General features: G+C 40.5%; 2 protein-coding genes across 9 annotated transcripts; one reads left to right on the top strand and one right to left on the bottom strand.

Moving 5' to 3' along the window:
* Window positions 1-18,209: 18,209 nt before the first annotated feature.
* On the top strand, window positions 18,210-19,934 carry CDKN1C (cyclin dependent kinase inhibitor 1C). The gene is made up of 3 exons (XM_075047056.1): window positions 18,210-18,832; window positions 18,943-19,069; window positions 19,214-19,934. Exons 1-2 carry the CDS (start codon window positions 18,364-18,366, stop codon window positions 19,062-19,064), a joined length of 591 nt encoding a protein of 196 aa, XP_074903157.1. The 5' UTR covers window positions 18,210-18,363; the 3' UTR covers window positions 19,065-19,069; window positions 19,214-19,934.
* A 34,836-nt stretch (window positions 19,935-54,770) lies between these two features.
* On the bottom strand, window positions 54,771-427,180 carry KCNQ1 (potassium voltage-gated channel subfamily Q member 1). 8 transcript variants are annotated; one of them, XM_075047926.1, is made up of 22 exons: window positions 426,996-427,136; window positions 426,689-426,790; window positions 426,099-426,218; window positions 425,963-426,008; window positions 425,756-425,876; window positions 374,734-374,824; window positions 332,536-332,662; window positions 330,662-330,740; window positions 329,614-329,710; window positions 328,842-328,982; window positions 318,475-318,585; window positions 315,859-315,954; window positions 312,433-312,555; window positions 311,280-311,421; window positions 309,928-309,954; window positions 307,493-307,558; window positions 304,041-304,161; window positions 173,562-173,637; window positions 166,525-166,619; window positions 165,780-165,826; window positions 164,916-164,977; window positions 54,771-56,882 (listed from the first exon to the last, which is right to left on the bottom strand). In XM_075047926.1, the coding sequence occupies exons 6-22, from the start codon at window positions 374,734-374,736 to the stop codon at window positions 56,682-56,684; spliced, it is 1,614 nt and encodes a 537-aa protein (XP_074904027.1). In that variant the 5' UTR covers window positions 374,737-374,824; window positions 425,756-425,876; window positions 425,963-426,008; window positions 426,099-426,218; window positions 426,689-426,790; window positions 426,996-427,136; the 3' UTR covers window positions 54,771-56,681. The 8 variants fall into 8 exon arrangements, with proteins under 8 accessions (XP_074904027.1, XP_074904024.1, XP_074904026.1 ...); XM_075047923.1 differs by having other exon boundaries at window positions 426,103-426,218; XM_075047925.1 differs by having other exon boundaries at window positions 425,756-425,872; window positions 426,103-426,218.
* Window positions 427,181-442,022: the final 14,842 nt, after the last annotated feature.

The raw sequence follows: 442,022 nt of genomic DNA, 5'->3' as shown, positions 1-442,022 counted from the left end.
CAAGTAGTTGCAGGCTGCTGTTAGATTGCTCCAGCCTCATCTTTGATAGGCTGAACAAGCCCAATTCCCTCCACCTCTTTCAAAGATGATGTACTCTAGACCCCTGACCTTCTTGGTAGCCCTCCCCTGGGTCCAATCCAGTTTCTCCACAACCCTCTCGAACTGGGAGGCCCAACACTGGGTCAGCCTCACCAGCACCAAGCAAAGGGGAGTAACAACTTCCCTGGATGTCCTGGCCATGCTCTTCCTCAAATGACCCATTATATGGTTTGCCTTATTCCTGATGAGCGTGTACCATTGGCTCACAGAGCATCGCCATCACTCATGGTCCTCACACTAGGGTTGCTACATGTTCGGTCAGTGCCCAGCCGGCATTGATGCAGGTGGATATTCTGCCCCAGGCTTGGGGCAAATTGTCACCGCTTTCAACTTGTTGAAAACCTTGAGGTTTTGGTTGATCCAGCTCTCGTGTTTCATACAGACTCTCCAGCCTGAGGCTCCGTCATTGACCATGTCAGCCAGTCCCTCTAGTTTAGTAACACCTCCGTTCAGAAATGGAGGCTTGACTCGCTGTGAAGGCTGACGCAGACACATCAATACAGGGACACACACAGACATTTGCTGGCTCGGATCTGGAGTGGCTGTCAGGGCTCCCAGGTTTCCAATCAAGCCCAGGGAGAGGGAACTGTAAGATCTCTGGGCACGCCTTTTTATTCAACACATGTCACCGCAGAGCCCCGGGATTTGGTGAGGGCTGCCAGGCTCTACCTCCTGGCGAAGAATAGGAAAGACCAAAGTTTTAATGTTTCACCCGGGGCAGGTACCATATTTCTAGACAGAAACAACCTTTTGCAAACTCAGCCAAAGCAGGAGTAAAAAAGCAACTTTAAAGAATGACTTTCCTACAGTGATACCAGCACAAAACCAGACCCAACTCACAATGCCCTAGAAGTCATATTTGTTACCGAAGAAGGAAGATTACCCAGCATGTATCCCAATTTAGCAAAGGATCAGTGCTCAACATTCGGTTCATCTCATCGTGAAACAATGGATTTGCCTGCACTTTGAATGTCCTGCAGCACAGCACCAACATCATCACTCCCTGGTTTGCGCTGGACAGGCACAATGTACAAATTACCAGCATTGAATAGACGAGTAAAATTAATGACAGAACTCTGTTTACGGAGGTTTCGAGACAACCAAAAAAGCAACTCATGCAAATGCAATGTAAAACACTGCTTACAGGAAACGTTGCTGACTTGGACTTAAAAAGCGTCAATATTTGGACTGGTGAGTTTGTCTCAGCAGCAACTGAAAACAGATCCCAGCAAGGCGACCGAGGAGGGAAGCAATGACTTGCAGATGCAGCCACTCTCCACTAGATACAAGCCTCGTCCTGCCCAGGGCATGCAGCGCAGACGACTAACCGGCCACATGCTATCACTCAGATTTAGCTTCTTTTTGCTGGCATTGACAAGGGAAATGGAGTAAAAAACCCCACAGAGTTTAATTTTCAGCCCCGGGGCAAAAGACACAGTTCTGAGAAGCAGAGATCTAAACTCGGTGCCTGGTGTGGAGGTGACCGTGGAGAAGGAGCTATGATCACCAGACTTGGTTCCTGTACATCACTGGATGCCTCTTGCTGGCTCAGTGCCCAAGCCTGCTCCTCAGCATCCCAGATCAGGCTGCCCTGGGCCCAGCTCAGCGATCCTCTTCTAGCAATAGTCTCTCTGGGCAGGATCATTTAACTCCCCATCCCCGCACTTTGGCACAGACAGAACAAAGGGAAGAGGGTGGCAGTTTTAAGCCCCGTTTACAAACCACGAGCCAAGCCATGTCCATGCTGCCCTGGCCGCAAGGACACAGAGATGAGCTGTGTTCTCCAAATTTGGCCAAGATGTTGGCAGCCCCAAATCAGTGGGGAAATAAAGCCCCGGCAGTGTCCTCCCACAAGGTCTTCCGTGCAGGAGCGTGGACTTTTCTGACTTGCAGCACCTGATTTTGAAAATCTTGCCCCATGTCAGTCTAGGGGCTAAATATGGCAGCACGAACACTGATGGAAAAACAGCCAGTGTGACTGATATAAGGCAGATCCTCCTCCTCCCCTGAGCATGAAGCCTGTCTGAAAATGTCTGCAGGAGCCAAAGTATGATGGAGATTAACTCCGTTCCCAGCTATGCCCCGCTGAACATCATGTTTGCAGCTATCCAGCTAGAGGCCAGTTCATCTATACCTGTAGCAATAATGCACCATTAATGACAGATGGCATAGGCTGGTATTGCATTTTTATCTAAAGGCTCCTTCTGGCTCAATTACAGGCTACACCCTGGGTAGCACTCAGTCACTGACAAGCCATCTTTAATAAATAAAGATTAATTTAAAAACTGGGGAGGAATAAGTTATGAATAGGAAATGAATTTTCTTGTGTAGGATAAATAAACTTTAAATGGACAGACATTCCAGGGAGACAACAGTGAAAGCAAGCAAGGAGATAAATGTCTTGTGATGACACTGCAGATTAGGCCATTAGCTATGCATTACAGCCTTGACACTTATTCTCAACATTTTTGGAGTATTTATAGTTGCCTTCCCTGGTATGTCTTTCCTGAGGCCTATTTATCTGGTGATCTCTGGAAAAACAGAGTGGGAAACCTGAGAACATCTTTAAAAAAAAAATTTATAAAGACTTACTGTTCATGTTACTTGGGCAGAAATCTTTTCTTAAATCACTGGAAATGGGAAGCAAGGCCAGCATATGCATGGGGAGGGGAAATCCACCCACAGCAATACCAGCAGTTGAAAATGTTGATTGCAAAAGGATAAATTGTGGGGAAATAAATCCCAAATCCTTCTCTCAACTTGTATTTTTTCACAGAGGAAACTTAAAATAATCTGTAGCAACATGAGGTACCCTGGGTGGGATTCACCTGTCTGCAGAGCATCAAAATAAGCTTTACAGCCTCAAAAGAGCCTTGAAGAGGGATGGAAGCACAGGCATGCTGCCCAGTGATGAAGGGCATCTCTCAGGCCTCAAATCCACTATGAATGCGAGCTGGCAGGTCTCTCCAGCTACACAAAAAAACAGTGGGATGAACCAAATCCTGCTCCAGTGCAGAGCAGTCGCGAATCCTTGTCCTTGTGGATATGCACCCATACCTATGGCAAGTGTGAGAGCTGACTGGGAATGCCGGGAAGGGAATCGCTGCCTCTGGGGTCCAGCAAAGCTTTCATTTCTCCTTGCAAAGAGAAACTGCATTTCAAGGGGCTGTGCACTGGGGGTGCCAGGAGGGATGCGAGATGAATACTTATGAGCATACCTCAACTCCGTGCCCAAGAAGCGGCAAAGATAACTCTTCCCCTCCTTGCAAGAGCATTGCGAGGCCACTGCACCAAAACCAGTGAGGTGTGCAGATATTCGGACAAGGAGAGACATAAAAGCACTTTATGGAGACGCAGCCCTCGGGGAGCTATCATCCTGGTGATGTTTCTTAAGGTCTGTAAAACAAGAGAGGAAATGGAAGAAATATCTCCAAGCGATTCCCCAGTAGTGCGAATGCTGAATTGCTGTAATGAGGGAAACCGCTCAACACCAGCCACGGTCGGTGGGAGCCATCAAATCCGCAGGATCTGGCCCGATCCCTCTCTTCCCCTGACCCCGACACTGAGGGAACCAGTCTCATTTGTAGTCTGGTGAAAGATTTATACAGTTAAGCAAATAAGAGCGTAAACGGCCCGGTATTGCCAAAATTATGTCCCATGTTTGTTGACTGATTTATTCCTTTGTCTAATTGTGTTCGCAAAAAAGCAGCTCACTAATGAATGGAAAAAGACTCTACACGGCCAGCAAAAAAAAAAGCCATGTTTAGTTTACAAAATAGCACAGTCTTCAGGGATTTTCATAAAAACTACGGAGACAGTCCAAATCGGCAATGAAATCAGATTCCCGGTGGCTGCTTTTGGCTCTTTCTATGTGTGTATTAAATTGCAAAAAGCAATTATTTATAATTTGTTTTTATAAAAATGCTGGTGCTCTTATTCTGCCTGGCAAATTATTTTGTGAAATGGAAAATGCTATTGTTCATTCTTTTGGTAAAGTCTTTGTTACTTAGCATATTACACTGCAAATCACATTTTATCTGAAATATGGCTGGTTATTATTAACTTTTTAATGGTAAAGCCCCAAAGCTCCAGCTAATATTGAGGCCCCGTTTGGTGCCCTGCAAACACAAAAAGAGGTTGAGACTCGGATGAGGGAAAAGAATTAGATCCTCCTTGTCTTGCAGATGGGACCCTAACAGACAGAGGGGTTTAATGACGTCCCTGAAATCACAGAGGAAGTCTGTGGAAGAGGCTGGAGTCAGACTCGATCATCCTTTGGACGCCAGTCCCGCTGTTTAACCACAGGGCAGTTTCTCCTCTCTAATAGTCTGGGAAAATTAAACCAAAAGAGAACATTTCTGAATGCTGGAATTTGACAACAAAATATGCAGATGGGGCAGAGACTGTGTCAATTGTAAAAGACTTTTGGAAAAACCCCGTGGCCTGAAGTCAGGAGAGTTACACCAAGAATAACATGACCAAATAGGAAGAAAGAGCTCTGCTCTTTGTGCCCACCCAGTCTCATCAGCTCCAGCAGGACCTCGCTGGGGCAGGAGCCTCTCATGCCTGCTCACACCGAGTGGCACCTTGCTTAGGATGATTTCAGCTCAGCCAGAGGACTCACCTCCAGAGTCACCTCCCAGGTGCTGCCATGGCCGTGGCCCACATCTACCCCAAAATCTCTCCTGGGCGAACAGAAACCCCTCAAGTTTCAATAAGCTGCTGCCACGCGGTGGAGAAGGGCTGCTGGGCTGTCCGGAGAGCAGCCACCGACCTTCTCCTTCAAGCGAAGGCATCAAAAGACAGCAAATGCCACCAGCCTCTAGTGGTCCGCTGTGCTAGGACATTGAAGAATCGGCAAGAAAAAAATTACTCTTCCCTTAGGGAAAGCCCAGGTCTGCCGGGTGAGCTCTCTCCGGGGCAAGGGATGATCTCCCCCAGACTTGCCATTCTTCTTCCTAATGCTCAAGCCACACCTGTTTTAAGCAAGTGTGACACGGTTTGACATCTATGTAGCAAACTGTGATTAAAGGAGTGGTTATACCATCAGCTCCTGAGCAGGCTCCAGGCAAAACTGTACAGGCTAATAAGCAATGGTGACGGCCCAGAAGTGATGGATACTTCTGCCACCTCTGTGGTCACGTCTTCAGCTTACTGGCATGTTGGCGTGACCGACCTTCAGAAAACTCGCTGCTGGGTAATGGATGAAGCCCTGGGCTCCAAGATACACACAGTGCGTTGGAAGTCCAAGGTTTATAGCCAAAGAATATGCTAGATGTGACAAAAACGGATACACACACACACAAATAAAGCCTCATACTTAGCCTGCAATATGCAATATTTCATTCAGCTGGTATTATACAGCCACCTTCTGGAATGGCAGCAATGTCTGGAATGCAAAAGCTGTTTATCATTTAAATAACATTTAGGCCATTATAATTTATATGAGAATTGTAACTGATTGGGGCTGTATGGAGCTTCTTGTTGTGGTTTGCCATAGGAATGCTGCAGATTTCCTCTCCACACATTACATTCTGCACACAATGGGAGCCCCAGACATTTTCAGCTAGTCTCAAGCCTCCTGCATTTACCAAAACATTTTCCTGTGTCAGAATCAAACAATTGCCTGATTTATAACTCTCGAGCATTCAGGAGACCACCAGCAGCACAATGTAACAAGAATCTCTCTGTCCGTTAGCCTTCTGACGAAGCTATACACAGCACAAACAAAATACGAATGTGTATTCAGTGTTTCTGCTAACGTATGTTTCTGCATAAAGCAACTGGAGAAGGGCAAAGCATGTGTCTGTAAAACCTTGCACATCCCGGATACAGCTTCCCCGCACAGAGGAGGGGCTGTGTTACACCCTCAGACAAATCCTTACCTGCTCAGGGCCAGGGGAGACACGTCCCCTCCCAGCCTTGCTCCATTTGCCTGCCTGGTTTTTCCATGTGGACTTGGGACCTGCATGGAGCCAACGCGGGATGTGGAGGAAAGGGGACGGCTGCCCCCGTGCCCAGCTGCCTCCATCCACTATGGGGGTGGGGGACAACCCTACATTGCAGATATTCGCTGCCCATGGATGGAAGAGGTGGGATGAAGGTATCCATAGTCACGCAGGGCTGGATTTATCACTGGCTCAGAAGTGGTGAAATGCGCAAACCCGGCTAGACACACCTTGATGTAGCTGGGCTCTAAATGCCTTCAAAGCCTCACCCAAGGTGCTTATTCTTCTCCCTCTAAGCAAACACCTAATTTCAGCTGAAGGCCTGAATGGGATTTGTAAGGTTAGAGCAAACCCCCGAGTCTGCACTGTTGCAAGTTGGAGAAGAGCATGCACTCCTGCCTGTCATCCAACCCACCTGGGAAAAACAAAGTTTTTAATCTCTAGAAGACACCAGTCCTTGGAGGTATCCTCTCTCCCAGGTAGGTCTGCATCCCCTGTATTGATGATAAAGGCTGTAGCCAGGTCTACTTAGGGAGAATGATTACAATCTTGATTTTAGTTAGGAATACAAGAGGGGTGACAGTCCCAAGACTGCTAGGTTTTTGTTCAAACCACCAGAAGGCTTTGGAACCACTTTCACTGCTTCCTCCTGGCCTTCCCATCCACCCTGCACTTGAATTCACCTGAGACAGAAAGAAATCAAACCTCCTTTGCTGGAGGTGGAATCTCCTCGTGGGGTCCCTAGCACTGAGGTTGTAGGGAGGACCCACTAATGGCTCTCGAGCGGGTTATCAGGAATCTTCACAGCAGTGTGGGGAAAATTTCCAAGGTAATTCAGTTAAACCAATGTTGAACACTGAATACAACTCTAGCATAGATAGATAAGATAAAGGTGGAAAAGTTTGGAAGACGCATCCCTACAGTCAATCTACTCTATCATAAGAATAAGTCCCACTTCAAATACATCTGAAACTTCACTGTTAAGAGGCCATGCAGTACCAGCTGCATGGTACCATTCGCTTCTTTCCATTTCAGTCTCTATAGGCACAGCATTTCTTCAGAGCAAAGGGTGAGGATGCGTTCCTAACATGTTGCAGGTACATCTGACACACAAAATACCCCCAAACCTGCTCAAATGTGCCTTTAAAGCGCTCTCTCAAAAGCTCATTGCTTACAATAATTCTTCAGAATTATTTTGGAACAACACTAGGCGCCATGAAGGAAATTTGTCTCTCTTTAAAGGATCAGAGCAAATTCTGCACACTGCTAGGATCCAACCCTGGTGTCAGGAGCAATTTAAAGTGGGACATGAGCGGCACATAGATGTTTTCCTAAGAGAAAATCCCTAAGAGCTATTTATTTTAAAAAATATTTAAAAATAATTTTTAAAGCTTGTCCCCAAGACAATTGCAGGCTCACAACCCCCCTGACTCTTTGTCGTTGAGCAAAGGTATTAGCACTTGCCATGAACTTGCCACCAGCGAAGGAGAGAGACCCAGATCCTACTGCAAGCAGTGGCAAAAACATTTATGCCCTGGAAAGAGCAGAGAGAGGCATTTAGTGCTTCCAAATATGCCAAAGGACAAGAGTTTGCCAGCCCCAACCAGACCTGGCTGCTACTGATGGGAGGGCTGGATGATGGCTGTGACCAGGATGCGCTAAACATTTTGTGTTGCAATATTTGGTTTTGAGGCTTTTTGCTTTGATATTGCTGCCTAACTGTAAGCCATTCCTAAGCCCAAATGTAAGGCTGGCGTAAAACAGCAATGCCTGCATAGTCTTGGGCTGGTCTTGCCACTGTCAGTACCATTTGGCATTTGTTAATCTTTCCACACTCTGGAGAGAGTGGAAATAACCCAAGAAAAGCTCACTTGGAGCGCTGCTCCCTGATTCACGTGTTCCATTTCTGGAACACACAACTCCCTACATCAAAGTCTTTGTGCACTAAAACCAGGATCCGTCATCTGGCTTTTCCAGAAATCAAGCAAGTCCTGCAAATTTTCAGTCCAAACTGGTTGAGAACCAGTCCTGCCAAAGCAGCGATTGGACTTGGGCATTTTGCAAGTAGTTAGGATATTTGAAACAAAGAAAGAGAAGAAGTGCTGCTAGAAAAAGGGGTCTACCCCAGCTCATTTTCCTAATGCCCTACCAGACAGCAATGGGATTACCTCTGTAAAACTGCCCCAGGGAGGCTGCTAGGAAGAAATTCCCCTGGCTTTCTACATTGGCTGGGTCCTAGACACTCCTATTAAAACTGACACCAATCTACTCAGCAGCTCTGCCCAGGCTCTCACCTCATTACCATCAAGACAAAACAATAAGGATTTATTCCTTTTATTTATTGCCCAGCACAGCCAGAGGAGTGGTAGGTTATATTCCTCCTGAGCCTCGGCAATTAAATCATTTGCCAAATTCAGCCAGCTCCGCACAGGTGAAGCGACAACCACCTTGAATCCTGCCGGAGACACCCTCAGAAGCCACAGGACTGCAGAGGGGCTGAGGACCTCATCGGGACTGCAGGGGCAGGTCAGCAGAAAATCTTGCTTACCCATCGTGGTGCATGAAAAATAAAGGCTCTAGATTAAATTTGCAGGCTGGCAGCTAAAAAAAAAAGCCATTCTCCTATCTGTAAAGCAAGCGCATTTGATCTAGAAAGCAATGAGACTCCATAAACATAGCACCTCCAGATAATTTTTTTTTCCTTCCAGAGCAAACTCACTACCATTTGGCCACTGTCAGCTTAAATAATTTCACCTGGTTTATATTTTCCTTTTGAATACCAATGATGACCAGCTGACTCATTTTTGCCTTGAGAAGAGCTGCAAGATCTGGATTACTTGGCTCTAGGCTGAAACCCTGACCCCAATTCACCAAGAATTTTGCCTCTGATTTCTGTGCTGCCAGGAATTAATCTTCAGGTCTTCCATCCAGCTCCTTTTCTGCTTTTACTGTTAGGAAAACATTTGTTTCAGACTCATTCGGTCATGACTGTGTTTGAGAATGTGGCTCATGGTTCACAGTAGAAGAATTTGTACCATGTCATTTTGAAATGCCTTCATATGTCACTGCATGCTCACTGGGGGACACTGAGATACCAGCTATCCTGCACAGCATCAGGGTGTGTCTTTAATTGCACCTTTATGAAATTAAAGTTTAATCAAGAGTCAGGTACAAGTGCAGCTCTTTGTGCCTGATCCTCCTGTCCTCACTCAGTCCAAAACTCACCCTACTTGAAACTGAGGATCGGGCACCTGGAGCTCACTGCCCTACAAACTTGTTTTAGCGATAGCTCCTGCAAGAAGTGGCAGAGCAGCTGGTAAGGGTATCTTTCAAGGCTACAGAAGGAACTGATGATTTTTCAACTTGGTCACAGCACAGGAAAAAATGTCGCTTTCTCCTGGCCTCCACCGTCTACCAAAGGGCATTACAAACACGTGTAATCAGAGTATTTAGCAACATTTCTGACCATGGCCTGAAGTAGCAGGGCCTTTCAGCTTCTGTCCAAAACTTAAGAACTGGCTCATTAAGAAATAGCCGTGTTGGTGGATGTAATGCAAACCATGAAAAAACCTTTAAGCCAGTGTTACCTGTGATCTTCCACCTCCTCTGCCCTGTTAGGGGATATGGCACTTGGTTTCTCTTTGGATCTGCAGGATGCTGAACCCGAGCAGGATTTGTGCTGACCGCTGTTGCGGATGGCACATACAAATGCTTAAATGCTGCCCCAGATATAACATAGGCTGAGCTCTCAGCAATGAGTCACAGCACTAATTGTTCTGTATGACATAAACATGTTTATAGTGTGCTGCTGGATCCACGTACAATTAACTCCCTGCTCTGTAGGAATACATACCGTATTGCGGGCAGGGCAGCCTTACTATAGCTAAACTGCTGTAAAACAAACATGATGGACTCCCCCAAGGGAGCTCATCGAACCACTCCCTTTGCAGGTTCACCACTGGCTGGGTTATGTTTGGTCCACATTCAAAGCTTGCAGCAAAATTAATGCAATGAATCTAGCCGGGAGATTATAAGACGATTGCTTTTCAAGATTAAGAGCAAATAAAATTTTAGTGCTGTGTCTTCAGAAAGTTACTATGCCAAAAGCAAATTTAAAGCTGTAGGCAAGAAGATAAATTAATTAAAGAATACAAACAAGAAGCCAGGGGGTGGGGAGGGGGGAGAAATTATCTCATCGTGCTGCGTCATCGCATGCTATCTCAGCACCCCATCGCGGGGAAAGGAGGGAGCAAGCCCTGAGGGAGAGGCAAATGAGAAGAGGGAATCCAACTTGGGGAGTGAGAGAAGGAACAGCCAGATCCCACAGCACCGTATTACTTTGCCACCCGCTCCAAGGGAGGGAATCAGCCACAGAAGGATGTAGAGGAGACAAAGCTCGCGGGGGTCCCCAAGGCACGCCAGCCCTGCTTGAAACCAGGTCTGTGTCTCAAGGGCCACATCCTCTACAGCTGCATCTCCTCTTGGACTTCCACGGTTTGAGCTACCATTGAACTAAGCCACTATCCATCGTATTTGAAAAGCCGTGGCAGACTGGTGAAGTTGTCACTGACTGGAAACGGGGAAAAAACTTGCCCATTTTTAAAAAGGGCAAAAAGGAAGACCCAGGGAACTACAGGCCAGTCTCACCTCTGTGCCCAGCAAGATCAGGGAGCGGAGCCTCCTGGAAACTATGCTAGGACACATGGAAAACAGCCAGGTGATTGGTGACAGCCAGCATGGCTTCACTAAGGGCAAATCATGCCTGACAAATTCGGTGGCCTTCCACAACGGGGTTACAGCATTGATGGATAAGGGAAGAGCAATGGACGTCATCTACCTGGACTTGTGCAAAGCATTTGAATCTGTCTCACACAACATCCTTGTCTCTAAAATGGAGAGACAGGGATTTGATGGGTGGACTACTCAGTGGATAAGGAATTGGCTGGACGGTCACACTGAAAGAGCTGTGGTCAACAGCTCAGTGTCCAGGTAGAGACCAGTGATGAGTGGTGTTCCTCGGCGGTCCTTATTGGGACCACTATTATTTAACATTTTTTGTCGGCGACATGGACAGTGGGACTGAGTGCACCCTCAGCAAGTTTGCAGATGACACCAAGCTGTGTGCTGTGGCTGATACTCTAGAGGAAAGGGATGCCATCCAGAGGGACCTTGACAGGCTTGAGAGGTGGGCCTGTGCGAACCTCATGAAGTTCAACAAGGCCAAGTGTGAGGTCCTGCATCTGCGTTGGGGCAATCCCAAACATGGATAAAGGCTGGTTGATGCGTGGATTGAGAGCAGCCCTGTGGAGAAGAACTTGGGGGTGTTGGTTGACAAGAAGCTCAACATGACCTGGCAATGTGCATTTGCAGCCCAGAAAGCCAACTGTATCCTCGGCTGCATCAAGAGAAGCGTGACCAGCAGGTCAAGGGAGGTGATTCTCCCCCCCTGCTCTGCTCTCATGAGACCCCACCTGCAGTACTGCCTTCAGCTCTGGGGCCTCCAGCATAAGAAGGACATGGACCTGTTGGGGTGGGTCCAGAGGAGGGCCACAAAGATAATCGGGGGCTGGAGCACCTGTCTTATGAAGACAGGCTGAGAGAGTTGGGGTTGTTCAGCCTGGAGAAGAGAAGGCCCTGGGAAAAACCGTATAGCAGCCTTCCGGTACCTAAAGGGGGCCTACAGGAAAGATGGGGAGGGACTTTTTACAAGGGCATGTAGTGATAGGACAAGGGGTAATGGTTATAAACTGAAAGAGGGTAGATTTAGATTAGATGTAAGGAGAAGTTCTTTACTGTGAGGGTGGCGAGGCACTGGAACAGGTTGCCCAGAGAGGCTGTGGCTGCCCCATCCCTGGCAGTGTTCAAGGCCAGGCTGGATGGGGCTTTGAGCAACCTGGTCTAGTGGAAGGTGTCCCTGCCCATGGCAGGGGGGTTAGAACTAGATGATCTTTAAGGTCCCTTCCAACCCAAACCATTCTATGATTCTATGATTGCCAAGCTACACCTTAACCCTAATTTTCACAGAATAAAGTGACTGTATTATTCTATTCATAAATCTTGTCAAAGACTCATAGGGACTCCGAGCAACTTGAAAAATCTAGAGGACGGCGAAGATAGCTACGACGTGTTTCGTTACTCCAGAAGTACTGTGCGCAGCGCGTAGATTTAAAAGCCGCACGTTTCAGTAACCTGCCCTCCCCTGAGCTGAAGGCGCTGTCTGCAGGCGGGGGCCGCGGAGAGCCGGCTGCCCTGGCAAACCCTCCGCAGAGCTCCCCCGGCGCCCCGCGGGGGGCGTCAGGAGGTACCGCCCGGCCGGGGGCTCCCGCGGTGCGTCCAAGGGCAGCCGAAGCCGACATCCCCGGAGCGGATCGCGGGAGAACACGCCGACAAGGCGGGGGGGGGGGGGGCCTCCGGGGCAGACGACCGGCTGCAAAGGCGTAGGGGGAGCGTGGGGGGGGCTCCTGTGGAAACCCACCCCTGCCGCGGGGCTCCGGCGCTCGCCTCTCCCGGCCCCAGCCGACATTAGAGGGCACCATTGCCCCACGGACGGGGACGGCCCGCCGGCACCGCCGGCTTCAAACCGGCCCCGGGGAGCGGGGGGGGGAGCGGGGGGCATGCCCTGCTTCGCCGGTACTTCGCGGCCGGGCCGGGCGGGCGGGGGCTTGGCGGGGGAGGCCGGCCGAGCGGCTCCGGCTGGCCCGCAGCTCCCCTGCCCGCTGGGACGATTAAGACTTGGGTTCGTTTACCCTCCCTTGAAACCGGTTTTAAGGTCTTTATCGTAAGGACTCGTTGGATACCCTCCGCTGCTTGCAAGCTTCTCGCAAGCCTGGCGCTTTCGTAGTCAGATTTCAAGAACCTTCTAGCGTTTTGGGTGGGTTTTTTTTTCCATTCTCTCAGATTTTGTTTCCTCTAGGGTTGCACAGGGATCCATCGGAAGATACTCCCGGTGCACTTACCGCTGCTCTTGGGCTTGGTTTTGGAGCAGGCACCTCGCCCCTGCAGCAGCCCAGGCTGTGAACGATCTGCTTCAGGACTCGTGCCAAACTATCAGCATTAAAAAAAGTTTACTTAAGAAATGTGAAATCAAAAATAAAACCTGTGTAATGGCCCCCTTACCCCCCCCCAAAGTAAAAATAACCTGTGAGAAGCTGCTCCAAAAATAGTATTATCACGGATCAAGACAAAAGAAGAGGGGAATGTCAAAACAAGCAAAATGCAAACCTCTTGTTTAATACAAAGAGTGGCAACAAACAGTACCTGTGAGGATAGAGCATGACTTTAACAGAAATGATACCAACAGAAAAGCAAGGCGTATAAATATATTGAGTATTTAACTGCCGCTCAAATATGACTACAGAGACAGTCTGCAAAAAAGAGCCAAGAGGACTACGAGCTCAAAATGCTGTTTGGTACCTGCCATTCCCAGCCTGCTTTCCGAGTTAAAAGCACGGTGTCAGTCAGGCTCGCCACGCTGCGGTTCACAGAGAGCATCCCGCAAACGAGTCAGGCTTCCAATCAGTCACGAAGGGCCAGATGGCGAGTGGACTTCATCTAGGAAAACAACATGATGGAAAGAGCAAAAGAGGAGTGTGAAGAGAGAATGAGATGGCCCCCGGTGCACTGGCAGGTCCATCAATAGATTAGGCTAAATTCACCACTACCTTTGTGCTACCCTAATGATGCGCAGCAGCTGGACAGCAAGGCTAGCTCTTCTTTTAACAACCAAGACCAGAAAGAACAATAAAAAAAAATTAAAGGAAATTAAATGAAATAAAGCCGTTTTCTGAGATGTTAGCTTTTGCCTACTTTGGGGAACGCAACAAAAAGCAATTCAAATTGAATTAAAACTACCAGAATTTTTTCAGGGTTCTGTTCAGATTATCTTTTCCCATTTTAGCCCCTGCACTAGTGTGGTTTTGCCTAGCTATGAAATCTAATAAATTTGCCTTTTTTTGACCATGTCAAGAAATGGACAATTCTGAAGATACACCAGCTTGAATAATTCAAAGTGTCACTTTGCTGGTGAAAAAGCCTCAATGACAATTTTGGGCAGTCTGCGCTAACTTGAACTTTAATTGCAATCGGTTTATTTAAGCAGGATTCCAAAGTACCAAGCAAAATTGCCACTGGTATAAATGCAAAACTGCAAATTGCTTGTGATCACCCGCATAGTAAAAGAGAAGTGCATGGGAGATAAAGTACCCATGTTTATTGGTCTTTGTCTCTGCTAAAGCTATTAAGGAATATAACATGTTCTGAAGCGAAGCAATCGCATGTGGATTGCACAGCATTTGAAGAATCCCGAGTTAAACATTGTTGAGCCTATACGGTAAAGGTGTATTGAAGGAAATGAGAAGGGAGCAAATCACAAACCTTCAAGCCTTCAAGCCCAGGGGCCCAACAATGGGTTTTCTCATCTGGCAGCACGCTGAGGACAATTCCTGCAGGAGACGTTCCCCCCGCGATGGTCCAGCAGACGGAGGAGTGCTCCTCCGTGGCACCGTGTCATGGGGACCCATCTGCCTCCATACACCAACGTCTCACCGGGCCCTCTCTTCTGAAGAAGTTAACCTGGAGCTCTGCAACAGCCAGCCCCATCAGAATGACAGCACCGAGGCTCGCTCTTTTGTTACCTTCATAACTTCTTGTCAAATTTCCTCAGTTACTCCTTGCTCAGTTTACAGTGCAAGGACCTCTCTTCCCCTATCTGCCAAGCCATCAGATTCAGCCCTGGCTCTGACAGTCAACCTGGACTCTTTCCAAACAGGAATAGTCAAATGCAATAAACCTCCTGCAAGCGCAATCCCTTTGCAATGATGCACAAGCCATAAAGGAGTTTGCTTTCCCTCCCCTCACCCTTTTGAAGCAGAGCAGCCAGCAGGAACAGACACTAGTTAAAGTCATTGTTTTTTTCTGACATAAGCAGATATGACTTGGATATTTTGAGCAAAAATGTTTCATTCTTATGGGGCATTGTTCTAACCATAGCGGTAATTACTCTGCTCAGTGTTCTGGAGCAGGAATTTCTAAAGAAGCTAATGGGCTTGGTGGTGGGAGCTCTTGGGTAAGATTTTGTGGCTCATGTTAGGCAAACTGCTGGTTTAGAGGATCATAACATACCCCTCTGGCCTTAGAGTTCATGGATTCACTAAATGAAAAACATAGCTCCACGCAGACAGTATTTCCTTCTCAAATGGGCTGGATGCTCTCTATCTCCACACAGAAGAGAAGCACAGACACTGCTAGAACTGGCGACTGTGAGCAGAAGGTCCCCTGGACTATCACCACCAGCTTAAAACGTAAGTGTATAATGGGACCAAAAAAAAAAAAAAAAAAAAAGTCAAAGAGATGGGGAGCATTGGCAGTGAGGAAGACGAACTAAAAAAATGAGCCGGTAACCTCAAACTCGAGCCGCTTTACCTCCCAGGTGAGCTGGAAAGTGAAGCGGCCTCAAACATGAGGCAACCCCTGAAAATACTTTGCCGTTCAAACCGTAGTTCCTAGCATCCCTCCAGCACTGCGTAAATATTGGCTAACCTCTGAAAACTGTTTGGAAGGACCACGATGTGGATTTTGCAGAGGGCACGCCCACATCTTGCAAATAGCAGGGAAGTTTGCTCGCTCGGCTTGCGTCGCAGGAATGTATAAAACCGAGGAGGCAGAAAACAGGAAAGGCGGCCGCTGGCCTCTCCCGGCGCTGGGGGAGGACGGCAGCAGGTTCGCGAGGACTCCTCACAAAGAGCCCCTGTCTGCGGGGAACCGGCCATTGCCATTTGGCTCGCGTCTTGAATAGAGGGCACTTTTTCAGCAGGTTTCTTGGGGAACTTGAGGCATTTTCTCCGCATAGCACATTTATTTCTAAAACCACCCCATCCTACTTCCCGAGAGGTGCGTCTGATGGCTGCTGGGAGAAGTCCCAGCTGAACACTGTGCCATGTTCAACATGTTCCCCAACCATCCCAGCCTGACTCGGGACCCAGCCCTTCTCTCCCTGGCCGAACCCTTGCTAACTGATGCTCACCTACTGCTTTTTAAGACGATGTGTTTTTAGTGATGAGGAACCAGGAGAGCCTGCTCGTGACCTGCTCCTTGAGTGATATCCTTTGGGCCAGGAGACCTCCACATGGCCACCCTCAAGGGCCATTTTGGGAAGGAAGGGACGGTGTGGTAACATTTACTAAAATCGCCACATGGGTAGGTTGTGGTCCAGCTCACGCGGGAAACCAAGAATATCTGTTGAGAACACCACATCTAAACAGGTATCTTTAAAAAAATGCCTTTACATGTCCTAAAATACCTGTGCTACCACTATTTGCGAAATGAGAGTGGTCTGTGTACCATTGGTTGGCAAAGTCTTTTGCCAGGCATGACTCTGTGCCTGCCCAGGAAGCAAGTGGGGCTCTGCACCCTGGAGACATTCGCTGCATCTTCTTCTCTCGACCGCAAAGCGACAGACCCTTCCCGCCGAGCAGCCCACCTGCCCCCACGGATGTCAGAAAATGATTTCGGGAGATCAAACCTGCCGCGGCATCTCATTGCTCATCAGCCTGAGCATGGAAACACCCTTCCCGTGAAGTGAGCCAGGCTGCAACCTCCCCTCTGCCCCTCTGCGCCCGCTGCAGCCAGCCCCAGGTCCATGGGTCCAAAACCCCGGGTACTGCTGGTCTCTCCTCTTGTGGCCCATCTTTGGGAGCAGCGTTGAAGGTGCAGCACCTGGGAGCCCACAGGAGCTGTCCCGGCTCCCCCAGGCTCCTAACCGGCATGGCAAGGGTGGGAGCGAGGGCCCTCAGCGGTGCTGGAGGGCTGCTCTGTCACGGACATGGGCTGACTGTGGGAACAGCATGGAGGAAGATGACATATTTTGGCTCGGCTGGGGGAAAAGAAGGGCTTTCAACGGGTGCTGACACCTGCCTGGGGTCACCATTGCCCTAAGGGGCCTAAAGCTGCGACCTCTGCAGCCCTGCAGTAAGCCGGCACCTGGGCAGTCTCTGCCCAGGCAGCACCACCCTGGGGATTAAAATTAATTTTATTCCCTCTAGGGGAATAAAATCATCCAAGTTGTCTTTGCTGAAGGGTTCCAGTTTCCCAAAGGCAAGAGCTGTAGGTACAGGGAGAGCCAGGGTGTCCCCAAATGGGCAAAGACTGATAAAGGTCCGTCTTTTCCCTTGCTGTTTGCAGACGAAAAGCTCGCTGTGGTAACAAGTCTCCGAGGCGCACATGAAGATTACGATGATGTTCTGGGCCCAATTTTAGCACCGTGTCAGTTATGCTCCCCCTCCCTTTCCTTTCATACTCCTCCATCCCAAAACAACAAAAGGCAATGATTGCAGTGACCTGCAGAAAATGTAAAGCACAAGCCAGCTGATCCCTGGCAACACAATAGCGAGATTAGTTCATCTGCAGTGAACAAACACGTATTATGTGGGTTTTAAAGTTAGGAGAGGAAAATGCTGTGGTTTTCATGTATTTCTATTCAGTAAGGCTGCAACTTATTACTTCCATGCAGCTGAGAAGCCCTATTTTTAAAAATAGCCTTCAGCTTGTTTAGAAATCTGCAAGCATCTCGCTTTGTTTCGCGGCAGCGTAATAAAAAACCCCGAGCCAGAAACGAGCCCGTTTTCCTCCACGGGCATCACCTCCCCCGCCCCAAATCCCCCGCGCCCCGCGGATGCTGAAAAACCTCCCGGCGACGCTCCTCGGGAAAAAATAACAATAAAAATTAATAAAAATAATAAAACACACACACACACGCACGCACGGCCCTACACGCTGAAAAGGCAGCACGGGGCGGGGGGGGAACCAAGCCCGAAAGCCGCCGGGGAGGAAGCGGCGGCGGAGCCGCGGCCGCCGGCAGACAAAGGGAGCTGGGCCGGCGGCGGGCGGGGAGCGCCGCGGCCGCCCCCCGGGGCCGGGCCAGCGCCGGGGCCGCCCCCCCCCACCACTCCGGGGCCGTCCCCCTCCTTCCCGGTCCTCGGCGGGGCCGGGCCGGGCCGCTGCCGCCCGCCGCAGCCAATGGAGGGCGCGGGCAGGAGGGCTGCCGCCGGGGGCCGGGGGGGCGGCGGGGGGGTCCCCGCCAATCGCGGCGGGCCGACGGCGGGGAAATACTATTATGCTAATGGTTGTTTTGCTCGGCCTCGCGGGGAGCGGGGTTTAAAAGCCGGGCGGCCGGGGGTAGGGGCTCAGAGGCGGGAGGCAGGGCCGGCCGGAGCGCGGAGGGGAACGCGAGGCGAGGAGCGGCGGCGGGCGGGGGGGGGGCACCCACCCCTTCCTGGCCCACCGCAGCCCACCCAGCCACCCCGCGTCCTCCCCGGCGGCGATGTCCACCGTGCGCCTCTCCGGCGCCGCCGCCGCCGCCGCCCTGGAGCGCCTGTCCGCCCGGCGAGCCCTGGGCGGGCCCGGCCGCAGCCCCGTCTGCAGGAGCCTCTTCGGGCCGGTGGACCACGAGGAGCTGGGCCGGGAGCTGCGGAGCCGCCTGCGGGAGATGGGGGAGGACGACCAGCGCCGCTGGGACTACAACTTCCACACCGACACGCCGCTGCCGGGGCCCGGCCGCCTGCGCTGGGAGGAGGTGGAGGGCGGCACCGTACCCGCTTTCTACCGGGAGACGCTGCAGGTGGGGCGGCACCGCGTCCCCCTCCGCCGGGCGCCCCCCTCCCCGCCGCCGCCGCCGCCCCCCGCCGCCGCCGCCAAGGGGCCCGGGGGGCGCCTGAGCCGGGAGAACCGCGCCGCGCCCCGCCGCCGCGGCATGCGGCTCCGCCGGAGGGGCCCGACGGCCCGCATCACAGGTGCGTGGGGGGGACCGCGGGGGGGACCGCAGGGGGGGCGGTGTGCGGCCCGCCGCCGCGGCTGACGGACCGACCCTCCCTCCCTCCCCCCCGCCCCGTTCCCCGTCCAGATTTCTTCGCGAGGAGGAAACGGCCGGCGGAGCCCAAGGCGGCGGCGGAGCGCCCCGCCAGCTGCCCGCCGCCCCCCGCCGCCGTGCCGGCTGAGCAGACCCCCCGCAAGCGGCTCCGGTGAGCCAGGTGAGGCGTGCCCCGGGGGCGGGCGGGGGTGGCCGGGCGCTTTCTGCGCCCCCCCCCCTTTTTCAACCCCCCGCACCCTTTTTTTTTTTTTTTCTCCCCGATAATTATTTTTTTGTTTTTCTCCTCGTTTCTGTTCTTCCCCAGACTTTTGCACTACGGCACCCACGGGAGAGGCGCGCCGCCCCCGGAGGCGCGGCGCCCCGGAGGCGCGGGGGGCCGGGACGGGCGGCGCGGCGAGCCGGGACCCCCCCGCGCCCGCCCGGACCGGGACCGGGAGCCGGAGCCGGAGCGCCTGCCCGCCGGCCGCGGCCGCGCACGGAGCAGTGTTAACGTACAACTGTGCAATGTATTACGTTTTGTATAGAAATGTATTATGCCTAATGTGAGTACACTGGCCAGAAGTGTAAAGCTTTAAAAGTCATTTATATGAAATGTTTAATCTCTGCTGAGCTCTCAGTGCAAAATAAGAAAGGAAAAAGGAAAAAAGGAAAAAAGCAAGTGTATATTTGTACAAAACTTTTTTTAAGAGTTATACTAACTTATATTTTCTATTTATGTCAGAAATGTGGATAACTTTGACATCCAATAGTCTTTTTTTTTCTTTTGGTTAAGCCAAAGGGCACTATATTTGCTTTTGTTATTTACAAAATGTAAATTTATTTTTATAGTGGGAACTTTTTTTTTTTTGCATTCACAAGATGTAGCTATGAATCAAAATATTTTTTAGACTTTACTTGAAGACAAATCTCTTTCAATGGTTCCTGAGCCGGTCTGTACCACTGCCATTGCAAATAATGCCACAACTTCAATAATAATAAATAAATAAAAAAAGCCAGGAAACCCCTGCAAGGCTGCTCGGTGTGTGCTGTGCAGACGCCCTCGGAGGGGCGAGTGAGAGCCCGGGGGGGCTCGGACAGGCCCGAGGCCGGGCCGGTGGAGCCGTGCCCAGCTCTGCGCCTTTCGGGAAGGGGGGGGGGCTCCTCCCGTGCCGCGGGGCACCAGGCGCTTCCACCTCCACGGCCCGGGGTGCAAAGCTTGAGTGCAAGTCAGAGGGGAAAAGGTTTGGGTTTTTTTCCCTTGATAACAAGTCGGTTTGAGTACTGGCGGAGTTAACCAAGTGTAATGGGCACAAACATCCTTCATCACACCCTGAAGTTGGCCTTTCAGCACATTTTATGACTATTTCTTTATTTGTAACCATTTCCCTCCTTTTTTTTTTTTGCCTTCTTACCAAAGCTGTATATACCCCCCCCTTGAGAACCTGGCTGTGCTGGGGCTGCTGTGTCCCTCACTTAGGAGCAGTGTGGGGAGGGGGGTGACTGGTGCATGCAGACCACAGCCCCCCAGTGTCCTAAACAGGCTCAGGGGAGATGCCCCTGCTTTGGGGGGGGGCATACACATTCCCCACCCCTTCCCAGCCGTGGGCCCTCAGCCCCTGACCTGGACCTCACAGCCGTGGCTACTGCAGGGAAAGACTTCTGGGACCTCTTGCCCAAGTCCAGCAATGATTTACAGGGCAAACACACAACAGTGCTGGGAAAGGCAGCAATTCCAGCTAGCCATGAAAGAGGGAAAAAGGAAAACAAACAGACAAACCCCTCCCGACAGACAAAATACCCAGCATTTTGGCATTAATGCTTCTGTGGCAGCGCTGTCAACCACGCAGCCCAGGCAGTTTGCGGGGGGCACCCCGTCCCCATGGCAGGTTAAAGCCGTGGGATCTGCGTGAAGCCTGACGGGGTCAGGGCACGTGCCCCGCTCAGGGTGCCAAACCCTGCGCTGCCTGGGGGGGGACAGACAGGTCTGGTCCCAGCTGCAGGTGGTGCAAGGATTGGGGTGCTGGACAGTACAGATGGGGAGGGGACCAGGGCTTTTAGAGGCATGGGGGCTGGCTGGCCAGATTTGTCCCTTTCAGACCCCACTCCCCACCCTGTCACCTCCATGGAGTGCTGGACCCAGCGGTGGGGCGGGGGGTGCGAGGGCATCGCTCCCCGGCCCTCTGAGCTCTGCAGCGATGCTCTTTCACGGGGGGTGGGGGGGAGGGACCCGAGAGAATAAGGCTCAAGGTTTATCCGCATCGTCTTCCCCGGGCCCCCGCGGCGCTCCTCTCTGCCCCCCCGTCACGGCCGCCAAACGCTCCTGGCTGTAAAAGTAACATTGATTACCTCCAGCTCCGTGATCGCTTAATCAGAACGGGATTATTTTACGCACCCGCATCAGTGGCCGCTGACTCAATACGATTTTCCCCCTCTTTGAAAAGAAAAATAGCTTTTCCCTTTCCTTGTGAAAGCCAACAATACCCGGAGAGAGGCAGCTGGATCCTCCAGGATTTATGGGCTTTTCTCTCGCTTTCATGAAAGCAGGTGCCTTTGGGACCTCCATTGTCCCAGCCCCCAACTAATAATAGGACTTTCTGCAATGAAAGATCCCTGCTCCGGGCTCCCGAATACCTTGGCCGGAGGAGCCGCCGCCTGCGCCGAGGTGTGCCCAGCCCAGCCCGGGAGGAAAGCTCCCACCCCCGGGAGAGTTTAGGCCCAGGGCTCTTCACTGAAGCGACTAATTCCAGCTCTCGGGCATCGCTAGAGGAGCCGGCGGGTTTCCAGACCCTGGCGGGGAGGGCCGCGTCCCGCAGGCCCCTGGGCTCTGCTCTCCTTGAGGTCCCGGGGGTGCGGGAAGGGGTGCGGGAAGGGGAAGGGGTGCGGCCACCCCCGCGCCCTGCCCCACCCAGCCCGGCCGGCCCTCCTCGCCCCGGCACAAAGCACACTGCCCCTATTCTTTCGGCCTTTGTAGCCATATGGCAAATCCATGTAGACACAGCCAACATCCATTTATTCAGGCACATAATGTCCCGCAACAGGGAACAATTGGAACTTTGTTTGCTTCTATTATTGATGCGAATGGGCGACAGAGAGAGAGAGAGAGAGAAAAAAAATCATTTAACTATAAGAGATATCCAGCTAATTATGAACCATATGTGCCTATAGTTTCAAAGCAATCCAATGAAGTTCATTTTAAATCTAGACTACTTTATTAGTACGGAAGACAGATGTCTCAACAGTACATGCATCAGAGGAAACCATGTAAAGAAGTTCTTGAAATATTTAACTAGGACTCATTCATTGTCAGAGGGGCTTTAAAGTGCCCTTTATCATGAGAATGCATAGGCAGAAGCGGAGGGAGGCTGACGGGTGTTACCGCCAACCCACTTACCCCTTAGCGGTAAATCCCAAATTCCACTTTGGATTTGAGGGCAGGAATATTTTTGGAAAGGATTCAAAATATCAGGGGTCTTGAAGGACCAAGGTTGCCGCTCATTACAACTACAAAAAGTCAGGTCGTTATTTGAGCCGCCTTAATCCCAGGCTGAAGCCAGCTACGCAATTAGAGGAATAATCTACCCCACATCACCACCGCTCCTTCTCCCAAGGAGCAGAGCCGCGCATTTGGGGGATGGCCACTGTGGTTCCTCCCCTGCCCCGAGAGAGACCGAGACGGGAGCGTTAACATTGCTGCACCTCCAGAGATTTGTTTCATACGAGCATATTTCAGTGTGAATCCTGTGGTGGGTATCTAAAGGGAAAGGGCACTGCAGGAAGACTGGAAGGGAAGCTTGGCGGGAGAAAGTCTTTCAGATTTTTATTGTTGTTGTTTTTCGTTTAGCAAATGCAATTATCAGCAAACAATCTTGGCAAAAAGGTTAGCGCTATCTTTATGAGCGCAGCAAGATCTACCAGTAATTAAGCCACTTCAGTTAGATGAATGCAACATATGGTTGACACTGGGAATCATTCTCCTTCCTAGAAGCAACTTTTCTTTCTGGGCCAAAACTTGTTCTATTATTGCTTAAAATAAACAGAAAGCTGCTTTCCACTTCTTGAGCAAATATTTGTTGCTAATGAGCAGGAGGTGTAGGTAACAGGATGGGGAAAAACCCGTCATTTTTAAAGAATAATTTCCTACATTTGAGTACAGAAATAAAATAAATTCACTAAATGCCCAACTGACTTACAACAAGTTGCGATGGCTTGGTAGGATGGTTACACCGGGAGATGCGTGCAAAGAATGCATGTGGGGTGATGGAAATTGAATTGACCGTGTTTAAGCAGAGAAACAGATAGGAAAAGAAAGAGTGTGTGTGCATATACTAACACACACATATATGTACATGAAATAACTAATCAGAGAGTATAAAATAATTAATCAGGGAGCTGGATTTTTTTTTAGCTACCTTGTCACCTATTGCTACAGAATAAACTCACAATGGTTTTCCAATGCCTTTCCCCCCCACGAGCCTGTACCCTCTCAGAAATGTTCTTCTTGACAAGCATTTTTGGAACAAAGCAGGCCAAACACAAACCAAAAGTCTTTTCGTAAGATGAAAGGATGGGATTATATCTGTTATTCTGACTCACAGAGAAAGGAGGAGAATCAAGCATCTCCTCTCCCATCGCACAGTTTCTAGTACTAAAGACTACACAATCTCTTTTCGTGTCAGTGGTGAAATTCCCAATGAAAAGAATTTAATGGTTTTATTTGTTTGTTTTTTAAACCAAGGGGTTTTTAGCTGTATATTTCCAAGAAACTTTTGTTGGGAAAGATTTTGGGGGAAAAAGAAAAATGCTAAACAGTTAGGTGAGCTGTACAAATGTAAAGGCCCTGAAGCAGGCCCTGCTATGAGGTAAAAAAATAGCTCAAACTCTCTTAAACACAGGACAAACTACATTTTGGAGCCACTTTCCCCAATCCTCACAGCCAAGTCTCCGCTCCAGGAAAACCAGTGGCCAGTGGTGGCTGTGCAGCCTCACATCAGCATCTGTGGTGTCATGGGGTCCCAATCTATAGGATGGGGACAGGGATGCAGGGAGAGGGAACAGGAGGCAGCACCCAAAAACATCTGGGGTGGGACTAGCAGGGTGCAGGTGTAGCAGAAGCACAGCTGAGGCTGGGGTATGCTGGAAGGGGCTGGGCAGTGGGCACCAGACTCTGCCGGTGTGCACGAGGGGAGGGAGAGAAGGGAACAGGCCACGACATTTATATTCTGCATTATATATTCATTTATATTTGTATTTTGTGCAGGCTTTCAGAGGCTGCCTGACCCCAGCAAATCTCTGCTGCCTGCAAATACCCATTAAACTCAACCGGTAACATCCCGTCCCTCCCCTCAACTCATCTGCAGATGGGTGCTAAGGATAATCCACTATTTTTTATCCCTGTGGCCCAAGTCAGCGTGGGATCTAAAATGCCCCAGCCCTGCTGAGGAGTCCCTAGGCTTCACATCACCCCAGGATTACTCACTCTCCCCTACCAGATTTCCTTTAGCATACTCAATGCGCTCTCTCGCACACGCACTACACTTGTATGTCATGCAGAATGAGGATTGGGAAGGAAACACTCAGGTTTTGGAGGTGCCTGAGCTGTCTGTACGATTTCAGCCCAGATCCTTTGCTAATGGTGCATTTTCACAGGCACGCACACCATTTCTTGCCCCAGGGCACACGCTACCCACTTCATGCAGCGCTTTCCCTTGCAGAATGAATCCAGGCTGTGCGGCAAAGGGGAAATTGCTGGGTAAGCTCTTGCCAGAGAAGCTGAGAAAGTAAAGCAAGGGCCTGCAGGATGCTTTCGCACTTAATCCAATGCCAACAATCTAAAATGCCCCAGCCCTGCTGAGGAGTTGTGGGCTTCGCATCGCCCCAGGATTACTCACTCTCTCCTACCAGATTTCCTGTAGCATACTCGATGCTCTCTCTCGCTCACATGAGAGTTGGATACAGGTTTTTTATTCTCTGGAGGACAGTTGGCTCCTCCTGACCTGTTTCTGCAACAGAGGCATTGTGCAGTTCTGGACAAGGTGCTTGACGTTTTCACAAGCAGCTAGTAATCGTGCCCACCTTTGCTGGGCATCCGATAAGAGATTCTTGGGTCCGACTTGCAAAAGCATTGAGCAGCCACAGCTGCAGCCAGGGTTGCTGAGCACCGGGCTCTGCCCGTGGTTTTGGCCAGGTGAAGCCCAGGACTTCGAAGGGGATGGCTATGGGGTACCTTGGACCAGCACTCCGAATTAATTATTGGCTCCCATCTCTCTTTCTGTTGGCTTCCCATCATTAAACAGGGATAATAACACTCATCATTTATATTTTAATCCATTAATGCTTGGAAAGCGCTCAGATACTACCATGAGCAGCACCGTATAAGTCCAGCGGGGAAATTAATGTCTTTGAGCAGGGTTTGAATAGTACGCGGTTAATAAGACATAGCACCGTCCATTGAATGGCAAGAAAAGCAAAATTGAGCAACTGCTCATTAAGCAAGCACCGTTCACTCTGTGCACTCCATGCGATCATTTAATTAAAAGATTTTATCATCGTGCACAGACACAAGGGGGCAGAGCCAAGGCCCCGTCTTCCCTCATCCTCTCCTGCTCCGCATCAAACACACCAGAGTATTTCTTGGATGTAACCTAGAACGGGAACCTAAATAACATTCCATATTTTTTTTTCCAAGCCCTACAGTAACAGAAACCACAACCTGAGCTTTGACAAGTCTTTTCGCCTCACCACATCTTTTTTTCCCTGCGTGCCATCCGTCGATCCCACCCTCACCCTGCGGACTCTCCAGGAGGAGAGGGACAGGACGACCTCCCAAACTCCTGCGGATGCAGCACCTTGACCCCAAACCACACTCTCCATCCTTGCCATCACGGCAAGCCTAGGAAATCACTGCTGTGCCTGGCTACGAGGTGTGGGGAAGGAGAAGAGTTTTTCACAGCTGGAAGATGCTTTGATCAGGGCTGTTTTCGAGTGACACTGGATTAGAGGGACCGAGCATGCAGCTCCTCTTGCACGCTGCTCCCTGCGAGGGCTGGTGGCAATACACATGCAAACCAGCCACCTTAAACAAACAAAAGCAAAACCACCCTCCCCCAAGAATACAGACCATCTCATCTGTTTTTACATGGAAAAGTCTCTGTTTGGGTCACATTAAGATGCTTGAGACTTACTGGGACCTGAGGTCTACAGCAATTTACTCTGGAAAACAATGGGCACAAATTAAGTTGTTTTCATACATCCAGTGGTAATTGGTTTAGCAAAGCCTGGTTTTCCTAGGACCTTAAGTTTTCAAACGTGGCTCTAGTTAACATAGCTTCAGTTTTTCTGGGGCTGTACAACATCTCATCCGCTGGTTGGTGGTCCCAAAAGCTTTGGATTTTTTTTTTTCTTTTTTTTTTTTTTTTAGATTTTGCGCTCTCTCAGATGAGTGAACAGGACTGAGAATACTGGCACCTGGTTCTCCATTTTCTTCTGCACATTGTCAGGCTAAACCTGTTTCTTTGTCCCTCTAACCAAGGGAGTCCGGCTGCGTATCCCTCCAAAGGGGGAAGCCCGCCTTTCGTGCCAAGACCGAAACTTTTGGAGCTGCTACGACCAGGCTTTTCTGCCCAGGCTGCTGTTGGAGAGCGTACGGTGGCACCTGAACCCCCCCTCCGCACTCCCAGACTCTCACCCCTCCTCTCCGCTGGCTGCCAGGCGGGATTGCTGTCCCGTGCCAGGCGGGCAAGGAGCCCTGGGAGCGCAGCGGGTTACTGGATGGTACAGGGCTTTGGCAGCGCTGGGGGAACACGCGTGTTTAATTTGCGCTGGGATGGCAAAAGGCACCTCCCCGACACAAAGACCACCCCCCTGCCAAATTTCACGTTCCCCCTCCAGCACCTGGGGGACATGAGCGGGGCAGCAGGGCACGGCTGGGGGGAGAGGGGGGACACCCCGCAGCCGCTAGTGGGAACCCCTTCTCCTGAGCTGGGGTGCTCCTCCACGGAATGGCCAGGCACAGCCTTTCTACAGTGAAAATAACAATAAAATAAAAATAAAAGCAGTAGTTTGCATTTGCTGTCGGGTGTGTAGCACAGGACAGCACAGTTCCAAGCAGCAGCAGCAGCAGCCACCTCTGCAGGGGGATACAGCAGGAGATTTGGGGATAATTTCCATAATAACCACTGTTACTGAACAGCCATAAAACACAGTGTGCAGAGACACCTTATCAGAGGGAATTAGCTGCAAATTAAAAGATGTGCTTGTTGATTTTGGTTTTATGCCTGCCTGCAGGATTTTGAGGATTTGGTGCAAAAATTCTCTTTAACCATATTAAATGAGAAAAAAAAAATCCTGATGTCATTTGAGAGCTATTAACAAGCAGAGAGAAAATATGGAATTTATATTTGAAGCTTGATCTGTGTTCACTGAACTATTCTGTCAGAGGAAGGACAGCAGGGGGGGAGAAAAAAAAAACGGAAGAGAATAAAACTTTCCCAATTATCATATTTCCCTGAAATTCAGCTATACAGAACCAGGATAATTACAGGCTGAGGAGAAATATTGCAAAACGTCAGCATGGAAGGGTTTTTTTCTTGACCCTGTGGACTATAATGGGAGATAAAGAGATTGACCATTTTGGGAGGAGGATGCCTTCATTTCTCGACGTGACTGTAGATTATTTCGGCTTCAGGAGACAAGAATGTCCCTTTAACATCTGACCTGGCCTTTATTTAAGAGCAGCACTTCACGGTTCAGGAAAGACAGACAATTTTCTAATTCCCAGCTCTGCTGGAGGCTGAGGCAGCAACTTCCAGACAGGACACCTGCTAACACTAGAGAAATGGCATTATTATGTCTACAAGTTTACAAATCTGAGGATCAAAAAGCCTTTGCTTCTGCTGCTACTCCACAGGCCAAGGACGACGACTTCTTCAAAACAGAGTTTCACAGAGGTTTTTCTTCCCCCCTCCAAGAAATGGTTTCTTTTCACTTTCAGCAGATCGGTTTCCACGTGAAAAAGTCAATAGTCAAAGAGTTTCCTAAGTTTCATTGGTGTGTAGCAGAAAGGGGATTAGACCTGGGGCCTTTTTCTGGCAAGCCTTTAAGCAAATAAATGTTCTTGAATTCTTAGAGAAACAAACCTAATTTAAACAAAAAATCCAGAATATATGGGATTTGCCCCTCCCCTCCCCAAATTTAAAAAGAGAGAGAGAGAAATAATTACTGAAGATTTAAGGGGTACTAGAGTTAAATCTTTGTCTACTGTAATTTTGCTTTTATTTTTGCTAGTTATCCCAAAGGGAATGGCTGTTTCCACATTAGACCATATTCACAATGAGTTATTAAGCCCTAATATCCAGTGTAATGCAATGGTTCGTTTTTAACAGATCAATTCAATCCAGAGCTGTGATTCCCCAGCAGTGAGAGAGGAAAAAGTGGACTGCATGCCCTCCCGGCCCCCCAGTTCAGAGTCCTACCTGGTAGGCAAAGGCATTGCTTAATTCCTACGTACCCACAAATCCCAAAGCAGAAGCCTGCAGTTTCTCTCATAGGGCACAATCAAATCACAGTGGATGATGACTTTTAATGGGTGTTTTTTGTAAGCTCCAAAAATCACAATAGACAGACCATTCAAAATACAAAAGTTGAAAATTATGTGCATATACATATATATATAAAGATGAACATTTTGTACTGCCTAACAGCCAACTATTGCTCCAGAGCTGCTCGCCCAACCTGCAGACATGGATCCAGGTGTCTGTGCCAGTAATTTGCCAGCGTGCATAACACCTGGGTCAGCATTTGCAGGCTGGCTTTAATCAAGCCAGAAAACTAAGGAGAACTCAGGCAAAGCAGTTAGCTAATATGCTCCAAAGTCAGCAAGAAAACATCAGCATCTTGTTCTAACAAAAAAGCCATACAGGAAAAAATATAGATTTTAGAAATATTCGTATTATAGATATGAACAGAAAATGATAAGCTGTCTGGTAAGTTTGTCTCTCTGCACTGTCAAATAAAGACTTTTCGCTCATTGCTATACTTTTCCCACTTCTCCTCTGTCCTGGGAACAGGCTCTTAGCGTCTTTTAAGAGGCCTGGGCACCTCAGTGAGCCCAGATTGGAACTCTCCCCTGCCAAGCTACTACTGCTCTGCGAAGGTGCCACCTCGGATTTCAGTAGGAGCCATCCCATAGCTCTGCCTGTGCTCGCCCCCAGAGCCCCAGCCTTGGACCGGCTGAAAAGCTTGGTGCTGCCTAATCCCTGTCCAGCCCCATTGGCAGCTGGGGCAGATCCTTGGGCCTTTCCTACTGGTGAGGGATTTGCTGTAGAGCACACTTCCAAACCCAGTGCCACCTAAAACGCAGCAGCGCCTTAAAAATAGGACTGAGGGGAAAGGAATCGCGGGTTTTGCTCGCTGCGTTAGCGGCACAGCAGTTGGGATGCTTACCCGGCTGACCTGCCTTGGATAACCCTCCTTGTAGCTGAAAATCCAGGAGCCAAACCCGCACCTCCACCCCCAGGGGCAAAACCATCCTGTTGTCCGGTGAAGAAGAGGAGCACGGCCTCCCCTCCTCCCCCTCAAGTTACAGAGCCTCAAGTGGGGTGCTTAGGTACCCGTGAGAGGGTAGCTCCAGCCCACGGCTCTGCCCTGGGTTACCCCTGTGCGGGTGATGGATTGCCAGCATGCGGTGGGACACGTTAACTCACGCCCCGATAAAAAGGAGGTGGGAAGGTGTCTGGGTTTCATCCCGTGCAACTGCTGCAAGCACTGTCTCCCTGTCTTTCAAGAGGGACACCCCCCCCCCCTTTTGTTCTTTTGGCACTTTTTTCCTCGTTGAGAGCAAGCATTTAAGTGTGACCACTTTTAAGGCATTTCAAAGGCCGCAGCCCCCATTTGGGGACAAGCTCATCCTACTAAAACTGAGCGGGACTCTGGAGAACCCCAGGAGGAGGGTACACCTCTCTCAGCATCTCTCCCTGACCCGTTTTGGTAGCTTTCCCCTTTGCACCACACGTTTGGAGGCGGCCTGGACCCCTGGGGGGTTTGCAGGCCGCGGCTGCCCTTCCGTGCACCCCCCGGTCCCTGTCCTCACCCTCAGCTCCCCAGACCTGTGGTGGCACCCGCTCCCCTCTTCCCATCGACATCCACACTTGCCTTTTTGAAAGGAAGTTTTAAAAAGCGAGAAAACGCTTAGTTTCACGCCAAATCCAGCTTTATGACCCTACTGATGGCAAGATGCTAGCTAAAGGAAGGTTGTTCCCATCGCCCCAAGAAGATGAATTTTCCCTGGATTCAGGGAAAATCCGCCCTGCCTCCCACCCCAAACCGCTTGCGCCAGCTCAGGAAAGAGAAGGATTTGCCTTTTTCCTGGGAGGAAAGCAGTGGGCAAGGCAGGGAAGGAGGAGAGCTTTAAAGGAGGGAGCGAGGAGGCCGAGCTCATGCACGGATTTTAATCTGATCACTTCCCTGTCAAACTAATCCCTGCCTGACTCAGATCGGACTTTTAGAAACGTGCCTGGAAACCAAAAAGCAAACCTCGTTTCAATGAAGCACACACTCCGCAGCCCCCATCTGCAAAGGGCCGCAATTAAATGCAAAAAAAAAAAAAAAAAAAAAAAAAAAAAGAAAAAAAGAGAAAAAAAAAAGAAAAAAGGGGGGGGGGAGAGAGAAAATTAGCATTTTCCGCGGCCATCTGGCATGAGGAGCAGGCGATGGGGAACAAAAGGAGATTTAGGCAAAGGGGAGAGGCGAGTGTGCCATGGCATTGACCTGCAAATGAGCCTTTGTGAGCGAATTAAAGCTTCCCGGACCCCCCGGGACACCCCAAAACAGGCACCATTACAAACCATCCGGACAAAAACCCACTCATCAAAATTGTCTGCGTTTGAAGGGGGCGAGGGGGGGGGGGAGACCATTTAAATCTGCACCTTCCCTGCCCCCACCCCCTGTAATAGGCGGTTAATAGGGGCTTGGCGGGGGGGGGTGGCCCCTCTGCACCCCCGGCCCTACACCCTGCTCTGACGGTATAACGGGGGGGGGGGACGACGACGGACGGGGACGACACATCTTAGAAACGTGTCTCGTCCATAAAACGCAAGCGAAACGTTATTTATAGCCCTAGCCCTAAACAATAGGGAAGGAAAAAATAAGAGGAGGGGGGCATTTGGTGATGTATTAGCTTCCAGATGCTGTTTATTTAATTCGGGGGGGGGGAATAGCGTTGTTTGAAAGTATATTTCCAAAGCAATTATTAAAAATTGTTTTTCCCCGGGGATGGTAGAGAGGAAAGGGATAATCGGGGGAGCCACGGCCCAAAAAGAAATGGAAACCCGTGAGGGTTAGAGCTTTTGTCTCCCATGACTCTTGCCTTTAAACTGGGAAAGCGTGAGGATTTTGAAGTGAAAGCGAGGATTTTGGCCTGTGCTAGATACATGAAAGGGGGTGGTGGTGGTGGGGAGCCATCTCCCCCCCATCCCCTCTCCAGAAAGGGACTAAGGACTAAAGTCGGGGCCCAGCTGGGGGAAACTTGTAAATGAAACGTGTTTCTTTTATGGTCCTCCCCGCCGGGGGACAGCCCCATTATAACCCACCAGCTATATAGACTCAGCTGCCGCCTCCCCGGGCCTGCCGCAGGTACAGCGGCCCGGGGGGGGCTGCAGCCAGGCGGACCCCTCCGCCCGGGCCGGGGCTGCACGGCCCCCCCACTACCCCCGCCTTGGCTGGGCTGGGCTGTGCAAAGCCGAGCAGAGAGCCTTGCTCGGGGGGGGGGGGTGGATGCGCACGCCCGGCTGCGTGCATGCATGTGCATGCATGCAAGTGCATGCATGCATGTTTGTGCATGCATGCGGGTGCGTGTTTGTGCACGCACGCACCTGCGTGTGCCCGCGCCCTGCAGCAGGTGAGCGCGCTCCCCCGCGGGCTGAGGGCTTGGGGGGGGGGGGCCCGGCGGTCGCAGCCCCCCAGGTGCCGCTCCCCCGGGGTTTGTTTGCAGTCAATATTCATGTGTTTCTGTCACCGGGGCGGCTCTTTTCACAGTGATCAGCCGGGCAGAAGGCTGAATGACAGGAGACTCGTGGCTCGGCTGCTTTCGGGGAGGGGGGGGAGGGACGGATTCAAGCCGCCCGACCCGCTGCCGTTGCTTTTTTTGCGGGGGAGGGGGGGGGAGGGCTCGGCCCCTGGGGGAGGGGTTGCCCTGCTGGGGGTCTCCCCCCGCCAGCGAACAGCTGGGGCTTCGGAAGACCCCCGCCCCAAATACACAGCCAGCCGCACGCAGGCACGGCCTGGGGGCTGCAAGGGCAGCGGGCCTGGTCGGTCACCCCCCCGGACCCACGGGTGCCCAGGGACGGGGTCCTCCACGGTGGCCGCTGTGGGGCGGCTGGAGGCTGGCTGGAGGCTGGCGGGAGCCCGCAGACCCACGGTGCGGAGGGGAGCCCCCGGTGGTGGGCTGCCCTGAGCAGGTAGGGTGGCTACCAGGGCCGGAGAGAGGGCTACCAAAACATTTGGGGGTTTTCTGCCCACCGAGCACCAGGAGACTAGCAGCAGCGTGCGCCTCGCACCCCTGTTGCTCAGGGCACTGCGGTGCCACGGAGAGCGGGGGGCACGGCTCTCCTCGCCCCCCCGAGTTATTGCCAGGCCGCACCAGTGGCGAGGGAAGAAACCCCCACTCCCAACTGGGCACGGTGGGGGCTGCCCGCCGCAGGGATGCGTGTGAGCCCGGTGATGGAGGAACCGCGGTTTGTTCCTTCCCACTTGCCCAGGCGCCTTCCCCTCGCCTCGCAGCGCTGCTCTGCATGCGCGTGTTTGGTTTGGTTTGGTTTTTTTTTTTTTTAAAAAGTCCACAAACTTGAGATTCTCTGTGCAACTCGCGGGGGGCGAATCAGTATGAGGGAGCGCCCTTCTCATTGAAATCGGAGGTGAATAAATTATGAACAGGCGAAAATTGGAACAATGTCTCCGAGCGAGTGTTTTCTAGAGAGTTACTATTCCAGGCTTTGAAATCAATTGATACATAATTAGATTCCTCAAGAGAGGACAAACAAGGGCTGCCATTCACCCCCTCCTTCTCCCACATGCATCCCAAAGAGAGACCGGAGGCTTTAGCAGAAACCAGACAGCCAGCATTCTCCAGCACTAAAAACATATTCTGGCTTTGGGTGTTCATTTAACAAACAGATCCTTGAACCTTGCTTCTGTTTTCAGTTTATTTCGACCATGTTTCTTTGTGTTCAGTTCATTAAAACATGTCTCTTTTGAGATCTATTTTTACATTTCAAGAATCCAGTATTGTACTTTTGCGGTGGCAGATGGCCCTAGACATCCAAGCATAAGCTCTTTCCTGCTTTTTTCCCCTCTTTCTTAGGTCCTTTCTGCGCCACACTTGAAGCTGTTAGCAGCAACCATCCCTCTTTGCAAACGTCTGGGGCTGGCGTGCGGTTCAGCACCGGGGTACAAACATGCTGCAGTCCCCGCTGTACCCTCAAGCTGTATTTTAAGCAGAGCAGATGCTACTTTCTGTAAAATAAGAGCGCTTCACAGCTGGATAGATCCTGGTCATGCAGGTAGCATGCCAACTAACTTTGCATCTTTGCCTCCTGTTTACCTCGTGTTAATGTTCTGTAGTCCCCCAAATGACTTTATTAGCTGTTAAGGTTGCGTTTCATTCTTGAGGGAGAGAAAAGCTAGGTACAACAGCAAGGGCACAGAATAGGATGCCTGAAAATAAAGATCTGGATTCATGAAAGAGCTCTGAAAGAACAGGAAAAAGCATACAGTGATTAGGAAAAAACATTGTAAGGGTTATTGAACAAAACAGCAGCACCCCTGGCCAAGTGGGCCATCTAATCAAAGGCCAATGGCTTAGCTCCTCTGGCTACCCTCCCAATTGATGTACTAGCAACAACCACTTCAAAACCTGGTATCAAACATGGATCGGAGCGCTGCACCATTAGCATAATTTATGTCAGATATGAACAGGATTAAAAAAACCCTGTACCAGCAACAAGAAAAGAAAAGCTGCCTGAGCTGCCGTAGACCCACCTCTTAGGTAAGATTCCAGAACTATGGCCTACAATAAGTTGGGTGTCTTGAAGACATTACAAACAGAACGACAAATTCCTGCATCTTATTAAATAGTATGATCTTTAGGAGAGGGTAAGGGAAATCTGATATATGTGTTGTATGGAAACTTAGGCAGAGGTAAATATGGCCTCTGTAGTAAAAAGAAAAAAAGGCTGAGAAGTTTTCCAACAAAGATAACAGATAATAACCAAAGCAGAAGTGTGCAAATATATACCAGAGGAGGCTATTTTGTTTATGTTTGGTGCATAGATGGTATATATTTCTATCTGCATGTGCATACGTGTGTATTTCTCTATCTGATTTTGTGTGGTTCACTGTTCTATCTGGGTTAAGCAACAGGCTACAGGCAGAGGCAGCTGGAAGATCTCGGTCAGCACAGGCAAGACTGGATTTTGCTGCTTCACGGATGGTGCACAAACGTGCCAACACAGTTTGCTCCCTGATGGGTGCACAAACGTGCCGACACGGTTTGCTCCCTGATGGGAAGCGGGACAAGCTCAGAAGCACGCAGTGCTACTTCTGCCAGGCAATGCTCTTCCTTGGTGCCCCCCCCCCCGTATCCCAGCCTTGACCAGAGCAACCATGGTACTCCGGCATAGGCAAAAGGGACTGCAGGCCAGTTTGCTGTCTTGAGCAGTCCATTGCTTTAAGTAATGGCCCGCGTTGTGTCCTGTGGCAGCCCTGCCTACTGGCAAACTCTAAAGGAGAAGAATATGGATTGGAGTTAGCCTCAAAGGTTTTGGGGTTTTTCTCCTCCAGCCTTAGCACAGTCTAGAAATCCCAGCATATATCTTTTTGCCTTTCTGGTGAGTTAGGACAGGAGTTTAATACGTATAGCTTGGTGGAATGTTTCCACTGCTGCTGCAATTCCTCATGCTGCTGGCCCCAGCAACAACACGGAGTGCAGCTGGGACCACCAGCGACTCCTGGTTGGGTGTACGAAATGCTTCAGCTGCACCGGGAGAATATGACCCAGGATGGCACAGCAGCAGGACCTGTACTAGCAATCGCAGACTCCTCCAGGATAAGCCTATTTCAGATTTGCCTCCAAAGAGTCCCAGGATTCTGGGAGTGCACAGGAGGGGAAGCAGCAACACAAGCTCCTTCCTTTCCCCCCCATGTGGCTTCCATCAACCTTCCTCTGATGGGACCAGACTCAGAAATGAGAAGTGGCAGAAGAAATCTCTGTGTTAGAAGCTATTTCCACCTCACAAACCACCTTGGACTTCCACAGTTCAGAAGCTGTTCTTTTTACCCCCATTCAATTGCCTCCTCCCTCCAAACTCAGAAGGTGCAGGTGGAGACTGTCTGGGAATGGAACAACCCACAGGCTTATAGCCTGGGTAGAGGAGGACCTTGGCAGCTGCAAGCAAAGTCTTAGAGAGGTTAGAGAAAGGGACAACAACAGAAGTAGTGAGCAGGAAGCATTCATGGGGCAGGGAGTATTTTGGGCTTGTCAGGAGAGGAAAGAAGGAAAAAAAAAAAAAGCTCTGCAGATCCAAGCTTTATTGCTCTTAATCCTCCTCAAGATTACCCAGGTCCTTCCAACATTTGCTTTTTTCTTTCCCCATCATCCTTGTTATTGCTTGTCTTGGTGATTTGCTTGAAAGTGTATTAGACAACTCTAGATCTTTCACTGGTAGATGCATCAGGATAGAGGACAGGTAGTATATATCCACTAACTCTCCCACAGCTAGCACAGTCCTCTAGAGAGACCTGCCAGATAACCGCTTTGGAGAGAAGCTCAGAGACATCTGGAGTAGCCATTTTGCCTCATTGTACATAGAAAAGAAAGACTAGCTAGGGTATGAGGATGGGCTAAGAATATAATCAAGGGCAGTGGACAAGCTGATGTCACATTGCTTATCTGTATTGCTGACTTCAGGTCTGCTGGAAAATCCTTTGTGCAGACTCCCCTAAAGTCAGTGGATTTCTCTGCAGGCGGAAGAGTTCCCCGCCAAGCATCGGTTTGCGAGTCTGGGGTCTCAGATCACAGGCTCTTTGGGGTGGATTTTGTCTTCTAGCAGTTGTTCCTTTCTGAGTGGTAGATGCAGAAATCCATTTTTTTGGATGCATAAGTTTTTTCATGATTTTTTTCTTTGTATGACCTGGTTTTCTTTTTAAATTTTGATCCTTTTCATGCAAAGGACTTCTTCAAACCAGGCCTGCATCGAGGGCCACTAGAGTTTGGGACTGAGGACCGTTGTTAGCACTCCCTGGGCCCTGGAGCGTGATGGCTCCAGCGCTTGTAACCAGAGACGTTAGCGGTGACTGCGGAGGGGATGGTCACCACATTTCAAGCAACAACGATGTACCGGAGATGACATTCTCAGAAACAGCGTCTGCTTAAAAAGGAAAGTGGCTATTTGTGGATTTTGTAGCACGGTTAAAGAAGAGATGCTCCGAAGGACAAAGCAAAGCCTCACAGAATTCATAGTGCGAGGGTTCAGCCTCGTGGCAGGAACTGCCCAAATCCCTCTGCAACGTAAAATGATGGGGGGGAGAAGAAAAAAGAAAATCACACTGGCGCGGGCTACAGCCCGGGGTGGGAAAAGGGCAAACCGAGGCGGTTTCGGAAATCCCTTCGTTTTCCCCAAAGCCGCCCCAGTCCCGGCGGGAGCGGGGCGGCAACAGCACCGCGGCGCGCGCGCTCCCCCTGCTGGCCCCGCGGCGGCAGCGCGCCCCTCCGCGCCCCTCCGCGCCCCTCCGCGGGGGGGGTGGTGAATGATCCCCCCCTTCCCCCCGGCAAGGGTGCCCAGCCGCCGCCGCGGCAAGAAAAAGCAGCAGACCGTAAATTTCTCCTGGGGAAGGGTTAGCATCCCCGGCGCTGGGGTGCTGCGGGGGGTGGGAGTGGGGCACCCACAGGTGGGAGAGGATGGGAGGCTCGCCGCGTGCCTCCCCGTATCCAGGCCTTCTAGGGGAAAAAGCAGCGTGAGCCATTTTCCAAAAAGCTGCATTGCAATCAACTCGCAGGAACGCGTTCCCCCCAAGACTGCGGAGCATCCACTTCCAAAAGGAGAGCGGAGGAAAAAACCCGTTAAGCTCACACCACGTCTTGCTGCAGTCTCACCTGCCCCTTTGGGTGGAGGAGCCCAAGAGGAGCGCGAGGGAAGACAAGCAGAGGCACCACGGCACATTTTCCCGGGTGCTGCCCATTTTCTGGGTGAAGAAGTGCATGCGGAGCCCCACTGCTGCTCCTGTTGTGGAGGCCTTAACGTTGAGCAAGAACTGAAGCTGCGACTCCAGAGCAGCTAAGCCGGACTGCGGAGACAACCCGTGCTGTCTCTGGTTGTGAGGGAAGCCAAAGAGGAGCAGGTGAAAAAGGGCTCAAATGAGCAAATCTGTTTTGGGACTGAGACACCCGTCCACCACCACCCACCAGGGCTGAAAGTCACTTGCCTAACCCCAGTGAGATACAACTCCATTGTCAGTGCTGAGCTTAACGCAGCAGATTTTAATAACAGCTACAAGAAGTTAAGGGGGAGAGCTAACCATACTGGAGTGGGAAAATTTAAACGTTCGTACTGCTCCTCTTCTCACAACAGTTGGACTTTTCAACCAAGATGGTTGGCACCGAACAGTTGCTATCTAATATTGCCTTTTTAACACAGCACTTCAGAATTAACCTGTCTTTGAGATAAAGGGAGCAAATTGCATTGACTTTAAGATTACCAGTTGAGGTCCTTGGGTACACTTTCAAAGCCTTGACAGTTTTGTCTGTCTTCTCAGATCAAGGAAAGCAATAATAAAAAACTTGACTCATTTGATATTTAAGATGTTTATCCATGTGGTCAGGCTAGAAGCTTCAGTTTCTTAAAGGTTTTTCTTTTCTGTTTCACTGAAATGTATTTCTATATTTCATGTGGGAATAAACAGAGAAATTTTTGCCCTTGTTGCCATCCCACTTCCCACCTGCTCCACCCATCCCAAATCCCTCCAAACCCAGACTCCAACCTGACTGCTGCGATTAGAATAGAAATCACAGCACAGTGTTTTAACTGACCACAGAGTATGTGGCACATCTAACTCTCTAGTGATAGCACAGAGAACATAACAAGTAACTGTGATGATTTTTTTAAGACAAGTATGTACAGTTTTAATTTTATTGCACAAAGAAAACACCTGAAGTGATTTTAAAATAAGGATAATGCTTTTTCACAATAGCCAGGTCAGTGATGGTAAAATTAAAGCATTTAAATGCTGATTTTTTTGATAGATTTTAAATACTGTGTCACGTTAGATAATATTTCATTAATAAGAACTGAGGTACATGTAATTTGGCCAAAGAAAGGTGGCAGAGTTGTTCCAGGAGCAAAACGTACCACTATACAAAATCAAATGCAGAATTTTTAAGAGGAGTATTTAGTAAAAGGAAGAGGTAACAAAACGTACAGAATCCCAAACTGGCAAACAGGAGAAAAAAGGGATGGGAGGAGTATCCAAAAAGGGGAGACAAAGCTCAAATTGTAACAAAAGCCATTTGAATAAACATATTAGAGATCTAAAAAAATATAAGACAACTAGTGAGGCCAACATCAGGAGTGTAAAGAAAAAAAAGGTTTAATCCAAGTAGTGAAGAACTAAAGGGCAGGATTGTGACCATGTTTGGAAAATTTGGGTGCCTCATGGAAGGGATCTCAACTGGTGTGGTTTTCAGCTGGCTGGTGCTTTGGTCTTGCCAAAATCCATCTTCAAGAGGGTTCAGGCTAGGTTGATTGAAACACAGGAACCTATCATTGCTGATTATGTATGGAAAACTTGCCTTGTTTTTTGTGCTGTTGAATATGGAGAGGGAGGAAAAATAAGCAAATGGAATTGCAGTGAATGGGGCTGTGGAAGAGGCAGCAGCCCTAGTGTAAGCGGGGAGCCCTGAGCTGGAGAAGGAGCACACAGGTTATAAATGGATAGATTAGGGATCAAGTCATTGCGCTGTGAAGACAAAAAAAAAAACAACCCCAAACCCAACTATCCCAATCTGATCTGCCTTGGCTCTTTCCTAGCAGACAGCCACCCTCAGCTGAGCAACCGAGACCTCGTCTAACAGCTGAAATGTTTCTCCATCAGTAGTAGCTTGTAGCATTTGTATACCTGCCAAATGGCATATTGCGTGATTGCCCTGCGCTGTATACCTGGTTAAACCCTAGCTGTGTGTCTGAGGATAACATCAGAGATGATGGAGCTTTTTAAACAGCTCAGTGTACCTCTTCTGCTCTTGATCTTTGCCCGATAAACAGCATGGAGTAGGTTTCTCAATTAGGGGCAAACTTACTTGGCTAACAACTCCAAAATACACCACAAGGAAAATACTATCCCAAACTTTCCTTACTTGCATTTAACAGAAAAAGGAGCTGATGAGGTGTTTTGTAGAATCCATATAGGTAAATACAGAAAGATTAAAGCAGTAAGTAGATAGATGTTCCTCCACCCTCCTTGAGAACAGCTCGGTGGTGCTTCTCACCTAGGACATGGTCTTTTCCAAGGCTCCCTGCAGAGGGAATTAGGTAAGCAGGGTCAGCGAAAGATCAACAGGGAGAAAGGGAGCTTTATTTATGGGGCTATTCCTCCTTCTCAAATTGCTGGCTCTCCCACATCTGTGAGCATCCTGGATCTAGCAAAGGGCACAGCAGTGCTCAGAGGCTGCAAGCTGAAGTCAATTATGTGCCAGGTGCATACAAATCAGGTTCTGCTGGCTTTCAGGATGCTTTGCAATCTGATCACACTTCCTAGCCTTTTTTTTTTTTCCTTCCCCCAAATAGAGAGCTAAGCAGCTCCTTGTTGTAACAAAAACCCTTAGACTTTCATGTACTCCTTTGGGTTCAGAAGCTGTGACTCTCAGAAAACAAATCACCAGATGATCATTGGTCAAAAGCAATGGTAATGCTGCCATTCTAAGTAGCTGTGTCTTCCCTGTTCATACCCTAAATACCATTCATTTCAAGCTGTAGCATGATATCTAGCAGTGAATTGGTGTGGCAGGCCAGTTTCCTGGGAGAATCGACCTTCACCCTATGATTTGTGTAACCAGAAGAGCACTAAGCCTGACTCAGCTCCCACTGCATCCCCTTATAGTATTTTCACCAACTCCAGCAGCAGGTACATCAGGCCTGGAGGAACAGTGCATTTACACAATCTCAATGAATCCTCATTGTGATGATAGTAGAAAACACCTTTGTATTTTACTTGTGAGCAGTGAATATGTCGGAGACGAGGCACAAGGCAGCTGGAGAAGAAACAGTCCTTTTTGTTTTGCAGGCAGCATGTTAGCTAACAGGAACTACCAACATGTTCATAGCTTTCTATCCTAACCTTTAAGGCAGGGTAAAGCTGGACCAGTCACCAATACTCTCAAAATAAGTCCAGAGGACACTACCGTCTGGATAGTCCTCGTATCTGGCATTTTCTCAGTATGCTTAGTGAAAGACAACATATTTTGCTATAGGGAAGGCCCAGCGTTGAAGATAAGCATGTGACAGAAAGTCCATCTTTTATATTTGGATTTATAACATATGTTAAGCAAAAACTTTTCAGGGAAAAAAAAAAGACAGAAGCTGCTGAGAGGAGCCATCAGCATCCCTCTCACCCTGTGTGGAGGACAGGAAGGACGCACTAGCCAGCCCTGCTGCGTAATGTTGTGAAGAAATACAAATCATTCTCCTGTTACACCTGCATTTTCTCATGCACCACTGGCTTTGAAGGAATCCTACCCCTATCAGTTACTCAGCAACTTCTCAAGAAACCACAACACTTTCTCATGCTCTTTTTCTGATAACAAGAGCTTAGAAGAGGAGGGACTGGACACTTCTATTTTAAGTTACACTTCGGTAGGCAGATAATTCTTCTAAACACATGAAAGGATATTAACCAACACAGAAATGAGAAATTCTTATGGATAGCTTATTCTCCAGTTAGGAACTGTAGGGTTTTGTATGCTTTTTTTTCCAAAATATAAGCCATTGTCTACTGCAGAGATGATAGACAACAGTCTCACCCCTCCTGGCAATTATTGTTTTTCTATAGAGAAGTTTTGCAGGCTGGAGCCTGATCCATTCACCATCAGCTACTGGATTTTACACCGTTCTCATTAAATGTTCTCTTTTGCAGAACTGTTGCTTATACAAGCTTCACTGTCACGGTGAAACTGTTGCCCTAAAATTCAGACAAAAAACAGTTTCCAGGGTATCATCTCATCAAGTAATCTTACTGCTAGAAAGGTCTCGTATAGCTCTCTTCCCTCATGCTCCCCTACAAAACACGGAGCCAAACTCATGTCGATGTAAGCCATACCCAACCATGCTGCGTTTCAGATCTGTCCCATGGGTTTATCTCATGGTACACGTGATGCACATCTGCTCCCTTCATAAAACTCCTTTCCATTCCTGGAATTATGAAACAAACTCCATCCTTTCCTGAATACCTGTATCGGTAGGCTTACCTTCATTTTGGTTACTAGGCAACTTGCTCCTCCACAACAGAGCAAATCCCATCCCCGTTTCAGTCGTTTTTCTTCTTTAGGTTTATGGGTTACCTTGTCATAACTTGTTGGTTATGACAACTAGCCACAACCAGAGCAAAACTCTCATTCTCATTTTTGGGGTATATTAATTAAAGCCAGGCTTTTGACCAGTGTTTTAGAAAAAACAAGCACTTAATAGCCTCTGCAGGCCAAGGGCAGGAGGATACAGGGAGCAGGCAGCTCAGGGTCTACTCAGTAGACTCTTTAAGGTCTACTTTGACCCTGAAGAGTTATTTTTAAGTGAACACCCTGCCTTGGCTCCATTTCCACACCAGCCAGTGGCTGCTTCTGGATGTGTTGTAATCATGGCCCTGCTTACGCTGCAACAAGTTGGTCTCAAACTCCATACGAGGCTCCCTGGATTTCTTTTGGTCTGGCAGCAACAAAATTCTGCAAGAGGATTTCTGTGAGCTCGAGATGAAAAGAAAGAATAAAATCATTTACAGTCTCTGCCAGTGACTTACTTTGCATACTCTCCTCCAGTTTCCCGGAGAGCTGCACGGTTTTGCTGTATCAGCACCTGGGCATGCAGCAGGAGGAGGTCCAGGTGATTGAGCAGGGACTGTTGGGTCATGCAGCATGCAGTGAAGCCCAGGACTTGTGTCACGAGCATGTTAGTTTGGTAATCCTAGTATTACGATCAGCCTCAGAATTGTTAATGTTGGTATTATCCTGGGCTGACAGTACCGCTGGGAGATGCCACGTATAAGCACTCAGACCGGTATGATGTGGAGACCACTCAATGCTTAATGTGGAAACAACCAAACCCAAAGGATGCACCAGAACGTTTACAAATGATGTCATCTGAGCTCCTGTTTTTTCCCTCTAGCTTATAGGGCTGTGTTATACAGTGTCAACACCAAGACCACCGTAGTCTGACAGCAGAAACGCACATAGTCATAAAGAATTAGTTGCTAGTTATCAAACGTTTCCTCCCCCTGCCTTCCCCTTTCCCCCCATTTGCTGCTCATTTTCTTACCCAGCCTGGCTTGTATCTTGCGAATGGCATTTCGCTGGGTGGGACACCCGCTCAGAGTGAATCCAGACACGTTTGCCCAGTCATGCACATGTCAGACTTTACAAGAGCATCCATAGTGATGCAATAATATAATAATTAAATATAATAATAATTACAAGCCCAATCCAAACCTCCCTTGATGTGAGGGGAGCTGTATCAAGTCCAACAGCACTTGCAGATGCCAATAATCTGCATCAGATGATGTGTAATTAAAGAGTAAGAGAATGCTGGTTGCAGCTGTGGAGGTGACAAAGCTGATGCAGTTCAAGCTGTTGGTTTTCTTTCCACAAACCTAGAAACAGGACTTTGGAGAAACTATCAAGTTTTGCATCATTCTCTGATGGTTCTGCAGAAACGTCCTTCATTAACTGCCACAAAAATGTCACCTAGAGCTCCCCTCTTACACATTAGTGTTGCACACAGGTTCTGACAGCATCTGTGTGGTCTTTGAAGGACCTAAGCATTTCGTCTCGCACACTGCTAGCATTGGCTAGAGAGTGATGAAAGGTGGTGGAAATTGGAGATCGGACCCCAGTCCAGAGTGCGGCTGGAAATGGTGCCAGTGGTATTTCTGTGCAATTTTACAGACTATAGGTGCTGTTTTGCTGCAGACATTGACTGCAGTAAAACACACACAAATTGTATATTACAAACGTTGCTGGATTTAGAAGTTTCCTGGAGAAGCAATGCAAGTTTTCAAATCCAGAAAGAATATTGTTGGGACTTGTTGAAGTGCTCAATATAAACTGTAACATGCAAGCCATTAAAATGAAGATATTTGGCATTCGCAGTCACACATATGGGCCTTTCAAAACCATTCTTCTGGTTTGGCAGCTCCTACGGTCTTTGACTGATGCACAACCTCCTTTTATACGTTCCTATAAGATGCTTCTGCAAAGTTGGCATTTTTTTAAACGCTTGTGGAGAAGAAATCTGATTAAGAAACACAGATCCAGTATAAGGGAAACTTTGGAAACCTACTTCATTTGCATGATTACTTTCGCAAATCTTAGCTGATATCTGTGCTTTGTGTTCAGCTTTTTGTTTGACTGCTTCTAGATGCGCAAATCTGGAAGCAGACTTGTTCGAAGCAGCCCTGAGCCGGGCTTTGCAAACGAAATGTCAGCGCTGTCCAAGGCTGGGGACACTTTCTGTGCTGATAAGCAAGTCCTCTGAGTGGCCAAACTGATCCATCTCCCGCTCTGACAGTGCCATTGTCTAACCTGACTGTGAAGAGAGGCTTTAAGGCTAAGCAGAGGATAAAACCCTACAATTGACCATGTCCAATGACTGCCTCCATCATGTGACATTTCCTCCACGTACATAAAGGCATAATTGACACTTTGGACCATGCAGATGTTTTGCAATTCATTTGGTTCCCACAAAGATACCAGAAAGTAAGTCTCATGAACTGGCAATACTGTGTTTTCCTCTGAACACGTTCTTATCTCTAAAATGTATTTAGATGCAAATCGCATCATGTCTCATGGCCCCACTTGTTTTGTTTTGCTTTTTCCTCTAAACAGGCCGTGCCATTATTTTTTAATAAAGTATAAAAATATTCAGATGTTCCCGAAAAAAATGAGTACATTTGACTTCTCAGCAAGTGATCTGCTTTACACGTGAACGGCAGTATATTCTTCTGCCCTCTGCTCATGGCATTCTGCTTTATGCTTCCTAATTTAATTTGCCTTTCTGACTCTTCAGCGATCCTTTCCAAAGAGAAATCTCTTTGCTAAGAAACCATTTGCTGTCCTCTCAACAGAAGCAGATATTCTGTTCTGAACAACTGGTTGGCTTCATCTGGGTCTCAGAGGTCTGGACAAAGGCATAACAGCATCGTCAAGTGTGGCCCTCATACAGTACAGAGATGTCTTAGAACAAACCTAGCAAAATGATGGCCTCTTCATGTAATTGAGCAGAGTTTTGTCCTCTGTGGCTTGTCCTTTCTCTTTGTAAAATGGGAAAGATTGTAATGCCCTCCTGATTCAGTTCAGATTTTTCCTATAAGCAGCCTTTGCTTTTACAGATGGAGATCCCCTGTGCTTAGCCTTACCATCACAACTCTTTTCACCCTTATTTGCTCCTAATTAGCTGCCCTGAAGTGACAGGGCAGTAAAAGCAGGGATATTGCTAGATGCAGTGTCTGCCTGGTTTACCTTCCTTACTCTGGATTTATCAGAGGCAAGAAAATGGCAGCTCCTTTTTTCCACAAGAGAAGTAAAAATAGCTCATTTGGACAAACCCTTCTAGGCTGAGTCTGCAGGTGATAATTTCTTCTAGAAATGAAGTGAATTCTGTGATGTCTTTCCATTACTGCATGTATGACTTGTGCCTCTGCCTGTGTGGCTTCATGTTTTTCTAAATAATGATCAACAATAACATATACATATAATCTTTCCTTCTCTGGTGATGGATACTACATGCGCACACATACATCCATATACGCATGCTCTCCTCACTTTCTCAGATGATGAAGCTTATGCCAGTCTGACTGACGCTCGTTAAAACAGCTTGGATCAGCACAGGATGGGGAACCCCCCATAACACTATACAGGAAAGAAAGCAGGGCCAGTCTTGCCCATTAGGCAGCACCACGCTCTGGCCAGTGAAAAAAAAAAAAAAAGGGAAGCACAGATCCCATTTTATTTTTCTTTAAAAAGATGTAGGGAGCCCTATCCTCATTCAGGAGTCCAACTTTGTTGCTTATTGTCCTGCATATTTTCCTTTCCTAAGTATTTCTAAAGTACTTTCAAATACACTTGGTGCTGTTGTAGGTATGGACTGACAGCCATCGTAACTGAGGTCCTCTGGGTACCGCCTGCAGATAACCTGGGCAGCTGGCATGTCTAGAGATACTGCAGTATCTCCTTTCCTACTCGCCTTTCCCTTTCCTCTGCCCCCACAATGCCCACGAAGAATATTTAAGGATCCCAAAGCCTTCCCACTGAATTGTGCAAAACCCCACAGTCACCAAGGCAAACCTGGGTGATTCTGCTGCAACAAGGCACCGAGGCAATTTTACCGCTTTCAGAAAAGCTTCTAAAATACTAAGGCATAGTGTCAGAAGGATGACTAAATGTGCAAGGTACAGCATAGAAGGAATGGCTAAAAACCTCAGCTTTTCTGGGTCAGTTAGTGTATTTACCCTAGTCTTTGCTCACAGACCATGCTTATTGTAATCTTTGCAAAGGCAGGATCATTTCCTACACTAGAAGGCTTTTTAATTTGTCTGTGGAAAGCCTAATAAGAATCAAAGATACTGGTGAACAAATTCAGACCAAAACAAGAAAAGCTGTCCATTTTAATAGCGGTGGGATTAAGGCTGTAACAAACCTCAGGGAAACAAGTGGATCTTGGTGTCTTCATGTCAAGACTGAATGACTTCTTGTAAGATAACACTTAAGTCAGACAAATTGCTGGGCTCAGCAAAGAGTAACTGGGTGAGATCTATGGCCTGGATTGTACAGAAGTTCAGACCAGATGGTCTAATTGGTTCTTTTGCCTTTAAAACCTACAAAATACCAGAGCAGCAGGGATGTCCTGAGTCATGTGGACCAGTTCCCTGCCCTTGCAGGCAATCATAGCCTATGATCTCTTTCACAAATTAATCAAGTGACATCTTAAAGCTGGGAGTTTTGCCCCCCGTATTTACACTGGGGTGCTGCTGCAGAAAGTCCTTTCTCTGATGTTTAGAAACTTTCAGGAGTGTATTTGTGGACAACTTAGGTATTTGTTCTTGTGGTAACAGTGTCCTTTGTGCGAAACAGCACTTCTCCTTCCTGTACCTATTTATGGAGAGCAACCTTAGCCTCTTGCTTTGCTAGGTTAGACAGAGAAACTCCTAATACAGGCTCTCAATTCTTCTGACCGCCCTCGTTGCCCTTCCTCTGCTCCATGCCACTTTCAGGAAAGACTCACCCAGCTCAAGTAACTAGACTACTACACAGCACTACAGCTGAAGGCTCAGTACCGCATGCAGCTTCCACAACTTCTAAAGAAATACCTCACCTGATACTATTCTGAGACCAAGAGTACCTTTTGCAGGAGGGGACTGCTTTCTCTGGTTCACTTTCAGGTGTTCTCATGCTCTGAAGCTCGAGAGATGCTGAGGGACCTCAGGACTGCAGCCCCCCCCCTCCCCTGCCCTGAGGTTGGAAGAGGGGAGGTAGGGAGGGCTGTGAGACAGGGAGAAGGGCTGCACGACCAAGACCCAGTTTCCAGTCTATGTGATATCAACGTACGGACCTTTCTGGTGCACTCACAAACACCCCAAGCCCAGGTGCTTTGCCCGTACCTTCCCAGCTGGCCAAGACGGAGGGCTTCACACCTACAAAGATAACGCAGAGGCTCTGGTGGAGCAAACTGCTGATAACTTTCAATAGTTAGACAGAAAATTAGGAACTCTGTCCAAATCTACAACAAAGCGAGGATATTTCCAGCCCCTCCTCCTCGCTATTGAAAGCTGCCAAGCAAAACACAGCTAAGCAAGCCTTGCCCACGATCAGCTCTATCTCCTCTTGCATATGTACTCTAGCATGGTCTCTACTTTTATGATCACATGCCATCTCAAGCATGTGATGAAGTAAATACTCTTACTGCCATGGCACACCTAATGAACAGGTCAGGGGCAAACCATGCTGCAACTCAAAACTGAATTTCACTAGGATATTTAAAAACAGTCTTCTGGCTCAGGGTTACATCTCATCATTATTTTCTGCCACCAACTCTGAGGTCAACAAAACAAAGGTTGTTTCATGCTGGGAAAACCCTAACATTTTTTTCCTCTTTTCCTCATAGTAGATCTGAAATGTTTTAGGCAAATCTTTTTAAAAATTGCCTTCAGATCATATATCTGCATTTTACAAGTGTTAGTTTGAAAGTAAAAACTCCAGAAAGTTATAAATGAGTGAAAATAATGAATCAGACATGACATTATAGCAAACTTACCACAGTATGAATAGATATATATATATGTTGTTGTTATTATTTGATACATGGGTACAGCAGCTCTCTTAACTGTTATTGCTTGTTCTCTAATACTTGACCTTTACCTGAGATACGATGCAATATTTTAAATTTACTCATACCTTGACTGAGGCCTGCAGTTCAGCACATTTGTGCTTAGACATCACCGGTATTTCCTTAGTTGTGTGTTTTTAATACTTATTTAAACCTCATGCTTGATGTTTTGATTTTTTAAATGAGTATTTTCAACTCCATTGAATGAACAGTCTACTGTTCACACACTGCTGCACATATAAGAATAATTTGGGGGATTTTGCCTGGCTGTGACAATTACAGGTATCTGAGCAGGGTAATACTGCTAATATAATTGTTCTGCAACAGAGTAAAGGATTTGGTGGGACACATGTCTTTTACTGGTGGAGAAAACATCTATCTACTACTTCTGTTTGCTGATTAAACCTTCTGACTTAGGTTGCTAAAACTGAATTTCAGAATACTAGGCATAGTCTCTGTGCTTGATCATGGTTATAGTCCAGTCCTTGGCTCTTTAAATAAGCAGAGAATATCAGCACTTAAAAACCAAAGTAACTTCAGAAGAAACCCCTTGGAAATCCAAAAGGAAGGCGAACCCCCCTTTTTTCTTCCGAATAGTTCCCAGCAAGGAAAAATCCAGAGACCTCCAGTCAATGAGCAGACCTACTTCTTCAAGAGTTGATTTATCTATGGAGGCTGTAAGCTTTTTTTTGGTCTGGATTAAAAGATGTGAGCACCTAAAAAAACTGAGGCAGACAAATAAATAAAGTCACCTCAGTGCTTCATGGATACCCTGGCTTTTGCAAAGGCTTGTCCAACCACAACCTAAATAATTCAAACCATCGTTGTCAGGCAGCAGCGCGGTCCTCCTCAATAGGCACTTGCCTTATCACTCTACAGCAGATGCTTCAGCCAACCATTGGATATTGAAAACATAAATAATGAAACAAAATTTGGAGACAATGGTTTCTGGGCCGGGGACAAAATACTGATGGATATTGTCAGTCTCAGAGTAACCAAGCAGCAAAAGCTCAAGTGACAACAATAGGGAGGAGAAGAATAGGGACAAGTGAGGAGCCCTGAATCTCAATAAGGCCTGGAGCTGCACATGCTGCTGTTACCCTAGAAACTAACCTCTCCCCTGAAGAGGTTTGCTGGGGCATTGTCCGGGGGACACAAGATGTGTCATACACCAGATGGTCGTGTGCTGTATAACTCAGTTATCTGAGCGGCGGAGTGGAGGAATGCACGCCGCAGAGCTCTCCGGAGGGCCGCCCAGGGCACCATCTGTTCTTTCAGACCCAAGGCACTGCTTTGGCTTTGGCTTTTTTTTTCCTCCTTCCAAGAAAGGAGGAGAAAACAAAATTAAAATGATTCACCATTCAGCAGGGGGAAAAAAAAAGCTTAATACAGTTGCCATATCTAGCTTTCATTTAGCTAATTTTATCCCTGGGTTTTATGTCAGGTGAATTGCTTTTTTACGCCTGGGAGAGCAGCAATTATTTCTCTCTCAGGAGTCTATCATTTATAAATAAAACCCCTTTGAGACCTCATCGGTCATTTACCATCTGAAAACCCCCAAACGCTTTTAGCCATATGTTCTCCAAAGTCTCCTCTCTCCTCCCTGAAGGTCCCTGCAAAGGTTTTGGCAACGCGGGGGAAAGAGCATTTTTCTTTTCCAGGAATTGTTCTCCCCTTCGGCTGGGAAGGGGGCAAGGAGGAAAACAAAAAAATCGGAGTTGAAGCGGCAGTCTGAAGGACTGGCGTAGGAAGGAAATGTTAATCACAGGCTGTGCAGCGCCAAGGAGCGATGACTAACGCGCCTGTGAGGTGCAGGCACCAGGAAACATCCCGGGTCTGTCCCAAGTGCCACCGGACCCAGCCAGAAGCCTTGCTGCCTTCCGCCGGCTCTGCATCAAGCCCCAGATCAGCTCGTGGGAGTGGGAGAGCTGGAGGGAAATTAAGGATCAGGACGCTTCAGGGTACTTTAAAGGTGTATTAAGGTTTAGCACTTCAGTGCAAGAAGATCAGACAGGATAGTAAAAGCGATGCTCAAGTTGCAAGAAACAGAGGCTGAAATGTGTGTGCCTGGGGCAGCACTTTTTTCTTAATGACAGGACCTGTCTTCTGGTGCACCTTTCTGCTCCCCTGCTTCTGGTTTCTGTCCCGTGGCTGCTGAGGATCCCCCCACCTCACAGCACAGGAGAGAAAACAAATGGAAAATAAAATACTTGCTTGATTGCCGACCGAAATAACAGAGAAACATTTGCAACCATTTAAGCAAATGAGTTATTTAAAATCCACTCTATAATGGCTGCAAGTGAGCACATGTCGCACTGGCTGCGAGTCCACAGCTCCTGCAGCTGAGGAAGAGGAGGGTTTCAGCTGGGCAAGCACATCTTCTGTCATTCAGATTTTAAAAGACAAACTATGATTAAGAAGATGTTGTGGCTTGCAGAAAACTCCCTCGTGCAGTTGCGATCAGTCCTCATGTGGGTAACTCTTACCTGATGGTTCCCAAAAGTGATCTGAAGGGCACATATCCCTCTGCCCATCAAACCCACATCCAGTGTTTCAATTAACACTTAGAAGGAAATCCCAAGGGAAATCAAGGAAAAGGGATAGAATCAAAGCAGAAGATTTACATGCAGAATAAGGGCCAAGGATGCAAAAGGAGTAAAATCTGAATCACATTTACATTTAGGTTCCATTTATAGACAGCTCAGTTAATAACCCCATTAGGCAATCGCTAGGACTAATAAATTATTAGGCAATGCTTAAACACCAGTTGCAGACGATAGCATCTCACAAGCAGCTTGTAATCCTAAGACTTCGTAGGTGTTTATCATTCTTACAGCACTGGTAGTGCTTGTAACAACACTATCTATCATATTAATCTTTACAAATTAATGATCAATATACTCCTAAGGATATAACGTACAGCAGGACTGAAAATTGAATTTATTTTCCTCCTCAGCTTCTTATTTTTTATTTCTGTATATGATTGCCAGAACAGAAAGCAGTGGCGATGCATTTCAGCACAGCTGGCTTTAAAGGCTGTGTGAAACATACAGGCACCGGGGGCTCGGAGCGCGACGCTCCCAGACTTAGGAAATTATGGCAAGAAAACCTCTAAAGATTCATCTGCTCACCCCCGCCGGGGATTTGCCCCTCTCTGATCCCAGAGAGCTCGCTGAAGGCTGCCTAGCCCACTTTCTGCACCTGGCCGAGTGATTGACCAGCAACTCGACAGGGTCGTGGAAGCTTTATTTCCTTTGTTCCACGGGTGTCTGCCATGGAGAGCCAAGCCTGGATTAACTGAGCCTAAATCCCTGGGCAGCTCGCCAGAGCAATGCTAGCTCTGAAGCAAACGCAGCTCCAAGATGGTTTCAAGACCGGCTTTATAGATAAGTTCTTAGGCACAAATCCACGGGCAGAGAGCATAATGCCTCATGTCAGGCCCCTGGGAAGCCTCTCCCCACAGGCAGCAGTTGCCAGCCCATGCGGGGGTGATGTGAACTTTGACAATGCTGTTTCTTTTGGGCCAGCCCTTCCCCGGCAGCGCTCCCTCGCCAGCTACGTAGACATCTTTTCACCGGACACCACGCTGTATTACAATAACACGCATGGACGCGTTTCATAATATGCCTATCTGGCACCTGCGTTTTCTTTGTTGTGGTGCCAAACATTTTGTTGTATTAGCTTTTAGGTCACTGTCATTGGGAGCAATATAAGAAAAACACTATTTTCCAACATCTTTTAGTAGCTGATCCAAAGGCAAGGTGCACCAAGCCTTGCAGGAGCCACCAACTCCCAAGAACATGTCTTCTGCAAGTCTCCTCCTCACCCCAGGACTTAGAGCTTGTCTTCTGCTCCAATGTGAGGGGTTATATCTCTTCCAGACCTCTGGCTTTGGAGGGCGAGAGAGGACTTTTGGCCTAGTTCCTGTGGAAACAAGGTTTATGCGCTCACGCTGTGTTTGTTTTGCCTCCCCCTAATAACTTTTGAACTCGTCGGCCTTGTTCAACTCAGCTTGTCAGAAGGGTAGAGGTCTACAAAATAATTAAGTTCTTATAAGTTTCGTGAAAATAGGCACAGAGGTAGAAGAGAGAGTGGCCTGGTATCAACATCCTTGCTGAGGAAAGGCTGAGCACCAGTGCAAATCTCATTGGGTACCAGGGGAACAACACAGAAAACAAACTTGCTCTACGTCACAACCGCAAAAAAAATATCTTCAGCTGAAATTTGCCCTTCTTGGACATGGCTGACATGTCAGCCCGTGGACAAGACAGAAAAAAGCCAGTGTTCATAGAATTACTTGCTAATTTTGATTTGAACTTAACAGCTTTTGGTTATTGCATGGGAGCGAATGCTTCTTGGGACGTAGCTAAGTGTCACCTCCACATTGCACTGGTGTAACAACTCGCGGCCTTTCCTGCACCTTCATCACAGCTGCTGCTGCTCAGGGAGCTCAGGATGCAAAACGTTACACAAGCTATTTTAAATGAAATTGGAAGGCATTTAAAAAGCCTTTGCTCTATGTGCAGAAACATTGCACTGCGTGTGTTCGAGTGTGGTAGGTAAGGAAATTCATATCACTGAAGTGGAAAGAAATACCTCTAATTGCTGTGGCTTGAAAATGCTAGTGGCATGCAAGAGTATTATAAACCAATGATTTGAAAACAGAAATGGGAAGCAGAAACTTGTGAATTCACATGGCTCTGTGACCATGAGGAAAGCAACGCTGCACACCCAGCAGAGCTCAGCTTCCAATGAAAGACGATGGAAAGGCGTCTTTACTACATATTTTGAACTTGCAAAGGCTCACATTGACCCACAGGGGCTGAGTAGTCCCACTGTAGGCAATAGCCCAACTCCTGTGCATAAATGAAGCACAGAAGTAAATTTTCACAGGAGTAGGACTAAATGAGAGTTGTATCAGACCTTTAATCTTTTTCCTTTTCTTCTCAATGCCCCTCCTCTTCCCAAACCACTACCTCATCAGTAAAATGAGAACAGTAATATGCATCTCAGCAGGGTACACGAGGATTAGCTTAAAACTGTTTTTACTTTTTCTCCTTTAAACTCCCAGAAAAGAAAATCTTCCTGTATTTTACTTTTTTATATTTCAAAAAGAAATTTGTTTCTTGCCCAGACCTTTTCAGCTCAGTGCCCTGGAATATTTCCACCTTCCTCAGAACTGATGGGTGATAAATCAGCCCAGAGGTGTCTGCTAGCAACAACAGCCCTTAACTTGCTGCAGTAAAATGGCTAATCCGTTGACATCCAAAGATTTCTGCCTCAGCTAGTATTCAAGCATAGCACTGGCCCATTGCATTATTTGAAGCAAACCTGTTTTAAATACAAGAGTGAAAATGAGTGATGGCCAGACTTCTGGTATTCTTTTGTTAGATACTATGTCAAAAGGGATCTAAACCCCAACATCCTCTAATTGTCAGTTTGGCAGCAGGCGCTTCCAACTTTGAAACTCCTTGGGCTCAGAATAATAAAGGCTTTGCATATAGCAGGGCTCCAGGGTGGCTTTTACCTCCTGAGTAATTATTTATACGAGAGTGGTACCTCAAGTCCCCGGAGTGCAGGTCCCTTTGTGCTAGGCGCTGAGCAAACATATAGAAAGGGGCCGTCCCTGTCCCGATGAATTTGTGGTCTAAATAGACAAGTGGGCTGAGCGGAGGAGAGGGGGCAACAGATGTGGCCAAACAGGTGAAGTCACTCACCCTGAGGTCACGCTGTAGATTAATGCGATGCCAGGCACAGTGCTTCTGTCTCCTGAATCCCTGCACAGCCCCCTAACCAGGAGCCCATGCTTTTGCTCACCTCCTAAACTTCCTCCCTTGCACACATCCCCTGCCTCCTCCCATTAATCCTTCCTCTTGCAAACTTGCACCGTCGTCTGCCTCTGCCGTGGACTGAGACAGGGTAAGCTTTCATCACCACCTTCAGCTGGGCAGGCCCCCATTTCTCCTCCTCTCCTAGTCACTGGCTTCCTATTTTCCATATCTGGCACAGCACCCAGACCCTGGTAGACTGGGGAAGCTGAGCCAGCGCACATTCTTTTAGAGGACTTTTTTTTAGCTGACCTTTATTTTTTTAGGCAGGGATGGGGATCCAGGCCTAGCTTACACCAGTCTTAAAATGCAAACTGGTATTGAGCCGCTCTAAGAGTCTCCTTTCTGCAGCCTCGGATGCCTTTATTTTAACACAGTTTACAAAACCGAGGTAGAAAATTATAAAGTCAAGGCTTTGCCTACCTTACAGTTTCCTTTGCTCCCCCTTCAAGCTATTTACAAACATTTTCTACCACTCTGGACAGTTTGGATGAACAGCAGACACCAGCAGATAAGGTTTCAGCAGAAACACATACTCACTGCAGGCTGGTTGCTTCAGGCTGGTCCAGCGTTCAGCTCACCTTCCCGCTTCTGCCATTCCACAATGCTCTGTGAAAGAAAGATGCTGAGGTACTTACTTCCAGGAGAAGTCGTTGAGGTATGAAGCCCCAGCAGCCAAGATAAATCCAGTCTGGTCCTCCGGGCAGAGAGGTCAGACCTGTCTCTGGTGACCACTTGGGGATGGCTAGCTCCAGGCAGTTGCATGGCAAATTTGGATGGCTCATTTTATGACATCCCTTTTCAGCTGGGAAAACAGATCATCTTCTTTTATTTAGGGTGAGGTGGATTATCATATTTGAAGTAGCAGGTCTCCGAGCTGGACCTCTTTCTGAAAAGATCAGCTGGGAGGAATCACCGACCTCATGACAACTTGCCACCAGCCTTGAGAATCTGTAAAACCTGGTTATTCCCAGGATTCTGGTAACAGTGCTTTTTGGGTGGATATAGAGCAACTAACACATCAAGAAAGGGAAATTATTGTTCGCATGAAATGTTTGCTATGCCAGACTGTTATCATCGAGATTAGCTGCCAAGCAGAATATGTAGGTATGGTCTAGGGAACAAACAGGTAGGAATGGATGCATTTTCTGGTTAACACAACGCCCATAGAAAAGCATACATGTGGCTGCTTTCAGCAAGGGCTACAAGACACACCTTTCTCCCCAAAGCCACCCCAGCTGATTAAGTCCTGTTTTTCCTTTATTTCTCTAGTAAAGAATCAGCAGAAGGTTTCCAGTCCTGCATTGCAAATAAGGCATCTGTACACTGTACAGTGGGTTAAAAGAAAAAAAGAAAAGCAAAGCCAACAGCTTTCCTTTGTGTATCAAGTGTCTGGATTGTAGAATAACCAAAAGACATGGCATTCTTGTCCTGTATTTTATTAGGAAATTAACAGGCTGATTGATAACCTGAAATTACATCGTGAATCTCATTTAAAAAATGTTCAAAATCATGACAATAATTCTGATTCCTATAAAACATAATGCCCAGATACAATTCCTGTTTATGCCTGTAAATTTCTGCAGCCTTAACATTTATCTGCTGTACAGCAGCAAGGCTGGATAATTGTAACATAATCTGTAAAGTTAAATACAGTATACTTTTCTCTGCAGTCCAAGTGAAAGAGATGAAATGTTGAAAAGAAAGCCCGGAATATGAGCAGCACTATAAGAAAGTTTCCTGCGATCTCAGTTCATCACACATCAGTATTTCAGACTGCTCAAAGAGATTAAAGACTGGTGACGTTAACTGCTGTGCAAAGTTACGAGGCTTTAGGGCATCAGTTTTCCAGGAGAGGGAGAGAGATCACCATGGGGGACAGGCTGTGCAGTGAGGGAAACAAGGTGCACTGGATGTGTATGATGCTCAAAGTGCAAGAGCTGATAAATCTGTCTAAATCTCCTTCTTTTGCCAGCGGTACAGGCTACCACCACCACCACCACATTGGACTAAATAGATTTTCCTGACACTCTGTCCACTTTAGAGATGTTCCACGTTCAAAGCAGGGCTGATATGGTACAGGTGATGACTACCTGCAAGGGCTAAATTTCAACCTTAGTAATCAAAGCCCAAATCCTGCTCATGTTGTGTATGCGAAAAATCACAGTGAGCCAAACACTGCTGGCTTTATTGCAGCTATCATGTGGGGTAATGTGGTTCAGCTCCATGGATTGTAGCTGAGGCCCTCAGTCCTCTAAATTAGAGCTGGCACTTTTCAATACCAAATGACTCTTGTAGGGAGTTGAATTTCTCCAGACATTATTCAGGAAACTATTCAAATTGTCATATATGCTGCCTGGATGAGAGGTGCTTTCCTGAACTGGGGCCTCAATTTCTGCAAGGATTATGGATGCTCAGGAAGTGGCCAGCTCAAGCACTTGACCAGCAAGTCCAGTGACTTCAGCCTCTTGTACTATTCTTGGCGACTGTAAGCTAAAAAGCAGAAGATTTATGAAGTAGTGGGCCTTCTTTTTAAAAAGCTATTTCAGGACAAGTACATTCAGACCACTGTGTTTTCTATTTAGATATAAATTCTTTGGCAACAATTTTCTAGAAAGCAGAATCATTTTTTCTATGTAATACTTTATTGTCTCCCCATGAAAAACTGATATCTTAAAAAATCTATAGCACTTTCCACTATAAATAGTATTGCTCCAGATTAAGGATTAGTTCCTCCCTGAAGAAAAACAGATTTAAAAAATCTGGTCATTATCTGATAACTGTTTATGTAGCAATGTTAAAATAAAACAGAAAAAAAGCAAATCATTCAGTATGTGATTTGTCATTCTCTAGAATGTTAGTGTACGTTTATGCAGTAAAAACAACATAAGTTATCCTAGTTTGTTTTAAAAACCTTAGTAGTAGAAATATATTGCTATCTGCAGATTCATAAACAGAATGCACTTTTTCCATCTAAGTTCAAGTATTATTAGAATATTATTATTACTATTATTATTATTAAAGGAGCTCTAAATCCTGCCATTTTGCCTGTCTTTACATCATTTTGGTCTTTCTGAGAAATAACGAGTTGTGATTATTTACTAATGAACAAAATCAATGTGGAGCTTCAGTAAGTTTTGCCTGGTAGAAGAAAGACAGCCTGGCAATCCTTTGGCTATTACGAGCGGCTTTAGAAGAGCGTGTTTGAGACTAGTGGTATAGATACAGTTTGAGCGTGTTTTCTTGGATGGCTGATGAACTGAATTCCTTCCAGGTTCTCAACATTCAGTCCCATTTAAAGGAGGAAGGTGGGAAGAACCCAACCCAGACTTATACCACATCAGGATACATCATCTTCGTTTCTTCTTGGTACTGTCAGTTGCTCATAGGTCGGCAGAGTGTTATTAGGGAGAAAAAGATCTGAATTGACATTGTTGCCTCTCTGAGATGATCTGTTGTTTCCTTGATCCCCCTGCTGACGGGAAACCAGATGATGCAGCATATCTGTAATGAGGTTCAGTTTCTGGTCCATTTGTGTAACCTGCAAGGGCAAAGAGAAGGTTTGTTTAGTAGCAGCATGTGAGAAAATTGTAACAAATCGTGTGATACAAATGCAATATTAAAATGAGAGCTTTCTTAATCAGGATCACAACAACCTCTATGAAGATGCCACAGATTATCAAACAGAGCATTAGAAATTTAATGCAATAGGTCAAAGTTGGATGAGGACAGGCCTGTTAATACTCACCTCTGGTATGCGATTTGACACTCATTTTATACCTGGATGAACACATGAAAAATGGGCTTTTAAAGAGATGTGCTCGGATAGGGAACTAAGTCCCAGAACTAAGTTTCTGTGTTTTTTTGTTACTATTGTGTCCACATTTTTTTTGAAAACTTGATAAACTTCTAACATGCTTATATGCCTTAATAATAGCAATATGCTCAAGTAAATATCTGCTCTACTTGCAGTGATCTAATCAACTCTAAGCTAGGACTGACTAATGCTCTTTGTCACATTTGGGGCCAATTACCAGCTCAGGCCACAAAATGCCCACAGATATTTTGCTGCTGTGAGTGTATAGCAGCTGGGGTCTGTGGCAAGGCTCAGGAGTGGGGCATGATTCAGTTTTACACTCTCACTCCCCCCCCAATGACACAGCGTTCACTAGGATTGCCGTTTGAATGACATGATTCACAGCAAGCCAGAAACTCTCCTAAGATGGGTGAAAGCTGATTTTTCATCTGGGGGGCTGCAGGGGAAGGTTCAGCCTCAATCCATAATGCTCATTTTCTTCTGCCTGTAGACAGAAGCTTCTTAAATTATTTATTTCCTCTTTTTTGCTTTTTCTGCTCTTTCTTCTAATCTTTAGGAGAAAATATAATGAAAAATCATGTTACCTAACACAGGCTAGGTTACAGATTTGCCCAAAATTTAGACTCTTTTCGTTACATTTGTGGTACTCGGAGGAAAATCAAGAATTAAATGTTTCTAGGAGCACCACAGATTCAGTCTCTAGTTTCTTGCCTTTTCCAGTCAAGAAGTAACCTGTATCACCCTTTTTATCTGGCATGGGAAGCCTCCTTTCTGCGCTGACTCCAGTGTACTGAGTGAGATGTCCCGAGGGGAAGACAGGCATTTCCAGCTTCAAAGTCCTGCCCGCTCTCTGCCCCTTGGCATGGCAAGCATTGAAATTGGGGAGTAAGAGTCTGCCCACTCCCTTCTACAAGCATAACGAGAAAGCCTCGATTTTGCTGTTGTAGTCTCTGACCCATCGATCCACAGGGATCCTAAAACACTAAGTAAATTCTAGGCAAAAAGATGTATGATACGTTTTAAAAAGGGAAAAGAAAGTAAGCAGAAAAAACCGTGATAGGAATAAATTGCTGCCTAAAATATCTGCTAGAAAGTAGTGAAAGGCACATAAAACCACCAGAGAGAGCATGAGTGGGAGCAATTTATATGTGCCTGGCTATCATCCAAGTATCACACAGGATAGTAAAAGACAGTAAGGCTGAACAGAACATCAACAAACCTGGAGGATTTCAGCAGAGACTAAAACGTTTTTCCACCGTAGAGAAAATGCTGTTTTTTTCAAACACTTTGTACAACTGGTAGGGAAGCAGATACAGCGATTTAAAAATATGAGGTGCCAGAGATTTATACTTTGCAGCTGGTTTTGAAAACATTAGGCAAAGCACCCTAGATGGTACATGAAACACTAGTAATTCTGGATGGAAATGGCTGTTGAAAGATGAGATTCTTCAAATGAGGAAGCTGAAGAACATGTAAGTTCAAGATTTCTAGAAGGAAATACAGATGGAAAATTGAGCAGATCATCAGGTTTTCATTTCATCACTATTTGTTCACTCCCTTAAAAAAAGGCACGCTTTGCCCAAATGGTGCTCATTGCAAGTGGCAAACTCATGATGCTCCAAGCATGACAGTACAAATCAGTGCTAGTGAAGCCTGCGGAAATACCTCATTCCTCCATCCCCCACTGCCCAGGTATCACTTGCTTTCTGAGACTGCTGTGCTGGAAGGTCTGTAGTGGAAGACTGCAGACAAACCGCTATCTTCAGAGCCCAAAGGACAACTTTTCCTCTAACAAGAAATGTCCTTTTGCTAGTTATTCTAAAATAACTAGGGGATTTTTATATATATATTTCTTAATTTGTGATTCCATGCAGGGATTACCAGAGGAAACACAGACTGAAGATATATCTGGAAAATGTGCATTTATGAAACTCTTGCAGTGATGAGCTATTGAACATGACAGTAGATTGGACTGAGATCTGGATAGTCCTTCAACAGCTGTGCATCTTGGTGATGAAGTACTGGAGAGAAGTGAGATGTGAATATTCTTGCTGGGAAATAAATTCCCAGAGATAATTGTCTAATTTTTTTCTAGGGAACAAGGTTTGGCCGCTGCAGCTGTGGATTGCAGGAGGCCCACAGAAGCAGAGGCAGAAGCTAATTGCTATTGAGCCGAGCCATCTGAGATAAAAAGTAAAGACTTTTGTCTTCCATGTTGCTGCTTATTGGGGTAGGGCTCTAAAGCCACAAAGCTTTTGTGAAGGGAGGTCCAGATGGCTGGTTGTGTTTAATTGTTGTTTAATCAGTTTTGCTTTCCAATAAAGCAAGCCATTTCCCAGGGAGTTCTGCGCCCGTGAAGGGCTTGCTCTAAGACACGCTGAAGTCAGTGGTAGTTTTTGGCAATCACAGACTTCCAGGGACTTCAGCGGGCTCTGGATCAATCTTGGACTGAGTTGTCAATCCCAAATAGTAACATATTCTTTGGATATTACAAGAGAAGGAGCAGTCTGGATTTCTGTACATTGCTCTGCTCATGCTTCTTGGGGTGACATCTGCAAATGAGACAGCAATGGGACGATGGGCCCCCATCCTCGGTTCTGCCAAAGGGGTGTCTGCTTAAAGTATGAGACATTTTAAAGAGGGAAGTAAAAGCCAGCAGAAGGCAACATCTACTGTCATCACAGGCCTCTGATGTACAAGAATAAGAGGCTTGCTGGTGAACGGCCTCGCTTATTAGCATGCCCAATCTGCCCGTTGTCATCCAAACACACCCTGAAATACATCGTTCACTTGTTTGCTGCAGAGATAACTATACCTACTAGAAAAATGGCATCATGTGCAATACCCTTTTTATTAAACCAGCTTTATGCACTTAGCATGGAGAAGTGTATCATCTCCTGTGAATCATACTTTCAAACACATTTACTTGATTAGAAATTAGCTATGATGCCAGAATGAATAAAAGTAAAGCAAACAGAAAAACTGCTGATGTTGCTATAATCTTAACTGCTTTGGACAACTCTGATCCCTCTACTTAAAACAGCAAACAGTGTTAATTACATAGAAAAATAACTCAGACTGATTTGTTTCTTTTAGGAAAAACTAAGTAAGCTCTTTCTAGCTGATTTATGTTTCATTAGAAGCATGGTGTTTGGATGATCAAATTCTTTATATGCAAATAATTTCCTTTGTATTTTATAGTTGTTGGGGAGAGGAAGCAGTGTTTGAAACTCTACAGAAATTACACACCACAGTTATTCCTAAGTCTTACTGAAATATTGTATGAAAACAAGATTTTTCCATCCTCTGAGATAATTTAAAAAAAAAAAAAGATCCAAGGATCATAGATTGAGCACAGATGGAGAGAAGCAGATTTAAACAAGTTTTGAACCTAGCCCTTAGGAGTGGATAAAACAATCCCATCCATGCAGTGCACTGAGGAGAAAAAAAAACCCCAAACCAAATAGTTCTTCACAAAGGCTGAAAGATTAGAGCACAAATCTTAAGTGGCACATCATGAGAAATGTAGCTACATTACAGAAGAGATTTTTGCTCTCCCTAAAAAGTCACAGAGGCACATGGCTACTCTGACACCCCACGCAATGTGGCAATGATGTCGTTCCTATGAACCACAAAGTCCTCTTAGGTCATGTTGTCAGGAGCAGCAGTCCTCTACAACTGGGTATAAAGTGACATGCCCACTTTTATAAAGATATCAAAGGCATTCCAGGAGGTGCTAGTGAACAAGACAGAGACTGTTACTGTGATGAGAGAACAAAATAATGAGCAATTTATCTATTAAAATTCTGCAGACCTTCACATTATATTTATTTTAAATGCCCTGTAATTTTAAGCATTCATAACAAATTCATGGTACGATTCAGAACATAAAATGTAACAATGAATTTCTTTCCTTGCTTTTTTTTTTTTAAAAAAAACCAACAAACCACAGGAGCCTGAGTGGCTCCAGGGGCATCTAGAGGAGAATGTCCTTTATGCACTCCTGTAATGGAGGAGTGAAGAGCAGCACTCTGGAGACCCACTCCCAAACTATCTATAGGGGTTTACTGGGAAGGGGCAAGGACAGATGAATTACAGAGCTGAGGGGAACGGTATTGGGAATGGTATTTTCAGCCACAGATATTCAGGATAGTGGGGAAGCAGAAGGACAAAATTTGGAGTTTGGCATAATTTAGGCCACAAAGACCACAAATTGCTAATAAGTTATGCCAAGCGCTGCTCCATGATCTGGAGGGATCAAGGTTGATTAATGCTGTCGATTAAAGCTGTCTCATCTGCCCTTTATTATCATTCTCACAGATTTCAAAAGTAAATATTATTAAAGGTAAAAATCACAGTCCCTTTGGACAGAATGGTGGTTTAGAACTACCTATGTTCTTAACATGGTTGACTGAATAAACAAATAATTTGTGCTTAATCAAGAGATTTTTTATCAGCACAGTGCTCACTCAGTGGGTTCAGGGGGACTGTGCTTGTTCTTAATACAGAGAGCCGAGCGTGAAGCTGCTAAAGGAGAAGAGGAAAGCCAGAACACAAGCAACATCTGGCTGAACGAAAATGTGATAAAGGAAAATTTCAGCTACTTTTCCAACATTAGTCTCCCAAGTCTGCTACCCTGACTTATCTTGAGTAGCATTCATTCCTGAAGGTGCAGCTTTTTAGCTCAAAGTGGACCAACCGTTTAAGGCACTTTTTCAAAACAACTGAAGATTGCGGAGATCTTCATCTATTTATCACTCTGCGTGGCCTGTTAATAAGGAGGACCCTATTGCTCTACAGTGTGGCAAACTTCTAGGGAAAGAAAATTATGCTTTCTTCACCTGTGCATCCTCATAAGCAGTGTGGTATAGAATCCCTAATGTGTTTGCTATTCAGTGTAATACTCAGTAATAAGCTAGCTTTATATTTCAGAAAAACACACAAAAATGTCCTTTCTGTTAACAAAATCATCATCAGGCATGCTAATGACTAAGTTGAAGAAAAGATAAGAGACAAAAAATATTCCAGAACTTATGATACCTGTCAATGACAATGATATGAAGGAAGGTATCAGTATCAAGTGGTATTTAAGAAAACAGAGTGACTTCTGCAGGTAAAGGTGTGGTTATAGATCACATTTTTCTTTGGTGGGATCCATCCTATTTAAGTTCTTGAGAATATTTGAGGAAGCTTCAGAGATCAGCTTCCCTGGCTCTTCTTCTTGCTAAGTCCCTACATATTTTGCTATCTCAATATTTCTAAACAGTGGCTTTCTAGAGAAGCTCAGGGATAGGTATGGGAATCTTCTTAAAGCATTTATTTTAAACATTTCTCTATAACTATAATAGTGGCAGGAGAAACCAACAATTTCAGTACTATTAAAGAAAGTTTCTTTCTTCAAGTACATGATTCTTCAAGAATCATGGAAAGAGTCTTCCTTCTATTTGCAGTACCCAAGATCCCAGATTTTTGCGAATCCCCTTATCAGAGCTTCTGGCTTTGATTTGTTTATTTTGTTGCCAGAGATTAGGCAGCAGTCTTGCTGGAGGTTATATACCCGTTGCTGAGGTGTTTATAGGAGAATGTAATCTGCGTGAAGGAAGATTTGTTCTCCAGACTGTCTGTACTTTCTCTTGAGAGTTGGCCAAAGAAGGGAGTATGTGTGCAGCGTCTGGGGAAGGATAGGGGAAGTGGAGCCAATGAGAAAACACTCTACTGTAAGATTACTCATTGCTAGAAAAATATAAAGGCTGAGCTTCTGAGGAACAAAATTAACAGGTTTTGAGGGTTGCATGTGACAAGTCACTTTCTAGTCAATGAAAATATTATATGAACACTGTAACCACTGTCTTAACTGACAAATAAAATGGATAACTTTGAGACAAAAAGCATCTTTGGAAAGAAAGGCACTTGCTACACACTGTGTCCTAAAATCAGCCCTCTTGCATAAAGCTATCAGTGCCAATCTCTTCTTTGCTTTGAGATACTAAAAATTGTTCTGTTTTTTTCAGTAAACTGAGACTGTTGCTGGTCTCATCTTACTCTGTATTTTTATAGTAAAATATTTCTCCTACACTTCTCAAAAGTGTAGAAAAACTGCTTAATTTTTGTAGTAGTAACTCTTAAATGGCTGTTGATAATTCACCATTAATCAGGATAAGCTGCTTGTGCTTTCAACAGAGGTTGATGACCTGGGACTGGGAAGAAACTTCTGAGTCACTAAGTCAGGGTCAGAGCTCAGAAACAACTGGGATTTATAAGCCAGTCGCTGGCTCCGATCCTCCAGAAGTTACCTTGATATCAGTGACCTGCTATTAAAAAGGGCTTGACTTGGCATAGTAAATTCTTAATGCACCATATAGAAACTCAGTTTTGTCACATAGTTTTCTTAATTATGTTGGGAAGTAAAATAAACTGGTAACACCAGCATGTGACCGTTTGATTACTGACTATAACACTTGAGGCATTTCAAAGTAATTTTTGTTTGTTTGAAGAATTTGTCCTGATTGTGCAGCACAAGCTCTAGGGTACCAGATGCTCAAGCTATAAGAAATGGGAGAAATGACAGACTTGATTTATGCATTCTTTCTTTCCATTAGAAGTGGGAGAGCAATTTTGATAAGCAAGTAACTATACTGCAGAGAATTATTTCTCCTTTTCAAATATCCTTTTCCCCAAAGAAAAACATTTTTTTCTAAAAGCTTCCTCAAAGTTTCTGGAAATATGACATCTCTGGTTAACTAATCACTCAGCTCCATTTCTTTCATGTGGATTTTCATGATTCTTAGAAGAGTGTAGATTACAACCATAATGCCATTTTTCAGATTAGAAGTCTCCCTTGAATTCTATTTGAAACCAACAATAGCAAGAGACATGCTCTGAAAGGTCAAAAACTGAAAAACTGATATGAAAAAGCCACTTCAGTAATATGTGATTAAATAAATATAGTATAAAATACAGCATATATGTTACCAAACACAGAATATTGGCAGCATGTTTTTATAAATGCCTCTTTTATGATACTGCCATTTTTCCCCAAATGAAAATGAAGATACAGCCTTCAGGAACAGCAGTATCTGAAGATGTTATGCAATAAAACAGAAACCTTCACAGCTATCTCTGACTATTTCCAGCCACTTACACAGAACTCACATACATAATCCTTATGCGAACAAATGCTGCAGATCAGCAGCAGGCAAAACTTCAGGTACAAGAGGAACTATTAAATGAGACCTACAAAGAAACAAGTGGCAACAACAGATGTTATGCTTACATAAGAGAGTAATTCCTTTAAGATCTTTAAACTTATGAAAATCATAGAAGCATAGAATGGTTTGGGTTGGAAGGGACCTTAAAGATCACCTAGTTCCAACCCCCCTGCCATGGACAGGGACACCTTCCACTAGACCAGGTTGCCCAAATCCCCATCCAGCCTGGCCTTGAACACTGCCAGGGATGGGGCATCCACAGCCTCTCTGGGCAACCTGTTCCAGTGCCTCGCCACCCTCACAGTGAAGAACTTCTTCCTTACATCTAACCTAAATCTACCCTCTTTCAGTTCAAAGCCATTACCCCTTGTCTTATCACTACATGCCCTTGTAAAAAGTCCCTCCCCATCTTTCCTGTAGGCCCCCTTTAGGTACTGGAAGGCTGCTATAAGGTCTCCCCGAAGCCTTCTCTTCTCCTGGCTGAACAACCCCAACTCTCTCAGCCTGTCTTCATAGGAGAGGTGCTCCAGCCCCCAATCATCTTCATGGCCCTCCTCTGGACTTGCTCCAACAGGTCCATGACCTTCTTATGTTGGGGGCCCCAGAGCTGAAGGCAGTACTGCAGGTGGGGTCTCATGAGAGCAGAGTAGAGGAGGAGAATCACCTCCCTTGACCTGCTGGTCACACTTCTCTTGATGCAGCCCAGGATATGGTTGGCTTTCTGGGCTGCAAACATACATTGCCAGGTCATGCTGAGCTTCTCACTAACTCATACCCCCAGGTCCTTCTCAGTAGGGCTGCTCTCAATCCACTGGTCACCCAACCTGTATTTGTGCTTGGGATTGCCCTGACTCAGATGCAGGACCTTGCACTTGGCCTTGCTGAGCTTCATGAGAAATAAACAGAAATCAAAAGTTACAAACACACAGGTTGATTTGCTTTTTACATGTCACCTTCATAAAATTATGTGGCTATAACTTGCTGCTTGATTAAAGGAAGCAAGGTAAGATGAATATATACCTCTCCTTCTAAGAAGGAGGTCAGTAGGACATTGGCAAATGGAAGAATTAAGTTATGGGAGAGTGAAATACACTTGGCCATGGACTGTTACAGTGTACAAGACCTCAAAATGTGGAAAGCTTTTGGGACAGTGTTTATTTTAGAAGTGGAAAGGATTCAGAAGGGCCTGAGGGTAAAAAAAGTTGGAAAGGCATGACCTAAAATGCTGCTAGTCAAGACAGAAATGTGGACCACGATGGTTGTAACTGGAAGGGATGGTAAGAAGCAGAGACTGGATATGGCAGCTGCTTGAGAAGAGAGAGCTGAGAATGGTGGCCTTGGTTCAGTATTTTTGTTGCTGCTATTAACAAGTTCTTGCAAAAATATTTGGCTTATTTAAAACACTCAAACTATTGGAAATCAGCTCTTCCTGAGAATATTTCTTAGCTCTAGGTGTAGATTTGGGCCATGAAGCCCCTCTGCTTGCTTGTCGCTCCTCAAGCTCCCAGACCAGTCCTGCTGGCCTTGCAGTACTGAATGCATGCCCAGATGTGTGCAGCGCTCGCAGATCTATCTGGCATCCAGAGGGCTATAGCCAAGCAATTAAAATTTGTGGTTGACTCTTGTAGATAAATGAGACAAGACTTAAAACACATGGAAATTTTCAAGTTAGGACAGTGTCCAAAACCTACAGTCTTTGGCCCAGCACTGCCTCAGGATACAGCATTTTTTTCTCTAAAATATTACAAAGGTCAGATATTTATTTTTTTTAACCCTTTCCTCTAAATTACCAGAATATCAGTAGATGAACAAGGGAGCTTGGAATGTTTTTCTCTCCTTGCATGAAGCCAGGAAAGTGAAGTTTAGGGTCTTGTCTCTAAATATAACTTTTATCAGAAGCTACTAAAGAAGATAAAATCCCCCTATCCTATTAATTGAATACTCTGGATTTTTCAACAATTTGCTTATCTTATTTACTATAACCCCACCTTCAGGAAATAATATCTCTTTGACCAGACACAACTGTCTTCCATTTGAAAATAAGACACAAGTTGGCAAGAAGAGAGGGATTCGTTCCTTACGAGTGAATTAATGATACCAAAAGTATGAGAAGTTTATGTATCCACAAAAATCACTGGACATCCAGCTAGCACCATCATCATAAGCAGTTTCCCAAATTATGCTTAAATTGAAATTCAGCCTTATGGAGGATGTCAAACAGACTTGAGATAACAAGAAATATAAGGGAAGTATTGATCAAAGAAAACAGGAATAAAAGCCCCTTATCTTTATGCAATAGTTTGGCTATAGTTATAGAATAAATGGCGGTCATTAGTGCAACTTACACCCAAAGCACTGTGTGAACCTTTGTGTACCTACACGGCAGAACACCGCAGTAGATATGTACTGTTATTGCTAGAACAAAGCGGGGAAAACTGAGGCAGTAAAGTTAATGGCCCCCCTTCAGATACGCTAAACATCGTTAACTTCAACTTGGAAGGAGAAGCTCTAACAAAACCTTAAAAATCTTTCCCCCTGTCCTTGGCAAATCTTCTTCAGATCTCAAAGAAAACTTCAAAGCACTTTCCTGTTTTTTAATGAGACAGAAGGTTGGAAAACTGATTGCTTCCTCATTCTCGATCATATTCTTGTTCAGCAAAACATTCCTGCGTTGTGTCCTTTTGGTTGAGCACCCCAGTACCTGTTTGCAGAGGAAAGAAAGACTCTCTGTTTAGCTAACAGGCACTTATATTTCAGATGCTTCAGTTCCACAGATGGGAAGAAAACTCCCTGTGGTACTTGCCTCTGGAGGACTCTTTCTGCTGGTTTAATCACAGCAGTACAGCCTCTGAATATCACTCCATATTTTTGTTGTCAGAAGTTTGGCTATCAGACAACAGCTTTCTCTTAGCTGTAGATTCCCGTTTCCAATGTGGAACAGTGGCATATTTACAACACTTTAGGGTTAAAAAAAAGAGTAAAAGACCCAACTAGCATAAAAATATGTCCCAAACTTTTCTCCACAACAAAATAAACTCCAAACCAAACCACCCCCCCTACCACCCTCACCAATTAAAGAAAACAAAAGTGACTAATCTTGACCTCTCTCCAAAGGGGAATGTTTTGCTTCTTGAATCCTTGGCTCTGCTCTCATATGATACTGGGACTATGACTAATAACCTCTTGCTGGAGTACTGCTGATAATTTCACCATTGAGTAGCTGTTCTCATCCTGGATCATCATAGTATGAACTTAAGTTGCCAAGATTTTATTTTTTAAAAAAACAAAGAAGAAGATATACACTCATAATCCCCAGTGTTAGAAATACATTTTTCAGCTTTAACTGTTAGGTTTTGCCTGACAATTTTTCCTCCTTCCTCCAAACTGTTATTTTTCAGATGCCTGCTACGAAACGGTTCCCTTTTTCCTTTCTTTCTCTCAAACACTTTTCCTAATTCAAACCAGATTTGAGACTGCTGCTCTTTTTAAAGCAAATATGCCATGTATCACATTGAGTTAGGTCAGCATTGCTTATGTTATGTTTCACGCTTCACCCAAATGAGGCATCCATACTGCTTTTCAAAGGGAATAAAGCCAGACTAGGTGCACTGTGTTATCTGGTTGGAATAGGAAGTGAGACACATCCACAGGTTATGGAACTGATCTTATGGCATGACATGAGTAGGGAAGGGCACCACTACCTGCTTTTTGTTTAAAATGTTAGAAACCAACATGACTTTAACTGTTTTTTCAAAAAAAGATTTTTGGCCAGTTCCTTTTTTAGCATCCATAATCTACTCATTATTCATGATTTGATAGTTACTATATGGGCAAAAAAGGACATAAACTCCTTTGTATCTAAAATGAGCTTGAAAAATTAATAACCATACGATGACTTCTGCAGCAATCAAGGAAAAGGAGTGGGGGAGAGAAAGGGAGAGAAGCAATTATAACAACAGTGAGTTTTGAGATTCCCTGAGGGCTGCTGGTAATTAAACCAACGGCAACATGAATCTGTGTTTGATGTGGTCATGAATTTGTTTTCAAAAGAAAAAATCTTTAAAAAGATTCTTTCAAGAGAAATTTTTAGAGAACAAGCTCAGCATGAATAATTAAACCAGAAATACTTTGATAAATATTATTATGGAGAAGTCATTTATGGGCCATGGCATTTGAAGGTTAGAAATCCTGGTGATAAATAAGGTGGCAAGTTTGCACCCATTCTGAACACATAAAACCAGGGCTGTATTCTTGTATGCTTGAGTCTGCTCCTCAGAAAGGAGGCGGCCTCTTGTTTTGCCATTGCATTAAGCTTTACAAAGACACAGATGCAAGACAGAAAATTTCAGTGGGAAAGCTCAGTGGAACGAAAGAAAACCACACACAATTCCAAAGGCACTTTTCATTCCCAGGGGTTGCACAGAGATCAGAGGTGAAATTTATTGGTGTTAAAAAGTCTGCGAGCCCACTCTACTCCCCTAGCCTTTCCAACCGCCATTGATTCTGCTGAAATCATATCCTTGGAAATACCTCCTTCAGAATACTCTAAAAATAAAAAGGCTTTCATTTTGTAGAAAAGTAAGCACCCAGCAAAACCACTGAAACCCAGAGAAGATGCAGGTTCTCTGCGCCCTCTAAAATCAAGTTGCCTTGGACACCCCAAAACTGCATTTCATTCGTTTACTGACTGCTTCAAAAAGTGGAGGCAGATACAATCAATCAGAAGCCAGCAAATAAGCACCGAGTGAACTAGAACGTAATATATTTACCAGTGGAAACCCATGTTTAAAAGGAAAAGAAACTGCTTGTTGGCTGTCATGGTATTATTTGTAAAGGCAAACCAGTAGATCTTATGGATACCAGGAGCAAAACTACAACAAAGGCAACCAACTGCTAATGAAGAAGGGTTTTCAGTCAAATTTCATGGGTCATACAAAGTCATTACCATGCCTGCAGGAGTTCAACAGCTCTGCCAGTTGAATTTGGGGGAAATGAAGTGATTATTTTGTTATGCATTTTGTAGTTTTAGACATTTTTCTTTAAATTCTGAGTTCTGAAGCCAACCAGCTATGCGAGAATACCAGCTTCAATTTCCAGAGTTAGCTTCTAACCAACATTATTGCACAGGAAACCTTGAAAACAGGTCTTCTGTGTACACCAAGGTCTCAGAAACTAGACTTTAAAGATGCTGATAGGTTTCCTTTTTTTTTTTTGCTTAAATACAACCTTATGGCTTTAAGCCAATTTCATAACACTTTGGGGGCTTGACTCATTTTGAAATGAGTGGCTGCTGCCAGTAACAAGTTCTGCATGGGTTAACTTTCCAAATTGGTTCCATTGCAAGTTTCCCTCTGGTTTTGAGTCAGTTAAGATATCAAGGCTCTTCTCCATAACATTTTAAGCTATAATGACTTCAAAAGTAAACAAACGTTTCTGATAAAATAATGTGTTAGAAAAATGTAATGCATGACAAAGATAACAAAAAATCCTTAGTGCTTTTCTTTGTCAATAACTTCTTCTAGGAATATAGCCAGGCTGGGCATTTATTTGGACTGGTAAACTGTGACTCAAAAAGTGGATCTATTGGCAGTGTAAGCAACTGCTCAGTGGTGGAAGCAAAAGGCTCACGGTCTTTCCTAGCTGATTAATCATCATGACAGGCTTGAAGACTAAATGATCTGCCCAGCTCCAGATGTTAGATGTGCTTCCACCTCTTGCTATTCTTCTGGTTCATAGGTAGGAGCCTGGATTGCTCATTCTTAAGATAATGATGATCATTACTGTTCAAAACAAAAAGTATTTGGGCTTTGTAATTTTATCCAATGATAGAGGAGGCTTCTACACAAGATAACACAGTACATACAGGCTACACATGATGAAATACTGGAAGATCCTTCAGGCAGAGGTGGTGACAGTCTTGCACATAAAGCTTTGTAACATTTCCCTTCTCCACTCCCACGTCCTACCAGAACTGTTATCAATTGCGCAAAGGAGGAGCACAAACACGTAGCTGGATCTCTCCCCTCAAGCCCCTGCCATTAAGGGCTGCACTAGCCCCTCTTAAATCAATAACAAAATGTAGCTTCTATGCGATGGGAGGCAGCATCTGTTTCACAGTACATGGTAACACTCCACAGCATTTACAGACAGGATCAAAGAGTAGTCATATGATGAAAGCATAGGAGAACACCACGATGGCAGAGGGAAGCTACCCAACCGTGTCTAAGACAGACAGAGTGCTACAGGATCTTCAATGGTTGCAGGTGATGAGAGAAATCACTTTAATTGTCATCTAAAGGATGGTCCTCCACAGGGGGACCAAATTTGTCTTGGGCATCAGTTGGGAAGGACTTCATTGACAGGGGCACTCTGGGAGGTGACCACCAGAGAATCAGCACCCTGCTTTCTGAAGCAAGCTGCAGCCTGCTCCTCCTGGAGACTGATCATTTGTGTTCACAGAAGCCAGACCGTGCTTTACTTAGAGGATCTGAGTATCACCACACAAACTAGTTTAGCTGCAGGCATTTCTTATTTTCCCTTTGCATATTTTCCTTGAAAGAATGAAAGAGGTTACTATGGAGTTATTTATTTTCTTTCTTCTGCTAGTCTCTTTTGCTAAGTAGCATCTTTCCCCCCGTCCAACAGAGAGAGTAATCAGCTACTCTGGAGCAATTCATTCACCCTTAATCATGCAACCTTTGAAAAAAGGTTGTCAGATAGCACCTACTAAGGAACTTACAGATTAAAATGCTAACATCATTCTGAATTAATTAAAACATTTTCATCCATTTTCAAGGATGGCTTTACGTGATTCGGCTAACAATTTCAGCTCTGATGCATCTGCTCTGAAATGTGAAAGGAGTTTAATTCAGTCTCAGGCATCCCAGTTCCTTTCAGGTCTAAGTTGCTCCTTTTTACTTTACAGTACCTGCATTGTTGATTTATATATTCAAGCAGCAGTCTTTTCAAATCAAGAAATAATCTTCTCAAATTATATGTAAGTTTTAAGACAGATGCCGAACAACTGTGGGAATAATAAAAATGATAAAAAAACCAAGTGCTCCTGTTTTCATTTTTGACCTCCAAGCCTCAAAATGCTTTATGATACCCAGTACTTATGGCTGAGGAAATGGAAACAACAGAATCATAGAATCATTTAGGTTGGAAAAGACCTTCAAGATCATCGAGTCCAACCATCAACCATGCCCACTAAACCATGTCCTGAAGTGCCTTGTCTATGCGCTTTTGAATACCTCCAAGGATGGTGACTCAACCACTTCCCTGGGCAGCCTGTTCCAATGCCTGACAACCCTCTCAGTAAAATTTTTTTCCTAACAGCCAACCTAAACCTCCCCTGCCGCAACTTGAGGCCATTTCCTCTCCAGCCACCTGACAGAAGAGACCAGCACCCACCTCACTACAACCTCCTTTCAGGTAGTTGTAGAGAGCGATAAGGTCTCCCCTCAGCCACCTTTTCTCCAGGCTAAACAACCTCAGTTCCCTCAGCCGCTCCTCACAGGACTTGTGCTCCAGGCCCCTCACCAACTCGGTTGCCCTTCTCTGGACACGCTCCAGCACCTCCATGTCTTTCCTGTAGTGAGGGGCCCAAAACTGAACACAGGACTCAAGCTGCGGCCTCACCAGTGCCGAACACAGGGGAACAATCACCTCCCTGCTCCTGCTGGCCACACTATTTCTGATACAGGCCAGGATGCTGTTGGCCTTCTTGGCCACCTGGGCACACTGCTGGCTCATATTCAGCCGGCTGCCAACCAGCACCCCCAGGTCTTTCTCTGCCGGGCAGCTTTCCAGCCACTCTTCCCCAAGCCTGTAGCGCTGCATGGGGTTGCCATGACCGAAGTGCAGGACCCGGCACTTGGCCTTGTTGAACCTCATACAATTGGCCTCGCCCATTGATCCAGCCTGTCCAAATCTCTCTGTAGAGCCTTCCTACCCTCAAGCAGATCGACCCTGCCTCCCAACTTGGTGTTATCTGCAAGCTTGCTGAGGATGCACTCAATCCCCTCGTCCAAATCATTGATAAAGATATTAAACAGAACTGGCCCCAATACTGAGCCCTGGGGAACACCACTTGTGACCTGCCGCCAACTGGATTTAACTCCATTCACCACCACCCTCTGGGTTCATCCATCCAGCCAGTTTTTTACCCAGCGAAGAGTACACTTGTCTAAGCCATGAGATGCCAGCTTCTGAAGGAGTATGCCATGAGAGACAGTGTCAAAGGCTTTATTGAAGTTTAGGTAGACAATATCCACAGCCTTTCCCTCATCCACTAGGTGGTCACCTGGTCATAGAAAGAGATCAGGTTGGTCAAGCAGGACCTGCCTTTCATGAACCCATGCTGACTGGGCCCAATCCCCTGGTTGTCCTGCACGTGCCATGTGAGCGCACTCAAGATGAACTGTTCCATGATCCTTCCCTGGTACTGAGGTCAAGCTGACAGGCCTGTAGTTCCCCAGATCCTCCCTCCGACCCTTCTTGTAAATGTGTGTCACACTGGCAAGCCTCCAGTTGTCTGGGACCTCCCCCGTTGACCAGGATCGCTGATAAATGATGGAGAGTGGCTTGGCAAGCACCTCCACCAGCTCCCTCAGTACTCTTGGATGGGTCCCATCTGGTCCCATAGATTTGTGAGTGTCCAGACGGTGTAGCAGGTCACTAACTATTTCCTCCTGGTTTATGGGGGGTATATTCTGCTCTTCATCCTTGCCTTCCAGTTCAGGGGCAGAGTACCCTGAGGATAACTGGTTTCACTATTAAAGACTGAGGCAAAGAAGGCATTAAGTACCTCAGCCTTTTCCTCATCTCTGGTGGCAATGTTCCCTTCTGTATCCATTAAAGGATAGATATTCTCCTTGGCTCTCTTTTTATTGTTAACATATTTGTAAAAACATTTTTTGTTGTCTCTTACAATTGTGGCCAGAAGGTGAAATGGCTCACCTCAAGTCCTGCAGAAAATGATGGCTGAGTCAGGAACAGCACCCACACCACCTGAAAACCCCACAATAACCACACCGATGCATCTTTCTAGATGGGACATGGACTGTCATGACGACACAAGTGTCTGACACTGCCTTTTAAAAGCTGATTTACAGAGAAGGCAGAGGAGGTCTGGTTGCACTTATTCCTCCCTGGCTCAGACAGTACGCGCAGCGTACATGTGCAAGTGAGAAGACCATGTGTGACCAGTTCTGATATGCATTATTTATATAACAGTTCTACTGACTGAAAAACTAATAAATCCACAGCCTGCAGATGATGTGCAGACACATCATCACAAATATCACTTTATGTTGATTCTTTGTCTTTTTTTTTCCCCTGCTGTAGCACAACAGAGCATCTGGTACAATAGCAAAATAAGCCTCTGGCTAAAGAAGTGCCATGTTTAAATCACAGTGTCTGTCCACATACAACTGACATATAGGAATAAGTGTCATTTTCCATGACAATATATGAATATTTCACATAAGTCAAGCTTTGTCAAGCCTGTTTGCGATGCAGTGCTGCAAGGTGCTCAACACTTCCCTTACTCTCTGAGTGCCCTCAACTTCCAGTAAGCTTTTCAGTGAGGAAGATCCATGTATTTGGGAAGAAGTATACGTGAAACACATAGTCTATAACTTTGCACAACAGTGATTGCACAATACTAGAGGTCAAAATCAGGTTTCTCTCCTTACGCATTGTAATTATGGTCTGTTTATAATTCTACAGTTAATTTTGGGCTTGTATATCTGCACTGGACAAAGAAGCTTGCCATGTGTAGAAAATGACATGAGCTCAATCTTTGCAGACAGTCCCAGAGCCTAAAAGTGCTTTTGTTAGTACAGTGAACACCTGTACTAATTACATACTTCACTCACTCGGGGGTCATTGCTCATGGCAAAGGTTTTAAATCAGCCACCCCAGGAGACAGACATCATTATATTTCTAGAGCAGTCATTCTGTGCTGCAAAACTAGGCAACCCTGGAAATACACTCATACTCTGAAGTCTCTAAAGGTGAAAGACTGTAATACCCCATTGCTGGGCACAAGAAGACACTCCAGAATGTTTGAATGCATAGAGAAAATTAAGAAAGTAATCAGATACTGTTGTTGAAATCTGAAGTTTAGCATTATTTTTGGATTTAAGCATACATTCTGACTTTCATGTAAATGACATGTTTTTCCATCTCTTATTGTATACCAATACCTGAGCCAGCAAAACTTGCAAGCATGTGAGAAATGTTAAATAATTTCATTTTATTCACTTTGTGATTCACAGATGCTATTTATGTACCTAAAATTACACTGGAACTCAAATGCCAAGGTCAGCATTCACTTTGCTCACTGATGTAGTTCCCCAGTTGAAGTCATCTGCAGTTCTCCCCAGCCAGACCCTGCTTACACTGATGTTAATCAGTGCTGGTACTTCCCGCAGCTTGGTATGCAAAACTTGAAGAATCAATGGTATATAATCCAAAACCCAGCATCTAACTGGTCAGAGGTGGCAGAGATACCTGCATTTCACATTCCTCTTCTCCTAATCTGTCAGACTGCACGTAAAACCCATCAGCAGATTTCTCACTGGGAAATCACAGAGCAGAAAGTTACTTTAGGTAGGTGCTTCCTCCAATTAAATACACTCCAAGGTGTGATGCTGTCCTCAGTATAAAAGTAACACCATTTCTACCAAAGGCAAGGAGCACTGATGGCGTGGGCAGGGTTCTCCACCCAGCTGTTTACAGCTGCTCTGCACCACAGTACCATACAGCTGGGTAAGTAAAAGGGGAGCGGGAGAAGAATTCGCTCAGAAAGAGCAAAGGACAGGAGCAAGGGCAGAAAAATAATGGAGCAAGGGCAGAGAAGGGATCTTTGAAGTGCTCAGCATTTTCACAACTGCCTCCTATGTAAATGCTAAAAAGGTTTTCAAGGATGCAAATGACCAAATACACAAATTCTTCATGAGGTGCCTGGAAACCCTAACATTCAAGCTAAATGCAATGAATCGATTAATTTTCTATAAAATTATCTCCAAACTCTAATCCATACTTCATCTTGTAGTTTACAAGCACACAGTATAAATTTTCACGGACATGTAGATGCAATTTTTTTCTACCATTTGTGCGACCCTTTTCAGTGAGATTCATTAGGCAACATTAGGAAAAAAATAATCCCTTGAGCTCTGTGTATCCCATGAACCTCTCTCTTTCTGTCCACTGTGACTCAGAAGAGGACATGTTTTGCAACAATATCTCCTAAATATACAATAGTCCCAATTTGCTTCTCTTTCGCCCCAGAGTAAATGAGGAGTAAACTTATTGATGTCAATGGGATTAAGATAATATTAAACAGCCTGAAAACATGTATCACTGTTAGCATTTGGAAGAGTACACTCCAAAGGCTTGTCCACTTGCACGCAACATATCCCCTACAGTAATAGTATATAGTAAATAACACATATCACTGCAAAGAACTCACATGACTAAATGGTGCATTGTTTTAAGCAGATCTTTCTTCAGTGCACAGAGACAGTGTTTTCTTTTACTTTTTTAAAAAAACAAGCCTGTCATTCAAATTCTAGCCATGTCTTCATTCTTCTGTTATTTAAATTTCCTAAAATTTCACAACTTCACAGAAAACATACTATAAAAGAAAAAAAACCCCACCACAAACAGAAAACACCAAACCTGGCAGGGTATATTCAGCAAAACTGTAGTTTTGGAAAAGAAATTGCAAGTTTTTTAGCACACACTGTAAAAGTAATGATAACCAAAAGGTTATCTGAAGTGTAATTTAAAGAAAAGTGTTTGCGTTGTTTTTGGATAAAACAATCCCGAGGCCATGTGTAAAAGTCCCAAACTGCAGGACAGTAATGAGGTTGTGAATCAGGACTGTAAATTCCCTGCGCTGCGAATGTGGGAGCCATCAGGAGCACACATGATTGAGTCAGCAGTTACCAAGACACATACATACAGTACAGGCCACTCAAGTCTCCAAACTGCCATTTATCATTTCCTGAGAGAACAGTTTCTTGGCAAGCCTCCTTTAAAAACATTTTTTTTCCAAAACAACCAACCATTCCAGCAGGCTATGAATACCACTATAATTTGGTCTATTTTTCATATCAAGTAGACTATGGGCTCTGGTTTTCAGTTAATTAAAGAAACCTTCTTTTCAGATTTCCAAACGTTGTTTGCAGCAGGGTAGATCCCACAACGAGCCAGCTCTAAAACAGTGCCAGTCGCAGACTGAACCGTATGGAGATGGAGAAAAAAACACAACCAAATAAAACCACGGTTTGAAGTTGCAAAGCCCAGCTTACATAACGCCAAATTCAGTCGCCCTGCCAAACTGCTAACCTTCGTCTCTGATGAAAATAGCTGTCTTGGGCTCGACTGTGTTTCGTACTCCCAGTTGTGTAATGGCTCAGAGCTGTCTGTCAGAATTTGAACTCCATCTGTTGTTATTATTATTGTTGTTGTTATTGTTATTACTACTACTATGCACTAAGAGCACTTAGGGGCCTTGTCTGCAATCAGAGCCCTGATGGGCTATGAGTTGTCCGCACAGAGAGAGAGAAACAGCCCTTGCTTTGAAAAATGCATGATCTAAATAGATGAGATTAAAAAAGGGGTGGGACAAAGATCGTATTTTCATTCCTGTTTTATGCATATGGAACTGAGATACAGAGGGATTAAATGTCTTGCCTGTGCTCGCACAAAAAATATCTGGGGCAAAAGCTAGGAATTGAACCAAAGTTTTCAAGTTCAAATCAACGTTGTCTTCCTTCATTAACCCTATGCTTACTAACTACAAGACTCTACTCAAATCTGTATTCATAAGCTGAGACATCAGAGCCTTTGGGCATGCAGGGCCTAAGCACAGCAGGGGACAACATGCCTCTAACCTCTTGTGAGAATATCTATGTTCATGTAGCAATTGTTACTTGTGGCTTTGCTTCTTGAAGCTTTAGAAAAATCAAACTTTGGAAATAAGGTCCCATATTTTGATTTCCTATTTGGTGAAGGAAGTCTGGATTCTGCTATTTCTCTGCAGAGCCCTCTGTGCAAGCAGCCACAGAAACAACAAACTGTGCCATGCTTCACGAAAAAAGTAAATAATCACTTAATGGGTTTCTCTAAACAGCTGACCTGCAGTTCACACATTCTTACTAAAAAAAGAAAAGGAAAAAAAGAGTAGTTATACATGTTTTAGTAAAGTAGTTTTACTTATTTATTATCAAGTAGTTTTATTTATTTTTTAAATTGTTATTTAGAATCATAGAGTCCTAGAATATCTCAAGTTGGAAGGGACCCGTAAGGATCATCAAGTCCAACTCCCTGCTCCTCACAGGAATACCTAGAACTAAATCATATGACTAAAAGCATCGTCCAGATGCTCCTTGAGCTCTGACAGGCTTGGTGCTGTGACCACTTCCCTGGGGAGCCTGTTCCAGTGACCGACCACCCTCTCAGTGAAGAACTTTTTCCTAATGTCCAACGTGAACTTCCCTTGATGTAGTTACATTCCATTTCCCTGTGTTCTATTGCTGGTCACCAGAGAGAGGAGATCAGCATCTCCCCCTCCGCTGCCCCCCTCTACCCTAAGAATGTGTGATTTTAAAGGCTCTTACTTTGGCCAAATAAAAAGTCAAGGTTTTGTTTTGTTGGTGCTTGGTTTGTTTGGGTTTTTTTTAAGAGAAAGAATAAATGTGCCTGAAATTAGGACAACTTCCAGACAAATTTCAGGTCTTCAGTCCGAAGTATGGATGTAGGAGAGAAATATGTATGTATGTATATGTCTCCTCCTAACTTTCTTCTTGGGATGGCTGAATCTTTTCAGCTGAAACATTCCCACAAATTTTAGTCTGAAATGCCCCAAATGGAAAAGTTCAGGTCAGATGGTTAAAGTTGCACACAACTAAAACAAAGTCTTCCAGTGGGAAATGTCTTACAACATTCTGTTAAGGCTCTGAAGCATTCCCAATGCCCAAGAACAAGCAGGTGAGTACACATAATATATCCCAAAATACGTTTACATGGGAGACAAACTGTGCTTGATTATTTGGCTTCAATACCACACTTTTGGTTACTTTAACAGAAAAGAGGATTGTCATTACTTGCCTTGGTCAGCAAAAAGATTTTCAGTTGTGTGGGGAATTATGGCATATCACAATTTTTTAACCTCTCAAAATATTGAGATATTTCAAGGAGTGGCAATTGAAAACTATTTTAATTTGGAAACACAGCTTCATAATGAATGTTGAAAGTACTGAAACATTTCATTAAAAAAGTAAAAACCCTATCACTATCCCAAAGTGCCTAAAAGGAATAAAAAGACAATAAACCAGACTAAGGGTAGTATTTCAATGTCCTTTGATTAAAATGCTGATCACAATGAAAAAGTCCAAATCGATGATTTCAAGAAGGTTTGACTGAAGATGTTATCGAAGTAGCCTTGTTCACATGTGACAACACAGAGGTTTCTAATGGGACTTCTATTTTTTTCCAAAAGGCTAATTTTCGCCAGCTCTATCTAAAATAAGGTGTTTAGAACTTCTTACTTTTTGAAAAACATCCCCTCTCCCCAACAAAATCTGACCATTTCTCAGTCCTTACTTGCCATTAGCTTGCCGTCCTGAGATGTTGACACAAGTGCCTGCTCATTGGGGAAACGCTTTGGAGCGGGCCCCTGAAGAACCACCTGTCACGAGGGCTATCAGTTTAAAAATAATTTACAAAACTGCAGAATTTCCTGTTTCTGTAAGTGGCTCTAACTAGCTCTTTCCAGCAGAAATCCCCGGAGACGCAAATTGTTCTTCCCTGTACAGAATTGCAACTGCTAATGCTGCAAAGTAAGAGGACTGCCAAAAACCTATGTATGGTCCTTGGACGGTTGAAGTGCACCTTTCCACCTTCAACTTTGCCCAAGGTGAGTGGGTGGCAAGTCCTGCCGGGGAGCCTTCCAAAGCAGACTGTGTTTTGGGATCACTGTGTCAAAATACGAGAGGATGGGTGTCCTCTAAAGCCAGTGAGACCTTTGCCATTGACTTTAAAAGGAGCAGAAGCACAGTCAAGAATAATTGTTTTTTATCAACAACATATTTACTTTAGGATTAGCCCCAGGAGCATTCAGGTCAGGGCTGGCCCTGGAGGCGCTTCAATCTGAACAGTCAATTAGTGTCAATGCTAGTCTACTTTTTCAAGTTTTGATAAAAACATCTCTCCAAGACTTTTAGTTGTGGAAATAGATGGAAAATATAAATCCACCCAATTATTAGAGGTGAAAATTTTCCATTAAACTCTGGTGTTGTTCACTTTCAGTAATACAAGAAACCATCTTGATCCTATAGCCCTAATTGTTAAGCCAGTCTTGTACAGATTGATCTGATTACCAGGGAAAATACAGAGGGGAAAGAAAACAGTAAGAGCTGGTCAAGAGCTTTATGAGACACAGGTCAAAAATCTTAGCCCCAATTGTCTCTTGAGGACTGTACCAAACTCGGGTTTACCACGAATATCCCTGCTCAAGAAGAAACACCGTGAGATCTGTAAGCTGCACGGGATAACACTGAGCTCCATGATGCAACCAGCAATACCAATGGACACCCACAACCACACCTGATGAGACTAATGTACCACCAGAAAGACTGCATAGAGGGAATTTAACATAGAGAAGGAAGACGCTGAGGACTGCTGTGTGGAAAATCCAGTTGCACAGAGCAATTCTGGAAAACACGGAGGGCATCGCCCTTTGAAGGAACCTTGCTCGGGGAATCCAGCATGTTCTGTCCACTTCCCAGGAATGCTTGCACCTTGATTTGTATTCAAGGAGTTAATAAGGGTAACACTTATTTCCTGGAAATCAGGGTGTGCCTGCTGACTGTCTGAAATGCTTTCTTAATGAAACCTTTACCCCTGCTTCCGATAGGACTCTTGTACCAGGCTGCCGACTCGGCTGCTGGAATCCCTCCTCTGCCATCCACAGGGATCTCCTGCTTTGGCTATAGAGGTTTCTATATAATTTTTAAACCCCTGTTTTCTAGAAAGGCTCTCTACTCTGTGTAATTATGACATTGTTTCTGATATGAATGGTTCTCCTGGCCACCAACCTCCTCCCTGCCTTTCCCCCAAAATAAAAAATCCTGGTTGAAAACCAAAACAAATAGTAGATTTTTATCACATAGAATTTGTTAATAATACTTTCCCTGAAATAGTTCCCAGGCCTTTTTTAATGCTCAAATAAAGGCCCAAACATTTACAGCCAGCACTCTAAGCCAACTAATAATTTATTTGAGCCATACTGAAAAGCTCAAGAGGGATTTTGAATGAAAAATCTAGTGAATAAACTGATAGCCAAATACTGCCTTGGAGTCCTGCCACTGTAATACACAGGATGCATGGAGCTCTGTCAGTGACCAAGGCATACACTGAAAAACAAACAGTCAATCAGATCATAGTTAAGTCTTGTCAATCTAAAGCAGAAAAGATAATGTCTTCGAGTAACCTGTCAGCCTTAATATTTCCTAACCTCAGTGGCACACAGATGACTAGGTGTTAAACTCCTACTGCTTTAATTTTTTTTTTTTAAAGGTATTTAATCATTTGACAATAAGATAAGAAAGGCAAAACTCTGCTTTCAGAACTTCATGGGAAATTTACTACATAGAGAATTTCCGAAGATTTTACTGAGTGTTACAGAATATGCATGTACAGACTAGGATTAAGACTCATAGTATTACATCAGAAAAGGCATCTTTTTAAAATCGCTTCAGAAATTTAAAATTGCTTTGAGGTAGCTGACACAAGATGATTTTCAGGGCTCAGGCTGCCATCTTGCCAAATGTAAAATAAAATGTATCTCAAGAAGTAAAGAATTTTAGGGCATGTAAAGAAACAATCTTCTCAACTTAGTAGTTTGTTTAAAATTTCTTTAAATTCAGTATTTTGCAGCATTGTGTACTTAAGACCATGAAAAAGGTCATTCAGTAACTGAAAAGATTTTTTCTTCCTCCTTTTGTTTTGTCTCAGATTTTTCACCCTATTTTGAATGAAAACGAGTTCATATAAGAGCAGCAACATGAAAAAATAGTCTTTACAGTTTACTGCACAGTAGTTTGTTTCCAATATTGCAATAGATTGGAGTTTCGAGCACCCTGTGGCTTTGGCTGGACCGAGAGGACTGGTTTAGCCTTGATTTGAACCTGCTGTTTACAACATGCTGTAAGCCCTTCCCATACAGCAGACTTTTAGTGAGGGTTGTGTGAAAAAAACCTCACTGCTAACAAAAACCAGGAAAAAGTAAAACATTTTGCATGTGTGTATTTCTGTTTACAATTATTTTTGAGTGCAAAAGAAAAGAATTTATATGCTGAGAAAATGTACGTTTTACTCTGACAAAATAACTGTGCTGCTCTTTTGCTTGCATTTCAGCTTGCATGTAACATACAAAAGATGTGAGAAATTTCAGCTGTAGCCTGTGAAGAGACTGAATCTCCAAACTGTTGCAGTCTTTGCAGCTTTACTGAACTGGGCTCCTGGTGCCTTTCAAACATTCTGCCCCATTACCCACCTCGGGGATATTCTGTGCATATGTGTATGCACATGAGTGTATTTAATTGATTGTTTCACCTTCTGAACTACTCGGAGATCTGGAAATTACTTTCAACGAGCAAACAAACTGTTGGAATCATCTCTGGAACTTATCTCAACCTCTGGAGACTCCAACGTTGAGCTAAATACACCAGGAAGCCTGGATTTGTATTTCAGCACTTCTGTTTCTAACTACAACCCAGAATCAGAGATGAAAATTAACAGGAAAAAAAATTTATAGCTAGAAACAATTAAAAGATAATTTAGCAAGGCTAAACTGTATAGTATTTCACGTGTCCCAACTGTCCCTTTGCTGTGTACACTTAAGACCTAAGCAAGACTTATGGATGTTAGCAACTATGTGCACTGAGAATATTCCTCATCCACTTCCACAGTATTTCTCAGGGTGCAGAGAGATAAGCGCAAAGGTATGTGTTGGTGATGCCTGGGCTCTAGAGCACACTCCATCTGAGAGCTGCAAAACAACCTGCAGAAGAAAGATGCTGTCATAATTAAAAGTATACAGCGTGGGCTCATGAGATTTGGTTAGTAGGATCTTGAGCGGATTGTTTTAGAGGGAGATCTCGGAAGTATGTAAAGAATTTAACTACTAGTCCCATGGTTTCACTTCAATTTTTCACCCTCAACTGTGCATGCTTTTCCCTGTTGCCACAGTTCCCAACGTGTGACATACTTCTTTGACTCGTAACGACAGTGTTGTGGACATAAATGCATCTTGTCTGCTGAGTGTTCACATTAGGCCAATAGATGCCTACCAGCTAGAGAGGTGGGAGGAGAACAGATTTACAACTGCAAAGGTGGAGTTGAGCCTCCCAAATAGAAATGAACTGGAAGCAAACTTCTGAACTTTGGGAAAGTTTAAATCTGTCTTTTCTCAACTCACAGCACTCTGACTCAATACTCATCTCAATGGCTCACCACAGTTTGGGGAGACAGGGAATAATATTTTTATTATTCCCATTCTACAGATGGTCGAACTGAAGCACTGCAAGGTTTATTGACTTACTCAGAGTTGCACAGCATGCTTGAATGGAAGCAGAACCCCAGCTGGCCTGATTCCCACTCCTGGGCTTTTAGCCGTTACACTGTATTTGCTCCTTTTAACATCTGATTATTTTACTGCTCTAATCAGCTCCCCATTTTTTACTCAAATCATTTCCTTAAGTTACATTAAACCCCTTTGTCATGATACCCAGACAAAACTATAGATATTTTTTTCCAGCAATGCATGGGCAGAAATTTAGTTTCTTTTGTTTAAATGCAAACATGCATGGGGTCAGTGAGAGGATCCAGCCACTGAGAAATTAATTCTCTCCTCATTTTCATGTTCACAACATGAATTAAATTAAGAGCAGAAATTAGTTGTTAGTATCTTCCCTGTATTTACTGCAAAACTAATAAAACATTACATTTTAAATGCTTGTTACTGCATACTTTTGTTAGCATATCACCTCTCCCAGTACCAATGACTAAACAACTAACATAGCACAGTAATGTTTTCCCTGTATGACTCTTTTGCTTAAGCAAATACGGAATAGCTGGATCTTGGCTGAGGCTGTTATATAACAGCAGGAACACTGGTGAAGCATCTTCCAAAAGTGAGTTATTTATCTGGCCAGGGAGTTTTCTTTCTTATCCCCACCCCCCCCCCCCCCCCCTTTCTCTCTTTCTTTCTGTGCGTGCTCATGAACCTGACCCAACTTGTTTCCAGAAGAGACTCTGCGGTTGTTGTTGCCAGACAATGCCTGCAATCATTTTTCTCCAGCCATATATCCGAACTGGGGGGAGGGCGAGGGGGAAGGAAGAGAGAAAAGCTCTTTTGTTTGGAAGTGTGAAGAGCTCTGTCGAAACACGTCTCTTCAGGGTAGTTTTAAGTTGCAGAATTGATAAGAAAAAAACCAACATAATGATTTCCTTCTGCTTGCTGTGCCTACCCTCCAAGCACTCTCCTCTGCTCCTGGTGCCCATTAGGAATGAGATAACTCTTGAAGAAAAGACCCTCCCGTACAGAGATGAATACATTCACTGCACACATTTTTTTTAGGTTTTCTAACATTTGACAAAAATCTTGTCCCTATAATTCTCCCCAGCACCACCACCAGGTACTTTCCCAAAGGGCTTCTGTCTCCATATTAAATTGATGGAGTGTCCCAATGTATCTGACAATCTCTGCTGACCAGGCTGGTGTGTTCAAAAGTGATAGACTGTGGGGCTTGCAGGGGGGAGGGCCAGTGCTTATTTGGACTCTCTCTTCCATCCAGAGGCTGAAACTTAAGAGCTGGGGAAACTGCTGCTGGCCAGAAACCAGCCCAAAGCAGTTTTAATTGAAAAAAAATAATCTCTTAATGTCTTAGCAGTAAAACCATGGGATCTGCTGAAGCATCTGAGAGTCAGAGAGAGTTAGCTTGTTGCTGATTCAAGTTGGTTCACAAAATTGATGGAAAAGCACCATGCATAAGTGAAAAGGGAGTAGGTTGTGAAAGTGGTATGCAAGAAGCAATGGAACATCCAACAGGCAAAAGCTCTTGATTGTAAGGAGAGCAGGAAAACAAGCCCAACGGTTCTTTCCACACTAATTAATTAAATAAATAATATTCCTGCCAAAAAGTTGCCAACCACCTTAAAACTGAAGAGTAACGTGTTCACACTGGATCAGCCTAGGAACATAGCAGTTCCTGTCCATTCCTGTTCACAAATTTCTTTTTTTTTTTTTTAATTGAATAAAAAAAGTGCCTTAGCTTTGGAAAGAATTTTCTAGTGTGTGACTACTGTAATACATAATAAATCAATCTGCTTAATCTTTTTATGAAAGATGAACAAAATAGATCGGTCTTTGTTCAAGTTTGTTCTAGAAAAGAGCTGGACCTAATCCTTTCATAACAAGCACTGAATCTGTTCATAACCACTTTAGCCATTTTTCAGAGAAAAAAAGACATACCTAAACTCCAAGGTACGCATGCCACTAATCTGGAACCTGCTATGCTAGGCTAATTTGTCAGACCAGGTTTCTTTTCTCTTTAAGAATGTACCAGAAGAAACAAACAGCAAGGAACAGAGGAAAAACTACAGTTAGCTTGGGGAAAGGGTTATTTTCTAGTTTAAATGGATGTGCAGCCAATAATAAGCGTATGCTGTTTATGCAATGAGCATCATCATTTTTACCAAGCCCCTGCCAGGCTGCGCTGTCTCACTGTTTAAAATGAAAATTCACTGCATGTGTGTTACTCTGTCTTTCTGCTCCAGGTGAATAACATCGTTCAGAAAGGCAGGATGGCTTGTTTCCTCAAGGCTGTGGAAACCTTTTCACCTTCGGAGTGCTTGTCTGAACCCAGTGCCAGGCAGTATTGACCCAAGTATCTTCCATGACAAGCCTTAACACATACAGGAGTTTGGAGTGTCAGTGCAGTTCTCCCTGGCTCAGGCGTCAGCAGCAGAACTTATGTTCAGCTCGACCTTGGACATGTAGTTCTGGATTGATGAACTCTTCTGAAATACACGGAGAGGCTTGAATTGACTGGAGTTGATCTCCAGTGCAAACCTGCCCGTACTAACTTTGAAAAGAAAAGGATAATGTTTAGACTTTCCCTCCTCTGTACCTCAAGGACAGAGTTTTGCCCTTCTACATGGTTAAAAACAGGTATGAGGCAGTCTTCAGCTTTCCTTGTGTGGTAGGGAGGAAAATATGCCTAGAGGATACTTCTCTCACCAATCCTAATAAAATTAATTAGTTACTTCTATGGATTAGTAACTTAAGCAAAAATAGGCAGGCTGGGATAGGGGCTCATGTAGATGAAAGTATCTACCACATCATGAAGAAACTTGACGTGTTCTTCCTTTACAAAGTATGTCTCAACAGTCTGGAGACATCTGGAAACTCACACATTCCTTCTGAAAAGGTTTTACTTTCATTTTCTTCAAAATTACTAACAATTTTAATGTGCTTTTTTTTTCAAGTCAGAATCCCCACACCCACCCCAAACCCATAAAGATGTTCATGGCTTTAAGGAATAGCCACAAACAACTTCAGGGGCTTTTTTTGGACATCTGATGTACACAGACCTTTCTCCACAAACACAGACAGTGACGATAACAAGAGCCTTTGGCACTGATGGAGCCAAAGAAATGCCTAAGTTTGTACTGCTGCTGCTACCAGCTTCCTCCTCGCAACTTCTGTAAAGGACATGGGAGAGGAATGATGTCCCCATCCCTTTGCGCTGATCTAATGAGCAGGTCAGATAGTATGCAGCTGATAAACATTTCTTGAGGGCAGGGAAGATTGCTTTTGTTTCCACATGCAGCCTGGGGTCCTGGCTTCAGACCAGACCTCCCTCCTTTGACATCTCTTGGGCCAGCAGACTTCTGTCTTACCTAAACACTATTCAGAGGCCAGCAGAACTCAACTAAAGATCAATATTTTTTTATTCTTAAGTTTTCTGGGGATAATTGTACAACAGCTTCATATATTGAGCTCCGCAGATGTGTAAGCACACTGCTGTTTTTACACAACATGCAATGATAAATCACTGATCCCAAACTAGCTTCTGTCCTTCACAGAAGTCTCCTGTTCTGAAAGCCCTCCTGTGCCTGATAGGTTCATCAGCTGCCGGAGAGATTGTGAATAAACTGTTCTTTATTTATGGTGTGTTGTTCACTTCTCTGCACATGTGTTCTGCTTAGTTTTACAGCTTAGAAATCCTTCAGTAAACAGATTCCTGTTTAATTATGGTGTAGGACAAGAGCGTCAGAAAACGCTGCTATTCCAGGAGCAGAGAAGTGATGACACAGGGGCTGAGTCCTGAGACTTATATACTGTATACTACCCCAAACAACGCTCATGTATTTCACACCGAATACTACCTTCGACATACTTGTATGTCATGAACGAGCCACTTTGTAAACCAGCGCTTGGAGAGTGTAAATTTTTGCATTAACTAAATACAACAGAGGGAAATAACACTGTAAGTTCCCTGCTCACATAGCTTAATGGCTAGACTTTATGAAGGGAGTTATTCAGATAAGTAATAGCCTCCAGCCAATCTTTTCCTGAAACCATACAGAAGGCAATAACCTCATACAAGCCTGAGCCAGCTGTCCCTTCCACTTACATCTTCAACTTGCCTGACAGTAAATTTATTTTTCCTTTTATCAAAGAACCTTTAACTGACAATTTTATAGGGTCTGATCCAGCTTCCAATGAGGTCAATACCAATTGAACTGAAACCACTATGTAGGTAGAAAACATTGCAGTGAGTACATACATTAAGCAAGGTAATAGGCACATACAACAGTGTATATAATTTCTAAAGGACACAGAGGCAAGTTCAAAAATTGTTCTGGTTCTACATGATAGCTCAGACCAAAGGTAGATTTACTTTCATCTGAGTTAAAAGACACAGAGGAAAATCCCTTCTCAATCATAAGTGAATAATTACAAGACGCTTGCAGTGACAAACATTTTCCATTTCAAATCCTTTCTTAAAAGTTAATTTCACAAGTATGAAGTCTATGTGTCAATGTCTAACCTAGCCCTTTTTTGAACTTAGTTTCCTAAGAATGCAATGACCCCCAGTCTTCCTCGGGAGTTAGCAGGTCTGTTCCCAACTACAGTAAACCTGGAGAAGCGTAAGAAGCCACAGAAAAAGTGCTGTGCGGAAATGCGGTGTGAATATGCATTGGAGGAGTCCTTTACCCACTTACACCACATGCATGAACAATAGCAACCACTATGATCATTTGTATTATGTATTTATTATCATAGTTCCAGGCAAGACTAATCTGATCAGGACTTCATATCAAAAAAAAGAAAGAGAACAAGGGGAAAGGCAGTTCCTGCTTCACATGTCTTCTAGTCCAAGTGTCATACAGTGACAACAAATAGATGGGGAACAACAAAGACATAATTGGCAGCATGTTAGGCAGTTTATACTGGCATGAGTTTTACAGAAGGATCTGAAAAAGCAGAATATCTTTAAGGTATTTATGAAGACCGATTCTGAGCAGATATATATATCTATATATAGATATATAGATATATATATGAGATGAAGTACAAATGGGCTTCTTGAATGATCTATGAAGTAGGTGTTGCAAGCTGGTGTGAGCAGTGAACCAAAGGCAAGGTGACAGACAGGAAGGAGATAGATCATGAAAGGTCTTGAAAATAAGTGCCATTTGCTCAGTATGATGGCGAAGGAGTTAGAAGGATGCAAAGAGAAGGGTGAAACATCAAAGCTGTGGACTTGGAAACAGCAACAGATACCTTCATGAATTAAGACAGGGTGAAATTGTTTCTTTGAACACCAGAAAAAATAATGTTGCAATAACTGAAATTTCGATGGCAACAGCCTAAACAAGTCTTAATATTAATTAACAACAATAATTAATGTGGTGCAACCCAACTGAAAACAAAATGCTAGACATTTTAGGCTGGATTTTCATCTGGGATAAATCACTATTTCCACTGAGTAAATGGTGTTACAGCAGCTTACACCAGGTGAATGTCCTCACAATTCAACAAAATCAAAACATTTTAAAAAATGTATCAAGTTTTTGAAGAAGTTACTCTGTCTTGCTTGGAAAGGGATAGGCTGAGTATGCTTTTAACATCATTGAAGAAACGTCACATGAGTTTCTATGCTGTTACTCAGTTTTGCAGTATTAAGTTCTGTACTATAAAAACATACTCTTTAAAGATCACAACTTTTGGCATCCCATGTCCATAACTCATATTGCAAATGTTTACAATTACAGCTGTATTTACTTTTCTTCTGGTTTGTTTTTTTTTTTTTTCCTTACAGTGAAGCTGATTTATGTTAGCACTGACAATAGGAAGTAGGAAGAAAAATAAAATTTTCATCATCTTTAACTTATCCAGTTTGTGATGGCTATTACAAAGACAGACGAAAGCATGAAAGAATCACCCATGGATTCTTCATAGTGAATTGGATTTTAATAGGAAATGGCATAGGTACTCTCTGGCAACTTGGAAGCTCAGTTGAAAAAGATTTGGAGCTCTGAAGGAGATTTCACCATCTTCATGGTTTGTGCTTTGTGTCAGGTTAAGTACAGACTTTGGAATCATCTGTACTTGTGTCTCGGTACAGCATATTCCATAAGAAAGACTGGATTTAATGCATGACAGTGAGTTAGTATAAGCCTTTGAAGGCGTGTTTTAATAAGTATTTGTGTCAGCATACAAGTATATGTTTTAAGAAATATCTAATTTACATTAAAAAATGACAAAATGTATAATTTTCATGCTTAGAGAACCCTGATAATCAAAATCAACTACTTGAGACAGCTGCACAGATGAAATAGCTATTAAAAAACCCAAACATGATGCTTTTGAAATGTAGAACAAACTTCATCCATCCAACTTTACAAACCAGCAAATAAGTTAGGGAGGCTCACACATCCCATAAGGCCTTCCTTTCCATTTCTAAGAAACACTTGTTGTTCAACATACACAAAAGCTCAGCAAAAATTTCCACAGAGATCTTGCATATCTTCATTTTATATATAGCAATAAGTATTACATATGTTAAACATGTATTAACAAATCTACACTTCCAAATGTTGCACAGTGCATGCTTTTGGGAAATTATTTTGTCTTGACACTGCCGAGGATGCTGGAAGACTCATCCATCAAATAAAAATGTGGTGGCTTCTACTTGTTACAGTATGAATTTGTTCTGGATATAACACAATTCAGCACCTCTGGAGCAATGCTATATGAGTGGTGTAGATTACTGGCAAAGGTTTATAAAGAAAAGTGAATGATTTGCCAAGACAAATTGGAGAATAAGCTATTTCTCAGTGATTCAACTTTCAAGAGTGTAAAGCTGTGTCATCAATAAACCCAAATTAAACTAAAAAAGGTGAATATTATCCCTTATCATAAAAGCTATGCAACTTCTTTCTGGGTGGAACTTGTTTTAAAATGGAGATTACCTTGAAGTAACCTCTGTTCTTTTTACAGGATCGCATTTCCAGCCATGTCAGCTACTATTGCTCACATGGAAAATTAGCACTAGAACAGTAGATGAAGCTTTGAAACTCTGCATGACTACCTACCTGGTAAGACCACCAGTGGGAAACACACCATAGTTTGCATAGGCTATACTAATTTTACGTGCCTTATGTAACAATAGTTGGCCATTCATACAGACAATTTGCATAATTATATAACATGTTAACTGAGAAACACAACCTACAGACAGTTTGTATTTCGATCCCTTTTTCACCTGAAAGAAATTGATTGTGACGCATCCTTCAAATTCCTACTGTAGAATTAGGACTTAGCACTGTAAAATCTCACAGATTTTTACACCAGAGACTAAAGCAAACTCTGGAGCTGAGCAGCACAGGAATTCCTTGAAGTTAAGGCTCTAGAGCCAAACTTTACACATAGGTCTTAACTACATCATATCCCAACTGTTTCCCAAATTCTGAGAGAGTTCAAGCCCAAGTATTGGCTTATCACCAATTCATACTTTTAAAACAGCATTTATTAAAATCATTGAAGATCTCTCCTTTTACTTCAATGAATTTTGAGTCAGACCCATAATCCATCAATCTCTGGTCTTCTCCCTAATCACAAAATTACCTGCAGGAATACATTTTTGCAATACAGACCTCTGTTTAGCAGAACACTGGCGTGGCTCCACAAAGCTCACTTCAGAGACAATACAAGTTCTTACCTCCCTCCATTCTCTTATGTTAAGGGAAACACTTGCTAAGTTCATGGCCCCTAGATTAAGAGCTATGACATGCACAAACCAACATACTTATTTTTGGTGTTGTAGACACCTTGGATGTTAGACTGTGAGAGAGACTTGGGGGTGGGAGAGGGGAAGGGACACCAAAAACTCCAATGGCCTGAAATACATGAAGAAATACAATATTAAGAGTGGGCTTTGAAAGTTAGTGTCTACTCATTGTGGAAAAGTCTTAACGTTATATATTTATGGGGATTTTTAAAAAATGGATTCCCTTTTCATGCTTCATTTTATTTTTGGAATCTGCAGAAAGCTGGATTTGGCAATCGATCAATCAATACAAGTGAATTGAGTTTCTGATGTAAAACAGCTCATGTCAGTACTGAATCATCTTTATGTAACAAAACCACTACCAAACCCATCACGTTAGATGTCACAAACCAAAAGCCAAAGCAAACTGTTGGGTAAAACTGATTTTCCTTCAGTCATGTTTTGTGCTAAACTTCTCCTCCTTGCTTGGAAGTTCAGTTAAATCTTCTAAACACACCAGGGCAGAAATAGTTGCAATTAATTACTGGAAAATGGGGATCTACATCATTAATTCTTTTATTGGCAAAAACACACCAAATGCTTTCCTACACCTCATCTGAATATATAACAACAGTCAATTACACCACAACAGACAGGTACTATAACTTATTTTGGAGAATTTCTTTCCTGTTTAGCTGTCTCTCAAGGTTCCTGCTTTGGGGCTGGAGAAACAGTGCTCTGTTAACTTTACACTACTTGACAAGTTACTTTTAATTTCACCTGTTTCTTCCTGGAGTCACAGCTACAGGCTCACAAGATTGCCTGAGCCTGGAGAGATAAAAATCAAAATAAAACCCTAAACATCCCCCCCTGCCCCAACTTTGCCTCTTCCTGAAATATCTCAGTTTGATAATAATGCAAATAAAGGGAGATACGTCTCTCTCATTAATAGATTTTTTTCTTTCCTCTCCCTGCAAATCTTCGCAGTAGTGGCAGCTTTTATTAAACTGCATCTTGCAAGATTCAGTGGCTGAAGTGACTTGGGCATCACTGGAACTCAAGGTTTTTAAGTCTTTTGTCAAACAGTTAATAAGTGTGCTTTCCTCTAGGCAAGAAAGAACAGATGCAAAATCCTCTTCCTTCTGCTTCTGAAGAAACGACAGATCTGAGCTAGGAAATGAGCTCACTTGTGCACCGGCATGCTCCGCTCCACTTTAGACACTAGCCTCCTTTGTGATTGCAACACCTGAAGTCGAAAAGTTTCATTTCAACCACAGCAGTCATTCCAGTTGTCATAAAATTCAGGGCACTGACTCATTCAAGCAACCGATGGCAGTTCCATGTGGCAACATATGGCTCTTAGTTTTGGAAAGGAAATTTTAATGTTATAATCCTCATGAGGGAAATCAGTCTGGCAGTCGAGAGTACCATTTCCTATCATTATGGGGTTAAGGACATACTAAGTGGGTCTCATGATCTATAGAAATCTCATTAAGTGGACGTAGACATAAACATAATAGTAATGAAATACTTTTGGTGGAAATGTGACAGCTCCAAGCTACCCTATGTTTCTGCACTGGTTATGATCTTGGAAAGAAACACCTGCTTGTCAAGGAAGCCTCTCCCAAGAAAAGTAGAATAAAAACATAGAAATAATTCAGTAATTCAGTGGCTTGATTAACACAACAAGCACCATCGCCAGTCATTGCCTCATCCAGTATGTCAGACAGAAGCTCAAACATGGTAGTTTTATGGTGAAATGTAGACTCCCCACGATCTATTTGTTTAAGTCTTTTGGATGACATAACTTCCAACAATTAACAGGGAATTACTAAAAAGAAGCCAAGGACAATTTGACTTAAAGCAGGGTATATTTTAAAATTTCCAGTGCAAAGAATTAATCAAATTCATAAGATTTAAGAATATTTCATCCTGGAGCAGCTGTGCACACTTGCTTGCTGCTTGCATTCCGTGCCCAGCCGGAGGATTCCCTTTCTTCAGGAGAGTCCTGGCTGGTGGAGAAAGTTGGCATAGCTGGTTATATCACTGTAGGGAAGTGCTGTGTGAAGGAAGCACAACCAAAAGCTGATGATTATTTGCGGAGCAAAACGCTCCTTAGCTGCTGCTGCAACTGAGGTTAGCTGACAACTGCCTGAAGGCTGCTCCTTGTAATGCCCACAGCTCTGGGGCACAGACCACCTATTTAAAGCTGCCTTTCCACGCTTCTAGCCAGATCAGATGAAGTACCAGCCCCAAAGGAGAAGTGATAATGCTGGTCAAACATCACAAAGTGCATTACAAAAGTTATTTTAAAGCACCAGTGTACCTACTTACTAGAGGACACATGGAGACCATAAGAAATTAAATTGCTTTCACAAGGAGCTGGGTAGAAAATGGCTTCCCTATCTGTTCAAAACATAAAATATTTTTTATTTTTCCCTTTCCCCTGGGCACGACCTCAAAACCCTGCAAGTCTGTGAGCGTAAAGCCCCAGAGACAATCTCAACTCCTTCCCCCCTGGGACAGCAGAGTCTAGTGGTGAGGAAGTTATCGGGAAGGGGGAAAGCCAGGCCCACAACTGCAAACTCAAACCAAGAACCAGCCTTTCGCACCCCAGGTGATGGCCCCAGCCACCATGACATTACCAAGTCCCACAACCTCCTCTTTATGCAAAACATTTGCCGGAGCAGAGATTTCAACCACAGCCTCCTCCAGTGCATGTGAACGCTACTGGCTGCTCTAGAAGAGGCGAGAGGAGGAGGTCGCTTGCTTTCTGGTTTTCCAGGAATTCCAACCTGGGCCCCTGAATCATCTTCCCATTAAAACTTTGTTGAAACTGGCACGCTTTTGATTCCGCCCCCCCCCCCCCCCCCTTATTTTCAGTTTTTACTAATTTGACACTCTCTAAGGAAGAAAAACCAACAGCATGTTGCTGGAAAATTTTTAAACAGCTCTTGTTACAAAGCGCGGCGGTGCCAAACCCAGGAGCAGAACCTAGGGAGTCTAGTGAACAGTCACAGCTCTAATCACTCAGCTGCGTGCTTTCATACTACTAATTTGTCATAGAAAAACAGATGGTGATGGTGGTGAGCTGGGCCAGATTCTTACACCTCTTTAACATTTATGACTTGTATTGCAACAGCATCTTTGGGACTTCAGGAAGCCTGGGGCCCTGTTATGTTAGGCACTGTACAAACAGAGAGTAAGATACAGTCTCTGCTCTTAAGAGCTTCCTGAGAGACTAAATAGACAAGACAGATAAAGGAGGGAGGAAAAGCAGAGAAGTGACTTGCCCAAGGTCACATAAGAGCTCGCAGAACTAGGAGTAGGTCTTAGATCGCAGGTCAGTGTATTTCCACTTGTCCAAAGCCCCTCCACAAACAAACGGCTGTGACCATTAAATCACCCGCTGAGCCTCCAAGAACTTTAACGCAACTCACCACTCCGTAACTACCCTTTGTAGTTTTTCCTACAAAGATACCAGGAGAAGTTCACCAGCACGGCCTCATCGTTGCTGTACTCCCCAAGGACACAATCAGTCCCAGAATGTGTAGTGTGCAGTAGCAAAGTGCTGAGCAAAGGGGGATTTTCACATCAGAGCAGCTTTATGCAGAAAGTCACATTAAAATACACTGACACCAAGGACTAGAGAAAGCATCTGCTTTCAGTAGACCCAAAATACCATCAACCTCAGCTGGCCAAAGGCTGAGGCATCCTTTGCCCTCCGGTGTTCTGCTCTTATACCAGGTTCACTAGAGAGACCGAGTGCACTTTAGTCCCTTTTGTACCATGTGTTCATAGAAATACTCAGCAGATGCAGGGGTGTGTGTGTAAAGTTTCCATCTTTTAAAGGTTAAAAGAACTGTCTTACAATGAAGGCATTATTTTTCATGTGGAATAACTGAAATGTAATCTGATGGGAGGCCACAACTACCGAACTGCAAGGATGTCCATTGGATTCCATGAGACATGTGTTCTCCTCAGGCTGAAAAAAATAATGATTTTTCACAACAATTTTAGTACAGGCCAATTAACAACTGCTTTCCCAGAACCTCATGAAAAATTACATATATTCTAATAAGTTCAAATGTAGTTCAAATATTTCACTGTAGGCTTGCTCTGTTCCATGCTGTTCACTGCTGTGGGCAGGACAGCCAGCTAGATGGATTTCCCTTCTGATCAATACATCCCCTCTCATGTCTCATGATAAATAGGGACCTGAGGCATGATGGCACCAAGGCCTGGACTCATCCTACCACGAAGTGCTTTGTGTCAGAAGTGGAATTGGTTTAGATTCCCACTGTGGCCAATGCGACACACTTTGGAGGTCCCTATTTCTAGAGCACTTTAGGTGACAGGGGGGTAAATTCGTATGGAATGAGTCCAGGCTGTATGACTATATAGCTTTGCCTAAAATAATGCAGGAAAATATATAAGATTAGAAACTGAAACTAGGCCAGCTCAGTCCAAGGGGTTCTAACCACAAAGCTATCTTTGTCAGGTAAAATAATAACTAAATAAAGCACAATCACAAAACAAGTCACAGATATGCGCATCCTCCCCTCTTACGCTTCAGGCTGGGCATTCCCATTTGGTGCAGAATAAAAGGTAAGGGTAGGGAGTTTTCTGAGTTTGGGAACCAGCGGCTGTCTCTGCATCAGCAAGCAAGGCAGTGCAGGTGAGTGAGATCCCTGCAGCGGAGCGGCTGGTGTGGCAGAGCCCTCATCACCACCACGTGCCTCTGGAGCTGGGTTCGCTCTGGACTAGCTCTAGTCTGGACCCAGGGAGGGAGTGAATGCCCCTTAGGCGTGGGAGCGCGCTAAGTGTACTCCTGGGGCGTATGTGCAGTTTGATTTCATTCGTAACTCTCTCATGTTCTGAGACTGCTCTCAACAAAACCAAAGCCGTAATAAATGGGCATTGTCAGATGATTGCTTCAAAAGTGCATTCCTGCTCTGAGCTAAAGCACCAAGGCAACCAGTGAGACCTACACTGCAGTATTACCATTAATTTTTTAAACCAAACAATATCAAGTAATTTAGCATTCAAATTGACATTAGGTTTTGTTAAAAACAAAAAGCAAACAAAATCCAAATTCTTAATATCCTTAGGAGTGTTCTCATCGCTCATTCAATTCACTTTTCCCCTAGAGCTTTTGCAATCCCACTGCACTAAATTGTGAAGCAGGAAAGAGGATCATCACTATAATAAAGTCTGACAAGTTAAATTCTCCCAAATTGAGCAAGCAGAACAAAGTTAAACAAGAAAAAAAAGAAAAAAGAAAGCACTTAAAAAAAATCTTGATAACTATCCTTAAAAATTATTGGAGTAAACAGCAATGGGTACTGGTAACAGCTCTCATTGGGAAGTTTATGTCTCCATGTCACCATATACTTGACTGCCCATCCTAATGTCCCACGGAGTGTGGCAAAACCAACAGCAAGAGTTTACAGAAGAATCTTTGGCTCTCTCAGTTAACAGTATTTTTTTTCTTCTACTCTTTGCTAGTGAGTGTTGCAGCCTTTGCAGCACATTAGGCTATTGCTAGACATTCCTGAAGCAGATGGATCAAAAAGGATGACTAGGATGACTGGTTTTGGCACTTGGCTAGAAGGCAGCAAGACTCTTCTCTTTGTGTGAGGACACTGGTGCACACGAAGTGCAACTGCTGCCCTTTCAGGCTGGGTATTCATCCTGTGCTCCTCTTGGGATGTGCTTTTCAAGCACCTGGATACCTCTAGTAATGCAGAAAATGACTGGTTGTGCATTAAGCAGTATTTCACAGACTGAAACGTTAAAGATACAGATTTTGATCTATAAATCGCTATGCAGCTAAGAGAAAAAGGGGAGGAACCACCATATTCCACAATTGCCTGCAGCCCTAAAGGCAGCTGGGATCTGAGTCCCAGCAAGAAATGTTGAGCAGTTTGTGGGTGCTGGCTCTGGGGAGTGGTTTCTTGCTGGCATGGGAGCTGGGTGTTGATTCAGTGCTGGCAAAAGCTTTCCTCTGCACCCACAGAATTTAAATCCTCTATCACCTCTCAACGAGTACATAACGATGGCAGAAGGCTTTTCTTCCTGGCTGATGACAAGGAAGCCTGCGAGGCTTTTTGAGGATCAGAGGAAAAAAACCACAATGTGATAATGCCTTCTGTTTCTCTAAGGTGATCCTCGGCTTCACGTAATCTTGTTTGGGGAGTGAAGGAGATACCATGGTGAGCTGGCAGGGAGTTGTGCAGAGCTCCTCTGAGTGGGAGCAGGGAGAGGATGGGTGGGCAGGATGTCAGATGGGAGGTACCACTCACGGCCCATGTCCGAGTGACTCTACTTCCATCCTGTGCCATTGAAACAAGGAAGCTGCCAGTATGGGATTTTATATTTTCAGAATTTATGACTTGCATTTTAAATTTAAGGAGGCAACAAAGAAATGAAGAACAACCATCCTTCATGATAAAGCATGGCAAGTCTCTCCAACAGGAGTCACCTTGTGCTGCCTTAGAGAATACCTGGGGGACTCGCTGACGTTTACATTATAGCATATAAAAAGTGACTGCAAGGCTGTATTCGTTACATGCAAACATACCACTCCAGGAGTTGTGCTTCTGTGTCCACTGCTGTTGGGACCCAGGGAAAGCACTTTCTGCAGTGTGTGGTTATACTAAAAAACTGGAAAGACAGACCTTGCAGGGGCAGAGCTGGACCCAAGGGAAAGATCAGGTGGCAAAATGCTGCCTAAAGGAACAAATTAGCCAACAGAAGATGAAATCAGTTTTAGTTTCTTTTACTATAGTATAACTTTTTCACCATATGGCTTTGGATGAGGTAGGAGAGATTAACTGTATCTCAGGTGCAAAATTTCAGTATAATTTTCTGACAAAAAGTTTAATAATCAGATTTCTATAATTAAAAATTGAAGCTTAAAGGGAAAACTATCAGTGATCAGTCAAATTTAGCACTGTGGGACACAGCCTTTGTGTAAATCTTTTTTCTTTGGTTGGGTTTGTGGGCTGAGGGTTAGGTGTCCCTCAGTTTCAGTTCGAGGTTTTGACCCACAAACCACGTGGGAACTGGATTTTCCTCATGTTGCCATGTGAAACCAGAAATCAGCTCCAGCCTGAGTGCAAGAGGGCCCAGTTTTGCTGAGCAGTCTGGAGAACAGTCGCAAAATTTTCCACACACCTGGACTGAGCTTTGAGTCTGTAACAAAGCTGAAAGCCGGCCAAGTTTCTCCTGGCTTTGTTACCGGGCTTTTTGCACAGATCTATTATTCACTGCATTAATTTTTTTTTTTTTCTTTTAAAACTGAACTATTGGGGGAAAAAAGGTTGGGGGGGGGAGGAGAGAACGTAAAAGAAACAAGAGCGCGTGTTTGCCTGCGGCAGGGAGATGCAACACTGCAGCAATCGGTACCACTGCACGCGCCAGCAACTACAAACAGACTGATAGCTTCAAATGTAGGACACTTCAGGGGAAGAAAAAAAAAAAAAAGAAGAAAGATAGAAGACAGCATGAGTGCTGTTTGTCTTGGCTGGTTAGCACACAATCCCCACCTGCATTTGATTCTGCTCAGTCTCCGGACTCCTCCCTCACTTTGGAGCCTTGGCAATACAGGAAGGCAGGAGGGGAAGGGAGACAGAACACTTTGTACTAGCAGCCAGACCACTGTTTAACTTCTTCAGCCAAAAACCAAATACGAATATGGAAAGATTTTATGGCGAGATACATCAACAGACTGAAGCGGTTCTGAAAAATCCTTCTACAGTTGCTCATTCAAGGTTTTCAACCTGTGGACTTTTCTTATGATTAATCCCAGTGTTTGTTTTGTAGTAATAGTAGTACTAAGTATTTACCAAGTGATGTGAACCATCAGTTCTGCCATACAGAGCTCTATGCTGGGAGTATTTTCTGGTCTTCATAATTTGCACTCATATCCAGCCCTCGTCACTTTTTCAGTTTCACTATGGTTTGAAAATGAAACCCAGAAAATAATCTCTGTGCTTACCAGCAGTGAAGCCTGGGTGCAGTGCACTAGAAATACAGCAGCCTTGAGCTTTTGAAAATGCACAGAGGAAGCAAAAATTCTGTTGCAAACTATACTATCGTATGCACGGTATAATTTAAATCACCCCTTTATTTACTTAAAAAAATTCTTTCCTGTCAATCTGCTTTTGCAGATATTTTCCTTCTAAATGCAGAGCAAATTTTAGCAGCACAACTGCTGTGCACAGGCCTCAAGTATGCTCAATCTGGCAATATCGCTCCAAATGATGGCATGCAGAGCAGACAGAACAACAGGCATCTTCCTCCCTCATGCCATAAGAGATCTCAGAACTAAAAGTTCATTTTTTTAATAAAGAGACATCAGGAAAATTAGAGGTGAAACTTGGAGGGCACCTGATGGTGCTGTGACAAGCACTTCTTGTGAACCAGAAAGTCTCAGAAGCAACAACAAAGTGTCTCTCTGCATCCACGGGCATCCCATCACTGAAATATCCTGGTCTCTCCTAAAGCCTTGGGGATGGTAAACTAGTATCAACTTTTCATCTGGCACACAGAAAAAATAAAGTTTCTAACAAGTTGAGCAAAACAGAATTAGAAATGTGAAAAAACCACTATTTTCATGAGTCATGACATTTTGTACAAAAGCCCATCACTGTAAAACCATGGCACCTAAAACCAATTGCTTAAAAACTGTTGAAAGTGAATGTCCAAATAGATATTCTAGTACAACTTTACAGCTATCCTGCACATTACATACAGATTATTGATTCTTTTCATTTGTTTATTTTGAATTGGTGGAGGGAATGGCACTCTTTGGTGGAAGCTGCAATGTTAAATTACAAACATTTGAAAATGGGGAAACACAAAATTAAGGTAAGTGTTAAATGAAAACAAATAGCTAGAAACAAAGGAAGAAGCATAAAGACCAATTCAACACGCCTTCCTCCTCATCTCCTCCCCCTCACAGACCCAGGGGAGTGTGCAAACGGAGGGGTTGGGAACCACAAACAAACAATCCTGATCCCTGAGTCACTCCTGAGTCTCACAAAGAGGAATGTTGTCGAATATTGCTGTATCTACTGTATTGTTGTCCATAATGTAACAACACGGATAGGGTGACTTTCCACCTAAATACCATGGTGGGACCCTTTTCCATGTCATTTCAGTCCTCTCCAGCAAATGATCTTTCCGTAGGTATCAACACAGATGTGTGTTTTGGAGCTAGGCATACTGATGCTTTTTATGGTCAGCAGACAGAAATGGGCAGCTAGGTCATAGTCCACGCAATTTATTTTAGATGTTTATTTTAGGATGAGATGCATCACGATCTAGATATGCCTTTTTCCCTCCCCTGACCATTAAGTCTAGACTTATAGATCAGAGGTCAACACTTAGAACAAAATACCCCAAGAGTCAAGATGAATCACCCTCCCTCTGGGTTGAAACCTTTGCCCCGCTGCAGTGAATAAGGTTCTGCCATCGACTCTGATGAAACCAGAATCTCACTTATCATTGCTCTGTCTCCATTTCAGTCGTGCTGCCATACCGTGCCATATCACAGTCAACAGGCCAAAAGCCAACAACCTTTTGAGGCTGTGGGCGTAGCCTTTTCCAGTTTAGAAGCTAAGTATGTTGGCCAAAACCTGATGGGAACAGGGATAAGCTGCTAGCAATAATAACTTGCCTCGGCTAAGGCAGTGGCAGGTCCTACAGACCTGGAGCTCAGAGAGGCAAGAATAGGGAGTCAGTGCCTAGGTTAAACATCACGGCTCCCAACAGCAATAATCCAAACCTTTACACCTCAGCTGGGACTGCACGCCCAGGAAGCTTGCAGTGCTCATCCATTTCCTTCTCCATTACAGGAATATTCACCGACACAACTTTCTAATATCTACAAGAATCTGGCTTTTGATGGTACTTTAACTGGAGCCTCTTAAACCCAGCAGTGAAAGAAACAAAGGTGGACTTTCAAAGCTGAGCCATTTTTGTGACAGCCTTCCAAAAAAACTATGAAGACATACTCATTTTTCTCAAATCAAAAATACCTGTTCTTATTCTCCCCAAATTTCATTATCAAAGCTTATGTGGATGAGGTTGAACATAAGAAATTTTTGAAGATTGGTGTCTAAGGAAAAAACCTAAAGAGAGTCAGAAGGAGAGAAAATGGTTTTCTAATGAAAAAGTTTGATGCACTATTCAGGAAGGAGAAGCTATGGGATCACAGTAAGAGACCATTTTCAAACAAAATTTCATTGCCTTTCACTCTGTTAATTATGCTTCAAATTGCCCTAGATGGTGCCAGAAGCAATCTTAGAAGTAGAATAAATGATGATAATAACACCGGTTTGGTTTTGTGGAGCCTCCATAACTGGGTGGCACCTAAATAAAAGCATCTAAAGTGCCAGAAGCTAATTTATGGTTTGGTTTTGGATTCATTTACAATTTGGTTTGGCTTTCAAACAGATCTAAGTATGACTGGGGTAGGGTACAAGAATACAGAGCCCTCTTATTTCTGGGGGCTGGGCAAGGTTTATATTTCACCATCACTGATTCGTGGTTAGCCTCTTCTTCTGGCTATTAATCAAGATTATAGAACTGCTGGTTGCTCAAAGCACTGCTAGAGTTAATGATGCTCTGCACATGTATATATCTAGGCTTGTGCAGATGTGACTGCAGAATCAGGCCCAGAATTTGGGTAGCCTTTAAGTACATACAGAACAGAATACGGTCATGCTTACTAAAATACAAGACTGGTAGCTGAAGTAAGTGCTGACTACCTTCACAAGGTGGCCCAGGAGAAGTCATCCAAAATACCATTTGAAGTCTTCTACAACACAGTAGTTTCAGTGCACAGCTTTCTATCAAGAATTTGCAGGTAATGAAATCAGGGGAAAGTACTGACAGCTATATGAGCATTTAAGCCGTATGCATTTATAGGAGGCTTAAATAAGGAAAATTAAAACTAGAATGGCATAACAGACAGAGTTTAATGTTTTTGACAATGTTTAAAATATTAATAAGATCCTTATGATATATGAAATCCCTTAAGAAGACTAGAGTATGAAAAGTGACATGATAACAACATGCCTGGTTCTAGGGTTTCTTTATGCTGGAAGCCATACGTGTAGGGGCACATACCAACTTTCTAATAATGTAACTAGGTCAGGTTACACAATTCTCAGAAGAGAAGAAGAGGTGGTTATTGTTTATTGTATTTAGATCTGCTTTGATTGTCTTTGTGCTGCACCTTCTGTCTCGCTACTTAATCTGAGAAAATGGGGACTCCAAAAGGTCTGTCCAGCCCAAGCACAGGGGTAAGAGCTTGGCAAGACCCTGAACCTTGATATTTCTTCTTTCGTTTTAAAATACATGTGTAGATATATGTGAGAGTGCATCATTTGTATGTTTTAACACATGCACACACACAACTTCCTGAACATTCATGGTCTCAAGTTTTCCAGGTACCCTTTTTCTAAATATCTTAAGGACAATCACGGCATTTGAGAAGAAACACTGTTTCAAAGGAGGATCACAGAGATTAAGGGAAAGAGAACGCATCCTGTGATAGGAAAATAGAATTTGGCTTGTTCAGCCTCGTAAAGCAAAGGCAGAGAAAAGATTTCATGGCCCTATATAACTATGTTCATAGAGCATAAGATAAAATTGCAATAAACTGGTCATGAATAAATGTAGTTTATCATGACTAAATGTAGTTTAGCTAGAGAAAGGTTTTTAGCTGTCTGAAGAGTGAAATTCTGTAACCTGTTTCCACATGAGGCTTGTGGTGACAGGATGCCTAAATGGCTTTCAGATGGATTTTGAGGGGATTAGGGAAGGGACTGATTAATTTATAGGGAAAAATTCCCAGAAAATATGTTTCTGATGCACATCTGTAGGTATCCAGTGTATTGGTACATACAAGGAAGTTTGAGAGGGGAACGTATCTCTGTTTGTAGTGCATTTATACCAAATTAACTTTAAGCTTTCATACCTTGTGGTGGCCAGGAAGAATTATTCACCCTCCTGCCCTTGTTACTGATAGTCCTCCACTGAACAACTGGAGACTGGCAGTAAGAGATGCAGACACACTCATGCTTCATACCATTACATTCCCTTTAGTGTCTAGTTGGCACGTCCCACTGGCACTCATGAAACAGCACAGATTTTTCCTTCAGGTCATACTGGCAGGTACCTTACTGGGTTTCCCTCTTTCCTCAGGAGCAAAGGTTATTAGTCAGCTTTTTTGTCACAAGGGAGTTGCATTTCACACACAACCCCGTTTTGCAATGCCCTTGTTCTCTACTGTTATGTTCCTATGGCACATTATAGCATGACTTTTGACCTTCCGCTATAAATCTGTATTTTTAGAGGCTAATAAGAAGCATTTTGTGTGCTATGATTACAGGAACGCAAGGTCTGTGCAGTCCTGAACTGGGCATCGCTCTCATGGCTGCAACTGTGGGAGATTAGCCTCAAAGGCAGAAGGTGGTTCTTTCCAGCCCCAGGTTCCTGAATACCATTATGAACTATTATAAAAGACCTGCATATCCATGAACACAGGGATTGGAAAAAAGTCAACAGACAAGTCTTTTTGGCTTGGGTGGCATTCAATAATTGCATCTGAGAAAACAGCTGAAAACAAGTTTAGCATGGATTCATCTGAATTAAGTAGAACATCCAGTTCCTTCCTCACGTTGGCCCCTCTGAGGGCAATTTTCATCCCAGACATTTCAGGGCCTCAGCTTTGAAATGCACATAAAGGGAGATAAAACAGAGAACTATCTGGCAGGCAAGAAATACAACAAGTGGAACAGTGATAGGAAGTAGAAAAGGAGAAAAGAAGTCTGGCTTGGGAAGAGAAGGCAATGAGTTTGGAACTGCAGTACCCCGAGGAATGGAAAGGCCAGGAGGACCCTGGCATTTTGGGATGTGCCTCAACTACAGAAATACACCTTCTGGATCTTCAAAGAACCAGAGAAGCTGCAGCTAGTTTATACTCAGAGATATGCTTTGAAACAGGCATGTTTCATTTTAGTGTTAGGTGAAAGCAACAGAGAGATTTTCCTACCAAGACATGAAAAATCACCCAACGCGAAGATCAGAACTCAGGACCTTTTTCTCTCTGTCCCATATTTACTCCTCTAGAGGACACTGTTGTATAAGACCAGATGCACAGCAAATGCTAAAAAACACCTTTTCTTTTTTTTCTTTTAAGAGACAAGACCCATGACTGTCTGGTATTCCAGGAAACTATCACCCCTGAATGATTTCTGCAGCACACATATATGTTTTCTTGGGCATAAGAACTTGCTGAAGCTCTGGGTAGGCAATACAAGAGTTTACCTCTCTGTAACAGCACGCTGCCATTGCCATCACTAAACCATCCCTGGAGCCGCCATATATACGATGGTGCCTTCTCCTTCAAGGCACCACCTCACCATCCTGGTCTTTAGTTGAGGGGGATTGGGTTGGGTGCAGTGGTCGGTCCTTCCTCTGTGCTCCCCTTTCTGACTTAAAAACCAGCACAATGACCACATAATTGCACCACGGAAAGAAATGTTTAGAATTTATTAATGGGGAAAGGAAAAGGAAAGAAAAAGCCTGTAGCTTCCTCAGGTATCAGGGTGGAAATGGGATATATGCTAACTTGGGTACAGCTCTTTAACGACTGAATAAATAGCAGTAATGAGGCAGTTCCAAAGTTTATCAGATGACTGTATTCATTTGCTCTAAATATCATATTTAGTGATTTGTGCTGATTCTTCAGTTTGTGGGATTAGTTACAGTTCATTGTAAGTTCTAACTGTATTTCCATGTATTGTGTTAAGACCTGATTCAAGAGTAGTTTTATTTGATAAAAACCAGATGTTCTTAAAAGAGACTCTCTCCTTCACAGTACAAAACATTATTCTTAGCAATTGTATGTACCTTACAAAATTAATAAGCACAGCATCTCCCTGCGTGACACATGACATTATTATATTTTTCCCTGTTGAGGGACTTTTAATCCGTTAGGGTCACGACCTCTGTGCCTTATGAGAAATGGAGAAGCACATGGTTCTAATTTTATCTTCAACCCTGCCCTCCTGCTGACATGTATGTTTACAATATGGTTCATCTGTTGACCCTTCACTCACATTTAAAATATTAGCTAACATTTTTTGGTCCCAATCACAATGGTGCATGGCGATTAGCTTTTAAGACCAGTTGTTTTCTTTATTGCCTTTTGACATGCACATCTTATCCGAAAGCCCTTGACTGTTTTTCTAATTTGAAAACACCACCAGCCACAAAACCAACTCCAGTTTGTCTGGATGCTTCTGCTCTGGTTATGATGCAGAGCACTTCAGATCTTTCAATACAGGGTATTGCCCCACTCACAGAGGAGTTGGGAAACGTCCTGCGGTGGTTAGAGATAGCCCCGAGGAGCCGCCTGGCTCAAACCCTGCTCTTGGCCACCCTTCAGTCCTGAGCCGAGGCGGTTTGGGGTGAGCTCAGCCCGACACGTGTCCCAGGGGACACGGTCTGTCCCCCTCGTCCCCCTGCACAAGGATCCCTGGAGACAGCAGCTGGATCCCGCTGTGGGCAAGTCAGGAAGAAAACCCTTCCAGGGAAACCAGACCTTTCCCTGGTCCGTGTCGGGTGCTGAAAGAACACACGCTCACTTTTCAGCATGAAGCGAAAGAAAGTGCAACCAGATAAGGCTGACTTCTTTAAGGGGTGGGGGTGAGGGGTAAAAAATGAGAGAGCTGTTTATTCTCCACTCTGTTTTCCCTTACATCAGAAGGAAGGTGAAGGAGAAAGGAGAGAAGGAGTGGGGGGAGAGAGAGAGAGAGAAACAATCTCATTTTATTTTCTTTTGAATAAGGGGAAAATTTTAACAGGAAAAATAACAAGTATTTTCCTTTTAAATTAAAATAACATAGAAAGTTTAGAAAAATACCTTCAGCACTTGAATCTCTTCAAGATTTTTTTCTTCTTACTTTAAATTATATTTTTAAAATTTTAATCATTTACATCAACAATGTATAATCTGCTCTGGTAACATGATTGTGAAAAGAACATAGAGCACTTTCACTTATATAAAGCAAAATTATTTACTTGGTTATTTTCACCATACTGTATTAAATGATACCATATTAAATGAGCTCATGTAAATGTATTCCTTAGCTTAAACTGCATAATAGGGCATCACATTCATAATTTGCTCCGTTCAAAATATTTTCATAATTCTGAAGCTCAGCACTCTCAGTTTCCCTATAATCTGCTGTCCCAGTAGGTATTTTCAATGTGTTTATTGATGTATTTGGCTTCCCATAAAAATTCTGTAAATAATTTCCAGGCCTGAAATGTACCAAGCTTATTACACTGCTAAAGAGACCTTCAGAAGTGTTAATGCCTTATTTTTAAGGAGTGAGAGCAGGGTGTCTATTCAGTGGTTGTTATGGGAAGACATTTCAATAAAAACTGGGCAGATTCAGGATTACCCTGTTTCTGGGAGGAAGGGATATGGATATCACAGCTGTAAGTCAGGCTCTGAAAACACCTGGTTCCTGCAGGTTTCAACCATCACATATATGTCCTCAGAAACCTTGAGAAGGGCTGATTAACAAGGAAGGGGAAGGACAGAGAGAAAAAAGCTTCAGACAGCTGTAGGCTAGAGCCACTGCTTTGTACTGTGGAGAGAACCAGCAGGGAAAACAGAAGAAAGATGCTATCTTCACCCTAATGAGCACAGAAGTACAGCCAGACACCACAGAGACATTGTTCTGTACAGCTATAATCTCATGATAACTGCAGAGATATTTCCTATTCTACATATTTGGGTAATCCCATGCACTCCCAGGTTGTAATTTGGCTATATATACATACAAATATCCACATGTATATTTGTTTAATAGCAACCAATGTACTCCCAAACTACCTTGTAAGAGTCCAAGCCATAAATAATCCTGCTGATGTGTTGAAGTCATTGCTGTTCACAATGAGTTGATATTAGCTGGAGAACCAGACCCTGAAATTGTCTGTCTTCATCACTCCTAAAATTCCTTTAATCTTCGCCCCCTTTTCTTGATGGCTCCAATTGCCAGAATGGCAGATATCAGCCAAGACACTTGGCAACCCTGCGTCTCAGGAGCTGATGCCAATGGCAGTTGGGGGAGCAGCACTGGTGTTCAGCATATTTGGCTTTTTTCCTTTGAGTAATGAAGACATCATACTGCTTCTGCCCTCCCATCCCCATAACCTCTGATCCTGGATGTGGAGTCTCTGGGCATGAAACATGGAGTCTCTCACTGCTGCATAAAATCAATCAAAGCCAATGCCACCAGGGAGGCTGTTACTTGCCATGTTGGCAATTCAATAATCGCTTCCATTATCACTCCGGCGAGGAGGACAGATGGACGTAGCACTCCTGAGTCAGCTGCAAACTGTGATCAGTTTCCACACACAACTATTTCCAAAAACTTTTAACATAACCCATCTTTTCTTGTTTGCATCTTTGGCTTACACAGAATTTAAAACTGCATCATTAACACGTTGGATCTGTGCCAGTTAGACAGGCATGACAAAGCCTCATTTTTCCCTTCAATAGTTGGGTGCAACTCAGCTTTTGAAGAGAAAAAAACAATCCATAAATTCGCCAGCTCAAAATTGTACTATAATTTATTAATCTGTCACCGTAGGAGGTCAGATTTCCTGCCTTCATTTCCACCAATACAGAGCAATGCAAGTAAAGTACTTGAAGCTTTCTTAATGCCTGCTTGCTCACAATTCCTATAATCTCATGACAACGAAGAACAGATAGATTTGGAATACATAGAAATTGTCCAAGCAGCCAGGGACAAGGTCAGGAAAGCCAAAGCCCTGATAGAATTAAATCTGGCCAGGGATGTCAAGGGCAACAAGAAAAGCTTCTGTAGATACATTGGTGAAAAAAGGAAGACTAGAGAAAATGCGGACCCTCTCTGGCAGGGAACAGGAGACCTGGTTACCTGGGACATGGAGAAGGCTGAGGTACTCACTGACTTTTTTTGCCTCAGTCTTCACCAGCAAGTGCTCCAGCCACACCACCCAAGTCACAGATGGCAAAGGCAGGGACTGGGAGGATAAAGAACCACCCACTGTAGGACAAGATCAGGTTTGAGACCATCTAAAGAACCTGAAGGTGCACAGGTCCATGGAACCTGATGAGATGCATCCATGGGTCCTGAGGGAACTGGCAGATGAAGTGACTAAACCACTATCCATCATATTTGAGAAGTTGTGGCAGTCCAGGGAAGTTCCCAGTGAATGGAAAAGGGGAAAAAAGGAAGACCCAGGGAACTACAGGCCAGTCAGTCTCACCTCTGTGCCCAGGAAGATCATGGAGTGGATCCTCCTGGAAACTATGCTAGGGCACATGGAAAATAAGGAGGTGATTGGTGACAGCCAACATGGCTTCACTAAGAGCTGCATCAAGAGAAGCGTGACCAGCAGGTCGAGGGAGGTCATTCTCCTCCTCTACTCCGCTCTCATGAGACCCCACCTGCAGTACTGCCTTCAGCTCTGGGGCCCCAACATAAGAAGGACATGGACCTGTTGGGGTGGGTCCAGAGGAGGGCCACAAAGATGATCAGAGGGTTGGAGCACCTCTCCTATGAAGACAGGCTGAGAGAGTTGGGGTTGCTCAGCCTGGAGAAGAGAAGGCTCCGGGGAGACCTTACAGCAGCCTTCCAGTACCTAAAGGGGGCCTACAGGAAAGCTGGAGAGGGACTTTTTACAAGGCCATATAGTGATAAGACAAGGGGTAATGGCTTTGAACTGAAAGAGGGTAGATTTAGGTTAGATGTAAGGAAGAAGTTCTTCACTGTGAGGGTGGTGAGGCACTGGAACAGGTTGCCCAGAGAGGTTGTGGCTGCCCCATCCCTGGCTGTGTTCAAGGGCAGGTTGGATGGGGCTTTGAGCAACCTGGTCTAGTGGAAGGTGTCCCTGCCCATGGCAGGGGGGTTGGAACTAGATGATCTTTAAGGTCCCTTCCAACCCAAACCATTCTATGATTCTGTGATTCTAAGAGTAAAATACCCATTAAGTTATGGCTATGGGAGTGGAGTGACAGAGTGGAAAGCAAAGAGCAGAGGACTGAGAGTTGAGACATACTAGATTTTCTTTCTTGTACTAAGTCATTCATTGTCATATAGGAAAAGTCGTCACATTGGAAAAATTTCTGTGTCTTTTTCCTTATTGATAAAATATGAGTAGTTCCATGGTGAGCTCAGAAACCATGGAAAAAGTACAATATGAAAAGCTTTGATGCGAAGTGCTGTGTGATCGCCATGTCTTACTGCTACTGATCCTTTTCTTTAAGCATGTAAAGAATACTTGTATGGACATGTTTTAATTATTTGACCATTATTGACAGTATTATGCAACAAATTCTCTGTCTTCATGCAACAGTTTACAATGCTGAAGCTACTTCCTAGAGTCGTTCATGGAAACATACAGCTTTAAGCTATGGAAAACGGGCAGAAAAACTACACCAACAGCTACTTCTTCTAAGGCCTTTCTGTATGCCAGAAGAGGTCTTTTAGTGCTCTGGTTCTGATACAAATCTGTATTTTTGGTACTTGGAAAAAGAACGGGTTGTTAACCTTCTCGAACATAAAAACGGGTTGTTAACAACATGAGCATAAAAATCGCCACATAGGACCCTGCAAGATGATCGAGCGCTTTCATGGATGGTTAAGATACAGAAGGAGAGGCTGATGTACATGAAAGCGAACACTTACTTCTATTCCATGAGCAAGGTTATCACTATCAGCACCGTTTGCAAAAATGTCAAAGAGAGTTATCTGCATAAACTGAGTAAAAACATTACACAATATAAATTCCAGTATAAAATAAACTACTTCTCATATGTAAAAATTTGCCACTCCTGAAATAAATACTGTTAAGAAAATCCCCATTCTTGCTTTAAAAGAATCTACTTGTTTATATCCACAAACTCTTTAGAAGATAGAGCCTTTCTAGCTTTGTAGTCACGTGAACAAACTCCTAGAAAAAAAGATCCTCATACAGAACATCTCTCCACTCAAACCTTCGCTTCCCTGATGCTGAAGAGCACCACTAAGCCTCATGTATCACTGCTGATCCATGAGTTCATTTCTGTTCCACTGTAACATGTATATTTATGTGATTAGGAAATGGGATTAGTAAGACACATGAGAAGCCACATTTTGCTCGCTTTTTATGTCAACCTCATGGTTTCAGGGCTTCTGTGGACCAGGTTTACTGGGAAGACACTGTAAATGGTGGTGCTGTAGCAAGCAAAGCGATCTGCAAGAATGTGCTTTGTAGTCACATTGGCTAAGGCCCAGTATGTCCAGAAATAAAAAGGTGGGGCTGTTTCATCTTATGTCTTTATGCTGGTTGCGCTTCCTTGTTGTCTGCCTCTGGTGTACAAACCAACACTAACTTACAGTCACTCACACAGATTTACTTGCACATAGTATATCCCCAATTCCATCTGATTTGAATTCAACACCGCATGCTTCAAGCCTGAGGCTTAATCCATTAAACCAGTCCTTTTTGATTTCAGGTTGGTAAACCCAAACCAGACTTGCAGGGGCTTCTTTGAATAAGCCCTGGAAACAGAGTCCTTCCAAGGGGAGTGGAGGGAAGGGAGGTGCAAGGGCAGGTTGCTGGGTGCTGCAGGGAGTCCTGCCAGCAGGGAGGGGACATGGGCTGCAAGGGGACCCCAGGGCTGCAGCGGGGACCCCAGGGCTGGAACAGGGAAGGAGCTCCAATGTCAGCAGCGACCGCACAACAGGCATGGGCTGGGAAGACCTCACTTGTCCTCCGTACTCGTAGGGGGATTACCGAACAATTCAGTATCAGTTACTGCAGGAAGGCATACAAAATCAGATCTTTAGCAGGGATCAGTGTAACTCCTCCTTAAGCCAACATACAAGGGGTTAAGACTCATCCTTCTGTTTTTCATGCACTCTTGACAGCCTCTCATTGCTACAAACCTCCTCTCTGCTGCCACTGCCAGTCAAGACTCCTAAAAGCTGCTGACCTACTTTAATTGCTTCTTGGCCGTGGCCGAAAAGCCTGAGGTACTGAGCTGAGGCCGATACAAGTACCAGAGGTTCAGCCACATTGCTACAGCATGTGCAAGAGCATTCAAATGTATCTGACTCTCCAAATCAAACTTGATGATTTCTGATTCCTCTGACACATGTGGCATCATCACCATCGGTTCAGCTCTTCTCCTGAGCTGCTGCAGCTCACTGTTCCTCCTCTCCACACCTGGTTTCCAACTGATCTTTTGTCTGGGACGGGACCCTCTCTTCACTCTTGTTTGTAAAAACTTCGTGAGAAGAAGGCTGGGCCTTGAGGTACTACCATAATTCAAATATTATGGTTAGTATTAATAATAACAAGAGCGACAAGAATAGGCATATACGTCACATTAATATTAGAAGTGCTATGTTGACAGCTTCACTTATGCAGAGGTAAACACTGATGTTTAAAACCATAAAAAGCAAGGGAACATTAAGTGTATGCTGACTTAAAAGGAGCTTGCTTGCACTGTTAACAGCACTGTGGAAGACATAACAAGAAATGCTTCAGATACTGCATACACAGAGATTTATGCACACATATACTTTATCCATTTTTGCGTGACGGATTTTTACACAAATCCTTCGCTGAAATTCAGAAAACCATCAAGTTTTGTATTTACTCAGATAAAACAGTTACAAAACACTAACTCTACCGAGGATGATTTGAGCAGAGAAAGGAACTCAACAAAGTGAAAAAGCATTTTCAAATTCTAACTCTAGCAGATGTTGTTTTGGTCATTTCTAGCTGGCTGTGAAGTTAGAGCCCCAGAACTGTGGTTTCGTATGTGGTTGAAGTGTTGGCTGCATTTATGCTGGGGAAAAAAAAAGGATGCTTGCATGCAGGACCTGGCATGCATTGTTTAAAAAAAAACCAAAACAAAAACCCAAACTGTGGCTGTCTTCAATTATTTTCCATTACAGCATTGTCTGCATATAATTGCTCCATGTTTTCCATTAAGGAGTGCCAAATGAATGAGTATGTTAGAGTATAAGATGTACAGTCACCATCGGTAATGCTGCCCTGTATCAGTAAATAACATGAAACACAATGTCCCTTGACCTGTATGACGTTTTCATACAATTAATCTGCATTTTTCAAGTGTCCAACATTATTTACCATGTCTTCCATCAACAGCTGAGACTGGGGACTCAGAGAAAATCCAGGCAATGGGAAGTTAGACCGTGATTTCAAAGAGATCTTAAATGGGGCTAAATGGTCAAATGCCTTGTAAATGAGCTGTTGCCAGAATGTGCAGACGGGGTTTGGGGGTTTATCTTTTTTGTCTTGTTTTTAGAATCTGAGAGAACTACATATCACATAGGTCTTTTCTGTGCATGAAAGTAAAGGATTGCCACAGCTTTCCACAGATTTGAAGATCAGGCCCCACACGTCATTTTGGTTGCTCCCCAAAATCAACATTTTGATCATTAGTCTTTCTGCAAATGGCTTTGTGTGCTTCTATATCCTGGCTACTTGGATCAGGCTCAATAGGCTGGGGACAACAGAAGCCCCCAGGAGCTGGTGCCCCAGGATCCCTAGCAGCCCCCCATGTGAGCAGGGCTTGGACATCTCTTCCCTGAAGCAGAAGGCATGCGGTAGCAATGCACAACAGGAAGCATATTGCGGCAAACATGACGCAGGGTAATTTCTGTGATGGAAGAAACCAGGAGACATATTGTCATTTGCCAGCTGTTAACGTTCTCCTGCACAGAGCTGAGCCTGGACTCAGCTCAACTACAGTGAAGTTTTGCTTTTTAATATCAATACTTATTACCACCTATAACCAGAAAATACAGTACACAGCCCAGAATAATTACATTGTACAGCAGAAGTTAATATACCTGACAATACATGCGTGACTACTTCTGCCAAAGGGGCCTCAGCAAGCAAATTGGTTAGGTTTGGCAGTTCATTAAATAAGTTGTAATTACATATTGGAAACAGCACAATTACACCTTAGCTGCAACATAGCAATAACCTTCTCTTATTACTCTGACCAAGCTATTGAGTTATATACATCTAAATAAAATAAATCCATGATCTTAATATTATAAAGATTGTACTGCTGCATCCCTTCCTTTTTCCTCATCTGTGCACTACCCCCCTCAGCACTGTTAGTTGTAAACTCGAGTCTGCATGCTCTTGGGTATAGCCAGCTGTGCTGTGAGATGGGAAAATTGAGCTTATGCACACTCTAAAATAGCACTCAAATAACAGTAGAGAAAATGAAACAAAGCTTCTCATGTAAAAGAAGACACAGTCACACTATTTTACATTAATGAGGGAATGATGCCCAAATGCAGACTGATACTCTGTCATAGAAACATCTGCAGAACAAGTTTTGAGAAGGTGAAGAAGTTATGATTTGCTATGGAAAAATACTCAACTGCTATGTGAGGTGTTCTTAATTGAACTTGACAGAAGACGTGTGCACTGACGCTACTAGGACATTCAGAAACTGAAGCTGGATCAGCTTCCTAATGGAGCAAGAGAGAAATATACCATCTGTTAAAGAGGCTGAATTTTCACTGGAATAGTTGTTTTTTAAAAAAACTTGATGGGATGGGGAACAACAGCAATTACAGCACACATTGAACAGAATACATTTTAAGTATAGCTGCTAATTTTTACTTATTTTGAGGGGAAAAAAATAAAAATACAAAATATCTACAGAGTTTTTAACCTAGTTGTATGATCGTAGCTGAATATTTGGTTAAAAAAAGTAACTGGTTATTTGTTCAGACTACTTCCAAGAAACAAGTGCTTACTCTGAAAGGAAAAAGCCATTGTGCTAACAGAGCAGACTCTTTCTCTTACATGTACAACAGCTTTCTGTGTGCTATGGGTTTTGAGCTTCTTCAGGCAGGATAGCTGCCTTCTGTGCCTTTAAGTAACTCCTAATACAATGGGCTTCTGATGCTGACTGGATCGTAGAGAAAAGAGACACCCCACCCCCGCCAAAAAAAAAAAAAAAAAGAACAAGACTAAATAGCTGAATCTATTTGATTACAAGGATCTGCTTCAAAACCACACTCACACTGCAAAATGGAAGAAAGTCCTATTCTCATGCCCATTTCACATACAGCTCACATCTAGTTAGCAGCTAAAACCACATTCCTTAAATATTTTCCTTTCCAGAAGGAAGACACCTCCGGTATCAACTTTCTCTAGCTCATACCATGGTGAAGTAACCTTTCCCAGAGCTTTTAATTCTACCTCAAGCACCCTATTCTGTGAGCAATCTCACTGACTGCAGAGGAAAACTGCTGGTACTGCTCAGCATGTTGGGATACACGCAAGGATACAGTTTTAGACAGCCAACTTTGAAACAGGCCAGCTGGCTGTGGTTTTTTGAGATGGGAATCATTAGATTCTCTCCTCAGATGCGCATGCATAAAACCAGAACTTCTCCCATGGAAGGCAAGTGAGAGCAGGTACATGGGTGCAGTTGGGTGGGGACCAGAAGACCCCCTGCAGCTCTTTGGGCATGTGTCACTGTCTGCCAAGTGCTCTGTAGCATTGGGCCTTCGGTGGTAGATGCTAACTCTTGCACAATCTTGCGATCATTTCTTTTGAGAAAGGGGTAAGAGTAAAATCCTGGTCTAACTGAAGTTAAAGGAATTTTTTCATCAACTTAATTGACTTACATTTCATCTCCCAATCTGTGCTTTGCAGTTTTTCACAAAATGGGAGTAACAGAAATCAAAGGTGTGGAAGTGTGACCAGCACATTTTGCAAAACAGCACGTGGAAATGAGTCTGAAATGCAGAAGCTGGTTCTACACACAGTGTCCCCTGCCATGTCTGAGCTCAAACCTGGGCTTCAGAATAGGGGGTCAGAAGACAAGAAATAGGCAACTCTGTAATCTATAGTAACCTAAAGAAGAACAAGAAAAAAAGCCCCAGGTTTCTCACAGTAGGTGAGAAATGAGGCAAGTAAAACACGTGCTTCCTTTTACCCCTAAGACTACCAGTGCCTCTCCATGTCTTTTCTATATGTAGGAATGGCATGTATAACTGGGAAGTAATAATTTTCTACAGCGTGCCTTTTCAGCAGCTGTTAGGACATCTGGATAGAAATCCATCTGGTGCTTAGTGTAGCAAACGCCACCATAAACTCTCAGAGTCGCCTTCCTTTTGCACAGTTACATGAATGTGAACCAGCAGCAGGGCTCTGAAGTAAGTTCTGCTTCCAGGATGGGACGTGGGGAGCTGTGAAAAGAAGGCAGCTTTCAACATGGAGCTTCGGATACTAACAGAAAAAGTCCCAATTCCCTACAGAGTCTCAGGGACAAGCTTGTGACTAGGTACTCCCTCCACCCCAAGTCCTCCCTGAAGGCAGCAGCATCTCCAAAGAACTCTAAAGAGTTTGATTCCATCTCATCCCATCCTTTCCTGGGTATTTTTCCATTAAGGTTTTGCACAGAGCCAGCAGGATTAGAGAAGAGCCAGATCTGACTCTGTCAAGTTGTGGTTCTGTTTTCAATGGTTATATATACTGTGCTCTGTGTTGAATTAAAACTACAATAAAAGTCCTCTCACTTGTTACTGTATTTGTGTAATGTTCCAATTAGACAGGAACAGTTATTTGAGAGAAACTAATCCAATGCATAGCCAAAACCACATCAGGTTTTAATATAGAAGCTATCTACTAACACACTGCATGGTCAAGCGGGGAAGTTCAACCAGATCTGTTTTACTCAATGTCACATACTGGCAAAACTGGCCCTTCTGACTATCATCTCCCCCACCATCCAGGAGAACAACATGAGTTTATATAAATGCACAGCATGAAAATCTTCTAGGCAGGATGATAGGATAACATGAGTTTGTGCTTCAAATGATCAGTCGGCTGCTTTCACGTTCACGATGGGAGTCCTGGCACCCGAGAGGTGAATTGTTAGGAGGTAGCTGGGCTACGCAAGAGTTACAGACGTGTGTTACTAGAAGCAGAAACATCTGAAATCTGGAAGGAGGATCCCAATTCAGGTTCCTGAGCAGTGTCATATTAATGGATATGGGACTGAGTTGCAAAAGAGCCATGGTTAGAAGATATGCGGAGGAGTTTGTAGGGTCCTTGAAATAATTTGGCCCTTCATTTTCTGTATATGTGCAGCCTGGCCTATATTATTTGGGTAGGGTCCAGAGTCCTAGGCAGCTGGTTGCTACAAGAGATGCTGATAACACAGGATCTGTTAATGTGGTTTTGAGTTTGGCTATGTGAAACAATTTACTATCTTAAGCCAAACAAAAGGTTTGCTACTTTTTTTCAAGAGCAACGTGGATTGCCTTGTGCACACACACCAGCTTTGCACTGCACACGCAGAAGTCAGGTATGCAGTTTTAAAAAATTATCCTTCATATTTACATAATATCTATTACAACAGCTGTTGATGCTTAAATTGGTACTAAATCATCTTTCATCAACGAGCTGTTCACTGATACTAATTGCAATTGAAAGTTAAAGATGACATGGGAGGAGTCCATAAAGTTTAAAACCGGAACTGAACTGCAAAAAGTAGGAACATATATGAACTGGAGCTTTGCTTCAACCATTCAGAAGATGAACAAAGATTGAGGGGTGTTTGCACTGGCAGTTATGAGTTGAGGACTTCTGGGGACTGGTGGACTTGTAACGTTGGATCAGAACTTCAGTACATTACCGACATACACATATATTCAGTTAAAACAGTAACATCTCCAACCTGAACAAGCCTTTTGGCAGATCAACACTGGCATGGTTTTGTTTTTAGAAAGAGACAATTAAAACAAGCGCTGCCCAGGACTACATTCTGCCCTGAAGCTCCAACTGAATTAATTTTTTGTGTTACGTAGTTTATCAGGATCTTATCCATGGACTACTTTGCTAAATTAACAGCTCAAACAGAACAGATGGCATTAAAATGTTGCGGGGCAGGGGAAAATTAATTCCAAAGCATTACACTCCCGCGCCCAAATCCTACACTTACATTACTGTGGATTTACGCCAGTGTAAATGAGAGAAGAATTTGGCCCCTGACCTTCTCCAAGCAGGTCATTATAGTTGAAATAGTAAGTGATCTTAGAAAAACATTTTTGCTGCGAGGTATTTATTTCTGTATAAAGGTTTATGGAACATCATATTCTTTGCCCTTTAAGACTGATACTCACATATATAAACACCACTGAGCTTGGTGTGCCATAGCTTAATCCAGCCTCTCTAAATCTGGCTAAAACAATGGAAATATCTTCTGAAACCATTGTGGGTTATATCCAATATAGTTAAAAACATCTGACTGCAACCGCAAATATGCTGGTATTTGGTTGTGCTATAAAAACATTTTTATGTCAAATACAACTGGGACTAATACAGTAAACTACAAGTACAGTTAACCCTTGGAATGAACTACATTTAGACTCTTGAAGGTTAAGGTAGTCTGCATTGGTTGCATTTTCTTATGAGGAGCATAACATGAATGTAGGGTATAAAAACTCATTACTAGTACTAATAGAGTAATTGATATTATATAGCACCTTCCACACTATACTATAAACACACCAGCAATGTTACAAACTCCTGTAGCTACTAGCTATGGACCTGATCATGTCCTCTATGCTTGAAGAAAATCTCCAGGAGTGTCCGAAGGCTGCGTCTGTTAAGTGAATAAACTTGTGCCCCCTTTCCCCTCTGCAACTACATGTACGCACGTGCACACACCCACAAGGGCCATTTCAACTCTCACCAAACTCGGTGTTGCCAGAGGGCTAATCAAGGCTTAGAAAAGCACAAATGAGGAGAGACAGTGAAAGCAGAGTTAGGTGGGGTGGCAGAGCTGGCAGAACGGCATTACACAGAAAGGCAGGTAGGACACCAGGGCCTCTTGGTTACACCTACACAAAAAATTAGATTTAAGTAGAAGTAATTGAGAAATTTTGTTGAGAAAAATGTTTTCCAAGTAAGAGGGTTCCAGCACGAGATAAGGGATAGTGCTGAGTACACTGCAGGATCTCGGTTTGCCGCTCTGCTGTTCAAGGCGCCGGGCAGCGCTGTGCTGGGCACGGGCTCAGTAAGAACATCTCTTGAGATAGTTCAGTACACTGTCATCTGTTCCAGATGCAAAGAATGGAAATGTATGTGATGCACATGTAAAATGTATTTGTAAAATACTTTAATCTATATTTTTAAATAAAACTGGTATCTGAAAGTGAAACTTACATAAATGCATCATCTAAAATAACAAGATAAGACATGCTCAGGAGCCCACGTACCGTTACCTAAATGGACTCAAGCACTGCAAATCCTACATCTTATCAAAACCCTTTCGGACGGAGGTTGCTGACAGGTCTTGCTGTGGTGATACAAGAAGATACTACCCCTAACTGACCCCTCTAGGTGAAGTCGTTGGTCTTACAGCAAAGTAGGCAGAAGGGAGCACTGTGCCACTCCAAGGACATTTCCCTGCCACTACAGGCACTGTGGCTCAAAGCCCTGATCTGTCTGCAGTGCAGATACCCAAACGCTTGACAAAGCAGGGCTTGTGCCCTTGCGCCACGTCACTGCTTTGGAAATATACATTTGTTCTGTACTATATTAATAAGATATTTATTATGTATAAAATGTTTGTTTCATTCTTTGTGCCATTTCTGATTATTCTCTATACAGCATTTGGGGACTGAATGCAAGTTTTAATCTACAGGGACTCCTCATCTCTTCCCTGAGCGATAACAGCTAATTCAGAACAAGCCTTGCATATAGCAAGAATGTTTCTCTCTGTATACATTGCTTTGTATTTATTTATACGGAATTTCATCTGCCAGTCACTCAGTATCAGGATCATTTATGAATACATTGAACAGCTCAAGCTCCAGGCCAGATCGCTGTGGGAACACACCACTACCTCCCTAGACATTTACTCACAGTCATTGCTTCCCACCTTCCAAATCTGTGGGTGATCCATGAGACTGTTCTGAGACGATTTAAGAGTCCTTTAGCATTCCGCACACAGCATTTCAAACACGTCAGTCTTGTCCATGTGAGTGGTGGCTCCTCTATGTGCTTTTACACTACTCCCTGGCTGGGAAGTCATTAAAATATTGTTTCCTACTATAATATAGATGGCAGTTTTACACTTCAAAAATAAACAAACAGGGCTGCTATGGACTTCAACGGTAGTCATTTTACAGTTATGTGTAGAAACAGTGCAAATAAGATAACCTTCTCCAGCTGCTGGATAATCCAAACCTGCCTAAGTTTCCTTGACCTTCACTACTAAGTCATCAGTAACTTATTTCAATTAACTTACAAATATTAGTGCCATCTGTTTTTGCACCAGGAAGCAGCCAGTGTTTTTTATTTGCACGTTCACTGCAAAATTCTTCATCCTCACAGTCTAACTACTTGCATAGTTTTAATAAGACGATATATATGGCTGAAGACAGTAAATACTCTGACATCAGTTCATCCAAACAGGTTCCTCACTTGACTGCTATCCCCATCCAGCCACACACCGAATCTCACTGACCTTACACATCTCTGCCTGTGAAGAACATGAACAACACCCTACCCTGGACCTTGTCCTACTCCACTCAAGTCACGGGCAGTTTTTCCAGCAATGCTATACAAGTCCAAATGTAGTACTACGAAAGCTGTCAACTGCTCAGCTCAAGCTCTCAGCACCTTCCAGAATCAAGCCAACATCTCCTTAACAGTTACACAATGAACGTGGTTGTTAATAACTCAGATTGCCACGTCTCAAAATATTACTAGGAAACACAGTTAATTGTTACTAGCTTAACTCAACATTCAGCCTTTTCCTTCCATAACAACTTTGTAATCGTACAGCGAGTACTGAGCTCCCGTCTTAGATCAATGGTCAATATCCACCACAGCAAGAAAACAAATAACATCCCCTAATGTACTTCATCATTAGGCATCCTTTTTAAAGGAGCTGTCAGCATTGTTAAACTCTTCACCTCTATGATACCAGTTTGGTCAGTCCTTATTTTCCAGGTGGATAAAGCTGATAACAGACCCACATGGCAAGAGTTCCGTTATCAGTTCACATCTTGGTTTATCAATAGCTTCAACTGCATTTTGTTAGTCAAGAATATGAGCCTCTGGTTTAATACCCAATAGAGAAGAACCAAAGTTATCCTCTACAAAATGAACAACAAGGTTTTAGTCGCTTATCACAGTGACGCATTTGCTTGCTTCCTGTTTTGATTTGCATATTTAAACTCCTATTTATATATTCCAGTGTAGAAAAGCTTTGTGAACTAGAGAAGAAAGCATAACATGTATTTTACTTTTTGATATCAATGAAATAGAGGAGCAGGCTGATTTGTGTAACTCCTCTGATCTTCATAATTGAGACCATCCCATTTGTACTGTATCACATATGTAACTGATGAAAGCAAATGAGAGGGAGATGAATTTATTTGATTTTCAGAGCCATAACAGCAGCTGGTCAGCAGGTTCGGTCTAGTCCTCTCCAGTAAAAGTAGCTCAGGACCAGTGAGGTTTAGATCTTTTATTAGAAGAGGTTTGGGAGGAAATGCAAATTATTATTCAAAAGCAGACAGCTGGAGGGCAGGAAAAGTGGGGAGCAATCATGGACCATTAATATCTACTTGCTAGTCTAATTAGTCTGCCAATGAGAAAAGAGTGGGATATGTTGTGTCTATTACCCTCTACCTATATATATTTTAGTAGACTATTTATATGTATCCTACCATACCTATATATATTTTAACTTGTTTCTTTTAAGCAAGGGTCAAATTATACCAAAATAAAAATCCTGCCAAGTTCTGCTGAGAAGTCCATCCCCTTCCCGCTTCCCTTCCTTCCCTTGAATGGATACTGCCAGCACGCTAGTGCTGAGCAACAGCTGAGTGATGGACAAAGAAAGCTGAAAACAATCTTAGTGTAACAGCAGTCAAGCACTCAGACACAGCAGTGACCCCCCCAAATAAATATCCGTCTGGTCCCCATAGAAGAAATTAGAAGGAGGAGTTAGCACAGTGGAGCTCATGTATATGGAGGAGAGCAGCACGTATCTCTGTAGGGAAGGAAAGAGCATAGTAAATAGCCCTTTTGGCATTCATCTGATTGCCAAATGTCTTAGCTCTACGGGGGCACCTTCAGTTCTGACCCAGGTGGAGGGTAGGAAGCCCACAGTCTTCTGCTGGGCCTGAAGAGAACGTAAAAGCGGACTGCAGTTTTCAAAACTGAAGATAACTTGTCCTGTATTATCTCTAGGCTGCCTTCTTGGAGAACATGTACAGAAAATAAACTGCACAGTGGAGGAATACTTTTCATGCCTTCCATGCTGGAGCACACAAAGACTCCAAAGATTTTATTAATTCAGTTCATCCGCACTCTCAAACCTTTAGGCAGTAGGGAGTAAGCTATTTATCTTTTGGTTTCTTGTAAGGAATTCACACTAGACTCACTGCTAAATCATTTTCCCTGTACTACTAGTACAGGAAATTAACTATAAATGAACTATGAAAACAAATCATTCTGCTACAATTTTCCACTGATATTACTTTACAGTTTTAGTACATTTAGGAAAAGCAATATAGATTCAAAAAAAGAGTTACAACTTATTTATATACTGATCCTTAAATTATGCTCTTTCCTCTTTTAACAGGCCCTACTTATAAGATATTTCTTGCTTATTCTGCAGTGCTATACTGAAGGTGGAAGCATCCTTATGACTACAGCATCATAGCATGGTTTCCCAGTTAACACTGAAGACGATTTCACTCTGAGACTACTATTTACTGAAATCTGTGGGGGAGGAAATAAAAGTCAGTTCCTCGTATTCTTTACTATAAAGCAAACAGCTTCTGACTGTTTATATACATGGCGATATTGAGATATTCTGCGTTTTTTCAGTAGTTACTGATTTTTTCATAATTTCCTGCCTGCACAAACACTACTGCATTTCTTTAGAAAGATTGAACACCAAGGATTTATGCCTTCCTTAAGGTCTATGTTTTTCACTTGCTTGAAGAAATAAGAGATGGTGTACTCTAAATATGGAATATGCAATTTGCTCTGAAAATGTTTTTTAAGAACACACAGGGGTAATTGTGGAGAAGTTCTACAGTTCTGGGGGGCATCAACTCCATACTGTTCGAAACTACCATGATAGTCTTACACCAACAGATTGTCAAACTACTTAACTTAGAATATCTGCTGAGAAATATTTATTAAAACTTAATGTTAATCTGTGAGTATGCTACGAGTTGGGTTTTTTTAATACACATTTACAGGACAAAGAAATCAGAAATGACAACGCTCTGATCTGAACACAAACATCAAAACATAAATTCTTCACCACCGTAATGCAGTCATTTTAAGAAATGTAAAGCATTTACCTAACACATTTATGCATTCGCATCAGGGCTGTATGCTCGGAAGCACTAAGTGCTAGCTGGAGTGAAAGCAGCGGGCAGCAAACTGAGTGCCTTTGAGTTGATGGCAAGGGTAAGTCTCCCATGCCGCAGAAAACAGGCAGTAAACATCTTGTTCTCCACACTTTACAGTAGATGAGCCATGTGGAAATAACGTTTTCCACCACTAGAGATTGCAGGCTGGGACTGGTGGCTACAGTCATGCCCATCCATTTTAATGTAGTTTACCATTTAAATAGCTAGGGTCTACAGTGAGGATTTGGAGTTAAAACCTTTACAGGGGTGAGCAGGAGCAAAATGTGCTCCAGTTTTTTTTGCAGCTGTTAGAAGTGGTGGGGAAATGAATTTTTTTTCATGAAAAAGATGTAAATCTGCAAATTGAAATCTGCAATTCAAAAGCAGTTTTCTGTACGAGATCCTGAAACAGGTATTTTTGTGTGAAATCCCGACTCCACTGAACTCAGTGGAAAACCCTAACTTCCTTCACTAGAGGCACCATTTCAGTTTTTGCTGGAATTTCTTTCAAATTAACATTTCCCTGCAGAAAATGTTTAAACCACCTTTTTTTTTTTTTTTTTTTCCTTTTTTCTCTCTTCTTTTTTTCTCCCCAGTAGGATTTGCTTTTTTGCCAGAAGCATTTTGGTCAGACCTACAAAGGAGCTGTAGACAGAAGCCATGAACAGATGTCCTCTTCAGGCCCCTGCTGTGAGTTGGAAGAGGTTACAACTCTCAGCTGCTCAGCACCATTCCCTGCTCTCCTCATTAAGGCTCGCCCCCACTGATGTGCTCATTGAACAGTTTGTATGAACACTTCCTACAAGGCCCAGCTTCAGGCTGAGCCCATTATCTTGGTGCAGACCAACGACTAGCAAAAGAAATGAGGTTGGTTTTGCTTAAAGCAAATGAGGGAGCTCCTACACAACTTGCGGTGCGAGTGGATGGAGAGGGCAGCAGCCTTTGACAGGGAAGAGCAGTGAGCAGCTAAAGGCAGGAGCTTCTTCTGGTGACACGGCTGGATTCAGAGAAGTCTGTCTGTGGCTTGGAAACTAGCAGTCCCTCCAGTAGGTAATGGATGCAGTTAGCTTGACTTCAGGAGGAACCTGGCTCCAAGACATTCGACTAAAAGAGCATTTGTCCCGAAAGTGATGGTACAGACATTTAAAGCTCCTCAGGAATCGCAGAAAACTGCTACCCAACCTGCAGTTCAGCAAGAATCAGAAGTAAACTACATGACAGTGTAAATTCCCTCCAAAAGACACATTCTTGTAGATGCCTGAACATCAGCATCCTCCGACTACTTTGCAACCCTTGGGTGTATTTTGGCCCGTGAAGTCTGCCCCACGTAAGCCCTGTGCCAGAACCCAACTGACCTCACCAGACAAGCAAACAAGCAAACCTCCACGGCCATGCATTTCTTTCAGGAATCCAGAAATATTCATAGGGGTTCTCACATCTTCCTAACCACAACAAACAGTTAGTCAAGTTACCTTTGTTAAGCAAACCAATTTTCATTGCTTTCATTCAAACGGCCTTAAAATAGAATTCTTGCCTGCTTTATTTTGTCAGATGTAAAGAAAACTGAGAAACTGTATCCTTTGTTCCTTAAAAGAGCTTATTAGTGAAACAAAGACCTTTTTTTTCCAGTGAGTGCTGTTTGTGCAGTTACTTCATGACATTTATTTGGATTCAGTCCCAGGGGAAAAAGGCCAAATTCAGTTTCAGCATTTGCCTACTACAGCATAAACACAGTCATTAGTTAACAGATCTTTTTTGGCGGTCTTTATGTAGCCTCCAACATCAAAGCACGTGATATTCATGAAATAATCAAAGCAACATATGTACACTGAAGCACTGTACGTACATTATTTTTCAGTAGCCTAGCAATCCTCAGAAATTTGAAGAGGTTCTCCTAGGCCTTGAGCCAAAGCCCTTGGAAGTCGACGGAATTTTTTTTTTTTTCCTTTGACTTCAATGGATGCCGAGTCTGGCCTTCGGATAATCACTGCCATGTTAATGGCAAACTACTTTCCATTTTTGTATTAATTTCCTGCTTAAGGAAGATACAGGGCTGAAAGCACTGGAGAATGAAATCATTTGCCCTGTTTCTCTGCTTGGGTAACGGCAATCAAATCCCCCCTTAGGGCTTCACTGATTCATCCTAACCACAGGATGGAAGGGTGAGTGGATACTTCCCTTGCCACAGCTTTTCCCCTTACCGAGGACAGCATTAGCAGTACAAATAACTGCAAACCATCATGGTGGGTTTTGTGCCATGTCCACTAGAACTGGGAACAAGGCCAATTTCTCTCCTCTAGCACCAAGCTGCTGGCAGTCATTTCTCCTCTAGGTGCAAGTTCTTAGGGCGACCCTGGCTATCTCCTACCTGACTTTGCCTCCCATTTTTCTACATCCTGTCATGGTACTGGCACTGCCTGTGCTTTCAGCTCCTGTGTAATATCACAGCTCCCTTCCAGGTTCTTCAAAGGAAAAAAAAAAAAAATCCAACCAAAAGCAGCAAAGTAATGCATTTGCCAATCCCTCCTGACATGAACGAGTGACGTTATTTGACACGAGTCGGGTAGGGGAATAACCTTTCCCTGCTGTTAGCATCAGCGGGTGCATCTGTCCCTCCACTCTTGCTCTGCATCTGCTCTTGGGCACTGCTGAGCTCTGGTTTTTCAACAATGCAGAATTATATCTGTATAACCTGGGTGCATTTCCCTTTACTGAGATTCTGAACTATCAAATTCCTTTTGAACTATTTAGCAAAAAACCAAACCAACAAGAAGGTTTGTTAAAACTGCTGAAAGGAGGACCTTGAAAGAACAGTTTTTACAGAAATTAACTGGGTTGATCAGGTCCTGTTTTAATAACCACTAACTAGTCTGCAGTCCAAGAAAATTGCTAAGACAGCAGAAAAATTGCAGGTGTGAAAATTAGAGGATAATGGTGGCAGAAGGATTTAGGAGGGACATTTGCAAAGGCACCAGCATGACTGACATCTCTTAATACCACTGTGGCACATGAAGAAAAGTGATTTTTATATTGTTAGGAGTCTAGTTTGGAAGTCTGAGTGCACATTCAACCAGAAAAAACTACATGCTAGCACTGAGAGGTGGTTAAGAGATAGCAGCCTTTAGGCTTAAGATTTGAAAGGTTAAATTCAGTTTTGCAATACTAGAAAAGAAAGCCAATGCCTTTGGTTTAAAAAAACCCCAACAAAACCTCAAACATGCACACGTGGAGCCACACGCACACACACTTTAACCTGGAAAAGGAAAGTGGACTGGTAAAGATTTTATTTTGAACTGCTGGCCAGTCAATTCAGCTGTTTGAGAAGGAGCTTCACTTTTGCTCTCTCACCGTGTCTGTCCTGTCTGGTTCAACACCGCAACAGGGGCTGCTCCTTCCCCGAGTGTGCGCATCACTCCAACACAACTGGGCACGGATCTTGGTCGCAGCCCTTCCTGCGCTGCAGTGTTACAACCAATAAATGAGGTGATGATTAAGCAAGGTATGGAAAACAAGACTAATATTTAATAAGGCTCTCAAGTTCACGGTCTGAAATGATTGTGAATACCTGGCCTGATTTAATTAAATGAAATCTATTTTAATGAAAGAAATTTGCAATGTTTACTGGCAAAGACGCATGGTAGACAAGTTCTGCTGAAGTTGAAAGAGGTGGCGGAGTTGGCTTGGAAGGAACATATATCCTTCTGGAGAGTGAAACCTAAAACTAAACCCCTGTAAGGACCGATGATAAGTAGTTTATTGTTAGCTGAGTGAAAACAGAGTTCTGAAAAAGAGAGTGAGAGAGTAGTAGAGTGAGCGCATGGGCAAAGGACTGCAACAAGGTTTGAATTTTACAAGAAGCAACTGATGGAATATAAAGACAGTATTAAAAAATATATAAAATCCATGAAGGTCAAACGGCAAATCATAATGAATTTTAAAATAAAATAATTTTGAAACATACTTGAAGGTTGAAAATAAAATTATTTTAGTGGAACTATTAAAGACAAGATCCAAATCCTAATGAAGTTGGTGGCAAGACAATCACTGACTCCTACAGTGTTGGACCAGGACCAAAGAGAACAACAAAGAAATCTCCAATGACTGAAAAAGAATCAAGAAAATCTCAGTGGTTTCTTCACATCTGTGTTTGATAACAAAGAACACTGGCGATGTTCATGAAGGATGTGTTTGTGGGTACTAATGAGGACAAAGTAAAGGAATCTGTGAAGTAACCAAGTACAGGAACAAAATAAAGACAGATAATAAATAGTAATGGATTACACCCAGAGATGAAGCACAGCATTTTGTGAGTTTATCTGTGCACTGTAATATTTGTCCTGCTATGCTGAGGGAAGTCTTAGAAATAGGTACGATATAGTGTTTCTGAGAACACTGGGCACCTAATAATTACATGTCAGTTGCTAGTAGAAGACTAATATTTTTAAAATACCTTGTGGTTTCAAAAGATTTCTATATGTTTGGACCAAATATTAGTAAATGAAATTGACATTTTTAGCTATTACTTTCAGAAACACTTCACAAAAAACAAGCCATGACATGATTTGTGATGAGATAGGAAGGATTTGGACTGAAGGTCTGGACTCCTGCTTGTTTCTGGTCACTTTTTAAAAAAAACCCAAACATATCAACAATAAGCAAGCTAAAACATTTCTGAATACGAAATACCATGTGTGATATGGGCATAGAGCACACTCACTAGATTTAAATATGTCATTATCAGAAGGAGCTTAGGCATGTCTGGACAAAATTCTCTGTATCTTTGTGTATAAACATGCCCATTGGCAAGCCACGGTTCTTTGTCTCAACACATCTTTAGGAATTGCATTGAATTGGAGAAGTATAATTTCCTAGGCTATCACCTTAATCATCCTTTCCTGCGTATTACACTATTCCTTTGTTCCTGCAGGACACTGTCACAGCTGAATGCAAAAGTCTGGACTGGTGAATACTGTGGGTTAACTGCAAATTGCTAAAGGTGTTTTGTACTGTACTTTGCTGTTAATTGTCCTTTACTTGCTATGCCTGTTCCAACTGAAGAAGTTGGGAAGACAGAACAGACCCCCGTAAAGCACACATATGCACTGTAGGAAGAAATAAAATGGCATTTGCAAAGTCAGATGCTAATACTGTTTAAGAGAAAACCATCAGGATGTTATTCCTTTGGGTAAAACAGAAAAGAGCAGACCATTCAGAGACATAAACATGCAGTGCTACTCCACGAGCCCAAACTGACTGCAATTCTTCTGTCAGTCCCTGTGAAACTGTGATAATCTCACGACCCAGCTGTGAACTGTTCCCTTCAAAAGCAATTCCTCTGGGCACTGGGCTTCTGATTATCCAAGAGAGCCAGATGCAAACAGAAGACCTGCAACACATATTTCAGGTGCTATTGAAATGCAAATACATATAAGGTATACTCCTTCTACTTCTCCTGGAGACACATATTTCAAGTCACTTCATTTGCAATGCAAATTTATTATGGGAAAATATTGTGCTCTAAAGTCACAAAGAGGCATCTTATTCTTAAAGGTCTACAGACATTATCCTGATTTCTGCCCTCCAAGAACCAGGAAGAGTTTAGACCTCTGTGGTTTCATAGATAGGATTGCAAAAATGCCCTGCAGCACAAGCTCCTACACTTCAGTCTGAGCTCTTTTAAATGTCCAAAAAAGATGTAGCCTCTGGCTCTCATCGTTTCCTCTGGGAGACGAGTTCTACTATGTCAGAGCTTTTCTCCCTGTTCTGTAATACATAGCCCCTACTGATATTTAATGATATAAACCGCAACAGATGGCTGGCAGAGCACTGTGCTAAACTAATAGCAATTCTTTTAGGCATTTAGAAGCTTGAAAAATCTTGGAAGAATGCTCGAGTATGGATTGTAACTAACATAAGGGAGCCACTGGGATAACATTATAGATATTTTTGTCCCACTTGAAATGTAGGACCTACCACTATTACCAAAAAACCAAGTAAGATTTTATTAATAAACTGAGAGTCAAGCAAAACCCTTCCCTACACATAAACTGAGTTTTCTTTGTGCACATAGTAACATTTTGGCCTGCTTTCACAAAAACCCCCTTTTTCTATACGCTGCTCTTTCAAGGAAAGGCAAAGTAGCAGGTGATGGTGGTTCATGGTGTTACATGTCCTGGTTGCAAATTCCTGAGGGAACATCCCAGTTTGGGATCCCAACAGGAAGCACCAGCCCAGTGTCCATTCCCGACTAGCTGACTGTGCAGATCTGGCAGGTGCCCGGTACAGGTGTGGAGCCGGATACCTGAACGAACAAAGAGGCACATCACTAAATCTGACCTCAAGACAAAAGCTTCCAACACATTTGCTCTGCCAAGGTAAGGTGAAGTTCACTGTCTCTGAAATCTTTCCCTTGAACTCTAACACTAACCTCTGAAATGTACTTAAGTGTTCCACTCCCACGGACTTCAACAGCATTTAGTTACCTAAATACCTCTCAGTACCTCTCCGACAAGAACAAGAGCTACTTGCTTGAATAATTTCAAATCTGAATCCAGAGCCATTTTTGCCTCTTTGTCCTTCCAGTCCTTCCAAAACCTGGACATTTTACTTTCTCTAGATCAGAGCTACCAGCAATCGAGTGCAGCATTTTAAAATCCTTTCCCTTTTGCTCCTCACGTTTCACTGGCTGTGAAAGAGGACAGTGATGTATTATGTGCTTTGGCTAACAATGCTCCAGCCTGCGCTGCTGCTGCGCTGCACAGCTCCGCCAATAACCCGTCACCGTGCCGCCCTGGCTCAATCCATTTTCTGAAATGCTACTGTATTTTCTTACAGGGAAAACAAACAATGCCCCCGAGCTGCGCCCCAATCCCCAGCAGCGATGCTGGGGAAACTAATAATGCCAAAGCTCGAGCTATGGGAGCTGAGTTTTTGTCATAACTTGCAGAGTATAACGGGGTCTGGAGAGCTGCTGATTTCTGAGAAAGAGTGTATTAAATAGACTTTTATGGCTTGAAGGGCAGGGGGACAACGACTTCTGTGAGGTTTTAATGAACAGACATTAAGGCTCAGACTATAAATAAGTCACTTGGAGGACTGGTATGTACACACACTCGTGTAACATTCCTGTTGATTTTATTTCCTGCGATTACGGCCCCTGGGTGGAATGACAGCTCAGTTATGGGGCAGGGGCTGGCTTGGCCAAGCACCCTCTCCAAGGTGGCAGCTCTCCTCCACGCAGGCTCGGCACACAGAAAGGGATGGGCTGAACTCAAGCAACCATAAGTTTAAAAAAATAAACACTTCGGTATTGCAGTACTTTCAAAACTACACAAGGTTTATAAAAGGGAATATGAAATGCTTGTCTATATTTAGGTCGCTTATGTAGGGCTGCGTTTACTTTGTAAATCTACCACCTCTCTTTCCCCCCTGCTCCTCTCCATTCAGGCCAGGTGCCTTTCATTTTTCCTTTATATACTTATAAGCACTGGTTTGGTGTCCGGCACAGTCTTCTGGCACTCCATCCTACCTTAAACTTTTGGTAGGAGAAGCTGGAAGGAGTTGCAGGTAAAGAGTGAGAAAGTTCCTTTCTATAAAAATCCCCTTTTAAATTCAAAATTTCAGAAAAGTAGCAAAACTTGTTGTACAAGAGTTTAATTCCCAGGTCCATACCAGAGGCTGGAGGACCACTGGGTCTGGGCCTTCTCCTTGGAGCCTTTCTTCTCCCAAGTTACCAGCTGGGCTGGAAGAACATTCCTGAGATGAGTGGGTAAAGCTGGTGTATCTTTATATTTTGATGGGTTTTCCCTCCTTTTTAGTGTTTGCTGAACCAGAAAAATCTAGGTCACAGAGAAATACCCAAATCAAATAGCAAACTGCATTGGCGAGGGAATCCAGAAATGACCACGCCAGAGGAAAAAGGTGCAGCTTTAACATATTTCAGTTGGTTTTATGATTTTTTTCTTGTTCCTGGGGATACCAAAGCATGGAAAAAACCAGGAAGGTAGCAATTTGAAAGAAAAACAGTGACAGATCAGTAAATACATAGTTAGTATGCTATATTACCTACTTTTTATAGTGCTTTTCCAAAGTATGCCTGAATTTTTACATGTTCAGCTCTGAGATCTGGTTTTGGTAGTTGAATTAAGCAGGAATTTTGCCAGGGATGTCCGATCGACTAGGACCTGACCATGGCTTTGTCATGCATTACTGAAGTCCAAGTTTCTAAAGCATGTTTCCTTGTGCATTAGGAAATCCACGTAGCCTCAAGTAGTTGCCTTATACTGCCACTGTAATGTTTTTTGCCACCGCCTTCTAACACTTACCTGTTTATCTAAAAATGTTTGGAGAACGCATACTGAGTATCTCTGAGTATTCCTAGAGCTCTGACTGCCAGATCTTCAGAGGAGTCTAAAACCAGCCTGGACTCAATGAGAGTTACACACCAGCTGGGAAGTTTCTTTTTGGCTTGCTATTGCCAAATGTAGGTGCAGTGCTACAAAAAATTTAGGGTTTTTCTTCATTTTTACATTCTCAGTAAACACTAACAGATGTCACCACCCGTCAACTCTTAATCTAAAAATAAAACTCATTCACACACTACAAAATCACTCTTCACTATTACCATAACGTAAACCGGCCTTGGCTTCAAAAGCTCTGAACTGCTGATGAATGTAGTGGCATAGTTTTAAAGCTAGCTTAAAGAGAATGAACAGCAGCAAGTATTTAGCTTTTTTTTTGGTAGCTTTTTCCACTTGCAGATCAAAAAGTGCTTTCAAAAGTAAGGAAAGTATCATTATCTTGGTTGCACAGACAGGTAAACTGAAAAAAGGGAGGCTATTCTCCTAGAGACTCCCCCCAAAGCCAGCGCTGGAATACAACCTCATGGACGTCGCCCAGTCTGATGCCCTGCCTGGTTCAAGCGAGCCTCAGGGGGCTAAGGTGGCACCTCAGCTGCCTGCTAACAAAACAAACATTTGCCTAGGACTTTGGTGCCTGTGCATCTTCTGTGAAAACCTGTGCTGACTATTCACGATCCCAAGTTAACGACAGGACTAACTCCCCTCATTCCTGCTGATTTCAGTAGAACCTGAAGACCCTTCAGGACATGCTTGGCACTCTGCACAGCAGGGCTTTTCTTTAAGAAGAGAAAACAAGCATGCTAAAAGTACAGAACAATCTACCTTTTTTTCCATTTTAAACAAGAAAGTGAAGTGAGTCAAGCTAGGATACCAGTGAATAAAAATAACTTTCTTCAGTAACATGCAGGAAACACACAAGTAAATTAAAAATCTTCCAGAACTAAAGATTATTCTGGTCAGAGAAGTTGTGAGCTCAGAGATCGTCAGTAGAGCAAACTCAGCATCATTACCTGAAGCTAGAGTTAACAGAAACACCACCTCTCCATGCGGTTGGTAGGACTAGCCCTGGTTTCTTGAGTGGTTGCTTTGATGTTACTAATTGCGCACTATATTTAAGAATTCAGAATAAAATCGTGGCTCTTTGATGAGATATTATTCATAAGCAAACAGGGAGGTCACTGTGAGGACATGCTGGGTGTAGCTGAGGTTAAACACACCAAAACAACCGTTTTCATTTCTAATTCGAGGAACACAGCAATTACTTCTCCCTGACCTACCTGGAAACCAAACAGAAGAGTTCATCCCCTCCTTTTACTGACCGGACAAGTTTAGTCACAAATTTTACTTATCCTATCATCACCACATAATCGCTTACAAATCTTCAAAATTAGCCTGATACTCTGAGAGACTTAATAAGGAAATGGTAACAAAAATACATTATAGAGTTGCTGTCTTTATCCAAACTAAACGAAACATAACCTCACTTTAGGGTCTTCATTCTTCCTTAACGTTCATGCAAAATTCCTTCTCAAATCATTATACTTTTACTGCATTGACTGCTATATCCTCTGAGTGCAGGGTGAGCAGGAACAACCCAGGAGCCAGGTGACCCTCCACTCAGAAGTGACTGTATGCTGCAGATAGGTAGGGTGCCAAAGAAACTACAGGCTGTATAATCCACTTATTCCAGAGCCCTGAAAAAATCACATCTGCTAAGGAAAGGTAAGAGTGTGAAAACTAGGGACTAGTATGGAGGACAAAGAGGACAGAAATGAAAGAACCAAAGCATGCCCTTGGGTGAGAAAGGCACAACCACCCCTGCCTGTTCACTGGGTCTTGCTCGTTCATTTAGCAGCACCTGGTTCAGTCAACCCTTACTACCTCTGGTCTTTCCCCCTGCTGTGATGATAAATACTGAGCCCATTATTGTGGATGGTTTTGCGAATGCATTGCCCACATACATATGTCAGCTCTGGGGCACAGGTATATATTTTAGCCCGCTTTGCAATGCCTGCTGCTAAATGCAGAAAAGGTGTCGGTTTAACTCAGTTTCTAGCATACACATTACTTGTCTACTCCTGAAGCAAACAATGCTGACTATCAAGGTACATAACTCTGATGTCCTAAGCCAGAAGCTTCAAAAGGACCCGGAGATATTGAAGGACCTCTTCTCGAGATAGTCTTCCCTCAGAAAGCAGGCTGACATGGTTTCTACCATTCCTACTTACTAGTCGCTTCAAGTTCAAGCCCTTGCTACAAGCAACACCATTCCAGCAAACAAGCAGCAGACTGACCTGACGTGCCACATGGACTCCATGATATTGCCATGGGGACAAATATGACCCCTTCCAACTGCGGTTATCAGTTTGCTAGGGCCCACCTGAACAAGCAGAGCTTTCTCTTCTGCAACCTGCCCAGGCTTGCCCAACACGGACGTGTGCCAGAGGCTTTCTGCCCGGCGCTGGGGAGGTGGAATTTTGTGGAGGGCAGTGCTGCGTTTGGAACTCAGAGGTGGCACTTCCTACGCAACGCAGAGATACCCGTCGCAGCCCGTGAGGTGCTGCTCAGACCCCCATCCCTCCTACATGCTCCCACTTTCAGTGGCCGTTAAGAAGCTGAGCCCTTTAGACTTGCTTGGAAATCCAAGCCCTAACGCACAGGAACGACATTTATTGCCTTTCTACTTCTGACCTGGCCTATTTTCTGCCATTGTATGACTTGCTTCCAGCCTAATAGTACTTGTGTTAAAATCCTGTCCGCCCCAGAGTTCACACACTCTATGTGAATGGATATTGTCCAAAGATCTCTGCGTAAAATGCACTCTCTGCAGCGCGTCTCACGGGTAAAAACAGTTTAACTGTTAACTGTTTTACCATCTGACCAAGTGCTGATGCGCATATTTGATTTTCCTGGCATTAAGTGAATCTAAGTGTTCTGGGCACAGAATCAACATTCTGCTAATTTTCTTATACTTTGGCTTTCCCAAGGACAAAGGCAGAAGAACACAGAAACGGGCAGAGTCACTCCGGATTCGATTCTACAGGTTCAGTTGGCATTAACACAACCAAAAAACCAGAAGACCTTTTCATATCGGTATTGCAATATATGATTTTCTTTTCTATAAAGTTATTTTCATCCCCTGTCGGACAAAAATTTACTGCAATTCTGAAATATCGAAAATATTTTCAGAGAATGTGATTAAACCAAAAAAAAAAACCAAACAGAAAATAAAATCCACCCAAAGATAAATAACACAGCGTTCCTCACACCATGAAGTGAAAGTCCCTTTTACCTAGGCATGCAGAACTGAAGCTTTACAAACTAAGGGAATGTCTGCATCTTTTAATGCCTCTCTTATAAACATCCATTTCTAATACTGTCAAAACACAAAACAGATCTTTAAACTAACTTGTCAGCGTTTGTGAGATGCTAAGCTAAAGAGAAAAATACAGAAGCTGTATGTGGCCACATATACAGGTTTTGTATATTCATGATGTTTTCTTTTGCTATGTTGACGACCTCAGTCCTTCATTCCCATTAACCACAAGAGAGATGCACCTGTAGCAACTCAGAGCCTGGAAATCAAGCCTTTAAAAATCAACTTCAATTAGCATGCCTCTGTGTCACCTGATGTACCTCTGAGGCGAAAAAAGTGGATATGAAAGTGTGTTTGTTTTCCTTTGCCATGCCTTGCAATAAGAAATTTCATTCAATATTTATCTAAGGATTTCAGTAGTAAGTAGAGAGTTTGTGGCAGTTCAGTGAATGTTTTCACAGTGCTGTTGTTACTGCAGTTGTAAAGTTTCACTTATGACTGAATGTTCAGGGCTGGTAAAACCCTGTGTCTCTTTACTGCTCACAGATGTGTCAGAAAAAAATTTACTAAATGCCTGTTTTTTATTACTGCTCCGCTGATCCTTTTTCTGTGGACATTCCAAAATGCAAGTTAAATCCGATGGTGAATGTATCTTCCAGATATTCACATTAAAGGACGTAATTCATGTAACATAAAACATACTACCATAACAAAGCTGTAAGATTTAAAAACAGATTTTTTGGAAGCAAGATCTAATTTCATCCCTCACAAATGTTCTCAATTCAATTCTTGAAATAAATATATACGTGTGTATATATGGTTTATATATCTCTACTTTATAAAAATATATGCAGATAAATGTAGCTATCTGCAAAAGGTACCCGCAAGTTCTGCCAGTTAGATGTAGACATAACCACCTGCCTCCGAGCAAGTGTTTTACAAATTTCACATAGACATTAAAGTCTGCTCTGGTGTTTTGTTCATTTACTTCATCTGTTTTTGAATCGTTCACGCAGTGGCTCCTGACATTTCATGGTATCACAGCTGAATCTCAGAACACGTCGTACATCCAGTGTAAATAGTCCTTTGGTTGAACAAAGCTGCCAGGAATTTTCTGCAAGTCAAAGGTCAAACGTGCACTGACTGTTCAAGGTCCTATTTTTGTAAACATTAATGACCAATGAATACCATGAATTTCTTTTCCTCTTTTAGGCCGATAATACACCTTTTTAAATAATAAGTTTTAGAAGGATGGCAGCAGCATGCCATCCCATTCCAAATGATGCCAGAGTCTATTCCACCAGTGACACAGGGCTACCTATGGGTTCACATGTGCTGGGTTTTTTAATCCCATTACAACTTCTGTGGCCAACTGCACAAAACAGACATAATTGGACAGTTTTTTTCTGGAAACAGATTAGGCAGGGAAAAAAAGTACTTTTCGGTAATCAGAGAGAAGAAATCATTGGCATCTTGCAAGACCAATTAATTTAATGTACTGTATTCGCCTATAACACAGATACTGGTAGAAAAATCTTTTAAATATACAGCAGCCCAATACAACTCTACCGGCTTTTAATCTTTTATATAATTGAGATGATGTAACATTGCACAAAAAATTATAATGTGTTTCATCTAGTAAAGTATGGATAAGACTGAAACTAAAAAATGTCAATACCTCCATTCAGCCTGGAAAGTATGGTAGAAGTACCACAGAGCAATGCTACAATCAGCATCTTGATTTTATAACTTTACTCTGCTTTTGTGAACATACAATCAGTTATTTAATTACCAAAATGGATTTTCCTGTAATATACGACTAATAAACACCAATGCTCAAGCACCTGCAAAAGAAACATTGCTGCTTTGTAGTCTCTGCCATGAACATTTCACCTTCTATCATCTGAAATGATCTCAAATTCTTCCCATCAAAGTATATGTTACTGAGGTGAGCAGCCTACTTTAGTACATTAAACACATGTTACAACATCCGCTCTATTTAATCTTCCTGCCTTTTCCCTCTGAAAAGGATGCTGTCACGTATGACTATACTGTTCCTTTATGCAAACTTTTGCCTTTGTTGTGGTTCACTGTCTTTTAAAATTATCTTTTCAGCTGCATTGGAATTAGTTGTCATCCATCGTGCTACGGACCCAAATAACTGAATTTAATGAAATAGATTTAAGGAAAACAAAGCTTAATTTCACAGATTTTGTTCAATGGAAATGAATCTCTCTTATGCCTGTGCTGTTGCTAACCAGTTGACAATACAGATACTAAACATCTGCTGAGGTGCCAGAGGGGGAGAGAAGTAGCATTTCCTCCCAGGTCTCAGGAAAACGATCCATGTCAGTATTACAGAAAGAAATTCATGTTAACCATACTGAGGTAAATGCCATTTGTATAGTGATAGCATAAGACAGAGCTGTCTTATCATATTGAGTCTCCGTGACTGAGTACCTGCTTCTTTCACTCAGAGCGCACTTACCATCCTTTAACCAAAACAGCTGTGAAATGCATCAACTGTTAGAAGATGAGATCCACCATATATAAAAAAAGATGCTGCAGCAGTTCACTATTAACTAGTTTTGACACAAATTACATGTGGCATGCACCATCTGGCTTCCTCAAAAAAAAAAAAAAAAAAAAAAGGCAGACAAGGCAAGGAATAGGCTGGGAGACTCCACTGCCTTTCGTGACTGAGTAGGATCAGAGAAAAGCAAGCTTGAGCAGCGGAGATTTGCTGCAGGTAATGGTATCAGGGTAAAAAATGGCAGCTGTCAGAGGGATCCTGAACTTGTTTCAAAAGGCACAGTAACAGAAGGACCTTTGCTAATTAAATATTCTATAAAGCAAAGGAAAAGTACAGGACAAACAATAAATCACACAGCTCCTTAGAAGTCATTGTGCTTTGAAAAAAAAAAAACCTGTGATTTTTATGTGAGGAAAAATATTTCAAAGTGAGTATTCCACGCAAAGCCATATGCAGAAAGTGTTTCTGTGTCGTGTAAACTTGATACAGTTCTTCTGTTCTCTGCTCTGCGCCTCTGGGACCCAGTCTGGCACCGTTTGACCTCCAAGGAGCTTTAATGAAAAGCACATCAAGCCCAGACGAGGGACTTTTTGATGTCAGCACTGCACATCCCTATAGAAACCAATATTTTTCAAGCAGTGTTGCACCTCCTCTGGTAAAAGCAGCTTGTACTCAAGACAGCAGCATAAGAGTTTGAAAATGGAGCCACTAACTCCTGCAGCTCTCAGGCTTGCAAAGAAATGCCCGAGTCCACTCACGACAATTCTCACAGGGAAAAAGACTATCAACGCGTTTACCTTACGGCCAAAGTATACCTCAGCACAAAACACAAAGTGCCACAGTGTTGTACACAGATATAAACTCCTTCTTGAATGAGTAAAATAGACATTGTCAAAATACCATTTCTGAGATCGGCAAGACGTTGCCTGATGTCCACCTGGAGCAGCAGAGCCGTCCCATGGAAAAAGCAGTTCAGACGGTCAGTCCCCCCCCTTCCAGATGGCCCGTGCTCTTTAGCTCAAACACATTCCCCGTAATGCACCTGACCAACCAGCCCTACCTCACAGAAGTCCCTAAGCACAGAACTTTATAGGGTCTTAAGCCAGCAAGGAACCTAACGGGATGGGAGAATGAAGATGTGTCTTCCAAAGTGCAATTAGATAATGCAGAACCTCACCTGCACACGCCAATACAAACTCAGCCGACCTCCGGAGACATTTCATATAGCGCTTAAGCAGCCGGCACTGTTGCCTGGTCATCAGAATTTTAGACTGATTCTTAAATAAAACTTAAGCACTTCAGCCAAAACGTACTTTTACAAAAACATTTTTTTCCTGATAAAGGAAAAGTACCATACTAAAACTTTCTTGCACGAAATTCTCAAATAGCTTTTGAAAAGAAACGTAAAAATAATTTAAAATTATGAAAAATGTAATGAGATTTCTCCCAAGCATAATTACATACATATTTATAATCAGTGTTCAGTTCCCCTCAGAGCAGAACACAGGTCACTGAAATTTACTGGCTCTATAGGTGCTACTGTCCTGAAGTGTAACATTGCCTAACTTGCTACTTGTGATCCTACTTCTGATCTTAGAAGCAAGGTCACGATCCTACAACCTTAAAGTTAATTGGCAGTTTTTCCACACACTTTGATGTGAACTGAAGTGGGGCTCAAGGCAATCATGGATATACTTAAGTTCCTTTAAATCAAAGTGACTGCAGGGAGGGGAAGACGGCAGAAGCGCTGCCCTTGGAGCCACCCTGTAAAAATGGAAATTCTCCCTTCCTGAAGCAACTCCCATTCCCTGCATATCTGGAGACTTTGTCAGCAGTCAGTAAATTAGTTATACTTTCTCTCCCATTTTTCTCTTTCGACTGTAAGGCATCTATAAAAGATCAGAGGTTGCGCTATGAAAAGGTACCTGTAATAATATGCAGTGGAAAATACTCAGTGTCACAGCTCCTCCTTAGTATTTATTTAACAAACTATTCTTGATGGACAAGTAATTACTCTGTTTAGAAAAAAACCCAACACGTTTTCCAGGGAACAGCTGGGAGAAATGCCAGATTATGTACAAGCACACAGATGAGTGCTTTCATTGGAAAACAATAGAAAGAGATGTCACGTTTGACTTAGGAAGAAGTGACAGCTATTGATATAATCCCATTAAATGCAGAATTTCCAACTTCATATCAGTAATTATTATTGTTCTTATTTTTTAGTCTTTCAAGGCTTTGTGGGTTGTATCTTTTTGAAGAAGCTCCTGAAGGAACCTGATATTTCCAGTAAAATAGTGATTTCATTGTAAAATAATGAATTTTGGTGCTCAAATATAAAGTTCACAATGATTTAGCTCATGGGGGTTTTTTTTGCCATAATTTCTGTAAAGTTACACTGATTGCACATAACCAAACAACTTAATTCTACAACAGTTCTGCGAATTTGATGCAGTTATTGTGACTCTGATGGGTGCATCACGACCTAGTATCTCTTTAAGCAACTGGCATTTAATTCAGAGACCAGCGGGCAGCAAAGAAGAGGTGAGACAGGAAAACAGGAACAAAAATACCGAATGCCCCAAATGGGCGTATTCTGGAGAATATGAAACATATGACACATATGGTTATGTGTCAATTAACACATTTGAAAAAAAAATAATACTATGACACAAAGTCTTTCCTGGACTGTGTGTGCTTCCCTGCAGTGTCAACACCTTCTCCTATTCCAGCTCCTTCCCCGCCATCTCAGTCAGCCTGGGTTCTTGGACTCTCCTTTGGGCACATCCCATTTCAACCTGCGTTTTGGGGATGCCTGCCAAGTCACACTCCATGCCTTGCACTGTTTCTCCAAACTCTGCACAAGTCCACCAGCAAATTCAGCTCGCTAAATGGGAGGAGTATGGAAACCACTTATTTAGATTTTTGGCCTCTCTCTTCCACTTTTATATGTATCATCAGCTACACGGAGAGTAGAACAAAGAGTGTTATCGGCCATGACCTGAATGCTGTTGAGCCAGCTGCAGAGAACTTTTTGGTTTAAAATAAGCAAAGAAAGCAATAAGCAGAAGGAAGGAAATATCCCATCACCTGTTGCATAGATAGGGATTTGATGGACCTATATAACAAAGACTAGGTCTGCAGGTAGACTTGGGCCTTGCCAAATCTACTGTCAGAACCCCCAGCCCCTACATAGGTAGCCTGCGATTTGAGTTTGGTATTTAGGCTCCCTACGCAATGTGTGGTGAGAGACAGGTGACTCGGACTGAGGAAGCTACAGGCCATTTTTGGGGCTGTTTTAACCAGCCAAATGTAGCAGCACTGAGAGGAGCGCATGCCACATCCCACTTCTCTGCAGCCATAGGCATTTAGCAGGCTGCTGGGAAACGTCCAGCTCATCTCAAGGTTAGCTGCCTATATTAGATGCCAACATTTGGTTCTGAATTGATTTACTGTGAAAAATACCATGGAGAAGGAGCTCCCATGCAAGTCTTCTGGGCTTTCCTGATGCCTAAAACTCATCATTCTTCCTCACACACCCAAGAAGCAGCAACTTTCTTATTTTTGCAACCGATTTCTTTCTAAGCAGACTTCACAATTATTTTCACTGTGAAGGACCTGTTCTTAGAAAAAGATCATAGAATCATAGAATTGTTTAGGTTGGAAAAGAGCTTCAAGATCATTGAGTCCAACCATTAACCTAGCACTGCCAAGTCCACCACTAAACCATATCCCTAAGTGCCACAGCTACACGTCTTTTAAATACCTCCAGGGATGGTGACTCAACCACTTCCCCTGGGCAGCCTGTTCCAATGCCTGACAATCCTTTCAGTGAAGAAATTTTTCATAATATCCAACCTAAACCTGCCCTGCTGCAACTTGAGGCTGTTCCCTCTTGTCCTGTCGCTTGTTACTTGGGAGAAAAGACCAGCACCCACCTCACTACAACCTCCTTTCAGGTAGTTGTAGAGAGCGATAAGGTCTCCCCTCAGCCTCCTTTTCTCCAGACTAAACAGCCCCAGTTCCCTCAGCCGCTCCTCACAGGACTTGTTCTCTAGACCCTTCACCAGCTTTGTTGCCCTTCTCTGGACACGCTCCAGCACCTCAATGTCTCTCCTGTAAGTGAAGGCCCCAAAACCACACACAGTACTCAAGGTGCAGCCTCACCAGTGCTGAGTACAGGGGGATGATCCCTTCCCTACGCCTGCTGGCCACACTGTTTCTGACACAAGCCAGGATGCCGTTGGCCTTCTTGGCCACCTGGGCACACTGCTGGCTCATATTCAGCTGCTGTCAACCAGCACCCCCAGGTCTTTCTCTGCCGGGCAGCTTTCCAGCCACTCCTCCCCAAGCCTGTAGCGCTGCATGGGGTCGCTGTGACCCAAGTGCAGGACCCAGCACTTGGCCTTGTTGAACCTCATATAATTGGCCTCAGCCCACCGATCCAGCCTGTCCAGATCCCTCTGTGGAGCCTCCCTACCCTCGAGCAGATCAACACTCATGCCCAACTTGGTGTCACCTGCAAACTTACTGAGGGTGCACTCGATCCCCTCGTCCAGATCATTGATATGTATTCCTATGACTAAGATGTGATAAGACTTTTTCATTGCATAAATAAGAGAGAAATTACACATGGACCTACCTTGCAGACATCTCAAAAGCATTTCCAGCTCTAATCATACCCTGTTTCCACTAATCTGTACTGCCATGTGAGATTTATCAGTGATTTCCTAAATACTATACAACAGTGCTGACTGGTGAAAAGGAGTAAAGGGCTGGAAGGAAATCTCTTGAGTCCCGCATAAATGAATGGGACACATGGGACTCTGCTGCTTTTCAGCAGTCAACACTATAATATGTAACTTATTGGCACATAAAGCGAGCTTCTGAAGTTGTTTAGCCCTGATTTCACTTCAGTGGTCTGATCTTTGGGAATCTGAAGTTTTTGTCCTGGCAAATTGTCTAGTCCTTATCCCCGGAGATAAGGAAGTTAAAAATTTCTAGCCATACGTGGATCTCGGGGCATGTGGTTAGAGTCCTCTGTTTTCACATGCTAAGCAGGATTTATACATACAGAGACAAAAGGCCATGGCTGTTGCAATTCAACCGTCCTTGTAAAAGCTGGAAGCTTCTTAAAAACAGTAAAATCACAGTTGTTTTTAAAGTTAGGAAAAAAAAAGAAACCTAACTACAAATGAGGACCTTTGTTGAACACGCTACTTCAGCAGAGTATAAATCTGAGGCAATAGTACTTTCAACTGAAGTGGACAGTAATCGTTTATACTTACACATGGCATGTACTTAAGTACCTTGATGAATTAAAGCCAAATGTGCAACACTAAATTTGGGAATGGTCTTTTTCAAAGAAAATGTTTTTACAATGAGCAAATAACCTTGAAATGTGCTATAGCTTAAGCTAGCATTTCCCGAGAACGCAACCTGCTACAGTGAAGGTCAGCGGAGTCCAGTGGGTCAAAGCAGCGTGATTAAACCAGCATGCAATTGTTCACTTGTGGTTCAGCCAGACTTGCAAGCAAATGCCAAGCAATTCTGTATTATCCTATGTCTGCTCTCTACCTCTGTTAAGTTTTGTTGTTCACGTGCACTTTATTTTTTCATGTTTCAGGGAAGCATGTAAAGAAGAGCATGTCTCCCTTAGATTAAGGGTTAAATACAGCTATTGCTGTTCAGTTCCTGGTGCTTTTCAGAGCCAGCTCTAGAAACTTACTGCCATCTTCTCTAGCGTGCTTGTAGCCCCATTGACATTAATGAGACTTACACACAGGAAGTCAGGGTGAAAACAATCTTTGAAACAGCTGACTGATTTTTAAGCGCCAGTGTATTGCAACATCATCGTCAATACTGAGGAAAGAGCCTGGCAATTTTACTCTGATGAATTGTTGCAAAGGTACCCACAACAGTAGTGCACAGCAAGTTTGCCTTTATCTCTTTTATCTCCTGGCTTCCCCTTTGCTTTTTAATTCCACTTCAGCTCACCCTCCTTTGAAGATTCTATCTGGCTGGTTATAAGGAGGCACAGGGACCCGGAGTCACCCTGTGTATAGTCGGTTCCGCTTACTACAGAGATGTGCTGCCTGAGGACAAGAGGACTGTGACAGGTTCAAGGCACTTGTAGCTTTCTTTCTTTCTTTCTTTCTTTCTTTCTTTCTTTCTTTCTTTCTTATTTCTCCTACAGGTGATGTTTCAAAATCTTCTACAAAAACTGAATTAACACTCAGGTAGACATGTATATGCATGCACGCACGCACACACACACACACAGAGTTTTAGTACAAAACTATTTTTTCATGTCACTAAATCTTCCTAATTTTTGAGCTTTCCTGGAACTATACCCCTATTCACCCAGTGCAGCAAACTGCTGGTTCACTGAGAAATAATACCGGCTCACCAACACTGTTGTTTTGGCAGAAGAAATTATTACAGGCTTTAGAAGACTGACAAGAAAACTCACTTTCTACAGTCATAAAATCAAATCCTTAAGAGGGCATTGCATTTCCTCGTTCAGTTAGCGTTTGACACGTGCTCAGTTGTAAAAGGTTTTATAATCATCATCAAAATGTATATTTAGAATTGTAAAATGGGTCAGATGTTCACTCAGGTAATAAGAACAGTTGTTACTAATATGTTAGCAGTTGTATAGTCTATCCCATGCTTCCTGTTAGATGATAACTCTTCAGTAATTTTGCCAAAGTCCAACTCTTGGGCCTGATTTTTTTAATGCTGAATATCCACTTCAAAGTCTTTGGGAAATTTCAGATTAATTAATTGCCTTTCCTAAGAGCTATGTCAAGGAAAAATGAATTTATGTTAAAAAAAAAACAAACAAAAACTTTTAAGGAAAGCTGTGGCCCTCCATCTTCTGAAGCAGAAACCTTAATTTTGATAAGACAACAGTTTGGACAAAGGATTTGCTTTCTTGCTAATCATGTGAAAACCACAGTATTACCATCTGGAAAATGACAGGTTTTACATTCCCAGTTTAGAGACTCCAGCAGCAAATATCCCCTAGCAGTCTGTTAGCCCATGTTCCCAAGCGGCAAAACCCCAGGACTTTCAGTTTGCCCAATATTCAGGTCTGGTGGGGGTTATGCCAAGACTGAGATCACCACAAGTGACTGCAGGAGACTTCCCCAGCACTGCCAGTTCATCCTGTCTGAGCCAAGACAACAGAGAAAAAAACCTCCCATTCAAATGCAAACAAGAGAAAAAACACATATAAGGATGGAGTGGGAAGCACGTGGAAAAAAGTTATGGCAGAGGCGAGCCTGGGAGCAGTGGGGAAATGAGATGATAAACATGAGTGAAGACCAGAGAGAGTAAAGGAAATCAAATTCCAAGCCTCAGGGCTTCAGAATTAAAAAAAGATCTGGGAAAAAAGTCATTGAGGTGTACACAGTAGAAGACATCATATCTGGCAGAAAATAGAAAGAAAAGTCTGTATCCATCAAAATGCCACTGCCTGTCGTAGCCTTGAATGGAAACCAGTTCCGATGGCTCACCAGTCCCTGATGGCAGCAAGGAACAGCAAACAAGTAGGTTGTGCATCTGGCCCTGCAGCTGGTCTTGGAGGGGATAATAATCTAATATGGTTTATTAAGCTGCTTTATTCACGTAGGCAATAGAAGTTTGTGTGGTCGGTAGAGGAGTCTCCAGCCCAGTTGACGAGACATCACGTAACCATACAGTTGCATTTAATGAACCTTCTCCTTCATTCTGTTAAATTTCTGAAAACCTAGTGAGTAACAATTTCACTGCATACTTGTGTTCTATTTTTTTCCACAAGATTTCTTTGTCTCACTGGCACCCAGGATGAACAGCATTCAGGGAATTAAACAGCAGGGACTAAAAAAGAACATGTTACTTGTCAGGTCCTGCTTTATCCACTGCAAAAATTGTAGGTGCAACTTTAATTTTGTTTTCTTTTTTGTTTGTTTTCTCTACCCTATTTAAGGATACACATAGCCATATTATCTTGCAAATATATTGATTCTGTAAATGAGATGGTCCAGTTCTTAACACAACCTTTACTGCAGAAATTTTCCTCATTCCATATAGTCCCCAAGTCTTATATCTGCTCCTGTTGTATTCCAAGTGAGCTACATCACAGACCTATGTAAGAACGTTACTGTATTCTCATCTCTAAAGCTATTAAGTTGCATTTAATGTATTTGTGACTAAGAGTACTTCCACAACATGAGAGAACTCAGTAGCTCTTGTTCCAAATGCTACTGTGTCAAGCAAGTTATTCAAAAGAACTCCCTGTCCAAACAGAAAGGCAGAATGATAATCAATCTATTCAAGGACTTTCCTTATCCAGCAAAAAAAAAATTATTATTCACTCATAGGCTATAAGAGTTTCTTTAGGAACCCCAAATCTAAGCACTTCTAGTATTAACCATAACCCCCTTTGCAAAATTAAGAAAGAAATGTTTCTTCAATAGGCAGTATTAAATTATTTCCTTGAAAAGTCTGTTGAGGTGCTGGACAACATCATAGCAGAACGTGACATAACAGAAGAAAAAGTCAGGTTTGTGGTACCTGCATGTGATATGCTGTGGGACTTGCACCCAAAGAAAGAATTTGGACCTAAACACGGTATATAGTCTGGGTATTCCCATACTTTTCTATCACTAGCAGGAATGCCTCACCAGTGCTTTCTGTCCCACTTGTGATCACGTGCATTTATCCCTTCTGTTGGTCACCATTTATCATTAACCTTGCGACTCTGCACCAGCTGCTTACAAGAAACGATAAAATACCAATGTAATAATAAAAAAGCTTTATGTGCTTTGACTTCTATTTATTTGTCAGTTCACAAGCTGGAAGAAAGGTGTAAAAGCCTGAACTATGTGACTGTCTGTCCTGGTTTTTGCTGGGATAGAGTTAATTTTCTTCCTAGTAGCTGGTACAGTGCTGTGTTTTGGATTTAGTAGAATAATGTAGATAACACATGGATGTTTTAGTTGTTGCTAAGTAGCACTTATCCTAAGTCAAGGGCTTTTCAGTTTCCCATGCTCTGCCAGTGAGGAGGTGGACAAGAAGCTGGGAGGGACCATGGCCAGGACAGCTGACCCGAACTAGCCAAAGGGATATTCCATACCATAGAACATCATGCTCAGTATATAAACTGGGGGGAGTTGGGCAGGAGGGGCCAATCGCTGCTCGGGGACTGGCTGGACATCAGTCAGCAGGTGGTGAGCAATTGCACTGTGCATCACTTGTCTTTCATCAGTTTTATTTCTCTCACTTTGTTATCTCCATTATTATGATGATGATTATTTTTTTCCCCAATTATTAAACTGTTCTTATCTCAACCCATAAGCTTCACTTTTTTCCCATTCTCCTCCCCACCCCACCAGGGGGGAGTGAGCGAGTGGCTGCATGGTGCTTAGCTGCCGGCTGGTCTTAAGCCACGACACTGTCCAGATGTCAACTAGACCTGAGCGGACAGCCCACAGGCTGCCTTCTAGAAATTGTTTTATTACAGCACGTAGCTCAATATTGGCACAATCTATAGCCCAGGGGCTAGGATTATGTGATGCTACTGCCTCAGAACAGACAAAACTGTAGCTTGACCTAGACAAAGCAAAGCATGGGGGACCTACCAGAATTAGTCAGAAAAAAACCCAATCCTCAAAACCTTCAGCTAGGAGTTGAAGATACAAATCTCATGAGTTCCACATTTGTGTCGTTTTTATCTGGATTTTTGCCCAACAAGAGAACGGGAATAAGAAATAGATGAAGAACAAACTATATAAAAGTCAAGGCAAGGCAGAGCTTTAATTCCTGGGGGACGGAGGGAGAGGTAGAAAGAAGGTATAAAGAATGATACTACAGGAAACAAACATTTTAATGCAAAATCTGCTATATGTAGATGAAAGGCTTTTTTTTTTTTTAAATTTGGAAAAGACATGTCTTTCAAACATAGCAGAAACTCTGTTCTGATGACAAATTGTATTTTTAATTGTATTATAATTATTGTGTATGTGAATTCAGAGCTGCTTCTCTGATAACATTTTATGTGCTTTATTGAGACAAGTTGTATCATCCCAGAAGCTGAATTACTTGCCTCTTCTCCTCCCAGGGAATTCCTCCTAGCAAGGCACTTGCAACACAAGATCAATATAATTCATTTCCCAGAGCTGTTCTGACTAGGATAGTTCTGTAATTGGTACAGACACTAAACTTGCAACCAGAGATGCAGGTAGATACATTACTGCTGAATAAATGCCACTTAAGTGCAAAGAAAAACAGGATGAATACTAGAACTGGGTCAGAATTCTCTGCTATAAATATGTATATTAAGAGCGTGTGTGTGTATATATATATATATATAAGAAACGGCTGACACAGCACTGTGGAAAGCACTGCTAGAGGGCTTTTGGTTGTTGCCAGCAACATCATCGTAAATCAGAAGGATTCTCAGGAGCAACTCTGCGGTTAACCTGCGTGAGGATACTGAACAACAGCTCATTGTTGCCAGAAAAGGACTATTGGACACTGCTTGGCATCACCTCGCACACTTACTGAACTAGACTTTACACCTATTTCTTGCTTAGCTTAAGCAGCAAACAGGCACCGGTCAGGAAAAACACAACACACTCTCCCCGATGGCTAGCACTTCTCCAGCCCGTTCGTTTAAAGACAAATATTCAAATGCCTTTGTATCAGCTGTACTTTTAGGAAGCCAGGAATTGAGAGAAAAAGAGCACAACAAATGCTTACTTCTGGAAAGGTTTCATTGCAAGACCTACAATCTATGGATATCCCTGCAAAATCCGGCTCAGAATGGACCAACTTGTAATATGAGAAAAAGCAAGAGATTGCCAGGACCTCACAAAGACACTTGGCAATTGCAGCTCAGCACTGCACATTGCAGTAGCCTTGGGTTCACCCCTCCTACTCTGCAGAAGCTGCCTTGAGGATAAAGTCTTTCTCAGCTGCCTGGAAAGGGATGTTAGTGCTACGGTTCCATGTGTCTAAAATTGCGTGAAATTAAATCAGGCCTTAGCCTTGTGGTTTTACCAAAACCAAGCTCCCACAAAAATACTGGGGCTTTCATGAGTTTGCTAAATAAGCCATCATTAAGTTGGTGAAGTTTTCTGAGTAGCAACTGATAGTGGAAGAGATGGATGGTGCTCAGAAACAATGAAACATCAAGTTTTCTAATATTTTAAAGATACATATCATAAATAGCAAAGTTTAGACAACTGTGCTGGCAGAGTTAACTTGCTGATATTCAAGCGTGAGCTTACACACAGAGACAATTTGCAAACTTCTCCAAACCATGTGGAAAGGTGGCCAAAATCAGATTCCTAGCATATTATTTTCTTTGCAATGGAATTTATTCTGTAAATTACTGCAAAGAAAGAATCAAATAGCACGCAACTGGAAACTTACTGAAAGGCTACAATGCAGCAACAGATAAATGAGCAAACAAAACAGGACATGCATTTCCTCACTAATTTCCTGATGAAATCAGGAAAATGAGATTACAAAAACACAGAGCTTCACTACTGCATCTCTCCCAACGCAACTAAGTTGTTACTTGAATGCAATGTTTCTAAGAGCATGTTTCTTTTCTTCCTGTCTTTTCTTCTGCCTGAGGCAAAGCTTCTGTACCCTGAAGTAACATATGAATGTGATTCAGTAACTGTAGAGTGACATCTTCAGTTTCAGGAGGATGGGAGCAAGATGAATCTTCTATTTGCAGGAGTAATTATTGAAGATCCTTAATCCTCAGATTCAAGGTGCATTTGCTCCCAGAACAACAGTGCATCAAGATACTTCACATGAGATACCACTCCCCACGTGTATGCAAGTGAACAACCAAAGCACACAGGACTCACTGGGAAGGAAATGAAGATGAGGGTAGCCCTCACCTCTTCTGATTCCCCAAGAGCCAAGGAACTTCATAAGGATCATCAGATTTGCAGGAAACTTCCTCCTGTTCAGTATTTTCTGAAGTTTTGTTTTGGTTTGTTCAAGGGTGGTTATTTTGCCCCCCCCATGAAGTTTTTAGGAATTTTTCCTGCTCAACACTGTCTTGAGACAAGGCACTGCTGGGACCTTAAAGACCCCAAGATTTCATTGTTGAAAGAGGCATTTGCCCTGCAGCCTTCATGTACCTTGCCTGGTTACCTTCTGACCGAATACAGATCTCTCTTTATACAGGAAACTTGAGACTCCATGGCACTCTTCCAGAGGCTAAACAAAAAAAGGTTGTAAACTTTAACCAATCCGCTTCCCTACAACTAGCTACAGAGACTAATTTTCTGAAATCAAATCCACTTCTCTGGAAACAGAACACATTTTGGAAGGGCTCTAGGTCTATAGACTACCATGAACCAAACCCAAGCTATCCTCTTCTTCTTGCCTCTGGTAAACAAAGATAACATCAGAAAGTCTTTGACAGAAGCACTCAGATATGAACACTTAGGGAAAGCATCACCATCCACAGTCATAGGGAATGGACAAATCTGAGGTGAAAAGGAAGATGAGAAAAAAAGGATGCAATGTACTGTTCCCCATTGTGGGGAAAAGCCCTCTTCTCAGAGTGGAGAAAAAAAAGTCACTAAGAAAATATGGAAACTTTTGGTCACAGCAATCTCTTTCAATACTGTGTTTTAGAGTAGTTGATTATCGATGTATAGGAAATAGCTAGAGATGACCAAATAACAAGTGCACAAGAAGTTCTCATTTGTAATACTCCAATACTACAGTGATGGATCTCTAGCAAAAATAGGCGAACAAAAACTCATTAGTCAACTCCCCCTCACCCATTTTTTTTCTTTATATTCAGGCTTGGGCAGTTTCCTGTACCTATATAGGAAAAGCGAAGCATATTAGCAGGAGATACTCTTCCTCAGCCTCATCCCTGATAGCACAGGTAGCATTTACCAATTTCATACAATGAATAGAAAAACAGGAACAGAAAGGCCCCTTTTAGTTACTTTCCAGTTGAAGTTGGGTCTCCTGTTTGTACTTAAATGGAGCCTGGTACAGCTGTCCACACTTCTCCATTTCACACTATTATCGTAAGGTTAATTACATCATTATCCCAAATTACAGATCGTTTGAGAACCTTGTTGAACTCTACTCTGTCTGTTCTCATAAAGATTAGCAAGGGTGGGCTTAGCTCTTCTGATGCTCAGTGTCCTCACTGTGAAAAGCAGCTGTCTCTCCAACTGTGTGCAGGCAATATGGCATTATATTCCTTTCCAGAGGAGAGGTAGGGCTGATTTTTAAAGTGATGCTGGGCATCCACAGTGTCTGCCCCCACCTCTGAAAATCAGGCTATTGGGAGATGAAATGGGGAGCATCAGAACTAGATCTTCCTATCATGACCCTACTTCTTTTAGCAGCATGAACAATGGAAATCAACACAGAATAAAATGTATCTGTTAGACAACTCTTCTAAAGCATGTCAGTTCAGCTGACCACTATTACTGTGCACGCATGGCTTTTCAGGTTTTTCATGAAAGGTTATCACTTATTTCTAGCTGTCCTGAATAACCCAGTCACTGTAAGCATACTAGCAGAGGACCAAAATCATGGTAGAAAAACTCACTAACAAAACACCTTGACAATCTGGCCAAAAACCCCTCAAAACATCCCCCCCCCCAATCATGTTTCTTTTTCTGTTTTTTTCCCAGTAACTTTCTTTGTTCTTAGACATCTATAGCTGTTAAAGGAATATTATCAATCTAAAGGCAAAGACTGTGTTTGTTTGTGTGTTTTTCTTTTAAAAAAAATTCTTATACATTCAGCAGAGCTTTTTGATTCTATGCCCGGATACCTACATTACAAAATATAAGACAAAATTATAGGTACAGAGTGAGCCAAGAAAATCAACTCAGCATGGCTTGCCGAGGCTTTTTGAAAGAAAGCATGCACACTGTGTCACTATTATGATTTAAAATAGCTGGGTCTCCAAAGTCATAACACTACTGTACTATAGTACAAGGTGCCTGCAGATTCCTGTAGCAGCAAGCCAACCGATTAGCTTCAGGACTGCGATGAAAGCACGACTTTGATTTCTGTTCAGCGTGTGTATCTCACAGCTTCATTTTGGTACAAAACAAACATGATGAAATGAAAGAAAGCTTAGGAGGAGGGCGGAAATAACCTGAGTCTTTTACAATAATCCTCATTATTATTTACTATGGAGTGCAAACTTCTCAGTTTCAATGGAGAGGGGGATTTTCTACAGTAAAGCAGAAGAAAATGGGGGTTTGCATTGTAAAAGGACTTCTGCTTCTTTTTGGTTTAAAACATGGGTCAGAAAGGCTTACAATTCTCTGAGCTTAAGGCTTGCTAGAGGTAAACAGAAGTCTGTATGTACGTGCACACACATTGTCCTGCCAGAGAGAGCCCTCTTGCGTGCTTCCAACATTACCTTCTACCTTCTGCATTGCTGAGAGTCAGGACAACACCCAAGGAGCTTTTGGATGTGCTCTGACACTTTACCAGACAATTTTTTTGAAACTGGAAAGGAATTTTTATTTGTTGGCAGTTTGGTGTTTTGGTTTTTTTTCTTTTCTTTACAATGCCCTCCAGCTGCTCTAGGATCCAGGTTAGAAGCAAGGTTCAAGCTGCTGCAAGTTCATAGATGTCAGAGGATTCAATGCAAGTACTCACTAGCACAGCGAGGAGACACACTCTTGGCCCCAGCTCCCTCAGCCTCATGCGAGGGACAGCTATTCAGCAGCGAGAGGAGGATACAGAAATGATAGAGGAAGGAAAGAAGATCCCTGTTCCATGAGTTATTGCCCGATAATTGCCAGCTGAGCTTAGCTAATACAATTTCACCCTTAATTAAACCTCTAATTAAACCAGTCTCTGCCCTTACCTTCATACAACCTTCCATTTGTGTTCGATTTCTTAGATAATTTCAAAAAGATATCTAGCTTTCTCTTAAACTGATGTGTACCATCTTCTTCCAAGGGCTTCCTGGATGCTTTGCTGACTAAAATATTGGTACTGTTCCTACACTTTTCCACTCGTGGCCTAAAAAGAAAGCATTTCTGAGTGTGACCAGTATGTACCCTACTCCACAGACATCAATTTATCTGAAGAAATGCTTCTATATCGTTAAGGAAGTCATCTAAATTATTCAAAATACTCACTTGTACTGTGAATTAATAATAGACTTGTAAGAGTTTTGTACCAGAAGGAATCTCAATTTAAAGTTATCCTGCCCGCCTTTTCCAAGGTTAGCGATAACATCCTCCAGAAGAAACAGTAGTCAAAACATCACACAAAAATTTTGAAATAGCACTATATATGTAGCAATTGCATTTTTCTGGACTTACATTTAACCCATTTACCTCTAATAATTAATCTTAGTAACTGGTTTCCTTTTTTTTTTTTTTTTTTGCCTCGCTACAATCATACTACAAAAATGGATGAATCCACATTTTTCTGTAACAATTTCTGAAGTTCTTTCCTTACTGTTTTTCAGAGTACTACTAGCTATCCACTCATTATTTATCTAGCATAGAAAATACCTATGTTTTGATTTGTTACTGCTGTATTTACACTCTTTATGTTTAAAAGCCTAGGCATCTATAATACACAAATTATAGATTTGGGCTAGAATACTGTTTTACTGTTTAGCATGGATAATATCCAAATTCCAGCACCACTGGAAAACAGAAAAGTCCCATCTAAACACATGAAAGGCTGGAGCTCAGAGAGCTTACAGCCTAGATGAGCAGCCCAGGCTTTACTCAGGAGCAGAAGCTGAGAGGGGTGAAGATGCCTATTCAAGGTTACGATACAGGTCAAAGCTGTGGAGAAATACGGGGCAGCTTTAAAGAAAAATGAACTGAAATTACTATCAAGTGGAGGCTGGACTAATTCCATTACATTATAATGTTTCTGCACTGCAAAGAGGCCATAGATCCCAAAGACTTCAGCTCCTGGAGTGCATCTCTGTGCCTCTGAAGGCAGAACAATTCATTTTTCTCTAAGTTTTGCTGCTGTACTTATCAGTTTAACACTTATTTGCTTCACAGTTATTAAGCAGCACAAGCCTCTCTCAGGAAGGGTGCGGGAAGTGTACGGATGGGGAACTTCAGTGTGGAAAAATTAAGGTCAGTTGGCTTTAGGGCTTTGTTTCACAGTATAACTCACACTCCTCTGACATGTAGCTCTGAATAACATAAATGTAGCAGTCACTGATGTATCTAATGAATTTGCTTGTGTCCTAATTTAATTACACATTCAGATATGCCATACAATAAAAACAAAGTTGTAAATGCTGCTGCTTTTCTCCTTTCGTCTTGCAGCCCTTCCACCAGCAGTGGAAAGAAAACACGCCAATCCTGTAGTCATCAAAATCAGTGAAGCATTCGTAAACAACTGCTATGCATGTGCACTGTGCTTGGTCAGGTTTTTATTACAGCAGCCATCTCAGGACTGAATGACAGCTGGCCTGTGTTGTTCACTGATAATAAATATCAAAGGGACAGGAGAAAAAATGGAAACTATTTGTTTGGACTTGGCACAAAAGAATATACATCAAATTGGGCTCTCTGAATTTACCACAACTACTCATAACCAAAAATCCACTCCAAACCAACAACAACAAAAAAGTTTTAATTACGTTTCAGGTCTGGTATGATGATTTGTAATTGATTTTTCACTGAAATTGTACAGCCAGTGCACAGAAAACAAAATGAAGGTGACCTTGTTTGTAGGAATCACTGCCCTTTTCATTCTCAAGTGTAGCACCATTAACTGGTCCTCCTCCTCCTCCCCTTTCTCTATGCATAGGAAATGACTTTCCACTGCCTTTTTTTCTAGCTGCCATGAGATTCAGAAATTCCTCTGCACAGAGATTCAGAGGGCTCGGATTCAAAACCAGCTTTGTCAACCGCTATCTCGGAGCGGCCTGTGAATGACCCATTCATTGTGAGCATTGTGTCAAGTCAGCCGCAATCAAAAGCGTGCTGCAAAGACAGCTGAACCCGTGCCAAAACCAGAAACAGCTGGACCTTTGCAAAGCATCATGCCCAACCTAACAAGCCATGTGCGGCTGCAGTGCCACCCAAATGCTGCTAGATGGATCTCTGGGCCCCGGGCCAGCGTGTCTACAGTGCACCGTCTTAGATGGAAGAGCATGAAGTCTGTGGTATAGCAGAAACCACTGCTCCTTTGCATCAGTGAAAAGGCATTGTGTTCCTCCCCAGTCACTTCTGCCACCAAAATTCTGCTGAGAGTTTATGGCAACGTCTCTGTGGGACTGTTTAGTTGACCTGAAAGCTCAGCCAAAACTCCCTCATGTAACATAAAGCAAACACAGAGGGAGATGATCCATGATTATGGCTCAGCCAGTCTCTTTTTGAGAAGTAGCAAAAATTATCCCTGCCTATTTCCTTTCTAAGGTGTTCTCCTGTAAAACTCCTCCAGTTGAAACTCTCTAGAAACTTGGGATTAGCAGAATAAAGGCTTCCTTCAGTACCCTGAGGACCACAGCATGCAATCACAGACACTGGTGGCACAACTGGAATGTTTCCAGAAAACTTCAGCTATGATGAAGCAAGGATCCCCATCTCCATTCAAGCTGACATTTTGAATATATTTTACTCTTGGGGTTTTTGTTTTGACTGCCGCATTTGGCAGGATTATCATACATGATAATCAAGCCAAGTCAGATGTCTTTGTTGCCAACATTAACTAGAGTGGCACAACTAATACTCACATATAGAACTACCCTGGGACAGATAAGCTATGACAAGCAGAGACAAAGAACCATCAAAGAATCTGCACAAAGCTCAAGTGAACAGGAGGAAAAATCACACACAAATGGTGGCTCCATCATGAAATGATATAACAGAAAAAGGACAGCCCAGGCAGGGCAAAGAGCCAACGCACAGTTGGATTGGTAGACACTTGTACAAACACAGACATATATGTAGATGTAACTTCTATTGTCAACATATATTTTTTATAGGGATAGTTTTAGAATATTTATAAGGCCCTATGCATTTTCAGTTTGGCAACACAATGTATTTATTCACTCTTTTTCTATGGCTGGACAAAGGGCAGTATTTATTAGGTGAAGTGTCTGACACAGCCTTTAGTGCTGTTAATCACACCAGCTTGCTTGATATATTAAGGCTATTAGGACTTAACTAGATAAAGATGCATATGTTACTAAGTGAATCACCTTCTATCTGTCTAATGGAAACCAAGTGTTGATTTAAGTGGAGTCATCTGTTTAAAAAAGAGAGACAGAAAGAAATTGAAATAAACCCAAGATTAACAGATGTCACAGAAGGGTCAATGGCGAGCAATGTTGGATCCAAGACTTTTATAATAGAAACTTACATGAATATTTGAACTCACTTGAATATTTCTCTCTGCTTGACTGCAAATATAGCATTTAATATCACTTGTTTAGCTTTAAATATTACATGCATAATTATCTATACATAGGACAGTTTGTGTCATGTAAGTATGTTCAATCCTCTGCACCCCTAGGCTCCTGGGCTACAAAATGATGTTAGTAGATTAACTTCTAGATGATTTAAAATCCAGTGTCTAAAATAGTCCCAGTACATTTATATTGGCTGGGTTGGTGTGGTTTATGTGTTTATATATGCTGTTCTCAAGTACTGGATGGTTTTAGTATTAATGGGCTATGACTATGTTGAACACTGCACTGGCCAATATAACTATTCAAAACTAGAGGGGCTTTTAAACACAATAATAAAAAGGAATGCTGATCTGTGGTTAAGTCCCAGACACAGCTTAAGTTAAATTCCTGGCTGTGCCACAGGTGCCACTGTGATATCTTGGACAAATCACCCACCGCACCTTAGCTGTAAAAGAGGGAAACAATATTTTCTTTTTCCCTTCCTTTCTCTATTTTTTGTGTTTAATCTGTCAGAGCAGCAGCTCTTGTGCTTTGATGAACATAACAAAGCTACCACAACAAAGGTCCATCCTAAAGGGAGGCAGCTCATCAGACTATTGTGCCTATGGCATACAAGGGCAATCACACTTTGCCACGTTGGGCTGCTGGCAGATCGCTGGAGCTACCAAGTGTAGCATCAGTTACTTGGGGATAGAAAAAGAACCTTGACACGGGTTCACAGCCCTGTGCTAACTGCTGAAACAGTGGGATACTTTAAAGATGTGTAAAAAGTCATCGTAGTCATATTTCTAGAATTTTATAGAAGTAATGCAAATCTCGATTGTCTTATTGAAAGATGAATTGTGTTTTTGTCACAACCCCAGCGGGTAGGATGTAGGAACAGAGAAGGATTTGAGGAAACTGTATTTGCCATCTTGGTTTCCTGAGCTCTAAGAAGGGTAGGTATACTTTGAATGCAGTGTTCATATTCTACTTTGACTGCCTATTTTTCTTCTTATCTTCCCTCTGACTCCTATAGCTCTAAGCAGGAGTTAGACAGCAAAGGCTCCTTCTCCTATTTCTCTCCTGCAATCTAAGCAGCACTGGATCATTTCTGGTTTGCAATTTTTATTTGGGGAGGGGTGGGGGGAGCAGATAGGGTGACAGAAGGTATGGACTTTGCGTAAGAAAGGGAGTATACCTTCCTTTACTCTGAATCATTTCCAAGAGCTGAATAGATTCCAACCTGAAAAGACTGCAGCCTGAATAGAGTCCTTTCAACTCCATGCACTTTTCCTCCCTGATACTCAACTGCAAATGAAAATAAAAATATTTTCATTCCAGCAAGATCACTCTAAAAACAGGTCTTTGACAAGGAACAACTTCAACTTTGATGCACCTAACGTCAGTAAAGGTTCATCCTGGCATATCAAAACCAAAATTTGCCATTTATGTTAGAATGTTTTTTTGTCATTCATCCGCAACACACACACAAAAAAATAAAATGCAGAGATGATCTTATGGTCATTTCTTTAACCTATAAGAAAGACAGATAAAAGTCTTCTGTGTAGCACACTGTGCACACGTGTTGTTCACTTAAATCCTGTTTCTCTGATCTGCTCTACAGGGTATTTAGTCCATACAACTGTTCCACATTCTCTCTCTGCATATTCACCATGCATTTCCATTCCACATCAAATGTAAACAGTCTATGTACAAGGATGATGGAGGCTACATTTCAAATGTTGCTTGGGTTTATCTTTGAATGCCAGACAAAACAGGCCTTACGTCGTTTAGTAAAAGATTGAGTCATCTCAATTTGCAGACCTTACATCCACCTGCATACCTACTCAAATATAAACACAAACAGCTGATTCCCAAACCAGCAGCTAATCTGAAGATTGTTTAAAAGATTATCAGCTGGTAATGCATTATTTCATTCCTCCATTTCCCCGTCCCAAATTCCTAGATTTTATGGGGTATATTACATGTTATCTAAAATTCCTCTGGGATTTCTGCTCTTAATAAGCAAGTAGGCAGCTATGCAGATCACAAGCACACAGCCATTACCAGTGTTAAGAATTCAAAAGTCGTTAATCAGATCCCAAACAGGGAAGAAATCAATGGGATTAAAAAAAATTTTATATATATATATATATGTGTAACACTTTGTATTTGTAAAGGTTTACACTCTGCTTTCAACATCATGCTTCCCAACTACTGTCTGCATCCAGAAGCGCTAGAAATTTGGGGTAAAATCTCTAGCAGCTCACTTAAACAGGAAGTCTTCTCTTTAGAAGTTTTTCACTTTTGCCTTTCTATTTTTCATAAAATATGTAGAGGAGTATCACAGATGACTGCATGCGACTGAATAACCAGAGCTTAATTAGTCATTGCTTTTGAATATTAGCACAGCAACTGTATGCTAGCTTGAACTACCTTCAGTCACTCTACTCTAGATTAAAGATAATATATTGTCTTGCTTAACTATTTTACAGCATTGAGGAAGTGTATACTGTCATTTCCTGCAAATAAGCTAATGAGCTGTGGTATCCTCACCATCTGAGGCTATTTATACTCAATGCTTGATTTGGTTTTTTTTTTATATAATCACATTACCTCTGATCCAAGAATTGACACTTCAGAAACAGACCACAAAACATCATGATAGCTTATAACACTGCTCTGTAGGCCAGGTCTGTAATATATCTAAGCTACTGCACCTGGATAACATCCTACAGGTTATAGATAGCGCTTAACACTGTATATATTAAACAATTTCAAAATTAATGCAAAAATCAATTGTTTTTCATTTGTGCTGCAGTAGGATCTAATGATCTTCAAACAGATAAAATCAGTGCTAACAAATGGATGCAAGTGAAGGCTATTCCAAAGACCTTAGAGTCTTCAAGGTATGGTGCTGCAAAAACGCATGTGAACATCCTCTAGACAGGCACAGGGGTCTGCTTACATGGCCTTCATGAGCAGATCAGGTCTAAGACACCCTACAGTGACATTCAGCTGTATGGGTGACCAAATCCAGTAGCAAGCAGCTGTGTATAACAACCTAGCATAAAAAGAGGTATACTGAACAAAACTAAAGCTTATCTGCCCCAGTTATCCTGTTTCTGGTGCAAAGCTTGTAGCAGAGTCTTAAAAAAAGAGTTTAAGAAAGCACATATACATAAAATCATGCTTTTCCTTTTTTTTACCAACTCATCACTGACTACTGTTTAAGGTACTTGCTAAACTAGAGTTTACATACAGACACCCTGTTTAATAATCCTCAAGCGAGCCCTTCCCCATGACTTTGCCTAATCTCTCTCTCAGTTTGTTTCTATTCTGGCTACCAAAGCTTCTGGCAGCAGTGAATCCTACAAGTAATTATTTTTTGTTTTCATTTTTACTATGTAGGCTCGATAATTTTATTTTACTGGAGCCGGGGAGATGGGAAGCATAGGATACTGGAAATGGAAATCTGCAGGTTTTTGTTGTTTACCGACTGAAATATTATCAGATTGGTGAGAGAAAAGCTAGTAAAATTGTAAGGCTACCTAATGACCTAGACTGATGAAGGATGTGCTTAGCTGTAGTCCAATTTAGAGAAAATGGGCATCCTCCATCACAAAGTTCAGCACTGAAATTGCTTCCGTATGCTTGTACTTCAGCATCTGGGAAAAGACTAAGGGTTGAATTAATAGGGATACTTAATCTTCCATATGCCTCTTAATATTCCTCCACATCCCGCAGGTTATTACTTCTGCATTATTGCAAGAACTACATACAAGATGAGGAACTGCTTGGCAGTGGTTCTTTTGATTTTTATTGATTTCACATATCTTTTAAAATTTCCATCCAAACGACAGTTTTTAATTCTCTTTCTAGGCATCAGGAAGGCAAATCCTCACACACCTATTGCAGAAGCTGCCAGTATTCAATACTTGAACTGCCTAGTGCATGTTCAGCCTGCAAAGTGCAGAGTATTCCCGTGCTGGACACGTTCTGAAGCCATCTCTTCCAATCGATGACTCGTGGCTCTAGCCATGCTTTCCAGCACTGACCAGAAAGTCAGATAGCTGTTTGTCAGCCTTTTACCATCAATTTTTCAGCATCATTATTCAATTAAAAATAAAGCCAAAATGTCCCTGTCCATTGCATACTGATGTGCAAGAAGGCCATCATCAGTCAAGGCCTTTTTTGAAGTTTGCTCTAATTGCTCTGTTACACCGGAAGCACAGTAACTGTTCCCACAGGCTACAGAATGCCATTAAAAACAGACAAAAGCCCCCACCAAGGTTTGATCCTACGTTAGATAATGCAGATATTTCACATAAAATTGGAAGACTGGCCACACATGTAGAATTCTTTCAGGTGAACAAGCTGTCAACAAGAAACCTGGTATTTGTGAACCCAGAAGAGGTAGATGAGATAATACTTTTCTAAGTAAAAAGTTAAACTACCTCATGTATGCTCTTCGGAGTGTAAATATGGAGCATCCAATAATGAGACGTATATGTACAGATCTATTTTTCAATTTATGACAGAAATGCTGTCATGTAAGTAACACATCCATGTTACTGAGCAAAACTGTATCACAACAACCAAAGGAAAAAATCCTCTCAAAGGCATACAACTTTGATAAAGCTTAATGCTACCCTGATGAAGGACGACTGAAATGTCGGCTCATCAAGGCTACCCTAGGTTTTGATTAGAAGGCCTGCTTCACAGCCTGCCAGGTCAAAGCAGAGACTCCTACCACCTTTAACAGGCTCTGGAGCACGTCCTAAACCTTTCTGCATTGGCTGGGCTGGGAGTTCATTATTAGAAATGGCAAGATTACTATTTACTTTGAGATACAAAAAAATAGCAAATCTAACATTACAGTGAAATTCCTCTGCAATATATAACTCAAGTTCATATACTTTTGAGAAATCAACAAGAGAAGTAAGTTAGATATGAAACCTTTTGCAATGGGAAACTATTAGTTGATTAGAAAGCAAGAGCAGGAAAGAGTAAGAGTAAAATCAGAAACTGGACCTAGAATTATCAATGGTCATTCTGTTCATCTGGACTGCGTTTAACAGGGTTCCAGCCAAACTGGTTTCTAACACATGTATGGGTAGAATCAATGGTCCGGTGAAAAAATTGCAGAAAATTATTTAGCCAGAAGAAAATGTCATACCATGTTGTAATGTGCAGGTCTCCACCACTTTTTGTAAGCCACCTCAAATAAAGAACTTACTTCCCTTTAAAAGTTCCATACTCGGCACTCACAGTGAAAAATGTATCAAATATATATCATGTCCTGACAGTTTTACTGAACATGGGATCTATACATTCAACAATCAAAGACATTGTAGGTGGAAGACAGAAAACCACCATAACCAGAACTCAAAAGAACTGTGCAAAAAAAGAGAACTTCCTTTCAGTTTTGATTTCCAAGATCAGTTCAGATTTACAGTAGGCAACTCAAGCAGCCCAGTAGCATCTATTTTAGCGCAGATGTTTTCACATGTTAGATTTCTTTTTAATTGATTTAAAAAGTGGTGCTATCTGCTGTTAAAGTAAATCTGAAAAAGGGAAATGATTCTCTGTTCAGTGCTGCACTGCATGTTTGAAGCTCTGCATGTTGTTCTTTGGGTTAGTACTTAGAATACAAGGATTCACATTTTCAGCTGTAAGCTTGCAAAATGTGCACATGCTTGGAATGAATATTGTCTTGTAGAACTGTTGGATTCACATTAAAAGGTGTCACATCGCACTACTACATACCTTTTGTATAAACAGAAATCTCCATTTAAATCTCTACAACTTAAAATTTAGCAGTACATAGCATTACCCCTAATGTTCCATATAACTGAAAAAGACTATTATAAGATTTTACTTGTGACCTTGGCAATACTGATATTAATGCTGTACTTAGTGTCAGATACAGGAATAGTTCTGAGTATATAGAAGGGACACCCAGAAAATTGCTTTGGATTGCTGTAACTATTCTTAAAAGGCAAATTTTGAAGTGTCCAAATCATTGCAGAAGGTTAAGTCCTATTTTTAAAACAACTTAACAGAGAATAGAGCGTAATATCTACTGCTCAGAATGGCTTTTAAAATGTTTTTTGTAAATCTGGGTTCTGTTATTCTACTTTGGGAGGTCCGCAGGCACGGCCTACTGACACCTGGGGCAGCCTGGTGCGTAGGCACAACAGCCTGTCGAGAGCCCAGGGACTGCCAGTTTTAGCCCTCACTGTATATTCTAGCTGATTTTGTGCAGTGCCCATATTTAAGAGTTAATTATCTTAGGGCAGCCAAGCAACAATCCCATCTGATTACCTGAAAAGTGCAAGCTGTGCCTGTTACATCTAAATTAATGGTCGGCAAAGGGTTGAAAAAAGAAGATGTTAATTTATTCTAAAAAGTTAGCATTACAGTAATTTCTAGCCAAGCTAAAATTAAAGCAGTGAAAAGAAAAAAGGAGATGTAGCACACAGAAGTTCTTGAGCACATTGTAGGCTCGTTCCTGGCTGGAGCTGCTGGGCACACCCAGAATTAAACCACTGGCACGCAGGGCTGTCTGCGTGAGGATTAACAGCGCTGCGTGCACACAGCTGGGCCTATCTGGAAAAACTGTTTTTGATTTTGATTTTGGTAGCAAGCCAGCCTCAGGTTTCTTGAGGGTAGGCTGAATAGTCACTCACAGATGTTTCAGGATAAAAAGAGAGAAGGCTGGTCACCGCAAATAAATTGATTTGCTGCTGTAATCCTGCTCAACAGCATTCTCTGGAGGGACCGGATCAGCGTATCTGCATGCACCCGCTTGGACCATTACTGCTTAGCGGGGTTTATGAGCTCGGTCTGGGCACTGCACTAGTGCAGTTATGTGTCTTCTGGACCAAAGCTGGCCGGTGTCCCGACAGATCGGGGTGTGGGCACGGCGGGTGCTGCAATTGCCTGCACTCAGCCATGGCAATACACCTTTAGGAGAACATAGCATTTGCTGCCCTCAGCTTTATTAGCAACAGAGAACAATGGCAAAGTCCAAATATGCTGCGGTTACATGTTGGATTGTGATTTCTTTACACGAAGGCCTATCAGGTTGTGCAGTTTCTCGTTACATTTACAAAACCACCTTTTCGGTTGCTAGCCAAAATGACAAAATTCTACAGGAAGGAATCTTCAGGAAGGTTCCTGCAAGCCTGAATCATCCGTCAGGTTTTGCATATTAGGAAACAATCTTTAGTTACATTATCACAAACTGCATGAATTACCAGGTCAAAGTTTCACTCAGTGCACAAGATGAACAGACTCTACAGAACTGTCTCCCTCAAAAGAACATGTTCCTAAATTTGAAAGAAGAAAGCATGATTATTTTGCCGATTTTGATACTTGGAAATTCAGATTTGTGCCATAAAGTATCATAATTCCTGCCGATACACTGCTGTTTGACTCTCAGCATTTTATTTTTAAAATACCCCTTTCATGTGCCATCCCCTCTGTCCTGCCAGCCATACATATGCCTCTTGAGCCTGTTTGCTTGTGCCACAAGTACAGAAGCTTTGCAAGAGTGACATGACGTCCCAGAAACACAACTAAATACTCTTGAAGACAGAATGATCTTTATTTGTAAATGCTCTTGAGCTAAAATCCACCTCCACAAAAGCCTATAGGAATATACCTAAAATTGGATTCCGCCTCTGTGATGCGCAAGTAGCAGACCCTGTGCTGACAGCAGACATCCAAAAGCAGAAGCACCCAAAAGTTCAGAAAATGAAAGTTCAGGGTTTCTTCTCTTTCTGCTTTAACACAGGCTTTCTGACAACTGTATGCCAGCCTTCTGCTGCAAGGACCATACTAATGATCATTGAGAAAGATCTAATAGAAGAACTCTGCTTATTCCTGTGGCATGGGAAGTACCACATAATTTCTTGCTGTAGCAGGAGTTTCCACATAACTTCAGAAGGATACAGCTCATTTTAAAATGATTTAAAGGAGATTTTTCAAATGCACAAAGGGTGGTTAGATGCTAACAGTAGCCTGCACCCTTGAAAATCTCTCCTTCAGAAGTCCAAGATTCAAAACTAATTCACAAACCAAATGGGATGCAACTGTTTAAAATATGTAGTCACCTTAAAAACCAGCTGATAGAGATACCCTTTATATAGTGCTCAGCTCAGGAAGGATTTAGTTGTATGTTGAAAGCATACTGTGTCCTTTATGGGAAAGGGAAGGCCTAGCTTGGAGAGCAAAAATACCCCCAAAATAGCTTTGGCCACCATCTGCAGCTGCAGCAAAAATGTGATTTCAGCATTGCCGGTGTGCTGTCATGTATACCACCGTTTGCCGAGTCCAACCGAAATTCTCTATTTTTAGCCTTTCAGCTACTTTCAGATAAAATTCCTGCAGATAGGACTAGCTGTATAGGGCAGATAACATACAACTCTGAAACCACAGATGATCTCATGCAACTGCAAAGAAAGAAGGGTCTGTTACTTAAACCAAAGCTAAAATTTAACCCGGCTATACTAAAATTAAACAGGGAGTGTTTTATAGTCCCATTACAAGACATAAAACAACAGTCACTATAAATTCACGGTGCACTTATTTGTAAGGATGTAAAAAAGAGTAATGAATAACCCCAAAACAGCTTATCTCTGAGCCAGTACAACACCAAAGCTTTCCCAGGCTCGTTGGAGATTTTACAAATAGCACTGAGAAACTATTTTTGCTGTCATTTGAGAATTATTTGTCCAAACTGAAAAGTCATTGCTCTTTGTCACAAGTCACAAGACATTTTTTAGCGTTCCACACTTTTAGTTGACATTACGGAGAGAAAATAAATAACTGTAATCCAAACTTTCTGGAAGGGGCTTCCATGTGTAAGACACTTACCAACCAGGGATCTGAGCGAGCACTGCACAGTGATGATTCTTTGTGCAAAATGCACTGTACCTTCCTGTCTTCTACTTCACCCTTTCTGTGTGTCGCCCAATATACCGAAAGGCACCTGTTCCCTTTAAAATGCCATTTATTTCCCATAGATTGAAGTACAGTTCTGAGTACTATCATTCAAGTTTATCTTAAGCGTTTAAGGAGAAATGTGTAAGGAATGGATACATCACAAGTGAATCAATACAGGTCGGGGACCTCAGTTTGCATCCTTTGGGATGTGTTGGTCACACCTCTTTTGGTTTGCAGAATATTTGCTGGATATTTCTTCAGAACAAATCCTTCATGAGGTTATCACATACTTCCAGTTGTGAAAGAAACACTCTGAAAGCTTTTTTCCTCATGAGAAATTTTCACTCCTTAATACCAAATGAACAATTTAGATAAATGAGTGAAATAATCTTAAAGTAAAGAAATTATTTCACCGCATCACCAAATCACTGTAAGAGATCAGTAAAGGATTCAAACCATTTCTTTTAACTCTCCCTTTCTTTCCTTAATACGAACATAGGCAAACCTATATGTTTTAACAATGACATAGCCTCTACCTGTCATCTAATTTTTCAAGCACAGCTAGCATTGAAATAAAGGGTTACAAAGCACCTAACTGTTAATTTGAGATTATAGAACAAGTCTGATTTTTTCTGGCTTCACGTCACTTGAAAGGAGAAACTCCATTTGTCATAAGGAATGAAAACCAGGACAGAACAAGGTTTGCTATCACTCTCTCTAAGGAATTGTAGGTGGAGTTATATAAACAACAGAGCAACGATCAAAGGGAAATCTTAGGGACCATAATATACTGAGGTATTAAAGGAACAGAGCCTTTTATCTATTGAGGAGGAAGGAAGTAAAGCACTGAGACATGTGTAATATCTATAATTAAAAATCAAAATCCCAAGTGAGTCCCAAAAGAGACCAAAATCAATGAAAGTTTGGTTTTTTTCTTATTCTATTCAAATGACAAGAAAGAACCAAAAATGCAATCTGCCACAAAAATTACGCTTCATCACCTGGAAAAGCCAGGCATTCAACTCTATTTTAAGCTGAATTTTTCCCCACATCCTATGAAACAAGCACTGTTCGATCACAGACCATGTCCTCATTCACTGCCAGCCTAAATGAGGCTTACCTTGTCCTCCACTCTGTTCAGCCTGGCACCAACCGTGTTATTCCCTCGATCTTTGCTTTTTTCTTGGAACAAGAAACATTTTCAAATTAATATATGGTGGTATAACAAAATAGCAGCAAGCCACAACAGGGTGTGTTTAACTAGCCCACCAACGCAGTGTAACTGAACACCTTTGCCAGGCTGGTAGTTCTATTGCTTAAAAGCAGCTTTTTGTTTCTTTTTATAGCATTAGCCCATGCCATGGCTTTTAATAGCCCTTACATTTAAGGCATTTTCAACGTTGGTTTTATGCTTTAACCTGGGAGAACAAAACTGTTCCCAATTTAGTTAATGTTTTAATTGCCATTTAAAAACAATCTGCCACTATGCAAAAGACTACAGCCAACACGAACAATGTATTTGGTAACATTTTTTCTTTTTTTCCCCTATAAACTACATAGAAACATGAGTTTGAATATGACATTAACCTAGAGTTTTCATTAGCCAGACTTGTCGCAAACAAACTCAGTACTTTGTGCTCCTTTTCCAAAGCTATCAAAGCTCTGTGTGAGTATTATTGATATCATGGGAACTCTGTAATCATAGCACACCATTTTATTGAAAATATGGTGAGTCTCAGAGAGATTAGAGGCAACATTTTGAAAACTTCAGTGAAAATAGGTGCTTTTAAATATCTAAATAAGAATAACCCTATTTTAAAGGCATCAATAACTAAATATTATTGTCGATGCCTAAACTTCAGATCACAACTGGCTGGCACTGTTTAAAAATTTGGCAACAAAATAAAAAGTATTTTAACAACTATTTTCCATTAATTATATCTTCATCAGATTAAGTTTAGATACATCCTTCATATTAAGTTACCTGAGACGGAGATAAAAAGAGACGGCTTCCCTATGGATTGGTCCAACCTATAAACCAAAATAATCATTTTTAGTTTTTATCAGCCTGAACCAGCATCTTCACTTTCTCTAGCTGGAGCAGGGAGAGCTCTTTGCAAACAACCAAAGTGAAGTTCAAATAGTTCTGGTTTGTACTGTAGGTGAAGCAGTTGCTTTGGGCTAAGAATAGCTTGAAATTAAAAAAATAACAACAAAATGGGATTAGACTTAGATTGGTCTTTAGCTTCTTTAACCACTGTAAAGTTTTACCATGCCCATCACTTTTCCACGTGAACAGCATTGTTTCCTCTTTTTGTTGTTCTTCCACAGCTTATTTGTTGCCTCTATCTGTTGTCTCCTAGTTTGCTCTTAAGTGCAGTTCTACCAGAGCAGGCGACAGTATTTCACTCTGTACATATGATACAGCCCCTAACATACAGGGATTAGAGTGTATAGCCAAAACTAGCAGGGACTGAGGCAATACATGTAAGTATAATGAAAATTCTAAGTCCCGATTATCAGAGTTTTAAGCTCTTTGCCTTTTCCTTCCTGCGTGAAAAGAAAACTTTACTTGAATGCCACTTTACATTCTGTAACTTTGCACAGTCCTACCAATATGGCACCTGTAACCCTGTCAGTTTTTGATCCCCAGCCCCAATCACCGACTTATTTACCAACTTCCCTCTGCTGGTGTTTACGGATACAGGCACCGAACTTTATTGACATACCTCCTCTGTAACTCCTTGATTCGCACCATCAGGTTGAGGTGGCCCTGCGAATACTGCTCAATAACATCTCGGACATCATAGGGCTTTCTAGCTTGCTGTAAAATAAAAAACCAAAAACCATGCCTTTAAGCCACAAGGATGTAGGAATGGTCTATGGTAATGTACATTTTGTTCAAGAGCAAACAGTAAGTTCTTTTAACACCTTTAAACACTGTGTAAACATTTGAAATATTTTGATTGTTGCCATGCTCATACATTTTTTGTGGAATAATTATGACAGGTCTGATTTCATGCCCCTTTTTGTTACTGCAGGCCTACATGCCTTTCAAGAGATTATCCACTGAACTTGGGGCCAAAAGAACTTGGGGCCAAAATAGTATATCTGGCACTTTGCTCAGAAGTTTGTGGTCACTCTAGTTTCTTCTGGAAATGAGGTTCATACTCCTTGGCTACTGAACAGTAAAGAGGTCTTTCACACGTGCAAGCCCTTATTCTCAGTGTTCAGCAAGACAGCTAGAGTTTTCAGTTCAGCTCTTACTATGTGGAAGGTTAAAGCAGAGTCCTGGCTGACAGTGCATGGCTGATTTCCTCTTCCAGAAAGACTGGCTGAGCTTTCAAATCTACTGGGAAATACTGGGGAAATATCGGTGCAAGGAATGATGAGGGAGAAAGCCTTGTGTCTGTAATTTGCACTTCATACATGGGAAAGCCTTAATTTGACCTATTAGTAATAAAACCACTTTTGTGTAGTATTAATGATAAAGATCATAATTTAACCGATAAACACCAAGACTAACTGGAAAGCAAGTGAATGAACTTGTTGAACTGCAGTGACAAATTAAACATATCTTAATCCTATATCTAGGAATTAGAGTCCAATCAGTGCCAGAGCTACCTATGAGAAGCAGCAGTGAAGCTCTAACACAACAGAGAAGAGAGAGGAGAGGAGAAAAGTTGGGTGCAAACTTTACACATTAGACTAAACAGTAACACCTGAACTTACAATTTGGTAGAAAACTTCTTCGCCAAGATGATAATCAAATCAGTCAAGCAATACAGTAACAATAAATGATATGCCAGCAGGTCGAGGGAGGTGATTCTGCCCCTCTACTCGGCCCTGGTGAGACTCCACCTGCAGTACTGCATCCAGCTCTGGGGTCCTCAGCACAACAAAGACATGGACCTGTTAGGTCCAGAGGAGGGCCACGAAGATGATGAGAGATCTGGAACACCTCTGCTATGAAGACAGGCTGAGAGAGTTGGGATTGTTCAGCCGGAAGAAGGGAAGGCTCCAGGGAGACCTTACAGCAGCCTGCCAGTACTTAAATGGAGTTTATAAGAAAGATGGGACAGACTTTTTAGTAGGGCCCATAGCAACAGGACAAGGAATAATGGTTTTAAACTAAAAGAGGGTTATTTAGACCAGATATAAGGGAGAAGTTCTTCACAATGAGGGTGGTGAGGCACTGGGACAGGTTGCCTAGAGAGGCTGTGGATGCCCCATCCCTGGGAGTGTTCAAGGCCAGGCTGGATGGGGCTTTGAGCGACCTCGTCTAGTGGAAGGTGTCCCTGCCCATGGCAGGGGGGTTGGAACGAGATGATCTTTTAAGGTCCTTTCCAACCCAAACCATTCTATGATTCTATATTTCTGACTCATTCACTATTCTCTCTATAGATACTCCGTAGATAATTTTCAAGGTTTGGTAAAATACCTTGGTAACACTGAGTTACAGTTTTCCTTTCTTGCATCTTTTGAGAACAAGGAAAAGAGTTTACAGTGGTAGCTTCTAACACGCTAGAATTTGTATCCCATTTGAGGTCTCAGAAATATTCTGTCACCTGTTACTTCAAAAGCAGGAGATGAACCTTATTTCACATGCTGCAGGTTTTCCTCAATTCCATGCCACAAATACCTTCTTTTCTAAGGCAAAGGAAAGCGGGACACAATATAAAAACCAGGCTGTGGCACTTTCATGCAGTCCCCTGCACCTGCCTGGGAGGTAGCTCCCACATTTTAGGAATCATTATTTTAGTAATCATTACTTTAATAAAATCAATTCACCAAACAAATTATATTTCAGTCTGCCAGGTTCCCCAAAGCCAACTGCAAATCTCGGGTGAATGTGAGATACTCCCTAGTGGAAAGCTAAACAGGAACGGGAATTGCTCCACTCTAAGCAAAGAGCACACAAGAATTCCCAAGAACCCTGACCATTCACACACATATAAATCATAACTAACATCCACAAAGAAATATGATTCAACAATGGCATAAGCCCATAAGTCTTTCAATGGACTAGTACTATGAACAGGATGATATAAAAAAAAAAAAGAATTCTTGGATTATTTTTGTACTACAAATAAGCAAGAGAGAAATCTGCAAGATTGGCTTGAAAACTCCAGGTTCAGAAAAGCCGTTCAGTAAGAATAAAGATGCAGAACTTTCTCCTGCCATCCTCGTACTCTGGTGCAGGTGTCTGGCAGTAAAAAGAGTAGGTATGTTCCTGCCTGTTTTTCAGTTACTGGGCTGCTTCTTTCTCTTTAAAACAAGAACTGAAAACCTGGAGTAAATAGAATTTATGAATGAAGCTTAATTTCTGAGTAGGATAGGGTATTTAATAGTCAGTACTGATTATTCTGTAATTACATGATATTGAAAGCTGATCTTTCAAGAGAAAATATTCTTGAAGTTGACAACATGTTAGTTTTGTAAAAGATAAAACACCTGCAGCAGGCACTGGATGAGTTTTGAAGAAACAAAAGTAGAAGCCAGACCCACAGCTTTCCTTAACTTCTCTTCTTTACTTTCGTCTCTCTGCTAATTAACCAATCCTCACAGCAAAAAATCTGAAGTGAGTTAAAATTGCCCCCATCATATACGAAAGTTTATAAAAGGCACAAAAGCCAATGCCAAATATTAAATGTGCCTCACTGGCCATTGCTGTTCCCTAGTAACTGCACACACAGGGAGGCAGACCCGGGAAAGGGAGAGGGGAATCCGTGCACTGGGAATTTCTGGGAAATGTAACCAACTGACAGTCCAATAAAATGGGTAGAACATCCTTTGAAGCACAGGACACACTGAACTACATTGTTTGGTACAGCCCAGTATGGAGATTAGAAAAAATTACACACACAATTCATGATTCATACCATGACAAATGAATTACATCAGATGATGAATTATAAGACTATAAATGCAAGATTTTCCAGTGAAATTGTAAGAAACCAGGCAACAGTTACTCACGTCATCAGTGGAACTGCAACCTGTATTTTTAGTTTATGCTATGTATAGAGTATTTGCCATGGTGAAAAACATAACACAAGTTAAAAACATATTTTAGAAGGAAACTGATTTACTCAATAGGAAGAATTGACATGGACAGAGCAAAAAAGATTTCAAAATGACAATGGGAAATCAGATCGAATCCCTGGTCACTGGATCTGTGTGACACACATGGATACAACTGTGATATAAGTCTTCAGATATTTAGAAACTTTCCTAACTGGAAGAGAAAGGTTATTTACTCATGAATCCAGCTAATGGAATAACTGAGTATGGTGATTTTCTTTCTGAAATTCAGTTGTAAGGTTAGACTGTGACAAAGACATCTGATTTATAACTAATGTATGAAATTCATTTTTGGTAGGTGAGGTTAACAAAGCCTAGAAAACCATTAATTTCCAGGTACTGCTTTCCCTATAATCTACAGAATCCTTCCTTAACCATGAGCCATTCACCTTAGCTGATGCACAGGACTTGTGTTGACTACTAGTAGAATATGATCTTGCCTACACAATTTGAAACAGTCCTACAGACTTTACAAGACCATAAACACATCCATAAAAAATGTATTAATTCTTTATAATATTATGCTGGGTTCTTACATGGACATCATCACATGGACTATATTCAAACCTGGACTTCAAAATAGAGCATAAATTTCTCCCCTTCTTTTAAAGAGGAAATGATGACGAAGTATGATGCTTCACAAATTGCTTTTCATATCCTTTGAAATTTCCTTGTATCCCTGTTCAGCTTCTCTTTATTTATTTTATTTATTTATTTATTTTAAACAGGAAGGCTCTAATTTCTAACTGACTTTTGTCCTTGTGATGCCATCACTCCCTGTTATTAACTGAGCTCTTAAAAAAATATATCTAGGCAAATTTAGGCATACAGGTGTATCCTGCAAACAGCTGGTATAGTTTAAGAACCATGCTGGGTTCATGCTGGGACCTATTTTGCAAAATTTTCCTCTTCCTCTCCTTCTTCCTACGCTTCCCCTCCCCAAAATCTTCAGAGGCATCTCTAAAAAACACTCCTTTTAAGTGCTGGCCTTGCAATTACTTATGTTGCAGCTAATTTTAAGCATGAGTAGTCCAATGAACTTCAGCTGAAATTTGCTTTTTTTTCAATAGTTATAGAAAAAAAATAATCTTAATTTTCTTCTAGGAAGACACATTTCGCAAACACAAAAAAGGGATATATCTACCAGAAAACAGCTATGCAGACCTCTTAAATGCTGAAAGATACATTTTAAAAATGCATCATATGCTTTACATTTATTTAACAGGTATTGCATTGGACTGGTTATTAGAAGCTGTATCGTCATTACTTGGCACATGTTTAAACATTTTAATTTCTTATGACTATTTTATGTGCATACAATAGAACAAAGCAGATTTACAACATACTTTTGAGGAAAGAATAATGGCAGTAGTTATCTCTTCATTACAGGAGAGATTTTCAAAAGCACCTTGTGGCTTGAATTTCAAGGTGACGTTGGGCATTAAGTTACTTAGGTGCTTTTGAAAACCGTACCTTTGGTGCTCTCCAAATTTTTAAACTCGGTCATAACCTTGTATTCAGAAATTATGGAGAAGTATCAGATATCCCCCATACGTTCCTATTGGGAGATTCTGCTTCTGACAGAAACAGCAGCATATCACTTGTACACAGGAGTGACTTGAGATACATTTCACTTCAGCCTGACATCTTTAGTTCTTTAGTAACAGCTAACATTGATAGCTTGGGAAGAAGAAAGACTGCTAAAGAAGGATGGGAGACAACCTTGTTGAGGGATTTTGTGGATGGCCAAGACCAAGTCTTTTGCAGATGCCAAAGTGAGAGTACAACTGAGAAGCCAGATTAGCAACCAGGATACCGAGTACAAACAAGTTTTAAGTATGAACTGAATAGTCCCATTCTATTCAGTCAAATGCTTTTTCAACTTCTATCAAATCATCTGCCGCAGGGGAGTTTCATTTATTTGCCAGGTGGATAATGTTGCACGCAGCATTCAGGCATTTTGAGAATCTGTTTTTGACAAATACCACTTGGGAGGTAGATATATTACGTGTAGATATCTTGTTTCTAAGCAGTTTAGTTAATACCATGGCAAATATTTTATGATCTAAATTTATGAGAGCAACGATTCAGTAATTACCATGGAGCAAAGGATCACAATCACGTTTTAGAATGAGAATCAATTAAAGTTTAATGGAACTGGCCACTTTTAGGCAGTTTTTCACAGAACAGTAGTGGACACATCACCTGAATGGGCCCTGTCCCTTGCCAAGTTACAAGTGCTGGCCAGCAAGCGCTAAGAAGCTTCTCAATAAAACGACTATAAAAATTATTTCCAAGTAGTCCAGACATTGTGCCTTTCTTAATTTTAGTCTAATAAAAATACCAGGGGAAATGTGCTAGCAGAAACTTTCTGAAAGTGCTCTCCCGATGAAAACCCTGGACATGGGAGATTTCAGCCTCAATGGTGACAGTCTGAATACATTATACATAACTGAAACAAATTTCTGAAAAGCTCAGGCAGCCTTAGCCATAAATTAGCGCATGAATTTTAGTAAAAATAAAAAGATTCAAAATAGAAAATTGCTAAAGAATTCAGGCAGTGCTTCTAAATTTCACTGAAGAAGTCAGAATCGTGGTTTTGACGTAGCAGCAAGCATCGCCTTACAGAAACAATGAATCTCTTAGACTGTTAGTCATCATCATCATCATTGTTTGATCCTAAACTTTGTGCCCTTCAAATTTGAAGGGAAAAAGGCACCCTCCCTTTTTGGGGGGGGCTAGATTAAGAGTGGGAAAGCTTTTTAGTCTATTCTAAGCAGTAGTGGTGAGGTCATGTATGAAAATGATGTGGGCAGTTAAGCTGCTCTCTTTCCTTGCATTTTCAATTGTGAAGCCTGTTCTCTGGAGATTGTCCCTTATTAATTAATTTTAAGTAAAGTAATATATTTCTTACATATATAAATATATATTCACCTGGTTTAAATCAGGCTGAAGGCCGTTGACATGTGTTTTTACTGGATTAATGAAATTGATTTAGAAACCACATTCTTAGAAAGTTTGCAGTCAGAATTTTTTATTCAGACCAGGCAACAAGGTTAATTAGCTACTGTTAAATGCTTGCGGTATCACAATATCACAGCAAGTGAAGTGGCACACAGGAAACATATGTCAGTGAGGGCTAGAGGAGTAAAGAGAACTGATATCTCACAAACTGGGAAGGAGGTCTCCTACCTGTGCAGAGGGGAGAAGGGAAAAGGAAGGCGAAACCTTCCAATAGGCTAACAAATTCCCATCCCAGTTTCTTATCAGGACTTCATTAGCATTGAGTAAGAGACAGAAACAAGGCTGAGGTAGTATTTTAATCTCTAATCCTACCGACTCGGCATGACAGTAACATACAGCTCAGAATTAATGGAGACATATGAGAATGTTTGCGCTGCGAGAAAGAGACAGCGATAACGGAGGGTGAAGGGTCAAGTCCATTAGCAGAAAATAACATTTTAATTCAGACTGCATTTCAGGAGTTTAGCCCATTTCCAGTGCATCCACAGTTGACTAACCTGCTGCTAAACAACCACCCTATTGAAGGAGGAAGAGAATAGTGGGTGTAGCTCACCATTACTGAAATGCATTGTGTTAGTCTCTCTTAAGTTTCTAAAAGAAACAGTGAATCAGGAGAATAAAAGGTTTTATTTAGAAAAGGAGCCTTCTATTCACAACTCACCTGAAACTTTTTCTTTGCCACAAAATACTGCATCCTACGAATCACCTTAATTGCAGCACGGTGGTGTTCTCGCAGCCTGTGGGAAAAATGAGGAAGGCGAGTGGGGTGAAAGAGCATCTCCATCCAGACAATAAATATAACAGTCTGCAGTAAATGCTTCACTAACACGTGAATGTGTAATGCAAGTAGTTGTGATTCAGCCTGGGAGCACAACACAGTATTATGTTGACCTTCCCTACCTTTCAAGAAGGCTATAAAAATCCAGGATTTTATCTGACCTATGCTAGATTTGCATACATTTCACGGTAAAAAGAGGTGTCCACATAACCTCCTCCTATGTCTAAGCAAACGTCCACCCATCTCTCCCAGTTTCATTCCCTGCCCCCCCCCCCCCAAAAGCTATCAAGTTTCTGCATATTCAGCCACACGCAACTTTTATACACGGTCACTCTAGAAATCCAGCTTTTGGTTTTTTTGTGGGTTCACCACCATCCCCACAAGTCCTGTACAATATGTTTCTTCACTCACATGAATTTGTTTTTCAAAAATTACTTTAAAATAACAAATTAAAGATTTTTGAGTTGTTGACTGCTAAACAACTCAAACGATCCTGTGGTAACTGGATGCAACACCTACATACATATGTATCCCAAACCCGATCTGTAAGTGTATATAAAGACAAAATAATCTGAAAGGTCTTCAAACAAATATATCCCCCTCTTCATGCACATGCATATGCACTGAAAACAGAATTAAGAAATAATAATTTGCTCTTTGTACTTTAAAATAACAGATTTTCATAGTATCTGACATTATTTTTTAAACAGTTCATTAAAAGAAACAGATATTCTAAATTTTTCAAAGCTTGCAAAAATGATGTATTTTTCTTCTTAACATTAAAATATCAAATCAAACATTTAAGCTGTGCCAATGATTTAGTCTACTTGCTCATTCTATTACTCTTAGCAAGATGCGCTTGAATGACATTATTGCACAATCTTTATTCCCTTTTTAAATGCATGAACATATAGCCTTTCTAACTCTCATCCCAAACAGACTTCTAGTGATGGCTTCGGGGAATCAGCGGTAAAAGCAGAGTTAGATATTCCAGATGTTTTATCTTTATAAAATTATTATTAGTAATACTGATAGACCAGCATATTGAGATATCGCTAGGCAGTACTTTCTGTCTGTACTGAACCTGACAGCATTCATACTCACCATGGGATGGAAAAGTCATACTAAAGTTCTGTACAGGTTTGGGTCTTTGGTATGATACAGCATGGTATCACCCAAGCCTCTTCAGTTAAACATAACCTGGAATTTTAGTGAGTATTCACGTATTTCCTCAGGACAACTTTCCCCCAGCAAACAGAAGTTCTGCATGTGCAAACGGTGGATGTCTGTCCTCTGAACAGCATGGCAAGTGTAGCTGGGGCGTTCCCCTTCTGAAAACTTACACTTTTTAGTGGGAAAATAGCTTTCTGCAAAGCCAAAAACAGAACCAAAAAAAGCTCTCTTTTTCTACTTGTAGATACTGCCTCTCAGGTGGTTTCTTTCTGTTACAGAAATTGTTCAGATTTAGCAATGATAGAAAAGATTACTTTCTCTGGATACAGTGTAAAATACAGTCACTTTTCAAACTAATAACATACAGCTTTTCACCACAGGTCTACAGATCACTAAGACTGTAAGTGCATTTATATAATGCAACTGTGCCTCAATAATTACACGCCGATCCGTGACTCTGCAGTTGGCTCTGTACTGGGAGGCCCTTCCCTATTAACAGGGAACTGTGGTGTCTCAGAGAGACTCTCTCCAGGTCCCTGCTCCCGCAGATCTGACTGCAAGATCATGGTTCCTGTTATAAAAATGGAAATTCGCTCCGCCTAACTGGGATGGCTGCCTGTTTGGTTCGAGTCCCAGTGAGCGGAGTTAGCCTAACGCTAGTTCATGGTATCCTGGTTCTGTGAGCCCTTGCTGCATCACTCTGCTGCTAGGGACATGGACGACTTCCCCCAAAACCGAAGAAAATAACAGGTTTGGGGTTTTTAAGTTCTGCTTCACAGAGATGGGAGACAAAAAGATAAATGCTGCTTAATTTGCTATTAAATATCAAAGGTGTGAAAGCGTAACTGTCATGCAGCTATACATCCTATACATAAACGCACACAAAAACATCTTATGACAAATAGAAATAAATTTCAATTGCAATAAAACTGCTTGGTTTAGGTCTCATTTCCTCTGGGCTGTTCTTCACAGCCCATTATTTCTGAGTAAAATATTTTTCTTTGGGACAGACGGTCACTAGTAAAGCACACCAAATCCCTCATTCTCTATCTAGATGACGAGCCTCATCTATAAGCAAGACAGATGGATAATAAAAACTATATTTGCCATTCAGCGAAATAACAAAAGTATACTACCAAAATTATTTTCCAATGCAGCTATTTTACATCAATCCTTGTTCAGTGCTAACATGAACTTCCATGCCAGGAGGGAAAGTTAATATTCTCATTTTATTCCTTGCCATTTCCAGCTCCAGTAGGAAACCTTACAGTAAGCTTGTTTCTGCTTAAGCTGTAAAATCTAATTCTGCACAACAGGCTGTCCTGATTCCCCAAGATTAAATGCTTCTGCGATGAGGGAAGGGAATAAAGGATTTAATTAGTAGCCAAGGTTATGATTCACGCTTGTTTGATCTCTTTTGCAAACTGGTAACAAACGCTTCAGTAAATTGAGAGCTTAACCATTAACTGGCGATATTTGTTTGTTCAGCCACTTGTGACGTCTCTGAATTCTGGTTAAAGAATGGCTGCCTGCAACCTCTGTGGACATGCAGCGTGCTTAGCTGCCAGCCAGCCACTCAATACATTACCATCCTCAGAGCAAGAGTTTCACAAATCCTTTTTTCTTTAGGAGCGTGGCGGGAGATGACATCATCTGAGAGTGCTTACAGAGAGCTGCGACACGCCTCCGCTGCGCACGCGTCCCCACAGCGAGCGGGAGATGCCCTCGGGAGAAGCACTGCCGTGCGGGCGAGTGTCCGCTGGCAGAGCCGCCCTCCCGCAGCCCCCAGGGAAGGGGGTTTTAGGGACTCCTGGGACACTCCGCAGAGCCCACCCACTTCAGCATAGCTGCGGGAGCTAAGCTCTCCTGCAATTCAAATCCCTCATTTTTTACACATTTAGTTTTGCCTAGCTTTAGGAGAAAGCTTATTTGATAAGTGCATTAGCAACAGGGTCAGCAGACAAGGTTGTTGCCCTTTAGTTAATGAAGCTATTTTCCTCTCCTGGGCGTTCATCAGGCTTTGAGCCTCACCCTCACCATACCCATTAATCTCACGATAACCAACATCCAAAGGGACTGGCCAATCACCATTTGAGTGACTCCAATAACCATCAGCATATTGCCTTCAAAAATAAACTGAAGTAGTTTGTACGCCTGTAAAATCAAGCTTCCAATACCAGACAACATCTCAGCCTGCACCTTTCTGAAGAAAAATTGCCAATAGCTTTCAGCTACCAGTAATTTTCTTTCTCAACATAAACAGGACATCGAGATCACCTTGAACATGGCACATACTACGTGACATTTCCCATGGCCTTTAACTTATAGAATTAGGTCCCAAAACTGCCAGTGAAGCCGTAACGTTGTCAGAACCCATAGGAATGATCCGGAAGAATGAAGGAGGATATAACAACTCATCGACAACAGAAAACCACCCCGGTGGTAACAGGGTCAACAGATTCATACAAACTTACATTGTTTGTAGGTATAAACCAGGTTTGCATTATTTGTGCACTGAAAAAGTAACCTGTTGCAGATGCAGGCACTCCTCAAAGCATAAGAAATGAGGATTAAAAAATCCCCGGCAACAAAATACAATGGATTGAACACCCACATTACAAAAGAAAGCCTGACAGAATAAAATGACTAGAAGTCATTGGTTCTTCCTGCCTCCTTTTGTTGTTAGGATACTTAACCTAGAACAACCTAGAACAAGTCATTTGGAGGAAGCCTGATCTCTTCGTTAGCCCATCAGAAATCTGGACTGGAATTTCATGTGATTTGGAAAACAAGCATGCTGAAGAACTTCAGGTAATTTTACAGCCATTCTTATTTGGTTAGAAAGTTGTTATACATTTATAAATGCCCCAAACTATTGTAATGCAGCTGTTTGTACATTTGACTTCAATATTACTCATTTTTCACAACAGAACCAGCCAAAACCTCAATAGGTTTCCCAAGGTGTGGCTCATTCCCCAGTCCCACACTCACTGACAGCCACAGTGAATGTCACCAGCTTCAGCCAGCACCCGCCTCCCTCCTTCCTGCAAGGAGACCTGCAGGGCCACCCCAGAAGAACGCTTTCTGGGATGAAGGCTAAGGTTTTTGGTTACAAAAACCAGGTGGCTTTACAAAAAAGGAAGTAAGCAGTTGCATGGTTTGGTTGTTTTATGTTTCAAGAAAAATAAAATCTTTTATTTTTCAATGAAGTTTTACAAAATTAAGCCCTCTTCTGAAATACATGGTTCTTTCACTAAAGGACAAGAAAGGAAAAACTTTTGCCAATTAGAAATTATTTATTGTCCTTACAAAGCTGCTGAATTTTGTATCAAGTCCTTAGTAATGCCATTAGAAGTTTGTTCCCCTTTTCATCTCAGGAAGGTGTTCTACATATTGGTTTAGTGTTAACAGAAATATTAAAGCAACAGGGCAGAGGAAAGGTGGTGCTAATTTCCTATTTATAACACTTGCCTTTTTGTTCATTTGTAGAACATTTTATTATCAGGACCATAATGTCTGGCACAGACCTCCCAACCTACACGGACGCTGATATTATCGGAGTTAAAAGGTCAACACTGTCTATTCAGAAAGAGTTTAACAAGAACGAAAACTCAGTAGGAGAGCACCACAGATTTATAATATCTTTTACAAAATACCCATTTCTCAGTAAACCTAACACCGATTTGAAGTCAAGCTCAGTTTTCAAACATATTTAAATTCTCTGCTGTCATCTTAAATTTCTGACTTAGGACAGAGCTAAAGTATTAAGAAAGAATGCTGAAGTCGGTTAGCCTGAAGTTTTTGGCACTAATAATTATTTAGACTTGAGCTTTATCTTTAACACATCAGATTTTAATAATACGTTGTGCATGTGAACCGAAATATTTTTCACATTCAGGCACTGAAAAGCATCCCTTGTCACAGAATCTGATGGACAAGATGCAGAGTAGCTGCATTAAGCCATTTCATTAGTGCATTTAACTTTAATGAAATCTTTCATCGTTAGTCCTCCAGGCGCTTTTGATATAGAAGTTGCTGTGGCTCAAGGTTATTCTTGTCTTTTCACACGTTCTGTCATTCCCTGCCCATTACAGTTGATAGGAGTTTCTCCATACTGGGCAACATTTTAGATGCGATAAGTTAAAAGGGATTAGGTTGCATTGCTGTGTATTCTGTAATAGGAAATGCTTGATCACTCTACCCAGGAACAAAATCAGAATTGCTGATTATTTCAAATAATGTGGGCTACTCAGCTTTTCCTTTCATTTGTTGCGAGAGCTTGGCAACTGTTGTTTGCCACCATTATGTTACGTTTATCAGGGGCTCTCAAAATATACCCTGGCCTATAAATGATTCACAAAAAACATCTGAAGGACCAAGCAGTAAAAGCTGCCCAGAAGTGTTAGAAAAGTATGACGACACTTGAAGAGCAAACCAGTTACAAAACTGAAGTTTTATTAAATGGGCTTCAGCCAAGCTTAGTGTTTACATAAACGCTCCCATAACATTTTCAATGTATGAATGTGTTTATTTTTAATGACAAACATTCTTTACTAGACCTTGCCTTCTGGACTTCCCATCCATTTGTGAAAGTAAAGTTGGAAACTAACGACAAGACAAATTAAATGAATTCAGCTACCCCCCCCAGTCCTCACCTCCAGGGTCTTCACAGGTTTGAATGCAATAGGAATAGAGAAATAACAATATATATAGAACAAGGAGAATCACAAATAGCAGGTAAGCTTGATTTTTAAAACTTCTTTGGTCTTAGCAAAGGCATTCTAGTAATTATTGGCAAACAAGTAATCTGGTTACAAAAGATCTAAGTCTACTGAACTCTTATTCATGCTTGCAAATGGGTCGTGAACACATAAGATTTCATCAAATGCAGTTGTTCATCTAAGCACTGAGTAATTCAATGTCAGCAGCAAATGATTTCTATGAAGAAGTTTGATCAATAATTTCTATAGAATAGTATGTTTTGAGTGTTTAGTTTTGCAAATATGAGCTGCTTTGACTTAAATGCACGTGTCATAATGTAATTTCTGTTACCTACCCAGGGCACTGCAGGGGCTGACTTTCCATAGGAGCATTAGTGATTATAAATTTAAAAATTACTCTGCAAGAATACTCTGTAAGAGTAATGTCAAATTCACTCTTTTGGTGAACCCTTCAGCCAGTAAACATCTTGGTTATTATTTACTGAGTGCGAACATAGCCCCAGGGGAATTAGGTTAAGGTGAATTAACATTTGTAAGCTCCTCCCCCCACTATGTATTCTCCCAACTATCTGTGGTTGGTCTTTTTTGTATTTAAAACATGTAATTTTAAATCCACAGCCATCTTTTAACAGATCTATATTTTATTTTACAGCAGCTTTCATGTCTCCCTTCTCAAAAGTCATGGGCTTAACTCAGAAATCCTTTCATGTAGTTATAGTAATCCTCTTTTCTCTACAGATAGTCAGGTTTAGCTTGGTTTGTGGGTTTTTAAGAGATATGCAAAAAAAGAACAAGTTTAAAAAATAACATTGCCTTTGAGGGATTTTGATGTTTTAATATCTTCAGTTAATCATAAAAATAGCATACTATTATAAGAAATGTTTCAAAAAGGAAAAAAATTGTGTAGGTTTTTCATAGTCATGCTATTGGAGCATGGTATATAAACAGGGGAAGCTGTCGGAAAGATGCAGGTTCCCCGAGGGGTGGGCAGCTCTGCAACCACAGCTCAGAGTGGGATGCGATCTCCCCAGCTCTCAGTCGCACCTTGGCAGAGAGGTAGCACCGGCATATACCGCTGGAGAAAGGCACACGCGCTGGCTTCAGCACGGAGCTCTTCTCCTGCTCTGGGAGCCTTTGCGCAGCGATAGCCGCTGGTGGGAAACCTGATCAGCTACATTTGGCAGGTCAGAAAGAATCCCGAGCTCTGCACCGGTGGCCTGGGAGAGGTCTCCGAGGGGTGGCGGGGAAGCCAGAGGTGGGGGTTCATATGGAAAGAGGAAAGCAAGCTCAAGTGACTTGACTTGTTTCAGGCACTAGTAGCAATTTGAGACTCAGAGCGACTCTGTGGAAAATACAGCTTATCAGTCTAGCCGTTTAAAATATGCTCATATCAAGGCAATCTGAAATGAATATTTAAATGCAGGCCTGAGAAGGGAAAGAACCACTGCTCTCCTGACCATTAGTTAGCACAGGTAAAAAATAATAACTGCCATGTGGACCAGCAAGAGATGGCACGAAGTACAGAAGCTTTTGGAAGCTGTTTTTCTGATAGGGAACACAAGGCTCACAAGGGGCTTGGCTTCATAACTCACCCAAAATACAAACTCTCTAATATCTATACTGCTGCACAACTATATTGCTGTAACTCCAGGTGGATCATTTTACAGCTGAATTTTCAAGAAGGGCTTTCTGCAAAGCATTTATGTGATACTGGGAGACTGGACACGGGATAAGGAAGATAAACACACCATTAAAACCAAAGTTTTCAGACATGCTGACCCTCTACTCCATTCCCAGTTGTCCCTCTATTCCTCAGCATACCCTGACACATAAAACAAAAACTGATTTCCAGCTAAACAGAAGAGGATCCAGAATACCTAAACAGCATAGGATTTTGGAGCGCAACGCTCAAATTTGTTCAACTTCTGTTGGGGGAAATGGTCCAACACATAGCATGTCTAGAACCAAGACAAATTGCTGTAGCTAGAATAAAGACCATGCATACGTTTTCAGAACTAATGGTATGCTGGGGCAAACAGATAGAGCATCAGAGATTTCCTTTGTGGTCTGCCCACAATGATGCTAGCTAAGAACATAACCCTTACTATAAAAGTTTGTGTTGAAATCAGGCAAGAGCATGAGATTTCTTGTACATCCCAAATCGCCTTTGCTGTATGTTTTCACAATTCTGTTTTTACTTATGTCTGTTACCAGGGTATGAAGAGTTGCACAAAGGACATGGGGGGGGGGCAGGAGAGGGGGAGGAAGTCAAAATTATTTTTGGAAGGGACTGAAATACCCTGTAGAGAAAGCAGGAAAAAGATAAAAACCTGTTCCTATTTTGTCAGAATTGGCTATTGTTCCCCAACTTTGGTGATATCATTATCAAATACCAATTGATATTGATACCCATATCAAATCACAGTGAACCTTTATTCAGCTCTTTACTCTCTGCAACTTGTTGAGTCAGAAGGCAGTTGCTTTTTTACACAGTTTCAAGGTCAAGCAATTTGAAAGTATCGAGACACAAATGAGATCACAGATAAGTAAATAATAACGTACAGCACTGTCTTACAGACATAGTCTGACACATTAAACTCCTTTTCTAAAGAGGTTGAAGACAGAACACAACAGAGTTGTAGTTCAGTGCACACGGAAAGCCATGGTTATTATTTGCACTATCTGTTTAAGAGCAATCTTTTCAGCTTAAAAAAAGTATTTTTTGCAGAGCTTGACATCCACAGCTCTGAATTATAAAAGGAAATGCAGGGCTACAATCAGCAATACTAGGAAGAAAAAAACCATATTGCCTATGGTTACTTGCCTCTCTATTGTTGGCCTATTAAAATTACAATAACCTTTGAATATTAAAGCAGCTGATGTTACACTACTTCATTATGCTCAAGAAGTTGTTAACACTACACGGTAGCTCTTTGTTGTATTCGTTGCAGGGAGTTATAAGACCACTGCAAACTCAAGGCTGAGTTTGGCTTTTCTATTTGACTTAAATTGCATTGCCCAGAATATACATCAGATACCACCTGTACACAAAAATATCTAATGCTAAGTATGAGATGTAAAAACATCAAAATTATGATCAACTCATTAAGAATTCTCAATTACTTATTTCCACTCTACATAATACTTTAACATGCTAATTTAATATATGCTCTATCCCACATTTTAATTAACACTCATCACGTAATACTACTAACATCATCCCATTTAACCTTTTGTTTTGAGACAAAAGAAATAAGCTTTTATTAGGTCACCTACTGATGCAGTTCACAGGGGATCCATGGAAGGTCAAACCAATATTGCATTGCTACTTATTCAAACCCACACAATGACTTTAGCCAGAACGTCCTTCAGGTTTTTTCCCAGCATCTCAGTAATAAGTGTATTTTTAAATAATAGTGAATAGAGACAAGAAAGTTGTTTTTTTTTTGTAAAACCAACCATAGGCAAGAGGTTAGATTCACTCATACACCCTCACAAGTTCAGGCTATTCTACCAAGGCACAGGAGGTAAATTGAGAGAGTATCTCAGCTGTTCCACACAAATGAAAGTCATTACACAGTTGTGACTAACAAAATAAAGCAGCTTTTCTGTTGCAGAGACAGGAATTACAGTGGGAAAAAATATCTGAAAGGAAGAGACCATTGACCTGAATAGCAATATTTACATTACCAAAATCCTTGATAATACTATTTCAGAAATCCTAACATCTTCCATCTTGTTTTCAGCTACAGAGATGATTTGCAAATTCTCCTGCCATTTAATAATGAAAAAGAGAAGATGGAAGTCACTGCTGTGAAGCCCTTTCTAAGCATTACATTCTGAAATCATACTGTATGCAAAAAAACCCCATCATTGCCACAGAAATCAACTGAAAAACACGAGGCCAAATTCTGCACTATTTACACTATGGGACACTGGAAGGGACTGGAAGCTGATGGACTGTTAGGTCACTGCAGCTTCTGGCCTGCCATCTCTGTAGGGGCTCTGGATGTAATTTATGCAGAATGATATAAGTGTCTGCTCACAGCTGCATGTTTCGGTGGGTGTATCCTCCAAAAATAAAGTGATAGAAGACTATAAACATAAGGGTGTTGCTATAGCTTGTGTAAACTGCAATGAAAAGCATGGCAAACCTTGAACAGACAGCATTAGGACAAGGGGACTTCACTTCCCACGTCAATGCCATCACTTCAGAAAAAAGCAGTTACAAATGTAGTTCAAAACTGCAACTTTTGCAACTGGAAGCATTCTCAAGGATTTGTTATTTTACAATGGTGGAGAAACACATGGGATTTCAACTTGTGGAGAACAGCCTTTTCCTATAAATCACAGAGCGTAATCTGAAACCTAGAAACAGCACAGGGGCTCACATTTATGGATTTAAAACAGATGAAGAGCAAGCATGCTCTTAACCCTTTCCCTATAATTTCTTCCCAGTACAAAATGAAAATGAATATGCAAGCACTGAACAGAAATTAACTTGGTAAAAATCAAGATGAAAACAATTCTGTAAACACTGAAAACTTCAGCTCTTTGACCAACTTCCCTAAGGACACAAGCACAGAATTGTCCCAAAGCAAAGCACTGTAAAACTGTTAGAGCATAATCCACTATTCGGACTGTTCTTTCATCAACTTTTATTTAAGCCGTTTATCTTGTTGAGATTAGGATCTCTCTTATAGAGCAAGACCTGGCAAACAGAGGCCTCTGGGTTTTGAATATCAGGCTATATTTCACTGGGAAAGAAGTAACTAGCAGCCTGTCGTCTCACCATAAGGTTATAAACTCCTTAATCAGGCAATAAGAGAACTAATACTAACACATTAGTGATAATTTCTCTTCTGAAATACGTAAGAGCATTAAGATGATATAAAGAGCATTTATTTATTGTCTTTTGAGATCCCCAACAATTTCTCTACCATTTTAGGCTCTCTTACTCACTGGACAAAAAAACCACCCAAACCCAGCATAGCCTGTTCAAACTTGAATCCTAAGACACAGCCTTTTTTTTTTTTTTTTTTTTTTTTTAAATAAAAAACCACAATGTAAAAGAATGGATGGGAATATCAGCATTGCCAAGAGGCATTAGTCTATACCTTGTCAGGGTCAGAGTTCCAGTACTTCCAGAAATTCACTCACATACGTGACACAATGGTATGATTAAAACCAGAAATGGGCTCGGTGTGAAATAAAAGTATGATGGTGGGTCACGTTAAATCTCTACACCGATGTAATATTTTAGAGCAAACCCTAAACCAACCAGCCTGGGACAGTTGAAAGGAGAAGGGGAAAGATAATTTTAAGCTTACTGCAAGATCACTGATCTGCACACACAGTATTTGCCCATGGTAATCCAACCTTTGTCCTTTTATTGGCTGCAGTTCAGTGCAGTGGTACTTTTGTCCATGTCTCCTGATGAAAAGCTAGGGTGTTTCTGTACCTCACTGAAAAGGTGGCAGTTCACAGGAAAAGTGTCTCTAACGTGGCAATGATGGGCACCCGATTCTTTTTCAAGTGAAGAAGTAGCTACCCGAGAACAGTAGAAAAACGCAGCATGAAAATGAACTCAGTCTTAGCTACTGGGCATGTTGTGGGAGCATCCAAAAAATGCAGTCATGGCTAAAATTTTGCACTACAATAATCAGAGACACAACCTAAAAAAATCTGAGCCCTTTTGAAATAGCTTGCTAAAACTGTTTTATGTAATTGTACTTGCAAAGAAAGATTTGGGGAGAACAGAGAGTGTAAGAGAGAATTTGTGTTATTACCACAATTCTCTCTTATGACTAACATTTGATATGTCACATAGTGTGTTAGCAAATCTCAATAAACATAATAGTCACCATGACTTTTTTTTTAAATCATTTCAAACCAAAGACTGATTTTTTCACAAACTCGCACATTATTGAAAATTTAAGATTAGACCCTCAACTGCTTCACCTTCATCCTATTATCACTATAGCTTTTTAAAGCTGCAGTCCAATTTCAAGTACAACCTCCCTTGCTTCACTTTAGTCCTGCAGATGCTCAGATCCAGATCTCACCTTTGTCTCTTGTGAACCAAAGATGATATTTGCATACAAACACCTATGAATGTCCCCACTGGGATTTCCAAAAATGTCTATCAGCCCATCCAATGAGGTTGGGATACACAGTTTGAAAAATCTCATGAGGTACCTAAATAACTGTGACAATCTGACCTATTCCATATGTAACCAGATGGCTACCAACCAAATGGTATGAAGGAAGAGGCATTTCACAGCTTGAAAGCCACTAAAAATATGGACTGTATCACATTTACTGAATTATGTGTTCAAAATGGCTAGCTAGATAAACCCTTCTTTAAAGCACATCCTGTGCAAAAGTTCCTGCCTAAACGTACCAAGTTGCTTTGAAGCCTCCCATCTCACCGAAGCGGGTATAGGACTGCGTGCATGAGTAGACTTATTGAAGTCAATGGGAGAACACATGCCTGAACCTACACGCTTGCTTAGCATAGCGAGGGATCCGCAGAAACTTGAAAAACTTGTACATACAAGAAAACATTCAGGACAGGAAAAGTAGATTATATATTAAGAAGGATTCTAGATACACACTTATTAACTAGGTTGCTATCTTTTATGTGGAAAACCTGAGCTGAAACATCCAAGTTCTCCTGTTCAATCTAATAGTTAAAGAATATGCCATGTTATTACTATTGCAAAAGCACAGGGGGAATTTTATGAGCTGATATGCTGGAGACAGAAACTGGCTGGGACTAACTACTCTGGTATGTGAACTCCATTTCTTTCTGTGGCTTCAAAGCACAAGCAGAGCTTACAACGTATTTTTCTGGCCTAGAATTATTCTTTTGTAAGTTAGATATGGAAAACAGCATGTGTTTTAATTACTTTCTCCCTCTCAACTGAGAAACTGATAACAAGCCTGTTGTACCTTTCAACTTAAGTTCTGTTACACAGAAAAAATATTTTGCTTAATATTCCTATCTCATTGTGTAAATACACGATGACGTTTGCAGATTGATTTACAGTTGAGCACTTTGTTAAAAGTATCAGCCTACTTTGTAACTTTACATTTTTGCAACACACATTTCTGCAAGGCAACATTTCCTCCATGCAGGCTGACCATGAGCTCAACTACACTCAGCATAGCGGATAGGAGTCTCTTGATCCTGGCCAGTTTTAGGTGGGCTCTATTTACTCCAGAAATATTTTTTCAAGGGTATCTATACAGTCAAGTAATCCAGTATTCAAAGAACTAATACGTTCTCTTGGTACATATCAGCACAGAGAAAGTTAAATGGAAATAAAAACTACACTACCAATATCAAGAAGAGTTACTACAGTCCAGAAGGGACAGCCATTTGATGGAACACACTGGTAGTGGAATTAAGGAGGGCTCAGCATTGCTATCATTTGTGTTACAGGATTAACATCATCCATCGTACCACAAACCACGTGGCAAACGTTAGTTAGGAAAGCAGAGAGATATCTTGCTTGGCATTAAAACTACTGCAATAATTTCCTTTTTTTGGGTGTGAGATCTCACACACAAAGCCACAACCCCCCCAAGTGTCTTACCTACAGAAGAGGTAGAATCAGCAGCAGTTAGCCAAACCCTCAGCTGGTTCAAATCAGAGCTCCACTGCTTTAATTAGATAAGCAATCCTGAAAGTCCTATTTAAAAGAGCACTGCATCAGGCACTTCACGCCACTGTAAACCAACTCTCTTCTCTAGCTGCCTTCCTTCACATTAGCTCCTCGTCCCTCTATTCTTCTCCTCTGACTTTCCTACACTTTCCAATTACCTTTTTCTCCCCTTTATGTTTTCTGCTTCTGTCCTGGGGTTCCTCCTCTCTGTTTTATCAGTCACAAGTAAACTTACCCTCATTTTCGCAGCCCTTCACAGCCTACTGCGACTCTAGCTATCCAATCTCATGGACGTCTTCACTCTGCATGCTATTGCTCAATAATCACGCAAACACGTTTCCTACCTTGCAACAATACTGCAATGTAACTTCTTTCTATTTCTCCTTACTCTTTGGCTGCATGGCATCTCTTCACAGTAGAACACAATTCAGAGAATATACCCCTCGTATTTTGAGGAGCACGAACGGTAAATAGGAACAGAGCAAAATTAGGCTTTCAAAGTAGTTACTAGTTTTGTAGCTGTGCTTTCTGCGTTAAACTAATGATAGGAATGCCCTAAAATCAAGAAAAAACTTTTTGGAGGAAAAAGGACTTACCAAACCACATTAGCACTTCCTAGTAAGCACTTTGCAGGTATACTGGTAATACAAGATCATAATTTTTTTCCAGCTTTGAATGATTATGTCATAAAAATATCCTTTTACATAAGCTAACATACATAGTAATATATGTATATGAAAGCATTCATTGAATACAAGGCAAGTAAGTTAATGCAAATTGCAGGTAAGAGCCAGAGAGAAAAGGAGTAAATTTTGATTTTGAAAATGCCAGAATCAAGAAGGTATTTTAAGGTCGTGAGAAATCAAAATCATGATTAACGAGGAGGCTTTCAACAGACATCAGCAGTGATTCCTCATTGAAAATCTTCTGAGAAAGTGGGGAAATGTGAAAAAGTGCACTGAAAATCAGTAGTACTTTTCTACCAGCTACTTTTATACCTTCTATATGTCTTTACATCCATGAGTTCTGCACGGGCCAAGAGTAGAGAGGAGAGTAGGCTAAGTGTACGCAGAAACACTGAAACAAAATCAGTCTCATTTGTATTCTAGCGCATCACAGAGTTTTTATGGGCACTGAAGGTTCTAATGTACAATGCCACCCTCAAATGAAGAGTGGAGAGATGACTCGACAGTTTACGCTATTCAGGTCGTTAACTTCAGACTTTATTATTACAACCCCGCTCGCTTTGGGGATTGAAAAACGATTAGGAACTTTGAAATGATTCTGAAAAGCGTGGGAGTAGGCATGGCCTGACTGAGTCCATTGAAGGGCTTTCTGTGCAGGTTTAACACTGCTTTCCTCCCTGGCTTGTGTCAAAAGAGAAGGCAAGCCAAGAGTATTCTGCCTGTGGATGGGGCAGTTTCAGCCAAGCCAGGCTCTGAGGCTATATTTGCTCTTTCCCCCTCATATGCCCTTTTTATTCCCATTATATTTCTCTCCTCCCAGTTTATGAAAGCATACTCTCGCTGGATTAATCTACTGAGACCTTAACAAGAGCCTGAATAACACCACAGGCATTTGCGCAAACAGGTAATTATGAGGTTCTAGGCTTTTCCACATTCAAAAGTGCAAGTGCATGGGATATTCCCCCCCCCCTTCTTTTCCCCTACATATTTTTATTACTCAAGTTTTGCAAGACTTTTAGAATACAGAAGAAAGAACGAGCATTAGAAGAAACTCAAAGCTGTCTTTTCTCCCATCACTTCTGAGTTTGTATTGATTTTCCTGGAGATTTGTTGACAAACAATTCATGTATCCTGAATTCCACTTAAAAATAAATATCCTATAGTAAGCAACTACCAGGTTATCATAACACTTAATGTCACATCATTAATTCCGTTGTAAATATGAGCCGACAGTCTGGTCAGAACGCAAGGCAAAACAAGCTGATAAATTGCTTAAAATTCAACCAAAACCAGACAAATGGCAAACAAGTTTGGGTAAGGGAGGAGGTGACTACAGGCGGAGAGACTCCACCCCGGAGCGCCGTAACGGGAAGCTGTGAAAAATCAATGATTGTTTGCTGGCTTACGCAAAGAGGCAAAGCCAGGCACAGCCAGCTCCTCGTGGGCAGAAAATGCCCGATGACAGCGTGCACGACACAGTGACTCCGTTGTGGATTTCAGAGGTCAGGGACTTGGCAATGACTTTTTTCAAGCCGGGCCTGCTGTCTTTTGGCAAGCAGCTCTGTGGAGCTGTGCCTGCTGCTTGTCCTGTGGGCAATTTATCCCTGTAGCAGTGCCAGTGGGAGACCTATGAAAAGTTACATCTCTTAAGAGCAGCAGGGCTTAACGTGCAAGGCGAACGTGCTTTTTGCAAGTAACTGAGAATTTCAGCCTCTAGCACTTGAGTAACATTGGATGTTTTTAAGCATACTAAATAAATTCCTACAGAAGCAGACAGACAACTAACTACAAAACACTCAGGCAAATCCTGCCGACTACCCATCTGTCTCAGAGTTGCCTTATACCTATAAAAGTCTGGTCTTTAATTGAATCAGAAATCATTTCACTTAATCGCAGACCAAACCAGAAACAAATAGTTTGGTCTTTGGAAAACTCTAGGACTTTTTGCATTTAAAAAGGCTTAAGTATCTTTTCTTCATACTATTTCTTCTGTTTGCAAGCCAAGACCTAAAGCACCCGTGATGAAATGCCACAATAAAGAACATTTTCACAGAATTTCCAGTCTGAATTGGAAGCAGGAAAAAACAAACAAACAAAAAATCAGCTTAAACTCTTTTCCCACAAGGCCTTCACGACCCAGTTTGAAAACTCATGAGATTTGGATGAGTCTGAGAGACTCCATATGAGGCAATCTTTACTTAAATCTCCAAATGCTTATCCACTGCTAATTTCATTGAGAAGACTAAGATGACATTGCTCTCTAGAATGGATTATCAAATTGGCATTGTTTGTCCTGTAACCAGGTGGCCTCTGCCTAGGTTTAAGTGCAAGTCTAAATATACCTAAGTATACTTTCCTCTCTATTGTCTAAGTTTAAATATTGTTCTCTTTTGAACAGTATTTACCTGTGTTTTCTGTGTGTACATATACATAAACCAGATAAAATAGAGCAACGACAAACAGATTACTTATATTTGTCTAATTAGGTGACTAAGTTGAATTTGTGCTGGTTTTTTTTCACGTAGTTCTTTTTTACCCCAGCGGTACAGAATGTCCTGAAATGTTTTATCCTACACAGCAGCCTGTACTGACACCTCTAGCTGTTGCTTCCCAAGGACACATTAATACCAAGCTATTAGGACAATTATTTGGTTGCAGTCAGGCCTAAAATAAGGGCCAAATAAAATCCTAAATGATTGTTCATATTAGAATGTTTTCCTGTAGCTGAGCTGAAGCAAATGCTGTAATGATGTATATTACTGAACAGCTGCTGCAGGGTCCTTAAAAAAAACTTGCAGCTTAAGGTTCACATTCAGATAAAATTAAAGTGCTAATGAGCTAAAGCCAGTTTTTTATAGTACAAAGACCTGTCCCAAAGCCTATTTTTATTCTACTACTTGAAATTATTAAAGCAAAGCACTGTAAAATTTCACCTTCAATTACAGTAATGGGCATTTCTTAAATAATTATAGCTGCATCACAAATTAAACTATGTCTAAACTGTATCTGGACAGTCCTTTACCATATTGACTTCTTACAAAAGAAGTGTATCTAATAAGGCTAAAAAACCCTATCTAGTTTTCAAAAGACAGTTTTTTATTATTTTGAATTTTATAAACATGAACTTCTAGATAAAAAAAAGGAATCTCACTTCCTTTCATGCTAACCAGTACACCACAAGATGATTTATCAGTAGCAGTAGCACAATCCTCACAGTTTTAACAGAAAAATAGCTTTATTTTCTTCCCCTATGTGTGTATATAAATATACATATATATTTGCTTGATTATTGTTGGACTGCTTCTACTGAACTACAGGTTTAGTTCACTTTTTTTTTTCAGGTAAGGAGAATATTAAAGCAGTTGGTTTGAAGGAAAAAAGAAGTGGAATTCAAAATGGAGGAAATGCTGTATCCTGTAAATGTGGTCAGGCCCTTTCAAGTTTGTTGATTCTTGCAAGAATTTTTTATACAGGACCAACGTGTAAGCTTCAAGGTGCTTTTCCACTTAAAACCAAAGCAGATATACATCTAACTTGAAGGCCCAAAAGACATAAGTCCAAGTATCCTCTTCAGTCAGTGGCAATACAGAGAATTTAGGTGAGATAGCTAAAATAACTGGTATGAATCCACTGGTATAAAACATCTGCCCTATTATTTGTTACTCATATATGTTACTCAGTTACTAGGAAAGCCTTAAATAAAAACATGCAGAGTATATAATAACATATATTTTTTTAGTTTTTGTAATGAACTCTCACCTAAGTAGATAATTGGCAATGAGGACTGAACATGAGAATTTTTGACCTGAAAGCACTTTTTTTTTTTCTGAATTCAACAAACACATACTCTCTCTTTTCTCAAGACTTCAAACAATTTACAACAGTAATGAATTTTTTGTTAAAAAAATGTGCTTAGAGAAGTTTGACTAGTTCTTGGAAGCTCAGGAAAGGTATCCAGCACGGTGGTATCTCTTTAAACAGGAAAAATGACAACATATATGCTGGCATTGCCAGTGCTCAAATCAGCGTTCAGGAAATATCAAATGTGTAATCACCTGTTAGTGAAAAAGAACCAAGGGAATGTCAAGAAGAGCATTTATGCTTTGTTTTTCTCACACATCCTAAAGTTAAGTGTTCATCTATGCATTCACACCAGTTCTTGAGGAGAACATAAAAGGCAGAGAGGCCATAATACAAGAGGATGTGCTCTAAAATTATATCACATCTTCATCCATTTGCGGAGAGCTGTTCTTTCACAAGGGTTAGCACAGATCTGTGACAGGGTAAAATCTTGGCCTGCCGAAGTCAATAAAAGTTTTGCTATTGACATCAGTGGGTTAGAATTCCTTCTATTATCTTTAGATACCTGGATAGCTGCCTAAACATCTGCTGAGGTTGTCTCTAAAAAGTCAAAGTGCATTTTCTTAGAAATACTCAGATCTGCTGGTGAGGATAATTCCATCCTATTAAAAAGACTTACACATTAAGGGTTCATTAGAAGTTGCTGTGCCTGACTTGTTTGGTAGATTTATTACGGAGATCTCTCATTTGAGAAAACATAATCAAATACTTTCTTGCTTCACATAACCACCTTTTTCCACACCCCTGTCAAAACGCAGTATATTAAGCAACTTGTCCAAGGTTACACAGGAAGCCTGTGGCAAAGCCAAAAATTCTGAGTCCCATGAAATTATTTGAACACCTTTTTTTTGAAATACCAATCAAGAACAAGAACATGAAGAAAAAAAAGAGGGAGGTATGTACTGGTGAAAAAACATTTTTCTAGCCCAGCATTTCCTACAAGCACAATGAATTAAAGTGCAAAGAAAACATTGTACATGCATGCATGCACAGACATAAAACAGGTAATTTCCCAATTTATGATCATATATATATTAATATTCAGCCATAACATATTCAGGCATCTCTGCTTATAAAGGCACAAAGAACAAGCGGTGGTCTGCACAGGAAGAAAGCCCTGGTTTATGGTTAGAGCCAAAGCACAAAAGCCAAATGCACCCCTGCATCTGCTCTCAAACCTGCCTGTACAACAGATTTTCTCAGTCCCCAGCCCTCCTAGCTTTTTCTGTGCCTATGAATGGCAACATTTGTGTGACCATTTATAGCACAGTGACAAAATAGGAATGCAAAATCTGTATTAAAACAAAAAAGAAGGTTTGGATAGATTTGGATAGAAATATAGCTGCTAATTTTCTCCCCTATTAACACCTCTATTCACATGTCACTTCCATCGCTCACTTTTTGTATTTAATGTAGTCTTCTTAATAAAGCTTTGCAATTATACAGATTTCCCTTTAAATTTGCTGTTCCATGCAAGAAATCAATGCATTTTCTAAAAATGACTGTTTTTATAAAAACAGGGTCATTGGCAGGAACACAGTCTCGCTACGCTCACTGATGCTAAAAATAAATGAATGGTATAGTCTAAGTTCATTAATCCAAAGCAGAATTGACTGATATATAGGTGACTTTAAACACCGTTTGGCCACATGCTCTTGCTATGTTGATGTTCGTGCAAACTTAACAGTACCTGCCTGTCTCAAGGGTACGTGTCCTGAAGAATGTTTTCTTTCTTTTAATATTTCACTTTATCTGCAATCACTTCAAGCAACTTGTATTCAACCGAGCTAATACAAGACAAGTAATTTGACAGAACGTTTTCACAAATATAACAAGAAACATCCAGCCTTGCTACAAGACTGTTCAATGCTTCAGCAGGACACAAAGCCCCTTCACCTCCCTCCACACCCCTAAAACCTCCTTTCCCCCAGACTGTGCAATGCACTTGCTTAAAGGAGCATAAGGCATCACAACTGCAACAAAACATACCATAGTGTTTAAACTCTGACGTTAAGCTCAAGCAAGTATGTTCAGGGACTCAAGAAAGATCTTGGCTGAGGGGACAAAAAAAATGCTGGGAAGACTGAGGAACATAAAATTTAAAACTTTTGTAAATGACCATACTATCAGCATGTTGATTGGTTTCAGGCATGTATGGGGCTCCAAACTATGTGATTTATTTCCTCTTAAAGAAAAAAAAAAAAAAAGAAAAAAGAAGTGTTTCCGGCATTTAAAGCATTAGGGCAAAATCAATGTTTTCTTTCAACTACTTCTTCATGGGAAATTACAAATCAATTGTCTTGAGGACCTGGGACTTGAACTCTTGAACTGAGAATATGACCCAAAATAGACATGATGAGACTGGTCATAAAAAGTCATGAGAATTGACCCACATTAAAGATAGAAAAACAGGTCTCAAACTATCTTCTAGCTATGCATTTAGCACTGGCTGAGGAAAAGCACGATTAAAGCTGGGGGGTTACATACAGGTGACTTCCCTGCTCTCTCCATTAAAACATGGCTCGAGCATGAAGAGCAAGATGTTAATACTCATTCCATACAATGGTGTACATGTACGTTGAATTTTTAATTTCAACTCGTTTGGACTGCTTTGTTACCTAAGTATCAACAGTCATTCAGATTTTCCATGGAGTTTGCACACAGAAAAACTTGATGTGTTTATACGAGAAAGAGTCTCTCCAGGAGTCAGAAACAAAAGACATTCTAAGTTAACTAAAAAGATCTTGCAGTTGCAATTCCATGTGCTATGAATATATGAACACTTCCATTGAGTGCACAGGGCAATACCTCACGTGAAGTAAAGCACCCTTGTAAGGTTTTGTAAGGATGAAGCCTAAGGTTTTTTTCCCTCTGGGAAAGCAGAAACAGCTCACTGAAAGATTGTTTTAGGAAAAAACCAGATTAAACAGAGGCCTAACACATTAATTTTGCAGAATTTGATGTTAACCAAAAGACTGTGGACTGTGCTGAGGTACAAATATTCAGCCTGATAATATTTATATGGTGAAGTTAATACTTACAAATATAGTGATAAAATACAAAATACACAAAGCCCATGCAAGGCAACCCTCCAGATAAAGAGGCAGTGTGAGATGTTATATTTCTACTTGAGGTGCTTTGTCACCTACTTTCCAATTTAAGATTCCTCCGATATACCTTCTACTCTGAGTACTGAGGTCTCATAATGTCCAAAGCACTTCAAGACAAAACTTACAGCTTCTTGGGAAATGCTGATGCGAGTAAAACCTTCACAGTGGAAGCGTTAATACAGTGAAAGGAAATACCCCTGGCAATTTTAAATTCAGATCAAACCTTTGTTTACAAGCTCATTTTCAAAGTGCAGTATGTCACTAGCAATTTTCTATTACGATGCCGTGCTGTTAAATTTAAAGTGGTTTACCAGAGTTATGGAAATCTGATGTACTAAAAAAATACAAATAAGAACCCACTATTCTTGCTATGAGTAATAATCCTGTTTTTTCAGCTTCGCCTTCAGTGTATCACTGTCACTGGTAGGGAGGTAGAATTCAAGCAAGAGAAAGCAAGATTTTACTTTTGTCCTGCTTAATTTGCCAAACAATTCCGTTTCTCTTGACTCTAGTAACATACTACAGCCTTTAGTGAACAGCAATCATTGGAAGTATTAAGAAACAGAAGCTAAGGATTAACCTTGCATTAAAACTACTGTTGACCTTATAAGAGTGATTATTTATTAGTCTGTGAAAATCATGACACAACCTCACAGCTCATATAACTATTCAGGTGTATTATAAAAATAAATAAATACCATCCTTCTCCCACCACCAACAGTACTACACTTGAAATCACTTGCACTTAAATCACTTGAAGTTTTAATACTGATATTTAACAGGTCAGCACAAATACAGCATTCAGATGATTGTTAAGATTAAAAAGTAAGTTAATCAGTTAATTTAATAATTGCTGCATGATAAAAAAACTGCCCACAAAACAAGAACGACTCAAGCCTGCTTTGTATTTAGGATGTGTAAGGAATTTTGCTTAGAATATATAGAGTTAAGAAGCAACTACTTGGTCATACTCAGTTGTTTGTGCAGCACCAAATTTAAATCCAAGAGAGATTATGAGAAAATTTGCTGCAGGCTGTCAGACCTCATTAAGTTAATGGAACTGGTAAATTGGCACATTTCCAGCACATTGTAGAAAGAAAAGCGCTTTCAGCTCAAGAGTGAAGGAGATCTAGTTTCGGTTTGGCAGCTAAGGGAGACTATTAGCTATAAATAATGGCTGCACAGAGATGACTTATATGGGATTGCTTGACCAAAATGAAGGCGAAGAGACAAAAAACATTAACATTTTGAAATGAACGATACAGTCTCTTTGTTGGATGGAATCTAGAACAGCTTTGTAGACATTTTCCTTTTAAAGCCTTACTATTTACAAAATCATCTAAAAGTCTTCGTAACAAGATTAGCTACCACTAAACTCATTAACAGAGAGAAAATTCTTCTCTTTGTTGGGTCTTTGAATCTGTTTAAAAGATGTTAGGTTCAGTCTGAAGTGGTGATGTGCTGTGATGTACTCACTAATATAAAAGTATTATATCATTTTGGTCTGAAATACTGTGGAGTGTTTTCAGAGCCGGGACAGCAGACAGGTATCAGTACCCAGGCAGGGCAGGGAACAGAAATCAGCAGACTCAGGAGACGCTAGTTTCCTGAGCGACCAGAGAAGACAAAATGCTGAAGAATGTGACAGAGAGAAATTTCCCTTTGGACAATGAGATGTGCATGGGAGGACATTTTTCTTACCTCAAATTTCTAAATGGTAAACAGGCTTTGAACTAAAGAAGACCAGATTATCCTCTGAATTTATACCAATAAACCTAAAATTGTATATGCAAAAATTAACATTAGAATATGTGTCTGAATTGCAAACACTTCAAAATTCTGGGGCTTACTTAGATACTGAGACCTGCAAAGTTCAAGTTGAGATTTCAAACGTCCCTGTGGCCAGGAACCAGTTCTATTTATTTATTTATAGTTAGGTGTAGCTCTGCTTTGAAGTCAACCATTCTTCAGTGGTGAAGTTTTTTGAAACAGGTGTTGATCCACAGCACTGAAAAAAAGCACAAGCCCTATTTCTTCTGCATAAAATAAGAACAGGAATTCTACTGTTTACTTAATTCATTCTTTCTTTGTCCTCTAATTGTTTCTCAGGAACACATTTTAAAGGAAAACTAGGCCAGTTTCTACGTGTATTTTGGCCTCAGCTTCTCTGTCAAGTGGTTGGTGCAGGGGTGCGTATGCGCCCGTGAGCCAGTTAGGTAAAAGCACCTGCCACCTTGCAAACTGGATTAACATCACACAGATCCCTTGTCAGCATTGCATGGCAGTGACTTTTACTTCTGAGCAACTCAGTCCAAATTGAAGCCAACCACCTTCACTCATGACACGACCAATTTCCCCAGGCACCCAGTTACAGTGGGTATAGGAGGCACTTCAATATCTGTACGCGTCTGCTTTTACTTTAGATTTACTGGTAAGCGATTGGTGAATTCTGCCAAGAAAAGTAAACATCAGGTTCCTTCCTTATGAATGAAAGCTTTATTATGCTCTAAAAATTTCTGCACAGAAAAGGCTGCCTCCAACAACCAGCTGAGCTAAACCTGAAAAAAAAAAACCAACCCCAAACATTAATGCGGTAACACGCACCGCTTTCCCCAGAGATCTGGGGGAGGAATGTATCAGACCGTAGGAACACCAGTCATGTTCTGATGCTGTGGTGCCAATTTGAAGAGTTAGGCATACTAAAAAAAACTTAATTCACTGCATCCCTTACACACAGGGTGGAAATTCTGCATCTAACAGTATTACTCACACTGCCCCACACCCCCCAACTTGAAAACACTTTTTATTTTTAATACTGTTCAAGAATAGCTTACCTCCTGTAGACAATAAAATGCAGCATGTGAATGTTTCTGGAGGAATACTCACTAGGAAAATTTAGTGCTTAGCTACTCTGGAACATGATACCAATTTACTTACATTAAAGAACAGCATTCCTGTATAAAGTCCTCTCTACCCTTTAAAAAAGGATTCCTGAACATCATCGCTAAACAGTTTACCAAGTGTTCAGTTTGAATAGAAAACAAAATTGCTTCTCTTCTAAGCATCCGGCATGGCAGAAGCCAGAGAGAAGGCACATGGAATTAACAGCTACCATTATGAAGACTAAAGATCACACATCCAGAAAAAGCTTCTCTAGCTTTGAAACAGTTTTAACCTCCTCCCCGCCACCCTCCAGCAAAGGAGTGAAGAAAGACTGACCACAGTTTCAATTTAATGTTAAATGTCAATTTAATATTTAGACAACTAAGTAATAAACCCCCAAGCTAATAAGCAGGCTGTTTCTCCCACTCATCTCATCAAACAATGCAAGAAAATAATTTTTTCCATTGTAACATTTCAAGTACATAAGTAGACTTAATTTTCTCCCATTACAAGATTATACACTTTATGTACTACAGATTTATAACAAAATATCTCATTAATATATCCAAGTAATGCAGACGGGGCCCGTGTCAGCAAATACACCCCAAGAGACCTGAAGCACTAAGTACCTTCTGATATTCTTCTCTGAACATTGAAAGTAATGAAGTAAAACATATATGACAAGGTTCTCCAAACCTAGCAGCATTTGAGGATTTGCAGTCTAGTCAACCTTATCTTTTAACTGAACTTTTTTTAACACTTACAGATTACACATTAAATTTAGGCCAATCTTCTAACCAGCTGAACATTATAAACCTCGACAGGAGTGGTGACCGTTCATAATTCTCATGATAAAGTTACATCACTGTTTTTATTGTACCTGCATGATTAAACCAGACAGGTGCACACACTAGGTGGAGTGATCCCCTGTGTGCCCAGCGCTGCAATAAAGAAGTGCCTGCTTCTTAACTTCTCATTGCTCTTAAGGAGTTTTATTCCGGATTTCGGCAACAATACTATAAGCCAGAAAAAGTAAACAGATGCCTGAAGGCAGGAGTCTTCTAATGAAGCTGAAAAGTAAGAATGGTTCTTGAGTAACCTGGAAGGAGAGAGGGAAGGAGACGATGCGGTCCCATCCGCAGGCGAGGCGGAAGCCCAGTGCCCAGCAGCGAGGAAACGAAAGGCAGGGAAACAGGGCGAGAAAGGAAGGAGTAGAGAAAGACAACTGAGAGCTGCTCAAGTCGAGGGGGAACAATTCAGGAAGATATTCGAGCACATGAATATACTTACTTGATAGAGACTCAGTTATATAGTTCATTTCTTTGAGGAAACAAGTTTAAAACAGCCTGAATGAAGGGATCTATTTTGAGTGCATGATATTGCAGAAAAAAACAGTATTCAAAGAACTGTAATATTGCTGCTTTGCTATGAGCTGTTTTTTCTGTAGCTGAAAGTGTCAGTATACTGAATTTTACTGACTTTGTAGATCAAACTATACTGCGTACAGCAGCGTTACACACTGCACTTTATCAACTGCCTTCCTACTTGGACATATTCACGGGGCATTCTTTGACCACTTGTCTACTGCAATTACAATGATTTCCACAGGGGTTTCACCCACTTTCAGCTGTTAATGATGAACTTTTCTGTCCTTAGTGTATTCCAAACAAAACAGAAGCCAAAATTACTTGTTTGCTATTCATCATCTGTCTTTTGGGTGCATATCAAGACTGATACCCCAAAATTACAGTCATTAAAGTCCACGTGCTTGTTCATTCTGACAATGACAAATAAACAAATAAGATTCTTATGGTAAACTTAGTAAAAAAAGTCTTCTTCAACCACAAATTGCCAATCAATATACAAATAAGCAACAGGAAAACAATAGGGTACTACCGCAATCACACAACCTGGTGACTCAGAAATACCCATTTGGCTATGTAAAATATGGGTGAGAGGTACCTGACCATCAGCTTCCATGAAGCATCTCAGTGGTTCAAGGCTGATACAATTTATCAATGTAAATAAGCTGAAATAGATTGTTCAGCTCTTCCTCAAACACAGAAACGTATTAAAAATCTTACACCTGCTAAAAATTTCCCAGAAGAAAAAAAACCATCAATTTTGTACACATCGAATTTTAATCCAGTTGCTTCCATACATCCATTTCTTGGTGACATGTCATTTAATTTTCTGCCTCCATATAGCCTAAGATAGTTACTCATGAATAGTACAGAGTGAAAAAAATATTTTATGAATAATATATACACACATATATATAGCCTAAGTGTGAAAGATTGAAACTATTTACAAAAAGGAATACATCTAGAAAAATAAATTAGAGGCAAACACATGTGTTTCAAAGTGCTGCCTTGCAGAAGTCTGAGGATGTGGAGGGGAGTTTTTATAAAAACTATAAATGAGGGACTTCCTTCCAGGAATGAATTATTAGGAATATGTACTTAGAGATACTTGAAATTAAACTGACAATAGAAGAGCATACCAAATACATCTTAGCATAGCCAATTCTTTTAAAAAAATAAATATATCTGGCACTGATCGAAAACTAATGCCTACATACCCAGATCTAGGAAACAGAGAATGTACAGAAATCCTACCCTCCACATACAGTCAGATATGTTTGCAGCAATATATCACTTATACTCAAGGTAAGACCGGACAGAACAAACAGGTCTACATTCCTTCACGGAACTTAATTTTCACCATTGAAATTAATTTTTTAGAACTATTCAGGATTAAAGAGAGGTCAATAAACCAATTACTTTGGGCAACAGCGCAAAGTAAGTACTAGTAAAGTAATTAATGCCCTTTTCATGGTTTCCACACCATGGAGTGTTAATAAATTGGGCTTTTGTCACTATCCAGTATTTTCTTTACAACAAATTTCTTCATTCCAATCCATCTTTTTTATGGCTCCCTGTTAATACTTTAAAATACCAGACTAATTAGATTTGCATTTCAACTGTTAAGTCACAAGCTCCATTTTCATCTCTGTTCAGACTCTCTATTTTCTGATATTCCTAATGAGGCAATACTTTTATTTAAAGGGTGTGAACCTTTAAAGAATTTCTAGTGGCTTATTAGTTATGTGAAGAGGATCTTTCAGGAGTTCCCACGTATATCGCTTAAGCACAGCGCAGCGGCACACAACTTAGCGATCAACGCCAGCACACCATTAAATCCAAGACCTCCTATAACCTGGAGTTCATCTTTTTACAGGATCAGCCTGTTTGTAACTGCAGCACTCTAATTACTCCCTTCCCTCATATGATATTTTGATTTATTTCATGCATTTGAAATGTGTTCGCTTGACCATGGCACTAGTTAAACATCTTATTTACCTCCAGGAAAGGTGAAGAGAAAAAGCAGGGCTGGGCAGCATTGTCACCTACAAAGACTGCTGGGCAGAAAAGAGTGCTCTCCCCATATTTCAACTGAGTTCCGTATCTTCCAAGGGAACCATCAATAAATACACAACTCAATAAGGAGGCCAGTGTCACACACAGCAATCCACCTAAGTATTTTATAGAGCCACCGACATAAAAAAGGTTCCTTTTCTGTAAAACACAACTTATCTCTTTCCTGTCAGGAGACGGAAAATGGGAAAAGACAACAATTTCTCTTCTACAACATGAACTGATGTGAATTTTTTACTCTGAAAGATACAGAAGTAAATACCTTGAGCAACTGCCTTTGAAAATGAAATTGCAACAGTAGGAGGAGCCCATTGGCTGAAAACACTGCATAAACCAAAAATCTTTTAAGGAATTTTTTTCCTGGAAAAAAAAAATAAAATTAACAAAAATGGTAGACTCTCCCACCTAGCTGCTAATACTGAGATTTACAGAGAGAAAACCAAGGCCATACCAATAGCAAGGCTTGGACCTCATCATATATATGGAAGAATGAGAAACCTCGCTCCAAGCTGGCAAGTCAGCCAAACTGCAGAACAACTGGGCTTCCTCCAGTCCCTGAAGAAAACTCAAAGATGTCTGCAATCTAGGCCTTTTGTACAGTAAAATACTCTGTGTGGCAGCATCATGAGTTAAATCAACGGTCAGTATCACTGGTGTCCCAAATGCTTCTCATGTCTAAGAAACATGTTTAGAATTAGCCCTCCATCATCGGATGCTGAGATCCTACATGTTGACATGAACGCTGTGATGAGTTAATATACTGGCAGCACTGAGATTTGAGCATGTATGTCAAGCGTTTCTAAAGCCAACAATAATTATGCCTGTATCTTAAGTGTAACTTTGGCCCATGTGCGTTTCTGGTCCTTCTCCTGTTTGTGAGTAGCTTGCGATGAAGAGAAGGAAGGGATAAGAGCCAAGCACGCCAAATGCAGCCTACATCACCACCTCTGCTTCACTCAGTGGTGAATGAAGTCATTAGCTTGAAAATCTGGATCTGGAAGAGGCTTTGAAACCGCTTGCAGCCTCCAGAATTCCACCTGGGAGATAATTTGCCAAGGTGCTAAGTGGAGACAGAGCCAAAGTTCCTGGTTCAGCTAACCCAGCTGCATGGCAAGAGCCTCCTGCCAAGAACGTGGAGGTACAGAACTGCAAAGTCAGATATAAGGCTGCGCAATTCCCACAATCATTCACCCAATTTAAATCCCTGCACTGATGTTTGTAAAAGGCCTTGAAGATGAAAAGTACTATGCACAATAAGCCCTAAATAAAATTATTAAAACCAACACTTCATGAAAAGAGATTAATTATGCTATTACTGTTCGCACATGTGAGTTTTCCATAAAAATAAAAATCTGGGCCCCAGTTCAACCAAGCATTTTAACATATGTCTAACTTATAAGTACAGGAGTAGTCCCATTTAAGTTAATGAGACCACTCCTGCTTAAAAGTTAGGCATGTGCTTCACTACTTGAAGCCTTGGGATTAGAGACACAGGCACAAAGAGACAGGTACCTAACACCTCTTTAAGCACCTTGATCTCAAATAGTGATGTGTCTTCTTCCCTCAGAGGAATGTAACCACCTAGATACCAAAGTTTCTGCCCATAAACGTCACCTACATGCCTAGAAGTCTGCCACATGGAATGTGCCAGTATGTCCTGATATTGTCCCACAGGTAGGCATCTACAGATTCTCAGGCAGACCTCTCCAAAGGTGTCTAGTGTTAAGGACGTGACCGCTGGATGAAACGTTGCCCAGACCTTGGCTTTGAAGACGTAGTATCGACTCCTACCATTTGCTGAGTGTTTAAAGTGCTCACTTGGGAAGAGTGAAACCAAATTTCCCTCTTCCTTTTCCCAACTTTGCCCAGTACAAACAAAATCGAATGGAGATGACTCTGGTTCTACAACTTCCCATAAAACTTTTAACCACCATATTGAGTTTAAAGGGTGCAGAGCTACCTTTGAGGGATAGGGTTAAATACCATTAAAATTCAGAAGAAAAATGAAAACAATGGTGAAAAATTATTGTTAAGTTCTTCAAATAAAAGATGTTAGCATATCCAATGCTGAGTGAACACTGCGCTTTAAGGAAACTGAAGGAAACACAAAATTCTCTGGAGAATATCCTTCTGTAGTTCCCATTGCAAATACTGTTCTTGCAGTTCCTTTTTTGTATATACTTTTTACTGACTTGAAAGCACAGTTAATACTGTTTGCACTTACCTCGCTTGTTTAGATTGAGGACGACATATAACAGCAACCGGAACTTTATGGCCTATCCTATAGTTTATGTTTCTGAAGACATTTATTACTTTTATGCTATTCATTCTTTAAAGGGTTGCTTGGGCTCCTCGTGAACTGTTTTCTGTAAAAGTTAAATTCAAGGTGGAAAACAAATCACAAAGCAAAAAGAGCTCAAGACTTTTTTTTTTTTTTTTTTTTTTTACTCTGAACAATGCACAATAACTGCCCTTTCCTGTAGCCACAATCTTTGCAGAGAGACCAGGAGGAGATTCTTTTCATTGTTTTATATGCAACTGCCATCCTGAGAAAGATACCCTACAACTGAATTTTCCTTCCTGGAATGGCTGATGGATTATGTACTGGCACATGGATTCATTAAAAGACGATCAAAAGAAATTTCTCAGAAGAAGAAACCCCTCTCTTCCTTGTTTTAGTGATGCATATATTGTTTCATGACACACAAAATCTGTCAGATACGCATTAGTCCTTCTAGTGAAGTACATACTCCACTCTCAGAGATCAAATACTTATTATATTTTCAGATCAATACAGCAGCAATTTTTTCAATGTCCAAATAACCTGCAAATTAAACCTACACAAATGTTGACATTTGGCAGCAAGAGCTCTCTTTGCTGCTTGAGGGCTATCTGTTTTGCTTTGCAAGCATCCTTCAAGTGACACAACTAAGAGCCCCCGCTAAAGCCTTCAAGAAATAATAATGGGAGAAGGAAGGCAATTCTGGCAGACAGGGAACATCATTTTAGGTAAAGAAACTTTGCACCTGGTACCCTTTTTGTAAAAAAAGTAACTTATCTGGAAATAAACCCCACTTTGAAATAAAAATCTGGCTAAAGAGAATACTAGAGAGAAAGTAAATCACTTATGCTTTTAGAAGAACAACAATAGGGGTTTTTAATTACAGATATCTCATATAGAAGTAATTCAAATGCTATGTAAAGAAAACAAGAGTGAAGTACAGAAACTAGCAGGAAACTTGTGAATGCTGCATTTAACAGCCATGTAAAATACCTTTATTACTTGACATCCTCTTGCGTAAAAGCCATTGCTAAGTTTTTCCTCCTACATTTAATAATATCCACTTGCTATTTTACTCTGACTCGACATTCTCTTACACACACACACACACGTGTAGATACACTCCTTATAGCCAGCTCTGTGAGAACTCTCCATCTGGTCTGCAAACTGTAGAATTTCCTTTCCCATCTATCTCAGAAATATAGTCCCATGACCCACGGGTCACCATCTGCTCAGTTACACTGGCACAATGCCTAGTATGCTTGAGGTAATGCCACCATCCTTTCCTCCAATTGTAAACTCCCAACAAGGCAGACATCTACCAGAGTGTTTGCACACAATGAGGCAGCTCCCAGTGAGATTATAGTTAAGACACCACAGAAATTCCCTTCATCTACAGTAGCCTAGGATGTGGGAATGACCAAAGACACATGCAGTCTCTCTTGATCAAAGGTCATTCTAAGGAACAAAGCAGTCAGTGCTGATGTGTCCAAGATAGCATAATATAACACACACACATAATTGTGTCCAGCATGTGTGGTTCCCCCCCAGTTCCTCTCTTAATGATCTTTGCTTCACTCAGTATTCATTTGCGTACAATCTCCTATTCTCAGGATGCCCTAGAGCAGAACAAATTATACTAAACATAAGTGAAATCAAACAAAGTTTTCATTGAGTACCATTCATAACATTTACAAACAAGTCTCTTGTGTTAAGTTTCGCAGAAATAATTGGCAGATTCAGTTTTACACAACTAGATTTTCTTTTTTTTTTTTTTCGGTGTACCTATGCAATCCAGTAACAAAAAATCTCATGTGACTTATTTATTAGGAATAAAGGTAGTGGAAAATTGAGACAATTTTTATATAATAAAAAACAGTAGATAAGAATAAATATAAAATTTCACCAAATTAGACAATGCATGTGTGAAGATATTTTTCACTATTTTTTGCAAGCGTTATTACATATAAAAAACTCTCTGTGAATGAATGTTCACCAGTTTCTGCAGTAGACATTATAGTTAAAAGTCTTCTTTTAAAGTGGTCCAGTATTTTAAGTCCAGAGTAACTCCAGTGGCCTAAGTGGAATTACTGCAGGTTGATATACTTACTCACTAAAAGCCCTCATAAAAATTAGAATTCAGTGATCTGAACTTGAGACAAAACACTATTTTTCTGCTTTTGCTTCAGCCTTTAGCTTCGGTAAACGCCTTTTTGCTTTTCCGTACATACTGGGCTTGTGCTACAGACGTGTGTCTGTTAACGAACAGAGAAGTGCATTTGCAATTTACCTCTCTACTGTACTTCCCTTTTCTGTCCCACTACTCAGAAGCACTCCATGCAATTTTTGTTATGCACTTAACTGTGGCTCACTAGCTAGCAAGTGTTTTGAAACAGCAACAAGTCAAAAGCCTACTGGCAGAACAAAACTGAAACAGGCCTTTTTCTATCACATTGTGCAATTTGTAGCATGTGCTTCTCCCCAAGCCATCATTTCAGCTTCATTACTCAACTGCGTAACACTTTGTTCAGGTAACATTACACTGGCAGAGTAATTTCAGCAACATTATGCTTATTAATCTTCAAGAATGCCAGCTAAAAATAAAATCCAAACAGTGTGAGAATCTAGGCAGGGTGACGACAGCATTTCTCAAGAGATCAAAATGTCATTACTTTTACTCCTTGGAGGGAATTCTCTTCTCAGCCCTTAAATCTTGCAAGAGGAGAGGTCAGACCTCTAGCCAGCTATGCATGCATGTGTACATACAACAACATATGTGTTTTCATATGTATAGCTAAGCACATTGATAGGGATGATGCAAAGCTTCAAGGACTGTAGCTTGAATTCAACCCATGCAACTAAAGTGGCTTTGGGTGAAAAGTAATACACACTGAGGAGCTTGCCAGCAACTCTCTCCCTTTTTAACTGTAGGAAAATGAGCTTGTCATCAAAATAACATGGAAACTCAAGTCCTTCTTGAAGCATTCCTTCACAGCACTAAGTAGTAGCATCGGTGATTTAACCCAACGCTCATCTCTGTTTTTTCACAGGAAAACGCCTTTTTCTTTCTACCTGGGATTTAGCCACAGCAAGCCACTTAAGCTGCGCCGTCAGATGAGGCTCCTGGGATTCACGGCATGTTGGGCTCCAGGAGGTAGATACCAGTTTGTGGGGATAGGCGACAAAGCTGCCTACAATGACCTGTTTCTAAGCAAGCTGAGTACCTAAATAGATTGACTATTTTTGGTAGTCCAAGTAAATATCAACTTACTTTGCTGTCTTAATACCTTTGAAATGGTCTAAATTCAGAAGAAGCAGAAGCATAGATTATAAAGAGAGGGGGAGAGCTGGAGTTGGTGGTGGTAAGGATGTGTGTGTCATTTCTGCATACACACGTATGAGAATCATCAAACACCAAGGAATAAGGAACAGTTTTCTTAGCTGGAAAACAGCTGCAAGTGAAATCACTTGACTCCTAGAACATTTTCCTCGTTATATATTTGGAATTAACTGTTGATTTTGCTAGTTAAGATCCATATTATTTTTCAGCCTCTACTAGTGTTTCCGCATGTGACTGGACTACATTTTCTTTTTGTTATGCTAATTTGCTAAATCGCCCTACTAAATTTTAAATTAAGAGACAGTTATGGCAAGTGACTGCCTACAATCTTCCTAATTACTTCCTGCATTGTTACTTAATATTCAACATGCAGGTGTCAGAGAACATAATAGGAGAACAGTCTGAATAGATATAACCAAGGACTTCACACGGGCTACAAAACATCGTAGGATAAACTTCTGTGTCTTTCAGACAAAAGCATACTGTAAGCATATTAACATTAAGCAGCTATTTGCAGTGACTGCTATAGAAAATTAACTCTGAAAAAATCAGATTGCATGGAAAGGTTATGACAAACCCTCTGAGCGGAATTTGGAAGGAAACAGACGTTTACTTCAGAGCGTGACACGGATCCACATTCTCACGTACGTGCTGGTTCCACACCACGCTCCCTACCCCAGGGGACATCGTGGCTTGTCCTCACTGTGCATTTCTCTGAAATAAGTTTGTTAGAGAATTAACTGGTTAAAAGAAAGGTGACCATACAGAGCAGAAAGATGGCAGAAAGATGAAATTTATTTTTTCCTGGCTCAGTGTGTTTATTTTTTTGCCTTGCTTAGAACATTCCAGTAACATCATTGGAATATAAATGTAATCCACAAGTACGAGACTAGACCAAATGCTGATTAATATGAGTGTCTTAGATCCACAGCTTCGTGTATGAGCTAAGCTTGGGTCAGAAATGCCAAGTTAAATAGTGGCACAACTCTTAAGAAATAACTTGTGACTTGGACAATCCGTAAGGAATCAATAACAAATTAAAACCAGTCAGTAGCAGTGAACTGAATAAATGAATCATTCTTCCCAAAACAAACCTAACAGTAAAGTTCATTTGTCTATCAGGAAATTAGTGCTGTATTTTTGAAAGGTGCTAAATTACTTTTTAAAGATATCAGCTGATATTGATTTATATTGATATATATATTTAAAGATAAAGCTGATATTGAAAACCAGAACAGTTAAAAAGCAGCATTCCAAATTGTTTCACTCTTACTTAATAGGTAAAAGTACCATGTTTATGCTTAGTGTTTCGTTCTTCAAAAATGGGCAGAAAATTTTTTTGTTTCACTTTTGAAATGTTTACACAGCACAGTTTTCTCAAGAAGACTTCTGGAAAAGTTTCCAAAGGATTTGGGAAAGATTATAAAATAATGTAATTGTGGATTAGCTCTGAAGCACTAACTGAACCCAGAACACCACTGGAAAATGGGCAAAAAGTAAGATATTCATTATGCAGTGTCAGCTGAAAATCTAGTTTGATAAGAATCAGAACTAACAATTTTGAATTTTTTCCAGGAATTCCAGGAATTGTGACAAAGTATGAAATTGTTCAGATTTAAAGGACTACAATATCAGGTTATTCCACATCAAAATAACATTTAACTAATTTGAAATGCATGTGTATTCAAAATGCTAGTAGAAAGAAAAAAAGGAAAGACTTGTATTAAAGGTTTTTAATGGCAAATTTGTGCTAATAAGCTGTGCCTGTATTGAGATTAATTGTATTCTCCCTTTGCAAAAAATTCTGAATGATACAACTAAAATCATATTTAGCAATTAAACAACCCTTTATTTTGCTGACAGCAAGTTCACCAGGAATCTTTCAATGAGCTTTAAATCAGTTCCTAACTCCTGATTATATTTCAAGTATGGTAATGGATTGAGCAAAACGTTTTCTTATTCTGTCAAAAGACCAGTTCACATAAGACTGACCCAGAACTTCTTTTCTTTTGGATGTTTAAGTATTTCCTCGTATCCTTTCACATTATTACACCTAGAGAGCAACCTCTTAGCTGAGGTAGCTCTACCACAACTTAGAAGAACTGTTAGAGCTGGGCAGATTTGTGCAACCAAAGATCCAGCCCCAGCACTCAACCCACAGCATAAAACCGCAATGCTATTCAGCAATAAGCGCCATGAAATATACTGCTAAGTGTATCATTACGCAACTGCTGGCTTTTTCCTCCAGTACGGCAGTCTATTTCTTCTTACTACTGTGGAGAAAATTCTAAATATGTTTACACAAAAGAATTTACTCAGTAGAAAACACTGCCTTTCCAATGCTGTTTTTTTCTCCCAATACTTCATTGAAAACTTTCTATAAGGAATTTTTTCCTCCAATTAACATGTGTTATAAGAGCAGCAGAAACTGCTGCATAAATTATTGTAGCTGTAGGCTTTTCAGTGTAATTTATTACCAAAAAGTCACGAGCACTGCTTTGGAAATGCCAGCCTGTGAATCTGTAAACCTCGGAAATTATGAACTAAGCTGGTCTCTTTTCCCTGAGGTCAATTAGAAATGACACCGGCAGACTTCTCGGTGACCTGGGGAGATTTATAGCTTACCATGTTAGGCCTGTGGTTCAGCCAGAAGATTAAGATCAGAACAGCACCTGGAAGACTGTCATCAGTTAAGACAGGCTGGACCAATGGCTCCAGGCTAAAATGTGCACAGGAAAAGAGGTCATGTCATGTAGCCTTTGTTTTTACCAGGGCTAAGGCACATGTGGAAGGTACCCATTCCAGAGAGAGCTGGGCTAACAAAGGTCTAATATACAGGCATTGGACTGTCCTGTAACAGGAACAAAGGTAGCAAGTCATCAAGGCCCTCTGACTTCTCTCAATACTAAAAGTCGCCTCCAAAGATATTCGCTACTTGATGAGGCCTCATGTGATTTGCAAATCTTGTTCTTTATTGCTTTTCCTTTGTTATTTTTACAAGTGCAACCATTAGCTACAGAATGCCTCATGTCATAAACCCTCACGATTTAGGATAAAAATTTGATCACTTCACTCTGCTGTGAGAATCTTATAAGAAAACAAAAAAGGCTGTGTCTTTTAGCCACTCATAAATATTTTATAATTTGGTAAGAACAATAGCCTACAAGGTTAAAGTTCAGGTCTCTAGTAGTCAACGAGATCCTTGCAAGACAATAAAAGGGAAAGCTACCCTTTGTTTTATAACAACTTCAGAAACAACTTCACCGAGGCGGTGGAAGCTTACAGACTTGCCATTGTATTCAAGTCATTTGTGCAAGTTGCCCTTATAACAGTTTGATAAATGATGTTTGCAGCGGAAAAGCTGTTTAGTGTTTCTGAGCTTCGTGAGTATTTAGATCCATGTCAGGTACTCAACAGGGACATACAGAACAGTGCACAGCTTAGAAAGGAAGTGTCGATTTTCTCAAGTGACCACTGTTCAGGCTCAAAGAAATATTTGCTTAAATTCTTCTACTGTACCCAGGCCCAGATAGGAGGACAATTGGAGAAGAGGGGAGCAGATCATAATGTTTGGGTTCTCAGTGTCTCACTGTCTTTAAAATGGGGATAAAAGGAGACATCTGACTCACAGTGCTTCTGGGTTTAATTAATGCTCAGAATGCTATTTCTAAGCTGGATAACTAAAAACCCTGGACAAATCATTACTAAATTTTGTCACTTTTGAGAAGTCGGTATGACAGGTAAATTCTTTGTCTCTAGTTTTTTCTATCTTTCATAGTATAAAATTAAGCCCTCTAAAAAAACCCTGAAAATGTCCTAACGGAGGACTTACTAACTTAAGCCACGGTGTTCCTTATTTTGCTATTCTCTCTTGGTCTATAAAGTCATAGGCAATAACTCTAGAAATGAATCCGAACACTAAGCTGTATTACTTATCTACCAGATTAAAACACATCTTGCAACATGCATGTGCCCAGAAAAGATGAAACCCAAACTTCCTTTTACGAGCTTTTTTAAAAAAATTGTTTTTTCTAGGTTTGTTTGCTGTCCTTAGAATCAAACAATAGTTTGCTCAACTAAAAGAACTGAAAAGCTTTCCTACCCTTCCCTCACCCTCCTCTAGAGGAAGGAGAGCCAGTGCATGTCACGATATACTTGACATCAATCTACTAAGCACTAGAGTTTCACAAAAGGTATCTAACAAGTCTCTCTAAAGTTCTATACATGCAAATAAATGTACTATCTATAGAAATAATACTAAATACCCACCTGCTTGATGGAACTGACCAAGAGAAAAGAAAAAAAAAATTACAATGAAGTTACAAGCATAGCCTTGGCCAAGTCAAGAAAGACGTAAGTGTAACCATGTCAGCTGGCTGCAGCGTTCATAGGCAGTGGCTTTCCCAGCTGTTTGATTAGACAAACGTCTGGTAATAATCCTGGAATACCAGATACAAGCACAGAGTGTAGTGCTTTTCTTGCTGTTTATTTGCATCAGTTGTGAACATCACAAGTCTCTATTTCCTATCTTTACAATGATCTGTTCAATATGGACTTAAACTACACTTAGACTATTACTTTTTCCTCAAAATCCGATGTTCCTCCCAGTGCATTAAATCTCTCCACAGTAACCACAGTCAGTATAAAATTTAAAAGTTTTTAAATGTTTCAAGCTGTCACATCTATGTCCTCCATGAGATCAGAGAAGGAATAAAGTCAAACAGCTCTTCTCCTGAGGCAACTTTTCCCAAGTGATGTAGTCCAGAGACTAGCTTGTTGGCATTTGTTATTATAATCAACTTTCCATAGCTTTTACCAAGGCATAATCCTTCGTATGTGTTTAACCAATGCAGATAGATTTTCAAGTCATACAACATAAAACAAGTGCACAGGGTGTTATGCATCATCAAGAACACAGTGGATAATGTTCAGTTATCCACTTCTTTTCTACTCCAATTCCATCCCCTCGGATGCTCTCAGCTCTTATTTGAATGACCCCAGTGTTTTAGTCTTAATAACCTTCACAGCAGTCCATTCCAAACATTTATTACTCCTGGGTTAAAAAGTATTGCTCAGCTACATCTGTTCTTAATTTGCTTTTGTAAAAGTATTTTTTTTTTTTTTTAAATGCACTATTTTCAATGGAAGAAATATACCTAAAAGCTCTACTTGGGGAAAAAAATTACACAGGCCAATGCATGTAAAAGGGTGTGGCAAGCTTGCCTTTTATCAGAAAGCCTAATTAATGGGCACTGGCTGATATTAAGAGCTTGTGGGCTTTCTTGCCAGAGAAACGTCTGTCATTTCTGTGGACATCCTTCACTCAGAAGTTGAAATATATACACACAAAGGAAAAGGTTCATGCTGGGAATCCTACTGTTACTCTTATTTAAGTATGTGGTGAACAAGATATCTTGGACACATTCAGCTTTTTTTCCTTGCATACATACCACAGACAGCATGTGGCAGACAGGTCTGGTACTGCAAAGATACCAGGGTAGTTAGGGATCCTGCAGCTCCAACTGCTGTGGGCTTTGGGCAGCTATGCAGACCATAAGCAATGCTGGGGAATCTGATGAAAATTAAATTCTCTGAAGCTGTATTAATAAAGCTGTTCTGCACTGTGATAGCGCAGAGCGTGATTTATCCACAGCCAGCTTTGCTCCTATTTGCTCACCCTGTTTTAATGCACAAGCTGCACTCATTGCCGTATTGAGGACTTGAAAAGTCTCTGATCAGCTCAAGAATGCTGCGAAGGTGGGATGATAATCCACCTCGGTGCTCCTTTGCTCATGGGCCATCTGCAGTTAGTTGGGGTTTTTTTCAGGATTGGCAGGGCTGTCTCAAAGATAACTTGCGGGCACTGTCACACATTGACAAACGCTGAAAGTTAACTGAATTGTTCCTGGCATGGACTGCCCTGGATAAGCTGTAATACGGGGTGGGGGGAAAAAATCCAAACAAAATCAAAGACAAAGGTCCTGCTAAGCTACCAAGCAAACCCAAGAAGAGTCACACACACATTTTCTATTCCATTTCACATATCATGATTAGTAATGGCTTCTGCTTTCCTCTGAGTCACTCTTTGAAAGAGCACTTTTTAATTCTTCATGGAGCAAAAAGGACTCTCTGCCCACCGAGAGGGAACTTTATGAAAGTTCACATCAATCGGCAGCAGCAGCAGCAAAGCAAACTGTGCCCCATCTTGCTTCAGTGCCCTTCTGGCACTGCTCTGATTGCAGCACAGACAGTAAACAGTAGTGTGTTTGTGTGCAAATAGCATTCTCCTGAATGATGTCTGCACCTGTGTAAACTGACATCAGTATCTTTTTTTAAAATTCAGTTTATTTAAGGAGTTCACAAGAGACACCTGTTCCAGGCACAGGCACAAATGACATTCAGTGAACTGAAAAAAGTACGTTGGGGGTGGAAGGGCGAAAGCAACTTGCAGGGCTTTATATGCAAGCATGTTTGTATCTTCTGGTCCTACAACAGACAGCTGCTGTTGCTTTAATTTCTGGTTTTCCTGGTCTAAGCTGGTATTTGCAAAATAAAATACAACTATGTTGAGTTTTAAATAGCGGCATATTAAAGGGAATACCTACATAAATACTGGGGAGGAATGGCAGATAAGGGCTGGAGTAGGCAGAAAACAGCCTGGCCCCAGCCATCACCTCTGAGAACGGCAGCGCCCCTGTCTCCCAAACACTATAAAATAAAGACGGTGAAAGCCTCAACCTGACGGCTTATACACGAGCTGCTATGGCAGATTTTCCGGCTTCACTCTCAGTGGCCATGCCCTGTTCTTTTCCATGTCCTTTCACAGCTGGCACATTACCTGGTTTGGGGGTGTTTGGGGGTTTTGGTTTGTCTGGAGGTTTTTTTGGCTGTTTTTTTGAGAAAGGGCACAGTAGCTCTGAAGGTTTTGTCTCCACAGCAGCCACACTGTTTGACGAGGACACCGCTCCCATTCGGGACACCTGCCTAGGATATAATAAAGCAGGAAAAGACTATTTCTACTCTGGAGGGAAAGGAGAGACAGAAGCTGCTCACATCCCACTTGACTGAAAGCATTTTAAAGAAAACGACATTGATATTCACAATTGCTAGCCACCTAGTTGGTTCTCTTTCACTGGAGTAATAGTTTTAAAAGTGTTAGAAATGCCTTTTTCAAGCTCATTGTTCAGATCTCAGTTTTTCAAATGCAATAGACTGAAAATGACTGAAATAAGGAGGGATAATTATCTCTGGCATATTGGGCGCAAAGAAGAGAAAATTTCCGCATTCATTAACAAGTGGCAGACCCCATTGGGTAGATATTCTCCATACGCTATTCCCCACCCTGCCCAGGGGGAGCAGCAGGCATCAGGCCTGCACCCCTGATATGCAATTCTTTTTAATAGAGGATCAATGAGACAAAATGATTGACAGAAATGGAATCCATTAGTAGTCAAAACTGGGGGAGAAAACTAGCTGGAAAGACAAGGATTTAATGTAAAGAAAGGTATTTTCAGGAAAGTCAGGTGGCAAGGACAAAAACTTCCAGATGACTGTGGTGGGAAGTGAGGAATTAATTCCCACCTCCTCTTATCTCTGTGGGGTAAGAGATGGGGACCACTGCTGTAGTACAGTGAACACACAGTGGAGAAACCGAAAGAGCCAGACAGATACGCAGAAGCACCATGGCAGGAAAATTAGGTAAACCTGAAACTTAGCAAGGTGCAACAAGACAACAGATTGTGTTTAAAAGGAGGAAATAAATGATTTTGAAACACATCACAGTTTTGAAAATTAATATAGCACCCACAAAGTAGCAGAGGTTGAGTTACTGTGTATGGCCTTTGTAATACACCCGTCAGAACTGTCAAATTTGGAGGAAAAAATGGATTTGTGCCTTCCTGCCAAAAGAACAGCCTTGTTCATTTCAGTGAAAGAAGGATGGAAATCAGGTTTGCACCATATCAGGACTATGCATCCTCAAGACACCAAAACCTTTTGACTCTTTCCTCTATCAACAAATAGCACAGCTCATGCCAACACTCTAGACTTTTCAAAAATTCATGTAGAACATGCCATCACCTGAAGTAGGGCAACAGAAGATAACCAGAAGCTTATTTTAAAGGCTATCAAGTGTACCCATTTTTATCAGAAAAGCACACAAGACCTCACACCTCATTTACTCTCTACTATGTCCCTTCTTTGCTGATAAAAAGCATTTTCCTGAGCAAAACATCACTACTGTTTAAACACTGAATTCTACTTCAATGGAATTTGAATGTTTTCTTTTTACAAGTAATTTTGGCCATAGTACTGGATTAACAACTCACATCCTCTTGATGTTTCAGTGCCATTCCAGTGTCACACCCTAGTCCTTTCCAGAGACCGTGCTCTTCCCTTAGACCTCAGTGCTGTTCCCAGTCCCACTAAGCCAGTCCTCTGTCTCCATGACAGTAATGATGGAAGACAGACACACAACTACTTCGTACACACTAGGAAGACCACATCACAAAACCAGCCATACAGAAACAACAGAGGTTTAATAGTGAAGATCCTCAACTAACTTTACAATATATAGAGGTGCTGAAAGAAAATGCTTGAGGAATTAAGTCTGAAGTATACTTTTTTACAGAACAGCTGAGGTTGGAAGGGAACTGTGGAGATTTTCTAGTCCAACCCTACGACTCAAAGCAGGGTCAGCTCGAGCAGGTTGCTCAGGGTTGTGTCTAGTCAGGTTTTGAATATCTCCAAGGAGGGAGACTCCACAACCAGCCTGGGCAACCTCTGCCAATGTTTGAGCATCCTCATAAGCGAAAATGCTTTTTCTTACGTTTTAGCAGAATTTCCTTTCTTTCTTGACAATTATTTATGGCCACAAAAATACAACAAAATACAGTAGACCAGGGCAATTGTTCCTTGTGAAAAATAACCCCTTGTAATTTGCCTATAGGTCTGTGCCCCAACATTATTTAACTGCAATACCATCATGCTACCTAAGTGAGAGCCCAGGACCAACAATCCATTCACAACTTGTACACTAGCAACAAGTTTATAGCACGAGAAAAGACTGAGCAGATTAACTGCTTTTTAATCAAGGCCTGCATTCACAATGACACAGTGCTCTCTGCATGGATTCAGCATGCTATACTCAACATGCTGTAGATGCTCATGGAAATCAAAGACAAAGTTCCTTTCCTTTGTCTTGTGCCAAAGTCAAGGCTTTGACATTTTTGCAGTGATTTGATTTTATTCAGATTTTCTTTTTTTTTTTTTTTTTTTAAACATGCAGAATTGCCAAAGTCAAGTCCAGGTCTACCGAAAGGGCCCATCTCCCTCTTGAGGATCTTTTACTTCTTTGAGATGACAGTCTGGAGAACACCATGATTCTTAGAGCTCTTGCCTGAGCATTTCACATACAAAGCTTTTTGTGCCCTGTCAATTTTAACACAGTTTATTGGGAACTTCAATCTAACCCAGATGTTTGCTGACAGAAATTTTACAGGTGACGACAAGATTCCATTAACTCAATGTGCATGATGTTAGTTAATGTGAATTTCTGAGAAATCTTACCCTATGTCCTGGCCCGTATCCTCATCTACTACTGTGTGAAGCCTTTTTACTGAAGCAAAAGACAAAAACAGCGTTTGCATGAGTTACAGAGATTTACTTACCCATTTATTTTTCTTAAAGTGTGAAACAGACATATTATGTGATGGTTTGTGAAATAAATTGCCAGTCTGACAGCCAGATTAAAAATAAGAGTAATTGCATGCTTATAGATGCAGAATTAGACAGCCGGATAGGATTTACAAAACCACTTAAGCAAGCCAGGTTCCTAAGTTTTCTTTGGTATTTCCTAGATGCAATCAGCTTTAGAGTAACTCTGCGTGATGGTTTGGTCTTCCATTTTATTTTCTGACTGTAAGACTCAGGCTAAAGAAGGTAGCGACTTCTCAGTATGGGAATCTATTACCTGGGGCTGCACCAGCCTCCCAATACCTGCTCTGCTCAAAGGTTTGGGGCTGTGAGGGGCACGCAGAACTTCTGAAAACAAAAGCCTCCTTTCTTATCTTAACTATCTCAACTCACCTTGATAAATTAAAAATGTATATCATTAAACTTTCTGAACTGTTATGGGCTATTTTTGTCCAATGTGAGGAACATATGCTGAATTCCAAACCCAATACAATTACTTCTCTTCCAGGGCACATCTTCTCTCTCACTGTATGTTCCTATTCCTCCTCCTCCCTCACCTTCTGAAATTTCCTTATCGCTGCAATGAGATAATGCAACTTACATATTACGATTGAGTAATGACACTTTGATTGCTCATGGCACAAGGCCAGACAGCTCCTAAGGCAAGTCATTATTAGTCTGCAGTACACACTAAGTCAAGTTTCACTGCTGAAATGGATGATGGAAAGGAACACAGTAAAATGAAAGCAGAGGCACTAATTTAAAACTGTTGTTTAAAGCAGCTAGGAAACCTGCAGTGCACCAGAGAACATAATTCTCACTGTCACTGTATTTTGGAACCCTTAAACACATGGATGGCAGAACCGAAGAGATATTGAGAAACTACCCTTACCTTCTTCAAAATGTAAGGTATACATGAACTACACGTGCATCTCAGTCATGTGGAAGTGGAGTACAAGAAATGCATCTTCTTGAAGAATACTGATTCACAGAGTATCGACCCCCCGCCCCCCAAAAAACCAACAAAAAAAGAGCAGGAAATTCAGATTCTGATGAATGTAAATCTGATATTTAAAACAATCACTACAGCACACCTGACTAATGGTTTAAGTTTAACTGTCACTGAGAATCTCCTTGATTTAACATTATTTCATTGTAATTTATTTTAAATGTCATTATATTATCTCAAGAGTGCAACAATGTAAGTCTCATTTCTTGACCGTTATTCTTTCACATAAAGACAGAAGTTCTTCAATATACATTATCTCAGAGAAACAGATTATCTCACAACTCTGTCTTCCACAATCCCATAAATTACATGGCAGTTATGAAAAAAAACCCCAACTTCAAATGCATGGAAAAGGTCAAACAAATAATTCGCTCTCACACCAAGCTGTTTTACCTCCAGGCACTGCAAATTCAGTAAGTCAAAGTTGAAGGAAAACTCTCAGAAGAAGAAATCCTAATTTTTATTCTTTACTTAAGTGTGACGACACTTGCAAGGGTTTTTTTGATAGTCATGTGACAGAGGAAACCTGGCAACTCGCACTCATTTTCTGACCCTCCTCCAAGCTATCTGTACTGCAATTTTTTTTTATGAAACAAACACTAAAATATTCCTAGTGATCCCTGGTTTGAGAATTAGGTCTTTAGGGGGAAGGAAAAAAAAAATCAAATGTAATGAAAATTTTCAATAAAATCATAAGAACTGGAAGGCCTGAGCAGAAGCCGAGATTTAATTTTTTGTCCCAGACAGACTATAGAAATTAAAGACTCTGAAATCTGTGTGTATGCTAACAGAGCTGATCAATGGTAACAGAAAGCTGCAGCATTGTTTGTTGTGAGACTACTGATTCCTAAATTTAAACTTTCTATGTGCAGCGTAAAGACACCTTAACAGTGCAAACACAGAATGGGAGAAAAAAGAAAAGCAAGCAACATACGACACATGACTGTGGAGCAAGACACAGGATGCATCTCCAGCCTTTTGTGATCTTTAACTTTTGGTAGGAATTCTTCCCCTTCTTCTAATTCCATTATTCCAAGGAAAGGCAAGGAGGTAAAGAAGAGAAATAAAAATTTGAGGAACATAAAGAAGTGATTTCACAGTCACATTTTACTTTAAGCCAAATAACACATTAGTTTTCAATGATGAGTGAATTTGAGCCATTTAAATGGAAAAACCTGCCTTACTTTCTTCTTAAAAGGCTGAGCAAAGTTTTCAGCAGACGACGTTTCTGTTTCTAAACACGTGCAGATCACTTTTTGGATCTAACTGTTGAGAATACAGACATACAACATGTGAGAATTTACTTGGTCAGGGAGACTTCGTGTATCAATTAACAATTTTGCACCTCTTAAGCGGTAAACATAGCGGTCATTTCACAATTCATAACTCACTATGGCTGCCCCATTTAAATTAAATATGTCCCCAAATCCTGCCTCAGGAAATAAGTTGCGAGTTCAGTTAGTTTCTGAATAGCTTAAGTATATCATTAGTATGAAAATGATCCCTTTTTATGAGGTGCCGTTATTTCATAGGATATACTTAATGTTTAGGAATGTGTACATCATATACTGAAATTATGTACAACACATAATGAAACACATATAAAATTGCAGTAGCACTAGGAGCACCACTGCAGTTAAGACTCTGACAGACTCTCCTTTATAAACTTATATTTTAATAATACAGAATTCCAAGATGAAGTCTGAAAAAAACCACCAAACCAAACCCAAAACATTTGGAGGATACGGGCTACAGTTTGTGTTTTCTTCATACAGAAGCAAAGAAATACAAACAAAATTTCTGTCCTTATTCTGTAGTACATTTTCTTGTTGGAGGGCCAAAAAAAGTGCTTTGCAGATTACAAGGTTTCCAAGTTGCTGGATTTGAAGAAATATATGTATTTTTATTTAGTATATTCCGCCGCCCCTTTTTTTTCTCCCCAGTGAAACTCAGCAGTTTTACCATCTGCCATAAATAAAAGCGTGCTTGTCACTGTGCTTCCTTGAAAGAAGACCTTGTAGGTAAGTCTGACTATAATTCCAAAAGCCAATGTTTCTGCTTTTCACTAGATCAGTAGAGATAATCAATTTAATCAACAAAAAGACTATCTATGAATGTACTTAAATCATAACATTGGTGGTATGTGTGCACAAGTGCAAAAAAAATCATAGCACACATACACTTCAAAAATTGAATAGTTTGAGTAACTATTTGATTAATTATACACATTTCTAAATGCATATTTTTATGACCAAAAGCAGGATACTAAGTACGTAATCTAAGGTGGTGAAGGACAAAGAATGTTTAGAAGTTGTCTGCATGCCTATAGGTATAGATATTTCTCATTTCATGGGATCATTGAACACACACCTCTCTTACTTTCAAAGACATGGCTCAAGCCACCTTAACCAAATCACAGAAAAGTTGCATCCTCTAGTGCCCAGACAAAAGTTAATTTAGAAAACAACCAACTACCTTGGAATAATGATAGACAATCTCCTGGGAAAAGGTTAGTGAAGTAAAACTGTAAAGCGGATTTTTGTGCAATGACTTTAATAAATGCATTTTCTCCAGAAACATGTAACCTGAAAAAACTCTTGCATGTCTGATGTCAAAACCAAGCCTATTTATGCCTTAGTACATTGGGGAAATTGTTCATGCCTACGTAAAGATTGCCCCCATGGTGTTTCCAAGGTCAGTAATTTGCATGGAATTTGCATCAGAACTCAACAATGCCTGTGGAACAAAGACTACCTTCTCCCTATTTTATGATGAAGTTCAATACTCAAAATATTTTTTTGCAAGTTATATTTTCAAGTATAGATCACCTCTAAGAGCCAAAGAGATTTTACACTGTCCTGTTCCAGGTAATTCTTCTATTAATTTTACAGAAAAGTGTTCATGTACCACTGAAGTGGGCATCTGTCTAAAAAGCTCCAAGGCTTCACGTCATCCTTCAGTAAGAAGTTAGGCAGCAGAATCATGTTCCACCTATTCATATCTTTTTCAAGAACCAGATTTTCTGTCCTTTATTCGAGCAGAAATCAGCCATCAAGGACAAAGGCCTCCAATTAAGAAACCTCTTAAAGTCCAACCATGTATACAAAAGCAAGTGCACGCTTAAACCTTTTGCTGAATCAGCTGAGTGAAGAGAAGCAGACTACACTGCATTTACTCAGGGAGAACTTTCTTAAAAACAAGCCCTATAGTCTTCATTTTCTCCAGAAGTTTACTAAAATAAATCTATCCATATGAGCTAAGAAGTGAAATACTTAACATACTTTCTAATTAAAAATAGGATATAGTGACCTACAAGACTCTTAAAATTCAGGGGCAGGGGAGTCTAGCCTCGTACATTGTAAACCATTAGATCATTTTCAGAAAAATAGTATTTTTCAAAATCAGACATATGTTATCACTCTTCCTCAGTAACAATCCTAATTTTAATAATTCATTCATTCTTACAAAATGTTCTGTAACAGAATCTTCAAATTTCCAAACATGAATTCCCACTTGTCTTGCCTATTTATAAGCTAAATTTCAGAGACTTGAAAAGGAAAGTGCTAGGTAAATAATTATAAGCATCTAGAATAGTATTTAAAGTGTTATATTAAACGATGTTATACTCAAATATAAAGCTGCTTACAAGACTCAGAAGATTTCCAGACTCTAACACTGGAAGTTAGTGTTTCGTTCCAACTGTTTCTCTTTTGATTTTAATACTTACACAGCACTCACCACTAGGCAAAAATAAACTGTGTGTTTAACGCTCTCCATGGCTTTTGAAGCAGGGAAAAGCATGTTTCTCATGTTATAAAAGGATAAAACCAGCCTACATCAAACCAGTTCTAGCTAACTGAAAGGAAGATCCTGGAAACAGGTAGTCCTGAGCAATCATCCTTTTCATGGCATAACTTCCAGTCATGTCAGCCGGGCTCCCTGCGTTACTTATAGGTGGGGAAGAAGCAGCCACACTCCCTGGCTAATGTAGTGAAGCAGTCCGAATGTCTGCTGGACAGAATGGGTGTGTTTTCCTATGGTCCACAAAGAGAAACGGTTGTGCTCCTGCTCAGTGTTAACAATAAAAGCAGAAAGTAATTGCCAGTCCATTGATTTAACAAGGGCAAGCCTTAGATTTTCTAATGTCCCAAAATATTATTGCATGACAAACTCTGCCAGGTTTCAAACAGGGTAAGAAACTGGAGAACCCAACAGGTAATTCTCTTTCTAAAGCTCTCAATGTTACTGATATTCTTGCAAGTTACATCACTGGTGACTTTCAGCCCTTAAATGCACACTCAGGCTGTATTTCACAAGAAGGAGACCAGACCCTGTGCCAGAATATGAAGCAAAGAATTCTAAAAAAGCAATTGTGGACAAGCTGAAAACTTAGCCAAAAAATGTCAGGGGAAAAAAAAAAAAAAAGAACAAACCAAAACATGTCTTACTAATAAGTCAACAATGCCTCAAAGGTATCATATCAAAAATATGATACCACCCTACAAATCTAAAACCAGGTCTAGTATTTCACAGTGCAAATTAATGCAACAGGTTGTATGCTATACAGTTTTAAGACAAATTTGTTTTCCATTTTCTGGCTACTGGACAAAGCTATTTCTACATCCAACTATCACAAAATTTTTCCTACTCCTTTTTGTTGTGGTCTACAAAGTGCCCTGGAAGAACCCCAAAAGCAATGTTTGCCCTTCTTGCTGTACTTCGCTATGTTGTGCACTCTGCAATTATTTAGATGGTTTTAAAAAGGAGAGGGAGAACAACTGTGAAACACATTGTGCAACCGCAGATGACTTCATGTTAACCCCTGTTACTGGGTTCCACCCTGGGGTCAAATGCCTATGAGTCAGTGTCTAGCACAGATGAATGATGTCATCCTCACACCACCTCTTCAGCAAGAAAATGTGGTGGAGCCTCTCATTGTCTGATCTTAAGAGACCCTGGGTTACTAAATGAAGTTCCCAAGATAAAAAAGAATGTGCCTGAACTTAAAAAGACAGGAAATGAGCACATCACTCCAACACCTTTGAAATATGTTCTAAGAAAAAGACGGTGATGGATCATATACAGCAAAAATGACCAACAGGAAGCCTGTGTTGAAAGTTAAAAAAAGATTCGCATACCCCGCCCCCCAAAAGCCAACATACAAGGGCCGTAAGTACCTCATCTATCCATTTTAATACAGGCAAACGACCTAACATAAAATAAAATAAAATGCGGCAATGGATGTGATCTCTCTTTCAGTTATCCAAGTGATGATGGATCAGATATGCAAGGAACAACTTGAGGTCAGTGAAACCTGAATATAGTACACCTGTGTGGATTTAAGGAGATACTTCCATATTGTTTTAATATACTCCAACGTGCAAATAATCAATTTGATTGCAGTGAAGTTCTTTGGTCAAAAAAATCTTTGAGAAGAGAGTCTTCAGATGCAGAATTACTGCATCTGAAACTATCAACTAAGTAATCACTTCTTTAAATACAGTTAAGTATAGAAGCAAGAAAGAAGTGGAAGGGGTAAGGATACAATAAAATGTACTCCTGGATGAAGAACGCATAAAATGACCCAGAAAACATTTAAGGTGGTATTAGGGGGAACTCGATGCGACTTTAAAAATGTTCCACAGTGCCTTCCTGGTTGTGAAAGCTCCTCCGTATGAGGGCTAGTATGACACGTCTTTGCAGGAATTGAGATCTGCAAGAAGGGCAACCTAATCTCCTCAATGGGAAGGAGGAAGATGCACCAAGTAAAGCCATGAAGGAGAGACTTCGTATCATGACTTTATAAAGCCTTTATCCCTTTAGGGTTACTGTTAGGACACTTGCTCTCTCTGCTAGAAGAAATATCTTGTTATTTTTTACTCTATGCTCTGCTTTCTGAAAACAAACATTAAACCAGATCAGCATTCAAACAAACCATCTTTCAGAGAGAATCCAGTAGGAGTGAAATACGTATAACTAGGAATATAAAGTATCAAATTCCATTTCTGTTTGACAACGTTGGCAGCTAATAAATTCAAATATATACATACATAAAGGTCTTATTTACATTTTCTTTTCTTTTTTTGTCCAGCTGCCATTTTTTGGCATATAGAAAACAATCCTCTTCTTTCGAGTTAGATTCCTTTGTAACAATGCCCTTTCTTGGTAGTCCTCCCTCTCACCCTACACCCACAAATCATGATACAAAGCTGCTCAAAAATCAGTCTACACTTGAGCAAACACAAGCCTGTTGTCTTTGTTTTTTCAACTCTTGTCTCCATTCATACTAGGTTTTTTCCCTCAAAACCCCGATCAATTGCTTCAAAGAAGAAAATCCATGCAATTTGCCTGGATTTGCAGCTTTCCCTTCCCATTGTCATGACAATTCCTATCCCTTGTTTCCCCATCCACCTTCAGAATGTCTGTGGTTATATGGTCTTTCTCTACCTCCACAGCTCCTGCAGTTGGCTAGAGCCTGTCATTCTCATCCTAGGTCTGAGTTTCAGTCTTCCATGCTATACTGAAAGCCTTCCCTCATTCTTCAAACAGGTTAGTATTTATGCTAGACCCTAGTTTTCACATTCCTTGAGCTCACTGTCCTCCATAAACCTTGGTAGCAACCAAAATCATAGGCCTTGACAGCTACCAGACTCTCTCATGCATCTTCTCCAAACTGAAGGCTTCTTCCAGTCCATAAGGATAATTTCCTTCCTTCTCTCTGCAGAGTCTGTTTTAAAAGATGAGCTGTACTACTAAACAGAGAAAGGCTATTTAGAATCAAGGTTTACTTTAAAAATGAGCTGGACTTAGCTCAACCTCCACAGTACAGAAAGCGGTCACCGATGAACCTTCTAGAGCTTGATAAGTGTGTTGTACGTAAAGAAAAAGATAACTATTGTGGTTAGGGCACTGCATTATTGTCATTTCAAAGTGACTAGTATCGGATGAAAAACACTGAGGCTACATAATGCAAATTATTACTCTAGTCTAAATCACTCAGACGATTTAATTTTTATGTGTATTTTTTACACAGCACAAAGAATCATCTCCCTCCAATGATGTACCTCTGTGCAAAGACGAGATCAACACAGGACTAAGTGCATGGGCTATTTAAAGACATAATTGTGTACTCATGTCTAATTTTAATACAATGCCAGGTGATCTGAGTGTGCAAAAATTCATCACTAATGAAATGACACTATCATCAATAATATTTCTTTTGTTTACGTATCAGCTTACACAAGTGTGTTAACAAAGCAAAATGTAGTAGTTCTGGATTTGGCTTTAAAAGATTACTAGTAATTTATTATGCATAAGCAAATGAACACCACTTTAGTTCAGGTAGAAAAGATCTCTATTTCCAGAACTAAAGGCCAAGATCGGAGGTAGCAGAGTTTCAGGTGTAGGTTCTGCATCACCCCCGTGGTAATTTTGCCTTTCTTCCCAACTCTATGGGTAGATTACACTTCCACTTCTTGAAAATCAGTTTTGGTAAATTATAATCATTGACATGCCAGCTGGGGAAGGAAGGGTTTCAGGCTTGCTTCTTTATTCTTAAACTGAAGAAGCACAAACGCAATAAGGTAAATCTATGCTCTGCTCAGTTCATACATGCAGAGCCTAAGCATTCCCATAACTTGCAAGTTCTTCAGTGCACAGCTCAACTTAAGCAACTTAAAATAGCATAACAAAAATAATACAAAGTTACTATACCAAACTTCTGACTGTTAGGCTTCCGGGACCAAATATTCACCTTTGAGAAGAGCAGATGCTCTAGTTATTTTGAGGTCTAGTAAATTTGATCTTCTTGGATGATTTTAGTATTGGTAAGAAATCTGGTGCACCTGGTGCTCTTACCCTTGGCAACAGTCCGAAACACTGAAAGAGGGCTTGTGCAATCTGGCTCAAAAAGAAGGAGGGTTTAGACTGTGATGTCTCAAATCTTAGTACACCTCTCAGATGAATTGCAAAATACAGCTAGCAGTTCTACTGCTCAGCTTTTTTTACTGTAAACTTCAGATGACAGTCAGGCTGAAAAATTCCACTTGCTTTTTTTTTGCACCTTGGTATAGAACTGAACTCTTCAAGCCCTGAAAATGTTAATGGGCACTTTCAGCCTCCTAGGAAGCCAGCAACTGTAATGCTGTTTTAGAGGCAGAGAGGGATGCATAAATAAGACTATTGTTTCTACGGAGTAAAGCTTAAATATTGTTATGTGGTAGTTAAAGTAGAGTATAATAGTCTATTGTTTCTATGAATAGGTTCTCCCAAGCACCAATCAACACCTTATCGTTAACATTAATCACTGGGATATCTTCTCCAGGATCAAACAAACACTTCTTGAGAGTTCAAACTTTGACTTCAGAAAAGTTTCGGTGTAATAACAGATTAGATTTAAATATCGGCAACTATATCTTTATTCAATGAATCTTATTTTAGTGATTAAATGTTACATAAAGCTATTTCAAAAGGTTTAGGAAGATTGTAAGTAAATGTGCCAAAAAAATTTCCAGCAACCAAAAGTCTATGTTAGCCAAAGTATCTTTGGTTCTGCTCTTAAAGTCTGGTATATAGAACCATAATCCCATTTCTATAAGGTAAGATTTTTAGAATTGCTCTGATTAACAGTATTAGCAGCTAACAATATTATTTTATCAGTATACCAAGTTATTTCATTTTACTCTATTTGGAAATATGTTTTAATCTCCTCTTCTTCTTAGCAATGAATAGGCTTTTACTTTTAGAAAGAGAAGTGTGATTCTGGATCAAACTAGTCTGCAGAGTGGCTAGGGCCAGATGTTTCAAAGAAAGAAATCCAATTTCCAGGCAATTTTGACAAATATTTCCCAAGAGCTCATATACTCCAAAGCTCAACAGTTGTCTGCAAATTGGTATTCCTTAAAGCATGAGCATTTATACTCCTGGGATTTTTAAAATATTGATTCTGTCATTCCATGTTCTTTTTATTGATATAAATTTCCAATTCAGCTCAATACTCTTCTCAGATGCTTCAGTCTTCTAAAGGTACAAGTCAACCTCTTCTACAAAATGCGAAATTTAATAATGATTCAAACATGTTGCACCTAATTTACAGTTTCTGTAACCTCCACTCAAAAATCCTCTACCTAATTTTTCTTACTTATTTATGTTGCACATGTTGTTGCACTTTGATTTTTCCCTTAAAGAGAACATTGGTGTAATACTGCTTCCATCTACAATTTTTTCTGGAGACCTGAATGGAAGCACATGAAGGTCAATGCCAAGTACTTCCAAAGAGCTATTTTTATAACAATAATTTTGTTCCTCTGTCTTTTCATTACTTTGCGTTGAGGAGCTTTGTTTACATTCAATACTATACAAAATTAGTAGGAAAGAATAACTCTGTATTAGTAAGAGTTGCATCAGTTTGCAGAGGTAGAATACCTACTCCCAAACTAGTCCAATCTTCCTGTTACTTTTATTGATCTCAGTCAGACAAAACGATGTGTTTTCCAACAGGTAAAGGGGATATTTCCCATTAATGCAGGCTTCAGTACTGTCCTTGAGGCTACGGGCAGCTGACATGTATTAGAGAGCAGCCCAGCTCTGCCCGCCACGGCGTTAAAAGCGTCTCACCTCATATAAAAGATACCAACCGCCCTAGCTAGTCAGCAGTGCACTTTGAAGAATACGGGTCACAGCAGGACAGGGCACAAGAGGCTGCCTTCGAACAGCCCTGCTTAGCTCCCGGCCATAAGCAAGGGGCTAACCCAAAGAGAGCACCAGCACAGCTTCCTCCTCTCCAGCCAACTTCTGCAAAAGGCAAGGAGTGCATGCTTTAGCACTCCAATCTTGCATGAAAAGGGGACAATATAATTAATTATTCCCTAACATCACTCCAAGGACATACTTCAAGCTGATGCAAGACAATGAAGATAGTTGCAAGTTCTGTTTTATCATAATAAAATCCAGATAGCTTGATTTCACTGTTTGCTTCCTGAAAAGTTTCTCTGCATCAGTAACTCTCAGGTAACTGCCCCCCCCAACTTCATGTTATTTTTTTGTGCCCAAGGGTACCTGGAGGCCAACTGCACAAAAAATTACTTAGCCTTCTTTCAGAAATATCTTTTCCTGAGATAACAGTAGCAAAATCCCTTCAATAAATATTTAGTCTATCCACCTATAGCAATGGAATGTAAAATTGTTTGCAGTGGCCCATACTTTCCCAAGGAAATGAAATAATTTGAGAAATTCTTGAAGACCACAACTATACCAAGGTTTAAGCCAGGGAAGAACAAACTTTCTATTAGAAAACAGTTTATACAGTACTCCATTTCTGCAATACGTCCTGTATGCTTAGGAATGAACATATTTATGCAACTGAAAGACAAGCTTATTTAATGGTTTTGTGCTATTACTCAAATTAGCAATCAAATCCTTGTCTTGCAGCAGGTCAGTGGACTCCACAGAGGAGTGGGCTGACTAGGACTGTACTCCTTTCCGTTAGTTTTCTTTCCAAAAGGTGGTTTGGGGATTCAGCTTTTTTCAGTTTATCAACTAGACCACTTACGCTGTGGGCATGAAAAATAAGCAGTATTTTCAGATTTGCTATATATACTATATTGATCACGATGTAAAGAAGAAAAAGAGAGGGTGAGTTGCAAAGTGAAAATGAGGCTGAGTTGCTTAGGAAAAAAATTACATAGACGAGCATCAAATAGACAGTGCAGGGAAACAATGAGAGACACAAAGCTGATAGCAACCAACAATAATTCTGTTTTGTTGACAGTGGTTTTCATTAATGAAAGCAATATAAGCCACAGCCTGTAACCAACAGGAGGTAAGCTCTGTTCGACAAATCCTAAAGACAAGTTGTTGCTATGATAAGGAAAAATAAGGTGTGGAAATGGAGTATTCTGTAAAAGAAAGGAACCTGTTAAGAACACACAGTCACACTTCTGGCTTAGGCAGTTTCTGCATTTGATTTTGGCTGATAGAAGGAACACCTCAACAGGACACAACTATTTCTTTAGAAGTGGCTTTAAACTTTTAAAGCGCTCTAAATTTAAAAAAGAAACCAAAAAGAAGTCTTCTCCTTCCCACATTCACAGTTCCACAGTTCACAAGAAAGCCTCCAGCCCCAACTCCATCAGTTTCTTCCTAATCTTTCTTTTGTGCCTTAGAAAACTGGGTGAGATGACACCAGCCTTCCAGCTAAAAGTTGGTCAGTATCCTTTTGAGAATCCACCAAACAAGACATGGCAAACTCCCTCCTTCATGGAAAGGACTATAATACTGACGTGAAAATCCAACGGTCTCCTATGATGAAATAAGGCTTAGTTTTCTCCTCCTTCTGACGGATGAAGAGAGAAATCAGTGCTGTGGGTCAGCAAAACACTGTACAAAATAAGTAACAAACTACGCAATCTAAAAGACCCTTGAGTAGGATAGGAGATGCATCCCATATAGAATATTTTAAGTTTTCTGACAGAAAAACCCTTAACCTTTTCACAATCTCACATAAAGTTTTGCTTTTGCTGAAAATGCATTTCCCACTGATGGAAATTTACCTGGAAGTTTCCAACAGGATCATTTTTAGGATGCATGCCAGCGCAATTTGATGTCCATGATGTCATTTGGGTTGATTAGTCCAAATGTGTCAAACAAAACTCAAAATTAATCCAGTTTTCAGGAAGAAATACCAGTTGTCTCCTGTAGCTAACCCAAACCAATGGTTATAACCAAACAAACCCACCATATGCCTCATGTAGTTGAGACAATGAATAAGCTCAGAAGCTTTCTCACTGGCTTCTTCATATCCTTGCACATACGCTATGCTGCCCTGCCAAGAACATAGTACACTGTTTTTCTTTTTTGAGCCCTAATTCTCAAACCTTAGAAACTTTTTTCTTATCTACTAGCTGTTATCCACATAAAACTGAGCTTAAAAAAAAGAACAGTCCCACTCCCTCAGAGTCTGGACTGAGTATCCTTGGGTTTTTACCAGTATGTTTGTAGAGAAATATTTGCCTCAGCCAGCCATTAAATCCAGCAAGATTTTAAGTAAAAAGCTTCATTCAAAAGACATGATATCATCCAGCTCCCATGATGGCAATAAGGTCTTTATGTTTGTTTTCATTCCTCCCCGACAGCTGAGAAGAAACATTTTGCTCTGAAAGTTCACAGAAACTAAGATACGTTGCTGCTAGAGAAGTTCAAAACTGCATGACGGTGAATCTATCAAGACACACCTTGCACGCAAACACACTTGACACTTTGTGCCACGAACAAACACGATCTGATGTAATCAGCTACTTTTCTCCCATTCTCATCAGTCTTCTCTAAATTGTGAGAAACAAATGTCTTCAGGTCACAGAATGAGTTTCTATTTTTGGAGCAGACTTACCTCAGAAGAAAGATAAAAGGAACAACACCAATAGTTTGGGGAGCAATTCAGGTCGAGTTGGCCACAGTCAGGTAAAGCGGCAACTATTTAGCTGTTGTCTCATTGTCTGAACTTAGAGCAGATAGTGGTTTCCGAGTTCCAGCCACACACTGGATGCTAAAGGCGACCCATAGTTGGGGTGATGCGTGAAGCAGGCATAAGACTGCAGCCTTTCACAGCAAGGATCACTTTTTGTTACTACCAAATCACCATTACAAGTATTTTATAAGCCCTAACTGCATTTATACATGCGTATGAAGATATTCCGAACATTTGGGAACACTTGCTGCTGAAGCAAGGAAGGCTAACAGGATTAAAACTTTACAGAAGGAACACGTTGACCAAAGGAATGGTTTAAGGCGATACTTTTGTTGAAATACCAGACACAGCATTTAGCTCTGCCTCTGTTAAAAACCACCTCTGACATTTGCAAAGCTTGTAAGCTGTCAAAATTTCACTTAATGCTTCACCCAATAATGAGACATGAAGTAGCATAGTGCCTTTTCCTACACATCCGAGCAGGAGCTTAAACAGCGTGAGATTATAGACGCAAGCACAGAAGCATGTAGTGTTATTTTAGGCACTTCTATTGTATCCAAGACACCTGCATGGGGTTGGCAGGTATGACAGCAGACCCATGTCCTTCTGGAGAGGTAGTTGTAGATCAGGCAAGATAAGTTAGGTCACCTAAAATGGCCGTAGGTGTTGATGCTTGAACTTCTCCCAGTAGAGTTAATTTCTACAAAGCCACTGAGACTGCTATTAAATCCTCTGAAGTGTAAATCCTAATATGAGTTTTGCTTTTAAAATCTGAAGAGACTTCCATGAGGATGGTTGGCTGCTGCTTGTAGAAAGCTTGCCGCATCTATTCGTTGGTTAAAATAAAGTATCTGTTTTGAAAGTATTTTGCCAGTGCCTGAAAGGTTAATCCCTGCATATGAAGGTCAGCTTGCTATAAGTCTATATTCCTTACTATTTTCTGCAGGGACATTGTTAAATGTAGTTCCTCTTAAAGTACTGAATCTTGAATTTATAAAAGTAGATGGGCTTGCCACTTGCCTAAATTGGGACGTATTAGCGTCGTGTGCAAATGGACTATCATACAGTCCTCTCTGTACGTAGCAGCGGGGGAAAAGAAGAGAGAAAGCAGAGAATGCTTTGAAAAGAGCCTGGCCCCAGAAAGAAGCTGAAAGATGCTGGCAGCTGTGGGAGTAAGGTGGCTTCCTTCATTTTGAAGGAATTAAAGTAGCAATGTATGAAAAATACAGAACAAAGTTTATTCTTAAGGGAAAACAGCACACACGCTTTATTCACAAAGCATGCATGCTTAATGCACGACGCCAAGTCACCCATTAACATCAGTATGTTCACATGAAAGGGTCAAAGCCCACGCATTTTAGTGTGACCAAATGCTTCTCAATTTCTCCTCTTTGGGAAATGATTACAGGACACTGGCTGCCAAGAAAGGGGGATCTCTTGAAACTGTAGGCAAATGGACACTAGGTAAGGAATGACTGTATCACAGGGTGGTGGGAGCTATCCGGAGGGAGAGTAGGAAGGTTTAAGTGAAAGGGTGTACAGCACCAAAAAATACAAAGGGAGACTGCTGACAGCATGTGTCATATATCAGCCTGCCCTTCCCTTACACAAGCTATTGGCAGGGTATCTGCTTAGCTTTCATCTCGCAAAGTCCTACCTGAGGTTTGCTTGAGGTGCCCTCCCTCTTGTCTAGTTAAGAAACCGAGCAGTTTTTCTGAAGGTGCTCTGTAAGTCTTCTGCATGATGACTAATTTCATGTAGCACATAAATTTCCCTCTGTTCCAAGGGCTTTGCTGAGGTGTGACTAGACTACCCAAGCTCTCCGATCGGAAAAGAAGGTTTGCGTTTAAAACTGTGAAGGTAAGAGGCTGTGTCAGCTTGCAGGCTTGCTGCAGGCTCCTACAACTTTAAAGCACATTGGAATGATTGTGCAAGCCTGTCAAAACATCATTTGTCAACCTTATCTAAACTTTCTGTGACTCTGGTCATGGATTTTTTTTACTTAAGTTAGTTTCGTCCTTTTTCTGTGAGCACTGTTTTGAAGGCATAAACAATTACACTGATTTTACACTTATGGTTATTCTTGGGTTGAAACAATTCCATAGCAAACAATTCTCATCAGAAATATTACTCTAGGAATAGAGCCACACGACAGATAGATGGATATCTAAGTAACATCACTTGCATCTACTGGAATGCCAATTTCTGGGAGAAAAAAATAAGTTCTCTTAATAGCAACAACTTCTAAGTGCTTTTAAATGTGTTGGTTATTCCCCATTTTGCATGAATAAACTGAAACTTGGAAAATTGCTTTTCTGATGTTCAACAGTGCCTTATTGAATGCAACTTCAATAGGAGACAGATACAGACAGAAAGGACTGTATGACAGTCCATTTGCACACAACACTAATCACACTTGACATGTTTGTTTAGAGATCTACTTGTATACTTCAGAGCTTGGATATATGCATTTTTAAAAGACTTAAGAATAATTCTTTATCCATGGTACCACAGCTATATGCATGAACTAGCAGTCTGACGTGGTAAAATACGGATATATTTTGTTCCTCTGCATTTGTTTCAAGCCAGGCTACTCTTTACTAGAATGCTTCAAATGAGGACGTACCCTTTCATATCCTTTTAGTTACACAAGCAGGAGTTTCTATTTCCTTGTTTATCCTCAATGAAAGGGTGAGCAGTCAAGTCAAGCATTGGGCAATGCAGCAGATGTGCACAAAGCACCCATCTGACAATGGCCAGGGTTCCCACTGAGACTTTTGAGTAGAGAATAATTGTACTTTCTTTTGGCATGAACCAAGGGTACAAAATCACATTTACGTGTGCAAGCCTTTGCCCTCTCAACATGTGTTCTCAGCTGCATTAGAGTAGCTGGTGAAGGTCAGTTTGATTTTCAGTCCTAAAAGCAAAGTGTGATGGTCGGAATGTGGCAGATAGTAACATTTTAAATATAGTATTTCCTCTCCCTCCAACTACACTTAGGTTTTATTAATTAGGGTTTGCAGGAAAAAGTCTTTTAGAAATATCACTCAATAATAAACAAGCTCAGGTTTTTCAAAACCCAGAAAGAAAAGGAAGAAAAAAATCTGATATTGCACAGAATTACATTTTTTATGCTATCATTTCCAACAGATCTCTCAAATTGACATAGATGTTCACTATTCAGTTTCAGGCTATGTGCTGTTTTCACATAATGACTCCTCCTGTGGATTTGTTAATGTTATTTCCCTTTCTGCATCTCAATTCTTTCTAAGCATAAAGGACTCTCAATCTAAACTTCCATCTGTTACAGTCTGCCCTCTTTTTCCTTTCCATTTCTCTCTCACTTGATCTACGTTTTGCATCTTATCTCCTTTTCCCAAACCCTGAATTCTCTACTACCCCTTCCCGCTTGGGCCTCCAGTTCTTGGAGTACTTAGCTGTTTTCTATCCATTAGCAGCACAACAAATTTTACCTGAATCTCACCTCTTGAAATGGAACTGAAGTATATTTTGATTTGCTACATTTTGGATAAGAATTAAGCTGCAAACCAAGAACCAAAAAAACCCCACCATTCTGCAGACAACCATACACACAAGACTCTGGAAATAACCATTCCTAACGTATTTATGACACAGCAAAGAGTTCACCCTTCGAGGTAAATGTGTGTGCTAGTTCCACATCTGAGTAGCTATCGATTCGAAAGCTGTACTCAGTCAGAAACAAAGTGAAATTTGTGTGACTAAGTTCCCCAATACCTAGTGTTAAGACTAGTTCACTTACCTTAAAATTCATAGCAAGAAAGAACCTGCTTTTCATACCTTTATAAATACACAGAACTTCTGACTTCCATCTGTATGCTTAATTTTCATGCTGTTTTGATTTCTTATAATTTTGAGAAGACAGTAGCAGATATCCATCAGACTCCTAACTTTTTTATTTGGCAAGACCTAATCACATAAGACCTTATCAAAACAGAAACACATAGAGTGCTTGTAGGTCCATACAACCCATCAAACCCAAGACAGAGAAAATAGATACCTTTCTTGAAAAGTAGATGACAATACCAATTAGAGTGAAACCCCTTGGCTATCCAGCTTCTCTGCCCTCCCTGCAAACTTCTTAAAAAGTCACAAACTAGATATTTGAGACCAATCTACCAATTTTCTGTCCTTTTGGTGAAGAATTTCCAACCCTTTAGTAACAGGATTTTGCCTCAGCTCACTACTAAATTGATGGTACTTCATCAGCCAAACTTTCTCCTGCACGAGCCCCTTCCCTTGTTCTCTCTCTAAGTAACATGCTACCCCACACTACCCTCAGCTACTTCTTTCCTGCGTTGTTAATGCTGGAAATGCACCTGCACAAATGCAATCAATGCGCAGTGAGATATGCAGCCTCACCACTTCCTTTCAAATGACTTCTAACAGAAACTGCAACTATTTTAAGCTCACTTGAAAAGGATGTGACTTGCAGGGACGTTTCAATGATTAAGCAAGCATTTAGAGTAAACCCCCAAACAAAGCAAGTTTTGTGGAACCTTTGCTTTGCCTTTTTTAATTTTAAGAGCTCCCTCTGGCTCTAGACACGATCATACCAATAATTGTCAGGACGGCTGTTCTGAAGTCAAGGTGCCTTGACTGTGCATGTCCGCTGCTCCCAGATCACTCAGTGCTAGCCACCCTATGAGAGTGGCAGTTGAAGGGTTAAGCAGCAGAGGGCACAGAACACCACCACCTCCATTACTGAGCCCTGAACAGAGCTGCCCGTGTGGACAGAAGCCTGCTCAGCCCTGGCCACCATCACAGGCGTGTGATTGTTTCCCACCAGAAGGCTGGAGATCCCCCTTCTTCCCCCCATCATTCTCTAAGCTCTTTCTAGGTACAAAGGCAGTAAACAGGACCTTGCTGGGCTGGCAGGGCTGGAACTGGCCCATTGCAGCTGCTCCCCCAGTGTCTGACCTCATGGATGGCAAAATTAACTGAACATCCCCCCAAACCATCTCTTGCCAAATCTGCAATTTGCCAAGTGCAGATTACTTGGCATTTACAAGTCCAGGCACTATATTTTGGTCTCATTTGGAAAAGCAAGGGCACAAACAACAGGCAAACATGTTATTAAATGATCGGTCACATAATTGGGACTGGGGGGGAAGGAGATGGATCAGATAAACCCCAACCGCACAGAATAATGTGTCCTGATGAACAGTCCAGAAGATCTGACACAGATTCATGTGAGTAAACATATCCTCGCATCTATAAGATGCTTTGAGGGGGAGAGAGACACGCACTCGGACAGACGGACAGAAAGACAGTAGCCATCAAAACTCTCAGCTACTGAAATGTTTCTGGCAATTTCTATGCTTTGACAAAAATTGCCAAGCAGGGTGTTATGAAGCTGGTACATTTATAAACTCAGGCAATGAATGAGAAAGCTCAAATGCGAGTTAGATACACCATGTATTTAAGAAAAAAACAACTCACAAAGACAGGGAAACCAAAGCTGATGGAAGCTGAACTGAAGCTGAATTAAGAGTGAACTCAAAGCTTCACAGCATGGGATGGTTTATTAGCAGCCTGAAGACAAAGGCCACAAAGCAGTTTCACTCCCTTAGAGAGAGGAGCCCTATTATGGAGCCTTTCAACTCCCCAAGAATTGCCTTTTAACTCTCCCTCCACAGTAGGACAAACAGGGGAAAGAAATTAGTCTTGGATGATGTTAGCTGTTTTGTAACTTGTAGTGCTAGTCCCACTGGAGCTCTTCTGACTCCTGTCAGATTTATCCTCTTGACATTCAAAATGGATTAACCTAAGGTATCTTTTTATAAATATAAGAACCCCCCCACCAAAACCAAACCAAACCAAACCCATAGCACTTTCTCCCTCTGCCTCCGAAAATATGGGGATTAGTTAGACGGCCAAATGATATTTCCTGGATTTAGTAGTAATCTCTCCTTGACTGTAGTGCTGCTATTGAAGGAAACGCTACATGCCAACACAGAATCTGCCCAATCAACTACGTCATGCTGTCACCTACCCACAGTGTAAAAACATAAAAATATCTAAAACCTCCTTGTGCTTTCAGAGACCTCTAAAGTCATTAAACCTGAAACACTATCTGTAGCAAAATGCATTAAACACATCAGTATATCCCACTCAGCTTAAATTAGTGCATTCTTACCAAGAAGAGAGAAAGCTATTATTTTTTCAAACAATGTAAGAAGAACTCAGACAAATTACTCAACCTTATTCTGGCTATCTGGTGCTGCTTACTGAAGGGAATTTTCTTTAGATGTGCCCAAATTCTGTCTTCCTGAAAACATGTCATCCTTGGGTCTTTTGCTCTAATGACTAACATACAGCTAAGTCATATGGCCTGTTGTCTCATATTATTTTGTTACTATAGGATTGTTTGGGGGAAAAAAAAAAGGCAATGTGCTAACTCAAGCATCAGTTCAGAGCAAAAGTAATAAGCATATATATCTTTGCTTCTCTAAGAAATGGATATGCCTTATAAAGTGGTGTAACTTGGGAGGGAATTTGCTTCACCCAGGCAGGTAGAGCTCAAATCAGAATTTGGCCCACACCATATGGAAAAAACCATTTACTGTTGTAGAAAGCAAAGCTGCATGTTAGAGGAAAAAGAAAATCCACATGACTTACGGTGGACTCAGCTGCAACATAGTGATCACGTAAAGAACTTGAAACTGCTCTCACAAGATGAATTTCATGATCTTGTGTCACTGGTCATAGGCTGTAATGCCCCACACGAGATGCCACATTGCTTTAGGAATATTTGCTATAAAAGCTTCTAATAGTATAACATGATTTTCACCTGTAGGGCACCAACTAAACATCTCAAAGCAACTAGGTTTTTTGCATTGTCACAATAGGTTCTCGTAGGGCTGACATGCTGAAAAAAATAATCTGACACCATGAAAAGCCTTCAGAGGCAGGGCTATCTAAGTTTCCAACTTTTATCATGCTCCTGTTTTTATAGCAAGCTTAGCACCATAGCATCTGCAGATGATAACTGTGAAAATGGTCAATGTGGATTTTTCCATGTGATTAGCAACTACTGGATTCATGTAACTAAACCACTCCACAATCCCCTAAATATCTAAGGTATCAAGATAAGTTCTAGCAAGACAGTAGTATCTTTCTTATTCAAAAGAGGACCATAAACGTTTATGTGCTGAGCAAATATACAGTGGATTTATATTTTAATAAGAAATGCCCAGTATTTCAAATGTCCAAATTTGAGGTGTCTGCTGCAAGGGACATCCTGAATTGCTATACTTTCAGCTATAATAAGGTGGTCTAGTCCAAGAGTCTTATCAGCAGTCTTAGAAGAAGGATTGATGAAGAACAGAAATTGAAACAGCATAGAAAAGGTCAATGAGGGGAGAATGGAGAAAAGAAAACTTGCACTGGCAAGCACTGTTTCACATTTAAACAGTATTGTGCCAAAGGAAGAGCTAATATGAACTTGTCAACACAACTATTCATACAAAAAATAGTATGAATAAGCAAAAAGTAAAAAAGAATAAATAATTATTACACATTCAGTGTAAATAAAAGCTTACTACGGTTTTTACACAAATGCATGTGCATGCATGGCTATATACATCCACAGACAGAGAAGACAGGCTGTCAAAAGGGTCTGGCACTTAAGCAACATTTCTTTAAAATTAGAGATGCTACATTCTGAACCTTCAAAGCACATGTTGCAACTGTATTGCACCTGTGAGGATTTAGGTCAAGAATACACACTAGCTAGGACTCCTCCAGGATTATGCATGGCATGGTAAGATGAACAAGTTAAACAAGTCCTATGGAGTAGTGCATGGGAGCATTTAGGGCCCCACAGCTGGCCCCACACCTTTTGGGTTTTGCTAGCAGGACATCAAATTTGTTTTCCAACAGCATCTCCTCTCAGTGTCTGATTTGTTGTCCCTGACAATGCATCTGTTCACACAGTTGTATTCCAGCAACCCTACAAAATAACAAGCATCAGTTTTGCTGATTTGAAGCCCTATTTATGCTAACCTCAAGATTCACATTAACAATTACTGTTCCAAGTCTGACACTCATAGTTCCCACCAGCATTTATGCATTCCTTTGCTGAAACTCTTTCACATGCATCCATACTGTTATTTCAAAGCACACAGAATAATCTTTTTAACAGTCTCTGCTGAACAGCTAAGCACGTACTTATGTTTTGATCAGGATTCATTATACAAAGTGCAGCAAAACACTGAAAAGTGTGCTATTCATTTAGTCATGTACAAAAACACCCTCCAAATCATCTGTATGAGAAGTGGAGAGTTTTTAAACTGGATTTCATTTCTTAAAATGTGGGGTCTTCCATTTTTATGACTTACTATAATTGCTTCTCTCTTCAAACTGGTGATTTTGTCTAGTAATGTAGCAGTGGAACCGATCAGTTAAATGAAGCATGAACTGCAGCCTGCAGAGAGCTGGATTAAAAACTGCTGAGTTTTCAACATGATCCTTAATCAGAAAGGGTTTCTTTTAGAGGAAAGAAAATGTAAAACATAGGGGGTAGGGAGCAAAGGGGTAGAGATGGCATAACAGTTTTCTTTTTAAAATAGCAATGCATTTTAATTTTTATATAATACGTAAACCCACAGTACCACAATTCATAAACATGTACTTCCGTTAATAATTATTAAAGACTACGGTCATGGCTTAATTTTTGCTTTTTTATATGTTCATACTGTGACTTCTTGCACAGGCTGCCCACAAGACTTATGCAAGAAAAATCACTTAACAGCAGAGCAGCCTTAACCTGTTTTTACCCGTTCTAGCAATAGGCATCATATACATTCACAGATGACCCCAAGATGCTAAACTCACAATGCGTATTTTAGTTTTGCATTGCCCTGGAATGAATAACCTTAAAGGATCAGGAGGCATGTGTAAACTCTGCCTTTTGTGCAGATGAATAAAGTCCATTTCTCGAATAGCTGGCAGAGTGAAAAGAATGGGACAAGGAATGAAATGAAGGAAAAAAACAAAAAAAGAGAGAGGAAATGTCACATTGCTTGCCCGCAAGTGCTGCCAAATGGACATACTTGGAGAGCAACCCATTTCCCCAGTTAACGTTGAAGCCATTTTCACTACTCCTGAGCTCCTTTTTCTCTTTGTCAATCCTGTGCCTTGCAAGGTTCATTAACCCTGTTTGCACAGAAAGGTTGGGTCAACCTGACATGCTAACAAAATGCACGTATATCTGCACATACACATATATATTTCAGTTTCTTTTTAACAAGCTTTCCAACTGAAAAAAACCAGCCCGGAACATATGTGGGGTTTTTTCCCACTTTACAGAAAAAAAAAATATCTAGCAAATGTATCGCTTTTAAAGAGAGAACTAAGCAGAAACTTTTCACTGATACTTGGTCCCTTCCTTTTGTAAGGTTTTAGAAAAGCAGCACGTTCCTCCAACAGAATGGCAGCTACAGATGGACCAGAACACTACCTCATCCACAGGGGCCTTGGAGGACAGTATTACATCCAAAAACCAGTGCAACCTCAAAGCAAACACTGCACTGAATTTGCTGCTTTACCTGGGGGAGAAAAAGGGATGCTGCAGCAATTTTCAAGTTGAATGCTTCTAAACCAGTACTGGTATCTGGGCTAATGCAAAATGATGTTTTGGACATCTCTGATTCAATATGAATATGTGAAAGTCTGAGATTACCTCTAATAAAATCCTGACATGGGGCTTAACAGAGATTTTTCCCTCATGGGCTATACTAAATCACCTGTAATCCTGTTTATTATAAGGGCACTTGGTAGGTGCCTTCTACTGGCTCTGGAAGAGCTGCGTGGACATTTTATGAGACAACTGTGCAGAAACAGAAAGGGATGCAGCCCAAATCTAAACAGACTTTAAACTGCAGATCTGAACACTTCCGGCTTGAGAGATAGTGAAAGCTCAGAGGTCCGACTCTCAGGAAGCACCATGACAAAAAAAAAGGGATACAAAGCAGTTCCCCAAGCACAGAAGCATCTTTCCCTAGAAGGCAGAAAGGTAGCACTGCCTTTTCATTTCAAAAACAGAGCATTTTTTTTGTTCATTTTCCTGATGGAATTGTCCTGTTTTTTCACAGAGACTGGAAGCAATTTGATCAATAGATCTATCAGCGTGTCTGCGGCACTCTATGAGCCTGTCTGGCAACACCCGAAAACCAGCCTGCTGCAGGACTGTTGTGATCAATATGCATTTGACGGAGGTATAAATGAGAGACCCCTAAGACAAGCCTGTTGGCTTTGTTAACCAAAATTCCAGTTTTATGAGATTTGCAGGCTCCTTCATGGGGGGGGAATAAACTTACCATGATTTTAAACAACCCAAATGCTGTTGAACAAGAGCTGGGTATCAGAGGCACCGCAGCCCGATGTTGTACACCCTCAGTGTCCCATGAAAAGTAGCACGTGTTTTTTTGGAAGTCCCTTCCCACTGCTGATTCAATAGTTCATGGTTATACAGCAAAATATAGAAGAACTGTGCCTAAACATTAGCACAGCAACAACCTTACTGTTTATTCGTCAAGTCTCCTACGCTGAATTACCTCAGCCCAGTAAGGAGTCTATTGGTAGTCTACGAAAAGGTATTTGGAGAATCTACAGAAATCCCATTTATGATTTTGCAATAGTACTTTCTGTATGTCTTGATCTTGCCAAAGTTCACTTGAGTTTACGGAAGGAAAACTGCCGTCAAATTCTCCTTAGCCAGCTCCATTGTGATAAAGAGAGAAAAGAATAGGATGCTGATAGGCAAATCAGGTACAACTCTGCTCCACATTAGCCTTGTTTTAATTAAGCCAGCTATGATCTCATGGCAGGATAATTTTTTAACGTTGGTGTTTAGGAGAAGGCTTACACTGAAGGCTAGTTTGGCTGCCTTTAGCTAAGAATGTGATTCATGTGAGTGGGAGAAAACAATGCAGCAAAAGCTAAGTTTTTCTATGCACACAGAAAATAGGGGATTTGTATGTCAGAGAAAGAAACCAAAAAATAGACCATACATCTTTTGTTTACTTACACTGTAAGGAAATTTGCTAAAGGAAGTGACAGCTTGTCTCAACAGCACCATTGCTATTAATACAATACTAGGTCCATACTGAGTATTCACGTGCTGTACCCATTTGGTGCTTGTTTAAATATGCCTCCATCATCTGAATCATGCACATTTGTTTCACTGCTCTGAATTAACAATAGCATACCATACTGTATATTTATATTTGTGAATACAAAAATAACTCTGACCCAGAATGTATTTTTTTAATAAAACATAACATAGTCTGAACTTCTTGCCAATTACTATAGCGCACCTTTCATTCTTTACAGAAAATATCTTTATAGAGAAATTGTGAATATTTCATTATTGAGGGTCATTCATTTCTAAGAACAAATAATCTGATGGTTTCTCAAAACATGTGAAAAACATCTGAATCTTCTTATGTAATACGTTTTCAAGGCAATAGCACACCTCTTCAAAGAGCCAAGCTGAACACAGTGTCCTATGAGCCATGCAGATTTCCACTGGTAACTTATACAAGTGAATTGCATAAATGCATTAAGACATAGTTTGTAGTTAAGTAGAATGTAAGTGCTGAGTTTCACTGGCCTGAAACTCCTGATTGTAATGAATTTCCATGTACCTATTTAATACTGGGGGAAAAAAATCCCCTCGTTATAAAAAACAAGTTTTCACTGTAAGGCAAACAGTATCATTTACAATATTATTCTGTCTCTGATGAAACTTGGAATTTCTTGTCTGATTTTTTAAATACAGCCAGATGCAAAATGGATAGGCAAAAAACCTCAAAGCAATAATCATCTCTCTCAAGCCACTTTCTTTAGTAAAGATATTCTAGAACTGTTCAGACTAGTCTCTTAGTTTGAGCTGTTGTATTGAAAATTGCTATTTTGCTGTATATTTTTCTTGTTTTGCATCATATTACCTGGGAAAAAAAAAAAAAGATACCCCTTATCTAGCCTACAACTTCCAAGACCAGCTGGGACTTAAATGGTTTTTTCCAAATAATACTTTTGATAAAAACATTTAGATTGTCCCTTAATAACACAGGAAACCAAGTCATGTTTTCAGAAATGACTTAAGAACTTGCTAGATTAAAGGACTGTCGACACATGGAATTATTTAGTAATGACTGCTCAAGAACAGCTATTCCCGAGTAACTCCATGTGTAGACACACTTATTCCAGAATAAGGTTGCCTTATTTCTGTTTAATTTAGCCCATCAAAGTGTGTTGAGCTAAACAGAAACAAGAGTGTCAGCACATGGAGTTATTCAAGAATTGCTGCTCCTAAATAATTCCATGTGTAGACAAGTGCTTGCAAAAACTGCAGATCAGCTCTATTATCCCCAGCCATGTTATCTCTGGTATCACAATTAATATAAGGCACTTACTGGTATAGGTACTGCTGCTTATTCTATTGCTTTCATTATTTCAGTTCAAGAAAAAAAAAAAAATCTTTTAAAATTCAATGTTCATTGTTAAATGTGAGCTGAACAAATACAATTATATAGTCATTCAAATACAATTCTTTTAGAATTCTTTTAGACATTAAGTAAACACTTTGGCATATTTTGTTTTCTGAACAAACAGATCTTTAAGGAGGGCACTTATTCTTGTAAACTCACCGTGCACAAAAAAGCCAGCTCTTTTTGAGGTACTAGGGATGACTGAAAGTAATTGGGATTTGGTTTTCCTGAGATGGAACTAATACGGCCAGCTGCTGAATTAACATTTGGATAGACATTCTGTTTTGTTTTAGGTAATAAAATAAAGAATTTGTTCATCTTGTTAGAGAGACTCACTACCGGGTAATCAATCACAGCACATGCTAAAAATCACATTTTCAGCAAGGCGCAAATCTGTCAAAGAGTGTAATTATTACTGAAAAATTTTCACAAATACCTATAATTATTGGACTTAATAGTAACATGTTAGGCCTGGCTAGAATACAGCATTAGTGACATATAGGCTTTTCCCTCTGGAGACCGAAGTTCAAATCCAAAGCGGTAAGAAGTGAAAATGGATATTGATAGTCCTACAGCACCTATTAGACCAAATCACAAAACCACAACCCAGCTGGGTGTTATTGGAAGCCTATGGTGAGGAAAGGCCCCTTGCTGGAATATCAGAAGTAAAGCAGATCCACTTCAGTGCATCCCTGAAACTCCCATGAGCTGTGCTTGACTCTAGCCATCATTTCTAGTCAGATTTCCCATCACCATGTGAAGATGTGAACTACAAAATTATCTTTTATATTCAACTATAATGCCCTGTGTAATAAAACCAGTATGATAGCATTAGTGTTTCGTCTACCAAGATCATTGTTTTGTATTAGCTAAAACAAATGTACGTTCCTAAAAACATTCATAACTTTATTGTAATTTTGTGTAAAAGCATGTGCTTACAGCTGAGAATGAACATGTGCCCATGATTTGCCTTAAATATACTTTAATAACAGAGAATCTCAGAAGGGAATAAATAGTTAACAGAAGAAAAAACCCCTAACATTGTCATTGTTATAATACTTTTATTTGAAATTGAAATTAACTACTATTTTTTTTTTTAAATTAGGTTTACTTACTACAGGTACACAGTGAAAAAAGTGCTAGAAAAGTATATGCATGGAGGGTTATTATATGTAATCTCTTACTGCTGAAACACGCACTCAGAAGTTGAAAAGCACATAGTACTAGTCCTCTTTCCTTTAGTGTTATTGTCCAGACTTTAACTAAATGTTCACTCACAGCTTTTGCGCAACAGCCCTGGAAACCTGAGTTCACAGAGAGGACCACTCATTCCATAAGCATTTTGTTTTCTCCTACTCATGAATTGTGAGACCCCTACTTTATTTGCTTCACACTCTCCAACCCTTATGATGAATACAGAATGATTAATTACTTCAAGGTCCTTTCCATGAGTGAATATAAATACTTTAGAAATATTGATACATTTAGCTTCAATACACTCCTGGCAGCCAACTGGTATGACAACACTCTCACTTTGCAGATCAAAACTAGAAAGGCAGAGTGATTATGGCCAAAAACATCAACTAACTTTACATGTGTAAAAGCTGGATTTTTCAAAATAAAGGTACCTCTCAGTTTCCATGATCTGATCGACCTGAGGACAACTGCAGATACTTGAGATAATTCTACTGAAGTCAGCACCAGGACCCATTGAACATCTACGCTGAGCCCCTTGCATGTCCTTGCAGTGTCTTTTTCAGAATCACCTTACAGTATATCTGCATTTTGGGTCATGAAAATGAAGAATTAATAGCAGTTAGCATCACATGACAGTTGATAGAATCAAGTACAGCTTCCATTGATTTCAGCTGCAACTATTAAAGTCAACCTTTCTCAAATTCAGGTCTTTAGATCTCACATTCCACTTCCAGAAAATGGGAGTGGTTTATATTTAAAAGAGTTCAGATCACAAAAGAATTCACTAACAGAGATGAGATAAAAAACAGTGAATGCTCCCCTGGGGAACTGGAATATCAGTGTTTAACTTTTTACCCTGGCATTATCCTAATACCAAAAAATGAGTGTAAAAACGTTATAAAAGCCACATGCGCACTATTTTGTTACTAAATCTGAAAACAGTGCGGGTGTTTCCAAAAGGTTAACTAAGCTTACACAAGAAGATATGGGGGAAAATGTGATGGCATTACAAGTCCTGTTTTAGGAGGAATCACATAAAGAAAGTGTCAAATAACAAGCAGACAACTAATTTTTTCTAGTTAGCATTGTGACTTCATATACACTTTCTAAAAGCTGAGCAAACAGAAGATAAAGGACTAACTGGGGGGGATTTCCACAAAATGCAAGCCTGTATTTACTTACTCAGTTGAGGTATTCATTTAAAACAGACTTCTGCAGTGCAAAGTGCCATTAACTCGCTGCTAATTTCAAAATGCTGTTGGATGCATGCTTGGTATAAAAAACCTTATATACCAGATCTTTTACTCAATCGTTATTGTCACTGAATCCAAAAAGGATGCAGCTTAATGGTTTACAAGGCTTTTTTAGATGAAAAATGAAGCACAATCTTTGGCAGTTTAATGAAATCTATTCACTACCAGAGATGCTTAACAGGGGTTTTAGTAGAACTGCCGTTTCTGTGTTTTAAAAAGTACATTTATAGCTCTCCACTTCTGAGATCTGGGTCTGGATTTTACATTTATGATTTGTTGGGGTTTTTTCCCAGTCCAGAGCGCTTATCCTGTATGGATGCCTATAAAAACAGAGATGAATTTAGATTATCCACCTCGTAATTATAAATCAGAACTACCTCCTCAACTTAGGCATTGAGTAAATTCCAAGAGATAATATCTGAATAAACTGCCAAGATTTTCTTATGGCAGCACTCAGAAAAAAAGTCAGTGTTAGGCAATTTTGACTTAACAACTTTAATAGGCCACTGTGGCACAGCAGTGCCCAAGCCAAAGGATGCTTTGCTAAACCTGAGAAAAAAAAAAAGAAAAATGAGGCTTCCTACTTTGGTATCTTGAGTGAAACCAGGATTAAAAACAAAACTTAAAAAAACCCACAGACAAAAAAGAATTTCCTATATTTGATAAGCCCATTCTACTAGTGAAAGCTTGTCTGTCACAGAAGCCCGGTTTGTCAATGAACTAAAACATGATAATTATACAAATGGAATACAAATGAAAGAGGTAACACCTATCATCCTAAGAAGAAAAGAAAAAAAAAATCTCAATATCAAATATTTTCAGGTAAGGATCTCAACCTTGGGTGTTTATAGTCAAATTCCCATATTCATAGATTGGTATTAAAAAAGCCCAAGTAACTTGATTTAAGAGCCAACCATATATGAATCCTAAATGTGTCAGGAAAAAATAACTTCTGTCAGATTATTTTTATTCAATATCTACAGAGAAGTTTAATTACCTGACTCTACCCTCCAGGTTGGATATCACTGCCTCTCTCATTTATTTCCTCAGCAACTCTAGGTAATATTTCCAAATTCTACACTTTGAACACCCAAACAGGTCACCCTACTGCAATGACTGGCAACGCCAGATATTTCTTATATTCTTTGCTGTGATCTTTTACGTTTTTTTCCGTTAGTCTAAGAGCAGCTTACTACCCTGCCTCTCATCTTACTACATCCAGGAAAAAACCATCCCATTCTCACTTCATTGCATGGAAAAGTTGGTGATACAGCCTGTTCTCAACACTCCAACCCACCAACACTTGTCCCTTCTCCTCCTTCCACTTCCAACACCACCAAGGCTTATTCCGTAGCTTTCAGGGAGGAAAGCTTTGCGCAACATGCCCCTCTATCAATGTATTGCACTCACCTTTACAACGGATAAACTTTTTCGTATTGTTCTCAGACAATATTATTAAAAAGCTTGAAAACTTCTACTGTCAGTAGAGAAGTGCAAAAACATAGAGAGGGACACAAGTTTGTTAAAATACAGGACTTTCAAAGTTCAAGTTAAATGTGCAGGAAAGCCAGATCTATGAAAATTAGTTTGAAAAGTTATAGTGTCATGTTGATACCACTCCTTTTTTAAAGTCCCTGCCTTTTTTCCTAATAAGCAGGCATGCCTTTCTTGTGAGCATTACAGGTCTTGCTGGTACAGCAAAGTGAAATTAGCAGGGCAAGGGCATTCTGTCCCATTGCCATGTTCATATCTCTAAACATTAGGTGTTAGTTGATTATATTTCAGATATCAGCAGAAGTCTAATGGATTTATCCTTCAACTTAATCTACTCAAGCAAGTTCAACACTGGTTTTTAGGTCAAAATGAAGAGAGCAAGCAAAAGAAGCAGTAGGTAAATGCTTCTATCAAACTGATACAAGTGGGAACTCCTCTGCTCTGTATTTAAATTAGGAAAAGAACATTTATCTCAGGAACAGGCTGCTTCTGTCAGTTTGGAAGTAGACAGTTGTCCTGGTTTCGGCTGGGATAGAGTTAATTTTCTTTCTAGTAGCTGGTACAGTGTTATGGTTTGGGTTTAGTAAGAGAATAATGTTGATATAACACACTGATGTTTTCAGTTGTTGCCAAGTAGTGTTTACACTAAGCCAAGGATTTTCAGCTTCTCATGCCCAGCCAGCAAGAAGGCTGGAGGGGCACAAGAAGTTGGGAAGGGACACAGCCAGAACAGCTGACCCAAACTGGCCAAAGGGATGTTCCATACCACATGACATCATGCCCAGTATATAAACTGGGGACAGTTGGCTGGGGGGCACGGATTGCTGCTTGGGACCTAACCAGGCATCGATTGGCGAGTGGTGAGCAATTGCATTGTGCATCACTTGTTTTGTATATTCCAATTCTTTTATTATTATTATTATTGTCATTTTATTATTGTTATTATCATTATTATTATTTTCTTCCTTTCTGTCCCATTAAACTGTCTTTACCTCAACCCACAAGTCTTACTTTTTTCCAATTCTCTCTCCCCATCCCACTGGGTGGGAGGAGAGAGTGAGCAGCTGCGTGGTGCTTAGCTGCTGGCTGGAGTTAAACCATGACAACAATGTAAATTATTTATAAAGAACAATGAAAGAGAAAGAACGCCAGAGTGAAATGTATGCATCAAATATTTTTTCTAACTTTGAATCTAATTCAATGCCCAAATTTTACCTTTATTCTCAAACATACAAGGCTATGCCTACCATTCAATGTAGTTACCTCCCAATATGTAATAAAATTAAATTTCCCCCTCAGCTGTTACCCTTCATTCTCCCCTTCAGAATCCAAAGAAATGCAGAAATGAAAGCACATGACTCACTCCCACTACTAGCAAAACTGCTTAGCATTTATATATTAAATCAGAGTCCTCTGCATTACCTCTTCTGTCAGACATGCTTTGGCTTTGTTGGCGCTGGGGTTTTTTGCATATAAAACATGCCATAAATTCTTACTTAATCTACTAGAGTATATCTATAATTTACCAGTAAATCAAACAAAAACTAACATGGGGTGAATTTAAAGTGTAACTATTTTATTTCACTATTTTTCCTCTAAGTATAACAGCCACTGGATTTAGAACCAGTTAGCTGAAGTATCTCTCGAGTTCCATGGCCAAAACTAAAGGCATTATCTTTGGAGTCAATGAAGTCTGCAGCTGCTGGAATCTGGAATGGAATGCATCTTTTCATTAGGCTGGTGCCAAATTAGAAATGCCTGCTCATCCAAATGAACCATGAATGCAGTACTTTAGAAATATCTGCTCTTTGCATGTAACTCAGCATGCTAGAGAATGTGACAAGCCTAGTAACACTCCATCTTTGGCACTTGCGAGGAAATGAAAAATGTCACTGCCAGGGTCCTTGACTGAGCGCTCACACTGCTGCCCTGTCCTAGAGGTGCAAAAGCAGACTGAAACGCCGCCTCCATTTCTAGCCCCACGCTGCTGCTCAAAATAGAGTATTTTATTGTTAGATTACTTACACGGAGAGAAGATCATAAAGCCCCACATAACTAAAAACAGAGCTGGAAACCACAGTAAGAACCAGCAGGCTGTTACCCTGCTTAATTAAAGAGCATGGAAATGTGACTTGCTATACATCACGGTACAAACAAATCTCCCTCAGCTAACACACTGATGCTGGCTTGCTCACTGCCAGATCAGCCTAAGACTCTACTTGCTCTTTCTCTCTCTTTCTCTGAGCGTGTTAGCCCAGAATCACAGGTTGCAGAAGGATTCAAGGTATCTAACTAAGTCTTTTCTTTTTTTCTCCCCAATAGACTAGAACTTGCTGCCTTGCTAGCATTTTGTACTAGCTGGAATTTCTCAAGTGGTGAAGGATTCAGTGAGTCCAGGCACATAGGCACAGACAGAAACTGGCAGCAACTTGCTGAAAAAATAATAGGGAGGAAAATGAAATTAATCAAACTCTTGTCTATCTCTCAGCCAATGTTCAACATATATTATCCATGAACATTTTATAGCGTTCAATTTTAAAAGCCTCTAAGCACAGTGATTTCAAAGACTGCTCTGGGGAGATCATTCCATAGGCTAAGTGCCCTTATGAAAAAGTCTTTCTGAACTCCTGAATTACAAAAAAATCCTTTAATTTTTATCATGCACATCTCAGTGGATCAAAACTTGGAGTTTGTATGCTCTGGACCGTATCCATGTAACTACAATAAATTAAAAATAAAAGGGTTATTTAACCCAAACTCACTTGCACGCAATTCTGCTGATATTTTACTGATTATATCTAGACTTATTATTAAGTATTAGTCACAGAGTATGGTTAAATTTTTCTGACACTTGCACATATAAAATACTCTCATTAGCTGATACAAGCAACTGTAAGGGCCAGAGCATGCAAACATCTATTATACAGAATTGTGGTGTTTATTATCACAAGCAGTCCCACTGAATGTCACAATTCATAATATTCATTAAAAAAGAAAGTCGTGAACATTACAGCCACTTTGACAACACTCATTTGCAACAAGAAGTCATTAGAGAAAGTGTGGTCTTTGAACAACTAAGTTTTTAGTCATCTTTTGTTATTGCATATATACGACAACTTATACTATGAAAAAAAAATCTTAAAATTTGTTCAGTTATTCCTAGAATGACTGAGAACTGATTGTACATGGTATACCACACTGCTCAGGGGAAAAAATACAGCAAAATAAGGGCAAGGAACCTGCCAGCACTTTCAACAGACACCTAAAAAAAAAAAAAGTCAAACAAATATTCCTATAACTGAGGTCGACAGAACTTAGACCCAGTGTGGCCTTCTCTCAAGAAACAGCAGAAATCCAACCTTGAGAGTTTTCACGTGTTTCACGCCACAGCCAGCTTTCAAAGAGCCAACCCTGTTGATGCTACTTTTCCAATATTTTAAATGTTTATTGCAATGAGAAATTGAAGGAGAATTCAGTGGGCTCCTTTCTTTTATTTTACACACACAAACACACAGGAATAAATGTATTCAGCAAACAGTGAACCAAAGTAGGAGGCCTGTGTTCCTGATGCCACCATGGAAGGAAGCACACTAATAGATGCATGTAAAGTACTGAGCAAGCGGTTGCTGCTTGGCAAACGTCCGTTAGTTTGGCAGACTGATGATAGCTAACAGTAAACATTGCTATTTCTTACCTCTAAAACAGAGCTTTCAATCAGTACATCAAAAGCACTTCCCAAAAAAAGATGCATCACTTCCACTTACTCAGGCAGTTGAAAGTTGCCCACCTTAATGGCAATAACATGCAAACACAGTATTACAATCGACAAAATCTTATCCTAACTGGAACCAACAAAAATACTGGATATTGCCAAAGAGAAAATATGTAATGCATGCAACCACTAAATATGAAAGTGGAAAAGAAGATCTAAGAAAAATCTGAACAAATAAAAAGATCAAACCCAAATCACTGGTTTGTTGCAGACACTGAATTAAGAGTCCCCGCACCTGCACTCTGCAGTGCCAGAGATGAGGGCACCCTCGTCATACTCTCTGTCACTATCAGGAGCTCCAGAAACAGTTCAGGAAAGAAATATTCTTTCCATTTAGGAAGGAAGTATTTTGTAGAAGAACATACATAGAGAAATACTGCTCTTGCTATTCTCATAGTGCCTCAACGAGCGCTGAAGTAGGGGAAGCTGTCCACAGCACACAGCAGGTGCTTACCTCCTGTACCACAGTACAGAGGAATCTCTTCTTCTGGTGAGCCAGGAACCATTTTGGCCATGCAGTGAAACCCAGAAATTACCCAGAAAGGTGTGCACAAAATTTCTCTTCTTAATACAAAGCCAGGCACTTCAGAATGTGCCATGGGGTATCTACAGCATGAGACTAAAATGAGGAAAACCAATTATAAATGTAATGAATTAACTTTCAATTCCACTATTCATGAGCCTTCAGATTTTGCTAGTGAATTATCATACAATATTATATCATAATGATAGTTTTTATATCTTATAACTATCATTACCAATAAAAGACCACATATTGCTATTTAAATTTTAAGAGAATAAAAAATGTGCTACTTGAATTAGGTATGTGATTTAGCAGGTGACAAATCTTAGCTTTTTTATTGCTGCAAAATCAAGCAGTATTCAAGAGATATTAGTTCATTTATGTTCAATAAGTTTTACCCTTAGGCCTAAAATTATTATAATAGACATCATTCCAATCAACTATAAGCTATAAAGACATTACAGAAAAGAAGTTACAGTCTATACAAATATATAACAGCTCCACTAGACATAAAGATTAGATCCACATGCGACTTCACTAAATGTTTCAAACGTTACATCACTAATTATGTGATACTGTCACTTCTGGTAAACCACAGATGTAACATGAAAAATATTCAGCTTGGTCTCATGTAGATCTTATCTCAATGTGCAGGTTCCAAAAAAAACTGAACCAAGCCTTTTGATCTCTGCACTGTATTAGCTGTTAGCTTAAGAGTGAGCTTGCTGAGCTAAGGAATTTTTGCAAGACTTGCTTCAAATCTCCACATGATAGAGGCAAGAGGTTGCACTTAAAATATGAAATGCTAACTTTCATTTAAATCACATATTGTAGCATTTATGTAAATCATCAAGGTTAGCTTATGTTTTTGATATTAGATACAGTGTCCCTTAGAGGAGTCCTTGTCTCTCATTCCTTTGGATTTTGCGTAAACAAAAGCAAAGTTCAGTTCAACAGCTTGCTGTCATGTAGCTAGCTTAAAATTAAAATTTCTCCAAAGGTTTCAAAATTCAACAGCCACAAAAGCACTACATCAAAACACTTTATTAGAAAAACCTGCAGGTACAGGTGATACTGAATTAGCTGTACCTCCTATAAATAACAAAGGTCAAACCTTCATCTAGGTTAGTATTTCATTCTTCTGTGTGTCACCATCACTGGCCTCCAAGGTTTCATTTGCAGTGCACATGAATGAGATTTCAATGAATGATGAGATTTCACTTGGACACAGCAGGTCCTGAAGCTAATCCAGCACGTAGAGTGTGGCTGCTGGGTGGGGAAAGGGACAGACCAAGAAATAGAAAAAGTGACAATAAAGGTGCAGGAAAGGGAACCAATGTTCAGCAGAAGAAGAAAAACAGAGCAGAGCCGGAAGAGAGAAAAGGAAAGGGGAAACAAACACCAAACTGAACCAAACTACAGGAAGACAAACCAAAATTCTCAAGTTTTATGTCCAGCGATTAAGAAGCTCATTTCTAACAACTACAAAGCCTCTACTCTTTGGAGCAGCGCCTTTTTGATGATTCAGAGTAGCTTACACAGACAGTACTTGGTACCAAGATTTTATTACTCCTTCAGGTACGATATATTTCCTATGCAGGCCCCTTGGCAACTGAGGGGCTACAAGTGACGCCTTGAGAGCTGTTTGCAACTTCTGCCTGTCCCAGCATGTGGCTTCCTGCCTGCCGAGATAAGAGCTCTCACCGGCCCCAACCCCTTCTGCTTAGTGGACGTAAACATATCTGAAGCACTGATGGAAGTGGCTTAGCAGAAAGCAAGCTTGCTTCTGGTGGTCATGTAATGCCAACAACCCACAGTGATGTGCAAGATCCAGAAAGGTGTTTTCTTCTGTTATCTTCCTCCATCTTACCAATTTTATTTTAACCTAGAACTGACTACTACACAAATGTTCACAAATCTCTACAGCAGCTGCTTCATCATGCCAGCCACCCTCTGAGACAGGACACCCTACCCTATAGATCACTAATTTGGATCTAATATGATGACAGAGTAGCTTCATCCTGGAGCCTGCTGTACCTGAACCTTCCTGAAGGAAGGATGATGGGGGAAAACAGAGTCCTGGCTTTCTCACATCTAATACCTACGGAGTGAAAATTCAGTCTCCATCACAGCCAGCAGATATTTTCCCATGAGTTCAACAGCGCCAGGGTGGTGTAAACAGGTTTTCATCTCCTTGGCCACTGGCTATAAACACGTACGGGGGAAGAACAATAAAGAGAGCCCATAAAGCAGGGTGCTAATATTTTCTGCTATACTGGAGAATAAAGTAAACAAAATTCAACAGTTACTTTATTTGGGGTCTTCAACCCTTTTGTAAAACAAAGTAAAGAGGAATAGTGCCAAGGTGTCACTCAGGCAGTGCAGAAATTCTCCTGAGAACAGTAATCTGTAGAAGAAACACCCATGGGCAGTTTTGCAAGGCTGCGCTGATTTTTGCCAGGGGTTTAATAACTGCGCTATGTCCTCTGCAGCAATGAGAAAAATAAGCACAAGGAAAGAATAATCTCAGAAAAAGGAGGAATAAAAAGCTGCACAACAGCAGGCAAAGGAGCAAAGAAATCAGGGGGAAAAAAAATGATTTATGAAGTTTCCCCTCTTCCTCTTTTGCTGCAATATACATTAATCAGGGCTCCCGTCTCTTTTTGGGACCTTGATGAAGATGAGGTGAAACCAAATATGTTTAACGATGTCTGAAATGAGGCATGAAATTGAACCATTGTTTAATTCTGTGTTGCCTTTGCTTTCATAAGCAAGGCAGCTCTTTAAGCCTGGGTGGTACACCAGCATTCACTGGAAGACTGCTGAAAGGAAATATATTTTGCTTTCATATATTGTTCTTTTTCCTTTTTAAAGCTTAAACTGACCAACTTGTTACATACATCATCTGAACCTGTTGCACAGATGACAAAACAACATTTAGGATAAGTAGCCAAGGACAAACAAATGTCACAATTTCATAACCTGATAGTAAAACTGGAGAAAAGAAAGAATATAAACAAAGAAAGGTTATCTGGGAAAAACTCACCATGAAGTGATCTAGAATATAAAAATTCTAAATGCACTGGAAAATTTGGGAATTAAGTTATTTAAATAAAAGAGTTTGGATGCCTTTAAAATACTATTCTGATGCAAAAGCTTAAATTAGGGGACTTACACTCAAACAACTAAGTTTATATCCATTTACCTCATACTTGACTTGATTTTTAAAGATACTGATATGATAGGCCTGGAGCTACTTTGTAGTAACTTTTTATTAATTTATGTCAACCTCAATTCTGGGATTAATAGCAATATGATAGGATTAATAGCAGGAATCAGATATGGCTCTGGATTTAGTATACTTTGCACTGGAAAAGAAAGCAACAGTTGCCATGTCAAAAAGAACTGTGGGGTGAGGGAGGTGAGGACAGAGCAAAATGTTCAGAGGATGGGAGCAAACTTTTAGCTTTATGCTGTGGTGGCTGGAGTTAAGCCTGCAACTCTGTGAGAGGACGGTAAGCCTTATATGAGGAGGACGCATACATTTAAAAGGAGTAAAAATTATTCCTTGAAACGTTTTGTTCCCGGCTTTGTTACTTTGATTCAAGAAATGCTAATCCCACTGTAGGTTACCAACAGGAAGGCTCATCTTGATTTCTACTTCCATTTGAAGCTTTTGAGGAAGCAGAGGTGATACACAGGGTACAGTGTCCCTCAATGTGATAAAGCACCCACCAGAGGGAAGGACCTCCTGCATTTCTATCATTTCAGCAACCACATCACAGAATCCCTCCATCAATCGACTTAAGAGCTATGCAAGTACTGGTTTGGCTCCTGCTGTTCAAATTCCTGTTGGAGGGCAGTCCCAGAACCTCACTTTCTTGTAGTCAGACTTTTTTCTCCCTTTTCCAGCCTCAGTTCTTTCATGGCTAGCTGATATCCATTTGTGCTTTTACTAGCAGTTCACTCTGCAAGCCTCTTCACTTTTGGCTGCTTTTCCTAGCTGTTACTAACAGAACATGGCTACTGGTTGATTTTCTCCATATATTCTTCAGGTTTGAGTCCTAACACCTACAAGCGCAGCTCTCTGATTTCTGGCTGACAAACAGGCAAGAGGTGCGTACAGTTCAGCGCACTGTATAAGCCACACGGGACTGATTACTGCCCTGTTCGGAAAAATAGCCCCCAAAAATAAATGTGATAGAGTTTTGGATAAAAATAGCAGCAGCAATGTCAACTGTTTGAGAATGTTTTCAAACGAGCTTTCTATCCCTATTTAGCCGGAGTACACACATCAGGGATAAACATCAGATATGTAAGAAATGCATGTTACATTCATCGTGGCTTTTTTTTTTAATGTCCATATTTACGTTAACTGAGTACATATAGATGTACACACACACACACGTTTTAGTCAGAATTTTTTCTGTTAGAAACCCTGCATATTTATGCATGCAAATGCAGCAAATTTTCCCATGGATCACAGCAGTTAAATTTGTAGAACTCAAGGACTACATGTTTGCATGCAAATGAAAGAAAAACAGAGAAACACAGCAGGAATTGGCATCTTCCATACAAATGATGTGTTGTGTGCATTAACAAATGAACAGCACACTCCCAAGGGAGTTAAAGTGCCTGGACCAGAAGTTCACTTCCTTGCCAATTTATTTCAAATATTTCACTAGTTGTTCTTGCTGCAAAGAGCACACAAATACATTTGATGTCCAATCAAATCTCTACAGTTTTTAAACAGTTTGCATTCTATTTTTAGAAAAAAATATATGCACTAAAGAAATAAACAGAACATTAAAAATTAATGATTTCATGTTCTGTGGCAGCATAACATGCATGCACCTTTGATTAGCTGATGTAAGTGAAGCTAAATGTATCAAAAGGCTATATTATGGTTGTAATTAATTCATAACAATGGATTTGAATAGTTACCCAAAGCAATGGCAGTCACAACTGAATGTAATAAAGCAATTCTAAAAGTAATTTGCATGCATAGTTTATAAAGGTCATAGAACTCTTTTAAACATATTTCTTTGATTATAAACAGCTGTCATACAACAGTATATTCAATTTTTCCAGCTATACTTCCAAAAAAATATTACATTCATAGCATAAGGTGAACTAAGTCATACTATAAATGAAGGCTTTGTGCATGATTTTAACAAATCCCAGTCCAGCTGATTTTAAGAATCCAAAATATATCAAAGCATAAAAAGCTCAATATCCAAAAAGTTATTGTAAAATTTCCCAAGCAAGTTCAGTTATACCAAGTTTCCTTAGATTATAAGCCTGCTGAATTTTAGCAAGGTTTTGCGAGTCAGTGGCATGTAAAATACATACAAAACTACCAGTCCTAAGCTTCCACTTTGCCCACTGTCCTCTCTTCAGAAGAGGACTACTCCCTAAAGGACCTGTCCTTAGTAAAAGCACATTTGAAACAGAGCCACTGCAACTCAGATGTTTTTTGAAAACATCCTTTAAGGTGTCAGAATACATACATTTGCCATTGAAGCCAAAAGATGCTAAGCTCCTATTTGCAATATAATTTGAAAGTTAATACAATGTTAAACTCCACATAAACTAAACCTTTCAAATGCAAGATACATTCTCTTACCAAAATAACACATTAAAAAAAAAGCATGTGAGGCTGAGAAGGGGGTGGAGAGAAAGACTACATTTTCTTGCAGCTTTTGATCCTTAAAATAGAGCAGCATAATATCAGTGACTTCTGCATCTTGTCCAACGGTATGGTAAATACCATTTGTATGTAAGGATTTTTTAAAATTTTGGTATCTGTTTATGCTGACGACTTTCTTCCATTAATAGTTTCTGTGAAATCAGTGTGACTTCTAGGCAGCACAAGGCACTACTTCAGCATGAGCATGGACATCAGAATGTGACCCTACATCTCTGCTTCCTTTGAAAGTGATACAGCTAAGCCACACTTCAGCAGAATATCAGGTTAACACTTCAAGGGGCTCACCGAAGTGTACAGGGCAGATCCCCAGCTAGTGAACAGATTCAAGAGCTGAGTGTGAGAGTGTCTTTTTGTTCTGTGAAAACATATATGATTTCAGAAATTGCTCCCATCCCAGAAGAGAGGGGGGGAGGAAAAAAAAAATCAAAAGAGGATTTTCAAATAAAAATGTAACAATGCTCCAGTTTTGGTCAATCAAAGCACTTTAAAAGTTGGTTTTCAAATTCCAAGATAGGTTAGCTTGTACTTCATTACAAAGTTGCCTGAACATGAAAGACCTTTTCATTAAAAAAAAATGTTGACAGGGACATTTTAACTATCTCAGATCTTTTTTCCCCCTCAGTTTTTTTGAGTTGAGCCATAGATCAAAACAGACTGTGTTGTAAAAGCTTTTTTGAAGATGAGCCAGATTTTTTTTTTGACAGCTCTTCCCTCTCAGAAATTCACAACAAATTGCTGCCTAGTTCTAATGATTGAACTTTCCTGTGAAAGTTTTCCCAAAACTATAGCTGAAGCCAATCTTCATCAAGAGTCATCCATGAGCAAGCCAAAAGCCTCTAAGTAATTTAAATGACATTCTGTGAGCAGTAGGGGATTATCATCATTGCCAGGAGGAAAAGAGATGTTCTTTCCTGGAAAGTCCTGACCAAGTTTCTAAAGAGACCTTCGTATTGAGAAGTCTAGACCTCAGACTAAGTCAATGGGATTATCTTCTTAGGGGCTTTTTCAACATGGAATGTGTGTTTCAAAATTATTTAGGTATTTTTTCAAATGATACATCCCCAAATTTCAAAGCTTCTGAAGAAGAACATGTATGCAGATACTAAGGGACAACAACTCTAGGCTTTCTGACTACTGAGGAAGGAAGCTGAAGGTGCAGGATGAGCACTGGGTTGAGAGCAGTCCTCATGGGACACAAGGATGAACAGAGATGACAAGTCGGTGTTACAGTATGTAAAAGGATGAGAGCGATAGTGCTGTGCCTAAGCTAATAACGCCATCTGATGCTGTTATGAAGAATGTAGAGACATCAGAGAAGCTTGAAAGAAACAGCCTAATGTTCAGCAGGACTTATACTCACAATAAGCTAATAAACCTCACTAGAAATAAGGTCACCGTACAGTCAAATAACTGTACAGCATTGCCTACATGAGTTAACCAGAATCTTCTAATTCATTTTATCCCAGGTATTAGGGGTTCAACAGTTAACAGTTTTACTGGTCCACTCTACAAAATACTTGCAGCAGGAAGGACACAGGGATGAACAATCCTTGACCATGCATGAACTCACCAGGTTTGTTCAGTATTATCTACTGAATGAGACAGGGAATGACAGAAGAATGGAAAGCCTTATGCTTGAGGCAAGGGTATATATATTTATCCAAAAAAAAAAAAATCAATTCCCTCTTTACCTTTGCAACACTGAGCACAACATTTCAATACAAATTTTGGTTTACAGCCCTTAACTGCAGATGCACAAATTGAGACACCTAGGATCTACTACAGACCTCCAGTGGAAGTCAGCAGGACTTTTAGATACTCAACATTTGCAGTAAGGGAGTATAATTTGGGGGAAGTCTTAAATGGACTTTAAAAGATCTTGAATTTTAATTCTGGATTTGTTATTGATCTGGATAACTTTGTTATTTTTGAAAGAACTCTTCCTCCTGGGGTGGCAATGTTAATGGAGATAAAGCCAATAATACATAGATGGTGCTCAGTGATGAGGCTTGCCAAACAGAACAAGAGTATGTGCTCTGGATTCAGTATAGACTGAATGTTGATGATAAACATCTTTAAGCAGCTGTCCTACTAATTAAAGTCCTGATTCTCAAAAGCACTGAAATCTGTGCATCAATCAAATTGCTAATCATCAATGCTCAGACCTAAAGGAGCTTTTGCACTCAACCCCAGCCCTTCTACCTTCCCCTATGTAGCCACCGAAACTACAACAGCCTCTGTGTATCACGAAAACCTCTGGCCCCTTCAGCTTCAACTCATGAGTGCAACAACTTCCTCAACACTGTGCCCCATCAGACAGCACCATTTCGATAGATTTGCATGTATTTTGAAAAGACAACTGGCAAGAAAATAATGGTCACTGACACCAGGTTACTGTTAGGCAGAATACCTTCTCTTGAACAAGCCACCGGAGCAAGAAACAAAGCTCTTGAGCTAGAATGCCACCAAAGGAAGGTCTGTTACACTAGAGAACAGCCTGCTTGCAGAGTCTCTGCTAAAATTCATGAAGCATGTGCCAAGTATACCGTCTCTGGGCACTTCATCTTGTCCAACTTGTCTGTTCCTCTTTTTGCTTGCTTATTTTTTTCCCTTTTACTGTTTCATGATACAGGTTTTAGTTGCACAATTCCTTTGAAAATTGCAGGGAAGGGAGGAATTGGATGAAGCATAATCTTTCATAAACCATATAGTGCTTTAATAATCCCCAACACAAATTACACCAGGACAGTATATATTTTTAGCAGAGCATCTGGTACAGAGGCGCATGTTAGGGTCCCTGTGCCCAAATGAAACTCGGAATAGAAGTCGCCACCATTCACTGTAGAGATGATCTACACAGTTGTGTTCCTGCCTGGCGTTCACAGGATTCTCCTATAAACTTTTTTGACATGCTGGTGTACGTCAAGCTAAACTCCAAGGGTGACAGAAAAGGACTGGTCTGGAATTCTTGATTCGTACATGTTGAAGCAGGAAAGGCAGATATTTTTTGACCTAACCAAATTGTCCTAAAAAAGGTAAGTAATGATTAATGCTGTCTTTTGCTGACTTCTTTTAGCGATTTGGCTGAAATGACTTTTGCTTCACCATAGAAGAAAAATGATGTTTAAAGGGACACTCACTTGAGTCAAAAATATCTGATACATTTTCCCCCCAAATCAACTCCCTTATAAAACCTCAAACCACAAATAAGTGTTTCTTACATTCCCCCCCCCCAAAAAAAAAAAAAAACCAACCAAAAAACCCCACCAAACCCAAATGAACTTGAAATACTGAAAAATGTAAAAAAAGCCTCAGTGGAATCAAGATGGGATGAAGAACATCATTGAGTTTAGCAGTGATTTAAAAGCTGCAGTTCAAATGTCTACTCTAGAGATATATGCTACTGCTGTCAAACCAATTACTACAACCTGCTTGAAGAGGAATTATGCTAACTATTTTATTACTCCGTAAAGCATAGATATGAAAAATTCTATACTTTAGACTAGGAAAACCTGTAATAGACCAATTCTGAAAAATTACACGACAGAATGAAAGACAGCACCTTCTGTACTTATGTATTAGCTGAGTCACAGTGTTGATGTTTCCCTGTATTGGTGAAGCCTTTTGTAATACTGTGAAGTTGTATTTCAATGGAGAAGTACAAGACTGGTATATTACTGAGGTCTGTTTGATATACTCGCTATATGAAAATGTATAGAGAAACTCAATCTCTGGGCTCAGCTTACAGATTTTGATTACTTTTCAGAAAGATTTTTAAGTTTAAAATTTTATAAAACAAAGTGAATGATGAAAGAAAAAAAATAATGTTAAATTCTGTAGCCCTAGGGCACCATCACCTACTCTTGCTATAAGGAAACACACGACTTAGTTTCTCTTGCAGATGATCTGCAATGTCCCTTCTATGCTTTATTATGAAGCTGATAAATGACTCGCTAGAAACATGGTGAAAGCTTTTGGAATTCATTGTGCTATGGAAAACAAATTAGAAACTTAACTTGTTGCATGAGGGATTACCCTTCACAGCATGGCTTTTACAATGTGAAACTAATTATTGCAGGGAAGATTTATGGTGTTTACAGTCAAGAATTCAGGGTCATTTTGACCAAATTCATGTAACGTTAGACCTCAGGCCTGTCTGACTCTAAATAGAATGATGACTTCAAGAAATTTAAAGATAAAAATAATACCTTTTTGCTATTGAATTGCTTAGCAAGAAGCTGGGAAGTAGGGGCTAAACAAACCTAGGTTTAAGTATTTACTCTGAAAGTTTTTTCTTTCTTAATACACAGATAATGCAGTGTGTCAGAAAAATGTGTTTTAATTTCTGTAGTTAATTTCACAGGAATCAACCAGAGTGTTAAACCCTGGGACCCTCCAAGTATTTTCATACAATCATTCAGTGATCAAAATATGTGCTACTGATCTGGAAATATGGCTGGCTGCATAACAAAGAGGCCAAGCTGTTTATCATAAGTGGATCCTGAAATGACTTAAATTTTAGAACAATTTAAAAAGCCAACATTTAATACATTATCTAACAGGGAAATTGGTTTATCCTAAGTTATGAAGTGAAACAAACATTTAACAGAATACCAAGTGATTTGTGTGTCAAGAAATTATTTCTGGTATATAAATACTTATTTATTTTTAAGCATAGGACTTACTGCATTATATTTTGTTTTTAAGATATATCAAATGTTTTCTAGCCGATTTACTGTCCCTTGAAAATTTATTGTTTTGCTAATGGCAGAACTCCTAGCTTATGAGCACAGCTTGAACATACTCGAAACAAGCATCTTGTACTTCAGAGCATCCTGTAACATCCTACTGTAGCTGACCTACTATACATTTTTCCCAGACCATCACACATTCAGAAAAGCATTTAAATTTGCACTTAATTTAAATGTTACAGTAGCTCCTTCAACATGATTTAAGAACCTCCTTAAGCTTTGTTGAACTAGGGCTGCTGTATCTGAACCTGCAGATGCTCGCTACATTCAGTGGAATACCTTCAGCTTCTGCGAACACACGCAGGAGTTAAGCAGCCGTGTGGATAATACTAACGGCAATAGCTACCTGTGATTTCAGTTATGCTTCCAGCCATGTTAAGAACTTGACAATTGCTGGTGAAAGCCAGATAACCTCTGAAGTAAAATGCCGGTAAGCCTATCAAATTCAGCATCGCCATTTTCACATACAATGTCTTACCTCGCTGCTGTTGATACAAAGATAGATCACTGTTTATGAAAGACTGAATTCAGTCAAACCACTCTGGTTTATCTCTATCCAGAAGAAATGCAGGAAAATGAATCTTTCAGACTGAAGAGCTGATGCATAGCTTATCCAATTTAATTAACTGTGTGTCTAATAACATTTCCCTTTTAAATTACAATGTTTTTCTTGGAAAACACTAGTTCATAGATTTAGTAATGGCCTAAGCATGACCTGAGCTTTCCCTGTAGCCTTACCAGGAAGTGATACCCACTAAGTAAAGAATTTGGAAGCAAGCTGGTCAAAACCAAGAACAAAATACTGACTCCGAAACCAACACATCGAGCAGAGTTGCAATGGGTCCATACACTTATATTCCTTAAAGTGGTGATAAAGACCTGCTGATTCTATAACTCAACAAATATTACAAGCTTATAGTAATAATTATTACTGTGAGAGGTTTTATTTATCATAACTTATATCCATGTTATTGCAGGCTGTCTGGAACTGTGTTGTGGTGCATCAAAATAAGGTCCTAGTTATAATTTCTTATTTATCACCAGCAGTGACACAGGAGCAAAGAAACAACTCTTGACTTTCAGATTCCTGGATGAGTTTGCAATATTGACAGTATACATATTCATTTAGAAATCAAACCATTTGACAGGTAGTGAAGTAGTGCCCTTTTTATACTTTTTCGTTATACAATGACTTTAAATCAGCAACTTTCAACAAAAAAACCCCGACCCATATGTATTATCCGTTATCCATATTAGCAGCTATTGAGAAACAGAGAAATCGAGGGGAAATTCTTTTTTTTTTTTTTAGAAGAGGTCCACACGGGGGTAAAAGATGCTCTGGTTTCCCTGAAGGATCCCGCCCTTTCCCAAGGCAGTTCCTCCACCTCTGTCAGGAGTAGTGCTACCGTACATCCACCGATTTCAGTAAAGGCACCTCCTTCCAGAATCCTAGTAAGAAGCAAGAGCAAGATCTCAGTACCACACTGATGGCCAACTCAGGGGAAGACTCCAGCAGACAAGAGAACACGGTGCCAGTGACAACAGGGAATTCGAGCACTGGGTCTAGAATTTGGTGCTATGGGGACAACACAACAGGTCACATTAATAGCAACCAACTTTCATAAGAAGCATGGGGCAGAGACAGGAAAACTCCAGGGATCTGAGGCAGACTAGAGGTGCCAGGGTGATTTGATGAGGAATGAGAGAATAAATAACTTTATGGCAAGAGAGATGAAAGGAAAGGGTACAGTTTGGGGCTTGTAGATACTTTAGGACAAGCCACAGGAGAACAGGAGCTCTACAGTGGAAAGAGGTCTAGATTAAGGAGGGAGGTCTGCTGCTAGAGACTTGGTAGAAATGCAGTGGCTTGGAGCCTCATGCATGTAGCTACTGCTCAAACAAAAGTGCCGCCTCTCCCCCAACACACATATTTTGTGTCCTGCTTTTGATGTTAGGGAATATGGTAACCTGATCCAGAAGTATCCTAGGTCTCTAAACTAATAACTGCACCTTGACCATAAAATTTCAATGGCCCCATGAACTGGAAGTTGAAAGAATTCTTACTATTTTTGCTGTTACTTGTGTTGAATTTAATGTTGATGTGTATAAGATTGTTACTATTAGAAACATCCTTATTTATATAGTTTTAACTTGGCTATTGTAATGAATTGAAAGAATTTATTTTTATTTACAAAAGCTATCACCATTTCTTAAGAGAGTTTATCAGCTATGTTGCAGGTAGATTCTAGCACATATTAAAAAATAATCCCAAATTTGGCATAATTTTAGAATAGCTGTCAAAGTTGGTTCAAGGAGCTCGTAACTGATGTATTCAAGTCCAACATATAATTTAACCAGACAGTACTCCACAGTCCTGAAATGGAAACACTTATTATACTGTAAATGCTTTCATAAGGGAATAGTATTATCAAATTATTCTTGCTATTCTTCAGTATACTCAGAGCTAAATTAAACTGCATTTTAAATGAAACCACAGACACAAGAGCAATGCATTCAAGCCATTTGTTATATTAAAAAAACTAATTAAAACTGCAAAGCATGTAAGAAAAAAAAAATCTGCAAAGTGTCTTTTTTCCACTGTACCCAAATTCCTTTGAAGGAACACTATTTTTAGCTTACCAATTGAAACAACTATTTCACAGATGAAACCCCCTAGAATGGACACGCCTCTGAGTGAGGTGTTCCAACACACATTTCAAATACACTGCAAGTTCAAGAGATTCAAAGCCCTCTCCCAGTACATCCAAATAGTTCTCATTCAGTCTCAGAAACAAATACAGCAGAAGAACTAATGCTGTAACATTTTTTGATTTAAAAAAAGCTATACATCAAAGCCTCAGCCTCATTCAGTTTTTACCTAATTATTTGTAGAACTTATTAAGCAGCACAAACTTAGTATGTCAAAGACCTGACTCCTATTTAAAATGATGAACCCTTCCCCCCCTTCATATGTACACATACAATTAAAATTATACTTGCAAATATAATGTCAGTAAACCTGACAGGCCACATACTGGCTACTCCTACTTTGCATGGCATCACACATTTGGGTTATGAATCACCAAAGGCAGGTTGATGAACAAGCATCTTGCTATTCCTCTGAGAACCAGACACTTCGTAGCAAATTGCCTATTTGAATGGAAGGAACAATGCTGGCAGAAGTCCCAGAACTGCTCACACCACAGAAGGAACAATGTGACAACAGCATGGCAGGTTTATGATAAATATTTCAGAAATGTGTCTTTTAGCAAGAAAGGATTAATATAGACCTTGGGGATAAAAATATTCCCAGTAGCGTCTAGCTGGCATCTCTTTTACGCAAAACAAAAAACACAGCACAGAGGGTAACCTCTGTTTGTTTGAATGTAATTTCATAACTATTAGGACCAAAACAAATTGTAATTAATTTTATGGTCTTTCACTAGGAAAATCTGAAGAAAATTGTGTCATTTAATTTATTGTTCTGAATAGCTCGTCTGCACATTTTTGCCAGGATTTTGAATGTGCATCCAGTGCCAACAAGCAGGAAGGAACATCACCTTGATAGGACCTGGGTGAACAGTTCACCATCACCATTTCCACCATTTCATTTCAAGGTACGATTTAGCAGTTTTCACTTAATGAGGAACAGGGGTGATACAGAAGACACTAAAACGCAGAGGAACCTTGCAACAAATCCAAAAGGCACTCCATTCAAGTCTGTTTTGCTAGTCACCATCATGAGCTTGTGTCCCCAAGTAAATAACAAATAAACACCTCCATAAAACAAAAAATAAAATAATATTTACAACATTCAAGTAAAACAAACTACTGTCAAAACTGTAAATGCTTCTGTGTGTATGGAGTGAATATGGCTTAACGTAAGCCTCCCTCTCTATCAAACTGGTAGTGAACATGAGATCGTACTGTTCAGCTATACATCAAGAACAGCTGTCTGAAAAAAACCACAAACCAGATCTAGTTACAATCTGGAGGAGCTATACTGAACATACAATACAGGTTATTTTTTTCCTTTATATGAAAAGAAGGCCATGTACTGCTAAGTCAGGCTCACGATGGCTTTAAAATTCACTAACATCTCAGTCAGCATTTCAGAGGAATTACATGAAAAGTACAGCCTAAGAAGAAGCTGTCCTTCACAGTGAAGTTGCACTTGAAACAAAGTCACACATCTCCAGTGCGTTTTTTTGCTTTTCTCTATAATATTTATAGTCAGCATTCACTCAATGTTAGGCAATGTAAAAAACAGACTAGAGAGAGAGCTGGTGAACAGCTTGCTCTGACAGAAGCACAGATATTTCGGTAGCGAAGATGCTTTACACTGAAGTTCTAAGAGCAATATTTATTAATAATGTTATAATTACCAAAATGTAGTCTCTTATTATTTATTTTAGTACATATTGTTTTGAGGCAACATTGCTAGTAATGAATTTATGTTACTTCCCTGCTGGGGAGGGGGAGAAAGAAAGGTCTTTGAAAGGAAAAAAAAACCAAGGCAAATATTTTAACAAAAGCTTTTGCTATCCAGTGAGGTTCAAGCACAATTACTTGATAAGCCACTGAACACTATTATCTACACACTGCTCTCTGTTGTTCAGATAAATAAAATACTGTAAAGTGATTTTTGTGTTTTCAACTATTTCATGCACCACAGCTCCAGGTGCCTCTTTTTTGGCTAACCCTACATATAGTTTTAGGCTTTTGGACTGCCTCTACAAATGAAAAAAATGTTGATTCTTTGTGCACAGGAAGATTGAACTCATTTAATATATATGTATGTATGTATAAGGCATACAAGCCCAAATGCACTTGATAGTACACTTTGAAACTAGAGAGAAAAATACATGCTATTATAGTCAGGGTAGCAAGGAGTACATAAATAAAAGAGCAACACACATTCTGTTAAAGATGAGTGACAAGAACAGGTAACACAAAGCAATGCTTAACATTAACCCACTATTACAAATTCAAGACCAGTTGCCTTTGATCATATGGGCATTGTTTGCATTATTTAGTATATACAATTTGATTCAACTGTCACCTTTAAAGAACTGTATAGAGTTCAAACATACAGGCACTTTATGCAGCATGGTGGTATTGTGAACATGCCAAAACTAGCATTTGTTACTAAACTGGGGCAAGGCTCTTCACTGCTACTACATTTAATTTGTCATATAGATAGCTTTTCCTGGTGAGCACTGGAACTATTCTCTCTTGTCTGCCCTATTCCTCCAAAAATGCTCCAATTCCTTCATGTGACAGTAACATGTGAAATATTGGTTAAAGTTTGCACTTTTTCTAAGCTAGTTATTTCTTCTTTTAGTTACTTGTTTTTCTACAGGTCAATTTTATTTTTTTTTTTAACTAAATGATTAAGACATTTAATGGGAATTCCACTACCACCCTACAAGACCACACAATACACAGTGAGAAGGCAGTAGTTTGACAGGAAAGCTAGCGATCCAGATCTTTACCTAAATCTACTCAGCTATTGACTCTAAGAGAGCTATGCCTATTACACTGATTATAAGCTTGATCTGTGTCCAAAACAGTAGCAGTACACCAAAAAAGAAACTAGCTAAGAGCTCTGATTTCACCAACAAGTGAAATCAAGTTCTTATTAGGCCAAGCAGAGCACTCAACATAGAGAAGTTGACAGAGCACATCCCTGTAACTCAGGAGCCAATGCAACTGTTGACAAATCTTTTTCACTCTTTCACCAACCAACATCACTTGCCCATAGATCACAGCTTAAGGAATTCTTAGTCCCTTCTGCAATCTCACCTAGACACCACTCAAACACACCTGGTAGGTCAGTGGAGACACGCACAAACTCAAACCAATGAACAAACTGGTTGTTATTTTTGTACGCCTCTTGGCTATTGACACCCAAAATGTCAAGGAAACGAAGTGATTTATAGCCACAGCAGAAAAACTGCTTCCAATGTTCATGAAAATACATATTAGCTATGGACTTGAGCAGAGTACAGCATTGTGCAGACAAAATGTTGTTAACCTTCTTGATCATGTTGTTGAAGCAAGAGCTAGAATAATAAGCCATTAACCACTTTAATCTACCTTATGTTACAAAAATAACACATTTTACAACTGATCATTTTAAGTTACAAGTGTGTGTTGCAAGCACAGCATTATCGGTTCTGCTGATCTGCCACTTATACACATAGGGCCAAAATAATTCTTTTGTCACATTGATTTAAATCTGGATTATTTCCCCAGCTTTGAATGAATTGGCCTGGATTTTGTCAGCATGATATAATGAGGGTTTAGTTTCTCCTAATTTAGCGTCACATGTTTTCTGATAACTTTCTAATTATCATCTGAAAGTAAAGTTTAAACAATGCTTTGGATTGACCCACTGACAGCTGGATAATACATGGTAGTGAAGAGACACACAAACGATGGGGCAATCTTTGCAGCTCCATAGATGGCACTAAACTACACTGACACGGTTTTATTTCAAAGGGATGCATCTTCCTGACCCTGAAATTTTCATGTGATCAAAAATCCTATGATACATCACATACTTTGGAGAGCCAACACGAAATAGAGCTTTGAGAAAGGTTCACATATAGGGAACAACTGCAACTCCATCACCATGGTGCCATCCTGCATGGTCTCAGCAGTCCCTCTGGTTCAGTCCTGCTTTTGCTGGTAATAGGATGTATCCCCAGTGTAAAAGCCACACGCATATCAAGTATTTTTCTCATGTCATGGGCTGATCACCCTGATATATTTAGCATGAATAGACTGAGTATGAATTAAAGAGAATGTATGGCAAGAAACCCTGTGCTTGTACTATGCATGAGTAAACAGGTTTGGAATGTGACTTTGAGGGTAACCACTCATATCAAAGTGATCACTTAATTTTGCAAAATTAATCTAAAACCTTTCAGCAATAAAATGATAACACAAGCCCAGAATATTTAGGAGACACTTGGCTCTATATGCACTTATAATCTTTTCTTCTTTAACATGAATCATGGTGGGAAAGCAGTCTCTTTAATTTCCTCAAATTTCTCCACTATGAAGTGTTTGGCCACACCAAAACACCTAATTGTATGACATCCCAGTCACATAACTGCAGCAACCAAGTGCCATGACCTAAAAGCAGGGCTGGACATTTATGTAAGACTGCCCTTTATACAGCAATTGAGCAATTATACTGTAATTAAAGATGTAAGACCTATTCAATACATGGGATATTAGTAATTTTTGTCCACTTTTGTTTTCTACAAAGTCCTGACAGGACTGACAGGAATTTGCACTGACAGGAAACAAAGGTAGAAACAAGAGAGCAAACACAGACCTTATCGCCAGGATTATCTAAGTGAGAATTTCTTTCTTTAAACTATCTCCAGTTCCAAAATAATCTGGAATAAGGATGGAGACTTAGTGCACTGAGTGAAGAATCTATAAAATGAAGACACATATGAATGTGTAATTGGAAAGATGTAGGATGAGAAGTTAGTTTGAGCTTAGTGAATAAGCACACTAATGATTTATGCCAGATTTAAACCACTATTACCAGCCTCCTGACTAAAACCACCACTGCCGTATTCCATGGATAAAACACTTCTAGAATGGCTTAGTATGCAAAAGAAACCCCTCTCTAGTTCCAACTGCAATTATTAATCTTCCAATACTAAACCAGCTAGACTCAGTGTAGTCAATGCACAGGGAAGGAAGGACAGTGGGATAACGAATGCCTTAATGAGAAGTGAGCATTGCTGAACTCCAGATTACCGGCCAGTGAAGCAAACGTAATGATCCTTGATGGAAGCAGTAGGTGAAGCGCTGCAACAGACAGACTACTTTGCCATTGCCTAAGACAGGGTTTTGAATACTCCAGTAACTGAAAGTCCTAAGATAAAAACAAGACACTTTCTAAGCAGATGATTTACTGGTTAAACAAATAAACAAGTTATATACAAAAAGTAGTACTGCAATTGCCTGTTCAAAGATTTTTTTTTTCTTAAAAAATATTTAAACCAAAATTTATTCCTTTTATATTTTCTGAAATACTTCCCTATTTTTAAACCATAAAGGCAAAACAAAGTATCTAGCAATAGAATATCACAGAATGACTAGTCAGCTGCTCCAGATGCAAGCAGCTCTCCATCACACATCATCAGCAAGTATCTCTGTCCCCATGCTAACATTTAGAGCATTTTTTTAAAGAATTAAAGGAAAGAGGAGATATGGACAAACACGTAATTCTTCCTCTCAAGAGGATGGAGATTCAAAACAAGGACATAAAGAAGGTGCATATGCTCTGCTGAGGATACCTGAAGAGGTGTGGCACGGGAAGATAAATATTCATACTTGCTTTTAAAGTACTAAATATTATGCATCCCACTGGATTTGGCTGCCTAGAAAAAACAACCACAGGGAGTGAAATAAGAAGCTGTCCAAACTTTTGCCAAAGCCTGAAAATGAAATTATTTTCTTTTTAATGGTTAACAAGTCATGTTAAATAAAACAAAAACAAAAACAAAGTTTTATCCTTACCCTGGTCCTCCCCACAAGGAAAGATGAAAGGACTGACTTATCTGTAACACCCCCCTCATATGCTTCACAATCTCTGTATACTTAAATAGACTGATACTCGAAAACTTTTGTATTCAGAAGTCTGATGATTGAAACCATCACAAGTTAATTAAATGCACCAACTGAGAATGGAAGTAGAGACTAACACCTTTCAACTAATACTGGAAAAGTGTAAGCACTGTTTTTTACTAGTTTTGCAGATCTACATGTAGAAAAGGCAGCTGAGAACCAGGGCTGGTGGCAAAGGTCAACCCTGAGTAGTGTGAGTAAGGATTTCCCATTTCTGACTTGGGGGCAGATATGTTCTGACCATATCTTTTGCTCCCTTATTAAAAATGTGAGTATATGCTTCATTAAATGTCTGTCATGCACCTTCATGTGTACTGGTGCTAGTACTTAGACAAAGGTTGGATTATGCTGTAATAAACTGGGAGACAGGTTTGTGTCTGCTTACAAATTCAGTATGATTTCATCAAAGGCTTTTTGTATTTCAACATCCAAGTCAATTGTTACCATTAATGTGGGTTTAAGCATTTATTCTTTATCAGGAATTCAGGAAAGCCTGGAAAGCTGGGGCAGAGCAGCCTCAGCACACTAATGGCTCCACCTCAGAATAGCAGTAAGATTGCTATGGACAGTGCCACTACCTTGGAGAAATTCTTTGGCCAGAAGCTAAAAGAGATTCCACCCTGGAAATTCCATGCATAAAGACAGAGACAAGAGGTACCTGAGAGATTTAGATGACGAATGTCCTCTTAAGGCAAGCAGGTCATTGCACTATTGCAAGACATCAGGCCAAAGGAGGCTTGAAAATCTTGTTTGGCTTAAAAAAATTCATCTCACACCCAGGACTCTTGAAGGATCGCGCTGAAGAGCTCAATAGTTTTCAGACACGTAATTTACCCAAATTTTATCCTGTGTTTGTAAGAAGGAAGCATGCGCTGATACATGCTAAACTTGCATTTCCCTGCTTTACTGACACATTGCCTCTGAAAGATGTAAGTAGAAATCAGTACTGAAAAGCTGGGGGTAACCTGGGAGGGATATGTGCAACTGATGGGCGTGCTTATAGCACTAGTTTTCTAAGGCACAGTTTGCTGGATTGTTCCTCTGCCCTGGAAAAGTGTTTACTCCTGGGAGTTTACTTAGAACAGAACAAAACAGAACAGAATAGAATAGCATATAGGCTACTGCAGTTGGAAGGGACATGTAACAATCATCTAGTCCAACTGCCTGACCACTTCAGGGCTGACCAAATGTTAAAGCAAATTATTAAGGGCATTGTCCAAATGCCTCTCAAACACTGACAGGCTTGGGACATCATCGACCACCACTCTAGGAAGCCCGTTCCAGTGTTTGACCACCATCTCAGTAAAGAAATGCTTCCTAATGTCAAGCCTAAACCTCCCCAGCGTAGCTTTGAACCATTCCCATATGTTCTATCACTGGATCCCATGAAGAAGAGCTCAGCACCTCCCTCTCCACTTTCCCACCTCAGGAAGCTGCAGAGAGCAATGAGGTCACCCCTCAGCCTCCTTTTCTCCAATGTAGACAAACCCAAAGTCCTCAGCTGCTCCTCATAGGACATGCCTTCCAGCCCTTTCACCAGCTTTGTTGCCCTCCTCTGGACGCATTCAAGGACCTTCACTTCCTTCTTAAATTGTGGGGCCCGGCACTGCACACGGTATTCAAGGTGAGCCCGCACCAATGCTGAATACAGCGGGATAATCACCTCTTTTGACCGGTTGGTTATCCTGTGTTTGATGCACCCCAGGATGCGGTTTGCCCTCTTGGCTGGCAGGGCTCACTGCTGACTTGTACTGAGCCTGCTGTCAACCAGCACTCCCAGATCCCTTTCTATGGGGCTGCTCTCCAGCCACTCCACTCCCAATTCATACTTGTGCCTGGTGTTACTCCATCCCAGGTGCAGAATCTGGCATTGGACATGTTAAATTTCATCCCATTAATCATTGCCCAGTGCTTCATTCTATCTAGATCCCTCTGTAAGGCCTTCTGTCCCTCAAGAGAATCAACAGCACCTCCCAGCTTGGCATCATCAGCAAACCTGCTGATGGTGCATTCAACTCCTGCATCCAGATCATTGATGAATATATTGAACAGCACTGGCCCTAGGATTGAACCCTGAGGAACACTGCTAGTGACCAGTCGCCAGCCAGATGTAGCCCCATTCACTACAACCCTTTGAGCCGTGCTGTTCAGCCAGTTCTTCACCCAGTGCACCATGAACCCATTCATGTCCAGAAGGATGCTGTGAGGGACAGTATCAACCGCCTTACTAAAATCCAGGAAAACTACATCCACCGCCTTCCCTTCATCCACTAGGCAGGTGACCTTATAGAAGGATATAAAATTAAACAGGACTTTCCCTTTGTGAACCCATGTTGACTGTGCCTGATGATTGTGCTATTCCTTAAACGTCTTTCAGTAGTACCCAGTAAGATCTTCTCTGTAATTTTTCCAGGAACTGAGGTTAGACTAACAGGTCTGTAGTTTCCTGGGTCTTCCCTCACACCCTTCTTGTAAATTGGAGTAACATTGGCTAACTTCCAGTCAGCAGGGACCTCTCCAGACTCTCAAGACCTTTGGTAGATGATCAAGAGGGGTCCTGCCGTAACATCCGCTAGCTCCTTCATTACTCTGGGATGAACCCCATCAGGCCCCATGGACTTGTGAACATTCAGCTGATACAGCCGGTCCCTTACAATTTCAGTGTCCACAAATGGAAAGTCACTGTTCCCACACTCGTGGTCCTCCAGCTTAGGGGACTGGGCAGCCCAAGGTCTATCAGTATTATTAAAGAGTGAGGCAAAAAAAGCATTGAACACCTCCACTATTTCTTCATCCCTATTAGTCAGATGACCACCTTTAACAATGTCCTGGTTTCAGCTGGGATAGAGTTAATTGTCTTCCTAGTAGCTGGTACAATGCTATGTTTTGAGTTCAGTATGAGAAGAATGTTGATAACACTGATGTTTGCAGTTGTTGCTCAGTAGTGTTTAGCCTAAAGTCAAGGATTTTTCAGCTTCTCATGCCCAGCCAACAAGAAAGCTGGAGGGGCACAAGGAGTTGGGAGGGGACACAGCCAGGGTAGCTGACCCAAAGTGGCCAGTGGGGTATTCCATACCATACTATGTGACATCATGCCCAGTATATAAACTGGGGTGGGGGGTGGGGTGGATTGCCGCTCAGGGACTAACTGGGCATCAATTGGCAGATGGTGAGCAATTGCATTGTGCATCACTTGTATATTCTAATCCTTTTATTATTACTATTATAATTTTATTAGTGTTATTATCATTATTAGTTTCTTCTTTTCTGTTCTATTAAATGATTCTTATCTCAACCCACAAGTTTTACTTCTTTTCCTGATTTTCTCCCCCATCCCACTGGGTGGGGGGGGAATTGAGTGAGCAGCTATGTGGTGCTTAGTTGCTGACTGGTACGACAAACAAGTATAGGTGCAGTGTATTCTTTAGACCTCCTCTTGCTATTAATGTACTTAAAAAAGCCTTTCTTGTTGTCTGACACAACGCTGGCCAGTTTCAACTCTAATTGAGCCTTAGCCTTTCATGTCTTGTCCCTGCATATATGAACCATGGCTCTGTAACCTTCCTGCGAAGCCTGACCTTGCTTCCAGAGATACCCAGAGCTAAAAGCCATCGCCCTGACCCAGGAGTTAGGGAGCTATTGACAAGATCAGTACAGGCTAGTGTTTTTCCAGGGAGCCAAACCAGGCTCAACATCAGCTTTCAAAACTTTTATTCTCTTCCAAACAGAACAAAACCTAGAAGCCATTTGATTTTTTCCAAAATACAATACTCAAAAATAAATTGAGCATTTCTGAAGATATCATTCTAAATGGAAGAAAGGATGCTGCCAACAAAAATTTTGTTCTTTGAAAGAAAACAGTAAAAGCATCTGATGCTACCACACTGCCTAACTGTTGCCAGGTGAATTTAAACAAAAGGTTGGCCTCAAAGTAAGTGTCAAGTCTATACATCCTCTAAACCTGGGGGAGAAGAGTTTAAGATTTGGATCTGAATTCTGCAGCACAAGCCCATCTCTAATTGTAATGAATTAGATTTAAGAAGGAGAAGATAATAAATACATAAACTTAGACTCCTGTGTTGACAGCAGTCTGTGTGCCAAGTTCTTGCTGAGGGCAAATTTCTATGGTCAAGCTATAAGGCTATAAAAATAAGGGTTTATAATAAAAGCACTTACAGATGCTTAACTACAGCAGTGCTTTCAGAGACTACTACAACAAAGGCCACCTTGAAAAGACAAGGTCCACAGTCCATTCACTGTATGGACTGTATTTAATTACAATGCTGATTCAATCTTCCTCTTCCCAAAGAAACAACAGAGCATCACTGTCAACTCTAGCATCTCAGGTGTCATACAGTCCAGCAATTCTGCAATGTTCTTCTACTTATCAATCAGTTACAGGAAGCTTTCTGAACTGACTTTTTCCATCTAAAGATAATGTACATAAAGCATGGGTATAAATCAGCTCTTGCAAAGTCAAATAACTAAATCAAGCACAACACAAGAAGTACTGGATAAACACATAGCAAAAAGAAAAGCAAAAGGTTCAGCCAAAGATATTTCAGAATATGGAGCGTAAGCTTTTTATAAGTCTAATTTTGGAAGACAAATCTTTTCATTTTGTAATGAGACACATTGTTTATAACAGACTAGAGAGCCAAAGGTGATAAAAATGAGGCACTACAACCTCAAAGGTTACCCACAGCTGCCAGGAAACTTCTAATTAAGATGAGCCATTTGGTAATCAGAGGGGAGACAGTAGAGACACACTACCACGATGGCCTTCTTTCTCCAGGGATTTTATCAGCCTCTAATTCTGACTCCACGATAATCACCTCTCCCTTCTCTACCAGGGAAACACAATGCTGAGTCCATATTAGGCATAGTGGTATATATTTAAAGAAGACCATCCAGAGCCAAAGTAAGCCAGGGATATGGTTTCAAGAGTGTTCAAACTTTGGAGGAGTTCTTCTAGAAAGTAGCTATGAAATACAACTGCAGACACCTGCTTCTACTCACAGTCGTGCCACATAGCGCAAAAGGGTACCTCCAAAAGCTGAGCTGGCAGACCAGTGCCAGCCATATGTCCATGCAACTTGCACAGGCAAATAAGACTCGTTCATGGGGGCTAATGCAAGCATTGTGAATCCTATCCTTGTGCCTATCACTTTAGAACTGTGTCTTAGAGATCCATCAGACCTCACAGAACCCTTTCCCATTTCGGATTCTCCTGCAGCCAGGGGTTGAACCTAACACAGTTTGGGAACTGCACTTTGGTCTCTTTGTGTATCCCTGTGTCCTAGATACAGCTAGGTGGCAAGGCTGATGGTTCGAGGATGTCTGCTGGATTCCCACTGAGATGACAGCAGTAGCAACAACTGTTTGTTTTACCCCTTCTTTCTACGCTTCTTCCGTACTTACAGGTCAGAGATGCTGCAGAGTCCAAGTAGATCTTCCTAAGCTGGGAATATGCCAAACAGTCAGTTTTATGGCTCTTTTAAGTCACCAGGCTATTGTAAAGGGGCTGCAATTCCTTTTAACATCTGGATCAAAACTAAACAGTCCAATGTGTGATTTAAAAAAAAAAACACCAACAAACAAAAACACAAACCAAACCACCAAACCACCCCTGCCTGTAGCTTCGTATGTCTTCTGTATTTCTGTCACTGTGTACGCTGTTACCTTTAAACCAAATATACAGCATAGGCTGCATAGCTGAGCTACAAGTGCTGTTATAAACACGGGGTTGAATTTCATCACAAACTTTTATACAGTTACAATGGAAAAACACCAGGCTAATGAACACTCAACTGGTATTTTGGGTATTGGTTTGGTGTTGGTTGTTTTTTTCCTGGTGAAAAAATTTATTTAGTAGCATTGTTTCTTTAATAGTACAATTATTAGATGCACAGGTACCCCAATGGTGTAGACTGCCAAGGACAGTGATGGGGAATTACTTAGCTTAAGTTCCTGGAGATTTGTCTCACAGTAACAGTCTGAATTTAAACAAAGTTAAATTTAGTTTACAGAGCAACAGAAAATTTCCTAACAGTAAAATCTATTAGACAGTGAAACAGTGTCTTAGGGAATGCATTATCACTTGAGTCAGACAAAATTGGACAGTCTAACATCAGAGGAAAATACAGGACACAATTCTGCATTGGCAAGAGTATTAGCCAAGATGATCTAAATGGTTTTCTTCCTTCTTTGATTTCTGTGAAGTGTGAATTGTTCATAATGTGATTGCAGTGAAATATGTTAAAATAAAGTATTCATGACACACACCCCCCATTGACTACTAGTCGTTCCCTTTCAGCTTTCCACAGCCTTCTTCCTACCAAATATAACAGTACCTTTTAACCAGTCCAAAAGGAACAGAGCCTTTCTGCAAGGCTGCAACATCACCCTTTCAAAGCCTGCGCACCCTGGAGTCACTCCATCCTACCAAGTACACACACTTTGAACTTTTCAACAATTCTTAACACCTACTGTGTCTCTGATTGGTCTCTTGTAGTAGGATTAACACAAGTATGTGTGACAGGAAAAGCGGCTTTGATTTGCTTGTCTTCAATTCAACGGTCAATGCACTATTTCTGAACTGCCCAGACTGTAAACTAGCAGTGCACTAGTTCAGAATAACCATCAGAAGTTAATTATTTCACAAGCATCACAGCTATGTTTTGGTTGATTTCAAGTCAGCATTTGAATTAAACTTGAATTTTTATCTTTTCAAAACAACAACAAAGACAAAACCCAACAAACCTGGTTTCTCCTTTGCAGTAAAAACATTCTTAATCTCTACTAAACCAGGTACATACTGTTCATCAGTCTCCTTCATGCGGAAGGGTTTACCATGGTTATGAGACATTTACAGCAACAATTTGTTTATTCCATTCTGCAGAACTAAAATACTAGTTCAAAGGAGTAAAGTCTCAGTTCAGAAAAATGTTCAAGAATGTGCTTACTTCTAAGCATATCAACAATCCCATTAACTTCAATTAGGTTTAAGGAGATGCCTAAATTGTTTGCTCAGTACGGGTGCGATATGGAATGTGCTTAACCTTAAGTATATACGTATACATCCTACAAAATGTACATACCAGTTCAGAAATTTACCCAGAAAACATGATGGTGGTAAATACTAGCAAAAAATATGTAAAGTTGCCACAGAGAAAACCCCTTCATAGAAATAAGATTTTCAAAATAACGTCCATTCCTACTTTACTTGAGGATACTGCTTTGAAAAGCTCTTGCAGATGTAGAAAAAGTTCAGGCACTGGAGGAGGCACAGGTGACTCAGCAATTCTTTCATACTCAGAGGAACGAAAGCGCAACAGTAAAACAGTTCAGGTACAATTCTCCGCCTGAGGCCACAAAATATAATTCTACTACAAAACAAATGGTAAACATCAAACATTGTTCGTCAAAGCGCACAGTAAAATAGCCCAGGACAGTTTTTGGCTTTGCTGTCAGCTCCTTCTCAGGGTTTAACGTACTTCAATAATCTGTACAATATTTTTCACTAGCAGAACATAAAAGGACAGTAAAAGTGGGTATTCTCCTTAAAATTAGCCAAGGGCATTACTCTCAATTTCCTATTCTGAGGTTTTCATTCTATAGTTTTTAAGGAAAAATTCAATCAAATTTCTCTTAAAAGCTTACTCTAACATTAGCTAAATTAAGATTTTAACTAAAAGTTTAAAAACAAGCTCCTTTTCACCATTATCTTGATTATCTTTTGCACCTGTTCCAAATGGATGGTTATATTAAATTTCTTCAAGTAGACTTTAATTTTACATCTTCATTCTCAAGTGCTAGAAAGCTCTGCACTGCTTAGCAACTGGAATGAACAAAATTGTTCATGGTCAGTACTGCAGTGCAAACTTTTCATGTAACTTTGTGTTTAGCAAGCATATATCATTTACCAAGTCTCTCCTAAAAAGAAGCTTTTTTTTTTTTTTTTAAATACAAATTTAAATCTACTGTTAGCTTAGAATGCTATTTAGGTATCATGAGAACAAATGAAACTATGAATGCTCTAAATTGCAAATGACTTGTGGCAAACTGGTACTGGCAGAGTTACTAAGAATAAAACCTGTACTTTACTTCTTAGTTCATGTACATTCCTAATTTAGCATAAAGTGCTTACTTTATTGATGGTTTGTTGAATAGAGGCTTATATCTTTGAACTGCCCTGTTCTGATGCTTCTATGCACTCCGAAGCATGTGTCTGCCCTGAATGGAATCACACCATGCCAAGTACTGATTCAGAAAACCCGATGTTAGATGTTTCTAATGTCCCTAAGGAGAGTATATGAAGCTTTTTATTTTGGTCCTTATCTTTATATCCAGCTTTCTGCAGGCTGGTTTCTAAGAAAATCCATTATGCTTACCTGCACTTCTACCCCGCTAATCAGCCCCCTCCCTTCCTGTAGCACCATTCATTATCTCGTGATAGCTGTTGGGTTGTTTTCTGGTACATTCAACTTCAATTCCAGCTTCGGCACTAAAGTAATTCACCGTACATTCAGATCAGTTAAAAACCATAATCACAAGCACATAGATCCTGTTTAGATTAGCAACAGTGCCCAAGTCCCTCAGACAAGCGCTAAGTTTTGATTATGCCATCTGTGCACCGTACAAAGCAGCTACTAAAGACAGCCTCAGCACATAAGGTTACAGTTTGGGACAAATCCTGGAAACAAAACAACGCTGCAAACTGTGGATAAAATCTAAGGCCTGCTCAAATTTCTGGTGAAACCCCCGCTGACTTCCATGAAGCCAGGAACTACCCACCTCCTATCTCACAACAAAGGAATGCTATCATCAAATATGAATTTAAAAGTTGCCTGCACTGCTGTGGCCATTTTTGTGCAGCACGCAAAATACACATCGCTGCTTTGCAGCACTGAGCTACCAAATCCCAGGGCTGCCCGATCTGACGAGGCCACTGATGCTGTTGAACTAAACCCAAGGTAAACAAGTGTCAGCCAAACTTTTCTTTTCTCCTTCCCTTCCCTGAGTGCTCTATTCAAAACACTGGGGGAAGGAGATGGGGAGGAGGTACAGGTTATGTTTCAAATGAAAATAAATGCAGTTGTTCCCAAACCAGTCTCCAGCTGCCATTTGTCATCTTCTCGGAGCCACAATACAGGTTGTCACTACTTGGAGCCACTGACTGCCAGCTCAGAAGAGTTCAAGGACAGGAATACACACGTTACACTACTGAGACAGAGAAAAGCTGTGTGTGGGAAGCCTGTACCAGCCACTTGCACCACGCACTCGGAATTTCTGGAGCATCTTTTAATTAAATTACATTAATGAGCCAAAATAAGAAAAGCTGAGGGGAGGAGGGAGAAACAAAGACAAGACAGTAAAAAAACATATCCACCAATGGGAAAGAAACAAAAAGGAATTATAAATTATTTTCACACTTTTTTTAGAATGAATTGTTAAAAAAATACTTTAAAAGCTCTTTAAACCAATTTTTTTTAAAAAAGCAATCTGTGTTAAATACAGTATTTCTCAATGGAATGCCTTCTACCAGATTTCGCTTTAGTATGCAATGCCGATCATCTCATTCCTGGTCCAAGACTGCTGACTTCCCATCAACACTTACCACCAGGATTATCATCTTTAGGAACTGCAGAAATAATTGTATAATAAATAATGGTCAATGAATCAGGCACGACTTCACTGCTGAATTATGCAGCTTCCCTGACAGTTGCCTACACTCACAGAACCTTAAAGACTAGGAGGTTTAGCAGCAGAATTTAGAAGTGTCATTGGTAATGGAAGACACATTTGAGAAATCAAAAAGCTTTCAAACTATTACTTTATTTTGCTTCAAATCCCAGAGAAAGGAATGGAGAAGGTGGCAACTTTTCCCTCTGAAAATAAAATTAAAAGATTCTTACATATTTTAACCAAACTCCCAAACTGGAGTTGCACTACTTATAGTGAAATTGCTTTCAAGGCCACAACATGTTCAAGAAATGCAATGAAAACTGACAGCAGTGTGGATCTGCACTTTGTAAAAGAGGGTCTGTGCTTACATCTTTAATAATTCTCGTGAAAGAAGAAAAAAAAAGAAGTAATTTGGTGAAAATATCGATACGCAATTCCACGTAGGTCTGATTTCCCACACAATGTTCCTATTGTGGAGCTAGCGCTTCAGCCAAAGCTGATGGCACAAGGTACAGCTACATATGCACACAAATACATAAACACACCAATTAATTATCATAAATTCTTTAGAAACAATCAGCACTCTTAGCAGTGCCAATATACAAATGCCCTACTGAAAGGCAAGTTGCAAAGTGATTTTGCTTTCATCATAGCTCCATATTAAAAAGTAAACAACATTACTTCAAGAAAGATTTTAAAAAGAAATGGGTGATAATTTATTAAGTGTTTTGCACTACTGTTTTTCTCTTTTGTGAACTTTACTTTGGCTGGTTTGCAATGGTAGGGAGTAAGGGGAAACCAGCTGAACATAAAGTGTTTGATTTGAAAGTTTGCATCTGTAAACTTCTGAGACAGCCCGAGGGAGAAGGTGATAATCCAGTATCTTATAATAGCAGGCAGCATAGAGATCAAAGAGAAGGAAGACTTGGCTGAAACTAACTATGACTGCTTGACTGTGTGAGGTACTAGTAAAAATAAGATATTTTTGATGCTTAAGGAAGACTGTCTGAACTGCAGCCCTGTACACCTTCCACTTTTCCTGCTGTTTTGGGCTTTGTTGCAGCCACGCTGCAGTATGAGCCTCCTGCTGATATACGTGTCTTTGATAAAAGCTTGAACTAGATGTGAAGGCTTGACATTGCTACACTTGCACAGTCTTTTAATTGAAAATTCAGTTTTGTGTACAACTAAAAGTTGGGGCTTTTTCTCCAGCATACAAAGACAGAAGTTAGGAAATGATGGAAATTTAAGCCTCTTGTCGTACAAGTAGAGACCGTCTCACTGTGTAACACAGCGGTAGGTTCCTATGCTCCACCTCAACATATGGTCTAAAGTCCCAGTACTGAACACTGACTTTTTCTAACATGTCAAAGCAGACTATTTCACAAATTCTGTGTTCCATTTGGGTGGGGTTTTTGCTGATGTTCATTAATTATGCCAGACTGCAAGCCTCAGGGTGTGTTTTTTTTATGTCTCTGGGAAGACAGGCTGGCTGACCTGTATGCAAACACACTACTTTCTGTAACCTAAGACAATTGCATGTCTAGTACTGCACGTGTTTATCCAAATGCTACTTAAAACTTTGTTCTGCAATTTTTTCAGGGCATGCAACTGCCTAAGAGTGGCTAGACTACTTGACTTCAGCTTTCCATCTACATCCTATCACAATGGCAAAACAGCAAATGGTCCAACCCAAAGGTAGATGTTTCTTGAGATCAGAGAAACATATTCAGGTAGAATACACAAGGTTTGGGAGGCCCATTCACTTTCATATATGCATTATGCGGCTCCTTTTTCTTCACAAAGTATCCAAAAGGATTATGGTCTGATTGCCTTGAGGCTCACTCTCCTTTTTTTCACAGCTCGCTGCATTGCACAATGGTGCTGTTAGGATGGGCAGATCTTGGAATGATCCAGGGGTGTCACACAGATGTGGAAATGGCTTTTGACTTAATTCATATCCAACTTGTTATAGGCATGAGCCCAGGGAAAAAAACAGAAATAGCATTTGCTTATCCATATTCTGCAAATCACTTGGTGCTCCAAAAAGCACTTAAGATAGTGCTTAAATCCCACCCAAGCCAATAGCTGCCTAACATCCACTTTGAGCAGGCACGTTGAAGCATTTTGTTGAACTATGGCTTTGGAAAACAATGCAAGGCCCATTGAATACCACTGGCATGACCTCAGTGAAAAATAAAACAAGAGAAATTTCCTCCCCCCAAAATAAATGGAAGTATGACAGAGGCAGAAAGAATCACATCATCATATACTGATGCCAATTATGGCCTAGGTGCTAAAATGACGATTCCACTAAAAATAGCTATGAAAAAGTGATACTGCATTACATTGATATGTTGGGAAAAATAATGCAAAAAGGGGTTTAAATCCTATATCAAGACATCCAACATTGTTACTGACAGTTAAACCATTTGCAATTCAGATTACACCACCACCTCAAGGCTCCATGCAAATAAAGAAAAAAATAACTTACCTATAAAAACATTTTTCTAACTAATATGCTGATAAATAGGTTCTTCAAAAAAGCATTTCTTATTCTTCCTCATAAATTTCAATATGTATGCTGAAGCATGATTGCATGTTTCAGATCAGTAAGGCTTTTTTCTGTCCCTCTTTTTTGCTTGTTTCAAAGATGCTGATTAATCTAAATTACTACATATCAGACTTTTTAATTGTGAATGTTTTCAAGCCAGTGTCTGCCTTACATCTGCATTCCCATTTAATATATATATATAACCACAGAAAATACTTTGTATATAAAGCACTGAAAAACACATCACACAGAGAAGAATAGCCTGTGTTGTATATATACAGTAGACAAACAAAATTCCATGGAAAAACACACACTGTAAATATCAATGCCTTCCCATTGAGGACAGCTGCTGTAACACAATCCAGGGTGCCTGCTGCCAGGATTTTCCACATGAGTGCATCCTCTTTTAACCACTGCTCAAACACTGGCTGAAAGAGGAGCTGCTAGACTGAACATGTGTCTCCGCTCGGACGACAAACACACGGCACAGCAGTGGAATGCAGAGCAAACCTTGGGATATGGGCGGGAAACGAGCTACCCGCTGCCTACCTTTGAGTTGAGTTCCCAAACACTTTTGCCCTGGTTTGCAGAAATGGATTTTATACTTCCCAATGAGAACTAAGTATGCATGCTTGCGAGAATGCACACAGTCACAGAGATTTTAAGTAGAAATTGCCAATAAGTGAATCACAATTTATGACAACAGTACAAAATATACATCTCCTATTGCTTGCATTAGCAGCTGAGTAGAAAGGAAGGATAATCCTATTGGACACTTATTAATTTTCTTAGGTTAAAGAAAATGGATATTGGCAGAAAAATTCAGAGATATAAAATGCTGAGGAAAGGAGATGAGAATAGGTCACTGCAGAGAATCTGTTCATAATATTAACAAAATGCAAAACAAGTCATAGATTAGATAGAAAACGGAATCAGGTTTCCCTGCACAAAAGGCACCTCAGCTGCCAAAAGTACAAGAGCAATTAAGGAGCACAAATCAGCTTAAAAGCAGAGGAATAAATGGAGTAGAAAAAAGGGAAGTGCTCACTTGAATTAATGAGTTTGTAAATGAACATACACACACATTTATACATACACACATCCACAGCCTTCCACGCTGTCAAGAGTAAAGCATCCTCACTGGACATACACTAGGCTGAGGGGTCTGCTCGATGCTGGGCTCAGATGCTCTCTAGTTTCCCCCAGCTCAAAGGGCCAAGATGCTGGTTTTTTCCTTGACTTCTGCTGCATACTTCCTGCTACACCATTGCAAAAATGGAAGCCTTCTACCCAGGCTTTGTCCTAGGCATTAAAAAAACACTGTTCATTCTTGACCTATTTCTCACTGGTCAAGCTCACAAACATTCTAGATTTAAAACTCAAGATATGCACCAGCCAAAGCAGACACAAAGTCATAGTAAAAGTTGTTTTAACTAGTGAAATAATAAGGGTTTCCTTCCTCTCTGTGCCTTAGTTTCTTCACTATCCTTTAGTCTATTTTGTGCGTAGATGAGAATCCTTCAGGACACCAGAACCCTCCTCCCTCTCCAAAGACACCAACTGATCCGGTCCCTTCTCTCTGGGTGACAAAAGTAAACAAAGACATAGGTGTATGTGAGAAAGATGATATACCAATCAAGAGAAAGGATTCAAGAAAAAAAACTTGAAGGATTGAAACTTCAAGGATTTATAGGAATATCTTCAATTTTGTAAGTGTATTTCTAGCTTTACAGAAGGGCTTGAAACTATATGCAGCCTAAGTATTAAGAAAACAAAAGGTTAAAAAGAGATGCCAATACATCCTTAAGTGTTGTGATTCAGCAGGGCCTAACTCACAATTTATGACCTTCAAGGCTGGCAATGCTATGATTACTCAACCTGGCTCATAGTTGGCAGACACAGTCCAAACAAGAGAATGGAGAATCTCAGTTCCAATCCCTAATCTTTTACAGGGATTCAGCTGGATCTGATTCAGCAACACATGCAGGCACATGCTGTACATTAAACAAAACGTTACCTCCACTGAAGCTATTAAGACTCAGAAAGTACTCAAAGTGCATGCTTAACCAATTACCTAAATCAGGGTCTACATGTTCACAAGACGGCTACTCCCAGAAGTTATGTACTCTTCCTTTGGCTTAATTACCAACTCAGCTGAGTGTGTTTGGCATTTTGTGGGAAGCATGGGATGGTCAGTACCAGAATTACTGTCCAATAAAATGCAGGCTACAATATTTAGTTGTAGCATTAAACAAAACTATCGGTGCAGCTACTAGGGCAGAAGAAGCAGAAAGCATAGCCTGACACCTTTCTGCAAGCTTAGACTAACACTTTTATTTCTACCATACCTTGTCTAAGAAAATGTTTCCTAAAACTTCCAGCTCTAGCATATCTTTTGGTTATTAGCTAACCCTGCTAAGTCTGGTGGCTTCAGTCTTGGCATGATTTAGTCCTGCCACCTCTCAGGTTCAACAAGTGGGGAAAAAGACCCCACAAAACCAAACTGTTCACAATCTTAACAGAAGCCTGTAGGAATTCCACACTGATCTTAAGACTCTTTTGGCTATAAATGGCAACATCATGTAGGTAGAGCTAAGAAATACATGAGCTGTGAGATCCGTTTTAGAAATCTTGATGAAATTCCATTAAAGAAGAAAACTAAATGGAACTACAATGATGAAAAATTAAAAATCTGAATACAGGAGATGCATAAAGCGATATAACACAGAACAGAATAAGCACAAGATGTAAGATCACAAATTCCAAATATACGAGTTGTTGAGCACCCCTTGAAATACTAAAAAACTATGTTTTCCTTTAACGTTGGGAATGCTTACAATTCCCTCACTGACATGGTGGGGTGCATAGTAGGCCAGTAAACACTGGTACTTTCAAAAATAGAATCAGGTACAGTTGGATGCTAAAAAGCCCCCACTTTTTGGATCTCTTGGAATATCACCTAAGAAAGTGGAAGAGCCTCAAACAATTAAACAGAAAAGTAGCAAGAAGCAAGTATGTGTACGAGACCACATTCATTCTTCTGTGAAGCCACACCATTCAGAGACCAAATTCCTTTTGCATTTCACATAAAAATGTGAACCCCTGCCTATAAAGTTAACGGTATCACAGCATACTTTACTGTGCAGAGGACCAGTGAAGTCTGCATCCCTGTAAATGAATATCCACAATATCAGCCAGAGACGAGAAGGTAGCTGGCGGGGGGAAAGCTCAGCATGAGCACCAAGGGTCAGACACGGCTATGCACAATCAGACATTTAATGAATTTCTGCAGACAGCTGCTTACATAACTGTCAAGCTGTCCTACCAGCCCTTCAAAAGCACTGAGGCATTTCCCCTTCTTTAAGGAGGAGAAAAAAAAACAACAAAAAAAACCCCACTCTGAAAGATAAGAAAAGCAAAACTCATAAGCTGCAATAGTCGCAATTACTTATAATAGCTTATGACTACATGGATTAAGCTTTAATTACTACACTGTTGCTATTTGTCTACTATTGGATATGCGGAGAAACCAGTTCTAACCTGTCAGATATGACGGACTCATGTTTTCTAATGTTTAAAGAGTTATAGTTTGCCCTTGCCTTTTGCCAACAGTATATTTCCACAATTAAAGGAAGTTATTTTATACTATTTTAAACAAAGGTTGAAGAAATTTGCCGTAGGAACAAACTTCCTGCGTTTCATTATCCAAAGCTTTAAAATGACTGGCAAGCTTCACTTTTGAGTCATATAAGTTAATTGATGACACCATAATCATGAGCAGTAATGCTAGTCTAGTCAGGTATTCTTTCTTCCTGGTAAATACAATCCAGGATACCCTGAGGGATTCTGCTAAGCACAGATGTAGAGAAAAGCACACAGAAAAAGAGGACAGGAACACATTTTTCAACATGTCTTTTCCCCTTATTCAACTGTCGAAGAGAACAAACGCATTGTCCAATGGGGATTATAAATGAGCCTCTGCCCAAAGTTAAAACTGAACTTCTGAAAACATACATGCTACCACTTTGAATTTCATCCTTCAGATATTGACAACTTTTTTAATATATGGCAAAGATTTACAGGGGGAATTTTTTTTTTTTTAAATCATTTAAATCCACAAGACCAATTATGAAATTATATACTTTGTCTTTCCAGTGAAAAGAAGGGACAAAAGGACAAAGGAATCCAGCCACCAATTTATCCATGGATTTGCCAATTCCCATAACAAGGTGATGAACAAACCTTTACTTCCATTTGATAAAAAACTGTAGTATAACAATCTTATAGGAAGGCCCATAAAAACATATTCACCTACTTTTAATTAACCAAGACTAATTAGCACACTCTGTAAGCTTACTTCCCTGCCCATAACGCAGCAGCACTTTCCCTCTCATGAATACATCAAAAACGGGGTTAAGATGCAACAGCTTAGAGGAACAAGTATTGAAGAAAAGTCAATGATGGATTCCTACACAATCCTTATGAGATGTAATTTCAAGAAAAAGAAAATTCTTCAAGCCCTATCAGAGAACATGGATATTTTTGACATGTATACCTCACTTGTTTTGTCCTTTCATGGAGATAAGTAAAACATACTGCTGTCAGAAAAATTAATGACTTTAACTGATACTTGTAAGTCTTACGTTGTCAAAGAACTGCTGCAGTATCTTCCTCCTCATCTGTCCCAAACAGAACTGTTATATCTACTTTTCCCTCTATAACCTGGAGTAGAATATAGACAATTGCACACTGGGAGCAGATAGATGCTGGAAGTAAAAATACCTAGTTCAAGGTTAGTGTCATCTCACTAGTTAGGCTTTGAGTGAGAGTGAAATATTCATTCCCTGAATCAAAACATCCATTGAAGTGTTGTATGAAATCAATCTGAACCTACTTGTCAAGAAGAACAGAAAACATTATGGAGGGGACAGGGTGTCCCCACGCGTCAACCATTTACCAGCTGTAAAGATACTGGCTTATTACAAGAAGTGTAAACATAGTTGAGAAAACAGCCTATCATTGCCATCTCCCCTAACTATTTCATTGCTCATGTGGCATACACATGTATACTTACTGTAGGGCTTCACTTTGTTAAATTGTAGGCATTTCCCAACTTTCAAGCTTAGATATCATCTCATCCTCTCTCTAACAGAAGAAATAGTTGTATGCACCAGAGAATTTACAAAACTTGGTTTCCCAAGTGCCTCCCTGTGTGGATTGTGCCTCGTCTAACACCAAGACTGAATGCAGACTGAAACCTTTTACTTCAGTGGAGGAACTACCTGTGAGCTTTCACTCTTCCTCCTCTCCTACACAACTGCTTATGTAATGAAATTGAGTATCATTTAGATTTAACTCCTATGAAATTAAGGTAAGACCAGACAACATGTTCAAAAGCTATCTGTGGACTGGTGACATGCAGACAACAGGATCACATTGGCCTTGCGTCCCCACAACAAAAATGATGATTTATGCCGCAGTGCATGTATGTTCTGTGTATTTTTTTCTTGTTAACCTTACCTGGCTAAGGAGGTTAAAATAAGGGAACTCATGAAGGAGAAATCATCCGAATCCTTTTTTTTGTTCGTGACAGCAAAGTATGCCATACATGATGAAATTAATACTCAGCCCCCAAAAATACATATAACAAAAAGCTGTCAGCCGTGACTAAAAAAAAAAAACATTAAAAAAATGCAACTTCCCAAATTCCATGGTTTTCCAAGTAAAAGCCCACATTCTACAAGAATGGCCTCAAGCAAAACACACTAGGAGATGGCAACATAAACTTTAGGATTATCACCTATCTGAGTCACTTACACCCTGTTTATGTCTAGTTGAAGGCTCACTGATTCCAGAACTATTTATAGCATTTTGTCTCATCTTTCAAGGGTTTTTCCTCCTTCTATCAATAATTTCCAGAAACCAAGGAGATTTCTGACATGCTAAAGTGACAGAATACTATAGGTAGCCTTGTTCAGCAGCAGAATACTAAAGCAACTAATGATCAGGTCTATCAGCTTTGAAATATGTGATCTCTCTTAATAGGAAACAGGTTCCAAACTTAGATAACATGCTAAGCTGCTAACTATTTTTCCTCCCTGCATTCTCCTCTGAGACCTATTCTCACTGTGGACCTATGCTTGAAAATTGTATGCAAGGCTATGTTTGAGACCTATGCTGCAAGACTTGTTTGTGATGCATCATGACAGATTAGGATTAAAATCACTTTACTTTAAAACTATAATTCTGGAACTTTGTGCTCATGTAACCTCACCTACAAGGCAAATCAAGCAGATTCACTTTCATGTTGAGAGTAATTGGATCGTTCAAACAAAAAAACAGAAGGGGACCATGACCCAGGTAAAACACTATCACTGTCTGCCAACTTGAAGTTTTAATGCTTCCCTACAAGCGCTGAACACAGTAATTGTACTGAGTCTTCACTAATTGAATTGAACATCACCCAGCTGGCCTTTCCAGGAATGCAGTGAGCAAGGATGCGGAAGAGGGAAATGAGGCTTCTTGAGCGCTATCCTATCTCCTGTCCAAAACAAATTTGGAGAGATCTCCTACTCAATCCCTCTCAGAGAATCAACAATCTTTAAATAAGTCCACTTTCCAACTAAAATCTTTTGTATCCAGAGTTTTTAAAAGCTCTATTGTGTTTAGATTTTCTCTTATTCCCCAGCCCTGAGGCAATATTAACACTTAAGTGAGATGCCTGTAGGTGAGAAGTGTGGAATGTACTGCAGTCGTCTTGCCTAACACTTACATTACCATATACATACATATATATTTTTTTAACCTTTAAGAACAGAACAGTTCAGCATATACACACAGACTTTTTTTTTTCCCCTTCAAAAAAAGATTACAAATAGATCTTTCCTAAAATTCTGTCAACCATTCTACTGGGAGCATCAGTGAATCCTGCTGAAATGTTAAGATTGCACTTATGCCACCCTACAATGCTAATTTTGTCATCCAGTTGACTATTAACCCATGGTTGAGTAACTCAAAAGTAGGCATAATTTCGAATATAACATGACTGCCCCCTTGTGTCAAACTAGATCCCCTTCCTTTAGCAGGGGGATTTCTCACATCTCTCACTTACTTCTCTTTTCTTAACATGAAAAAAAAACCTAAAAAACAAACCTAGTTTCTTGAGTATAAACCTAGAGCTCTACAGTTCTTGAAACTATGACAAAACAAAATGTAAGGTATGGATGATAGAAAGCAATTTGGAAAATAGCAACACATATTTCCGAAGTGATACAATCCTAAATCAGTGTCAGGTTTATTAACCACAAAAAAAAGGAAAAAGCTGTTTCCCTCTCAAAGGCTGTTTTCTTTACATAATCCATTTTTCTTATAGGTCAGTTATCAAATTAATTTATGAAATCGTATAGCAAGATTGTTAGCTAACTTCACCAAGTTAGACATAAAGTGTAATTCACTAGTAGCTCTGAATACAGAAGCCTACTTCAGCATGTGTAACGTACTATACTACAACGGGAAAATTCACAAAGGACATCAGAGGTCCAAGTGGGCACACAGTCATATACAGGATATACGCTGACATTCAAAATTATTTCCTCAAACAAAACAACACCTTTGCTGAACACACTCAGTTTGTAAGTTCTGAGGGATTCATAAAGGCTGTAATATCTTTTCTAAGGAGAATTTGGTCCCGTGCATAACTTACATATATTAACACAGTAAACTTGTGTTTGAAAACTTAGAAATTTTAAATGTGTTAAGAAATATTATGATCTGCCCTTTAGTATAAGGGGCCAAGATAGGTATGTGGGGTTTATGCAGGCATCAGTAACCTGTGTGGCACCTGTGAAGCGCTAAGCAAGATTGTGGACTCAGGCCAGAGAGAAGAACGCTGCCATCAAGGAAACATGGACAGATTTTTATGCTTTTTTGCCTTTTGTGGTGGTTGGGTTTTGTTGGGGGTTTTCTTTTTGTTTGGTTGGGTTTTTTTTAACCAAGAGGGTGAATGTCAGTGAGAGCCTGTTGATGATACTGGCAGATAGCAGGCAGGCAGAGCTAGATTAGATGTTTGCTATCAAGAACGAAGGGAAGAACTGGGTGCCTTTCTTTATGAGTAGGGTAAAGGAAATGTAAAGACAAACAGACAGAAAGACAGAAAGGAAGAAGAGAGGCCCTCTGGCCGAGGAAGACAATCTTTGAAAAGCAGCACAAAAAGTGGGTCAGAAGACTGAACTAGAACTTTTCCTCCTCAAAAACCCAGGCCACAATACAGCCACAGAAAATGCCTCATTTTTGCCCATTTCACTCATCTATCAGTCTTTGGCAAAGCTAAACCAAAAAGCACTGTTATATGAATCGTTATCCAAACTACCAGGCTGCTTGCCCTTTGGCCTTCAGCACTGACGTCAGCTCACGGGTCTCCCCTTCAGTTTGCCCTTGGTGCTCTGTAAAGTTTGTGGAGCCATCAGGGACTCCCCTTCTTGCTTCTAAGGAAGCAGCCATCTCTCTGTCCTAACTGGCACATGCCCTGTGTGAGCACACACTCTAGTTAGGAGAGATGGTAAGCAAGATGAACTTCAAGGGAAGAACGAATTTCCTATCTGCAGAACTCCAATGTCTTGTCTACATACAGGAGGATGAAACACTGGTGCGGGGAGAAATGGTGGGCCAAGGTGTTCCACTGAACCTTGGATAAGGGTAACACTTTGAAGAATTGAAACTAAGCAGATGAGAATTTAATTGAACTGATGGAAACAAGCAGCGTATTCTAAAAGATCAGTATTGTTCACAGCAGATCTCACAGTTCTGTATCAGGAAACTGAAAGCTTTTGGATAGAAATGTAGGTAAGCCAGTAATTAAGGTACAGCTTTCCAATTCATTTTGCTTTCCTACTATCAAGCCCCTATCTTTCTCTTTTTTCGGTCTCTGTGCTAGATCTGTCACTACTGCCACATGCACTTTGAATGTTTTCTCCATCACGTGTAACTCCATATAGCTATCAATCTCATTTCTCTACTGCATGTTTTATATGTTCTGCATTCTACACAAATGCCCTGCTTAGCCAGAGAGGAACTGAACTCAAAAGCTTGCAGTTCAGATGTGAGTATTCCCAGATTTCAGACTCCTGGGTTGCTTTTATCCTTTCCTCCCTTTCTCTCTTTTTTTTTCTGTTCTTCTCTTTCAGCTCTTTCTCACACAGGGACACCTTACATACATAAAAAAAATAATTAACAAATGACAGACTCCTGCCATCCAAATATTTCTAATAATTCATTCTTCTCAGGGAATCTGCAAACTTTAATGACTACAGCTCCATTAGGTATGATTTATATTGAACTGCTTTTTAAGAAGTTCACACCTTTAAACTGCACTTTCCTCAGAAAAAGAGAACTCCTAGATGTACCTTGTCTCAAATACGTCACTGGTGGTAATGCTGCAAGGCCTACAGTATACATTATTTGCCAGTTCATAATTTACAGTAAAAGACCAAAAGCCTTTGGACAAAAAGACAGAAACAATTAAGAGTTCTAATAATCTGATCCTGCTGTTTGCAGCACACAGTGATTTAAAATTATTCATGTGTTTCAATGTGGAAGTGATTTAACATAATTTAGCAAACCTGAGACCTACATTAAGATGTAATAATGATGAATGGATGAGACACAGCACACACACTTAGAGAAAACCTCAGAGTCCTGCAGAGTAAAGGAAGTACCCCTGACAACCTGGCAGGTGCCCCCATATGGGTGGCCTGAAAAAAAACCCAACACACCAAACAAAAAACAAAACCCAAAACCTACAAATAGCATTTTTTTAAAACAAACAAACAAAACCCCAAAATATAAAAGATCAAGATTCTAGAGTGTAACAAAGAGTGTGGATAAGAACGCATTCCAAATTAGTATCTGAAAATTTTACATAGACAGGACTGGATTAGGTTTCTAAAATAAAAAGCAGATGGACTGAGAACACTTACTAAATTCACTAAAGAACAAGTACACTGTGGTTGCATCCCTCCATTATTTATTATCCCAGCAGCCATTTTAGGACTTAAACACAGCTATTTCTTGTATAGTTCTTTCTATGTACACGGTTCTCAGCGTAGGCTCCATATACACCAGCAAGCACAGTGCAAATCCTCTAGGACAAACGGAGCTTTCTGTCTCAGTCCCTTTTCAAGAGGAACAGGTACAGCATAACATCTCTAGACAGGACTCATTTTGGTTGTTTGTACGCATACTGCCAACACAGCAGGACTCTAAATCCAGAGTGGGGATTCTGGAAACCATTACAATGAAAGCACACCCATGTGGCAGCTCAGCATCCTAGACTTTAGGTAGGACACGAGAAGAAAAGGATGCATTTCACTTCTGCAACCTCCTTATGCTCCCAGCACAAAGGTCTTGAACGCTTCACATTCAATAATGGAGGGAATTTGACACCTGACTTGCAGAGCTAGGTGAATAACAAATGCTTCATACAAAGCTTGTTTCTTCAGTTTTTCAACCCCAACTGTGGTCAGCTAAGCACTGCTGCCAGCTCACATCACTGACAAACGGAAAACTGACATCCCGCACCGCTCTGGTGCTGTCCTGCATGTCCCACCATCTGTGGGACAGCTCAAGACAAGCTTCCGTTTTGTGTTAAAATCAACTTTAAAATAATGGATTGTGAGGATTTTCAAACCATTCACCACTGCCTAACACCTGTGAAGTCCACCACATCAAACCTACAACTTGAGAAGACTTATGCTCAGTTCAAGCACTTCTGGATCCCACTCTTACTGCAGAATGTTTTTTAAACAAGCAAGGTAGGGTGCAGCAGTCATCGAACAGAGGCTAACTTGCATGGAGAAAGCCTGTACGCCAAACGTATCAACTGGTTGCCCTGGAACACAATTAGTACTTTTCTTTTCACAATATTAAGGAATGTTGTGATATTTTGGGCTTCTCTCATAAAAATGAGGAAATAATTTTTAAATACTAGACTTATTTCTATTATAAAATAATATCCTTTTAAAAAAAAGCTGTTTTTTCACAATTTTTTGCCTTTATTAAAAAAAAATAAAATCAGATCTCATACATATGGGGGTCAGATTTTCAGCAGCATTGGCATGACTTTAGTGTCTATGATCTGCTCTCAAATTCTAGCCAGTGTCTAAATAGGTATTGATTTAAAAAAAAAAAAAAAAAAAAAAAAAAAGCAAGCAGCTACAAAGCTTCAACCGGTTTCCAGACAAATAGCTGCACTACGGGGGGTAAGGGGGGGGGAAACCATGGGGATAATTCAAGTACGTTCCACTGCCTGTATGTTAAAGGTTTCATTGCAGTGAACTTAATGCGAGATGTAGACAAACAAGTAATTTCCAAATGCGAGATCTCACCAGATACAGCACTCTGTTCACTGCCCTTCATATTTCTGCATGTAAACTAAATTTTTGTAGCTACCACAAAACATTTTTGGCATCCCCTTGTGTTTTCCATTCATACACAGTTTGAATTATGGATCTAGCCTGCCTGAAAGTGCCATCCCTCAAATAACCACCGCACCTACAAAACGCAGCACAACAGCCTCTTGCAAACCACAAACCACATAATGAGTGTTATGTTTCTACTGTGCTCTGCTCACTTTGTCATCTCTCTGCAGGACATTATGTCACACTGAATATCCCCTGCCTTTATTTTCAAGGCTCTAATTCATATGGACCCTAAATTCCTAAAAGATCAAGTCCCTGGGATCCCCACCACTCCCAATACCTCCCTTTTTCAGGAAGGGTGACACTGCTGTATCAACGACACTTCGCTGCACAAGAGATGGGACTTGGCTGGGGGGGAGGCCCCTGACCAAAAGGACATGAAGACACACCAACAGCAACAACAGTTACCACTTTCTGATCCATTTCCCTTTTGACATTATATTTATGCATTTTACACTTGGAGAAAAAGGGAAAAAACCGAACACAAACACATCAGTTTTCCTTGAGAAAGACAGATGTAGAGGAGTAACTGGACCCAGCGATGACTAGCTTCTGTATTTATTTTTATCCCAAGAGGCACTCAGTAACCACAGAAATGGGCGTAAAACAGGAACCTGAGAAAAATAGAGACCAAAACACAAGAGGTCAGGTGCTTAGCTTTAGTTTGCTAACAGGCTGGCAACTACTGTAAAGTATTTAAGGTATTTTGTCTGCAACACAATGAAAATGCTTTAGCTTTTCCCAGTTTACCTTCCTACCGTGAGTAAAACAAAACATACAGTTCTACACACCAGAATGACAGAAAGTCCCTGAGACACTGAGTTGAAATCACAACTATTTTCAGTCCTTGCAGTCACATGAAGAGAGTAAATTTCAGTCAACAGCTCCATGACCTCCCATGGCCTCTCCATCCAGGGCAAGGACCCAAGGCCAGGCATGTTGCACTTCATACATCCAGCATCCGAGATGATGCTTAGAGCTCCCTACTTTACAGCTCTGCCTTGGATTTGGCAAATGTTTCAAAACCTTCCATTGGAGTAAGCTTTGCTACATCAGGAGGGTGCTAAGCATACTTGACCATGTTTTTAACTTTGGAAAAAAAATTCTCAATAGTGATCAGAAACAGCAGCTGCAGAAGAAACTCTTTAATGTGTCAACGCTGTAAAAGGTTTTCCAGAGAAGTACAGCAAGAGGAAAATACTACATTAATTCTGAACTTCGTCCTGGGTCATACTGGGAGCAGCAGTTACTTGTGAAAAAACCTGCAACTACAATATTTATCTTTGTAAAACACTACGGAATGAAGTTAATAGGAAAAATCAACTTGGGTTGATAATACATTCGAGCAATTTTCAGATCACTTTTACCCACAGAACGTACGGCATCCAATTTCCTGAACAATTACAGTATTACAGAAGGTAAACTAACCCATTTACACCTTTTGGAATTGTTTCCCTGTGTGTTAATACTGTTACAAAATGGTATTCTCCTTCAGCATTGCTGTCCTGTTGCACTATTCAGTAATATTTAAACCAGCTGTTGATTTCCATTTTTCCAACAGAAAGCACTTTACTACAAAAGATGCTCTCACAAGGCCTTATTAGAAATTAAATGTTATCCAAGTATTAAAATACAAAGGTCCCTTGGGTCACACATGCTAGTGGTTTTTAATATCATAATGTGTCATGCCTGGATTTAATAGTTGAGCCTGGAATTAGATGATTAGGTCAAAAATACATTAGACAAACTATTTGCTCGTTACACTGTGTTGGGTTCCAGCTCTGTCTGCCACAGACACAGATATCCCTAACTACACTCACATCCACAGCCTTCATTTCTCTAATGAAAAAATATGTTTAAAAATGCTAACATTTTGACCAATATTAGAATTATAATTTTGCTAAAAATGCTCATTCACCTGCACATGGAATAAATCTCAGTGGTCAGCTATGTCTCTTGGTTGGCACATATTGATCCTGACAGGCATTCCTACAACCTTGACTGCTATCAGATTGACTCCTGCTGGAGAGCCGTGATGCCAAATCCAGGTATGTTTGCTACATTGATTTAGCATAGTATATGAGCATGTGTGGGCTTAATGTTGCCTGCAGATTTTGAAGTATGCTAATTTGACTGCTATTTAAAAGTATTTATTACATTTTACAACTTCATAATGAATATTTTGTTACCATATTAGTAGAAAACTATTTCTTGTCATATAATTAATAAACCATTAAAAAAAACTTCTATCCCATTTATCGGATAAAATAACTCCCAGAAGAAGTGTGCCCATTATAAACTACTCAAGTTTTTAACTTCCTTTGGCACATCCACCACATCGAAACAAAAAGTAAAGCCATCCTCCATCCTCATAACAGGAAGAAAATGTTTATTCATGCTTTGAATTTTATTTCTGGCATTAAATCAAGTTGTTCATAAATTTAACTTTTTAAAATGCTAGATAAAAGTGGGACATTTTTATTGTCGTCGCCCCCCCGCCCAAAAAAAAAAAAGTTTTTGCACTTCTTATTCTGCATGGTGCCTAAAGCAAACAATGATAAAAGTTAGTAAGTGGGGAGTTGCTTGTTGTTTTTACAGCATAGGAGCCCTGTACTTCTGAATCACTAAGCAGCTGGAGTCTGGTTTAATTACTTAACATCAATCAAGATGTAAACCAGCACTTGGAGACCAAGGAATGCAACGTTCATCTACAACACAAAAGAAATAGCTAAGCTATCTTAGCTTCTGCCTAGACAGTTTGTACACTAGGAAAAGTCAACACATTACTTTTATACTATGTCAGTAACATAAAATAGCCAAATAGTAATTTTACGCTGTACTTGAATACATCAGTGACAATTTTTAGTAAGGGAGAAAAGATCATGAGAATATTATTTCATAAAGGCTTGTAACCTGTAACACAGAACATATTTGTCCAGTACTACCTTCTGCCAAATAGCAGCACCAGTATATGATAACACTTCCCTCTCCAATAAATAAATACATAGAAAGTTAAAATAAAATAAAAGGAGAGATGAAATTGCAAACTCTAGGTTCCTGCCTGAATTTTTCACCTGTTCACTCTCCAAGCTTGTGAAGTACAATTCTTTTCTTGTGTTTTTGCCAATATTAGCAACACAGCACTGCAATGCTGCATTCAACTCAATGGAGTGCTACAGCCTGTCTTTCACAAGATCAAAGGAGATGATCTAATTATCCCTTCTGGTCTTCAGATCTATAGATGTAAACTACACACTCTATCTAATCTATGAAAAAAGCAGCCACCCACCACAGTACACAAGAACTTCTCCCTAAAGATAAAAGAAACGAGTAACCACATGGGACAGATGTTAGCCACATTACTTATTGCACTGTCGGAAGCAGTTCAGTGCTACAGTCTGGAGGGTGAAAGAAGACACCATGAAGATCTGCCCAAGTCTTCAGCACACCTCAAATAATCCATCTATAAAAACAAAGATTATAAATAACTACCTGTATTATGGAAGACACAATCAGCCAACTTTTGCCAACTCTGTAGCAGACATCAGATGCAAACCACAGAAACAGTGCGTGTGCTGGGGTCCCACCTATTAGATATTATACAAACACAGAACAACAACAGTCCCCAACTCAAAGAGCTTCCACTCTAGGAGTAGGATGACAGATTAAATATATACAGACAGATAGATGCAATAGTACCTGGAAACAAGGTATCACATTTGTCTCAGCACAGCAGTGGCTATACTACTCTTTAGGTGCAGGGAAGATTCTACAGTGCCTTTGAATCGGGGCAGCTGCACGTGAAAATGCACAACACTGGTACTATTAGCTCATTGCTACAGTGGGAATGCCACAGCTATTTTGACAGTGCTTCTAGCTGGTATCAATACCCATAAGCTAGAAATAAAGTTCTTATAAAGTATAAAATACCCATTTGCCTTTCAACATTTGAGACAGGTTTGCTTATGTCCTGCTCTACTACAACCACCTAGCTCTTGAGCTGCAGACAAGCGTGCAGCCCCCTAAAACTGGGACTACCTAGAAAACTGTTAATTTCTTAACTTAAATCAGAGACACTTTGAGTCCTTTTTGGTGTCTGTACTGCATTGATCATTGCTTACTTAAGGGATTAGCCATATTCAGGACTGGGTTGCCACAGCTCTTTCCCCTCCCATGCAACATCCAACAAGAAACCAGAATGGGATGATGACACTGAAATCATTCAGTGTCTTGTTTACCACTGTTCTGGAGTTTCCTTCTGAAAAAGAAACTTTCCTGATTCTTGTTAAACCAGCTTTAGGGACACTTCATATCCTCAAGTGGCTCAAAACAACTGAATAGATGAGAAAAATCAGATTCCTGATATGTCTGGAGTTCTAGGGTTGATTTCTATGGACAAGTTTATGGTCAATGTATAATGAAAACACAGGATCTAATGACGCTTTTCCATACCAAAGTGAATAACTCACGGAAACAGTCCTCCCCCTTTTTAGCAAACTATTAAATTAGCAGAGATTGTAAGCAGCATTCCTAAGGGAGTTTGACAACATACTGAAACTTGCCAAATGAAAAAGGGATGCTGCCCAGCATACAGAAAGTACTGAAGACTTTCCTGTTGCAAGTTAAATAAATGACTGGAACAACAGCACATAACAGTAACCAGCGATGTTTGAACATTAAGCTCTGGTCTTAACTCAAGCATGTTCTTACATACAGTTGCTGTCACTGCTATTCTTCTAACATGCCCTGTCATTAATGATAAAATGGACCCCATGCAAATCATGGTTTAAATATTGTTAGCAGTGTTTCAGAGAGAATTCTTGTGACAGCAGAAGTCAGCCGCTACATCTAGCCACTCAAGAGTGGAAAAGAAATATTTGCTCAGACTTCAGAGGGTCATTTTGGTATATAAGAGAAAGATAAAAGCAGGAATCTTATACAATATGAGCTAGCAAATCAAAGCAAATAGGGATTCTACTCACTGATAATCCAACAGAAAAGAGACAGTTATAAAATACATTCAGCACTGTTTGTTCCAAGCAATGTGGTTATATCTTATGCCAACAGATTATATGCTGGTAATTAAAACACTGAACACCTAATAAAAATCTTAAAGAAAAGAGAATATTATTTCCAAGGAAAGCCAGTGGTAACTGCAGCACCATGGACACTGCACTCGGTGTTTACCAGCACACTTTATTTCAATTATTTCAATTATATTTCAAAGTGCTCAAAAGCATTCATTTCATTCAGAATAATCCATCTGTTATAATTTCCTCTTAATCAGGAAATTATTAAAAAGCACTAAATTTGTTTGCTTAATTATTGCATCTATCCTGCTGTTTAACAGATAAGGGTTTATTTTTAAACACACCTCCACCACTGGAGCCTCCCATTTACTCCTAATACAATGCCTAAAAGACTCTCTACCACACCTGAGACGTTGACAGAGATAGTAGAGGAGACAAAGCTGATGTCACAACACAGAGTTTTTTCAGGATGGAAATATACTTAAAAACAGAAAGAAAGTGCTTTTTGTTTTTAATCTACTGCTTTATTTTAATGTAAGCCTACTGTATTAAATCTAAGATCACAGCAGTATGCCATTGCAAGAAAGCCTCCATTGAAAAAGTGTTTTATATGTATACTGACAAAACCAATCCTTAACTAATGAAATGTATTTTCATCACCCCAATAAAGAGGTACATAAAACATGTGGGGAAGAGTCATTAAAACATCAAGAATTATTGTTATTTTGACAATATAGACAATAGCACGATCACAAACGTGCAATGTTAGCAACTGCTTTCAGCAAGAAATACATTCCCTGAACTCAGCTGGGTCCACAGTAATTCTTTCCAAAAAAATTAGAAAGGTGTATAGGAAGTAATACCATACTCACAATTTAAAGATCAAGAATTTTGCCAACAATTTGCATAGTTAGAGAGTATATCGGTTTATATAATCTTACAACAGCGAGTACTCCTTTGGTACAATACTCAAGGTGACAGAACTAGGTATGAGTTGTTCAAGGGGTCTTCCCAGTTTCTTTAAACTTTGTGAAAAAATTGAGCTACTTTTTATATATAAAGAGTTTAAATACAGTATCCAGACATGATCTCTGATTTGTGTTTCAATTTCTGCAGTAAATTTACAATACGTTTAGAGGTAGTATTTTGCTAAAAAGTTACTCTTATTAAGAAGCAGAAATACCAAACATTTACACATCAGGACTGATTAAACGAACCACTGTCTAATGAGCTGCTGAACCCCAAAGAATGGGGAACTGTAGAAATATCAGACATGAATTTATTTTTTATTCAGTAGCACTTCTGAAAGCTTCATGGATAATGCAGAGCTCTTTTTAAACTGCTTCAAAGAGGTGAGAAATTTATATAAATATATATTAGATTGAGAGTTCTTCATTATTTTCTTCTCTCCCTTTTTCAGCTCAATTCCACCCACTTCTCCCTCTCCCTCCCATTTGTACGCTTAGGAGCTTGGTTAATTTCTTCTGCTACTTCAGCTAATGCCTAATGTAAAGTTAAAAAAGGTGCTGAAATTAAACAATACAAACACAGGGAAAGAACCTCTTGGTAGCTGAGGCTCAGCTACAAGTAGCATCAATTTTCTGTTGCTTTAAAATGCAAACACAACAAAAGACCCAGTGAAGTGAAACGGGGAACAGGAGACAATACAGGAACGCACTGATTAGAGAGAAAGAAAACAGTGAGAAGTCCAGAGGTATCGCTACAGTCTAGTTTCCTATTTCATTTGTACAACAGAACAGACCACAACAATCATTAAACAAACCATTGAAGGGCCAAGCCTTATCTCAAACAACACACTGTGTACTGCATTCTTCAAACTTACAGTTCATTTTATAGGCGAGATCCATAATAGCTAATTACAGATTGCTCTGCTTGAATCTGCATCTTTTGCTTGTAAGACTTGGCACATAGAAGGGAAAGTGCAGTCACTCTTCCATGCACTGCTATCTTATTTTATATTTCTGCATGCACCTGCTGCAAATCTGTTTTTTCTATGACATTTTAATCACTTTTGTGTTTGAACATCAGCTCTCAAAGTGCTTCTATTATTTTTGTTTCTTCAAAGTGGTAGTGACAAATGATTAACTGGTATAGTAACCTTTCCACATGAAAGATTTCCCATTTCTAATTCCACAGAAATAGGGCTACATTTAGTACAATGTTTATTTCAAAACAGATTTAAAATACAGCCAGAAGTACATCCTGCAAGAAAACCCACACCTGCATTTTTATTATTAGACACAAAAGCAGTCCTATTAAATTTAGTGAGAATATGCACCTACGTTTACAAAAAGAGAATAATTTTTACATAAACAAGCAAGGCACTGAAATTTAATTTAAAGGGTACTTTGGGCCTAGAAGCCTAAAGCCCTTTGTCATAAGGGCTGAAAGATGGCATTTTCTTTCCATGACCTAATGGCAAGTGAGGAAACAAACTTAGTCTCATTCTTTTTTTAAGCCACAACGATGCCACGTGTTTGCCTGTCAGTAACACAGTATGCACCCCACACTTAAGCCAGATTTACGCTACTTGTCAAAAGGAAATATTTTTCATACTGTCAACTAAAAGTCACTTTCCAGTTGCATGTCTCCAATTAACTGAGTAATATTTACACATGTATTTATGACTTTCAAAAATTAATGTTTATTCTAGAGTCACCTTTCTGTGGTTTATGGATAAGCAAATTCATCTATTGCAATAAATATATAATTGACCAGGAAATAGTTCTATGAATCCCAAATCCAAGCATCCTTAGATCAAGTGTTTTATATTATGCTTCCACTTCTGAAAACTGTCTTCATGCTTCTGTTCCTCTGATAGAGTATGAATTGCTTTTAAGACCTGAAACTAGAGATATTTGCACTTAATTTGACTTTTCCGTACTAATTTGTTTTCATAGCTGGTGCTTTTTTTTTTTTTTTTGTTAAGTACTTGGGTTTAGACTTGCATATGGTTGCTTATTTCCTTATCAACAAATCTGGAGCAATCATACTGTATATATGATGGCTGTAAGGAAATAAAACACTCCACAACTGGGGACATCAGAACAAGCTAATTAATCCTAGATTCTCTCAGGCACAGCATAACTTTCAAGTCTGAATTAAAAACACACAGAGACACAGATCTGAAATGACTAACCAGCTTCATTATCCAGAAAAATTGCACACAGAGATACATCTATTGCACAATTCTAAATTTGATCCTTAATTCTATGCCCACATGGTCTAACATGCAGCAGAACCTACTAACATGTGTAACCAGCTCATAAATATTTGTTCCCTAGGACTTTGAAATGAAGAATGAAAAATAAGCATTTGTCTAAATAATTCATGGCAATTGACTGGTCTTCAGCATGCAACAACATGGGTACCCAGTAAAATGCAGCACAGCAGCTTGCTTTTCAACCGCCTCAAATGCAAGCAGAATGCACAACCCCAATGTAAAACAAGCATTAGAATATTTTTCATTTAAAAATATTTGAGACTGTTACCTGAATGCCAATACTCCAACTGACGTTACAAAACACAGGGTTTTCACTAACTTTTTGCCAAACCCTTATACCTATAGGCTGATCTGGCATTGTTTCAGGCCTGCATACAAAGTACACATTTCTAAGTGAACAGTTCTCAGGCTCTACAACATTTGGGCACCTATACTTCAAAGAGACACAATTCACTTTGGAGCCTCAGCTACCAAAAATTTTATCCATTTTTGCATTTAATGCAATTTATCCAGTTTTGAATCTAAACCCAAAGGCTTAAAAGAAACAATGACTTTCATTTTCTTCTCTTCTAGCAGAGACTCAATTCAAACCATATATGGGGACATGTTTTGTACCATCCCATCACTCATGACCTAGAGCAATCTAGGGAGATTTCAAAAAAGTTACAACCAAAAATTAAGGAAATAAAAGAGAAATATATAAGTTACTAAAAGACTAGGGTGTTAATTTAGTAAGGTTCTTCGGTTGATATACATTACCTACATCCTAAAGTCTCCCACAAGTAGTTCACAGAAAAAAAAAATCTCAGCTGCTACACAAGTTGGACTTAAAAATGATAGAGTACCTTATTATTTGAAACACAATGAGAAATTACTAAATCATTCCCAAATCCAAACAGGATAATGAAAAGTCCTAGCACCAAACCTTCTTTCTCTTAAAGAAAGCTTGCAGTGTTGTGGTAAATTAAAGTTTAAAAAAAGCTATGTAAAGGAAACTTCTAGATCTGGTTTTGCTGCTCCGTTGTTCTTGTCGAAGGCTTGAGGAAATTTATGACTTCCTCCTCCTGCTTGTACCACTAAGAAATCTTCCAGAATACAAGTCTCCTAAATCCTCTGTCTACAAATATATGTACATTTAGGTGATTCAGCTGAAAACACAAGTCCTTTTGTTTGGGGGCAGGGAAGACTCCCCCCAAACCCACTTTTTTTAAAAAAATGCCCTTCTAAAGTGGCTATAAAAAGTACATTTGTGCTTCTCTGCTATTTATAGTGTATAGGAAGAAGGCCTGAAATGGCAGCAGGCATTTCTGCATGTTTTGTACCTCAGAAATACAAGTATGCCAAGAATTTTCATCTGTGGTTTCACTGCAGAAATCCTCAGATTTCTAGGAATAGGAGGGGGAAAAATTGTCTCATTCCTCTGCTAGAGGACATACTGTCACACATCTGCTATGGTAAATAATAAGCATTTGTCAGGAGTTTGAATTAAACAATGACAGAAGATTATTTTTTTTTTAAAGGCATTTGAATAAAAATCTTTTACAATTCTCAATTTTTTAGAATAATCTGATAACCTGGAGATAACAGTTTAGTATAAAAGACATGTGGAAAATCTTCTTTTAAAAGGACAAAACCCAACAAAATAAAAAATACAGGCCTATTTCAGATCATTTTTATGTACCACAAAGCAGTAATAAAGATCAAAACAGATCTTTTCTTCCAATGCAGATCATCATTTGACGGTTAGAGAAGGTGCTGCTGAAATGGAAAGGCTGGTATTTCATATAAATAATATTTTTAAATTTGCACTTTACAGCTATTCCACTTGTATGGTGGAGTGAGTAATATAATTCTCAACAGGCAAGTACTCCCACACATTGTCTCCATGTGAAAATCTTGAGGCTATCAACCACCAGCTGCCCCAAGACATTAGCTAAAAACTAAAGCCTTGTGTCACAGCCAAGTGAACTTTTCTTTAGGTCAACATGTAGATTTACTGGCACTCAGAACAGTATACACCAGCTTCAAGGTAAAAAGAGTTTGACGCAAATATCTGAGATAGCCCTATCAGCTCCATATTTCAGCTCCTCCCACCTGAATTGGCTTCTCTTGTCTAAGTCAACTAATGCACAATTCAATAGCCTTGACTTACTGTGAGATGTGAGTTATAGGGGTCAACAGTGTCTCACCCTCCAGGTCAAGCTCATCGGCAAAGCTGTTGGTCCTGATGAAGGGTCCTGTGTTCACATCTAAAAACGTGGGGCTTTTTTTCACTGTGAGGAAACACGCAGATAACAGTTAAAGCAATAGCATTCGGCTTTTTCAAGAAAGGTCTACCACTCATTTGGATCTCTGAAATATTGTATATTTTAACAGAATATTGAAAACAGAAGATACTATTAAAAAATTGCATATACCACAGAGTTCATGAAAAGTAAAACTTTAACTCTTCTTCTACCCCAAGAATTTCAACCTCTGCTGAAGACTTAGAGCTAGGGGTTTTTTTTCTTTTTTTTTTTTTTGTTCGTATGCCTTATACACTAGAATGTAGGGTATCCATATCACAGGCAGCTTCATGCATTATAAAACTTATTGTACAATACTCGGCCATACCATGGACCACCGCTCTACAACAACAGCGTATGAGTGCAATGCAATGACAAGATCAATTTCTTTTTCTATCATCTCTACTTCATGTTTTAGTTTATAATACCAGCTTCTGGGGTGTAATTACTGTGACTAAGATCAAGAAACCAGGCCTAGATCAACAAAGGAGCCTAGGGATTTTCACGGTGAGGAGTCACCTCCTGCCACGCGCTGTCTGAGCCAGCCTACTGGCTCCCAACCCCTCTCACACTTAGACACAAGGATGCCTCCTCTTTGAGCCCAAGCACGAGGCAGGTGGCAAGATGTTCAGTTCATCCAAGATGAAGTGCTTAGTGAGAAGGCCATTTCACAAAACTTCAGATATTGAAAGTTTTCAGTGGCAAAGTTACTTGTATACCAACTTTCATGCACCCAAGAAATTAGGCAGAGTATTACACATTTCATTTTTAAACTCAGGCTCCTAAATTCTGCCAGACTCTAACATGAAGAGCCCCAAGTGCTTTCTCCAGCATGGTCCTAACATTTGGTAGAGAAGCCACAAAATTTGCATATAAATAAATCCACTATTGTATTTATACATGATTGTAAATTAATTTTATAGAGAATAAAAACCACCAGTAAAATTCTGTAGAAATCATAGGTAGATTCTGAAACCTCCATAGAAATCTTTATCTGTGTAACTGGCTGGATCATTCAATGAAATAATTATAATGTTGTAATTTATGAAGTCCCTACTGTATTACATAAAATACTTTATAATATAACAGTAAATAATGCCCTGCCAAAATGCAACATGAAAGCTAAAGGAATACAGCAGAAATAGCTAACTTAAATGTAGCTGAATTTAATGAGAATGGAAGTGGGGATATCAGGAAACAATTTTTTTAAAAAATGCAACCATTTTACTCAAGTAAGTAGATCACTTCATATGGCAGAAATGGATTTGAACTTTTACAAATAATCAGAAGAGAAAATGTTATTATATCATCAGGCACATGGCCATTCAAAATTACAATGGGAAAGGCTGCTCTCCAGAAATTATAATAGGAGAGGAAGACCTGTGAAATCAGTAAAAAAAAAAAGACAGACAAATGCTAGGAGATAAAATTATTAAAAGCAGGAGCCACTTAAAAATGAAAATTCTACAGTAAGTTTTAGCTAATGCTAGCTTCCTATTTTCCTATTTTTGGTTTTATTGTCATATTATTTAATCACTTTGCTGTAGCCATCATCCAACTTAGTGGCTGTAAAACAAGCAAAATAATTCCAGATTCAGAGATGCAGTAAAATGTCTTTAAAACAGATTCCTTTTGGCTTTCACTAAATTAATTTTTACTGCTTTCATTTCTACATGACACAAATGAAACTTTCCCAGTTTCTAGGAAAGGACTCACAGCCTTTTTAATCTTCCTGATGACAAGTGATAAAACTGCTGAACCTAAAACCATCTAGAGTGTTTGCTGAACACTCACCAAACTGTGCTTATGAGAGACACAATTCACACAGTAAACAAGTGTATTTGCAGAAATTGCTATTCTTGGATCATTCACAGTTACTGGTTTTTAGTTTCATGGGAGGGGAGAGAAGGAGTGGCACAATGAAAAAGGAACAAGAAGTCAACACTGTACCTCAGCCTCTTTGAAAGTGCCATTATCTGAGAACACAGAGATGAAGAGCTGCTTAATACGAGGCAAACATGGTATCTCCCTCCCTCTTTTTATTTTAAAATTTTCTAAGTAGATCATAACCAAGACCAGTCTGTTCTGGTGACCACTGCAGCTCTCTGCTCTTTATGCTCTCATTCTTAAATGTATGTTGCTGCTTGCAACATGAAGGAGGAACCACTCCAAAACACTACCATGCAACCTGCTTGCACAGAGAGAGAAGGGACCAAGAAAAGAACATGGCCTTAACGAGAGCTTCGCTGCCACAAAGTGCCTTGAAACAAGGCTCAAGTAGAGCACCAGGGAGCATATGCTGCCTCAGCACTTTTTTTTATTTATAAAAATAAATTCATAGCCATTTGACTTTGGAGGAGCCTTTCTCACAAAGGAGTGTTAAAAAAAAAGTATGTTAAAAAAAGACACTAAATTTCTAAATAAGTAAGCTAAAGGAAAGAAAGGAAGCTTTAGAAACTCATTTTCAATGGATAATAATGAGTGAAAAGAAACAGGCAACAGGTGTATCAAGGGATATTTACTATAATTCAGGGGTCCCCAAGCTTTATTTTCTCTATTTTTGGTGGGTAGCAGCAGCAACTATGGTAACAGCCATGACTATCCAACTGATAATGCTGAGCCAAGTACTACTTTGAAATGGCAGAAAATACACTCCCCACAATGGGAGAGCCCCTGCTTTAAAACAGAAACTCTGAACTTTCTGGAAACATTCCAGGTCAGGCTAGATGGGGCTTTGAGCAACCAGATCAAGTTGAAGATGTCCTTGCTCATTGCAGGGGAGGTGGACTAAATGACTTTTAAAGGTCCCTTCCAACCCAAACCATTCTATGATTCTATGAACTTTCAATCGAGGATTATAAACACAATAACAAGAAATTACTGATAGGTTTTCTATATAACCAACACAACAATTTTATATACAGTATATAAAATACATTTATATACATGTATGCAGATGCTTTTCTGGTAGTGGGGTATTTGGCTAGTAAGACAGAAAATATTTTGCAGTTTCTCTGTTGCAAGCACAGACAAAAAATTTAAAACACTTTAAAGCACTTTTCATGGAAAAATCTGAGTTTTAATTAATGCATTTAGAAAATAAGTCTGTTCTGCAAAAAAGATTCTTTTTTTCATTTAACCACTTGCAATTTACAACCTGAACAACTTTCCAAACTCAAAATTCTACTGACATGCCTACGCTTTCTTTAAAAACCAGCACTATAATTTTCTATGCCACAGCAGGCAACTCCAGACAGAGCATTGCAAAGATTTAGTAGTTAACAAAGGTGATGGAGCAATGAAATATTATGAGCTTTACCTGGAGAGGAAGGAGCACTGGAAGACTGCTGGTCTGCAGAAAAGGATGGCCAGGAGCGCTGACAATCTGAGTCAGAGTAAAGATGCACATAAAATAAGGAGAGATGGGGGGGGGGGGGGGGGGGAAGCTCCAGATAGGCAGCTGAGGAGATGAAGGCATACCTAAAATATAGTATGTTGTACATGACATCTTTAAAAACAAAAGAAAAAATACTGAGGAAAAGACTTTGTATGAAACTCTTGAAGTGTGCATTACATGTCAGCAGAATATTAAATCACCACAAGGGGAGGCATCGTTGTCCCTTCGAACCCATTCTTCATGACAGTGTCACCTGCTGCAAGATATTCCTCCCTACATGCCAGTCCCATTTTGAGGAAAGTGATCTATATGTTTGCCCCTTCCTTCCTGACTTTAGGGTTTCCTCAAGTGTTTCCCTTTCCAAAGTGTACAACCTCATACGGGTCAGACCCCTCTTGCTCTGGTTCATACTGTTCACATTGTAGCTAGCTCCCAGTCAGATTTCCGTGCTGTCAGGTGGACGGACCAGTACTGCCACCCACGTTTGAAGCTGCCTGACACATCCCATAAAAAGCATTTGAAGCTGCCCACTTCAACCATTTAAGCCAAGTGTCTGCCTCAAGCTGAATTTCTTGGGGAAAATTTTCAGGCAAGCAAGAGGAGTCAATGACGAGAAAGAGACTCAGCAAAACATAATGTTTATGCTATGCTTAGTTCTTTTTAATAGTTTTATCCTTTTAATAACTATTTCATTAAGAAGTGCCTGTGGGACAGAGTGGTATTTTTCAGAATTGTTGCCTTACTTTCATGCAAAGAGAAAAAACTCTTAAAATATAAAGGTATTGGTGTTAAAAAAATCTGAAAAAAGGCCTCATTTTGCAAGCGTTCTGTCAGTGCTACGCATGCTCCAGCCACGGCTCTTGGGTCTTTGCTGAACTGATGATGCCAGGAGAAAGGAGGAGGGGAGAAAAGGAGGTGGAAATCTCTGGTTGCACAAGTGTACTGGCAGGGAAGCCAGATGGGGGATCCAGGAGTGTGAAGACTTGAAAATAATTGGGCAGCCCAAAGACAGAAACAAAATTTATTGAGTATGAGAAAGCAGCATATGGATATGTGACTAGAGGCTTTCTGAGGATGAAATCAAAGCTGAATGAGCATCCATTAGTCTTGTACTTCCTAATTTCTTGTTTCTGAGCTTTTGACTTGGCAGCTTCAGTTTTCTGCGTAGGTAATCTTATCCACAGCAAGTACAAAAACACTCCCTCCTCTTTATTTCTTCGAGTCAGTGTGAGAACAGTGTTAGGTGACCTCTTAGGTTCACTGAGCTCACGCTGCCTGGCTAGGAAATAGAAACCGAACCATGGTGGCTGGCAAAGCTCCTCTGATATTTCCCCAAGATGAAGGAATTTCTTGTTCATGTGAAACAGGTGACTTCATGGCTCTTGCTGCTTTTCTGAGCTTGTTCTACCATGCTCAGCCCCAACAGAGTTGCACCGCTTGGAATACAGGAGAAAAGTGGAAACTGGAAAATGGGCAAATCAAGGATTGGTCAGGGGGAGTCAAGGAGATTCAGTTTGTTTTCTGCTTTTTTACCATCTTAATTGCACCTGTGCTCCACGTGGGTTCAGAGGAGAAACTGAACCTTGTATTTTCAGACAATTTAATCCAAGCCTGAGCATCCTTGCACTCAATCACTGAAAAGAAGCCTCTATTTTCTTTAGTGGCTGTAGAGCAGACAACTTGCAGGTGGCTTACAGCACTCTCACTAAATCACAGAGTTTTTTTGCCCAGACCTAGCTCTAATCCTAGACTCTTTGGGGAACACTCAATTGTTAAGAAAGTGCCTAAGCAAGCACATTAGAGACATCACAGGACTACATGGCTGCTTAAGTGATCACAGAATCCAGACAAACAGTAAAATAAATTATTTAATTTATGGGTCCCCATCTGTTCACAAATATCTACAGAGCATTTTTACAGGAACAGATGTGTGTACTTCAGAACGCACAATATTGGAGGTCAAATCTGGAAGTTTTTCCTCCATCCCAATCTATTTGTTTAGAAATTAATTCTCAGCTATATGCTCAGATAACTTAACTACTGGATGAATCATACCTTATTTATATGTACATTATCTTTTTCTATTGGTTATATATACACGAGCAATTTTTCTCAATAATAAAAAAAAAAACAGAGATCATCTACTTAAATGAGTGCTCACTTTTCTCTTTGTAAAGAAACCGTTGGTGCAATTGTGATTACAAGTGTGAGAATGTACATTTTTGTCTGTTTTGATCTCCTTGGCTGCAAAAGATTTCTTAGAAACTATACGGCACTAGACACACATGAAAAGCACTGCAAACACTACATGGTCATAAGCTGGCATGCCATAGATAGAATTATTTTCCTCAACTTACCAAGCAATTTTAACATTCCTGTTTGTCCTGTATACTTGTAACAGTTTAGAGAGAGCAGAACACAGATAAAAAAGAAAAAAGATAAGTGTCAGAAGAAATTAGAGAAAATCCTTTTATTGAAAGCTATAGAGCTGATTTTTGAAGTTGCAGTAGTAGGCTTCCTGCTAATCACATTGTCCTTTAATCAGCTTAGAAACTTAATGATGAAAGGTGGGACTTTACAAATCTAAGCATTTGTACAGTTCATTCATTGGATTGTTTTGAAGAAAGGTATCTGTAGTCAAAGACTGAGACACAGACTAAACTTAGTACTTGTCCACCTTTTAACAGCTATGTCATTTCTACAACCAGATGCAATTTTCAATCATTCCTTAATAGAGGCCAAGAAAAAGTGGAAAAGCATGCATGTTACAGAACAAGACAAGACAGAAGCATATCAAAAAAGTACATGGAAGGTGAGACTTTCTGCTTGAATTGAACTCTGCCTGGTGCCAGCCCACATTTCTATCTTATTTTAAAGATCATGAAATTTAATCAGCTCAGCCAAATTTATGAGGAGAAAAAAAACATAAGTACTTAAGGTATCCATAATCAATAAAACACACCTTAAAAATTAAACCTCATTCTTGCTGCCAAAATTTGAGCAATACACATTAAAAGCTTCTAATAAAAGTACATTTGTAAAAAAGCCACACTGTAAATTCAGAGTTATTTTGGAAGTTCATTACAGCTAAAGCAACTATAACTAAGCTATTAATTATAAGGTGACTATCAGAGTCCTTTCTTCTTTTTCCTCATACTGTACCGTTTTGTACAGTGACAGTTAATACAGATGGATCTACATTCATCTTAAGTACTTCTGCTTTCAAAATTTCATTCACAGCCTACTCCACTGAGCAGATGACAGGAAGAAGCACATGATAGTTTCATATAGCAGACTATGATCAGTGCAGCCAAGACGTGTCAATTCTTTTTGGTTGAAGTACAAGCACAATAGTAACACATCCTGGGTAAATTTGACGTGGAAAAGCTGACAGCTAATCCCTGTAGTTTCAATCAATTGCAGAATTGGGGAATGTATGCACCACCCTCAGAGACAGTAGCTCTTCTGGCAGGCAGAAATGACAAATAATCTCAGTTTGTCTGCAGTGAAGCATGCTTATTAAAGAAATGGTTGAACCTCATCCAGACAAGCCAGCAAACAAAGTCAAAAAGCAAAGTATTCTTGCTTTAGAATGACAAGAGCTTGTTCTGTCCTCATCCTTTCTCCTACAGATATTAAAGAGGAACTGTGTGTAAATCACTAATAGAAGCCACTACAGCTACTGCCATTTTATAATGGAATTTCTTACCAGAATTTTCATAAGCTTCAAAACTGAAATCAGGTTTCCTGTCCTCCGTCACATGGTCATAAGTGATGTGTGGAACAGTTAACATTCTATCTGGAGAAGAAGGCCCATTGTCCTTGTCTAACTTAAATTTCTTCTTTTTAACCTAAAAACACATGTACGTTAAATTACTCAAAGTCACATTTAGTTACATTTTCAGTAGTATCTTCAATAATAATGCAGTCCCCAATGACCTATAATCAGTCAAAACAGTGCCTAATCAATTACGTTTTCATGATGCTACACAGTGCATTTCTAAATAAGATTGACCCCCATCTTGCCAAAACTGGCTAATCACTAGAATTCTGCACATTGTCATTAGCAAATCCCTTGCCTGCAGTAAAAACATCTGCTAGCTCTGTGACAGTTTATATAAATCAAACTATTCTAGAATATCTTCACCATTTTATGGATGCAATACATCATACCTTCAGCAAAAAGCAAATGGATATATTGCTACTGAACGCAGATGAACCTGGGATACTAGGGAAGCTTTTGCACAACATCCTCTCCTTCCAGCTTGGCAGTCCTCTGTAATACTCTTACAACAGAGAGGATGAAGTATTACATAATCTAAACATTCTGACAAAGGGGTTTTGTTGCTGTTTTTAAAATAAAAAAAATTCTTAACTTATGGAGTCAGTTGATATGAAAATACTACCATATGTAGGCACAAGATGTCTTCACCATAGAAGCTTAGAAAGCCACGAAATCATAGCTAAGAGAAGCAGTAGTTTTGTTGTGGTTTTTTTTTTTAAACAAACAATTAAAAGTTACTGTTTTGGAAATAGAAATGTTCTTTTTTTTCCTTTGCTTATATAGTTTTCCAAACAACAACAGTAAGTTACTGACTGATGCGCCTGAATTAAGTCATTATTGCTCTTTTCCAAGCCCATAGATCCATTAAAAAAAGTTAAGATTGGGAACTGAAGCAAATTAAGTTACAGTTTAAAACATTTGTATACTGAAAATCTCAAAACTGAAATGAAAATAAATACTTTGAAACCAAGTAATAATCTGTAAAACAAACATAACAAATAGCCTCTAGAGAGTAAACAAATTCAATCTAATTTAAAAAATTTAGATTACTGTAATAGGAAATGTTAGTTACTGGTACCATCACTGATTTCTTCGGTTTTGGACTGGGTGACAGCAAATGATAATTTCTGGCAGGTTTTCGGATGTATATTTTCCATGTAGAAGAGTCTGGGTTTTCTGCTGCATAGCATCTCCATGCAGTCTAGAACAAATGTTTTAAGCAACAGAACAATTGAAGCAATCGGATTTGTAGCTATCTGTACTAAAAAGTAACTTCCAAGTAGCATGTTAGTCATTCTTTATTTAATAGTATTCTTGAATTTCCCTACTGGAAACATAAACTCAGCATGGTTTAGAATCCGCATTTAGTAAACAGAAACCACATAGTTTGAACTGGGCAAACCAGAAAGGAAGATCAGTCTTTTCAAGTGCAACTTTTGTTTGCATTAGCAACAAACAAATAGTAAGAGAGAATTCTAGACTGGACTCAAAAGATTGGGTTTAATTTTCTTGCTCTGCCCCAGTTTCCCTCTCTGACCATTCTGCCCATTGCATCCTGTGTTTCAAGCTCCTACTCGGAAAAGAAAAAAAAAATAAAAAATAAAAAAAATCATTCTTCCCTGCCTCACAAGAGTACTATCAGAAAAAAAAAACCCCAACCAACCAATCATGATGTGGTCAGTAGGGCTATATTCATACAAAGAAATAAGACTGAGGGCATGAGGCAACAGCACCAATGGTTAACCAGGAGCCAAAAGCCAAAACCAGTCCTCCCTCCTGCCAACCACCAATGATTAAAGTACCATGTTCCAAGACAAAAAGGAGGAAAACCAGGCCTAGGAAACAAGACCAATCAGAGACAAAACACTACTGCATTCTCACTTAATTGTGTAAATATATCATCAAAGTTGATTAATAATTAGTCTCCACATTAAAAAGGCAGATCCTCATTTACAGACTACATGAAAAAAGGACACACAGACACATACACAAAATCTAAAGTGGGAAAGGCCAGAAAACACTAAATGGAAGAAACAAAGCAAGGCAGAATGACAAAGGAAAACAGACAGCAGTTGAAAAGTAAAGGATCAGACAATCACCATGTAATTCCCGCCACGGTTAATAGGGTACTGGAAGAAACAACTGGTCGCTAGAAGATAAGAAGGAATACAAGGAAAAAGTATCACTCATTTCAGCTGTTGTCACCTTGTATTTATTTCATAAAATTCTTGGTTTAAGAATAAACTTATTGTAAATTATTTGTAGAGCATTTATTAAACTGGGCCTTTAGAAGTCCAAGACTATTAGTAAATCATAATTACCAATATTAAGAACAGGTAGTCAGCAACTCATTGTCTATCCTCCACCCCTCCTTAACATTTCAGATAGAGCCAAGTATAACATTCTCGACATGCAATCTCAGGCTTCCCAATAATTTGGGGTTGATTTCCCAAAAGAGTCAGTGGGAACACTAAAAATCCATTCACAGAATCATGGAATGGTTTGGGTTGGAAGGGACCTTAAAGATCATCTCGTTCCAACCCCCCTGCCATGGGCAGGGACACCTTCCACTAGACCAGGTTGCTCAAAGCCCCATCCAGCCTGGCCTTGAACACCGCCAGGGATGGGGCAGCCACAGCCTCTCTGGGCAACCTGTTCCAGTGCCTCACCACCCTCACAGTGAAGAACTTCTCCTTACATCTAATCTAAATCTACCCTCTTTCAGTTTAAAACCATTACCCCTCATCTTATCACTACACTCCTTGATAAAGAGTCCCTCCCCATCTTTCCTGTAGGCCCCCTTTAGGTACTGGAAGGCTGCTATAAGGTCTCCCCGGAGCCTTCTCTTCTCCTGGCTGAACAACCCCAACTCTCTCAGCCTGTCTTCATAGGAGAGGTGCTCCAGCCCCCAGTCATCTTCCTGGCCCTCCTCTGGACTTGCTCCAACAGGTCCATGACCTTCTTATGTTGGGGCCCCCAGAGCTGAAGGCAGTACTGCAGGTGGGGTCTCATAAGAGCAGAGTAGAGGAGGAGAATCACCTCCCTCAACCTGCTGGTCACACTTCTCTTGATGCAGCCCAGGATACAGTTGGCTTTCTGGGCTGCAAACGCACATTGCCGGGTCATGCTGAGCTTCTCATCAACCAACACCCCCAAATCCTTCTCCGCAGGGCTGCTCTCAACCCACTGATCACCCAGCCTGTATTTGTGCTTGGGAATGTTCCGACCCATGTGCAGGACCTTGCACTTGGCCTTGTTGAACTTCATGAGGTTCACACAGGCCCATGTCTCAAGCCTGTCAAGGTCGCTCTGGATGGCATCCCTTCCCTCCAGTGTGTTGACCACAGCACACAGCTTGGTGTCATTGGCAAACTTGCTGAGGGTGCAATCAATCCCACTGTCCATGTCGCCAAAGATGTTAAACAGGGCTGGTCCCAACACCAACCCCTGAGGAACACCACTTGTCACATGTTTTCCACATTCTTTGCAAAACTGTACCTTTTTCTAACCATGCAATCCAAACGAAACACACTGAGTCTGAAGATTTTTGGCTAATCTCTGGCTATAACCAGAGCCCTAAATTTAAACCTTTTTCACATTAACTCTGGGACTGTTTAGTTTCAAGCATAAACTTTACAGTTAGCTACTGTTTCCATAAAGAGCCTGACCTGGAAATCCACATTCACTCATGAAGCTAGAGAAATAAGTCATATGAGAACACAAAAATGATACAGCTTAGGTGTACATCTAGATTTCTTTTAAATTTGATCCCTATTGCTTTTAAAGCTACATGCAGATACCAAGTGAGGGAAGAAAAGCTGGAAAAAGCTAGAATGAAACAATAATACTTCTCCAGGGTGAAAAGCTGGCTCCACTGAAGTAAAGGATAAAATGTCATTGACCTTACTGATGCTGAACTGCAACTGTATTTTTAACAGAGTGGATCAAAATGTTATCCTACATGAAAAAAAACTGATTTTGCAGAATCCCAGTGGTTCCCAGCCACCTATCCTGGAGCTGAAAAATTCAGACAAGATTTTCCCATTTAACATTCTGACTTAATTCTCCTAAATTTGAGATTTTTAAGAATTTATTTGTCCCAACAAAAATAAGCATATTTGACATTTGTCTTTACAAGCAACAATGTCTTTTTTAAAAGTACAATTTTTCATGAAGCCTCCTCTCTTTTTTTCTCTACTGCAAGCATAGTATTTCATAATATTTTCCCCAGGTAAATTGTTCAATAATTGTTCAATAACTACACAATAGCCTTCAGTTTTGATTTTAACCAGCTGAATTAAACAGTTTGTACTGATTTGGGAGGGAACTTTTCTGCTTATTAGCTTACATTAAAGGTGGGATTTCCAAAACAGTTTGAAAGACATGCATCTGTAACTCCTATACAATTTTTAATGGGAATCAGGCACGAAAATACTACCAACAGTTTTGAAAAAAACTGTAAATGGAAAGAAATTATAGTATGCAAAATACAGGAACTCGGTACCTGTATGAGAGAGGCAGCAGCTGGAATTTGACGGTTAAAATGCTTCTGTCGTTGTTTCTGTTGTACCTTTAGGGCAAAGCCTGAACCAAGAATTCCCTGTGGGAAGAAAGAAAACACAGATCTAATTTTTTTTAAGGGGGAAAAAACCCACACATAAGCTTGCCAAATTATGTTGTATTAATAAACTTCTATTCAGCATCATAAAACCCAACTAATTATTTAGAGGAAATGACTTAATACTGTTAAGTTTTTAAACTCAGTATTACTTGTTGAAACAAACTATGAATGCTATCATGCCCTGATCCAAACTCTATTTAAGTCAGCTGGACTCAAACACTAAAGAGCGAGCAGAAATGATATTTCATACCCTCTAAAAGCCTCATAAAAGCTTGTGCAGGGGAACGACAGAACAGGGAGAAATATTAACCTGATGTGCTTAACTTCATTTTTATGAGAAATAAAGCTTTGGCATGGCATGATTCAGGTCACAAGAAAGATCTTTGAACTGTAGTATGGTAATTTCTATTTCCATATGTTAACGCATGCTGGGAGGGGAGGACAAAGAAGAGGAAAAGGAATATTACAAAATGGTCAGGATTTCAGCAAGTTCAACACAAGGCCATCTAATCCACTCTCAGGACAAAGGATATGGACTAATGGCACAGGATGGCATACAACCCAGAATGGCCTCCAAACGTAGTATAATAATAAAGTCCAAAATTAAGTATAGAGGGAGTCATTTATGCAGTCATTTCCATAGCTATAGACATATTTAACAGAGGTTTTAGTAACACGCATGAAATGACATCTTCTATAAATCAGCTTACATGACTACACCTACTCAAAAAAGTGTAATTCATTTTCTCCATATGGTAGTCAAGGTGTCAGAGCAGCCAGTGATCTTGGCTCAACCTCTAAGAACAGTATTAATCATCAAGTGTTTTGAAAGGAACAGGAAAGGCCCTTCCTATTATGTTCGTTTAGCAAAGATCAAAGAGTTAATGATGCTCAAACATCACTTATTTGGGAAATGAAGGATCATTGCTAGATCCAGAACCCATACCAGTTGTGTTTAGCCACAATTACTTTTGACTGTGATCTCAGCCAGTTCCCCTTATTTAAAACAGCAACAAGGCAGCATGCAGTAGTTACTACCTATCAACTATTTACTGCTAGAGCTTCAAACCCTAAATTTCCCCCATGGGCTAACTCACAAGAACAACTTAATTCAGTAATAAAATCACACAGATAAATGGGTGTGTGGTGGTGTTTTACTTCTACAAACGACTAGGGAAATCTGATAGGTAAACCTAAAAGCATTGCTGTGAAGGTGGGGCTGCTACACAATTATTTATAAAACATCTTTGCTGGCATTCAAGTCTGAGGGGAAAAAAAAAAAACAACCCACAACTCTTCAGTCAAAATAGTAGCTTTTGGCATTTTTCTTACAAATCATTTCATTTACCAGATCTCTCTTCTAAACAAGGAATAAACGTGAAAGAGATTAGAATGAGGAGGGGGGGAAGAATATGCTTTAAAGGCAAACTGATGCTGGAGAGTCTAAAAATCTACACTTAATTACCCTCTTCTGCAAAAGATTGCATACCTTTAAAGTAAGCAACAGATTTTAAAAAGCCATTGGAGTTTTAATAGCTACTGTTTCACATTGTGAAGAATTTTTGTGACGGTACTGGAATAAAAGCATTCTTCTCATCCATCCTGTACTTATCCCCACCACTTCCCTGCCACAACTACACTAGCATCTGCTAACACAACTGTTCATGTCACTGAACTGAAAAACTTGCTGAAAAATAAACATCTTAACAGCACATTTCAGGTTGCACAAATGTTTTAACAGCACAATTCAGGAGTAAAGCTAAATTTGTGAAAAAAATACCCTTAATTACCATTAGCACTAAACATTTTGGGTTTTCAAACCACAGTCCAGGTTTTGCTGATTTTGACTTTACCCTTGGTACTCAAGTGCCTTGTTTCTTGTCAGAAAGTACCTGGGAACCCATTTTCAGTGCAAACAAAGTGCTGTAACACCTTTAAAAGCTCAGCCCTATGTCACTTTTGGAAATAGGACTTTGGCCATGGACAGACGCTAATTTGGCAAAGAGCTGCATCAGTGTCCCTGGCTGCTTATTGTTGTCTCTCTGCCAGTGACACCTTTTCAGCAGCTTTGCTAGAAGGATGTATGAGAACTCTACAGTTCGCCCTGGACCTAATCAGTTGAGTAAAATATGAGTGAATGCCTTAAAAAGACAAAACATCACCAAGTCACTGAGTCCAAAAGTAATTAGCATGAGAAATAATTTCCTTTACCCTTCTGAGATGGGCAGAATAAGTACTTTGAATTAAATACCTTTTTCTCAAACACATACTAAATCTAGTGTTGCATACAATAAACACTGCATATGCAATTTTTTTTGGTACTTCTAGAAGCTCTTTTGCTACTACAATCTATATATATTTTAACTACAATGTAGAAGTTTAATACAAATCTTTCATAATATCAGGCTAAATGAAAGGTTAAAGAATGAATAACAAAATTTTCCTCTGATGACTAATGAGTCAACACCAAATTGCCAGCAAAAGCACAAGATAACCTACCGCAGGTAGTGCAAAAAATGAAATTGCAAATACTGAAAAACAAGATGCAATCGTCTTTCCTATCCAGGTCTGAGGCACTTTATCCCCATAGCCAATAGTTGTAACAGTCACCTGTAAAGAGAAATACATAGCACATTACAGCAAGTATCAATGTGGTCGTTATGGGTTGTTGTTCTTTCTTCCTTTTTTATTTATTTTAAAGAAACACTGGTTGCATTCCTAACTCTCCCAGTGACAGTCTGTGTGACATTAATGAAGGTAACTCTCCTCTCCAGGTTTGCTTCCCCATCTGTAATAGATGGGAAAAGGTACAGGAAACTGAATTACAATAAAATACACGCTTAAAATCTTGTAAAGTAAAACCATTAAGTCTTCATGACTGAGGCAACTATACGGCATATGAAGTTACTGGGATATGGGTTGCCTGCCCACGTCATACACTTTCCTTCGGGGGAAGCTGCCAACAGTTCTGAATTGCTCATTTTCTTTATGGGCAGGAGATGTTTGCTGAGAGGGCTGCTGCATAGAAAGAACATACATATACTGTAACCATGGACTATGACTGGGGTCAGACATGAAGTATTCTAGAAAATAATATTGGTATAAATAGCAAGAGAAGCTGAAAATTTTCCATGCAGTAAAGATCCTGAAAACATAGTCTAACAAATCACTAATTCGTATAACACATCAAGAGCAAGAACAGATAATTTAATGCACGCATGCAGGAAACATCTGTTGAGTCTGGGTTTCAAAACACTGAAGTAAAGATTACCACCACACTGAGGTAGCATAACAAGGCTTAATAAGTCATTATTTGCATGAGCTCAAGGAAAGAATGGATTTGTTTGAAGCAGAAGGATACATTTGGCACCTGAGAGCAATTTAAATTCACCTATGTCACAAGCTATTTCTGAATTTGGAAATTAAGAGAGATTTTTATCTGTGACTTTGAAGAAGGCTAACCAAATCAGAGCATGTGAAACCACATGAAGCTCTCAAGCAGTTGAAGCACACCTCAACTGCTGGCTGTTCAGATTTTCTTCTGACAGTAAGGGCTTCAGCTGTCCAGGACACAGAGGATGTTAGTCCCAGACAGTAATATACACAGGCCATCCCCACCTTGTCCTGCATTTGCTCCTAGTTCACCTGTCTGCTGTAATGCACACTACCCAGCAATTGCAGAAACGCAGGCAATACCTAGGGCAGCATCTCTAGGGAAGGAGAGAAGGGGAGGGCAGATTTACGGAGGCAAGATGTTTGTTAAAGGGGTGAAGGGATGGAGAACCTGGATTTGGGGAAATAAAAGGTCATGAAAGGTGCTTCAGGAAAAGCGTGGCTATTGGCCACTTCAATAATTGTCCATTCCTAGTAAAGGATGAGATACCAGAGGGAAATCCTGTGGATGTAAGTTCTGACCTGAGCTGTACCTCAGAAACACACAAAGCAAGCCATCCATACTCAAATGGCCCACCTTCTAAGCAATGTCATTATGTGTCTGTCAAAGACATGACAAACGGACAGTTCTAGCTGCTTGACATGTTGATGTTAAAAGTTTAGTGCGAGTTGCTGATACTCAAAACAGTCAAATATTAGCATTTAATTTTTAATACAAGTTTTTAAAATGTGGCTTATTTCCAAAACTGTTTCATATCCTACAAAAGTATTTTAAGAATCAGCAAGGTGAATTAAGTACCCAAGTACCTCTGCCTGTATTCCTGAAAATGCTGCTGAAACACCACCTTAATTCAGGGCCTGATGAGGAACTGAAGGGATGACATTATCTCCTTACCTGCATAAGAGGGTCAGTTTAAAAAAAATCCTAAATTCTAATTACAATTTCCTGTTCAAAATATATAGTATAAAAAAGGAAATATAATTATGGGAATAGTGATGGCTTCCAATGCCTCCTTCCATAAAAGATTGTGAGAGAAGATAGTGGGTTATGCTTCAGTTTTTGAAAAGATTTACAAATTGTCATTGAAAATTTTTATCAACTATTCTGTTACAACCTTAATATCATGTTGAAATAGATACATTAACTAGAAATGTGAAAAGAAATAGGTACTTTTGAGCTGACTGAAGTACAACTGAAGAAAACTTCGTACACAACTAAGAAGTATTTGTCACCCCTTTCCCATAACCCCCCTGCCCATCCCTTCCGAACTGGTCCATATGAAGCATCACTGACACAAGAAAAGTATTTTCTGTGCTGTTTGTTTAGGATTTTTTTTTTTAAATTTTGGAAATTGGGTTGCAAATCAAAGTGTGTGTCTAAGTTAACATTTTTCTCTGCCCTCATAACTCTAATCCATCTACAAATGCATTGTATTCCAAAATTACATTTTCTTTTTTCCCCAAGATATATGCCATTGAAACCTTACGTGCCAAGTTTCTGCCCTAAATTAAATTTTACAGCCAGATTATAACCCCCTAAAGGGTACAATACTAATTTTACAGTTGTAAAATAGGATTTTATTATGGAAATACTGACTCAACTTCTACTCTAGCATAGTAAATATGTTGGCATAATGAAATTAAATTGATACAAGAGCTCACACATTAAAATTTCATTGAAAAGCAGCATGTAAAACTAATTGTTTTAATTAGGAACAAAATCATATTCATCCATTGACTATTTCAGAACTTTGATCTGCTGTACATCACCACAGGCTTTGGTATTAAGACTAATCTTGTTCCTATTAAATATGCATCAATAGTCTGAAGCAAAAATCCACAGAGCAAGAAGAAATAGTTAGTCAGCACTGAATAGGGAAGGGATTTTATTCAAGGCTATCAGGCTAAAGTGAGCACAGCAAACTAATCAGGTGAGTAACAATGCTCTGTTGATGAAATTCTTTCTGTGTGCCTTGCAAAAATTTGGATAAACAGCTACAAAATACAAGAACACATGATTAAAAAGGCAGACATCACAGGACTGAGGGAGCAAACACAAACTAAAAGATTAAAAAAGCCAAGCGTTAAAGCAAATATGGGAAAGTCACCTTCTAGAAAATACCTTAACAACTTTGTTTCTAAATTTGCAGCACTGCAACTTCAAAAGCAATTGCACTAGGTATTGTTTTGCATACCAAATACCACTCAGAATTTTCTGACCCACTCGCAATACCCATCTTGATTAATTCAAGTAATACTAGAACAACATCCAGTGATATACCAGAAACATCAACTGGTTCCCTAATTTCTTTGCAACTGAGGTCTAGTAAATTGCAAAATAGTTTGAATGCTCTCCTGTGTGCCTAAGTGTAATGAACACATTAGAAGCCTTTTTACAGCTTGACATCTTATTCTGTCAGCTGCATTCATACAAGTTGAATATAAAGTCGAATCTTTCCAAGTTGCTGAAATCAATGCAGCACAAGTGCAAACAGATTAGACAGTCATGCTTTTATTTTACTGTGAAGTATGCAATCTATATAAAGCTAAAAAAAACCCCAGCTATCTTTCGATATTTTGGTTTCTTTTCCAAATGACATTTTTCTCCACTGTGCATGTAAGGATGTTAGCAATAAGAACCGATTCACACAACAGAAATTCCACTTTCTGCTGCCAATCACCTCTATGTACATTGCAACACTCCAAGAAGATTCAAGTTACATCCTTCAGATGAACAAGTTAAGAGACTATATTCTACAGGACACAAATGTTTTGAAACATTGGAATTAAAATTGTAATCCAAAGCTGAAGAATGGATTCCTTGTCACTACTATTACAAACATTTAAAGGGGATGTTTAGATTATTTTTCTCCTTAAAGTTTTGAAGTCATTTCCATAGTTATCATTGCAGGCTCACACCATCATTCTCGATGCAGTTGAAGTACATAACTAAGACACAATCACATCTGAAGGGCACTGAAATACTTCTAATAACTTAGGATATGAAATGAAATGGAACTACACAACCAAACTGCAAAAAGAACAAACAGAATACATTAACTTCAGTGTCATGTCTCTCAAATAGTAGATCCTCAGTGCTGCCTAGCCATCCCTCTTGGATCTTATTTTAATGCCTCCTCAAGATGTCATTTTCAGCCATCCATCAGTTCTGACCAAATTACTGGCCGCTCTAAACCTCCTAATCAAATGGTAGCCCAAACTAAACATCGGCACTTGTGAGATTTCAGAGATAAAACTAGAAGAGTCTTAAAAAATAACCAACTGATGAAAACTAAGTTGAAGCACTGAGCCTACCTAAATTTGCAAAGTCTGTTCTGTGCAATGAAAAAAGGGACTACAGCAGCTTTAACCAAGTCAGTAAGAATACAAAGGTTGAAGGGATTTTCTGGTTGCTATTCCTAGTTTCTGGCTACTTCAAGTCAGCCACGTTATGTCACCTCGTTCACTATCTCTTGAAAATGCAACTCCATCTGAAAATTAATTGGCTTTCCCCTCACTGTACCTGTCGGGATGTTATTCCAGAACCTCACATTTTTAATGGTACCAGACATTCCTGTAGGCTCCTGTCTTCATTTCTGAAAGATGGGATTTCAGCCTTGTTTTTCTGTTCCACTGTTTCACGGTCTCAGTTTGTCCACCTCCCCTTTTCTGTTGCCTCACTCCTGCAGTACAGCATGCTGCAAAGGCCGCTGAATCCCTTTCTCAGTGTGTTCAGCCTCAAAAATAAAAGCTGTTTTCACTTGCTCTTGTAAAATAGTCTATTAATCCCCTGGATCACCATGGCAGTAGTTCTCAAGGATGACACGATACAGGACATAAACTTGCATAAAAATAGTGAGAATTGTTCATTATTAGTGAAGGTATAGGCAAAGTGTTCTGGTTCATCCAAGTTTTGTTGGTTTTTTTTTGTCCTTACCCCCAAAAGCACGCTACCAAAATACAAAGGTAACTGAATTAGGAAAACATAGTCCAGCAAAAAGACTTAAAACCTCCCAGGAAGATGGTTATTTGATCATTTTTTTAATTTGATCATTGTTATGATCATTTTTACTTGGAGTAAACAGACAATTTTAGGTCTGAACTCAGTAGTAAACATATACATGGACACAAGCAATAAAACTCATAGGAGATCCAGCAGCTTTGTATCCTAGCCTGATAATTAATCCATCATCAGCTGTTTAAAGTTTACAGTACAGCGATACCCACTTTCTTTGGGAGGCTGCAGTGTGCCAGCCCTTCTCTGCTCGCTGATCAGATGAATGGGAAATGGTGGGAGGTCTGCCAGCCACCATCAGTCACACTGCTGGCAAAGTCAAGAGCCAGCTCTGCCTAGTGGACTTGACCTCACCAGTGTTGAGCTCGAGCACATATAGGTCTTCATCTAGAGTAGCGGAGTTTCTCTTACCTAAACCTTGCTCAACAGACTACTTCTGTACAAAAAATGTCAGAAAAAGCAGGCAGCTGGAGTAGTACCCTCTATATCTCAGTGTGATATCGAAGGAAGTGCTGGGGTAAGATATCAACATATGCGGATAGTTTGACTACAATTTCTAAACTGTTTGTGGAAATTTTGCAGCTATTTATATTCTATTCAGTATTAATACTATATTACACCTCACAAAATATAGTAACTATACTGAAAAGAAACAGCATTATCTAGGTACAACAAGGGGAAAAGAATGTTTGAGCATATACAAAGTAGCCAAATATCTTAGGAGGGACATTTTAAAACCTCTTCCTATGAGGATAATGCTAGCCATATGACAGAGGAAAATCAGAGTGAAGTTAGTTTCAGCCTCCTACAGATCCACTTCAACAGGAGCACAATTTGTGCTAAGTATTGAAATTTAAATGAAAGCTAAATTCCTTAATTATAATTATTTTTCCTAGATCCTGCAATAGAAAATTATCTATATTTTGAAATACTTTACTTTTGTTTCATCAAATGGAAACCAAGTGTTGAAAATTTCTGCATTCTTCTAGACATAATTTTTTTCCTAGCTCTTTGATATCTTTTGGTAAAGGTTTAAAGATTTGGGAATTAAGAAAATAAGTCCCAAGAGCGTTCTTTACATGTAAGAATATCTTCATCTGTACTTTGTAAGTAAGAATTTTAAAAGGTTTCTCTGCATCTACCACACAGATCTTCATTAATGAGAACAAAATGTATCTGGAACTGCTCATGGAGTTAAAGCTCAGAGATGAGAAGGCAGCTGCAACATGCATAGATTGCATGTAAAAAGCATTTTAAAATACTAACCCTTGCATCTTCTGACCCCTCTTCCAAAAATTCTTAAAATAACCACCACCACTCCCCAAAAAACCCCAAACACTTCATCCCAAAAATTAGAGGGGGGGGGGGGGGAAGGAGAGGGGGGGAAGGATATAATGGCCTATAGTTGGTATTCTTGACTTGTAAACCACAAGAAGAGTAAAAATGAAGTGTCGCCTTCTGTCTAACATTGAAGGCAGTGTATAGTCCTCCACAGCTTTTTTAATTTAGGAGGAGGGAAAAGAGGGTTCTGAATAACACAAGATCCCTTTTATGTAGCAATTTTTCAATATTTATGTTCAACTATTTATAAATTAAATCAGATCTGTTCTAATTTAACAAAAGTTCTATGCACATGTATTTTCAAGTGTATTTCCCTGCAACTTTTCAGCAAAGCTTTCCCACAATTTTGATTTTCAATTTATATTAAGCACATACTGATAGGCTTTACTAAATAGGAACATGGTTTTATGTATGCTCAGAAGCAAGCAAACTTATGAATGTTGTGTTGAATTCGGTCCTTGGTGAGAAAGCACATATCGATGAATTAAAGGAACAAGAAACTCTTAACTAAAGCTGGTACTTACAGACAATTGCTTGATCCAATTCAAACTAATTCAAAGGAATGGGCACAGTGTAATATCCATGCATGGCTATATTCAATAATTGCTTGTGACAAATAGTGTTCATGATCAAAGAGACTGTTAGCACAATCCACATAATGGTTTTCCTGAAGGATGTTTGTTCAGATGTGAAGGTTGGATTGTGTATCATTCAGTGGATATCAAAAGGAGAGCTCCCCTCGGTCTGCCTGAGGCATGATTGAATTTAATGCTGGGGGGGGGGGGGGGAGACAAACCACAAAAAAAAAAACCAAACAAAAACAAAAAACCCCAACCAAACAAAAAACAACACAAAAAAAGCCCCCCCAAACCACACAAAAAACCCTAGAGACAATGAGACAATACATTCCCTGAAGGTGGTCATCTTTGACAGATTTGGTGGGAACATTTAGCATTTTTTTTAATTTTTTTTAAGTGGTTTTTTGGGGGTTTTGGTTTTTTTTTTTTAATTCTTGTTTTTATTGTCCAGAATCTATACTAGGTCTTCAAGACTGTTAGTCTGAACATGAAGGACAACATAAGCAGAGTAATTTTGAATATGGGCACTGGGAAGCTGAAAGATGCATCATGTTACTTGTATTTTACTTGCAAATATTAAATTTGTCTTTTGAAAGACATACAGATATGCAGCCATTGGCAGAATTATTTATATAACATGTGCTGCATTCAAAACCAGCAATAATACAGACAAATTTTTATACCACAAGGTAACCTTAGGTTTCTTCAAGAATCCTGTAAACTGGAATGGTGAATAGCTACAGCCCAGAGTTCTCAAGGAAATTCAAATAAAGCCCAGGAGGCCAATTTACATATGGAAATGAAAACACAATATAGATTTATAAATAACAACAATGACAACAAGGAACACTTAATTAAAAGTTATGCACCCTATGGGTATGTCTATAGTCAGCAAAGCACATTAATACAAAAGTACCCAAATCCAGATGCAGTTTAGTTGTAGCAACACAGACCTTTTATATGGTTTACTTTATGCTATGCTACATATTCTATTGCCGCTACCCAAAGAACTTGTTTAGCAGTGCAGACATAAGCTGAGATAACAAAAAAAATGTTGTAGAGCAAGAAAGGGGATGTGGAAACGTTATCAGGTATTTTTCTTTTAGAACTATTCTCTACTACATAAGGTAAGTGCACTTTTAGAGCAGTGAGATCAGCTACGTTGCCAGACAGATCACGTATCTATGACAGTGTTTGAGACAGGAGCTGTGAATTACCCTCTTCTGCGTGTCCAGTTCAAAACAGACTGAGACAGGTTTTCAGTGACAAGAATTTGTGGCATTTAAGCGATTCTGAAAATTCTGGCTAAAAGGTAACCAAAACTTTTGAGACCTAACACTTTGAGAAGGTTTTTGTACGAGTTTGAGACCTTCACTAGGAAGCATTCAGATACTTAATGACCCCCCACTTATTGCCCTAATTTTAAATGGCTTTTTCCTAACAGAAAGCATGAAGAATATTACAGTATCAAAATACCAGAAATGGACAGACCTGAATCCATTTCAGTTTTGTTTTGCTAGATCCTTTTAGCAGTTAGCAGAAGTGTAGCATCTGTGTTTAGAGCAGAACAAGGACACTAAATTCCATTTTTAATATTAAAGAAGTTACATTATGGGTTCATTGAATGCAGTCTCACACTTCAAGTGTCATGCTGCAACATAATAGAAGTTATAACAGAAAAAGAATATTACCATAATTAAACTTATTGATTAAAGAAGTTTCTTGTAGTTAGAAAGACAAAATAACTGGCATGCCTATTAACTGAGCAATAATTCCCTGAAAGGAGAATATTTCAATATCCTGACAGACCATATTGCTTCTGTGGAAGGCTTCACTGTATTTTCAGTAAGCCAGTCTGGTCTGTCACATACTCAACTTTTAATGCCAACGCCAATGACAACATGTGTTTTTAAATGCAGCTACATCTGCCACTGTTAATTACCAAGTCATCTGACTGCTATACTGGAAAATAAAAACACCGTGATGACATGAAAGCATTGAAAAAGCTACTTGCCAGAAAGCCACTTCCTTGTGCTACACAGCAAGTTTTCTGATCCTAAGAGAGGCTGTATTTAACCATGGCAGACAGCAAGAGGAAGGACTTCTGCAGCAGACCTTAGTAGCAACCTAAACAAAACCTGTTGTATTAAAAAAAGGCTACATGTGTATTTCAGCACCAGGAGACCTGCAATAGACTTGGTCATCAATAGACCATTCCTTCCTGAAAGAACAAGTAGTACTGTTTGTAGAGAGAAGGCTATATAAGCACATACACGCAGAGGTTTATTAAAAAAATATTTCTTAAAAAAATATGTTTTATTAGTGAAATGGAGGTGTTAGTCCTATCGCTCTTGTACATAAGACTTAATAGCAGTCTCATTTTTAACAACAACAAAAAAAAATGCCTTTTGATTTAAAACAGCAAAGACAAGACTCTAGAAGATCAGCACATTTTGAAAATGCAAGTATTGAATCATTAGTGATGCCTATGCATTTTAAAGATCTGTAGCATTTAATGATGACTGTTTTATTAAGCTACATACAGTTAAAGCAGATAAAATCAAGTCATTGCTTGAATACTAATGATAAGGAAAAACAGCTTCCAAAAAGTACCTTTCTTTGAACTGTTATAGGAAAAGGAAAGGGAAAAAATTACAGATGGGAAATCCCAAAACAGAGCAGCCAACCTAATATTGGCATACCATGTGAGAAAAGAAAGAGGGAATTGTTACTAGCAGAAGCTAGAAAATTGAAGTGTTTACTAAAATATAATCCCAGAATAGAGCTGCCAAACTAGTGCATATAATAAACAAACATAGAGACAACTGTCACTAGCAACAGCAAGAAAGCAGAACTTTATTAGTAGAACTAAAGATTCGTCTACACCAAAGTGTGGCAGCACCTTAGAGAAACCTCAGAAATGTCTGAGCAAGATGGTATGTTCACACAGCACAGACGAATGCCACATAAGGATACTAAGTGTGTTCCAAAGCAATATAACCACTTTAAAACAGTCCTGTGCCTGGATTTCTTAAGTATCTCAGATGCTCCTTGTTCTGGAATTAGTCCATTCTGAATAAACAGGGAGTTACTGTCCCAGGCCAAATAGCAAACCATAGATATCTGCTTAAAAGACAACAACAACAACAAGGCACCCCCTTCCCCCAACCACACACCCCAAAAAACCCCAAAGCACTAGCCCTGATTTAGCAAGACTCTTACCACCTTAGAAGGTTGAACCCTACCATGAGAAAAATAGCAAGAAGTAATCACTATAACAGAAGGGAAGAAGAACAGATGTTTCTACATCTCGTATACATAATTTGATCACTTCAGATCACGTAGAACTATGACCACCAAATAAAACAACTGATCATCTGTAGTATTTTCTTAGTTTCATAGAATTACAAAAACAGAAAGTGCATTGAAGAAATAAGGGGCCATTCCAAAGTGCTGTTCTAACTCCATGCTTGCTTGAACTTTACTCCACATTTGAAGGTGTTAACTACTTTTAGTACATGTGAAATTGCTATACTTACTACTCCCCACCACAGGGCATCTGCATAGCTGCCAAACTCTGTTTCTCCAGAATCATTTACAGCATCTTTTTCAGCCAGGTACACAAAATAAGAGGAAAAAATCAGGCCCAGAAATCCAATGTAGAGTGTAGTTATCAGTTCCTGCAAAGAGAATCAAAATAATGGCATTATAATATTATTGAAACATTTAAATTACCCATCACTGATGTTTTTTAAAATATGATTGGAATAGAAGAATGGAATTTTAGCAATTAATAAACATCGACACTGACTGTTGGCTGTGGAAATTAACAAAAATCCACTGAGCTTAATGGTGAAAGAATTTACACCACTGCTGATGACTTGGTCCAGCGTGCACATTTCAAACACATTGTCAAAACAACCTCCTCACTTGCAATCGTGACTCATTAATCTTTTGGTCACCAAAAAGTAGTTGGGTAATTTTTTCAGACAGTGCCACATTCAAAACAATTTTGGAATTTAGATACATGTTTTTAGAAATACTCAGACTACTTTTAACAAGTCTCATTTTCTGTGGTTAAGTCCAAATACAAGCCAAAAGTTTGCCAAAGTGGAGGTGAATATTTTTAATCTTTTAGGAACTTTTTGTCCCTTGAACAAGGCAGAACAACCATACTTGGTTAAAAGAGATGACTGCCTGCCTCCACACTAAATATATTTGACATCATCAGCATATCTGCATACATGCTGTTCCAAATATAAGGACTTTTGCATCAATTATTATGCTATTCCTCAGGGTACTCAAACTTACTTGTCTGTGTATGAACACTACTGATCCCAGCAGCCTCCATGTACCACCCTGACGGTCAACATGCAGCATTCGTAAAATCTGCAGAAAACGGATGCCCCTGGAACGCAATTTTTAAATGAATGAAAAGACTAAAGAAACAAGAGAAGAAATACAGGTGGAGAGGGGAAGTCTGTCTCTTCCAAAGGACCGTTTTAAGAGAAAGACTTTTATTTTTTATTAAATTTTATTTTATGTTAGACTTAGCAGCCTATCTCTTTTCACTCCGTTCACCCATCTTTCATCTTGTTTGTTACGAAGACAGCATGGGGAGATTGCACGAGAGAAGGACAGACCTTTCTAAACATGGCTAGTACAGATAAGTCAAGGATTCAGGAATTTTGGACGCAGGCTGTGAATGCTCTAGAAATCATTCATCAACTCATATTTGACCTGCTCGCCAAGATGGGAAACAACATACAGAAACAGCTAACTAAAGATCTGAGTTCCTCACTTTTGAGGAATTTCATAGGCAATTCGAACTAGACAGTGCAATAATATTTTAAAATATTCTTTTTATGAGAGTCTCTGCAATCCTAGAGCATCACTGCAGCTAGCGAGCAGAGCACAGTAAACTGACATGTACCCTGTCATTCAAGAAAACCAAGTGGTGTGACCTTCCTGAGCACGAGCTGGGTTCAGTCCATCAGGAGCTCACAACTACTAACCCCAGGCATTTTATGAAGCAGCAGCTTGAAGACGTCAGAGACATGAAGCATGGAAGAGTTGCTATAAAACTGAGCCAAGAAACTAAAACAGGATTTGGGTAGAATCCACCTAGTTGGGGAAAGGAGGCAGGGGTATGTGCACCTCTTTCCATCAGACGTAAAGGTATTATGACCAGACAACACACTCAAAATTTTATTTCCCCTACATTTAATGGGATCACTGTTTCACACCAATACATGATTGGTGATCTGCTCTGTTACATGACTCTGAGCAGTGACTCATTTTCTCCTGGAAAAACCCAACACCTTACTCAGCACTATTTTCTTTTATTGCATACAATTACCTGATAGCTGAGGTTGCAAAGACTTGACCTTTAGAGCCCACACAAAGAACTATCATGGAAGCAACAACTACAATTAAATCTGGAAAATAAAAGTCAATTGAAAAAATGAGTTAGCAGCATCTTGCAATACTTCTGCAAGACTGTTACTAGAACCAATGACAATATTACTGTAACAAATTTGAACAGTCACCCCAAATTAAGAGTTTTGTTTATATATCAAGAGATCTCTATTGTAACATATGAAGAAAATATAATTGTGTGATTGTAATGTATGAAGAAAATATAACCGTGTGATATGATAGAAAGGTTTTACTGGGATGGGTCCAAGATGGCCACATTCTAGATGAATGACGAGAGTGATATAAGTTACTGTAAAGCAGCCTCAGCAGCCTGGAATGATTATTAGCTATAACCCATGAGGAATTTCAGCAGTTTCTACCCATTATCTGTTCAGTGTATCTTATTTTCTCTGCTGTTTTAGACAGTATTTTATTCATTGACAGAGGTTTCGGTGTTTATTTCATATATAAGACAAGTGCCTTACTATTATTTCATCTGTCCAGGTCTAAAAGTGAGAGAAAAATTGGAATTAGTGTGTATATCTAATTTAGTTTAAGTCAGTCATTACCCTAGGACTGTACTCTAAATCTCTGTGCATCAGGCCTAGTTAATTTTGGAAAGGAACTCCGTATTTTGGAGAGTGAAATAGTTCTTGATACTTATCTGGCAAAGCAGAACTTTGTTTTGCTTTCCAAGATGAAATAAATTGGATGACGTTTCAGAACCCCTAGTGTTCTAGGTCTCAAGAGAAATGGATTGTGGACAGAGTGCAAAGATGCAGTCAAAGCCATTTTATAATTGTAGTCACACCTGAGATACAGTTGTTATTTATAGATATGCACAGAGAAGCTAAACTAAACTATTTTATGATTGTAAAAATACTCAGGTACAAAATTTTGTAATTTATATTCAGCAAAATTGTAGATAGCTTATGAAATACTATATCCTCTACTCAACAACAAATACTGTTTCCAAGTAGCGGAAAAAACTATGTCACAGAACAAGAATTACTGTGCTTCTATAACAATACTCCTCTTCCAAAATCTGGTTCATTTAATCCATCTATATTTTAAGTGCTTCAGGGCAAGGGTCTTTACACAGTTCTCTCAATATTGGCTAACAAAATACAGATTGATTTTGGATTATTATGTTTCTTTCATTGAAATTGCTAAATGCATGACAAGCATTCTAAAAACAATAATTGTTTGTGACATATATGGAATATACGGATGTAATTTCTAAGAACACCAAAGTCATGTTGGGAAGCCAACTGCAGTGAATATCAAGGGCAGTCTGGTGCCCAGTTTCAGATGCATCACTGATAACCATATTTTAATCCAACAGATACACAAAGTAAATACAGTGCATCTATCATGCTCCACCATGCAGTACATAGCTCAATTAGAGTGCAAAATAAACTCATAAAAAATTATTCAAATGGTTGCTGGGCATTAAAAAAAAAAAAAAAGCCGTCCAGTATCTAAAAAAAAATACAGTTGTAGCTATTGTATGGTGTCTGGGATCCTGAGGTCACAGGAGACAGGACTATGGTCAAGACTTATTTCTGGCAAAGCTTCAGATCACTTGTGAAAAGAAAACACTCTGCTCTTCTGGAAAAACAAACCAAGCTACATTTGTTCTCAAATGACAGTGCCATGGATTCCTGAAAGGAAATTCAGATCTACGATAACGCTAATGACAACAGCTCTTGCTCTAACTTGGCTTCAACTACTGCAGAAATTCCATTTCTCAAAACTTTCAAGGAGAAGTTTTACTCATTGTTTACGTCAACTTTGCAAGCTGTGCATACTCACCAATGATTGAAATAGGCTTCCTAGCAAAACGAAGTCTTCCCCATATTCCAACATATTTACTGCGGCATCCTGCTGACCATAACCGAACCACATATTCTGTTCCAAAGAATACCACTAATACAATTTCCTAAAAGAAATAGACAGGGAACTAGGTTAATTCTCTACTGTATGTCTCTCATCTTTTTTCAGAATGTGTTAGGAAATGCTAAAATAAAATGTAAAATTTGGAAGGTGAAAAAAAAGTCAGCTATACCAAAATGATCTCAAGTAACACAGAAAAATCCTTAAGACTAAAGAAAGAAAAGATTAAGAGCAAGTTTAAATACTTTAATTGCACACAGTTTGGTTTGTCTACACATACTAAAACTGAAGACCATTCTCTGCAGTTCACTTGGTCTAATTCAAACAAAAGGTTTCCTGACTGAGCCAAAGAAAACAAGCAGAGTCTGTATTCAGAAGATGAGTATTTTGCTAGCGTATTTCATTTCGGGAAGAGGTGTGCTTCACATTCAATTTACTGTATCAGCTTAGCCTCCCACTTATTTATACTTTTTCAGTCTTCCTTTAATCTCACATGGATTGAAGAAAGATTTCTAGTAGCCATTACCAATAGGTCAGTTTCCAGGTGCACTGAAAACATAGTGAGATCTCAAGCATGCCTTTCCCATCCTCTTCTCAACAATTAGAGACTTCAGCAGAAACAGAGATCTAGTCCTGAAGCACTGCTAGTATCAAGCTACGTGTTAACCACAGACCTATGCTAAGGTATGACTTTGGAAATGCCATACAAGTGATAGGTGTCATTCCTGTTAATTAGACAGAGGTACAATTATGTCATATTTGGAATTTTGTCAATGTGTAGATAAACCTTGCTTTCCTACAGGCTGGTTGAGCATGGCATACTCAGCATAGTTTCCTCGAGTAACAGGGAGCTGCAATACTCCCCTTATTGGCCAATTCGACTAATAACTGGTCATATTCTCTATCAGACCCAACAGCAAGATCTACTAATTGGAATTGTAACAGTGGTTTGTAATTGAAAACATACAAGACATGGAAAGAATAAAGCAGGAAAACCAATCATAAGGTATCACAGTTACATAGATTAAGAGAACAAGCTGCTTATTTCATAGAGTGATTTAATATAAAGAGCAACTGCAGAGAAGACAACATACTGCTCAACATTTTATCCAGCCTCCTCACATTTCTGCAGGGTTCACTGCTGGTTTTTGTAACAGATTGGCAAAGGGGATGGTACCTATGATTATCTTCTAAATTAAATGAAATAACCAGGATACAACCCTAGTCCGGTATAGATGAAAGGAAGTCTCATAATTAGCTTCAAAAATGCATGGGACATTGCCCTGAGTACTGAGTAAAATAATAGGTCTGTATACAGCAAGAAGAGGGGGAAAAAAAATGTTATGTATCTGTTGACTTTGCTATAACCTTTTTGTGGCTCTAAAAAGCCAGTCTCCTGATGGCATGACAAACTGTTCGTCTCAGGGCACTATAGTGTTGAACTTTGACTCAATGATGCTTCTAGAAAAGCTAGGAGAACATCAGCCAGGACACTTGCCCTTTGTTTTGACAATCTCATAACCTGTGCAAGATGTCAGATGCAGCAGAACAGCTATCACTATTGTTTATAGTCACTTGTATTCCAGTTAGATTTTCAAGACATAATGAAACTGTCCAGATTGTTGCTTGTAATAAACATGAAGCTCAGACCCTTTGACTCAGCCAAGAACCTCTTCTACAGCTTCATTCTGAAAGGATCTACCAGAACACTTCACCTTTTTAAAAAAAAAAAGGACTATTATTAAATATATTTCAATAAAATAAAGTCATAATGAATGTCATAAATCTAAAGAAACAGTATGTGCAGCAGACGCTTTAAGGAAAGCCTGTGTCTTATGGCAGAAGCTTCAAGTGCAATGAAACTCTCCCTTCGTCCAATTTCACCTAATGTCATTTACAAACCTACAGTGAATGGCAAAATTATGATCCCTGCTTTACATGAGGTGCTGTTGAATTGTCATAGCAAAATAAAGCACCCGAGGCCATCTTTTCTGATCAGGTGATTGTATTCATTTCACAGACATGGTCAATAAACTCTAACATCCAAGTACTCTTCTGTATGCAGAAGGCTAGTACAGCTCCTTTCATCACTACCACAGAGGAAACTCCCTTAACAAAAGACAATAGCAACCATACAGGGAGCAAAAGCTGTCTTTCATTCAAAATAACTAATTTGAGGAAGGAATGTATAGCTTCACATCGTATGCGATAGCACAGATAATACTGTTCAGATATCCCCTAAAGCAATTACCAAAAGCAAAAAGAACAACAAAATTATCTCAGTAGGCAAAGAAAAACCCAGAGAAAAGTTTAGGTTTTAGCACAATGAAACCACAAACAGCACTCTGACCAGGCACCGTGGCCTTGTCAGGATCACAGTTTCAGTTTTATAGCAAGAAGGTAGAAAGTGAAAGCCTGGATTGTGCTTTAAAGAAGCGTGTATTCTCTGCGTAGGGAATTTGCATCGGAGTTGTGCGCCTATGTTTTTTAAAGGCCCTCCATGGTTCATTGGATAACAGGCACACCGGCAAGTATGCAAATAGGGGCTGTCCCAAAGACAATGTGACAGACACGCAGTCAATGGTTACTGTCATCCAGCTCTTTGCGTGACATGCAGACAAGCTTAGAGAACATTGATTGTCCTATAGACGCCGGTGACTGGAGGGAACGACCAGTCGGCTTACACCAAGACACATTTTTCACTCCTGACGTTTTGATAAAGGCTTATTGACCTAAATGAGACCCAAGTTATTCAGGGAACATCAGGGGTGAAAGTGCACAAGCTGTTCTTCATGGTCATACACAAAAACTCCAGGTATCCATTAGCAACTGGCAAATTCCCCCTCCCCTGCCCGTGGCTATGTGACAGACAAAAGTATTTTTAATATCTTGTGTTGCATAAGTCTAATAAGTAGTCTCTGGTGGGTGGGGGAGGCTGATGAATTTCTGTCCGTACACATACTAGTGGCCAGAAACTTGCAGACAACAAGGAAAATTGCATTAGAGAATTATGCCTTCCTGAGCTACAGACATATGGCCTATATTTTCATGATTAACAGCTTAACATGGAACTTTACATTAACTAGAAGGATGCCAACCTGATCCTTAGTTCATTTCTGCTGGTGATAATTAGGGCTAATTCCATTTAATAGCAGGTACCCTGGCAGAAAGCAGCAATGCCTCACACCTGAGAATTCCAACAAATCTGAGTTGCACTACGGATCAATTTGGTCCACTGTTTCATCGATACTTTCTTCTAATTGCCCACTTAACACCTATCTACTAAGTGTACTGTATAAAAGTTTGCACTTCTCACAAAGAATCAGCTAGACTGAAACATCGCTTCAAGAAGCTGATATAGGAAAATGGAAGGATGAAGCGCTGAGCAGACAGAGAGGTTGTAAAGAATGAGTGAAATAAGAAAAAAAGCCACATTCAGCACAAGGGAAAAATTAAAATACAGCGAAAATAACTGCCTGCAAAACACTAGTGGGAGTGGGGATTAAGCTCAGTGGAGGAGTTTTCCTGGTTAAAATTACAGACGCACAAGAACTGCACTGTGCAAGGACTCATTCAACCTTATGTAACTTAACTGTGATCTCCTTTCTACAAGGTCAAAACAGAAATACAACACTGAGATAAAAAACTTATATTGACATGGTAAAAAGACCCCTCTGAGATGTGACAGTAGTGCGGGCATACAGGAGCCCTCTTGCTTAGGAGAAGAGACTTTTTTTCCTTTTAATTATCAATTTGTACATGGTACTCTCACTTCTGCCATCCTTCCTCCTCAGCCCAGGCATAGGGTTAATGCCATCTTCATGCCTTCTCAGCCACATAATCTAAACACAGCCAAATACCAGATTAACTCTGGATGAAAAGGTAGAGAAGATGAACATGAGATACACATGTAGATCACTTTTCTTGAAGAACTCTATCAGGGTCAGTAACTCTCCAGCTGCAAGCAACGTCTCACGTGTAAATTCACAACACTTTCAACTATAAGGAATAAGCAGACGAGAGTAGTGTAACAAGCCTTGGGCTTTTCTACTGTGGTACTGTGGTGGGTTGACCCTGGCTGGATGCCAGGTGCCCACTAAAGCCGTTCTATCACTCCCCCATCCTCAGCTGGACAGGGGAGAGAAAAATATAACAAAAAGCTTGCGGGTCAAGATAAGGACAGGAGAGATCATTCACTAATTACCGTCACGGGCAAAACAGACTCAGCTTAGGGAAAATTAGCTCAATTTATTACAAATCAGCCACAGTAAGGTAATGAGAAATAAAACAAAATCTCAGAACACCTTCCCACCACCCCTCCCTTCTTCCCGGGCACAACTTCACTCCCGGATTTCTCCACCAAGCCCCCCCAGTGGCACAGGGGGACAGGGATGGGGTTTACGGTCATCACATGTTATTTTCTGCCGCTTCACCTCCTCAGGGTGAGGGCTCATCACACTCTTCCCCCGCTCCAGCGTGGGGTCCCACCCACGGGAGACAGTCCTCCACGAACGTCTCCAACGTGGGCCATTCCCACGGGCTGCAGTTCTTCACGAACTGCTCCAGCATGGGTCCTTTCCACAGTGTGCAGTCCTTCAGGAGCACACTGCTCCAGCGCGGGTCCCCCACGGGGTCACAAGTCCTACCAGAAAACCTGCTCCGTGGGCTCCTCTCTCCGCAGATCCGCAGGTCCTGCCAGGAACCTGCTCCAGCGTGGGGTTCCCACGGGGTCACAGCCTCCTTCGGGAACCCACCTGCTCCGGTGTGGGGTCCTCCACAGGCTGCAGGTGGAGATCTGCTCCACCATGGACCTCCCTGGACTGCAGGGGGACAGCCTGCCTCACCAGGGTCTTCACCACGGGCTGCAGGGGAATCTTCGCTCCGGCGCCTGGAGCATCTCCTCCCCCTCCTTCTTCACTGACCTTGGTGTCCGCAGGCTTGTTTCTGTTACGTGTTCTCACTTCTCTCTCCGGCGGCTGTTTCTCACTCTCCCAACTTTTTTTCCTTCTTAAAAATGTTATCACAGAGGCGTTACCACTATCACTGATTGGCTCAGCCTTGGCCGGCGGCGGGTCCATCTTAGAGCCGGCTGGTATGGGCTCGCTCTCTCTCGAACACAGGGGAAGCTTCCAGCAGCTTCTTACAGAAGCCACCCCTGTAACCCCCCCGCTACCAAAACCTTGCCACATAAAACCAATACAGGTACAGTGCGTGGTGAAACTACAATAGATCTCCAGCTAGCCATTTAGCAGACACCAGGGAATGAAGTATTTCTCATGAAGACCAGTAAAGGAGCTTGAGTCCTCACTGGTGCATTGGTGCAGGAGTGGGGTCAGCATGTGGGATCCTTTTCAGAAGTCTCACAACAGATTCTCCTGTGCATCTCACTACGCACTTTCACAGTTTTGAAATGGAAACAGAAGTTCCTTTGAGCTGATCAGGTACTACATGAACAGTTTTGGGAATCGCTTCAAGTATAATGAAAGAGCCATCAAAACATAAAAATTATCCTCAGCCCAAGACAGACATGTCATAACTTAATCATGTGGCTAAAGTACAGCTCTCATCACCTGATGAAAGAACTTAGGCAAGATCCATAAAAACGCAGTCCCCTGACAAACACACCCATGCTATTTGTCATTACAGCCCATATCTCCACAGTTCCCATGGATTAATCACAGTTTCATAACAGCCCACACAGGGAACACACAGAGAACGGCTCAAAGAACAGCTGTGATGAAAAGCCCATGTATTAGGTTTGACTTACACTGAAGAACTGGACCTGCTATGGGTAAGGCCACTTTTAACTATCACCTTGACAAACTTCAGGATGCCATTAGGCAAAAGAACAAGAAAGTCTCTTCTATCAGAGGACAACAAGGAAAAGTTACTTATGAAAAGGACTGTAACTGAATTGAAGGAGGAACCAGACTTTGTCAGCTGTGTGACTGGAGTCAGATCTATGAAAACAAATATACACAAGTATATTAGAAAAATGAATATCTGGTTTATTTTGCTAATAAATGCATCTTGAAAAGCCCTTCTTTTACTACTCCATCCCCACTGGATTGGAAGAGCTACAATCCAATGTTGGGAGGCATCCAACATCCACACTGCGAGGTAAAGTGCAGTAGGAACTCCAAAAGCAAGGACAGAGTCCCTAAACTTAGCTGAAGGACATGTTTTTAAGCAATTAGGCAGATTAATAGCTTGGGGAAACAAAAACCACAACAAAACCCTGACATAGAATGGAACATGACACCATAACAGCAGCTATTTAACAGATAAAGAAATTGTCTCTGGAGGCTGAGAAAGCATCTGTGTAGAGAATATATTGCCTGATGCTCTGCCTGTAGACCTCAAAGCTGTAACTGGTCATGGAGCATCACAGAAGTTCACACAGCCATTCGATGCGGGAGGACTAGATGAGGTCATCTGAAACCTGTTAGGAACAAGAATGCCTTTACTCTGAGTCTAGACTTTTTTCAATGAACTCAATAAACATAAGAGAGGTAAGAATACATGTTTCAGGAACAAGGAGGCAAAGCATACAACTATGGTATTCTAAGAGGAAAGGGAGATAACAAGCACAGGAAAACAAGAGGCATTGATGAGGGGGATGACTTTAAGCCTCATAAGCACACACTTCTTGTACTGTAAGAATTTCCTCCCATCCCAACATTTTACTGGGAATATGACTCTTACCCATCTCTGCCATATCACAAGCTCTATTACTTTATCCTCATTGGAGGGATCAACCACATTGTTCCCACAAGTCTTTCAAATCTAGCTTCTTTCAGACTCTAGCTTCAAGCACGATAAAGTTCCCATGAATTCCTTTAAACAAGGAAATAAGCTCTCCCATAGCTTGTATAGAGATTGCATGCCAACCAGCATTACCTCAGCTATAAGATTCCTGTGGCACTACTTGCACCGATACCTATTTGTAAGGCAAGGCAATGGAAGAGCTCTGCTACAGAGCTACTGAGCCAACAGTAAAGTGGAAACCTCCTCGCAATCTCAGGCAGCAGTAGTGGAGCGAGGACACTGCCAAAAGTTTTGTTCAGAAGTCATGACAAGGAGGTCTCTGAAGTAGCCAAGAGAGGGGACAATAGATCTGCTGATGCTAATGAGAAGTGACCAATGGAGCACTTGCTGTCAGCCAAGGGCTGTGGAGCTGGATTGGGCAACAGAGAAACAAACAGGCTCAGCAACTTCACAAGCAGGGACACAGCATATCCTCTACGGCCACCAAAAGGTCAAGAAAAAGCAGGAATGTCTCTCTCATGTAGAGCAATAGGTTGCATTTACACTCAGAGAAGGGTAGCATGCAAAAAAGGAACCACTGCAGGCTACAAATCAGTTCAGACAGAGCTAGAGTCCACTTCACAGCACACTGTTCACCTGACACATCAGGGCTTGCAAATGCTTCAGACGGCACTTGTGTATAGCCAGAGCAGCACTTGTCTGTACAAATTAACAGCAGGCAACTGTTTCTTCTAATCTCACTCACTTTGTATAGAGAGGCCCCTCTTTGTTCTGTCAAGAAAGGCAGGATTTTTTCCTGAAAGCTGTACTGTGTTTTCTAAGATACACAGAACAGCAAAATCAGATGGCCTAGGCAAACAAAGACAGACACCGAGCTCAATAAAGTAAAAATCCCAACTTGATGAAGTACAGATCAAAAATAAAAAGATAAATAGTTTTTCATATATATAAACACTTACTGAGCAACAACAAGTGCCAAAAATGCTATTTAGGATTGGGGATTTTTCTCTCCCTACTTAAATCTCTTCACTTCCAAAGATCTTGTAAATTGCATCTTTTCAAGTGAAAAACAATCATGAAAAGTTTTTAAAACAATGTTCAAAGCCAGAACACTTGGTGTTCCTTCCTTTCAAAGAGCCTAGTATCATTTGCTAAAATTCTTTATCTAGCATAAAGAATATAATAAATATCCAGCAAATTTGGCACCAAATGATTAAACAGGCAACAAAACCCAAAAAACATGGTATCAGTATCACATTTCTATCTTCAGAGCCCCATAATTAATCCTAAGAAGTTACTGGACATCATTAAAGTCCCCTTATTAATGTTTTTAATTAAGATGAAATAATATTTACATAAGTGTTCATGTTCTGAAAAAAAAGGGACACTTACTACGAGACGGACTTAGAACACTTGATTGTGCTGAAGCTTTTCTGTTTTCCCTTAATCGGTGCCGCGAGCACAGAACAATAGCACTGGGACCAATAAAGAATACTGCAGGCCGGCAATTTTAGGTTGAGATTTTCCAAAGACTCCAAGCAACTAAATCCTATTGAATTTCAATAGGAGTCGGGCACCTAACTCCCTTAGGTGCATTTAAAAAGCCTTTAATTGATTTCTTAGCTTTCTTCTCACTAGAGGTTTCAGCCAAATCCAAATGCAGGCAGTTGAATTTTTTCCACCAACTACAAAAGGCCTCAGATGTCAGTGGTGTAACTTTGCACATGAAGGCATGGTCTCAGAACGCGGCTGCGTTAGAACAACTTTCCACACCGTCACCCCTGCACAAGTCTCTTCATAACGCAGTCATCTTTAGCTTTTGAACTTACTTGCTGATGATATCCACCAGGAATTTACAGAAGTAAATTAAGCTGGGCTTGCACATTTAGTTTATGATACTTGTTTTAGTGTGAAGTTCTCCCCCATCACAAAGTATGCTCAAGAACTAGACTTTAAATCCAAAGTATTTGGCAAGAGAAAGGAAGTGTCAACATGTTAACACTGGCACAAAAATGATTAAAACCCCCACTCCTTTCTGTTTATTTCATGAACCTCTTATTCAGGGCTTCATAAAAGTCTCTAGAATGAATTCATACAGGACCCTCTCCTTCAAAGTGAAAAATGCCCTGGCTTCTACCCAGTGCAGCATATGCTTAATTTTATATCTCAATGAATTGAAAAGAACTATTCACCTACTTAAGATTAAGCACACATACACACAGTTCACAGAGATGCACACTCATTCATTAGTACATACAATATGCTAATACGAGTAGAAAGGAACTGTTACAGACTATTAAAAAAAATCAGTCTGAGCCAAGTAGTCTATATCTTTATGTTACAGAGAACTTTTCATATTAACACTAATTTATACAGTGGCTACTTTCCCTGATCTGATTATTTTTACCCTGTCAAGTGTCTTGTTGCATGCTTTTTATTAAATAGCCTTCCTCACTCATTTTTAAAAAAGCTACTTCATATCCACCATGTCCTACACCGACCAGTTCATAAGTCTTCCCTTTGCTCCACAGCTAACATTGAATTTATTGGGGGATCCCATGAAGAGACAGTATGTCTGTTTTTTTCTGGCTATAAATGACAGGGCAATAAAAGTTATTGTGTCTTTCAGTAAACCCTGTTTCTCTTATACCCTTAGACTATCACAACACTATTACTTTCTGAGAGAAAATCAATATCGTACAATATCTCTTTCCTGAAAGCAGAGCAACACAAAAGGAAGAATCTGGCCAATATCAGCCCAGCTTAACCTGCAATAGCTTCACTTTGCATACTTAAAAGGGAATGTGATGGTAGATGGCATTTTTAAGATGCAGTGGCCAAGCTCTGGTCACCTGCTATGCAGTTTGGTAACTGCAACACTTGAAATCTAGTGGTTTCAAACACACCAATGTACTTTTTTTTTTGTTTGAGGCCACACTGTGATAGCAGCCAGGAAGCAACAATACATTTTAAAACAGAAATTAGAAAGATTATTGATGAAGAAATATTTTTGTTCCACTGGCTTTGAAAAGTAGAAAATAATTGCAGGCTTTCTATGAATATTACTTTTTCCTCCTTACTCATCTCTTTTCATTGTATTAGGAAAGGGCAGAAGAAAAGAGGAAAAAGATTGGTAAGGATGGGAAGCTAGAAACCTCTAGTCTTCAATTATCTTTTACATTAAATCCATCTTTGCTTTTGACAAATGGTGTTTTTCAACAGAGTCATATTTTACACAAACTGCAGCCAGGTTTCATTTTATATTTAAATTTTAGTGATTTTTTTCCTTTTTTTTTAATGTGTAGTGTTTTTAAACACAAGATGTACATCTGCAGAATCATCTGTAGATTTAAGGCATGAAAGGGAATACTTTTTTTATAATAAAGTAGAAAAACGTAGAAACTACATTTCTCTCTCTAGAAACTTGCAAAACAAGGACTGTAAGAAAATAAGCTTTCATGAAATTCATTTTCCTTTTTTGTTGTTTCTCTCTCCGTACAGTCACCAATTGACCAAGGATATCTATATTCCTACTTTGCAATAAACCTGACCTCCGAAGCTCTACTAGTTCTTTGGGAGTCTCACTCCTCCAAAGCTGACAGCACTGCATATCCATCATCTCAACCTTACCCACAGCCCAGACATTCTGACCTACGAAGATTTCTCAACTTAAGGGCACTATCCAGAGTCCAAACAAAGAGAAAACACACCCACAAGCTGTAGCAATGCCCTTCTTTGTTCCCTGGCTAGGTAGGAGTCAGGAAGACTGAAATGATAGGGGAGATCAGAGCTCAACTTGCTATTCAGGTACAGGTTTCTCATACAGCTTTAACTCCGCTCCAGAGAAACCCACTACTCTCACCATCCTCTCCCACACAAATGCTTCAAGACAATGAGACAGTAGCACTGGGGATCAAAGTATAGCTGGATATGCACAGCAACATCACGAGGCCCCCACATCTAAACCCCATGAGCTATTATGAGCTATTTCAACAACTAGCTCCTGCAAAAGCAGGTACAGAGTATGCTGAAGAGGAACTCTTTCTGACAAAGTTCTAACTTCTTACCTCTCTTGTGTAGACAAGACATCCCCTCCCCTCCCAGCCCTGCCCTCCCTCCAGAATGGAGTTACAAAATGGTACTGTGTGCTAGATAGCCTTGCTTCAGGATTCTTAGCTCTACCCTTCCAGCTCCTTTATGTGGTTTTTGGCTTTATGGGACCTGTCTGGGATGTGGTATATGTTCTGCAAGTAAGACATTTCCAGAAGAGTGAAAGGTCACCAAAAGCAGGACATTACCTCTTTTCTACATATACTCATGCATGATACCCTCATTTTCTAGAAGCAGCATGTTTTCAAAATTCATCGTCCAAAAGTAAGATTTCTGGCCTGAGCAATGACTGTACGCTTCAATAACAGTTTAACAAGAACTAAATTTCAAATGGATTAACACTGGTTTCAACCACCTCCAGATAACAAAGGGAAAAAGAAAACTTTCATTTTTTCCGGACTGGCAGGACAGCATTGCAGGATAGAGACGTCAAGTTCTGAAACACAATCCTGTGCAGTTAGAAGTAGGGGGCATTCCTTTCACACACCTGGGCGACCACTGCTTAGTTACTGGTATCAGGCTCAGCGTTGATAAGAGTTCAAGTGCCATATTTCTGTTTGACATTCCCATAAACACAACCTGCTTTTGCCTCAACATACTTGAGCTCTCTCCCAGGCCTGCTCCAGGGAATACGCATCATGCTCTTCCACACAGCTGCAAAAACAGTCACACACTAAACCTGTAGTCCAGGCACTTAATACTCCTCACAGGAAAACACATGTGCTAGTTTAAGCTAATAAAAAACCTCTCAGATGCCATATGTACACAGCCCATTCAGTCAGCATTTTACAGTTGCCTCTAAAATTTGTGAAGGAGGAGAGGGGAATTATTTGACATGCAAAATAAACCTAACCGAAGGCAACAAAGTCAGCATTTTCAGCTAAGTGGCAAATACATTTCACATACTGAAGGCAAGTAGTTTCCTCCTTGTACCAATTCCTGCGCTCGTTCAATCAGCGAGCATTAAACAGTTGTGGCTATCATTTAGCACATCAGGATTATAGCATACCAAAATGGGAAGTTAATTTATACCAACCAAAGCACATGATTAACTCAGTGCAAACTCTCCCTAGAGCTTTGATAATGTTCCAAACGGACCAAACTAAACTTACATTTGCAAAATGAAGATATAAACCAGATCCCTCTGAAGTTGCATACCCCATTAACCAAGCTACCGTTATGTGCAAAGACTTATATTTTTACTTGGATTCGTGTTTCTATCAGTTTGGGGTCCAACATAAATAAATGGTGCAACAGAGGCAGCTCTTTCCAGAATTCAAAGTTACGAAAGGAGAACTCCAGCTCTGTGAAACTCCCTTCACTCACTATCACCTTTCCCCTGCTCCCTTTACAAATAAAGGACAAGTGCACTATTCATTGCTGGAAGAAAAAAAAAAAAAATCTTAAAAAAGCCATGGCCTTCTCAGTGGCAGCTGGTCTGAGCTTCAAGACATCAAATACCTCAGGAAACTAATAGGCATTATATGGAATGAATTTAACAACAACAAAAAAAAACCCAAACCCAAACTGATATTTGGCAGATTTCAGCAACACTGTACTCCAAAACTCTTTGGAAAAGGAGAGACCTTATAAAAGCAATGCCTAGGACATGTCAAGAATAAACTGAAGGCTCTGCAACAGTACATGGGCTAGCAGGCAGCTGATGTAGCAAGCAAAAGCCACCCAACCAGAAGAATACCCTCTGTGGAATGGTACTTGAAGAAGGAAAACAATTGCAACCTAAAGGAACAGGCACAAGTAGCATAGTGTAGAGACAAATGAGCCTTTTCTGTGCTGAAACACTGGGCAATGCAGAACAGATTGAGAGTCCACTTTAAGATATACATTATCAGAAAAACCAAAGCACTGCTTATGCGTTTTAAATGCATTAACATACCAGAAAATCCAACTAGTAGCAGTGGAGCAGAACTTCATATTATTGCATTACTATTGCACTCATTTTTCTGAAGCTTGAGGCATATCTGCTCTCTATGTGAGCAATTCTTCCAGGTGATTCATGGTATGATTTTTTCTAGGAACAGCTGAATTTTCAAGGGCCTTCTCTTTGATCTGAGATTTACTGTTGCTTAAATTAGTAATTAAACTGAACACATCATTGGAAATGCCCCATTTCCAAACATTTTTTCCTAATACCTTATGTGATAAAGCAAATGGCAGTCTTACTCCACAGCCAGACAAATTCTGTCAGTAATTATAAAAACTTTTTTTGGTGTGTTTGTGTTTTGGGTTGTTTTTTTTAATGTCAAAATATCATCCAGTTTTTTAGCTTTCCCTTTACACCTTCTCTGCAGTTCTCAATACTCACTATTTCAAAAAGTTGGTTTTAGTATGTCTGTCCTGCTTAAGCCTCTCAAGATCCCATTGTGTTGGATGTGATAGTAACAAAAAACTGTAAGTCTAGTCTGGACACCAAAGGTCTTACTGCCAAACCAGAGAGCTAAGATTACCTACTGGAACCAAAGATGCTCATCCCACCCAAAAAGATACTTGTTCAGCAACAGAGGAACTAGTAAGAACCGACGCTTGTACCAGTTGTCTTAACAGAAATGAAGCAAGATGTTAAAGAAAGGCGACTCCTTGCTTTAAAGCTACTCAACCTCAGTATTTACTAACCCAGTATGCAAGCCACCACTGTGTGACAAACAACTGAAACATGTGACATTTTTCATATCCTGTCATTACTGAGAGGTGATAATGTTCTTTACACTGTAAAACATTCTTTTAAAGCAATATTTTCTCAGTATGCAAAATAAATAATTACCAGGCTAAGTTCTTTTCTAGGACTAAGGGGGAGGGAAAAAAGAGTCCTGATGCACAACAACCAAATACTGACACACGAATAGTGCATGTAAAGAGTTCGGGTTACATCCTTTTTTAATGGTTTTACAAAAGAAATAATAGCTTAAGTGGCCAAGACCTCTAGGAATGATCAAATGCCACAGGTTTTAGACTACCTTACAGAAGGAAGAGGCTACTTAAACTGCAGTTCAGTCTGGATAGTTTTCCAGTTTTCTTAAAGCATCAGTAAAGGTGGCTAAAATATGGAAACCGGGGTCAGAGGCCTATCCTCCTCTGCCGAAGGGAACAAGGCAACAAAACCAAACTCACCCATTTGGCGAGTTCTTTCTCAGTGGATGAAACAAGTGGGTCTGCCACGCTTGGATTTGTGTCCTATTTCCAACTCTGCTAAAAATGGCTTTAATGACAACCTCGTGTTTCCCCTTTCCTGAACACATAACTCATTGCACATTTAACTTTGTACAGAAGTGTCAATTGCTAGTACTGTTCAGGGTGTAATTAATAACAATTACATTACACTAGAAAAGCACATAAGGGACTGCTTTGTGTACAATGTGCATTTCCTCATCAGCTGGATGGCCAAAGGAAACCTACTAGACATGAAAGAGTGGTACAGCTGTGTCCCATAACTGGCTATTTGAATATTTATAAGCTATTGTACTTGGGATACCAAAGCTGATGACATGAATGCATGTTTTAGTAAGTTCATCAATAAAGCTTTCCTCATTAGAAATCTGCCCCTAGCATGTTACATCAGAGAATTCTGTTATCATGAACCATATTACTTGTCCCAAGTGGCATACTCTTAAAGCCAGAAACATTGTGCCTATTTTAACAGCATGCTTTACGGTACTCAAAGTGGTAGAAAGCCTCTGGTAATACTATCTGTGGTTTCACACCTTTTGAGTAATAGTAATTAATATTTCATGCTATGAAGATATGAAATGTGTTCATCTCAGCTGCTAAATCACCCTGAAGAACACTACGAAAGCTCTGGTTTTTAAATACTTTGTGAATTATTTGCAGGCTGTGGGAATTCTCTCTTCGACAAATTTGATTATTTTTTAGGTTTAAAAAGACAGCAAACAATGGTGGTGCTGGAATAAGCCATCAGTTATCAGCACAACACCGAGTAGTTAGCACTGCGTGACTCCTAGTATTGCCATGAGACGTCATGTTTGACTGTTTCAATCTTAAGCATAGTGTTAAACATGGACACATTTTTAACATGGAGAACAGGGCAAACAATCTGGGGCGGGGGGGGGAATCTATTGCAAACTGGAGGTATTTGTATACTAACTGGCTACTGCACTAATGTTTTCCACGGAAATTCCAGCTGCATTAGTTTTGGCAACAATTAAAGACTACTTTTAGAATCCTTAACAACATTCAAGGAGTTCCTTTTAACTTTACTTCATGTTCTGTAGTTCTTTCTACTCTTTAAAGCAGGAAAAGCAGGGTTTTTTTCAACCTTCAACTTGTTTTACTGTTAAAATAAATACAAAGATAAGTTTGTCAGAATTCATGCTCAAAGGAACCCCACTGAAGTATTTATTCCTCTTTGAGAGCCGAGAAGCTCCTCTTCTGCTCAGGTTGTACCTCTTACTGCTGCACAGTACATTGTGCAACTCTGCCTGTGAGCCAACACGATCATAGGACTCAATGATAAAAGAAGCTATTCAGAGTTTTGGCAGAAAGAACACTTCTGACATTTTGTTTCATCTGGATGACAGGATTAGACTTCAGCTCAGGGCTTTAACACTAAGCTGCCCGTGCTACATCACACAGAGCTGCTTTCTGACACCTCTTCCACTGTATAGCACTTTATTCTTGAATATTCCCATCCAAGTCAACGGGATGACTCTTGAAGCAAGCTGCAATCCGTAACAAGCAAGCACAGTTGAACCTATCTGTTAAAAAGGGAAGATTACACCCTTGCACTACATATATCTAAGTACTGAGCCACATAGTCAACAATTTGTGTTTCTTGAAAGGAAAACACAAACAAAAGCCAGCACGTATGCAGGCATCAGAAATGTAATTGCACCATATTCCAAAGAGCAGCTAAACTGTTAAAAACCTCTGTGACTAGATGTGATGTATTTCAAGCATGTTTGTAACTACAACACAATCACACAAACAACATTAGTATTAATACTGATTAACTAAATTAATATTAACTGCCCGGCTAGAAGGTGACTTCATGGAGAATGAAAACTCCAAGTATTTGAATAGGGTAAACATGCAGGGCTTTTTCTATAATTAATAGAGAGAAATAGGCACATACAAAGGGAAATTCATCTGAAGTGTTCTAGGCACCTTAAGATGTAATACACTACACTTTCAGGAGTACCTATCCTTTTCCATGAAGGGAAGGCCTATGTGATTGGCTTATACTACCTAACCTAACTTTTAGACAGCTAAAAGCTGCAAAAGAATTCAGAGTCATCCTAGAAGAACTGCTTTGAATTATCCAATAAAGTATTCTCAGCTTGGAGCAATGGTATAACAGCAGAGGAAATCTACTATCGGTTCTCACTTGAAAGAGAGGTTTATGAAGGGTTTCTATTTTTGGGGTAGTTTCCCTAGAGAGGTCCATGTGATTACCTTGTTTACCTCCAGTTTCCCTCTCAAAACTCCCAAATCCATTAGTTGATCTGGACAGATCAGGTCAGGCATGTCAGAGGAGATTTAAACTTCCTGAAAGTGGTGTGAAAATAAGGAGCCTGGCAGAAAAGAAATAACCTTTCTACACCCTCAGAGAAAAGATTTCATGCTAATAATCACACTCATTGGGATTCTCTAATTTTTATCAACATCAAGCATCAGGAAGGCTTATTGCAAGTTTCAACCGAAGCCATTGGGCTTCATAAAAACAAACAAACAAAACCCAGAAAGGCAAACAACCGTCCACCTCAAGACCCCCAAAGCCCCCTAGCATCATAAGGTTTTCCAGTATCATTTTTCTATGACTAAGCAGAATTTTTCCTACTGATTCCTGTAACCTATGTTTACCCAAAAAAAGTGACTAAAAGCAAATCACTTTCATAAAGAAATTTTTTTAAACTATGAAACCAAGAGGTTTATTTTTCAGTTTCAGGAACAGTTTGCTTAACTTCATACTGAGTTTTATGGCAAGAGTGAAACAGGAAATACTTCCTCCATGTCCTTTCCACCACCACCCACCCACATACTTCTTCACATTGCTACATGACTGTTTCCAGGTAGGAAAAAGAACCATTTCAAGGAAAAACACCTGACACCTAGTTTCAAAGGTTTAACTCCACAGAGAGATGTAACTCTTGATTCATCAGAGCATGAGCTCAGCAGAGAAATCAAACCAATGAATCTTCATTCAATAAAGAGTATGTATTCATTATGTAGTCACTTCTTGAATCAACTCAGATTGATTAAACTTCTTTCATTAACTGATTTCAGCTCATCTGGTATATTAACATCTATATGACCCACCTGGGGCCCTCGAACATCTGCTGCACTTGTCTGACTTGTTTTAGGAAGCCCAGGCCCCTTTGTTTATTATAAGCATTTCTGAGATTTCTGTTAAGACCTTTAGATTCCCTGGATCTTTCTTAAGAACTATGGCAGCTAGCTGCTTATTCTCCATAGAATCATTTATTGCTGTTGTCCAGCAGAGCTGAACACACTTCTCTCATTCAACCACCCATGCTCAAACAGAAATCTGCTGGTCTTCCATAAAAGAAGACATACGGTTCATGCTTATGCCTGTCCACACATTTTCATTTTCTAGTTCATGATGGTCACAATAACCCACTGAGTTCAAATATTTACAATCAGGAGTAGGTGTCAGTAGTGAGCGGGGGGGTTGTGGAAGATCAAGCATTTATTTGTGCCCCACACATTTAGGATGTTGCTCTTGGGCCTCTTATAAGACACTTTTCTGCATGCATTATACTTACAGAAAAGCTATTGTCCACTGCGTTCATTTATTAGCATATGAAAAATACATAATGATGTCCTCATGTGCAAACAGAAAAAAAATTTTCTATTCTTCAATATTCTCCAAATTTCTGAATGTTACACAGGATAGTATGAGCTGATAAATTTTATGGTAAACAGAAAAAACCAACAGCATACACAAACACCATATCCTCAGTATAGTCTCTGCATATTGGATGCAAAATTTGGTCTGCAAAAATCAGTTAGGAATTTTCCTGTATTGTACACAAAAATATGATCTGTACTTGATTTCATTGATGTTAAATAACTTAAGACTTTTACACATATTCACCAGTTATTTTGAGGTTTATTTGTAGCTGTATGAGCTGTTCAGAATATTTCTTTTGAAAATAGTTAGAAGTTAATTGACTCAAGATTTTGGGGGTGAGGAGTGAACTTTCTAGACTACAAGCCATAGTATGTTAACACAGACAGTATCTCACACTATATTGATCTCCATTAAAATGAAAGGCTTAGAGGGTTCACTGTATAATAAAAAAAGCTCGTATAAGCAAAAGAAATGAATATTTGCAAAGAGAAAAACTGCCTTTAAATTCCTAAAACCCACCCCACACTGAAGATTCACCATCATATTAGACAGAAACATCACCATAGGGAAGAGTGGGGAGTAGGAGAATGAGCACAAGCAATAGCCTTCCTTAAAAAAATAGTTATCTAAAAGTAGTTAGACAATCTTTGACTTTCAAAACTGCTGAACCAGTCAGTTCTATCTCATGTTCAGCATCATACTATTAAACTAAGTCAAAAGTTTCTGTGGTTACTATCAGATGAAATGAGCTAATTTCCCCTGAGAATTGGCTACACTGACCAGATGTCTTAGCCAGCTACTCCCCAGATCAAGCAGGAGCAGCACATGCAATGCCTTCTCTGTTACTATGGAGATGGGTTTTCCCATCCACTATGCAGCCGGGCGTATAGTAGCTACCAGCTGTTGTCTTGACTCATACTCCATCAGGAGAGACTGAGGAAAGAAAGTGGGAGACATAGGGCTGAGCTTCTCCCAGCCCTGGCCCTCATAAACTGTAACCACAGCGTCCAACCCTCAAGCTTAGCTGCTGCTTTGGCTCATTGCTATTGTTTAAAGCCACCTTACAATGCTTCCTCCGCTGGTTTTACAGATTCATAATAAGTCAACACACAACCACTTGGTGTAACACATTCGACTGCTGGACTGGAAACTTAAGCCTTCCCCAACTCACGCTTCTAGCCCAACATTCCCATCTAAATGGTTTTATGAGCTTAAAACTAAATCTCCAGCAGTAACTACTTCAGGTTCCTGACATTATTCTTGCTTTCATACTTTCAAAGAAAAACTTCGTGGACTAATGGCTCCCTATCCTTCCTGCAAGGCTGGTTAATACCTTCAATTCCCATTACTTTTTAACTCCTGTGGAACTTTAATCCATCTCTGACCATGCCGATGAGCTGCAGAGAAACAACACTGGCTAGAATTTTCATTCTTGCATTTTCTTTTTGAATGCAGCCAAGTTCAAATGTCTAATTATAACATTGCAGAGTTAATGATCAATTTAACAAAGGCTTTAGAGTATCTTTGAAGTCATAACAACAAGCCAAAGGGGGGTTTAAAACGTTAACTGCACAGGGAGCCTATGTAGAGAGCTTTCTTAGGATTATCTCTCTCACTTAACAACAAAGTTGAGTCATTTCAGAATAATTCCAGAAACCCCATGGCTCGATCTGGTTGCCACATAGCACAGAGCTCTAGCTAGTGTTTATTTTATAGCTCTGAGCAGCACCAATCATTACCCTATTAATTCAAGCATGTTTAATTCAATGTCCTTCAACTACTCAGTCATGCCTGTTTGTAACTTTTAAGCAACTACAGAAAGGTACAGCTTGTCACCACATTTATACCTAACAGGCGCTAATCACTAGAGGTTAGATATACAATGTAAGTAGGGTATATATTAAGACAGCTACAAGTGAGGTTCACTTAAACGTATGATATGCAGCCTCTGCTCCTTTTGCGTAAGGCACGCTTTTTTCCGCTTATCACACAGGCTGAATTTGCCTTCAGATGTATGTAGCTCCTGCTGATGTCAGTGAGCTATAAATACACATCAGAGGACACACTCTGACCTGTTTACTTTTTAATCTGACGTATGTAGCCCCTCATATTTAGTATATGTTACGCACCATTGCAATGCTGAATCAGCACATCCAGAATAACAATAAGGGCATGCTTAGCCTGGAGCAGCACACAGGGAAAGCAGTCAGGCTCCTCCTTGCTTTCCTTTTACAGCAACCCTGCCAGTCAGCATCACCGGACACATTTTGCAGAGGTTTTTTTGTGTCTGCCCTCAGGTATCAGACAAGGGTGAAGCTGAAAGGCATTAACCTGTTAATAAAAGGTTAAGCAAGGAGTTAGGACAGCAAAGGAGTTGTTGATGAGGGGGCAGCCGTTGTTGGTCCTCCAAAGTGAGCTGAGGGGAAAAACAACAAAACCTCAGGCTGCCTGCAAGATCTCCACCAACACTTTCCTTTGCACTATACTGGAGAACAGGGCTGGACATTCCTCCCCTTTAAAATTACAAGTGAGGAAAATTTCCATAGCAAGAAGCAGAGACAGTCTCTAGAGCTGAGCGCTGTAAGAGGAACATTTCACAGGTTTGACCAATAATTTAACAGACACTCTGTGGCTTGTGCAGAGTGACAGGGCTGTAATGAAAAACTTCTAGGCACATAAGGGCTTATATATAGGGCATTATCAACAAAGAAAATTTATGTATCTTTTTCTCCCAGTGCTGCAGTTACAGACCACAATAATTGTATGGTGACATGTAGGATAAGTAAAAGCTGGATAAATTACATCAGTGAAAATCAGTGTTTCCTCTCTAAATCAGCCAGTGCAATCAGATTTCCTTTCAGATCTCTTGGGAGATTACATCTTACTGCTTGCTTCATTTAAACCCAACTTCCCTAGACTTTATCTATGTGACAATTTCCACTTCATGGTGAGTTTGTTCATTACATTCAGGTACTTACCCTTATAGCCCTGCCACAGCAAAGGATTACGGATGCTTGAGTCTAAAGATCACTTAAGCTCTGATAAAATGTAAAGCAATAAAGAAGTGAGAGCAGTCAGTCTGCATCATGCTAAAAAAGGCTTTTAATGAATACCAGAGTATAACACTGCTGCAACAAGACCATGGAGCTGGCTTCCCATTTTAGGGGGAGTTTACTTAAACTCTGAAGAATGCTAGTCTTCCCAGAGATGATCAGGGCACTTATATTCCACAGAAGTAAAGGGATGATTTTTTGTTCTATTTTTAAAACAATTTTGCTAGAAAAATCACATTATGAAATGGTATTTGGACATTTATCACAACTATCCCTACCATTCTTTCTAAGTGTACAACACAAACATTGTACTGCAACAGCAGTACAGACCTGTGTATTTTTAATAAAATACAACTGCATCCAACAAAAGAGAATGAGGTATCAAATTTGTTTGCTTCTCCATGCTTTGAAAGCATAAGGACTTTGTTTAAATCAGAAAAACAAGCAAGCTCATCAGCTCTCCTAGGACATACAGGACCTTGAAAACAGGGGTTGCATCACAAGGCACAGCATTTTTGGTTGATACAGCAACACAACAGCTATAAATTCTGAGACAAAGTCTTCACATGTGTTTCAGTGGTTTAGTAACCCCTATCATCTCTTCCAAAGCAACATAAGCATTAGGAGCAAACTTTGCACACCTGTAAAGAAAGCTGGATTCTTCAAGCATAAACTGTGCCAAGAGAGGTGGTGATGACAGGACATCTGTCAACTGACACTTCTTCACCTACATCAGAAAGATTCACCCATGATTTTTAGAGATTTTACAAGCTTATATTTAATTTCACAGATGCAATTAGGCCTACATTCATCCCACCTCGCTTTCTGCTTTTAGCTGGAAAACCCATGGCTCCATCCATAAATCTGTGCAGGAGAGGGGCACCTCTAGAAACATGCTACATACCTAACTTTGACATCTCAGCCTCAGGTTAGATGGCATGTGCTCATACTTGATCCTCAAGTAAAGCAGCACTCAGGTTCCTGAAAGCTATGAAGTACAAACAAAAAAAACCCCACCCAAACCACAAAAAGAGCTTTGCCATACCACAGTGAGGTAAATGCACTGATTTTCTGCCAGATCCAACAGCAGGGATAAAAGAAGTGAGTGCATGCCAGCTCTTCAGTAGGCCATAAAATTCTCATTCTATTGTAGTAAGTTAATCTGAGACCAACAAAAGTTTAAACCAATGATTCAGACTGTGAACAACTGCAGCAGCAAAGAAGCCACTGCAGATGACTGTCTGCCCCCTCTTATGGGAACAACTCACACCCAGGGGGATGGGCAGGTGAATTTTTGCATCCATTGATACTAAATTCAACAGAAACCATCTCATAGATGCTGGCCCAAAAGCTTCTTTTTCAGACAGAACCACTGCAGTGCAACACAGCATCTTACAGTTCCTTCTCATCACTTAGCTCAGATTTTGAACACCCAAAAATTCAGGCAGATTCTTCATTTTTAGGCACTATGCTTCATGGTGCAACATATATTGAAAAAGCTGCTACTGCTAGCTTGTCACTTTTTGTGCAATTTATCCAGTGGTTTGTATGTAGCAGATCATAGCTTTAAGTTTTTGGCACAAGAAAGCTCCTTAACATATTTATATGATGGCAAAGGCCTCTCCCTGCTTAAAATCAAGTTACATCTTTCTCTGTCAAAAAGGGACACTGTTTTGAATTGTAATCACTGCAGACCCTACAAGTGCAAAAGAAGCAGCAAGCAACATGACAATATCTCACAAATACTAAGAGAACAACCTGCAGTACAAGGCTCTTGTAGCTGCAGTCTTTAATATTTCCCTCCACAAGGTTGCAATGTACAGGTGCTCAAGACAGTATAAACACTGTCAAAAGCTGAAACCTCTATCCAAACAGGAATAAGTAGCTAGGTTCAATATACATACAAGAGGTTAGACAATATCATAATTTATCTTAACCTTCTCCTTAAATTAATGGTTTGGTTATGTAACTAAATGATGTATTTATTGCCAAACATGTATGTCTTTTAGTAAGTGTACTTAAAAACACCTTGCACTACTGTAATTCTTGATTAATTGTATTAATTTCTAAAACAGATAGATATGTAACTTCTAGAATCCACCTGTTTTGATTCATCTAATGCAATGCACTACAGCAAGACAGAAATAAAAGAAGTTATTTAAAGCTTTCCATAAGAGTACATTTGTCAACAATACTTATTCAAAGCATTTGCTTTGACTGTGCCATATTTGTTTAACTACTACTACTGGTTATTTTAGCCCATACTGAAGAGTTCTGAAGAACATAATCTGGGCAGATGCCAAAGGAATGTAGCTTTTAAACATAACCTTATATTCAAAGAGCAAAATCTAGCTCTAACAACATAAGCAAGCAAAATTTTGTCATGTACACAAACCTTTCCTGTGTGTTTTTTTCTTTTTTGAAAGATTTAGTGGCAAAAACAGGATTTAAGTAGTTTTCCTTATAAATATTTCAGAAGACAGTAGAGAAATTCGTGCATAGCTCTTGCTATTGCAAGAGCTACTTGAACAAATTTAGAAGTTTTACTTTAGTATTTTGATAATCAGAAAATTAAGCATTTCACATCAGATTAGATTTCACTGACTTGTGTGGCTTGTTTTCTTGACGTACAGTCTTCTGGGAGGGATTTGTATGTTTGTTTTTTAATCTGGTGTGTTTATCTGCTTACCAGAATCACATTCTCACACTTCAAGGTGTTTTCTGACTTTATTACATAACCAGTGTGGTGGGTTGACCCTGGCCAGACTGCAGGTGCCCACCAAAGCCACTCTATCACTCCCCTCCTCAACTGGGCAGGGGAGAGAAAATATAATGAAAGGCTCATGGGTCAAGATAAGGACAGGGAGAGATCACGCAAGCAATTACCGTCATGGGCAAAACAGACTTGACTTGGATAATTAGTTTAATTTATTACCAATCAAATCAGACTAGGATAATGAGAAATAAAACCAAATCTTAAAACACCTTCCTGCCACCCCTCCCTTCTTCCTGGGGACAACTTCACTCCCAACTTTCTCCACCTCCTCCCCGCCAGTGGCACAGGGGGATGGGGAATGGGGGGTGCAGTCAGTTCATCACATGTTGTCTCTGCCGCTCCTTCCTCCTCAGGGGCAGGACTCCTCATTTGTCCCCTGATCCAGCGTGGGGTCCCTCCCACAGGAGAGAGTCCTCCACAAACTTCTCCACCATGTGTCCTTCCCACAGTCTGCAGTTCTTTATGAACTGCTCCAGCATGGGTCCCTTCCACCACAGGCTGCAGTCCTTCAGGCACAGACTGCTCCAGCGTGGGTCCCCCATGGGGTCACAAGTCCTGCCAGAAAACCTGCTCCAGCCTGGGTTCTTCTCTCCACAGGTCCGCAGGTCCTGCCAGGAAACCTGCTCCAGCGCAGGCTTCCCATGGGGTCACAGCCTCCTTCGGGCATCCATGTGCTCCAGCGGGGAGTCGTCCATGGGCTGCAGGCAGACATCTGCTCCACTGTGGACCTCCATGGGCTGCCGGGGGACAGCCTGCCTCACCATGGTCTTCACCATGGGCTGCAGGGGAATCTGCTCTGGTGCCTGGAGCACCTGCTCACCCTCCTTCTTCACTGACCTTGGGGTCTGCAGGGTTGTTCCTCTCAGATATTCTCACTTCTCCCTCTGGCTGCAGTTGCTGTTGTGCAGTTTTCTTTTTCCCCTTCTAAAATTTGTTCTCCCAGAGGCACTACCACCGTCACTGACGGACTTAGCCAGCAGCGGGTCTGTCTTGGAGCTGGCTGGCATTAGCTCTATCAGACATAGGTGAAGCTTCTAGCAGCTTCTCACAGAAGCCAGCCCTGTAGCCCCCCACTGCCAAAACCTTGCCACACAAACCCAATACACCAGTAATTAATTGTCACCATCTTTCATTTGATAATGGTCATGGATTCTGACACTTTGCTTAGAATCAATATAGTATCTTTCTACACTCACTGTTCTCAATTGCTATCAACTGTTCTTTCTAAATTGTAGTGTACACACTAACACAAACAACTGCAGAATAAGAATCGCAGGTGATTTAACGAAGCACATTCATAGATAAGCAGACTGTTCTGTGCACATGTACTTAAACTGAAGGGCAAAGACTAACATTTAGAGCAAATCACTAGGTTATAGGACAATCTTTTTACACATTTATTGTGTATGGAGATATAAACATACTTCTTTACTCTTAATTGGCAGTAATGCTACTCTGAATCAGACAGTAGGGATACTTCTCTGAACCCCAAAACTCCACAAAAGGCCACAACTTGATTTCAAGTGCACTGAAAAATATAACAGGTAGGTACCAAACCTGAATCTAAAATTCCACCCGTGTGCAAAGAAGGAATAAGTATCTGTAGTTCACCATTTTAAAATTGCAGGTTAAGCTTTATTAGATACAAAGGTTTCACAACAGCACTGCAGGCATTGACATTTTGGGCTTACAAATGTATTTTCAGGTCTGGTCCATACATATTCATGGTGCAGCTGGCAGGGAAGATCAAAGCAAAATGCAGCTGAAAATGCCACTTTTCATCTGACTTCAAGGTTTGTCATGTTTCACAGGGTTTCCATTGCTAATAATAAATCTGTCCCTGCCAGCTGAATAAATTGCACCAGATGAACACAGATTTCACAGTGCAGGACCACTGAATGTTTCAAAACTTGGAAAGGTGCTTCAAATTTCAGATGGTGACAAACACACAGGAGACTTTCAGGGACAGTTCCCGACACACAGCAGTAGTTACCTTTTTAGGCTCCTGAGGCCAACCTCTCTAAACAGCACCTACATCAAGACTGCTATTAGGGCCAACCCTAACAGCAGCACTACAGGGAAGCAAATTGAAACAAATACAACCCATCATTCTTGAAAGCAGCCACTGAAAAAAGGATTTTAGTGTAGCTGTTCTGGATCAGCCCACTAGCAGTGTATCTCTCCTTTACACTCCTATTAAAATGTTTTATACAGTTCCACTTCACACAAAAGAGGACTCCTGGCAATCCAGGAGTCAAAAGCAAGCTCACAAATATTTTTGTTTCTTCTAGACAAAAACAAATCTCCGCAAGCCAGACTGCAAAGAGCAAAGGTCTTTGCAAACATAGTAAATGTATTCAGCTACTTAAAATACAATGTTTATTTTACTTCAAAGAGTTTTAGACTAAATTACCTTAAAGCAAAAAGTGCAAGCAAAATAGTTTGGTCTTTTTTTCTTTTCTTTCCCAACCTCTTAAAACATGCCAGTTGGTCTAGACCTGCATATCACAGGCTAACATAAATAAGTGCATCTTTCACAAAATTTATTCCACAAACAGGAGCTAGACCACTGGACAGATGCAGCAGCTATATTTTAAACATTTTGGCATCCTTTTTCACCCCTGTTTCCGTTTCCCTGCACCTTCCTTTTGATCTGTCCCCACCCCAGGATCAGTCATCTTCCCTTGGGGGTGGATGTACTGGCACAGCTCAGCTCAGCCAGATGTTTTGAGGGAAGTTTCATTCCCTCCCTGCTACTTGCTCAAGAGAGAAGAGGTACTGCTCTGGGCTGAACTTCCCCCTCAGTGGCTCTAGTCAAGCTTTCCAACTTGTGAATTAGTACCTAAAATAAGAAGGCAATTCACAGAAGAAAACAGAGGGACAGCGTATGAGAAAAGATACCCTATTTATCTGATGGTTCAGAACTCTGTCATTAGTGCTAACACATACTTTGCTACCTACAAAACAGAGCACAGATCTTGGGAAGTGTCCTTCAGTTCAGCCAGCTACTGCTTTTATTCTTCAATACTTAGGTCTCCGTATTATGTTGGGGACCAAAACACAAAAGGGCCCTCATTTACAGCCAACTCCCACATACAACAAATAGCATACGATGTAGCAACAGCAATCACGGAAGCATGTTCTTTGAAGCTTACAGTAAGCCCAGAGTGAAGATTTGTGAATTTTCCTCTTGCTCAAGGACAGGCTTGCCTGCTTTCCTCCAAGGTCTTCCCCAGCTAGGAAAGCATGGTATACCTACAGGCACATTGTCAGAAAAGCCTGACAGCTGTAAAGGTACTAGAGGAGGTGGAAGGCAGGTGGCAAATTTTAATAGCATTTAGTACATTAACTATTACAGATTTTTCTTTCAAGAACTGACTTTGTCAGGGAGGTTGAGAACGCAGCTGTAGACTCTAATGCTTGTTCTTAGTCTTTCCTGCAGTCACACCTTATCGTTCCATGGAAACATTAGCCTTCACTTTGTAAAACGTTAAAGGAGACTGAAGAACCACTTTTTTAGAATTGGCCCATGAAATAAAACACTATACATTCACCTCAGACATGCTCAAGCATAATCCCACACCTTTCTCCTTTGTTATGAATTTTCTGGCTTTTGACATGAAGGGAATGAATCTAGTAGTCCATTACAGTTTAACAAGTGATACAGTTAAAAAAAAATTTTCTCTTGGGAAAAGGCTTGTCTGGTGACATTGGCAGCACTGGTCACTGACCCCTAGGGAAGTGGGACAGTCATACACAGATGGGAAATAGCTGGGAAGGAACTACATGGAAGCACTGAAACATTAGACCCTACCTAGTGCCTGAAAACTCAAGTGTGAGGTCCAGATGCTAAAGTCTGAATATGTTAGCATCATTGTTAGGGAACTGATACTAAGTGACAGATAGATTATATTACATAAAGTTCAATTTCTGGCTGCCCACAATGGCTCCTAATTCAAACAAAGGCCTGACAAGCAACTGACAATAAATAAATCAAAGTAAAAAGCACACTGCTTTGAAACTTTAGCCTTACGGCCAGGAACATTACAGTAAGCTTATTTGTTAAAAGGACTGCTTGATTTTGACCTAATACTACTTTACCAAAGCAACTGAAAATTATTCGTTTCCTATGTTAAGAATTGAGATGAATAAAAATCTAAGAGATTACAAGTAAAAATCTTTCTTTGTTCTGTATATCACTTCCACTATGCTGGTCAGTCAGATGCCATCGTTTTTCCTCCTGGCCCCATGGCACATGAAAGTTGTCTTACTGGGAAATTAAACAAAATGGAAAGAGAGAAACAAAAATATTTTCCAAGATTTTTACTGTTTGTTTTCAGCCTTACATCCAAGACTAAGAATAAACAAGAAAAACAGTAGCAGTTTTAAAGAATGCCCCACACTAGTTCAATTTTCATTTTTGTTTTAAAATGTTTGCAATTCTTTTGGTCCTGAAGCCTCTTGGGATAGAGGCCGGGATTAATATTTATCTAAAGTGATTAAAAGACATTTCATTTTAAAAAAGCTGACATGCAAGCAAAGTGAATCTGTGCATGAAAGCCTAGATGCACATTCAGAAAGGCAATGCAAGTCACTTACAACCCTAAAAGGGCAAAAGCTCCCCCCCGATTTTAACTGACATTGGCTTTCTGTGCATTTCAATTCTCCGTGCCTTGTAGACTGCTTCAGTTGGTAACCATTTTTAAGTTCAAGCTAGGGAAAGAATAACAGAAGATACAGTTCCACAATGAGTGACATCTGCAATTCATTAAGGAATTATGATACTCAAGAAGTCCCTGTTCCAAGAGGTGACAAAAAACCAGAAATGATGAGAAGTATCTGATCACGTGCTTCATCTCTCATCCAAGCCACTTAGTATTTCTTCCTCCACCTCTTACACCTTCACACGAAAGGTTTCACTGACAGTCTCCACCACCTTGCTCCAACTCTCTAAAGCAACTAATTTTTTTAAGTGAAAAAGCTCTAGCTCAACATCTCCTTTAAGTATTAAGAAAAAAAAAAACAACCAATTAGCAACTTTGTCAATGCCACACCAAATTTAAGAGCAAGGAGAAAGACAGCTGTTTCAAGGAACAGACAACTCGGTGAGGTAACAGTCATCAAGAAGAGATGTTTCTCCTGCTTGTCTCCTTGTTCACTCCATAACAAGCAGTCATCTAACACTAAGACTATTTATGATGCTGTCCTGCATTTTTCTGCCATTCTATGCTCAGAGGCATTGCAGCAGAATCTCCCACTTCTCATCTGCTATTTTCCAGATGACCACCCTACCAGATGCAAGTAGCAATAATCTACACATTTGCAGGAAATCTACAGGAACCATAGCACTGTGATGGGTGGGAAAAAGACATTAAAATCTAGGCCCCCGTTACCTGACTCTATTTAATGGAGATTTAAAGTGCCAGAGGATATTTGTCTGAATTAGCATTGATACAGTCTCCCTAGCAAAGAGTGCAAGCAGCACTGCAGTGGGAAAGGGACCAAAAGAAGGTGCCTTACCCTATGCATTTACAAACAATAGTCTCTGCTTTCCAAATGAAAGCTAACTGCAGACACAAAATCAGAAGAAATCAGCAATTTACATACAGATCACAGAGCTCATTACATATCTATGAAAATATGATTTGTTTTTAAAGAGAGAAGCATCCCTGCACACAAGCTATGAAACAAATGAAGCTGCCTGGGATGTGAAACCTAACAGTCCCTTCTGTCCAAACACTAAGAAACCAGAGTTCAGATGCTTTCCAAACGTGGAATGAACTCCTGAAACAGCTTTCTCTTAATGGCTTCACTGGCATTTCAGAACCACAGTTTGTTGACCTTGAGAAAGTAAAGATTGACAGGCTGCCTGTTTGTTTTGGGATTTGTCATTTGACAGAATGGCCACAGTGCGCATTTTTGTGCGACTTGACGCATGGCTGAGCTTCTCACCTCTGACTCTCATTGGCCATTAACCTGACATAATCAATTAAGAAAAGAAAAGGAAATTTCATGTTATCACTACACTACTTGAAAGCATTTTTCCAACATTTTAACACAGAGTTTCCTAGTTTTGTTACCAAAACATAAAAACAGGTCTTTGTTTACAGTTATTAATTTTGATTACTGCTGCAAACCTTGTTCTGCTTTCGAGGTCTACAAGATCCCAGATCTATTCCCTCCACTTTACCCACTGTATCACAAATGTATTTTAAGCACATACCAGTGGAAAGTTTGACTTCAATACAGTCAATATACTGCCCCTACTTTTCTTGCATTTTTTCCTTGCGGATGAGATAGCAACTCACTAAGCTTCCAGTTCAGAACTGGGAGTAAAGGAAGAATTTTTTCTTTACATCCTTTTTAACTCTGTTTGCTTTAAAAAGGCACATGACTCATAGTGGTTAAATATTTAACCATTTCACTAATGAGCTGGATCCTAACATGCAAGTATGAAAAGAGCCATCATTATGTCTGAAAAATCCTGCTCATATCCAGGCAGCTTTTTTTCATTTATATATCTATATACACACACACGCTAGGGATCTGTAAGGTAAGTTGCTATCTCAGGACTAGTCTATACACACATTTAGTACTGGTATTCTGTGTAGAGATATGTGGGGGTTGGGGCCTGGCTGTGTTTTGGTTTTATCAAAATAGTTGCAATAATTCAAACCCAAATGTGCCTGTTATTGTATTAATAATAACAATGACATAATAGTAAAATTATACCCTATGGGACTAGGCTACACTGACGCATGCAACCACGTGCTCTCTATCACTTCAAAGACAGCAACAGATGGAAGATACTACCACACCCAACTCCTCATTACTGCACCTCTCATCTTAGAGATTACCACCCACAAAGCTGAACAACGGTAACCTGTTGTGGAAGTGCTCTTAGCCCTCTTCAATCTAACCAAATTAGTTTTAACCATCTTTAGTGGTAAACAAAGCTTTCTGGGGCAACTAGGCACTGCAGCAAACTATGAAAGCAAATGCAGTACAATGCAGTTCTGGGCTGAGTAAAATCCCATTGAGGGGCAGCAGCAAAGAGCTAGCAGATGACTGCTTCTTAAGCTTTTCCAGAGAGACATGCTTCTGCAACTCTATCTACACCCTGTCTGTACTAGCCGAGTTTGAACAAAACAGCTTTTGTTTGTAGAGACAGCCTAGCTGCCAATTCGAGTTCAATAACTGGCTCTGGATTATAGTAGGCATGCCTAGACCTGTAGGATAAAATTAATTTCTGTCAAGTTGGTCTCAATCAGCTGTCAGGCTGATATCCCGCTGTCCTGCAGCAAAACAGATGCAAAGTAAACATAAAATGCTACTTAATTCATTATTCAGTCAAATCAATACAAAAGAGGCACAGAGCTAAGTATGTAAAATAAGAGCCAAAATCTCAACTTTCATATAAAAAAAGCTTTCAAAGTTCTAAATTAAGAAACGAGACAAGAAATTAAATATACTTCTCTTTTCAGTGTTATGATTTCTAAGGCCCATCACTGAACCTGAACACATGGAGCAGGCTAAAGCTGGGACTTCTGTAAGTTATGTTCTTTCTCTGCTTCAGTGCCTGGCTGCGCAAGAGGCTACTCACACTTCCTTCCTCTCACCTTTTCACCACATTGTCTGTTTAGGCTGCAAGGTCTATGAGGGTAGAAGCTATCTTTTAGAGTATGTGGGCCCCACTCTGCTAAGTGTTGTACTTGATCTTACAAGCAGGACCCTTTGAATTGGCTGTAATGTACACAACAATAATAATACCCTTTCTCAAAAAGACAGCACACAAGTCTGATTGTAAATTGTGTTGCAGATAAAGTTTCCAACACACTTTTAACTATCAAAAGCTAACAAATCTTAATCTAGAGTTCCACAAACACTTTAAACCAGCACTGCTGCCAAAAGAAGCAATCTCATCTGGCCAAAAAAAAGGTTAGTTTGAACCCATCTGGGTTCTCCAAAGCAATTTACAACATAGCTGCACAAATGCTTGTATTGGCACAAGGAATGGAGCAGCAGGACCATTTCTTCAGGTGGCAGTGCCAGTTTATGCAGGCTGAAACTCATTCTTAAAAGTGCAGCCTAGGTTCTTTGAAGGATTTAACTCACAAAGCCAAGCTAGGGTGGAAAAGCTACAGGTCACCCAATTTTACTTGTAAAACTACTAATACTCACCTCCGAAGTATGTTGCCAGGTTAGGTACATTTCTGTTTGTAAGGCATTACAGAAGTAAGATTAGTAAATATTTAATTTTCTCTCCTCCCTTTTCCCCTGCCCTGGCCACTAAGTATAACTCGTTACGAGTTTCGTACACTAAATCAATGAGTTGGAGCAGCTCCTAGAAGGTAGCTGTCAAGCTCCCTGCCTGTAGGCCAGATGGAGGTCAGTAATCATACACACGTATTCCAATTTAAAACTGTTCTGCAACATTGCAGCCAAAACAGCATCTAAATACAGTCTACTCACCCTGCTGTAGGGAACCATGAAATAGGCTGATTACCTCTACAGCAGACGTTCTTTCTCACCTTGATCTGGGGAACAGCTGCAGAGGGATAAAGGACAAGTAAATAAACTCCTTTTGCATGCATTCCACATGTAAACACATCGTCAAGCTGACAGAAACAACAATGAAAAGGAGTGTTTCTGAAAGGTGCCTTAATAAGGATGTTAACAGCATGCTGGAGGGAAAAAAGGGTCAGCCTCAGTGTCATTAAGCATAAGGGAAACCATCAAAGTGAGGCAGTACATAGCTTGCTTTCACAGAATGGGTGTGGTTAACCATGGATTTTGGTTATGTTGCTAGTTCTTCAAAGTCCTGCTGTTTCTGAGAGCTAATAACAATTCTTGACTCCCTATCATCTTAAAAATATGCTCACATTCGATGAGTTAGGTGGAAATACCTGATGTAAACAATACACTAAGGTACAGGTTCCTGAAATCAATGAACAACTGGGATGGCTGAGAAGTGCAGTAGTTTTAGGACATCTATTCCAATGTTTGGTTCCTAAGGGCAACTCAGAGAGACCTACAGAACTTAGTCCATCACACAGCTTCTGATGCTGTCACTACCAGGGCACATGGGCACCCATACTGGTTTGCAGCCAAGGCACAGGACATGCCAAGAATGCAGAACAGAAATGCAGTATGCGGCAGCTCTCTGGGCTATCAAGACTTCTCCAGCAGCTCAGTACAAACACCAAGTTCTAAGCTCTACAACAAAACAGATTTATTTTATAAGCTGAGATGGAGTGTAAATGCCCATGCTATGTATTACTAGCCACTGAATCAACAGCTCAAACTCTTTCACAAGACCTTTCTGATGACCGAGACAAAATAGGGCTGGGCCTCATATTAAAACAGGAACAATCCTAGAAACTCTTTGTGCAAGACAAGTCTAACAGAACTGATGCTTCAGTCACGCTGACATTTTTCATACTACCAAAATAAAAGTAAATTAGATAAAAATAAATTTAAAACATTAAATGTGAGATAAAACCAGCTTGTAGTTACATAACTCAAACTCTCATGCTTCTGAGATTATCCTTAAGTACAAGCAGAGACAGTTCAAGAAACCTTTCCTATTATGCCCCGATCCTGTTAATACTTAGGCATACAGGAAGCTCTGTTGAAGTCATGATGATTACTCATATGCACAAAGTTAAACATACTGCACAATTGCAAGTCTCATGCCATAAAAACTTCACTTATAAATGTAGAACCTAATTTGGTCACCGGTACCCATATACATAAAAAAACAGCATATAGAGTCTTGACTTCCCCCCCCCCACCCCCACCCCAAACCGTGGAATAAACACTTAGTAGGGTGGAGTTGCCAGAAGCTCTACTCAATACAAATGACACCTAGCTAGAAGTGTTTTCTCTCATCATTGCTAAAAATAGAAATATGTTCTATATATAGAAATATATATATGTAAAGAAGCATACACAAATATATATTTAAGAAATAACAAGGCGATCTCGATACCTTCTTGTTCCTTCTCTGTACACAAAGTCAGGTATTTGTCACGTTTTTCATGGCATGGCAAGTTTCTAACAGGATGTTAATTTACTCATTCCCCTTCCAAGAGCAGTCAGCACTCAATGCTGAGATGTGCTTTCCTACTATCAAACACAGAATTCAAGAAATGAAATAATGAAATAATATAAAATAAAATTGTAGAAGCTTACTTTAGAAACTGCCAAGAAAGCCACCAAGAAGCCCAGTTGCTTTTGTTTTTTTAGCCAGTTAATTGAACTTACTTAATCCAACATCGCAAAATAAAATTCTTAATGCATTCAGTTTATTTTCTCTCTGCTGACTCCTGGAACCTCCTTTCTTCCAAGACATTGGCACTCACTGCTCTTCTGTACTACAGTTACACCACACCTGCAGAGTTTATTCCAGTTTTGGCTACCAAGGGCCACTTAAAGCCATTCAAGAGCCACCAGCTAGTGACAGCTGGCAAACTCAAACCTGTCTCAGTAGTCTATCATATGTAATCAATTGCAAATAGAACTTCAACAGACTCATCCCATTATTTCCTAGCTCATTCCCCCTGGGAAAACAAGCCAGCAAGCTTCCACTTTGAATCATGAAGCTAGTTTTGCCTCTGTCCCTCCTTTCCAACTTCTCCCTTTCTCCTCTCCTTGCATCAGTTCACTGCACTGTTTCAGTTTTTCAGCTTGATATCCGTTATGTTATGTCAGCTGTTACATTACGCTTAAAACAATAGACTCCAGCTGGCTGAGGTCAGATGTGAAAACAAGGACCTAACAAAGCCATAGACCCTCCAGTTATACTGAAATTGAGATACACACTGAATGTAGCACTTAATGACAAACTACTTTCCAGACATTTGGGCAAAGCATAAAGGAAACACCTGTCACTGCAAACATTACACACTAATCCAGATAAACCCTAAATTTAAATATATTTTTTTTTTCCCCACTGCTTGGCTCTAATATGTACCAGTATTTCACAGTTTTAAATTTTTTTCTGAGATGGAATTTGTATTACTCTGCTTGTTTACTAAAATATTATACAGTGAAAAACGTGTATAATTTCAAAGAAAATATGTTTACCATGTTTCTTTTCAAGTTTACCAAGCAAATGCTCTGAGTTTGACATGGATTTACACCCCAGAAAAATTTAGTTAAACTTTAACCCTTAAGTAGAAAGCTTGACAAAAGTGAAAAACAGATGTAACAGTGAATGAAACACACTTTTTTCAGTGATGGTATTTTCTTAGATGCACCTTTGAACAGAATTTGTTGGAATGCAGCTATAGTAAAAAAATAAAGAAACAAAACATTGGCATACTATGCAACTTATGAGGGTAAACACAAGCTCTTGAGAATAGGTGATCTACTAATAACTCTGGAGCACATATCCCCCTAATTTTCAAAACACTGCATACCATATAAAAGCAGTATTTCCTGAAAATATATGCTTACATATATATATATGCTACTGTAGTTCACATATGAAAGGCTGGGAAGCTTGCTCAGCACAAAAGGACAACTTGGCACTGTGCTCATTTCAGTCTATGGCCAACACCCCCACGTTGCCAGCCAGGGATACCACCACGTCAGATCATGTAGGCCACCAAGCAGCCAGCAGACGGCACCAATCTAACACCAGTGTTTCGTGCTGGCCTGCAATCTGTCACCAGCTCCATCGTGAGCTTGAGGAAGGTCGCTCTTCCCAGAGCCTGTCTTAGTCTTCAGAGTTTGAGCCCCAATAAATGCTTGGTGCTTTATAGCCATCTCGTCCCAAAGTACTGTGGGGATAAATGCTAAATTCTGATTCTTTTACTCACAGTGATGTACTTGCAGACTTTATTTTAAATAACAGTGTTCAGGTATGACACCACAGAACTCCAGGTACAGAAATCCAACAAGAGGGATTATTTTTTTCTCATAGTTCTTTGAAAAGGCAGAAACAGAAGTAACCAATTTTCTGCATCCAAGCTTATCTTTATCAAATACACACTCCAGTGTAGCAGACTAAAATAAGAATGCAAACCCAGAACTTTTGAACCTGCTAGAAGAAATACATGTAAAAATAGTTTTATTTTCTGTAAAAATCACTGCTTATTCTTATCATATATATCTAAAACTAATTTCTGGTGGTAACTTCAGAGAACTGTAGCCAAATAAACTTTTTCTTTCCCCCCCCTGAAAAAGAAACATCTAAGACAATAGCAAGAGCATACCTGGAAGGACATAACATACTAGAAATCTTTCAGTGTGTTAAGAAGTTTAGTATATTTTTCTTTCTCCTCCACACAAATACTTGTCCAATTCATTTCACTGAAAGCTTTAATTGTTCTCACTTTTTTCCAAAAGCCATCCACCTGATGAGAAATCAGGTAGGCCAAACAGCATGAATTTTGTGGCTACAACCATACAAAGTGGCCAGAGTTGTCTCTGGCAGCAATGTTTACACAGCCTTTTTCTTCCACTCTTCTCTCCCAGAATTATCTTTGTTGATTACTCTTATAAAATTCCCCAAGCCCATGTGAAAAACCATCTCTTTATTAATAGTTCACTTCTTCCAAAAGCTATTTTTATCTACTTCAGGACATCATCCAAGGTCTGAATCCAGTCACCCCAGATGAGACACAGCGTGGTCCAATGCTGCCCTCTACAGATTTTAAAGGGAAACTATAGCTCCCTTCTACAACTGATTTTTAGCACATGTGAAAAACAAGAAGCAGCTCTTCTTTCCCTCACTGGTCTTAGCATACTTTCCTTCCATATCACCTCTTCGTCCCTTCCTGGCATTCCTCTTCAGCTCAGACTTCATCTACACCAAACAATAACAACAGGCTTGTCTTTTTTTTTTTTTTTTTAAGCCTATTTCATTAAATTGGTTCTGCTGTCCCTAACAGACAATCTTATTTCTACTTTAGAAGCATCTGATTTGGCTCACTCAGACCTGTTCAGAATGGACATGAAGCAGAATTTAAACTGGACTAAAAGCATGTTCATGCAACCTTCTGAACCAAATTAATTAAATCCCTTTAACATCACATTTGCATTAAACATATAATTCTCCTATACTGACCAGGGGAATTGACAAGGGATTGCTTTGCAAACAGCTGGAACAAGTTAAGATGTTAGTTACTACCAGTAGCATTTCAAACCAAAGCAGCTGATTTTGCAATGAAGCAGATTAGAAGCACTCACATTATCTGCCAGCACAGCTCAGCTACAAACATCAGAACCACAGGCTGAAGCACAGTGAGAAACACCTGGGTTCAGATTCAGAGGAAGCTCCTTGTTCCAGCTCCTAACTATACTGTCACCTAATTAAAAGGGGGGAGGGCAATTTTCATTTCTATTCATGTTTCCTGAGCCTTCGAACCACTCACATTTGGCCTTTTTACTACAAACTAAAATGTAGAGAAGCTGAACTATACTGTCACCTAATTAAAAGGGGGGAGGGCAATTTTCATTTCTATTCATGTTTCCTGAGCCTTCGAACCACTCACATTTGGCCTTTTTACTACAAACTAAAATGTAGAGAAGCTGACTTCAAATGAAAGCTGGGATTCTTGACTTCAGCTATCAATGGAGTGACAGAAAGAAAATGCTGCAGTGAGTGATTCTCTGGACAGGTCTATCTGCAGGTCCAGCAAAGGAAAAGGATTAAAGAGCACAAGTCTACCACACACACGTCTTCTACACCAGCTGACCTTACTCTGGGTCAGACCAGGGGACATTGCTGAGGCTGCAAAGACAAATTTTTCACTTTCTCAGCTACAGTTGTTCTTTAGAGAGAGTCTGTAGACTACATTAGTCTGTACAGCTATCAACAGGCATCCTTTACAGACGTTAATCCCATTTAATTTTTCAAAAGGATGAAAATACAGCAATGTCTCTGTCTTGGTCTTCTTAAGCAAGGAAGATAATCAGAAAAAAAAAATATGCTGGAACCACTGTGAACTATTTGAACCATTTGTTCTCTCCGAAGATCGTCTTCAGAATCAAAAGCCGTAGGTATTTTTCTCTTTCTTCCTCACAAGACCCACAAAACACTCCAGCAAACAAAACCCAAGGCTTATACTGAAAAGATTATATTAAAAAAAAGAAATAAAATCTAGGTCTCTCACAGGCTTAGACTCTGTGCCACTTTCTTTTAACTGTAAGAATAATTTCAATGCCAATAACATAAATGTTAACCACCCAAAACTATTACCTTTTATCCTAATTGATAGTCTTTTTAATGTTTAAAAATCATTTAATCTCTTCCGTAAGAAGTATGCTAAAGTAGAAGAGGAACTCAGAAAGCTGGAAAGAGCTTATACTTTCATCATAAAAACATAACTTTTTTTTTTTTTTTGTTGGAATCAATATTGAAATGAGATTCCTACCAGAAAATAGCTTTTTCAGGCACACTAAATATCCCTTGGTTCAGCAGAATATTTAATCCCCTTGGATCAGGCATTTGGATTTTCTTAGATCATGCTGAGATAACAGCATTCTGCTGTGTTCTGGCACCATAAAATCCTTGCTTATGAAAATAAAAGAAAAATATGGCCTCTCTGGGAACATACATCTCTGAATTACTTTTTTCCATAGTTTAAATATTGTAGTCTCAAAATCAATTTTTACACAGATATACCACATTCTCTTTATGAGTCATGGCAAAAGCTCTCCCGCACCACTATTTTAAATGGGCCAAGTGTACATATACCCTTCAAAATGTCGATCCTTTCACAATCTTGGCTCAGACTCCAGCTCATGCTGGGCAAGTGCCAACGAGTAACTGGAGTCAAACCCCTCCAACAGCACCATCTAGTGAAAAAAAAAATAAAATAAACACATGCAAATTTAAACAGTTTTCACTGCATTCTGGAAACTAACAAAAGGCCAATTCTCTCCTAATCTCCCATTACAACTGCATTTAGGTATAGCTTTCATCAAGTCTCTTTGCCTTGTGAAGTGTGGTGACAAGCAGAGACAGATTCAACAGCTAATTGTAAGCTTTTTGTCTAAAAGTGGAATACCACTTGGAACACATATAAACTTTCCCTTGTTTATTTTTCCAATATTAAGCTTGCATTTTTCTTATTGTTATTAAAAATAGAAGCATTTTAAAATGCTTTAAAATTACTGACAACATCTTCTATTTCCTCCTCTGGTAGTGGGAGGTAATGTTATAAGACAAGCAGCTCCAGAATAAAAAGGAAACAATATATACAAATAATCTCAACCACTTTTTTAGCTCTTACTTTCATATAATTGTAATATCTTGTAAGGATATATTATTGAAGCATGAAATTCTTATTCATGAAAATGGGCACACTCAGCTTCCATCTGTAACTTTAATGTGACCAGTCTCCCTGGTTTCAAAAAGATTATCTGCTCAAGTTGTGTAGGTGCTTAGATCTTTCACAGGATCAGGGTAAACTACTTCGGCTACATGGAGGAAATAAAGCCGTATAGCTCTTAATTGTCAGTGTTTTCAAGGGTCTTGTTTGAATAGTTTTTCCAGTCAGGAGGAACGGATTCTGTACTTTTCCCAACATGCATCTTCAATGCCATGCAACTCACAAGTGGTCTGTAGAAGGTATTCTGTGATAACAGTAGTTTGCAGAAAACACACACGTGCTTTTACAGTTATTCCATCTCATTTTCAAGATGAATCAGATTTACAGTGCCTGTGCAGTAACCTCATCTAATCGGACTTGCTTCATGGGGCTGTTCAGCTCAGCATACCCCTATGCTAACTGAGCACTCATTTACTCATTTCCAGACATTTAGCATGATATAGTCATATCTTGCATTTCCAGACCTATGGGTGCCTGATCAAAGCCTCCCCCCCTCCCCTCCCAAAATACAAGAAGGCCACAAATCCCAAATAGGCAAAATTTCAAAGCATGACACCGCACATTTGGTATCACTAACTACCTCAGTCTTATATTTGATACACTACAAAGCATAATTCATTTAGAGAGAATTCTACACTACATAGGAATTTATGTCTAAATAAAAAGCAATCTGCTCTTGACAAAGCTTCAGGCATTTTCCCTTTGGAATGCAGATAGGGAAAGGTGGACTCAATTTTATAATCTACAGAAGTCTCTAAGTGTTACTTTAATTATTTTAATCTCACACACACTCAGGCAGTGTAAATCAAGTTTCATGGAATGACTTGAGGTCTCATAAACCTCAAATTACACATGGCCAAAGGCTCCCTCCTTCTCACTGTCCCAGTTAAGCCCAAGCAGAAAAGCCTTCTTCAAGATTCCCATACTCCTTGTGGCAGGTTATTGCTACACCACTGCTCCTTTGAGGTCTCTCTCACTCAGTATTAGTTTTTAAATCAACTTGTTTGCCCTTCTTTGCTCACCTACAATGACAAAGTTATCTACTTTCATTGTCTGGCTCCAAATTAAAACTATTATTGTGGTATAGCTAAAAGTCCCTCTACAAACACAAAAGATAAATTAATTCCTACTACAAAGTAGTAGAAAGAGTGCTCTCCTAAGCTTTAATAAGTCTCCTTACATCACCATTTGGGTTGGAAGCTTGCACTGTGTTTTTTCATCCCTGTATGCTGTTACACTTTCTTTTACTTCTTTCTTTGCATTTTACAGTTTCTCTTCAACCAGTCATCTGTGATTAACTCCCCCCTTAAGAATTCAGTTACATCTAATTTTGACAGCTCATAATGATATAGTAGAGTGAAAGTAAAATCTTAAAATAAGAACAGAATAGGAAATTTTACTGGGTAGACACTAACAGGAACCAGATTCTGACATTTATATTTGTGTTGCAAGGTGCCACAACTCCTTTGAAAGTCCCACGAAAACTGGATAGAGCAGAGAGCATATTGGCCTATCTACTGCTTTGGACCAATGATCACTGTAATCCCCTTAAGTTTCTTGAAAATAACCACAGTTAATCCTTTAAGAAAACAATATCAGAATATGCCAATACTGAACAAACAAACAGCTGCTGAATTCCCAAGAAACCATAACAGCAGGAGTTCTATGTTAAAAATTAACCATAGTTTTTCTCATTATATGGAACAGGAAAACTGATCTATACTACTTAGAAAGGAAGATAATACAGAATAGTATGAACACCCATTACATACTGGATATTACATAGATTGTATGTAATCCGGAAAACATTGCAAACATACTACACTGAACATATTACACACGTGCAGACAATACATACTGCATACAGTATAAACACACAAAATTAGTTCCGTGATTTCATGGGGGGTGGGGGGAAGAAACATCACTGGTTGTCACTAGAAGTCATTCCACTGAAACAACACACGTGTAAAATATTATGATATATTTCAAAGATGAGTGAGATATTATCACAAGTGAAATTCATCACAGAAATTGGCATAAGTATCCATAACTACTAGTTATGGATAGAAAAAACCACAACTAAAATCTGTACAAAAAGAAAACCCCAAACCACAAAACAAAAAACACTGGATGCAGAATTTCATATATAGACTCTCTTAGCTGGCAACTAATTATAATGTTACACCTAGGAGTTCAAATATCTTACAAGTTAATTAAAAATAATATACCAGGCATGAAGGTACCTTAAATAGAAACAGTGTGATTGACACTAAATTTAATATACTATATCCTTATTCTAACAGTATTCCTATTAGGTATAAAACTATAGCATATTGGATAGATAAATAGATAAAATTTATTATAATTGATGGGGTTTTTAAGTGAACTTTTTCACATTAATAATGATATCATACATAACAATGATATTACTGGTGTGCTGCTACAACAACTATTTTGAACAAACATTTAAACTGCTAGTTAACTTTTTCTCAATATAGTGACAGTGTTTTCACAAGTAAAATCACGGTCATTTATTTACAATTACAGAGAAATCAATGATTTAGCTGGGAGTACCCCACCACTGAGGTACAACAAATTTATAAATTTTTTTGTATGTTTAAAATCATGCCTCTCCAAAACTGAGGCTCTTCAATGAAATCTAAGCTGGCTGGACAGTAATACTCTTCGAACATACATGGAACATATATGTTGCAGCACTAGTGTACTATAAACTAAAGCTAACTATGTTTTCTCTACTGAAGGAAAAGTGCATAAAACAGGTAGAGCAAGTTGTCTTAACTCTGAAGTCAATGAAAATACACGAGTTTTCCACTTGTGAAAGCACCAATGAAAAGAAAGGACTTCCACTTACTTTTTGCCCCCCTATGGTCAGGTGTCTGGTCTTCAGTATGGCTGAAAAATGGATTAACCTGAGCAATATGACAGATTCAAGCTTAATTAGAACAGCCATGTGTGTTGGGCACAACATAGATGCCCTCATTATAGGCCATATAGGGCAAGACTTGGTTTTTGCACGACCATGACTTTTGATGTTTCTGTGGCTTTACAGACTCATTAGGGAAAAGCAGAAAAGCCGAAAAGCCTCTTGTCAATTAAACTACAAGGAACATTGTGCTTGATATGGTATTAGCTCAGAAGATCAGAATTTGCACATTAAGAACAAACATGCATCAATCACATTAATGTCCACATACATACCATCCAAAATAATGTCCCTGTAGCAAGAGCTGCATACTGTTCAATTGTAGAAAGCACGCTGAAAATAAGGCATATCAGCACAATAAGGAAGCTGTAAATAAAAAAAAAAAAAAATGTAATGTAGTCTAGTAAGAACCTAGAGGGAAGACAGATAATTATGCCATTACAAATTATCTGTACACACAGAAATGTTATTGGCATTGGATTATCTTAACACACAGCTGGTAACTTTTGAGTGATCCTGCTTCATATTGGATAGTTCATTTCTCTTCAGACACTGAGGTTTTGGGTTGGACATTATCAAATGAACCTGCACAATAATATTAGCTTTAGCCTACCTATAAGACTTGCTGCTTCCCAGTCCCTCAGGAAAACAACATTTCTTGTTCTTTCCCATTGTAAGGGCTTCTACAGCTGAATCACCACCACACAACCACACCACACAACCACCCCACACACAACCCCCGCAACATGATTCAAATATTTGCCTTTTTGCTGTTCCAAATTCTAATAAATTGCAAAGAGAAATCCCAATTAAGACAGAGTTCAACAGGCTCTGCCCACACTCTTTTATAACCAATCCCCAAAAGGCCCCAGATAAATGAAATCTGACATCTGAAACACAACCTAGGACCAATTCCATTTTTAAATAAAACAAAATTTCAGAAAAAAAACTATCAGAGAGTAGGAATATAAGGGTTTGTTCCCTGGTCCCTCCTGCCCAACTGAGTCCTTAGGGAGGGGGCCCTGGTTCCCAGAGTAAGACTCAGGACAGCCAGGGAGTTGCAGCAAACTCAGCCTAACTGCCTGCAGCACCCAGAAAGCTTTTTCCCCCAGCTGGGGAGCAAGGCTGCCCAGACCTGCAGCCTCAGCCTTCAAACCCCTTCCCTGAGCAGCTTCAGCTGTGCCCACCACACTGCAGGACTGCTGCTTGCTTTAGAGGAACATTTGGGAGGCAAAACATTTGAGACCCAAACTGGATGCTATCTACTACACACTAGGCATAGGCAGCTTCCAGTCCCCAAACTGTGTGTTTCTTTTTAAAACATGACATGAGCAATGAATAAGACTGAAAACATTCACTTATTAAAAACAGAGCTAGTTGTTAGGGATATTTTTCACAATTCTGTTGAGACAAGCAACACCAACCCTTTGCACTTGACAGAAACTTGCTGAAAAATCCAGTAACTAAATAATCTCCCCCATTATAGATCTCTAAAACCATTAATCCATTTTTTTCCTCAGAAAAAAAAAAACAAAAAAGAATTGGCATAATGAATAAAACTGAACTTAAGAGGAGAAATATTAAAACACAACATCACTGGCTGCAAATTGGCATGGCTCAGCTGAAGTCACCCAGGCCTTTTTCTTTTTTTTCACCTGAGTAAGAACTCCATTGGGTGAATCTTTCAAAAGGCCAAGCACTCAAGTAAAAAAAAAAATGTGTCAAGGTTGACATTATAAGTTAGACTGTCCAATGATTGCTTCAAAATATGGTGCAAGTGAGTCCAATTCACACATACACAAATGATATTGTAAACACATTACAAAATCATGGAGAGGAAGTCTGTAGGTAATTAGGTACAAAAATCAAATTAGTAAGTGATAATGAATTGAAGTTAATAGGATAGAGATTATCACACATCAACACACTTATGAGAATATACTTTTACCTAGGCAAAGTATAAGTATGTGGGTGTTTCTGATTTATCTCCACAATATTCTCATTTTACCTTGTATCTCTAACTTTGGCCATTCTTAAATAGAAGTAAGGTGTGCTAACAAGGCGGGGAATGCAAAGATGAGCCAGTCATTTGAAACATAACATAAATGTTCCCCAAGTGTCCAGCCCTTCTATCTGCAATATTCCCACAGTTGCTTAAGACGAATACACATGACAACATGAACATAAATGGGTTCAGTTACACAGAGGTAGCTGAGGGTCTCTGGATAAAAAGTCCAATATACACAGAAGTACCAGTTCGAAGCAAACAACGAGTTGCATGGGATGGCGTAAGCTGTCTGAATACATCTTGAGCAGTAACAATTTATACTTATTATATCCCTTAATAGTAGTAGACTTCTTAAAAGCATAACTCAGCCAATGCATGACACAAGAGGGCACCAAAGCAAAGACTATCCATTTCTGTACTTTTCCTAAACAAACACAACAAAAGAGACCCTAATAAGGATTAAAGGTGAAAGTATGTGTACTTAAGTGACAGGAGGATAAACTTAGGGTAAATCATTTGCCAAATCTCTTTACTTGTTACCATTAGAGAATTTGAAGGCTGACATAAGAACTGCATCAAGTGCCAGTCACCACACTACCTACTTTTATGGGTTTTATGCATGTGGATCCATTTCAGTTTACTAATTTTTTTTTTCACCCCCAGAAAAACTCTTGAAATTTATTGTTGTGCTCCTTGCAGGCTGAAGCATGAGACACCTTCACACTCACACATACACATTATCCCAAGCAAAACAAAGATGTTCAGTGAGATATTGCTCCTGCTCATCTTTCTTGGGCATAAGGGAGAAGGTGCCCACAAGCCCCACTAGTACAGCCATGCCAGTGGAGCACCACAGTTAAACTACTAACTCTGTCACACTGGCATCACTATTTTGCTTCTGAGATAGATCAATTGCACATAAGGAACAGATGGTGCAAAATTAAGAGACAAAAAAAAAAAACAACCCACAGTCCTCCTCTGGCATCAGCCTGCTGTTCATTTCCTTCCAACACTCAGCTCTTACTCTGTTTTTGTTTCAGTACTAGTGGCTTCCTCCTCCACTTCTGAAGCGTAAGAAGGGAGTGAGGCACCAGGAAAATGGAAAACAGGAAAAGTTTGCCACTTTTTTTTTTTTTGACAGCTACCTCCCCTCTCTTCAGTGAGAAGTGGAGCACAGATTCTCAGTTACTGCCTACTTTCATTTGTTGACAGCAGATAAGACCCCAGTAGATAAATAGTTACAAACAACAGTTGCAAGGACAGACTCTGCCTCAAACTTGAATTTGCTCTATGCAAAAATCATCCTGGGGAAATTTAACTGTCAAGCCTCAGAAAGCTTCCACTAGTCATGTGAGAGCTGTGGTTTTTGTCCCCAAGTATTTAGAACGTAACTGAACTTGTGTGAATTTTCATAGGGAAAAATCAAAGGTGCAACCCTGACAATGGAAGATAAAATTTCAAATTGGTTTATTTCTTCAAAGCAAACGCTACAATTTTCACATGCCCAAAATAACCTTATCACTCTTAATACCGCTTTACTGTCATCACTATTACTATATTTTCCAAAAAAAGTACTCACCTTGATACAGATGCTAAACATGTAAACTGTTCATCCAACCAGTTAATATCAAACTAATGAGCAACTGAAACCTACGTTACAATAAGAAGCATTAGACAAATTACTAGTGGCCAGATGTATCAGCCCTACCCTAATCAACCACATAATTTCAGATAGGTAAGTTAAGAGAGCTTTGTTTCAGACAAACTAAGTCTCACCTGCATGTCAAAGCTCTGTTAATGGAAAGACACTTGACACCTTCAGGAAGCAATTTATATCCCATGTGAAACAAGTTACTGTGCAAAACGTTTAGTTATTTCAACTGTTGAGCAGATGAAGGCTCTAAACATGGACATTTAAATCAGGCAAACTGAATATGGGCTGTCCAGTGTACATGCTAATCCCAAAACACTTACTCGACTCCACAGAACCATCATTTACTCTTCACTGGGTTGTAGCCAAGCTGCTTTGCTTTAACATAACAGGTGAAAAAGCACGTTACTTAGTCAGCCTTGCTTCTCTGTCTCAGTAAAAAATTAAAAATACCTTAGTTCCCATAGAATATCACTGAGGGACTTTAAGATCCAAGACAGATGAATGGTTTAACTAGTAGCATCGGCCACTCTGGAACACTGCTAAGCATACAGTCCCATGCTGATTTCACCAGTTGTATATGGAGTAGCAGAACAAACATTCACTATTGTATCTGCCTTAACAGCTCCAGCATAATACCTTTTTCCTCTAAAGGAGGAACAGAGAGCAAAACACTCAAATTTCTTTAACTCTAGCAGTCAGAAAAGGCTTAGTCTCTTGGAAACCACCAATCTTTTATCTCCTGCAACTCGTTGCTTGTTTACCCTCTATGCACACATGTGACCATCTTCAAGAGAGGAAGCAGAGCCATGAGGAGTTCAGCTTTCATCAGCTCTGATCTAACTCTCAGATTGTGGGGCCAAGAAAGCATTAGAGATGAGGCGATAGTGTGTGAAGTCTTTCATATTGCCTGTCCCAGGTTACAAAGTAGCATCTGCCTGCATGTAGATAAATCCCAGATACTGCATCAGTAAATGCTCTCAAAAATACTTAGCTTTATGGTTAACTTGTATCTAACAGTGCTATGTTTCTTTTAACACCAAGAATTTTGCAAGTGTTAAAGCAGTGTGGACACGAATGCTTACAAAGCAGCAGAGGTTTTCTTTCATGGACTTCGTTTTCAGTAGACCATTACAAGGCAACCCGTTTCCTCTCAGACAGCCAGCACTGTTTTACTAGAAGCCAGTTTCTGTGGCTGCCTCTTCAACTCTGTTTTTACAGGCACTGCATACCTGGTGAAGTCATAGCCAGAAGAGGAGCTATCTCAGTGTGCACGAAAGGTCAGCATGCAACCCTCCAGTAACACTTTGAGCTCACATACATCCAAGCCTGTATATAGACTTGGGATGTCTCTCTATGCTATACTACCCATTAAAGAGAAAAGCACATACATAGACACAGGTGTATATAGAGTTACATGAGACAATGTGTGCACAGATGTGTGTATGTGGGCAAACATGTAATAAATAATAAAATTTGGCTTACTCCATGAAGTCATCCAGATGATTTAGATACTTTTTTGTCTCAAGCAGGTTTGAGAACTCAGAGCATTTCCAGGAAAGAATCATACAGCTGACAGGTAAACATGACCAGCTAGTCTATGCCCTATATTTAGCAATATATAGGAAATATATAGGGACTATATTAAGGACTAAAGGTGGATTTAATGGTTTCTGACTATTCGAGGATGTATTTTGACTTTCAGAACAGTTCCAGACTTAGGGCTTTTTCACTGACCTCACTGGCAGCTACAGAAACTTGACACATTACAGGTAGCTATCAGTACTTCACAGCCTCCAGCTCTGAGCTACTGCTTTTTTTTTTTTTCTGTATTTAACTATGGTTTTAGAACATTACCATGTCTTTTTTGCGGCTTGAAACAATGTGTGAAATGATCAAAGGAACAATTAACCACTTAGTGAGAGATAACAATGCTCATTTAGTAAATGTCACAGGTAGGAGAACTGATTAAGGTTTATAAAATAAGTCCACTGATACGACCAGGAACATTTAAAAAAAAAAAGTGCATGAGACAAGCTGGAAGTACTTACTCACCAGATTAATACAGTCTCATGCACATGCAGCCATGACCATCAAAACCAGTATTAAAACGTGGGTAGATTTTATTAATTCTTGCAGTGTTTCTTACATACTCTCAGTGGGAGCCTTTCCATGAACCTGGAAAAGGTTGGCATCAGGCCCTAAATTAAGCTGAAACCTCAAAAGCATTTAATAGATGAGAAGGGAGATGCAAAGTTCAGCTCAATTTATATAAACCCAACTTGAGTTCTAACCCTCCAGGAAGACAGCCAGTTTTTCTTTGTTCAATGTCACGTAAGAGCTAGCTTAAGTCTGCTCTTTGATTCCAAACAACCTTTATTCATTACAGCTATCAGTCTTGTAGGTATCCAACTATCAGTGTCCTTCCATACAGGGAATACTATTTTAGCTTATAGCTGCTGGATCTGTGCTCTTGTTTTTTGGCAGGAGGTCAATGACTAGTTGTAGTTCATCCTCTCTGTCTACTTGAGAAAATTACTGAAACTAAAAAAGAAATATTCTGTAAATAAAAAAAAAATGTCTTTTGGGTCCTTCTATGTCCTTGCTAACATTCCACCTAAGCCTTCCTCTTGAACCTCTGTTTGTACCTTACTTTGGGGCAATTGGATTGTCTTTCTTTGAATGTACAGCTTTGTTCAGTCACACGCATGATCAATCACCAACCATGCAACTTCCTCACCAACCCTGTAACTCAGGGGGTGGATTTGCTTTTTTGTTTTGTGGCATTTTGGTTGGTTGGTTGTTTTTTACAGAGTAAATAACTTTTTTGCCATTTAGCTTTTAACCGTGATAGGTTGAAACCTATATAGGTAAACAAAGTAATACAAACAAAGTTTAACATCCTCTAAGCGTACAGCTTTAGAGGAACTGGAAGGATGACACTGAGAATGAATGACATGAGTGTGCAGATTAAATATGGGCAGATTCTTATCTTGATCATCGTAATTTGCAAACTATAATGCTGCTGCATATCCAGTTCATGTTAGTTCATTAAAACATATGACAGCAGTATTATTTCATCTTTCATCTCCATGGCTTACACATACTGACACTTCATTTTCAGATTGTGAACACAAAGGTCAATGGTATCACAAAAGGACATTTTCACATAGCTTTCCAGGCAACAAAGACTTATTGCAATGAGGATTTAGATAGATAACTTCAGGTAAGACACACACTGAAGACAGAGGATCACTCTTTCACTTTGTCATATATTCTGTCCCATTCCAGGCCAGAGAAGTCATTCCTTCCTTAATTTTCATGGGGAAAATCCTGACGAAAAACCTGAGCAGGTTTATATTACTACAAGTCAACATAAATCCCTAACCTCCCCATGCAGTATTGCACAGTCTGCCCAGTCACTTCCACAGTGCAACTAGGTAAACATTCGTACTAATACATATCAAGTAATTTCTTACTGTCGCTAGGCACCAGGTCTTCCTTGTTCTTTCATTCAAGGCATTTTGGGATTGCTTAAGGAAAAAAACAATCTAATAAAAGGTAGAAGTCAGAAGGGGAATAGGTAGAACTGGTCAAATGGAAGACAGCTGGCAATAAGAGAGAGGAAAGGACTCTAGATAATAAACAGCAGCGTCAGGAAGCTAATACAGGGTGGCAATTTATTTTATGGGATCATCATCAAGGTATAGTGTCAAGTAAAAATACCAACTGGTGCTTTTAAAGGTGAGAAACTCAGAGAGGGTTGCTTTTTAAAAAAGAAACAGGATTTCACCATGCAGAGAAAACTTTCATCCTTAATGAAATTCACACACATAAATATCCTGTATGCGTAGGTGTTACGCTGAACTTTTTAGCAAGTCCGAACTGAACACTGGAAAGACACTAATTGTGTCATGACTATAAACTACTGGAGCACAGTGCCAGTCTGCTAATAGAAGACTAAATGAGCATTTAATTATACAACTGGTGGATGTCAGAAGTCGTCCATCACTTCCTCCATTAAAAAAAAAACCTGTTTGTTTTTAAGAGAATGGTCCGGTGAAGATACATGATTAGAATGAAGGAGCCCTGTACTTCAGTCCATCTTTGCCCATATCTTTGGCCAACTTTAAAATTTTTATTAACACATGCATTTTTCTTCCAGAGTATGGCTGTGAACTCTCTAATCCTTGAATGAAAATTGCATAATAACTGCATTAGCTGTGCTGCTTAACCAGTCCAGCTAACTTTCTTAGGAGACAATCATTTAAATTCCAAAAATATATAATTTGTGTCTAGATCCATTAAACAGGGCAAAGTATTTAAAAAAAAAAAAAAAAAATCAGTGTAGCAAGGAGTTAGAGGAGACCAGCAACTTACATAAACTATAGCTGAAGATGAAACAATTAAAAAAAAAAATAGTACTTTAGTCCTGATAACAACAGAAGAAAGGTGAGGGTTTAAATCTCTGGCCACACAGGCTCTTTGCATGGTTTTTCTCTAAGAAAAAGATAAGACAAATCCTGTTTTGCTTTTAAGGCAGGGGAAGGAAGGAGGGGTACAGCCCCTTCCCATCTTCCAGCCTCTCTGCAGCACGAGGATGCCCAGCAGAAGGGGAAGTATACTTGCATTCATGCAGAGAAGCATGATTCCCTCCAGGAACTGGCTACGACAGTTTCCTGTACAATGCACACTTCCTCTCTGTTATGCCCTACACAGGTCAAGCTAGTAGACAGGTCACTATTCTCAGTTGTCACTTGCCATCAAAAAACTTTCAAGAGACAAAGTACGAATGCTCTGTTTGTGTTAGCTTAGGTCTATCAGATGGTGCTTCCTGTTAATACATATTTGTTCCAACCGCAAGGCAAAGTATAGTTGGTGCTTCCTGAAGGAAACAATGGCATAATTTTTAACCAGCTCCTTGACTTCTTGTCAAAGAAATACTGTCTTCTAGCTCCCGTGTGAGAATGCGGTTTTATTGTACGAGAAAGATCATATACAATACAGGGTAGTCTGATACTAAGGAAAACAGGTTAGCTGTACAGCTAAATAAGCAAGGCTTCTATCACACTTACGTGGCTCTTCTGGGAGATTAGAGTCTGTAAAACTAATTTAAATTATGGGCAGTGTACCAAAGCACAAAAGCACACAATGAATCAAAAGTCATTTAGGATACAGCACCAGAATTATTGCAGGAAAGGCCTTTAAGCTCTTGGCAAAGGGTATGATTGCAGTAGAAATACAAACCAGACGTCAAGATGCTTCAAGAGGAAAGGTTAACTGCTCAGAAAAAGCAATGTTATTGCATCCTGCAATGAGGTATTGGTTTCTTTGAGAATAGCTATGGTTGAACAGGAAAAAGACGATAGGTACTGTGTAAGAAACTGGAAAAAGTATATGCTACATTTAAAACAAGTGCATGACCCAAGAGATGTGAACCACTGGACTGCAGAAGATTCATCAGATGGTTCATAACGAGCTTCCGATGTGCCTGATCATTAACATGAAGTCCCAACACAGCAACATGACAGCCAGGGAATGAGTAAGTACACATGTGCGATGGGGAAAGCATGTCACCCAATACTACCAATCGAACGAATTTTTGTAGTTCTTTTCACATGTACTTCAGGCTTAGCAAGAGAAAAATATGTCATTAGTGCTCTTACTTGAAGACTAGAAAAGTACAATGAATGTACTCTAACACAATGAAAGATTTTCTCTTATTCTTGTGGTTTGATGAGGCACTACAAAGTAGGAGAGAAAACATAATTTTCACAGCTTATTTTGCTTGGAATATCTCATCCTCACTTTTATCACTCTAAAATACCATCAGGAAACCAGTACAGTCCTGTGTGCTGTCCTCACCCTCTCAATTCCACATTCAGGTTTGCCCAAGTCCTGTAGTACCGCATCATTCAAAGCAAAACCCATCATCCAGCAGCATGTTCCAAAAGATATCCACTGCTGCACACTCATTGCCTGCAGCTCTAACACACTGGCCATCTCAAGGTCATCAAGGTCTCAATGCCAAATTTAACCTATTCTTGGTTTAAGCATACATGCAAGTATAAGCAGAGCTGAACCATGGCTTTTCAGCTGCCCAGGCCAAGTCACTTGGTGGTGGTGGCACTGGCAAGAGAATAGGCAGCATCCCTTAAAGTGCCCTCAAAGGATTTGAGACTAAATCACCCTTACACTGTGCTGCAGTCAAGGCGGGGGTGGACATCTGCCTTATTTTACATAACAGGCAGATTTAGGCAAAACCAAACATGAGTTGCAAACAGGGGCTTAGGACAACACATCAGTTGCACACCACCGCTGAAAGCAAACGGTTTGTTCTTATTGCAATAGAGGACTTTCCTTTTTCTTGGCCAGTTCTGGGTAAGTTTTCATTTTAATGAAAGGGGAAAAAAAGATAGAAGAGAGGTATGTTCTAGAAACTAGAGTGCCACAATACCAGTAAAACTTGTTTTCTAGGCGGAGTTTTATACAGTTGGTCTGAGGGCTCACTACATCACTATTCCACTTTTCTTGTAACAGCAAATTCAAGGCAGCAGAGTTTAAAATAATTTAGTATCTAAATATTAAAAGAAAAATACTAAAAGCTCTCTGATACGTTGTAAAACCCAGCTTCTGAAAAATTGCCAAGCCTAGACTATTGCTCTGCTTTGCTGTTATCAAACCTAAATTAAATCTTTCTCTATAAAATGCTGTACTTTTTTTTAAATAAACTTGAAATTACTTTCCTTAAACACACAATATTTATTTAGACAAGCAACAATATTTACTCATAATGGCTTCTCTTGTTTGGGCTGGCTGGACACTATTTTGATAGCTTCATCTGACAGCATTTTCAAGAGAGGTATGTATTACCCCTCTTTTTCTTTTTCTTTTTTTTTTTTCTTTACCCTATTTACTTTCATCACAGCAGTACTACTACAAATCACTTTCCCTCCCAAATTAAAGATCAAAGGACATTGTATTATGTGTCCTAAAGCATATGCACCTTATAATACTGCAGAAAAACTAGATTTGGTCAGCTTGTCAGCTCACAGAATTGCTTGCTTAGTAACCAGCTTCTGGATATTGCAAGTAGTCAAGTAAGAATGCTATCCTACCCCAAAGAAGTAGAATGAGGCAGAAGAAAGGAAACATTTTCTCCACACCTAAGGAGAGAGGCACTATCCCACAATGTTGTACAACTGATTTACTAGTGCATGTAAACTTGTAGACTAATTTTATTGCAGTACAAATCAGGACTTATGCTTCTGTATGTTCTATAAACACCCACAGTGTTAGCTCACTTAAAATCCTTCACGACAGGAAAACAATATTGACATTTTTGACAGCTTCTTTTATCTTTAGTTGTGAACAGAGTGAAACAGTGACAGGGAATAAAAAGTCACAGATAGATAAATATACAAATGGAGAAGCAATCATACCTTGAGCTTCTGACCTGGATAGATGCTTAATTTGATTTATTCCAAATATCACAAAAGTGATACCAGACCTGAGGAACTCTGGCCTACCCCCTCACCTGATCCCCCAAATGCCTCTTCATGCTCCTTTCTCCTGAAACAATTGTGTCTGAAAGGCATTTTCATCAGTACTGGCAAGTAAGATGAAGACCATGAGAAAGATCTGAAGCTAGGATAATACTCTCACCACTGTTTCCATTATGGTCCTCTGCTTTAATTATCTAAAGGTACAACTGACAGATGCTTTCACAGAAATCAGTATTGCCACCTTCTTTTGAGTTTGAGCTTTTCCACATTCAGTTCTCTGCTGCATGTTTCTAGGGGTGTTGGGGGCAGAAACACAGCACCCTTAATGCATCACAGCTTAGAAACAAGGAAGAGAAACTACATGACAGGTTAATATTTCTAAGGTGAAAGCAGAAGAATTCAGCAGATAGACTTTTTGACATTTCCAGAGAGGAGAAAGTGTTTACTGAAGGAAAGACATAATGCTTGGAAGCTATGGCAACTTGACCTTCTTAGTTTGCTTTAAGCATGATGGAAGTTTCAAGTGCCCCTGGAGGAAAAGAATGAAAAGAGTCTAGAAGGTGACAGGCAGCTTTTACATTTACAGCAACAGAATCTTTCTGTAAATAGAAAAATCTCTACAAATATGTGCCATGAAATACAGAAATGCTCAATACTCCTTTTCCTCAAAAATGCCTAAATAGATTACATTCCCAACATGCAATCCATGCTATGCTTAAAGAGCTATAGCTTTGTGCCCTCATCACACAATAGCCAGTTTTCCAGGCTGAAAATGATGAGGTGAATTATATCCATCATTCCAGCAGTCAAGTTAGCTGTTTGTGGAAATTCCAATTGTCTATCATTGGGCTAAAAATTCTGCTGTATCGTTTGAACTTGCATTAAAACCATTCAGGACTTTAATCTATAAATTGATTTTACCCTTTCAGAAATAAATGTTGCAAATCTACACAACATCCCCACAGACACTGGCCTATTTGTTAATACCATACACTTTATGAGTGGTAATACAAGAATCAGTGATAATACAATCACACACAGATAGAAGCAAAACAAGTTTGGCTCTATCAAGGAAAAAAAGTATTTTCCTGGAAGTGTGGAAATGGCATGACCTGGGTTAACTGTTTTTGTTAACTGCCATCACTAATCATTTACAATCCAAGAGCAGGTTGGCAGTGTCAGCATGTGAGAAAATCTAAAGTTCAGTGCAAAATTATAAGAAACTTGATATTTCAGTATATCAGTAGCATCCCTCCAATAGCAATCATCTATTTGCCAATCTACAGCAGTAGCTGTGGTGGTGTGACCATAGCAAGATGAGTACATGAGTGAACCCAAATTCACAGAGAAAAGTAGCATCTTTTAAAATGAACTGATAAAGGTGGAAGAAAATTAGGTAAACTCTCAAGCATTAAATGCTTGACTCTCACTTGACTTTGAGCTTATCTGTCTTTTCCAGCCATACCCACCAGCCAATGTACTGAACATAAAAAAATGGATGAAATTCTAACAGGATACTAAAGGAAAGCAATAAAATTAAGAAGAAAAAAAAAAAAAAAACCCACAAACACCAAACCCAAGCCCTCTGCCCCAAAGAAAACAAAAGTAACACTAAAAGAAAATAGTTCAAGAAAATTATAATCAGTTCTGAGGCCTGCATCCAAGTGACATTACAAGGTGATTTAGTGTCCAAAATATTTAAGTTTCAAGATGGGACTTCAAACTCGTACACTCAACTACCAAAGAACTTCCTTGTAAGAGAAGTTAAGAAGTAATCAAAGGTATGAGATGCTTAATCTGCTGAACCTTACAGGAAGGGCTCCTATTCAGGAATACAGTGGCTCTACATAACAACAAAAAATCAACTATTAACTGAACACACAACCCTGCTGTGCTCACAATAACGGCCTCACTGCTGAAGCTGCCAGACATGTGCTTTATTTTTCCTCTTCCACAAACCTTTCCATCGTTGGAATTTTAAAAGACTTGCCCACTATAATAAGCAGAAAGTTTGGTTATAAAATGCATATTTTATGTTATAAATACTAGTATATTCGTTTAGACTGTTTTCCCCAACTAGCACCAATTAAAAGCATACTTACTGTAACATTATATAAGAAAAATACATCAGCATGTGTATACCTAATGCCATTGCCACCTTCTGCTGCTCAAACATCAGGCTTCCACTCTAAAAACCATAAGGCATCTAAACATTTCTCGAGTCATCTTTTGATGCTGCAGAAGAAAGAAACCCTATTTATTTTGTAGCAAAATCTCAAATGGTCAGTCAAGTAACTTCAGGAAAAAGGATTTATCAAAATTCATTAATGAAAAGAAGACCTGAAAGATGGTAACATTTTGTGGCACATCTGAAGATGGGCCACAGCCTTAAGAGTGGAAAGCTAGCACAGTACCTTTGAAGTCAGCCATACAACCACAAGTTATCTCCATAGTGAGCTGGCAAACATTTTGCTATATGTATAAATGTTATTTTTCACTTGTAAATGAGACCTCAGATTCAGAATTCCAATGGATAGCTTTTATGTATTTTCTTAAGATTCCCAACTTTGGCTGCTAGTCCTGCGACCTCCACAGTAGTGCAAAAGGTCAGTGCACTCGTGTAGACCAGCTGCTTGGGCTATCCATCATACTAGCTGTGAAGCAATCAAAAGAACAGAGCAAAAAATGCCTTGAATGGAAACTCCCTCTGAACTTTGTTATGCTGTTCTGTCTCCCTGAACTTAAAAAGAATTGTTCCTAAGCTGCATCATTTTAAGGTTATGATTTGACACTCTCCTTTAACACAGTTACCCTCATCCAAATTCAATTGGACCTTGAGCACTTGATTAAATGCTTGCTGAATTTGGGCTTCACTCAGGACAGGACAGATTCTAGGTGAAAAGTATATCTTCACTGGAAACAGCAGGGGAGCTTAGCTATGAAATTTAGTTTAATATTATTAATATCTTCCAATATTTCTCATAATTCTGATATATCATCACAAGACAGTATGAGGAAGCAAGGGTGCAGTGCATGGGAGACAGCACGCTACATAGTCCATATTCCAATGTTAACACGGACTTAAAATTAGTTCTATTATAGCTCTTACTAAGGCTATTAAACTATGCAAGTGCTTGCTAATGGCATGAAATACGTTTCTGAAAACAGAGTGATACAAGCCAGAAAAAGGCAAAAAAGATTTGAATTCTTTGGCACATTAATTGACTTGAATAATAAATGAAATTCTAGTTAATTGTTAATGTTGCAAGGCCTGACATAATACATAAAAGTTTGAATATAAACTTGTTTCAATTGCATGGAGGAAAGCACACAGTACATCTGCAACATTAAGATGTCAAAAATACTAAATTAGTCAAATTTAGGACTCAAAAAATTCTACCTCATTTAAGCTTTAAAAATACCAGAAGTATTAGGGCATTAAACCATAGTGCTTATTATTTCAATTCCTGCATATTTCTTTCTAAAGCACCAATATTTCTAAGTATGTACTTTGTTTTATATGTGGTCCTCTGCAATGAATACTAAACATAAACATAAATTTATAATACATAAAGCAAAGTACGGGGATGCAAGCCTTCATGAGAGGCAGACCTTGACGAGCTCTCTCCAGGAAGTCACTGTTTCATGGCTAAACTACCAGGAAATATAAAATTATGATTTTCTGTCAAAGTTCAGTGCCCTTGAGATTAAGCTGCCATTTCAAGTGTATGTTTAGAAAGTGTCAGTAAAATGTATTGATATGATCTGCCAACATATTAAGAACATCCATTTGAGTAACATACGACCTCATGGCAAAAGTATGCTTTAAGGTACTTTTCTTGGCCTTAAACTACTAGACATTTTAAACAAGTATTAACAACATTGCAGCAGCATCCAAAACCCTAAGAAAACTGCAGGGTCGAGTTCACCCACCTATGTGACACTGCAGTAGATGCATATCCTTCCATGTGCCTAACTGGCTGCCAGTCACAATATTCAATAAGGTACTCTCCGGTAGCCATTCACTTCATGGTATCTATTAATTCTACTTTAGTTTTCAGTCATGGGAATTTCTTGTTTATAACTACATCCTGTAGATTCTGGTGGCAAATCACTGAGGGGGAAAAAAAGCAGAGATGAAAGCCAAAGAGAGAAACACAGTACCATAGAATCACCTATCAAGAACACTGAACTTTTTGCTTTGCTTTTTAACAAATTGTGATGGGTTGACCCTGGCTAAACGCCAGGTGCCCACCAGAGCCGTTCTATCACTCCCCCATCCTCAGCTGGACAGGGGAGAGAAAAATATAACAAAAACTTGCGGGTCGAGATAAGGACAGGAGAGATCATTCACTAATTACCGTCACGGGCAAAACAGACTCAGCTTAGGGAAAATTAGCTCAATTTATTACAGATCAGCCAGAGTAAGGTAATGAGAGAATAAAACGAAATCTCAGAACACCTTCCCACCACCCCTCCCTTCTTCCCGGGCACAACTTCACTCCCGGATTTCTCCACCAAGCCCCCCCAGCGGCACAAGGGGGACAGGGATGGGGTTTACGGTCATCACACGTTATTTTCTGCCGCTTCACCTCCTCAGGGTGAGGGCTGATCACACTCTTCCCCCGCTCCAGCGTGGGGTCCCACCCACGGGGTCAGTCCTCCACGAACTTCTCCAACGTGGGCCATTCCCACGGGCTGCAGTTCTTCACGAACTGCTCCAGCATGGGTCCTTTCCACGGTGTGCAGTCCTTCAGGAGCAGACTGCTCCAGCGCGGGTCCCCCACGGGGTCACAAGTCCTGCCAGAAAACCTGCTCCACGGGCTCCTCTCTCCGCAGATCCGCAGGTCCTGCCAGGAACCTGCTCCAGCGCGGGGTTCCCACGGGGTCACAGCCTCCTTCGGGGACCCACCTGCTCCGGCGTGGGGTCCTCCACGGGCTGCAGGTGGAGATCTGCTCCACCGTGGACCTCCCTGGACTGCAGGGGGACAGCCTGCCTCACCAGGGTCTTCACCACGGGCTGCAGGGGAATCTCCGCTCCGGCGCCTGGAGCATCTCCTCCCCCTCCTTCTTCACTGACCTTGGTGTCCGCAGGCTTGTTTCTCTTACATGTTCTCACTCCTCTCTCCCGCGGCTGTTTCTCACTCTCCCAACTTTTTTTCCTTCTTAAAAATGTTATCACAGAGGCGTTACCACTATCACTGATTGGCTCGGCCTTGGCCGGCGGCGGGTCCATCTCAGAGCCAACTGGTATGGGCTCGCTCTCTCTCGAACACAGGGGAAGCTTCCAGCAGCTTCTTACAGAAGCCACCCCTGTAACCCCCCCCGCTACCAAAACCTTGCCACATAAAACCAATACACAAATAAAGATTCGTGTGGTTATAATGAAAGCTATTAAAAGCAGTCTAATATTTTGAAGGCACTTCTGGAAGTACATCATAATTAAACCATTACACTTCACCTACACGGAGTAATCCATACAATCCTTCCATGTAAGAATAAGATTTCCATGTATGTTCATCATCCAGGAGCTCAGGCATGATTCTTTTGAATAGATCTTCAACTTAGAGCACTGATCCCTTTTGAACATGTAGTTCCAGTTCCAGATCCTAATTGGTTTTGACCACTCAATCTCTAGTGAATTTAATAAACTATAAAGTAAGTAAAGGAGAGGATTCAGATTCCTTATTCCATGCTAATCAATGAATTTTACAATAACTAAAAAGAGGTAAAAATTACCTCAGGACATACTAGTCACCTTGCAAGTCACAAGACTAAGAAAAGAAAATTACAACGGACAAAAATAGTTGACCTTCCCTTTCAAACTGCAGCTTTAATGAAATATTAACTTCTTATTTCCAAATGATTTTAGCAACAGGCTTGCCCAGATTAAAGCACAACTTCATTTTTAATAGAATTTTTTGAGAACAGGCTAAGAAAGCCCTATAGAGTTCAGAATTTCAGGCCAGACCATGAAGACTTTTTAAAAAAAAAAAAAAAAAAAAAACAAAAACACACAAACAAACAAACAAAAAAACTTAAATACTTTGCTTCCTTGAAGTCCACAAGACCAACTGGAGGCAGAGGGGTTACTCTTTCTGTTTATCAATATTAAAACCCAACCTGCAATAATTAATACTGCAGAAGGCTGAGGAACACCAGTAATGCCAAACAGCATTAGAATAAAAGTCAGCAGTACAGCATAAGCCTGAAGGACATGGTTTGATTACAGACACTATTGAAATGGCACCTGTGCCATTGGAGAATACTTTTCTATGCAGTTTCACCTTCGTCAGTACAAACAAAAGCATTGTTCTACTTGGAAAGTCTTTGGCAACAGGTTTGGGAAAATAACAAAGAATCTCTAATGTGCATAGCATATAACATTTGTTTCATAATCTGATGGAACAGAATTAATTTCTTGACCAGCTGACAGGATATGCTTAATTAAAAAAAAAAGTGGAAGGGAGCTTTCTTAATCTATGTACTCTCTTATGTACTTTCTTAATCTATGTACTCCTCCTTTTCTTCTCCAAGCAATTGCCTGGGCAGATTCCTACTCTAGGCAGTCTGCATGTGTCTACCACATCAAGCAATGCTGAAAGCCAGAAACTGGACATGAGTACAAGCCTCTGGCTTTTACATTTCTTAGATATTGTTAATATTTTTCTTAATATTTATTACATAAATACAGTAGATGGTGACACAGATTTTTGGCTATCTGCTGCTCAAAGGGCCACAACCATTAAAAATTTAAGTAAATAAATAAATACCAAAGTCCCATGCCCAAAGTGTCTTCCCCATAAAATAACTCTCTTTTCTGAAAGTGATTATTACAACTGGTCTCAAAAAAAAAAAAAAAAAAGAACCTAAGGACAACTTATTTATAAACTTCACATTTCCAGGTTTCCTTTTAGATACTGTTTCCCATTACTCAACAAATACCAAAAGAAAATCATACTACTGTGAGGTATCCTAACAAATTCTGTTGATGTGAATTCTTAATTGGGAAGGAAGGGGCAGTTTCACATCATCCATCTCTGACACAGATTTACAGGAGAACAGTATTTTATAATAAAAATATATTCTTTTCAGTACAATACTGGCTCCAGACCTAGCTCATCTGAGCTCAGAAAAACCTAGCATTGCAGATAAAGAAATAAGTGGGGCACATCAGCAAACAAAATTTTTATGTTTAAGCAGTGAAGTCATGAACTCCCTCAGCAATAGACTTTAACAAAACCCCACAATTATTCTGAACAGTGAGAAACTTCTTTGTCTGAAACAACAATCCCTGAACTTTTAGAAGTGATCCATTAATTTTTTGTGCCTTGCTCAAGTTGGCACAGAGACACATTCCTCATTCACCTCAGCCACTTTAGCATCACTCCCTCAGGAAAGAAGACTTCCAGGAACAGGGTTCTTTTTAAATTATAAAAATCACCTGTTCAAAAGATTATTTTTTTCTGAGAGTGACTCCTTTACATAAAGGTAAATTGTCAGATAAATAGTTGCTGTTTCCTATCATGATTAAGAGATAGGCGCACAGGAATAGTTTGGAGATGGAAAGCATCAGAAGTCAAGCATTCATAAAGGTCAGGGAAAAAAAGGTTCAGTGAAGAAACAAAAGTCTGTCTGAAGTAACACAGGCATGGGAGAAAGGAGGCTCCTGAGGGAGGACTCCAGCAGATGGCCCCAAAGCAGCAGCAAGGTTTCTCAGAACAGCTCCTGGACAAGGAGTGCCATTTCTACCAGTTTTCTGCACATGCTGCAAAGGCAAGCTTAAGTCCCAACCTCAGTTTGGTCTGTTGGTACTGATGCATTTGAGAAGGCACCCTTGTTTTATTAAAATGAGTGAAAGTTTTATTTTATTTATGTATTTATTTTTAAAAAACATAAATTAATACAGATAATTAAATCTGGTCAAAAGTTGTGATCACTTAAATGGACAGTTATTTTTTAAACTTAAATTTTCTAAGCACACTGTTTCTATTTTTTATCCTTCCCTCTTTCTGGCTTAGGCAATAAAAGACAAGCCATTAATTGTAACAAAAATGCCTTTTCCCCTCCCTTTTTTCCATAAAAATTAAAATTTTACACTTCAGAGAAAAATGAGAATTATCTACAGTAAGTTTTCTTTTGAGACAAATGCTTTTATATTGAAATGTTTTTCAATGCATATCCTGATCCTGCCCTTCATAAGCCATTAAATATCATTTCAATGTGACAAAAATCACATTTACAGTGCTGCAAACCTTTCCAAAAGCTTCTTCCATTGTGATTAAAGAACTTCAAATCACTGTAGAAAGTATTTTAAGCAGACATTTTCCAGCAATAACAGGTCAGAGGGTACTGCACATATTTCATTACATGTCATTATTCACACACTTCCAAGGTTAGTTGTGTCAAAGCCCTTTTAAAGAAACTTAGGAATGGTTTCTCCTACAAGAACATCTAAAAGGCACATGCTCAAAAGCAATGTATTCTGGTTTAAAATTACTGCATTCTGAAATGGGACTTTCAGGTCTCATGAAAATGTCTTCCTTAAATCTATTCCTTCAGAAAATTTGTTTCATTAATCACAGCTGAAAACCAAACTGGCCTTCCTCTGTGTTCAGGAAGGCATGCTTGGCCCCAACACAGCTGTGGTGATTAATGAACTTGTCTAAGAAAATAAAAATATTAAAAAGAAAGAAGTTTCACTTTTTTTTTTTTTTTTTTTTTAATGTGACAGTGGGATAAAGAGCAGCAGATACTAGCATATTGTCTGGTTCAGGCAGACACGTCTGTCACAGGGTGAACAAGAACACCACATAGAGGCAACTGCAGCACTGCACTAGCTAAAACACTGTCCATAAAAAGTTTTTAGAAGCCTTGGAAAGCTGCTTTTTCTTTGGGGGGGTGGACGGGGACAAGATTTTTTTGTTTGGTTGGTCTTTTTTTGTTTTCTTGTAATGTTTACTCAGCCTGCTATTCTTTTTTACATTATAGCCTCCACCACTTGTTTTATTATTGCTGCAGCATGAGAAGGCTTGGAAGACAATTTTGTTTTCAGCCTTAATATTCAGCCTGTAGTTCATTAAAAGCAGAAAAACCTATTCATAAAGAGCCATTTACAGCTCACCTCTCTATCTGTAGTAAACATACACACACTAATGATCATAGACAACTCCAGAGCTACCAAAGGAATTAACATAAATTAAGGACGGCCATCTTTTCCATGCTTTGCAATATACACTGTGACAAGATAGGTCTAGTTCTAGGTGATTTAATTTACAGTAAGAGATCTCCCATTCCACGGCCTTCCCTACTTAGCATTTTAAAGAAATTCAGTAGTATCTAGTTCTCTTACTCTACCTTCTCCTAAAATTATTTGCCAGCTATCAACTAGTCATGCATTAAAGTCTGATACTTCAAAAAAATGTTACAAGCCAAGAAACTAAAGTTCTGCATAACTTCTACCCAAATATACTTCCTGATCTTAGGTAGTTCCCACGCTCTTACAGACTGACCTTTACTGAAAGCGTACTGCATACTATATTTTGCAAGTTTGCAGGCACAGAGCACATATTTTGGTCAGGTTAACCTTGGGGGGGGGCGGGGGGGGGGGGGGGGGAACGCTAGCTACTTCCTAAGTGCATGCAAACTTCCACTGCAGTGACCTATGTAGCAATTATCATCTTCATCTACTAGCAAAGAAAAATGAACAGCAGATTAAGTAACTTGTACAAGGTCATATAGCAAGTCTAATGCAGAGCTGAAGACAGATCCCCAAGGACCTGGCTTCTAACAGTGAGTTTCACACAGTTAGATTTCCACATGCTGCCTGGGCCAGCTCTTCACACCGAAGAAACCCGCAGGCAGGGGGAGAGCAGCCTCCTGTCTTTGCCCCATGTGGCTTACATTCAAGTTGGCATCCCCCAGCCATTCACCAGTTCAGTGCAGGCACCACCAAGCCTAGGCACAGACACTGCAGGAGATGTTTCTTGCCAGCTCAGCAGGGACAAAGGTGGCTGCATCCCAACAAGTCCAGCACACCCACCAGCTTGCTGGCCATCTACCCAGGTGCCCAATGCTGAGCACCTTGCTGGTCAGTAAAGTCAAGGGGGGAAGCCTGAAAAACTGGGACCACCCTCAAGAAAGACCCTGACCCAGTCCTTATGCATCCCTGGTACCCTCTCCTCCTTGTCTTCTAGGGAAAGGCTCCATATGGGGAGGGCAACCCCTGCATTCCCCCTCAGCAAAGTGGAGACATCCTGCCTGGGTGGTGAAGGTATGGAGAATGTGGGGACATAAGAACTGAAACTGCTCTGGTGACACCAAAGGTTCCCACCCTCATTTTTAACATCCATGTCTGTATTTTCCTTTCCTACAATCAACACCACTGACACTCCCCACAGTGTAACACTGATCATAGGCTACAGTCTCCCATCAGAAACTGCTTAACTACTTTGTCACGACAGCTAGGAAGAAATTTGACAAGCTACATCGGTGTTTAAATAGTAAATTTCCATCTTTTGGAGGAGGCTTACAGAGTCACTCATAAGCATGGGGAGAAAGTAATTTCACTCAAAGGAATGAAAGCAGAAAGCAAAAGTTGATAAGTGTCCCTAAGCTGGCCTTATGACATTAAGAAAATGATACATTGAATAAGCTGAAGGCCTTAAAAACCAAAGTTATATAGCTTATGTCTGAGATAAATTGAAAGGGAGAGACCACTGGTAATGCTAAGAGAACAGTGAAAAGGCAAAATCATTCGATAAAAAAGGAAAAAAAGTGCTTTATAGCAGCACTGTGTATGTTTACAAAGAGAGCAAGATTGCATTCATCAGAGATAAAATAGCAACTCAAATACAAGAGGATATTAACTTAGATGAGTTTTACATGCCAAAAGGGACACAGAACACCGTATCTTTCCTTGCATCTTATGCTAAAAGCGCAAGGTATAGATATATGCAAGGAGTTAAGAGTCCATGTTGAAGATAAAAGCCCATGTTACAAGCTTGAGCATTAGGGAAGAATCAGTGTTTCCTGTCAGTATTTGGAAAGAGGACTGCATAGCACTCTAAGGTGATTTTTGCTTACTAAATATTTTGAGATTTAGCTAACAAAGAGCTGAAACATACCATTCTCTGAAGAAGCCTTTTCCATTCCATTAACCTCCCAAATACCAAGAGTGTATTAATTTTGCATATGCATTGCTCAAGTCCATTGTTTGATTTCGGATTTTGTGTAAGCAAAGAGATCTCTGCTTACACAGAGATGAAGAGTCACACCACTGTAGTACACACGGACACAGATCCCTTTGCACCACTCAGTCTTTGCAGCAACACAAGTCTTCGCATGAGCGTTCTGTATTGGGATAAATTAATTTCTACCTGTTATAAGGCAGCCAACAACTGTTGGGGTTTTCATTTGCTTTTTTAAAACCTGTGTGACCTTTCAAATGTTATGATGGACAAATCTTCCAGTATTTCTTTCTGGCCTTGTTAACACTGTAACAAGTTCTGGAACCACCCAGTGAGGAAATGAGCACTTGAGCAGTGGCCAAGCCCAAAGAGATAGAGTGCCAAGATCTTCAAAGCTGTATCAGGTACACAAGAAATCAAGGGCAGGTGAGAAATATGAAAGGTGTTTTGCTTCAAGTAAATGACAAGAAGATTGGGGTTTTCTGATTTTATTTTGGGGGAAAGGGAACAAAGGAGAGAAGCTAAAGCAGTGACCACTTCAGCTATTTTAACAAAGTCAGCAACAAATCCATCTCTAATCCAAAGCCAAAGTAATACAACTACAGATTTACCAGTGTTTGTGCACATCATACAGAGGGAAGAGAGAGCGGCTAACTTGCAATCATTTCAGTGTATGATAATACAGTGTTCTAAGTTGTGACATCATGCAGTACCAATACAGAATAATTAGGCACTGTCTTGTCTTCACTCAGATTGAAGTTTAAGGCTTAGATTCATTGTGTGTTTAAGGATAGAAGGAAAGCAGGATTAAAGACTTTAGCCATACCACTTGTTCCATCAAAGATTAAGCTTTATAGGAAGTTACTGTATACCTCTAAAATCATAGATTGAATTATGTTAAAGTCAACTTGTCTCAGTTCCACAAACCAGCGTCTATGGATCAGTGTCCCAAGTCAAAATTTATCTTGCCTCAGCTACACGCCTCCAGTCTTAGACAGTGAAAGACAGCTTGTTGCTGGAACTGCACAGAGCCTGAAAGAGAAACCACAGCATACCCATATGCAGGCACACACTAATATTTTAATATCGCATTTCCTTTAGAAGCTGAGGGTTTATCTCACTCTCTGAAATCGCAGAATGTTCTTAAAGTTTTATCTCTTGTGGTCTATCATCACATCACCACATCACCCTGAACACACTTGATATCACCCATTTTAAAAACTAGACAGAGTCAGACCCAGTTACTGCTTGAACAGGACACAGCTTGTGAATACTAGGTACCATAGGCTCCCAAAGCTTGGCTGGAGTTGACACGTGGATGCAACATCAAGGGCATCCAGAAGAGCTTCTACTGCCACATTAGTAGTAAAAGACTAAACAAGGGAAATACAGGCTTATTGCTGAATGGAGTGGGTGATTTAGTGGCAGTAGAGACAGATAAGGCTAAGGTACTCAATGCCCTCTTTGCCTCAGTCTCCACCAGCAAGGTCTCCCTGACCTCTCTGCTTAGATGCAAGGTTCAAAGAGGAGATGAACTACCAGGAAGAAATCAGGATCGAGTTAGGGATGACTTGAGAGAACTCATCCTACACAAGGCCATGGGACCAGGCATGTTGCATCTGAGGGTGTTGAGAGAGATGGACTATGTCACTGTGATTTGTCACTCTGAAGGTAATGGAGGTGGGGTAGAGAGTCCCCTTGACAACTGGAGAAAGGTAAATGTTGCACCCATCTTCAAAATAGCCAAGAATTAGTACAGCAGAGACTTTTCTCTGTGCAACAGCTAGAGCTGAAAAAGTCACAGACTACACCACTATTTTCAGTGTCCTGCTATAGCTAAGACTGCCACAAACCGTAGCACTCTCATTCAACTCTACTGGAAGGTCACCCTCAAAAGCTATATCCACCAAGTCACAGACACAAGGGCAAGAAGCCAACAATGGAGCAATCAGGAAAAAGGAAATCCCTTGCATCACAAGATTCATCTGCCTGAAACCATCTGGAAATTGACTCTTCAGGATATAAAGTTCACAGCATACTTTCTAAAGAAATCCAAGCAAAAAAGATTCACAAGTTTCCTGGGCTTTGACCCAGAATAGACTCGAACATCCTTCTCTGGTTCGACATACTTCAAAGGAAGATTTAAGTGAGAGGTAAAAATTTTCCATGCTAAGACAGACAGCCCCTTCCCCATCCTTCTCCAACCACTCCCAACTAATCTACTTATTTCCAAAAGGATGAAATCCTGTTGTTTCATATCTCTGGGGTGATATGCTGAACAACAGAACCCCACAAACCCAAAAATCAGGGAGAAATATGCAACAGCTACTCCCTTCAAATCAGAGGTTTGGAGGAATACTATGAGTAACTTATCAGCCAGCACGCAATCAGGAAGACCGTCCGCCTGCAGTAAGCCTGCTGGCATTTTGCAACTTCTAACCTTTTTTAGCATGAAAGACACAGACAATTCCTGGTGCAAGACTGATGATCCTAGTAGAGTCCCACAAAATCCTAACTATCTTTTCCCACAGGTACTGGGAGTTGGAAAATTGACTTTTGTTTCCACCAGCAGAGGATGCATGGATGAGTCCATTAGATTTAGTATAAGAATAAAGTCGTCAGTGCTTTTACCTTTGTCCACAAGCCCAAGACAAATACAGCAGGAAGCAATGGTCACTACCCTGTTCTTCCTGTGTGAAACAGTATTTGTCAGACCTCACAGGGACCAGAAAAGAAAAAATATGCATTAATTTTGTAGGAAATGGCTTGATATTTTTCTGAAGAAAGGCATCATTTGTTGATGGCAACCCATCACAGTAGCTGCTACACTGAAGTTTAAGAGAGAAAAAAAAAAAGTAAAAAAGAAAAAAAAACTTAAAAATTAAACCTTACTTCAGACCAAAGAAAACAGAGTCAACATAATGTGCTTTAACCAGCAGGCCTCACAAAGTGCCTTGAGGGTAAACAGGACAGACTTGTCAGGTAGCATGCAAGGGTTAAAAAAATTGCATCAAGAATTTCCTAACTACCAGTTATTCTTCCAGAGAATATCAGACTGGTATACTGCCAGGCCACAAACATTCAAACGCACACTCCTTTAGGTAGCAGATGTTACCAAAAGGTCTTAAATGGTAAGCTTCCAGGGACTGCCTGTCATGTTTTGAGGCATCTTACCATACACTGACCAAATCCTACCCAAGAGATTCAGGGCATTTTCCAAAAAGCTGTGGGATCTAAATCCTGTCACTGTCATAACTTTAGGGGGAAACGGTGGTAATTTTCTTTTCTTCCTCCCCCATTTTCTAGTCTTCTAAACTCACTTTTTTCCTCTTTTTTCTCCTGCTCGGTCACTGCTGCAAAGGGAACAAGCAAGCATGAAAAAGTGACCAATTGAAAATATTTTTCGTGGCCCACATTTGGTAATTTTAAAAATAAAGACAGAAGTAGAAATTTTCAGAAGAGAATGCTCAAGAGGGGGCTGTTTGGAGGTTTGCAGTGTGTTCTGAATTTTAATTAGCTTTCTAAGAGCATTTTTTTAGTGTTAGGAAGTCTTCAAGCCAGGTTAAAAAATGCATATATAGTCCAAGGGTGTGCCCTCAAAGGTTCATTGTCTGGTATCTCTGGAAACAATATCCAATATATCTGGGGAATTAATGGAACTTTCTGGCAATCAAAAATAATTCATTTAGTTTTGGCTCTTTCACATGCTGTTGTTTATTCATTCTCTCAAAGTAAACTAACTTGATTCTAGGTGAAATAGATAACCAAATGCTCGACCAAATTCTTCAGTTCAAAGTGAGTTCCTCTTTTACACAATTAATCAGCTGCAGAGATACTGCACACACAATGGCTCAGAGAGGAATGCACTCAAGTACATGCAGATACACAGGAGTCACAAACTGAAAAAGACGGCAACCATGGATTACTCCACTGAATACTGGCAGCTGTAGTAGGTTCCTAGGTTTGCAGATGCAAATGGCAAATAGCTAAGGGCACACCATACTTACAGGGGGCAAACAGAAAAAAAACCTCCAAGCCCACAGAGCAGTGTAATGCAAGAGCATGTCCATTTGCAGAATGCCATGCTTATTTAGTCCTTCCAGGTATGTTGACAGCATTCAATAACAATCCAGTTTAGATGACCACACACCAGATGAACAACCCGTCCTATCATCATGTGCTATTGTTCACACACAACAGTTCTTCCTAACGCCGTTTAAATACACAACATGGAAACTCTTGACGCAAACTGCCTTTGTTTCTTCTGTAAAAGATTTGTAACATTAACTCATTAACCATAAATATTTAAAGTGCAGCTCGTAACATCGTTTCCCCTAGACCACTATGCTGCTGTTATTAAGGTGCTGCTTTCAAACTTGTGTTTTATCTGAACAGCTTTTTACCAGCAGTTCCCAAATAAGACAAGGAAGCAAGTCCAACATGTTCAAGGTCACTGTTTCCATGTCACATTGCACTGATAGTTATAACTGTTGTGGTTTTTCCACCTTGAGAGGGCAGGAAACTAAAGGTCTTCTGGGTAATCAAATGCACATGTAGAAACAATAAAATACACCCATAAAAAGATGAGTGCCAAGCTTATTAATACAGTCTGTTTTGCCAGAAATGGCAGCAAGCTCTAAGTGTTCTTAGACACCTTTTGCCTGATTTTTTTTAAGTACTACAGAGGTGCAAACAATCAATGCCCCTAGAAGCCATCACAGCAAAAAGCAGAAAAAGGCCATCTGAAACTTTCAGCGTGTGATTTATCTGCATGCACTCCATTTTTAGCTCATTCCTGGAATACTGTTTTTAACAGAACACAAGATGGATAATGAAGGCTGCTCTTTGCTGTTGTTTCTGCATAACACTTCTTAAACAAAAGGTGTTATGAACAGGTTATTCTGAACAACAGATATGCCAAACCAAGCAGAATAAAGCAGAATCTTTTTGAAGGAGAGTTTATCAATTTCTCATGTAGCTGCTTTTCCAGTACACCATCTCATTGTTGGTTTAATTTGAACAGATGCTTATAAACTGTGATAAATTATTTGCAACCACAGAGGACAAGGGAGCACAGGGACTCCACTGAACTAGGCATCCTACAAACACACCCAGAATAGAAAGATACTGTCTTCTCTGAGGAACTCAGGAGTCTAAGAAACAAAACTGCAAAAAAGAGGCAGGAAGGGGATTGAAAAGCCATACCACAATATTTGCTAGGGACTGGTGGGATTTCTACATGTCATCAAGTCCTCTTATAGGCATCACAGGATGAAAGGCATAACAAGGGACTTGGACAATAAGGTAGCCTTGGGAAGAATACAATTAACATCCTGTTTCTTTCAAGAACTTATGAGGAATTGATTATCTGTGATGACCCCTCAAAAATGTTCCAAATATATTAAAAAAAACCCAAAACTAAGAAGTATTTCTATAGCTTTTAGTCCTTCTTGAGGATTGGATGGGGGGTTTTTTGTTCATTAGCTGAAAGATACAAGAGTTTAACTTGAATGCATACTCAACGTTCTTCAAAGAGAGAAACGCAAGTATGTACAACTAACCTAAGGATTATTTTCACTTTATTCATGCTGTTGAATAATTTTCCTTTGAATTTTCCATCATTAGCATGCATTTATTTTGATGTTAAACTGACAGTGCTGAAGAAAAAAGTTTCTCATTCCAAATTAGGGGTTTAGTTAATCATTAGGTACTAATTAATTTTTCATTTGAGGAGTCTTAAGATATACTTCTATTATTTTATAATTTCACTCATCTAATGAAATAGTTTAGGGAGCTTTGAGTTCTTTATTTATTTTTTTTTTTCAATCCTCCTTTTACAAGTGTCACTTGTTCCATTAACACAGGGAAAAGTTCACGATTGCTTGAACTGAGCGCATTGTTCTTGGAGGTCCAATCACAAGACAAAGGTTGCTAGCATTTCTACTTGCTTTTTCTTTTCTCTTCGAAAGTATCCTCCCCAAAAAGAAAAATGGACACTGAAAATAGAGAAAAATATGTAGGCCAAACATAATTTAGTTTTGCTGGCCCTGGTTTTATATTACTTTAGAGAAATAAAACCAAAACCGCTTTCCACCATTTTGAGTCAATTTTCATCAGCAGCAAGACTGTCTTTACAGGAGACTCAGTAGGGTGTTCTAGTTCTAAGTACCTGAAGAATACATAACCACGGCTATTCAGCCTAGATGATTTCAATATAAGTTTTCTTCCTCCCTCCAACTTTGTCACCTCAGCTATCATAGACCCTGAAACTAGATTTAAACATAACTGTTTCCCATCACCCCAAACAAATGGGGAAAAATAAATTAAGCTTGAAGATTATGCAACCACAGGTAACTTTCAACATCTTAACTATCAAGATTTAAATCAACAACATTAACGATTTGAGTCCCAGTGCAGCCTGGCAAAAAAAAATATTATGCGGTAATATCAGAACATTCTAAATATTTAGTATATACACCAGAGAAGTCATTAATAATTCTAACACGTAGTTACTTCCCTGTATCAGCTGTAACACTGAGCAGTGAATACAAAGGTGAGGTTTTTTAGGAGTTTGGCTTCTTGATGTTTTGTTTTTTTCTTCAGTATTTTGGGTTTGTTTATTTGTAAAGTTATTCGGGGTTTGTTTTTTTTTTTCAAACTCCTAAGTGCACAGATCCTTTTAATTGCTAGCAGAACTGTGTTGTCTAAGCAGCAATGAAAATAGCACCCACAGTTCATAAAAATAAATTAAAAATCTGTCCATTACACACAATGTATTATTTATACTCTAGATGCAAAACTACAGCTTCCTGTAGCAAATGAAATTATTTAAAGTCCATTTGTTATCACCACCTGAAGCTTTGCTGATCCAAAAGCATACCAGAAACTGAACCACTGGCCAGCCTGGTTCCCTGGTCCCTGTTTGCATCAGGCACCACAAAGGATACAGCCTTGAGAATGACAGATTCCTCGATCTGATCTTTGCCTCAATTGCTATGTTCTCAAGTAAAATATTTGGAAAATATCTCTGAGTTAACAGTACAACATATACATATTGAGTTCCAAAACCATTTTTAGTTTGACCTGAAAGGAAGCACATTCTTTTCTTCTGGTTTGGGGCACTTTCTTTCAAACAAAGCAAAGGATAGGTTCACACAGGGCCTCGAACACTGCTCACACACAAGAGGAACTGGTGACAGTAGTACCAGTGGTTAAGAGGTTCATAGGCTGATAGGTGATTTAGGCTGAGGCTCTGCAACTGCAATTTGGCACTGCAATAATCCACGAGTGAGAACGACAGTTCTCATTCAAGTAGCTCAAGAATTTGGCATAAAGATGACTTTGGATTTTAAGGTGCAGTGATGCAGACAGCAAAGTATATTTTAGCTTAGGATGCTTTCAAATGGGTGTAACAGGAGAGAAGGCAAGATCATGATCAACCTTAGTAAGAGTTTCACTGCAATTAGTTGCAAGTTGCACACACATGCAAATCTATTTGCCAGGTAGCACAGAAATTTACAGCACTAAATTCAAGTTGAGTTAAGGAAACTCTATGCCAGCCAGCAAGAAGTTAGCCATATGCCTACCCATGCTGGCTTCTAAGTACACAATACAGACAACTTACAGCAGTATATACACAATACCCAACCACCACCAAGTGAATAAACAGTCACTGTACTATAGGGACACAGATGTTTTCAGGAGATCTGAGAGAATATATAAGCAAAAATTAATGATGGGTTCTCGGCTTCTTTAAATTTAACCTCAGTAGAATATTTTTCTTGGAGGAAGGGTTAGTTTGATTTGGGGGGGCCTCTTATTTACTGAAACTTTAGCCTTACCAGAGAGATGGTTCCTGCCAGCTGCCTGAAAACTACATAGTAATAGCAGATTCATAAAAGCCTTTGTCACACACTTGAAATCACAGCTTTTAAATGGTTCGAGAGTTAGAGAATTCTAAAAGAATTCAGACAGCAGTCTTCAGGTGTGGTAGCTCCATTCAGCAAACACCAATGAGGCTTTCCAAGCTTTTATACTTCTAGCCACACACTAGAACAAGCTCTCTATGCTGTGGAAACACGTATCAGGATGGTAAAGGAACAGGGATAAACAAGTACCCCCTAGTGTGTTACTGCAGTTATCTGGCCAACAATGTTTGAGAGCTTGAAGTGCTCTTCAAACAAGGGTAACTAGACTTAATAACCTTCCTGTTGGGTTAACTCTGCCATCTCACCAAAATCTTATCTGTTTAACTTCACTGCTTTAGCTGGTATTACACAAACCTCTGCCCCTTCTTCACTCTTCATTACTCCTCAGCTTTCTATCTCCTCTTGTTTTTCCTAAGATATGTATCGTACAGTTATAGAGCAAACGTGTCTTTGGCAGGCCCACATGGAAGACCCACGGGTCAGGAAGACTGAAGACAAATGAAAGTGCATCTTATCAGAGGATAAAGTATGTTTGAATACTCTCTGAATGAACACTTATACAGTGGCTTTTGATTACTTTTTCTGTTTTAAATACTCAACATTTCAAATATTGTATCACACTGAAATCAGTAAGAGTCCCACCTAAAGGGGAGAACTAAAACTGAAATACAAGTTACCACAAAAGAAAAAAATATATTAAAAAAAAAAAAAATCACTGAAAGCAAAAGAGATTGTCATCATAACTCCCTGGCAGAACTCAGAAACTGAGCTCTTCAGTAGCCTGGAATCCCCATCCCGCTGGCTGGGCTGCAGGGCTCCACATTCCCCAGGATGCAGGCTTCAGCTCACTAGGCTGGCCCCAGGCAAGGTCCCTTTCAGAAACACCTGCCACTAATGTCTTCTGTTTGCTTACAGCACCTTTCATTCCATGCACTGCACTCTGTTTGGAACAGGATGCATCCCAGTCTCTAGACAAGATAGCTGTGCTTGAGGCTAGCAAAAAAAGGAGCAATTATTGTGGAGGCTGTCCCATGCTACACTTCATCAGAAGACTCCAGCATGCATGATTGCTATTATTTATTGTTTGCAGTGCCCTAGCACCTAGCAACCTCTACCATGAAGCAGTGCGGTTTAGTGGTAAACACTGTGCGTGCACACACACACACACACACACACACACAAAAAAAGATGGCAACCTGGCAGTAAAGTTGTTTGAGAGATCAGCTTGCTCAAAACAGATTACAGACTATCTAATATCAGCACAGGCCTGAGAAGGTAAAGACCTGGTGCCTTTCAAAAGGTGCCTACATTCAGCCAATTAATCTTCAGAATATATACTCAGATATTCATAGCTACATGTACCATACCTTCTGCAGAGCTCATATTCCTTGGAAGTCTCCTAGCTAACAAGACTGGGTATGTAGATGCATTTGTATTACACACTGGGTTAGGGAGAGACTTTCCAATCTAGAAACAGTGCATGTATTAAGCATTAAAGTTTGCTCTTCAGAGTTTATTTAGACACCAGAGCTTACAAGCAGTTCAGAAAGCATTTGGTTGTCAAACTGTTGACACTACAAAATTGCTGTACTAGTTATTTTATGGTAATACATAGCAGAGATCCGGCACCTTTATTAAAAAGCCACTCCCATTTCATGAGTAACAGGAACTGCTTGCTCCACACAAAAATGCAAATCCATTCCCTGGCTAGAATTGTGAATGCTTAGAAAGATTTTGCTCAAAAGGTAAACATTTGTTATTTCATTTCAGAAAAATAAAAGCTAGCAAATACAAGGAAACAGTAAAAGAAAAATGAAGATGAGAAGTGAAAAAATACACATCTCCTATCCATTTAAGCAAAGGCAGCAGTGTTGTAATGCAGCCAGGGAACTCTGAACTAACAGACTTGAACTGGTGACCACTTGAAAACTGACTGATTCCACCTCCTGCTTCTGTTTAATCACACACAGGTAGCCAGCCAGCAATAGCTTGGCTATGTATTATTCCAGTAGGAGTGTTCCTCTCCATAAGCTAACTAAAGATACATCAATAGTTCAGTATTTCATAAGCCAAGGCAGTTTCAACTATGAAATTCCTCAGGCAGGAGGAAAAAAAAAAAAAAAAAAAGAAAAAAACCCAAACCACCCACGACACTAAAATCCTGGCAACTGGCAGTCACAAGGAAAAGCAGTTTCCTTCCACTTTAGGCATGGACAGAGTTTAACACAGTAAGTAAACAACTGCTCTAGCTTCTCATTGCTGCTTTTTCTAATCTAATACACAACTGCTCTCCCAAGAGTCCAAAGAAGTTGAAACACATATACACACCAAAAAAAGGAGAAACAAAAATACTGAAGGAAAAAGAAGAATTTCAAATGAAGACAGATACACATACAAAGAAAGGAAATAGAGAAATGATGTTTGTATGCTACTTCAAGTACCAGACATTGAAACAGCACTTTAACAGGCATACACATTTGTAGGAGAGGTAATAGCACCTACATGTGTGGCACAAAAATAAAGATGCCCTTGTAATCACCTCTTTAAGGTGCCAACAGGACTGTTCTACACTTTATTTTCTTCCTCTTCCCCAATATGTCTACATGTCTTTTGGCAATAGTTGCAAACAAATTGCCCACCAAAACAACCAGGTTCCTTGACCACCTCAACAAAAAGGATGAAGCATTACATGCAAACAGCCACACTCACACTCCTAGAATTGGTTATTTCTGGTCGAGTCTCATTTAAAGATTTTAAAGTTGCTACACAGAGTGAGTGAACCGAGCTCTCATTTCAAGTCAGTGAGGGACTTCCAACATCTCTTCCCTAACCACGTGTGAAAATCCTACCTACATACCACACTGATTACTCTGGGACACAGCTGCTATTTAAGGGGTAGAGCTGAGATCAGAGAAGTGGCTTCCATTGCAGCTACTCCTGATTAACTAACTGCTGTCAATCTGCTCCTTGGCAGCTGCCATAAAGTGCACATTTTTTTCATATCAGCTTCTTGTTTAAAAGTTGCAGTTCCTGAGTAATTTTCAAACTAAAATCCAAGGGGTTTTCTTATTACTATTTTGTTTAAAAGTAGCTCAGATGCACTTTCAATTGCATTTAAAATGCTTGCTTGGCATTTCAAAAACCTGCACATCTACCAGTTTCTACTGATCCAGTTGTAGACCCATGTGGAATTTGATGCCTACTCAAATTCAGCAAGCTGACTTCAAAAAATACTTAAAGACACCTCTCACAAGCAAAACCATCTACGAACGTTGACGCTACTGTTCAAAGTGACTTTATCTCTGGCCCAGTTCCCTAAAGGTGGTATAAATTTCGGTTTTAAGTGTGTGGCATGAACATAGGACTATTCTGTGAATATTAACTTTGAAGTTTCTATTTTTACATAAATGCATAAGCATTAATGCAATGTTTAAAAATGCAATCTAAAGATATTAGGTAATACAGACCTTGGTTTCAGCAGCAATGCAAAGTAATTACAATATAGCAGCATTTATAGTTCAAAAAACCAACTGTCTAAAATTCAACATCTTAACATTGCACTATGCACCTCCAGTCAATCTCTTCTTCAGACTCTATTTTTGCACTTCTTTACCTGTTGAATTCAATTGTTCAACCTGAGTTCTTCCTGAAAACAAAGTATTTCTGTTTAATTTAATTTTACATTCAGCAGAATATTGCTTGCCAGAAACACCTAACACACAGTGTAAACCAGAGTTGCTAATACCAGATGACATTAAACAAACGACAACTTTCCACCACCCAGCAATTAAAATTGATAAGAAGCCTGTGTTCTTCAGGACTTCTTTTCAAGTCTAGCAGTAAGCTCTGGAACTGTCAGCCACTGAAGGTTTTTATGACTTTGCTTTTTATGAATGCACAGCCTAACAGGTGATAAGTGCTTTTGTGCACTTGGCTGGTGTTTGCCCATGATCAAGACTGTTGACTGGAGTTTTATTGCTGTGAAAGATGCCAACAGCACCCCAAGGACAGACTGGGACATTCCAGCGCTTGTCAGAGGTGCCAATTTCCCCCCATATCAAACACCAGCGTGATTTCACAGAGCCACAGCAGTGCTGATAACAGCTTTAGACTTGGATGTCAGGGGAGAGAGAAGTCAGACTGTGTTATTCACTACAGCTAGAACAGCCTACAATTTCACTTGAACTTGTGGGTCAGGAAGGAAAAAGGATCATATCTTATCTATGGTACAGTTGTTGGTCAGTCCCTGATACCACTGCACTAACACCTATCCTGGGGTACTGAAAGCAATGTGCTCTAAGGTACTAGTGCAATATCAGGGCAGGGTAAACTCAGAAGTACAGACTGGCTACCTATTTGTATTGTCACTTTACCTTAGAGCCATGACTATTCCCACAGTACTAGATGCTGTGAAGACATACAAGGCATGAAGATCCCTGCCCTAGAAGATTATGCTATAGTACATAGCAGCGATGTCTACCCAGTTAGGTGTAGTCACTACCTCTGTCAGGCTCAGTGCCAACTTTGGTCCTAGCTAGAAACGTTAGTGCTTACCTATGCTAACAAGCCCTGCCTCTCAGAAGCTTTGCTAGCACAGGCACAACCCTACACTGTTGGGGGTCTCTCGCTTTGGGGCCAGAACCAACTCACGCCCTGCCAGTTGGCACAAGTGCAGGGTTTGCATATATGTTCCCTCTACCTTCATGCTTAACACAGCTTTATCCTGGCTGATCTAGCAGTCACAGCTCAATTATAATCCACATTTAGGTCTAGGAGAACAGTGGAGACATGTCTTTTAAAATCATCTGGACTAGTATCAAATTTCTTAGAGATATGAAGTGGAGAGAAAGCTACAGCCAGTAAATCTCATTGTTTCATTCAGGTCCATGGGGTGCTGATAGAGCTAGTCTTTTCCTCTCATCTTCTGTCAAGAAAGTGATATGAAGCAGCCAGTAAAGCTGACTCAGAAGAGTTGCGAGGAAGAAGTAAATTTACAGGCAGTCCTTACTCCTTAGGGTCTAGGCTATTTTTCTCCATTTCATTCCACATATTCAAACTTATTTCAGTTCATTAATATAAAGAAGTCATGTTTACACTTTGGGAACGAAAGCATACGTTGTCTGGCTTTCCCATGGCTATTTATCTTCCTTGCATTGCAATAGCAACACTTTCCCTACATGTATCCTACAAAAAACACTTCATTCTTCCCTACATTTATCATGAAATAAATGGAAGAACAGGGAAAAGTGACGAAACTACTTGCACAACCATGGCATCTCCTAACTCTATAGGAAAACCACTTATTCAAAACAGAGCTCAATTACTAAATGCTTGTTAAAAGACATGCCCTATAATACAAGTTTTATTTTACAAGGTAGGTGCTAATCTCAGTGGTGTAGCCAAATTTTATCCTGTTTAATTGTTTGCTGCCTATGGGGGACATTACTCCAATTGATTTAATTTCTGCCTTCAGTTCCTGTCCTAAACTTCCACAATTTTCCCATGGCTGCGTGGTATTCCACAGCCACTGGTGGCTAAAATTCAGCAGAATACAAAGTATTTTCTACACACCACATGGCTTGAGCATTTGGGAGGGGTGAGAGGGTGGGGAGAAGGCAAAAAGAGGCACCATATAAAAAGGACAAAGAAGTCTGCTTAACAAACAGATGTGGTGTGTGAAAGAGACTGCAATTCCAGTGAACACAGAGCACTTCATTTTAGCAGCCAGACAGAAGCATCATCACACATTTTCATATGGGAGGTGGAGGAAACCAAAGATGCACATGGCTGTTGTTTTCCTAACATCACAAGACTGCTTTTCTTCCTTCCTTACGAAACCGTGTTTGTCCTGAAGCCAGGTGCAACCAGTACACCTCACAGCTAGTCGCAGTTGATGGATTGGACCAAGCTCTCTATTACTGAGTTTTGGATCATTAAGTAAACAATTCTAAATGAAGGTGTATTGATTCTTTTTTTTCCTCTAAACAGGTGGCAATTGAAACATTAGGAGATCATAAAAATATCCCTCTTAACAGAGGAGATATAATTCATAAAAACAAACAGAAGGCAGGACTAAGTAATTGTTTAAATATTTAAGATCAGTTGAACTACCACCAAACAGGGTAAAACTTGAGTTTAATCTTACGCCTTGAGTTCCCATTTGTAGAAAAAGACAGAATGATGGCCTCAATTTCCATTATAACGATTTTTGCAAAGTTGTGGTTTAACCCCAGCTAGTAACTAAGCAACACGCAGCCACTCACTCACTCCCCCCTCCACCCAGTGGGACAGGGGAGAGAATCAGGGGAAAAAAAAGGTAAAACTCATGGGTTGAGATAAGAACAGTTTAGTAGAACAGAAAAGAAGAAACTAATAATGATAATAACAACAATAATAAAATGGCAATAATAATAAAAGGATTGGAATACACAAAACAAGTGGTGAACAATGCAATTGCTCACCACTCACTGACTGGTGCCCACTTAGTTCCTGAGCCACCCCCCCAGGCCAACTCCCCCCAGTTTATATACTGGACATGACATCACATGGTATGGAATATCCCTCTGGCCACTTTGGTTCAGTTGCCCTGGTTGTGTCACCTCCCAACTTCTTGTGCCCCTCCAGCCTTCTCGCTAGCTGGGCAAGAGAAGCTGAAAAATCCTTGACTTAGTCTAAACATTACTTGGCAACAACTGAAAATATCAGTGTGTTATCAACATTCTTCTCATACTGAACCCAAAACATAACACTATACCAGCTACTAGAAAAAAAATTAACTCTATCCCAGCTGAAACCAAGACTGCTTGGTAACACTCAGAGTTATGTACACATATGTGCTTACATAGGTGAACATCTAAACACACAATCTGGAACATCATGCAGCTTACTGTGCAACAGAGATTCACCTGACAAAGAATCAGAACAAAAATCCATTATTATTTCTTGATTCAGCTGTGGCAACAGACTTCTTTTTCTTTTATTAAGTGTCTGGATGACATTTTTGCCTTCTCCTCCCTAAGTTTTCACTGAGAAAATTATCAATTCAACATAGGCAAGCACTAGTTAAAAACATCTATAAAGTTTCAGTGTGGGGTGGAGGAATTACAAAGTTAAAATCCAATTAACATTTTTTTTTTTAATCACAACAAAAAATTACATTAAAAAATACTTAAAACATGCATTTGTAGATCTTTTTTCCCCAAAATTTACATAGAAAGGAAAAGAGGTTACTAAGCAGTAATTGGAGCTCTTAGAAATACAGAAATTACACGTACAATCCATCCACTGTAGGTATAGAGGCACCCCACCATAAGCTAAGTAACACCGCTTTGTCATATTTGGCGAGTGAGCCCATGTGGTGTTCCCTCTGCTCAGGACACAAGTATACCTGATGAAAGTTTATCTTTCCTTTCAACTCCCTATTAAATACAGAATTCAGTGCAAACAAATTATTGTGGGAAAGTGGGAAAGAGTGGACACAGTGGAATTTCAGCATCTTGGAGGTCTTCAGCTGACAGTAGATAACATTATTACCCATTGTTAGAAATGGCTCTTGATAAACACTTTCAGCTAGCAACTTCCACATACTGTGTCCTACCCATAGGCAAAACAGAGTCCTTCAACAGTAACCACAGAACCTCTCAGTGAAGTACCACACAAGCTCTAAACATAGGTGGAACAGCACAGAACTTGATAAAGGTGAGGACACTGCTCCAGGTCACCATTTGACACGTCACAAAAAAGGAGACATTAAGATAATCAGGTACGTTCAATTCTGGCAAATTTTGACAACAGAAGGACACTTCACTTCTGCAGTGTTGGAAAAGATACTGCATTAACTCAGACCCTGCAGAGAGACTGCTATGTTCTTCGATCTCTTTCAGCTTCACACAAACGACCTTGACGATTATTGAGAAGGCCTGAGTTTATCTGCCATGGAGAATGCCGTGGTTTTAGCCCAGCCGGCAACAAAGAACCACGCGGCCGCTCGCTCACTCCTCCCGCCCCCCTCCGGTGGGATGGGGGGAAGACGGAGAAGAAAAAAACCTGGAACCTCGAGGGTTGAGATAAAGGCAGTTTACTGGGACAACACAAAGGAATTACAACAACAACGGTACTAATGAACGAGTATACAAAAAGAGCGATGCACAGTGCAACTGCTCACCACCCGGTACCCGACGCTCCGCCACTTCCCCCACCGAAAGAAGGATCCAACCCCCGGCCCGCTCCCTATATATATACTGAGCATGATGTCACATGGTATGGAATAGCTCCTTGGCTAGCTCAGGTCAGCTGCCCCGGCTATGCCCCCCACCTCCCAGGTTCCTGTAAAAATTAACTCTATCCCAGCTGAACCCAGGACAAGAATCATACAAGTGCATGCCACCACATATCTGTGACAACCAGGCAGTACCTGGTTAAAGCACCTCCTGCACATAGGTACATCTCAGCTGGAGAAGGACCAGCCACTAGCAAGTCGAAGGTCATGTCAATTAACCCTAGTGACTGAGCAAGAGACAGGGCAATTTTGTCACCTGTTCACCTATTACAACACAACTCTTGATACTGGGTAACCTGTCTTGATGATCCCATTAACCAGCTGAATTTCAGGGACACAATCGCTACTGTTAATACCTTAGAGCTGGCTCATGGACTAACAGAAAGCCTAAAATTGCCTCATAAAAATAGTCACATGCCATGAGGAAACAAGTATTGCTCATAAAACAATCTGCAGGTAAAATGAGACTCAAAAGCTGAGAGATACAGAATGCCCTTCTTACAGATTTTCAAGGGCACAGCTATCACCCATCACTTGTGGATGAGATCATTCAGCTCTGTTAAGTCCTAGATGGGTTGACACCTCCTTTCATGGCGAAACTAAAAAGTGCTTGCAACAAAACCCATCAACACTGAGATATAGGAGAATCTATTCAACAGCATGCTCAGTTGTGAGTCTAACTATCTCCTACAAAGAGGGGTACCAGAAAAGGGGTGGGAGTAAACACAACACACGGGGGGCAGGGGGCCCTCTGGAGAAGGACAGAAATGAAGCAAATTATTTCTGGTAACTCTGTCCAAGATCCAGGCATCCGATATTTGCTATCAAGGATAATAAACTAGGCCATTCTCAAAAAAACCAGGAAACTACTTTGAAATGGAAAAAAAAAAAATCAAAGTAGAAAACACTAGTGAACAATGTAGACCCAGCTTCATGCATGCTAACAGATGGAGGAGAGCTCTAACAACCGAGATGCTCTCTAAACTTCCCCATAATGAGACCAAGGTATAGATCTGTTTCTCATGAGATACCCAAAGCACGCAAGGTCTTTGCTTCAGCAACAAGGCTGTCACTGCTCAGTATTACGATGCCAGGAGAAGAAACAGAAAGGAGACATTTTCCTTTGAAACTCTGATACAACTGTCACTTTTCTTAGCCGTGTGACAAGAGCCAGCCACCCACCCACCACAACCTGCTAGATCTCCATCAGCCACTCACTGTTAAATCAGCCTGTAAATTCAGATATAGTGGATTCAGATAAAAATCTACGATACGTAATGTTTCATCCCAAAGATCTTTGCCAGTTTCAACAGCAAGACAGAACAAACTGGATGGAAAGGAGCACTTATTACCACAGCAACAATGCATTGAAAAGTCTTAAAAGTTTAGTCTGGAGGAAAGGAGGCTGAGGGGAGACCTTATCGCTCTCTACAACTACCTGAAAGGGGGTTGTAGTGAGGTGGGTGCTGGTCTCTTCTGTCAGGTGGCTGGAGATGGGACGAGAGGAAAGGGCCTCAAGTTGCAGCAGGGGAGGTTTAGGTTGGATATTAGGAAAAGTTTCTTTACTGAAAGGGTTGTCAGGTATTTGAACAGGCTGCCCAGGGAAGTGGTTGAGTCACCATCCCTGGAGGTATTCAAAAAGCACGTAGACAAGGCACTTCAGAACATGGTTTAGTGGGCATTGTTGATGGTTGGACTCAATGATCTTGAAGGTCTTTTCCAACCTAAATGATTCTATGATTCTAAAATTTGACTCCATCTTGCTGTAAGCGCATTGAAAGGATCAACAGAGGAAGCATCTAAACAGCACATATCCTTCCTGTATCCATACAGCTAAAGCCCCCAGTCACAGGAATCTGGCCATCACAGGTACCACAGAGGCCAGATTATCTGCAGAGATGCCATCAACAGCAGAGAAGGTGGCATGTTTAACAGACCTTCATAGTGGGTTTTGGATTGAACTAACATGAAAGGAGAAAAGGTACTTGTGGAGAAGAAAGAGAAAGGCTGGGGACAATAAGAGTGCCAACCCTCCACCTTACACACACACACGCCAAATACAGAACTCAAGTGTCACAAGGTTAAGAAATTGCCCACCTCCCAGGATCTGCGCATACTCTTCCCAGGATCTGCACATATTCCTTTCACAGTGTGAATGCAGAAATCCTGGACACCTATCCCGCAGCAGGATCAATTACACCTAGATGAACCCTGATAAATATTCATCTAGCCTGTTCTTAAAGCCTTCCAAGGAGCAGATTCAACAGCCTTTCCAGGCAATGAAGTTCTTTGCTCCACTATCCCTCCCACGCAATAGAAGAAATTCAGAGTGTGCTTTAAAAACCATTACTTTTTATCCAATTCATCTGATCACAAAGAACAGATCTTTTTCCTCCTACCTAGAGCAGTCTTTTTTTGAAGACTTCAAGTCATCCACCTTCCACTGTTGTTCTTTATGCTAAGCTATCTTTCCTCAGATCACAACATCATGTTTTCTAGTCCTTGGGTGGCTCTTATTCTCCCCCAGACAGTTGTGGGTTTTTTTCAGTTGGTCTACACCTTTGCTGAAATACAGTACTCACAATTTCCATTTCCTATCCATACAGTACCAATTTCATCAACAAACCATGTTCATAAGCAAACAAGGGAAGTATCAAGAATCTGATAAAAGACATATGTGGCAACGTCTGGTTTTCCTCTAGCCAGAAACCCTTTTACTCCATCACAGTCTGAAATTAATTTGGCAGATTATTGGGTTTTGACCAATCCATGTTGACGGCTAACAAATGTATAAACTAATGGACTGATTTCCTCCAAGTGCTTAGAAATAGTTTGATTACTTGCTAGGTAGTTTCCAGCAGAATCCCTCAAGAGAAGAGTCACACAGCACTTTGCATACATCATTTCAATAAAAACAAACATAGACCACATGCAGGTTTCCTGAAATGAACACTGTTTGTTTGAAGAGAAAGGCATTTGATATAAAGCTTTCCTCAGAAAAAAAGAGACCACCTCAGCAGACACTAACAGCTAGTATCAAAACCTACTTGAATGTTATATACACTGCTTTATATGACATATAAGCTAGTGTTCCTTTTCTCTTACAGATACTATCCACTGAAAATTTCTAGAGATTATGCTTTTCTCATAGTACATTTTTGCACAGCTTGCTCAATTTCTCAGTTTCACTTTACAGTGAGACTTGATGAATGCATGTTTTATATTAAAGCCACGCCAAAAAAAAACCTGCCACAGAAGTCATCAAGAGAGGACCTCAGTGTTTGACAATCAGAGTGCAACAAGCAATTCACATGCCCCAAAATGGCTAGCATTAACACAGTACAGCTGCAGCCTTGCATTTGCTGCAAAACTTGCAGAATCCAAAAGCCTTGTTTTCTCCCTTATTCTTGTAGCATTTTTCTCATTTTTATGGTTCAAATACATAGCTGTTCAAATAAGATCATGTCATAATAGCAAATAAAACCTATGAAGAGCTGTCTTGAATGAAGAGAACTACAAAGGCATACAACTAACACGACCGTGTAAGACTTAGATGTCTGCACCTGTCATATACTTTACATACTGTTGAAAACAGGGAGCTCAGACTGTTTAGCACTAGGATGCTGGATGACCTGTTGACATAGAAAACATCAAGTGAGCATGTTTATTTTGTGTGAAGTGCTGAGATAATCCATTATCAATACTTTCTGGGTCACGGATAAGATAACAGCATAAAATCACATGAAGTTTACTCACACTATAGATAAAGCAATACACATTTATTTATTTACTCATTGACAGGTTTGACCACTTTTCAGTGTCTTCTAAGACAGGAGTGAAAAACAAACAAATCAAATAATCTCAATTAGATCTACTTAGGAGGAATATTAGGTGGAAAAAAATTTTAAGAACTATTTGCCAAAGTTTGTAAAGGACAGATAAAGCTTTTGTTCTACAGAATATAAACACCACTGATTCTTAACACAATCAGCACAGGGTGTTCTCTTTTTTTGAAGCCACAGGTTGGAAGATCTTGCCTCTTGTCTCTGTCCCCTATCTCCATTGCCCTGCACAGGTAATTGGACAGAGGCATTTGAAGGGTGTAAGAACGAGATTAGCAGCAGCAACTATTTCCTGCATCCATTCTCCTTTGCTCTTCTTGTCAACATCCTTACAGGAGACAAGGCACCTTTACTGTAGCCCTTAGTTGGACTGTGGTGCCCTCAAGGGTTATTGTGAAAAAGAAGAGTCTAGCCAATTCCAGCCCATTTTCAGATGACACAGTTTTGCTGCGAAGGCAATAGCTGCTGCAGGAAGAAACATATTCTTTGAAGGTAATTTCTTACTTCGCAGAAGGAAGACACTTTCACTACAAAGACTGCAGCCTTTGTTGTACTAGGGATGAGCAAGGGTTCTGTAATCTTTGCTACCAGCACCATGCATCTGCTGTTAATCCTACTGTCTTTGGAGAGAATCCAGGGAAGTAACCTGATGGATGATTTACATTCTGTTCTCGAACTGTGACCAAATTTCCTTCCCTATCCAACCCATATAAAATTATGCAATATTAACCCTGCAATGAAAAAAATATTGTTAAAAACTGAAAAAAGTTAAATGCATCCCCAAGACTTCAGGGAGTACGTTCACAGAGGAGACTAGTGACTTCTGAGCACTGGAGTTATACATATCCAAGCTAGTACAATTTTCTTGTGCCAGTTCAAGACTGCTGCCTGACAGTGAGCAGCTTATTGCAAGCGTGACCACTCTCTGGTCTAAACAGAGGGGACAAGTCTGTGTTCTTGCCTGGGCTAGTACACATGCAATTAGGGAAGGACAGTGGGAGAACCATTTATTTTTAGAAATCAACAAAAAAACTACTTGTGAGATGGCGAAAAACCCGGGTATATATGTTACATAACATATTGACTACAGGCAAGAGACAACAGCCATATGGACAAAGTAAAAGTTCATACAGAATTAGCACCATAAGATGCTTAGTCTTTCAGAAAAAATACCTTATTTTAAATAAAATAATTTTAACTAAGTTCTACACATCCTGTGAACAATGCCTGCCAAGTAATTTTAATTGCCCTAATTTGGGGGATGTGCATACAAGTTTTTGTCTTTATTAGTTGGTCCTTACCTTTTCTCTTTACTAGTTGCTCCCACTAGAAAGCAAATATCTATTCATATAGTGAAGTTAAACACACAACGGTCATTTCTTGCAGAATCAAAACAGATATTACTTCAACACATGTATTATACTTTCCTATTATTGTAAAAGAAAATGTATGCTCTATTTCTCTACTTTTTTCAGGGTGTGTTAGAGTAAAGCTAATGGATTATAAACAAGAGCACAACCTGGTAGGAAAAACAAAGATAAAGATTTGCTACTATTTAAAGATCTTAGTTCACTAAGAACAGTGTATTTCTCATTTGAAGTAAACACTACTCAAGTTATATAACAAAGCATTTGCTTTTTAAATAACCCCAGCAGAAAAAGGCACACAAAAGAAAAGGGATTCTATAGTTAGGAGTAAAACATTTCAATTTTCTATTACAAATATGACAAAACTGTATTGTCAAATGAAATATCATAAGTCCACTGGCATTAGCAAAACATGCAAGAGATTTATGTTCCTATTGAAAACTTAAATATGAAATTCAAAGATCAGGATCGATATTTGCAGAAGCAGAAGAAACTTAAAAGGATGCAGAAACCCTGTCCTAAGTTTATTTTGGCTTTAGTTAACATTTTTTATAAAATATTAAAACATCACATTGATTGTGAAGAACATATGAGAAAAACTAAAAAGACCTACTCTAGGCACATTACTATAAATATATAAAGGCCACCTAATGATTTGCAGTATAATTTCCTATTTTTGGTAGTTTATAACTTTCAAAGGGGTAAAATTCCAAGGCTGCAGTTTTAGTGCTTGATGTATTCCTTGCATAAAGTCCCACACACAGACACATTCTTTTCTTAAGCTCAAAAAAGGATTCAGCCAGTTTTGAGAAAATGTGTGTGCATTAATTTATGCCACTGGCAGTTCTGACTCTAAAGCAGTTCAGAGAAAAAACTTGCTTTTGTCATAGTGGTTGTCCTAAGCTCTAAGAAATCATTGGCTTCCCCTGTGCCTGCCTATTTTTTATTGTAATTTTTCCTGGTTCTAGGTTTTCTGTTGTAAAGTGTGGGTGTTAAGGGACAAAACTGCTATTTAAGAAATGTGGGACAGTACTTTTGGTTTTTGTGGAGTTTAGTTGTTGTTTTGGTTTTTGTTGTGATTTTTTGTTTTTTAAAAAGTACTTACACTATACCTACACACTTACCCAGGCCCTGCTTTGCACGTTGTGCAATTTCTTACAGCTCCTTGAACACAGAAAACAGCTGTTAGTTTACTATCCTGTACTATGAAAGTGGGAAGATGAAGATGAAAATCCATGTGTCCTCAAAAATTGACCATGCCAGAGAAGGGAAAAGTTCACACCAAACACCTCTCTAGCCCTCCAGGTGTGCACAAACTGGTGGCCAAAGAAAACTACTTCGTTTAGAGCAGCTTTAGCATTTCCTATTAAAAAGAAATAAAAATCACTGTCTAAAAACAAAGCAAATTAATATTAAGTTTGGCTACTAAAGCACTGAACACTCCCTCTGTTATTAAAAAAAAATAATGTACATACACACACACATATATATCTTTCTCGTAGGAGGTAAAATACAGTAGCTACTACCATAGTAGAATCTTGCAAATACATGTGCTCTCCCATTATCATTACTGGTATTATAATGGTTCACACAGGCCATTATGCCAGATGAAGCATGACTGTATGAGGAGAGCTAGTACCTTACCTAAAAACTCAGTTATCTACACATTCTTCTTCTGTAACTCAGCCTACCCATCAGGCTTTTTTGCAACTGGCAACTTTCCAACACATTTGAAACTTGTGTTGGACCTCTTGGTGGCAGGCAGAAAACACCTTGCCCCCAACAAGACACTATTTTCCATCTGGAACTCAATGAGCAAATGTTCACGGCTTTTGTGTTCGGCCACTAATGCACATTAAACAATCTATTAACACACAAAATTAATGAGGTACTGCCAAGTTTAAAGTCAGCAAAGCACTGTGCCTGTGCATAGTTCCCTACAGCATATGTTGGCACCATTGTTTATAATACATCCAGCGCTCAGGCATTTGGAGCTCAGCCTAATTAGCTCACTGCAATTGAATCTCAACTCTAGCCTTGATTCAGCTGCAATGAAAGTTTTCAAAGAGGTGTATCTATACAGCCTCGCATGTTTTTTCCCTGGCACTTGAAGAGCCAGGGCAAGGAAGTGTGCCAGAATTACCCAACCAACTATTTGACAGATATACAGAAATGTGAATAGTGCACTTACTGGTTTTCTTAAGATCATTCATGTGCAACTTTTAGAGGTAGAATAATTCTTTTCCTGGAGGAAAGCAAACACCACAGAAGGACTTGGAATGTTATACTGGAAGGATGATAGGAAAAGAGAGAAGGCCTAGCCCCAGGAAAGCCTGCCCAAATTTAATACATTTATAACTTTTACGTATGCATTCCACAGAGTTGTTTCTCCACTGCATGCAACCTGTCTCCACTGAGCTTTAGTGTTCAGAAGTTTACAGTCTTCTGCGTCCATCAGTTATTCAAAAACCTAAACATTAGTACAATTACAAAGTCTTTTTTGCCCCAACAGAACTCGTGCCCCTCACGCAGCTTCTGTGTCTGCCTGCAGACCACAGGACAAGATGACACTCAACAAGGGGTTTTTTTTCAAGTAAGCTGACCATATCGTGCTGTGCATTTCAGAACAGAGGTGGAATTTTTGTAACTATTGCTAGATACTGCATGCCTTCAAAAGGCATTTTAATTAGAAGATACCTAGTTTTTCACCTTCCTTCCCCTTCAACAATCAAAATACATTTCCAAAATCATTTTCATGCAGCAATCATTTAATGCGACAAAAGATGCAAAGATGGTGGTTTAGCCAAAGTGACTTCCAGATATAAACTACTAGTGGTTGACATTGAGAGGATCAGGTTTCCGATACTGTTTTTCTTTCTAATGACAGTCAATTACTAAGTAAACTTGGATAATTTTTTTTTCTCCATTTTTAGTCAATTATGCAGTTATTAGTATCTGCATTTCTTATCCTGAGAATTTCTACTGTCCCTCTTGGAGAGAGAAATGGGGAGCCCTCCTGACCTGTAATGACTCCTGAGGTCTTCTTGGCACAGACGTGGTGGTCTCAGTCACAGGACAGCCAGACAGTTCTCAGCAAAAATGAAACTTCTGTCAAGTTACAGATTGGGAAACACGGCACAATGCAAGAGTGGAAAGCTGTATATTGGCCAACCCAAATACTATCTCAATCACACAAGTCCTAAAGAAGCACCTTCATGCAATATTGTAGCTAAGGGGCTGCACTGTGGCATGCAGCAGGGAAGGAGGGAACAGCAAAACCTTTAAGTCACTTCTCCACCTCACCTGTATCCAAAATCTGCCAAGACTCAAAACTTCAATATTTGGCTGATCAGCAAACAGGGCTGACCTGCAACCACAACTCCTAAACATTAGTACACTATCTCACATGTACAACCAGCTACAATAATGGGACAGGCAAAAAGTCTTCCCTGCTCTCTGAGAATATGTAAAGTTGGCTTTCCAATCCCTTTTTGTCTCAGATAAAATCATTACCAAGCACATTGATAGATACACAGTGCTAGGCTGCAAAAACGTCCACTCTGATGCAAATCAAAATGCTAGACTGTGGGGCAGGGCTGGGGGGGGGGGGGGGAAGCTACAAGTATCACCTTGTTTCCACTTCATTTTTCCCAATTGTAGTCCTTGAGCACGTGCGTGACCTCAAGGATCTATATAAGCCGCTGCACAGCTGTAACACACCATGCTCTTGAAAATGGGAACTGACATATCGGCAGATTCCTACTATTACAATTGTATCTAGGATGAAGGGATGGGAGTACTGGACTCCAGTAATACAAATAAACGCTAAATGCTGGTTGCAAGCAACAGAAGCTCATAGACAAAAGTCATATAGAAATAAAACAAACATTTGTTTGCATCAGTCTCTGCATGACACAGAGCACAATATCTCTCTCAAACATGCCAAAACAAGGGGGCCAATTTGACCTCAACTAAACTACCTCAGTCTTGACCAGACCAAAAAAAGCTGAACCTGGGTCTTCCTGCAATTGACTGCAGCAGAAAGAATATGACTGCAATCAAATTATTTTTCTTTCCTTCCACTTAGAAAAACCATGCTTATTTTGGAGGATTTAAATCTCCTTTTTAAAATAGAAGTAATAATCTGAAAGTCTGATTCCAAGCCCCAAAAATGCCTAAACATCCCAATGTTCATGTCCAAAACATAGTACCTTGTATGTTTTGCCCCTTTTTTCACTCAGTTTTCTCAGCCTGAAAGAAAACTTAGTCATCTGTGAGCACATGCACACAGTGATTTATAGATCTTTTTTGTTCCTCAACAGTTCACACACCAGTTATGAACCAGGTTTGGAAGTATGCTTGCAGTACATTTGGAAACATGACAAAAATGGGATTTTAAGTTGGAGTCACGCTTCTTCCTCGCAGTATTGTATGTAAGCAGCACTATGTAAACACTGCATTGCCTTATTGATTACTGTAAGTCCTGATACATACGCAGCTGGAATATTCTATCTACCCTTGCTTCTTATCTTTGCACGCATACACATGCAGCCACACTTCTGAGAGTTTGCCGGCTTCTAGAGACCTGTCTCCCAAATCTCAACCACTGGCCAGTCCAAGCTTATGTAAACATCTTGGGATTTGAACAAACTCAATGACAATCATTGCCGATTAAACCAAATGTTCAATTTACTTTGCCTTTGTATACAAGGTACACGCATGCAAAGATAAGATAGAAGCTGATTATCTTGCATGGTAACAAAGGAGAGCTGCCATACCGGAACAGACCAATGGTCCATCGGTTTCCAAATTGTTCCCTCTGGTAACGGCCAATACTTCAAAGAACGTGGGGAGTCAACACGCAGTGTATGTTGCCAGAAGTTTTTATTTGCCATACTGAGAACAAGAAAAATCACCAGAAAGCTTATAACTTAAGTTTCTTCAGGCACATTTTAAGTTGTTTTATTTTAAACTACTTAAAGAAGGTGAGAAGAAGCTCTTCCCTCATGCACTTACATCTAAAGTAATTTTATAAAATATCTGAAGACTTCACTTACTCTTTACAGTCATTTCCAACACTGGGACAGAGTCTCAGTATTTCAGCAGGCCACTACAAGGGCAGAATTAAAGCTTCTTTTGTCCCTCCACCTCTCTTCGCATAGCCTGAAAACTTGATTTGTTAAGGCCATAGAACATTTCACTTCTCAAAGCCACTATCCCAAGGTGCACTACTATGATAAGTGTGATAAGATGCCATAGCTCCGAAGGTCATTGAGAACAGTGGCACTCAGCCATTTCCTCACCTCTGACAGCCAAGGGGGGTTTAGTAGCTCTGGCAGGACATTACCATACATGCAGCCATACCACAGGGCAAGCTTTTGCTTGCAAATTCCAAGTTTCCAAGCAACCCCAGTTGTGTTTGGAGAAGCCATGCATATAAATGTTCAGCTATTGAGCACGGTTTACTTGCATTGGTAGAATTAAGTGTACGTATACTGCATACTTCATATATTTAAATGAAATTTAATACAACATCAAATCAAGTCACGCAGCTGAAATAAAAGTTTCAATCATCTCCACTAGTATTTTTAGGCATGTTTTTTTGAGTGGTAAATTAATAGCTGATTCCCCATTCCTTCTCCCCACACAGACAATTTCCACAGCCTATAAAAAATCTAGTATAAATGAGGTACAATAATTTTTTTCTTATTCTGCTCACTTGAGATGTTTCTGCTCTTTGGTCTGAGCAAATAAGACAAATCTCAGAAAAGACCTGAGCGGAGTTCAATTCATTTAATCAGCAACTGTGATATCCAATTATCCTGCAAGATTAAGATCAACAAGAGAGAAAACATACATTTTGCATTTTGGAAAACAGGTATTTCAGCCACCTTTTGAAAGAAATAACAATTCAGAAGTAAACAAGTCATTGGCCTGATCTGGTACAGTAACCCTCTATTGCTGTACAAGATAACCAGATTCCATCCTTTAGATCAAGGGGCACACGAGGGGCTTTGCTGCACACCAAAACATACAGCGATCTCAACAATGTGAAACAAACATAGCAATATAGAATCTGTGGATTAAAGCTCGGTATTCAACTTCCCTTTTCTAAACATTATAATATAAAACTGAGGAAAATCAGTTCTGAATATCAGTTCTTAGCTATTAGTACCACTGACTAAGTTTCCTGAGCAGGAAAAGAGTGTGACAGGCAATCAGTAGATATAGCTCTTACCACTTGACAAACAGTGCTTCAACAATCAGCCAGAGATACAGGTCCAGAACAAATTACATTAGCTATTTCAGGAGTTGTTTCCAAATTCAATCATTTCAGCATATAATTAAGAACACAGCCACACACTCCGCAAAATGTAGAAAATGAGTCTTTTTCTTCAGAGTCCTAAGAGAAGGAATTTGCGCAACACTTAGAAAGAGGCTTGAGAATATTTACTGCCACTGTCATTCACCATTGCATCAGAAGAGCTCTTCTGGAAAGAGGGGAAATGCCAGGGCTAATGCTTACAGCCTGGATAAATGTGTATTGGGGGGAGAGACAGGCAACGACTTCCCATCCGTATTACAATCTCTTTCCTAAAGTAGAAATGCAAAATCTTAATTCTTGCACAGATAGGATTAATCCATACTGCTAATACTTGGGGGGGGGGGGGGGGAAGTTAAAATTCAAGCTAGAATCTTAGGTAAAGGGATCTAACAGGGTTTTTTTCAGGATTTTCCTACGCCCACTGTAAGGTTTAGAGAAGATTAATTAAGATATTGAACACAATTTACTGTCCCTTCTATACATAATTTAAGACACCTGAAAGAGGTCAGAAATCATAAAAGATGGCTGCCTAAAACTCCTCGGGGGGGGGGGGGGGGACGGGGACGGGGGGGACGGGACACGGACGACTCCTATTCCTGAAAGTGTTTTACATTGTTCAACCACAACTATTAGACACTTCATAATTATGGCCATTAGCTGTTTTGTCATCTAATGGCATTATCATAATGCTAAAGAGAATGGAGCCCACAATTATCTCAGCAGCTGCACATAGTCATCTCCCAATTAAATACATTCAGATGACAGCTGTTTTCCCTCCACTAAAATAAAGTTGGTACCACTTACCTGACTACCTAAAGACTCTAGAATCCTCAAATATGGAATATAAGCAATCAATCTTGAATTGACTTAAAATAATAGTTACTTAGAAATACAATTTAAAATCTGAATACCATAATTAGATCATAAAAACTGATTTTTATCTAAGTCTTCTGTCTTAGTATTTGGACCATAAAATATCTGCACCTCTAGCTGTTATAATAAGCATGTATATACGCATGTAACATATATATATGTGTGTATGCATGCATACAATGAACAGACACCACGATTCTGCCTGACCTTATTACCTACATTTAATATATGCAAATTGCCCAGGGGTCATACAAGACTGCAACATCTCGATTAAAAAGTACTGATTTCTCACGAAGGAACTTGTTGAGATCCTTGTGCGCTACAGACCTACCACGCGCTGGCTCAGGGTGGATGCCGTGCTCCATAGTGAATATTACACCCAAAGCAGTTTTCAACTTGCCTACAGCTAAGCGGCTTTAACATCTTCCAAAAGTCATCGTCCCCCTTCCTGTCTAAAAATAACAGCGATATTATTGTACACGACAGGACAGGGAGTTAGAGCAAAGGCAATAAAAGAGACAAGGAAAAGGAGCATCACCTGTCTCTCGTTCTCCTCCACCAGGACTGCAACACGGGTAACACACCTATTCAGTCAGAAACAGATGCTGTGCAGTGAGCTGGAAAATCAGGAGTCCCCGCACTAAAAATCACTAAAGAACGGACGACACTGTTACCTACTTCATTTCCACGCTCAGAATGAACAACTCATTTCAACTCCCAGGGTAACTTTCTGAAGAAAATTGCCTGAAGCCAGATCCTGCTCTGCCTGACAGATGTCCCTAAGAGCTCCCGACCTGAAATACAGCATTTCTGTTCAAAATGAGAGAAACTTCCCCCCCGGAGCGTGGCTTTTTCTTGTTTTGCTTCACACCTATGAAAAAAAACCACCTCAGAAGACCACATCTGCAAGACGTCCAAGCCTTGAGCACCGGGCCGGTCTGGAAAGCTCCGCCACTGAGGAGACCGCCGGGGCTGCCGCTCTCCCGCCTCCGCGGCGAGGACGAGCCCTGTGAGGGGAGGCGGGGAGGGGGCACGGCGGCAGCGCGGGAGCCGTCACCTCACGCTTCAGGCACGGCGGGCAGGCGTGAGGGGCAGCCCGGAGAGCCCCTCGCACCGACGGCCGCGCCGGGAGACGGTTCCCCCGCTCCGGGCAGCCGCGGCTCGGCGCGGACAGCGGGGCCGCCACGGCTGACAGGACAAGCCGCTGTAACGGGAACCCGGCGCGGAGCAGGTGGGCCCGGCGGGCGGCGGGGCGGGTACTCACACGGTGAAGTGGTACACGAAGCACTTCCAGCCCGTGGGCCGCTCCAAGAAGTTGTAGACCCTGCCCTGGACGCTGCTGCGGCTCAGCAGGGGCTTGCGGAGGCTGTAGATGGAGACGCGGGGGTCGAGGCTGACGGGGGGCCGCGGACAGTCGGCGTTCACCACCACCACCTCGCTCTTCAGGCGCAGCGGCCGCTCCGGCTCCGGGCTGCAGCCCGCCGGCGGCTGCCCGCCCTGGGCGGCGGAGAGCGGGGCGTAGTGGGCGTTGGGGGTGCTCTCGGCCAGCTCCAGCGCCGAGGGCTTCTTACCGGGCGTCATGCTGCCTTTCCTGGGCAGCGACAGCCGGCCCAGGCTCCGGCTTTTCTGCTCGCCCGGGGGGGAGCTGGAAGACATGGCTGAGGGCACCTCGGGGAGTCCGGGCGGCGCGGCGGTGTCAGGGCTGCGCTGCCCCAGGAGCTGCGAGCCGGCGCCGGGCGCCCTCTCCCGCCGCCGCCGCTGGCCCGGCCCCCTCGGGGGCGGCTCCTTGCCGGGAAAGGTGAGGGGAAGCCGCGGCGGGGGCGGGCCCGGCCTGGCCTGCAGTCCCGGTGCCGCCCGCCGAGAGGCGCTGCTCGGCGGGCCCAGGCCGGCGGGGCGGGAGCTGCGCAACCTCAGCGAGGGCACCCGGGCGACCCTTCAGCCTCAGCGCCGGTCCCGGCACCGGCACCGGCACGCCGTCTCTAGGGCTGCACCTGCCTCAGGACCCTGCCTGTAAGCCCCAGAGGACGGGGGCCGGGCAGCGAGGCCTGGCTGGAGTCTGGACCCCCTCTCCTCATTGCTGACCTTAACCTGTTTCGCCTGTCGTCTTGTCACCGACACGGCTGCGTGGAGGTGGCCTCTTACCTTTGTGAGGCCCTGTGTGCTGCAGGAGGCGATAGGGTAGGGACCAGGGAGAAGGCTGCCAGCTCCCCAGAAGCCCTGGAGGTTTTCCCACCTTCTCAGCCCACTCGGCATCTGTGGGGACAGTGCTCCAGTAAGTGCTTCCCAGGCCTGTGGCCTGTGGGTGGCTTGAGCTGCTGGGGTGCAACCCCTTACCTCCGATTGAGGGCCACCAGAGCCTTCAGGACCTGCTGCTCTGTCCCTTTGTGCAGAACTTCAGTGTCTGGAAGCAGCAGAGCTCTGCCAGACTTGGGATCCTCCAGGAGGCTCTTCTTAACACGAGTAGCAAGAATAAGAGCCTGGCCAACAGGCCTTGCAGTCCCCGGTGTTACTATAACATCAGGGAGCAAATAGCTGAGTAATTGGGCAAATTGTAGAACACAGTAAACAGAGTTCTGTAGACTTGCATCATCTACAAGTTGGGTCTCTCACCAACACCAAAACCATTCTGTCTTTGTGGAAGGGTATGTGTGTTTGGCCATTAATAACAGGTTATTTTGAGGGCTTGGATAACTTTCCCGTGTAGAGGAGTAAGTTATGACTGACTTAACTGTGGTGTGAATCGATTTGTCATGGTAATAAGAGCCTTTTTTTGCACCAATTAGTTACAATTTCTATTCCCAGAGTGAAAGCGGAGGGTGCTCTTTGATCTGGAGTGCTGGGGATTTTTCCTTCTAGCCCAAAATAGAACAGAACTAGTAAGAGCTATGTTGAGTTCATGGTTGATACTGGTACTCGGACAAGAATGTTGCGGGAAGATAAGGTGCTAAATAAAGTTAAACAAAAACAACCCTGCTAATTGCAGTTCCATTCAAATGTCAGGCTGCACATATGGTTGGGGAACTGGGCAAGATCCTTCACTAGTGTAAACAAACAGGACTGTAGGCTCTTATAAAGTACTAATTTATACCCATGAAGGATCTGGCTCCTTCTTAGGAATACAAAACCAGAAGTGTTAAAAAGAGAATTTGCAAAACTTGTTTCTAAAAACCAACAATGTACTAACCAGGCTTTTCCCCCCTCCACCTGAGCAAGAACAACAAACTAGCTTAATAAAAAAAGCATTTCAAAGGAAACTTTTCCTGCATCTGGTCAAAATAGAGCCAGGTTTCTCCATTTTGAGAAATTGTTCTTTCTTGCAATAAGCCTGCAAGAAAAATTACTAATGGAAGAAAGAATGTCATTGCTACCCTTGAGGGCTCACTGTTTGAGGACTAGCCTGATAAAGTCTTGATGTTACAAGTTAACAAATGTGTTTCTTTATGCAAGCGTTCCACTTTGTTTTAAAGACCAACATATTGTCTGGGTTATACAGGACCTTATCCTGGAGCCAACTGCAAAACATTATTTACAGGGTTCAGCAAAACAAGAGGCAGTATGTTCATATGTACATTATGTTGTTGTTGTTGTTCAAAAACTGTTTTCAAAATCTTTTAAAAATATCCTGGCATTATGTTGTTGTTTATCCATTGATTAACAAAACAGAGAATAGAAACCCCAATATACATGAACCTAAGAAAATGGAATTTCTGTATCATTTAGGCAATTTCCTTCCAAAACAAAGGTTAGAGAGGTATTATGTACTTAAATAGCTAAGCAGGGAAGCAAATTGTTAAGAACTGAATTTGATCCTCAGTGTTCAATGGGAAACTGGTCCAAGCAACCAAGATTTGTTTCAATAATTTTCTCACTGCAAAACAAGAAAAGTCTCAAATATATTCCATAGCCCAATATATTGAACTGTTTTGCAGGTCAGAAAAATTTTCATAAGGTTTTGGGTTGGACCACTAATGTTGGCTAAATCTTTCAAAGAATCATCACAAATAAAGGAACTTTAAATATTTAAAAATGAGTATTTAGGCAATATCTAAACATCTTTTCCCTGGAGTCAAGGAATTAATCAAAATCCACTTCTTTATTTTAATGTGTTACTGATGGATTATGTTATTTTATATAGTAAAAACCGTTTTGTTAGATGATTCCCAGCTAGTTCATGTTACTGAATGCTAAAACATCTGTCTGGCATAGGTGAAGGCAAGAGCATACTTAAAGTGCCAAATAGATGACTGCTTAGTGATGAGAATCCAGGGAATGGTTATCTTTAATATATATTGAGTTACCAAAACTGTAATATGATTTGCAACATTTTCAAGATGAAAACTTTAACATGGTAATGGCAATTTCTGGTCTTCCCCTTCATAAGTAGCCAGGTCTTGATATTAATCATGTTCATTTTACAAAACAACAGAATTATTTAAGTGGAAGAAGAAAAAAATCCAGAGAGTACAATGTATACATGGAAGAGCTAAAAATGGGAAGAGGAGGCAGATAAGTGTTAAAAATATGTTTACAGAGCTAGGTAGCTAGGCTTTGGTAGTGAAGAGAGTAGGAAAACATGTTGGATAAAGAGGACATAGGTTTTCAATGTTAAGGTGGAACTACTACACTGAATTGTTTCTTAAAACAATAATAGTCTACTTTGAGTATTTCCAGAACTGTAGCAAAATGAATAATAACCATGATATTTGTTATTTCACCATTTGCAAGTACTGTTTTAAATCTTTAAGTCTTTAATAGGTTTTTGATTCTAGAAAGGAGACGTCATAAGTCACTAAAGTGTGATGATAATGTACCAGTGAAGCTGATGGTAAAGCTCCCAATTCTGAATAGTTTAATTGGAGCAGGACTAGTAAAGCATTTCTGAAAATCCCACCATTGGGCTATAGTAGATCAGAAATGTTTGTACCAGCTTGCGGCTGTGTTTCTCTTATCCTGTACCAAATCACGACCAATATTTTGCACGCATTGTCAGATATGCTCATTACATGCTATATTTTCACTTTATGTCTGCCATAGTATCATGTAAGATCATACTGCTAAATCACTGCTGAACGTTTACAAGCTGGAATTGTTGCAGCCAGTTATAAAGAGACACTTTGATCTTTTATGTGATTACTTCCCTGTGGAAACTAAGACTCAAACAAACAGTAAGTATCTGAGTGTTCTCTGTCTTCTGAATGCCTTTAACACTTACATTGCAATTACAGGTTGCACCAGTTCTCTGCTGGCATGAAAATCATCTTGTTTGCTGTTAGATTACTTTGGGGGATGGTTTTTGTTCATTTTATTTGTTAAATGCCACTTTCCATTTCTGCCCAGCTATAGTAGGGGACATGTTAAAGAACTTTTTTCAAGGAGAGAAAAGAGAGAATTGTTTTGCCTTAATTTTTTGATTATTTTTCTTGAATTAGAGTAAATATTTTGTTGCATTCCATTTCCTGAAGAATCCACAGTTTAATCAAGTCAGTAGAATGTTTTAAAAACACAGCCAATGATGAAGGTAAATGCGACTCAGTACTAAACTGAGAATAAAGTCCTAGGATTGTTTATATACTTTCACATAGCAATAACTGTATGGCAATAATTTTTTAAATATTCTCTATCAATTAAAAAATTCTGTTCACAGAGGTGTGTCATTACCTTAAAAATATTCCTATTAAAAGCTGCAAAACAACTAAGTACCTAGACCTCAGACACAAAGAAAAGCTTGAAAACAGAACAATAACATGTTGAACAAATAAACCTCCACCTTATGATTCAAAGCAGAGACAAGGAAAGGGGAAAAAGATAAAAGAGTTTGCTTCATTTTTTAAATCCTGGAAAGACTATGGCTTAGCCATTTCAGTAGGGAGGCAGGGAGATATATATAAGTTTTCATTCATTCATCGAGTCGCAATTAAGAACAGTTTTCTGAGCACCTGTACATATTTTTCATTGGACACCTTGGTAATCTTGTTTAACATTCTTTTTAATTTGTCACAATCTATTAATACACAACTGGTATGCTTTTATGCCAGCTTAACTTTAGGTTTTAAATTTAAGCAAATTTTTTTATTACAGGCTCTTGAATACATTCATGCTTTTTAAGTACAAATCCACATTTTCCCTGATGACGGCCATTGCTGGTCAAGCAATTTAGGTTGCACACCAGTAGAAACCCCAGATATGGAGAGTGTAAATAATTTGAAACTGCAGTATGCCCCAAAGGCCTGACCATTAAGATAAAATTCCTACAATGTGCAGTAATAACTTTGTCCTTCTCCACTAGTGCCTTGTGGTCACGTAGCTGTGCTGCTAGGAAGAATCCTCAGGTTAGTTCAGCTCACTTTTTCCTTCAAGGGAATTTATTCCAGCTTCCTTGATCAGGAAGATCCACAGTTACTGTGTCATTACTCTACCTGCAATTTAGGCAGCTATTAACCGTTGCTATCTAGGCTTTCTCTGAGTCAACAAAAGCAGTAGCACACCATCAAGAAGTACCAGGGTAAGAATGTCTAGGGAAGGTGACACCTTTGCCATTCATTCAAAAAGCACCAGAGTACAGCGCTGGTAATTAGGACAAGTGCTGCAAAGAAAGACATAGATGTTCATCCTTAAGAATTACAGAGTTTACAGCAGCCTAGTTGACAGGCAAAGTGCGTCCCAGACTATACAATCAATAGTTTCCTGAAAACTGAACAATATAGCCTCGTCTATTCTGAAATGCTGCCTTCAGTGGCAAATTAACTATCTACAGACAGAATAGGACTTGGAAAAACAAAAAGAAACCCATGTTCCTCCTCTTGAATTAACAAAGCAGGAGCAACCTAACAAGTTAGCAGTTGATCAGTCATAAGTCAGAGACCTCAATAATGAATGACTTCATAAAAAGACTAATCAGTGTCAAAAAAGACACACTTTTAAAACGTGTTTATGCAGTCTGCTCTTCTGTCTGTCTCTTTCAAGACAAATGGAACAGACAGAAAACAGCAGGTAACTTCCTATTCAGAAAGTTTAAACTGGCTTCTAATTCTACCCCCCACCCCCACCTTTGTTGTTGGGTCGTTTTTAACTGTGGAGGCAGTAAGTTTAGGAATACGGTCAGCAGACAGAAGTAACCTTGCAGAAGATAGTAGCATGCACCAGATTTCTGGAGTTTGGAGGCTATCCAGTCCAGCAGCTGACAATCCTGATTAACATTATCTGTTTGAATGCTATTTTACTGCATAGTTACATCTACATTTATAATCTCTTTTTACATTGTTTTATAGGTTTTTAAAGCATATTGGTGTTGTTCTGAGAAAGAATGTTATTGTCTGCCAATGCTCAGGTTTTGTCCTAAAGCAAAGTTCCAAGAAAGGTTCTGAGCATTTATTTAGACTTACAGCACACAAACCATTTTTTTGTTTTGTTTTCATGTGTTCAAAGTTACGCATATGTTTAAATGCTTAACTGCTCTGCAACTTATATTTGAACCTTGCGGGGGCGGGGGGGGGGGGCAGGTATTTGCTATTTGTCCATAGGATTAGTCCTGCTATTTACAACAATATTTCTATTCTTTGTCTTCAACAAAAAAAGTAAATAAAAGTAAAAACCCTTCCAAGTAAGACTTAACAAGCATATATCTGCAACAATACTTAGTAGACTCTTAATTTTTTTGTTAATGAACTTGAACATTCATTTATATGAAAGGCCAGTACCAGCCAACTGGAACTTTGGTTTATGTCAATAAAGATCCAAATTTTTTCTACAACATTAGCCCGTTCTATTTGCTATTATTGCTGGTTGACCAAAAAGCTTCCAGGTATAAGTGATTCTGATAGATTCAGATCCTAAATGTTTACTTGTTTAGGAGCAGGACTTAACGGCAGAGCCCCTGAAGGGCTCACTGGCAGTAAGAAGAAAATAGCAGAGCTAAAAACATAGCTGAACTTTGGTGCATCACATCTTGTAAACGTCCCTCTCAACACTTTTTTCCTGCTCCCAACCTCCTTGCACATCTTGAATAAAGTGTCAGTAGGAAAAATAAAAACCTAAAACCTGTGAAAGCCTGATAAGAGGGGATACCTTTAGGAAATCTCAGTTATGGTTTCTGACAGCCATACACTTGTGCACACATGCATATGTATTCTCTCCAGTCTGTTTCAGCAGTTGCCCATGTTCTCCAGTCTTCCCCAGTTCTTTCATGTGGTTAATCATTCAGCAGCTTTCATAATTGAAAGAGGATTCTTCTGAGTATCACACCAAAAGAGAAAACTAAAGAGGCTGACAAAACGCTGCAACATTCATTTTCAGCATTACGGCAGATGTGGTATATTTTAATCTCAGAAGCATGTGAGACAACAGGCATTTGATTACTCACATAACACCATAGAGGATACAGTATGCATATTCTTACACATGCAAAGGTATCTGAGGGCAGAGTGACTAATGACATTCTTCAGATGAAGAGATCATTATATCATCTTCTTTCATCAAAAGAAAATTCTCCTCCTTGTATTAGTCACAAAGCTTCTCTTAGACTAAAATCAGTATCAAATGACACTGCTGAATAAGCGCCAAATAAATTAACTGAACTTTCGAAATTCTAAAATCCCCCCAAATTTTTACTCCATAGGTATTTATGGAGGGGACTGTGCTTAATAAAAAGGTGTTCTGGTATTTCAGGAAGGGTTTCACTCTCAGCAGCTGAGAAAGAAATAACTAGTTATCACTAAATCTCTTCCTGGTCAAGGAACACTTCCGGCCTGTGACTGTGTTAATCTGTAACATATAATATCCTACTTCACACTTATGGAATGACATGGGATAGGTAATCATTCTTCCTCAGCAGGGCCCACTTGGCAACCCACTTTTGATGTCAGGAGTCATCAATCTGCCAGTTAAGCGTAACTGTGGTTGAATGTGTGTTTTAATTGCAGGTAATTCACTAGAAAACTTCAGTGGGAGGTTATACACGTGCAAGGCAAGGAATATAATGCTAACTCTGTGGCAGAAGCAAAGATTTTTCAAACAATAATTCATCAAAGAGCTTTCTAATGCCCCAAACAAAAAGCAACAAAGAATAATAGAAAAGATACTAGCAGTGTCTCCTCCCCTGCCATTACACCTTTTCTTAGCAAGTAGCCTCTCAGTGCAAACAAAGTTGAAACTATAAAACTCAGTGGATAGACCACAGGAGACCTGTGCAACAATCAGCTCTGCCAAACTGGAATTTCAGGTTGCTTTCATCTCACAAAGTAACAGTTTTCATTTTGCTAGTACCATTCTAACAGGTAAAGCTAAACAATACAATATAATTTAAGGTCTTGCAAAAATTCTTTTAACCTGTTCCATAATTGTGATTTAATGCCAAATTCTAGTCCCATCCCTGACCTTTTGCTAATTGGGTTAATTGCAGTTCTTGTCTTTGTGTCCCCATCTTCAGTGTCTCAGAAGTACAGTCACTTATATTAGGAAGATTTCATGGTTTACAGTAGCTGTGCTAAAGCTAAAGCTTGCTGAATTTGTGCTCTGCAGAGCCCCAAAACTTTATGTGTGAAGAATACCACAACTTCTACAGTATTGCATAAGTATAAAACGGAACATTAAAGCACTCTTGTCATCTCCCTGATTGATTGCTAATTACAAATCCAGTGATCCAAGTGGTAGCATAGCTACTTTTTAGAAAGCACTTGCATACATGGTGAGGCACTAACATTTGTTAGTTGAGCTGTTAAAATTTGACATAAGTTGAGGGCTCTGCTAAAGTACCATTCAGTGAGAAACTAAGTTTATTGATTTCAGACTGTCTGCACCACAACAAAATCCTATTCTTCTCAGAAACTCTGAAAGAGAATAACTGTATTTGCTTTGTACTTCTCAACAGAGTAACACATAACCTTACCACTCAATTACAAGTCTCTTGAAAGTGGCTGTGCTAACCTCACTAATTCAGTGAGGAAGAAACAACCCTCCAAACTCACATCCTACCAAGAGAAAATAAGTTGCTTTTTCTTGACAAGATGTATGAGATAATTAGTTAATTCTTATTTCCTATTGTTTCAGAGCTCATTATAAACAAATGACAATTCCTTTGACCTGCAAAGCTTTTTTTGTTTTTCTTTAAAGACACCTAATACTCCAAAATAGCCTTTGCAAATGTTTTTGTGTATTCTATTCCTGGAGGTCCCTCTAGTGGCGAAACTAGCAAGTTTATCTGGCTTAGGCTACAGGTGCTTTGTCTCTTTTTTTTGTAGATATTTCTCATAATAGACATAAATACTTTCTTAACATTGCTAATTCCTCCTTCTAAATAAACTGAAAGTGAAAGAAAAAGATTTGTCACATTAAAAAAAGGAAAAATAATTGGCACTTTAAGAATAAGGAATCTATTTCACACAATTAGAAAATTGCAAGCCTGCTCAACTTTGCCATTCAACCACAGTCACAGTTGTGTTTGTTTCTTCCTTTTACAGGTATATTTTAAGACAAGGAGACGTAATACCTTATTATCAGAATGTCCTCTGACACAGTAAGTCTTATACTTAAGAAGTCTGTCTTGTTCAGGTGTGACAATTAAATAATCTGAAGAGTAAACCTCTTTTTAGGGTACATATTTTTTTAAAGAGAGTTGAGATACTCTCCGAGGAGTAAGCTTGCATTTAAAATTCAGAGTTTTTTTATAAACCAACAACTGTGGTTCTAAATTATAGGCTACAGAAAGACAAGTCATTTGTTGCTACTTCTTTAAACTGTAGATACCTATGTGACTAACAGGCAAATTTCCGTGTGAGCTCTAGGCTAGAATATATCGTGCTAGTTAAAATGCTTAGACAGATGACTAGAAGTGTAGACATACAAAAAATACAGTTGTACAGAGATGACATCTTAAGCAACGCTGCTTCTCACTTCTCTCCCAGTTCCTCTCATTCTGCTGTAATAAGAGCGAGGACTGTTTATCTCAAAAACCCAGAAGCATCAACAAACACTGAAAACTTAGTATCATCTGCTAGCTGTTATTTTCTCTCCACCCCTGGTACAGGAACACTGTCCCTGAAGGGTACTTCCCTAGACCTCCCCTCCACTGCTCAGAGAAGTCTCTAGCTCCTTTTTCTTTTTTCCTCTTTCACGGAAGGAGCTTTGCTCACTGTTCTGTTGTCCCCACTTTCACCTGCACACATTTAATATTAATTGGCCACAGACATGTATGCCTGTTTCTAGTGCAGAGCTAGCTGGTCACAGCCTAACTGGTCCCCAGTGGGACAAGCTGCCTTATTACAATCACATAAATAGCAACAACAGAATTGTTCATTGAAGTGTTACATTTTAAGCTAGGGAAGAAATAGGACAAAGTGGCTTATAGAAATTATCTTATTTTTGAATACAGGAAACCTGATACTCTAAAGGGAAGGTGATTCAGTGACTTCTTTTGATGTAACAAAACCAAAAATACAACTCATTTACTTATCTGCTATAAACTGAATCATAATATGGTGATTTGGTGCAGCTGGGGATCTGACCCTAACATCTTTTCAGTACTGATTTACATGGTCTTTGCAGGGTCTTTTCAATATAGAGGGCCCTCCTGTCCAGTTTTTACATGGTTTTGTAGATTATGCTTAACAGTGAATGAATCTCTTTACACTACTTGTAAAACTAGAGTCTCTCCTGCACTAGTAGTTTAGGACTCCCAAAATGCTGGTGATGGAGTAGAGAACATGAGAGTATTTTCTAAGAAAAAGGCTGATGACTTAGCCCGTGTTTCCCATTGAAAACATGCCTCTGATTTGACTTCTGTTAATAATCTACACAAATACTTGAAAGAGAATAGCATAATATTTTACATTTACCATTATAAACAATGATACATGAAAATTAAACCCTAATAAATGTAGTAGTTTGATGGGTAGCTGCCAATGCAGAAGGAAAAAAGAAAACAAAGAAAAATAGGCTGGACTTTAACTTGATACATTACCCGATTTGCATAATAAATAGTAAGAAGTTATCAAAAAGAGCACCAAATCCCTGTAAGTATATTGAATTTAAGAAGGTATTTTCAGTCCTCTATCAAAGAGGAAAGTTCCAGTCTCTAACCTCAGACTTGAATGACCGGAGTTCAGCTCCCAGTTGTCCCACAGACTTCCTGTGTGACCTCTGGTGTGTCATTGTTCTTATTTGCGCCTCAGGTTCTTAATTTGTAAATGGGATAATAGCACTGTCCTCCTTTGTAGCTGTGATGATAAATGCAGTTGCATGTTAAGCACTCAGATTTGCTGGGGAAGAGGAGAAACAGGTTAGTCAGTATAAAGGTAGGGATGCCTTGGAACACCATACAAAGTTCTAGTGTGCAGACAGAACTAATAAACATTGGGATTTAAAATCAAGACATTGTGTTTTGAATGGAAACACAAACTTGAATGAATGCTTTAACTGCTGCTAATACTATACAGAGATTCTTCCTCTTCCTTGCATTTGCCATTGCTGTGAAACTTCACCATGTAAACAAACACAGAAACGGACATAACCTGGCTTATCAGCCACATAGTAACAGACATAGTTGTCACCAATAATGCTGATCATTTAAGTTATGGGCCAACCATTGTACAAAGAAAAAACAAACACAACCCATCACCACATCAATGGCTGGGGTTAATAATTGAAGGAGGAGAAATGGGAATCTCTTGAAGATGCAGCAACTCAGATGTTATGTTAGAAGACACAGTTCAGCTCAATGAACATTCAAATGAAAGTTTCACCTTATAAGACAAAGGAATTAAGTAATAAGTCATTGCATGTACACTGGCAGTGTGAGCAAGACAGTAAGAAGAGCTGAATAAACAGTGTCATGAATCTGCACTATAGCAGGTGCATTCAACAGCTTACAAAACTTTTAATCTCAAACATCTGTAAGATAGTAATCAATTATGAATCTTCATACTCAAGCATTATTTCCCTTTTAGCAGGTTGATATGAAGCCTGGAAGGCTACCAGGAAGGGAGACAGATACACAGGTGTGATGACTAGTCCGAGTGGCCAGCAAGCCTTATTGGAACTCTCCAGAAAAGGTAATGAAACTATCTAGGAAATGGGTTAATAATAAACACATCTGCTCTAAGAAGAAAGGAGAAAATGAAAAAAAAAAAAAAAAAAAAAAAAGAGAACGTTTACCTGACAGAATACCGCAGTTTAAATAGTACTTAGAAAAATAAAAACATACAAAATTTCAATAAAGAAGACACTTACAGAAGAATAGTCCAGGAGGGATTGAGATGGTCTTACTCAGGGTCTGGTACATGAAGAGTTTAGCCTCAGACCCAGTATTGCTCCTTAACTGTAGATTAACCTAAGCAAACCACTCAGTTCTGCATTAGAGAAGAACTTCTGCTTGGGCTATGACTTTCACAGTCTCAGCACCTAGTGCTTTCTGACAAAACCATTAGTCAAATCTGGACAAAACTAGCCACTGGCTTCAACATCATACGTTACAATCCAGTCCAGCTTTCAGAGAACATTTCTTAATTAAGGACCTGCTTAATTTCAGGTTTTTATACTTCAAGTGACTGTAACTGTTGTAACAAAGATCAAAGATAACGGACTTTTTATGACTGTGATGTAATGGAATTTAACACAATTCTATTTCTAGAAATATAAGCATTAACAGAAACATGGTTACTTAAAAATAGTGACATATGGACATATAAGGGAAATTTTAAAGCAATCCAGAATAATTACACAGGTCATCATGAGAGAAACAAAATCCACTGTTCTCTTGAACAGTTAGAATTTGGATATCTGCCTGGTTTATGTCACTTTATTTTCTAATCAAAGGGATGTGTCAGAAATACGTTTTCTAAAAGTTTTAGAAACAAAGCACAAAGGAATCCAGACTTGCAGAAGACAGGCAAATATAAAGCCTATGAAAATAGCAAATTCTGCATTGAGGACACTGAATATTTATGGCATACATGAAATTGTGCCAAAAAAAACCCAAAGCCTCAGTACAAACATATAGGAATCATACCACTTATTCTGATAGTGAAGGACAAAAACATTTGAAGAAACACATTACTATGATCATGCAAAAGTTGAAAAGCTTGGGCATATCATTGGCTGCTTCAGAGTAGCTTTGATTCACAGCAGCCAACTGAATTGCAATAATTTATACCAAATGAGGTCTGTTATATATCAAGAAAGCCCCACAGGCAAGTTACCTAAAGAACTATGGTGATGCAACATTTGCACTCTAAATACAGAATAAATCCCTTAAATGAATTAACTTTTAGGGCTGACATACTGTGCACCAAAATTTGAAGTTATCTGTGGAGATAAGTGGACAGTTTGTTTGGAAACCTAATCATTAAGAGAGCACTTAGAATACACGCATGTGCTCTGTGAAATTTGTGAAAGATTTCTGTAGCTGGGGAAAGCATGTAACTCTTCTCAAAGGGAATGAAGGATTAGTTACTGATGCAGTTACTCAACATCCAAGTTATTGCAATAATTTGAAAAGGTAATTTAGAAAATACATTCACAGCTAAAGTCCATTCCTGCTGGTTGACTCTTTCTGATAACTCTATGCTTCACTACTGCTGCAGAGAAATGCTTGTTATTTACATCTCCATCTGTTTCACAGGGCTTATTTTCATCCCAGAGAAGAGCTATCAATACCATTATACACTAGCAATGTTTACTTTTATTGTCATAGGGACTGGCATGCCAAGTAATCTGGTAACATCTTCCTCTTCCCAAACAGGAAAAGGGAGCAGCAGCAAATAGCACTGGTAACAACAGCCACCTCAATGCAACTTCAGCCCTGCAGATGGATGGTCATGCCTGTTGCAAAGGACAGCCAGCAGGTAGGATCACTAACTATACTATGTATATTAAGAGATGATTATGATTCAACCAAGAAGAGATCACTACTTACTCCTCATTTTATTTCCCCTTCATCATCTGTGAGTAATCAGCAGCAATATAAAACAGTCATTGCTATTCTTTCTTCCTTTTTAATAATTAAGTATATGTAAAACTTCCAGATTTTCTGTATCAGGAATTTCACAAGCTATTTGTTGCTGTCCTTTGTCTATGTTCTAGATTGCTTTCTGTGGTGTTTCTTCTGTTCAGTACTTTGGCTTTCTTACATTAACAGTAGCTAACTTACTGTATTTGTCCCATTCTGCAATTAGACGTCAGCAATGTTCCACTATTTTGCTCTCCACTGTTTAGACAACCTTTTAGCTTGCACTAGGAACAATCCTTTGAAACTTCATAGACTCTTGTATCTAGCTGATCCTTGGCTACTGTTTTGGCCTGATATTAGCAGACTGCAGAACTATTACAGTCAGGCAGTTGCCTACTATACAGCTCTTTCTGAGACAACAAAGTACAGAGGTGGACCCATGACTTATACTCTCCTGCACTGTAGGTTTCTACTCCAAGGGATTCTACCAGTCCCATGAGTTAAGGACATGAGCATGCACTAACACACCTGTACACTGTGCTAGTCCATTTTCCTCTTGCATGTGTTCACTGTTGCCTCATCCTCAGGCCTTGAAGACAATTCCCGACAGTATCTTGGCGCACAGATGATGTCTTCAGCTCTATGTCTATTTTAATATTTGCTTTTCTAAACTTTTCATGTAATTTTTTATTTTATGAGATCGCATTCAGAACAGCAGATTATCTGAATGTTAGGTCACAGAGTTAAGGTAGAAAAAAACCTCTTTATTTGAAGGTTTCTGATAAAAGGCAGTCAGCTGCCTGGAAAGACTCTACATTTAGATGGGATCACGGGGAACACAGCCAGAAATTCTGACAAGCCAGAATTTGGCTAATTTGATTCTTCATTAACTTTTCATCTTCATCTGGGAAAGCATCTTCTCCTAGTGAGTTGAAAAAAATAAAATCAATAAATAATAAAGGTGAAAGTCATCCTTGTCTTTGGTAAATTCTTTGAACTTTGTATAATTCTTTTTATTCTAACGGATATCTCAGGGGAACTGCTCATGTAAATAAAATTAGGTACATGCATTCTCAAAGCCCCAGGGTCTATTATCTTCAAAATAGGCTTTTTAAGACCTTCGTAGAAGTAAACTGAAGGTCTGCTAATCATTAGCACCCCAGATGAGTATGTAGCCTGCTTCAATTTTATATTTGATATTATTCAGCATTTTACGCTACCTATGTTTTTATTTCATCAATATTATAATCATAGCCAATGTGGAATAGGACACAGCATACTGATAGTAATAGTAGAAGTTATGCATTTCTATAGCTACATTTTAACTTTGCACTTCTGTAGCCAATAATTCTATAGAGTTCTAGTTTTTAGCTGTTTTCATGAGACTTGTGGCAGGTGAGAAAGTGGCTTTTTAATCTTTTCTAGACTTGCATTGTGTAATTAGCTAGAAGTTACACGTTCATCTACATATGTTTTATTCTTTTTTTAAATAAATGTAAAAAGCACTGTTATATCCTCAATACATAGCTCCACACTCTCGTAATTGTAAAAGCTTTACCCCAGCTATGTTATGATTCAACGTTATAACAGAAATATGAATAGGAATTCTGTTAAATTTCAAACATAAGCACCTCTGACAACATAGTAATTACTGAAATGC

Source organism: Buteo buteo, chromosome 16 (assembly GCF_964188355.1).
Source record: "Buteo buteo chromosome 16, bButBut1.hap1.1, whole genome shotgun sequence".
Taxonomy (NCBI): Eukaryota; Metazoa; Chordata; class Aves; order Accipitriformes; family Accipitridae; genus Buteo; species Buteo buteo.
Note: the sequence above shows the minus strand (reverse complement) of the source record. Positions and strands in the feature narration are given on the sequence as shown.

Excerpts from the sequence above, each read along its gene's own strand:
- CDKN1C (XM_075047056.1), top strand. The coding sequence starts at position 18,364 with ATGTCCACCGTGCGCCTCTCCGGCGCCGCCGCCGCCGCCGCCCTGGAG. Across the intron at positions 18,833-18,942 it reads CCCGACGGCCCGCATCACAG|ATTTCTTCGCGAGGAGGAAA; the intron begins GTGCGTGGGGGG and ends TTCCCCGTCCAG.
- KCNQ1 (XM_075047919.1), bottom strand. The coding sequence starts at position 427,080 with ATGTCTTCCAGCTCCCCCCCGGGCGAGCAGAAAAGCCGGAGCCTGGGC. Across the intron at positions 330,741-332,535 it reads GAAGCCTATTTCAATCATTG|ATTTAATTGTAGTTGTTGCT; the intron begins GTGAGTATGCAC and ends TTTATTTTCCAG. Across the intron at positions 304,162-307,492 it reads CAGTGCTCCTTCCTCTCCAG|TGAAAAAAAGCCCCACGTTT; the intron begins GTAAAGCTCATA and ends GTTTCCTCACAG.